Source organism: Molothrus aeneus, chromosome 8 (genome assembly GCF_037042795.1).
Source record: "Molothrus aeneus isolate 106 chromosome 8, BPBGC_Maene_1.0, whole genome shotgun sequence".
Taxonomy (NCBI): Eukaryota; Metazoa; Chordata; class Aves; order Passeriformes; family Icteridae; genus Molothrus; species Molothrus aeneus.
The window spans coordinates 2,087,997-2,660,698 of NC_089653.1; the positions used below are offsets into that span (position 1 = coordinate 2,087,997).

The 572,702-nt window shown below is 48.7% G+C and overlaps 8 protein-coding genes across 10 annotated transcripts; 5 read left to right on the forward strand and 3 right to left on the reverse strand.

Moving 5' to 3' along the window:
• The first annotated feature begins 1,607 nt into the window (after window positions 1-1,607).
• On the forward strand, window positions 1,608-24,998 carry PSAP (prosaposin). The gene is made up of 14 exons (XM_066555097.1): window positions 1,608-1,738; window positions 11,008-11,141; window positions 12,645-12,719; window positions 13,401-13,526; window positions 13,772-13,966; window positions 14,702-14,845; window positions 15,367-15,423; window positions 18,137-18,250; window positions 19,047-19,142; window positions 19,336-19,522; window positions 19,674-19,825; window positions 21,443-21,523; window positions 22,030-22,137; window positions 22,688-24,998. The coding sequence occupies exons 1-14, from the start codon at window positions 1,684-1,686 to the stop codon at window positions 22,721-22,723; spliced, it is 1,560 nt and encodes a 519-aa protein (XP_066411194.1). The 5' UTR covers window positions 1,608-1,683; the 3' UTR covers window positions 22,724-24,998.
• Window positions 24,999-25,676: 678 nt separating this feature from the next.
• LOC136559623 (prosaposin-like) lies at window positions 25,677-37,860 on the forward strand. The gene is made up of 15 exons (XM_066554932.1): window positions 25,677-25,737; window positions 29,812-29,936; window positions 31,088-31,165; window positions 31,251-31,376; window positions 32,164-32,361; window positions 33,347-33,490; window positions 35,567-35,623; window positions 35,845-35,853; window positions 35,938-36,045; window positions 36,704-36,790; window positions 36,883-37,066; window positions 37,137-37,306; window positions 37,385-37,465; window positions 37,602-37,709; window positions 37,825-37,860. The coding sequence occupies exons 1-15, from the start codon at window positions 25,677-25,679 to the stop codon at window positions 37,858-37,860; spliced, it is 1,572 nt and encodes a 523-aa protein (XP_066411029.1).
• Window positions 37,861-38,697: 837 nt separating this feature from the next.
• On the reverse strand, window positions 38,698-263,197 carry CDH23 (cadherin related 23). Its single transcript, XM_066554157.1, has 69 exons — window positions 263,157-263,197; window positions 252,234-252,308; window positions 246,728-246,805; window positions 207,095-207,237; window positions 203,664-203,711; window positions 203,395-203,487; window positions 162,042-162,236; window positions 158,147-158,275; window positions 151,207-151,285; window positions 140,430-140,542; window positions 138,058-138,246; window positions 129,815-129,964; window positions 128,900-129,058; window positions 112,125-112,189; window positions 110,172-110,409; window positions 109,543-109,648; window positions 109,331-109,458; window positions 106,348-106,420; window positions 106,013-106,129; window positions 105,167-105,279; window positions 103,084-103,191; window positions 101,731-101,920; window positions 100,102-100,247; window positions 98,984-99,203; window positions 96,678-96,830; window positions 95,559-95,672; window positions 94,190-94,338; window positions 85,297-85,357; window positions 84,318-84,466; window positions 82,536-82,671; window positions 80,797-81,185; window positions 80,603-80,704; window positions 80,083-80,085; window positions 79,140-79,289; window positions 78,318-78,446; window positions 78,076-78,204; window positions 75,754-75,981; window positions 57,893-58,114; window positions 57,691-57,810; window positions 55,682-55,862; window positions 54,703-54,836; window positions 54,264-54,473; window positions 53,847-53,954; window positions 53,377-53,479; window positions 52,409-52,534; window positions 52,123-52,326; window positions 51,446-51,904; window positions 50,541-50,657; window positions 49,699-49,923; window positions 49,446-49,615; window positions 49,057-49,194; window positions 48,782-48,901; window positions 48,189-48,366; window positions 47,349-47,560; window positions 46,001-46,195; window positions 45,602-45,712; window positions 45,249-45,378; window positions 44,827-45,090; window positions 44,542-44,703; window positions 43,777-44,033; window positions 43,423-43,520; window positions 43,217-43,337; window positions 42,961-43,040; window positions 42,622-42,662; window positions 42,279-42,339; window positions 41,758-41,887; window positions 41,554-41,676; window positions 41,278-41,391; window positions 38,698-39,807 (listed from the first exon to the last, which is right to left on the reverse strand). The coding sequence occupies exons 2-69, from the start codon at window positions 252,301-252,303 to the stop codon at window positions 39,481-39,483; spliced, it is 10,083 nt and encodes a 3,360-aa protein (XP_066410254.1). The 5' UTR covers window positions 252,304-252,308; window positions 263,157-263,197; the 3' UTR covers window positions 38,698-39,480.
• Window positions 59,651-71,667, forward strand: VSIR (V-set immunoregulatory receptor). Of its 2 annotated transcripts, none has more exons than XM_066554488.1 (7): window positions 59,651-59,841; window positions 64,564-65,010; window positions 65,888-65,935; window positions 67,165-67,272; window positions 68,614-68,641; window positions 69,921-70,108; window positions 70,983-71,667. In XM_066554488.1, the coding sequence occupies exons 1-7, from the start codon at window positions 59,778-59,780 to the stop codon at window positions 71,018-71,020; spliced, it is 921 nt and encodes a 306-aa protein (XP_066410585.1). In that variant the 5' UTR covers window positions 59,651-59,777; the 3' UTR covers window positions 71,021-71,667. The 2 variants fall into 2 exon arrangements, with proteins under 2 accessions (XP_066410585.1, XP_066410586.1); XM_066554489.1 differs by having other exon boundaries at window positions 69,924-70,108.
• On the forward strand, window positions 88,044-93,183 carry C8H10orf105 (chromosome 8 C10orf105 homolog). 2 transcript variants are annotated; one of them, XM_066554159.1, is made up of 3 exons: window positions 88,218-88,257; window positions 89,408-89,520; window positions 92,150-93,183. In XM_066554159.1, exon 3 carries the CDS (start codon window positions 92,155-92,157, stop codon window positions 92,548-92,550), a length of 396 nt encoding a protein of 131 aa, XP_066410256.1. In that variant the 5' UTR covers window positions 88,218-88,257; window positions 89,408-89,520; window positions 92,150-92,154; the 3' UTR covers window positions 92,551-93,183. The 2 variants fall into 2 exon arrangements, with proteins under 2 accessions (XP_066410255.1, XP_066410256.1); XM_066554158.1 differs by lacking the exon at window positions 89,408-89,520 and having other exon boundaries at window positions 88,044-88,257.
• A 9,847-nt stretch (window positions 263,198-273,044) lies between the features above and the next one.
• Window positions 273,045-282,605, reverse strand: SLC29A3 (solute carrier family 29 member 3). Its single transcript, XM_066555071.1, has 6 exons — window positions 282,566-282,605; window positions 281,251-281,511; window positions 278,347-278,429; window positions 277,452-277,678; window positions 276,421-276,583; window positions 273,045-275,515 (listed from the first exon to the last, which is right to left on the reverse strand). The coding sequence occupies exons 2-6, from the start codon at window positions 281,497-281,499 to the stop codon at window positions 274,843-274,845; spliced, it is 1,395 nt and encodes a 464-aa protein (XP_066411168.1). The 5' UTR covers window positions 281,500-281,511; window positions 282,566-282,605; the 3' UTR covers window positions 273,045-274,842.
• Window positions 282,606-289,661: 7,056 nt separating this feature from the next.
• On the reverse strand, window positions 289,662-350,441 carry UNC5B (unc-5 netrin receptor B). The gene is made up of 17 exons (XM_066554913.1): window positions 350,314-350,441; window positions 309,373-309,594; window positions 302,631-302,774; window positions 300,690-300,793; window positions 300,008-300,188; window positions 298,905-299,072; window positions 297,898-298,062; window positions 297,170-297,202; window positions 296,479-296,673; window positions 295,579-295,974; window positions 294,923-295,010; window positions 294,670-294,838; window positions 293,935-294,168; window positions 292,569-292,718; window positions 291,585-291,749; window positions 291,310-291,497; window positions 289,662-290,190 (listed from the first exon to the last, which is right to left on the reverse strand). The coding sequence occupies exons 1-17, from the start codon at window positions 350,393-350,395 to the stop codon at window positions 290,025-290,027; spliced, it is 2,850 nt and encodes a 949-aa protein (XP_066411010.1). The 5' UTR covers window positions 350,396-350,441; the 3' UTR covers window positions 289,662-290,024.
• Window positions 350,442-500,741: 150,300 nt separating this feature from the next.
• On the forward strand, window positions 500,742-501,245 carry LOC136559579 (uncharacterized). The gene has a single exon (XM_066554886.1). It carries the CDS (start codon window positions 500,742-500,744, stop codon window positions 501,243-501,245), a length of 504 nt encoding a protein of 167 aa, XP_066410983.1.
• The last annotated feature ends 71,457 nt before the right edge of the window (window positions 501,246-572,702 follow it).

The following is a 572,702-nucleotide window of genomic DNA, read 5'->3' on the forward strand; positions in this document are numbered from 1 at the left end:
TGCATGATTGGCTTTTCGCAAATATTCAAATGAATATTATATATGTGTTTTGTTAGAAAGTAATGCTGTATTAATTCTCTTAAGTAGTGTGTTAAATATAGTTTTAGGTTATAAAAAATGTTACAATAGAAACTATGCTATGTAGGATACTTTTTTTAAAGAGAGGACTCGCAGTGAGATAGTGATTGGCGTTTTTCACAAGTGTAAGAGGCAAGGTAGGAGTAAGAGGCTGGGAGACAGCAAGCAAATGCAGGCTGTTCTTAATTCTACTTTTAATTGCTGCTCACTTGGAGCACAGGGATACCTGGCTGCCCTGTGACAAGGAAAAAGCAGCATTGCCATTGTGTCCCAAGCCAGATGGGGAACCCTGTGAGGGGAAGCGCCGTGGTGGCTCATACCCAACGTGATGTTTGGTTCTGCAGAGACCTCACAGCACATCCTGCTATCTGAAGGAGGTGTGAAAAATGCCAGTCACTTGTTTTTAAAATTTTAAAAGTCTAATAGTAATAAAATGGTTATATAAACAGTAATTAGAGTAGTAGTAATTTGGACAATTTGAATTAAGACAATATGAGACAATAGAAACAAAGAGTTACAGACAGTCCAGGTACCTTTTCTGGGCAAAATAAGCCCGAAAAAGGCCCCACGTTAACAGAGGATTAACCCTTAAAAGCAACAGCCTGTTGCATATTCATACACCCCATCCATGATGCATAAATTCCATTCAAACCCAGGATTCTGTCTGGGCAGTGTCAGCTTCTTCCTCTGAATCCTGACTGAGTCTTCAGGGCTGAGTGAGGCAGGCAGAACTCGATAATGGAGCAATAAATTCTCTTTCTCTGAGAGATTTGGATGTCCTGTGGCTGCTACCTCACTGCAAGTCCTTTCTTTAGAAAAAAAAGTATCCTACATAGCAAAGTTTCTATTTTAACATTTTGTTATAACCTAAAACTATATTTAACACACTACTTAAGAGAATTAATACAGATTACTTTCTAACACAACCCATATATTATTCATTTGAATATTTGCGAAAAGCCAATCATAAAATACACATTTTTCACAGAGGCCACAGGGAAGCTGGGGAGGGATTCTTCACCAGCAGTGGTACAATTTGAAGGAGAGGTAATTTAGATTGGATATTAGGAGGAAACGTTGATTGCTGTGAGGGGGTTGAGGCACTGGCACACACTGCACAGGGAGGTTTGTGGATGCACCTTCCTGGAGCTGTTCAAAGCCAGGTGGGAGACAGTGGGAAGTGCACGGGAGCGGATTGAAAAAGGTGCATTCCAACCCCTTAACACTGTCTCCATATCGATGTGTGCCTCAATCAGACGCTGCCAGCCTGGCTCGTCTATGTGGGGGGAACTCCCGCCTTTGGGACTCCCACTGCCTCAGGGCAGCGGAGGCAGAAATCGCCTTGAAGGCTTTATTTCTTCCCGGCCAGACAGCGCTGTTAGCAGCGGCGGGGGCCGCACGGGGCTACAGGAGGCGCAGCTGCGAACTCGCGGCCGCCATTTCCCCTCCCCTCAGCGGCCCCGGCCCCTCACAGCCCCGGTCCGGCCACTGCGCGTGCGCGGGAGGCGGGGCGGCCTGCGCGCGTGCGCGCCCCGCCCCTATATAAGGGCGGGCGCGGGCGGTGCCGGCGGCGCCGCATTGCAGACGGGCACGGAGGGGGAAGCGATGGCGCGGCCGCTGATCCTCGGGCTCCTCAGCCTCCTCGGGCTCCTGGCCGCCGGTAAGCGCTGCCCTCCGCCTGCCGAGCCCCTTCCCCATCCAGCTGAGCCTCGGTGGGCCCAGGGAGAGCGCTCAGCGTGCGCGGGACGAGGGGCGAAGGCCGGTCCTAAGGCTGTTTGTATTCGCTTCCAGATCCCAGACTGAGGGAGCATGAGGGCAGTGCGGATTTCCAGGGCGCCCTCGGGGTGGCTGTGATGGAAATGCTGTGTTTGGAGGGGGGAGAGTCGCCCAAAAATAGCCCCAGGGCAGGGAGAAGGGGGAGTCCCCGTGAGGATCCGGCCGTTCCCGCTGCTGGTGGGGAAATCAATGCTTTCCCGATGGAAGCGTGCTGGATGTGCCCCCTCGTCCCGCACGGATCAGAGCCGTGGGGACATTCGGGAGGGATTGTTTTTTTCCTGCCAGCAGCGCTGTTTATCTCCGCCACTTCAGGGATAGATGGCCGCTAATCCTCTTGCGGATGGCGGGAGGTTGCCTTTGCTGTGGTGTTTCTGCATTAGGATCTCCTGCTCCCCATGGAAAATTCCACTGAATTTGCTGCTCGCCGTCTCGTTACCTGTTGTTGCTGAGGAGAAAGTGATGGGGGATGGATGATGGTCTCCCTTTAGCTGTGGGATTCGAGGTTAGAGCATGCCGTGCTTGTGTTTTGTACATTGCAGAAGCTTGACAGAGATACAGAAATGATTCATAGTCTTGGGAGCAATAATACACCTTTAGGCTGTGGGATGGAATAGCTAGAAAGCCCAACACTTTTACTTGCAGAATTTTCTTCTAAATTAGACTATTTAATAATAAAGCTTATTTGCTCACAAGCTTAACCTGCAGCATTTCAAAAATAAAAAAAAAAAAAAAGGCCCAGCTGGCTGTTTAAAGGCCATAGGAGTAACCAGCTGGCACAATACAGTAAATAATCCTGTGAAATTTTTCATGATTGTACCTGAGTTTTGTCCTTTATTTTAGTTTTAATGTCAAAAAATCATAGGATGGCCTGGTTTGCAAGGGACCTTAAAGGTCATTTAGTTCCAGCCCTCTGCCTAGGACAGGGACACTTTCCCCTAGCTATACTGATAATATTTAATATGCTGATAGGTGGACACTTTAATGGCTTACCTCAGAATTTTTAAGCAGGAAGCCAGAAAGCAAATATCAGCTTTCATTCTGCGTGTTTTTGTGCTTTCACAGTGTCCTTTGAGTCTGCTCTGCACTGAATTAGCTGCCATCACTTGCCACTCCTTCTGGGACTGCTTCCAAATGGCTGAAATCATTGCAGTTTCTTGGGCTCTGAAAGTGAAAAGGCTTCACCTTGAAGTATCCACCAGCTTTCCCATTAGTGTGTTTAGGGAAATTGTAATGAGAAACCAGTTCAGCAATGAGGGTTTGCTTGGCCTACCTGTTAAAGGCATGTCATGCAGCTGAGGGCAGCAGGAGACTAGTCAGGCCTGTTTTTCCTTAGAGGCCACTCTTTTTACACAAATAAACAGCTGGCTTTTCTCACCAGGGCTCTGAGTGCTCATTGCCTCACCTGCCGTGCAGATTTTCCTGAAGATTTTGCTGGAAACACCGTTTTGTCTGCCCAGCTGGCTAATTAGCTGTGCAAACATTCAGCCACCCTTGTCAGGTCCTAATGGAGTCACTTGGCTGCCTTACAGGCCGTGAGGGTTTTTGGTTGACCTACTTACAGGGCTTCTGTGGATCTTCCCTTTAAGGGAGACACAGAGGAATTAAAGCAGGGTGTACAGGTCCTGGCATCTCTGGACTACTGATGTGCACTCTGATTGTTTCTTGTCTTTGAGGCCAGGCAGGGAGGAGAAAGGCTGGGTGTGCTCTTAAAGCAGGACTCAGTTTCTCTTTAACTGAGTATTTCCTTCCCTGCCCTTTTTTGCTAAATTAAAAGTTAAACTGGGAGTGGAAAGTAAAAACTTTGAGGATATGAATTTTTCACATCCCTCCTCCCCTAAAATTGTAGACTTAAAACCTTGTAAAGAAGGCAGATTCAAATTAATGTGTAATTCCTCTAGCAAACACAGGTCAGAACATGTGGGGATGGGAAATTTGTGAGCTGAATTAGCCTGGCTTGAGTTTTCTTGAGGATATGGATAAAGCAGATAACTGGACTGTTCTGTAGTTTTGCAGCCTTGTTCTGCTATGAATGTGGTTTCTATGAAAAAAAAAAAGGCAGCCCACTGGTGCAGATGAAATTAGGAGAAGAGTGGAAGGTGTCTTGTGCCTGTGACCATGTTCACAGGGGTTCTTGGATGAGGGAAGAGATGAGGATCTGACTCCATGTTTCAGAAGGCTTGAGTTATTATTTTATGATATATATTACATTAAAAGTATACTGAAAGAATAGAAGAAAGGATTTCATCAGAAGGCTGGCTAAGAATAGAATAGGAAAGAATGATAACAAAGGCTTGTGGCTTGGCTCTCTGTCTGAGCCAGCTGGGCTGTGATTGGCCATTAATTAGAAACAACCACACGAGCCCAATCCCAGATCCCCCTGTTGCATTCCACAGCAGCAGATAACCATTGGTTACATTTTGTTCCTGAGGCCTCTCAGCTTCTCAGGAGGAAAAATCCTAAGGAAAGGATTTTCCATAAGAGATGTCTGTGACATGTGCCAGCAATGGTGTGACCAGGGCAGTGACTGTCCCTCTGCTGGGCACTGTGGGGCCACACCTCCACTCTTGTGTCCACTATGGGAAGGACACTGAGGTGCTGGAGCACGTCCAGAGAAGGAATGGAGCTGGGGAAGGGTCTGGAGGGTAAGTCCAGGTTGGAAATCAGGAGAAATTCCTTCTCAGAAAGGCTGCCCAGGGAGGCGGTGGAGTCACCACCCCTGGAGGTGTTCAGGAAATGTCAGAGCTGACGCTCCGTGCTCTGGTCTGGATGTCAAGGTGGTGATTGGTCACAGCTTGGACTCGGTGATCTCGGAGGTGTTTTCCTGGCCCAAACGGTGCTGTGATGATATACAAATCAAATCTGTGTTTTCCTGGAGGAGTAGCTGCCTCTGAGCCACGGTCAGGCTGTCACACAGCGCTCTGATAGCACAGCAGTCATGTGCCCTGCGCAAACCTGCCCTTGCACAATCCCCCGCTTGTTTGCCGGCCAGGTATAAATAGAAAAGGTTGTTGGTTGTGTCCGCAGGAGCCGAGCCAGCCCTTCTGCCCGCCCCTGGTCACGCCCCAGCCCCGGGCAGCCTTTCTGCAGCCCCGGTGTGTGCTGTCGGTGCACCGAGGGCATGGGGAGGGTGGAGCCAGGGAGATGGAGCTTGTCAGCAAAACTGGATGTGTCACCTGATGGCAGCTGAGGCTCCCCGGGAGGCTGCGCTGAGCTATTTCAGGGAAGGCTTTTCTGGTGTAAAATGCAGGCACATCTTGGTTTTGTAGCTGCTCCTGCTGCCTGCCATGGGGTTTTTGTTCCAGTATCTCCTGTACGTCTCATTCTTCAAAGCAGGTTGGGGCCTTAGAACTCTGACATAAAAAGAGGCTTTGTTTTTTTCTTAAAGGGTTTACTCCCTTTCTGTTTGCTTTTTTTAATGGAGCAGCTTTTAAATGCGATTTGTTTGCTGCTGCTAAAATATCAGAGTTCTTGTTGCCATTAAAAAGGCTACATTGAAGTGTGTGTATGTATTTTAGGGCAGTGCTTCTCTGTATTTGGTCATGAGGCAATGTTTGGTTTCAGATGCCTGATAGCAGATTTACCCAGTCTTTTTGCCGTGTATGTATTTATCTAGTGAAAAAGGAATGATAAATCCAGGATTTCTGCAGAGACTCACATGAAATCTGTCCTCTGCATTCCCCACAAAAAAACCCTCAGAACAAACCCGGAAACAATGGACATGGACCACAAATATGCCCCAAATATTTTAGATATTCCTACAGGCATCTGCTGCAGGGAGAAATGCTGCTCATAAGAACTTTTTGGGAATATCTTAGCATACAGTATGGGGCCACTTATTCCTGATGACTACCAGGTGCCCTGGAACATCCACTTAATGTCCAGAATCTTCTGGATTCTGCCACAGGAAAATCTCAGACAGCACCTGGCCAACTTGGAAACCATTCCTTTGCAACCTTTGCAGTTACCTGGGACAATTTTCTGGGCCAGTAGAGATGCTTTTACTGTCCCAGCTCATCCAGTTCTCTGCTCTCTTTAATTTTATTGTGATTGTTTGTACCTACACACACTGCTTCTCCTGTCATCTTGTGCTCTGCTGAGGGAAGCAAGGGAGCACCTGAGGCAGAGGCAGTGTGCCAAAATGAGAATGAGTTCCCAGCTTTGAGGAAGAGCCTGCTTGTGGTGTTAGCTCCAAACTCATTTCTTGCCCATTGTGCTAGTTAGACACGGTTCAAGTTGGGTTTTTCCTCAGTAGATATTGGAGAGGAAGACTTATTTTTAGCTGTTTCCACTTTTCCTGCACTTTTTCTTCAAATTGCCTGTAATCCCTCAAATGTTATGGTCATTTTACTGCCTCATTAATCCAGAGGCCCTTTGGCAAGAGTCGCTGGTGAGTGCTGCAGTTACAACTTTTGAAGTTTCACTCATTAACCAACCAGAGAGGCTGTGGAGTATTGAGCCCTCCAGATAACTTCAGTGACTCCTCCTTCACTTCTTGACACTTTGTAAACTTTGGAGAAGAGAAGTTGATCCCTCTTGACTTCTTTAACCTAAACACACTTTGTTTTTGCAAGTCTCAAAGGACACGGGGAAAAGTCAGTAACTGGCAGAGCACAGATGGCACAGGCTGATGCATTTCCTTGCTCTGTGGTGTCTCTGGGAGATAATGAATTTTTAATTTTTTTAGCATTGCAAGTAGGACAGCCTGGGAATGACAACCTTCCTGATGAATAGGTTAATACACTCATGCAAGTTGGACACATAAAAAGCCTGAGAGTTGACAGCACCCTAAATGATCTTCACATTTTACTTCAATCCATTGAGTTGAACAGCAGCTCAGCACTTTCCTCATATTTTTTTTTTCCCCAAATTACAGGTTAATTTGTCAGTAATCAAGGGTTTTTCTAGCAGCTGGGTTTGGAGGAGGCTGGAGTGTTCAGGTGAAATTCCTTTGTGTTCTGGGTGGTTGTTTTCTGGTTCATCCTTTGGCTCTTTAGGGAATCTGGTCTGGCCCCTCAGAATCCCTGTTCATTGACTCTTACAGAAGCTGTTAAATTTTAAGTCTCATTTGTAGCTTCAGTGCAGCTTTGGAGGGGATTTCTCAGGATGTTTTTCTGAGAATCTAGAGGAAAAAAATCCAGACTGGCTCTCTGTGGAAGAAGAGTGAGACAAATGCATGAGGGAAGGGAAGGTGTTTTCCAAGAGAGGTAATTGCCTGGCAATTTTCCTGTAGCTGTCCTTGCAGAATGGTGATCCAGCCATTATAAACTTCCTTCTTTTCAGGTCCCTGTTTCCTGGGGAGAAGTGAAGAACTGGGCTGTGCTTTCACATGCAGGGCTCTGTAAGCCAAGTGGAAAAGGTGATATTTTCTGAGGGCCATCACCTCTACTTGCCAAATTTGTGTCTGTATGTTAGGATAAACTTGGTAAAGCAAAGGCTTTTTTTTCTTGTATTGAAGAAGCCACATCTGAAGTGTTTCAGAAAAGGAGAAACAGTGAAAAGGATGAGTAAAGGAACCCCTTGGCCTTCACAGATAAACTTGTTTGATGCTCTAAAAACAGTGGTTTGCAAGAACTTGAGGAAACAGGGGGGGGATAGCTCTTGGTGAGCATGATATGTGATTGTTGAGAGGTGATCTACAGAGAAATGAGAAATCTATTAAAAATGCATGACCTTAGGTAAAGAACAATATATAAAATAAAGAGATGCCAGAGATAACAAAGAAAGTAATTCCCTTGGATTTCCTTTATTTGCTTTCTCTTGGGATGCTGCTGTGCTGGGGATGTGAAATACCATGTTTAGGTATTGCTCCTTTTGTAGCAAAGGCTATTTGGAGGGAAGAGTTAAAACTCAAAACTATTTATTCTGAGACAGCACAAGGCCTTAACACACCTCACTGGCATGTTTGCTTTTGTTGTAATATAAGTTAATATATGAGGCAAAAATTCAGTTTCATAGTTAAATAGGAGAGCAAGCTAAAAGGGAAAAAGTAACAGTAGAGAGTTTCCAGTTATTCTTTTCTGAATCTGCAGGATCTGAAGAAATGCAGAATTTTTTAGCTTTGTTTCTGTTTTTCCCAGGATGTTCAGAAAGGGAGGGTGGATACTGTTGCAACAAAGGTGCATCCTTTCATATTAGATACAAGATTTCAAACAAAAGTTCTCATAGTACAAAACAAACTTGTAAGAATTTAACAATGTTTGAAGTCACTGTTGGAGGTGTGAGAAAGGAAGCCATGATTAGTGTGTGTCATCTTTGTTTTCTAGCTGCTCTAAAATGTGCCAGCCATGTGTGTGGGGCCTTAACAAACAAAATTGCTTAGTCACTGCCTGACTGTAAGATCTGTACTGAAAACATTAAAATTTAGAGTTGTCTTGACACACAGCCAGCAAAGCTGATAACTGAAAATAATTCTGCAACATAATATTTTTGTCATTCACTTAATAATGGTCTATTGTTAAGGCTGTGAGGAAGAAGGAGCAAGACATTGTGCTGAAGCTGGTACAGATCTGAAAAGTAAAATAATCAAACAAAACCTGAAAGCTCACTAAGAGCCTGATCAAACCAATGCAAGTTACAGCATGAATGCCTCCATTTGGCTTTAAAACACTGTCCTAAATGAAGAGATGGAGAGACTGCTTGGAATAACCATTATTGGAGTTGTATAGTTCAGTTTTGTAGTTTACAGTGTGCTTCAATGCAGGAGGAGTAATTGTCTTTTGATAAAGGCATGGGTTAAAAGCTGTGCTTGTAAATAGTTGGGAATCCTTGATTCCACTGTTTAAAGTCCAGGTCTTGACTGACTTCATTCAGAGCCTGACTCTGCCTTCCAGAGCCTTCCTACCACTGTTCAGTGCCAGTATCTGAAAAGGAAGAATAACTTTCCCTCAACCAAGTGTATTCTTGTTTTTTGTCACCCTGCCAGAGCTGACAGCTCTTTGGCTGGCCACTCTGACTTTGAAAATTAACTATTCTTAAGGCTTCCAGATCAATAATGCTGGAGTTTAGAATAGGCTGTAAATATTTTGCTAACCATACATTATTAGAAGCTTTGAAGTCTTACTCCTGCAGTCTCCCAGGCACTTCTTCTCAAGGATAATATGCAGTGAAGCTTTTTACGGGGAGAGAGGGTGACAAGCTCTGGGTTCTTGTGTAAAAAATCAGGCGTGCAAAGCACGTTTTTCTTCAAAGAAATGGGTCATTCCTCTGCAGCCCAGTGTAAACAGGCTTTATAAATCAACAGCTGAGAAGGCTGCAGGATGCCACCTATAAAGCAGTGTTTATCTGGCTGTTTGGTGAGTGGTGCCCTGTACCTTGTAGATGCACTGTAATTCAGCTTTAAATCGATCCTCTAATGGCCTACAACAAGGCCTGAGAAATGGGAAAGTGATTGTTCATCTGCTGTAACATTGCCAGAAGCTTCATAGGAATGAAGGAATGAAACACCTGAACTCTTGCCTCGTGGTTGACAGAGTAATTTTACAGGGTTTTGTGATGTGCAAGCAGTATTGATGTAGAGAACACCTGTACAGCTAATAGGTTTGAACAGGTTGGGTTTATATTTTGTTTTGTTTTGCTTTTTTAAATTTTTATAAAGTTTGGCAGCAGTGCCTTGTAGGCTTGGACTGTGGTGGATTTCTTTGGAGGCTGCCTGCTGTAGGATTTTAGGAGTTGTTTCTTGATTGGTTAGTGCAATGCAGGGCATTGCAATGTCTCCTGAGGCAACAGAGCTGACACACAGGATGGTTTTAGAAACTGGGAGAAGTTGGGGGCCAGGTCCAGACAGCACAATTAAAAAAATAAAAAGCTTGGAAAGTCATTAAAAACATGCATTTGATTCACTGGTCCTACTGATAGCTCATAGAGCAGATACTTTCCATTTCTTTACCAACACTGTCCAGAGAAGATATTCTGTATCTTACTTGAAAGCTCTATAGGTTGCATGGCAGTCCCACATGGGATGGGAGGTAATGTCCAAAAAAAGGACTGGTACATTTTTCACCCCCACAGATTTTTCTGTACACAGTTGAAGACTTAACCAAGAGAAAAAAAAAAAAAAAAGGAAGTCTAAATAGATTTATTGTGTTTAAAAAGTATGATAGAACCTTCCTTAAGAACATTCTTAAAGCTTTCTGTTTATGGTCAGTGTTTTGGTCTGTACCTGCTTTAAGTCTTGCATGCAATGTGTACATTGTTGTGGCTCCTAATCTACAATCTGTCCTCACCCTCTCACTCGCTGTGTGAGAACAGGATGCCTCATGTGGGAGGAGGAGTGCAGGCAGCAATCACAGGCTGGCTCAGAGCTGAAGTGCCAGTAGGGCAGGAGAGCAGGGAGCTGGTAGCTTTGGGAATCAGCTGTCTGTAGGGTAAATTTCTGTAATGAGCAGCTTTTCTGTTTCAAATCATTTGGTAATTCTTGTGTGCTAAGCAAAGCAAGGTTTTGTGTGATGGTGTTCACGGGGGTCTGAGGATGAGGGAAGAGATGAGGATCTGACTCCATGTTTCAGAAGGCTTGAGTTATTATCATATATATTGTATTAAAACTATACTAAAAGAATAGAAGAAAGGATTTCCTCAGAAGGCTGGCTAAGAATAGAAAAGGAATGGAATGATAACAAAAACTTGTGTGTCGGACAGAGAGTCTGAGCCAGCTGACTGTGATTGGCCATTAATTAGAAATAACCACATGAGACCAATCCCAGATGCACCTGTTGCATTCCACAGCAGCAGATAATCATTGGTTACATTTTGTTCCTGAGGCCTCTCAGCTTCTCAGGAGGAAAAATCCTAAGGAAAGGATTTTTCATAGAAGATGTCTGTGACACAGCTGTCTGTAGTGTAAATTTCTGTAATGAGCAGCTTTGCTGTTTCAAATCATCTGGTAGTTCTTGTGTGCTAAGCAAAGTGAGGTTTTTATTTTGGGATTTTAATTTCTTTTGTTAAAAGGTGGATGATGGAGGAGCAGATTGCTGAGGTGCTGAGACTCTGGAAGTTCAACCTTTATGCCTTTTCCAGTTTTTTTTTTTCTTTGACTCTATAACCTGCGTTTGGGACAGGCCAAAAATTTCTGGATTGCAATGTGCTTAAAACCATGAAATAAACAGGTGGTTCTTTAGGCATCTGGGAAGGCTGATGTGAGTTTTCTCTCTCTGGCAGCTGTGGCCAGCCCTGTGCTGTGGCAGAAGGAATGTGCCAAGGGGCCCGAGGTGTGGTGCCAGAGCATTCGCACGGCGTCGCAGTGCGGGGCACTCAAGCACTGCCAGCAGAACGTCTGGAGCAAGCCTGCCGTGGTAAGGGCCAGCCTCTGAGAGCCCCCAGGCCCACCTGGGGCTCAGGTGGCTGCTGTCCACACTCTGAGGGAGATTTCTCAAGTCTCTGATGGGAGTTAAGTGCTACATCAGGCTCTGCTGAGGTTGTCTTAATTTGGGTGCTGGATGGAGGTTGCTTTTCACTGCTCTGCCTTGCACAACTTGTCTGCTGACTTCTCCTGTGACCTGTTGCACAATCACCCAGCAATGTATGGAATGGAGCTAGTGGATTTCACTTGTTCCTCTGCATTATTACTGACTCCTAATTTAGAGGAGTCTTTTCTGAACTTGAGCAATTATTATGAAAAGGCTGTGTATTTATTTCGGTCTTTCTCAAAGGTTGAAATTCCCAGAAAGATGCAGCATATGCTAAATTATGGAAGGCACTACAGAAAAGAATAGTCCAAATGTTATATTTAGTAACACCCTTTGATCCCCATACATATTCTTTGATCTCCCATACATATTCTTTAACTTTTGCAAGTTTAAAGAAAGTCTTGGAAATACCAACCAGACACAGTGGAAAGCAGCTGCCTGAGCTTGCAGGTGACTGAAATGCAGCTTTGGAATATGCAGCAGGCTTCCCAGGCAAGGCAATCAGTGCAGTGGTACTGGGGAGTACAAGGTGCTTAGGAGCAGTTCAGGCCTATATCTTGTAATGCATGGCCCTGCTGTCTCCAAGATGTCCCTAAAATCAGACATTTCATTCACTGCAGCACACTCTGCCAAATTGTCACTGAGGCAGCAGCTACATGACCGGTATGAAGATATGAGAATTATTTGAACTGAGTACATTTTTCCAATAGATCATGGATTTGATTAATGTGGCCTCTTCAAATTGAATGGAATGTCCATCTGCAGATCACTGTCTGATTAAATTCTTATATTGGCACCTATCATACAGTACATATACACATCATTTTCTCATTACTTTTCAAGTTGCATTTGCACTAAATGTCAGGGCTGCTTTACTAGGTGGAGCTGTAGTTTGGGTATTGTTTCTCAGTTTTCTAGGGGAGAAAAAGGTGTTTTACATACAGATTAATTCAGTCCACATTGGCTATATCTGTGCAGAGATACTTTAGTTTAAGGAAAAGTAGGGGAAGGGAGGAATGTCAGATCACAGCTACAATGGTTGAAGCAGCCTGAAATGTTCTAAGATTTCTAGCAAGTGTGAACTCTGAAAGAAAAGGTAAAAGGAGAAGGTGTCTTGGGGCAATCAACTTTGTATTTCCAGGGACTGGGAGGAGGTGAAATGAACAAGCAGTAGCATGTCAGCTTTCATCCAGCATTGGTTTACTGACGAAACTGTGGCTGGACATGCCTGAAATAGCCTCACTCTGTTTAAAAATACCTCTCCCCACCCTGGCCTCACCTTTCTTCCTTAATTCCAGGTGTAATGTTTGCCCTTTGTGTTGCTATTCACACTCTGCTCTTACAGGCACTTAATTCTTTCTCCAAGTAACTCTCTGCTTCTCTCTCCAGAGCAGTATTCCCTGTGACTTGTGTAAGGAGCTTGTGACAGTTGCTGGCAAAATTTTAAAGGATAATGGCACTGAGGTAAGCAAAGCTCCTTTTCTCCTTGCCCCAAAACACTGTTTGGTTTCAAGGTCTTGTGGTGAGGGGGTGGAAGAGTAGTCTGTGTTGTTTTCCTAACATAAGCAGCAGATGTTGAAAGGGACTGAAGTGCATAAGGAAAGGCTTTTAAACAGCCTCTGCTGGTTTAGAAATTAGCAAATTCTAGAGCCTCCCATGCCTTAACACATCCCTGATTGACTGTAGATACTTAATAAAGTTGGTTTTGTGCCAGTATTAAAAGGTGGGGTACTGCAGTCTCTCAGAGTGGGTGGTTACACCAGCTGGCTTTTGTTTTGCTTTGTGGGCACTGCTTCCCTTTTTCTTTTGTCAGCCTGTGGGTACTTTGTTTAAACAAGTCACTGTCCCATGAGCCCAGAAGTTCACTTTCTCCTCTTGAGTGTAAGTGATGTGTTCTGGCAAGGCTGGGCTGTGCAGGCCACACGAGCATGTGACATGTTTGTGCTGTGGCAGGGTCTCACTGAAGCTCCAGAACTGGGGAAAACGTGTCTGTAGTGTGGAACCTCATTCTAGTTCTGCTTGTTGCTACCTGGACCTACCTGACTCTGAGAAGCTTGTTTCAGGCTTTGTCTTGTGCTTTTTGGGAATGGAAGGAGCATTTGAGAGAGAAATATAATCTGTCTCTGCTTACCTCATCTTTGATAGGATGAGATCCGCTCTTACTTGGAAAAGACCTGTGAGTTTCTTCCTGACCCAAGCCTTATCTCTGAGTGCAAAGAAATTGTGGATTCCTACCTACCAGTTATCATGGATATGGTCAAGGAAGAGCTTGTAAGTAGATAACAATTTTCAGTTGGTATTAAAAGTTGTGCTCCTCTTGATGCCAGAATTTCTCTTCTGCCTCAGATTGTGCATATGAATCCTTTGTGGATCACTGGTACTGTTAGTTTGAAGACTCCTTCCTTGCTATGAAACATTTTCCCTGTCTTACCATGTTTCAGCTGAATGACTCTCTACTCTGAACTTTAAAAGTGACATCAGTTTGGAGCTTTGTGTGTGTATCTTGTCTCCCCCAGGATAAACCTGAGGTTGTGTGCAGTGCCCTTGCTCTGTGCCACTCCCTTCAGAAGCACCTTGCAGCAATGAAACTCCAGAAACAGCTCCAGACCAACAAGATCCCAGAGCTGGATTTCTCTGAGCTGGCATCCCCATTCATGGCTAACGTGCCTCTTCTCCTTTACCCTCAGGAGAAGGCCAAGCAGAAGCCTAAGGTAAGCCTAGGACTAAGGCCTGTTCTAGTGTGGACCATATGTATAATCCTGGATTAAGTTCTACAGTCTGCAGAGGCAAGTCTTGTGCTGTGCTGTTGCCACCCAGGACTGTGATAATCAAGCAGATTTTGCTGAAAACAATTTCTTCTGAGAGAAAGCTTTGGGTTCAAAGAGTTCAAAGGTTCAAAGGAAGAACAGCTCTTCCCATATTTTGAGCAACCTGCTAGCTGTGCCCCTCAGGGGATGCATTTGTCTTTGAATGTAAAGGTGACAGACTGGATTGGAAAAGAACAAATAGCTGACAAAGGGGAATAGATGAGGCAATGAACTTGGTGCAGAGGCTGAGTGTTGACAGCAAGCCAGGGTGTGGGAGTTGAGCAGTGAGTGGGCTGAGAGCAAGCTACTGTGGGTGGAGCAGGTAAGATCTATGTCAGATTTAGAAACCTCCCCAGTGTGGTCTGTAACAAAACCAAAAGATTTGAAGATTGGGTATCTTAACTGTTATCTTGGCTTTGGAGCCAAGTAAGTACCTAATCTCCATCTAGTGGCTGCTGCACACACCAGCAGTGGATTGTCTGCCTCCCTACTAGCTGAGGCTTCAAAGTGTTTCCCAGAGTATTTATTAAGGTTTGTACATAGCTCAGAATGGTTTGTGAAACTTGGTAGTAACAGGAGCTTCTGAAACATGTCATGTGAAGTTGTGTCAACTTGAGTTTCCTTTCTCTCTTTGTCCAGGCCGGTGGGGATGTGTGCCAGGATTGCATTCAGCTGGTCACTGATGTTCAGGAGGCTGTGAAGACAAACTCCTCTTTTGTGAAGTCTTTGGTTGCTCATGCCAAGGAGGAGTGTGACCGCTTGGGACCTGGCATGTCTGATATGGTAAACTGTCCCTTTTTATTGAAAAATTCTGTTCCTGTAAGCAAACATAAAATAGTTTGTTCAATGCCTTAATCCCCTGATCATATTCTCTATTTAGTATCACAAAGGACACATGTTGCATGTGTTAACACAGTCTAACAAGAGCACCACTGAAATGGTAAACTTTGTGGTCAGGAAAGTTGGGTGGGATGTGTGGGACTGGGGAGGAAGAGAAGGACTCCAGATTGCTTCTAGCCCTTAAAGGCCTTTTCCACAAACATGGTCTGGGTGGGTAATGTGGTTGTATCAGTGGGGGCTGGGCCTTTTTGCCCTGAGGGGAAGAGAAAAGGTTAAGCAGTTACCTGTGCAGCAGTTTTGTAACCTGAAATGCCGTCTTGTATTTGGGCCAAGCTCTGAAAGACCTGTTGTTATGCAGTAGAACAGGTAAATTAATACCTTGAGATGTAGTAGAAAATTCTAGATGGACTCTACAGCACAAGTGGTTTGGTAGTCATGAGACTTTGTTTTCCCACTTTCTGCAGTGCAAGAGCTACATCTCTGAGTACTCTGACCTGGCCATCCAGATGATGATGCACATGGTAAGATCAGCAGAGTCCAGTATTTGCTCTCACTTCATTTCTCTGGCTTGTGTAGCTAACTTCTTTGGAAACAGGAAACATGCACTGCAGCAAAACTTTGGGGAGGGCCCTTGCTCTCTAAGTCTTGGTGTTAATGCTTTGAACTTGGTGTTTTTTGGATAGCAATTTCAGTTTCAGGATGCTTTCTTTAGCACATTTCTTCCATTTTATAACCACTTCTACAGTGCAAAAAGCACTCTAATCCTTTGAAATATGAAGATACATTGCACATGTTCCTTTATATTCTTTTATCTCAGTGCTGTGCTTACACCACTTCCCCCTCCCCAAATGCTGTGTTAACGACCTGAGAGTTGGCTTTGTCACAGTATTGCAACATTAGTTCAGGTGTGAGAGATAAGGTGTCTCCTGGAAACAAGGCTGCACATCCTTCTGGGATTGCTGTCTGAAGGTTCCTGCTCTCTGGGCTTTGACAGGAGCCATGGAAAGTGAGTGGTGCCTTCTGTAGCAGCATTCATTTACCTCATACACAGCACCTCTTTATCCAGAGAGCTGAGGGACTTAAAAAAACACAGCCAAGCCTTTCCTTAGTGCAGTCTGTAGATGCCACAGGTGACATAACAAACTACAGGTGAAGACCTGGCTGCCTTGAACCTGAATTTGGCAACATAGTGGCCTTTTCTTGTTTCCAGTTGCCATAGGCTACTCAGAAGCTCATCCTGTTCCTTAAACATTTGGGGAGAAGTCCATGTTTGTTCCAACAGCACTTAAGTTTCTCATTCTAAGCATTGCAATGCAGTGTGTTGTTCATGGCTGAAATTGGAATATGACTACACCTGGTGTGCATCTGAGTGCTGTCCAGACTCTCTGGAGGTAGTCTTGCCCAGGATGCCTTAATAACTGCAGATGAATAATGCTGGTTAGCACTGTGCAATTAAATGTGAGTTGCTGTAGCTGAGGATCTTTGGGGTGGGGACTGTGTCATATTCCATTATCTTTGTGCAAAGAATATATGCAGTTCCAAGTGCTTGATGTGTTTTTTTTCTCTTAACTGTTATCTTCAATTTCTCCTTTCTTCCTCTGTCTCCAATCTCCCCTGTCAACAGAAGGATCAGGTAGGTGAGCAACTTGCCTGTGGTGATAGCCTGCTTGTAGTTCACCCTTTGCTCTTAAAGGCCTTGTAGTTCACTTCTGGCTCTCTTAGCTGTACACTTGGTGTGACTGTGCTCAGTGCTGACAGATACAAGGGATATTTATGTGATTAAAACAGAGAAAGACTAAAGGCTTCCTCCAGTGCATCAGTCCTACTTCCAGCTCCAGATACCACTTTGTGCTACCAAGATTTCAACCTGATTATGCTTTGGTCAGTAGAGCAGAAAATATCCTCCCTTTTACAGAAGAAGGATAGATGTGGAAAAAACATGCCAATGGCTCCTGGCAGCTACTGGTTTAAAGTCTGGGCTCCAAAGGGCTTGAGCAAAGCTGTCCCCAGGTCTTTCCTTGGTTAACTTTTAAATCTGGGACAATGGTATAGATGGTTGAAGTATATGAACTGAAAAGGTGAAAGCTTCCTAGAGCAATTGGGGCTTTTAATTGAACCTGTCCTGTGGGACCTTGTGTCTGTCACCCCTCTGTGAGGGAACCTGTGTGTATGTGGGTGTTGCTGTAACATTCATACCTGGAACTGCTTCTTACAGTGCATGAACCAAAGGGCTTGACTTAAAGGTGCTGCCTGGAGTAGTCTGAAGCAGCACAGTGTCTCTGAGGTGCTGCTTCTGCCTGTGCATGAGATTGTGGCATGATGTGTCAATATTAACTCTGGGATAAGCCTCTGCTGTAGGAAGCTTGGAACAGGGTGAGATGTGATCTTCTAATGACCTGGAGGACCAGGGGTGTCTTTTTCTAGCTTTAGGTGAGAAAATGCAAGTTTTGTGTCTCACTCTGTACAGCCTTTCTCACTTTGGGTGTCCTCCTCAGAACAGTTTGCCTCGTGTCTGGCATTTCTTTGTGCATTTAGTAATGTATGTTCCAAAAAAGAAATGCATGAAGAGTGTATTTCTTTGAGAAAGAAAGCCTTTTTACAGACTATGTTTCTGTTTGCTGTTTTCTCTTACTGTGAGAACACTGCAAGTTCAGTTGTTGCAATACAGATGATTAGGCTTGGGTTTTAACAAGCTCAACTTTTGTTTCTTGTAGGCTGTGTTCAGTAATGAGAGAAATTGTTTCTGTTTGCAGAACATGATGTTTCTGGCAGCTTTAAAGAAGGTAGCTTGTGGATGAGGAAAGAGGTTCTTCTAGGCATTTCTCTCAGCTTCTGGGTGAACTCTGAAGTCAGGATAATTGGCCTCTCCTGTGATTACTTAAAGCTGGGGAGCAGCTTTGTGGATGCAGCTCTGATGTGATGCTGCTGGTGGCTTGTTCTGGTGTTGGTAGCTCTTAAGTCAACTCCTTTTGAAGGGCTTGCAAAGTGTGGGCTCATGGGTTTTTTTAAATGGGGTTTTTAACCTCTTCCTCTTTAACAGGAACTGCTAAATTCCATCCAGTAGCTGTCCTGCCTATAACCTTACCAAATGCTTTGGCAATACTTGAAGTAGAAGTAGTCATGAATTTTGTGTTGGAACCTTTCAAAATTTTGCTCTCTGTGCCTGCTCACAGGCTCTGTAGAAAGGGCAGAGACTTCTAGACTTTTAAAAATTGCTTACACATCTCTTTCCAGCAACCAAAGGACATTTGTGCCATGGTTGGGTTCTGTTCTTCTGTGAAGTCTGTTCCCCTTCAGCCTCTGGTGCCAGCTCAGGTGGTTCATGAGGTGAAAATGGAAATTGTGGAGGTAAGATGGGCTTTTTGTACTTTGCTTTCCTTTTTGCTTTAGTGTAACAAACCAGGTGAAAAAGATGAGCTTTCATGCACAGAATAATCCAAGTTTCCCTGCATATAAATTCCTGGCCTTTTCTTGTTTCTGATGCTGATTTGTGAAGTAGGAAAGCTGATTGATTTGTTTGTACAGCAGAGCCTGCATTGAACCAGAGCTACAAGGTAATGCTTTAGGATTGAAAGGGGAACTCTTGTTCCAGCAGTTCTGAATGACACCTTAAATGTAAATTCTCAGTTTGAGTTTTGCTCTTTGTTTGCAGTAATACTTTGATCTCTTTTAAAAGTGGGGCAGCACTCTGCATGTGCAGGTGAGGGATCAGAGTCAGAATGCTGAAGCTCTGAGTTTGAAGAAGCACCTTGGCTTCTCAATTCTAGGAGATGTTGTCCTCCATTAATGTATTTTAAAAACCACTATATATTTCCCTTGACTTCTGTCTCTGTGGGATTGTTTATCTATTTAAAATTTATTTATTTATTTATTGTTTATTAAAATTGTTAATTTTATTATTGTATCTACTGAGTTCAACTCTTTGTACAGCCTGGGGGTTGTAGTCTTAAAATTAGTCATAAAAAATGCCTGTTCATTCAGACAGGCTTTTTACTGAGTCCTTTGAGGTTGGTTTTGGATTCTGTGTGACCTTTTGAATATAGCCCAAAGTGAGCAGCTGGGTAAATGCTGTTAGGCATTGTCCCTGTCAGATGTGGTCCAGTGCTGATTTATTGTGTGTGTATTTCTTCTTCTGTGTACTCAGAAGGCCTCAGTTCAAGAGAAGACTTTTTCCTTGTGTGAAATCTGTGAGACCATGGTGAAAGAAGTGACTGGCCTCTTGGAGAGCAACAAGACAGAGGTGTGTGAGTGGTGGCCATTGTACCCTTCCAGCTTTGGCTGGGATGGGGCTGCACTGAAAGGGGAAGGAAAATCAATTTTATTGCCTGTTTTCACAACAGCAACATCTCTATCCTGGGTGGGACAGAAAAGATGTGCTTATAAACTGAATCCAAGTTCTCTCCCTCATTTTCTCCCCCTGCCCTGTGCTTCAGGAGGAGATTGTGCATGAGATGGAGGTGGTGTGCCGCCTGTTCCCAGGCACTGTCAAGGACCAGTGCAAGGACTTCATCGAGGTCTATGGCCAGGCTGTGATTGACATGCTCTTGGAGGCAACAAATCCTGAAGCTGTTTGTGCCATGCTGAAATGCTGTGCAGCCAGCAAGCTTCCCCAGCAGCCAGGTGGGTGAGGAGGGGGGGTCTGTGGTGTTCAAAATGAGCTGGTTCACCTATGAGGTCTCTTTTTGAGGACACTGCTGATACTGCCTCTTTCCTTCTCTTTCTCTTTACCCAAACCCTGATGTTTGGTTTGGTTTTTTATTTCCCTTCTCAGCTGTGGTGAAACCTGCAGGTGGCTTCTGTGATATCTGCAAGATGGTGGTGGCTTATGCAGACAAGGAGCTAGAGAAGAATGCCACGACAGCTGAAATTGAAGCTTTACTGGAAAAAGTCTGTCACTTCCTGCCAGAGTCTGTCAGTGAACAGGTAAGGTGTTTGTGCAGGAGGCAGACTAAAAAGCCATGGTCTTGGTGTTTACATAGCTCCTAACACTGACAGTCAAGCTCAACCTCATTTTCTGAGTGTTTCATCTGATATTTTGTCTATATGCTAATTTTAGGTCCGTCTCTCAAGTGTCTCTGCTTCTGCTATAAATGTCCAGGTACTCCTAACAGAGGTCTCTGTGTTTGGCCAAATGCCTTGTCTCTGGCTGGAGACAAACTGTCCACAGGTGCAGCTGGGACTGCCCTTGTGTCCAACAACCTGATCCTTCTCAGGTTTTTCCCTTTACTAAATAACATCAAAGCATAGCAGCTTCTCCTGTCCAGTAGAGCAAACAAAATTAAAAAAAAGGGGGGGTGGGGAAAGACTTGATCTGAGGCAGTTGAATGACCTTGCTGTGTGGCAGCCTGCCTTCCAGTCAGGGCAGGGCAGATGGAGATGAACAGGAGGATGAAACACAGAATCCTGGAATGGTTTGGGTTGGAAAGGACCTTAAATCTGTCTAATTCCAACCCCCCTGCCATAGGCAGGGACATCTTGCAGAGTATTTGGGAAAACTAGAGAGCAGCTTCTCTTGTTGGTTTTTGTAACAGCATTCTCTACTAAAGGAGTTTGGGGTGCAGGGGGATTAGCTTTGCTCAGTTCCCATCCTTGGGAGTTGGCAGGCCCTTGAATAGATGTCTGCTTTAAGGGTCTGAATTGACTGGCTGGATTGTTGCACTAATTTGCAGTCAGGAAAGGTTTGCCTAGAAATCCTCTGAGAACAGTGGGTGGGAACACTTGAAGGTTTTATTTATTTTTTTTTCCTCAACACTGATCCTGCTCAGGGGATTAATGAAGTAATTGAAGGTAGGCTGGTGTAATTCCAGTGGGACACCTGTTAGACCACTGATACCAAGATTTACCTGAAAATCTTATTAGGTGGCTGCTGAGTGTCAGCAAGTGGCAACTGCTTGTGAGTTTACTGGGGATAGAATAGAGGCTTAAAGCAGCTGTGGAACAGCTCTTCCTGCTGTGAGGCTGTTTAATAGCTGTGGTTGCTTTATTAATTGGTGCTGTTTGTCTCTGCTGAGAGCAGCAGCATCTTCCTCAGCTCTGGAGCCAGCTCTCCACTAGAGGGAGAGAGGCTGTTCTGGCAGGCAGTGCTCCTGCTGCAGCCTTGTCTGAGGGAATAACTGGAGTGCAAGTGCCTGGGAGTCCTTGCTGCTGTCCTGCTCAGGGAGTTTGTCTCCAGCTGCTTCTGTGTGCTTCCCTCTTGAGACAGGCGTGATCTCCACCATCAGAGGTGAAGCTTTGCAGTCAAAGCTTCCTCTGCTTGGTTCTTTTCCCAAAGCCTGTCCTGTTTGGTTCTTTTCCTTGTGACCCCTTCTCTCCTCATGGTGTGTCTACAGACAGCAGTGGGCAGGTGTGAGCTGGCAGGAACAATGATGTAGTTGTGTGATTAGTGCCTGACTCCTGTGCCATGTGCAGAGCTCAAGCCTCTGCTTTATCCTTGTGGAGTGTGGTGTTGGGGTAGCACACAGGCCTGCCTGCTGCAGCCCACACATTCCTCTACTTTCAGAGGCTCCACAGGAGAATCTCTCACCCTGTGTTTCGTTACAGTGTGTGCAGTTTGTGGAACAGTATGAACCCGTGGTTGTGCAACTCTTGGCAGAGGTGATGGATCCCACTTTTGTTTGCACTGTGAGTATTGAGTTTGGTTTTATTGAGGGCAGGCTCTGATACAGTCCTGGGTGCCTTTCAGTGCCCAGCAAGCAGAAACTCTGCTGGAATCAAAATCAGTGCACTGAATGCTTGGAGCAAGCCCCTTGTGCAAGGCCTGGGCCTTGCTGAATGGCCAGCTGTGTGACTGCCAGCCCAGCAGCAGGAAGGGCAGCAGGACAGACTGCCAGGGGTTATCCACTGCTGAGGTTCAGTGACAGGCTGTGATGGGCCCTCAAAGTGACATTTCTTGAGAAAGGTCCTTCTCTAGAGGATCTGTTTTTCAAAACTTGATACGAAGGAGTTCCAGTAACTGAACTCTGCCCTGGCTCAGGTTGCCTGGCTGCTGGTTCAGCTGCAGGTGTCACCTCAGTGGGAGCTCCTGCAGCTTCCACACTGCCTCAGGTACAAGCTCAGACATAAGGCTGGACTGGAGATCTCTTGGTGCAGCTAGGAAGGTGCTGACTGTGCTGTTGCCCTTTTCCCAGAAACTCGGAGTGTGTGAGTCAGCTAAAGAGCCTCTGCTGGGGAATGATGCCTGTGTCTGGGGTCCAGGCTACTGGTGTAAGAACATGGACACTGCTGCTCAGTGCAATGTAAGTAAAGCTGCCTTCTGCCTCCAGTTGCCTTCTGATCCTTGACAGCTCCTTCTGAGCCATTTTTGGCTTCTACTGCACTTGGAAGTGGATGAACTCCAGTTCAAAATAAGCAAAAGGGTACTAGTTTGATTAGAGAGTGTTTCAGAGCTCTTAGCTTTCTCAAAGCTGACTTTCCTCTCCTTTTTGTGTCCCACACCTGTCTGCCAGTATTTCAGAATGTCTAGTAAGGTACAGTGTCAGCTTTATATTTAGTCAGTGTTCCTGCAGCCAACAGACCATGTCACAATCTCTCAGCAGGCTCTAAAAATTGGCTTCCAGTATTGCTTTTTCTGCCAGGCCTTAATGGCTAAGGGTCATCAGCCTTCTTTCCTAAAGATCCTTCCTGGCTGCTGAGGCTCAGGATGTTATTTATTCTAGTCCTCTTTGAAATCACTTACTTTAAGAAAAACAGATTTGCTCCCAAGATCTTGGCTCAGGATAAGGTGTTGAACTGCTTGTTTGCAAACTGGCTTTTTTCCACTAATATCAGCTATTTCTTCCCCTTTAGGCTGTTGATCACTGCAAACGTCATGTGTGGAACTAGAAGAAGACTTTCCTGTTCTGAGTTTGCCATGGCTCTTAGGAAATGTGGGCTGAGGTTGGCAGAGAGCTGTATCTCACCTGTCCCTCCTCTCTGCCTCATTAACAATTTGACCTTCAAGTTCCTTTGTTGTAACTCTTCTGTAGCAGTGCTGCTGTTGAAGGATCAGATTTTCATTGTTGACTTAACAAAGATATTTCTGATTGTACAGTTTAACCCATTATGCTCCTAAAAATAGTCAGTGTGTTGTAGATTTTTTTTTTTTAATTGGTAGGCTGAAGTGTTTATGTGCTGGGAAGAATGAGAGAGATTGTGAAATGAGACAAGGCTCTTATCTTTTAATTTTTTAAAAAAAGAGCAAGATAGCAGCTAAACTTTCAAATGTCTTTCTGTAGGCAGCATTGGGAAGATTTTACATGCTTTGCATTTTTAACATCTGGCTGGAATGTTTATTTTCTGTGTATGGGAACTCTAAGGGATAATGTTGAATCTGGGAACCCTTTTGGCTGGAATTTTCAAAGCTCTGCAGATACAGAGGAGTGGGCTTTGTGTGCCCAGCTACCTTTCAAAGTCACTGATAATTAAAAAGATGCATTTGTATGATCAGCCTTTTGCATTTGAGTGACCACGCTTGTGGCTCACGGTGTTGTTCTAGCTAAGGAAATCCCTCCCTCAGCCTTTGATCACATCCTCCTGATTTCCTTGGGCTGCTCAGTCCCAGCAGGGGTGTTCTGCTGCCAAGCCCAGTCCCGTGGGATGTCAGTTTCCTGAAGCATGCTGGTGTACCTGAGGAATCACTCCCTTTTTCCTTATCCTAGTTGCTCAATTCTGCTTGGTCTTGCAGCTTCCCACAGGCAGCCAGCTGGGTGCTGAGGAGGTAGCATGAGCTGTCACTGGAAGATGGAGGAGGAGGAGGATCAAGTCAGCAGGAGCTGGGAATATGTCAGAGGGAGCTCAGCACTGAGGGGGGAATTGGTGGAAAAACGGGTTTCATTGTAACCTGTTTGTTCCCTGCTCTGCTTTTTCTCTCACAGCATATTTCAGTCATCTAAAACTTGAGAGGTGCTGTGAGGCCTGGGGGCACCTCCCACTTCTGCCCACCCACTTTTCCTGACACCCTGCTGAGTAACTGGAGGCATGAATTGTTACCAGAGCTGCTCCCATTTCTGCTGGGAAATGCAGCAAGCAGAGATGGCAGGTGGTAGGAGCACTAAAGTGGCTATTTAAAGCTCTGCTGGCACACTTGACAGCCTGCCTTTCACACCTCTCTGAAATTCCACTTAAATGACCTAAAATCCCCCCCAAAAAAGCCTTCAAGGCAGGCTTGCTACCCTGGGAACATGGCAGGCCTTGGGGGTGAGAATCCTGCTTGTGCTGCTTGGGACAGACCTTGCACTGGGTGTGCATTTCTGATCAGGTTAATCCCCAGGCCAGGAGCACTGAGGTAGCTCTGAGGAGACCTTTGGGAAGGAGCAGCTGGGCAGATGTGGAGCTTTGAAAATTCCAGTCCTGTTCAGAAAGATTCTGGTAACTCCTGCTGTTCCTGTGGTGTGTGGGGCATGCAGGAGCTCCAGTAACAATGCTGTAGCAGCAAGGAGAGTATTTTTCATTGGAAAACCACTGGACTGCAGGTCTTTAGTTGATCTGTGTGCATGCTAAAAGCCTGGGCAGTGCTGGCAGATGGCAACAGAGGTTGTTCTCTCCTGTTTCCTGAATGCTGAAGCACTCATGACTTTAAAGAAGAGAAAAAAAAAAAAGAGGAAAATTTCCCCTAAAGACATAAAATACCTGCAGCTTTCTGTCCTGGCAGGCTTGTGCAGTGGTTTGGTGGTGTATCCCAGCTGGAGCAGATAGGAGATGGGCTCTGTCCCTTGGGCAGTGCTGCCCTGGAGGGACAGGTTGTGTGACACCAGGGCACAGAGTGTGGCATTGGGTGTTTTAAACTGGATGGTGTGGAGCTTTTTTAGGGGGAGGTGAGGCTGCATTGACAGCTTGGCAGGGTGGTGGGAAGGTTTTATTTTCCTGGGGTTTTTAGTGGGATTCATACTGGGCAAGGTGAGCCAGGGGAAGTCCTGTGCTGCTGCTGGGAGTCCCTTTAGTTTTCTCCCTTCCTGTGGACTGTGGCACCCGACCTGCTTGAGTCATGCTGGGGGGGCACTGTGCAGTTGCTTTCTAAAGAACATTGTCTTGATTTTTTTTCTTTTTTTTTTGGTTTTTTTTTGGTTTTTTTGCACAAAAGCTTCCTTAATGAACAATAAAAACTTCTGTAAACCGATAATTTCTCTTGTTTCATTTTTCTCCGTGGCAAAGTTTCTTGTTGAGGTTCCCCTTGGCTGGAGGGCCAGGAGAAGGCACATCCCAAGGAATCTGGGACTGAATGGATTCAGGTTCCCATTATGCTGCGTGTCCCATCAAGCCTTTGTTCTGCAGGTGGAAGAGGCTTGCCTGGGATTGCTGCCTCTCTTCCCTGGACAAACACAATGCCTGCTGTGAGGCAAGAGCCCCGTGTTGCAATCCTGCCTTGCACAGGGACTCCTTGATACCGGCCTTGCCTGCTGACTCGCACTCAATGTGGCTTCCCCTGTGTCCTCATTCCCTGCTCGCTTCCAAATAAAATGTAAAAATGTCATTCAAAGGCAGAGAAAGAAAATATAAAAATGTCATTCAAAGGTGCTGTCACGTGGCTCTGGGGCAGTTCTCCCCGTGTGTGCCCACCCTCTGCAGCCAGGTTAGTGTTGAGCAGCTGCTTCTGACCTCCTGGGAGTACCTGCCTGCCTCTGGTCCCTCCCTTCCTCCCTCCCTGGTGATGATTTTATAATCAAGGCATAAAGTGAGGGGTGTGGTAATTGCCCTGCGTAGGTGTGGATTCTCACTGCTTCTCCCAGCCCATCCAAGATTCCTCAGTCTGGGAGCAGCATAGGAGAGGAACCAGCCACTGAGGACTCTTAGGAACGGCATGGAGAGCAAATGGAGTGGCTTGGTGCTGATCATTTCTGTGTGCCTGGGCTCCTACCAAGGTAAGGCCAGGCCTGGAGGTAGGTAGGATGTGGACAGCCCAGAAAACCCTGCTGAATCCCAAAACTCTTCCCAGCTTTGGTGTCTAAGTTCCATATTGTGCTTCCTCTGGTGTTGGAGTTGGGCAGAGGAGAGCTGGGGAAGGTGGCACCGCTGTCTGTGCTGCCCACCTGGAGGTCAGAGTTGGAACTTTGGTCTTTGAAAGTGATCACAGGGTAAAGGGGGTTTGTTCCCTCCCTTCTCTGGGATTCAGGCACAGCTGGTGGTGTGCTGGGGCATGGAAGGAGGGAAGCTGTGACAGAGTGGGGGAGAGGGGCTGCTCTCTCTCCTGCCCTTAGTTTGGGGCCTGGCTGCTGCTCTGAGCTGGGGAAGCCACTTGGTTGTCACAACAGTGTGACCATGGAGCTGTCCTTGTCCTGAGGGTCCTCCCAGGAGATGCAGGAGGCAGGAAGCTGGCTCTGCTGGCAGATGGCAACAGAGGTTGTTGGCTTGCTGAGCTCTGGGAAGGGTGATGGGGTGATATTCTCTACTCACCTCAGGAGCCCTCCCAGCGTCGGCACTTGGGTATCTGTGAGTGAATCCTCCTGCAGGCAAACCTCTGCTGCTGCCCTTAGTCATTCATCCTCTGCCCATCCCCAGGAACCAAGCTGGGGAAGGAAGGCCTGCTCCCAACCCCTGCTCCTTGCTTGGGGGCAGATCGCTGCTTCCTGGGGAAATCTCCCCCGGAATTCGATGAGCTCTGCTGTTGCAAGCAAACCCCCTCGCACCCCAATTAGCGCAGGCTTGGCCCCTGTGCTGTGACGTGCCCAGGTTTTGTGGGTGCACACACATGAGCCGGCCTGGGGGGGACGTGTCTGGGTGTTCCAGCCGGCAACAGGCAGAGCAGGAATGTTCACCTGTGCTCGGCACGTCCGAGCCCTGCGGTGCCGCCCGCCCGGCAGCCGGCGGGGCCCGGCCGCACGGCCCGGGGGATGCCGCGGCACCGGGACCCTGCGAGCCTCGGCGAGAAAGAAGGGTTTGGGAGCTGGGAAAAGTGTATTTATGGTTCTTGGTGCAACAGGGGCGTGCGCCAGGCCGGGAATTGGGGCGCTGGGGCCCACGCTGCCACCCACCCCCGGCGTTTACATCACAACCGGCTCGCCAGGCTCTGCCGGCTCGGCCGGGGCGCTCCGGGGCTCCGAGGAATGCCAGCATAGCCCTGCCACAGCTGGAGCTCGCTGCTGCATCCCCCCTGAGCAAAGCCCACCCCATCCCCCGGGCCTGGCAGGCAGCAATAGGGCACTTGTGGCTGGCCTGGAATGCCGCGGCACGGGAGCATCGCTGCCTTGCTCCTTTGCCCAAAATGGCATCATTTAATAACGCTGCTGCCTGTGTCCCTGGCAGCACGAGGTGGCTCCAGCAGGGCTTTGGAACGTGTAGGAGAGCTCACGGGACACCAGCTGCCCCAGTTGCTTGCCCCGTGGCAGTGCTTTCCATCTGGGGAAGCTCCCCCTGCTCTCAGCTGCTGGGTGTTATGATTAGTCCTAATTGCTTTCTGGCCCAGAAATTGCTGCTTGACCTTCAGCTTGAGCAGGGTGAGCAGTAAGTGCTGAGCTGAGGATCTCTGCGAGTCAGGAAACAAAATCCCCCGCGTCTTTTAGATCCTCCCGACTCCACCGCGGGGTCCGGGCTCCAACACAGCTCCGTGAGAGATGCTGCGGGAGGACCAGCTCAGAAAAAAACCTGTGGGCTTGTTGTGTCTCCCGCCTCCTTGGTTTTGGTGCTGCCCCTTAATGCCTCCGCTGACTTGCCATTCCTGTTTGCCCTGATGCTGGGGCCGGGGTTGAAAAACATAAATATATCCCTCTGAGCTGATGGGGCGAGTGTGGCACGGGTGTGTGGGAAGCCTGGGAACCCGGGGGGACTCGCCCTGCCCCGGGGCCCGCCTGCCCCAATGGCAGCCCGATGGGGAAATCAGGGCTGAAACAGCTCCCGGCACCCGGCAGCGCTTCTGAGGCAGGCGGGGATGGTGTGGGGGGCTTGGACCCCTCTCGCCACAACCACAGCGCCCGGGACTTTGCAGGGTGGCCCTGGGCACCTCACGCTCCTGTTTCATGGATGAGCTGGAGGTGTTGCCAAAATCCGGCATGCAGGAAAAGTGGCTTTTGGGGAGAAACCTGATAAGAGCAGGGTCGGGTAGAAAAAGCAGTTTCTGCCTTTGGCTTTATTCCTGCTCTGCAAAATCACAGACAGGGCTGGGGGCTAAAAGCTGGATGTGAATGCTCGGAGCGAGGAGGCTTGTGCTTTGCTTAAAGCTCTGCAGCAGGGTCTGTCTGTCTGTCCCTCTGCCCTCAAATTCCCAGAGCAGCTCCTGGCCAAAGCAAGGCAGCGAAGGGCTTGGCTTGTGCCTTCTCGCCGCCTCCTCCCCAGCCGCATCCTGGGTGGGCACAGTTCCCGGTGCGAGCAAACACTCGCCCCATCCAGGATGAGTCCTGACACACCGAGGTGACAATTAGAGCGCTGCTCTTGCGCCACGCCACCACGCTGCCGGGGCGGGCCAGGCTGGGCATTTACAGCCAGCAGAAAATGCTGTCGTGGGGAAGAAATCAAACCAAAAGAACCCCACCAAAAGTGGGGTTGCTCAATCGTTGCCGGGAGCCGTGGCGCGATTATCCGGCTGCCGTGCGGGGCTGAGCACCAGCGCCCTGGGTTTGCCCGTTTTGCAAGATTTATTGCTGCTTTTATCAGGGGCCGCCTCCGCGGCGTGTCAGAGGGTGCTGAGAGGCTGAGGATGAGCCCCAAATTCCCTTTGCTGCTGACCCTGTGACAGACATCCCATTGGAAAAGCTGGCAGCCTGGCTGTCTTGGTTTGGAAAGCCAGGAGTCTGCTAAGGAAGGCAGGAGCCTCCCCTGAAATGGAGAATGTAAACCCTCCCCACCCCTCCGAATTGCTATGAATTTTAAATTAAGGGGCTCTCAGGCAAAAATATGGGAGCAGGAAATAACAGTTCTTTAATAGGGAAGGAAAAAAAAAGGATAAAATAAACAATGCAGAACACTAGAACAACACTGCCAGAGTCAGAACCCAACCTGACACCCTGTGGGTCAGGGTGTTGGCGGCAGTCCCATTGGAATTGTGGCTCAGCCCTCCTGCAGTGTCAGGGGTGGTTCTGTTGGAGCAAGGGGGGTCCTGTAGAGAAGGATGGATTCTGCCTCTGAAGATCCAGTGGAAGAAGTGTGACCGTGTTCACAGGGGTTCTTGGATGAAGGAAGAGACGAGAATGTTGACTCCATGATCAGAAGGCTTGATTTATTATTTTATGATATATATATATTACATTATACCTATACTAAAAAGAAAAAGATGGACAAGGTTTCCTCAGAAGCTTGCTAAGCTAAGAATAGACAAGAAAAGAATGATAACAAAGGCAGCTCTCTTGGATTCTGTCCGAGATAGCTCGGTCCTTGATTGGCCATTAATTATAAACATCCAAGATGGGCCAATCACAGGTGCACCTGTTGCATTCCACAGCAGCAGATAACCATTGGTTACATTCTGTCTCTGAGGCCTCTCAGCTTCTCAGAAGGAAAAATCCTAAAGAAAGGATTTTTAGTGAAAAGATGTCTGCGACAAAGAAGAGACAGCTGCTGTTCCTCTGGGGAATCCCGTGGAGAAAGCCGTGCTGGTGTCTCAAAACCTCTGGATTATATCTGGGTAGCAATGCTTGGCTCCTCCCTCTGGGCAGAGCATCTCCCAATGGGATGTTACAGTTCTTATCAGCCATGCAGGGACATTCAATAGCTGTTATCAGCAGATGTCCACTCCTGAGGGAGGTGTGAATGTGGTCACTCAAAGAGAGAGATCAGGCAAACTGCCCACTTGACAAAGATAATCTGCCATACAGATGGGAATTGAAAACATCTTGCATTGCAATTTTCAGCACTGGCACAACCGACCTTAAAAAATCATTTCTAAATGAAACACCCCCACCGCCCTCCACGACTTTGGGATTTAGGAGGAATAACAGCAGGAGGGTGAGGAGCATCACTCGTTTGGGGTGCCTTGAGGGCTGACAGTGTCCTCTCCCCGCCCACAGCCGGGGCCAGCCCCCTCCACGAGTGCAGCGAGCGGCCGGAGCACTGGTGCCGGGATGCGGCCACCGCGGCCAAGTGCGGGGTGCTGGAGCTCTGCCGGCTCACGGCGTGGGACCGGGCACTGGGGGTAACCGGGCTGGGAACGGGGCATGTGTGGGACCGGGGCTGAGGGTAACCGGGCTGGGAACGGGGCATGTGTGGGACTGGGCACTGGGGGTAACCGGGCTGGGAACGGGGCATGTGTGGGACCGGGCACTGAGGGTAACCGGGCTGGGAACGGGGCATGTGTGGGACCGGGGCTGAGGGTAACCGGGCTGGGAACAGGGGATGTGTGGGATTGGGGCTGGGGGTAACCGGGCTGGAAACAGGGGATGTGTGGGATTGGGGCTGGGGGTAACCCGGCTGGGAACAGGGGATGTGTGGGATTGGGGCTGGGGGTAACCGGGCTGGGAACGGGGGATGTGTGGGACTGGGGCTGGGGGTAACCGGGCTGGGAATGAGGGATGTGTGGGACCGGGCTGGGAACAGGGGATGTGTGGGACTGGGCACTGGGATCAGGGGATATGTGGGACCAGGCACTGGGAGCAGGGAACACGGGGGGCTGCGGGAGAGGTGCCCGTCTGCCCCAAACATGGAGATGGAAAGAGAATCCCAGCCTGCCCACCCCAGCATCCGTGTCTATAGCAGTGCTGTGATGGCCCTGACCAGGGTAGAGAATGATGCATCTGACTCCATGGATAGCAGAAGGCTGATTAATTACTTTATTATACTATATTATTCTATATATCTACATTTTATTATACTATATTATTCTATACTACACTATTCTATACATTAATTATTTCATTATACTATATTATTCTATACATCTAAAACTGAATCTGTTAAGCACTCAACCTTGCACACACTGCTCTGAATCTTGTGACTGTCACCCGACAGTCCTGACACGCACACACACACTTGGCCCTGACACCATGACTTTGGGTAAACAATCTCCAAATTGCATTCTACTTTGGCACAAACATGGGCACAGCAAATGATAAGAATTGTGTTTTCCCTTCCTCTGATGTTCAGAGAATGTGAAACCCAGAAATGTTCTTGGGAAGAATTGTGCCTTGCTTTTCTCTGTGAAGAGAAATGTGGCTACAGAGCACAGAGCAAAGCAGAGCAAATGGCAGAAGCCAATGGGTGCCCCGGGGTGGTTTTGGGGTGGAAGATTGGGATCTGAAGAGGGTCTGGGTGCTGTGACAGCATCCTGATATGTCCCCTCTCTCTCAGCAGAAGGGGATCCCCTGTCACCTGTGCCAGGTGGCAGTCTCTGTGGTGGGCAAGATCCTGCAGGACAACCGCACCGAGGTGGGTCTCAGTGGGAAGGGGAGTGGGGCTGGCGCTCCTCCCTTCCAACCCCACTGAGGCCCTGACCTCTCTCTCTGTCACCCAGGAGAAGCTGAGGCTGTTCTTGGATAAGAGATGCCAGTACCTGCCCTTCCAAGACTGGTCTGTCAAGTGCAAGAGGATGGTGGACACCGGCATCCTCGTCCTTGTCCAGCTGGGCAAGCAAGTGCTGGTGAGGAAGGGGGAGCCCCAGGTTTGGGTTTTCCCACAGCTTGGGATGTCCTGGGGGCTTGCAGAGCAAAGGATGCTCCTGGAGCCTGGGGCAAACCATCTGAAGGACGAGATGGAGAGGGAAATTATCGCTGGTCGGGGGTGTATGTACAACTCACCAATGGGATGGGGCTGCTGTGGAACGTGCCTTGAGCTGTTTGATTTTCCAGCATCACTCTCATTCCATGGTGATGACAATGGGAAGATGCCAGCAGCTCACATCCCAGGCAGCAGACCAAGAACTTAATGTTACAACTTACTTTATAAGTTTTTTGACCAATCACACAAAGCAAAAGCACATTGACAGTGGTTCTATCCAACCACTATAAGCACACGTACCTTTGGTTAAAACAATGCTTGCTCATTTCAAATACAATACCTGCCTGTAAGCCTTAGAACACAATGCACAGAGCTCCATTATTAAGCTTCAAACTTCCTAATATCTTGCTAGATAAACTTTTCTGTAGCTTAGAGAGTTATTCTAGACAAGTGTTAATACACAGACCATTGTTCTATTTGCCCTTGCTTTTCTACTTTTAAAATAATTTTTCTGCTGACCAATCTCATGGCTGCTGCTTGGCTCTAATCACAGTTCTGCTGTCTCTGGGGCCTGCCTTTTGCAGCTTTCCCCAAACCCTCTGATTTTGTGGATTCCCACAGGAAATGACCCAGGGTGGGGGTGGGTGGGGGACTGGGTGTGATGGAGGAGGTGCAGCCTCAAGCCCCACCCCACCCCTCTGCTCCCCCAGTCGGAACCCAAGGTGGTGTGTGGGACCATCAGGCTGTGCCAGCGCCTGGACAGAGCCACCACGGGGACCCCAAAGTACCAGGAGCCACCAGCAGCTGCCACAGGCCCCAGCCAGGACTTTGCTGACCTCATTGCCCCCTTCATGGCCAACGTGCCCCTCCTGCTCCATCCCCAGGATCTGCCTCACGGCGAGGCCCAGGTACCGTGGCACAGGCAGGGGTGGTGCTGGTCATGGGACCATGGAATGGTTTGGGTGGGAAGGGTCCTTACAGATCACCTCATTCCAAACCCCTGCCATGGGCAGGGAACGTGTCCAGGCTGCTCCAAGCCCCATCCAAGATGGCCTTGGACACTTCCAGGAATGGTGCAGCCACAGCTTCTCTGGACAATCCGTGCCAGCATCCTAATGCTGCTCAGGGGTGAGAATCCCCTTAAAAGTATCACCTACTTAACAACAATTAGAGAAAGCCCCCAGAATTTCTGCAGAGCTGAAATTACATCTGGCTGGCAGTGTTGTCAGTTTGGGGGGATATTTCAGGATGCAGGAGGGAAATGAGAGATGCTGGTCAGAGTGCTGCCCCAAATTGCAGCCAGTGATTAAATCCCAGCCCTGCAAATGCAGGTTGGGGGTGGGGGGATTGGTTTTATTTCATGGGGTACAGTAATAGTTTCCTCCTCAAGCCAGGTCTCAAAAGCTCTTGGAGATCTATTTCACACCCAGGAGAGCTCAGCTACCTTTGGAGGCAGAAAATCAGCAGGGTGGCTTCTGTGGCAGAATTTTCTCTGTAAGGAGTTTGTTATTTTGCCTTTTATTAAAACCTTTCTGGAAACAAAAAGGTTTTAATAAAAGGCAAAATAACAAACTCCTTAGAGAGAAAAACCGAGCCAGGTGCAGGAGGTTCTTACTCCTGGTAAAACACCTCACAAAAGTGATTGGTTTCTTTGTTCTCTTCTTTTTCTAGTGAATTTCCCAGGTGGGATTTTTTGGCTCCTGTCCAATTGGCTCTCCTTAAGTTTGAGGTGAAGCCCCCCAGGTCCTATGAGGTGGCTTTTTACCTGATTGAGGAGAGAAACTTCTGGGCTTATTTCCTTTTTGAGGGGACAAGGGAGAGTTTTGTCACTCCATCAACAAGGGGCACATTCCTGGAGGGTACCAAGGTGTCCCTGTGCTTGTCACCCTGCAGGAGATGGAGGAGGTGTGTGGGGACTGCCTGCAGCTGGCGAGGGCCGTGCAGGAGGCGCTGGGGACCAACTCTGCCTTCAGCTGGGCGCTGGTGGCACACGCCAAGAGGGTCTGCCTGACCCTGCCACCCCCCCTGGCACGGCAGGTGAGCAGGGAGCCACACCGGGGTTGGGCTGGGAGGGGCTCCATGGGCAGGGACAGCCCAGCGTGGGCAGGGACACCTCCCACACTCCCAGGCTGCTCCAAGCCCTGTCCTGTGGAGGGGCTTGGCAGCTGGGCTGCAAGCAAAGCTGAGTTAATAGAAGAAATAACAATGATAATTTTCAAGTGTACATAGCAAGGAAGAAGACAAGGCCGTCAGGATGGCAGCAGTTTAGAAAAGATGCATGAAAATTTTTATAAGCCAGACTACGTGCATAAGTAGATGTGCATATGTGCCTTATTAAATTTCTGTAAAACTTTTACCAATTATATTGACACTAATTGCTTTGCACCAATGAATATACTAAGTTATTGTGATGTAGTTAATGACTGAAGATCATGCTTTGTTAAGAGTATATAAGCTGGAGAACACACAGAATAAAAACTTTTTTCTTCTTGGAAAATAAAAGTTTTTTATTCTGCATGTTATATATATATATGTATTTATATATATAGTTAATACAGTTAATAACTTAAAATCATGCTTAATTAAGAATATATAAAGAATATATATTCTTATATATACTATTCTTATATATAAAAGAATATTCTTATATATATATAAGAATATATATAAATATATATAAAATTTATATATTAGGAATATATATTCTTTATTAAGAATATCTAAAGAATATATATTCTTTATTAAGAATATCTAAAGAATATATATTATTTTATGTATAATATTCTTACATATATAAGAATATTCTTATATATAAAATTATATATGAAATATTAAAATATATTTAATATATATTATATATAATTTTTAATATATTTTATATATAAAATATATAAAGTTTATATATTAAGAATATATAAACTTTATTAAGATTATATAAGGAACATGCAGAATAAAAAACTTTTTTTTTCTTGGAAAAAAAAAAAGATTTTATTCTGCATGTCCTATATATATGGCTATATATAGTTAATACAGTTAATAAAATCACACTTTATTAAGAAGATCTAAAGAATATATATTCTTATATATATAATATTCTTATATATATAGCAGAATATTCTTATATATATAGAAGAATATTCTTATATATATAAGAATATATATACAATATATAAATATATATTTATGTATATAAATATAAAACATTTATACATTAAGACTATATAAACTTTATTAAGAATATATAAAGCATATGCAGAATAATAAACTTTTCTTCTTGGAAAAAAAAGGTTTTTATTCTGCATGTTATATATGTATTTATATACATTTAATACAGTTAATAACTTAAAATCACATTTTATTAAGAATATATTAAAAATATAAAAATATAAATATATATATTCTTTATATATATATTCTTTATAAATATATATATGTATTCTTTATTAAGAATATATATTCTCATATATATATGTATTCTTTATTAAGAATATATATTCTCATATATATATAAAATTCTTTTATATATATAAGAATATTCTTATATGTAAGAATATATATATATAAAATATTTTTGTATTTATAGAAATAGATAAAGTTTATATATTAAGAATATATAAACTTTATTAAGAATATATAAAGAACATGCAGAATAAAAATCTTTCTTCTTGGAAAAAAATAAAAAAATTTATTCTGCATGTTATATAACTATATTTATATAAATATATATATGTAGTTATATATAGTTAATACAGTTAATAACTTAAAATCACACTTTATTAAGAATACCTAAAAAATTTATATTCTTATATATATAATATTCTTATATATATAAGATTATTCTTATTTATATAAAATACATATAAATATATATATAAAATATAGAAAGTTTATGTATTATGATTATATAAACTTTATTAATAATATGTAAAGAATATGCAGAATAAAAACCTTTTTTTTTCTTGGACGCTAATCCCGTGTGTATGTCACGTCCGACCTACTGGTAGCAGTGCCCAGCCTGGCCCTGGCACTCCCAGGGATGTTTTGCCCTCTCCCCTGGGTGCCAGCCCATGCCTGGCGCTGCCTGGGCACTGACGCTGTGCCTCCCTCCCGCAGTGCCAGCGCTCCCTGGCCGAGTACACGGACACGGCCTCCCAGCTCCTGCACTACCTGGTAAGAGGCTGAGGGCACCCCGGAGTGCCTGGGGTCTCTGGGTGCCACCTGGTACCCAGTGACCATCAGCAGCAAATGATCCTTTTATTTTGTTAAACTCACCGCCTAATATTCCTACAAAATATTAACTTGTTTTTCCCCTCCTCTCTGCTTTGCGCAACTGCTGAAATTACATTTTCTTTTCATTTTTTCTTGCCATTTTCTGACCCCTCCACTGGTAGCAGGCTGAGGTAAGTGAGATCCATGCCCTGATGTGCTGAAATTCCCCTCCCAGGGGCCAAAGCCCTCCTGATTTGGGGTGTCTCTCTCCCCAGGACCCATCGGAGCTGTGTGGCCAGCTGGGACTCTGCGCCTCCAACTCGGCACTGCCCCTCCACACGCTGCTCACAGAGAGGGTGATGCAGGTCCTGAGCATGCTGGGGGTGAGTGGGGACCCCCTCAATTCTGCTGTGCTCCTTGAAATCCAAACACTGTAAAAGGGAGAGCCTCATTTTGTATTTTATTCCCTCAAGCATCATTTATCTGAGGTGGGGAATGCCTTACTTGGGGAATGCCTTACATGGGGGATGCCTTACTTGGAGGATGCCCTTCTTGGGGGATGCCTTACTTAGGGGGTGATGGTGGAACAGGATGAGGGTGGCTCTGGGGTGTGATGGTATTCACAGGGGTCTTAGGATGAGGGAAGAGATGAGAATGTTGACTCCATGGCTTGATTTATTATTTTATGATATATATTATTTTATGATATAAATTTTATTAAAACTATACTAAAAGAATAGAAGAAAGGATTTCATCACAAGGCTAGCTAAGAATAGAAAAAGATTGAATAACAAAGCCTTGTGACTGGCCGAGACAGTCCGGACAGTTGGACTGTGATTGGCCATTAATTAGAAAAAACCACATGAGACCAATCCCAGATGCACCTGTTGCATTCCACAGCAGCAGATAATCATTGCCTGCATTTTGTTCCTGAGGCCTCTCAGCTTCTCAGGAGAAAAAATCCTAAGGAAAGGCTTTCTCAGACACATGTATGTGGCACTGGGGGGGCTCAGCATGCATCCCACCCCCTTGTCCCCACAGGACAGGGTGGGGAGCACTCCGCTGTGTGACGTGTGCCAGTTCACCGTGAAGACAGTGGAGAGCCTGCTGGAGAACAACGTGACAGAGGTGAGCCCCACCGCTGGGGGCTGGCACTGGGGGCTGGCACAGGGGGCCGAGGGGCAGCGAGGAGCTTCCCCTGTTGTGCCTTGTGCCGGCAGGAGCAGCTGGTGAACGACATGGAGAAGGTGTGCTACATGCTGCCCCACGGCGTCATCGGGCAGTGCAAGGACTTCGTCAACTCCTACGGCAAGGCCGTGGTGACCATGCTGCTGGAGGCCACCGACCCCGCGGCCGTGTGCGCCCTGATGCACTGCTGCCCCCGCCTTGGGGACACCCGGTCCGGTGAGCTGGCACCCCGAGCCCGGGCAGGGGGACGTGCCCTCCTCTGGGTGCTGACGGCCGTGTCCTCCAGGGGCTGAATCCCTGGAGCAGCTGGCGGTGAGCGCCGGCGCCTTCTGCAGCGTCTGCCAGATCGTCATCACCTACTTGGACAACGAGCTGCTCAAGAACGAGACGCTGGAGGAGCTGGGCGAGGTGCTGGAGAAGGGCTGCGCCATGCTGCCCATGCCGCTGACCAGCAAGGTGAGCTGAGGGGGCACGACCAAGCCAGCAAAGCCTCCCCTGACCCCCCTGCCAGGCTCACCCCTCTCTCCCTCCCAGTGCCAGGCGCTGGTGTTGCAGTACGAGCCAGCGGCCGTGCGGCTCTTCGTGCAGATGATGGACCCCACCTTCGTCTGCACTGTAAGTGTCCTCACCCCTGGGGCAGCCCGGGCCAAGATGGGCCTCCCTTGTCCCAGCCTGTGGGCTAGGAGAGGGTCAGAGGCTGCTCATGGGGCTTTCCTTCCTCTCCCTCCCACCCTTTTCCTTCGCAATGCAGAAAATCAGAGCCTGCGACTCGGGCAAGGAGGATCTCCTGGGCTCAGCCCCCTGCGTCTGGGGCCCGCAGTACTGGTGCAAGAACATGGCCACGGCGGTGGAGTGCAATGTAAGTGACAGCTGTGTCCCCTCCCCGTGTCCCAGGGTGCCGTGCTGGCAGTCCCTGTATCCCAGGTGCCGTGCTGGCAGTCCCTGCATCCCAGTGCCATCCCGTCCCTCCCCAGGCTGTCGCGCACTGCCAGCGCCACGTGTGGAACTAGGAGCCATCTCCCCAGCTGGCTGGACTTGCTCTGCCATGTGGCTGGGGATCCTGGCTCCCTTCCCTGGGACGTGCCCATGCTCACAGACGTCAATGGCAGGAGCCACCTGGCCTCGCCGCGCCGGTGGGGCTGCGGGGAACCTCGGCCGCTTCCTCTTCCATTCCTGGGGCTTGGATTTCCAAATCAGGTTAAGGGACTCGTTGATATTTTCAGCACTAGGGATTCAGCCTTGACATCTCTCAGGGCTACTGCAAAATCCCCAAGCTCTATTCCCACCTCTATCTCCATCCCCAATCCCTTCTCCACCTCTCCATCCCACCCCGAGCCACTCGTACGGCCCAGATCCCGCAACGTGGATCTGTCCCCGTGGGCTGGGCTGGGTTCTGCTGCCCAAACGCTGGCCCCCCACTGCTGGCTGGCAGCAGTGAACCTAAAACGAATGAGTTTGAGTGCCAGGATTTCCTGTGACACCCCCATCCCTGCTGGGGGCCCTGTGCTGCCCCAGCCGTGGGGGTGAGGGCAGCGGGTGCTGGCTCGTCCCTCCCTGCTGTGTCAGGGGAATGCCTGCAGTGCCTGCTCCTGGGCGTGCATGGGAGCATCCCACCACAAATAAACTCTTCCCGTGAGCCTGGCTGGTTGTGTCCTTCCTCCTCGTGCTGGGGGCTGCAGTGGGAGTGTGGGAGAACATTTAATGCTTCCTCCGAAATCCAAGGTGCAGCAACACCCAGGGGGCATCTCGTGCAGATGATGGATTGAGGGGTGAGTTAAAAGAGGGTCTTCTCTTCCCAAAGGGGGTTTGGGGCCTGATGGATGTGGGCAGGAAGGACGACAGACAGGTTACCCAAAGCCATAGACAGTGTATTTCTGAGTCCCGTAACAGACCGTGCCCGAAACTCTCCACAAGGTCACGACTGGAAACAAACCCCCGAACAAACAAACCCAAATGCAAGAGAGAAGGGGAAAGAAAAGGGCAACAAAAGACACGCACGAGCACTCGACATCCAGAAGCCCCAGTTAGCCTCTCTCTTTTTTGACATTGCAACAAGTTTTGGTAAAGCCAGCAAAATGGAGGAATGTCTTTGGGTTGGGTTTTTTTTTTCTTTTTAATTTTTTGGGGTCTTTCCTTACTGGAAAGGTGACGTTAATGCCAAAAGGATTAGGTCTCTCCCCACGCTTCCCTGGCCCTGCCCATGCTCGTGGTCGAGGTGTGACAGCTGCCTGTCCCCAGCCTGTGCCCGGGAATGCTGTGGCAGCACATCATCTGCATTCTCACTGCACCTTCCCCCCCGTCCAGTCTGGACTCATCAGATTCATTCACCTTTTCTTTTCCCTTTTTTTTTTTTTAGAAAAAAAAAAAACTTTTTTTTTAATAATAAAAATAAAAAAAATTTAATGGTTTCGTGGATAAATGACAGGCGAGTAAAAGCATTCCGGTCCTGAGAGCCCTCTGCCGGGGCCAAGCTCTCCAAGGCTGCCGGAGCGATGTGCACCGGCTAGCCCGGACTCCTGCGGGGGAAGAGGGGGCCGAGCTCCGCTCTGGGGCTGCCCCCGGCCCCCAGCACGGCCCCCCTGCTCTGTGCTTCATCCCCGGCTTGCCTGGAGGAGCAGCAGCAGCGCTCGTCATAACTCGGTGATCTCCAGAGGGCTCTCCATGATCACCTCCCGCATCTTGTGCAGGGGCGTGGACTTGGCCGACTCGGTGCGGGCGTTGTGGTCGCTGTAGCCCCCGCAGTCGGCGGTCAGAGTCTCCAGAGAGCGGCCCAGCACCTTCTGGTCGTCCTCGGGCAGGCTGTTGAGGTCGGAGGCGAGCAGGGTGCCCGTGCTGCCGTGCACAACGTGGATGCCGTCCGGACCCTTCAGCTCCACCGGCTGCTTGTGCCGGAAGCGCAGGCTGCCCTGGCTGGGGCTGCGCTCCTCCTCCTCGTCCTCCAGCTCCTTCTGGATCAGCTGCAAGAGAGCCGTGCAGGAGGGAGAATGACCAGAGCAGCTCCTGGCTTCCCAGAGGGAAGGGCCCTCCTCTTGTGAAGCACCCTCAGAGCATGGATCATTAGGAGAGGACCTCCAGATGGGTCTCTCCAGCCTTGGGCAGATGCCCCAGCTCAGACACTGCTCCATCCTTGGGCAGATGCCCCAGCTCAGGCACTGCTCCATCCTTGGGCAGATGCCCCAGCTCAGGCACTGCTCCATCCTTGGGCAGATGCCCCAGCTCAGGCACTGCTCCATCCCTGGGCAGATGCCCCAGCTCAGGCACTGCTCCATCCTTGATTGGATGCCCCAGCTCAGGCACTGCTCCATCCTTGATTGGATGCCCCAGGTCAGGCACTGCTCCACCCCTGGGCAGATGCCCCAGCTCAGGCACTGCTCCATCCTTGATTGGATGCCCCAGCTCAGACACTGCTCCATCCTTGATTGGATGCCCCAGCTCAGACACTGCTCCATCCTTGATTGGATGCCCCAGCTCAGACACTGCTCCATCCTTGATTGGATGCCCCAGCTCAGACACTGCTCCATCCTTGATTGGATGCCCCAGCTCAGACACTGCTCCATCCTTGGGCGGATGCCCCAGCTCAGGCACTGCTCCATCCTTGGGCGGATGCCCCAGCTCAGGCACTGCTCCATCCTTGGGCGGATGCCCCAGCTCAGGCACTGCTCCATCCTTGGGCAGATGCCCCAGCTCAGGCACTGGCTCCCAGGTGGGTGCTGTGTCCTGCAGCTGCCCCCAGAGTGGCCAAGGAGGAGTTTGGAGCCAGGTTGGAATTTGGGGTTGTATGAGGGTGGAGGGGCAGGAGGCAGACAGGGAAAGAAGATGAAGGAAGGCTGGATGGGGCTAAAGGGGAATTAGGGCATGGATAGATGGAGGGCAGAAGGGCTGAAAGGCATCTCCCATCCCACTGCTGCCCTCTGCTCTCTTTGCCCCTCCTTTTGCACCCCCAGGAAGGGTAGAAGGCCACAGAAGGAGTTTCTTCTCCCCAGACCAGCCCTTCTGCACCAACACTCTCCATCCCAACAGTTTTGCCTCAAAACCCTGTGTTTTCGAGGCAAAAACCAGAGAAGCAGAAGGAAAGGAAGATGATCCCCCACAGCTTTGGCCAGCCTTGGCAGAAATGGGAGCTGATGGACAGAGCCCAGTCTGCAAAGAGGGCTCCTCTCCTGGGGTCAGAGAGACCGAGGGAGAAGGTGCTGTGTGCTGATCAGAGGAAACACAGGGAGCCACTGTGGGGAACCAGCATCCTGGAAAACCAATGAAAAAACAGCAGCGGGAACCAGTCGAAAACCAATATCTGGCTTGTTTAGACCAAGCAGAGAGTGAGGGGGCAGCACTGGGTGACAGGGAGCAGAGCCTGTAGGGCCAGGAGGACACACGGCATCCCAGAGGGCACGGCAAGCATGTCCCCAGAGCCACGCACACCCCTCTACCTCCGAGACCGAGGAGCGGTCCCCCTGGCTGGCGGTGGCCTTATGCACCATCCGCTGGGCAAAGAGCTTTTTCAGGCGCATGTAATCATCCAGCACCACCTTCAGGAGCGTGCCCTGGGCGGAGGGGGAGAGATTGTGGATTATCCAGGGGAGGTGGCTTGCTCAGAGGGAGCCTGGCCTCATCCCAGCAGTTTTTGGAGCGACGCCACCCTCCGGCGCTGCGAACCTGGAAGGTGCAGAGAAGACTCCTCGGTGCAGGACGCCCTCAGCACTCACCTTGATGGGTCCCTCCCGCATGATCTGCCCCAGCTTGGCGATGTTGTCGTACTCCTGGATGGCAGCCCGCAGGTAGCGATCATCCTCGGGCTTGGCGGCCGAGGGCTCCCTGCCGAAGGTGCCCTGCGGGGACAGACGGCGGCTCAGCAGCTGCCGGGGGCGGCACGGAGGGGACAGAGGTGTCCCAGCAGGGCTGTGTCTCACGTGGGTGCGGGCAGGGCTGTTCCACAGGTCCGTGATCTCGCTCAGGTTCTCCGGCAGGTCGTCCTCGTGCTCCGCCTGCGCCGCCAGCTCCATGTTCCTGCAGAAGGGGTCCAGCCACACCGGGTTGGCCCTGCCGGGGTGAGGAACGGCCATCAGGGCAGGCAAAGAGCGGCGTCATCCCTAACCCCGTGCAGAGCCTGATGCTGAGGCTGCACTGCCTCTTCCTGCCCCGTGCACGTATGAATTTGGCTGTTCTGCATCCAGATGTGTGTCCAACCCTGCCCAGTATCTCTGCTTACCCCAAACCTGGCCAGGATTGGCAGAGATGGAGTCACAGAAGAAAGTATAATATTTTTTAGCTTAGGAAGCTCTCAGAGTGAGAGCGTGTCCCAGGATCAGCAATGCTCCATGCAGGGCAGAGCAGAGCAGAGCAGAGAGACATTATGTCTCCACCTCCTGGCTCCAAAACACAGGCATCCCTCTCTTGGGAGCAGCCTCCAGCCCCAGGAGATGGCACTCACCCATCAAAGGAGTACTTGTTGGTGTTTGGCATGTCCATGATGTCCATGAAGCCTCTGTTCCCTGCAAAGGCAGGGATTAGAGTTACAGGGCAGCATTGGTGGGCTTGGCAGCAAACCATGGGGTGACACTTCTTTATCCGGGAGGGATAAAGAGGAACCAAAAAGGCAGTGAGAAACACGGTGGGGTGTGGCAGGTAACACAGAGTTTGATGCTGAGAAAGGCCTCCCACCATCACACCTTGCTGGGCAGGATCAACTCTGATACACACCCCATGATATCCCCCTTGTCTCCCTGTGACACCCCACTCTGCCATGCAGCTGGGACACCCCAAACACTGCTCACCAGTGGAGCCAGCCACGATGGCTTTCAGTTTCCTTTTGTGCCTGCAAAAGAAACACAGCCAATTGGGGAAGAAAATAAAGAATATGCTGGAAAGGAAAAGGACACACACGTTTGCAATAACCCTTCATACAGGATGTGCAATAAATATTAAATATTAAATAAGGCTGGGGAGCTTTGAGGGGAGATATACCAATACCATCAGTATTAAAACCATGGATTTTGGAGGAAGGTGATGCCCTCCTTTGCTTGCTGGCATTTCCAGGCCCAGGAGAAGGCACGCTGGTCCCCCTGGTCTAAGGGGACATTGCAGGGGCTGGGCAGAGCCCAGGAGTCACTCACACTGTCCGGTAGTACCAGTTCATGAGGATGAAGAGCATGGCAGCCAGGAAGAGCAGGACAGCCAGCACGATGATTGCCATCTAGGAGAGACAGAGGCATGGGGGGAACCTCCAGCATGCAGCCAGCTCCTGCTGGTGGCCACATGCCCCAGGTTATACAGGTGGAACACCTCTCCAGCACTGAGCAGTCCCAATGGGAAGGGACACCACCCCCAGAGGGCTGTGAGCAGCTCCTCCAAGCCCAGCTGGACCCTTACCTGCAGAGCTGAGAGGTCGTCGGGTGCCCGGGCAGTGATGGCAGGCTGCACGTCCAGCACATTGTAGTTCCTGAAGAGATTCCTCAGCTGCTCCTTGTTCTCATCTATCATCTGAATAACCCTGGGAAGAGAAGGGTTGCTTGGGCACCCTGACATTACTCAGGGTGCCCGGGGAGCCAGGCTGGGTGGGGGGACAGGGGACGTACCGTTCCACGTCCAGGATGCGGTTGGTCTCCCTGTTCACCACGTGGATCAGCAGCTCCGTCTGGGCAAAGTTCACCCGGCCCTTCTTGTCAACATGGAACTGGGGAGAGACAGCAAAGTCTGCAGGGTGGGACAGGAGTCTCCTCCTGAGCATCCTTGAGGTGTGCTTGTGTGGCAGAAGACCCTCAAGCATCATCTGGACTCCCACAGTACACCCCAACCTGGGGTCTACCCATCACCTTCAGAACCCAGGGGTGTCTGTGGTTATCCAGGCAGGACTCCCTCGAAGGAAACCTCCCAAACGGCGTGTGGAAGGCCACCTACCCCCCAAAGCAAGCTCCAAGGTGGATGGTTACCTGCACATCATCTGTGTTGACGATGGCACCGGTGATGTTGGAGAGGAGGCTGATGAACTCCTCCTCGAACTGCCTGACCTTGTCAGGGATCTCGTTGATGATGATCTTGACCCGCTGGTCATCCCGCAGGATGTAAATCCCCACAATGGCCGTGTCGTTGTGGCCCACCAGGTCAGAGGCCATAATGTCCACCACAAAGTAGCCGGGGTTGTAGGCAGTGAAGAGGTCAAAGGTTCGCAGGATGCCATCAAGGGTTCCTGTGGAAGGGATGGTGACAAGCCCAGGATTGTCACAGACATCTTTTATGAAAAATCCTTTCCTTAGGATTTTTTTCTCCTGAGAAGCTGAGAGGCCTCAGGAACAAAATGTAAACAATGGTTATCTGCTGCTGTGGAATGCAACAGGTGCATCTGGGATTGGTCTCATGTGGTTGTTTCTAATTAATGGCCAATCACAGTCAACTGGCTCAGACTCTCTGTCCGAGCCACAAGCCTTTGTTATCATTCTTTCTTTTTCTATTCTTAGCCAGCCTTGTGATGAAATCCTTTCTTCTATTCTTTTAGTATAGTTTTAATATAATATATATCATAAAATAATAAATCAAGCCTTCTGAAACATGGAGTCAGATCCTTGTCTCTTCCCTCATCCTAAGACCCCTGTGAACACCATCAGACGGGATCAGTGACCCCAGCCATGGGGATATCTTTGGCCACAGGGATGTCCCTGCCTGAGGCCCCATGCTCCTGCAGCAGGCTGGGCACCCACCAATGCTGAAGATGTTGGCCACCTCCTCGGAGTCATTGGAGTGCTGCTTGATGTAGCGGATGCCCAGTATGTGGTACAGGACCAGGCTGTTGTTGCCCACATCGGCGTCCACTGCGAGCACTCGGATCAGCTCCGACCCCACCTTGGCATCGGTGGCAACCCCTTTGAGGGAGAGATGGGAAAGGGACCTGGGGCCAGGCTGGCTCCCACTGCCCCTTTACCCTGCTGGATTTTCCTGGATTATCTCTGGCTCCAGGTGCCCCCCCAGCCCCTGGCACCTCTTACCCGCCGTGTACTCCGACTTGGTGAACTGGGGGGACTGGTCATTGATGTCGTCCAGGAAGATCCGCACCTCCTGCAGGGTCAGGTCCTCGCTGAGGTCCCAGAACTGGGCTCTGGCTGCCCGCTGGCCCCGGGGAGGAGCCCAGTTCCTCTGGCTGGATGCTTTGACGATGATGGAGTGGTACGGCTCCTTCTCCCGGTCCAGGTCCCGCAGGACCTTCAGCTTCCCTTCTCGGCTCAGCTGGAAGTTGCTCTCCTGGTTCCCAGCTGGGTGCAGAAAGGCACCCCCAGTCAGTCCTCTTGGGGCTTGGCACTTCCAAAATGCCACCTTGCCCATTGAGCAGGGCAGAGAGGCAGCAAGGAGAGGATGGAAATCCTGGGTGAGGGGAGTGTGGGGGACACAGAGCTGCCATCTCCACGCCCACCTGCTATGAAGTAGTAGACGATGGCGTTGGAGCCCTCATCCGCATCCACTGCACCGGTGACGTTCCCCACCACGGTGCCAGGCTGTGAGTGCTCAGGGACAGAGAGTGCCTGGTACTGGGGACTGTCCCTCTGCCAGAGACCCCAGGGAAAGGAACGTCATGAGCACTTAAATAAAAGGTTGGGGTTGCTTTAAACCAAAGCAGACAAATCCCAGGGTTCTCCCCACAATGGTGATGCCCAGGTCTGCAGGCTCCATCACACGTGCTCGCTGGCATCCCCATCCCTGCACCCCCTGCATCCCCTGCATCCCCTGCACCCCCTGCACCCCACCCCCTTCACCCTGGTGCCTTACGGGTGGCCTGAGGAAGATGGGTTCATTGTCATCGATGTCATCGAGTGCTACCTGGAGCGGCTGCATGGTCTCATAGGGTGGCTGGCCCTGGTCACAGGCCACGATGATCAGCTGGGGAGAGAGGCAAAAGGGCTGTCCTGGAAAAAACCGGGCTGGGAGACATCACTGAGGCAGGGACAGAGAGGACGGCTGGATGCTGGAGAATTTTGGGGGGATTTAACAGGGAATTGGGTGCTGGCCCACCAGGATGCAACCCCCCTAAGATACTTGATATTCACCCAGTTCCTGCTAAGGTGTGACACCTCCACAGCTGTGTCAACTGGTGCCATCCCCACCACATCCCGTGCATCCCACCAGCCCCATGGCAGACCCACAGCCCCAGGGCCCTGGCTGGCTCACGTTGTACACTGCCTGCTTCTCCCTGTCCAGCCGCATGGCCGTCTGGATCAGCCCGCTGACCGAGTCGATGCTGAAATACTCCCAGTCCTTGTTCCCTGCCCCTGTCTTCAGCAGGTTGTAGAGCACCACTCCGTTGAGACCCTCGTCTTTGTCCGTGGCATAGACCTCGTAGACGTTGGATCGCAGGGGGATCTCCTGCTTGCACACACACAGCCTGTCACCGTGACATTTTCTGAAAAACCCTCTTTGCCCAGGATTTTCTCCTGAGAAGCTGACAGGCCTCAGAAAAGAATGAAAACAATAACTATCTGATTGCTTGGGAATGTGGTCTGGAGATCATTTACTAAAGGTGCATCTTTGATTGGTTTCATGTGAATTGTTTTTAATTAATGACCAATCACCATCAGCTGAGTTGGACTCCGAGGAGTCAGTCCGAGCTTTTAAATTATCATTCTTGTTTAGCCTTCTGATGTATCCTTACTCTTTCTTTGGTGTAGTTTTAGTAAAGCATTCCTATAATATAATATAATATAATATAATATAATATAATATAATATAATATAATATAATATAATATAATATAATATAATATAATATAATATAATATAATATAATATAATATAATATAATATAATATAATATAATATCATATCATATCATATCATATCATATCATATCATATCATATCATATCATAAAATAATAAATCAGCCTTCTGAGAACATGGAGTCAAATTCTCATCCCTCACCTCATCCTGGGGACCTCACAACACCACAACACCACAACACCTCACCTGCTCCCCCAGCCCCTCCAGACCCCCTTGGTCCAAAATCCCTTGGTTTGGAGGTGAGCAAGCTCCCACCACCCAAAACAGAACAGGGGGCTGGCAGCATGGAGCCATGATCCCCTCTGGGCTGGTGGCTGGGGACTGGCTGAGGCAGTGTCTGGGTGGCTGGGAACTGGCTGAGACACGCACTGGGGACTGGCTGAGACATGCACTGGGGACTGGCTGAGTCAAGCCTGGCTTCCCAGAAAGGAGAAGCATCTCCAGAGTCAGCATTTCCAGCCCATGTTTATAAACACGGTCTGCACGCACCGGCTGTTTACTAATTCTGAGCGCTGCTGGGGTTTCTGTTCCCCAAATCTGCCCCACCACCCTGCTCGCACGTATGGACAGAGGCTGTTTTGGAACGTCCACCCCCATGACCCAAACCCTCTTCCCACATGCTAAATCAAGGTCTGGTTGCATCCCCAGTGGAGATGGAGTTTGGATTTTGCTGTTACAGGCAGGAGTGCCCCTGAACACACTCCCAACACACCATGACCCTGCTCCTTCCCAAGGGATTCACCTCCTTGATGTGCAGGATGGTGCCGTTGGGCGGGCGGACGAAGACGGGGCGGTTGTCGTTGATGTCAATGACCTCGATGTGGAGCATGGTGGTGCCCCAGAGAGGGGGATGCCCCTTGTCCGTGGCCACCACAGTCAGGTTGAACCTTTCGTAGGACTGCAGGCGCCGCCGGGACGTGACCAGCCCAGAGTCTTTATTGATCTTGAAAGCCTCTGGGGACAGAGAAAAGCCCCACATCTCTGGCTCAGGACACTTTGCACAGATAAAGTGTGACTAGAAATGGGTATAACCAGCTGAAGTGCACGCCTCACAGCAGGCCAGGGGTGTGGGTGGTCTCAGGGTTTCAGAGCATGCCAACCCATTGCCACATCCTTGTCTCTGGGACCGACTCCCTGGTCAGCCCTGTCTGTGCTTCACTCTGCCCAGGCTGGCACAGGGGAGCTTTTGGCTGATTTCTGTAATTTCTCTGTGTGCAGATATTCTGGATTTCAGGCACTATCACTGTCCACCCACACCTCTTTGCCCTTCAAAGCCTTCACCTAAAGCAGGCAGTGAGTCTGCTCCAGGACACACTGAGTGTAATAGAAAGTCCTGCTGGGGTAGGGAAGACAAGAGCATAAGGCAAGGCTGGGCTGCAGGATGAAGGCAGACAAAGCCCTAACATCCCACACCATGAGATGAGGAACTGGAAACTGCAGAGAAATGGAGAAAGCTCCCACTTTCAGTATCACTCCCAGGAATCCAAACCAGCCACAGGAGATGGGTGTAGGCTTGGTGCCTATGACTCCTTCCTGCTCCTAACCCTCATCCCTGGGGAACAGCCCCTGCCCCAGCACCCACCCGCTCCAGGACCCTCGATGCTGTAGGTCACCACGCCATTGTCCCCCTCGTCCAGGTCGGTGGCACTCATGGTGATCACTGACGTCCCCGCCGGCTCGTTCTCGTAGACGCTGGTGCTGAACTGGCTCTTGCTGAACTGGGGCCTGACGTCGTTGATGTCCAGCACTGTGATCAGCACCTTTGGCAAAGCACAGCTGGCTGATGTGAGGCTGGGGAAGGCTGGGCAGCCCCTGGGACCATACCCCTGCTGTGACCTGCAGCTCTGCTGCTGGAGAGAGGTGCCCTTCCTGCTATTTGTTCAACTCCACCAAATGAATTCCTGCCTCCAACAATGGGGGCTGCCGTGGCTGGGGCAGCCATTCATGCCACAGCCCTTGCAGACAATAGTGTCGCCCTCCCCTGCCCCTCCTGCCGACGTGCTGTCCCTGCAGCACAAAGTGCCCTGCACCATCCACCCCACAGCTCCTGGCGTCACCCGCTCTTCCTTCTGCCTAATTCCCCCCAGTCCAGCCCCTGGGGAGGAAAGGTGGGGCTTTAACACCTTCTTGCTGGTGACGAGCACCCAGGGGGTGACGGGAGGAGGAGAGCCCTACCTGCACAGAGTTCTCCCGACGGTTACTGGAGACATCCCCAGGGTTGTCCCTGGCCACGGCTGTCAGTGTGTACTGATCCTTCTTTTCCCGGTCCAGGGCTGACAGGATGTAGATGTCACCCTGCAGCACACAGAGACCTTCAGGTGGACCTCGTCTGGCAGAGCTGGTACTCAAGAAGGGGCAGAAGGTGAGGTGTGGGAGCAAGGCACAAGCTGGGACCATTTCAGCCTCCCCTCCCTTCCCCTGCTCTGTTCCAGCCTCGGTTGGCTCCTTACCGTGTTGGGATTTATCCCAAACTTGCCCTCTCCATCGCTCAGGCTGTACTGGATGAGAGCGAACTGCCCGGAATCTGCATCAGTGGCCGTGACACTCAGGATGACCGTACCCAAGGGCACGTCCTCAAACACAGCTTTCTGCAACAGAGGCAGCAGGCAGGACTGGCTCAACCTGTGCTGTCTCAGTGGGCAGTAACTGAGGGCACAGCTGGCACAGCTGGCACCCAGCACTGGGCACAGCCAGACGCCCTGGCACAAAGCGCGTGCCAGCATTGACCATCTTCTCCAAGGGGCTCAAGCACAGGGAAGAAAAGGTGTCCCTGGAGAACCCCCAGCTCTGTGCCTGTCCGGGCCCAGCCCCATACCCACAGTTTGACAGGGGTGCTCACCTGGTAGGATGGTTGGGTGAAAACAGGGTTGTTGTCATTGATGTCCACGATCTGCAGGTACACGGGGATCTCAGCAGATCTGCGGGGAGAGCCGTTGTCGGAGGCGCGGACGGTGAAGTTCAGCCACTGCACCTCCTCATAGTCCACTGTCCTGTTGGCCACAACCTTCCCTAGAGGATGGCAGACCCTGGAATGAGAAACCTGACCCAGGTCACCCACCTGCCCCAGAGTCCCACCTCCCCAGGCCACCAACCTGCTGAGTGGTCTTCCAGACAGGCGTAACCTTCTGGAGAGAGGTTCAGCAGCTCATAGGTGATCTGCCCATTGGCACCTTTGTCTGGATCCACTGCTGAGATGGAGATGAGCGTGGTGCCCTGTGTGGCTCCCTCCAGGATCCTCTCAGTGAAGTAGGTGACCCCGAAGGGGCGGAAGCGGGGTGTGTTGTCATTGACGTCCAAGACGTTGACTGTCAGCTTAGCTGTGGCCATAGTGGAGACCACAGGGGGAGAGAAGAGAAGAACAAATGAGAAAGAGAAGGGAAGGAAGGTTGGGAGGAAGGAAGGTTGTAAAGGCACGAATGTGAAAGTCCAGGAGAGCCAGCAGGTGCTGGTTCATCAAGAAAAATTTTAATATGCCCCAAATCCACTGAGCATGCTATGGGTATTCCTATGCTGCAGTGGGACACCTGCTCCTGAGCTTTGTGTGTCTTCTCACACATGAGCCTGAATTTACCCAAAGTGGGGTGGCAAGATATGACGGGAATGGTAATGAAGAGATGAGTGTCTCCCATGGTAAGGTTATGGGCACACAGTCCTTTCTTCCCATGGTAAGGTTATGGGCACACAGTCCTTTCCTGCCATGGTAAGGTTATGGGCACACAGTCCTTTCCACACCCACTGCAGCCCTGGGATGTCTGGGACATTCTCTAAAGGAGTCCTCAGGGGAGAACCTGAACCTGATGGGAGCTTGTCCAGGACTGGTCCCACTGGAAATATTGCTGGTCAGGTTGGAGAGGAAGGCGGGAGAGCTGCTGGTTACCCAGAAGCTGCGCTGGTGCCTGGGAAGGGCTGTGCCAGTCCCTGTGCCCACCCTTACCGTTGGGCACGCTGACCGAGCGGTCGATGACTTCGCTGGCGTTGTCATGGACAGAGATGGTGACCTCGTAGGTGGCCACTAGTTCACGGTTGAGGGGAGTTTTGATCTTCACAGCTCCTGGGAACCCCAAAAAGATGGATGTCACAGGCTGTGCCTGTGCCCCTGCCTGGGCAGGGAGGTGAGTACCAGTCCACTGCTGCATCCTGCACCACGCTTGTTCTCCTGCCTCTCCAAAGGGTGAATGAGGAAAACACTTGAGAACTACAGGAAGAGACAACTGCTCTCCCCGTGCTCTCCATGTCCTTCCTACCTGCCTGTTCCACACAGCCTCAGGTAGTTCCAGTTGCACATCCAAAAGGGGTTTGGGAGCAGCTGTTGCTGCTCCCCTGCACAACCCCATCCACCTGAGCTCAGCATCTTTAACAACCTTGTCCTGTATCCTTTCCAACAAGGTCATTTTTCTGTCCTGAATCAGCTTTGTGCTTCCAAAAGAGATGTGAGGAGCTCCTGGCCCTCCTTCCCCAAAGGAGCCCCACGACCTGCCCTGGAGTGCCCCTTGTTCCCCCAGGGAAGGTGCTTGGGTGCAGTCTGCCAAGGCTGAGCAGCCCCCGGCCCCCAGCGGAGGCCAACTCTGCCAGTGGAGATGGGTGAGATGGAGGAGGCCATGGTGGCACGGAGACAGGAATGAGCACAGACACAGAGACAAAACTGAGAGCAGGAAAAGAAAGCAAAGTTAAGTCAGTCAGACAGGAAAGAGAAGACAGGGCAGGGTGAGACAGCGGGGAGGCAGGAGAGGAGCACCACCGCCCCATACCTCGGACACCTACCTCCAGGCAGAGAAGAAGTAGAAGCAGAAACGAGGAGAGGGGTCCACACTGCCCACTCCGCCCTTCCCACTCTCCTACCTGTCCTGAAATCCACCGTGAACGCTCCCTGCTGATCGGGCACCAGTGCATCCGTGTCATCGCGGGCCACGATCCCCAGCAGGTAGTACTCCAGGCGGGGGTGCAGGTCCCTGTCGATGGCCGTCACCTCGGCCACCACGGTGCCAGGGGGAGCTGACTCGGGGATGCTGACGCTCTGGATGGGGTTGATGAACTCGGGCCGGCAGTCGTTGACGTCGTCGATGAGGATGCTGACGGTGGCGGTGCCCGACAGCGCCGGCGTGCCCTGGTCCACGGCCACCACCACCAGCCGGTAGGCGTCGCGCTCCTCGCGGTCAATGGTGATGTTGGCCACGCGGATCACCCCCGTGCTGGCATCAATCAGGAACCTGTCCTGGCCACCACCCTCAATGCGGTAGTCCAGCTGCTGGTTGAGGCCACTGTCAGCATCCGTGGCTGTCACCTGGAGGACGGAGAAGCCTGGAAAGGTGGGACACAGCCCTCTCAAGAGAGGGTTGGAGAGCAGCAGCAACCAGGCCTTGGTACCAAGGCAAATATCAAGTGACATGGGCAGCCTCAATTCCCAGATTTTCCCTTTGACTCCATCCTGGCCAACTGTGTCATTGGGAGCTGGATTTTCACAGTCCCAAGGGGACACCCGGGTCACCCCATTTCCCACCCTGACATCCAGTCCTGACCTGGAGGGCTGTTCTCCAACAGCCGCGCCGTGATGGATGCCGGCTGGAAGATGGGGCGGTTGTCATTGTCATCCAGGATGGTCACTGCCAGGCTGGCCGTGCTGTTCAGCCCCCCCACATCACGAGCCACCAGCATGAATTCCAGGTGAGGGTCCAGCAAAGCCTCTCGGTCGATCACACCACCGGGCTTCACTGAAACCACACCTGGAGAAGGAAAAACCTGGTGGCAGACCATATGGGGACCTGGTGGCCCTGGGCTGGGGAAAGAACAGCTGAGCCACCCCACCTGTCCTGTTGTTGATAACAAAGAGGTCTGGGGATGCCTTCAGGAGCTCGTAGGTCACCACAGCATTGCTGCCCTGGTCAGCATCCAGAGCTAGGATGGGGCCATTGAGCATTGTGACAGGAGTCCCTGGACGAGACAAGAAAAGCATTAGGGAGGGTGGCAGTCCCCTGGAGGGCCCCCCTGTCCCCCTCCCACCCTGGTGACACATGAGGGACAACAATGAATGAATGGAGGAGGTGACAGAGCCGGGCCTCATGGGGTTTGAGGCACTGGGGGGTGGCTGCTGCAGCCTTGCAGACCGACTCGCGAGGCCCAGGAGAGGTGGTGGGACATCCAGCTAAAAGCAAACAGACAGATACATCCATCAGAGGGGTGGCAGCAGCACCCTGCCACCGAGGGTGTCACCTGGAGGCACCCAAACCCTCTGCTTGAGATGTTGCTCAATGGCGGGACAGGATACCTGAAGTCTTGGAGCAGGGAGCAATTTAAATGGCAGGAAGGCAAAACAAAATAATAAGAATAGTGTTTCTAGCTCTTTGTCTGGGAAACGTCTATCTGGACAGGCTGGACTCTTTTAACAATCTCTAACCCCTGGAGCAAGGCAGTTCCAGGTGATGGGGTGATGGCAGCCCATCCTCTTCAGGGCATTGGGCAGGTGGGTGCCCTCAAGGCTGCCCCCATGGCTCTGCTCATCCCACAGGCACCTGCTGCAGCTGGGCAAATCCCAAACAGTGCCCATTTTTGACCTGTGCCAGGAAGGGTTTCCACAAGCAGCATGAACCAAAGCTATGGTCTCCTCAAGGCTCATCAAGGCACAAGCTCCTCAAACTCAGCATCCCTGTCCCAATGAGCTGCAGCCCTGCCCTGCCAATGTCCTGTTTCCTCCACCACGGCCAGGAGACATCTCCCCTCATCCAGCCCTGAAGGGAGTCCCCAAGAGCCACATAAGGGAGTGAAGAGAGACCTACCAGGGGGCGAGTTCTCCATCACCTCAGCCTGGTAGGAGCTCTGGGTGAAGAGGGGGCGGTTGTCATTCTCATCCGCTATGGAAATGACCAGCAGGTCAAAATCCTAAAGGAAAATTGGGACAAGAGGGCAATGACCATAGTGTCCTTTCCTTGAGCTCACCTTCCCTCTCTGGGGCAGTCAAAGGATGCTCAACTATCATTGTGGTTGTCCAGCTCTCCAGCCCAACATTGTCCCACCTTCCATGACATCTACTGCTGTTGCATGGAGTCAACAAATGACTTCAGACTTGCCCTCGATCCTACTGCTCCTGTTCCCTGCTGGGAATGGGGCTGTAGCCCCCTCCCTGTGATCCCCAGGTTCTTTCTGGGGATGGGGCTGCTATCAGAAACACCGTGGGTAAGGGCAGTGCTTGGTTTCGGCCATTTTCCCCACCTGCCCCGCTGGAGGCCCTGGCAGTGTCCGTAATTACCCGCCTGGCATTGCGGATGTTCTCGGGATTGTCCTTCACCGTCACCGTCAGCCTGTACTCGGCCACCCGCTCCCTGTCCAGCGGGCGGTTCACGTACACAACGCCACTCTGCCAGGGAAAACAAGGGAGAAAACGCCACAATGCCACTCTAACAAGGGAGAAAACACCACAATGCCACTCTGCCAGGGAAAACGAGGGAGAAAACACCACAATGCCACTCTACTGGGAGAAAAGAAGGGAGAAAACACCACAATGCCACTCTAGCCACTCTACCAGGGAAAAACAAGGGAGAAAACACCACGTGGGGTGCAAGGAATGCTTCCCCTGGGGTATTTCCTGCCAGGACAAGGATGCCAGACAGCACAGCTGGGTTCCCACCCCCATAATCCCAGCATTCCACCCTCTCCTGGGCCGTACAGTGCTGTTGATGTAGAAAGCATTCTCCGTGTTCCCTGCTGTTATATCAAAGGTCAGCAGGGCATTGGGGCCCTGGTCAGCGTCGCGGGCGAGCACGCGGGTGACGAAGCTGGAGACGGCGGCGCTCTCGCTCAGGGTGAGGTTCATGGGCAGGTTCAGGAGCACGGGGTCGTTGTCGTTGATGTCCAGCACACGGACACCCACCAGGATCTGCCAGGGAGAGAAGCAGGGCAGGCATGTGGCACGTGCTTCCAGGCCTCCCATCCTTTTCTTGCACTCCCCGGGCAAGAGGTGGGCTTCCCCAACTCAGCCCAGGATGGAAAGGAATCAGGACAAGGAGAAGGAGGTGGAGGGGAGGAGAACAAAGCCAGAGACCAAAAGGGAAGGAACTAAGCACAGGGGACAGCTTAGAGCCCCCCGTGCCAGCCTGGGGACTCACGGTGGAGCTGAGGGGAGGCACGCCCCGGTCGCGGGCGGCGATGGTGAGGTTGTAGAAGGGGATGTTCTCGCGGTCCAGCTCGGCGTCCTTCCGCACCCGCAGCTCTCCTTCCACCGGGGAGATGACAAATTCCCCTGCCAGAGACAGCAGGCCCTGGCTCTCACCGTGCTTTGGCTCCCCAAGGGAGGGGCCTGTCTGGGAGCTGGGGCAGCGTGGCAGGTTTGGGGCAAGCCCATGCCCTGTTACTGCAGGTACGGGAGGATTGGCAGCTGGGGACTGTGCTGGGTGCACTCCCAGGGAGCAGCAGGAGACCGGGATGGGGTGAATGGCCAAATAAGAGGTGCCTGTCTCTGTTTTCTGGGCCTTTCTGAAGATGCCAACAGCCCCTCCATGCCCTGGGATGGCCAGAGCAGGGTGGGCTACACAGCACAGATCCCCCACGAGCCAAAGGGCCTTGTCCTGCTTGTTCTGGAAAAACTTTGCAGTAGGGTTAGCTGGGAGATGGGACTGGTCACCACCTTCCAGATTCTCTGGACCAGTCACCACTCCCTTCACCGAGGGACATCCAGATGATCCATGGTTAGGAATGCCCCCAGCTCCTCTGCCATCTGCACCATGGTGCTGGTGGAGCTGTGAGCGCTGGAGAGCAACTCGGTCCCCCAACACCCTGCAAACCCCACAGGGACTTGGGGACAAGGCTCGGTTTCTCTTTCTGCACTTTGTTTTTTTGCCTTTTTGCCTTCTTTTTGCCTTTATTGTTTAGCAGTTTCCCCCCTTCCCTCCACCAGCCCCAGCCACCCCCTGCCCAGGCACGAACAGGTTAAGTTTCCTGTTGCTCAAAACAGGATTTCCTGGTGTCGACAGGCCGAGCTGGGAGGGAGGATGGCTTTTCTGAAGCGCTTCCTCCCCGAGCTCCTGCGAGCCCGGCTCTTCCATAGGGCAGCTAGGGGGACAGGGGACACCCCATGTCCCCACTCACCCAGGGGGTCCCCGGCGATGATGCTGTATTCCACTTGTCCACTGGGTCCCGAGTCCCCATCATGGGCCAGGAAAGTCCAGACACGAGGGCCGGGCTGCCCCTCGGTGACATCGAAGGGCCCCTCGTAGGGCCGCGGGAAGGTGGGACAGTTGTCGTTGATGTCATTGAGGTTCACCAGCACCTGCGGCCACGGTGAGAAGCATGAGGGTTGTGAGAGGAGAGGGGTGGAAGGGGAAGGGAAGAGCACCCTGCTGGCCATGAGCATGGGAAGCTGTGGATGGCAAAACACCTGGTGTATTTCTGGCTTTTCTGGGTTCACCTGACATCCAGCTCACAGCTCAGAGATTCAAACTTGGTTATTCCTGATCGTGCCCACCCTATATGCACACTACAGGACTCCACTGTGCACACTGCCAAACCTCTGGGCCACACACCACAGTGGGAACTCAACCCAAAAGCCCAATGTCCTCCACATCCACACCCAAGTGGGACAAAACCACAGAGATGAGACTGGAGACACGCGATCTCTGCAGCCAGCTGCACACTGGCTCACTCCTCTTCCTCCAACAAATACTTAATTCCTAATGCTGAGCAAACTTTAAAAAACTGACAGGTTGCATCCTTGTCCCAATAAAGCCACCACCACCACTGGTGGTACAGGTGGTTATGAGAAAGACACTGGAAATGAGGAGTTTCTGACCTCCTGGGTTGAAGAACAGTGAAACCCACCAGATGGACATTTGCTGCTGGTTAAATCTAATCTTTACAGAGAGTACATCCAAGTTTCTGCTCTGTTTCCTAGCAGTGGAGAAAACAAACACTGGCATGCCTTATCTCAGTGATGGACTTCCCATCACTGGGGATCTCAAATAATCCCTAAACCTCCTCCAAAAAGCTGTGTTTTTGTACACTGCTGGCACAAACTCCATGAGCAGTGGAGGGAGGGTGTTTCCATCCTTCCTGGCTTTGGTGCTTGCTGCTGAAGGGGTTTCCAAGTTCGTGTCTCTGCTTGAGCCAAGTGCAGGGGAAGATCTGCCCTCGCCTGCAGTGCATGGCAGCTGTGCCTTCGCTGCCTGCAGTTAAACCCTGGCTCTGTCCTGGGCCAGGAAGCCATCCCCAGCACCATCAGATGCCCACATCTGAAGGCTTTCCCTTTGTCCAGGCATGGAGTCCCACTGCCAGGCTTGTGTGGACAGATTTTATCCATAGAAATTTCCCACACTGGTACCTCCCCTTAAGTTTTTCTTTTTTTTTTTTCCCTTCACACACAAGAACTTATCTCCTTTTGGGGGATTACAAAACCTGTGACTTGATGTCAGGGTGAGGTACAATGGTCCATGGCAATCAAGATGGAAGTTTTAACCTATCCCTGACACCTGCAGTCCACCAAATCAATCTGGGTGTGCCGTACAATTTGTCAAATTTTGGTTTTGGTCACAAAAATAATCAGTGCACTCTATTCCTGCAAAATATTTGCTTTGGAGCTGCTCGCCTGCCCTCCCCAGTCTTTGAGCAGTGCACTAAGTTCAGGTCACCGTGGCCCAGGGAAAATAGAAAGAGCTACAAAGAAAAGCATCATAAAAATGACTAGAGGCTTTAAATAACCTCCTTACAAGGGAAAAAGGAATTTTCAAAGCACATAAATAGCAAGAAAAGATAAAGATGAAGCTGAAATTAATGCTATAGCAATGCTTCACTCCCTGCTGTCCCTTCAAGGGCCAAGAGGACATCTCACGAAAACATAATGCAACTTCAGAGGAGCTCCAGGAGTTTCTCTATGTCTTTGCAGAACCAAATAACCAGGCTAATTAACCCAGAAACATCTCTTGTGCGTGACCCTCTTTTGAAACACCCTTGAGGGAGCAAGGCGACAGCAACTGGGCAAACCGGCCACAGCTGGCAAAAGCAACTGGTGACCACTGGGAAGGAGATGTGAAACTGCTCTCCAAGTGGGAACTCCTTGACCCCAGAGAGGCCAGGGTGTTGCAACCCCCCCGTCAGCTCCTCACCGTGGCGGTCGATGTCAGCCGGCGCGAGACGATGGGGCACTGGTCGGTGGCTGTGACCACCAGGGTGTAGCGCCCGTGGCTGATCTCGTAGTCCAGCTCCTTCACCGTGCGGATCTCCCCCTGCAAGGACAGGGGAGAGCAGCTGGCAGTGAAGGGACCGGGACAGGGACACGCACGGAGCGGGGCCGGCGGCCGTACTGACCGTGGCGTTGTCGATGTGGAAGGTACCCAAGATGTTGCCCTCGGTGATGGCGTAGGCCACCGTGCCGTTGGGTCCCTCGTCCTGGTCCAGGGCCTGCACAGTGACCAGGGTGGCATTGAGGGTGGAGGGACCCTCGTCGAGGGTCACCTCGTAGAGCTGCTGCCGGAAGGCGGGAGCGTTGTCGTTCTCGTCCAGGACGGTGACGTACACTGTGGTGGTGGCCTGTGGGACACGGGACATCGTGGTAAGCACTGTGGAGGCATTTGCTGGGCAATCAAGGCTGGATCTGTCAAGGTCAGTGACCAACAATGGCTCAGCAGTGCCAAGAGACACAAAAAGCATGCAGGGCTCCAAATGAAATGAGCCGTGTCTTCAGACGCACTTGCAGGTGACAGCTGGGTACAGAGATTAATCAGAGATTTAATCACACCCTTGTTCCCAAGCAAAGTGTGTCTCTGTGGGATCCCTCCCCTTTTCAGAGTTTGCCATTGCTGGCAACACCAGGGAGCAGCCCATGGCACAGGGAAAACCAGGCACTGAGCCCCACTGTGCCTCCCTGCCTTTGGTGTGTGCGAGTCCTTGCCTTGCCATTGGGGACACCTTGATTGCTACTAACAAGTGTGGCAATAAAGGTGGAAAATCCCAGAGATGATGCTGCCACGGCTCAAGGGTAGAACAAAACTGAGCATCTTGGACACCTGGACCGACCTCCCATGGTCCCACCACCTCCCTGCTGACCACAACCTCACTGCTGGTCAGGCTCAGCTGGACTGCAGCCTCTTCCAGTGGTCCCTGGCCCTGCACAGGCACCTGGCTCTCCTGGCTGTCTTACAGGGCTGTCACCCCACCTGGGATAGGCAGGTGACAATGGCACACCGCTCTGCCTGAGGGCTCAGCACAGAGCTGGGGGTTTGGAACAATAAACCATTTCCTTGGCATGTCTGGGCTTCATGCCCACACCTGCCCCCAGCAATAAATTTCTCCCAGTCAGCCAAGGATTACATTTTTGGCAGGAGCATCACAGCCATGTTTGCTGTAAAAGCCACAATGCCACACCGTAATTAGGTACTTTTTTATTTCCCTGCACACTCCAGATTCAGAGCAGGCAGGCAACAAAATTTCCTGCAGGTTGCAAAACTCCACGTTCTCTGGGCTCCGCTTTCCAGGGAAGGCTGACTGGAAATGAGGCAGCTCTCAGCTCTCAGCTGCAGCCAGAGGTTTTGTTGATGCCTTTGGAATTTGGAGAGAAGTTCCAGGAGGGGTTATGTGTCAGACCACGGGGCTGCTTTGCTATTTCAGGGCAAAGTGCAAATGGGCTTTAGGAGGGGGAAGATGGGGCTTTGCTCCCATTTTTTTTTTTTTTTGGGAAAGCTCCATTTCCTTTTCCAAGTCGGCATTGCTCTGAGTAACCCCTTCCTGTACCTGCTGCCCGCTCATCCCAGGACTGCAGGGATCCATCCCAGGAGGTTCTGCCTCCTTAATCCTCACAAACAAGGCAAAAACATTAATTGTGAGCAAAGTTACAAGCCGGCCCAAGGAATCAGCTCCTTCTGGGAAAAGGGATGGAGACCATCACCCTCAAGTCCCTTGGCACGGCGAGCACCCTCCTTAGCACCCCAAAACCACACGCAGCGGGCTCTAAGCGAGGCTGTAAGGGAAGAAACCCAGCAGAGGCACCCGCGGAGGAGGAGGGCTCCGGAGCCATCCCCACCCCGGGCGCTCCCTGCAGTCTCTCACCTCCGGGGGGTGCTCGCCGTTCTCGGCAGCGCTGCATTGCGAATCGCAATGAAATTTCCTGTGTGTCCCAGTCCGGCTGGGGCTGCGGGGCTGCTCAGAGCGTGCGGTGGCTCGGCAGAAGCCACCTCAGCCCGGCCACCCCTGCGACATGGGGACAGCGTGCCCCCGGCCCGGGCTGCTCCTGGCTGCGCTCTGCCTGCTCGCCTCCCACGGTAAGCTCGGCTCGCTTTGCTCTCCTCCCTGCCCGCAGAAACTCTCCCCGCCGGGGCTGTGCTCCGGCACAAGCAATCCGGAGTGTTTGGGGCATTATTCGCTCTCTCCCCCCCTGGTTTTGGTGTGCGGAGGATCAAGCCAGCCTTCCACACGGTGCTGGGGTGAAGGGGCTGCAGGGGAACTGCTGTTCTAAAACTCTGAGTGTGGGTTTTTTTTTTTGTTTTCTTCCTCTCCTTTGATCTAACATGCGTGGAAGGGAAGCAGCCCCCTGTCCCCGCCAGCCTCCCGCTGGCTGGAAAAGCTGCTCCGTTCCCGCACGGCACTTTTCCCTGGCACGGTGGGATCCCCGGCTGTGCCACGGGGAGAAGAGACCCCTCCAACAGCCCAGGGGGAGCTGGAGAGGTGCTCTCTGGAGAGAGAGAGAGAGAGAGAGAGAGAGAGAGAGATAGGGGACTTGTGCGAGAGGGGCTGGGATGCCCTCTCTAAGGATGCTGCGCTCCGCCGGGATGCGCCGGGTGGGCAGCCAGGGCCACCGAGCTGCCCTGGCCCGGAGTGAGCGTTTCCCGGTGCTGGGAGCGCTTCCCAATGGGATGGATGCTGTGGGAAGGGGCTGCTTCACGCCTGGCTCCGCAGCAGCCCCGGCAGGCAGCGGCTCCGTCCAGGGCTCCGGGGCCAGGCAGGCAGCGGGGGCGGTGGCATTAACAGCGCGGTCCCACCCTGGACGGCGACTCGGAGAAGGAAGCTGGGAAGGAGCACGATCCCTCCTCCCTGCCCTGCGCAGGCGGGGGTGAGCATCGGGCTTGGCTTCACCCTCTCTCCCGGGACAAAGTAGCTGCCTCCACGATTTCTCCGGGAAAAGATCCCCAAAGGTGCCCCACTGCTGCAATGGGGCCAGAGGTGCCTTCTCCTCTCCTCTGGGACAGCAAGGCTGGTGTGGGTTGAACCACATTTTGCTTCTCATCCGAGTCATCAGGGAGCAATTCCCAGCATGTCCACAGGGATTTGGATGATTTCATTTATGCATCTGGGGCGCTGGGACTGAACTTCAGGCCTTCTGCAGTGCAACGAGCTTGGATGCTGATGTTCAGCGTGGGGCTGGTGCCAGAGGAACTGAGCTTTGCGCAACCCCGTGCCTGCCAAAACTTCCTGAGCCCCTGGCTAATTTTAGCAGGGATTCATGGAGAAGTAGCCCTTGGAGACATCCAGCGTGGGGATGCTGGCAGCAAGGTGGATGGAGAAGTGGCTCCTCTTCCCCTAAAGCACGGCAGCTGAGCTGGGCTTCCCAAAATTGCATCCCAAGTGCTATCCCTGAGCCAGGGCTGTGCTGGAAGAGGAGCAAGGCAGGACCCCCCAAGGCTGCTCCCTTCAGTGCCTGGATGATGGGAACCCCACTGCTGGGAAGCCATTTGGCCCTGGGGTGCAGGAGATGAGGGCTGTTAGCGTGTCTCAGGCATCTCCAGCAGGTTTTTTTGTCTCCTCTTTCCTTGGTGCTCGAGATACTTCTGCAGAGCTACGGGTGCCCCTGCACATCTCACCTGGCTGAGAACTCTGAGGCACAGTCACAGCACAGTGATGATGGGGCTCGAGGCACTTTGATGTGAGCCTGCTACAAGAACTCCCAGAAGAGGAAGCAAAGCAAGCAGAGCTCCTTGCTCCACCTCTGCCTCCCTCCTCTGCAGCAGGTGAGCCTCTCCAAAGGCTCCATGACCTGATCCCTTGCAGGATCAGGAAAAGAGTGGAAATCACTTCTGCCAAGCACAGGAGGGCAGATCAAACACCTGCTTGCCAGGGCCAGGGACCAAACATAGGAGAAGCAGCCAGGAGAGGCTTTTGGTCACTGACCCAGAATAAAATCCTGATTTATTTGAGCTGTTGGTCAGCCAAGCAGCACAGGTTTCTGCACTTTTTTGTGTTTCTGCTTTGTCTGAAAGCAGAGTTCCCAGGTGTCAGGAGAGTGATGCCGGCCAGCACTGGGATGTACCAACCCTGCACTGGGCTCTGTGCCCCACCAACACAACACCACTGGCCGGAGACAAAGCCTCAGTACATCTTGGGGAGGGAGCACCAACTGCCCTGGCACTGCCCTGGGCTGCACCGTGCCTTGCCAGCTGCTTTCCCCTCCACTGCAAGGCTTTTGAGAGCCTTCCCCCGCTGAGGAGAAGGAAGGGGAGCCTGTAATGCTGAAGGTTGCACACGTGGTAACCTCTGCCCCTCCCCGAAAGCGTGGGCTGAGCTGACTTTCCATCCAGACGGTTCCCATCAAGCTCTGGAGGTGGAGGCTGGATGGTTCAGCAAGGCAGAGCTTCACAAACCGCGTGGGGATGAGCCCTACTTCATCTGAGGGGGGTGTGTGGAAAACAAAGGACTCCTGCAGATACTTTTGGAAGGTGTTGGAAGTGTGGCTTCCTCCAATAGAGCCCTGGCTTCCCTTCCTGTGGCTCCCAGGAGAGCCCCGATGTGAATGGGGCACTTCCCCTTGCAGCAGGTATCAGGAGCACATCTGAAGTGCCTTTTGTGCTCAGAACCCCTCCAGCCTGGCTGTGCAGCAGCAGCTGCCCAGGAGAAGGAGAAGTCAGGGCTTGAAAACGAGACTGAAAGAGGCAGCGCTGAGCTGAGGCCACACAAACCTCAGCGCAGAGCAGCTCCAGGCCGTGCCCTGCACGCGCTGGGGGGAGCAGGAAGCAATTATCCAGAGTGGTCAGGCAAAGGTCACACCAGCCCTGCCTTTGGGGACTCCAGAGCAGGGATGCAATGGGGCTGATCTCCCTCCCAAAGCCTCCCTCTCCCTGCAGAGCACCCTCGGGCAGCGACTCAGGGGCTGCTCCTGCACCATCACCCGAGAGTCCGAGGTAACCACCAGGGGTGGGAGGCACAATTTTGGTTTCACTCTGGTGACACAGTGCTCTCTGCGTGGCCCAGCAGTGGGGAGCCCTGGCCTGGCAGGCTCATCACACCCTGCCTGTCACTGACACCCTTGATATAGCAAGTGAGAAACCTCAAAGCGAAACGCGGCGGAGCTAATGGCACAACAGGATGTTACCAAAATAAAAAGAAACATCTTGTCCTTGTAACATCTTCTCCGCTGCAAACCAGCCCCAGAAATCTCTTTTCCACAGTAATTTGAAGTAAATAAACACAGAATCTGCTTTTTCTCCTGCTTTTGAAGTGATGTTAGCGTTTCTGCAAATGTGAAGGAGTGGCAGGGCCAGAGCACCAAAACCTCTCCTGGCTTTGCACTTTTCCCTCCTCTCAAGCACAGCTCCCCGTACCCAGCAGAACCCCCCACCCACGTGCTGGGGAAAGACCAGCAATGCCTCCTGCTCCCACTCTCCTGCCACGCCTCCTGCCCACATTCCAGAATTTCTTTCTGAAAATTGTTTTCATTTTCCAGCAGCTCCTCGCATCAGCATCACCCAGTTCCCCCTTTTCCTCCCTGGGGGCTGAGAAACAAGGAGGGTGGGACCTGCTCCCCGCCTCATCTGGGGGAGAAGGGGGGGCCACTGCTCCTCCTAGAACTTTTCTGTTTTCGCTCCTTTGATTTTTTTGTAGCAGGCCCAGCTGTGCTCGTGTTTCCTCCCTCACAAGCCATGACCCTGCTGCCTTGCTCCTCCTCTCGTCCTCCTCTGCCTCCCTGCCCCACACCTCTGCTGGCCCCAGGGCACTCCTGCCTCCCTGCTGCAGGTGCTAAACTCTATTTAAAGCATTTCTCTCCTGCAGAGTTGATTTCTAGGGTGAAGTTGTGCTCCCAGCCCCATTACAAAATCCTGGGAGGTTTGGCTAAGAAGGGAGTTAAAGATCATGTAGTTTCAACATCTTCTCCTATCCCAGGTTGTTCAGAGCACCATCCAACCTGGCCTTGGACACTTCTAGGGATGGGACAGCCACAGCTCTTCTGGGCAACCCCTGCCAGGGCCTCACCACCCTTTGCCAGCACTGGTGGTGGGTTTGCAGTGCTTTTTTGGCCAGTTTTGCTACAAAAAAAAGTTTTACTGTCAGAACCCAGGACATTCCTCTGGCTGCCCTGGGTGAATTGAGACCCTGGAAAGGGGCTCAGAGACCTTGGCACAGACTCAAAAACACCTGTGCCTTTGATGTTAACCCATGGAAACAATTACCAACTTTGTGTGAGGATTTACAAGCCACAAGGGTTTGAGCAGAATGTTAGTGAATTTATCACGGGGTGAAAAAGTAGAATTTTTGGGGTTCAATTTCTGGGGTGAGAATGGGGGTTCAAGAGGGTTCAATTTTTGGGGTTAGAATGGGGGTTCAAGAGGGTTCAATTTTTGGGGTTAGAATGGGGGTTCAAGAGGCAAGATGGAGGAATCTGGGCATGTCCTGTCTTCTTCTTTTTGTTGTCCACCACCTTCTGCTGTGATGGTGACACTTCTGGATTGGTTTAGAGACAGACTGTCTGACATAGGTGATAGGTATTGGAAAATTATTGTAAATAAAGTACAGGTAGTTTTTAGCATAAAAAGCCAACACCACCCCAAGGGCAGGGACTGTGCCACAACCCGGCCTGCTGGACAGATCTCAGCAGGTCAGAGAAAGAATGTGATAGATAAGAGAAAATAAACAACCTTGAGAAGCAGAAATGAGGAATCTTGACTTCCTCAGTCATGGGCCTGGGAAAAATAACTCTTTAATACCTTGGGAGCCATTTCAGCACCACAAACCCCGGAGTAAGCCCAGGCTCTGACTTGGTACCTTGTCCCTGGCAGGACGAGCTGCAGGATTCCTGATCACCACTCCATACTCGCTGTGTGTGTGCCCTGAGGGCCAGAACGTGACCCTGAGCTGCCGTGTCAGCGGTGCCCTGGCCGAGAGGCACGACCTGCTCTACAAAACCTGGTACTTCAGCAGCACAGGCGACCAGAGCTGCTCCGACAAGCGCCACATCCGCAACGTCACCGACAGGGAGCTGCACCACGACCTGGGCAGGCACCACAACGCCTCCCAGAAACCCTCCCCGGGCAGGCAGAGTGGCCACCACGGCGTGGAGTTTGTCCTTGACCACCACGGCGCCTTCCACATCGTGGTGATGAACGTGACCCTGCAGGACAGTGGGAATTACTGCTGCTACGCCGTGGAGGTCAGGAGGGAAGGGCACGGCAAGCCCCACACCCTGCAGGTGGCTCATGGCTTCGTGGAGCTGCAGATCCAGAGAGGTGAGGCTGCTCTGCCAGCCCTGCCAGGGAAAGGGTGATGGGGGATGCAGCTCTGGGGATGGGGAGGTCACAGCAAGCCCCACACCCTGCAGGTGGCTCATGGCTTTGTGGAGATGCAGATCCAGAGAAGTGAGGCTGCCCTGCTAGCAAGTGCCAGGGAAAGAGTGATGGGGGATGCAGCTCTGGGGATGGGGAGGTCCAGAGAGGTGAGGCTGCTCTGCCAGCCCTGCCAGGGCACAGTGCCAGGTGGGGGATGCAGCTCTGGGAATGGGGAGGTGGCTGCGCTGATGCTGGAAGTGCAGGACACTTCTGGATGAGGTTCCAGAAGTCAAAGTTGAAGGTTTGAATTAGAGCTTGAGAGCAGTGAAACATTAAAAAAAAAAAAAAAAAAACAACTAAAATAATCTTAATAACTCTAGAGGCTGGAATGCAATAAAATCCATGGTACATAGTTTCAGTGATCTTCTCCAACCTCCTTCTGGCAGAGAGGAGAACAAGGCTCAGCTTAAAAGGAGCTGGCTGGTGGTGCAAGCCTGGGTGAGGGCTCACAGATAACCTTGGGACAGCAGCCCAGTGGGAGAGGCAGGAGGGAGGGGAAGGCATCTCCTGGCCTTGATTTGCAGTGTTGGATACCTTTTCTTTTAGACTAAAAAATAAAAATAGAATTGGCTGCATGGTCAGGGATGGGCCCTACTGCCATGGACAAAGGGGGTCTGGCAGCAGGGATATCAGTGAGCATTTGCCAGGATTAAACTCCTGCTTTGGGCTGCTCTGGGATGTTGTTCTCAACACTAGGGAGAAAAGGCAAGGGCAGCCAGCAGGTCGGGAGTTCTGTGGGACCTGAGCAAATCCTGAGCTTCTCTCTTCTCTTCTGCAGGCAAAGGAGGCCTTCAAAACTGCACATTTCACACTGCCACCGGCAAAGGTAAAGGGCAAAACCCCTCTCTCCAAGGTGCTGCTGGCCATCCTGGCCCAAGCATTCCCTAGGGATCACTGCCAACACCCCAGTGCCCACACACAGCCTCACACCCTGGGGTTGGGAGGGTGCTTTCCAATGCTGCTCCAACACGGAGTGCATGACAGGCCATCCCCAGGCTAAGGAGAGCCTTCCTCAGCCCATCCCCTGGCCATGCCTGTCCTGAAGCCATGGAGATCACTCACCCTGCTGTTCTAAAGCACCTGAGCCCCCTCCCACAGCAGGGATTTAGTGGCTGCTGCCACGAGCAAAGGGGAAGGGACAGAAAGGCAAAGAGGTGCAGGAGCCTCTTGCTACACCCTGAGCCTGGGCCACCTCTGCCTCAGCAGGGGAAACCCAAATCTTGCTTGAGTGCTCAAAGTGGGGCTCCCCCAGGGCTGCGTCTAGACATGGAGATGCCCCCACTTCACTGTGCAGCTGGGTGGCTCTGTCTGTCCCCCTTTGCTGGCTCCTAAATGGGCAGATTTGGCTAAAATTATTTTGCAGCATGCCCAGACAAGACAAGCAGCTCCTAGTCCCCATGAGCTGTGCTTTCTTGTCCCTAACCTTCAGTCTCAAGTGCTGGGACACCCTGCCCTGTCAGGAAAAAAGAGAAAAATGTCCCCTCCCAAAACACAGGCACACAGGGAAAGGAGCTGCTTCCTCACATGGATGCACAGGAGAGGAACTGAACCTGCCCTTGATTTAAGCAGCCCTCAGCCTCACCACAAGCCATCCCACAAGGACCTTGATGGCCACAGATGTGCCTGCAGGCTGCCAGCCTTTCTGGGAGCCCCTGGGGGTGACATTCTCCAGGGGCACATTAATTAGCAGAGGGTAACAAGCCCTTTGATGCCCGAGCACTTGGAGGCTGGCAGTGGGTCAGAGTCAGTGCCCCAAAGCTGCTGGGAGCTTTTATCAGGGCTTCTCTCCTCACACCTAGAAGACCAAAAACCCTGGGATGTCCTGCAGCAATGAAGGGGTTTTGTTGGGGTTTTAACAGGACACCTCAGAGCTTATCTCCACAGCTGGCAATGCATCCTGGTGGTGTGGGAGCCACACTGCCTCAGCTCTGAGGCAACACGGGGTTAATGATCTTTAAGGTCTCTTCCATCCTAAACAATGCTGTGATTTTGGCCTGGGGAAGCCAAGGGAAGGGAAGGTGGAGGGTTGGGTTGATCTCTGCTCTTGTGTTGCAGACATCACGGCGGCCGCGCTGGCCACGGGCGCCTGCATCGTGGGCATCCTGTGCCTGCCCCTCATCCTGCTCCTCATCTACAAGCAGAGACAAGCTGCCAGCAGCAGACGTACGTGCCAAGGCTCCCTCTCACCTCCTGGGCTGGCTGGGATGTGCCCCTCTGGGATCAGCTGCTCTGGCTGGCCCAGGTCCCACGGGTGTGGTGTGAGGTGGCCCAAGGACAGGTCCCTGCCAGGAGCCTCCTGGAGCTGTCCTGGGAAGCACCAGGCATGCCTGAGGCTGGTGTGGGATAGGAGGGGACACCAGCAGCATGCTGGAGGCTCTGAGACTGTAAGGATGCTCCCTGCTGAGCCCTTTGCTCCACATCCACTGTGAGAACCATCTCATTTTCTCATCCCTCCCTCCACTGCACACCCCAAATAGAAGCTTTGCCTTCTAAGCAACTGAAGACCATTATTTGTACTTTGTCTCACCTTCCTCTTTAAAAAGACCCTGACATGTCTGTGGCCATTGGACAGGTGTCCCCTCTGCTGCCCCAGCCCTGGCAGCCCAGGCTGTGCTGAGGCAGAACTCCTGCCCGTGCCTGGCTCCCAGAGATTTCAGTAATGAAGCGGAAAGGGGCACCACCTTTAACTGGCAGAGCCATTTCATCAGCCCTTGGGCAAGAGGGGCCCTGTGGTTTTCCTCTCCCAGCTCAGTGGGGGCTGTGGGGCTCAGAGGAGCCCTTTAGAGAAGTGGTTTGTGCAGCAGCAGGAGGGCACAGTGCCAGCCACAAGAATGGGAACTGTGCTTTGCACAGCCACACCCTGCAGGCACCCCTTTAGCAGGGGCCTGGCATCCCACCAGCTCCATCTGCAAAGCATCACCTGGATGCTGCTTCACACCAGAGGGCAGGCAAAATCCATGGGGGTTTGCCTCTCAGGTGCCATGGACCAGCTTATTTCCACCTAACACCTTTCTTTGGCACAGTTTGGGCCAAAACTTGAGCATCTCAGCCAGGCAGAGCCCAGTAACACAGGCTGTGGGATCTGGGGGTGAGGGAATGCCTGACCTGGTGCTGCCCAACCCAACAGGGGCAGCCAAGTGCCAGGTGGTGTTTGCAGAGCCCCAGGATGGTGCCGCAGGTGGGTGGTGGGTACCAATGGGGCCAGACTGCAGCTGCACCTCACTTCACTCCATCCCTGCAGGAGTGTCCCTGACCCTTCTTTGGAGCCTGGGGTCTCCATCTGGGGAGTGAATGAGTGGGAGAGGGCAGGGATGCAGAGGAGGAGGTTTGGGAGCAAAGCAGAGGGCTAAAGAAGCAGGTGGAAGCAGAGAGAGGGAGGAATGCAAAGGGAGAGGAGGAATTGGAGGTGGATAAGACACCAGAACCCAGCCCTGGCAGTGGGTCTGGGCCTGGTGCTGGGCCTTGTGCTGCCAGCACTCACCCCACACATTTTGTCTTTGGCAGGTGCCCATGAGCTTGTCAGGATGGATAGGTAAGGAACCCACGAGCTCCCAGCTCCTCACACACCCTGCAGCCTGCATCCCAGACCCTGCACAGGGCTTGTCCTCTCCTCCTTCCCCTTGGATCTGGCACAAATCCCCAGCCCAGCAGAATGAAAGGGGTGCTGGTGTTACCCCCACCCTGAGTCCTTTCCATTTCTGGGAAATCCCTGTTTCTCTTCCTTCTCTCCATGTGGAAAGTGCCTCCTTCCGTTTTTCAAGGGCCTGCCTCTCCCTCCCTGCACTCCAGGAAGAGCTGAAACCGCTTGGGCTGAACTTTCCCCCTGCCCTGGGCTCCCTGTTTGCTCTGAAATGCCATGGCCTGAAACCATTCTGATTGAACTTTCCCCCCTGCTCTGGGCTCCCTGTTTGCACTCAGCTGAGATGCCATGGCCTGAGACCACTTTAGTTGAACTTTCCCCCTGCACTGGGCTCCCCATTTGCTCTGAGATGCCATGGCCTGCAACCGCTTGGGCTGAATTTCCCCCCTGCACTGGGCTCCTCATTTGCTCTCAGCTGAGATGCCATGGCCTGAAATCACTTAGGCTCAACTTTCCCCCTGCTCTGGGCTCCTCATTTGCTCTCAACCAAGATCCCACTGCCTGAAACCACTTGGGCTAAGTTTCCTCCCTGCCCTGGGCTCCCCATTTGCTCTCACCTGAGATGCCATAACCTGTGACCACTTTCCCTCTGCCCTGGGCTCCCCATTTGCTCTCAGCCAAGTGCCACTGCCTGAAACTGCTTGGGCTGAACTTTCCTCCCTGAATTGGGCTCCCCATTTGTTCTCAGCTGAGATGCCATGGCCTGAAACCGCTTGGGCTGAGCTTTCCTCCTGCCCTGGGCTCCCTATTTGTTCTCAGCTGAGATCCCACTGCTTGAAACCACTTGGGCTGAACTTTCCCCCTGCCCTAGGCTCCCCATTTGCTCTCAGCCGAGATGCCATGGCCTGAGACCACTTGGTCTCAGGGGCTGAACTTTCCCCCCTGAATTGGGTTCCCTATTTGCTCTTAGCTGAGATGCCACGGCCTGAAACCACTTTCCCCTTGCACTGGGCTCCCCATTTGCTCTCAGCTGAGATGCCATGGCCTGAAACCACTTTCCCTCTGCCCTGGGCTCCCCATTTACTCTCAGCCAAGATCCCACTGCCTGAACCTGCTCCCTTGCCCTGCTTACCTGTTCCCAACGCTCAGCCAAAAAAAAAAGCTTTTTTTCCCCGCTGGGGATATAAAACCCGAGCTGCAATAAAGATGCCAACACCTCTCCCGCCCTCAGCAGCGCGCAGGGCATTGAGAACCCGGTGTTCGAGGCGGGGCCGGCGGGCAGCTCGGAGCCCCGGCCCCGGCCCCAGCTGCACTACGTGGCCCGCAGGCTGCCCTCCGAGTCCGGCCGGCACCTGCTCTCCGAGCCCGGCACCCCCCTGTCCCCCCCCGGGCCCGGCGACTGCTTCTTCCCCACCCTGGGTGAGTGATTGGCAACGCTCGGCACCTCTGGAGAGGGTGGGGAGGGAAGGGGAAAGTGGGGGGTTGAATATCAGCAGGAAAATTGGTGTGGGTTGTTGGGGAGGATGAAACAGGAAAGTGAGATTGAAATGAAAGCAAGCTTTGAGATACCTCAGTTACTGAACAACGGGAAAACAATGATGTAGCCAAACTGAAAGTAATCCCCTTTTGATGAAACAACACCCTCTGCTTGCAGACAGGCCCAAGGGTCAGAGCAGACCCTACAGCTTGGCAGAGGGGCCCAAAGAGGAGTTTTTAGGGTTTAAAATGTAGCACAGTATGGTACTGTAATGATTCTTATAGGCTGTATGTAAATCCTATGGAATTTGTATCTTGTACTAGATTGGTTAGTGAGAATTAGAATATTCAACACAGAAGAAGATTTATTGTATTGTAATGGGAACTTCACTCACTTACTTTCTATGCTCTTAGCTCTTGTCTCTTAGCTCTTGCCTTTTACGCTCTTACCCCTTTTACTCTCTTATGCTTTTGCTCTCTTACCCCTTTTACTCTCCTACCCTCTCATCCTCTCTCCCCCTCTCTTCTCTCAGTCCTGCTCTGAGCTGTGCCTGGCAGCTCCCAGCAGGGCTCTGCACCCAGGCCCTTTGCAATAAACCCCAAGTTCCTGACCTGGCTGCAGAGATCTCTCGTCTCCATCTGTCCCAACTGTCCTACCCCCCGTCATGCTACAGTTGGTGACATCAAAAACTTGGTAGCTTGAAAGATGGGAAGGACCTAAACCCTGTTTTCCACACAGAAGCAGAGTTTGGTCACTTCTGGAATGATATCCCTTCAGCTGTTAGCTGGACTAACACCCCTGGTCTGCCTTTTCCAGATCCTGTTCCTGACTCACCAAATTCCTTGAAAGCCTGAGGAGCCTGGAGGAAACCACATCCTGCAGAGCAGGCCATGCTCACCCAGACAACAGCCCCAGGAGTGCCTTAAGAAATGAAACTGTGTGCAGGATCCCTGCCCTTGCCTCCCACCCTGCCACTGCCCTGGGACTGGAAGTGAACCTCTCTCGCTCGGATTTCGATTTTTAACTACCTGTTTCCATGGAGAAGTGCTCTGTACTGCTCACATTTTGCAGACTAGCTGGAAATTGAGGATGTGGGGATGGGAGGATGTCCTGCACCTGCAGACTTCCCTGAGGATTAACTTATTGCCAGGCTCTCAGCTCTGCAACATCAACACGTTTCTGGATCCTTGACTGAACATCCTCTCTGGGAGTGGATGGTAAAATACTTTATTCAGCATGGAACAAAACAGGATCACCAGCCAACCTTGTACTACCTTTTTCTTTGCAAAACAGGAAGGGGAGAGGCTCCCTGCTGCCAGCAGAGCCCTCTTTCCTCACCAGCCTTTTGAAATGGCCGTGGACTTGTGATGCTGTTGCCTTTCAGCAGAACACATGTTGGGAGGAGCCTTATTTCTGCTGCAGTTTTATCCTTGGCTTGGGATCAGGGCAATTTATCTTTCTGTTTGTTTCATTATCAGTGCTGATTAAAAGGAAAAAAGGATGTTTATGGTTTTCATTTGGGTTTTTTTTTTTTACATGCCTGTCAGTTAGGAAGTTCATCTGGAGGGTGTTCCTGTGAGGAGAGCCCCTGTGGAGAGGTGGAGGGATGGGGGGCACAGTGGGAAATGCTATGGATAGCTTCCCCTTGCCCTCCTGGGCCCAGCAGGGCCAGAGCTGGGGCCACTGTGAGAGGACTCTGTGATTCTCTGGGGCACGTGGGTGAGCACAGCAGCATCTGAACAACAACATCTGGCACTGCTTATCCAAAAGAAACTACGGCTCTCCAGCGTGACTCAGGCCTGGTGATGATATCAAACCTTGTGGCAGACACTGTTACTCAGAGTGTGTTCGTTTTTGTTTGGTTTTTTTCCCCTCTTGTTTCTCTTTTCGTTGTAAGGTGGGTAAAAAAACGGCCACGAGACAAACATAAACATTAATCATAGCAAAACAGAGTCAGACCTGAGCAACAGCTGCACCAGGCAGCATGGCCAGGCTGAGCATCCCTGGCACCACACAAATTTCCACACTATGGGGCTGGAAGAAACAGTGTTTGCCTCTGGAATGGGCTGGGGAGCTGCAGGATTTGATTAATTCAGCACTGGCTTCAGCAGGAGCACCCACAAGGTGGTTCAGGGATGAAGGAGAAGCCAGCACCCACAGGGTGGATAAGGAATGGAGGAGAAGCCAGCACACTCAAGGTGGTTCAGGGATGAGGGAGAAGCCAGCACTCATGAAATGGTTCAGGGATGAGGGAGAACCCTCAGGGTGGTTCAGGGATGAAGAAGAAGCCAGCACCCTCAAGGTGGTTCAGAGATAAAGGAGAAGCCAGCACCCTCAAGGTGGATAAGGAATGAAGGAGAAGCCAGCACCCACAGGATGGATAAGGAATGAAGGAGAAGCCAGCACCCAGAGGATGGTTCAGGGATGAAGGAGAACCCACAGGGTGGTTCAGGGAGGAAGGAGGAGCCACAGGGTGGTTCAGGGATGAAGGAGAACCCACAGGGTGGTTCAGGGATGAAGGAGAACCCACAGGGTGGTTCAGGGATGAAGGAGAAGCCAGCACCCACACCCCAGTGTACCTCGGATGGAACTTCCTGAGTTTGGGGCTTTATTGCCACCCACAGCTCAGCCCCTTCCTGGCTTTGCAGGGGAATCCAGCAGCTGCTTGGTGCCTCCAGCACTTCCTTCTCTCTGCCTCAGCAGCTCCAGCTGGAAAGGCACGCCGGGGTTTTGCCTGCCTGCAGGTCCTAACGGCTTTGAAAGGCTCTCCAAGTGGCTGTGCTCCTGAGGAATGCACTGCCTGATGACAGAACCAAGCTTTGTTGGAAACAGGTTTGGCTCTGTGTGGCTGGAACCCCATTTGTTGGGATACCTGGTGCTGCAGGCTGAGCTAAGCTCTGCCAGAGGCTCTGGTGGGGCATGGTGGGGCACTGAGTGGCATCAGTTTTCCCTCGAGAAGGAAAACTAAAGCTTCTGGGAGAGAGAATAAACATCTTCCCAGGCTTCCATGCATTCTGGAGCAAGAATCTTGGCACAGAGGTGCTGGGTCCCCACCTCAGACCCCAATTCCATGGAGAAGATGACACAGATGCTCATGGTGAAGGTGACCCAGCTGCAAGACAACATCTGGGCAGTGAGGATCCACCCTGCCTTGCAGTGCCTGGGGCTGTGGATGCCACAGGATCCTGTCCCAGTGCTCAGGGGTGCTGCACCTTCCTCGGGCAGAGATTTTCCTGCAGGAAGCTCCCAACCACTCTGGAGCAGGGCCAGCCCTTGGGGAGGAGCAGCTGCTGGCTTGCCCCAGGGTCAGACAGTGCCCAGGTGGCTCCTGCAATTCCCACACACCTTCCAGCTCCAGCTCACCAGCTTGTGAAGGTTTTTTTCCTCCTGCAATGCTTTTTTAAATGAAAATATTATTGTTTTATCAGCAGCATTTTATCCTTTTGTTCCCACATTTCCAGCTCCCGAGAGATTCCTCTTGGCCAGTTTTCCCTGCTGCTCCCTTGCTGTCCTGGGCATCCCAGATCACCACTTCCCAGTGAGGACTTCCCAGTCCTCTCCCAGCTCTGTCTCCTCTGCCTCTCCCATGCAGACAAGGCCAAACCTTGGATGGATGGATGTACAAATTACAGACAATCACCCCCTTTTGTGCATTGTTGCACCAGCCTGGAGCTCCTTGTGAAAGCCCCGGTTTCTGGCAGGCAGCAAGGCCCTGACAGACATCATTTCCCCAGGCAGGCATGAGGCCAGCAGGCACCCAGCAACACGCCTTTGACAAGAGCTGAGTGTCCCTGAGCTCTGAGAGGGGCCAAAGCTCCTGTCCCCACTCAGGAATTGGGTCACTGGGCACTTTGTGTGCCTGGCTTTGGATTGTTGCTGCTGGCAGAACGTGTGCTCGTGACATGGTGGGCACACAGCAGAGCCTGTGGGGACAGGCAGGGCCGCTGGGACACTGCCTGGGCAGCGGGGGGTGATGAGCTGTGCCACTTGTCCCTGCTGGCACAGGGAAGGGAAGCAGCCATTGCCATGGCAATGGGATTTGCCAGCTCAGCACACCAGGATCAGTGTCCCACATCCACGGTGACAGGGACAAGGAGGAGCTGGTGGCATCGTGTGCTGCAGCCACAGCACAGCCCTCTCTCACTCTGGGGAAGTGACTTAGCTGGGTTTGAGCCTCAGTGACAGTGCAACTAATGGAAAAGATGGTGGTGCAGAAGCTGGAGTGTGAACCAAGTGGGAGGGAGGAGCTGACAGTGCAAAGCCTGAGGTGAGAATCACAGCCACCGCTTGCACTGCTGGCTTCCACCTGATTCATCAAAATGTAGAGCAGGGCTTTGCAGGCAGACTCTGTAGGCAGAGCAGAGAGATGGAGAGAGATAGCAGGTGGAGGTGGGGGAGAGGAAGGACGGCAGAGTGTCACACGAGGTGTCAGCTCATCTCACCATTTGTGTCCCTGGGCACTCACTCACCTCTCTGCAGAGACCTGGGGTTAGAAGGGACTCAGAGCTGGAAAATGGCCCACATGGTGTTTGCTCTTTTGACTTTTTGAGCCATCCTCAGAGGCACAAACAAGGACCCAAGCAAGACAGTCACTTCCCCAGACCATGGGATGATGGGTGGTGTCTCATATCAACCCCCTCTCAGTTTGAAGCCATTCCCCCTTGTCCTGGCACTCCAGGCCCTCAAAACCACCAGAGCTCTTCTCATTCACAAGGCCTCAGCAGACACGCCCATCAGTGGTGAACGGAGCTGAGGCTGAGCTGCTGCTCCAGCCACTCCCAGTGCTGAGATGGGAGGGCAATGCCTGGACCCCTTCCAGACCCAGCACCCCGTGAGCAGGCAGCAGCAGCCAGCACACCTCCCCATAGGGATACTCTTATTTTTTGCATTTGGAGATGGGGGATGAGGCCTGCTGAACTGTGAGGGAAGTTTGCACAACCAAGCATCAAAGGAGACCGAACCAAATCTGTGCACCGCAGGTTTGGACCCCGAGTCACCAAAACACCACACCGTGTGCTTTTCTCCCCTTTCACACCCCACACTCAATGCCAAGCTCACTCCAGTACCCAAAACACCACACCCTGTGCCTTTTCTCCCCTTTTACACCTCACACAGTGCCAAGCTTGCCCCAGTCCCTGAAACATCACACCCTGTGCCTTTTCTCCCCTTTCACATGCTACACTCGATGCCAAACTCACTCCAGTCCCCAAAACACCACATCCTATGCCTTTTCTCCCCTTTCAAACCCCATACAGTGCCAAGCTCACTCCAGTCCCCAAAACACCAAACCCTGTGCCTTTTTTCCCCTTTCACACCCCAAACTGAGTGCTAAGATCTCCCCAGTCCCCAAAACACCACATCCTGTGCCTTTTCTCCCCTTTCACACCCCACACAGTGCCAAGCTCACTCCAGTCCCCAAAACACCACACCCTGTGCCTTTTCTCCTCTTTCACACCCCAAACTGAGTGCCAAGCTCTCCCCAGTCCCCAAAACACCACACCCTGTGCCTTTTCACACCCCACGCTCGATTCCAAGCTGGCTCCCCCAGCGCTGCCCAGCCCATCCTGCCCCCATATTGGTGTCTCACCGACAGGGAGGGGGTGCCCTCGTCCTCCACGGTGACCACGAGGCTGTAGAAGCTCTGGCGCTCGCGGTCGGGCGGCGAGGGCCGCGTGGCAATCTCGCCGGTGACGCGGTCCATGCGGAAGGTCAGGTCCTCGTTGCCGCGGGTGATGTAGTAGGAGAGGACGCTGTTGAGGCCGATGTCGCGGTCGGTGGCGCGGACCTGGGCCACCGCCGTGCCGCCGCCCACGTTCTGCGGAGATAGGAGACTTAAATCCCACTGGCCTCATTTGTTGTGGTGTGATGGTTTACTTCAGAACCCCAAGTTCTTCCCCTGAAGACTCCCTCCCAGGTGTGTCAATCATCCCTCCTTTCCCCACCCTGACCCCTGCCCAGCACTGCCTGTCAATCCTGTCATTCCAGAAGGGCATCGAGTGATTGGCAGATTCAAAGGATGCCCTCTACCCCTGGGGGGCATTGGGCCATCCAAGTGTCCTTTGTCCCTTGAGACCTCCCCTCCTGTACCTGGTTGGTGGCTCCCTACCCCTTCCCTGCCCCTCTCCCCGGGGTAAAAGGGTGAGCAACCATGTGCTCCGGCAGTTCTGGATTGCTTCTGCTCTGGATTCAGAGGCCTGTGGGCCAGAATAAAGCTCTGGATCCAAACCCTCCATCAGAACCGACTCCTTTCCTTCACCATTGCCTTAAAGCTTCTCCACCAGTGGGAAACCTGAGGAGCAGCCCCTGTTATGAGGGAAAGCTCCATCCCACCACCACCAGAGCTCCTGCAGGCCTGGACTTGTCTGCAGTGCCAGCTGCAGCACCCAGGCAGCCAAAAGTGTCTGTGGGGTGAAACACCACACACCCAGCCAGCCAAAAGTGTCTGTGGGGTGAAACACCACACACCCAGCCAGCCAAAAGTGTCCTTGGAGTGAAACACCACACACCCAGCCAGCCAAAAGTGTCTGTGGGGTGAAACACCACACACCCAGGCAGCCAAAAGTGTCTGTGGGGTGAAACACCACACACCCAGCCAGCCAAAAGTGTCTGTGGGGTGAAACACCACACACCCAGCCAGCCAAAAGTGTCTCTGGGGTGAAACACCACTTTGCCCCTATTTGGTTCAGCAGCAAGGCCAGAGAAGCCAAAGCATGTCCTGTCTGCTATATTGGTAAATACCAATACTAAATAATAATGTAATTCTAATATGGAGAGGGCACTGATGTGTTTGAGGCTCCAGACTCACTGCCCCAACACCCAGCAGCTCAGCAGAAAGCTGCACATTGGGTCTTATCTAGTCTGGCAGAGCCTGGAAGAGCATAAAACCCCCAGTGTGAGCAGAGGTGAAGGCTGTGTAATGGACCCAGAGCTCAGCTAATTATTTTTGGATAGTCCCATTATGGGGAAAATCAAAACAGAAATTCTGTTCTTCAACCTGCTCTGAACATGTATTGAATAGATAAGAAAACCTTAACAGGGCAATATCCTTAATGCTAAGCTATAAATCAGGAGCAGCAGTTCCTCACAGCTAAGTGGCACTGGCTATTATTCATATTTCATTTTTCATCACCAAATTGAGATTTCCCCCCTGCCTCAGTGCAGGAATTAAACTGTCAGGAAATAAGTTGTCTTTTCTCATGCCTGATTGTGTTTTATTGCTTAATTATCTGGCCCTTGCTAAGCTGCTTCCTGAAAGCCATTCTTATTCTGCACAGCACCGTCTCTTGTGTCACTTTGGTGGCATTTCCATGGGCGTGTAGCCACTTCTCCTTCCGGCTGGTCCCTGCAGCCTCAGGGGCTGAAGTTGCTCATAGAGCTTTTTCCTAGCCCAAAACGAGGAGTACATCACCAGTGAGAGCTTTCAAGGGGTCACCAAGCCTTACATCACCCACAGTGAGGATGGCAAGGGGTCACTGGTCCCTAAACAACCCAAGGTGAGGTTTGCAAAGGGATGCCAACCACCAAATGACCAAAGATGAGGTTTGCATGGGGTCAGCAACCCTTAAATGACTCCAGGTGAGCTTTGCAAGGGGACACCAACCATCAAATGACCACAGATGAGGTTTGCATGAGGTCACTAATGCTTAAATGACCCAAGGTGAGGTTTGCAAGGGGATACCAACCATCAAGTGACCAAAGATGAGTTTTTCATGGCAAAACCCTTAAATAACCCAAGGTGATGTTAGCAAGGGGATCCCAACCATCAAATGGCCAAAGATGAGGTTTGCACGGGGTCACCAAGCCTTAAATGACCCAAGGTAATGCTTGCAAGGGACACTGCACTGTCCCCACCTGCCTTGTGGTCAGAGCTGCCCCTGGGAGGATGGAAGGGGAGGATCTGGGTGCTCACCTCGCTCACGCTGACGTTGTAGCCAAAGGGGCTGTCAATGACAGGGGGGTTGTCATTGACATCCAGGATGTTCACCCGCAGAATGTGCTCCTTCCTCCGGGGGGGAACGCCGCCATCTGACGCTTGGATCTGCAGTCAGGGGTGGATTTCCGAGGGGAAAAGTGCTATTTTGAAGCTCACAGCTCCAAGCAAAACAGCCTCGGTGCTCAAACCATGGGGTGAGGGGGTGGTTTGGTGCTGACCCGTAGGGTGTAGTGATCCAGCAACTCCCGGTCCAGCGGCCGTGCCACGAACACCTCGCCGTAGGTGCTGTTGGTGGTACGGATCTCGAAAGCACGGCCGATATTCCCCGATGTCAGAGAGAAAGTCACCTGAAACCATCACAGGGAAACAAAACCAGGGCAGGCAGGGTGATGCTGAGGAGGAGGAAGGGGAAGGAGACCCTACAAAAAGAAATCCAGCATCCCCCCAACTTTTGAAAAGGTCCAACGTAGTGGGAGTCACAGGTGTGCTGGGTTATTGCAGCCACCCCAAAGCAAACAGGGCCAACCCCCCTGGCAGCTCCCATGCTGCCAGCAATTTCTGTTATTAAGGGTGATAGGACCTCATTAATGCTTGTCTGCAGGGTAATGAAAATACCAAATGTCAGAGAGCTTCCTGCTCAGCCTGCCAAGGACTTTGCTGCTGGCCCCCACAGCGGGAGAGGCCACAGCTGGTTTTCAGATTGCAGGGCTGCTTTTGACACTTGTCCCACAGAGCTCTTTGCCCCAGACAGCCCAAGGACAATGCTTTACCTCTCCTGCTGCCTTGCCTGAGGACTCTTGGCACTCACTGCACAACACCCCCAAAACCTGGCCTTAATGACCAGAGTTTGCTCTCACAGGGATGCAGAGGGAAGGGGTTGGGAGGATGCTGGCAGGGGGATTTCTGTGTCAGTGAAACACCACACACAGCTTCAGAGAAGTTGGAAGGGATCATTGAGTCCATCTCCTGGCCCTGCACAGGAAAACCCCAGGAATCACACCACGTGTGTAAGAGCATCATCCAAATGTGTCCCTCCCTACCTGGCCATTGCTGCCTGCATCTGGATCTCGGGCCAGCACCAGGGCCACCCTCTTGCCTACGGCACTGTCCTCGGCCACGCTGACAGACGAGTCAGAGGTGATGTCGAACTGGGGGCTGTTGTCATTCTCATCCAGGACTGTGATGGTCACCTGTGAGGGGGCACGGGGCTCAGGGTATGGACAGGAGCCAGACCCTTGCCCACCCTCTGGTTTTTATCCTCCAAATAGCCAGGCACAGAGCAGCTCGAGCTGCTGCAGGGTGACTCTTTCCTGCTAAACTTTTCACTAGCAGTGATTTCATCCATGCTCACAGCAGCAGGGTCAGGCAGGATTTGCTCTAAAGCTCAACGGGCACAAAGAAGGCAGAGCTGAGTGTGTTTAACTCAACCAGGGCAAGCTGGGTGTGGAGGAGACCTGAGCTCCCTCCTGGAAAAAGGCACATGAGCACGAGATGCTCGGAGGGGACCTGGCTACCTTAGCCACAGTTAGGCAGAGGAAATGCTCTCATCGAGTTTGCAATCCAAGTGCTGCAGGGCAACACAGAGATGAGAGAGGAAGAGCCTCTCTGTTCCCGGGGATTTATTTATGGGTGCCCCAAGCTCCCAGGTGCGGCCAGGCTGAATGCGACAACATCCCGGGAGGAAGCTGGGGAGAGAGCTGTGAGCCCTGGGGTGATTCACTTATTGTTGCTGCTGGATTCAAAACACAGAGCCAGGAGCAGGGAGAGCTCATTCAGCCACTGAGGCAGATCCGGCAGCTGCTGTCCCAAGCGCCGGATCAGGAGCCGGATCAGGGATCCTGCTCGGCAGCAGCAGAGGGGCTCACGGGGCTGCCTCACATCCTGGGGGTGGCAGGGAGGCTGGTGCTGGTGGGACATCCATCCCAGTCCTTCCTTGAGCTCAGTGTGCACCCTGGGAGGGATTCTGGTCTCCAGCAGGCTTACCTTCTGTTGGAGGAAAGCAGAGGGAGAAACAGAGAACACAAACAATGAGTAGTTAGCGAGGGATGAGGAAGTGTGGGTTAACCCTGCATCCTACCACAGCAGTGCCAGGGGTCATGGGTACCCCTCTGCAGCGATTTGGAGGCTACAGTGTTGGGACATCCCTTTGTTTTTCCTAGCTGAGGTTGGCATATCTGCCCCTCACCCTGGGAGAGGTTCAGACAAGAGCACGGTGCTGTGTGGAGAGCAGAGCCATCAGCACCTGTGGGCTGGTCCAGAACCCAGCAGAGAAATGCAAATCACCCCCTGCTTGGCTGCCTGTGAAACTGCTAAATATAACCCTCTGAAACACAAACCACCGTGGAGTATTTCAAGGGCCCTAAATTTACCTCCTTCAAAACTGTTTTAGCAGGTTTCCCCCCAAAACACGGTTCCTGGAAGCTGGAGTAGCTGGAGCAGAAAACTCAGCTAGGACAGGCTGTCCTGGGAAAGCGAGATGGGGAAGCTGGGAGAAGCTACTCACCACTGTGGAGTCAATCTTCGGTCCTCCATCATCAGCCACCACTGTCAAGGTGTAGAAATCCCCTTTCTCTCGGTCCACCTGGCCTTTGACCGTGATCACTCCCTGCCAAGCATGAGCAGCAGCTGTGCTGGCCACCAAAACCAAAGCTCACATTGCCCAAAAAAACCAGGAGGGACCGTGCTGTGGCTGCTTACCGTGATCCCATTGATTTTGAAGAGGGAGAGTGCCTGGGGGTTGGTGTTGGGGTCGAACTTGTAGGTGATCTGGTTGAGGTTGTCGATGGAGCGCGCCTGGACGCGGAGCACCTCGGAGCCCAGGGGGATGTTCTCCATGATCACGGCCTCGTAGCTGCTGTTGGAGAACTGCACGGCCTCGTCCAGCTCATTCAGCAGGCTGACGTACACGCTGCAGAAGCCCTGGTTGTGGGGGGGTGCTTGGTCCGTGGCAGAGACGTTCATCAGGTAGCTGGTTTTGGTCTCGTAGTCCAGGTACTCTATGGTGGTGATGAGCCCCGTGCTCTCGTCGATCTCGAACTTCCCTTCCGCGCCCGACACGATTCTGTAGCTCACCAGGCCCCCGTTCCCTGGGGAGGGAGCAGGATCTGGAGGTGCTGGCTGCACCAAGCACCCCGAGGAGGCAACACCACTGATACCACCTCCCTGCAGCAGAGCCCATCCCACGGGATTTCAGCACAGCCAAGCCAGGACCTGTAGCAGACTCTATGGAATTGGCTAGGGCTCCATGGAGGGCTGAGACTTAACAGTAGGAATTGCTGAGTCATGATGAGATAGCAAAATAAGTTCCTATCTTCTGCCTCTCGGACCCCAGCTTATCTCTGTAACCCCATAGGTCACTTTCCCCTAACTCCTACTATTGGACAAGTTTGGATCCCTCTAAAAACCTATAGAAAAGGTTTCTATACCCTATAAAAAGGGGCTGTTTTAGCCCATTTGGCAGAAGAAGAGTCATTGTTGGAACCCTTCACAGACCCCTCAATAAAACCATCGCTGTGGAACCACCAGGACGATTTCTTCTTCTCCTCTCTTATCTGCTTCTCCCTCTAGCCCACCAGGCACCTTAGCAAGCAAGCAAAGATCTGGAATGCTAAGAGCTGATAATCACTAAAGAGCTGAAATCCACTAAGCTTGCTAAGGTAGCCACGGCTACGAGCGGCCTGGGTATTCGGGCACTTGTCGCCAGCAGGGGTCTGTGTACAAATCACAAATGGGATGGGGCTGCTGTGGAACGTGCCTTGAGCTGTTTGATTTTCCTGCATCACTCTCATTCCATGGTTATGACAATGGGAAGATGCCACCAGCTCACATCCCAGGCAGCAGACCAAGAACTTAATGTTACAACTCACTTTATAAGTTTCTTGACCAATCACACAAAGCAAAAGCACATTGACAGTAGTTCTATCCAATCACCATAAGCACACGTACCTTTGGTTAAAACAATGCTTGCTTATTTTGAATACCTACTTGTAAGCCTTAAAACACAACACACAGAGCTCGATTATTAAGCTTTAGCCTTCCTAATATCTTGCTAGATAAACTTTTCTGCACCTTAGGGAGTTATTCTAGACAAGCGTTAATACACAGACCATTGTTCTATTTGTCCTTGCTTTTCTACTTTTTAAATAATTTTTCTGCTGACCAATCTCATGGCTGCTGCTTGGCTCCAATCACAGTTCTGCTGTCTCTGAGGCCTGCCTTTTGCAGCTTTCCCAAAACCCTCTGATTTTGTGGATTCTCACACCCTGCAAAAAACAGGATTCAGACACTCTGTCCCCAGGAGGGGCTGGGCTATCCGGCCCGTGCTGCCTTGCTCAGGGGCAATGCCAGCTCTGTGGGCAGAGGGGCCATAAGGATCCGTGTGGTGGCTGATCTCACTGCCCTCCCCACACTGGGTGTTTCCCACCTGCCCTTCCCACCTGTGTCTCGGTCGGTGGCCCGGACCACTGCCACCGAGGTGCCGATGCCCGCCGTCTCCCGCAGCCCCAGGCGGTTGTACTGGCGCTGGGTGAACACCGGCACCTCGTCGTTGACGTCCTCCACGTACACGATCACCTGGGAAGCCACGGAAAAACCACACATGAACTGGGTGAGATTGGAGAACCAACCCTTGGTGGTGCTCATCGAGAAACATTTCAGAGTTGAAAGCCAGGCTGGACAGGGCTCAGAGCAACCTGGGCTAGTGGAGGTGTCCCTGACAATGGTAGAGGGGTTGGAACTAGGGGGAATTGAAGGTCCCTTCCAACTCAACCCGTTCCATGATCCTGTGATAACCTCTTGTTGAAAATTGCAATGCAAGATGTTTTTCATTCCCATCTGTATGGCAGATTACCTTTGTCAAGTGGGCAGTTTGCCTGATCTCTCTCTCTGAGTGACCACATTCACACCTCCCTGGGAGGGGACATCTGCTGATAACAGCTATTGAATGTCCCTGCATGGCTGATAAGAACTGTAACATCCCATTGGGAGATGCTCTGCCCAGAGGGAGGAGCCAAGCATTGCTACCCAGATATAATCCAGAGGTTTTGAGACACCAGCACGGCTTTCTCCACGGGATTCCCCAGAGGAACAGCAGCTGCCTCTCCTCCACTGGATCTTCAGAGGAAGAACACATCCTTCTCTACAGGACCCCCTGCTCCAGCAGAACCACCCCTGACACTGCAGGAGGGCTGCAGCCACATTTCCAATGGGACTGCCACCAACACCCTGACCCACAGGGTGTCAGGCTGGGTTCTGACTCTGTCAGTGTTGTTCTAGTGTACTGCATTGTTTATTTTATCCTTTTATTTTTTCCCCTTTCCCTGTGAAAGAACTGTTATTTCCTGTTCCCATATTTTTGCCTGAGAGCCCCTTAATTTAAAATTTATAACAATTCGGAGGGGTGGGGAGGGTTCACATTCTCCATTTCAGGGGAGGCTCCTGCCTTCCTTAGCAGACTCCTGGCTTTCCAAACCAAGACACCTCTTCTACAAACACCACGGGTTGGAGAATGAACACAAAGGGTTTAACATCACAGATTTAAACCTGTGATGTTTAAATCTGACTTAAACCTTTAGATCCTGTGGGTCAGAGTGAGTCAGCCTTTCCCTGCTAGGGAGGAGGCACACTGGGTACATCAATTCCTCCATCCTCTGGGATCCCCTGATCAGACCCCTGGAGACCTTGCAACAGAGAGACTCGCTGGGAAATTTTTGCTCCAAGTTCAGTGCTGTTTCCCCAAGGAACACATTTCCTTCTCCTGGTTTTCTGCTTGCTGCTGGTGCTGGGGGCACTTCACACTCAGCCAGAGCCCACCCCAGCAGTGGGTCTAAAAATAGATGGAGGGCTGGGTTTGTGGGAGCCGTGGGAAGCGGCTGTGCTGCAGCTGAAGACTGTCACCACTGGCTCCTGGATAATTTAAATAGTGCCTGGCCAGGACACAGAGTTTTCAGCATGCTGAGGCTCAGCTTCTCTTCCCAACAGCAGAGCTGCATCTCACCGAGCGAGCAGGGCTCCCTCCGAGTGACTGGTGCACCCCTCAGCAGCACCGAAACACCACAGGAAAAAAGAAAAATCAAACCACCCCCCACCCACAAGCTCTTCTCTAGCCATGAGCAGCCCCCAGAGACATCCCACGCCAGATCTTTCCAATTTCCTGTCCAGCTGCTGGAAAGGACCAAGCGTGCGAGCGTTTTGCGCAATCGGCTGTGCGAGCTCCTCACCCGCACGGAGCTCCTCATGGGCCCCTGCTCCGTGTTGTAGGCCTCCACCTCCAGCACGTGGGAGGAGTTCTGCTCCCTGTCCAGGTGCCGCACCCCTCGCATCACCAGCCCCGTGCTGGGGTTGATGCGGAAGTGGTTGTGCTCGTTTCCTGGAAATGGGGAAAAAACGACAGGGATGTTGCCCACTGCCTCCACACCCATCCTGGTGATGCACTGAGCCCTCCCTGGGAGGCTCTTTTGGAGGGAGATTATTGAGCAAAACTTCAACTTCTGGCTATATCAGATTCAGCTGCATCAGCATTTGGCCCTGGGTCAGGCCAGGAGGAGCTACAGAATGGCATCAAATAAGAAAAATGTGGATGTGTTGGAGTGAGCCCACAGGAGGCCACAAAGATGCTCTGAGGGCTGGAGCAGCTCTGCTCTGGATCCAGGCTGGAGAAGAGAGAAGGCTCTGGGGAGACCTTAGAGCCCCTTCCAGTGCCTAAAGGGACTCCAAGAGAACTGGAGAGGAACCTGGGACAAGGGCCTGGAGTGACAGGACCAGTGGGAATGGCTTCAGACTGAATGAAGGCAGGGATAGATGGGATATTGGAATGATATCCTTCCCTGTGAGGGTGGGGAGGCCCCGGCACAGGCTGCCCAGAGGAGTTGTGGCTGCTCCATCCCTGGAAGTGTCCAAGGCCATGGAGCACACCGGGGTAGTAGTGGAAGGTGTCCCTGCCCATGGCAGGGGGTTGGAATGAGGTGAACTTTAAGGTCCCTTCCCCCCCAAACCATTATGGGATTTTAGGATTCTATCTAGCTGTCCATCCATGACAAATCATTCCCCAGCAATGAGCCCTAAAGCTCAATTTTGCTTAGGGCTGGGAGGAATGGTTCTGTGGGCTCCAAAGTGCAAAAGGATGGTGAGCTCAGCCTCCTGAGGCTGGGTAGAGCCTTGGACAAACTCCCTGATGCAGGAAGGGGCACCTGGACTCACCCTTGACAATCCTGTACCACACTCTCCCGTTAATGCCTTCGTCCGCATCCGTGGCTTTCACCTTCATGAGAAAAGCAGAGGAGCAGAAGTCAAGGGCAGAGAATTCCAGACTGGGATGAGTCCTCCTACCTTGCCAAAGCTGGATATCCTTCTCCTCCACCTGAGCTGGGGAGCTTACCAAATACAAAGCAAAGTTAAGTTACCCGGCCCTCGTCATTGGGCAGCAGGGACAGTGGGCTCAGGAGCCCTTGGCTGCTGGATTGGAGCCTCAGGACCACCTCATAAATCCCACAGCTCTGTGTGCTGGAGGAGATGCCTCCATCAATCCTACCCTGCATTCCAATGCTTGTCCCAGTGGCAGGGATGGAGCTTTACTGGGATGATTTGAGCTGGGCAGGGGGAGCTGCTCCTGTGCCTGGTGGGCACACAGCCCATGGCATCCTGGTGAATCACCCAAGCAGCAGCACATGGAAAAACTGCCAAAGGCAACGTGAATGCAACCAGCCCAGAGCATCCCTGTGAGCCCCTGAGCAGGGTGGAGCAGCCCCAGGCTCTGGGGCACGGCAGGGAGCGGGTCTGCCATCCGCCCCGGGAAAACCAAGGCACGGCTCCCCTCTGGTGTCACCGAACAAGACTGCAGTGCTCTCCCCAAACCCCAGCCAGCAGCCAGCAGCTGGGAAGCGGGACCTGGCAGTGAGCAGCAGGGCCAGGGCTCCCAGTCCAGCTGGCATCGACTCTTTGCATCTTTTCTTGGCAAAACCCACTCCCCACAGAGCACCCACAGCTCGACTGCAGCGTGGCTGCCCACAAATCACCAGGGGCAGGATGCAGGGAATGCCTGAGCCTTTATTATCTCCCTGCTTCCCTCTGCCAGGCATCTTCTGCCTCATCTCACAATACTACCCAGCAGTTTTTTTTTCCCAGGAAGGTTTGCATCCAGATTTATGCAGGGAAGAGGAAAGGTTGCTGCAAAGGGTGCACATGCAGTGGGAACAGCGAGGGCTTTCACCCCCAGCCCCACACAGCTTGCAGGAGTCAGAGATGCTCCTCTGAAATGTGGTTTTGAGGTACCTTGAATTGCTCTTGTTCCCTTCCACCAAGCCCCCCTGTATCAGCAGAAAACTTGGAAAATACTGACCTCTATCTGGATTTCTCATCCCTGTGCCCACACATTGTGAAAAATGTGTATTTTATGATTGGCTTTTCTCAAATATTCAAATGAATATTATATGGGTTGTGTTAGAAAGTGATGCTGTATTAATTCTCTTAAGTATGTGTTAAATATAGTTTTAGGTTATAAAAATGTTAAAAAAGAAACTGTGCTATGTAGGATATTTTTTTTGTAAAGAAATGACTTGCACTGAGATAGCAGCCACAGGACACCTGAATCTTTCAGGAAAGAGAATTTATTGCCTTCTTATCAGAAGAAACGAACTTCTTCCTGCCTCGAAGGCGCTGTCAGGATTCAGAGGAAGAAGCTGACACTGCCCAGACAGAATCCTGGGTTTGAATGGAATTTATGCATCATGGATGAGGTGTATGAATATGCAACAGGCTGTTGTTTTTAAGGGTTAATCCTCTGTTAACGTGGGGCCTTTTTCGGGCTTATTTTGCCCAGAAAAGGTACCTGGACTGTCTGTAACTCTTTGTATTTATTGTCTCATATTGTCCTAATTCAATTTGTCCAAATTATTATTACTCTAATTATATTACTATTTTTAAAACCATTTTATTACTATTAAACTTTTAAACTTTTAAAAACAAGTGATTGACGTTTTTCACACACATGCTCTTTCCCTCTGTCCCAGACCAGTTTATACCTTGCTTGTGGATTATTCCATATTCCACCAAGAACTTCCTTTCACAGGGGGGAGTTCTCCCTCCCAAGGCAGCTCTTTCACCTGCTGGGCTCCCTGAGGCAGAGCTGGGCTGTCTCCTGTCCCATGGGATGGGATGGGATGGGATGGGATGGGATGGGATGGGATGGGATGGGATGGGCCCCACAACAGCAGGCAAGCGATGCCCAGGCAGAGCAGCTGCCTTGGCATGGCACAGGGAAAAGCTATCATGTAGCCAGAGCAGGGAAAACAAAGCGATGGGAGGCAAAACTTTTCAGCTTTTTGTGCCACTCCTTGCCCCACTGTGCCCAGGAGAGTGCATTTCAGGATGAGCCACCTGCACCTTGCAAACAGCCCTTGGGCCATCCTCTTCCCAGCTCACCCCGAGCCTGAAGCTCTGCTACAAAAACTAGGGGACATGGGTCAGCCCAGGCATTTGTTTTTTATTAAAATCAGGAGTTTTCATTAAATCAAGGCATGCTCCTGCCAGCCTGCAGCCTGAGGAAAGCTTGGCTGCTGCTGGTTTGACCTGCTGAGGTCCCAAAGGAAAGGTGGCACTTTAACAAACTGTCCCAAGCTTGGAAAAGCAGTGGCACTGCAGGGCAAGCAGTGGGAGAAAAGCTCTTTGTGCTGCAGGTGGAAAGCACCTGGTGCAGCCAAGCTGAGCTCCAGCCTCTTTTATCCCTCTGCTGCAGAGCAGGCTGCAGGCACAGCCAGCTTGTCACAGCCCTGGGGGGAAAGGGGTCAGAAAAGGATAAGCAGGGGCAATAAAAAATGGGAAAAAAGTTGATTTTCTGGGAAAATGGGGAACAGGCATGTGGAGAGCAGGTGCCAGCCCTCCCACCACGGGGGCTCAGCCACCGACTGCACCATTCACTCATCCTACAGGGACAAATCCCGTGGAAACGCATGCCAAGGGGCTCGGCCCCAGCGGGACACAGCTCCGGGGCACTGCAGCGCCGGGAAGGGGCTCAGGGCCCGTGGCTTTGCTGGCTCCGGCTGTCCCCACCCGGCTGCCACCTCTGTCCCACCCTCCCCAAAGGGAGGAGGGGGCTGGCAGCCGGCGGAGCGCGGTGGGAGAGGCGGCAAAGCACCGGAGCGCGGGAGGCAGAGCTGCTGAGAGGTAGGGAGCCCAAACCCCCTCGGCAAAGCCATTGCCAGCTCCTTAGGTCACCCCCAGGGCTGAGACAGACCCCTGGCTGCAGAGATGCTGCCCTGAAAAAGCGCTGAAAATGGGTGGGGATGCAAAGTTTCGGATGGGCATGGGGTCAGGCATCCCTCCTTCTGGGGAAAATGGTGAAAATGGGTGGGGATGCAAAATTTGGGGTGGGAATGGAGTTAGGCATCCCTGCTCCTGGGGAAAATGGTGAAAATGGGTGGGGATGCAAAATTTGGGGTGAGCATGGGGTCAGGCATCCCTCCTCCTGAGGAAAACACTGGAAATGGGTGGGGATGCAAAATTTGGGATGGGAATGGGGTCAGGCATCCCTCCTTCTGGGGAAAATGGTGAAAATGGGTGGGGATGCAAAGTTTGGGGTGGGAATGGGGTCAGGCATTCCTCCTTCTGGGGAAAACGCTGAAAATGGGTGGGAAAGGAAAGTTTGGGGTGGGAATGGGGTCAGGGATCCCTCCTTCTGGGGAAAACGCTGAAAATGGGTGGGGATGCAAAGTTTGGGGTGGGAATGGAGTCAGGCATCCCTCCTTCTGAGGAAAGAGCTGAAAATGGGTGGGGATGCAAAGTTTGGGGTGGGAATGGGGTCAGGCATTCCTCCTCCTGGGGGAAATGGTGAAAATGGGTGGGGATGAAAAATTTGGGGTGGGCATGGGGTCAGGCATTCCTCCTCCTGGGGAAAACACTGAAAATGGGTGGGGATGGAAAGTTTGGGGTGCGAATGGGGTGAGGCATCCCTCCTCCTTGGGAAAGAGCTGAAAATGGGTGGGGATGCAAAGTTTGGGGTGGAAATGGGGTCAGGCATCCCTCCTTCTGGGGAAAACACTGGAAATGGGCAGAGAGGGATAGTTTGGGGTGGAAATGGGGTCAGGCATCCCTCCCTCTGGGGAAAGTGGTGAAAATGGGTGGGGATGCAAAATTTGGGGTGGAAATGGGGTCAGGCATCCCTCCTTCTGGGGAAAACACTGGAAATGGGCAGAGAGGGATAGTTTGGGGTGGAAATGGGGTCAGGCATCCCTCCCTCTGGGGAAAGTGGTGAAAATGGGTGGGGATGCAAAATTTGGGGTGGAAATGGGGTCAGGCATCCCTCCTCTCTTCCCAGCCCCGGTGATGGGAGAGGGGAAAGGTCCTGTGGAGGCAGCTGTGCCATTTACCAGCGGGGCTGATGGGGAGCAGCATCACTCACAGCCCTGGGAACAGAACCAGGAGGGTCAGGTTGGTCCTGCCCAGCATCACCTCCTCCTTTTCCACCTCCGTGGAAAGATTTAGTGCACTGGGAAAAGTTGGGGAGCTCCAGGAAAAGTGTTGCTAAGCAAGCTGGGGAAGGGAATGAGAGCTGCTTTTCATGGGAGCTGTGCCTGAACACAGGCTTTTCTTTGCATGAGTTTGAGGAAAGGGAGGGAGAGCAGATGGAAAAACTGCCAAACCAGGCAGCTGGGCCAGGCCAGGGAGCAGTGCCTGGTGCTGGGCAGAAGAACCCTCTGTGCTGCTCAGGCATGAGAATCATTCTTTTTTCCTACTTTTCCACCTTTCTTGGGGGCATTTTAACTTTTATCTGGCATTTTTTCTTTTCTCTTTTTTCCCCTCTGATCCTCATCTGCCTCGTGGCCAGTGCTGGAGCCTGAGTGCTCACAGGGATGTGTCACATTTGGAGCTGATCAGGCAGGGATGAACCTCTGGGGAGGATTTCCAGGACAGGAAAATCTCTTTTAACCCAGCAGGATGAAGAATATGGAGCCTGGGTGGGACAGTGATGCTGAGAACTGGCAATGCCATGAAAGCTCTGCCAACTGAGCTGGGTGTGAGGAGAACCAGGGCATGGCTTTTTTTCTGGTTTTTCCCAGAAAAAGCCTGGGAAAACACCAGTGTGATCCCTCCTGATGGGTTTCTATGGAACACTGTCAAGTGAATTTAAAAGACAAACTCTGCAGCCACGAGCAAGGGAGCAAAACCAGCCTGAAGGAATGAAAGAGCCTGAAGGAATGGCCCACGCCTCCTGGCTGGCTCTCAAGGAACAATGCAAGGTCACCACCTGCAGCTGGCAAATGCCAGCTTTAAGGTAGCCCTGGAAACCTTGCTTCAGGCTGCCTGTGGTGTGGGAGACTCTGCAGCCCTGCCTGGGCAGCACAGAGGAGCCTGTCCCTGGAGCAGGGGGTCCTTGGGATTGCTGCTCTGTTCCCAAAGCTGAGGGGAAGGAACAGAGCTGGTTATGGATTAAAAAAATGCATTTGGGGTGAAGAGAGGTGAAAACATCAGTGTGGAGGAGGTGAGCAGAGCTCCATCCTGGAACTGTCTGCAATGCACACAGGGATTCACCCTCTCAAACAATGACCCATTGGATTTTGCATTTCCCATTTTCCAGGCACAGACCTGGCCCTGACCCATTGGATTTTGCATTTCCCATTTTCCAGGCACAGACCTGGCCCTGACCCATTGGATTTTGCATTTCCCATTTTCCAGGCACAGACCAGGCCCTGACCCATTGGATTTTGCATTTCCCATTCTCCAGACACAGACCTGGCCCTGACCCATTGGATTTTGCATTTCCCATTTTCCAGGCACAGACCTGGCCCTGACCCATTGGATTTTGCATTTCCCATTTTCCAGGCACAGATCTGGCCCTGACCCATTGGATTTTGCATTTCCCATTTTCCAGGCACAGATCTGGCTCTGCCCCATGGAAACAGCACCATCTCCCCAAAGACCCCCAAGCTCTGAGCAGGCTGATACACCCTGAGTGATGAAAACCATGCCACTGATGGCTTCTCTCCACTTTTTGGAGTGTTTTATGGTGAGTGTTTGGCTGCTGCCTTGCACACACCTGTGTCACTCTGCCAGAGCAGCCCCTGCAGCCCTGCCTTTCCCCTCCTGAGATCTTGGTTTTAAATTGGCTCAATCCAAATCCCAGTTTACCAGGAGATGGCCCAGCCACAGAAGAGTCAGACAACTCTCCCACACCTCCACAGGAAAGGACAATAAATGATAATAAAGCTTTACCTCCAGCACACAGGGCATTGCACAAACAGGAATTCCCCAGCCCTCATCTCCCTCTGGAGAGATGCCAGCCTCTGGCACAGCCTGTCTGGGGCTGGGGGTGGGCATGTGAGCAAAGAAAAGGTGCAAAATGCTCTTGGGAGGATTCTGACCTGCTGGGGAAAGGAGAGGACAGTCTCCACCAGGTGTTAGGCAAGAGCTGTCCCTGCCAGCACGTTGGGAGGCTGGTTTGTATCACCTGTAACATGTCTGAGCCTGAAAGCAGGTCAGCAAAATGCCTGGCATGAGGATTTTTGGCATGAGTAGGGTGAGGGTGTTACTCTTCACCCTTGCAAAGTAATAAAGACAGTGCTAGCACATACCACAGCTTGATGGGGACTTATCAGGCTAAACCAAGTGACCAATTTCTTTGGGAGAATAATCACAAAAACCCCAAGTGACAGCCAATTCAACAAACCCACATTTCTGGGAAACAGAGGAGAACCAAACCTCAGCAACTCAGGGGGAGGATTTTGAGCTTTCTGTAGTACATGGATATTTATCTCTTCCAGAAAATCTTCACGCAATGTGTGTGTGCTCCCTGAAAGTGTCCTCCCAGAGGCCATAAATAATGGTAGATTTCTTTGCCAGGTGGTTTTGGACCCAGATCAGGGTGGTGCTTTGCAAGTGTAAACCCCACCTCTGTGGGGTGTTGGACACCCCCTGTCACCCCCTGTGCCACTGAAAACATGGCTGGGAGAATCCTGGACATCAAGGCATGACAAGAATCCATCAGTTTCACCAGAGGGTGGCTGTCTGTCCAGCTTCCACGTGCTAATCACCTGTGCCACTGCTCTGTGTCACCTTGCAGGGAAGATGAGCTCTGGCAATGGGACCTCTCCCACCCCACCTCTCCATGAGCTTCTGGAGCCAGTGCCACCCAGTGCCACCTCCCCTGAGGGGACAGACTGGCTGCCCATCATCGCTGGGCTCGTCTGCATCTTCCTGGTGCTGGCCACCCTCCTGACCTTTGTCACCCTCTGTCACGCTCCGGCGCTGGGCCGGTCCCTCTGGGGCCCCCAGGAGTGGCTGCCGCAGCACCCCATGGATGCCAGCCAGCCCCAGCTGAGGCTCTGGAAGCCTCTGGGCTCCCTGAGGGGCTCCATCAGCAGCTTCAGGAGGAGCCAGATGGTGTCTCAGAGCCCCCTGGCCTGTCCCAGGAGCTTCTCCAGCAGCCAGGACTGGGACATCATGGAGTCCACCAAAATGTGATCTTGCCCTGCTCCTCCTTCCCAAGCTTTTGGCTCCTTTCTCAAGCACCCCTTGGTATCCTGAGTAGAGACTCTTTGAGCAGCTCATTTCCAGGCTCTGTGACAGGAGATTTTGCAATGTCAGGTTCTCAAATGCTTTCCAGGTTACTGCTTCCTGCCAGGGAAGGTGGAGGCATCCAAACTACACCCACACACAGCTACCACCGGGCAGTCCAAAAACAAAAATCCTGCTGCTTCATTTCTTTTGGAAAACATTGTGCAAGTTGTGCTGCACCTGAACAAACAGCCTGGAAGAGACTGGGAGCAACCTGGCTGCCTGAAGAGAGGCAAACCTGCTCCACAGACAGCAATCCTCAGTGGAGTTATCCTCTGGAGCAGGTGGAGGGAGGCTCTGCCCCCATGTGCTGCCTGGTCCCTGTCACCCCCCTCCATCCCTAGTGGGCTCTGGGTTGCTGTGGTCAATTCATTCCCATTCCTGCTCTCTGGCCCTGCTCTGCCTGGTTTTGGGAGAAAGGGATGGGAAACATCCACAAACTCTCTCCTGGGGATGTGGGGATGCATTGAAGGGAGAGACCTTCTGTACAAATGGTTCACGCTGAAGATGTGAATTAAACTGAAGCTGGCTGATGGCTCATTTCTGTTTCTCTTCCATGCTGTTCTGTGGAAAAACAACTTCCCCCAGTTACTTCCTCACTTTTGCCATGGACTTCCAAGGGCATCCCCCTTTTTGGGAAGCAGGTTCTAAGAACAGGCACTTTGCTGCCAGGCAGACTCGAGTTCCCTCCCTTCTTCCAATTTGCCAAACTGGCTCAATTTTAGGAGTCCTGTGCAGGGACACACCTCCATCCTGGGACTGCAGACTGGTGCTGATCCCAGAGCAGCAGGTCCACCAGGTGATGAGGAGCCACAGGATCCCTTGGGGACTGGCTGCCTGGAGCAGGCACAGGGCTCCCAGCAAACCTTTTGTGGCAGGAGGCAAAAGGCTCCTTTCTTCTCTGCCAGTGACTCACACAGCCAAGGACAAAGCTGTCCCTTTGCCTGGGCCTGCAGAGGTATTGAAGGCAGAGGGAGCCTTCCCAGGGCCCTCTGCAAAGAGCCTTTGGTGCCTGCTCCAGAGGAGCCCCGGGTTTGAAGGGATGCTGGGAGCCCGTGTGAATGCCCGCATTCATTCCGTGCTCACTGAGCCATTCAGCTCTGCCCACCGCTCCCTCAAAGAGCCACAAACATGAAAGCAAAGTCCAAATGCTTTTCTCCCTCTCTGAGGGTTTCCCCCCCTCTCTGAGCATCTCTTTGCAGGCACTCTGCTCCCTCCCCATGGAGATCTCTGCTTGGGAGGAGGGAGAAAGCAGGGATGTAGCCAAAGAGGCCTCGCCAGCACAGGGCTTGGCTCTTCTCCTCTCACCCCCTGCAGAAATGGGGTGAGTTCCTTAATTTCCACCTGTTCTTTGCTGCCTTCTCCCTGGCACTCCCAGCCTGGGCTGGCAGAGGAGTGGATGAGCAAGAACCCATCTCACCCTGTCCCAGGGAACAGACAGGGAGGGAAAATCCCTGTGCTGTGTTTCCAGCAGCGCGCAGTCAGGGCACAGCGAGTGGGGGACCCCCAGCTCCCACCCCAGGGTCCCAGAGGAAGAGCCACGTGCCTGCACAATGCTGCTGGCAGCTGGGATGTCCTCGGGGACACTGACTTCATAGCTGCTCTGCAGGAAGATGGGTCTGTTGTCATTGACATCCAGCACGGTCACGTACACGGTGGCGGTGCCGGTGCGCCGGTTCCCCGTGGGGCCGTTGTCTGCAGGGACACAAAGGGGAGGGAGGGAGAGAGGCTCAGCCACCTCCTCTTTGCACAGGAGGTGCTCAGCCCATGGCTGCTGAAATAACAGGATCGAGATTTCTAAACTAAAACATTTCATCTTTTCGCAGCTTTTCAAATCCCACACTGAACCATGGGTTTTTAGGGTTTTTTCCCCCCCTTTCTATTCTGCAGAACCACCATGCTATTCTGAAAAAAAAAAAGGAAAAGCCAATCCACCCCCAAGCTCTGCCATGGAGCCCAGTGAGCCCAGAAATGCAACTGATCATTAGAGAGGATTTGCAGTTCCATACACCAAGTGAAGGGACTGCTGGAGCCAGGGATTTGGGAGGTGGAGGCAGCCTGATGAATTCTCCACAGCTGCAGCTCAGCTCACAGTCAAGGAGCACCAGGATGGGTTGATGTTCAGTAGACAAGGACATGGCAGCACAGCTCTTGGATTTGCCAGGAAGAATGAGGCACTGGGAAGCATGGAGTGGGGTTGGATTTTTCAACGTGCCTGATTTGCAGGGAGCAATAAACCCACCCATCTGGGAGCCTGTGGGATCTGGGAAAACACAGGCAGTGTGATCCCCATGGGAGGGGCACAGCAGACCCTTGGCCCCTTGGGATCCAGTCCTGTGTGCCCAGGCAGGGCAGCATCCCTGCTGCAGCCCCTGCAATGGCACCTGCAATGCTGTGCCCCAACATTTCTGTCCAGGCCACTTACTTCTCCTCTCCAAAGGGACATCCAAGGCATCTGTGAACAGGCACATCATTATAAAGCTCTGGGGATGACAGCCAAGCTGAGTTTGGCACAGGGACCCTCTGCCAGTGCCAGGTGGCTCAGGGTTAATCAGCAGCCACAGAGCCAAGGGCTGGCATGGCAGGAGGGGAACGATGCTGTGGAGTTGGCATTTTTGGGTAGAGGGCTGCCCTGGACAGTGTGGAGCCTCTCAGGAACAGGGGGCCTGCCTTCCCAGGTGAAAGGGAGAGCCCTGGGGCTGGGCAAACCTGAGAGGAGAACACACCCTCTGCAAAAGTCATGGTGGAAGTGGGATACATTAATTCACATGTGCAATGTTAGCACCAGGCACAGGCTCTGCTTTGGAGAGCACCTCAGAGGTTGCTGCCCCTCTGACACTCCTGCAAGGGAGCTCCACACGTGTATGGCCACCACCTGTGGCTGTGTGGCAGTGGGATCCCTGGGAAATCCTTACCAATGGCCTCCAGGATTAGTGTGTAGGATGCCACAGTCTCCCTGTCCAGACTCACGACCGTCCTGACCACCCCGTCCCTGAAGCCGACACTGAATTTGCCATCCTGGTTCCCACCTGCAGCAAAGCACAAGCAGAACAGAAACTTGGAATGGGCCAGGTTGGGTTGGGAGGGACCTTAAAGATAATTTTGTTCCAACACCTCACCGGGGGCAGGGACATGTCCTAGACCAGGCTGCTCCAAGCCCTGTCTAACCTGACCTTTAACACCTCCAGGGATCCAGGAGCATCCACTACTTCCCTGGACAGCCTGTCCCAATGCCTGGCTACCTTTTCAGTGAAGAAATTTCTCCCAATATCTAATCTGGTGCAACTTGAGGCCATTTCCTTGGATTTTGTGGGCTGGGCATGGGGTCAGCCCAGCCGTGCAAGGATGGTTTGGTATCTTGTCCCTGGCAGAGCACCTTCCCTCTGCCTCACAGCACAGGAAAAATCCAGTGGCTGTAGGAAGAGCTGGGTCATTTCCTGAATGCTTTGAGGCAAACTGGGTTAAGTTTGCACGTGGGCTGTGGTACCTGTGGGACAGCACACCCCGATTCACCAGCGGAGGAGAGGCCAGAGGGGCCGGGACATGGAACAGCAGGCTGCTGCTGTGGGAAAAGTGGCTCTCTGGTGACACTTCTGTTTTCACCCTCTTCCTGAGGGCTCGGTGTGCAGTTTGCAAGTCAAACCATGGCCAGGGGATTCCCCAGCCTCCTGCTGCAGGTGCTGCAGCTGTGGGGCGAGCCGGGCACTGCCTGGGAAGCATTGCTGCCCACCCAACCCCACCCGCCCAAAAATGCCCCAAGTTTCCATTTACGCCCTCCAACCATGAACACTGATGAAATCCACCCCAGGCCTTGCTCCCTAGCCGTGTTCTGCCCATCCTCATGCTTTTCCAGGGTCAGCAGAGTGGTCAGCGTGGCCGGGAGCCGAGTGGGGCTGTTCAGCAGAGGGCGATGCCGGACAAGGATTGGAGGGGCTGGGAAAGGCAGAGCTGGAGTGCAGAACACCCTGGCCGAGGTCTGGGGCAGCCTGTGCCTCCCTGCAAGCCCAGTTCCCCTCGTGGCATGGGGCTCCCACCTGTGATGAAGTAGCTGAGCTCAGCGTTCAGCCCGATGTCGGCGTCCGTGCAGTTGAGCCGCACCACTTTGAAATCCCGGGCCACGTTCTCGGGCAGGGACACGTTGTAGACAGCAGGGAAGAAGGTGGGGTTCTCATCGTTCACATCCAGAACTGGAAAGGGAGAGCAGAGCTGAGTGTGCTGCCAGGGCTGGCTGCCCCTCCTGCAGATGCCAGGCTGGGCTCCCAAACCTCCTCTCAGCATCCCAGGGAATGCTGTGCCTGACCCTCCCTGCCATTTGGGCAGTGGGGTGCCTGCAGAGTGGCTCTAGGCTGTATTTGGTTGCCTCTGATACACACAGATCACCCTCCTCACAGCCAAAAAAACCATTGCATCACTGAAATTCAAGGTACTGTTTTCACCAAGCTTGTTTCCATCCCCGTTCAAAGGAAAATCTGGGGTTTAAATACAAGCTCAGTACTTCCTGGGGCATGGCAGAGACCAGGAACTTTTTTTCCCAAACTCAGGCCTGAGGACAGTGCAGGGTCAGTTTATTTCCAGATGATGCTTATCCTTTTTCAGCACTAGCCTTGCACGAAGCCAGCAAACAGAAAGGCATTACATTAAAGGCAGGCCTCGCAATAAGCTCCAGCTCTGAGCTGGGATTGTGTGGGCTGTCCAGGCACGCAGCTGATGGGAATCACATGCTGAAGCAAAAGAAAAAAGCAACACTGGGGATGGGGGAATGGAGGAAAAAAAAGGATAATTTGGGTGGCCCTGCCAAAACCACCACGTTTTCCCCATCTCTGCAAAGTGTTGATAGCAGACATGGAGCCTGTGGGGATGGAGCCCTCCCTATGCACAAAGCCAGACCTGACCCTGTTTCTAGGCTGTGAAAAGTGCAAATTATATGGCTCTACAGAGATATTTACTATATATATTTTGTTGTATTGATTAGCAGTGCTGTATTAACATTTTAATAGTATGGTAAATGTAGTTTTGTAGTTAAAAGGGAACTTCTGTAGTTAAAATAGGAACTTTGTATGTGGGATTTTTTTTTGTTTAAGAAAGGAATGAGGTACTCACACCAGATAGCAGCCACAGGACACCTAAATCTCTCAGAGAAAGAGAATTTATTCTCCATTATCAGAAGGAATGAACTTTTTCCCACCTTGCTCAGCCATGAAGACCCCGTTTAGGATTCAGAGGAAGAAGCTGACACTGACCAGACAGAATGCTTTGTTTGAATGGAATTTATGCATCATATATGAATATGCAACAGGCTGTTGCTTTTAAGGGTTAATCCTCTGTTAATCTGGGCCTTTTTTGGGCTTATTTTGCCTAGAAAGAGGTACCTGGACTGTCTCTAACTCTTTGTTTTAATTGTCTTGTATTGTCCTAATCTCAATTGTCCAAAATATTATTACTCTAATTATAGTACTATTTTTATAACCATTTTATTATCATTAAACTTTTAAAATAAAAGAAAACAACAAGTAATTGGCGTTTTTCACACAGGCCTCAGTGAGTCTCCTGCAGAACCTGCATTTCCTCCAGGGAGGATTGTCTGAGTCTCCTATAGAAACTGCATTTCCCCCAGTGAGGTTTGTCACTGTGGGGTCTGAGTCTCCTGCAGAACCTGCATTTCCTCAGTGAGGTTTGTCACCACCGTGGGGTCTGAGTCTCCTATAGAACCTGCATTTCCTCCAGGGAGGATTGTCTGAGTCTTCTACAGAACCTGTATATCCACAGTCACCACTGTGGGGTCTGAGTCTCCTACAGAATGTGCATCTCCTCAGTGCGGTTTGTCTGAGTCTCCTGCAGAACCTGCATTTTGTCAGTGAGGTTTGTCACTGTGGGGTCTGGGTCTCCTACAGAACCTGGATTTCCTCCAGGGAAGTTTGTCTGAGTCTCCTATAGAATGTGCATTTCCTCAGTGAGGTTTGTCACCACTGTGGGGTCTGAGTCTCCTACAGAACCTGAATTTCCTCCAGTGAGGTTTGTCTGAGTCTCCTATAGAATGTGCATTTCCCCCAGTGCAGTTTGTCACCACCGTGGGGTCTGAGTCTCTTACAGAACCTGCATTTCCTCAGTGGGGTTTGTCTGAGTCTCCTATAGAAACTGCATTTCCCCCAGTGCGGTTTGTCACTGTGGGGTCTGAGTCTCCTGCAGAACCTGCATTTCCTCAGTGGGGTTTGTCTGAGTCTCCTGCAGAAACTGCATTTCCTCAGTGAGGTTTGTCACCACTGTGGGGTCTGAGTCTCCTGCAGAAGCTGCATTTCCTCAGGTTCTGTTTGTCACCACCGTGGGCTCTCGCTGCACCCACCTTTGACAGTGAGGGTGCTGGTGGAGCTCTTGGCGGGCGCGCCGGCGTCGCTGGCCACCACCCTGAGCAGGTACTCGGGGATCCTCTCCCTGTCCAGCACGGCCGTGGAGGTGACCAGCCCGCTGGTGCTGTTGATGAGGAAATCCATGCGGGGCATGCCCACCTGCATGCGGTACGACACCTGCCCGTTGGGGCCCTCATCCAGGTCAATGGCCACCACCTGGTGGGGAGAGGGAAACAGGAGCTTCTTCGAGCCAGGACTTATGATAGCTCAGCTACCTTAGAAGGCATAAAATCAGCAGGATGGCTTCTGTGGCAGTGTTGGAAACAAAAAGGTTTTAATAAAAGGCAAAATAACAAACTCCTTACAGAGAAAAACTGACAGGTGCAAGAGGCCTTCTTGCTCTTGGTAAAACAGCTCACAAAAGCCATTAGTTTCTTTGTTCTCTTATTTTCCTAGCAACTTGCTCAGGCAGGACTTTTTGGCTCCTGTCCAATTGTCTCTCCTTAAGTTTGAGGTGAAGTCCCCAAGGTCCTATGAGGTGTCTTTTCACCTAATCAAGGAGAGAAGCTTCTGGGCTTATTTACTTTTTAAGGGGACGAAAGATTGTTTTGTCACTCTGTCAACAGGGGGCCCATTCCTACAGGAGAGCACCCTGATCATCATCTCCTGGCCATGGAAGCCATGGTACAGAAATCCCAAGTGCCTTTGGCCCTGGGGATGCAGCCATGAAATGGCCTTGGAGGATCCTCCCTACCCGGAGTGAGGTCATGGAGTAAAGATGCACAATCCCTTCTGCATCCCCTCTGTTGCACTGCTAGAGGATGGCAAAGAGAAGGAGATGGAGAGGATGGAGGAGATGGAGAAGATGCAGAGAAGGGAGAGGATGCATTGCCAGCCTGCAGAAGCCATGGCAGCAGCTCCCAGCTGGGGAATGGCAGCAGTGGGACACGCTCACCTTCTGCATCACCCCCGGTTCCACTGCTAGAGGATGGCAAAGAGAAGGAGATGGAGAGGATGGAGGAGATGGAGAAGATGCAGAGAAGGGAGAGGATGCATTGCCAGCCTGCTTTGACAAGCTCCCAGCTGGTGAATGGCAGCAGAGGGACACGCTCACCTGGAAGACAGAGGAGCCCGCGGGGAGCCCCTCGGCGATCTCAGCAATGAAGGGCAGGTTTTGGAAAGTGGGGTCATTGTCGTTCAGGTCCAGCAGGTTGACGAAAACTGTGGCACTGCTGGTGGCTCTCAGGGGTGGCCTCCCACCTGCAGAGGCCAGGAATGGGGTCTCAAGGTTAACGCTTGAGCTGCTTCCACCCCTTTCCCCTAAAAAGGAGCCCTCACCCGCCATGCAGACAGCAGTGCAGGATGGGGTGATGGCCCTGATTTGTCATGAGTCATCTGCCACCAATGGACACTCAGCATCCAGAATGGTTTGATTTGGAAGGGACCTTACAGATAATCTAATTCCAACCCTCTGCCATGGGCAGGGACACCTTCCACTATCCCAGGTTGCCCCAAGCCCCTTCCAATCTGTCCTGGGACACTTTCAGGGTTAGAGCAGACACAGCTTCTCTGGGTAACCTGTTCCACCACCTTCTTAGTAAAGATTTTCCTCCCAACATCTAATATCCATTTCTCCTCTTTTGGTTTAAAACCATTCCCCTTTGTCCTGAAAAGAAAGAATTATCTTTGTATATCTATCTTTTTCCCTATGAAAAGTTTCCCTATGGCAATATTTCCAGAGAAAAACCCATCATCTCTGCTTCCCTCACCTGCTCAATTGATTTTCTGGGATGCCAATGGAGCAGGGCTGCGGGGGAGGGAGAGTTCCTGCCTCTCAGGCTCATTCTCAGGGCTGCTACATGAATGACTGCACTCACACTCTGAGCTTGTTTTAGCAGCAGGTTTAAAGCTACTCCCATTTTTTTCACCTCAGAAACACTCCCGCTCAAAACAGTAGAGAAGAAAACAGAAGAGACTTTGCCATAAGGGCAAAATCAGGCTGGGGAAGTGTTGAAGATTGCAATGCAAGATGTTTTCCATTCCCATCTGTATGGCAGATTACCTTTGTCAAGTGGGCAGTTTGCCTGATCTCTCTCTTTGAGTGACCACATTCACACCTCCCTGGGAGGGGACATCTGCTGATAACAGCTATTGAATGTCCCTGCATGACTGATAAGAACTGTAACATCCCATTGGGAGATGCTCTGCCCAGAGGGAGGAGCCAAGCATTGCTACCCAGATATAATCCAGAGGTTTTGAGACACCAGCACGGCTTTCTCCACGGGATTCCCCAGAGGAACAGCAGCTGCCTCTCCTTCCACTGGATCTTCAGAGGAAGAATCCATCCTTCTCTACATGACCCCCCTTGCTCCAGCAGAACCACCCCTGACACTGCAGGAGGGCTGCAGCCACATTTCCAATGGGACTGCCACCAACACCCTGACCCACAGGGTGTCAGGCTGGGTTCTGACTCTGTCAGTGTTGTTCTAGTGTACTGCATGTTTATTTTATCCTTTTATTTTTTTTTTCCTTCCCTATTAAAGAACTGTTATTTCCTGCTCCCATATTTTTGCCTGAGAGCCCCTTAATTTCAAATTCATAGCAATTCGGAGTGGTGGGGAGGGTTCACATTCTCCATTTCAGGGGAGGCTCCTGTCTTCCTTAGCAGACTCCTGTCTTTACAAACCAAGACAGGAAGGTTCAGCTGGGCAATGAGAACACCCAGTGTGGGATGGAGGCTCACAGTCAGTGACGGACACCACGATCCTGCGCATGAGCTGGGCCTCCTGGGCGTTGGGGTTCTCCCGGTCCAGCAGCACGCCTGAGGTGCGGATCTTGCCCGTGGTGCTGTTGAGGGTGTAGAACTTGTTGGGAGGCCGGATGCTGTACACCACCGTGCCATTCTCCCCCAGGTCTGGGTCCACAGCCACCACCTGCCACGGGGGAACAGCACAAAATTACAGGAGAGTGCTGGGAATTCACTCCCATGGGGAGTCCCCGTGGGGATTTGCTGCTGTTGAGCTTGGCCTCTCTGCACCAGGAGGACAAAGGAGTTCTCCCTCCATCCAGCTCTGTGTTTTCATGACATTTGCAGGGATTTTGCACCCTCGAGACCTCTGCTGTGGTGTTAAATCTCCCCAAAATTGGCCTGTGAGCACAGGAGGTAATGGCATGACAAGATACAAAAGCGCAGCAATCAAACTGGATTTTTCCTCCTTTGGAATAAAACCAGCTAAAAAATGAGGACCCTTTGGAAAAATAAAATAAATGGGACAAAGAGGCACGCTGAGGAACTTGTGCTGCCACATCAGGAATAATTCCTTGGCGGAGTTCTCCTCCACGCCAGATATTTTGTGCTTTATTGCTCTCCCTGTGACCTTTTTAATTACAGGGGACATTTACATTAACAAAAACCCCAATTTCACTGCCCTCATAACTTCCCCAGCTCCTGCTGCTCGTCCCGCAGCTGAATTTACATCGGATCAGTGACAAAATAATTATTTTCCCAGCAACTAATTGGGTTGTCAAAGGCAAGATGACTTCAAGCTGGCACTGAGCAGCAGGGCTGAAGTAGAGAAAACCACTGTGCTCTGGCTCGGGCAGCACTGCCAGACCCTTCTCCCCCTTCAAAAAAATCCTTTTTTTTTTTCCATTTTTTGCAGCCTTCCTCCTTATATGATTTTGTGGATTCTCTTCACTTTTCCCTCATTTATTTTCCATTTTGTTCCTGTCATTTTTCTCTCGGCGTGATGGAATAGAAGCCTCCCCCTCTTCTCCTCTTTTATTTCACCAGAGGGACTTGAAAGGTTGTAAATCAAAGTCTCTCAGAGAGGTCCTTGAAGGAGGTCGCAGGAGAGGCTAAGAAAAGGAGGATTTGGCCGAAATCCACACAATTTGGAGAGGAAAAAAAAAATATCCCAAGGAGGGAGAAGAAACAGAGGGGATGGTCAGCAGCAGGGAGGAGGCTCAGGAGTAAGGTTTTAAATGGAATTAAAGATGGTGCTGGACTGAAGGTGACACTGGTGACACTGGTTTGAAGGTGACCCCCGGCTCCAGCCAGGCCTTGGGTGCAGCCACCACCCTGCCTGACACGTACCGTGGTGACATCCGAGTTGGGGGGCGTCATTTCCACCAGGTTGATGAAGTATGGCTCGTCCTTCCAGGTGGGGTAGTTGTCATTGATGTCCAGCAGTGTGATGTTCACCTGTGGGAGAGCAAGGAAGCACAGCTGCTGCAGGTTCCTGAGGCGTGGGATGTCCCCTGGGTGGACCCAACGTGTGTTTCAGGCTGTGGCAGAGCCACCATCCCTCAGGGGATTCAATAATTGTGGCACTTGGGGACACGGGTTAGTGCAGCGCTGAGGGAATGGCTGGACCTGATCGTCCTAGAGACCTTTTCCAACCTGCATTATTCTATGGTTTTGTGATGCTGTGTTCACCCTCTGGAGGGAAAACCTGCAAAAATAAAATCAACATCCTCCAATTTTGCAGCTCTTGGGCATAGCTGAACTGGGTTTTGTTTGTATTTATCACGGTTAAGAACAACCACAGGGCACAAGGTGCCTCTTCAAACAGAGGGATGAAAATCAGTGGGGGAGAGGATGCAGTGGGAATGTGGCAGGAAAGGAAGGAAAAATCCAAGTGGCTGGTAAAAACCAACAGAAAAACCCCCAGAATAAATGAGAAATCAGGAGAGGGTACAGTACACAGGGGTGAGAGGTGTGAAGACAAGAGCAGGGGTGAGGATGGTGCCCTGAAGTGTTAACTGTTTTCATTTTCCCTGTGACAAATGGCATCCCAGGCACAGCAGCAGTGAGCCTGTGGGATGCATCTGGCTGCCTGGGACTCTCTCACCACCCATTTCTCCCCAGCCCCTGGGGCTCTGCGGGTGTCTGAAGGAAAGGGCTGCAGCTCCAGGACAGCCCCCAGCCCTCAGCAGGTCCTAGTGGAGCTTTTCCTGGGATCCTCTGTGCTCCCACTGCTCTATGTCCCGCTGTCACACCAGGCTGAGCTGCTGGTGCCACCCCGTGGTAGAAGAGGCCACTCTGGACACCACAGCCTCCAGGGACAAGCCAAGGCACCGCCGTGGTCCCTGGGGAAGATTGCTGACCCACCCCTCCTCTGAGCAGCTCACATCACCTGGGGACCTTGCAAGGCCCCTGACTGCAGCTTTATTTCTGACCAAAAATGATTATTTTGTGGATATCCCAGCAGAAAATTTACTCTGCTGCCCTAGTCTCACTGAGTTTTAATATTCTTTAATTTTTTAGGCACCTTTTCTCCCCTTGTTTTGCCTTTTAACAAGGCTATTAGGAGAACACAATCCCATCTGGAGCCCCAGAGGAGATCTCAGCACTGCACAGTCCATGCTGGTGCCCAGCCAAGGCCACCACAGGTCTCTGGGAGGTTCCATAGGGAGCTTCCAGTCTGCTACCACAGACCTCCTGATGGACAATTATTTTAGGGCTATTCCTCAGCATAACCACAATTTTTTCTGCATCCCCTGTGTTCTGTGGGACATCCATCCCTCCTGCAACCCAAATGAGCAGGAGCATCCAAATGAATGAAATGTCCAAAGAAATGTGATGCCATAAGCAGTGAGAGAGAAAATAATGGAATAGCTAAGGTTGGAAAAGAGCTTTAAGGTCATCAAGGCTGGATCCTTGGGTTTTGATCTCCTGGTATTTCCTGTTGGCTTGGCCAGCAATGGGGTTCCCTGAGGCCTGAGAAGGGCAAGGCAAAGCACAAGGCTTCAATGTGCAGCTCCACCAGAACCTTCCCAGGAGCACAGGCATTCCAGACTGGCTGGAAACCCTGGACCCATGTGAACAGACTAAGGAATAATCACATGTACCTGCAGGCTCTCCAAGTGAGCCCCTTCTGGAGAGGAACAAAGGGAGCCGAACAAAGGGAGAGTTCTGCAGGTGAAATAGGACTCATTACCACATCCACAGGCTCTGGGAAGTCAAGTGCCTCCTGTATGAGTGGTTTTCCAGGAAAGCAAGCTGATTTCAAGGTCTGCACCACTTGGACAGTCATTTTGGGAGCCGCAGCAGGGGTGGCGCGGAGGGCAGGAACCATTGTGTGCTCTTCACACAGCAAAAGTAAAACACTGCAGCTCTCCACAGTCCCAGGTGGGCACCAGTGGCTCAGGGAGATGGGAATTCTTCCCACACTCACCATAGCAATGCCTGTCTTCTGGTGGTGCCCCACACCTCCATCCACTGCCCGGACAATGAGGATGTACTCGGACTTGGCCTCCCGGTCCAGCAATGAGGTTGTGGTGATTTCTCCTGCAGCCACAGGAGATGACAAGGTTAAAAAAGAAACAGTTAAAACCAAGGTCAGGACAGCCCACAAATGGGCCCTTTTTTTTGGATCCAAATAGATGGAGCTTGGCAGCTTCTGAACTAACAGGAACTTTCCCAGCCAAGCCCTTCCTCAGGCTGAGGAGCTGAGTTTCCACAGATGCCTCTGCTGAAGCTCTCAGGGTGAGTGAGCAAATGGTGGGGCCTGAAATCTGCTGAATCCCTCAAATTGTGGGACTCCTAAGCAGGCTGATTGAGGGAGAGGAGGGAAGGGTGGGTGTGACCGTGTTCACAGGGGTCTGAGGATGAGGGAAGAGACGAGGATCTGACTCCATGTTTCAGAAGGCTGATTTATTATTTCATGATATAAATTATATTAAAACTATACTAAAAGAATAGAAGAAACTATTTCATCAGAAGGCTAGCTAAGAATAGAAGAAGAAAGAATGATAACAAAGGCTTGTGTGTCGGACAGAGTCTGAGCCAGCTGGACTGTGATTGGCCATTCATTAGAAACAACCACATGAGCCCAATCCCAGATGTACCTGTTGCATTCCACAGCAGCAGATAAACATTGTTTACATTTTATTCCTGAGGCCTCTCAGCTTCTCAGGAGGAAAAATCCAAAGGAAAGGATTTTCCATAAAAGATGTCTGTGACAGGTGGGGGTGAAAGAGGGAACTGAAAGGAAAGGGGCAGAGCAGATGCAGAGGCTCACCTGAGCGAGCATTGATGCGAAAATGCGAGGAGCCCTCCAGGGAGTAGATGATTGACTCCTGCCCGTACTCCCTGGACCGGTCCATGTCCGTGGCATTGAGAAACAGCACCGTGGCTCCTGGGGGGAGGTAGAAATGAGGATTGCCATGAGCCAGAAGTGCCCCCACACTGCTCCTGCAGGCCACCCAGACAAGAGGTCCCTTCTCCTGCACATGCACAAAGTGGCCAAACCCCCAGGCCCTGCAGCTATGAGACTTTACCTCCCCAAAAGGCATCACCCACCCCATTCAGGGCCCTCCTGGGAGCCCAGAGAGGGAGCAGGCATGTGCCCTGTACCTGCCATAATGTCCTCCATGATGGTTATCACGTAGGAGGGCTTGCTGAATGTGGGGGGATTGTCGTTTTCATCCTGAAGCAAAGAGAAGGTCGAGAGGCTGGTTGGGAAAAAGGCAAAATGGTCAAGCAGCTGCAAGAGTCTGGTATGGGGGTGCTCCTGGGTGGCTGCATCTCAAGGTGTGACCAGTTTAGGATGCCAGGAAGGGGAAGGTGGCTCTGGGGAGGAGGCACTGGGGGGCTGAGCACAGGGTTTCACTGTGGAGGCAGCTGAGGCTGAGGTGAGATGATTGCTGAGGTGACTCTGCTGGCCCTGCACTGGGGATGGTACCAACAACCCCATCACCTCATCAGCCAGCACAGGGCTGAGGAACCACCACCACTGACAGAGGAGCATCTTCTGAGCTGCTCCTGACTCTACCAAAAGCCTGGGAAGCCTCAGGCACCATGTGAAGCATTGGGCACAGACCTGATCCTCCCTCCCTGAGCAGCACAGGAGTGGCTCAGTGTTCCAGGCATCCTGGCCACAAGGGCATGAGGCAAACTGGACTGGCCAGGGGAGCTGCTGAGCTGCTTTTTTGTCTTCCTTCCAGAGGAGGAATTTTGTTGGTAGAGGGCACAGAAGGCAGCCATAGCATTTTTTGGGGGAGAAGTTGGTTTGCATCCTGATGTGCTCCCTCCAAGCCTGTGTTTGCCATCCTGGAGAAACCAGGCAGGAGCAGTCACAACATCCCTCAAAACAGATTTTGGACTGGTTTAAAGCTCCCCCAGGAGGCTTTAAATGCTGTTTAAACATGGTTAAGAATCTGCCTTAAATGAACCAAACCCAGCTGCCTATGGAGGAAGGACGGAGCTGCCAGGACATTAAAACACTGCTTTGGACCTCTCCATTTCCCTGGGGCTGCCCTGGAGACTGATTTCTACCTGGAGACCATGGATGGACCTGCAGGCTCAGCTGCTCTTGCTGCCACCCACCCTGAGATTTGAAGCAATTTCACGTGCCAACGATGCCCATCGTGCTGCAATTAAATTGGCAGCCCCTGCTTTAGTTTCTGTAAGCAGGTGGTCTTTAATCAGCCTTTGAGGCACTCAGCTTTGCTGGCGCCTCCTCTGGGGGTAATGAGGAGCTTGTTGCCTCTCCTGGTGATGTCCTCACCATCCCTCCTCCTTCTCCTCCTCCTTCCAGGGATCAGTGGGGCTCATCCAGGAGGCCTGGCCAGGTTAAAGGCGACGGAGAGGCTGAGTGCAGCTGGATGGGGCTGAGCTGGGGCTCCAGCTGGGTGGACAGGAGCCAGAGCAGATGCTGTGTGGTGTCATTAATGTTTCTGAGATCATCAGGCCGTGCTCAGCAAGGCCACGGCCCGGCAAGCCCAGTCCCAAGGAGGCAGGGTTTACTTCTGGCTGGCTCTCCATCTGGCCAGAGCTGGCCTGCACCTGCCTTCTGCTGGAGAAGGACATTTCCCACTTCAGCCACAGGAGCTGCAAAGCTCCCCAAGGCACCTGCAGTGATGGCAGACGGAACTTGACACTCTTCCACTCCGACAGAGGACAATATATCCACCTAACCAGCCAAAACCAGCTTCCTGTGTTCTCCTAACCCTCAGCCTTCCTCTCTCCAACCTCACCCTCAGACAGCTACTGTATCATAGAATTGAGAATAGATTGAGTTGGAAGGGACACCAAAGCTCAGACAGTTCCCACCCCCTGCCATGGGCAGGGACACTTTCCACTGTCCCAGGTCACTCCCAGCTCCATCCAACCTGGCCTTGGACACTGCCAGGGACCCAGGGGCAGCCACAGCTCCTCTGTGCCAGGGCCTCACCACTCTCACAGGGAGGAATTTCCTCCCAATATCCAACCTAAACCCCCCCCCTCCTCCAGTGTGAAGCTGATCCTCTTTGTCCCATCACTCCAGGCCATCTCCAAGGATGCTGAGAGTGGCTGATGCTCACCCCAAGCACTCAGCCCCTCTCCTGCAGGCACAGGCACGCCGTGAGCCACTGGCTCATCACCCTGAGGAGGGTGTCAGCGGCAGGGAGTGAGGCAGAAACTTATTAGCAGTGCTGTTTCCTGGGATCCTGGCGCCGCGCGCGCTGTTAGTTCTGACTCGGCGGCTGCTCTACAAAAGCGTATTGTCCCCTAATGGGAAATCTACAAGGCGAGTTTGACTTCTTTATTAAAAACCAACAACCAAAGGATGAAAAAAAATCACCTCCCTCCCCACTCGCTCTGCTTCTGCCTTCTCACAGCTCTCGTTCCTCAAGTGCTGTCACAAAACACTTCCCCCTCATTTTCTTCCTAGTTTTTGGCTTTTATTTCTTTTCTTTTTCCAGCTGAGAGAAATTCCCTTTGGTGGAGAGCGGGAAAAGTGACAGCTACTTAAACCCTGCCAGTGTACAGACCCCACCCGGGGAGATGACCCACTGAAGTGTGGTCTTGAAAAAGAGGTGTTTATGCTGTCGAAAGCCCAGTGTGGGAAGGATGTATTTAACCACCACTAACTCCCTGGGCACTGCCTTGTTCCCCCTCTCTCGAGCACGGTGAGGGATCTGAAGGAGAGATGTGCTCATGGGACTTCACTCCCATCTTACAGCATCGCTGGCTTTATCTCCTTCCCCTCCCCAGAGTGAGGCTGCCGCCAGCCTGGCAGAGATCCCACAGCTGCGAGACTGACATGTTATCAACCAAACTGTCTCCATCACTGACACCTCCCTGCAGACACCCTCAAACCACAATGTGCCTCAAAGTGACACGCTGATCTGATCTTCCTGAGGAACGCTGTGCTGCTTTGAGTCTGCCAGCAGAAACCCCTCCTCCAGAGGGATTTCCACACCGCTCCTCACCCCGTGGTTAGCTGTGGCATGAGACACATGTAACAGGAATCCACACATCCTTCATGGGGTGGGGCAGCCTTGATGGGTTGTTGATGACTTAATAGCACTGCTATGGAGCAATTTCAGGGAGAGCACGGCAGGAATGCACTTACAAACACCTCGATGGTGACGGGGACGGTGCTGTTGAGCGGCGGGTTGCCGGCATCCTTGGCCATCACCGTCAGGTAGATGACCCCGTTGGCCACCTGCTCGTAGTCCAGGGGGTGGTTCACGCTGATCACTGCAAAGATGCACAGTGGGGGGGTCAGGGCAGCAGGATGGGGCAGGCTTAAGGTGCCCCTGGGATGCCAGGACCAGCACCTACCTCCGTACCCTTCCGACACCGTGATGTCGAAGTAGTCGCGGAAGGCAGACGCCTGCACGATGCTGTAGGAGATCTGGTTGTTTGGAGGGGAGTCCTCATCAGATGCCTAGGGTGTGAACAGAGGGAACACATGGGCATGGGAGCTGTGCCAGGGAGAGATGAGGGGATGGGAGGTGCAGGCTGGAAAAGTGATGGAGGGAGCTGTGCCCATCAGGGGCCCTGAGGGGATCTGTAAATCATTCTCCTCTTGCCTGCTTCTCTCATGCAAGAAGGAAACTGGCTGTTGGGACCTGCTTTGGAAGGTGTCTGTTAAAGCCATCACAGGAACTGATCATTTTAATCTGACAGAGGGGGGGTTTGATTAGATATTAGGTAGAAATTCTCCCCTGTCAGGGTGGTGAGGCCTTGGCACAGAGAAGACGTGGCTGCCCCATCCCTGGAAGTGTCCAAGGCCAGGCTGAATGGGGCTTGGAGCAACCTGGTCCAGTGGAAGGTGCTCCTGGGCATGGCAGGGCGTTGGAACTGTCTGAGCTCTAGGCTCCCTTGCAACCCCAACCATCCTGTGATTCTAACCCACTCCCGTGTCCCTCCTGCCCGTCCCAAGCGGAGGAGCCACGGCAGTGCCTCACCCGGAGCCGGACCACCTGGCTGACAGAGGGCTCGTTCTCCCGCAGGGCCCCCAGGTAGGCCTCCTTCTGGAAGGTGGGGACGTTGTCATTGACGTCCAGGACGTTGATCCTGACGCGCCCCGTGGTCTCCTCCCCGCCGCCATCGCGGGCGATGACGGTCAGGGTGTAGCGCTGCGTGCTCTCAAAGTCCAGCCGAGCTGTCAGCACGATCACACCTGTGTCCTTGTCCAGGGAGAAGCTGGGGGCACAGCAAAGGAAGGGGAAAAAGCCTTGGTGACCACACACTGGAGAGATGTATCGCCGGCAGGGGGCTATTTACAGACCACAAATGGGACGGGGCTGCTGTGGAAGGTGCCTTGAACTGTTTTTATTTTCCAGCATCAGTCTCATTCCATGGTTATGACAATGGGAAGATGCCAGCAGCTCACATCCCAGGCAGCAGACCAAGAACTTAATGTGACAACTTACTTTAAAAGCTTCTTGACAAATCACACAAAGCAAAAGCACATTGACAGTAGTTCTATCCAACCACTATAAGCACACGTACCTTTGGTTAAAACAATGCTTGCTTATTTCAAATATAATACCTGCCTGTAAGCCTTAAAACACAACGCACAGAGCTCCATTATTAAGCTTTAACCTTCCTAATATCTTGCTAGATAAACTTTTCTGTAGCTTAGAGAGTTATTCTAGACAAGCGTTAATACACAGATCATTGTTCTATTTGTCCTCTCTTTTCTACAGTTTAAATAATTTTTTCTGCTGACCAATCTCATGGCTGCTGCTTAGCTCCAATCACAGTTCTGCTGTCTCTGGGGCCTGCATTTTGCAGCTTTCCCAAAACCCTCTGATTTTGTAGATTCCCACAAGATGGAGAGGCAGCAGCCTGGCAGAGTGAAGTTCGCGACTTTTTTCTGCGGGGTGTTAGGTTCCAGAGCACCTCCAAGAGCTCCACACAGCTGAGCAGTGAGCAACCCTCAGTGCTGCTCCACAGGCAGAGAAAAGGGGTGCAGAGGCCCCCAGATCCATTCTTCTGGGCAGCCCATGTGTTTTCCCCAACTTTCCACCACTGTTGGAACTCAGTGCATCCCTCTGGGTGTCCAGAGTTGCTGAGGACCCCACTGGGGGGCTCGGAGACCCTGGCACACAGCCCAGAACACCTGGGGATTTGATTTTGACCCCTAGAGCAAGTTGCCAGCTTTGTATGAGGACCTGAAAGTCACAGAGGTTTGGATAGTGTGATAACAAAATGATCACAGGGTGAAAATGTAGATTTTAGGATTTTTGGTATGGGGGTTATGGGGACAAGATGGAGGAACTTGGGCATGTCTAGCCTTTCTTCTTCTTGTTCTCCATTTTCTGCAGTGATGCTGGCACTTTGGGATTGGTTTAGAATAGAAGTGCACTGTCTAACATGGGTGATAGGTATTGGGAATTAAGTGTAAATATGTTATACGTAGTTTGTAGTATGAAAGGACAACACCGCCTCGGGGGCGGTCAGAGCGCCTGTGGCTGCCCTGCTGAGCAGATCTCAGCTGGGCAGAAAGAAAATTTTATAGATAAGAATTAATAAACAACCTCAAGAGCGAAAACTGAAGAGTCCAGACTCGTTCTTCAGTTGTGTGGGCCGAAGCAGAGACATCCTGCACATCTGGGGCAGCAATTATCAACAGCAACACGAGACACCACAGCTGTTGCTCCAGGGGTGACAACTCACTGTGAAACCATTTACTGCTCTCAAACAGTGCTGGTGGTGCCTGCAGGTCCCACCTTGGCAAAGCAATCAAACATGCTGAGCATCAGGCATGTGCTGAGCTCACACCTCTGGGAGACAGCACACACTGGGGATCATAGGGCATCTCACAGGTAGGACATAACCAGTGCCTTTAATTGCACTGTGGGATTAGAAGAGGATTTTGGGGGGTCAAACTCCTGCCAGTCAGTCCCACTCACCGGTCAGGGTCATCGCTGAAGAAATAACTGACTTTCCCATAAGTGCCCACATCGTTGTCAGTTGCCTGGAAAACATGAAATGTAATTAATAAATGAAGGTATTTATGGAAATGCTGCATTGGACACACCTCTGCAGAGCTGGTGTGCTGCCATGTATCCCTCAAGAGCTGCAGGGCAGGGGCTGTTTGCACTCCCCTGCTCATCCCTGACTCCCAGCCTGCTCTAGCTAAGAGCCCTCCATCAACATCACTCCCAACACCTTTGTCAGTGGGAAACGCTACACCTACTCACTTTCCCTGACACACCAAGCTAACCTGGGAAGCACACCTGAAATAAAAGTCCCCATGGATAATTCCTGAGGGCCACCCTTCCTGTCCTCACTGGGACTCTGCAGCCTCAGCTCATATCCTTCCCTGTGCATTCTAGAGCTGTGTTGGGCTTGCTGGGCCTGGTTTTTCGTAGCAGGGAGCCACAGAGATGAGAAGCTGCTGAGAGAAGCTGCTGGAAGCTTCCACCATGTCCAGCAGAGGCAATCCCTGATGGCTCTGAAGATGGACATGCTGCCGGCCAAGGCTGGGCCAATTAGAGATGATGGTAACACCTCTGTGATGACAAATTTTAGAAGAAAAGCAGCTGGATGAGGCTGGGCTCCAGTGGAAGACCCAGTGGAGAGAAGGGCCCTGCTCCCAGGCTGGAGCAGCCTGCCCTTGGAGGACTGCACCCCATGGAAGAGTGACCCATGTCCCAGCAGTTTTGGGGTGATGTGTGTCCCTGGGAGGGTCTCAGGTTGCAGCAGGTGTGGTAGAGGTGCTGCTCAGGAGATTTGGACCCATGCTGGGGAAGTTCACAGAGAACTCCCATGGGAGGGACCCCATGGTCTCACAGGGGAAGGACTCCTCTGCCTGGGCCAAGCAGAAGAAAACCTCGAGTGATGAACTGCCCCAAACCCCCACACCCTGTCCCTGCACTGTCAGTGGGAAGGAGGGAAGAAAAGGTGTTTTTTAAGGGCTTATTTTACTTCTCATTATCCTCCTGTGATTTTCTTAATAATAAACTCACTTAGTACCTGCCCTTGGAGTGTTTTCTCCCAGTCCTTAACTCATGAACCCTTTGTTAATTTTATTTTTCTCTCCTCTGCCCAGCTGTGGCAGGGGAAGGTGAATGAGTGGCTTTTGTGGGTGCCAGTGTCAAACCATGACAAGAGTAGAGGAATAAAAACCTATTGCACTCCAGAATGGCCCCCCAGGTTAAAATACAGATCTGCAAAAGCAAGGAATAGTGATTTTGGTCTTGCTTTCCACAAGGACAGACCTTCTGGGGGTGCAATCTGCTGCATTCCCACGGATGGAGTGGCTTGGGATGCATCTACTCCACGGCAGCTGCTGGAGCTGGAGCAGGCTGGTCACGGCTAAATGACCAGCACCTTCTGGGGAAGGTGTTCACAACTCACTGTGTCAGCTCTGGATGAGCAAAGCAAGATTTATTTGTGTTTCAAAGTCTTTGCTCTAATGAATACATAAAATATGCATGAGTGGCAGCAGGAAAAATGAGCAGAAAATTTTATTTTTAGGTGAGGAAAGCGGAATGCAATCCCCAAAATATCCTTTTTCTCCCCCAGTATATTTTCTAAATTGAGTCCTGTCTGGATTACTTAGAGACCAACAGGTCTGTGAGGAAGCAGGGTCAAAGACACATTTTATGTCCAGATACCAGAAAACGGCTGTATTTTAGGAGTGGCATGGAACACAGCCTGTTCCTGAAACCTTCCTGATTTATCCATGGCCTTGATTACCCTTGGCAGCAGAGCAGGAGCTTGAGCACAGCTTTACCCCCATGTGCTGCTCCCCTGCCACACCACGGGCTGACAGAGAGCAAAAGGCAGGAAAACCAGACAGGATTATTTAAGTTTTCCTCCCCAAACACTTTCCCAGGCTGAGAAGTGAACTCCTGCTGCTTGGTGCCAGCTGAAGGGTGCTCTGGAGGATCCAGCCTTCCAGACCTACTGATTCTGCTGATTTTCCTCTCCACTGCTGTGATGCGATTTCCTTTCTGTGGGTATTGGAATTGTGCTGGGTAAAACGGAACAAATCTGTGGAAATCTGCCTGGAGAGATGCCCAGAGAGCACTCCTGGGGGACAGGCCCCTCTGGGATCCACCTTCCCTCCCAGAGGACATCCATGGAGGTGCTCCATCCCAGGCAGAGCGTGGCAACTCTTCCATATGGAAACACTTGGGGAGAAGGGGGGGTCACCCCACCATCTTCCTACACCAGCATCCTTCAGCCAAGCCATTCTGGTGTTAATCCCCATCCTAACACCTGCCCCCAGCCCCTTTTTTGCGTCTCTCTCCCCAAAATCCTTGAGCTTTTCCAGCACACTCAGCACTGCCAGCCCTCAACCTCCAGCCAGGATTTTTTCCTATCCCTTACTTCTGTGCCCACAACTGCTGTGAATCCCTCAGTTCCATTCATTCCTAAGTGGCAGAACCCAGAGAAGCATTTTCCATGCACCTGGATGGGCTGGTGATGAGATAATGATTTACAGGGGGTCTGACAGTCCCAGAAAGCACGGGCAAAACAAATTCCCTTCATTTGGCCCCATACAATTGCACTCCTAAGTGCTTATTGCAGTGACAGACAACACTGGGAAAAGTGTAATTTTCTTCTGACGAGGGAAAAAAAAAAAAAAGAAAAGATAGGGAAGGAGGAAGGTTAAAAGAAGGTTAGCAAGGAGGGAATGGGAGCCCTGGGGAGAGGGGAGCCAGGAGGGTGGTTGGACCACAAGCTGTGATGACATCAAAAGTGCCAGTGAGGCAAAAAGCCCCTCTGCTGAGGAGCCAGGAGGATGGGCAGCCTGACTCTGCCCCATCCACCACCTCAGCAGCCAGGCTAATTAATGTCCCTGATTTACACCGGGGAGGTGGAAGGTGAGGCTGCCTGGATGGCTTTCCTGGCAACTGAACATCGTGGAGATAATGCTGGGCAATGGAGCAGGTTAGTTGAGCGTGACAGGGAACATGCTAAAAAAAAAGCCAAACCACGCACACTCAGCATATTTAATTTGGGATCTTCACCTGTTTCTGCATTACCAAGCTTTTTCCCCTCTAAGGGTAAAAAAGGATGCTCAGCTGCTCAAGCCCCTGGGGAGGCAACACACACTCCCTTTGAGGGCTGTGAGGGAGCACACGCCTGCAGAACACCCCAAATCCCACCGAGCTGTCAGCAATCCCAGGGTGCCAGCTGTTTTCCTGTGGCTTTTCCCAGTCACTGACTCGTTTTCCCCCCCAGCATGCAAGCATCCATCCCCACAGCCTGGGGAGGAAAGGCATCTGGCTGGAAGTTTCTCGGGGTTCCACCTGGAGAAGCAATCAAATGGCTTTTACGGCTCTCCTCTCCTGCCCGGAATATTAAAGCAGGATTTGCCCACTGGAGCCTGCAAAAGGGCAGGAGGAAAACGCAGGTCCACATCTGTACTTTTATGAGCTGTCACCAGCACAGACCATTTCTAAAAAAAAAAAATCCCACATTTGTGCAGCTAAACTCTGGGAGAGTGGCAAGAAGAGGGAGCCCGGATAACCCAAAGGATTAATTTACTGAGCTGCAGCGTGGTGTGAGCACCCGGCACACAAATCACACAAAAATATCACACAAAAATACCCATGGCCTGGCTCTCTGTCCATCTGCATCCCCCAAGCACAAATATTTGGGATGTCTCCTTTTGTCCCACCGAGGGCCATCACATCCACCCTTCCCAGCCACGGGCCAGGCCAGCAGAGCAGGAGACAAAAGCGAGGAGCTGGTTCTGCTCTCGCGGGCAAATCTGCAGGAAAGGGCATGTCGTCCAATTTGTTCAGGAAACAATAGCAATGTTTGACATGTCATCAGGATTGATGGAGCAGAAATTTACATGGGAGAATTCAGTTTTAAACAGCTCCACCGGAGCTTCACCCGGTAATGGTTTAGACATTCATCATCCGCCAGACCCACTCAACGACTCCTTAAACTGCCGGAGATTAACTCTGCTCACAGCAGCTCCAGGGAGCACGGCAGGAGGAGCCAGCACGGGCTGGAAGAACCAAGAAGAGCCTTCGAGGTGGCTCAGATCCCCCATGGAGCCCCTGGGATGGCAGTCCTCCTCCTCCCAAAACTGTCAGACAGGCATGAGCAGCTGGAAGTTGGTTGAGCAGAGTTAGAATGATGATCAGGGCTGCCATGGCTGAAGAGCCAAAGCTCCCCTATGGAGCCCCTGGGATGGCAGTCCTTCTCCCAAAACTGTCAAGACAGGGATGAGCAGCTGGAAGTTGGTTGAGCAGAGTGCGTTGGAATGATGATCAGGGCTGCCATGGCTGAAGAGCCAAAGCTCCCCTATGGAGCCCCTGGGATGGCAGTCCTTCTCCTCCCCAAGACTGTCAGACAGGGATGAGCAGCTGGAAGTTGGTGGCAGGGGGGCAGAGCACATTGGAATGATGATCAGGGCTGCCATGGCTGAAGAGCCAAACCCTTCCCACCTTTCCCACTGGAGCAGGTCCCAGCTCTGTTTGTTCTCCTTCGCCCTCTTTGTTTTCCCTCCCTCACATGCACAAAGCAGGAAATAAAAATTGATGGGGAACAAATTGCTTTGGCCAGGAGCTCTCTGCTTAAAAGAGTTGTGGCAGGAAAGCAATTACAGGACGTCAAAAAGCTGTCAGGCTGCTGGAGTGACCGGGCAGAGCCTCGTCCCTGCCTGCTCCAGCAAGGTGCCTGTGGCTTGGGAAAGCAAACAGAAGGAGGATTCCCATCTGCTTCCTAGTTGTTTTTTTTTTTGTTGTTGTTTTCTAGGAAAGATGTAGTTGCTGCTTGGGGCTGACTGGGCAGCCACGGGCTGCTCAGACTGTGGTACAGGAATTCCAGGGTGGGAAGCCATGCCCTGGCAGCCGACTGATCTTTGGAGCCACCAAAACCTGCATGTATAAAGCAGGCAGCCATCCAAACATCCCTTCCTCAAGGCAACCTCAGGTCCCAGGGGAATAACAGCTACCTGCTGGTAGCCACTGGGATTGGGATTTGATTTGTGATTCGGAGGAGACAAATGTGAAGGGCCAAGGGCTTTTGTGAGATGCAATCACCGGGCTGCGAAAGCTGAATGGAAAACCAATGGAAAACCTACTTAAAGTTATTATGGAATGACTTCAGTGGGGAAACAGCTCTTTTGTCAGCATTGCCTGGCCCGGCCGTGCTCTCTCCCAGGCTTTTACAGAGAGGCTGCCCGGTGGGAGGTGGCAATCAGAGCTGGTGGCTGCCTGGCTCTGGAGCCCAGTGGCTCCAGTGATTAGCTGGGAAGGAGGGAGTGGGGAATCAAGGCAATGCTGGGCTGCCACTGCTCCCCCAGCAGCTCCAAGGCCTGCCCAGGGCCAGCAGCTCAATCGGCGCTAATGATCCCGGAGGGCTGCGCTGAACCTGCCTAGGGGGGGACAAATAGCCAATCAACCCCCCTGGGAATGGCAGAGCTATTCCCCACCTCTTCTGCCAGCCACCAGGGAAAACAAGAGCTTTCCTGATTGTGTTTTATAACAGCAGCCCCTGCAACATCAGCTCCACACAGGCGAGGTTAACACTTGCCTGGGCAGCCGTGATTTAGCGGGCAGTGATTTACTGGAATGGCTGGAGACTGGGCTTTAAAGCACCAGGTGACAGAAGATGGCCAAAAAGTGAGATAAACAGCCTCTTCCAGCCTGGGTTTTCACTGGTGACACCCAAGACCATTTAAATGTCCATGGGTTTTACTGGAGCTGGGTGCAAGTTCTCCACTAATGAACCACATTGATTTCATATTCGCCTGTTGTCCACCTAAATGGCAAGTGGCACATCTCAGCGATTAAATAACCCCACAATTGCCTGGCCTGACATCTCAATCACCTCACTGTTGGGTCTCTGATGAATTTTACAGCCCAGCAAAATGGAAGAAATTAAGGTCAAAGTCTGGTGGAAGAAATATAAATTCTCAACGATCACTAAAGTGTTTGCAAGGGCTCTGGGAAGCCGATCACGCCACCACCATCTGCAACTGCATCTCACCCAGGTGAGAGCCCAGCAGGCACTGGGGGGATAAAAACAAAGGAGGAGGGATGGGCTGAACAGGTCCTTGCCATGAGATGGACATGAACATGTTGCATCCCAGCCTGGAGAAAGAGAATGGCAAAACCCAACTGATTTGTGCATGTAATGGTTCCCAAACTCCCAGTTCAGGAGAATCACCCTCCTCTTCACACACCAACCTCAGCAGCACCAGGGGCAGCTCAAGGTTGTCTGCCCACTCTCTGTGTCACAGTGTCCCTCAGCCAACAGTAGCCCCTGGGTGCTGATTCCCATGGGAGCCTTTTGCTTGAGAAATCACAGCCTTGGATGCTTTGGGAGACACTGAGGGCAGCTTTGAAATCAGATTAAAATCCCAGGAGTGTTGGCTCCACAGGAACTTTGTGGGTGTAAAAGCATGAGGAGTCTGGGAGAGGATGTATCAAGGTGAAGACAGTGATGGCCCTAAAGGGACTGCTGAGAAGGAGGTGTGAGGCCAGGGTGTTCACGTGGCAAAGAGCATCACCTTGGGAAAGCTTCTCCCAAGAACTCTCAGCCACATCCTAAATCACCAGGCAAAGCCAGCAGCAAAGGAAAACCACCCAACCCCATCTCCTACTGGGAACAGTGGGAGGCATGGGGGGAATCCTGCTGCCTGGTTGTGCAATTTGCACAGGAGCAGGGCTGCATTTGCTCCCTGATTTTCTTCCACTCTCACAGGCTGAATTGTTGGGTTTTTTCCTTTTTTTTTTTTCGGTTGCACAGGGGGAAGGGGCCAAGCTGTGATTTTGTTTTGTTTTCCCACCCCTGCTCTACTGCTCTAGCTGTGCATTTTTCCTGACAGCTCCATCAGGACAGGGAGAGGCTGCACAAGCTGCAATAAGTGTGTGTGTCTCTCTCTCTCTCTCCCCTCATCTCTCGGGCTGTCATGATTCCTATTCCACCCCATTTCAGTCTCACGGATTGATATTTAGATTAAAGAGATAAACACAGCCAAAGAGCACTGGGCCCTGACAGAAAGACGAGGACTTCAGATCTGTCAATCATGCCTGGTAACTCCCTCCTCCCCTTCCCTTTATTTACAGAGCTGGCTTGATAAGAATATTTAATGGGAACAAGGAGTGCAAGCATATTTTTATACTTGTAAAAACCCAAGGAGCACGCAGGAAGAAGCCAAGCCATTCATGTTTAACTTTCCAGGCAATTTGGAATCATCTGCTTTGATTATTTAACTCTTTACTGTTTCTTGTGTTTGCAGTTTCCCTCTCCTCTTGCAGATAAAGGATTCAATTTTCTTTTAAGCGGCAGGGAAATTGGAAGAGATTTTGTTCTGTTTAAGCACAGCTGGAGATGGAGCACTGGGGAGGGGGGGGATTGAGAACAACAAGATCAATTAAGATGCTGACAGGGAGGGAGAGCTGTGTGGGCCACAGGTGGGGAGAAGGGCTGGAGGAAAGGACAAAGCCCAGGCTCGGAGGACATCAGAAACGTCCAGCTGGGAGCTCTCCAGCCCCCATGAGCTGCTGCTGAGCCATGCTTTCATATTCCCACCAGTGCCCTCTGCATGCCCTCCTGCTTTCTTAGATCCTCTCCACACATCTGAGCCTCTGCAACACCCAGCTTGCCCCGGACATTTGGCTGGCAGTCCCCAGTTACCACCACCCTGTCCATTCCTCCTCTGCAGCTAGGACTTTCCAAAACATTTTCCATCCACATAAAGCAGAAGGAAAGGTGGAGGCTGGGCTGCGACCCCTCCCAGTATTTCCCCACCCTGTACTTCCATAATCCATGTGGGAAGGTAGAGGAGGTGCAAGGCACTCCTAAGGTAGGTGGGGCAGGTGACTCCCTGCAGAGCAGGACACAAACTCAACCCCCTGAGCAAAATGTAGAGTTGAAAAAGGCTGAGAAGGCCTGTGCTGGCCTCATGGTGACAGCCCTGCTGACCACCTCTGGTCCTAATGCTGGGAGAGCACCCCAGGTGCCACCAAAGGGACAGGGGATGGGTTATCCCACCCTGATTCCCCATGGAAGACCCCTGCATGCCTTTTTACCCATCCACTGATTTGCAAGGTATTTCCCCACCTCACTCCCTGCCTTCAACTGCTGTGTCCTGATTCCATGTGATTCCATGCAACCTTCCCAAAATTGGGAGCAGAGTTGGTTTTCTCTTGAGGCTGGTCCTCAAGTCACCATCACCACGTGGGAGAGAAGCAGAGCTCAGGGTGAGCTCCTCACCCACCAGCACCTCAGAGCTGCAGCCTCCTCTACTCCCCAACTGTTTCTGCCCCCCTGAATTTATTTATTCTTCAAGAAAAAGGGGAAAGAAAAGCTTTGGAGATCACCAAGAAACAAGAAACAGCAGGAGCTCCACAGGTGTTGGGGGACAGAGAGTGCCCTTGGCAACAGGGATGGTGGAAATTGGACTTTTCTGTCCAATTACACAAAACCACCCAAACCCATGGAGAAGAAGGTGAAGAAGAATGTTGGGGAAGATGAAAGAGGAAAGCCTTATAAATATGATTGCCTGGCAAAAGATTTTGAGAATATGGAAACTATAAGCAAGATTGAAATGAAGGCAAGCTTTGAGATACCTCAGTTATTGAACAATGGGAAAACAATGGTGTGGCCACTGAAGGTAATCCCCTTTTGATGAAACAACACCCTCTGCTTGCAGACAGGCCCAAGGGTCAGAGCAGACCCTGCTAGCTTAACAGAAGGGGTCCAAAGAGGAGTTTTTAGGGTTTAAAATGTAGCACAGTATGGTAATGTAATGATTCTTATAGGCTGTATGTAAATGCTCTAGGATTTGTATATTGTACTAGATTGGTTAGTGAGAATTAGAATATTCAACACAGAAGATGATTTATTGTATTGTAACGGGAACTTCGCTCTCTTAGCTCTTGCCTCTTACCCTGTTTATTCTCTTACCCCTTTTACTCTCTTACTCTCTCACCCTCTCATCCTCTCTGCCCCTCTCTTCTCTCAGTCCTGCTCTGAGCTGTGCCTGGCAGCTCCCAGCAGGGCCCTGCCCCCAGGCCCTTTGCAATAAACCCCAAGCTCCTGACCTGGCTGCAGAGATCTCTCATCTCCGTCCATCCCGACCATCCTACCCCCAACGCTCCTACAGAAGAAGGACCAGCCTCTGCCCTAAAACCTCCATCTGGCTTTACATGGCCCTTGGTCACAGGGATGGCGGGAGGCAGGGTGGGGTGAGTCCTGAAGGGAACCAGAAGAACCCCAAAGGCTTGCAAAACCTCATTCCACCCACATCAGGGCTTGGGGTGGGACAAACCCAGAGGGATGCAGCTCTCTAGGCATCCCACAGTGGCTCTGGGATGGCTGCAAAACAGCGAGGTGGGACATGGGAGCCCCGTGAGGGGATGCAGGAGCCCACAGACCATGGCACCATCCCTGCCAAACTCAAGGGCTGATGGCTGATTGGGAAAGTGATTTGCATCCTAAATAGCTGTTTATTGATGTCTGCAACTCTCCTTGCCAGGGTGGGGAAAGTACATTATCGCTTTCTTGTTGACTGGCGTTTACAGCTGGCTGGAAAGGAGGGGAAAAAAATCAGGCCGGGATTGATTTCCCCATCCCCAACAGGAGGCCAAAGAGAGATGGAGGCAGCAGAAGAAAACTGACAGCTGGGTGGTAAAGGAGAGGAACTTTGCCAACCAAATTAAAGGTTGATTTAATGAGGAGAGTAATGGAAGGTTAATTAGCACATTTACTTCATTAGGTTCCTACTAACAAGGCTTCTCCCGAGGAAGTGCAGTGGCAGGGAGGGGGAAGATGAGAATCCAGGTGAATGGATCTGCTGGGGATGATGTTCAGGGAGGGACAACCCATGGAGGGCAGGAGAAAGGGACTGCTCCTATGTGAATGAATGTGAACCCATATGTGTGTAGATATATATATTGAATGCACACCCACATATAGGCTAATATTTATATATATTACCAAAAACACGGGGACACCATCTCCTCTGTAAAATAATCTAAAAATTTTAATTCAGATTTCATTAAAAACCAGGGGAAGTAGTGGGGTTTTTTACACACAAGACTGCCTTAGAGATTCAGGTCATCAAGCCCCGAGGAAACACGGTGCTTATTTTACCTGCCACATATCACAAGATACAGAGAATCATTCCTGTGCTGGAATCAATTCCTGCTGGTTGAATTGGGCACCACAGTTTATAAACTGAGGTCTGCTGGAGATGCTGACACTGTTTCTGAGGGTCTCCAAAAGCTAAGTGTGGAAAGCCCACCAGCAGCTTGCCCAAAAGTATTGTGTGTGTGTGTGTTTGTATGTGTGTGTGTATATTTAAAGCTCTGAAAAGTCCCCACATCCATTTCAGACTTCCTGAGGGTGGTTGTCATCAGGATAAACCCAGCCCCACCCCAGGCCAGAGGTGTTTCAGGGCAAGGAGGACACCAAGGCAAGGCAGGGCATGTAACCTGGGATCTGGGAGGAGGATATCTGAGGATATCCCACAGAGAAGGAAGTCATGAACTCAGCAAGGATTTGGGACAAATAGCTACACAGAGACCATCCCAGAGAGGTGCTGATGTGGTTTCCAAAGCGTGGCTCATTGATCTGATCCATGCCTGACCTGGCTGGCGCCAGGAAGAGCTGGCAGGAGAGGATCAGGAACAGCAGGGGCTAATGCCTGCTGGGAGATGCTTGTGTGGGGCTTGGAGGAGGGCAAGGGGGCAATTCATTCCCTGCAAGCCCCTCCATGCCTCTCTGTCCTGGACTTTTCTGTCCAATTACACAAAACCACCCAAACCCATGGAGAAGAAGGTGAAGAAGAAGAAGCAGCCTCCGCCCTAAAACCTTCATTTTGCTTTATAGATATTACTGTATTCTAAACCCTTAAACTCTAAGTTTTCCACCATGTGATATAACACACTTCTATTCAAACTCCACACCCACAATCCCAGTTCTGTCATTCCATTTTGGAAGCTTCTCCACAGCCTCAGATCAAATGCAGTGTTCTCCTGGGGGTCAGTGCCTGGCAGCACATAAAATCTGACATTCCCAGCACCCAGGGCTCCAGCAGGAGAGCAGGAAGGGGGTCAGCAGCAGCCCCCCAGCTCTCTGCTCCTTGGCAGCCAGCTGATGGAGCCCACAGCCACTGATCCCAGCCTGTGCAGCCAAGCCAGACCGGGGCAAATAAAGCAGAGAGGAGGGATCACAGAGCTAGGATTACTTTCCACACTTCCCTGGAGAACCATTTTTCTCCAGACACTTCAAGGCAAATCAAACGCATTGTTGTGTTAAAAACAAGTTACTCTTGGTTTGTTTGGGCTTTAATGATTTTGGTTATCAGAGCTTTTCAGGAGGACTTTGCTGTGCAGATCTGTGGAGTACGAGGAGCTTAAGGAGATCTCCCGCCCCTTAATTCCTGCCTCCTGCTGGGTCCTCTTAGCCCCCTTCCCCATTCTCCAGGTCTAGCAAATCCATCAGCAACTGGAGCACAGCTCTGGGAGGCCCCTGGCAGCTGCTGGCAAAGCAGCAGTGTCCAAAGGCAGGTTTGGAGGGGCACTGTGCTCTCTGCTCTGCAGCTCTGCAGTGAGGCAGGACCCCGAGATGCCACAGGCTTGGTGTGACACAGGCTCCCACTTTCCCTGAGCTTTCCCAGCCAAGCACCACCCCAGGGACAGGAGAGGATGCTGGCCTGAACTGCCCCCTTCTCTCCCTGATGGAAAGAGCTCACTGGAAGCTGGGCTGGGTGTTGGTGACCTCAGAAGCAAGGCCATGTTTATGTAGCTTCTTCCAGCCAAAAAAACCTTGCCAGCTGAAAGCTTCCTCCTGCTCTCCCCCTGGCCAGGCTGCAGAAGAGTTCCTCAGGGGAGCTCCAGCAGAATGAGCCCAGGGAGCTGCTTCCAGACCCTCCACAGCTTCCAGATCCTCCACTGCTCCCAAACCCTCCACTGCTCCCAGACCCTCCACTGCTTCCAGACCCTCCACTGCTTCCAGACCCTCCACTGCTCCCAGACCCTCCACTGCTTCCAGACCCTCCACTGCTCCCAAACCCTCCACTGCTCCCAGACCCTCCACTGCTCCCAGACCCTCCACTGCTTCCAAACCCTCCATGCCAGGGAGAGGAAGGAGCAGAGACCTGGGCAGCTCTGTCTGATGCCAGACCAGCATCATTCCCCCTCACAGCCATTGGGCATGGAACTCCCAGCCTTCCCTTTCTTTTCCTGCCCCAGCTGAGGTGCTAAAGGAGGGCTTGGGAAGCAGTGGCACAACTCCCAGCTGCTGGAAATGATGCTGGAGCAGGATGGACAGTAACAGGCTTCTCCTGCCTCTGCACTCAAGCACCTAAGGACTGGCAGAAGGTGTCCCTGCCCACAGCAGTGGAGTTGGAATTAAATGAGCTTTAAGGTCCCTGCCAACCTAAAACATTCTATCACTCTGATCATGGCTCCAGCTGGGCACATTCACCCCCCAGCATGGTCCATCCCCAGAGTTTCCCATCCCATTCACCCCCCCAGCATGGTCCATCCCCAGAGTTTCCCATCCTATTCACCCCCCCAGCATGGTCCATCCCCAAAGTTTCCCATCCCATTCACCCTCCCAGCATGGTCCATCCCCAGAGTTTCCCATCCCAGAGCCCCACACCCTCTGCCCCGAGCCAGAGCAGGCACCACACCTCACCACACCTCTCCAGGGTCTCCATCCTTCCAGCCTGCTCCTACCAGGAAAGCCAGCACCCATCAAACCACTGGCCACCAGGCAGGTAGGACCTGGTGGGGGTGTCAGAGCCCCAGTTAATTCAGGGTGCAGTGTATGTTCCCTCTGTCTCGTTCCTGGAAGGCATGAAGTTATACTGGCTGCCTCCTTGCTCAAGAAGTGTGAAATTCTTTCCCTGACCTTTTCTGTTATGTTATTAAAAGGCTTCATGGCCAGTTGTTTCAGAAAAAAAAAAATTGTATTTCAATATCTGCTGGTACTGGGGCAGAACTCGTCCATCTCTTCAGGATGAGCTCTGCTCACGTCCCTGCTTTGCTCCTGCTTCACAAAAGGTTTTTGCTGCTGTGTGGGACCTCCAAGCCTTTCCAGCCTGCTTTTTCGTGGCACAGCAGGGTAGGGAAAAAATGAAGTTTGCATTGAGAGAGGCCTCTAACAACTGCAGAGCCCTGGACAGGCTGCTTGTCCTTCAGTGGTCACAGATGTGCAATGGACATGTAACTCCAAAGAGCCACGATTTATGTGGCCTGGAAGATTTGGCTGGAGTAAGGAGCCCTCCACACTGCAAAACTAGGAATCTGTGGCCTAAGGGGCTTATCACATGTGTAAAGAGTCATGGAATCATTCAGGCTGGAAATGGCCTCTGAGATCATTGAGTCCAACCATGAACCCAGCACTGCCAAGCTCATCACACACCCACAACCAATATTTATGTGGTTTTTGGACACTTCCAAGGATGGTGACTCCACCCCTTCCCTGGGCAGCCTGTTCCAATGCCTGACCACCCTTCTCACTGAAGAAACTTCTAATGTCCAATGTAAATCTCCCCTGGCACAACTTGAGGCTGGTTCCTCCTGTCCTGTCACTGGTTAACTGGGAACAGAACTCAACCCCACCTGGCTGCACCCTCCTGTCAGGAGCTGTGCAGAGCCAGAAGAGCCCCTCTGAGCCTCCTTTTCTCCAGGCTGGGCCCTTTTCCCAGCTCCCTCAGCTTGTCCTCATGCCCCAAGAGCATGGAAGCAGGAGAGAAAGCTGCCTTTGGGCACATTGTGTGCTCCCTGTACAGGGCAGGAGCTGCTCCCATGGAGCCTGGCCTCTCCAGATGTTCTTGTGCAAGCAAATGACCACCTAAGCCTAAACAATAAATGCCTTTCAGGCACAGAATTAAACAGATGGATGGATGGACAGGGAGATGGAGGGAATGCTAAGCAGAGAGCAAACAAAATCTTAGAGGTTGGACAAGGTTGTGCTGTGCTAGGGAAGTGGCTGAGGACTGACCAGGAATTCAAGGATCTGATCCCACTCCTCCCTGGGCAAAGGGAAGGAGGCAGGGAGCAGAGAGCAGGCAGCAGCTCTGGGTCCCTGCTGGCTGCCTGCACTTGGGGTTGTTTTACAGTTGATTTATAGGTGTAACAGGCAATGTTTCTCTGCTGTCACTGACATGAGGAGCTGAAGTGCTGTAGAAACAAACGGCCATTTGTCACAGCAAATGAAGTCTACTTGCTCTTTCCTTCTGCCTTTCCCTTTCAGCTGGCCACGCTGAGGGCAGCCTGGAGAGGGTGGCATTGAGGAGAGCCTTTCCCCTCCTTTCCTAGCCACAGCCAAGGTGGGACAGCCAGGATGCACTCACTGGAAGATGGGCAAACAGCCCAGGGGTTTTTGGGCTGCTGGGAGCAACTTATCCTCCTTCCCCAGAACGCTGGGCTGGGCAGAAGATCAGCGACCTCCCCTTGCCTCAGCTCCCGTGGTTTTAGCCGCTTGTCTCCCTGCCAGGAAGGTGCTGCAGGCACTGCTCTGTCCTGCCAGCTGTGCCTGGCCATCTCCAGCAGCAGCTGGCACGAAGCCTCCTGCCACCCTTCAGCAACCACTCACCCAGCCCACGCACTCCCCTCTTCATCCCTGCTCATCCATTTCCTTGACCTCACAAGCCACCTCATTTATTTTTAGCACCCTGGACCCCACTGTCTCTCCAAACTCAGACTTTTTTGCACAAAGGAACACAAAAAGAGAGGAGCCAACAGAAGACCCCCTTCATGAGGATGTCATCCAGCAGCCACCAAAGAAGTGGACATGCCACGTGGCTGGCCAGGCTTTCTCCAAAACCCCATTTCTAATCTGTCACAGGCATCTTTTAACCCTTTCCTTAGGATTTTTCCTCCTGAGAAGCTGAGAGGCCTCAGGAACAAAATGTAACCAATGGTTATCTGCTGCTGTGGAATGCAACAGGTGCATCTGGGATTGGTCTCATGTGGTTGTTTCTAATTAATGGCCAATCACAGTCAGCTGGCTCAGACTCTCTGTCCAAGCCACAAGCCTTTGTTATCATTCTTTCTTTTTCTATTCTTAGGTAGCCTTGTGATGAAATCCTTTCTTCTATTCTTTTAGTATAGTTTTAATGTAATATAGATCATAAAATAATAAATCAAGCCTTCTGAAACATGGAGTCAGATCCTTGTCTCTTCCCTCATCCTCAGACCCCTGTAAACACCCTCACACCAACCCTTATGTGTGAATACCCAGGAATATTCCTGAGCAAGTGGAAAAGAAGGAAGAAAAGGAGAGGAGGGATTTATTAGCAAGGAAAGCAGGCTTTTTGTCTGCAGCACGTGGGACAGGTGGAGAGATGGGCAGCGACCAGAGGGCTGCAGCTCAAAGGCAAGCGGCCACAGCAGGAGGAGCTGGTACTTTATGAGGGTTGTTAAAAGTTTGGGATCAGCTGGGAGGGCAATTTGGATTTCAGTGCTAATTGCATCCATTCTGATTTACCATAGAAGATTCAACTCCTGGCATTTTGCATTCGCTCTGAAATGCTGGCATAGCTGGAAGTTAGCTGGGGAAAGAGGAGACGCAGTAACAATCTCATTGTTTAGTGTCTGACGGCCTGACTAGCTAAACATCTGCTTGAAATATTAATAACTGTCAGATGGGAACAGCTCGGGGGCTCTATACAGTTTCACACCATCTGTTTGTAAAGTAAACACACTTACACACAGGCACATGCACCCCACTCTTTTGTCCGGGCTTTTATCCTCTGAGTGGGCATTCCTGCATGGATGGGAGACCAGGGGCTGTGCCTAGGGAGAGCAGGGGGACAAGGAGGGGGCAGGAGGGCAGCTGGAGCAAATGCATTGGGGAGGGAACCAGGCAAACTTATTCATGACTAATGACAGCAGCAGTAGCACACCCAAAATGTAGCAGAGGGTTTGCTGCTCCCTCCTGTGATATTCCCCATCCCAGAGGAGCTTTGATGCCTTTTCAATGGTATTTCAGCACAGGGTTTTGTTGTGGTTCTTGCACCAGGAAATGTGTCTTCTCCATGAGGATTCCAACCAACCCACAGAAGAGGAAATGAGCCCCATGGAAATGCCCCCTGCTATCACCACACCTCTGCCTGCCTCTGTTCTGCTGCCAGCCATGTAATACCATGCTCTGCTAAACAGAGCCATTCCTCCTTTTCCATCCTTCACCCTTTTAACGGTGTGACCAACCCTGGTTTGGTTGAGGAAGATGATGGTTCCAAAGAGGGCAGTGAGAAAAGCTACACCAGGGGTACCATGACCACTTGGGTCGGTGTCTGCAGATGAAATGCAGTGCATTTCTCTCTTTGAATTCCTGGTGTGGGCAGCAAACACACACACACCTTCCAGAGGACAGGAAAGGTCAGGACATCTGCTCCAAAAGCCCATGAGAAGTCAACACCCCACCAACCTTCCAACTTCTGGGGTAAATAAAGTGAAGAGGAGGGATCACGGAGCTAAGATTACTTTCCATACTCCCTGGAGAAACATTTTTCTCCAGACACTTCAAGGCAAATCAAATGCATTGTTGTGTTAAAAACGAGTTACTCTTGGTTTGTTTGGGCTTTAGTGATTTTGGCTTCAGGAGGACTTCAGGTTTCCCAGCAGGTGAACCCCACCACCAGCATCTCCTGATGCTCCCTTCCTGGCTTAGCCCTTGGTGAGGGACACCACAAAGCCAGCACAGGTGCCAGGGACTCGGCAGAGGGAGCTGGGATGCTCCTACTCACGTGGACCTGGAGGACAGTGGTGCCCACGGTGGTGTTCTCCAGGAGGCTGACGTTGTAGAGGGCCTTGCTGAACACAGGCCGGTTGTCGTTCTCGTTGATCAGGTTGATTTTCACCCGCGCAAAGCCGACATGGTCAGGAACGCTCTCGTTTGCGAAGAGCTGGGCAAAACAGCAGGGCAAGGTTGGAGATGATGGGAAGCTTGGGAGAGTTACCCATCCTTTAGTGGAGTAAACAATGCTCTCCTCAGCTCCCTCACCAGCTGAGCCAGCTCAAGCCAAACCACCAACAGAGCTGGGCCAGGAGGATGGGGAGGGTTTTGGCGCCTGATAGGTGCTCTTAAAACAAAGTTTTATGCTCTATAAAGCTTTTATGGCCCTGCTCTGCTTAAGCTCTTGCAGCTGAGCCTTTGGATGTTGGAAAGAGAAAGTGCGGAGCAAATCTCTTCCCCGCGTCCTTCTTTATTATAATTTCCGATTTTTTGGCTGTTTTGTAGAGCTCTACTGTTTCACAGTGGGGATTGTGATAGAATGGTTGGGGTTGGGAGGAACCCTTAAAGGCCACCAAGTCCAACCTCCTGCCACGGGCAGGAATATCTTCCACTAGACCAGGCTGCTCAGAGCCCTATCCAATTTGACCCTGAATTTCCAGCAATGGGACATCCACTTCTCTGGGTATCTTGTTCCAGTGTTTCACCACCCCCATGAAAAAAACCTCCCTTATACCTAATTTAAATCAACCATCAAAAGCCATCCCCCCTTATCCTTATGGCAACAGTCCCTACTGAAATATTTGCTCCATCTTTCTCCTAGGCTCTCTTCAAGTACTGGACAAGAGAGAGGAAGATGCTGAATGGTCATTTTTAGGTCATGCTGGAAACTGTGGCTGTCCCACAGAGCCCAGGGGTGCAGCCTTACCGAAAATTCATAGCGGGGAATGGTCTCAAAGTCCAGTGGCACTGCCACGCGCACACGGATGTCCGCCTTCCCCTGGATGGAGGTGGGTGAGATGATGAAGTGGTTGGAGTTGTTGCCCACCAGGTAAACCTCAAAAATGCTGTTGGGTCCCTGGGAAAGGAAAGAGCAAAGTTGGTGTTTTGTTTCCAAAATCCAGGTGCACATGGGGGGAGTGGGAATGCGCCCCTGGGATGAGCCCGTGCAGCACACAGAGGGAAAGTTCCTTTTGCTGGCTGAAGGTGCACACACCACACAGGGGGTCACACACTGGGATTTCACTGCCTCAGGATGGGAGCACAGCCTGGGTGCCTCTCCCATGCAGAAGGCTTTTCCCAGTAAGGCAGCTCAAACTGGGAACTGGGAAAACTCCTCCTCTCCCAAGATCCAGCCAGCAAAGCAGCGAGGCCACCTACCTACTGATGCTTTCAGAGCCTTGCTCTGAGCACAGCCCCCTTCCCAGAGCACAGCCCAGAGAGCACATGAAAAGCAAGCTCAGAAGCTGCCAGAGATGAATTTCCAATTTTCCCTGAATGACCTCCCTCCTATCAGAAAAAGTGGCCAATTAAATGCACGAAGGGGCACTAATAGCAAAAGCTGCCTAAGTGTGACCGCTGCGAGCGGGTGACACGAGCAGAATCTCTGCCTTGCCCTGCTCCTTGCACACCTCCAATCCATGGAGCTGAGGGTGCACTGAGCAGATCCCAGGGGAGCCCCACAGCAGGAGCAAACCCTGAGGACACCCACAGAACCACATAAGGGCACCCAGTGCCTCAGGAGCCCAGCAGTGCTCTGCTGGTGGACAGTGGGAGCATCTCAGGGTAGATTAGAACCTTCCATGAGCTGTTTTAGTGCTGAATGAGGACGTGAGGGATGCTCCCAACACCCCAGACACACCCCTGGGAGGGAGGGAGCAGAGGATACAGAGAATGGCAGAAGGAAGCATTACTTCCCAAGCTATTTTGTGCCCTACCCTCAGGATGTCAGTTTACAACAAATGGCCATTTCCCACTTCCCACCAATGACAAAAAGCTACTCCATTGAGGAATTTCTGCCCATCTCTGCTGAGGAGCCCTCAGGATCCCTCCCAGGGCCTGCACCCTCCCTGCAGTACACGAGAGCACCTTTTGTGGCAGCGAGATGCGAGGGATTTTCTTGGAAGCCAGAGAAGAGTGAATTTGTTGGAGGCACGAGATAAAAGTTGAAACATCAAAAGAAATCCAAGTATTTGCAGGAAGAGAGCCAGGTGGATTAATTCCCCTCTAGATGGGGAAGGAGATCAGCTCCAGATACCCACTATCCCTGATTAGCAGCCCCTCCAGTGCCTCAGTCTCCCCATGTGAGGTCTGGAGAAGGGGGATGCAGCTGCCTCTGGGGAGGGCTGCTGTGAGTTACCATTTATATATTTATTCAGCTATTTATTTTTTTGCCTGGGCCCCCATGCTGTTTTCCTTGCTCCTGGTTCCCAGAGCTTGCGAGCCCCCTGCGGATGCCTGAAAGCACATCTGAATATTCAAATTGTTATCAGCTGCCCAGCAGAAGGGCCTGGCTAAGCCAGGCTCACAGCAAGGACTCCCCACTCCAGAGGAAGCCACAGGGAGCTGCTTACATTTCCCTCACCCCTTCCTACCTGCTCCTGCCACCCAGAGCAAACAACAGATTTGAAACGTGGTTGGGAAGAGGAAAAACAAGCGCTGCATCCCCGGGCTCTCAAAGGTCCTGGTGTGCAGTGATCACAGCCTGCATCATCCCTTTGCAGTGCCAAGGGTGAGGATGAGGATGTTATCAGTGACCTGTTTGTGTGCTCATTCCCCTCTCCATCCCCTAACCTCCCAGCTCCTGCACGGCTCGAGTTTTTCCCCACCACTGCAAGCAAACTGAGCCCCTTGCCTTCCTTTAGAGCCACAAATTAAGGAGCAGCCTGCCAAAGCTCAGCAACCCTCCCACAATAAACCTGTCTCCCTCTGAAACAAATGGACCCATAAAAAGCAGGTTTTGGAAGGAGGGAAGTTTGCTATCACCCAACGCCGGGATGCGGCCTCACGTTTTCCAGCTCCTCTCATCCCATGCCAGCACTCGGGGCTTGCCCTTGCTGTGGCTCAAGGCTGCTGCCCACTGCCTCCTTCCTGGCATTCAAATCTCTCAGGCAGCACCACAACTGAGGGAAATTTCGTGTTGATTCAGCTCAAAGGCAACTGGAGCTGCAGTTGTGTGTAATTATGGCTTTGCTCTCCGCGGAGTGCGTAACCAGAGCTGCCACATCAACCTCACACCCAAACCCTGCTTCCAAAACAGCCACCCCTGGCTGATCAGACAGCATTTTTGGACAATTTGTGACAGGCTTGGTTGGCAGCCTGAAATCCCCTCTGAAATTCCAGGGGGAGAGCCCAGGGCACAGGCAGGAGCCTGGCAGGCAAGGGCAGGAGCTCAGGTGTGAGATGGCAGCAGGTGGGTCCAGCTGCCACCCCACAGATCTGAAACTTCAGGTGGGACCTGCTCATGCACCTGCTGTGAATCATGGACAAAAATCTGCTCTCCCAGCTTGCAATCCACACTCACGTGGCAGAGTTCAGGAAACCCCTGCTCCCACCAGGAGGCTGGGGCAGCCACATCAGCTGTTTCAGCTGGGGCTGAGGATGATCATTGTTTTTATTCACCCACTATCACCTGCTGGCTTCATCCATCACTAATGCTCCCACTCAGCTCCTTCCTTGTGGCAGCACACCCAGAAATGCTTCAGGAATGATTCCACCTTCCAGCAGTCACAGCAAATGTTTAGCATCACTTACCAATGGCTACACAAGAAAACAAAGTAAAAAATAAAATAAACCAAATCCCTAGACAAGCAGACAACCCTTCCTCAACAGCACCATTCCCTGAGGTGCATGGGGAGGTTGATTTCCTGCAATTATTTTCAGCACAAAGTGAACTACGCTTGGGAAAAGCAGCCTGGGAATCCTCAGTTTTGTCCTTTTCACGCTGCCTCAGTTCAGATTTGCCTTTGGGGCCCTCAGTGCAATTTGCTTTTCCAAAATGGAGAGCCCTGCCTTCCTGAAGCACAAAATCCAGTGCAACTCCAGCTTTCCTCCCAGTCACTTTCCAGGCACTTTCTGGGCTATTACCGGCTACAAGCTACGGAGGATTTAATATCCTTCATTCTGAATTCATTCAAATTCTGTTTGTATTCTAATCCAAAGAAAGGAAAGAGCTGTGAGTTCTGGAGTGGAGGTGAAGGAAGGGGAAAGAAGAAGTTGGGGGTTTTTTGAAAGCAATTAGTGCCTTTTTGTAGGGCTTGGATAACTTAGGCCTGGCTCTAGTGAGTCAGACACAAATGGTGCTTAGTCCCTCCTCTGAAAACACAAGGCATGAAGGGGGTTATTCCCTGCGCCCATCTCAAAGCATTTAACTCAGAACAGCCTCTCTGGGTGTTGCCTGCCTCTCTCCCACTGCCCAGCCAGCTTGGGATCCCAGCACCCCTCTCCTACCCTGTGCCAATAATCCTTTTGAGAACTCACTGGGCATTGACACTTGTCCCCTGTGTCCCTAAGGAACTCACTGGGCTGGCAGGCAATGCAGGATGCCTGGAGCAAAATGCTCCCCAATCCTTCTGATCCCCCTCCCCAGGCTAGCAGCCCTATTCTCCCATCTTTTTGTCCCTCCTAAGTGTCAGCCCTTGCCTACTCCCTCCCTCCTGGAGGAGTTTTCTCCTTCCCTGCTCTCCCCAGGTTATCTGCTGAATTCCACACACGCCTGCACAGACGGGGATCAATCCGAGGCTGCCTCGCCTTCAGCTTATCTCTGCTCCAAATGATTGATTTTCCCTCTTTAAGGGTAATTTGCTGGTGAATTCCATGTATTGCAAAAACCCCTGTGAAATCTAATTCAGCCCGACTGGCAGCTGGCACTTTTGGGAGAGAATACTCGTGTGCCGTCAATTCCCCTTTACAGTTTCTTGCCATGTAGATCATATTTATAGTGCTTGTGCCTGTCATATGCATATATATGCTCTGCATGAATCATATATTGCCACCTGCACACTCATGGGCACACAGGATATCCTGGTGGGGGTCTCTGGTGAAGCTCTGTGCAACAAAGAGAGCGTTTTCCCATGGCCCAGATTTTCCTTATTTAAAATTCCCCATTTACCTTCCTTGATATGCTTATTTTAGACAATTGTTTCAAAATGATTTTAAAATGTCAGGCCATGATGGGGGTGCTTCAGACAGCTTCTGCCCTTTTCTTCCTCTTCACTCAACCATGTAGAGCTGGTTTTCCTGGCATGGCCTGGCAGAGCAAGCTGCTGCTCCCCTTAACAGGAATCCATGGATCTCAGAGCCATAGGAAATGGGGGATGCCCCAAAGAATGCCCTGCTCCTTTTCCTGGATGGCCAAACCCTTGCCTTCTCCCTGTGATACAGCATCAAGCCACCAGCATATCCAAAAAGGACACCCCTGTCTCCCAAATCCGCATCCATGTCTCCCAGATCAGCATCCATGTCTCCCAAATCAGCATCCATGTCTCCCAAATTCCAGCTCAGCAGCAGATGAGCCCTCTGAATTAACACCAACCTGTCCCAGAGCTCAGGGTTCTTGTTCTCAACCCAGAAACAAACCTTGCTGTAAGAGCAGATAAGTTAGTGCCTTAATCTTCTGCCTCACATACAGGATTTATTCCCCTTGCTGAACCACCACAATGTGAATGAGGAGACCCCAACCACAGCCTGGGGGTGTCCAGTTGAGTGCAGGCTCAGCCTGAACACTGGGAAACCTCAATGGATTTTCCTAAGCAGCTCTTGAATGGCTTGGGAAAGCTGTTCAAGGGTCTGCTCTCTCTCTGGCAGGGAGAGAAGCTCAGCTGCACAGCAGATAGTGCTATTTTCTTGGCTCATAGAACCCCAGACTGGTTTGGGTTGGAAGGGATCATAAAGCTCAGCTCATTCCAGCCCCATGCTCTGGGCAGGGACACCTTCCACAAGACAGGTTGCTCAAGAAGGCTGAATCAAAAACCCTGTGCAAACCCTGTGTACTCATTTCCCTTTCAGTAAATCCTGGAGAATGCAGAAAGGAAAAGCAGCACACCTGGCTGAACACCTCTTGGCTGCACCCCAAATCCGTGTGTGGGGCCACCTCAGCTCAGCTCAGTTGCCTCCTCTTGAGGAGCTCCCCACCCCACCTGACAGCTCCTCCTGCAGCAAGACCATGGCCTCACTTGGGGGGTGAAATCTGGGAGTTTGCAGGGGCTGGGCTCTGAGGAAGGGCTTCTCCTTGGAGAAGCTCGCTTGGGAACCTTGTCTGAGAGGTTAATGCCAGCTGAGCTGCAGAAAGGCACTTACAGCACAGAGGGAAAGCCAGGCATAGGCTTTCAAGTGAGGTCTTGTGTGCCTCAGAAATGCATTTTTAAGTGCTTTGCTGAATGGTTTAATCTGACTCCTTCCAAAAGCCATCATTTCAGTTTGTGCAAAACACACCAGAAGAAAGAAAGGCCAAAAACCCCATGGTTAAAAAAGGCTGTGTGGGCCTGGCTTTGAAAAGCCTTGTTTAACAGCCTTGGCAGCCCACACGGTGTGTGTTGAAGGCCAGACCCATGTGACAGCCCTTTCCCCAGCTCCACAAAGGCACAATGACAGGAAGGCTCCCCAAAAAACCACCCAGACCCACAGGACCTCTGCACAGGGCAGAGTCCAGGCTGCTCCCTCAACCAGCTGGAGGGCTAAAGGAGCAATGCCTGAATTTTCCAGAGGGGCCAGACCCTCAGGGGCTCAGGAAATAAAGCAATCTGCCAAGGGAATCTCCCAGGACTCTGACATAAGGTGGGAGGCAGGAGACAGACTCGAGCAAAGTGATCTTCACAAAGACTCCGGTTTTGATTTCCCGTGTCTCAACCCATCTGCTCTCATTTATTTCTCTCTCTGCTTTCCCTGGAGATGTGTACAACTCTCTTCTGGTTTCCCTGTGCCCCTTACACAGATGAGTCGTGGCATCTCCAGCATGAAGCCAGTGCTGCCAGAACAGCTTCTGTCAGCCACGTCCTCAGTCCCATCCCTGCCTGAAGTTCTTGGTCCTTGCCAATGCATCCCTCCACGCCTGCACCCACAGAGAGAAGAGAGAGCCTGGTGCCACCTCAGCCACCTCGAATCCAGATGGTTTGTAAACCCCTCATAGCTCTCACAGGACACTTGAGCATCCAAAATATCTCTGCCAGGCAACTACATAACCTTTCTGTAGTTTTTTCACTGAAACTTGGTGGGTCTTCAGGGCTCCACAAATATTTCTCTGGGAAGCAGTGCTGCCTGCAGGTGCAGTCCTACTTCTATCTCACACACATCTTTTTCATAAGCTGGGCATCTTTTCCCATTTTTTCCCCCCAAAGTGCTACCTTGACAGTTAACCCAGTTGCAAGCATCCATGAGAGGAAATAAGGGAGATCCATCCCAGGATAATGCAGGAAAAAAAAGTAACCAATTGCTTGTAACTTTCCTCCCTCCAGATATTCCAAGAATCAGCTCTCCTCTGCTTCTTATCAGTGAAAATAATGCCACGGTCAAAGCAATCTGTGTTAATATGATGGTCTCTGAAGACGTGTACAGTAAAACTCCTTCAGACTCCCTTAGCACAAGAGATCCTCTCTCAGCAGTTTTGAAAATCTCAGCTAATTCTTTTGGGGAAATCTCAGGAAGTGAAAGAAATACATCAAAAGAACAGCATGTATTTTTTGCTGGTGCGATGGGGAAGGCAAGGCTATTTTTTATTCTCCCATTTTAAAATTAGCAAGGCTGAAAAGTGAATTCTTGAATGGGAGTCACTCCAGTAAAATGAGCTTTTAACCAGAAATAATGACAGATCCTTCATCCTGGTGGCACAAACAGAAGTGTTACAATGCCCTTCAAGAATGGATCTGCTGACATCTCTCAGCAAGCACGACAGCAGCTCTATTCAGAAACTATCCTAAGCATCTGTCATATCCATATCTTCTTTATTAGCAATTGACATTTTCAAGAAAAAACAGTCTCTTTATCTGCTTAATAGCTCATCTGCACCTCTTCAGGCTGAACTCATAACTCCTGCATGGTGACATCATGTCACCAGTAAGTTATTAGTTCTGTGTCATAATCACTTCAGATGGAAAAAAATGGGATTTCTGGGTGGCTTGACGAGACGGGGTGAGCTCCACCCAGGGCTGGGGAATAGCAAATCCATCTTCTCAGCCAGAAAAGGCAACTTAAAGATGCACATTTTAACTGACCCACCAGGATCTTGGGGGCTGGGGGCAGGGGGAATGTTTTGTTTCCCATTACCTGAAGCATCAGGAAAACACCCTGATGATGCTTTGCCATGATGCTGGATGAAGCCCTGAGCCACTTGCTCTAGTGGAGGCTGTCCCTGCCCCTGGCAGGGGGGTTGGAAGGAGCTGATTTTTCAGGTCCCTTCCAACCCAACCCATTCTGTGATGGCATTTATTCTGACAAACCCTCTCCCCTCATGTCCTGTTCAACCCCAAGAGGAACGGGAACAGCAGGAGCCTGCGGCCAGAGCCTTTCCCAGCGGTTTTGGCCAGCTCACCATGAGGTGTCAGCACTGCTTTGGAGCAGGCACCCGGCGGCGTGGCGGGGCTGGGGGGGGACCAGCACACAGGAGCAGCCAGACGTGAACTGCACAAGTCAAATAATCAGAGTAATTGAAGGCTGGGAGCCCAAGGCTGGAACAGAAGCTGCAATCCCAAGCACGGCAAGGATCGGCCCGTGACAAACAGGAGCTCCACTGACACGTGGGAGGAACAAGCCTCCAAAGCTCCTGCCTTGTTTGCAGTGATGAACTGGTATCCCAGTCCTCCCTGCTCTGAGGGGCATCTCCTACATCCTCCCTGACTTAGCTTGGGGCTCCTGCCTTCCCTGTCCCTGGCAGGGGAAAACTCCTCCTTTGCTAAACCAGACTGGCAAAGCAGTGCCTGACAAGAGCCCTCAAAGCAGGCAGGGATCAGCCTCCCAGACAATCCTATTTTCTGGCTCTCAGGGGCCCTGCAATCCTGACTGCATTAGTGCCTGCACACTGGGGAGGGAAACTGGGCTGGGGGTACACAGCAAACACAGAGATGGCAGCAGTGAGAGATGGAAAAGGGGTGTTGGGAGAGAACCATGCAGTGACTCCTCCCCTGCCCACCCCGAAACCCAACCAGTGCTACCCCACAAAGGAGGGAGAGGAAACCTCACCTCATCCTTGTCCTGCACCTGGATGAAGAGGGGAAGGGCAAAGCCCACCTGGGCCAGCTCTGGGATGGCCACGCTGTACTCGGAGCTGTTGAACTCGGGGGCGTTGTCGTTGACGTCGATGACCAGGATGTTGAAGGTGGTGGTGACGCTGGCGTTGGAGGGCGTGCGGTCATCGTTCAGCTCTGTCCCCTGCAAGGACAGAAAACAAGGGCAGCCTTTGTTCTCCAGAAGGAATGAATGTAAAGACAGTGTGCACAGTGAGACACTCTTGCAGCTTTCTCTTCCTCCACTTTGCCACAGAAGGATTCCCAATTGGCTCTGCCATTGTTCCATTAACACACAGAGATGTTGGCTCAGCTTTCCCATCACTCATGCTTTAGTCTCACAAAAACCTTTCCAGGGGTTCAACATTTCCCTTAGGAAGGCTGTGGCCAAGTTCTTCTGCAAGAGGTTGGCGGCATCTGGAGTCACACAAGAACAACTAGGAGATTTCCCTGCCACAAGTGTTTAAACAGAAAAAATGTCCTTTGTGAGATGTAGGGGACAATCCACAAAATAAGGGGCAAAGAGCACTCCTGCTCTCTGCTCTGCCATTCCTGATGTGGGACTGGGAGCTGACAGTGAACCACTCAGTATGCTGAAAAACATAGGGATGGAAAACTAGGGCACCAGAGGAAAAGAACACTTAGACCTTAAAATAGGTTTCGCAACACGTGTCTAAATACAGAGCTGAGTCATGAGTCCACATCACACCTCTGTCTCAAGAAGGACTTTAATTCTGCCTTCCCAAAAAGAGAGTGCAGATTTTAATGCCAGAGAAGCAGGACTCATGAAACAGCCTTTTCAAGGCGAGTCCCTCCTCTTGTCCTTTGGATAATCTTGCTTTGCTGTGGGCATGGAAAAGCAATGCTCTCACGACCCACACGGCTCATTGCTATTCACTGCTTCTGCACACAGCAGCAGAACAGGCTGATCCCAGCGAGGAGCAATCCAGCTGTATTTTCACTGTGTGCTCCAGGATGAGAGCAGCAGGGAACATTTTGGGTCCTGGGGATGTGGGATGCACAGAGCTGGCATTTGCGGGAGGATGCGAAGTTTGTGGGGAGAGGACATGGAAATCTGTCAGAGCAACAGAACGTGGCTGGAACTCCATTGTCATGCAGGCAGGAAAACGGGCAAGTTTTCAGGCTCACAAACCTTTCCAAGATTAAACAGATATTTTTGTCCCTATTAAAACCAGACAATCTTTCCTCTCTTGATTTTTGAAACCATAAAAGCCTGAATGAAGCTATACCAGGGGTGGGTGAGGATCTCCTCCTCACACACAAAGCCTCATGGTATGAACTGTGTCTGGGACCTAGAGGGGTGATTTCTTGTGCCTCTGCCCCACTCCAAGGAAGCATCACACTTGCCAAAACAAGAAGGCAATGTGCTGGCTGCCTCCCTCCCAATCAATGACCCTTCCTACGCTGCTGATTTTTCCCCACCCCAGCCCAGCAGAATCCATACTTCTAAATGTGTTTCCAACCAGCTGCCCAGCTTGGTATTGATTTTAATTACAGGGCTGTGAGCAGAGCCAGGGAGTCACTCTGAGGTGGGGCTGGAGAGCCACGCTCCAGTGCCTTTTCTTGACAAGGCAACTTCCAGCATCACTCCCTCCCCATGCCAGGGAGGCACAGATGATGTCCTGTTACACCACTGCCTGCTGACAAGACAAAATGTCATGTTTATCCAGGGCTATGGTGGGGAGAAAGAGGGAAAACAGGCAAAAGTAGGCACAATTCAGGTACCTGAGTTTGTGTCTGGTGCTATATGCAAGCCTGGGGTATCTGCATGCTGCCAGCAGGCACAGCCACAGGCAGGATGGCAAAAATGGCCTCACACATCATGTTTTGGGCCACCAGACAAGGGGACTGTTGTCACCCTGATTTTTAAAGATTTTCTAAGCCTTCCGATGTTTACATTCTTGTAACAAATTTCTCACACACTTTCTGTAAATAACTTCCAGTTTTGCATTCTTTTATGGAGAAGGAGAAATTTGATGGACTGTTGGTTTGGCCAGTGTCATTGGAGAGGTGGCACTTTCACCCTCCAATCCAGGGTCACTTTTGGAAATCTATTAATGTTGGAGTCAGAAAATAAACTTCCCTTTTCCACCTTGAAATCAGCAGTTGTGTGTGTGTGGTGTTATTTCGTGTCCTATAGTGACAGACTGTGTTTAACATCTCACTTGGTCAGCACATCATGGCTCTGGATGCCCAAGAGAACAACAGAGCCCAGGTTTGCAGCATTATCTGGAAGGGGGTGCCCCCAGGCAGGATGTCCTCCCCATCCTGCTCTGTCCATGTGCTTCCCAGCTGGAGCAGTCTCACCTTCACTGTGAGGATGAATCCAGCACTGTAGAAGGGATTTTCCCTGTCCAGGGGCCCATTCAGGGTTAAGGCTCCACTGATGTAGTCCAGTGCAAAGATGCTGTTGGTGTTACCTGGGAAAAATAACAGGAATGTGAGCATGAGCAGCTGGCAGAAAAAAGTGCTGGAGGCAACAGGGAGGGGAGCAAGAGGACACAAATTCTAAGCTGTGGTCTCTAGGAACCTGGCACACTCTTCCAATGTGCTTTGAAATGTCATGGCTGTAACACTCCTCTCCTCCTCTCACCTGTCCCAGCTCAGGGCTCAAAATGGGGCTCTCCTTCCACAGCCAAAAGCTGCCAGTGCTGGAGGCAGCTGAAGAATTTCAAAGGGTTTTATATTATTAAAATCTGCAACAGCAAAGCTGAAAGCAGGACCAAATTCAGCTGCTCCCCTCTGAGTGACCACTTGCATTTGCAGGGTACTGTTCCTGGGGTGGGCATGGCCTCTCTCCTAAAATCCAGGGGTTAAGGGACATCAGTCCAGGATAATCACAGGGAGGCACAGATGGACCAAGCTCATGGGGAATTCTCCACAAACAGGGGGTGGTTTAGCTTGCCAGAGGGTGCTGAGGGGGATACAAGTCCAAATGTACTCAAGGAGAGGCTGCAGAGCTTAAAGAAAGAAAAAAAATCTATCAAGTAATAGAGAAGCCTCATACAGCTCAGGAATTTCTTAGCTGGGTGTATTAGAAGCCAGTGAAAGTATCAGCAAAATTGTGTGGCACTTGCCCTGCTTTAATGCTCTTGCCATATGCATTGACCCTGTGCAGCTGCCTGGTTTTCCTCTGCTGGAGCCAAATTTGGCTCCTGTGCCTGTCCCTGCATGCAGGCAAGCAGCCAGGATGCCACTGAGCATCCCATCCCATCCCATCCCATCCCATCCCATCCCATCCCATCCCATCCCATCCCATCCCATCCCATCCCATCCCATCCATCCCATCCCAACCCATCCTATCCATCCCATCCCATCCCATCCCATCCCATCCCATCCCATCCCATCCCATCCCATCCCATCCCATCCCATCCCATCCCATCCCATCCCATCCCATCCCATCCCATCCCAGCTTGAATTCTCCTCTGGAATCGGACACCCAGAGGGGATGAAGACAACATGCTCTGTGGGAATCCATAAAACCAGAGGGTTTTGGGAAAGCTGCAAAAGGCCTCAGAGGCAGCAGAACTGTGACTGGAGCTAAGCAGCAGCCATGAGATTGGTCAGCAGAAAAATTATATAAGAAGTAGAAAAGCAAGGACAAATAGAACAATGGTCTGTGTATTAACACTTGTCTAGAATAACTCCCTAAGGTGCAGAAAAGTTTATCTAGCAAGATATTAAGAAGTTTTAAGCTTAATAATGGAGCTCTGAGCATTGTGTTTTAAGACTTTAAGGCTTACAAGCAGGTATTGTATTTAAAATAAGCAAACATTGTTTAACAGAAGGAAAAAAAAGGTACAGGTGCTTATAATAATTAGATAGAACTACTGTCAATGTGCTTTTGCTTTGTGTGATTGGTCAAAAAACTTATAAAGTAAGTTGTAACATTAAGTTCTTTGTCTGTTGCTGGGCACATGAGCTGATGACACCTTCCCATTGTCATAACCATGTAATGAGAGTGATGCTGGAAAATAAAACAGCCCAAGGCACGTTCCCAGCAGTCCTGTCCCATTTGTGATTTGTACAGAGACCCCAACCAACGCTAATGCTCGAGTGTCATGGCCAGCAGACACCAAAAGGACGATGTTCTGCTTGGGAATGTGCCTGTGGCAGCTCCAGGTGCTCTCCCTGCGAGGCAGACAAAAGCCAGCAGTTGGTGTGTGGAGCCTGGGACACCTGACACCAGCCTGACACAAAAGCAGAGCAGGCTGCTGAATTAGTGATGACCAGGGAGGTTATATATCCAGGCATATGGTCACCCACACAGCTCCCCTCAGCATCCTGAGGCATGCAGAAACCCCTGAACCAGACACAGACAGGAGCCAGGAAACCCTGCAGGTAAATTCCAGTCATCCCAGTCAAAAGGAAGTAAAAAATAAATCCTGTCTTCTCAATACGTCTCAGCACGAATGAAACACACACAGCATTTGTCATTTCCCTGGAAGGGAGCTGCAAGACAGATCTGCTGCCACAGAATGTTGTTTCCCATCACTCAGCATCCACCTTGCTCCCTTCCAACCTCTGTTGGATCACAGCTGCACCTTCCTCGTATAGCAATGCTGCGAGGGCCCTGATGAAGGAGGAATGGTGAGGAGGACTGCATGGACATCAGAAGGATAATTAATTACTTTATTATACTATATTATTCTATACATCTAAAACTGAACCTGCCAGCACTCAACCCTGCTCACACTGCCCAGAATCTCAAGACTGTCACCCAACAGTCCCAACACACACACACTCTCTTGGCCCTGACAGGTCAAGGAAACAAAACATCCTCACTTTGGGTAAACAATCTCCACATTGCATTCTATTTTTGCACAAACACAGGCACAGCAAGTGATAAGAATTGTGTTTCCTTTCTCTGAGGTTCAGAGAACGTGAATCCCAGAAATATTCTTGGGAAGAATTGTGCCTTGCTTTTCTCTGTGAAGAGAAATGTGGGGCTACATCCTCAGGATGGCCAAAGCCTCTGGGCCCTGCCATCCCCTCCCTCCCACCCAGGAGCCACCTGGCCTCTCCTCTCTCTCCCAGAGCCCCAAGTGCCTTGACACCTTTCTCCCCATTACTGAGGCATTCTATATTCCTCCTGGACAGAATTCCTCCCATTCCTGTCCTTGCTCCTCTCTTCTCTCCATCCCAAATGCCCCACTGACCACTCACCAGCTTAATGAGCTCACCAGCCTACTTAAAATATTAGCAACGGCCTTGTGGGTTTTTTTCCTGATCTTTTGCTGCTGAACATGGAAATCTCCAGTCTCCTCCCTCAGACAATTCCCCTCTTTCCATCCTGACTTCCCACTTTCATGCTGTAATTTATGGCTGACTCCTTGGGAAGCTTCTTCTGCTCCCAGCTTTGAAGGACGCTCCAGGAGATGGATGGGACTGTGCTGCCAGGCATTTAAATGCTCCAGGACACCAGGTTGCCATGGTAAAGTTTGTGCCTCAGGGTCACCTCCCCCTAATATGAAGTGCAATAAAATGCAGAAACAATGGAATTTAGTGGAATTAGGTCAATAGGGGAGGAATTTGACTAAACACAGTGCTGCGTTCCGTGTCCTGAAAAGGGTCATGCATTTCAGATTTGACCATGGTCACTTTTTGAAGGATGGGCAACTAAACTAGGGGCCCAAAGGCCTCCTAGCTGCACATCAGAGGCTGTTCTCTAGCTCAGCCTCCCCAACACCATCAGATACTCACCCTATGCCCACTGGGGCTATTTTTCTACTAGCAGAGAGTTCCTGGCTTTGTAAATTAGCAAATTTAGGGAAAGAGGTGTCTCCAATACCTCTCCAACCACCACTTCCTCGCTGCTCTGACCAGTGATCCCTGCTGAAGCACGCACACTGCTGAACAATACCCATTTCCTGAGACATTTTCCTTGCCGAAATCTCTCTGATCATCTTAATGTGCCTTCACTTTCCAGAGAACAAGGGAAAAAAAATAAGATGGGGGGAAATTAGCCAATTTTATCTTTCCTCTCTCTGGAGACACCAGAGGTACATGCAGGAATGTGGCAGAAATTAAAGGATGAAAAAGGAAAGGCTGAGCAGCAAAAGGCGGGCAGAGAGAAGGAAAACAAGGCAGGAGATGTTTTAAATATCAGAAAGACAGAGGGAAAGGGGAGAATGACAATGAGAAAAAATTGAGAACTTTGGGACTGCAGTATGAATCCACTTCTAGCAGACTTGTTGCTCCCATCTGGCAAGAAATAGGCTTGCTCAGGACCTACAAACCCAGCTTTTTGTTATGACATGGATCAAGAAGAAGGAGAAGTTTCTCATCCATCTGTCCGTGTGCAGGTACAGGGGCAGCAGCAGCTCCTGCACACACTGCAGGCAGACAGGGGTCTGGGAAGGCATGCACTGAGGGGATGCTGGGCTGGGAGCACTGGGATGGATCACAGGAGCCCATTCAGAGTGTTTTTCCAAGCTCATTGAGGAACGGATGGTGGCATAGGCATCATTTTGGAGAAACACTGCTATAACGAGGGGTTTTATAGATGAGAGCCATAATGTTTAATTGCCCTCAGCCAAGCTCTCAGTTTAAAAAGGCTGTTAAAAGTACTGGCTCAAACCCAGAGAAATAGGTGGGGGGGGGGGGGGAGAAAAAGGGAAAAAAAGAGGGAAAAAACCACACCATCAATATCTCCTCCTTCCTCCCTACCCCTTTAGCCTTGAGCACCTTTCAAGGGAGAGATGCAGCCACTGCCCTGCTCTGGTGAAGAGCCACCTGTCAGTCAGGGCGAGCTGTTTTCCCAGGGCAGGATAATTTCCCACCCCCCTCTGCAGGAAGGGCTGCTCACGTTGGGAGCCAGGGCTGAACTTGGAGCGGGTGACTTTCACAAGATGTGAAAGGGGAACCCATCACACACCTTGCTCCGGATAATTTATTAATCAAAATGTGCTCCGTCAGGGCTCCTCGGGCACAGAAATAGATGCTGTTGGATGTGGTTCATGGAGTCAGCAACAGACACAGTTATTAGCAGATAAATAGTCCATCAACTGCCGTGAGCATCTCGCTGCTCTTCACCTTGAGTTGCTGCCCCCAGGCCGCCCTCAGGGAAGCACTGCCAGGGCAGGGGCCTTGCCCCGTGATTAAATTCAAAGGCAACAAGTCATTTCCAAAGGAAAACTGGCTGTTACAACCTGAACTTGTTGTTACAAATTGAGATGCTGTGTAAAAACAGTGTCCCCTTCTCCTCTTGGTTTGCTGCTCTTCTGGGGAGATGCAGCTCTCTGGGATAACAGATCTGAGCCCAAAGCTGGGTGCCAGCGCTCCTCCTCACATGCCTGCTCTGCAAACAGGCCCTTTTAGTATCTTTCCCCAAGGATCTGTCCATTCTAGCAGAACTTGTGATCTTGCAGAGCCACAAAAGGAGCTCACACCAAATGCTCGCAGTTCCCTTTTTCAGAACGGAATGTACAGTACAAGGAAATAAAAGGAGGTATTTATCACCCAAGGTGCAATTCCCCTCCCAGATTTCCTGGGAGCTGTGGCCGAGTACCAGAGAGGAGAACAGAACCCTCAGAGTTTCTGCTCTGAGTGTAATTCCTCACACAAAAGGATTCTGAGTCTTGGATCATGACCATCGTTCCCCCACGTCATCTCAAATGGGCTTTTTGACATAAACCCCACATCTCCAGAATCCACAGCTTTCTGAAATTCCTCCATTAAAAACCATCTCAGAACCAGTTGTTTTTGCTAGCCATGACATGAACAGAGGTGGTCCAGGTTCATCGTTCTCCCCTGGTGGTCAACATTGAATCCCAGACCGATTTGGGTTGGAAAGGACCTCAGAGATCATCTCATTCCAAACAACTTCCACTAGACCAGGTTGCTCAGCCTTGAACACACTCTAAATCCCAAAAAGATGAACAGGAAGTCCCAGAAATTAAACAGAAAAGATGCTTTTGTTTTCTGTTTCCACATAAAAGGGAATGTATAGTTTTAATTACAGCGGGCCGTTTGCTGGGGGACCACCTGCCACGCAAGCCATTATCCCAATCATATCTCTTTCCAACGACTCCTGGATTGCCAGGGAGCCAAAGCCAGATGCCAACATGATGACAAAAAGCAGCCTGCAGGAAGAAGGGGAGCAACTGAGCCAAGGGGAGAGGGGCTGTGACCGCAGCCACCATCTTTGCTTTGTGCTGTCTCATCCCCTTGCATTGGCAGGGTGGGAACAAACAGCTTTTGATGGATAACTCGGCACCAGGCACTTTTCCACCCATCAGCGTGTCCTCCTACAGAAATGTTCTGCTGTGATGGCTGCCTTTAAATCACACATGAAGGCCCTCCCAGCAGCTGGAATTTATGAGGGCTTCAACACCCCGGCAGTTCACCGAGCGAGGAGAATGTGGGAAAAACTGGAGTGAGGTAGGGAATAGCAAAACGAGCAGGTCCCCACTTCCAAGGGTGCTCCCCAATGTCTGGTTTAAGGGTTTTAGGAAGTGCTTTGCTCTGCCTTCTTTATTAAGTCAGGTCAAGCCACGGAGGGAGATGTCAGCAGCTGAGGGCTTGGAGACCTCTTTGGCCACTTGACCTTTCCTCAAGGATTCATGCTGCACTTTCATAAAGAAGGCAGTGGGCTCTGTTAAGAGCACAGGAAACATGTTCTGAGAGTGCTACTGCACTGATTAATTACTCATATATACATATTATATATATAAAAAATATATCTATGACATTTTATTCCTTAGCAGGAAATCCAGAAGATGGAGAACAATTATTTTCAGCTTCCCTCGCACTTCTGTAACTCACACTTCTGTTGCATTGTGCAAATAATGATTTTTAATTCATGTTTCCCTCGGGGTGCACCAGCTTAAAGAAGAGAGGCTTTGCTAGAAACTGCATCAGTCTCATAAAACAATCCAGTTGGGGAGGAGGGGGGAAGAACCCCACCCTGAGGGTTTGTGAATAGCCCTAAGGACCATCTCTGACTGAAAGCTCCCTCCCCTCTCTCCTGAAGGATTTTCCAAGCCCCAGGAAGGACGTATAGATTGCCCTTGTGCAATCTCCCACTGCCCATCCATCACCGCACCTGAAATGTGTCAGGCAGGCAGAGACTGACATGTGGGACCCTGTCCCCTGGGTTAACCCCTCAGTGCCTGCTCAAGCAGCACAGGTCACCTTCACACCCTCCTGCCAGGAGGCTCCAAGTCTCCTGACTCTCCTGGAAATAAATGAAGCCCAAAGTTTACTGCTAGCAAGCAACACGTGAGTCAATACGTTTTCCTAAGAAGAGCTCGCGGGCTGAAGTCTCCTCCCGCCTATTAATTAAATTGCTGTTTAATTCACGCTGAAAATCCTTCCCTTAAAGAGCCAGAGGATTCCCCGTGCCCCAGGCGGTGTGCAGAGGCAGCAAATGTGAAAACACACTGCCGTCTGCAGGGCTGATCCTGCCCAAAACTGCCAGGGCCCTCCCGATTCCCGCCAGGAAAATCAATCTCTGTTAGCCCGGAGAGCTCCCCTAAATGAAAAGCCTTATCTAGAACAGGTCGTGTTATACAACAAGTCACTGGCTTTGCCTGGGAAATGAAAGATGATGAGGCAGAGTCCCCAGCACAGAGGCTATCTCCATAAATCTGCCAAAAAGGAGCTGTGGATTACTTTGCTGGATTAATTATCTGTCCTTCAAACAGAGTCCTGACCTCAGTGGCTGAGCGTCTCCAACCTGTCACTGCAGCCAGGGAGGGAGGACTAGCACAGGGCTCTGGCCACAGGAAAAGCAGCAGGAACACCCTCTGGAGCAATGGGAGCCCTGGCACTGACCAGCCTTTTGGCACGAGGGGCATGAATTGTGAGGTCTCAGTTTGGGTTTCTTTTTCTATTGGGCAGTGAGCCCGTTCCTTGTAAAGTGTGAAGTGAAAAAGTACATTTTCCTGGAGTTAAAACACTCTGATGGGAAGGAAGGGACAGAAACAACTGAATGGCTTTTCCCTATTAGATATGGAAATGATTCCCAATGCAGGTAGGACAAGCAGCCAAAACCACGGCACAGCTACACCAGTGCCCCTCCATCATCTCAGCCTTAACAGCTTTGTAAGCTGGTGGCATAAAGCTAGATCTCGAGTCTTATTTTATGTGGTTATGGTTAATCTTTTAGTTTTATTGTGTTCCTGTCACGGGAGGACCTTGTGCTGGAGATAGCTGTATAAATAAGAGCTGCTGCAGTACATCCCCAGACGTGGCTGCCCGAGGGATGGAGCTGAACGGGACAGCAGCAATTCCAAATTAATTTTTAAACCCCACCTCCAAATCACACCGATGCTTTAGGCATTAACACCAAAGGTATGATGAATGGCCAGGTTGCTTCTCAGCTCTCTACTGCTGCATATACCAGCCCAAAAGGCAAAAGCAGACCAGCCACATGCTAACCCTGTGCCCAAAAATCTCTGAGAGCTGGGAAAAGGCATCATGCATCCCTGCAGGGGAATGGGAGCAGCATCACTGCCACCTCCCCTCCTGGAAGGGAGCTTAAGAGCCAGGTTTAATTACTACTTCCACCAGCCACCTTCACTTTTGCTTACGGTCGGTTTCTAATTTAATTTGCTTCCCCGTTCCCATATGTTAGGCTTTTTTTTTTTGCTTTTTTTTTCTGCAAAATTGCCATAAAAATTTTCCAGCTCAGGCACAAAAATCTGCTCGCTGACCTTTACCATCGTGATTGAGGATAATGAGAAATTAATTAGGCTTTACCTGCCTGCCAAAAAGAAAATGGCTTGCCTTGGCTGAGCAGGATTTTGGAAGCGCATTAGATGCCAGTCCTGTGTCTGGACTCTCACACATCAGAAAGCAACATCAGCTCTGTCCACAGAATCTGATCATTCCCATCCAACCCCTTCTCCATGACACCCTGCTGATGACAGGAGAAAGATTCCTGGCCAGTTAGGAAAACACTTCGTAATTCTCATGTTTGGGGAAAAAAAAATAGCAGTGCAAAGTAGTTTAATCACTCTTTTGATCTGTTCAGCTGGATCCTCTGGTAGGAGAACTGCCCTCACTAGGCAGGACTGCAGGCAAGGGTTAAGCTCTTGGCATACACAAGCAGACGCAAGGCTGTGTGCAGTGATCTGCCTGCAGGTCTCTCCATGTTCCACCTGGACCCCAGAGCACCCTGATTCCCCCTCCACCATCCCACTGCCCGTCCAGGATGGCCAGGCTGACAGCTATTTTACCATCCTCACCGTAATTCAGCAACCTCTGCAAAATCAGATTGATGTTTCAGTCCAGTCTCCAGTGAAAAAGAACCTGTATCAGCCAGAAGAGAGTCCCTGCTGCACCTTGGCCAGCTGATACCCACAATCTGGGACAATCTCTTGAATAAATTGCAGAGGGAATTAGAGGAATAAATAATCCTCGCATCTTCAAAGGCTGGATACTTGCAGTCAGGATCAGTGGACTTGAAAGTCAGGGTGAAATCACCTTGACCCTTGAGGCTGATTAAAAGAGGGTTTGAAATGGCTGGGCTTTAAGGAAAAGAAACTGGGAAATTATTCCCGCACGTGGGGGCAGCACCTGGAGCATGTGGCACAGAGGGGAGAAACACTGCTGCTGTTTCTTGCTGGGGAAACCCAAAAAATTATGCCAGGAAGAGGGTTACAACCCGCACCCACCAAGCTGGGCCCCCAAAAATGATGCCAGGAAGAGGGTTACAACCCACACCCACCAAGCTGGTCCCTCACTCCTGGGTCACCCCGAGCAGTCTGTCTGTCCTCACCAAAGCAGCATCTGAGTGCAGCCCTGGCAGCATCAAAGTCAGCTGGGCTATGGCAGGGATTGCTGAGCTCAAGGCATCTTAAAGGAAACAGGCCCAAGCCCCCCAAAACTGGCCTTCCCATAAGGCAGCTGGGTTTTATCTGGAAACACCTTCCCAGCCTGCCCAGCCCCTGCTGCCATCAGAAGGGATGCTCAGGCCATGGAGCCAAAGCATTGCCCAGCAATGATCCACTCATCCACACCAGGAAGGGTTCCCAGGCTTCAGAGCCAGACTCCAAAGGCAGGCTTAATCCTGTCAGAAGGCAGAAAGCCACCACCACTTTAATTAAGGTTCCTCCTCTAGCTCTGCACCCTCACGGGCCCAGTCCTTGCATCACATCTTCTGAAACTTTTGGGAAACACCACAGAAACCACCAGGAGCCGTTCAGTCCATACTCAGTCTCATTCCCTCTTGGAACAGAATATCCCCTCTGGGGGATATTTGTGGCTCATCATTAGGAATGAAAGGTTTCAATGTGAAATACTGTCAAATTTGCATGGAGCTACCTGGTTGAGTAGAAGGTGTCCCTACCCATGGCAGGGGGTTTGGAACAATCGTCTTTAAGGTCTCCTCCATCCTAAATCATTCTATATATTCTATTCCATGATTTCCCAGGGATGGGATGTACAAGGACTTATTGCAGGTTATCCTGTCCATCTATCCTTCATCCATCCTTCATCCACCCATCCACCCATCCATCCATCCATCCATCCATCCATCCATCCATCCATCCATCCATCCATCATCCATCCATCCATCCATCCAGCCATCCATCCATCCATCCATCATCCATCCATCCATCATCCATCCATCCATCCATCCATCCATCCATCCATCCATCCATCATCCATCCATCCATCCACCCATCCATCATCCATCCATCCATCCATCCATCCATCCATCCATCCATCCATCCATCATCCATCCATCCATCCATCCATCCATCCATCCATCCATCCATCATCCATCCATCCATCCACCCATCCATCATCCATCCATCCATCCATCCATCCATCCATCCATCCATCCATCATCCATCCATCCATCCATCCATCCATCCATCCATCCATCCATCCATCATCCATCCATCCATCCATCCATCCATCATCCATCCATCCATCCATCCATCCATCATCCATCCATCCATCCATCCATCCATCCATCCATCCATCCATCATCCATCCATCCATCCATCCATCCATCATCCATCCATCCATCCATTCATCCATCATCCATCCATCCATCCATCCATCCATCCATCCATCCATCCATCCATCCATCCCTCCATTATCTCTGCATCCATTATCCCCCAGGACTCACCAGACACGATGGTGTAGCCGATGCCCCGAGGACGTCCCTTGTCCTGGTCGACGGCCGTGATCATCCTCACGGTGGTGCCCTGGGGAGGGACAGGGGACAAGGTGTCACAGCACTGCTGGGGCTGCCACAATGACCTGCACCTCTCACCCTGGGCCAGCTGCTGAGGGACAACCTGTCCTAGGACATGCAGGTCATGGAAAAGTCCCATTGCCTGCCCTCAAAGCAGCTCAGGCTCAGTACTCATCACCCTGGTGTGAGCGTTAATCCACTCTGCTAACCCACCCCAGGATGTAGCTGGGAATGCTGAGGGCATCACCAGCAGGAAATAACTCCCTTTCACCACCACTTTCAGTTTGATCTGCCATTGGCGTCCCCATTTCAACCTGGCCTCTTCTGCTACTGTGTTGCTCAGATTGCTCACCCCAGGCAATAAGGGCTGCTCACACTGACCATTGGCAACCAGCTGCACAACTGAGTGAGCTGAAGAGATTTTAATTGAAACCCCTGAGGAGGAGGAGGAGGAGGAGGAGAGCTGGACAGATGCTGAGAACCCACAGGCAGGAGCTTCTGCAGCTGCCAGCTCACCCACCTCATCCTCCCTCCTGCACTGTTCCTATAACCCAGCAGAAAGATCCAAGAATCCCCCAAAACAGACAAGAGCAACATAGAGGGACCCAAAATTCTTGTTTAGCTCTTGAAATAAAAATATCCTGCTCCATAAGTCAACTTTCCCCCGCCGCAGTGCAGTGAGCCCCTGTGAATACCAACGCATGCACATGCCCATAATTAATGTAGTGTGAAAAAATTTACAACTCAGCTGTTCTTGTTTTCATTGGCTTATTAACAGTGGGGAAAGCAGCAAATTTTTTATTATTTTTTTTCTTTCCCCTCAAAGGAAATGTCAGCAGAGGCATTTGCATATCTAACGAGGGAGCAGAGCGGGTCGGCAGCCTCGTGCTCGCCCCACAATCCATCATTTGAAGGCCAGAGGGAAAGCTGAAACATCACTGGTGGAAAGAAGGGACTCACAGGACTTCCAGATCCCTGTCCCTGGGGGCTTGATGCTGCTGCTGGCCATAAAGAAGGCTCTGAGGGCCAGGCAGGCTGCCCGTTCCCTGATCTCCGAGGGCATTTCAACAGACTCCTTAAGTAAATCCATGTTATTAACCGAGAGCATTAGCCATAAATCCCAGGTCACTGGCCTCTGAGCAGCACTCGGCTGCTGAGGCTCAGCAGCCACCCAGAGAGCCTCTAAATTACTGACAATAACTGTGCTTTCCCAAGAGCACAGAGAGAGAGGAAAACCACTGTCAAAGTGGGGAAGGAGCAGGTGGGAAAGCAGAAGAGAGGATGTGGAAAGGAGCGCAGGGCAAAGTGGAGGGAAAAAAAAAAGGGTGATGCATTTCAGTGTGGGGTGATGCATTTCAGAGTGCCCTGTCCCAGCATAGTTTTGCTTAAATTATAATGTAAAATTACAATGTATAAATTATAATGTATTATACTTTATACTATACTCTCTCTCTAGATATAGTGTATATACACACTCTCTATACTCTCTATATAACTATATACCCTCTCTATATATACATGTATAGAGAGAGTATATAGGTATATAGAGAGTGTGCATATAATATATAATATTATATTATTATACAATATAATTATATATCATATAAGTATATAGGTATATAGAGAGTGTGTATAATATAATAGTATTATATTATTATACAGTATAATTATATATCATATATAATTATATATTATACAGTATAATACTATTATACTGTATAATATATAATTATATTATGCAGTATAATAGTATTATACTGTATATATATTTTCTGTATACTGTACTGTGCTGCATGTATATATATACTCTATATATCTATATACTCTATATATTTGTATAAATAGTATTATATTACACAGTCTATATATTATATATAATGTATAATTATATATTATACAGTATAATAGTATTATACTGCATATATATACAGTATATATACTGTACTGTACTGTATGTATATATATATACACACTCTATATATCTATATACCCTATATGTATGTATATAAATAGTATTATATTACACAATCTATATATTATAATTATATATAATATATAATGATATATTATACAGTATAATAGTATTATACTGTATATATCCTATACTGTATGTATATATATACACACTGTATATACAGCTATATACTCTCTCTACATATATATGTATATAAATAGTATTATATACCATATATTGTATTTATGTGTTATTATATATTCTGTACTGTATTTTACATTACCCTCACATTCAGCAGAATCAAACTGGATGCAATCTTTAATCTCCCGTGCCCTCGGGGCAGGTAGGAGCCCCTCCCTGCCTGGCCCAGCGGGAAGGGCGGTGGGAGCAGGCACCGGGGCTGTGTGACAGCTCTCTTGTCACCTGTCACACGGCTCGGGAGCGGCACGGAATGGGAATTGCCTCCTGCAGAGGGAAGGCAGGGCCCTGCGATGGCTGGGGAATAGCAATGGGCCGCTCTGTCTGCGGGAGAGGCCCCTCCTGGAGGAGCCAAGGGGAAGGGCTGGAGGGAGAGATAAAAGGATGAGCTCGGATGTGGCAGCAGGGGAAGTTTGGGAAGGGTGGGGGGGAATCCACTCACATATCTCAGCCACAGAGATGCCCACGGGAAAGAAATTATCCAGAGATTTGATCACAGGAATGAGGGCTGTGAGGGACCATGCTGAGGTTGACCCTCTGCCCTCAGCAGGCCCGTGATGACGATGATGATGATGATGATGATGATGATGATGATGATTATGATATCTTGCTGCTGGGTTTTGGCATTGGCCTCCTGTGTTTCTCCTCCTGCTCCACAAGCACCTCCTGGGGATGAGCCACATTTCACCAGTGTCCAAGAAACACATCTTGGAGTGGTTTTGGCTTCCCTACCATCCATGGATGCCATCTCCTAGAACCACAGCAAGACCCTTCACATCCCACCTGGCTTCCATCCAGGTGCCCACAAGTCTGGCAGATGCCACCTTTTGGGGTTGGACATTCCCTTCCTGAGCAACCAAGTGTTTGGGAGCAGCCTTGAACCTCCCAGGAAAGGGGCTGAAGAAGTGGCACAGGGCACAACCCGTGGCAAGAGCCTGGAGCTCTTAGGAATTCCCAAATATCCCTGACTTTCCTTTTAAAACAAGTCACACCTTGCCCGCCCACTGCAGACAGCAGTGGCTGGTGGGTACAGAGAGAACAGAATAACTCTTCCCCTCTGGGAGAGGAGGAAGAAGGTTTAGAAAAGTAATAATCTGGGAAAGCCTATGCTTAAAAAAAGGCAAAGAAAATAAAGAATGGCACATTATCCAAACAAAATCTGAGGGTTTTTTGAAGAGGGGCAGGGGTAAATCAATCCTTTTTTAATAAAACCCTGAGCTTTTAATAAAGTGTTCACACTGATGGGCTGGAAATATTGTAAGAAAGAATTAACTCGGAGCTATTGAGACTCTAGGGCAAAACTAGCACTGATTCTACATTATTTCTTCAACTCAAGGAGTTTCTGAGGAGGGGGATGGTGCTGAAGAATTAAAACTGTTTTAATGATGTCTGACATGTTATCTGTACCATTCTACTGCAAAGGAATACAAGTGCTGGTCTTGGGGCCGTGTGCCAGCGGGGTTTGGCCCCACTCTTGGCCTCACGTGGCTCCCTGTGGGATGAAGCACATGTCCACAGCCCTCAGCTTGTATCCTGGAGAGTGGAATCCTCCTCCTGCACCCACAAAGTGAAGCTGCAGCACTGCCTGAGGTGCAGAAGCTGGGGCAGAAGCTGGGGTGCAGAAAAGCAGGGGCTTATCAGAACCACAGCAGCTCTGCAAGGAGAAATGGCCCCTCTCCTCCAGCCCCTACCAGCCTGCCTGGAGGACATGGAATCACAGAATAATTCAGGTTGGAAAAGCCTTCAGAGATCATCCAGTCCAGCCATTCCTCCAGCCCCTATCAGCATGTTTGGAGGATACAGAATCCCAGGACCATTTAGGCTGGAAAAGCCTCCTGAGATCATCCAGTCCAGCCATTCCCCCAACACTGCCAAGGCCACCACTGACTCGTGTCCCCAAGTGCCACATCCACTCTTAAATCCCTGCAGGGACAGTGATTCCATGACTACCCTGGGAGGCTGTGGCAATGCTGCACAACCCTTCCTTTCCAGGACATTCAACACCAACCACGCCACCCAACCTCCAGCTGCTGCCAGGACAGACACCCAAAAACCCTCTTGAGGATGAAAAACACGCCTCAGAGCTTTGCCACAGCTGCAGGCACACTTGGGTGCCCTAAGAGAGATGCCTGAGCCATGCTGGGATGATAAACAACATCAAGAAAGAAGATACAACACCTCCAGGGACAGCAGAGTCTCTCCCTGCTGCGTCCTCTTCCTCTGCCCGATAAGAAATTGCTTTCTTCTCAGTGTCACAATAAGCACCTGCCCAAAATGCTTCTCAATTATGCTCCCAGATCCCGGCCTGAGAGAAATAAGAACTACAACTGCACTCCTCTCCCCTCTCCCCTCTCAGGCCCCTCCACCCCTTTTTCTTCTTCTTCTCTTACAGGATTAGGGACTTGAAAGGCGAAGCGCAGCCCAGCGTTGCAGCAGGAGGAGGAGGGGGGGTGAGTGCTTCAGAAAGCTGCCACGGCAAAAAAAATCCCATTTCTCACTTCTTAATTCCAGTCAATTCCAGTCAAAGGGCTGATAGAGATCTGTTTGTGGTAATTTGCTGCAGTTTATCCACTCTTTTCACCTTCTATCGGCTCTCCGCTGACGGGCTGGCTGACATGCTGTTACTCGAGTGAGGAAATTAAAATTTGATGCAATAATCCCAAATAAGAAGGATTTTATTAGGTAATGTATACACTTTAGATGAGGTATTCTTGCCTGATACATTGATAGGGGAGCACAGACATGCTGTGAACCGCAGATAAAAAGAGGGAAGAGAGACGGGTAGCAGCGGCTCCGTGGATTTAGGGCTGGGATGAGATGCCTTGAGCACATTTTGACCTGCTGAGTCACATGGCAGGGTAAACATCACCCAAAAATGCACCACAGCCTCTTGGTTTGACCTGTAAGCCTGCTTTTTTGACTCCCCACCCAAACTGGTGATCATTTTGACAACCAAGACATTCACTCTACACCTGGCTCCACTCAGGGGTAGGGCAGAGCTGATGAGAAGATTTACACTGGGAGACAAAAAAGGCACATAATTAATGGCTGGATTTGATGAACTTTGAGGTTTTTTCCAAACAAATGACTCTGTGTTAAACACCATGCTTACCAAAGCAAATCACACCCTTGTTTCAGCAGTGGAATTTCTCCCAGGAAAGCTGGGAATTTGGGTCCAAACCAGAGGGTGACACCACTCAAAGCAGTACCCACCTCCAGCAATCTTCCTCTTCACCATGCCTCTGGTGGCACTTATCCATCCCAGATACCTCAGTGCCTTTGGAGATGTTGCACGTGGCCAAGAGAAATTAAAATCTCGAAACCTGGTGGGAATCCCTTCTCCTTTTCCTGTGTCACGTTGCACAGTGGAAATTTGCTGCTTCCCTGACTGCAAACAGTGAGTGTTCCAGGAATAACTGTGGTGCATGCTGGTGTATTCACACAAAGGGATCCTTCAGCCTTAATATATATGATTATTTGGAAGACATTCCCTTTCCTGGATACCAGATCACTCCATGGAGGTGATGCAGTCTATGATTTTTAATACTTATGGCACTTTCATTCCTCTAATTTCATTTAAAGCTTTTTCCTCCTAGCTAAGTGTGATCTAATTTGTGGGGTTTTATTTCCCTGCAGCTCACTCTGTCCATCCCAGAGATACTCCTTAGTACCAACAAAACTTTTACTTTGTGAATAATTCATGAATAAGCTGTTTTTTCTGGCCACCTCTGGGCCAGCAGACAGGTAATGTGCTGTGTCACTACAGGATTTGGGACAGTACAACTCAACCCTATTGATCCAGCACTCTCCATGCCCCAAAGTGAATAAAAAGGCATAAATTGAAGCACACTGGAGTTCCCTCTCCCTCTGAACTGAGCCACCAGGCATTTGGGATCCAAAGCACCATACAAGTTATGGGGTGCACATGTGGTGTGCGTACCCACCATGCCATGATTTTAAGGCAAGTTTTCCCTTCCACACACAAAAATGTTTCCCTGTGGACAAAGTGATGGGATGCACAGCTGTGGATGCTGTGGAGAAAGGCTGGGGCTTGGATTAAATCCTTGGTGTGTCTCTAAAATTGTCTCCATTCCCTGGCTAGATTGCAAGGGTTGTACTGCATTTCAGGGTGTACTTTTAATCCTGACTGGAAAGTACCAAAAATAAGAGACAAATTTCGCATTGAAAGTCCCAGATGAGATTCCCTCTAGAAACAGCTCCCAAAGCCCAAGCTGCCCTCCATGCTCTCTGACATCTGTGGGGGGAAAAAAACAACCTCATCCCTGCTGTATTCAGGGACTGGGAGACGTTTTTCCACAAACAGCGAGTTTGCTGACAAACCGAGTTTCAGAAGAACTAAAATGATTGGACCAATTTGGCAAAACCTGGGGGAAAAGACTCAAAGTGCTGAAATGGCTGATGATTCTGGCATTTTCAAAACTGCCTCATTTCAGGAACGTTTAGATTTTTCCTTCAAGTCCTCTATTGGAAATGGCATGCAGATAGACCGTTGGGAGGAGACGGGGCGACTGTCTGCTCCCAACAACACAAAGCCTCTGCAGAATTTAAGAAAAAACCCTCAAGAAAATATTTTATTTGGGGTCCAGGCTTCCTGAACCCCTGTGCTTAGGCTGGCTATTTTAAAAAGGGGCTGAATGTTTTGGATCTGGCTGGAATTGTGCTGCTTCGGAAGGAAACCCCACGGAGCACAGCCCTTACCGGAGGCGAGTTCTCGTAGATGTTGGTGCTGTAGGGCAGGTTGATGAAGATGGGGTCCATGTCCTGCACATCTGTGATGATGACTGCCAGGTTGGCCAGAGTAGACAGAGGCTTGTTTTTATCTTGGTCCTTGAAAAAAAAAGAAGGGGCAGGGAGGGGAGAGAAAGGATTTCTATCAGAAAAACAGAATTATTCAGCAGCATTAAGTCTCTCATGGTTGTAGCTGGGACAGGATTTCTGAATAGTGGAGGCAATCATCTCTTTTTCAAGCTACCTGCTGGAATTATTGTCCACTGCACCACCCTCTAAGCTGAAATACAATATGCATTTCATTGCAGCATCAGCCCTTTCAAATGAAGCAAACACCAATTTAGTTTTCATCGCATTTTGAGTGAAAATGCAGCAATGCTGTTCAACATCTACTTCAAAATGTAAATTCCTTTCTAATGCAGACACAGCCTAAAGTGCCTCAGCATGGTCAGACCCAGGGGTGGGTGCCAGCAGCCTCTCTCATACCCACAGTGCTGATGCCTTTACACAGCTGAAGAGGAGGCTCTGGGAGACCTCAGAGACCCTTCCAGTGCCTAAAGCGGCTCCAAGAGAGCTGGACAGGGACTTGGGACAAGGGATGGAGGGACAGGACAAGGGGCTTTAGACAGAAAGAAGGCAGGGTTAGGTCACGTATTAGGAAGAAATTCCTGGCTGTCAGGGTGGTGAGTTCACCCAGAGAAGCTGTGGCTGCCCCTGTATCCCTGGAAGTGTCCAAGGCCAGGTTGGATGGGGCTTGGAACACCCTGGGGCAGTGAAAGGTGTTCCTCCCCATGGCAGGGGGTTGGACTAAATGGTCTTCAAATGTCCCTTTCCACCTGAACCATGATTCCATGATCACCTCCCTCCATCACATCCCACCAGGACAGAGCCTCAGGCTCTTTGCCAAGCATGGCCCTCCTCCAGCAGCCAATGCCACAGCAGCAGGCACTGCCACCAGCTTCTCCTGCTTTTCTTGCTGAAGCCTTGTCCCATGGGTGCTCAGAAGGGACCCCAAAGCCCCCAGCCCTTTGCTAAGGGCAGTTATCATCACAGCCCTTAGCAAAGGGAGCACACGGAGGGAAGGGAATCAGTGTCTCCTTACCCCTAAACAGGCACTGTGCTGGAAGGTGACCATCAGAGGTTACCACACACTCCTCCAAAGCAGCACTGAGCAGGGGCAAAGACTGATTGCCAGAAGATTAATGTTAATTTAAACTCTATTCAACAACTCAGCTTGTACATTATCCTCTTAACCTGCAGGGCTCAGTGTCTGTGGCCTGGGTGGATGCTTATTCTGACTCTGCTGTTAGTGCCATCAGGTTCAAGTCCTTTGTTTCTTCAGATAATGTTCCCTCCCCTCCCCTTCACCTCTTAAACTTTGTTTCAGGCATCACAGATAGCACTGAAAAAACAAGCATGCTTCCAATTTCCTCACTGGACTGCTTCTCCTGCTGTCCTTTCCAGCCTCTTTCTGTGCTTGCTGCCTTCATCCCTGGGATTGCACAACTCCTGCCCTGCACCCATGCTCCTCAGCAATCCCTGCAGCCACCCTGAACCCACCATCACCCCATTTCCCACTCTGGACCATGCAAACCGTTCATCAGGCAGACAAAAATCTGCATTTGCTCTTCCAGCTCCTGCTACTCTGGTGCAACTCTCACATTTCTTTCCCAGCACAGCTTTGCCCTGGGGTTTCTCATCACTCTTCTTCTAGGAATAACTAGCACTGACCAAGGCAAGGGGATATTGCCACAGCTGCCACCCAGCCCAGTCCAGAGACAACATTTAAGTCCTTGGATTCCCCAAACTGGAAACCACTGGATGCCAGGAGTGTATCAAGTAAGTAACAGGTTGCCCAGAAAAGCCTTCAGGGCTGCTTCCAGCAACTTCCAGGGCTGCTTCATCCCTGGAAGTGTTCAAGGCCAGGCTGGACAGGGCTTGGAGCAACCTGGAATAGTGGAAGGGGTCCCTGCCCATGGCAAGGGCTGGGATGGACTGGGCTTTACAACCCCTCCCAACCCAAACCATTGTGGGATTCCCTGAAGTACCAGATATTTTATCTTTGCTGGGATACAGGGCCAGGCAGAGCTGGATGGGCCAAGGTGACACTATTGCATCCCTAAGGAAATCAGAATCCTGGAAGAAAGTTACATTTCCATCAGGGACTGTGTTTGGCCCTACATTTTCCAACCTGCTAGATAGCTCAGTAACACATCCCAGGAAAGCGTGCCAGTGACAGGTATTGCCAAGGAAGCCAAAAACAGAGAGGTCCTCTTTGCACTTGAGCATTTAGATAAAATGAGGTATGTTTCAAAATAAGAAAACAAAAAAAACCAAGTTTCTGGAACAAATTTCACTGCCTGGAACATGCAGGGCTTGGGCTGAAAGGCTGTGATGTTTGCCCTACAGTCAGTGAGTGTCCAGGCCTGCTGCTGTGAAGAGAGAAGCACAGCCCTCCGTGTCCTCCTGACATTTGTAGCTCTGCATCAAGACAATGATCTTGATTAAATCACATGCTTCAAGAACTCTAGCCAGCTGCCTGGAGGGGGCAGAGAGGGTTTTCCCCCCCTCTCCTGAGCGTGGGGCTGGGCAGATGTATTGTAGGGCTGAATCTCACCTTCCTCTGTTGCGTGCGAGGTGGGGAAGGAGCCGGCACCCAGAGCTCCAGCCCGTGTGCTCCTTGACATTCTCCAGCTCTCTCCACACTGAACAGCAGGGATTGAACACCTACCCACATGGGGCATGAATTTACCATTTCCCCTCCCAGTGTGATGGCATTGACTGTAATTAAGACCCTGGTTTCTCCTCTGCCCACCAAAATTTTAACTCTTGATGTCTGAATTTAATACAGGTGAATCCACTTGTAATAAATCACAGTGTACAAGGAATGAGTCTGAAGGATACCAAAGACATTCTTCACACAGAGGGTGGTGAGACACTGGCACAGCTTGCCCAGGGAAGTTGTGGATGTAGTTCCATCCCTGGAAGTGTTCCAGGCCCGGCTGGAGGGGCCTTGGGGCAACGTGATCTAGAGGAAGGTGCCCCTGCCCATGGCAGGGGGTTGGAATGGGATGGTCTTTAAGGTGCCTGACCCAAACCATTCTATGATTCTGTGAATGGTCTGTGTGCCCTGTACTGGGTTTCATCACCCAGGAGCTGCTTCCCTTCCTGCAGAAGCCCCTGACACGTGTGAGATACTGTTGGAGAGGTGCAGCCATTCCCCACAGTGACTTAAAACCACCCAGAGACTGCACTGCTGCAATGCCTTGCTAAGCAGAAAATACTGGATGTGCCCAAAAGCAGATTTGTCAGAGCAGGGCAACAACATAAACTTCAGACAACACCTGTGGCATTCACATTCTCTGAAAAAATCCCTTTGCCCAGGATTTTTCTTCTGGGAAGCTGAGAAGCCTCAGAGAAAAGGAAAACAATTCTTATCTCATTTGCTTCTCCTGTGTTGTGCTCGTGTGGAATGTGTTTGGAGATTGTTTACAGGTGATCGTTTGATTAGATTCTGCTGTGAGTTGTTTTGACTCTTTGGCCAGTTGGGGCCAAGCTGTGTTGAGACTCTGGGAAGAGTCACAAGTTTTCATTATTATCTTTTTAGCATTCAGTAAGTAACCTTTCTGTATTCTCTAGTATAGTACAGTATTCTTTAATATAATGTAGTATAATAAAATAATAAATTAGCCTTCTGAGAACATGGAGTCAGGTTCATTTCATCATCCCTGCCTTTGTCGAGGCATTCCCAACAAATACAATCAACACCTCCAGGCATTCCCAGCAAATACAATCAACACCTCCAGGTATTTCCAGCACACACAATGAACCCCTCCAGGCCTGCAGCTGCCAGGGTCAGACTCACCGTGGCGTTCACCTGCAGCTGGTAGGCCTGAGTGACTTCATAGTCCAGCTCCCGGATCACCGTCACGATGCCACGGCCGCTGTCGATGGCAAAGAAGCTGGAAGGGGGCTGGAAGGAGTAGAGCACGCTGCCTCCTGCCCCCTGGTCCGGGTCCGTGGCGTTCACGATGAAAATTGGAGTGCCCACGGGGGTGTTCTGGAGATAAGAAATAAATATCAGTAACACTGTAATTTTTTCCCTTTTCTTTAGGCTTATTTAAACCTACTCTAAACTAAACACCCAAAAAACACCAGCAACTCACATTTATAACCCACCAAACCAAACCTAAACCATAACATTTCCAACATCAAAAAAACTAATAAAAAACTAAATAAACTAAACTACAACCCCCCCCAAAAAAACTTTCTCAATTTATCATCTCTTTTAAAACAATAAAAAAATTTATTATTTAATATTATTTAAATTTTATTATTTAACAAGCAATTTTTTCCACTTTTCTCAAAAAAAATATTTTTTCCCAAACCAATTTAAAAAACCCAAACAAATCTATTTTCCTTAAAAAAACACCCTTTAAAAATTCTCTCCAAAATTTACCCTAAACCAAAACCAATACATCTAGTGGTGCCCAATGTGGGGCCCAAATCCACAACCCTGAGATTAAGAGTCATATGCTCTACTGACTGAGCCAGCTGGGCAATTTCACAGCACCAATTTCCTTTTCAGTAACACTGTAATGTGGCTCTGGGGTTTTTGGGGTCTCCCCCAAAAACAGCTGCCATGGGTGTCCCAGACAGCAGAGTCCAGTTAAGCAGGACCTGTCTGGGCCCCTCACGCAGACTCCAGGGCCACAGGCAATCTTAGCAAGCTCAGCTCTTGAATGAGATCAGCTCTTTTGGCACCAAAAGCCATTTCTAACCTGACACTCAGACCCTGGGGAAATGACTTCTCTTTTCCATGGAAAATGGTCTCAATTGGCAGCTGCACGCACTGGCCGACACTGGGGCACCACCCTGAACATGTGCAAACTTTGCTGGATTTCTCCAAAACTAATGCTGCCACCAAGGAGGACCCTGCAAGTCCTTAGAGCACTAAAGACCACCTCTCATATGATACCCAGACCCTGGGGAAATTACTTCTTTATCCCCATGGAGAATGGGGATTTTTGCTGGATTTCTCCAAAACTGAAGCTGCCAGCAACAGGCTGGGGTACCACCCTTAAAATACCCCAGTGATTCTCAGCTCATTTGTGATTTTGGCTCTTTGTTTGCTAAGTGCCTTTGGCAGATGCAGGGAGAGAGAGGAGAAGTGCTGTGTGAGGCTCCACAGAGGTGCCTTTATTGGTATCTTCTTCAAAGGGTCTCAGTGACTGCTCTTCCGCCAAACTGGGCAGAAATAGGGGTTTTTATAGGGTATGTGGGTTTCAAAAAACAGTCCAACAGTAAGGGTCAAGGGGAAAGTGACCTATGGTCTTACAGAGAGATAACAAGGGCCCAAAGGTGGGAGAGGGGCTTCTTTTGGTCCAGTTATCATGACTGGGCATTTCCTATCTTAGACAACTGGCCACCAAGGAGGCCTAGCAGGCCCTGTGCCTGCTACAACACTGTGCACCATTTTCACATCAAACGCACCCCAGCAATTTCCTTTTCCCACCAGGAGTGTTATCAGAGACCCAGCAACTTCAGCCCTGTATTTCCAGGACATTTATAAGTTATATAGCTGTATTCTTTATTACAGTATTGCAGGGCCTATAATAGTTGTTACACACTTATAATAATAGTTATACAGCTCTGGTCAAGGTGGCACTCTATCACAAACCCTTATTTTCCCCAGACATCCCAACTTTCCAGAAAAATTGCTCTCTTTGATGAAACTTGTTTTTTGCCCAAAGGCACCTTTATTTTTGACACTGACTCCCTCACTGTTTTCACCACAAAGTATTAAATATAGGAGAGCATTAAAAAAATAAGGGGAAATTTTAAAAAAATAACATTAAATGCAACACAGAACTTCACATAAAAGTCAGTTGTAGTTTCCACAGCAACTACAACCTGGCCCGATTAACGCAGGCATGAACAGTTCCATCGTCATAAATCTGGAACTAATCTACATGCATAAAATATGCAGCTGAGTGCACAAAATCAGCAATGGCAAGTGCAGTTTGGCACTTCTTATTGTTTAACTTCACAGCGGGGAGAACAATTATCCATTTTTGGTGGAACAGCTGCATGTTCCTATGCAAATCTTAAAATGCATATTCTTGTCTCTCCCTAAAGGCACGAGCACAGACTGCCAGCTAAAAGGCTCTGCTGGGGCTCCAGGTACACATCACGACACCTTGGGCACGTCCCCCTGCCTGTGACACCATCAAAAGGGTTGACAAGGAGCTAAATCTCAAAAGGGAACACAGCAAAGGTCACACGTGAGACCTGGCAGTGGCTGGTTATGGCCAGCTGGGATAATAAGGATTATTCCTGAAAACCTCTCCCCAAGTCTCTGTGTTTTATTCTTAACTCCTTTCCTATTGAGTTATTCACCCTCAGCTCACACAGAAGTAGCCTGAAGTGCTGAGAGGATGGAAAGGAGGCTTGAGGAGAGAGGCAGAGTTTAAAAGATGGGGCACTGCTTCCAAGAAAATCCTTGGCCAAATCTGCGAAACAAACAGAGCTATTTTCAGGGTTTTTTGGGAACCACAGGGCTTGCAGTAAACCAAAGGTTGTCCCAGTCAACACTTCTACTAGAAAATATTGGAAAAGAGAGCTCCACACTCAGGAATCTTATTTAACCAGCCTCATATTGGGTGCAAAGAACCAGAGAATCCAAATTTTCCCAGGTAAGGCTCAGACCAGCAGAAATTTGCCCTCAAGGCAGGTGGCAGGATTTGGTACAACAAAGTAGGGAACCCAGGGCACACTCTGCAGCTCCCACTGATGAATCCAGGCTCAGGACACACATCCATGCACATCCTTCATGCCCCTGCCCTTGTATCCAGGCACGTGGCATTGCAGGGACCCCAAGCTCACCTTGGACTCCAGCAAAATTCCACTTGCCTTACATCAGTGTCACTTCTGCCAAGGTGTGAGAGGTTGCAGCTCCCACTTAGGTTTTCCATTTCCCTTCCTTTTTTTTCCTTTTTTTTTCCCTTCTCTAAATCAAGCTGCTCTAGAAAGCCTTTCAGGGCACGGCCTGAGGATTATTTTTTAAAGCGCCTTCAAGTTTTTTGGTGATCAGCAGTCACAAAAGCATAAATGATATAGCTGGAAGGGACCTCAGCAGAGAAACCTGGCCCCTGTGCTCCACCTAAATCATTCCCATCCTGAAATCCTCCTAGCAATGGAGACTCCACATCCTCCCCAGCCCATCTGTCCTGGAATTTTGCTGCCCTTTGCCTCACAGTTGCTCATTTTCTGGAAGCTTAACCCAGCCCTGCCCTGCTGCCGTGTAAACCTTTGATTTTGTGCCCCACACTCAGCACCTTAATCCTGGCTTGGGCATTTAATCTGCTCAGGAATCAGGATTTTGTCAGCTGGGGGTGACAAAGAAGCCCTTCATGGGTGGCTGTGGTGGGTGTTTGATTTCTGAGCACTCCTAAATCACCTTCCAGACAAGAGCAGAGCATCTCCCCAGCCTCTCTTTTGGGCTACCTGCCTCTCCCAAGCCATCACCACCAGGAGCAGCTCCAGAGCATCACCCCACACCCCTCCTATTGCTGCTTCCACCACCTCACTCCAGGTGCTCCATCAGCTCAGCTTCCTTCCCAGAGCCACCAACTGGGGTACTCAGCACCTTAATCCTGGCTTGGACCTTTAATCTGCTCAGGAAGCAGGATTTTGTCAGCTGGGGGTGACAAAGAAGCCCTTCATGGGTGGCTGTGGTGGGTGTTTGCTTTCTGAGCACTCCTAAACACCTTCCAGACAAGAGCAGAGCATCTCCCCAGCCTCTCTTTTGGTTCCCCCAAGCCATCACCACCAGGAGCAGCTCCAGAGCATCCCACAGCCCTCCTATTGCTGCTTCCACCACCTCATTCCACTTGCTCCAACAACTCAGCTTCCTTCCCAGAGCCACCACCTGGGGTACCAATGTCACAACACCCAGCACCACAAATTAACCACTCACAGGGAGAGGCAGAGCAAGGGCTGCACTGAAGGGTCTGGGCTATATTGCCCTGGGAATAATAATATTCATAAGGATAAAGCTGGCCTTGATGAATATGTTTCCTCTCCTTTTCCAGTGCCCCTAGCCACTGCTTTTAACATGCAAATCCTCTCTGGTCACCCGTGATTACGGGGCTGCTCTGGGCTGGCTGGGAGAGAGGAGAGCTTGATTTCCCCTGCATTGTACTCCACACAATAGCCCCAAAGCAGGCTTTGAAGGGACTTCATCTCCTCGTCCTTGCAAAGGAGAAGCTGCCTGGAGGGGACACGGAGGTCACCAGCTTTGGTACTGTCAGCTCCAGGCCTTGCAGACACCACCGGGTGACTTCCATGGTTTTATCCTTGTTTTACAGCTTCTCCCTTCCTTAGCCAGGACAGCAGGAGCTCTACAAGCAGGGGATCAGCTCTGGACAAAGATTTGGCCCTGGGAATCAGTCATGGACATCAACACCAAAGCATCTGAGGGGCTGAGAGGGACCTCAGGGCTGGAGCACCAGCAAAGCACAGCCCCAGTGAATTCAGGAGGGGAGCAGAAGGGCTTCCAGGCAATAGGAGGAGTGTTACAGGAAGCAGAGCAGCGTGGATGCAGAGAGGGAAATCACTGATTCTGCCCAAAATGCACAGGTCAGTGAGAATATTTCACTACCAAACACATGCCCTTATTCCCAACAGCACACAGGGGACAGGATGCTGACCCATATGGAGTGCTCTGGGTAATGCATCTTTTTTTCCACAGCTCAAGTTCAAGCAAAAAAATAAAATAAAATTCCCCCAAACCAGCAAAACCAGCTGTAGGGTGCAGACATCCCATGTCAACAGTCCTGCAGGGAAAAAGGTCTCATCAGTGCTCATGCCCAGGCAGGCAGTCAGGACTCAGAGGAATTTCGGGCCATCTGCCTTAAAAAGCATAAAAGTATGTCTTTAAAATCCTCCTGCCATTTCTGGGTCAAACAGGCTCGAGATATTCCTCAGCAGGAAGCTGGCATCTTTATTTCTCAGAAGCTGTGGCCCATCATCTGAACAATGAAGCAAAACATCTGGATAAACAGAAGAGCCTGGGGCTTATGTTTGATGGTAAATACCGAGCAGAGGACACCAGCCAGGGAGATGCCTTTGGAAAGCCTTGTGCTGGACCATGTTTCTGCTTTTTCAGCATTTATAGGGCTCTTCTGCATATCCTTCATGGTTTTTCTTCATTAACAAAGACTAATTGTGGTTATGCTTATCTCACCAACAGGCAAAAATAACAAAATCTATCTTTTTTTTTTTTTGTCCAGGCAGACAACAGCCTACAGGTGCTGGTGGCAAACAGGTGAGCTTTCTACACGAGTGGCCAAATTCTGTCATTTTTTAAAGCTTTCAGCTCTCTGCAGCAGCCTGCAATGGAGGCTTCATTCACTACAGAAAAAAAGAACTGGTGACAAAACTGTGTCATGTCATTAAATCTTTGTTACGATGCCAGCAGATGTGAGATTAAAAATAAACATGCAGACAGATGCAGCCTGTTGGGGGGGAGGAGGAGGAGGGCAAATGGGAGTGGGACCTGCTCCTGACCTGTCTCCAGCACCCCTTCCTTCACCTGGCAGCTCAGCAGGAGCAGCTCCAGCAGCCAGGACCCCCCAGAGCAGCTCCAGGAATTAAAGGGCTCTGGGGTGCTAAGTAGGGATGTCCTTTGTGCCTTCCTTATTTTGCAATAAATAAGAAAAGTTTAAAAAAAAATATTGGAAGAAGTTTGGGGTTCCAATAAGAAATACTGAACAGTAATGCAAGAGCTCCTTAATCATAACTGCTCTGTTCCAATGGATCCGCAGCAGCAAGGACAGGATGTGTTAAAATAAGGAACTAACCCCTAAAATCCCTGTTCAAACATGGAAGGATGTTGCTGCACAGGGGGAGGCAGAGGAGAGACCAAGACATTGCCTCTCTCTGAGCAGTGCAGAGGTGAGAAAGCACAAATAATCACAGGAACACAGAATGAGTCTGGCCCCAGTGTTCTGCTCCCACCTTCCTGCTCTAGCTGGAAGACACAGGGCACAGGATTGTGTCCAGAGGGCTCTGGGATATCCCCAGACAGGGACACTCCACATCCTCTCTGGACAATCTGTGCTCAGTGACTGCCCAGGGCAGTTCTTCCCCATGTTCAGGTGGATCTTCCTGTGCATCAGTTTTTGCCTGGTGCCTCTTGTCCCATTGCTGGGCCCTACAGCAATGCTGTGATGGCCCCAGCAAGGGGAGAGGATGATGAGGACTCCATGGACATCAGAAGGCTAATTAATTACTTTATTATACTATATTATTCTATACTTCTAAAACTGAACCTGCCAAGCACTCAACCCTGCTCACACTGCCCAGAATCTCAAGACTGTCACCCAACAGTCCCAACACACACACTCTCTTGGCCCTGACATGCCAAGGAAACAAAACATCCTCACTTTGGGTAAACAATCTCCACATTGCATTCTATTTTTGCACAAACACAGGCACAAGCAAGTGATAAGAATTGTGTTTCCTTTCTCTGAGGTTCAGAGAACGTGAATCCCAGAAATATTCTTGGGAAGAATTGTGCCTTGCTTTTCTCTGTGAAGAGAAATGTGGGGCTACAGGGCCCCTCAGCTCTGCCATCCTCCCAGGAAATTGTGTTTCCATCCCAGAGCTGCCATGGGGTGGCCCAAGCACAGCCCAGCAGAACAAACAGCTGCCCTGGGCTGTCACCTCCCGTGTGACCCCAGCAGGAATTACCAGACACAGATGTGCCCTGGTGACCCCCACAGCTGGGACACCACAGCCTTATGCAACATCCTCTGCAGAAGGGCAATTAAGGCTGAAGAAGAGGTTACCAAAAAGGGATTTTAAAAAATATTTACACCTCACTCTCTGGCCACACCGGTAGTTTTTAATATCTTATTATGAACCCTATTATAATATGCATTTTAATGTTACCCACATTATAACATGCATCAGTAATGAAATTTTGGGTGGGTGCTGCTCCAGCCAATACAAGGTAGATGACAACCCAGAGGAGATGCCCTCTCTGGGGTCACAATGTGAGCAGCCTGGGATAGTACAGAGTGTCCCTACCCATAGCAGGGGGTTGGAGCTAGGTGGCCTGTAAGGTCCCTTCCAACCCAAACTGTTCCATGATGTGTCCAACCAGGCCACAGCTGAACATGAGCGACACCTGAAAAAAGTCAGGGCGCCACCTCCTCTTGTCTGCCACAAATTGTTCCTCTCCAGTTGTGCCAGGGGAGGTTTAGATCGAATAGCAGGAAAATTTTTTTCATGGAAAGGTGGTGTGGTTTGACACTGGCCAAACACTAGGCACCCATGAAAGCTGCTCACTCCCCCTCCCCTGCCACAGCTGGGCAGAGAAGAGAAAAATTTAAACAAAGGGCTCATGAGTTAAAGACTGGGAAAAAACACTCCAGGGGTAAAACAGGCTCAACTTAGAAGTAGAAAGTGAGCTTATTATTATGAAAATCAGAGGAGGATAATGAGAGTCCTTAGAAGTCCTTAGAAAACACCCTTTCTTACCCCAACCCCTCCCTCCCACTGACAGCACAGGGAGACAGGGTAAGGGGGTTTGGGTCAGTTCTTCTTCCACTGCTCAGGGATGGGGTCCCTCCCAGGGGAGACAGTTCTCTGTGAGCTTCTCCAGTGTGGCTCCACTCTCACGAGCAGCAGTCCTCCCAAAACTGCTGCAACCTGAGTCCCTCCCATGAGCACACAGTCCTCCCAAAAATGCTGTGCAGTCCTCCAAGGACAGGCTGCTCCAGCCTGGGAGCAGGGCCCTTCTCTCCACTGGGTCTCCCACTGTGTCACAGCCTCCTCCAGGGATCCCTCAGGGGCTGCAGGTGGATCTCTGCATCCCCCATGGATCCCCACAGGCTGCAGGTGGATCTCTGCATGTCCTGTGGATCCCCACAGGCTGCAGAGGCACAGCTGCTCCACCATGGTCTCACCAGGGCCTGCACAGGAATCTCAGCTCCAGTGCCTGGGGCACCTCCTGCCCTTCCTTCTCCACTGACCTTGGTGTTTCCATGTTGTTTCCCTCACATGTTCTCACCTCCTCTTCTTCTCTGGCTGGAATTAACATTGCACTCCCAACTTGGTTTTGATTTCTTCTTAAATCTGTTACCATCCTAATTGGCCCAGCCTTGGCCAGCAGCATGTCCATCTTCAGAGCCATCAGGGATTGGATCTGCTGGAAATGGTGGAAGCTTCCAGCAGCTTCTCACAAGAGCCACCTCTGTGGCCCTCTGCTACCCAAAACCAGGCCCTGCAAGCCCAGCACAGAAGGTTTGTCCAGCACTGGCCCAGGCTGCCCAAGGAGGTGGTGGAGTCACAGCCCCTGGAGGATTTAAAGATGTGTGGCTGTGGCACCTGGGGACATGGCTGTGTAACCTGGCAGTGCTGGGTTAGTGCCTCAAGTTGGTGATCTTAGAGGTCCTTTCCAACTCAAGTGATCCTTGTGAAAAGGCTCTCCTTTCACACAGGGCTAACCAAAAAAAAAAGCTATTTACAGAAAATCCAGCTTCCCTCGTCTTTCCTGAGGCCCATGGCACCTGCTCCCACAGCATTAAGTCCCTCTGGAGCAGGTTGCACAGTGCCTTGGAGAGTTTCCCCCCACAGCAAAGCCATTTCACGGGCCACCAACACCCCAGACATGCTTGGATCCATCAGTCTTGTCCAACTGGCCTGACACCAGGAGCCTCGTGGGCAAAGGGCTGAGAGGGGGAATATGGAGAGCTGACTTTTTTACAGCAGGGTCAGAGTGGGAGACAAGCAAAGGTGGGAGATGAAGCAGAGGAGATCTGGGAGTTCATTCTCCTGACACTCCCTTCAAGGCGTCCACTTTTCCAACACCCAGAGTGAGCACTGCATGGCTTTGAGCTACTGGCCAGGCTTCAACCACAACAACCTTCTGACAAGAATGCTGGGCACCAGAAATGCCTATTTTGCTGTATTTTGGGCTCATCCCACCACACCAGCTGCCCCTCTTCAGTGGCTGGCCATGTAGTTTCGGAAAGACATTGAGACACTGGAGGGTGTCCAGAGGAGACAATGGGGCTGGAGAGGGGCTGGGAACACAGACCTTGTGAGGAACCACTGAGGGAGCTGGGGGTGCTCAGCCTGGAGAAAAAGAGACTCAGGGGTGACCTTGTCACTCTCTACAGCTCCTGAAAGGTGCCTGTGCTCAGCTGGGGCTGGGCTCTTTCTCCAGGCAGCACTGAGAGAACCAGAGGACACAGGCTTAACCTGCACCAAGGGAAATATAGGTTGCATATTAGGAATAAATTTTTCATGGAGAGAGTGATAAAGTTCTGGAATGGCCTGCCTGGGGAGGTGGTGCAGTCACCATCCCTGGGTGTGTTTAACAAAGCCTGGATGTGGCACTGGGTGCCAGGGTTTAGTTGAGGTGTTGGGGCTGGGTTGGACTCGATGATCTTGGAGGTCTCTTCCAACCTCATCATTCTGTGAATTCTGTGATTCTGTAGAGGACCTCCATGTGACCTCCCAGGGCAAAGTCACCCGGCAGAGGCTGGTGGGGATGATTAGGATGCCGATGCATGCTGCAGCCATGCAAATAAATGTGGAGAAGCGGCAGCAATCTGGCCGAGCAGCTGGCGGAAGGTCGGTGAGATGAGGCGACACAAACGGGCCGGGGGGCACATACGGGGGCTCCAGCAGCAGCCAGCTCTGATTCCTCCCTGGCACAGCCTCACTGATGGGACCCAGGACATTCCTCTGGCTGCCCTGAGTGATTCGAGACCCTAGCAGGGGGCTCAGAGACCTTGGCACGGAGTCAAAGGCACCTGTGCCTTTGATTTTAGCCCATGGAAACAATTACCAACTTTGTGTGAGGATTTACAAGTCACAAGAGTTTGAGTAGAATGATAGAGAATTTATCACAGGGTGAAAAAGTAGAATTTTGGAGATTTAGAATGGGGGTTCAAGAGAAAGGATGGAGGAATCTGGGCATGCCCTGTCCTTCTTGTCCCCCATCTTCTGCTGTGATGGTGACACTTCTGGGTTGGTTTAGAGACAGACTGTCTAACACAGGTGATAGGTATTGGAAAATTATTGTAAATAAAGTACAGGTAGTTTTTAGTATAAAAAGCTAACACCGCCCCAAGGGCAGGGACTGTGCCACAACCCAACCTGCTGGACAGATCTCAGCAGGTCAGAGAAAGAATGGAATAGATAAGAGAAAATAAACAACCTTGAAAACCAGAGCCGAGGAATCTCGACTTCTTCTTTGGTCGTGGGGCTGGGAAAAAAGACTCTTTAATACCTCGGGGGTCATCTCAACCCCAGAAACCCGAGACCTGGCCAGCCCCACTCCTGCTCCCCCTGCCCCCGCAGCAAGGTGGGAGCTGACCGCTCCCATCAGGAGATGCTCGGCTGCTCCGCGCTCCTCTTACAGCTCAGGTCAAACTATTACTCCTAAATCATTCCCTGCTGCCGCTCCTGGCGGCGCTTTTCCCTCTCTCCCTGCCTCTCACTGCGCAGTGGGGCGGATGGAAGGAGCTTTGCTCTCCGCTAAAAGCCGGCTCGCACATCCCTGCGCTCCAGGCAAAGGCGCTCCCGCCGATCCCGAATCCCTGCAGGCAGGAAAGAGGACTCGGTGCCTCTTTCTGAAGGCAGGGGTGCTGTGCAACAGAGCTGACATGGATTCCAACTATGCTCCTGATACACCTGGGACCCCGTCTCGCTCATCCTGGGCTGATTTAAGTCACCTATCCCTGCCCAGATGTGGCTTGCTGCAGGAAATAAATGCAGAAGCAGAGCCACAGCCCCTCTTCCAGCCCCTCCGAGAGGAAAAAGCCAGCCCTGTGTTTTGGGTTCTGTCCCCGTGCTCTATCCCGGGTTGCCAGACTGAGTCCCTCGCTCGTGTGCCAGCTCAGAATGCTCACATGGATGTGCACAGAATCCCAGTTCCTGTGTTCTTAATTGCACTTTTAATTACATTTATTAATTGCATTACTGCTCGTCCGAGCCAGGCAATTTCCAATTTCTAAGTTTGATTTTAAAACCTGATAATTTCCCTTTTTACAATTTTTTTTTTATCTTTTTGGTGGAAATCCACCCCACCTTTCAATCAGCCCTCATTAATATGTACCTCTTGTTGCTATCTCTATTAAGTGACCTCCCTCATTATCGGGTGACACTGGCAAACAGCCACCGCAGAGCTATAATTCAATTGAGGGGCTTTTGAAAACACCATAAACACAGCTGGAATGGATGGATGCTTTACAGGAGCTGGAGAGGAATTAGCTGCTGGATAACCACACTCGGAGCTGAGAATGCTCGTTCACGGCAGCCACAGCCCAACCCAACATAGGAGGAAGGGACATCACAACCACCCAGCCACAGGGGAACTCACCATGCTGGCAGGACAATGGCACTCAGAGGCACAGGACAAACAGAAGATGCTCTGGTATCCCATGGGATAAACCTGCTTGCTTTTTCCAGCCCAGAGATTCCCCTGTTGCCCACCAAAAATAACCCTGCCCTTGCCAATGCAGTGGCTGATCCATGGCACAGCACCCCAAGGAGCTGGAGGTTCCTGGTGGCACCAGTGACTTCTGCAGCACAGGTCTGGAGGGGAAAGACCAGGAGAGGAATCATGGAATCCTAAAATGGTAAGAGAAGGACCTTAAAGATCACCCAATTCACAAAATCCAGCAGCTTCCCACTGCTGTGGGAGGGGGCAGAAGATAAGGCTGGTGATGCAATCACCACTTCACCAACTCAGCATCCACAGCCAAATTTCATCACAAAAGCCACATTTCTCTGCCATTCTGCATCTCCAGCCTTCAAGGAGCCAGGGCAAAGGCTGGGAGGCAGTCTGTGCTTCCCTCCTTGGCTGATGGTAGGTCAGTCCCAGTTTTGGAGACAGCAGATGGGAAGCCAAGATGGTCTAACGAGACACTTGAAAGTCAGACACAAGCGCCAAGAATGTGAAAACCTGTCAGTCAGAGAGCCCCCGGCTTCAACAGCATCACATTTCTCCTGCTGGTGTGATTTTCCTGCTGGAAAAGGGCATTTGGAGCAGACTCCAAACTCTCTGCAAGGGCATCCACGGCAGATGGCCCGGCACCCCTTTGGCTCTCATCTTCCTGGAGATGGTGGGCATGGAGCAGGTGGATCCAGGTGGCCACAGTCAAGGTCTGCACTCCTGCAGTAGCTGCTTTTGGTTAGGGATGCAAAGGCAGGGGGATTACAGAATCCAGGGGGATTTTCCACTTCCCTCCCCTCAAGATCAAAATTCAGTAGCAAAGTCAAACCACCAGAGTGATATGCCACTACTACCAGCCAGCATTCAGTGTGGGGTGAGACAAAAAATCCTTTTTCCAGTCCCTTCTTGAGGGCTATGCCATAAATCTGACAGATCCTGCTTTTTTGAATATTTTTTAATATCTTTTCTTTTTTTTTTTTTTTTTTTTGCAGTTGCCACTAACTTTCTCTTTCTGGCACCCCATGGCAGCCCACTGGGTGATGCTCTGGATGGCAAATGACTTCCATTAAGGCAGAGCATTCAAACAATGCATTACAAATGAAACCCTAATGACAGGACACCGGCAACACCGCTCCCACTTGATATTAATTGGGTGCCACTTCCTTTTAATGGTACATTAATTAATGTGGGATATCAACGGAAGTCCACGACACCCCCATTAATACAAATGAATTCATTATCATCGGTGTTACTACAAGAAATGACAAATAAATCTGTAAAACAGTGGGACACTTCAAATAATAGCCACGAGTCATTAGGTATTGTCTTCATTTATACAACATACTGCAAATATATAGATGAAAGCTACGGATGCTTATCTAGCCACATGTCCCTCTCCATGCCTCTTCAAGCTGTCCTGAGCCACCTTGGAGGGCCACCAAGTTGGCCAGGAAGAACTGGGACTTGCTTTGTCACTTCACTGCCTTCTTGCTATCTCCTCTTATCCCAGGACTTCTCACTGTCCCCTTCTCTTGAATCTTCAAAAGACCCTCTGATTTAGCAAGTGTAATCCTGAAAAGAGGATCACCTTTCCTTGCTCCCATTTTAGCCAGGCCTGCTTTTTTCTACCTTATTTATTTATTTTATTGCTCGTTCATCTGCTGTTCTGGCAGAGAAGCTAAAAGCACCTTTCCCAGCACAGAGCAGCACCCCTCTGACCATGGGAGGAGCAAGTAATATGTCCTCAGAAAACAAAGGAAAAAAACCCCACAACTCCCTTTGAAATCTGGGATTTGTAAATCCCAAAGATCCATCAAAAAGAAAACTCTGCAGCAGCCTGAGAGCAGGTACCCACCCTCAACACCAGTGAACACAAAATCCATACAGCTGTGCTGATTCAAAAAAATACTTCCCTGTCTTCCCCTGGATGGCTTCATTAGCAGAGGAGGGATCGATACGGGTTCAGCTGGGGTCTCCTCATCGGGCTGGGCTGTGCTGAGGCAGCAAACTCCAGCAGGAAGAGTTCCTGCCACAGCCAAGGCACCACTTCCCACAGGAAGTAACACTCCAATTCCCCTGTGTCCCACTGTCCCTGGGCAGAGACAGCCTGGGGCAGTGGGATGTGCAGGTGTGAAAAATGCATATTTTATGATTAAAATATTCAAATGAATCTTATCTGTGTTATGTTAGAAAGTTATGCTGTATTAATTCTCTAGTGTGTTAAATATAGTTTTAGGTTATAACAAAATGTTAAAATAGAAACTATGCTATGTAAGATACTTTTTTTAAAGAAAGGACTCACATCAAGATAGCAGCCACAGGACACCCAAATCTTTCAGAGAAAAAGAATTTATTGCCCTCTTATCAGGAGAAACTAACTTCTTCCTGCCTCACTCAGATCTGAAGATGCCTTTAGAATGAAGAGGAAGAAGTTGACACTGACCAGACAGAATCCTGGGTTTGAATGGAATTTATGCATCACGGATGGGGTGTATGAATATGTAACAGGCTGTTGCTTTTAAGGGTTAATCCTCTGTTAACGTGGGTCCTTTTTCGGGCTTATTTTGCCCAGAAAGAGGTACCTGGACTGTCTTGTAACTCTTTGTTTCTATTGTCTCATATTGCCCTAATCCTAATTGTCCAAATTATTATTACTCTAATTATATTGCTATTTTTATAACAATTTTATCACTATTAAACTTCTAAACTTTTAGAAACAAGTGATTGGCGTTTTTCACACAGGGAACAACCTTTTAAAATACAATGTATGGAGGCTGACTCGGCCTTGAACCACAGGAAAACCCAGGCAGGAACTAGGCTGAACAAATCAGACACTTCATAAAGACAGAGAAGCCTAAAGCCAGCAATCCTAAGGAGGGTTTTTTCCCAAATGGGGAAAAAAAGTATGATCTTTTAAAAGTATCATCTTTTTAAAAAGTATCATCTCTAAACGGAAAGAGGAGAGATTTAGGTCAGATGTGAGAAAGAGATTTTTTTACTCAGAGGGAGGTGAGGCCCTGGCACAGGTGCCCAGAGCAGCTGTGGCTGCCCCATCCCTGGAAGTGTCCAAAGCCAGGTTGGATGGGCTTGGAGCAGCCTGGAGTAGTGGAAGGAATCCCTACCCATGGCAGAGGGTTGGAATTAGATGAGCTTTAAGGTCCCTTCCCACCCAAACCGTGTGAAGATTCCTGGTGTTTCTGTGTGTCTTGAGCTGTGCTCAAGGATGAGACATTCAGGAAACAAGAGAGAAAAGGGAAAAGTTATTTTTAACATGATGATGCATCTAAGCCACATCCAACCTGATTTATTTCGTGGGTCTATTCCATAAGCTGTGCTTTTGATAAGTGTCACTAGAAATCAGGTGTTTGTGCTGGGATTTAACCCCTGAGGGATGCAGCCCTGGGCCTGTCCCTCATTGAACTGGGCCCTGCCCTTTGCACCTCACACTGTGGGGTGCCCTCACGCTGTCTCCATTTTTTATTTTGTGGGTCTATTCCATAGGCTGTGCTTTTGATAAGTGTCACTAGAAATGAGGTGTTTGTGCTGGGATTTAACCCCTGGGGGGAGCGGCCCTGGGCCTGTCCCTCACAGAGCTGGGCCCGTCCCTCACAGAGCTGGGCCCGTCCCTCACAGAACTGGGCCCTGCCCTTTGCACCTCACATTGTCTCCATTTTTTATTTTGTGGGTCTATTCCATAGGCTGTGCTTTTGATAAGTGTCACTAGAAATGAGGTCTTTGTGCTGGGATTTAACCCCTGAGGGGAGCAGCCCTGGGCCTGTCCCTCACAGAGCTGGGCCCGTCCCTCACAGAACTGGGCCTGTCCCTCACAGAACTGGGCCCTGCCCTTTGCACCTCACGCTGTCTCCATTTTTTATTTTGTGGGTCTTCTCCATAGGCTGTGCTTTTGATAAGTGTCACTAGAAATGAGGTGTTTGTGCTGGCATTTAACCCCTGAGGGGAGCAGCCCTGGGCCCGTCCCTCACAGAGCTGGGCCCGTCCCTCACAGAGCTGGGCCCTGCCCTCTGCACCTCACACTGTCTCCACTGCCCTGGCAGCTTGAAAAGTCTCCTCACCTCCTGCTCAGGCTGTTTCTTGGAGATTTAGAAGCACAAACAAGAATTTCTTCCTAATATCTAACCCAAACCTGCTCTCTGTCAGTGTGGAGCCAGTCCTCAACATTAACTTGATAACCCCCTCTGAAAACCTGTTGTCTCCTTCCAACTCCCCCCTAACCATGGTTTGGGGAAGGATGGCAGCAAAAACTCCTAAAAACCTCTTTTTCTGCAATGGCATGTGTCTGCCTGAGGTCTCATAACCTCTGTGTTGAGGCAAACAATTTTTCCCTCTAATTTCTCCTCGTGTTGCCAAAGGAACCAGCCTTTACAATCCAGCCCAAAGAACTGGCCAAGCACACTGGGAACTCACATCAGAAGAAGGGTCAAAGCAATCTACTGGTGACACCAGTTATGTCAAGCAGATTTTAAAAATACCTTAAGTGGTTTTTAAAAGACCTGGTGTTTTATGACAGTAGTGCTTGGCTGGTCTGTTGGGGTTTGTTTTAACTGGGAACATCACAAGATCCAAGGCAATGGGGTCCTAAAAGCTCACCACAACATCTCCTGCAGGGACAATGCAGCAGGAAAAGGCTTACAAAGCACATTCCAGCATGGGACACCTGTGCTAAAGAGCAAGAACACGGTGGGAAAGGAGAAGGAGAGGGAAAGCAAACAAGAAAGAAAACACCTGCACTTTTGTCCTTTTCTAGAAACAGAGAGATGACTCCATCCTTCCCTCCCCCAGTTCACCACATTTTGAATCAGCTTTCTTCTTGCAAGCAGCAGAGGAGACCCCAGCTCTGCCAGCATCCTTGCCAGGTCCAAGGGATTCACATGGCATTAGGGGAAAGTGGGAGGGAAAACCCCCAAACCCAGACAGACTCAAACTCACACAACCCTGGCAAAACCTTCCTTGCTGAAACCATTCCCTTTGAGGCACTGTCTCCAGTCCCAGCCTTTTCCTGAGTGCTGACACCCCCCACCAGGAGCGCACCATGCCTTATCACCTGTGGTGTGGCTGAGGAGCAGGACAGAGTCAGGATCATTTGCCAGGGCAGGGAAAAACTAACCCTGCATCTCCCCCTCCCAGCCCTCCTGCCAGGCTCCTGCTCCCCTTCCCGTGCTGATTGGAGCAGCTCATCCTTCTGCTGATTGCAGCTGATGGTCCTGCCTGGGTTTTGCCCTTCCAGACCAGACCCTCAATTATCAAGGGTCTGGTTTTTATAAAAGGTTTGGGTTTTTAACTGTTTTTTTGGCGGTTTTTTTTTCTTCTCTCAGTTCATCTAGTGAGTTTATTTTTGCTTGGGCTCTTTCCTGCCCTGCCTGGATGTGCTGATGGATTTTGGGGCTTGCCAGAATCCAGCAAAACCAGGCTCTCTGGGTAGCATTAACTTCTAACCCCCGTGTAAAAATAGCTACAATAAAGCAGAGTGAATAATATCAGCTTCACCAAATGTAACTTTGATTAAAAAGTGCTGCCCTCTTCATCACTCCTGGGTGGTAACTCCAGGGAAATGTCCTTCCTGAGGGATGGAAAGAGAACAGCCAGTGCCACACAGGCACATTCCAGGGCTGAGCCTCACAGGGAAGGTGGAGGCACCAAACTCAGAGGAAAAGTCAAAAAAACAGGGGGGGAAAGGCAGATTCCACCCATCTGGGTAGCAAGGCAGCCCAGATTGGTATTCCACAGTCTGTGTGAGCCCGTGGAAATCGCTGTGCTGTCATTTTCACACAGCAATCACCTGCTCCTGACTCCTTCCATCCCCATCCCTTCCCTGAGATCTAAACTCTGCTTTGACAAAGCACCCTGGAAGAAAGATGGGGTCAGGGTGTGGGAAGAAAGCTCACACAACAAAAACTCTGGGGAGAGTTTCCCTGTGGTGTGATTGTCTCAAAGGTGCTCAGTTGGTTTTTGGGAGGTTTTGACCCTTCCAACTTAAGTCCAGCTTCCAAACCACTAAAGTCCATGGCACAAAAGCCTGATCCCTTCCCTTCCCTCAGATGCAAAAGCTCCCAGGTATTTAATTATTCTCCTCTTCACTCCTGGTGCTGGCAGACTGTGTCAGGAGCTGTTTTGTTACAGCATGCAGGAGGAGGCAGGGAAGGTTTTAATTTCACGCCATGCACCAGGCGCTGCAATTTTGGACACTGTTTGTTATCTGACTTCTGGCCCTATCTCAGGTCCTGGCGCTCCTCAGGCAGCCATGGCCAGTTGGCTTTTTAATTTATTCTCTGCTAGAATGGGGATTCTGTTCAAGTGAGAGCCCTCACTGCCCAGGCATGCTGCTTTAATAACAAAATGCCTTTTAGTTTGGAGGAGAGGCTCAGTGCCAGGCTCGGTGCCACTCCTGGGGGGCTGCAGCTCCTGTGCCACAGCAGGCAGGGCTGGAGGAAACCCCACTGCTGCAAATCATCCTGTCCTTCAACCTCTGTACACCCAGAAAGAAAAGAAAAATCATGGGTTGAAACAAATTCCCAAATCTGCCCCTCCTCAGATGGGTGAACCATAACCCCAAATGAAAGGACAACCTTCTGGAGGGTGAGAGGAATCCCAGGATGGTTTGGGTTGGAAAGGACCTTAAAGACCATCTCATTCCAAGCCCCTGCCATGGGCAGGAACACTCCCACTAGACCAGGTTGCTCCAAGCTCCTTTGGACACTTCCAGGGATGGGGCAGCCCCAGCTTCTCTGGGGACCCCGTGCCAGGGCCTCCCCACCCTCACAGGGAACAATTTTTTCCCAATATCCCATCCCATCCAGCCCTGCCCTATGGCAGTGAAGCCATTCCCTCTTCCCCCTGTCAAAAGCCCCTCCAGGTACTGGAAGGAGCCCATTCCCCAGCAGAGGATTGAGGATGACTTGGAAAAAGCAGCTGCCCTTATCTCTCCAGGCTGATCCTTTGCCCAGAAGCCAGGTTTCCTGGAAATTTCCAAGAATTTCCTATTTTATTGGCATAAGCAAAAAAGCAAGGCATGAAGTCACATTTGCAGGCTGGGAAGCCACAGCATCCCACTTGTGTTGGATGTCCAAAAAACAGCCCCCAAAACCAGCTGAGCACCTTCCAGTCAATCACTCCCCAAAGTTTTTGTTGTGTGAGCCCTCTTCCCGAACTCTGACCCTCTCTTTCTTCCAGGGTGGTTTGTCAAAGCAGAGTTCAGATTTCTGGGAAGGGATTGGGGATGAAAGGAATCAGGAGCAGGTAATTGCTGCATGAAAATGACAGCACAGCGATTTCCACGGGCTCACACAGACTGTGGAATACCAAGAGGCAGCCAACAGAGGAGAATCAATACCTCCCAAGAGGTGGGATTATTAGGGAGAGAAAGGTGCTTGAAAGATCCATAAGTGCCTGATGAGTGACTATTTCCAAACCACTGCTGGCTGAATGAGAATTGCCTTCAGAAGGATGCCAGGGCCTGCCTTCAGCCTGGGGACGCTCGGGGAGGGATGGGGAAGTCTGGCAGCAAAACAAGGCTGTGCCATCATCCCCCAGCTTCCTGAGGCCTTCCTCTTGGAAAAGGAAGCTCTCCTCTTCCCCTGGTGCCCCCTGGAAGGTGCCAGCTAACATCCTGACAGGGATTTTAGGGAAAGCAGGCTCTGGCATTTTGGCCTCTGCAAATTTCTCTTCCTACAATGCTTCTTGCACAGTTATATTTCTCCAAAGTATCCAGTCCTATTCACAAGACCATCCTTTAAAACTTGGTTCTAGTTCTATTTGTCTCTCAACAATGTCTGTCTTATTCTATTTCTAAGTCAACATTTCTTGTCTCAAAGTTTACATACAAATACATACAATGTGAACCTTCTAGCAAGCTTTAAGAATTTTCTACAAATTCATTTTGGTTCTAGTTCTCTCTCAACAATGTCCTATTCTATAACATTTCTAAGTCAACATTTCTTGTCTAAAAGTTTGCATACAAATACATACTATGTCAGCCTCCTATCAAGCTTTAAGAATTTTCTACCAATTCATTTTGGTTCTAGTTCTATCTCAACAATGTCTGCCTTATTCTATAACATTTCTAAGTCAACATTTCTTGTCTCAAAGTTTGCATACAAATACATACTATGTGATCTTTCCATCAAGCTTTAAGAATTTTCTACAAATTCATTTCCCACAGCATTTCCTTCAGAAGGGCAGCAAAAGAGGCTGCAGGGAAAAATGTGGGGTTGTAATTCTTCTTACCCAAAGCATCTCTGCAGCCACTAACAAATGACATCTGTCATTTCCCTGCAGTGGTGTTCCACCAGCACTTTTTAAACCCCAATTTCCATGCTTTGCTCAACGCCTCCACACTGCAGCCACACACAAGGCCCATTCTACAGAACCATCAATATCCCCCCAAAAGGATGAGTGTATCTGTTTTACACCTCCCCGCAAAGCCATGGTGTTGGGAAGGATGAAAGTTTGACAAGAAAGTTTCACAGTCATCTGTGAAAAGCTTTTCTTGGCAGAAAGCTCTCTGAATGTAGAACCTGAGAACAAAATAGAGATGGAAGCAAGTTTTGATATAGAAGAATAATAGATGTGTAAATTGAGGATTGCTGAGCCATTCTTAGTGGACAGCTAAGAAAGCAAAGGTTAAGTCGGGTTGGAAGGAGGTTTTATGACTAGAGCAAAGGATACGTTGACCACAAACAAAAAAAGATGTTTTTACCAAGCAGAAATAGGTCTTGGAAAAACAAAAAGATACCAAAGGCAAGTAAATAGAAAAAAAGGTCTAAGAATTTTCCACTGCAAGAAAAGTGAAAAACAACTTTAAGATTAAACTGTAGCATACTAACTCATGTGACTGGATAGTATTAACCATAATATGGTAAAGATGGTTATGATAGACTATAGGTAAAAGTTAAGATATAGATTGGTTCTTATGTATTAAAATGCTCAGCAAAAAGTATATAATGCATTGTAACCAAAACCAAAGGGTCTCCAGGCCTGTCTGCAGCTGGAGCTGTGGTTCTGTCTCCCATGACCCATGGCTGCTGTAACATCTTGGACGCAATAAACTGCATTTTGAAGAGCTGCTAGGAGTCCCACATCTCTCATTCAGGCTCTTACTCCATGGGAAGCCACCAGGATCTCCTCCAGCCCTCCCAAGTGACAAAATGACTGCAGTTCTCAGCCCCAGGAGAGCTGGTTACCCACAGCAGCCACCCTGCTCCCCAGGGACAGCCCAGCATCCCAGCAGCCAAATCAACAGCACAGGACAACAACATCGCTTTGCTTCTCCCTGCCACATCAAGCATACACCTGCCAAACCATCCTCAGACTCAGCCTCTTGGAAAAAACAAATTCAGGCACTTCCAGATGAAGATCTGCCCTCTGGACATGAACAGGGAGCTCATTTTAAACAAGGATGCCTCTGGGCATTCCAGCTTTCCCCAGGTTTCACACTCCCAGCAGCTCTCTCTGCCAAGGGCAGGCTGCTGAAAAGGCAGCTTGGAAGCTGCTTTTGGTGGCTTGAGGGAAATTCATGTTCAGCTTAGTGCTAAGCATGTTTAAATACAAAAGTTCCTCCTGGATGAGAGCAGCCAGGAGGCCAGGGAGTCTCATTTTCCCAGGGGAGAAGCAATTGCTCACAGCATTTCTGGCTGGGGAAAAGGAGGGAAAAGCAGAAGAGCTCTCTCCTCTCTGCCCCCCATGCAGCTCCAGCCTGTGCACAGTTATTTTTTTATTTAAACCCTTTTTATTTTCCAAAGGTGAAAACATAAATAGGATTTTCTTTTAGGAGGAGAGAGAAGCACAAGGAAGGAGGGAGTGAGGAGGAACCTTAAAGAGCAATTTTTGAAATGTCAGCAGGCAAGGGTTTGCCCAAGGACAGCTCAGATGTACCATTTGTTTTTCAAAGGAAGCTAAAAAGGTACTCCATGCCCTGGTTTGCAGCAGGAAAAGAGCAAGACATACTCTCCAAAACCTTCATCCAGCAGAATTTCTTCTATTGATTTTTATTTTCAGTTCAGTGTAAGAAGAATGAAAAGCTTTTTTTTGCTTAATTGGAGGAGTTATTTGCTAGCACTTGGCTCAGGCCAGGGAAGGAGGCTCAAAAACTCAGGATGCATGGCACCAGCAGTGCCACAGCCAGCCCTTGGAGCTCCTCTAGGATCTGGAAGGATGGGAAAGCCCAGGAATAAGGGGCAGAGGACAGCAAGAGCTGAGAAATGGAGGCAGCAGGGGTAAGCTCCTTCCTCTTTGCTCCTGTCGCCTTACAGAGCTTTCTGCACTATTAAATCTCTCCTCCTCCAGCATCCCAACCTGTCTGTGATGGGAAGGTGTGTGTTGGGTCCACACACCTTTGCTGTGATTCTGAAAGCTCAAAAATCAACAAAAGGAGTCCTCTAATTGGGAAAACAATTAATGAGACCTGTAAGGAAACCCAACAGCCCCAGTAAACCGCCAGATAAGAGCTGTTACCAAAATCCTGTCCCTCCCCCAATGCCTCAATCAGAGGCAATGGATAAACATCCATTTGTGGATATTTTGGGCACTGCCAAGCCCACTACCACTCACCCATGTCCCCCAGTGCCACATCCACACAGCCAGTGTGTGGGAATCCACAAAATCAGAGGGTTTTGGGAAAGCTGCAAAAGGCAGGCCTCAGAGACAGCAGAACTGTGATTAGAGCTAAGCAGCAGCCATGAGATTGGTCAGCAGAAAAATTATGTAAAAAGTAGAAAAGCAAGGACAAATAGAACAATGGTCTGTGTATTAATGCTTGGCTAGAATAACTCCCTAAGCTGCAGAAAAGTTTATCTAGTGAGATGTTAGGAAGTTTCAAGCTTAATAATGGAGCTCTGTGCATTGTATTTGAAAGCTTACAAGCAGGTATTGTATTTGAAATGAGCAAGCATTGTTTAACCAAAGGGATGTGTGCTTATAGTGGTTGGATAGAACCACTGTCAATGTGCTTTTGCTTTGTGTGATTGGTCAAAAGAGTTTTAAAGTGAGTTGTAACATTAAGTTCTTGGTCTGCTGCCTGGGATATGAGCTGCTGGCATCTTCCCATTGTCATCACCATGGAATGAGAGTGATGCTGGAAAATAAAACAGCTCAAGGCACGTTCCCAGCCAGTCCCATCCCATTGGGGATTTGTACAGAGCCCCCAGCCATTGTCATACCAGTGAACCTCTCCTGCCATGGGGACTCCAACACTGCCCTGGGCAGCCTATTCCAGAGCCTGACAACCTTTTCAGTGGAGATTTTTTTACTAATATCCAATCTAGACGCCCACTGGAGCAAAACACTGAAGTCAAATAAAAATTCACATGGCTGAGGATAACCCAGCAGTGAGTGCTAAGGCTGCAACCCAAAGTGCACAGCCAGCTAGAAATAAAAGCTAAAAAAGAGCATTTTTGGTACCTGGATGGAGTTCTTGCTCTCAGCACATTCCCAGTGCTCGGTTCAAGACTTAACCAGGAAATTTAAACAAAAGCACCTTGTCAAAGCTGGGATAAGGAGGAGGATTTTTTTGGAGGGGAGGGAAGAAAGGTGCCTGTTAATCACCCATTGCAACCAGCCCCGAGGGGTGAGAGCAGCAATGCCAGCCTGGCACGGGTGCAGCACCCACCCCAAGCACAGCCAAACCCCATTCAAATGCAACATGTAAAAATAATGTTTTAAGAACACATCTCCTTCAAAACAACTGCACATTCCGTGGCCTAAGATTCAAATGCTGCTCTTGCTCCCATCCATCAGGCTCGGTGAAGGATTTGCTGTGTGGGTTTTGTTTTGTTTATTACTTCTAATGACTTTCTCATTATCATTTTGCTGTGAAACATAAACGATGGTTATGGGAGAAATCATATTATTTGGATGGCTTTATTAAATTAGAGAGCAAATCTGTGTATATTTCTGGCTCAGGATAAATGTTTGAACTTTGTGAGGCCAAAATTCATTTTCACACAAAGCCATTTTCGGAAGCTTTGGAATCAGTGGTTAAATTTGCCCTCAGCTGCAAGGGAGATGTATGGGGGTATTTCTCAATTTAATCCCTCCCAGAGATTTAACCAAATCACCAACCCAAAACCCTGCTTCTAGTTCTGCTTATGAGAAACTTGAGACTTGTGGAACATAATGGAAAAATAAAGGGAAAATAACACTGAAAAGAAATACAATAAAATAATAAAATCATCCTGTCTCCATGTGCCCATTCCCCTAGTTCTCAACGGGGGGGACTTCAACCAGCTCATGCATTTTCTGTCAATAAAATCACTGTCTTCACACCTTCACAACAAGAGAAAGTGCTTATTCCTACAGGTACTGCTGCAACTGAGAACACCAGCACAGCTCTACCAGGAATAGTAACATCAGCCAGCACTGAGCAGGTGGAAAACTGTGGGCTACCTGCAAGGATTAGGGATGTGCCACTTAAAACACACAAGGAGAAGTCTGGCACCTTCTCTGCATCAAGTTCCTGCAGGACCCAACCTCTGGTGACAGAGGAAGACAAGAGAGTGTGACACAGACACACAGGATGAGAAAGCTGCTGCTAAACAGGCAGAAGTTTGAGTTTCCTCCTCTTTTCCATCCCTCCCAGTTCAAGGAAGGGAACAGAAGCCAAATGCATTTTCCATGCAACAAATCAAAGCCCCCCCCTCCTACCTCCCCCCAGCCTTTTAGAACCAATACCTGACACTGGAATAAACCTGTTAAAAAGAATAAATTCCCCCAAGCACACCCAAAGGGAAAAAGCAATAGAAAATCAAGCCTGATAAAAGAAGTATTAAATGAAAGCACTTTCAGTGTGCCAACTCTGGATGGATGTATCTGGGAGCACAACAAGCCTGGTGAGAGAAATCCCTGCTGGAAAAACACAGCAAGGAAAAGTGGAGGGGAAATATTTGGTGTCCTCCACTCACCATTAGGGCAGAGAACGTGACATGACCTACAAGGAACAGGCTCTGAGGCAGTGGGGACAGGTCTGTGGTCTACAGGACCCCAGAGGGTCTCAAGCATTGTTGGAGCACAGCACTGGAAGGGACACACAGCAGGAATATGCCAAGCTGCAAACTTGGCATATTCCTGCTACTCTGCTAGTAATTCAGCAATCAGCATCAGATGAACTTGGGGAAAAACCAGGGAAAGGGGCAGTGTTTGAAGCAGGGACAGCTCCATGGTATTGGGCATGAGCAGCTGTACTCAGCCTCTGGATGATGGAAACCAGGAGCTGGTGCTGCCTCTGCACTGCCCAGAGCAGAGCACACCAGGCCACTCTTCCTGCACCTCCACAAGCAGAAATGCTGCCTTGGGGTGTGCTAAACCCTCCCTGCCATGGTGGCACATGGTGGGTGGGCAGCAGGAGCAGCTCCCCCAGCTCCAGAGCCAAGGGATGCCACCCCTTGCCCAAGGAAAAAGAAAGGGGAAAAGCAGATGTCTGAGTAAACTGAAAGAAATGAACTTTAGATGTGAGAAGAATGAGTAAATTAAAACCTCCTTGTCCCAGACTGTCTGGGAGCTCCAGGCAATCACTGCGTGTCAGCACTACCACTTCCTCTCCAAGGAAACACCCACTGGATGGCTACAATCCCCCCAAACACTCAGGAGCAGGTTTCTCCTCCTTCTCTGCAAGGGAGGTCCTTTGGTCCTTGCAAACAGATTTAAATTCACAAAAGCCACGCAGCTCCTTCTGTTTGCTCCTGTCCTTCCTGCTCCTCCTCCTCAGCCCCTGAGAAACAGACAGAAACCCTCTTTGGGTTTCTGACACCATGAGACCACCTGTGCCTACAAATGGGAGGAAAATCCTTGTGAATCCTCCCCATAACACTGCTGCAGAAGGACCTGAGGCAGAAGAGACCTCTCTGCATCAAGCCCATTTCCTGACACCTCCCATCCTCCTGGATGGACAGGGGAGAGCTCACATGTCAACATGATATTTTATGAAAAATCACTTCACAGGATTTTTTTCTCAGCTTCTCCCTGTTTTACTGCTTTGGAATGTGATTTGGAGAATTGTTTCTCCCAGCATGTGAATTGTTTTTACTTAATGACCAATCCCAGTCCAGCTGTGTGAGACTCTCTGGTCACTCACAGGTTTTTTATTATTCATTCTTGTGCAGCCTTCTGATGTCTCCTTTCTCTATAGTTTAGTACAGTAATATAATATAATATAATATAATATAATATAATATAATATAATATAATATAATATAATATAATATAATATAATATAATATAATATAATATAATATAATATAATATAATATAATATAATATAATATAATATAATATAATATATCAGCCTTCTGTAAACTTAGAATCAGATTCTCATTTCTCTCCTCAACACCACAACACTCACATTCCTGAGCTCACACAAAAACCCTGCTTGTGACAAGTGCTCACCCTCCCCACAAATGCTTTAAGACAACTCTTGAGCTGGGCCTGGAGGGAGGCAGAAACCCCTCGATGCCATCAGCTCTGACAACCCTTTTTTGTTCTCTATGTGTCCATTCATATCACATTTCCAAACCCACTGCCAGGCAGATGTTTCAGATGCTCAGATGGAAGCTATGGGTGTACCTGGGAGCACACAAAAGCAGGGATGGTGTCTGAAATCAGCTTCCCAGTGCCTATCAAGAGCCTGCACTGCATAAGAGGCTGAGTTGCAGCAGACAGCGAGGAGCAGCAGTGTTTCACACACCACCTGCACCTCAGAACGGGGCTGCAACACCAAACAAGTGATGAAGAGCTGATGTGACACTCCTTCCACAACCTCCTGTGTCCAGGGATGGCATCCTGCTTCTTACAACAAAGGGACAGAAATCCTATAAACACATTTATCCTTTGCAGAACATCTCTTGACAGCAAATTGATGGGAATAACCTGTGCCCTCTGCCCGCACTGAGGGCTCCATGTGCCATTCCCCTTCTCCCCCAGGGTTGTCACCCCCTTCATTCCTGGCCACACCATTTTCCAGAAGGAGGAGCACCCCAGAGGATCCAACAATCCACCAAACTGATGGGGAGGCAGAACAAAAACCATCTTTTGCCAACCATCTTTTTCCAAACTCATAGAAAGAGAGAGAGAGAAGAGCTAACCCTCCTTGGGAGGCAAAGCCTTCAAAAGTTAAATGTATCATGAAAAAGAAAACTTCTGTCGCTGCCTAAAAAGGTTTTTGACAGGTCTTCATTTGTAACCCACAAACAAATGCAGTTTCTCATGCTCCATGGACTCTAATATCACTTCAGAGCAGAGCCTGAACCCAATTCTCCACTGAAAAGCTGGAGGAGCAACCACATTAAAACAGCTCTCTTCACTGCCTTTGGGCACACCAGGAATCTTTCATTTCAGGAGCTGCACCTGAAGTGCCTGGGAGCACAACCTGAGCAGGCAGAAACTGCTGCTCAGAACCATTTCAGTGGCTTTGGGTGGGCCAGTCTCAGCTAAGTCAAGCCTAACAAACAAGGCATTATTATACAAGGCAGAAAGGAAAAGTGCTTTGCCCTATTTAAGCAAGTCTCAGAAATCTCTTTCATGTCTGAGTTGATGAGAAAAACTGGTCATAACCCAACAGTTCATGGCCACATGGCCATGGTGTGCTGTCTGGGAAAAGGGGACAGAAAGTAAAGGAGAATCATCCACCCACAGCAGGGTCAGGGACAGGGAAGAGAAATAAGAACACAGAGCACCCTAAAAGGCAGAGGCAGTGGAACAGCCTGCCCAGAGAAGCTGTGGCTGCCCCTGGATCCCTGGAAGTGCTCAAGGCCAGGCTGGATGGGGCTTGGAGCCGCCTGGGATAGTGGGAGGTGTCCCTTCCATGGCAGGGGAGTGGAACAAGATGAGCTTTAGGGTCCCTTCCAACCCAAACTATGAACATGTTTGGGTTCTGCACCCAAATCTGAAACCTCAGAACCAGAGCAGAGATGAGCAGCAGTCCCTGGCTGCCTTCTCCACATCCCAACATTCCTCCTTCCTCATTTCAAAGTTCAGCCAGCACAGCCTACTTGCCCAAAGAGTCCCTTGTAAGACATTTACAAACATAAGGGAGCCTGGAATTCCATATTTCATCTGGACAATGTGAGCAGAGTGTTTTTACATCTTAATTTTGTGTTAATTTTGCCTCCTTGCTTGCTTTCTGCAGAGTTCCCAAGATTTCGTGGCAGCCACCAACTCATCCCTCATCCTGAGGGCTACAGAGCCCAGGTTTGTCACAAGCCAGAGGAATCCTCTAGAAAGAAAACCTGCAGGAGAGAGATAAGCAGCATCTCCTGCACTCATCAGAATTCAGGGAAAAGACCAAAACAAATATTAATGAGAGGCACTTAACTGTGCCTGTTCAGCAATCAATAACAGAGGACAGGGTGCGCAACTGGGCTCAGCATCTCCCACCATTGATGTGCTGGGGTCCAAACTGGGGGGGGTCTTCTCTAATCCCCTCCTTGGGGCTGCACCAGCAGCTCTCCAAGCCCCTGTCCCCTTCCACAAACTCCCAGGACTAGAGAGACAAGGAACAGAGACTAAAACCTCCCTTTTGTGTTTAATGATTACATCCACTCTGACCAGCCACACTCCTCTTTTTCTTAAGGTTTTTATTCATTTGCTCCTTCAGATTATTCCAAATTACCATTTGGAATTAGCCATTGGGCCAAGCTAAGTGCTCTGGAGCATCTCTGTGGGTGTGGGTGGCATTTTCTTACTGGGCATCACAGGGAGAAAGCACGGGGCTGCTTGGTGGGGAAGGGGGACAGCCAAGGGCTTGTGACCATGGAAGGACACTGGGTGATGGCACCTGAGCTGCAGGGATGAATTGGAGAGCAGACCAATGCCTGCAAGGAAGGAGATCTGCAGCTCAGGAATCTCTTTATCTCACTGTAAAAAAGAAAAACCTTCCTTTGCATCCCTCCCTAGATGTCAGAACCCAGGACATCCCTCTGGGTGCCCTGGATGGCTCAAGCCCCTTGGCACGATGAGACCTTGGCACAAAACCAAACACCCCTGTGCCTTTGATTTTAACCCATGGAAAAAATTACCAACTTTATGTGAGGATTTACAAGCCACGAGAGTTTAAGTAGAATGATAGTTAGTTTGTCACAAGGTAGAAAAGTAGAATTTTAAGATTTTTAGAATGGAGGTTCAGAAGCAAAGATGTAGGGATTTGGGTGTGCCTTGTCCTTCTTTCTTCTTCTTAGCCTCCATCTTCTGGGTGATGGTGGCACTTTTGGATTGGTTTAGAGTAGGAACACACTGTCTACATAAGTGATAGGTATTGGAAAATTATTGTAAATAATGTACAGGTAGTTTTTAGTATAAAAAGATAACACCACCCTGAAAGTGTCAGTGTGCCACAACCTGACCTGCTGGACAGATCTCAGCAGGTCAAAAAAAGAATGTTACAGATAACAGAGAATAAACAACCTTGAGAATGAGAATAGAAGAGTTCTGACTCCTTCTTTGATCTCGGGGCTGGGAAAAAGAGACTTTCCAACACCTCGGGGTCACCTCGACCACAGAGACTCCGAGCCCTGGTGTGGCTTCTCCTGTGCAGCTCTGCTTTAGCTGGGTGCTGAGTGACCCAGCCCCACTCCTGCACTTCCAGCAGGATTCCAGGCTGGCTCTGGGGGTGCTGGAGCGGCTCCTGCCGCGCGGGCTGCGGGAGGAGAATGGCTTTCAGCTCAATTACCCTTCGCATTCCGATTCCATAACGCTCCACTGAGGCTTTTTAAGCAGATCTCCCCCCCCAAACAAAGCCTGCCTGCCACAGCCCAGCCTCAAGCTCGAACGTGCAGAATGGAGGTGAGGCTCTGCTCTCTTCTCCCTGTGTCCTGCCTTTCCCAAACCTCTCCCTGAGCTTGCCTTCTCCTCTCCTCACCATCTACCATTTGTGTGGCTCCTCTGTGCTCTTCCTCCAGCCTATGCTTGCCTCTCCCAAGCCCAAAGCACCAGATATGTGGGGGTCAGGGGCTCCTTGGTGTTACGTCTGGGCCACCAAACACCTCATCCATAGGGCCAGCACAGTGCAGACACTGTTTCAGAGGTGCTACCATAAGAGAAGGAGGTGGTGAAGCTCTCACTGCTTCCCACAGCCAGGTGAGAAGCAGGTTTGTGGCTGCCAGAGGAGAGCTGACCTCCTCCTGACACTGCCTGGGTGACACGCCAGTGCGCGGCGAGACACAGAGCTGGTGACGAGGGATGGGTGATGGAGCACACACTCTGGAAGTGCAAACTTGATGAAAATTTGCCCTCCACACAGGGCAGGTCTTGTGCTCCAGGCCCTCAGAACAGAGGTCACCAAGGAAGAGCCTTGCAGTGAAGCTCTGTGACACAGTGGGACACCAGGCTGGTGGGGATCCCTGTCACTGCTGGTGACAAGGGACAGATGATGGAGCACACGCTCTGAAAGTGCAAACCTGCTGAAAATACTGCCCTCCACACAGGGCAGGTCTTGTGCTCCAGGCCCTCAGAACTGAGGTCACCAAGGAAGAGCCTTGCAGTGAAGCTCTGTGACACGCTGGGACACCAGGCTGGTGGGGATCCCTGTCACTGGAGGAGGATGCAGGCTTCTCCCAGCCCCAGCAGGACCTTCCGGGTGTGCTCAGAGGCAATGCCGTGTCTGTGTCCCACAGGGCAGAGGTGTCCCCACCTGCACAGCTCCTGGCCTTCCTCCCCAGCACCCATTTCAAGGACTGGGGTGAAGTTTCCCTGCTGGCTGCAAGAACCTTGCAGTGCCACCATCCTCGTGGGGCTCACACCAGCAGGCACAACCTCTGCAAAATTCCTTCCTCACAGGAGAACAAACCATCCACCTGTCCTGCCATCTCCCTCTCAGCCCCTCAAAGGCCAGGCATGGGCAGCACATCCCAGAGAGTTTTCTCCTGGGGGACTGAGGGATCTGCAAACACACATCTGGCTGTGCATTTAATAAAGTATTTTTCCAAGCACAGGTGCAGCAGATTCAGAGAGATTTAGCATTTCAATTCAGGGTCAAATAAATCACACAGGCAGTAAAAATTGTTCCTCTTTCAGGGCTTTCATCCAGCTCTGGTTATGGGATGGAGCACGGGTAGATCCCTCTTTTTCCATGGCTCGGAAAACCACGCTCTCAACTTACCTTTAAATAAAGATTTACTAATTAGGGAAAGATCATCTTCCACTGATGGTAATGAACAGAGAAGTGCTAAAAAGGCATCCCTTGGATACCAGCATACAGCCTATCAGTACAAACTCCTTTTTTTCCTCTTTAAACACCAGTTGAAGGTAGTGCTGGTGGCCATTCTGGGACAAGCAGCCAGGTCAGGAGGTGCCTCCAAACACGTGTGAGGAACTGAGGTTAATCACACACAGGCTGGGCAGGAGGGGGCTGACTTCACTCACTTCTCCTCTTCTCACTCCCCTCCTTCCCACCACCCTTTCCAGTTTGATTTACAATTGCAGGACAAGCCTAAGGAAGCAACATCACCACGATGGAAGCCAAGGCAAGGTCAGGAAAACAAGGGGGTTGTTGGTATAACCATCACCTGAGCTCAGAGCTGCAGCCAAACCCCCCTGACCACCCAGAATGAGCTCAATTCCCTGGAAAAAGAGGGACAAGCAACCATCATCCTACACAAAGTGACAGCTGTGACCACCTCTCCTTTTTCACCCACTGGGTTTGCATCCTGTCGCAGAAAAGCAAGTAAGTATGTTTCACACATCTCCCATAAAGCAAATCTCCAAAACTAAAAGCTCCCCATTTTTTTTTCTTTCTTGAACCAAAATTGCCTTGAACCCTCTCTTCACTTTCCCTGCTCTCTCCATTATTTGCACTAACAAAATAAATCACCCACATTTTAAGTTCCCACAGCAATTAATGTTTGAAATTAAGTAATGGCCCCTAATTTTGATTGAAACTTCTACTTAGATCAAATTCCCTCCATTTGTAATGAAAATAGTTTGAAACCGATACAAACAGTTCACTTCACACATAAATATTTAAAAAACTTATAGAGAGGCTGATTTAGTCTATTATTTTACCACAAAGTTTGACCAGCAGTAGAAAGCTTATTATACATGACTGTCACTGACACATTACAAACTAATAAAACACAAAATGCAATTCTCAAGAAGAAATTGGAATGAATCTATTGCAAGAGCGATTTTTATGGTTCTTTTGAAATGCTATTTCTCCCCAGCTTTGCTGTCAAAATGGCACCATTTTCCCTAAATATTTCCATCTTAATTAAAAAGGGTGTTTTTATCGAAAAAAGAGCCTCTTGTGCCAGCTGCAGCTTCACATTCCCATGCTGCACAGAGTGAGGATGCTAATGTGTGCCCACCTCATGGATCTGCTGCTGATCTTGGGTGCTGCAGGGGAAAAGGGCCTGGACCCTAAAATTCCAGAGTCCCTTACCCAGCAAGACCCTAATCATCCCTTCATTTAGGTGCTGTGACTAAAAAAATGAGTATAAACCAACAAACTGCATGATTATTTGAGTAAAAAACGTTAAATATACTTTCAGTGATGGGTTTTTTTCCTTCCTGGCATGGAGGAGTTGCCACTCACCACCTGAACAAATTAAAAACCATTCCTAAAAGCCATTCCTAAAAGCCATTGCTAAAAAACATTCCTAAAAACCACTCCTACATCCAGGCAGGGTCCTGCTGATGAGTCCAAAGGTGAGGCATGGAGAGGGAGGTAAACAAAACAGGGATGTGAGGGGAGACCCTGGACCCTACAATCCCAGAATGTCCCACCCAGCACCTTTCAGCAAGACCTTAATTTAGGTGCTGTGCCTAAAAAATGAGTATAAACCAACAAACTGCATGATTATTTGAGTAAAAAACGTTAAATATATTATCAGTGATGGGTTTTTTCGCTTCCTGGCATGGAGGAGTTGCCACTCACCACCTGAACAAATTAAAAACCATTCCTAAAAACCATTCCTAAAAACCACTCCTTTAAACCATTCCTAAAAACCATTTCTAAAAACCATTCCTACATCTAGGCAGGGTCCTGCTGGTGAGTCCAAAGGTGAGGCATGGAGAGGGGGGTAAACAAAACAGGGATGTGAGGGGAGACCCTGGACCCTACAATCCCACACAGCACCTTTCAGCAAGACCTTAATCATCCCTTCATTTAGGTGCTGTGACTAAAAAATGAGTATAAACCAACAAACTGCATGATTATTTGAGTAAAAAACATTAAATATATTTTCAGTGATGGGTTTTTTCGCTTCCTGGCATGGAGGAGTTGCCACTCACCACCTGAGTAAGTTAAAAACCATTCCTAAAAACCATTCCTAAAAACCATTCCGACATCCAGACAGGGTCCTGCTGGTGAGGCATGGAGAGGGAGGCAAACAAAACAGGCATGTGAGGGGAGAGGATGCAGCTTTGGCTGGCTGGAACATGAGGTCAGCTCCATCCCAGGCTTCTGGGAGGAGATGGTAACCAGAGGGAAGGGAGATAAAACAAAACTAATTGCCAGCAAGTCACATTGACTCCCTCCTCACCCCTCTGCTCCCGGCAGCAGAGAGGCAGGGAAGAGACCTTGAAGCCATCTGCTGCCCAGATGTGTAAGTGTAATTACACTGACAGGGCTGGGCTGGAATGTCCCCTGGAAAAGAGACCTTCCAGGCCAGCCTGAGGAAGTGCTGTGGCACCCTGAGCCACTGTTTGTTCTCCAGAGGAACGTGCCTGGCCTGAGGAACCCACGGCCAGCAGGGTCCTGAGGAGCCACCAGCACCTGGCATTGGCCACCCCGAGCTCAGACACTGGCCTGACCCTGGGGCAGACCCAGCAGAGCTCTGAAATCAGCAGATACCTGCCCTCAGCACCCATGGGAAGGAGCCTGGGGAGTGAGGATGTTTTTCCTTTTTCCCATTTCTCCCATGAGGAACGATTACTGATTTACCCAAGCTACCTCACCCCTCTTTGCCTGTGTTCTCCTCACTCAGAGGATGTTGCTGTACACTTTCCCCTTCCTCTCCCTCAAGATAATTTCCTAACTTCCCATCATGACAGCTCCTCCATGGAGACACCAAATTACTTGCTGCCCCACATTGCCTTCTCTTTCTGGTCAAAACCTGCTTTTTTCCCCTATCCCCTTCATCCTGCCCAGCACTCCACTGGCCAGAACCACATGACTATTTCTAATTTTCAGGCTGCCCCCCCTCTTTGCTGCAGTCCCCTTCCAGAAAGAGCCCAAGTTGTGCCTGGTGGAAATGACTGTTATCTCCAGGACACTTTACACATTACTTCCACGCCATTTGGAGTTTTCCGCCCCAGTAGTTTCTGTTGCATCTCTCATTTCACTCCTTGGTCACGTGCATTAAAGGAGCAGGGTCTGCTGCTCACTGGTGAATCCACACAAGGGACAGGGGACACTTTTTCTCTCCCTAGGACGTCACTCAAGACCTTCTGGTGTCACAGCAGTGACAACAAAAACGTGCAGGTGATCTTCAGAGTGAAGGATGCTCCAGGTCTGAGCACCTACCTGGGCACAGCTTCAAAGGAGAAAGTTATTTAAAATGAGGGTGAGGAGGTGCCCAGAGAAGCTGTGGCTGCCCCTGGATCCCTGGAAATGTTCAAGGCCAGGCTGGACAAAGCTTGGAGCAACCTGGGATAGTGGGAATTGTCCTTGCCCATGACAGGGGGATGGACTAAATAACTTTTAAATATCCCTTCCAACCCAAACCATTTTAGGATTCTGACATCTACAACATCAGCTGTGCAAACCCCTTCAGCCCCAACCCTGTGTTTTACTCAATGCACTGCAGTCTGTCTCATTTAAATTCTTTTCTCCAGTCCTGGTGGAAAAAAGCAGGGAGAAGATGACAGCTGGTGCCTGCTGTGCTTCCAAGCTCTTGCCTGAAGACACTGCCAGCATCCCAAAGCCAGAAGGAGAGCCCAAGGCAGGGCCTGCACTTCCCAGCCCATTTATGTTTTGCTTGCACGTGGACAGCAACAATAAAGACGATTAAAACCGAGGATGTTTGGGAAGTTTGGGAAGAGCTTCACCTGTGCAACAGAGACTTTTTTGCTACAGCAAACACCACTCAAATCCCCACTTCCTACTTGTCCAAAAGGCTCTGGAGGTGAGAGATCACCAGCACTGGGCATGCCAGTGGGATGCCAGGATGGAGGGGAGATGGAGGTGCTTGATATACCCAGGAAGGTGAACCAGCTTTTCTGTCCAGCAGTGCTTAGGGAACACAGCTTCAATAACTCACTGAATTGCTTGCTGCCTTTCCAAGAAGTTTTAAAAACAAAAAAAGACCGCACAAGAAATAAAGAAACACATTTTTAAAACTGAGTCCAATTTGCTGAGGAGAAGTTCAAGACACTTGCAAATTTTGCACGCTCAAAGGCAGCGGAAGGAAGGGATGACTGGATTTGGGAGAGAAGTTATTCACTGTAAATTATTTGTTCAGTTCTAAACTCCATATGGAAACATAAGGATAAAGAGAGAAGGGAAACAAAGAGTGAATGAATTAAAAAAAAAAAAAAAACAAAAACAAAAACCCCAGAAGAAACAAGGAAGGAAAGCAGCCAGCAATGATTACAGACCATTTTTGCAATGTGCTCTATCTCCCTTATCAGCTCTGTTATCATCACCTCCACTATAAAGGCTCTTTATTTAAAGGAGGGGAGGAAAGCAAGCCCCAGAAGGTGTCTGGGAGTGTGCAAGGGTCTGGCTAATGCAGCTGAGGGGGAGCTCAGCCCGTGGCAGCTGGTTTGCATGCACAGCACCAGGCCCTGAGCCATGGCAATAGAATTATACGAGCCCCTGAAGACTCGGGCAGGATGGCAGGGAAACTGATGTAATTACTGACATTATTACCCTTAAAGCAAAATAATAATTTTAATTACAGCAAGGGCTTTTGGGCCTTTCTCTGCTCCTCCCTGCCCCTGCTCACTGTGGAGCAGGGTCTGGCTCCAGGCTGTGCCATGGGATGGGGCAGTGATGCTCCCCTCCTTCCTCTCCTCCTTCCCCGCCAAGTACTTTTCTGCACAATTGAGAGAAAGACATCATAAAAGCCACGATTTCAGCTACACCCCCATATTAGGGATGGAAATGGTGGCCAGCAGCTTGTGAAGGCTCAGTCCCAAAGGCTGCTCCCCGAGCAGAAGGGACTGCTGCTGATGGCGAGCGCCCGCCTGCCTCCCAATTAAAATAAATTGGCAAATCAGGGTTAAGCCCAAGAGATAAGACACCTGCAAGCTGGACTGTGGCTGCCTCAACACTGCTGTGTGCAGACCAGAAACTTTCCTTTCCATTTTTAAACTCCTTTCCCACAGCCCTGCCTGCTTGAATTCAGGAGGAGACGAGCACAGTCCCAAGGCAGAGAGCTGTGGTTACAAATCTGAAAGCAGAGCTCTAATTCCTGTGTCCTTGTGGAGTTACAGGTGCTTCTTTTGTGGTGCAGCTGTGATTTCATGAATGATTGAGGTGCTGAATTGCAGTCCCTGGCCCAGTGCCAAGCTTTTTGCTGGAAGATCATAGGATCATGGAATGGTTTGGGTCGGAAGGTACATTAAAAACCATCCAGCTCCAACCCCCTGCCACAGACACCTTCCACTAGACCAGGTTGCTCAGAGCCCCATCCAACCCTGTCCCTGAACACTTCCAGGGATGGGGATGAGTGACCTCAAGATGTAACAACATCACTTCATAAATCACTCAGTCTGTTATAAATATAAAAGAAGGAATGAGGTGGGGGAGAGCACAAAAGGAGAGAAAACTCCAATGGAAACCTCCTGAGGGAGCATTCAGCCAAGAAACCAACAATTAAATGACCTTTCTGCCAGCACGTCACAGCTGCTGAGGCTCCAAGGCCAAGAGAAGGCCTTGAACTTGATCAGCAAGCTCAGGATGTTGGGGGCTTACAGGAGAAAACAGCTTTTCCCAAGGAGGTACTAGACTTGAAGTTAGTTTACCTCATAGTGCAATTTAGGCTGGAAAAGCCCTCTAGGATCAAGTCCAACCATTCCCCCAGCACTGCCAAGGCCACCACTAATCCTTGTCCCCAGGCAAGGTGACTCCACCACTGCCCCAGGAGTTAAAGGCAAAGCTGTGTGGAAGCCCCAAGAGGTTTCCTGTTTGGGACTGGGACAAGAAGGCCAGCAGGCACCCAGGGGGGACAGTGCACCCCAACATCCCCATCACACCAGGTACCACAAACAGGGCCTTGGCTCCACTCCACTTGCTTGCTTCACCTAAAAGCATTGAACCATGACAATCCAAGAACTCTGTGTTCCCTACAGATGCAGCCAAACGGAAAAAAGATTAGATAAAACAGATTGGACTTGCCAGAAACTGAGGCATGGCCACAACAGCCTGCCACAGGCTTAGCAATAGATCTCTCCTTGTTTAAAAGCCAAAACCCCAAGACTCCCAGAAACGTGGTACCTTGGGGCTGGGTGAGGGGGGTGGAAAAGAGGCTGTGAGCAGGAGATGAAGTGCAAGGGACACATCCAAGAGGAGAACAAGCCCTGAAGGTCAGAGTAGCAAGCACACGAGCAGCTAACTAATGTACTACAGCAGCACCGCGGGGCACAGCCACGGGCACGCACGTCCTCGCAAACTGGAACGCCATAAAAGTCCATTACAGCAAATCAAACAGCAGCCAGCATGACAGCCATTAGCCTGAAATGAATACACGGGAACTTAATGAGCTCTGTCGAGGCCAGCTTGGTGAATTAAGTTGCCTGTTGTAGCAGGATTCCCCTTCTGTGTGCAGCCCTGCCCCGCCTGGCTGCGCTGGGACCGGCAGAGCACAGGCAGCCCTCACCCAGACGGGATGGACGATTAGGCTGGAGCAAATATCCCCATATCCCTCTCCTGGCCCCTGGCAGCTATTCCAGGCGTGAGATCAGCACACAGCAAGCCCAGAGGAGCGGTGCCACTCCAGCAGTCGAGCTGCTGTGGTGCATCCTCTCCATCCCTCCCCACACCACAGCCCATGCCCAAATAAATCCCCATTCGCACACCGAGCCGAGCACGTAAAACACCAGGATGGGTATTTAGAGGCAGTATTGTTTTTAAAGGTCAGTTTACTTCATGTTCCATTTATTTATGCACACTCTTCTTTTGACTTTCCAAGTTGCACACAATAGCAGCGAGGTTTAAATAGCCCTGCGGTCGCTGCTCCATTAGCTACGACAACTGCAAATCGATACATCCATTTATCTCAAAATTAAAAAGAGAAAAACCCTCATTAGCTGCCAAATCTGCACAGAGCCAGTCTATTGAAAACCACACCAGCCTCTCCTCTTTCTCCAAGCTCCAGCTCTCTTCATTCATTATCCACAGGCCCTTCAATTTGGGCTCTGAGGTAGATTTTGGTTCCTGCACCCTCACTGCTCGCCCTCAAGCTGTCTGGAGCTGTCATTCCTCACCATGGCTGTGTCCCCCAGCACCTTTCCATGCCAAATCACCTCCAGCTCTGAGCAGTCATGGGCAAGCAACAAGGAAAACTCACGGCTCAGCACAGGTCTCAAAGCCAAGTGCGCATCTCCTCCTTGAGAGCTGCACCACCACACTCAGAAACTAAGTTTATTGCTGACACCTCCCACACCTGCAGCCCTTGGAAGGGCCTCTGTAGGTGGTGAGACCCCATCCCCTGCTCTCTGGCAAGGGAAGGCTCTCTCTCCCTGGCAGTAGAACAGGAGTGCCTCCAGCATGCTGGCAGAGCAAGGCCTTTGTGGCTCATTACCTCTGCTCGGTGCCCTTGGTTAAAGATCACGGGCAGAAACTGGAAGCTGGCACACTCTGCCTTGTAATTAGATTAGGCCAACCTCCAGAAGAGCACAGCTTCCAAGGCCAAGTGCTGGGGGGCTGCAAGGGGGGAACACCAGGCTTGCTGTACCCCAAACAGCCAGGCAGTGCTGGAAATCCTTCACAGCACACCCTCAGCTCACCTGCACAGCATGTGATATGGCCCAAAGGTTCAGCCTTTTCTTCTTTTAGATATTTTTTTTGTTTACATCACCTGCCTACAGTTCCCTTTCCTCAGCCCTAATTTTCTACATATGAGGGCATGGAGTGATAGGACACAGGGGAATGGCCTTCAACTGCAAGAGAGGAGGTTTAAATTAGGTATTGGGAAGAAATTCTTCCCTGTGAGGGTGGGCAGGCCCTGGCACAAGGTGCCCAGAGAAGCTGTGGCTGCCCCTGGATCCCTGGAAGTGTCCAAGGCCAGGCTGGAGCAACCAGTGGAAGGTGTCCCTGCCCATGGCAGGAGCTGAACTAGAGGAGCTTTAAGGTCCCTTACAAACCAAACCATCCTGTGACTCTAAGATTCCATCATTCCAAGCCAGGACCTTTGCCCCTCCTGCTCCCCAGGCCAGGTACAGGTTAATTTTGGAAATGGGGAAAACTCTAGCTTTGAAATATTGGCTCTTAGGATGGTGCCTTGTGAAGGCTGACCTAGGATAGAGACTGGACAGAGTTAAAGAATAAAGCAGGGATTTATTAAAAGGCCTCCATGGATCCACCTTGGGCAGCACAAGAGCCCAGCCAGGGCTGCACCCCAGGTGAGCCCAAAATGGTCACAAAAATGGACACCTAGTCGCGAAATCTCTCACTTTTATAAGTTCTGCTCCATTTGCATATTGGAGTTAATTGTCCAGTTACAGCTTTACCCCATGAAGTCCCATCCTGCTTGTTTTTCTCTTTTCAATTCACCCTTGTTTATGCTCTTGGGCCTGAGATTTGGATCATTTGTCCTTGGTCCCAGCTGGAGCAGGAATTGTTTTGTCTCCCTGCTCTGTGCACAGAGCTCACCATCCCCTCATATGAAGCCCTGACCCACCCACTAAAGCAGCACAGAATGTGAAAAATATAAAAGCTAAAACCTCAGGCATCAAGGACAGAAGCCATCAGCAAGAAGAGATGTGGCACAGATACTCCAGGTATGTAAAAAACTGATGCTTAACACAGCCCTGATTGCCAGGGGAGGCACAGAAACCACAGAGCAGGTAACAGCAAAAACAGAGGTCAGTCTGAGGGCAGGGGAGAGGAGCCTGTTCTCCTCCCATCCCACTGCCATTCCTTTTGCTCTGCAGACCTCTGCAGGCAGAGCATGACCCAGAGGAGCAGCAGCAAGGCACGACAGCCACCCTCCAGCTCCAGACCCCTGAGCATGGGCAGGAGCAGGGGCATGGCACCATATTGTCTGGAAAAATCCCTTTGCCCAGGATTTTCTCCTGGGAAGCTGAGAAGCTTCAGAGAAAAATGAAAACAATAATTATCTGATTTGCTTCTCCTCTGTTTTGCTGCTTTGGAATGTGCTTTGGACATTGTTTCCATTGGTTTCATGTGAATTGTTTTGACTTAATGATCAATCACAGTCAGGCTGTGTCAGGACTCTGGAAGGAGTCACGAGTTTTCATGAGTATCTTTTTAGCCTTCTGTCTGTATCCTTTCTGTATTCTTTAGTATAGTTTAGTTTAGTATTTTTTATTATAATATAATATCATAAAATAATAAATTAGCCTTCTGAGAACATGGAGTCAGATTCATTATTTCCTTCCCTCTTCAGGGATCTCTGAAAATACAACAGAGGGTACCTGGTGGGGGTTTTGACAAGTCATTTCTCCAGCCCTCGTGCTCTGCAGAGCAGCAGAAATGCCTCTGACCCAGTGTCACTCTCACAGGGAGGTTTCAGGTGACTTGGTGCAAAGTTGAGACTCCAGCTCCCAGCTCATACATCACGAGCAGCTCTAATGAAGAAACCTCATCCTCACAGCAGAGGGGTGGGGAGGGATCACAGCCCAGCATGGCAGGGCAGCAGCAGCAGGAATATTAAATACACCCTGGTAACACAATCGTTTGCACCTCTCAGTTCCCAGAGCTGCTCCATTTCACACACACACAATGCACACCAGACCTCACCCACCCTGAGGAACAGTCTGGGACAAACTACCCTGGCACTGTGGTGCAAAGAGAGCTTTCCTCCACTGGAGGATGTCAAATGCTCATCTAACCCCCTGTTTCAAATGGAACATCCTCACTTTCTCCTCCTGACACCAGAAGCCACAGCTTAAAGCCTAAATTCACATCAGACCTGTAAACTCCCAATCAAGTCAAGCTACAGGTGCAGAAGCTGTCCCTGATGGATGAGCAGATGTCACCTCCCTTGCAGTGACCAGCACAGAGAGCAGCAGAAGGTTGTGGAAACTCTGTTCTAGGGATATTCAACACTTGGCTGGATAAAGCCCTGAGCAATCTGAGCTAACATGAAAATTCTTGCTGGATCAGTGGGAGCTTGGGCCAGATGATCTCCTGTGGCCCCTTCCCACCTATTTTATCCCAAGGACAAGATGGGACCAGTCCTGCTAAGGAGCTGTTGAAGGAAATCACCAGCCAGGGCAGCAGCCTTTGGGCAGTGCTCTGCCACAATTCAGGCATTTGGAGAAACACTCAGCCCTGCCTCAGATCACCTCTGTGACAAGAGCTGTGCATGCCCTCAGCTCCAAGGAGAGAACAAGACACAGATCCTCATTGACACTCATTTCCAAACTTCCCATTTGTTCATGGGAAAGATGTCACCAAAGCACCACACCTCCCCTTCCACCTCCTTCCCCCAACACCCCAAACACTTTGCTCCTGCCCATTTTCAGGCAGTTACTTCCAGAAGTTTCATCCTCCCGCAACCTCATGAGGCTCCGGGGTGAAAGGACAGCCCTGAGCATTGGTGGCCAGCTCTGTGGTGGCAACCAGAGCCTGAGTGGCCCCTGAGGGGAGAGGCAGAAGCCAGGCAGAGGTGGTCCCTACCTCTGGGATGCGGACGCTGTAGGGCTGGTTGTGGAACTGCGGTGCATTGTCGTTCACGTCTCCCACCTGGATGTTCACTGTCCCCTTGATCACCTGTGGGCCCAAGGACAACAGCTTTAGGTGTGGATTTAGAGCCTAAAAAGCAGCTTGTGGCTGTGGTTTTGGGCTTTGGGCCAAGGGGTGAGCCCTCTCCCCTGGTGCAGAAGTGACCACAGCCCCTGCTCCCCTCCGCCCGTGCCGCAGACCATGAAATGAGAAGTCACACTCACCCCTTGGCTGTCACTGACAGAAAATTCAACTGTGAATTCTGACTTGGTCTGAAAGGGAAAGAGAAGGAAAAAAAAAACTATAATTAAAGATACTGTAGTGTTTATCTGCAGGTGGCAGGCTGGGGACTTTCAGCCAACGTTATTACACGCAAAATGCTTCCAGGACCTTCCAGAGGAGGAGAGGTGCTGGAGTGCCATTACCTGCACTGGGCACAGAATGCTGGGGAATCTGGATGCCAGCAGGGCTCCTGTGTATGCCACAGGCACAGGAGATGCCCTGTCCCAGGGTTAAGGAATCAGCTCCCTGACTGGCAGCTGGGCACTTAAAACACACCCAGATTTAGGACTCGTGGCAATGCAACACAGTCTCAGTGAGGACCTCTAAATCCTGCTGCTGCTTCCCCAGCTTCCCATCACACAGCTGGAATCCTGGGACAAGCCTGTGTAGTGAGAACTGGCTGAAATTCCATGAAATTCCCACACAATTGTCTCTGCTCCTTATTGATTTAACTAAATTAACAGCTTGCAATAGGGATCTATTCAAGTCACTGATGCTGGGGTGAGCAACAAGTAGGAAAGAATAAATTTTTTTTGGGATCAGGGCAGGGGGATATTGCTAGTAGAGGCAGACCTTCTCTTCCTGACCCTTTTCTTCCCACAAGCTATCATTTTGCTCCTATTTTACTAAAGAATAGTGTAAAGATTGAGCCACCACATCTACCTGGTAGCTGCCCTCCAGCTGGTGGTTTTTGTTCCCCTCCAGTCCTGGCAAACCCTTCCCAGCTCTGCTGTCCTTGCCCTGCCTGAGCTGCTGGAGCACAGCACCTCGATGTTTCCACAGCATCAGGCTGGAAAAGGCACCAGAAATGGCTCTCCATGCTGCAGCTCTGGTTGATTTATTCCTAATGAGATGGGCTCAGGGACAGGCAGCAGCCTGCAGGAGCTCTGCTTGCACCAGGGTTGAAGTTCATCTTGGAGAAGGGATTTCGGAACAGCTCCCCATGGTGTGTGCCCACCCCTGCTCCCACATTTCCATCCAGCCAGACAGGGAAAGCCCTTTCTGACTCCTGCCTCAGGGCACTGCTAGGAGGCAGAAGGAGGAGCTGGAATCCCCAGGGAGAGGAGAAACTCTGCTGCCTGTGCCACCCCAGCCTGCTGCATCCTTGCCTTTCAGCCCTCTCTTCCCCCTCCTCATCCACCAGGGACAACACAACAGGGAAGAAAGGAAAAGCAGGAGATAAGGAACAGCCTGTTGAGCATTTAAATTTTAAAAACTCAATAAAATAATCAGAGGAAGCTTCCACGTACCAACTGCTGTCTCTGAAATTATTTTAACACAATTCTTTAGCCTCAGGGTCTGCCGTTTTTCTAGAAATCCGTTTTCCTTCTAATCTTCATAGGAGCACCAAAAAATCTTTTAAAATTCATTTTGCCTCTATACATTTGCCCTTTCCTCTTTTTCTCTAGTTCATCCTTTCCTGCATCATTTACCTTGCTGAGACTCCCTCCCCCTTCTTTCTGCTCCACAATACAAGAATTCACCTCTTCCTTTTCCCTTCCCACCACTTATCCTGAGAGACCTTCTCCCCCCTGACTTTTTAAACATGTGCATCCAGTGTTTTCTGCTCCCAGCTTTGTGCCCATCTCCATCCCTTCCCTCTGACTGCTTCCTCCACCATAAATTGTTGTTTACACCTCTCTCACATCCTTTACACCTTCCCCACATCCATTCTTCCTTCACTGTCTCCCACATCCTTTGAGCCCCTGGGATCAGCTGAGCCCATCCAAGCTCTGCCCAGCTCCTTCCCTCCCCACCCTCCACACCACAAGACACCTGAAATCTACTGATCACTCTCCTGGGCTTGAGGCTGGCATGGGAAATATGGGGAAGCAGGAGGCATTTGGATGAGGGAAGATTTATGACTCAGGCCAGCAGCTGTTGGCACGGGGAGGCGGAGGGGAGAGGGGTGAAGAAAAGCACTTTATTTTCCCAAAGTCTCGCTCCTAACACTGTGAAATTGGGTTTGGCCTTCCCCCCAGCCCCAGCCTGAAAGCATCCAGCACCCTGCTCCTCTGCATGCCAATGCCTGGCTGGCTCTGACTGGGAACACCAGAGGTGTGTTAGGGGGTTTGATCTTCCCGAGGCTGCTGCTGGCCAAGGCAGCACTAAATACAGGGGAAATTAAGCAGGTTGCCCAAATCACATCATATTTTCCCAGTCTTCCTGCTATCACTTCCTCCTTGCTCCAGGAATGCAGAAAGGGCCAAGGTTTTAGCAAAGCAGGCACCTGGATGGGATTCCAGCCTTGCACACCAAAGCTGCCATTGAAAATAGGGGTGGTGAAATAGCTTTGAGGCAAGGATCCTGCCAAATTTAGCATCCAGCAGCCTGAATCCACAAGAGGATGAAAAGTCTTGATGAGATTGAATAAGCAGGGATACCTCACATCTCTTGACACGCTGTTCTAAATAGTAAAGGATTTAATTGGCATCGAGATTTAAAGAGGAAGCCTGCACATTTCCCTGACTGTGTGAGCAGCCTGGCTCCTTGGTAGATCACGTCCACCTCTTAATTCCTTTATTTCCAGACCTGTTGGAGCTCAGTACATCCCTCTGGATGTCCAGAGTTGCCAAGGACCCCGTCAGGGGGCTCGGAGACCCTGGCACACAGCCCAGAACACCTGGGGATTTGATTTTGACCCCTAGAGCAAGTTGCCAGCTTTGTATGAGGACCTGAAAGTCACACAGGTTTGAATAGTGTGATAACAAAATGATCACAGGGTGAAAATGTAGATTTTAGGATTTTTGGTATGGGGGTTATGGGGACAAGATGGAGGAACTTGGGCGTGTCCAGCCTTTCTTCTTCTTCTTGTTCTCCATTTTCTGCAGGGATGCTGGCACTTTGGGATTGGTTTAGAATACAAGTGCACTGTCTAACATGGGTGATAGGTATTGGGAATTAAGTGTAAATATGTTATACGTAGTTTGTAGTATAAAAGGACAACACCGCCTCAGGGGCGGTCAGAGCGCCTGTGGCTGCCCTGGTGAGCAGATCTCAGCTGGGCAGAAAGAAAATTTTATAGATAAGAATTAATAAACAACCTCAAGAGCGAAAACTGAAGAGTCCAAACTCGTTCTTCAGTTGCGTGGGCAGAAGCAGAGACATCCTGCACATCTTGGGGCAGCAATTATCAACAGCAACCCGAGACAGACCCACAGGTGTTATTCTAGCACCCAGGAGAACCAACAGGGCAGATGAAACCAGAGCAGGCTGTTCACTGCCCACGTCCCCACTGATCTGGAGAACCACAGATCACAGTGGACACACCCAGATTCCCACATCCACCAGGGAGCAACACCCATCTCAGCTCTCACAGAGGATGGAGAGCCACCATTTCTGTGAGCAGAGGTGGTTTTTGCCCCAGTTTTACCTCTCTGTCCAGGGGCTGTCTGAGCCACACCACGCCGGTGACGCTCTCCACGGCGAAGAAGCGACTGGCCTCCTCCCCAACCACCCCAAAGACCAGGGGGTCATTGTCCAGGTCCCTGGCCAGCAGCTGAGTCACTGAGGAACCTGGGAGACACAGACAGGAAAGAAACCATGAGCAAAACGAAGCAGAGAAGAGGAAATGCTGAAAACATGCAGCTGGTCAGAGAGCAGGTGTCACAGACATCTTTTATGGAAAATCTTTTCTTTAGGATTTTTCCTCCCAAGAAGCTGAGAGGCCTCAGGAACAAAATGTAACCAATGGTTATCTGCTGTTGTGGAATGCAACAGGTGCATCTGGGATTGGTCTCATAGAGTTGTTTCTAATTAATGGCCAATCACAGTCAGCTGGCTCAGAATCTCTGTCCAAGACACAAACCTTTGTTATCATTCTTTCCTGTTGTATTCTTAGCCAGCCTTCTGATGAAACCTTTTCTTCTATTCTTCATTTAGTATAATTTTAATGTAATATCTATCATAAAATAATAAATCAGCCTTCTGAGACACGGAGTCAGATCCTCGTCTCTTCCCTCAGCAAGAACCCCTGTGAACCCTGTCACAGGCAGGTCTGTAAAAGACCTGGGATCACACCCACGGTGCTCCAGGGCCTCAAGGGGAGCCAGGCTGAGCATGGGCTGAGTGTTCTGAGTGTCTTTCCTTGCCTTTATCAGAGGAGAAAAGCCAGCCTGGTTCAGCCCTGGCACTGCAGACAGAGGAGCCCACAGCTCCCCTGGGTAGGGGCTGACCAGCTTCCCTCACACTCCCCCTGCCAAGGGGCACCCCCAGCAGGTACACCACCAAAAGCAGGGGACAGCCACCACCCTGCACCTCATTCCAGTCCCTGGGATCATTCTGAGCCCCTCAGACAGCTCTGTGCACTCTCACAGGTTCAGCTACCTCCCTGCTGCTCTCTGTGCCTTGCCCAGCAGGATGGGGAGAAAACAGAAGGAAAAAAGCTGCTGGATGGAGATAAGGATGGGACATTCCCTAAGCTGCCTGGCCTTGAGGATGGGGGGGATGAGGATGAGATTTCTCCTTGGCCACGTGGATTTGAGGATAGGGGGGATGAGGATGAGATTTCTCCTTGGCCACATGGATTTGAGGATGGGGGGCACAGTCTGTGTGAGCCACCATGCCCCCAGATCTCCTGGCCAAGGAGAAGATGCCCAAATTTCATCCCTCTGGGAAGGTGAGGGAAGTTCCAGCAGAGCAGAGGGCAAAAGCAGCAGCACAGTTTGGAGAGCAGAGCGAGCTGGGCAATTCCCAATCGATTGGTGAGACATCAATCACTGCTGAAATAATGGAAAAAGCCAATATGAGATTCCATTAATAAAGAATTAAGTGATAGGAACATAATTAATGCCAGTCAACACGATTTTATGGAAAATAGAGCTTGTCAAACAAACCTGATTTTATTCTTTGATGAGAGTACAACTTTGGCAGATAAAGAAGAAATAATAGATTTCTGTGAGGCATTTGCCTTCGCCCTGAGTGACTTTGTGATTAAAAATTTAGTGCCCTAGGACATTGGTGAAGAACATTTTGAGTGAGGAGCTGGCCTGGCAGGTTCCAAGGCCACCAACTTCACTGGGGACATCACAGTGGGATGTAAAATTGCTGTTGGTACAAGCTCAGGTGACACATAACAAGGGAGACCCAGCAGCCAGGTGAAGCCCTTGGAAATTTGAAGTCTTTTGGGAAAAATTTATTCATTCCAAGCATGCAAGGAGAGGTTCTACACCCTGCCTGCAGAGCCACAGGGCTCTTGGGGAAGCCAGGAGGGGCTTTTAGGCTAAAAAGCTGTTTCTGCCAAGGCTGCAGAGCTACAGCTGCTTGGACCTTCAGGACTGGACTCAAAAGGAAGACAAAAAATTCCAAGAGCCAGCAGAAATGGTTTTCCTTTAAAAGAAAAAGGCTTTAAAAGCTTGAACTGCCTCATCTATGACTAAGAAGAGTGAGATGACTCAGGCCATCTTGAGCACATCCACAGAGAGGACAAAATGTGACACTGAGCAATGAGCAAGACTCAGTGCCCAAACCCAGACAAATTCCTGTTTGGAGGAGGAGCAGCAGTTTTGTTTTAAAAGGAGCAGCTAGAATTAACCACTAGGGCAAAAAACCCAACAACATTCATTCCACCAACAGGTGCAAGTGAGTGATGGGTCACAACCAAAGGCATTTTGGATAAAAACAGAAACAAGTGGCTTTATCCCAGCCTGTGATCAGAGTGTTCATCTGCAACGTTCTCACCTCTCCAGTGCAGCCAACCCCACAGATACCAAGCCCCTCCAATTTCTCAAACCTTGTAGCCCTGATATAAAACAAGGCAGCAGCTTGATTTTATGCTGGAGGATGCTCAAAGGCACCCTTAGCAAAGGTTTCTTTACCCCAAGGCAAAAAGAAGACACACAGTCTCCATGGCTGGGAAAGCCATAACTAGGACAAAATAAATCCAGGATCATGCCTCTTTATTCTGCCCTGTTTTGTTTTTAAATAGAGAACAGGTTTCCACCCTTAACATCCCATTCAAAAACCCCACATCACCAGGTCATCATTTCCCTCCAGAATAGCAAATACTTCAAAAGGTCTTGGTTGCACATCTTTGGAAGAGAAAGGATCTCAAAATTCCTGCTGAACAGGAAAACCCTGTGCCACCCAGTTTTAATGGTATTAGTGGTCTGTGTGTTGCAAACCAAGTTGTAGCAATAAATAAATAACTAAATCAACAAGAATTTAATATTTAACTCTTCTCTCTCTGCACTGCAACTACCTCCAGCTGTCAGGGAATTGAGCTCCTAAATTCAGGACAACCTGGAGAAGGTGGCTGGGCATTCCTGGGCAGAGCACATCATCACAGCTCCACGTGTGCCTCCTGTCAGTCTTTGGAGTGGGATCCATGGAAAACAGCACCACCAGGGTGAGCTCAACCACCCTCCTCTCCAAAAGGAGCAAAAGTGACAGATTCCTCAATTTCTCTGTGCTTTGATTTGTTAGAAAGAAGAAAACTTCTTTAGAGCTTAGACAGGGACAGCTCAGAAGCAGTGTGAGCAGAGAAAAATCCCATTTTAAATAAACCCTCCCAAATGAGGCACCTAAACCTAAGAGCCCTTTCCCCCTTCCCCTTATCCCCCAGCCAGGCAGAAATCATGATCCTACTTCAGAGAACCTCATTTAGAAAAAAACAACAACAGCAAAAATATTACATGTGTATAAAATACAAAAACAACAAATAAATAGAAGATAAGAAGAAACATATGCCTGAAATGAGAAATGAGACTTCACAATTGCTTTGCTCCAAGTTTTTTAGCAAGTTTTCCCCCCGTAACTTTAGGAGTGTGGTATTAAAGCTTCACCACTTTCACCATCACAGTGACAAAAGTTTGTTCAGGTTACCTTCCATGGATTTCTTCAGCACCAATTTATTGCATTTATTGATTTTCTCCTATTTTTCCCCCATCATCAGGAAGGCTGGAGAGGGCCTTTCCAAAAGGGGCAAAATTGTCAGATTCCTCAATTTCTCTGTGCTTTGATTTGTTAGAAACAAGAAACTTCTTTAGAGCTCAGACAGGGACAGCTCAGACAGTGTGAGCAGAGAAAAATCCCGTTTTAAATAAACCCTCCCAAATGAGGCACCAAAACCTGAGCCCTTTCCCCCTTCCCCTTATCCCCCAGCCAGGCAGAAATCATGATCCTATTTCAGAGAACCTCATTCAGAAAAAAAAAAAAACAACAAAAAAAAGTATTACATGTGTATAAAATACAAAAAACAACAAATAAATAGAAGATAAGAAGAAACATAGACCTGAAATGAGAAATGAGACTTCACAATTGCTTTGCTCCAAGTTTTTTAGCAAGTTTTCCCCCCTAACTTTAGGAGTGTGGTATTAAAGCTTCACCACTTTCACCACCACAGTGACAGAAGTTTGTTCGGGTTACCTTCCATGGATTTCTTCAGCACCAATTTATTGCATTTATTGATTTTCTCCTATTTTTCCCCCATCATCAGGAAGGCTGGACAGGGCATGCAGAGGCAGAGCTGCAGCTCATCTCAGGGCTCTCCCAAAGGAGAACACCCTTCCATCCCTGCCCAGGGTCATGCTCAAGCCTCCTGCAGCCCCAGCAGGGGCTGAGGGAACAGGGACAAATGATCTTCCTGCAGCACAGAGTTATAGGCTCCATTTGTTTCCTCTCAGGAATCAGACAGGGCAGTTAAGTGTCTTGATTCCACCAGATAATCAGAATTTATCTTGTCTCCCTTTGCCTCCTTTCTCTCAATCACAGCTACTTCTCCCTCTTTTCTCACACATACACAGATTTTCTTCTTTCTCCAAGTGTTGAACTCTGATTGACCTCAGGAGCCTTTTTTTTTCTTTTTGCTGTTGTTTTCTTCCTGATCTGATTTTTATATATTTTTTTTAGGTTTGGCTGGTTTAGGGGGGCACTTTTGCATCCCATTGAGGAACTCTGGTCTCAGCACCTCACTTGCAGCTGCAAACATCTGCATTTTTCTTTTTTCTTGCCCTTCCACTTTGCCAAGGAGGAAAGTGGGAACAGGGGCTGCACCCCACCAATTCATCTCCACTGGTTCTGCTCTCCAGAGGAGGATGAAAAGGGAGGAAAAACAAACTCAGTCTCTGGAAGGATCCCAGAGCTCCTGGAAGGTTCTGGAAAGTGCAGAGCCCCAGGGGAAGATCAAGATGCTGACCCAGGGCAGCAGGAAGGGGCTGGGCTGGGATGGAGGGCACAGAAGGGGCAGGTTTCTAATTAATTGCCTAATAATCTTCTCTTTTAGGAGGTCTGATTCATACCCATGTGGAGTTAATAGGAATTTCTGTAATGGCTTTTGGGCTTAAGATTGAGGCATCAGCTCTGCTTTAATATGAAAAGCATTTTAATCCTGATTTTAACGTTTAATCCTGATTTTAACCACCAGTATTCTCCTCGCCTCACCAATGAGCTCTGGGTCATTTGTGCGGGCACAGCCACCAGATTTTGGCTTCTCCCCCAAGGCCACAAGCTGGCACAAGGAACCAAACCCACAGCCATTCTTCAACTCCTTCAACCAGCAGAAAATCAGTTAAAAATCATTTTAGTACCCCCCACAAAGGCCACCACCACACTTAACTTCCAAAAGTAAAACTTCCACCACATTGCTGTGGCATTCACATTCTCTAAAAACATCCCTTCACCCAGGATTTTTCTCTTGGGAAGCTGAAAGGCATCAGAGAAAAAAAAAGGAAAGCAACTCTTATCTCATTTGCTTCTCCTGTGTTGTGCTCATGTGGAATGTGTTTGGAGATTGTTTCATTGCATTCTGCTGTGAGTTGTTTTCACTCTTTGGCCAATCAGGGCCAAGCTGTGCTGGGACTCTGGAAAGAGTAACAAGTTTTCATTATTGTCTTTTTAGCCTTCTGTAAGTATCCTTTCTGTATTCTTTAGTATAGTATAACATAAAAATATTCTTTATTCTTTAGTATTGTATACTAGTATAATATAATATAGATCTATTATATCTATATAATATATAGATATATAGATATACTATCTATATAATATAGATAGATATAATATAATAATATATATAATTAATATAATAACAGTATAGTCTAATATAATATAGTATAATAAAGTAATAATATTATATAGTATAATATAGTATAATAAAATAATAAATTTGCCTTCTGAGGACACGGAGTCAGATGCATCATTCCTTCCTTCACTGGGGTTCCCTGCAAATTCAATACATTTCCTTGGCTCCCTTTTTTCCCTGTGAGGGAGATGGGACAGCCCAGCCCTATTCCCTTCTGCCAGCAGCCCTGCTTTCCTTTCCCAGCCTCCCCAATCAGCCCAGTTCACCACAGCAGGCTGGCCCCTCACAGAAGATTTGATGGATTTGATCTTGAAATTCCTGCCCTGTTCTTCTCATTTGTCACCTGCTCCCTTTTCTTTGCCTCTAATTCATTTTTTTCTTTCACCTCTCAGAAAATATAAGAAAAATTAAAAAAAAAGGAGGGATAGAAAGCTCTTCTGGAGATGCTTTCCCCAAGATTTTGAAAAGGAAAGATGAAATGCCAATATTTCTGCGCTGCTCAGCAATCTCTGAGCAATGAGGGTGAAAGAAAAGGATGGTGACTCCCTGGCTAAGGAAGTAAAGTAAAATCTAAAATCTAGTTTCAGGCAGGAGGTCACAGGAAGTGGGAGCTGCTCCCATGTTTGGAATGAGGCTTCCTCTGCCTCCCACTGCTGTAATATTTTCTCTATTCAGTCTTCTGTTGTATTTTTGGATAAGGTTTTAATAAACCTTTGACATTTTTTGGATTTTTTTTGGAAATTTTTTGAGGATCATTTCTCACCAGGGTCTTTCCACCTCCATTTCTGCACTTCCTGGCTGAACCAGAACTGCAAATCTCCTGCCACACCACCTTGCTGAGCTTAAACCCTGGCCAATATCACCCAGCTACACTCAGAGGCACCTAAAGGCACTTCCCAGCTCCACAGTGAGCCACTGCTGCCCTGATCCCAAATGTGATCGATGAGTCATGCCATGGCTGGCTCTCACAATTAAAAGGCAAATATCCTGTATGTATGTTAAGTTTTATAGACTTACAGTCATGTTTTACCTCCCTTGTGCTGTTATCAGGGGGTGGCCTGGGTTTGGGACATTTGGGAGGACATTTGGTTTGTCACTATGGCTACAGCTGATGTCCTGTCAAGATTTAAGGAATTAAAATTCCATCACTGGACAGAACTTTGGGAGGGGTTAAAGGGTTAAAAGGCAAAACCTCCATTGTGTGGGTGAGCACATGGTAGGAAAAAAATCCTCTGCTCCCAGCACTGTAATATTTTCTCTGTTCAGTCTTCTGTTGTGATTTTGATAATGATGCCGATTTTTGCCCCAAAAGGCGAGAAATTACTGCTTAAGAGACTCAGTCAAATAAGCAGGAGGTATTTTATTACGACGTCGGAGAAATCCTAAAATGGGATTTCTGAATCTTTACAGCAAAAGCGTACCTTTTTATACAGTTTTAGGTTTGGGATTACATCATATTCATGCATATACATATGGGGAGTGGTGTAGGCGGAGCGTGGGCGGGGACTTCTCTTTTGAGGATCTTCTCAGGGGTCGTTCCGGTCGGCCTTCATCAGCTTCGAGGAGTCTTCCTCTTTAAACTTTTGAACCTCTCCCCAAATTTGGTCAATTCCCGGTGTAGTTGGCTTAGCCTCCAGGCCTTGGCAGGGGTCTCAGGGTCAATTTGACATGTTGGCCCTAAACGTGCCTTACCCAGCAGTTCTTCTTGGCTCTGAAATGCACTGAACTTATCACTGTCTGTCCTTATCTCTTCCCTGTCATTGTGTTCCACACCTTACCCAATTTATTGCTCTATGTGATTTCCTAACATTGAATATTTCCCGTAACCGCTTTATATTCTATGCTTTAACCCATCATCTCTTGAAAGTAACTGTTTTAGGGGCTTCATTTTAGGGGCTTCATTTCCCTCCTTTTCTTATAACTTACGAATTCTTTCGTCAAGTTCTAATCCTTCGGGGCGTTGATACGCCCGCACCATCGCCCAAATCATTTGGATCTTACTCATCAAGGATTTCAGCCTCCACCACAAGCATAGGTTCATAAAAGTCAGTATAAACATTGCTATAGTTAAAATTAGTATCGGGTGTACCAGGTAATGAAAGACCTGTGTTGCTGTTGGGGAAAATCCTGTGAAAACGTCCCACCAGTGATGTTGGCCTACTTGTTCTACTTCAGTCAGGATGTTTTTTATTCTTTCTAAGTTGTGCTCCACCTGTAGGACCATGCGCTTAACTGTTTGGTTCACTTTTTGCACCAGTCTTCGTACTTCTGGATGCACGAGCATCGCCTTAAGAACCTCGACATCCATACCTATCTGTAATTTTGGCAACTCATGATACAGGTCGTAGTCTGCATTAATTAGCTGCTGGGTGGTTACAGGAGCGGTATAGTTAAAATCACAACCTATAATCTTGGTAAAATTACATACACAAAAGTTAGTATTGTTAGTTTCCTCTTGGCAACTATCTACAGTTACGTTACTGCAAGCTGTTCTGACGCAGGCGCATCCATTCTCTACATAATAAACCTGCGACCGTACTCTATTGTGTGGAAGCATTTCAAAAGTGCATACACTATTTTCAGCATCTAAGCATAAATCTTCTGTCTCTACTATAGCATTTTTACATATGTATCCTAGTTGCCCCCTAGGAATACATGCTTCTGTACTAACAGACTGCCACTTATTTTTGGCGTCATCATAACTCGCCCAAACATTATGATCTACTGGCCTAACAAGGACATTCTGATGTATGGTCCCTAAGGTAAGGATAGGGAAAATCGCCCTTTCCTCTGCAGCACTGATGGTAAGAACATAGGCTTCAATGTGCTCATGCTGTGGTACATAAGTAAAGTTTACTAATTGCCACCAGGCTTGATGGTCCCTTTCAAATTGTGTAGTACGACTATCCTTCAGTATCGTCTCTCTTATTTCCTGGGACAGCGTTCCTGACGTTCCTTCTCTTATTATTCCTGCTGCCACTGACTGTACCCACTGTTGTGTTTGTGTGCATTGGATAGCAAGCGCAATTTCCTTGCTAATGTCTCCTGTATAGCCGGCAATTCTAGCAAAATCTTCAGCAGTGTGATTTGCTACCAGGGTTAGTAACCTAACTACCAGTGATTGTGTTTCTGCCAATGTAAGCATAGATGAACTCAGGGGCACTTTAAGTTTTCCTAAGTTGGTGGTGACAGTACTCAATTTGTTAACCAATACCTCTTGATCTATGGTATTCAGTATTCCAAATCCAGTGCTGACCCATCCACTTATATCCCTTTGCGCCCGCCTGTGATAAGACCTAGTAGCTAGCCATGCCTCCCATCCTTTAAGGCTTTGTTGTATGAACGGTTGACAGTCCTTTTGCAGATGGGTAATGTTAGTCTGAATATTCATCTGCACCTTTTTCAGAGAGTACGTGGGGTCTAGCAGCAGTTTCAGTTCATTTGACCTCCTTACTACCTGGGGCCCGATAAAGGTTAAGTTATGCACCTTTCTACATTCAATTGGTGGAGTAATTTCTTGGGGCAAGTCTAAATTTGGATATAAGGAGATCACATCTTCCGGTGATGCCACTTCGTATCTGGTAACACGTCTGGGGAAACTAGTACTCTGTTCCAGCGTTTTCGACTCCCTTTCACATGCGAACGTCATCGACTGATCTAATCTAAATGCCATCTCACACTGTGCTTTCCCTTCCTCGGGACCGCTAGATGCTACGATCTTTCCCACAGGAAAGAGGAGAGGGTGAGGGTCAAAGGTTATATTTTGAGGATGTAGTTCCCCAAGTGAATCTTCTCTATAAATTACCGAGTTTCGGGGTTGTGATCCAGGTGGGTCTTCCCTGAAGTCACTCCACAGGCATGAAATTGGGCCCTTTTGCTGGATCCAAACGGTGGGCTTGCCCATTTTCACTGGACATTTGTATTTAATGTCAGTTTGTGCTGGATTCTCTCGTGATCCCGAGGGGTCAGCTGATTCAGAAGGCTCCACATCCAAGGCAGGTCTTATCCATTTAGCTGGGATCCAAAGAGAACTTGGCTGGCATTCATATGGAACCCCAAGGGTCTGATGATCAGGATAGTAGGGGTCTGGAGTGGAATCCGGGTCACGGTGTCTACTCCTCTTGTTTACTCCCCGGTGCTTTCTTGACCCGTGAGTAATGGATCCACGTAGGTCGCTCCTTGATTCGAACCGCGGTGAAGGTGGTCAGCAGTACTTGGAAAGGTCCCTCCCACTTTTCTTGTAGGGGTTTTCCTAAAAGATTCTTAACATACACCTAATCACCGGGATTAAAAGGATGCAACTTACAGTTAGGTTGTTTAGGTTGGTGGTCAATCACCACCGCAGCATTCTTGTCAAATTGCTTCCCCACCATAATCACATAGTCATAAATATACTGATTACCTATTTGATCTACAGCGTCCCCATTTACAGTTTGCATAGCATAAGGTCTGCCGTACAGAATTTCAAATGGGCTTAGCCTTTCTTTCGATCTTGGCTTGACTCTCAGTCTAAGCAGAGCAATAGGCAAAGCTTGATACCAATGCAAATTAGTCTCCTGGCATATTTTGGCAATCTGCTGCTTAATAAGATGGTTCATCTTTTCCACCTGGCCGCTGGCCTGTGGGCGATAGGGCGTGTGTAATTGCCATTTGATTTGTAGTGCTTTGCTTATTGCCCTTACCACTTTTGCACAGAAATGTGTACCCCTATCCGAAGAAATGCTCTTCGGTACCCCAAACCGTGGAATGATTTCATTTAACAGTACTTTGGTCACTTCTCTTTCCTTATTTGTTCTGCAAGGGAATGCTTCAGGCCACCCAGAAAATGTATCAGTTAATGCCAGCAAATATCAAAACCCTCCTTTTCTTGGGAGCTCAAAAAAATCAATTTGCCACACTTCACCTGGGAATTTACCTCGATTTATGGCCCCTGGATGTATCTTAGTTCCTGTATTCGGGTTGTTCTTCAGGCACCTCTCACACTGGGATGTGACATGTTTTACAGTGGTGAACAATTTTGGTCCTGCTATCCGAGCCTGCAAATACTGGTATAGCGGGTCCAAACTCCAATGGGCTTTCTCGTGTTCTGCTTTCACAAACTGCCACATCGTATTCCCTGGTATTATTAACTGTCCCGTTTCCAATTGACCCCAATCATTCTCTAACATTTTACCTTTATTTTTCTGAATCCACCTGTGATCTGACTCCTGATATTCTGGCCGAAAATTTGTGTCTAACTCACCTGGTACTAGAGCTGCTACTTTTATTTCTTCAGTTCTTGCAGCAGCTAATTTAGCCTCTGCGTCTGCTTTTCTATTCCCTATCTCCGGGATAGTGTCCCCCTTTAAATGTCCCTTACAATGCATTATGGCCACCTGTGCTGGGAGCTGGACTGCTTCCAGCAGTCGCAGGACCTCTTTTGCGTGTTTGACTGTTTTTCCTTGAGCAGTTAACAGTCCCCTTTCTTTCCAGATGGCCCCATGAGCATGTACGACGGAAAAGGCATACTTATTAATAAGCCTTTGAATTTTTTTGGAAGTGAGGATCATTTCTCACCAGGGTCTCTCCACCTCCATTCCTGCACTTCCTGGGTGAACCAGAACAGCAAATCCCCTGATCCCAAGGCTCTCTCCCAAAGCAGGTGTCTGGTAGCTCATTCCATAAGCACAACCTCAACAGATCCTCCCTGACCTCCTTCTCACAACAGGCTCGACCACTTGAGCCAAAACTTTCCAGAAGGACTTGGCCAGGGAAGTTTCCACTCCTAAAATTCAATTTGAGCTCAGTGTTACACGTTTCTCTTTCCAGCTGCTGATGGGGAGCACCAGCTCCTCCTCTCCAGCTCCAGCACTGCAGAGCCAGCCAGACACCAGCACCTCTTTAAAAAGGCTTTCACAATAAATAAATGAAAAAAAGATTTTTTTTTTTCACTAATAGTGTGAAGAAAAAGCCTTGGACCAGCTGGTCCAGGAACCACGAGCTGCTGTCATGTATGGGAGGGAAAGGAGCCAAACACGGAGGTGACAGGAAAGAGGGAAAACAAATCTGTGCAGTCAAAACCATTTCTGAGGGAGTTTGTCAAGCTGGGAAGTGAAAAGCACAGCAGAAGAGTTTCTCCTGGCTCCTCAGATGCTCTGAGACAGAGCCTGTAATTTCTCTGCTGTGTTTGGTTATTTAAGTGGGGACTCAGTGTGGAGGCAGAATCCATAAGCAGAGCTGACAGCCAGTGGGTAAACCTCAGAGAGAGGCACTGCCTGCCCACCCCCAGCTCTCAGAGGTGTGCAAAAAGTGTTTAAAGCTGTTTCAAAGGGCTTTTAAAGCTATTTAAGACAGAGCAGCAGCAAAGAAGAGCTGAGCATTTACAGAGAGCTCCTCTGGTTTGCTCAGAACTGATCACTTTGCTTAACTCTACACCACAAATGAGGAGAGGAAAACCACAAAAATATCAATGGCACATTGAAATTCCTTCACATTATCATTAAAATGAACAGAACTCCTGAGGCTCTCCTGACAGATGCTGTGCATGCAGCCCCTGGCTGCTGGCATCCTCCCCATTAAAATCAACATCTATGTCCATGGTGAAGACAGAGTTAGTGCCCTCCATCAGCCTTTAGCAGGTCTCAAAGCAGCACAGGTACCACACAAGCTCTCCAAACCCACCTTTAGCAGAAATTAAAGCAGCACTGGTATCACACAAGCTCTCCAAACCCACCTTTAGCAGAAATTAAGGCAGCACTGGTATCACACAAGCTCTCCAAACCCACCTTTAGCAGGTCTCAAAGCAGCACAGGTATCACACAAGCTCTCCAGACCCACCTTTAGCAGGTCTCAAAGCAGCACAGAAATCACACAAGCTCTGGAAATCCACTTTTAGCAGGTCTCAAAGCAGCACAGGTACCTCACAAGCTCTCCAAACTCACTTTTAAACACTTGGCTTCGTGCTGGAGCTGTGTCTCTGCAGGGCATGGAAAAGCTGAGGGAGTTGGGGGTGCTCAGCCTAGAGAGGAGAGGCTTCAGGAAGACTTTAGAGTCCTTTCCAGGGCCTGAAGAAGCTCCAAGAGAGCTGGAGGGGGACTTTGGACAAGGGCATGGAGGTACAGGGCAGGGGAGAATGGCTTCTCACTGATTTAGATGGGATATTGGGAAGGAATTCTTCCCTGTGACCCTGGCACAGAGCAGCTGTGGCTGCCCCTGGATCCCTGGCAGTGCCCAAGGCCAGGTTGGACAGGGCTTGGAGCAAACTGGGACAGTGGGAGGTGTCCCTGCCCATGGCAGGGGTGGAACTGGATCTTTAAGGTCTCTTCCAACCCAAACCATCCCAGGATTCCATGGATGGAATGACATCCCTGGAATGACATCCCTGTGCTCACTCCCTGGCACCTCCCTGGGCTGGACACAGGGGTTTATCAACCAAAACTCTCCAGCCAGGCTGGGCTGTTGCTGCCAAAATCACAGATGCCCCTTAGCATTGCTGTGGTGTCACTTCAGGACATGGAACAACACGACGTGGACTCGTTTTTTCTAAGGTAAAAAGGGACTTTTTATTTTCTGACTCCAACATTTATAGATTTCTAAAAGTGACAGTGGACTGGAGGGTGACAGTGCCACCTCTTCAATGACACTGGACAAACCAACAGTCCACCAAATTTCTCTTCTTCCATGAAAGAATGCAAAACAATAAATTATTTACAGAAAGTGTGTGAGAAAGTTTGTTACAAGAATGTAAACATCAGAAGGCTTAAAAAATCTTAAAAAATCAGGGTGACACTGTGGTATCTCCAAACCTGCTGGGAAAAAAGAGAATCACAAAATGCTCATCCCTGGGCAATTCTCTGACCAGCAGCACCCCAGGTGCTTTCTCCCTGCCTGCTCCAGCTGGGATCCAGCAATTCCTGCCTTCCCCTCACTACAAACCCCACAGGCCTTCCCTGTGGGATAGATGGGTCATGCCATGGCTGACTCTCACAGTTAAAAGGCAAATATCATGTGTATATATGTTAATAGAAGTTTTAAAGGTTTATAATTATGTTTTACCTCTCCTGTGCTGTTATCAGGGGGTGGCCTGGGTTTGGGACATTTGGAAGGACATTTGATTTGTCACTATGGCAGCACCTGACCTCCAACCACGATTTAAGGAAGTAAAACTCCATCACTGGACAGAACTTTGAGAGGGGATAAAGGGTTAAAAGGTGAAATCTTCATTGTGTGGATGAGCACATAGTGGGAAAAAAAAATCCTCTGCTCCCACTGCCGTAATATTTTCTCTATTCAGTCTTCTGTTGCATTTTTGATAAGGTTTTAATAAACCTTTAAAATTCTTTTGGAAGTGAGGATCATTTCTCACACTGCCAAAATCACTGATGCACCTTTAGCATTGCTGCAGTGCCTCCAAACCTGCCTGGAAAAAAGAGAATCACAAAATGCTCTTCCCTGGGCAATTCCCTGACCAGCAGCACCCCAGGTATTTTCTCCCTGGCTGCTCCAGCTGGGATCCAGCAATTCCTGCCTTCCCCTCACTACAAACCCCTCGGATCATGGAGTACATGGAGAATTTTTGAAAACTGAAAGGGCTTTTGTCTCCTTTTGTCTGGGAAGGAATAGGCTGCCCCAGCATGAAAGAGGGAAGTCAATAAAATCAAACACCAAAACACCCAGGAGATAAGAAAAGGAGCACATGTAAAAGGAGGGGTTTGGGTCTGTTAAGATATTTCTGGTGAAAAAAAGGGTTCTAGCACTTAAAAAAAATACCCTTAAAAATAATTTCCTCTCCAAACTGCCTGGGTGCCTCATAATTACCAAGAATGATCACAGACCCATTCATTTGATCCTAAAATTAATACATCATGTTCGGAACCATATAGCATTAATTTATCACAAGATTTATGAAACTTGTACTTTTTTCCTAATGAGTTTTATGCAAATTCTCCTCCATCCATTGTTTTTACCCTTTTTTTAAAAAAAAAAAAAGTTTCCTTGCAGAAGCTGCTCTGTCAGAAAGTCTCATTGACTTTTATTGATATCTGTCCTTCTCTCCTCATGCCCACAACAGCAGGGGGAAGGAGAGGAGCTGGCTCCAGTCTGGATGGGATCCTGTTCCCACCAGGTGAACCAACCATACAAAACACTCATTTTAAAGGAAATTAACTGGTGGTTCACTCACACCTTTGCCTGTGAAGGGTCAGAGAACAAGAAGAGCAGCAGGGAATTGGGAAATTAAAGTATTTACACTTCCCGGAGTTGAAAGTCCGTGTTTGATAAACTTGGAGAATAAATACAAAAGGTGGGAGGGAGGGAAGCATTAGCACTGAGCATCATGGGGTCATTAAGGGGGAAAGCCCATGGGATTAATTTCATTTTTTATGGCACAGCTGTAAATGCACAAGATGGCCCATCAACTCAGGTCTAGCACCTTACAAATCCTGAATTTTCCTGAAGACAGGGCAATCCTTAGGGGCATAGCCAAGATGGTCCAAAAGAGGCAGGACCACTTCCAATTCAAGCAGGAAAATGTATTTCATTCCTGAGCACTGCCAGCTGGAAATCAGACTGAGATCTCCAGCAGTACCCACACCCCTCCCAGCAGGCTGGGAAAGGGAAGCCTGGAAAAACCCTAAATATCAGAGGAATCCTGGAAAAACCCCTAAATGTCGGGGGAATCCTGGAAAAACCCTAAATGTCAGAGGAATCTTGGAAAAACCCTAAATGTCAGGGGGATCCTGGAAAAAAACTTAATATTGGGGGAATCCTGGAAGAAAATCTAAATATGGGGAGAATCCTGGAAAAAAACCCCAAATATCAGGGGAATCCTGGAAAAAACCTAAATATCAGAGGAATCCAGGAAAGCCTGGCTAATGCAACCCTGATTAACACATCTGACACAAAGCTGAAACCCTAAATCCATACAATATCCTTTTCTAATTAACTTTTGAACAGCCCAGAAAGAACAAGGGGTGTTGCCTTTGTTCCTTCCTGTCCTCTTCCCAACTCCCTCCAAAAATGTTCATTTTTTAAACTAACCTAGACCTTCTACCCAACTGCCTCCAAAATCTTCATTTTTTAAACTAACTTAGACCTTCTACCCAACTCCCTCCAAAAATGTTCATTTTTTAAACTAACTTAGACCTTCTACCCAACCCCCTCCAAAAATGTTCATTTTTTAAACTAACCTAGACCTTCTACCCAACTCCCTCCAAAAATCTGCATTTTTTAAACTAACCTAGACCTTCTACCCAGTTCTCTCCAAAAATCGACATTTTTTAAACTAACCTAGACCTTCTACCCAACTGCCTCCAAAAATGTTCATTTTTTTAACTAACTTAGATCATCTACCCAGCTCCCTACAAAAATCTTCATTTTTTAAACTAACCAATTCTCTCCAAAAACATTCATTTTTTAACTAATTTAGACCAAAGGAAACCCTGTCACAGGTCTCAGTTTGGGAAAACAGGGGCACACACCCACTGCCCACTCCCACTGAGCACAGAAACCGGGAAGGCAGAGACCAGAAGATGCAGCCCTTGAGGCTCAGTGCTTCTCTTTGGCCTTATCTCACTTTCTAGAAAAACCACCAGGGCAAACAGGAGAAGAACAGAACCCCAGAAATGGATTTAATGAGGTGCTTTGCTACTTTGGTGTAAATAAATGATTTATGAGTAAGGTGACACGCGCGGTGTTTTGCATTTTAGCCAGGCAAGGTAACGTAGCTCCGTGTTAATTAGAACAGAGAAGCTGCTCTGCAATTAATATGAGGTGGGAGATAAAGATCATTAGGTTGCAGTGCCTAAGGACTGCTGGACACCTCTGGGGTGTCAGACACCCCTAGAATTGTAAGGCAGGCACATCAGCAATGCTAATGGAGAACTCACAGGATGCTGTGGGCTCCTAGGGACTTCTAAAGGCCTTCAAACCCAAACCTCCTGCCAAGGGACATCTTCAACCTGAGCAGGTTCATCAGAGCCTGGTCCAACCTGACCTAGGGATAAAGCACTAAAACAAGATGCTCTACCACACTCACTGACAAAAAAATCCTTGCTTACACGTAATTTAAATCAACTTTCTTCCAGCTTAAAGCCATTACCCCTTTTCCCATTGCAGCAGGCCCTGCAAAAAGTCCCTCTGCTGAACTGTTTCCTCCACCAGCAGCCCTGTCAAGCTGAGGAGCTGATCAATATGAATGGGGGAGAGAGGAAAGAAAAAAAAAGCCAACAACAAACCAAACATGTCAGCAAATTCCACTTGTGCGAAGGAAGTGGATTCATTCACGTCTCGTTTGAAATCTCATCTGCGCCTCACAAAAGCTGAACCATCCCCAAAGCTCTCAGCCTCACAGGGAATACAAACCCTCCTCGTGCTACAGCTTCTGCCCAGCTGCTCTGCTCTCTGAATGGCTCAGGGGAACAAAAATCCAGCCATGCTCAGCCCAAATAAAACACCAAAACGGGGTGTTTTGCTCCAAAGTTGGATTGGCTACCAGCATCCAATTCCTGAGAGGAATTGTGGGTTTGTCTTTACAAGCAAGCTGTGGTAGATAAAACTAGCACTGCTGGTGGATAAAACCAGCACTGGGAGATAAAATAACCCATGGGAAGGGTTCCACTGATTGATGAATGGAAAAAGAGATTTGCTTGTACAAATAAACTTTGGGTTTGCTGATCAATGAAATTAGACATTAAAAGATGAAAGAAACAATGGGGAAGAAAAACCCTAAATTCCATAAGCATTAAAATTAAAAGGGAGGGTTGTACATTAGAGGGAAATCTTTGGGATCAGGTGTTTTGGGAAGTCTGAACCTCTCAAGCACCTCATCCATGGGGAAAGAGAGAAGGGAAATGTGGGAAATTGGAATAAAAAGGAGGCTGAGTCCTCAAAAAATTCAAGAGACCCCAGGGAATGCGCCATGGCCTCTCCCTTTATTCAAATAAAGCCAAAAAAGGACTCCTCTGTGTCCTTTTTGGACGTAAACCTCTGGTGTTTGTGGATTAATTTCCCTAACATCCCCAAGGCAGAGGAAATGGAGCCAGCAGTCAGGTTTTGTCTGCAGATCTCAGCTCCACCGGTGAACCGGCCTTGGGCTGTCACCGTAACTCTCTGAGGTTTCAAAACATGCACTGGGTGATGAATTCTGCCTCGTTATAACGGAGATGCAGTGAAATCCCTTTCTGATTTATCTCTCCTGAGCTGAGTTAGTACCTCCTGATCTCCAAGATACGGCTGCAGTAAAAGCAGGGCTTGAGCAACGGGGCAGGAATCAGAAACACGAGGCAGCCAGTTTTGGGAAGGTTACATTTCCTCCTCCTGTTGTCATCTTATTGCAGGGGTTCCATGCTGTTGTATCCTTATCTCAAAAGTTTCATACCTTCTTGGTGTTTCTCATGGGCATCTCCTCAGAGCCCTGGCTCTTCCTTCCTCACAGAGCAGCCACTGACTCCAGTTCCCTTCTCAACACCACCCCACTCTTCTATAGCACCTTCGTCTCACTGGTCACAGCTGTGCCTGGTAAAGCCAGGCCTGTCCTAATCTTTGATAATTGGCCCAGCTGCAGCTCCTTAGGGGTAAGATTACTTTCTACGCTGTCTTTATTTCCTTATATTCTATCCCCCTACATCTTCCTCCTTGGATCACAGAGTTGTGGCGGGATTTGAGTTGCAAGGGACCTTACAGACCATTTTATTCCAACCTCCCTGCCATGGGCAGGGACACCTTCCACTATCCCAAATTGCTCCAAGTCCTGTCCAACCTGGCCTTGGACACTTCCAGGGATGGGACAGCCACAATGAAAGCAACAAAACCTTTGAGACAACCAAGAGGACCTTGGAAGTCTCTCCTCAAAGATGACAAACACATGCAGCCCATCAACCCAGCTCCTGCAGACACAACTCAGCTCCTGGGGCTGGCGACAGCTCAGACAGAGAATTTCCTCCCATGCCTCCCTCTTTGTCCCTCTGAAATGCCACAGAGGAGGTGGGGGGACCCTTGGCAGGTGGTGTGTGAGGCAGGAGCTTATCTGCAGCCCCGCCAGGGCACGCAGTAAATTGCTTGTTGATGAATGAGGCTATTTAGGAGCCGCTGGTTATTAATGAGGCCGACGTGCCGAGACATTGAAGAGCAGCCCCACGTCCCATTGTCCCCTCCCTGTAAGTAATGGAGCACCTCAGCTACAGGGCTCCACAGCCAGCTTGGCCTGTTCAACAACAGGAACAAAACAGGGCCCAGGGAAATGGATGGGGAGCGCTGCACTGATGGCTCCAGTGTGCTGATAAAGCCGAGCTCCTCCGGGAGAAGTCGGGCAAAGCTCCAGTCTTTAGATAGAATTAAACCTAACCCAAGGCTCTCCCACTCACCCCTGTGAGCTCCCACCAGCCACATACAGCTCCCAATCTCTGGTCCTGTGCAGCAAACCCACCCCAAAACCAGAGAAAAGCCAAACAGGAACAAAACAGGGCCCAGGGAAATGGATGGAGAGTGCTGCACTGACGATTCCGCTGTGCTGATAAAGCCAAGCTCCTCCAGGAGAAGTCAGGCAAAGATCCAGTCTTTAGGTGGAATTAAACATAACCCAAGGCTCTCCCACTCACCCCTCTGAGCTCCCACCCACCTCTTATAGCTCCCAGTCTCCGGTTCTGTGCAGCAAACCCACCCCAAAACCAGGGAAAAGCCAAACTGGAACAAAGGGAAATGGATGGGGAGCACTGCACTGGTGGCTCCAGTGTGCTGATAAAGCCAAGCTCCTCTTGGAGAGGCTGGGCAAAGCTCCAGTCTTTAGATAGAATTAAACCTAACCCAAGGCTCTCCCACTCACCCCTGTGAGCTCCCACCAGCCACATACAGCTCCCAATCTCTGGTCCTGTGCAGCAGACCCACCCCAAAACCAGGGAAAAGCCAAATAGGAACAAAACAGGGCCCAGGGAAATGGATGGAGAGCGCTGCACTGACGATTCCGCTGTGCTGATAAAGCCAAGCTCCTCCAGAAGTCAAGCAAAGCTCCAGTCTTTAGGTGGAATTAAACATAACCCAAGGCTCTCCCACTCATCCCTGTGAGCTCCCACCAGCCTCATACAGCTCCCAATCTCTGGTCCTGTGCAGCAAACGCACCCCAAAATCAAACAGGAACAAAACAAGGCCCAGGGAAATGGATGGGGAGCACTGCACTGGTGGCTCTAGTGCACTGATAAAGCCAAGCTCCTCCAGGAGAAGTCGGGCAAAGCTCCAGTCTTTGGATGGAATTAAACCTAACCCAGTGACCAAGGCTCTCCCACTCACCCCTGTGAGCCCCCGCCAGCCTCATACAGCTCCCAGTCTCTGGTCCTTTGCAGCAGGCCCACCCCAAAACCAGGGAAAACCAAACAGGAACAAAACAAGGCCCAGGGAAATTGATGGGGAGCTGGTGACTCCAGTGTGCTGACCAAGCCCAGCTCCTCTGGGAAAAGTTGGGCAAAGCTCCAGTCTTTGGATGGAATTAAACCTAACCCAAGGCTCTCCCACTCACCCCTGTGATCTCCCAATCTCTGGTCCTGTGCAGCAAACCCACCCCAAAACCAGGGAGAAGCCAAAGCCCAGCAGCCTGAGCTGCAAGCAGCAGCGGTCCAGCCGTACTTGCAACCTGGAGCACAGCAGGGCTGAGCTCTGCTGAAGCCCAGGAGGCTTTCACAGGGCCATTGCCTCACTCTGCACGTCACAGATGTCTAAACATGGCCAAGAGGACAATGAGTGAGAAATAAAGAGGCTGTTTATTGCAAGAGGAAACCTTGGAACAGAGCTCCACAGTGGCTGGTGGGAGAGCGAGGCAGAGCATGCGAGCACACAGCTGTAAACTTGTTTCTGAGTTAATACACCCATGAGTGTTTTTTCTTTTCCTATGAAAGCACACTCTTCTGCAAACAAACATCTGGAGAGCTCTGTTACAGCTGGACCATTATCCCCAGTGGCTGGAGCATTCAATTAATTTAGCCTTTCTCATTTGCCAGTTGTCTGCAAATAGACTCGGCTTTGCAGGAATCTATTTGTTATTTGAATATATCCAGTGAATGGTTTATTAAAAACATATTTCAGGCCCAGGATTTCTCACTAATTGCTCCTCCAACTGTCGCTCTGAGTGCTGGCAACTGGCAGCTCACCCCACAAAAATGGTCACCGTGGTCAGGTGGGAATGCCTTTGCAGTTTGATGGAATGTAATCTGCCTCTGGAAAGAGCTTTCCAAGGGGTTGTGGAGGCACCTGCACAAAAACACATCCTCACACAAGCACACAGCATCCAGCCTGCCTCAGCTTCCCAAAAAAAAGCACTCAACTGTCACAGACATCTTTTATGGAAAATCCTTTCCTTAGGATTGTTCCTCCTGAGAGGCCTCAGGAACAAAATGCAAACAATGGTTATCTGCTGCTGTGGAATGCAACAGGTGCATCTGGGATTGGGCTCATGTGGTTGTTTCTAATTAATGGCCAATCACAGTCAGCTGGCTCGGACTCTCTGGCCAACACACAAGTTTTTGTTATCATTCCTTCCTATTCTATTCTTAACCAGCCTTCTGATGAAATCCTTTCTTCTATTCTTCATTTAGTACAGTTTTAATATAATATATATAATAAAATAATAAATCAGCCTTCTGAAACATGGAGTCAGATCCTCATCTCTTCCCTCATCCTAACACCCCTGTGAACACCACCACACTCAACAGCTGGTCCAGTGCTGTGATAGAGATGGACAAAGACTTGTTTCTTCATGTAGAACAGTTGAATTTTTATTGTACACAGTTTATTTTTATATGGTATTAAAATGTACTGTGTTTGAATTTAATAGGTCAGCAAATTACTGACACTCAGTTTATTGGTTGGTAATGCTTAGTGTACATGTTTATTAAATTTTTTTCTTTCTAGATAACGTTTGTTGCAGACATCTTTTATGGAAAATCTTTTCTTTAAGATTTTTTCTCCTGAGAAGCTGAGAGGCCTCAGGAACAAAATGTAACCAATGGTTATCTGCTGCTGTGGAATGCAACAGGTGCATCTGGGATTGGGCTCATGTGGTTGTTTCTAATTAATGGCCAATCACAGCCCAGCTGGCTCAGAGAGCCTTTGTTATCATTCTTTCCTATTGTATTCTTAGCCAGCCTTCTGATGAAATCCTTTCTTCTATTCTTTTAGTATAGTTTTAATATAATATATATCATAAAATAATAAATCAGCCTTCTGAAACATGGAGTCAGATCCTCGTCTCTTCCCTCAACCAAAAACCCCTGTGAACACGGTCACAAACGTTTACTTTTATTTTTTTCCCCACTATTTCTCACTGGATAGACTTTTTATTAATATAGGTGCAAACTGTTTTCTCACAGAATAGATTGATTTTTATTCTTATGATTCTTTTCTCACAGGAACTTCTCAGGCTAGTTGCTAGCTTAGCTGAAATAGCAAGCTCTAATTTTATAAGGCTTTTCTAAGGTTTTACATACATGTAACAGTGCAGAAATTGTCACAGAGAGAACAAGAGCAGGGTTGAACACCAGAATTAATTGACTTTAGGCAGAACACCCCCAAAAACATCTCTCAGTCGCTTCCACAGCACCTTACAAGAATCCACAGGGCTCCTGATTCAGGATGCTCCCTGCCCAGGTGCCCCCTTGGTCTCAGAGCTCCAGGAAACATTTCCTGCAGAGTTTGACCAGAGCAGCAAGAGAGAGCAGGGTGCAAGGGAGGCAGTGGAGGGTTATTTCCAAGACTGATGCAATCCCTTGGGTGTGACACGAGCCCAGACTCCTCCAGGACAGGGTGCTACAAATTGTGGGTTATGCAGTGGCTGTGACATGTCTGAAATCACAAATCCTCCCACAGGAGCAGCTCAGACAAGGGGAAATGGCTTTAAAATGCCAGGGGGCAGGGCTGGATGGGATATTGGGAAGAAATTCTTCCCTGTGAGGGTGGGGAAGCCCTGACACAGCTGCCCAGAGCTGCCCCTGGACCCCTGGAAGTGCCCAAGGCCAGGTTGGAGCAGCCTGGGGCAGTGGATTCCTGCTTGAAATGAGATGATCTGACCCAAACCATTTTAGGATTCTATGATTCCCCTGACCAAGGTGACCTGTGAGAGCCTGGCTGCTCTTTCTGCAGGCTGGGTCAGAGCTGCAAGGGGTGGCTGAGCCTGCACACCCCTCCTTACACAGTGTCCACATCAGCCAGTGCTCAAAAAAAACCTCCCTCAGTCACATGGAAAAGCAAATCACATCTAAAAATCCAAACTGAACACAAAACTCCACGCTCCATCCCAGCTGCTGGCTTGTTTGAAAGCAAAAAGAAAGCAATCACTGAGGTTTCACAGACTGTTCTAAAAGTGGAAATTTATGAAGAGAAAAGTGATCCAGTAAGTCCCAGTTTTAGGCTTTTTTTCTTTCAATTGCTCAGAGTGAAGACTTTCAGAGCTTCTCTTTCTCCTGAAGCCCTGACTGGGGGAAAAATGGGTATTGACCACCAAATTCAGCATCTCCCTGCCACAGGTACACATCAGAGACTCCTGTCACCCAACAGATGTCACACACATCCATTTTGCTGCAGCCCCAACTCCCATGCAAACCCAGCCTCTTGTAGAGCTGAACCTTTCCTGTGTCATTGAACCATTTCTTGGATGAAGAAAACCCACCCTCCTCTTTCACCCAAAAGTGATTTCCAGACTGAATCCACACCAGCCCCTTGGCCCCACTGAAGGACCTTATGGATCTCCCTAAAGGAGTCTTGGTGCATCACAGCTGAGAGATGAGAGACCCCAGAGGCTGCCAATCCCCATGGGATGAAACACAGCTAAAAACCTCAAAAAAAAAAAAAAACCCCAAATAAATTCATTCCACCAGTCCAACCAGACAGGCACTTCCATGCAGTGTTGCTTTGTGAGCTGCCATCAGAAAGAAATGCACCTTTTTTCCTCCTTCCCATTAAAAGAGAGCCATTCTTCTTATTTTTTTTTTAAAAAAACCTCTTTTTTAAAGGTTGTCATTTATTCTAGCCCTTGTCCTTGGCAGGATGCAGATACCCTGGCCTAGCAACTCCCATAAATTCCTCAAATTTGGGCTGAGATTGTATCTGTGGTTATTAAAGAGTGATAATAAACCTTATCAATCAAGAGTGAATGCAAAAGGAATAAGGGAAGGATTTTCCTAGGAGTGAAAGTGCAAGAAATTCATAACCAACTTAATACCTGTACCAATAAGAGATACTCATGAAGAATCTGCTTTAAAACCAGTTTGACTCTTTCCATAAGGAAAAAAAGAGGAGAAAAGAGAGACCCTGGGGGTCCTCCATCACCCCAGGTATTTCTCATACAAAACCCCTGCTTCTCTTTGAGCTCCACCTCTTGCCTGAGACATAATCCCAGGTTCCTCAGGTTTTGGGATGGATGTGGGATGAGTCTGTTGTCCCATCTGTCCCTGGTGTCCCCTCACAGGCATGGCCACAGGCTCCCAAATGACTGATGAGCCTGCAGGCTGTTTCTGAGCAGCTCACATGCCAGGCAGGATGACAGACCTTGGGAACCTGGGCATTCAGCTGGAGATTTACAGCCAAATCTGTCACGCCTGGGGGAGCTTTTCCCCCCAAGAACTCTGCCTGAAGGTCGCTTTTCCCTGGGCACTGAGCTCCAAGAAACTTTCTCAGCCACCTTGGCCCCCACCAAAGGGAAAGTAGGGGATGGGATGGCCCTCAGGTAATGGGAGCAGCCTCAGGGAACAAATTTCTCCTGTATATTTTATATATATATATATATATATATAAAATAAATAATATTATACATATATATATATATAAATAAAATAGAATCTATAATATATATAATAGAATCTATAATATATATAAAATATATAGTCATATTATATAATATATTTTCATATTATATAATATATAGTTATATTATATAATATATATTTATATCTATTTTTATTTAGAAACATATATACTATATTTTATTATATATATTTTATATATTTTTAATATTTATTTATATGTATTTATTGTATAATAATGTATTATATAAAATATATGCATAATATTTATATATTATATATTTAATATATATATTTATTGTATACTAATGCATTATAAAATAAATATTTATTATATAATAATCAATTCTACAATAATGAATATAATTCTACATAATAAATATATATTTATTTAGAATTATAGCTAATAAATATATCTTTTTTAGAATTATATATAATAAATATATATATAAAATTATAAATTATAAATATTTATTTATTCTATAATAAATAAATTATAAATAATCATTATTAATCTTTATATATTCTCCCCTCCCCACTGTGGTTGATGACAGACACAGGAGGAGCTGCTGAGGAATAACAACTCAAGACATGTAAGGGTGCAGTGAGTCCTGGAGCAGGCAGAGGGAAAACAACTTCCAGGAGCTGCTGTGGGCTGGATGGCAATTCCAGGCCAACAGCTAAAGGAAAAATAAATCAAATAAACCTGCCCCAAGCAGGATTAGCTGGGCAGCTGGAGAACAAACCAGGAGGCACAGCCCACCATGGACATGGATGAGAGCCAGGACCACGAGCAGCTCCCACCTGGACCCCACACCTTGGGATGCCCCAAAAGGATGCTCTGGGATCAGCTGCTTTCCAGGAGAGGCTCTTCTCTGCCAAGCCCCTTTCTCAACGCCCCAGACACCCCAAAAAATAGGGTGTCTGTGAGGGAAGATCCCTTGGATGAGGCAAAAGCTGTCCTGCAACACATCAGGATGGGCTGGTGGTGCACGTGCTGCTCACAGAACAGATCAATTCTGACAGGGACGGCTCCTGGGGTTTACACTCAGGGCACCACCAGTGACTAAAACCAGTGAATCATTTATTCAGTCAATTCCAGCCATCCCTAACCACGAGCTGTCTGACAGCAGCCCACAGATTTCCCTGGTGTATTCTTATTTAAGGCAATAATCCCTGTGGATAATTCTGAGACTCTGGCTTGTTTGCAAAGTGCAGACTATAAAGATATTTCAGAGATGTTTCATGTTCACTGTGCCCTTTCTCCCCTTGTCTGAGCCATCAGACCAAGTTTACAAGCCAAACAGGGATAATTCCAAATCAGGAATTTGCTTTCTCTTGGCAACATCCATGGAATGCTCTGTTGTGGTGTTCACAGGGGTCCCAGGACGAGGGAAGAGATGAGGATCTGACTCCATGTTTCAGAAGGCTGATTTATTATTTTATGATATATATTATATTAAAAGAAAATTATATATTAAAATTACTCTAAAAGAATAGAAGAAAGGATTTCATCAGAAGGCTTGAAAGGAAAAGAAAGGAATGGAATGATAATAAAATCTTGTGACTGACCAGAGTCCGAGCCAGCTGGGCTGTGATTGGCCATTAATTAGAAACAATCAAAGTGGACCAATCCCAGATGCACCTGTTGCATTCCACAGCAGCAGATAATCATTGTTTTTCTTTTTCTCTGAGGCTTCTCAGCTTCTCAGGAGAAAAAAAAATTCTAGCAAAAGGATTTTTCATAGAATATGTCTGTGACAATGCTCCTGCCTGTGACCTGTGTGGGAAGATGACCTGCACAGCACCAAAGGTATCTGCAGACAAAAATTCAACCCCCACAAACATTTGCAACATTTGTCCAGCTTATCCCAGGATCAAAGACAAGAACCCTAGAGTGAGTCACAAGACTATGGATGGTGACAGACTCACTGCTTCACTGTTTGGTGCCTTCCAGGCTGATTTGAGTAGGTAAAATGTATGGAAGGGAACAGGGATAATAAAACACACAATAAATTCTGAAATTAAAGTTTCAAGAGCAAACACTCCACTCCACCTTCCCCTTCAGGACAACAGCCATCCTTTCCTCTCCCAAAACTTCCCTTGCACATCTTTGCAAGCTCTTTTTCCCTCCCCTCACTGGAGCAGCCAACACCTGCTGCACAGTGCATCTCCCCATCCCTGCCTTCCCAAAGCATTCCTGTGCTCCACACACACATTGCCACACATTCCATTGCTCCACACACACATTGCCATCCCTGCAGACAGAAAACACCCAGGTGACAAACACATGTTGGGCCAGGAGGAAAGGGGGAGCAGAGAGGAGGCAGATCTGCAGGCTCTGATCCCAGGCGCCTGACCCCCTCCTCTCCCTCGTTATGGATGAGGGAAATTAGCTGTGACACTCATTAGCTGCAGCTCCTAATTAGTGAAAATTAATATTGGTTTTGATAGAAGTGTTGGCTGAAGCTCTCCCAGGCAAAGGCATTATTGACCTTGTTATCCTGTTCAATAGCAAGTTACATCACAGAAACTGCTTCTCGTGGAGTCGACAGATTGCAGCTGCCTCCCACCCTCCACAGCTCCCTTCCCCTTCCCTATCAGCACCAAGGGACACATCCAGCCCCTGCCAGAGCACCCTCAGCCCCACGGACACCTGCACCCATGCCTGGCAGCATCCCAAGCCTCCCCATCCCTGTCTGCACCCCAAAATCCCAACCCCCATCTGACTGCTGGTCCCAAGTCCTCCATGTCCCAACAAACTCCAGAGCCAGCGGAGGAATTGCTCCCCACCACCCCTATTCACAGAAGAAATAAAGAGGAAGAGCTGCAGGGCAAAGGCAGTGACCATTTAATAAGGAAAGGAATAGGAGCAGCATTCCTTGACCTCTGGGATTCCCCACCCTTGGGAATCCCATGGTGGCAGAGCAGCAGACACCAGTAAGCAAAAGGAAAACATTTGCTACCAAAGTTATGCATAAAAACCCCAGCACAGTGCATTATTCACACATTAATAACAATAAAGATGTCAGGCTGCCAGATAAGAAGTTAATCTCCTTCAGAGCACAATTAAGGATGCCATTATCCAACCACCTGGGGCCACTTGCACACGGCAATGGATGTCACGGGAAGCAGGGATGAGCTCTGCCTGGCAAAGCAACTGCCCTGTCACCCCCTCCAGCCAGGGCACCCCAAATATTGACCTTGCACCTGGTTCAAAAGAGGCTGTGTGCAGATCTATGACAGGAAAGCTTTTTTTAAAGAGCATTTTCCACTCCTGGGAGCAGCATCCCAGTGAAAGCTGTCCCTGTGCCTGCCTGGACAGCAGCACTGGCTGCAGGATACATCAAGAGCAAACCCAGAATTTGCTGGTCTTGGGGTGAACTTCTACTTCTGGGGGCTGGAAGGGGAATTACCACCACTGGATTCCAGATTCCAGCTGGATTCCAACAGATTCCAGCTGATTTTACAGTGGAATTGTGCCTACACCAAGCACAGCAATTTTGGCTTTTGAGATGAACTGACCAGCAAAATAAAAATAAAAATATTACACCCCCAACTTACAACTTGGAATGCAAAATCAAGCTCCTGGATTAAAATCCATGGAGGCCTTCCCTCTCTCCTAGGAGACACCTTTCCCACCGACATCTGCCTGTGGAGCATCCCAGCCCCAGTGAAACTCATTCTCCTGCCACTGTTCTGTGAACTTCCAGGATGCTGCCAATTTCCATGGCTCCACCAGATCACCCTGTTGCAGTGTGATGAAACCAGCTTGGAATGTTTTTTTTCCCCCCATACAGAGCCTCAATTTCTGCCTCTTTCAGGGGAAAGCAGGTGTGTGACCGTGTTCACAGGGGTCTGAGGATGAGGGAAGAGATGAGGATCTGACTCCGTGTTTCAGAAGGCTGATTTATTATTTTATGATATATATTATATTAAAACTATACTAAAAGAAGAGAAGAAAGCTAGCCTTCTGATGAAATCCTAAGAATAGAAAAAGAATGATAACAAAGGCTTGTGACTGACCAAGACAGTCTGGACAACTTGACTGTGATTGGCCATTAATTAGAAACAACCACATGAGCCCAATCCCAGATGCACCTGTTGCATTCCACAGCAGCAGATAACCATTGTTTGCATTTTGTTCCTGAGGCCTCTCAGCTTCTCAGGAGGAAAAATCCTAAGGAAAGGATTTTTCAGAAAATATCATGGCTACACAGGTGGGCAACAACTTCTGGCTGAAGCTCTCTGCAAGCTCTCACTCCTCACTCTGCACCTGATGTGGGAGCACAATTTTTCCAAGGCAAAGAACAACTTGCAAATCCTGGAAGATTTTTTTTTTCAGGTTTTTTTCCCCACCCTTCATGCCCCTAGGAAAGCTGCTGGCAGAGATGTGGAGGCAGGATGGTGCTTTCTGTGTGTTCCCCTCACTTCTTGCCTCACCACACACAGCAGGGCTCCTTGGCAGGGAAATGCTGCTTTATCCAGCAGGATGTGTTTAATTTGATGCTGCTGTCATGTGGGGAAAGGTGCACTTCCAGAGTCAGGCTTTTCTGCAGTGCTGGTACTTATTTTACAGTCTTCTGCCACATCTTATTCCTTCCCCTCTATTTCCCAAAATCATTAGTAACAACCATTAATCTCTGCCTGGGAGGATGCTCCTCGTTTCTCTCCATACCCCAAATTGTTCATCTCCCTTGGACTTTCTGCATTTCAAAATCTTTTTCTCCCCCCTCCTCTTCTTTTCAAATTAACTGCTTGAAACCAAAACAGCAGAGCGAGCAAAGCCACCACATCACTGTTTATGAAAGGATATTATGTTCCACGACACCAGCTCTCACCTCTAAGCTAATAATCAATTAGAAAGGAAAAATAAAAAGGTTTCTCCAGATTCAGGTACCAAATCACCCTCCTAATTGCTCACAGGCAGCAAGACAGCCTCTGTGATACAATACCAGAGCAGGCACCTGACAAAGCCATGCAGATGAATGGAATAAAATTGAGTTACTAACCATTAAATGTCAAGTGGTTGAAATCTTTCCCCCTCGTGTACCCAGCAATATTAATAAATCTTTAGGAGAGGGAGCTCACAGAGCTTTTCCACTGCCCTGACCAGCACTGCAAACAGAGCAGATGTTTTCAGAGTTGTCCAACAAGGCTTCCTTTCCCCCCTCCTGAGTGGCTAAAGTTAATTCAAAAGCCTTCAATGCACCTGTGAAAAATGCATATTTTATGATTGGCTTTTTTCAAATATTAAAATTAATATTATATGTGTTCTGTTAGAAAGTGATGCTGTATTCATTTTCTTAAGTAGTGTGTTAAATATAATTTTAGGTTACAACATAATGTTAAAATAGAAATATGCCACGTAAGATAATTTTTTAAAAGAGAGGAATGAGATAGCGGGCACAGGACACCTAAATCTTTAAGAGAAAAAGAATTTATTGCTCATTTATCAAGAAAACCTAACTTCATCCTGCCTTGCTCAGTCCTGAAGACACTGTTAGGATTAAGAGGAAGAAATTGACTCTGAAAGTTTTCTTCACGAGACTGAAAATTCTATAAAAAGAGTCTTTGAGGGTGTCATGGGAAGGGAACTTCAAGAGCTGAAAGGAAGCTTCAAAATTGTCTTTTTCCACCCCCTGCCATGGGCAGGGACACCTTCCACCATCCCAGGCTGCTCCAAGCCCTGTCCAACCTGGTCTTGGACACTGCCAGGGATGGGGCAGATCCAGACTGCAGAGATCTCAGATGTGCCAGCATTAGAAGCAGAGGATAAAGAAGTTAGGGTTAGGGGGTTTTTTCCTTCTTTTTTAAGCTCACGCCACCCAAATACATCAAGTTTCTGATCTGGCAAAATACACAATCATGTTCACCACTGTTTGCAACTGGGGCTTTTTTTCCCTGATAGTGAAATCACAGCTCACTTTCCTCACCAAAAATAAAATGATGAGTGTGTGCAAATGCAAGTGTTTCCCTCCAGAACAGGGCAGGACCCTTGGCTAATAGAATACCTCCACAAAGATACACACACACATACAAAAATAGATATATAAATAGATATGTAATTATATAAAATATATACAAAAATTTATATAAAATATATAAAAATTATAAAATATAAAAATATATAAAATATATAAATATATAATAGAGAAATATACAATTATAAAAATATATAAATATATTGTATATAGAAATACAAACTATATAAATATATATAGATACATAAAAATATATAATATAAAAATATATATAAATATAAAAAATATAGAAAAATATATTATGTGTAAATATAAAAATATATTATATATAATTTTTTTATATATATGTATGTCTCCTAGCTTGAATATATACACACTTATCCATACATATGTGATTTTTTCCCCCTCCTGTGGGTTTTTTTTCCTTTGTTAAGCCTGACTCACTGCTCTTTATCAGTTTTGCCACCCATGTTAATGCCTCCAATCAGCCTGGAAGATTTCCCTGAGCTGGGGCAGTGCTGACATCCAAGCCCAGGCACTGCAGAGTTACAAGGCCCAGGGCACAGCCAGCCCTGTACAGATAATTAATGCTGCTAAAGCCATCCCAGACATAAAAAATCCCCCCAGCCCTCATTACCCAACTCCCACATCTTTCTCCCTCTCCCTGGAAAGGGCTTGGCCACCGTGCCAGGGCTCAAAAGGTGCTGAGATCAAACCTCTGGGTGGTTTGATGAGGAGCAAGGTTACCCTGGCATGTTAATGAGTCCATTTTGCAAATATACTTTCTTCCTTCTCCCTCTTCCCCTTCTTAAACATGAGCATTAATGTTACTGCCTATTAGCAAAGCAGATATGAAAGTTTAAGTGATTGATGAAGTGATTAATTTAATGATGCAGGGTTAAGGGTTTGGGTGGGAGTGGGGCTTTTTTTTTTTTCCCTTAAACCTTAAGTTTCCTGATGTTGGGAATAACTAATTTTCTAGCCTTAAGTTTTCATTAAAGATGCTGTACTTTCTGCAGCTCAACAAGTAATTTCATCAATGGGCCTTCAAATGACAGATAAAGGGCTTGAGTTGGGAGAGCTGAGATCCCCTCCCTGAGCTCTCCTCAAATATTGCTGCTCATTAGGGTCCTCAACACGCTTAGAAATGAGGCTGCTCCTCTCAAGAGCTCTCAAGAACCCTGAAAATTCAGTTTTAGGCAGCAAACAGCCATTGGGTGATAGATAAACACTGAAGAGGGAAGCGAGGTGGCCACAGCCTCCCTTAGTGAGGGAGAATCTCAGCATTGGCCACAAGGAAGGTTCAAAACCAGGTAATCTCCCCCACAGCCAGAGCCTGGCACATCCCTCTGGAATTACCCTTCCTAAAAGGCCAAATCAATCCTTCCTGGTGCACACAGGCTCCCCACAGCTCTTTGCTCACTGGGCAAACCACCCACCTGTGACAGCGTTCACAGGGGTCCGAGGATGAGGGAAGAGATGAGGATCTGACTCCATGTTTCAGAAGGCTGATTTATTATTTTATGATATATATTACATTAAAACTATACTAAAAGAATAGAAGAAAGGATTTCATCACAAGGCTACCTAAGAATAGAATAGGAAGGAATGATAACAAAGGCTTGTGTCTTGGACAGAGAGTCTGAGCCAGCTGACTGTGATTGGCCATTAATTAGAAACAACCACATGAGCCCAATCCCAGACCCACCTGTTGCATTCCACAGCAGCAGATAACCATTGGTTACATTTTGTTCCTGAGGCCTCTCAGCTTCTCAGGAGGAAACATCCTAAGGAAAGAATTTTCCATAAAAGATGTCTGCGACACCCACCCAGCAAACCAAGCAGTTTAGGGTCCTCCAGAGCTGGCCAGCTCACCATATTACTGCCAGATAAACAACAAAAGCAGCTTTGTGGGGCTTTTTCACCATTCTGAACCACCAGCTCCCCTGTCAGTGCCAACACACCTGGTCCCCAAGTTCTGTGAGCAGCCACAGACCAAGTGCCACCAGCCACTTGGCCGCTTGTCTCACGCCGTGTTTGCCCTCCCAGTGGGGATTATTTACATGCAGCTGGAGGTCAGCAGAGACAATCCCACAGCAGAGGGATGGGCAGCCTCCCTTGTCCCCTCACAGAATGGTTTGGGTGGGAAGGGACCCTTGGAACTGTGAAAAATGTGTATTTTCTGATTGGCTTTTTGCAAATATTCAAATGAATATTATATATGTTCTGTTAGAAAGTTATGCTGTATTCATTTGCTTAAGTAGTGTGTTAAATATAGTTTTAGGTTATAACAAAATGTTAGAATAGAAAGTACACTATTATATAATGTTAAAATACAAACTATACTAAGATACTTTTTTTAAGAGAGGACTTGCACCAAAATAACAGCCACAAAACCTAAATCTTTCAGATAAAATGAATTTTTTGCTAAATCTTTCAGAGAAAGAGAATTTATTGCTCTCTTATCAAATTCTTCCTGCCTTGCTCAGTCCTGAAGACGTCATTAAGATTGAAAAAAAATTGATGCTGACCAAACAAAATCCTTTGAATAAAATTTATACATCATGTATGGAGTATATGAATATGCAACAGGCTGTTGCTTTTAAGGGTTAATCCTCTGTTAATGAGGGTCCTTTTTTGGGTTTATTTTGCCCAGAAAGAGGTACCTGGACTGTCTGTAACTCTTTGTTTTTATTGTCTCATATTGTCTTAAATCCTAATTGTCCAAATTTTTATTATATTATTATTATAATAATAGTAATAGAATATATTTATATATATATAATATATATTATATTATTATTATAATAATATAATGATATTACTATTTTTATAACCATCTTATTACTACTAAACTTTAAAAAGTTTAAAAACAAATATTTAGAGTTTTTCACAATGGATCTCCGAGCTCTGAAACAATTTAATCAGCCCAGAAGCAGGCAGGGATCAGAGAGCCAGCATCTTTTTTTTTGTCTTTTTTCCTTCCAGTGATGCATCTGGAGGTGCCTGGGCACAGCTGTGGGATCAGGCAGGTTGAGCCCCTGCTCAGTGCCACACTGATAACCATTATCTCCAGCAGCAGCTTGAGTGGCCCAGCACCCCCAGGGACCTGTCCTGGGTGCCAAAGGATCTCCCTGTGCAAAAGGCAGCAGCGTTGGAAGGGATGATTGCCTTGGAAAGGACAGGCACAGTGTGGAGGATGGAAACCTGGGGATGAGAAGCCTTCTGGGCCAGTGTCACAGACATCTTTTATGGAAAATCCTTTCCTTAGGATGTTTCCTCCTGAGAAGCTGAGAGGCCTCAGGAACAAAATGTAACCAATGGTTATCTGCTGCTGTGGAATGCAACAGGTGCATCTGGGATTGGTCTCATGTGGTTGTTTCTAATCAATGGCCAATCACAGTCAGCTGGCTCAGACAGACAGCCTGAGCCACAAGCCTTTGTTATCATTCCTTCCTATTCTATTCTTAGGTAGCCTTGTGATGAAATCCTTTCTTCTATTCTTTTAGTATAGTTTTAATGTAATATATATCATAAAATAATAAATCAAGCCTTCTGAAACATGGAGTCAGATCCTCGTCTCTTCCCTCATCCTCAGACCCCTGTGAACACCACCACAGGCCAGTCCTTGCCTAGGACAGAGAATTAAATTCAATCATCCACAAATATCAGAGGGATGTGCTGCCTCAGATGCACGTGAGGAGTCACCCTGCCTGTGGAACACCACACTCCTCTTTGGTTTTCTTGTGAAATAATTTACTCCCAGCAGGCACAAGGTGTCACACAACAACCTAAACCCTTTAGTTGCCACTGGCCAGCAAAGTGCAGCCACTCCTCCACTCCTTTTGGGCTGCAGGGGCACAGTGAGAGCCACAACTCCACAGGCAGCACCTGCTCCAGCCCACTCTGAAGTAGATCTTACAAACAGCAAGGTTCAGCTCTGCCTATTCAAATTTAGTGCAGAAATATCCTTGACCACAGAGTTTGCCAGCTCAGCAAAAGCTGCACAGAGCAACCATGAAATTCCCTGTCAGCCATCCATCCATCCATCTGCCTTGCTCCCTGAGCATGGTGCACCCCAGGATGGAGAGCACAGCCCAGGGCCCCTGGGAGAGCCAGAGGGAAGGAAAAGGGAGCAGCAGGCAGAGCCCAGGTCATTGGACATGGCACTGCTCACTGCTTTTGTCACTGCTCCTGACCTGGCACTTGCTGACTTGGGGCTTCTCCGTGGTCCCAGGGTAATTTGTGGTGCTGAGGCAGCTGCTGGAACCCTGGATGCTGAGAATTTCAGATTTTCTGTGCTCAAAGACCCTCAAGAGAACATTGCATTTGACCTGAGGCTGTAGAGAAAGCTTCCAAAACTGACAGAACTGAAATTATAGGTGTGTAGCTTGAATAGAAGTGTGGTAGAGAACTTAAAAGTTTAAAGTTTTAGGATATAGTAACATATTTGAAGCTAAGATAAAGATTTTTAGTCCTTCTTCTTCACGAGTTTGAGTAGTAGTTTTTTTGAGTAGTAGTTTTTTGAGTAGTAGTTTGTAATTAAACAGAAAATCTGCATTGCAAGACATAAGAGATTAGTTGTTAGGTTAAAAGTAAAAATAATTTAAGTGTCATTTCTTAATTAAATGGTTTTTCCTTAAAAAACCCTTGTAAAGATAGATAAAAAGATAGATAAGGAACCATTTTGTAGCTTGTTAGTAAAATAGTGTAAACTCACAGCTTGTGAGACTGTGATGTAAATAAAAAAACTAATAAATGTCTAAATCTAAATAAAAAATACCATCTCAAACACTTGCAATCCCAATCCTAACAAAAGTAAAGAAAAAAGGAAGGGAAGGGAAGGGAAGGGAAGGGAAGGGAAGGGAAGGGAAGGGAAGGGAAGGGAAGGGAAGAGAAGAGAAGAGAAGAGAAGAGAAGAGAAGAGAAGAGAAGAGAAGAGAAGAGAAGAGAAGAGAAGAGAAGAGAAGAGAAGAGAAGAGAAGAGAAGAGAAGAGAAGAGAAGAGAAGAGAAGAGAAGAGAAGAGAAGAGAAGAGAAGCCAACATTTCGTGGTGCCCCATGTGAGGAACGAATCACAACCTTCAGAGGCAGCCAAATTTGAGGGACACAGGGCTCACCAGTCACAGCAGGCATCCCAGTGAGCTGCTGGGGGGGAGAGCTGAGAGCCTCAGCTGCAGATATTCCTATCCAGGAGTAAGTAATGGAATCAAACAGCAGCTGGGCAGGATTCCTGTGGGAGCCCAGCCTCGCCAGCTGTCCCAGCTGCTGTCACCAGCAGGTCCTCAGGGAATGGCCACCCCAGCAGGTTCCCTGTGCCATGGCCTGCTCAGCCCCAGCAGCCTTACAGGAGACACCATCATGGAATCATGGAATGGTTTGGGTGGGAAGGGACCTTAAAGATCACCTGGGTACAACCCCTGCTATGTCCAGGAGCAGCTCCCACCAAGTGCTCACAGCCCCATGCAGCCTGACCCAAGATCCAGACTAAGCCCTCTGCTGGTTTTAAGCAAGGCACGACTTGCCAAGGCCTGACAGGCAGAAGGGGACACTGTCACTGTCATATTTCCTGAAAAATCCCTTCTCCCTCCAGGATTTCTTCTCCTGGCAAGATGAGAAGCCTCAGAGGAAACAAAAAACAATATTATCTCATTTGCTTCTCCCTGTTTGGCTGCTTTGGAATGTGGCTGGAGACTGTTTATCCAACAGGTGATTGTTTCATTGGTTTTATGTGAATTGTTTTTAGTTAATGACCAATCACCATCAGCTGTGTCGGACTCTGAGGAGTCAGTCACGAGTTCTTCATTATCATTCTTGTTAAGCCTTCTGTCTGTATCCTTTCTGTATTCTTTAGTATAGTTTTAGTACAGTTTTTATATAGTATAGTATAGATAGTTTATAGTTGTAGTATATATATAACTATATATATACCTATATATAACTATATATATAACTATATATAACTATATAGAATACAGTTACATAGAATACAGTTATATAGAATATAACTATAGAATATAGTTTATTTATAGTTATATAGAATATAGTTATAGTATAGCATTCTATAATATAATACAAAATAATATAATACAAAATAATATAATACAATACAATATAATAATAAATCAGCCTCCTGAGAACATGGAGCCAGATTCTCACCTCTCACCTCGTCCTGGGGACCTGACAAACCCAACAGGACATGCTGTCCCCACCTGGGTGACCGTGCCCCTGACACAACACGGCCTGAGGGCAAGGCCAAGTGCCTGTTATCACCTCCAGTGCAGTGGGTGAAGCGTTTCCCACTCTCCTAAGACAACATTATTCTGAAATGTTCTCGCTAGGATGGAGGGAAGTGGAATTGCACTCGTCTGAACGGCCTCTTTTGTCACGCATTTTGCGAGGCGTCGAGGCATGAAAGCTTTCAGAGCTGGAACCTGGCTGAGTCCAGGCTGGGTGGTTATAAGGCTCCTTACAGAGCTGACATGATGGATCATCTTCATTTCCCCACTCCTGTCCTGCTCACAGCAAATCCATTTGCTGGGCAATTAGACTGCAGTCATTACATTATGCTAAGAAGAGGCTCCTTTGGCAGCAGCAGCAGCAGGGACCCTGACCAGGAGGAGCCTGGAGTGCTCCCTGCCCATTCCCAGCTACTGCAAATGCAGGGCTGTGGTGGAGTTTGAGGGTCCCCAGGACGAGGGAAGAGATGAGAATCTTGACTCTATGTTTCAGAAGGCTGATTTAGAATTTTACGATATATATTATATTAAAAGAAAATTATATACTAAAGAATAGAAGAAAGGATTTCATCAGAAGGCTAGAAAGGAATGAATAATAAAATCTTGTGACTGACCAGAGAGTCTGACACAGCTGGACTGGGATTGGTCATCAAGTAGAAACAATTCACATGAGACCAATCAAAGATGCAGCTGTTGGTGAGCAACCTCCAAACCACATTCCACAGCCATCAGAGAGTTATTGTTTACATTTCTTTTCTGAGGCTTCTCAGGAGAAAAATCCTAGTGAAAGGATTTTCATAAAATATCACAGTGACACAGGGCCACCGATGAAGGCAGGAATGATGGATCTAACTCCATGTTCTCAGAAAGATAATTTATTATGATACTATATTATATTAAAGAATACTGTACTATACTAGAGAATACAGAAAGGATACTTACTGAATGCTAAAAAAAGATAATAATGAAACTTGTGACCCTTTCCAGAGTCCCAACACAGCTTGGCCCCAATTGGCCAAAGAGTGAAAACAACTCACAGCAGAATCCAATGGAACAATCACCTGTGGTGAACAATCTCCAAACACATTCCACATGAGCACAACACAGGAGAAGCAAATGAGATAAGAATTGTTTTCCTTTTCTCTGAGGCTTCTCAGCTTCCCAGGAGAAAAATCCTGGGCCAAGGGATTTTTCCAGAGAATGTGAATGGCACACCCAGCTGCTGGCAAACCCCCATGGCAGCAGGGCCACGTTCCCAGGTCTGGGAAGGTCTGGGATTAAGCAAAATGGCCCTTGGGATGATTTTGCTTGAGGCAAACAGCAGCAGGATGGAGATGGGCAGTCCCTCTCCTGCACACTCTTCTCCTAAAGGGCTTTATCCAGTCTGTGCTCCCATTTTCCAAGTAAAACACAGGGTGATAGAGCTGCTGGCAGCTGGAACAGACTCTCCCTGTCTTGCCCATGCCACCACAACCCAACCAATCCCCTTCCCTCCTCCTCATCCTCCTCCTTCTCCTCCAATTCCCCCCCCCCAGAGCTCCCACCTCCAGCTCCCTCTGCACGTGTGTGTGTGTGTGTGTGTGTTCCCATTACTTCTGGGTGAAATAACTGACTACAGGGTCAGTCCACCTGAAAATTGCTCTCCCCAGACCTAAATGAAACAGATGGGCATTGATGATGTTTTGGGAGAAATTAATCAGCCTGGACCGGCGGCAGCGCCAGCAGCTCCCTTGGCCCAATCTCACCTAATGAATTCCGAGCTCTCTGTCTTAATAGCTCCTGACAAGACTAATTTACTCTTGTAAGTGATTAGAGGGGGAATGATCTCTTAATTGTTGCTTAAGATCCCTTTTGGCACGGCAGGCAGCAGGCAGGGAGCTGCTGCTTTGGAGGGAGGGGATGCTGCAGGGAGGGATGGGCACTCAAACAGACCTCAAAAAAATACAATTTTAAATTTTTTTTTTCCCCAGGAAACAGTTACCACACACAGTTCTGCTCCTCACACTCAGGATATCAGAAAGGTGTTTCCAGATGCTACCTTTTTTTTTTTTTAAAGTTAATAAACCTTAACTCAGAAAACACCTACCAACAGCAGGAAACACAGAAACAACTGTGTGTGTTAACACTTCCCAGGCTGACATTTCCCTCCGGAAACAAAATCTCAAGGTGCCAATATTTTTAAGAGTCAATTATATACATGCACACAGTGCAATACAAAGTTTAAAAAAAAAAAAAAAAAGAAATTCAACTGCCAAAGTAATTCCAAGAACGACTCAACTGGCATAATGTCTCATGGAAAGCAGGCTGGAGGAAATCTCCCTATTTTCTGACAAAATAAGAGTTCAGTCCAATTCCCATGAGGGATTTCAGGCTCAAGTGCTTGGAGAGCAAGGTGCTCTGCGAGGAAGCATTTCCATGAAGCTGCTCCCAGGCAGCTCCAGGGCCTCTCCTGAGAGTGAGCTCAGCTCCACCATCCACCCAAACCAGGACTCCCCATCCTGCCAACTGCTCAGACACCACCCCAAATCCCACCATGCTCCACCATCCACCCAAACCAGGACTCCCCATCCTGTAAACTGCTCAGACACCACCCCAAATCCCACAGGGGTCGCCAATTCCTGGCCAAGGGCACCCTAGAAGGGGCAGCAGGCCCAGCTGAGCAGTCCCTGGAGATCTCTCCGGACCCTCAGCAGCTCTGAAGGGGATGTGGGTGCAGTAGGAGCCTTTCCCTCAGGAAGGTGCTGCTCAGGCTGGAGGTGGGAAAGGGACCTCCAGAGGCTCCATCCCAGCCTCCCAATCAATTCCTCCCCCATTAAAGGGCAGTCAGGAGCCCTGATTGAAGACCACAAGTTTAATGGACCGAGAGCCTGGGTCGATTTCTGCATTTACTAAAAACCAATCCCCAGCTAAAGAAAGCAAGGAAAGCTCCATCTGTCAATCAAAAGAAAAACATTCCTCTTCCATGCTTTTCCAAGGTGTGGTGGCAACCAGGGCCCATCCCACTTACCCACAGGTGTGTCCTCGTTGATCAGCAGGTAGGTGTCAAAGAAGTAGTTGATGAAGTAGGGCAGGCGATTGCCCTGACCTGGGAAGAGAACAGAAACAAGGAGTTATTTCCAATTTAATACCAATATAGCCAGATGGAACGTGCCTGGGCTCGTCTGGCCCTTGCTGCTTGACCAAGGGCAGCAGCTGTGGTGGTTTCACCTCAGAGACACCTTTGGCTAAGCTGGATATTGCAGCTGGGCGCTTGGGACACGTCCAGGCATGCAGGAGCTCAGGTTTACCTCTGGTGGAGAAGCTTCGAGGCAAGGTGAAGGACAGGAGTCGGTTCTGATGGAGGGTTTGGATCCAGAGCTTTATTCCTGGCCCACAGGCCTCTGAATGCAGCCACAGCTCCAGCAGAACAAAGGAACCCCATGGTTGCCATGTCTTTTAACCCCGGGGAGAGGGGGAGGAAAGGGGTAGGGATCCCACCAACCAGGTAAGGGGGTGAAGTCTCAGGGGACAAGTGACACCTGAATGGCCCAATGTCCCCAGGGCTGAGGGGCATCTTTTGAACTTCGCCAATCACAGATGCCCTTGCTGGAATGCCGAGATTGATGGACAGCACTCAGCAGGGGGAAAGGGAGGGGAAGGGAGAGGGGATTGGCACACCTGGGGAAAGAACCGGGATAGCTGAGACAGGCTATGGCATCACAGCACAACATTTCCCAAGGCTGGGAGGGGCTTGGGAATGCTCACAGCGGGGCCACTTCCCTCCACCAGCCTTTCTGGATTTGGTATTTTCCAAAAGGCAGAGGGGAGGGGGAAAGCCGACAGCACAGGGACCGGGAGCACCAATTACTGCTTTAGCCCACGGTGAACACCTTTGCTTTGCTCCCACAGCTGAGAGCCTTTTGCCTTGTCAGGCACCCCAGCACAGCCCCGTGCTCCTTCCCTGTGCCATCCCCGGGCTGCCTTTCCCTCTAATTGCCTCCTTTCACCTCTAATCACCGGGCTCGCTCCTCTCCACTCCCTCTCCGAGCCTGCCCCTGGCCCGCAGCCTCATTAGGGGACAGAGCCAAGTGCAGAGCACGTAGGAGAGTGACAAAGGCAGCCTGAGCCGGGGAAAGAGGCAGCCAGGAAGGATCTGCTGCGGGGAGAGAGGTGGAAGGAGAGGAAATCACTCGGTGATTTCCCAGGAAGGTTTGGTGGGGCGTGCTCAGCATCCCAGGAAAGCAGGACAGCCCAAACCTCAGCAGCCTCTTTGCCTGCCCAGCTCCCAAGGGAAGGAGATGCTCCTGAGACCTTTCAAACACAGCTCCCAGGTGTGCATCCCACCAACCCGGCTCCTGGGGAGCTCCTGGGGATGGGGGAGCAGCCTGGGCTCCCCCAGGGCTCCCTCTGTAACAAGGCAGAGATTTTCAGCACTGCCCTCTTTCCTGAGGCACCAGCTTGGTTAAACACCCTGAGAAATGGGAGAGCACTGGAGGCAGCACTGTTGCAAAGGCACATTTAAATCCCAGCCTCTGGAGTTAAGCACCTGGAAAGAAAATAGGAAGGAACCTGACAAAATGGGTTATTTGAGAGCTGAGGGCATCTCCAGGGGCTTGGCAGCAACCTTGTCACGGCCTGCCACTGGGGCTGGCCGGCCCTGGGAGGGGAAAATGAGGCTAAAACACCCCCAGCAGCCCTTGGCACACAGGACTTGCTTCTGAAAAACCTTTCTGTCTCAAAACACATTCCCTAATATCAGTAGCACACTAAAAATAAGGTGCACTTTCCAAATCCAGCTGCAGCAGGTGCTGGGAGGTTTCCAGGGTCTGTGTGCTCTGGAGGAGGGAGACCTGGCCCTGGGAGCTGCTGAGGGAGGGTCTGGGGGCAGGACCCTGCTTTGGGCTGCAAATCCCAGGATAAAGCTGGAATTTCCTTCTTAGATTGCCACAGTTACCCCTGGGATGTGCTACCCCTGGCACCCTCAGCACGAGACAGGGTCCCCCCAGCACAGGAAGGACATGGAGAGAGCCCAGAGGAGGCCATGAAGATCTGAGAGAGCTGGGACTGGGAAAACTGGAGGAGAGGAGGCTCCAGGGAGAGCTTGGCTGGTGGAGGTCTCTGCTCATCTCCTGCAGCCTGGCCAGGCAGGAGCAGGGAGACTCCACTGCCCCCCCAGAGCTGAACCTGTCCCAAAACCTCCTGCAAACACTCCAAACCCACCCAGCCTCCACTTTCCCATCCCATCCCAGCTCGTGGCTTCACCAGGAGCTCTGCAACCCTTCTGGGAAGAGTGTCATAGACATGTTTTCTGAGAAATCCTTTCATTAGGATCTTTTCTGCTGAGAAGCTGCAGCTTCTCCATGTTTTGCTGCTTTGGAATGTGATCTGGAGAATTGTTTACCCAGCATGTGAATTGTTTTTACTTGATAGCCAGTGATAGCCACCTGTGTGGAAGCTGTGAGCAGTCACAAGGTTTTATTATTCATTCTTTTCTTAGCCAGCCTTCTGATGAAATCCTCTCTTCTATTCTTTAGTATAACATTTTAAACATAATATATATCATAAAATAATAAATCAGCCTTCTGAAACATGGAGTCAACATTCTCATCTCATCCCTTTTTGGGGTTGCCTGCATATTCCACAGAAGAGCTGCTCCATCACCTGCAGTGCCCAGGATGTGTGGCAGGGTGTGAGAATCTACAAAATCAGAGGGTTTTGGGAAAGCTGCAAAAGGCAGGCCCCAGAGACAGCAGAACTGTGATTAGAGCCAAGCAGCAGCCATGAGATTGGTCAGCAGAAAAATTATTTAAAAAGTAGAAAAGCAAGGACAAATAGAACAACGGTCTGTGTATTAACACTTGTCTAGAATAACTCCCTAAAGTGCAGAAAAGTTTATCTAGTGAGATGTTAGGAAGGTTAAAGCTTAATAATCGAGCTCTGTGCGTTGTGTTTTAGGGCTTACAAGCAGGTATTGTATTTGAAATGAGCAAGCATTGTTTTAACCAAAGGTATGTGTGCTTATAGTGGTTGGATAGAACTACTGTCAATGTGCTTTTGCTTTGTGTGATTGGTCAAAAAACTTTTAAAGTAAGTTGTAACATTAAGTTCTTGGTCTGCTGCCTGGGATGTGAGCTGCTGGCATCTTCCCATTGTCATCACCATGGAATGAGAGTGATGCTGGAAAATCAAACAGCTCAAGGCTCGTTCCCAGCAGTCCTGTCCCGTTTGTGATTTGTACACAGTCCCCGGCTGGCAATCGCAGGGCACCCATCCCACATCCCTACCCCAGGCCCAGCAGCTGTGCCAGCCCTTGCTTATCACAGAGATGGCAACCCAAGGCCTGGGCAGGGTTTGGGAGAGAAAGGCTGGGATTCTGCTGAGCTGCAGAGCCTCCAAATCCCTGGCTCCATGCAAAGCCTGTACAGTTTGTCACTGCAAGGAGGGAGCGAGTCCCCAGCTGGGCTGGCAGACCCCACTTCCAATGGGACAGAGTGGCAAGTGACCTCTCAGGGAGGTAAAGGACTTGCTTTTCCCTTATTTGTTCCCTTTGCAGAGGAGCTGCAGCTCCAGTGAGGCTCTCCCTGATCCAAGTCGACACCGGAGGGAGATTGACTGCGCCTGTCACTCACAGCTAATGTCATCCACTGACTGCCTCATCAGCCTGCCAATCTGGGCAAGCCATCTCCAGCCTTCAGGAGGGGAAAAAAGGGCGAAAAAAGCCTTTATTCCAAAGGGCACAGTGCTATCAGAGGGACACACACTGGCTATTGTTTATCAGCAAGAGCCACACAGGCACCCTGTCCCCACACCAGCACCCAGGGGGGATAGGCTAGTCATGTAACAATCCCAATTTTCACGGGGCTTTGCTGCACATTTACAGCTCCTGTGCACCCTGTCATGTGCCAAAACCTGTCCCAAAAGGCACATTTTCTACACCAAAAGGCCATTGTCCCACCAGCTCCCTCCCCGTGCCAGGAAAGACCCAGAGCATCAGTGGGAAGAGCTTCTTGTGGAGGCTCTTCTGGCCCACAGCCCTGCCTTTCCCCATAATTTGGAATTAGAAAAGAGGTTTTGCAGCTTGGAGAGGAATTATTTCCCCCTCCCCATATTTAAGCACAGTTCAGGTCATCATTTTGCTGCTGAAAGCAGGGGGAGAACCTTGCCAGCAATATTCTGCTGCTACACAACTAACAAGCTTCTGGTTTACATCCCTGCCTGTGATCCCTCCCTCTCTCCAGTTTTCTTTAGGTTTTATTGATCGTCCAGCACTAACTCTGCCTTGGTCAATCCACATCTGGAAGTTTCCAAGAGGAGCTTTTCACTGAGATACCCCAGGAGCCTCTACCCCTGCTGGGCTCACCAGCACATCCACCCTTCTCCAAGGCTCTTACATCCCTGCCTGTGATCCCTCCTTCTCTCCCTCCCTCCAGTTTTCTTTAGGTTTTATTGATGTAGATTAACCCCGTGCCAGATCCAGCACCAGCTCTGCCTTGGTCAATCCACATCTGGAAGGTTCCAAAAGGAGCTTTTCATTGAGATACCCCAGGAGCCTCTACCCCTGCTGGGCTCACCAGCACATCCACCCTTCTCCAAGGCTTTTTCCAGTCCCACCAATCCTCTCCCAAGAAAGGCCACATGTGCCACCAGTAAGGGCTGCAAGAAAATTGAGAGCATGATGTGCAGGTCCCCATGATTTCCTGGGATGGAGAAATGAAAGATCTGATGGAGGCAGGAGATTTGCTCACCCCCACCCTTCACCCCAGCAGGGCAGCTCTGCATATTCACCAGGAGACCACTGTGAAAAATGCATATTTTATGATTGGCTTTTTGCAAATATTCAAATGAATATTATATGTGTTGTGTTAGAAAGTGATGCTGTATTCATTCTCTTAAGTAGTATGTTAAATATAGTTTTAGGTTATAACAAAATGTTAAAATAGAAACTATGTATGTGGGATATTTTTTTAAGAAAGGAATGAGGTAGCAGCCACAGGACACCTGAATCTCTCAGAGAAAGAGAATTTATTGCTCCATTATCGAGTTCTTCCTGCCTCACTCAGCCCTGAAGACTCAGTCAGGATTCAGAGGAAGAAGCTGACACTGCCCAGACAGAATCCTGGGTTTGAATGGAATTTATGCATCATGGATGAGGTGTAGGAATATGCAACAGGCTGTTGCTTTTAAGGGTTAATCCTCTGTTAACGTGGGGCCTTTTTCGGGCTTATTTTGCCCAGAAAGAGGCACCTGGACTGTCTGTAACTCTTTGTTTTTATTGTCTCATATTGTCCTAATCCCAATTGTCCAAATTATTATTACTCTAATTATATTATAATATATTATAATATATAATAATTGTATATTATAATATTGTATATTATAATAATTGTATATTATAATAATTGTATTACTATTCAACTTTTAAAATTTTAAAAAACCAAGTGATTGGTGTTTTTCACACCTCAAAGACAGCAATTGCCACCTTTGCACCCTGCAAACCCCAGCCCCAAGCAGGGAGAGAGCAGAGCCAGACCTACCTGGAGAGACCAGCTCCAGGAGCAGGAGGACAGGCAGGAGGTGGGCAGCAGCAGCCACGGGGTGCTTCATGGTTCCTGTCAAACAAGAGAGGCACTGTCAAGCCCAGCACTGACAGATGCGACCTGGTCTGCCTCAATCAGGCTCAGGGTGCAGGCTGTGCCACAGGAGAGCCCTCAGGACACCAATGCTCTGCTTCAAACACCCTCTTGGCCATGGAAACCAGGTGGAGGGGCTCCATTTTTTCCTTTCTGCTTCCCCACTGTCATATTTTCTGGAAAAATCCCTTTGCCCAGGATTTTTCTCCTGGGAAGCTGAGAAGCCTCAGAGGAAAAGGAAAACAATATTATCTCATTTGCTTCTCCTGTGTTGTGCTCACATGTGGAATGTGTTTGGAGATTGTTTACCCACAGGTGATTTTTCATTGGTTTCATGTGAATTGTTTTCACTCATTTACCAATCAGGGCCAAGCTGTGCTGGGACTCTGGAAAGAGTCACGAGTTTGCATTATTTTTTTTTAGCATTCTGTAAATATCCTTTCTGTATTCTATAGTTTAGTTTAGTATCTTTAATATAATACAGTATCATAAAATAATAAATTAGCCTTCTAAGAACATGGAGTCAGATTCATCCTTCCTTCCTGCCATGGGCACCCCACAAACACAATACCCAATACAATTCAATGCCCAAGCTCCTCTCCAGAGAGGGGAGAAGCCACAGTGACCTTGGTGGCCAGGAGAGGAGCAGCTCCAGCAGCAGAGGAAGAGCTGCTGTGACCCAGGAGTGCCACAGCAGGGAGCTGTCAGCACCCAGATTTGAGATGGTTTGGCAGAAGCTCGAACCAGAATCACTGCAGAGGCACCAAGGTTTGGGGGCAGAGCCCTTGGAATCTCTCACCCCACCTGGGTGGCTGCAGAGCAGGAGCACAGGAAGCTGCCAGGCCTGTCCCCATCCCAAATTTTAACACAGCACATGGCTCCCATGCTAAGGACACAGAATTAAACAGCAGCAGGGAGCTGCCAGCATCCACACCTGGTGGTGTTCAGACCATCAGACCCAAGGATTTTGCCAAACCAACCCCAGAAAACCTCAGCCAAGTGCCCCTCTGCAAGGAAATTGGCACAGGTGGATTTTAAAACACTCCATAATATCATCTCATTTCCTTCGGAATATAATTTAAAAATTGTTTATCCAACATGTGAATTGTGTTTTACTTAATAACCAATCACAGTCCAGCTGTGTCAAGACTAAAAAAATCACAAGTTTTCATTATCATTCTTTTTAAGCCTTTTGTATATATCCTTTCTCTATTCTTTAGTATAGTTTTAGTATAACATTCTTTAATATAATAACATATCATAAATAAAATAAATAATCATTAATATAAATAATAAATTAGCCTTCTAAGAACATAGAGCCAAATGCTCAATTCCCCCTTCGTCTGGTGACCCCAAAAATACCACATATGGACCCAAAAAATACCACACATGGGAACGCTCCTGGAGGCTCCCGAAGGAGCTCCAAAGCCACAGCTACACCTATTTTATTTTTACTGATGGATGTGTCACAGAAGACAGCTCCTAACAACTCTGTCACTGCAGAAAGGGCCTGAAATTCTAATTTCACCTGCTATTTTGCTACGGAGAGTCTCTCTGGGATGAAGAGGTCTCGTGCCTAGACAAGAAAAACGGCGCTGTGGTGTTTTGTGCATCTTCAGGTATTTCAGTGCAGGCCTGAGAAAACATTCAGGTGTAATCATGCCCATCACCCCAGAAAACACAGCCAGGGCAGAAGAGCTCAAACCTCCACCCCACAAGAAGCTGCTGACTTATGCTCAGTGTCAGCAGAGCATCCAAAAGCCCAATTTTGTTTTTTGTTTCTAAACAAAAAAATGGCCACTTTCCCCAGAGCCAGGCATCCTGACAAGCCCTTTAAATCCTTACATTTGGCCAACCAAAGCAGAATGGATTCTTGTGATTAGGAAAAACCACCAAACATCTCAATTTTCCCCCTGCTTTAATAGGTTTTTGGGGAGGAGGAAACCTCAGCATCTTTGTTCCAGACCCCTGCACCCAGCCCAGAACGCAGAGCCCAAGCTCTTGGTGTTGCAGCCAGAGAGGATGAGATGGAAATGAGCTCCTCTGCCTTCTGCAGTGCCAGAATGCCAGAGGAAAACACTAACTTTCTTCTCAAACAGCACCACTATCAGCCCAAGTGAGCGTGAACATTATTTCTCAGCTTCACAGCCCATGTTTAAAAAGCACCAGGGCAGTGGAGAAACAATTTATGTGATGTAGGAATAAAAGCAGCTGACAGCATCCTCTTTCGAGTGCCATGATAAATCTAAATATTGGATATTCCAAGTCAGTCACTTCATTATGTCAGTAATTGCCTGAAATGTCATTTTGATTTTCTCTGACTTCATTAATATTGCAGCTCTTCACTGGCTCTTCGAGATAGTTCACTCAAATATTGCACATTTAAGGAACGGGATCCAGGAGTCTCTGGAGAGAACTTAAAAAATTGTGACTAAGAGCAGATTAAATTGCACCTTGTGCCTGAAAGAGGCTCTTTGGAGGAAGCACTCTGTGCAGTTCCCAGCATGGTAATGTCCCTGGGAGCTCAGGTGCTGTCTCCTCCTGGCTGCCAAGGCTCTGATGTTAAACCAGAGGTTTCCCCCTCCGCTGGCAGCTGCTCCCAGGGAGCTGCAGACAGAGCCTCCAGAAATGGGAAGCTGAGGAAACACCACAGTGCAAACAAATCCAGGGCTTCAAAGCTCAGGAATCAGCTCAAGCAGAGGTGTTTCAGCCTGCTTGCTCTAAATGCCTCCTCCTTCCCAAGCCTGGAAGTGGCTGTTTCCCTGCCTTGGCAGCACTGCTGCATCCCTAAATGTGGCAAATCCCACCTGCTGCATCCTGGCCATGCTCCAGGAGCCTCCTGGCACCTCACCTCACTGCTCCAGCTCTCAGGGTGCCTCAACAGCACTGCCAGGCTCTGCACCTGGACTGGTTTATTTTAAAATAAACTTTATATGAATTTAAAAAACAGAAATAAGTTTTAAAATAAACGCACAGAACGCAACATCGCCACTGCCCGAGCTGCCCTCCCTCAGCCTGGCTGGCAGAGCTGCTCCACTCTGGCACCTTCAGTCACCTCAAAACCTCTGTTCCTTGACCCCTAACCTGGCCTTCCCTTCCCCAAACAGCACTGTGGTGCTCAAGCCTCAGAATTTCCAAAGAAATGATGATTTCCAAAGATGCTCAAGCCTCAGAACTCCATCCGCTCGCTCCGTGAATGGAAGTGGAAATCAAACCTCCCAAACTGCCACAGCAGGGAACTGGGGGTGCCTCCCCAAAAACTCCCCTTCTCCTGCAATGAAATGTCCCAAAGAGGGACAGCAATGGCCCCCCAGAGGATTGGATGGGGAGGTGGGGTGGAGGTACCTGAGGTGTCACCGGGATGTCCCCGCAGCCACCCGGCTCTGTCACAGACGTATTTCATATCAAATCCTTTTCCTAGGATTTTTAATTCTGAGGCTTGTCAGCTTCTCAGGAAAAAAAAAAATCCTAGCAAAAAGATTTTTCATAAAATATATCCCAGGCTTCCTCCATCACTGGGGCCACCTGGGAAGAGCAGCCAGGAGCTGGCCCAACAAAGAGCACCATCAATCCCACATCCCAAAAAATCATCCCTGGGATCTCCTTTGGACAAGCACATGGTTTAACACCACCCCTCACACCAAAACACCAGCCTCTCCTGCTTCCCCTCTGCGCCTTGAAAACAGCACTGCTAGAAATGCACCTTTTCTCCTCATTATTGCCTCTTGGCCAGGGCTTTACAATAAGCACAATTCAAACTAAAAAAAAAAATATTACAAGTTAATCCTGATTTTATTTTTTTTTATTCCCACCCCCATGTTGGCGTGAGCCATACCCAAATCATAATTCCCAAAAATAACAAATTGCAGAACAGGGTAATCAGAAGTAAATTGATATTGATAAATAAGCTTTTCTCCCGTGCGGTAGGTGGTTTATTTTAATCTAATGAGTTTTATATTTTCTGAGCTTTCAGATTCCATGATGAAGAGCCATCCACGCTAGAATTACAAAGCACTTTGAAATATTGTAATTTTATGGCTCATTTTGTCAGGACTCTTGAAAATGAGATTTGTTCCCAGTGAAAAAATTTGCCCCCTTCTTTTTTTTTTTTAATTTTTTTTTTCTTTCTATTCCCTGCAGTGAAAGGAAATAAAATTTCCCTGTTAAATAAATACAGGCCAGGATATTGGTTTGCACATGGGAGGGAGAATATGGATGCCCACAGGGAATAAGGGGCACAGCTGCTGGCACCTGTCACCACCCACCTGAGAGGGTGTTTGCAGGAGAAAAGAGCATGGAAAATCCTCTCTCTCCTTCCTTCACCCCAAAACCAAAACTAAGGTTGAGACAGGAACATTTTCCCCCCAAAAAGCTCTGCACTCCCCAGCTGGGGCACTCAAACCTTTCTTCCTCCAGGGAAAAAGCTGGAGCTTCTCCTTATTTGAAACCCAAAAGTTTCCCTCACTGCCAGCAGTTTATTCCCATTTTAAACCAAGGGCAGGAGTGCAAGTATTTTGGTTGGTGCTTCCAGACATTTCCTTTCCCACAGGAAACAAAGATTAGCTGCAGAATGACACTAAGACATCCTTTCACCAAAAACTCAGGCCCAGGAGGAAATGCCAGCTTTGAACTGCCCAGTCCTTGCAGGAAGGCTGGGCCTGGGTTGGGAATGACAGAGGTTTGGGGAATGACACGGGTTTGGGAATGACATGGGACAGGACATGGGGAATGCCATGGGTTTGGGAATGCCATGGGTTTGGGAAATGCCATGGGTTTGGAAATGACCTAGGTTTGGGGAATGACACGGGTTTGGGAATGAATGACGTGGGTTTGGGAATGACATGGGACAGGACATGGGGAATGCCATGGGTTTGGGAATGCCATGGGTTTGGGAAATGCCATGGGTTTGGAAATGACCTAGGTTTGGGGAATGACACGGGTTTGGGAATGAATGACGTGGGTTTGGGAATGACATGGGACAGGACATGGGGAATGCCATGGGTTTGGGAATGACACGGGTTTGGAAATGACACTGGGAATGACATGGGGAATGCCATGGGTTTGGAAATGCCATGGGAAATGACACGGGTTTTGCAAATGACACAGGTTTGGGAATGACATGGGGAATGACACGGGGAATGACAGGGGTCTGGGGAATGCCATGGGTTGGGGAAATTACATGGGAAATGACATGGGTTTGGGAATGACATGCAGAATGACAGGGGTTTTCCCATGAAATGGGGAATGACATGGGCTTGGAAATGCCATGGGGAATGCCATGGGTTTGGGAAATGCCATGGGTTTGGAAAGGACATGGGTTTGAGAAATGCCATGGGTTTGGGAAATGAATGACTTGGGTTGTCCCATGAAATGCCATGGGGAATGCCATAGGTTTGCAAATGAGATGGGTTTGGGGAATGACATGGGTTTTCCATGTAATGGGGAATGCCATGGGTTAGGGAAATGACATGGGTTTGGAAATGCCATGGGAAATAACAAGGGGAATGCCATGGGTTTGGGAAAGGACATGGCTTTGGTAAAGGACATGGGGAATGCCAGGGGTAATGACATGGGTTTGGGAATTACACGGGTTTGGAAAATGCCACGGGTTTGGGAAGTGCCACGGGGAATGCCATGGGTTTGGGAATGACATTAGGAATGACATGGGTTTGGGAATTACATGGTTCTGGGAAATGACATGGGGAATGCCATGAGTGACATGGGTTTGGGAATGCCAAGGGTTTGGGAATGCCAAGGGGAATGACATGGGTTTTCCCATGTAATGGGGAATAACATGGTTTTGGGAAAGGACACAGGGAATGCCATGGGGTTGGGAATGCCTCTGGGAATGACATGGGAAATGACAGGGGTTTGGGAATTAAATGTGCTTGGAAATGCCATGGGTTTGGAAATGACATGGGTTTGGGGGAATGCCATGGGTTTTTCCATTAAATGGGGAATGACATGGGTTTGGAAATGACATAGGGAATGCCATGGGTTTGGAAATGACATGGGTTTGGGGGAATGCCATGGGTTTTTCCATTAAATGGGGAATGACATGGGTTTGGAAATGACATGGGGAATGCCATGGGCTTGGGAATGACATGGGAAATTACATGGATTTGGGAATGAATGACATAGGTTGTCCCATGACATGGGGAATGCCATGGGTTTTCCAAGCCCCTGACCCAAGACAATCCCAAAACCCATCCAGCTCTGCATAAGGAACACTCAAACCTTTCACCACACCTGTGGCATCTCCAAGGAAAAGCCAAATAACACATCCAACTCAAGTCCTGCATCCATGGGATGCTAAAATAACACCCTGGGAGCTTTGGGAAGAGCTCCCACTCCCTGCTGCATCAGGCACTTCCACCCACCCCTCCATGGCGAGGGAAACTTCACTTTTGGGGAGAGAGAAGTAGGAATTCCTAATTTCTTCCTTTTTAAGTGGGGCAGCACTGGCTCAAGGGAGCCTCCAGCACTGGTTGCTAGTCACCATAGGCATCATAGCAACCACTTTCCATCACAAAACCTCTCTTCAGCTGGAGCAGCAGCTCCTGAGGCAGGAGGAGGGCTGGGATGGGGCACAGAGACCAAGCCAAGAGGCTCCTGGGCTGCTCCAAACCAGGGCATCAACACAGCAAAGCTGAGGAGCAGATGATGCTAACGTGGGATGAAAAGGTGGAAAAGCGGCCAACAGCAACAGAGCTTGGCTTCAAGGAGGGAAAAAAGGAGGAGGGGGAGGAAGGGTGGGAATTCTTGCTCTAGGAGGAAGGGGAGGGTGAATGCAGTGCAGTGACACACACAGTCTGGTCTCACAGACAGGAGCCCCTCTGCAGGCTCTCAGGGAACGCACAGGAAGGGACAAAGTGGCAAATGGAAGGTGCTGAGGGGGCCTGACTGCAAGGCTGCTCAGGGATGGGATGCCAGACTCTTTCTTCCTGTGCCCTGCCTGGAAGGAGGCAGCAGCCTGGCTGGAATCCCAAGCACTGCCACCAAAGGGTGCAGGAAAAGTGCCCAACATACCCAGGCTCCCTCCCAGCATCCCTGAGTGTGGCTGTGCTGCTGCCACCCTGCCCCTGCCCACACATCTGCTTGGTCCACGGGGGTTTCAAGGGAAAAACAGGACAAGATGTGTGTGAAGTGGGATTAAAGGGGGAAAAATGTGTGTGCTGGAAGGGACTGCCTCAGCATCCCCCTCCCTGCCACATCCAGCTGCAGCTTTCAGGGCAAGGATTTCCTTTTCCCCCCAGGATGTCCCCCCACAACAGCAATAAAGGAGTCAGCAGCAGCCTCAAGAGCAAGGCAGCAGCCTCAGAACCCCCAGCTCTTCCCAGTCAGTCACCAAGCACATTCCAAAGCCCTGCCAAAGGGGATGGGTGAGTTATTGGAGTCCATGTGCCTGGGTAAATGCTCAGCAGACACTGCTCCAAGCCCAGGGCCCTGGCTGTGGGATTTCATCCCATCTCTCTCAGGGCCTCCAGCTGCCCCTAAGCTCCAGGCTGGGAGTTTGCAGCACTAAAAAAAAAAAAAGCAGCAGGGCCATTGTGTTCAAGCCTATGGTAACTGGAATTTTAGATCTTAAAATCAGAGGGGGAAAAGGGATGCTTCAGAAGAAGGGGGAAAAAATACAACAACTGTAGGAAAATCTACCAAAAACAGCTTCACGCTGATGAACCAGAACTGCAAAGGCTCTCAGGCCATCTCTTGCCTCATCCAAATCAAGCAGTCCTTGCTGCTTCCACACAAAGCTCACTTAACTTCCAGCAAGGGGCACTTTGCTGCTCCAGACCTCTCCAGAGAGGGAGCATCACTGTGGGCACACTGGGGATTGTGGGAGCAGGGAAAATATACAGGGAAAGGAGGATGGGGGTACTCAGGAGAAACCCCTCAGTCCCCGAGGAGCAGGGAGGGAATGGGAAGACAAAGAGGTGCAGCAGGGATGGAGTTATTGGATTAATGAAGGTTTTGGGATTAATGACAGCAGTTCATCACCTGTGGCAGAGAGCCCTCCTGAGACCCAGCTGTGGCTGAGGGCCCTTCAAGCTGTCCAGTCCCTCTCCTCCATGCCCTTTCCAAAGGTGCAGCACGCTCAGGCTCTGGCACACCCTCATTTCCAGCAGGAATTTGCCCCCAGTGCCTTCCAAGCAGGTTCTCTCTCTTTCCAGGAGAGAGCAGTGGGTTTATCAAACACAGATCAGGGCAAAGCAACCCAAGGGCCAGCCCAGCCCTCCCACAGCCTGAGCAGTTCCCATCCCAAGGCAGGTCCTTGATGCCAGGACAGGGTTTCAGATGGATGCAGCAGGAGTGTCCCTGTGTGCCAGGAGTGCCCCTCTGCTCTCAGGGGACTTCATCACCATGGCAGGGACACCTTCCACCATCCCAGGCTGCTCCAATCCCATCCAGCCGGGCCTTGGGCACCGCCAGGGATGCAGGGGCAGCCACAGCTGCTCTGGGCACCCTGTGCCAGGGCATCTCCATCCTCCCAGAGAACAATTCCTGCCCAAAATCCCATCTGATCTTCACCTTCACACACCTCACCAGGACCATGAACAAACACCTCCTGCCCACACCGAAGCACCAAGCCCATGGATAAATGCCCAACCCCTGGTCTTCATCAAACCCCTGGCAAGATCCAGGATATCTGCAAGATTTGTTTCTTAACCATTGGAATTCCCAGTTTCTGCCCATTGCAGATGCAGCATCTACACCTGAAATGGAGTCAGATGACAGGCAGGAATTTTGTAGGTGCTGGGCCACAAAAACCCCAAAATAATCCTATTTTTCTTGGAACATCATTAGAAGTCTTACTGGAGGAAGCCCATGAACAAACATCTCCTGCCCACACTGAAACATCAAGCCCATGGATAAAAGCCCAGCCCTGCCAAAACCCCTGGCAAGATCCAGGATATCTGCAAGATTTGGGTCCTAACCATTGGAATTCCCAGTTTTCCCCATTTCTACACCCTGAAATGGAGTCAGATGACAACATCAGCACAAAGGCAGGAATTTTATAGGTTCTGGGCCACAAGAACCCCAAAATTACCCTATTTTTCCTGCAACATTATTAGAAGTGTTACTGGAGGAAGCAGGATGGTGGAGTGGGGAAAACCAGGGAAGTTTTAGGTTGCACATGGAGCTGTTCATGCTGCAGCTCAATCAGCCTGCCTGCGAGCAGCTGGGATGTTTTACACCCTAACAAGAGGCCACCCCCTCACCAAGCCAATCCCATATCCTAAAGCTTCTTAAATTCAAGAATAATCTGTGCTCCAGACCATCTGCACAGAGCACCTAAGGAACTTTATGAAGGGGATCCTTTTTAGGAGGTCCTTTCACCCCCCAGCTACTCAGGATTGCAGGATGGCAGAATTATTTGCAGGATTATTTGCAGGATTGCCCCTTTTTCCTTGCACAGAGGAGCTGCCATGCCCTGGGCATCCCTTTGGAGATAAGGGATTGCAGGAATGGTTCTGGTGCTGCATCCTGGGGATGCTCCTGAGGAAAGGGACAGGGGCTGGGAGCCCTCCCCAGGCTCAGCCAGCCAAGCTCCACAGCTCCCACCTCTTCCAAACATTGTTGCTCCCACTTATCACCAAAAAAAAAAAAAAAGTATGAATAAATAATAAATAAAATAAAAGAAGGGACAACATCAATTTTTACAGTTTCCCACAAAGATAGCGTTTTACAACTTGCTCTTTAAAACATTGTATTTTTCATGAGCCCTTCAGAAATAAGAAAGCTTTGTGCTGGGGATGGAGGGAGGGAGAGGGGTGGTGAAGGAAAATGGAACAGCACAGCGATTTTCTCCTCCCCTCCTTCCCCAGGACAGGAGGGAAGGAGACACAAAGGTAAAACTCACTCTGCTGAAACAACCAGCTGGATTTTCACAAATCCCACGGGAATGCTTCATCTCCCCGGCTCCCACCCCACAAAAAACAACACCAAAAAAAATTAAAATTAAACCGTTTCAACGCAGCAGCTCTATCCCAAATGCACGGAGCATCCCGAGCTCCTGCAGGATGCTCCGGGGAGATCCCGGGCTCGGTGCGAGCAGCCAGCGCTGCCAAGGGAAAAAAAAAAGGGGGGGGAAAAGGGAAAAAAAAGGGAAAAGGGAAGGGAAAAAACAAGGAAAAAACACAACCCAACAACAAAGAAAACGCACATCAGCATAGGGAATGTCCCGTTCCAGCATCCCTCTCCTCCAGCTGATGGCTGGGAGAGGCGATTTGGGCAAGGAGAGGTGGAATGTAAAGAAAAGAGGGACGGCGGGTTCAGAGGGTTGCAGCAAGTAAAGAATCAGAGGGGAAGGAATAAAATAAAGTGTTTTCTCGAAAGGCTCCGGGCAAGTTTGGCGCTCGGAAGGGCTTTGCCTCCCATGCCTCTGATGTCGGGAGGGGATTTGAAAATCCCACCGCTGGCACTGCGGCTCAGCCCCCGCGGCCGGGACCAAGTTCCAACCCCGCTCATCCCAGAAACTTTGCAGCTTTGCCGGCAGCCCGAACTCCAGATGGGAGCCGGGGATGGGGGCAGGACAGCGGGCACCACGGCTCATTCACAGCGGCATTTTTGGGCAAAAGGCGACAAAGGTTGGGCTCCCCCTCTCCTGGCAGAGGAACCACCGCGCTGAGCGAGACCCCCCGCCCGAAATAGCAGCAATGAGAGTACGGCTCGATTCCTAAAAAGGTGTTTGTGGCTGGAAGCAAACCGGGAAGGTTTAGGAAGGGGGAACCCGCCAAGAAGCTGCCTGGGAAGGGAAGGGCAGGGGGGGATGCCCGCATCCCACCTGGGTGAATAAAATCCCGAGGAGAAGCGGCGGGGCATTACCTGCGGTGGCTGTCGCGGAGCCCGGTGTCAGCGGCGACCCCCCATGCCCCCCCTGCGCCCTGCGTGAGCCGCGGGAGGAGGAGGAGGAGGAGGAGGAGGAGGAAGGGGAGGGAGGGAGGCGCTGACGCGGGCGGCGCAGCGCCCCTCGCCCAGGTACCGGGATTTGGGAACCGCGATTTGGGCACCGGCTCCTCCTTCCCCCCATCCCGACCGCTCCCAGCCCCCCAGAACCCCCTCTCGCCCCCCAAACCCCGGGCTGCCCCCGCCTGCTCAAACCCAACTTCAGCCCGAGCAGCGCCGGCTACGGAAAGTTTAACTCCGCCTCGGTGCGTTTCATTCTCTTTGCTTTTTCTCCTTTTTTGTTTTTTAAGGGTTTTTTGTTGTTGTTAGAATTGTTGTTTCTCTGACCTGTGCGCGGGAGCAGCTGGCAGGGCTCGGAGCAGGGAAATAAATCATGGATGAGCGGGGGGAAAGCGATCCGGGCACGGCTGCCAGGAGAGACGCACGGACAGAGGGACGGACGGACGGACGGACAGACGGAGGTTCCAGGCCAGCTGCTGCTCCCCCGAGCCTGTACCGCCGTGCCACGATGCCCACCGAACCCTCCCGTGTCCCCCCCCACCAAGCCTGGCAGGACATTCCTGCCCCCACCCCAACTTCCCCACCAGCAGCTTTTGGGAAAATGGCCAAATGCCTCTGTTTCACCCCATTTCGTGCCGCCTTGGAAGGGACAAAGCCACAAAATCCACCTGCAGTGACACCGAGCCTCACACCCAGGGGGTGAATCCACATTCCTGGATCCCAGGAAGGGGCAGGGCTTTGGGTCCGTGGGGGCTTTACCACCCCATCACAACCACTTGTGATTAAAATGCTAAATAAGCACAGCTTATGCTGGTAAAGCCCATCCTGAAGCCTTGCCTGGGAATCACAGAATCCCAGAATGGTTTGGGTTGGATAGGCCACCAAAAATCACCTCGTTCCACCCCCCCTGCCATGGCCTGGGACACCTTCCACAGGACCAGGGGGCTCCAGGGATGCAAGGACCCTTCCCCTCCACTCACCTCCCGCAGAACAAGTAGGCAAATACCCCCAAAGCAGCAGCAGGAGGGGGTAATTAAGCCTTTACCTCTCTTGAGCAGCTTCTTCTAATTATGCCATTAGCACAGCTCTGGGGTTGATTGGCTGGAATTGGGCACAGCTCTGCTCTGCTCCTGCTCCTCCCTGAGCTGGGGGAGGACCAGGAAGACCAAAGCCCCACCAAAGCTGGCCCAGCTGCAGGCACTTGGCAGCCCAGAGCCAGCCCTGGCACAGCTGCAGCTGTTTTGGGGCTAAAACCCCCCAGTTCCTGAACGCAGTGAGCTCTCTGCAGCTCATTAAGGTGCTGGCAGGTAATTTCCTCCCTTCACACCTGGCCTGGGGTCAGCAGGAGTGCAAAGGCTGCAGGTGTGACCTGGCTGGGGCTCTGAGCACCCTGATCTGGGGGTTTCTGTCTCCCCTGGGGTCTGCATCCTTTCCTTGCCCTCTTCATCCTCACGCCGTGCTCACCCCACAAAGTCAGGGAGTTAAGGAGGGGGGAAAATGCCAAAAAGGGGAGGAACCAAAGCAAACCACAGGTGCAGGTGTGTCTCAGACCCTGGTGCTTGTAGCTGCTGTGACTTTGCACAGGTGATGTCTCACTTAGGGCCCCTGCTGATAAATTCAGGTCAGGATTTTTATTTAAAAAGGTGCACACCTCTCCTCTGGCAGGTGCCCATGCCTTGGCTTCACACCATGGATTTCTGCTCACATCCTGACTGCTCTGAGGATGTTTTACATAAACTAATTCTAGCAAAGCTGAGCTCCTCCTGGCCTGGGCTCCCACTCCTGATGGAACGCAGGCTGCAGCCTTTCCCATTGAGGGGGATTTCAGTGCCCAGGCTCACAAAGCCCACAGGAATTCAGTGTCTTGTGCTCTGCTCTTCTGCCTGGTCCTCCTGTGCCTTGGCTTCATGGATTTCTGCTCACATCCTGACTGGTTTGAGCATGTTATTCATAAGCCAGGTCTAACAAGGCTGAGCTCCTCCTGGCCTGGGCTCCCAGTCCCATTCCTGATGGAGTTCAGGCTGCAGCCTTTCCCATGGAGGGGGATTTCAGTGCCCAGGCTCACAAACCACCCAGGAATTCAGTATCTTGTGCTCTGCTCTTCTGCCTGGTCCCTCTGCCTTGGCTTCATGGATTTCTGTGCACATCCTGACTGGTCTGAGGATGTTTTTCACAAGACTGAGTTCCCCCTGTCCTGGGCTCCCATTCCTGATGGAATACAGGCTGCAGCCTTTCCCATCGAGGAGGATTTCAGTGCCCAGGCTCACAAACCACACAGAAATTCAGTGTCTTGTGCTCTGCACCTGCCTGTCAGGGTTGGTTTCCATCAGGCAGGGCTGTGTGCAGGCTGGAGCTCAGAGCAGCTCACTGAGAAATCCATGGTGCTCTGAGAGCCAGCCTGTGGGAGATGTGCCTTTCCACAGGCTCAGGGCTGGGGAAAAAGAACAAAGTGATGCTTTGTGAGCAGGGAGGTGCTGCTGGGATCACAATTAACCCCAAGGCCAGAGTGGGGAGCTGCAGGGCTGGGATACCCTCCCTGCTATCCCAGCCTTTCTGCACAGCCTCATTACAGGCAAACCTGATGGTTTTGGAGGCAGATCCCGTGACCTCCCTTCTCCATGCTGCCTGTGAGCACAGAGCAGCTCAGCAGAGCCTTTCACAGCCTCCTGGCACCACTCACTCAACCTTGAAATTGTTCTGCAGGGCTTCTCCCCCTCTCATTTCCCACCCAGGCACGGAACATTCCCTCATCCAGCTCTCCCCACGCTGGCTCACTCCTCTGCCTGCGAGAGCTGGGATCACCACTCGGCTCTAAACAGATGAAATATCACATGGAAAGCAGGTAAAACACAGAAATGTGCAAAATCCTGCCCTGCTAAGGCTCTGAATTAGCTCTGCTTGCCATAGAGCACATTCTGCCACAGCCTCCAGGGTCTGCATGGACAAGCAGCCCATGAAATGTTGTGCCATCAGTCATTTCTTCACACTGGAGTCTCCCACAAGGGTGCCTGGAAGTGCTTTCCCAAACTACCATCCTTTTTTCTTTTTATTTTTCAGTAAATAAGACCTGTGTCAAAGTGCAGGGCTGGTTTTGTGCTCAGAAAAAGCAGCCCATGCCCCCTGCTCCCATTTTTTGGGGTGATTTTGTCCCCCCAGACCACAAACCCCAGGGGAATGGTGGCATCCTCACTTTCCCACAGCTTTCCAGGTGCAGAGTGGGTTGGGATGGTGGCAGCTCCCTCTCATCCAAGTCACAGAATTAATTTCTAGAGCCATCTTGGAGTTTTCTTTTCAACCACCTGTGCTGTGGCTGACACCGAGCTGGCTTTTCCAGTGTGAAATTAATTTCCAGGTCCATTTCACACAGAATTTTAGGGCCAACATTAGGATCACGCTGGGTTTTTTTAGGAATTTCTGAGTGAAGGAGGCTGGTGAGAAAACCAAGCAAAGTTCAGGGATTGCTGGAATTCTCTCTCTGAAGAAGAAAAGAACAGAAAGAGCAGCTGGGTTTGTTCTGGTTTTTTTTTTTTTTTTTTTTTAAGAAATAGAGAAGTTCTGGGTTTCAATTTGCATCTCTGCAAGGTGATCTCATGGAGACAGCAGAAACTGGGCTCACCTTTTCAGCCCAGACCTAATTCTTGCAGGACCTGGTGGAGAGCCCCAAGCAGCCTGCTCACAGAATTGTCCCCCTGTGGGGCCACAAGGATCTGTCCCCTCTCAGGGGCACTGAGAGCACCCTGCAGCCCCAGGCTGGGCTTGTTAGGGCCACAATGAGGGTAATGAGGGTAAAAAAATCCCCTTTGGAGCAACTCCCTGTGCAGCTGGAAGCACTTTTCACTCAGCCCTTGTGATTTCCTATGAGCTGGGAGAGGGTTCAGTGATGATCCAGGTGATCTGGATCAGCGGCCACAGTGAGGGGACACCTGTGGGACCACCCTGGGTCCCTTCGTGCCACACACCTGAAGCACCTTTCCCCTCCTGGCTCTGAGCCCTGCTTGGGATTGTTCCCTCCCCTCTTTGGGTTTATTCTTTCTTCCTCAGCAGAGGAAAAGGTGCCATCTACAGGCACAGAGAGAGAACCCACAGCACAGCCTTGCCCGTGTCCCCTGCCACCACACCCTCGGCTGGGCCACTGGGAAAAATGTGTATTTTCTGGTTGGCTTTTTGCAAATATCCAAATGAATATTGTATGTCTTGTGTTAGAAAGTTATGCTGTACTCATTCGCTTAAGTACTGTGTTAAATATAGTTTTAGGATATAATAAAATGTTAAAATAGAAACTATGTATGTGGGATATTTTTTTAAGAAAGGAATGAGATAGCAGCCACAGGACACCCGAATCTCTCAGAGAAAGAGAATTTATTGCTCCATTATCGAGTTCTTCCTGCCTCACTCAGCCCTGAAGACTCAGTCAGGATTCAGAGGAAGAAGCTGACACTGCCCAGACAGAATCCTGGGTTTGAATGGAATTTATGCACCATGGATGAGGTGTATGAATATGCAACAGGCTGTTGCTTTTAAGGGTTAATCCTCTGTTAACGTGGGTCCTTTTTGGGGCTTATTTTGCCCAGAAAAGGTACGTGGACTGTCCATAACTCTTTGTTTTTATTGTCTTGTATTGTCCTAATCCTAATTGTCCAAATGATTATTATTCTAATTATATTACTATTTTTATAACCATTTCATTATCATTAAATTTTAAAATTCTAAACAAACAAGTGATTGGCATTTTCACAGCCACCTTCCCTGCAGTGCCCTTGGAGCTGCTTGGTCCCTGTTTGGGGTCAGGGATCACCAGGGGGCTGTGCCAGGAGGAGGAGGAGGATGAGCTCCCTGCTGCCAGCCCTGGCCTTAAAGCTGTGTTTAACCTCACTGCTAAGACAGTGAAACTCAAGATAAAAACACGAGGGAAGGTGACCACCCCTCTCCACAGCCTGGGGAGGACCAGCAAAGGGGACACAAAGGAACTTTGGGCAAGGGAATCCTGGGGGGTTCCTGTGCTGCTCACCCAGGGTCTCACACTGACACCATGCTTCTCTTCTGCCTCGCTCTCCTCTTCAGTTGCCTCTCATTTAACCCATTTTGACCTTTGTGATTTCAGGAGGCAAGCCAGGAAAATAAGAAGCTGCAGGAAGAAGGGCAAATAACACCAGATAAATTGTCCTCTGTGTGAGATGGGGACGGAGGTGACACGAGCAAGGGGGACTCCTGGAAGGAGGGTGAGTGCTGGTGATACCTTGTGAAGGTTGGCCCAGAACAGAGGCCAGACAGAGTTAAAGAATAAAGCAGGGATTTCTTAAAAGGATCTCCTCCATGGATCCACCTTGAGCAGCACAGGAGCCCAGCCAGGGCTGCACCCAAGATCAACCAAAATGGTCACAAAATGAACCCAAGATGAACCAAAATGGTCACAAAATGAACCCAAGATGGACCAAAATGGTGACAAAATGCACGAGCACTCCCAGGGTCTGTCACTTTGATCAGTTCTGCTCCATTTGCATCTTGCAGTTCATTGTCCCATTCCAGCTTTAGCCCATGCAGTCCCATCCTTGTTTTTCTCTCTCCAGCCCACGGGGTTTGTGCTCCTGGGCTGAGATTTGGATCATTTGTCCTTGGTCCCAGCTGGAGCAGGAATTGTTTTGTCTCCCTGCTCTGTGCACAGAGCTCACCATCCCCTCATATGAAATCCAGACCCACCCACTAAAGCAGCACAGAATCTGAAAAATAGAAAAGTTAAAACCTGAGGAACCAGTGCAGAGCCCGTGGTGCTGCTGAAGGCTCAAGATTGCCCCCAGGAGAGGAGGAAAGCTCTCCCCAGGCCGGGCAGGTGGGATCCCTCCTCTGACAGAGCCACTCCTGCTTTAAAAACCCTTCCCATTCCCGAGTGTTTGTCACAGCAACTCCATCCCACCCTGCTGGCTGTCCCGAGCTGTGCAGCCAGGTGGGCTCACAAAACCCAGGATGGGAAAGGGGTCAGGGTGCCCCGTCCATCAGCAGGGGGATGGCACAGAGGGATGGCTGGCACGGCTCTGCCCAGGAATGCTCCAGGAATTCTCACCCAGGCAGCCCCAGCTCCTGCACTCCCCCGCCCTGGCGTGATAAATGAGGAGGAAAAGTTTCTCATCTCAGTTTGTTCTCGCAGCGCCGTCCAACAGAGCACAAGGCTGTCTAATCAGGAGCTACAGTCCTTCACCATCTGTTTGGAGCCTAATTACAAATGCAGAAAAATAATGTGCTTTACAATTGCACCAGTAAATGCTGTAAATGATTTAAATGCATGCATATGTTCCCTGCAGAATTCAGCATGCATCTGCGACTTCTTCTGCTCACATTAGGCACACAAATCAAGGGAAAAAATACCCAGATCTGATGAACAGCATGTCCCTAGGATGGTGATTTTTATCCCTTTTTTTCCCTCCCTGCTGGAATGGCAAACAGGGCTTTTTTGTAACAATTCATCCAGCAGCGTTTTTCTTTGCTTCCATTTTAAAAACTGTTTATCACTGCTGTGTAAATATAGTACAAATTACTCCATAAAACAGGGGGGAAAGGAGAACAGCAGCCGGGCAAGCCTGCAGCTGGCTGGCAAGGTTTCAAAGGCAGGGTTTGTGTTTTTCCTCTGGGGCACCCCTCGAGGGGCAGGAGCAGCTCAGCCGCAAGCCCCCAGTGGCCACTTGGGTTTCAGGGAATCCCAAAATGGTTTGGGTTGGAAAGAGGCCTTAGAGATGGATCAGCATCGTGTTGCTGCTGCTCTTTGGCCACCACCAAGGTGCTGCTGAGGTGGTTTCAGAGGTGCTTCCCACCTCCCAGGGGTCACAGCGCTGCAACAAAGGCTCTGCCAGCAAAGGTTGGTGCCACAGATGGACAGGGGACACTCCACTGAAGGAGGACTGTCACTATAGGACACGAAACAACACAAGCACACACACTGCTGCTCTCAAGGTGGAAAAGGGAAGTTTATTTTCTGACTCCAACATTGATAGAGTTCCAAAAGTGACAGTGGATTGGAGGGTGAAAGTGCCACCTCTCCAATGTGACCATGTTCGCAGGGGTCTGAGGATGAGGGAAGAGAGGAGGATCTGACTCCATGTTTCAGAAGGCTGATTTATTATTTTATTATTATATTATATTATATTAAAACTATACTAAAAGAATAGAAGAAAGGATTTCATCAGAAGGCTGGCTAAGAATAGAAAAAGAAAGAATGATAACAAAGGCTTCTGTCTCAGAGTCTGAGCCAGCTGACTGTGATTGGCCATTCATTAGAAACAACCACATGAGCCCAATCCCAGATCCCCCTGTTGCATTCCACAGCAGCAGATAACCATTGGTTACATTTTGCTCCTGAGGCCTCTCAGCTTCTCAGGAGGAACAATCCTAAGGAAAGGATTTTTCATAAAAGATGTCTGTGACATCTCCAATGACACTGGACAAACCAACAGTCCATCAAATTTCTCCTCCTCCATAAAAGAATGCGACACAGTGAGTTATTTACAGAAAGTGTGTGAGAAAGTTTGCTACAAGAATGTAAACAGCAGAAGGCTTAGAAAATATTAAAAAATCAGGGTGACAGAGGACAGCTCAGGCAAGGCTTTGGAGAAAGCCACTTGCAGCATAGCTCACATAATAAAAAATATAGAGCTGCATAACAAAACTTCCCTTTCCTCCTGCAGCACATTTGTTTGCTTCAAGCCCCCAACACCAACACTTAACCTGGTCCAGCTCTGCAGCAGGGAGGTGAGGGGGGACAAAACCAGGTCAGGCACAGGCTCAGTTGGTCTCCTTTGAGCAGAAGCTGCAGCAGATGCATCTCCTCCCCTTTGTGCCCTTTCATCCCTTGTTCCCTGCTGCCTTTGCTGTGCTGCTTTGCCAGCTCCCAGATCCCTTTCCCCCTTGGCCAGCTGGATTGAGCTCCAAAGGCTGCTGGAAAAGGCCCTGTGGGGCAGGCACAGCATCCCCTCTGTGCTGGGCTGCCAGGACCGGGGCTCTCCAAACCCTGGCTCGTGGTGCCAGGGATTTGTGGGATCAGTTTCACATCTTGGGCTCGCCCTCAGGAATTCTGCAGTGCCTGCATGGCTCATTTCACACCACAGAGGAGAGGGGGCTGTTTCCCTGTGCAAAGCACAAGGTCCTTCCCATGCCAGGCAGATCAACACCTGCCCTCCTGGGCTGGGAGATGGGCAAACAGCCCTGCTGGCTGAGTATTGCTTTGTTCTTTTTATTTAAGCTTTCTGATGTTTACATTCTTGTAACAAATTTTCTTGCGCACATTTTTGTAAATAATTATTGTGTTACATTCTTTTTTGAAAAAAGAAAAATTTGATGAACTGTTGGTTTTGTCCAGTACCATTGGAGAAGTAGCATTGTTATCCTCCAATCTCCTGGCATTTTTGAAAATCTCTAAATGTTGAAATCAAAAATTAAACTTCCCTTCTTTTTACCTTAAAAGTTCCAGTGCCCATGTCATTTTATTTTGTGTCCTAGAGCAACAGCTGAGGGGATGGTGATAGGCACAGAAACAAAATCTGGGAGTGCATTTTCAGGCAGGTGAGGGAGACACCTGGACCCAGGGTCTGTCTCTGGAACTCAGCTCTGGGCAGCAACTGCCTCTCCTAAAGCTCTTGGAGAACTGGAAGGCAGCTTTTGTGTCACTGTGATATTTTATGAAAATCCTTTCACTAAGATTGTTCTCCTGAGAAGCCTCAGAAAAGAAATGTGGACAACAATTATCTGATTGCTTGGAATGTGGTTTGGAGGTTGCTCACCAACAGCTGCATCTTTGATTGGTCTCATGTGCTTGTTTTTACTTGATGACCAACCATGTTCCAGCTGTGTCAGACTCTCTGGTCAGTCACAAGATTTTAATATTCAATCTTTTCCAGCCTTCTGCTGAAATCCTTTCTTCTATAGCTTAGTATATAATTTCTTTTAATATAATATCTATCATAAAATAATAAATCAGCCTTCTGAAACATAGAGTCAAGATTCTCATCTCTTCCCTCATCCTGGAGACCCTCAAACATCACCACAGGTTTGCATCCCTGCAGTGCTCCTCCTGCCTAGAGCATCATTCCAAGCCTTGGAGCTGGGCTCCATGGCTGCTTTTGATGCCAAAGATGCATTTATCCCAATTTATCCCAGGATCATGGGATAAGTTTGGGTTGGAATGTGATGATCACCTAAGCTCCATGGGCAGGGACACAACTCCACCCACCCAGGCACCAAATGCAGCTGCATTTTTATTTTATCCCAGCTGCAGCAGCCTCATTCCACCCCTCCAGCACCATTTCCCTCCTCATCCCCCACAAGGTTTCCTTACCTTGAGCTCCTTGGCATGGCCCATGCTGAGCAGCAGATGTGGCTTCTCCCAGGCACTGTCATCACTTCCCTGCTGTTCCCTGCAATTCCCTATAAATTATCCCTCTCCTTTTGCAGGGGATCACCCACAGCTCATGGCTCAGAGGCCTGGCAGCATCCACCCCCACCATCATGGCATTCCCACCAGCTTTATGCCCAGACCTGCTTCTCACCCAATTTGCATCTGCATTGATTTTCCTCCTCATTTATTAACCCTCCTCAGCTGCATGCCACCAAAACCAAAGGATAAATCCCCTTTTTGCTCACTCACCTCTGCCACAGCAATGCTCTCCAAGCAGTGATCTCAGGGCTGCTTCACCCAGCCCTTGCCAGGGATTTCTCTGAGTTTACAATCCAAGCTGGGACAGAGGGATGGCCAGAAGGAAAACTGCAAGCTGAAACTGCATGCATCAGTGCACCTCCAAGAGAAATCATTCCAGACACCAGCACTTGCACAGGATCAGGAATTCTCTTTATTAGCAACAGTACCAGATAATTAAGCTCTCCCTCCAGAGGAATTTGGGCTGTAACAAGGAGAGGGGGAGCAGAGATGCAAAGCAGTAAAAAACCAAGCCAAATCTCATCATTCCTTTTACTGGAGGGAAAATGCACAGCGTGAAGAGAAGCTCACTGAAGGCCACAAAGGGAATTTTTGGTTGCCAGCACCAGGCTGGGTTGGGCTTTTTGACCAACTGCTGCATTATTCCAGCACCAGGGAGGGGATGGGAGCTCTGACCCCAGGAGGGGCTCCCAGCACCCCAACCTCAGCCCCTGGGTGGGTCAAGGCAGTCCCTGGAGGCCAAAGGGCTCCAAACCCACCAAAGGGACAGGATTAGGAGCTCACACATTCCACAAACTGCTCCTCACTACTGCACACCCCACACATTTCCCACTTTGAAATAAAAATCAGCCATTGAGCAAAACTCTGTGTGTGTGTGCGCACTGCCAAGGGGCCCAAACTAAACACTGCTTTAGGGAAGGATTTGGGTACAAACCCAGTGTCCAGCACACCCACATGGCACCCTGGGGCATGGATCCTGTGTTCTCCCCACATCCAGCAGCTCCACCACTCTGTGGGCAAGCAGGAGGTGCTGAGAGAGCATCCAGCAATGGAGCTTTGCTCCTAACCCAGCCTTAAAGGAATTCCCCAGGCAGCATCTCTGAGCATCACTGCACTGCCAAGCTCTGCCTTTACACCCTTGCTGATCACTTCACCTCTTGCAGAGCATAAATCCAGCCAATTGGAGAAAATAAATACAATAATCAGATTTAGTCCAGGCTGTGCTGGCATATGGGAGTTTAAACGACTTTAAAAGCCAGTTGTCTTTGGCTGGGCCATATTTTTGGGTGTCACAGTAGCTCACCCCTCTGAAAACATCTGGAGGCCATATGGTGCCTGTCTACATGAATTAAGCAGATTTCTAGTGTGAACCTCACACCAGGGCCTCTCTCATAGCTCTTCCTGGTTCTCACAGAGAGCACAGACTGAAGACACCCTAAAAAACTCAGGTTAGGCTCACTCAGCATTTCACTTGCCTTGGGGGTCTCACCACAGTCAAAGCAGGAAAAATGTTGCTCTCAGCTTGCCCAGGGAATAGTCCCCAACACTAGTGGCACCGTGCTAAGAGGTAGATGATCCCTCAGTTCAATTTTATGTGGAAAAATTAAAGCAAGAAAAATTCCAAGTGGAGCATTTTCCCTTATATATATATAATTTTTTTTTGTGCAATGATTGTATGAAATCTGTGCAAAACTGTGCCCCCAATCCCTGGGGCAGCTGCTACTCGTTCCCTAAGTTGTGAGCAGGTGCTCCAGGGCTCAAATCCCTTTTAGTTCAACAACACCATCACAGCTGAGTGAGGGGTGAACCCTTCCTAAGACCACTCAAGCCCTGAAGGGCTGAACAGTGCAGCACCAAAACCCAAGGTGCCCCCAAAAGCCCTGGGTTCAGTTTAAAACCACTGGCACACGGGTAAGGGATGGTGTCCCCGTGTCCCTGGTGCTTCCCTGAGCTCCCTGGGGAGATGAGGCTGCTTTGGTCCCTGCTCCATTAAACTGGGGAGTGACAAAGTCTGCCAGAACCTTCCCAAGCACAGGAGATGCCCCTTCCCAGAAGGGAGATTTTCCTTCTGCATCCCCCCTGGATGCAGCTACCCCCTGCCCAGACAGGCAGGCTGCCTCCAAACCCTAAATCCCCAACAGCAGCACCACAAACTGAGGGTATCCTCCTCCTCCTCAGCTGCCCCCTCTACACAAGGTGCACCACAAAAACAGCACAGGCAGAGCCCAGAGCCAGCCCCAGCACCAGGTAAAAGGACATCACCACCCCTGCTGCCTCAGCCAGCTCTTTGGGCACGATTTTGGGGCCGTAGACCATGACCAGAGTGCCCAGGTAGCCATTGCTGAGCCCCAGCAGGGCTGTGAACACCACGGGGTAGATGTCCCTGTTGAACAGCACGGTCCGGATGTGAGCCCGGGGCTGGTAGTTGCTGAGGATGAAGAGAGGGAGGAAGATGGTTCTGAGGAGGACAAGGGCAGGCAGCAGTTTGCTCTTGGGGCCTGGCACCTGGATCCAGGCAGTGACCTGCCTCCCACACCAGTCAGCAAAGTTGTACAGGAGGAAACAGGTGAGTGGTGTGAAGTACTTGGTGCTCCACGGGCTCCCCGAGGCTTTGCTGACAGACTCGATGTTGGAGGAGAGGGAAGGGAAGATGATGATGGAGATGAAGAAGACATAGAAGAGGCAGAAGCCGAGGAGGGCGGTCTTCTGCAGGATGGGGCGGAGTGGGGGGATGCCAGCACTCCTTGTGAGGAAGGAGGAGGAGCTCACGGGGCCTCCTGGCTCTGCCTGGTCCTCCACGGAGCTGTCAGGGGGCACAGTGACCAGAGAGGGGCTCTCCTTCTGGCTGCTCAGGTAATACCTGGAGAGAGAGACACAGGGGAGCATGGGGGAATGCAACTGAGCTTTGGAGAGAAGCTGGAGACACAGGGATGCCTGCTGGACCCAGCAACTCCACTGTCACTGTCAAGTTTTCTGAAAAATCCCCTCACCAGGATTTCTTCTCCTGGGAAGATGAGAAGCCTCAGCTTCTCCTGTGCTTGCTGCTCTGGAATGAGGTCTGGAGATTGCTTATCCAAACATGTGAATTGTTTTTACTTAATGACCAATCACCATCAGCTGTGCCAGACTCTGAGGAGTCAGTCATGAGCTTTTTATTATTCATTCTTGCTAAGCCTTCTGTCTGTATCTTTTCTCTCTTTCTTTAGATAGTATTCTTTAATATAAGGATATAAAATAATAAATCAGATTTCTGACAACATGGAGTCAGATTCCTCATCTCTCACCTCATGCTGGGGATCCTCACAAACAACACACTTCACCACACCTGCAGCTGCCCCCTCATAAAGAGAGGTGACCCTTGCACACCCACCATCCCCTCTCTGCACCCTCAGTGTTCACAGAGGGGACCCTACTGCATGCAGGCCCTTGGGGGCTCTGGGGGCTACAAGCACCAACCACACCAGTGGGTCACACACACCCAAGTGGCAGACAGGATATGGGGACACTCCTGGCTGGCTGCCTCTGGGTGAGGGCTCTCTGCTGACTCCACACATTTTGGGAGAGGCAGCACTGGGGGGCCCTGGGAAAGCTTGGCAGAAACTCAGCACTTGGCTGAAACTCAGTTTCAGCCTGTGGTTTTGGTGAAAGGGGAAGCACGGCTGGCGGCGGTGACAGGACAGGGACCAGCAGGGCGAGTGTCCCATGGATCCCCAGCAATGCCACTGCCATCCCTCTGTGGCATGGCCCTGGCAGGCTGGCACCCACCTGGAGTACTCCAGCCTGGGCAGCAGCAGGTACACCACGATGCAGAGGACGATGAAGATGTCAGCAGTGAGGAAATAGGCCAGGGCGCTGTCGGTGACGTCGGCCGCCGCTGCCAGGTCTATCACAGAGGCCACGGCGCTGATGGTGCCACCCATGGCCTGGCCTGGGTGTGCCAACAGAGGTGGGCACAGTGAGGGACACACAGCAAGAGGGGCAACCCAGAAACTGCTCTTCTGACATGCACAGGTCCCCAGGGAGCAGTGCCCCACACCCAGCTGCACAAACAAACTCCTCTCCATCTCCACAGCCCAGGTGCCATCCTGCACCCCTTCCAACACAGCACAGCACACACAGGGCTCAGGGCTTGCAGCTCCCCAGTCCTTCTGCTGGCCTTGCAGCTCCCCAGTCCTTCAGAAAAAGTCCAAACCTTTCCCAAAGCCTAAACTTGGCTTCCCACTAGCATAATCAGCCTCCCTTCTGCACTCCCCCAGATGGGGATTCAAGGCACCAGAGGCAGGAATGCCATCTCAGGGATGTGGTGCTTTCCTTCTAGGAGATAAACTCATTAAAAACACTCCTGTCTCGGCCCCAGGAAAAATTTCACCATCCTGATTTTGCTCCCCCCCCTTCTCCTCTTGGTTTGTCAAGCATTCCACAGCACATTTATAATGTTATCAATGCTCCAGGGAGCTCATCACTCACAGCTCCCAAGCTGCCCCTCATCACTCATGGAAATGCTGATCAGAAAGGAGCAGACAAGGCAAAGCTGCTAGAAATGACAGGGCAGGGAGATGTCATCTCCTTCCCTCCTTTCTCCCTGCACCCAGCAACACTCCAGGGTCACTTTATGGCTGTTGACAGAAACCAAAGCTCATGTGACCGAGCAAGTTTCTCCTTCAGCAACTTCCCTTTATCATTAGGGCAAAGTTAAGCTTCTAAAACAAACCCCCACATGACAAAAGCCCCAGAGAGAAAACCACAGAGCCGAGCAGGGAAAGTCCAAGAGCACAATCCCACTGGGATCAGCCAACCTGAGAGCAGAGCCTGCAGGTTCCTCATGGGGAAGCAGCTGCTGAGGCCGAAGATGCTGCTGGAGAAGACTGTGGAGGCACTGCTGACCACAGCCACGCAGCCCACAGTGAGGGTGAAGAAAGGTGTGGTCCAGGTGGAGGTGTCCACCTTGACCAGCACTGTGATCACCAGGAACACAGCCAGCATGACAAAGAGGGACGACAGGATCCGAACACTGGCAGCAACCCTGGGCAGCACAAGGGGAAGGAGTCACTGCTGTGCTTCAAACCACAACCTGAAGGTTCAACATGGGACAGGGGCAACTCCTGTACTGGCAGAAAGGGTAAGGAAAATAAAGAGAGGTGGGAGGAGATGAGGAAGCAGCGAGGCAGGAGCTGGAATCTGGAGATTAGCCATGCAAAGCCACGCCTGCAAGCATGCAGGAGTTTGATGTGGGATAAGGAAGGGTACAAATGAAGGCAGGAGGCTGCTCGAGGTTTAAACCAAGCTTGCAACAGGGTGCAGCTGGTCCATTTCTTATCCCAGTTCAAGGGCTGGTAAGGCCAGGGCAAGGTGCTGCTCTTACCTGGATGAGCCTGGCTTTTGTCAACCCTGATGACAATAAAGGTATTTTTAAAAGGCAAAACTTTTTGTTTCCAAACAATTAACCAAGGAATTAATTAGGAATTTATTTACTCAAGCCAGCTGCAGGCATGTGTGGAGCAAGCTGCTTTTCCCACTTCATCTCAGCTGGCTGCAACCCAGGCAGGGGCAAGGAGGGGAATTTTGGCTGCACAGGGAGGCTGAGCTCAGGATGTCCCATGGTTTCCCCCTGAGCTGGGAAGCTGGAAAAAAGACAGGAGCAAAGCCAGGGAGAAATGTGGCTTGGGTACTTGGGATCAGAGCAACACTTACTTGTTGACAAGCAAGAAGTTTCCAATCAGGCACAGCACCGAGGGTATGGTGGAGGCAATGGAGATGTAACTCTCAAAATAGTCCTGCCAGGAAAAAACAAAAGCCAAATAAAGTAAAAAACGTTGCAGGGGGAACAAAGACATGAATTTCAGGTCTTGAATATGAAATAACAGGGAGTTATGGTGTAGGTGTCCACCTTGTTGTGTTGTAGCCCATGCTGCAAATTGCTCAGGGCAATGGGAATTCTGGGATTTCCCCCTCCCATAGCCCTGGGCTGTTTCAGGAAACCAGGGACATAAATACAGAAGGAAAAAACAACCAGTGAAAGAAACAGCTGCCATGGTGCTGTGCACTATCAAAGTGTGTCTGCTCCCTCTCCTCTCCCCTGGAGGGGCTTGATCCCATTTTTTTGCTGCAGGAATCTCAGCCACAGGTAGGATGAGGCACACAAAGAGGAGGATGACCTACATGTCCACCCCTATCACACCAGGTTTTCATTTTCTGCACTGATCCAGCTGCAGAGATGCGGTCTCATCACATCCAACCAGGAGAAGGCACTTGGCAGGTTTTCTCTGCACAGTGCATTATTTTTTACAGCTTGGCATCATTTTTAATCAGTTTACAAGCACGTTCATCTCCTCTTCCCTATCAGGAGCTTCACTGGAAGCAACAGGAAATCCAATAATCACTCCTAGAGGGTCCAGATAGGCAGAGACTTAAATCTCTGTGCTTATGGCATCAGCTCAGCCAAGCAGGAGGCCCAAAGCTCTGTGGCCACATGATGAAGCAGGAGAAAAGACAAAGCAAAACACAAAGCTGGCTGCTAAAAGTGCAGCTTATTTACCCACCTACTTAAAGCTCCAAACCATCCTGGGGATACTCAGTAAACTTGCTTAAAAAAGTTAATTTGCTTCTGCTTCTGGGGAGGAAAAATGACTTTCTAATGCTTTGCACCAAGCAGAAGTGTACTCAAAGTACATCCCAGGGAAATATTCATTCATTCCCAGCAAATGGGCTCACAGGAGCAGCGAGGAGAGAATTGGGCAAGTACTTAAGAGTCCCTGCATCACATTTTTAATGCAGCAGCAGAATGGTGGGTGGCAAATTTAATCCATGCCTGGACCAGTGGAAAAGATGAGGTTCCATACTCCTCTCTCCTGCTTGCTAGGTTTTAATCCATCTGTAATGGCAACTCTTGTCCCTCCTTGGGTTTTCCCACCCTTCAGATATGCTTTCATTTTTGGCACTGCAGGACATACCCAGCTCTTCTCCCTTTCTGCTGAGCCCTTAAAATAAACCCCAAAGCAAACCTGGCATTTTCCTCCCACATCCAGGTCTGATGGAGGAAAGTGTCATCCCTCAACCACAGAGCTGAGGCACATAATGGAAGTGTTTAACTCCACATTAACTTCAAACATGCTGCCACCATGCCTTAAAATCCCCAAACCAGAACAAAGCATTGTGGTGGCAAACCCAGCACAAGATGCTTTTGCAAAGGAGTTTCTGTTCTGCTCCTGCCAGGCTGGAAAAGGAATCCAGGTGTGTGAAGGTGGCTGAAGGTGCTGGAGTGTTGCTGAGCACAGGGAATGAGATCAGGAGCAGTGGAAAGGCTGGAGGCAGGAGGTGGCTGTCACTCAGAGGTGCATCCTTCCAGAGTGCAACTCTGTGTGCAGGTAACCCCTCCTGCTGCAGCAGCAGGGCACAAACTGGGCTGGCTGCTCTGATGCTGATCACACCCCACTGCCACAGAACAGCTTTTCCCTGGAGAGAGGAAAAGGCATCACTCCACAGCCACACAGGAAGAGCAGAAACACCTTCTCAGCAAAGAGGTGGCTGATCCAGCCAGGAGCACAGCTGTGCAAGCAAACACCAGCTTCAACACACTTGACTTAAACCCAGCTATTCTCAAGAGGATCAGCATGATGTAGAGGCAGTGAGGAACATGTGGGATGCAGGGAATATGAGAGAACACCGTGCCATGTGGTGACAAAGCACCTTTCACCCCTCTCTGAGCACCCTCACAGGCACAGACACAGGGAATTTGGGTCTTCAGGCAGTGCAGGAGCTTGGGCACCTCCGCTTGATTCTGTTTCTTGCTTTACAGCAGCATACCTGTAGCATCCTGGTATAAGCACTTCCTCTCCATCAAAAAAGCAGCTGACACTTAACAATGAAAATTAAAAGAGCTATGGGTGTACTGGAGTGAGAAATTGGAGGGGGAACACGGGCATCACACGTGGCCCTGTGTTTATATAAAAACAAAAAGTGCCCAAACCACCTGAACAAGCTCTGCCATAAGAGAAGGACATGACACAGCCTTAGTGCTCCAAAACTTTTTCCACAAAGCCACAAAGAAACAAACCCACAGCTCAGACAGGGAGGCACAGGAAAATAATATTGCTGTGGCAGGAGGAGCAAGAGAGAGCAGCCTTTCTGGGGAGAGAAAAGGGCCATTAACCTGCCACCCCAGGGCTGCCTCATCCATCAGCCCATGCCAAACTCCTTGCTCCAGATGCCAAAGCCAGATGTTGATCACTGCAAGGAGATACTCATGGCACACCTGCCAGGTCATGAAGGACACAAAAAAGGCCACCACAAAGACACCTTGCACTGTTGAAATTGCCCTGTGAAAGGTTAAGCCCTAATTTTTTTAGATTCACCTTAAGACTTAGCAGTCCAAATACAGGTAAAAGGCAGACCACAAAATTATTTGAAGCATCTTCCCTGAGGCTATTTGTAAATAAATACCAAATAAACTTTTCCCTCTGGGCCAGTGGAAACCTTTCCTTGCAGCAGGGGAGACCCTAGAGGATGTTCACTTACCTTCTGGGGAAATGGAGGAGGAAAATGAGCCTGTTAGGAAAGAGAAGAGGTGATTTTTTCTGCCTCCAAAGCAGCACTCACCCGCAGGTCTGAGGCCGCCTGCCCCGCCGGGCCGGGCTCATCCGAGCAGTTCTGCAGCTTGTACCTCCAGTAGTGTTTGGCCGTGATGAAGAAATTCCAGGGCAGGAGGGACCCGATGCCCAGGAGGAAAAATATCAGGTAGGCCCCGTGCCAGCGGTCCCTGGGCTTCTGCAGGCTGTACCCGCTCCCTACGGCATCCTCCAGCAGGGGCTCCTGGTCCGGCAGAGAGCGGCCGGCTGCTGGGAACATCGTGCTGGTCCGCTGGGAAAAACAACAGGGATATTGTCACAGCAGGGCTGCTCACAAGCTGTGCCTCCAGCCCCCTCTGGCCCCAGGAAATCACAGAATCATGGAGCGGTTTGGGTTGGAAGGGACCTCCAAGCCCATCTCACTGCAGCCCGGGTGGCTCAAAGTCCTGGCCAGGGACACTTAAGGAGTCATTCCAACCCCCTCATCCATGGCCAGGGACACCTTCCACTATCCCAGGCTGCTCCAAGCCCTGTCCAACTCAACCCTAGGCACTTCCAAGGATCCAAGAGCAGCCAGCCACAGCTTCTCTGGGGACCCTGTGCCGAGGCCCTTCCACTGTCCCAGGCTGCTCTAAGCCCTGTCCAACTCAGCCTTGGACACTCCCAGGGATCCAGGGGCAGCCACAGCTCCTCTGGGCACCCTGTGCCAGGGCCTCAGCAGCCAAACACTGGAGGAGCGAGCCAGGTATGGGAAGGAATGGGGAAAGGGACCGAGACTCCGCAAATACCACCCATAATTAATAATTAACCCATCCCCTTGGACTTGCAGGAGTAAGAAATCTCGCTTAGCTCATGCCACGCTCCAAAAAACACCGAACAGCAGCCGGCAAACCCACAGCGCCGTCGGGCTCTGCAGAGCAAGGTGCAAACTCGTAGTAACGCGGCCGAGCTGTCGGAAACCACTTGTAAACCACTCGTAAACTACTCCAGCAGCAACCCAGCGCGACGTCAGCCGGCTGTGACAAATGACTCACAGAGACACACGGCATCATCACCAGGCGCAGGAAAAACACCTGAAAACGCCGCACGAGCCGGCCCGGGGCACCGGCACCCTCAGAGCCTCCCACCCCGGGGCCGGGCCCCTCAGAGCCCACCGCGGGTCGGGAGAGAGCCCGGGGGAAGGAGGCGGAAATGCCGGAAATCGCGGATTTTGCGAACAAACGGGGAATTTCGGCAGCGGGGAAGCACTGGCTGCCTGCCTGCCTGCCTGCCTGCCTCCCTCCCCGCTGTACCCACGCGTCCCCTCTCCAGCCCGGCCCCGCTCGCCCCGATACCGCGGCACTTACGGGGGTCCCGCCCGGCCCGGCCACCTCCGCCGCCGCAGGGCTCTGGCCCCGCCCCGCCTTTGAAGGGAAGGCCACGCCCCCGCAGTGATTGGCCACGCCCCTATAGGACTTGGCCCCGCCCCGCAGGAAAAGGGCGGGAGGTACGGGTTGGCCACACCCCCTCAGTGTTGGCCACGCCCCTATAGGGCTTGGTCACGCCCCGCAGGAAAAGGGCGGGATGCACTGGCTGGCCACGCCCCTCAGTGTTGGCCACGCCCCCTCCGTCACAAATACCTGTAATAAAATGGCTATAAAAATAGCAATACAATTAAAGTAATAATAATTTGGATAATTTGGATTTAGGACATTATGAGATAATTAAAACAAAGAGTTACAGACATCCAGGTACATTTTCTGGGCAAAATAAGCCCAAAAAAGGACCCACGTTAACAGAGGATTAACCCTTAAAAGCAACAGCCTGTTGCATATTCATACACCTCATCCATGATGCATAAATTCCATTCAAACACAGAATTCTGTCTGGGCAGTGTCAGCTTCTTCCTCTGAATCCTGACTGAGTCTTCAGGGCTGAGTGAGGCAGGAAGAACTCGATAATGGAGCAATAAATTCTCTTTCTCTGAGAGATTCAGGTGTCCTGCGGCTGCTATCTCAGTGGGACTACCTCATTGCTCTCTTTTTACGAAAAGTATCTCACATAGCATAGTTTCTATTTTAACATTTTGTTATAACCCAAAACTATATTTAACACACTACTTAAGAGAATGAATACAGCATAACTTTCTAACACAACACATACAATATTCATTTGAATATTTGCAAAAAGCCAGTCCGAAAATACACATTTTTCACAGGGCCCGAGTTCAATGTGCCACTGCAGGGATTTGGGGTGTTGAATTGGAAGGGGAGTTAGCAAACTGGGTGTTTCAAGAGGAGAAGGAAAGGGGGAATTGGGCACCAGCTGCTCAAAGTTACCCATGGATGACCATCCCTAGATGTGGGCCCTTGGGAAGATGGTTTGGTGCAAAAAGCAGCGTGGGAGGAGGAGGTTAAAGGAATTCAGATGTAAGGAAAGAGACAATTAGGAATGGCTTTAAGCTGACAAGAGGACAGGTTTATATGGGATATTTGGAAGAAATTCTTCCCTGGGAGAATTTCCCAGAGAAGCTGTGGCTGCTCCATCCCTGGAAATGTTCCAGGCCAGCTTGGACCAACCTGGTGTGATGTCCCATGGCAGGGTGTGGAACAGGACTGTCTGTAGCATCCTTTACAAAGCAAACCACCCTGGCAAGGTGGGCATTTTCCTGCGGCTACCTTATTATCACTGTGCTGGCAGGGCAGCAATTTCATCCCCATTTTTCCTCCCTGCTTGCAGAATTCCCACTCCTGGCCAGAGCATGGACAATATTGCCATCTCCTGGTGGCAATGAGCTGGGTGAGGTGAATGGCCCAGGCAGGGACAGAGCACTCCTGCAACCTCCCTGCAAGCCCTTCTGGCTTCCCTCCCTTGCTGGGGCTTCATCAAGACAAAAATTCTCTCACCCCCAGCCAGTCTGGATGGTCAGTTTGCACATCTTTGCTGTTTGTTTTAATGCATGGAACTACTTGAAATGCAGATATTAGTTGAAATCACATATTGCTTTTAGTACAAAAATGAAAATCTTTATGGTGCCATTAATATGAAACATGCAATCTGTGAACTGTAGGCATGTCATGGACAGATGTGTCACCTCAGAATCTGGGCAAAAGCCAGTGAAGTCTTAATCATATCCAAAATCTCATCTTTACTTTTCTCCTGGAACCTCCCTGCAAACCCTTCTGGCTTCGTTCCCTTGCTGGGACTTTATCAAGATAGAAGATTCAGCCAGTGTGGATGGTCAGTTTGCACATCTTTGCTGTTTGTTTTAATGCATGGAACTACTTGAAATGCAGACATTAGTTCAAATCACATATTGCTTCTAGTACAAAAATGAGAATGTTTATCGTGCCATTAATGTGAAACATGCAATATGTGAAACATGCAATATGTGGGCAGGCCATGGACTAATTTTTCTCTGTTGCAACCTCAAACAGGTAAGGTTTTGACCAGGTATGTCACCTCAGAATGTGAGCAAAAGCCATGAAGTGAAATCTTAATCATATCCAAAATCTCATCTTTACTTTCCTCCTGGAACCTCCCTGCAAACCCTTCTGGCTTCGTTCCCTTGCTGGGACTTTATCAAGATAAAAATGCTCTTACCCCCAGCCAGAGTGGATGGTCAGTTTGCACATCTTTGCTGTCTGTTTTGGTGCATGGAACTACTTGAAATGCAGACATTAGCTCAAATCACATACTGCTTCTAGTACAAAAATGAAAATCTTTCTGGTGCCATTAATGTGAAACATGCAATATGTGAACTGTAGGCATGTCATGGACTAATTTTTATTTGTTGCAACCTCAAACAGGTAAGGTTTTGACCAGGTATGTCACTGTCACTGTTATATTTTCTGGAAAAATCCTCTTTGCCCAGGATTTTCTCCTTGGAAGCTGAGAAGCCTCGGAGAAAAAGGAAAACGATAATTATCTCATTTGCTTCTCCTGTGTTTTGCTGCTTTGGAATGTGGTTGGAGATTGTTTATTCAACATGAGAATTGTTTTGACTTAATGACCAATCACCATCAGACTGTGTCAGGACTCTGGAAAGAGTCACAAGTTTCCATTATCATTCTTATTAAACCTTCTGTCTGCATCCTTTCTCTATTCTTTAGTATAGTTTTAATATAACATTAACAAAACATTAACATAACATTAACATAACATAACATAACATAACATAACATAACATAACATAACATAATATAATATAATATAATATAATATAAATCAGCCCTCTAAGAAAACAGAGTCAGATTCTCAATTCCTCCTTCGTCCTGGGGACCCCTGCAAATGCGTCACCTCAGAATCTGGGCAAAAGCCATGAAGTGAAATCTTAATCATATCCCAAATCTCATCTTTACTGTTCTCCTGGCTGGGCTGTGGGGTGGCCTAAGCAGAGTTTCCACCTGTCAGAGTCTCCTGTCACCATCCAGGGGTGACTTCATGGTCCATCTCAGATGGGGAAACAGCAGGAATCCCCAGGCAGGGGGGAAGCCAGGTGGAAGACAGGGATGCCCCACCTGCAGCTGCAGCTCCATTCCAGAATTAGGAGTCTCCTTGAGCCAGGTCTCATAAGCTCTTGGAGATCTATTTCACACCCAAGATAGCTCAGCTACCTTTGGAGGCATAAAATCAGCAGGATGGCTTCTGTGGCAGTGTTGGAAACAAAAAGGTTTTAATAAAAGGCAAAATAACAAACAGAGAAAAACCAAGCCAGGTGCAGGAGGTTCTTGCTCTTGGTAAAACACCTCACAAAAGTGATTGGTTTCTTCGTTCTCTTCTTTTTGTAGTGAATTTCCCAGGTGGGATTTTTTAGCTCCTGTCCAATTGGCTCTCCTTAAGTTTGAGGCGAAGCCCCCCAGGTCCTATGAGGTGGCTTTTTACCTGATTGAGGAGAGAAACTTCTGGGCTTTTTTTCTTTTTTGAGGGGACAAAGGAGATTTTTGTCACTCCTCAAGAGGGTGGCACATTCCTACACATTTCCCCCATCCCAAATTATCCCCCCAATCCTGGAAGAGGCATTGCTTTCTGTAGGATATCCCTCAGGGGTGGCAATGAACTGCTGAGAGTGTGGCTTAGCCCAGGAGCCACAGCTGTAGCCCTCACCTCCTGCCTGGGAAGCACCCAAAACCAACCATCCATCAATCTCCAGCTCATTTCCAGCAGGGACCCCCTCAGCAACCCCCTCCTGCTGCCATGCCTGTGGCACTGGAGCCCAAAGCAGGTTGGAGGGATGTGACATTCACGTTTTCTGGGAAAATCCCTTCACTAGGATTCTTCTCCTGGGAAGATGAGATGCCTCAGAGAAAAATGAAAACAATAATTATCTGATTTGCTTCTCCTGTGTTTTGCTGCTTTGGAATGTGGTTGGAGATTGTTTATCCAACTGGTGATTATTTGATTGGTTTCATGTGAGTTGTTTTGACTCATTGACCAATCAGAGCCAGGCAGTGTCAAGGCTTTGGAAAGAGTCATGAGTTTTCATTATTATCTTTTTAGCCTTCTGTAAGTATCCTTTCTGTATTCTTTAGTATAGTATTCTTTAATATAATATAGTATCTTAAAATAATAATTTAACCTTTTGAGAACATGGAGTCAGATTCATCATTCCTTCCTTCATCTGGGAACCCTGCAAATACAACACCACAGCTTCTCCACAGCTTCCCAGGATTTTTCTGGGAAAGTCTGCGCCTGCTCTCTGATGCTGCAATGGCCTGCCTGGAGGAGAACCACCAACAGTGTGTGTCACTGTCATGTTTTCTGAAAAATCCCTTCACCAGGATTTCTTCTCCTGGGAAGCTGAGAACCCTCAGAGAAAAATGAAAACAATATTATCTGATCTGCTTCTCCTGTGTTTTGCTGCTTTGGAATATGGTCTGGAGATTGTTTATCCAACAGGTGATTGTTTCATTGTTTTCATGTGAGTTGTTTGACTTAATGACCAATTGGGGCCGAGCTGTGTCAGACTCTGGAAAGAGTCATGAGATTCACGACTTCTTTTAGCCTTCTGTAAGTATCCTTTCTGTATTCTTTAGTATAGCATTCTTTAATATAATATAGTATCATAAAATAATAAATTAGCTTTCTGAGAACATAGAGTCAGATGCATCATTCCTTCCTTCATCTGGGAACCTCACAAATACAAGAGAGGGATCTCACAGGGATCCCACTCCCTGCAGAGGCCAAACACAGCAGGGATGGTGAGTGATGAACAGCAGAGTGGCAAGCAGATTAAGCAGATTGTTTCTTTTTTTTAATTTTTTTTTATTAGACTAGGAAATATAATTTATTGCATAAAAATTAATTTGTTACAATAGGAATGCTAAACTTTATTTACAGTTCTTTAGTTTACAGAATAAACAGATGAGGGTTTAGAGGATGCCGCCGGGCCCATCCCCTGGACATATAAATATGGAAACACATTTTGGGGCAAAAGATAGACACTGCCAGACCATGGGGCTGCCTTGGCCAGAATGCCTCGCTGGAGAAACCCCTGGGAGGTGTGGAGGAGCTGGCACCCACAGAAGATGGAGGCAAACCCTGCATCCCCCCCTGCCCTGCCCTGCTCCTGCTGCAGGTTCCCTGGTCAGAAAAATGGGGAGCAGCTCCCCAAAGATGCACTTCAGCCAAGCCAGGTGGCTGCTGCCTGCCCAAAGGAAGGGGAACAGAGATGGAGGGGGATGGAGAGAGGCACCCGTGGGCAGGATGGACAGACAGACACACACACATCCCAGCACAGTGATCCGTAAAGCAGAGAATGGGAGTGAGAGAGATTCCGAGGGGACCTGAAAGAGCTTCTCATCCCTCAGAGAGCCCCATGGAACTGAGACAGGAGCCCTCGAGACCACGGGCAGCTGGATTGATCCACTGAGTGTTTATTGCTCTCCAAATTTGCTTTTTCTTCCTTAGCCCAGAGGGTCTCAGAACTGGCCAAATGCAACCCAAAGGATGGATAAATCCCTTCCCATGTGACACAGGAGCTCTCCCAGCAGCAGTTTTCCCACCCAGCACAAGGGGAAAACATCCCTTCTCTCCCACAGCCTTGAAAACCCAGCAAGAAGTGAACCCCAGGGACCCCGAGACACAGCAGGGAGCAGCTCAAAGCTTTCCAGCAGGGCCTCGGGAGCTGCCCACAGGGATCCTGTCATGTCCCAGCAATACTGAAAGCTCCTCCTGAGCTGCCCTGTGCAGGTGATGCTCTCCAGGCTCCCTGGGTGTGCTTCTGTGCCCAGCACTGTGTGGGATGGCACAGGCACTCCAGGACACTGCAGCCCAGAGCAGGACATGCTCCTAATACTTCCACAGATGGAGAATCCACAGCCTGGCCGTGTGACCTAGTCTAATCCTGAGCTTACCACCCCCTTCCTATTTTTGTTTTTTTTTTTTTTTTTAACAGACAAATTTCTAAGATACAGCACTCAGTGAGTAACTATTTCTACCTGCAGGCAGCCTAAATTTTTTACCTTCATCAAGACACCGTATCTGTGTGAGAAACCTTGGTCCTGCCTACCACTGGATTACTTTCCACTCACCCCACAGCTTCCCCATTGCAATAAAAACCCTGTTCCAGGGAAAAGCAGGAGCTGCAGTGAGGGGGAAAACCTGAGCACTCCTCATGTGAAAATGCCCAGCCTGGTTGGCAGCTTGGGAATACCAGAGTACCCCTCCCTGAATCTGGGCTGGAATACTGCATCAAAATCCAGGCAGGAGCGCAGGGACCTGAAGTGGAGGCAGCTTGAAGTGGCCACATCCCAGCCCACCAGCCCCTGCTCTCCCCTGACCCCTCCACACCCCCTCATCACCTCCCTCTGAGCCCCAAGCCCAGGTTTGGGGTGCTCACTGCAAAATCCTGCTGGCTTTACAACATCTTCCCCTTTAGCCTCGAGTCCAGAGGTTGGTGCAGGACTGAAATCTTTGGTTTGTACTGAACTTGTGTAAATGAAGGCGTAGCCATCCTAAAAAGCTCCCCCAAACCATGCCAGGGAAGAATTCATTAAAAATACCCAGATCTGGATGCACTCTGCCCACCCTGAACCCTAAATCCAGGGCAGCATCCCTCATCCCTCCTTGCAGGTGGAGTGGGACCCGTCATTCCCACTGCTAGGGAAAAGGAAGTTTGCAAGGACAAAAGCCCTGGGAAGGGTCTGAGCTGGCCCTGAAGCAGAGGGGTGGAGAGGCACTTCAACCTCTGGACTCCCTGGGGGTCCCAGGACATGTAAACATGCTTTCCTCCACTTGGATCACACGCTTTTCCCTACAAAAGTGTGTCCATTGAAATCTCTCTCTCTGCCACCCCGACCACAGCGACGCTCTTGCTCTCACACACCGAAAAAAAAATTTATAAATCTTTTTTTTTCTTTTTTTTTCTATTTTTTTTTTTAAAAAGGACACATCCAAAGATCTGGATAATAAATTATTTGCGTTTCCTAAGAAACTTTTTTTTTTTCCTTTTTTTCTTTCCTATTTGCCTTGTTAAGCTGCCTAAAGCCTTTGACAGAAGTTAAGCCTGGATTGTATTCATCTCTTCCACGCAGAAATGCTATTAAAGGAGGAGGAAGGGAACCCAAAAAGAAGAAGGAAAAGGAAAGCCCCCATCCCAACTCGAGAAGCCCTAATTCCTCCCCGTGCCACGAGGAGGAGGAGGAGGAATGCTGTGTAACACTTGGATTGCTTGTAAACGCTGAGGATGGGTCTCTAAGGCTGCCAGTGGTGCGGGAGAAGCGCCCTCCCCGCTCAGGACGGATGTGCCTCCCCCTGCCATGGGGGGGAGGACCCTTCCTCAGCCCCTGTTTCATCCTCCTGGCCCCCCAGGCGTGGGGAGCACCATCAGCAGTCCCCCTCTGTGGCCATGACCACCAGCATCTCGCTCTTGCCCATCTCCTCTAAGGCACTGGCCAGGGTGTTGAGGTCGCCGTCGTCCTGGTGCTCGGCTTCCCACAAGTCCAGGAGCACCCCCGTGGGGCTGGCTTTGGTGGCAAAGTAGTTCAGATACCTGAAAGGGAGAAGCAGAGGACAGGGTTGGGCTGCTGTGGTGCCCCTTTGGAGGTGGCAGGAGGGAGGATGCTGCACTGTCACAGACATGTTTTATGAAAAATCCTTTCCTTAGGATTTTTCCTCCTGAGAAGCTGAGAGGCCTCAGGAACAAAATGTAACCAATGGTTATCTGCTGCTGTGGAATGCAACAGGTGCATCTTTGATTAGTCTCATACAGTTGTTTCTAATTAATAGCCAATTACAGTCCAGCTGTCTCAGACTCTCTTGAGAGACACAAGCTTTTGTTATACATTCCATTCTTTACCTTTCTCTTCAAGCCTTCTGATGAAATCCTTTCTTCTATTCTTTTAGTATAATTTTAATATAATATATATCATAAAATAATAAATCAAGCCTTCTAAGACAGAGTCAGATTCTCGTCTCTTCCCTCTTCCTGAGACCCCTGTGAACACCACCACAATGGACCTGTTTGGAACATGAACTTGGATGGAAATGCTGTAATGTAAATGCCAAAGCCCTCCAGAGAATGTCTGCAGTTTTTAGACAGAGCTGGTATTCGTGCAAAAGCAATGGAACGTTTGCTTTGGTGAAATGACCCCTTCTCCCTTTGGTCCTGGGGTGAAACCAAGTGGGAACGGCACAGCCACCGTCCCAGATAAACAAGGGCCATTCAAAGTGACAGGAGACACAGGACTGTGGCACAGATGGATGTCAGAATTGATTGGGTTGGAAGGGACCTTCAAGATCATCTAGTTCTAACCTTCCTGCCATGGGCAGGGACACCTTCCATTATCCCAGGGTGCTCCAAGCCCTCTCCAACCTGGATTTGAACACTTCCAGGGATGGGGCAGCTTCTCTGGGCACCTGTGCCAGGGCCTCACCACCCCCAGGGGAAGAATTTCTTCCCAATATCTCATCTAAACCTTGCCTCTTTTAAAATTTAAAATTGTGCCCAAGGATAGAGATGGATATAACTATGCAGAGCTATGTCCCCATTTACGGATGGACCTATACAGCAGGACGCAACCCCATGGATGTCTACAGCTGGCAGGGAGCACAGAGTGAAGCCTCCCAGCTGGGGGCACAGGAGGGGATAGCAAAGCCTGGGGACACCCACCGGTCCATGGAAAGCTTCTGGGCGAGAAGTCTCCAGTCATTGCCCCTGGAGTTGGGAGCATCCAGGCTGTTGCAGATCTTCTGCCGGATGGAGAGGGGGATTTTGAAGGCGTAGGGTCCCACCTGGGTGGTGGAGGCAGTGGTGGCACCGCTGTGGTGGGAGCGGAGGGTGTCGGAGGAGCTGCCGTGCTGGAAGAGGAAGGACAGGGTGAGATGTTGGTGAAACGTCCCAGCGTGTCCCCAGCTGTCCCCTCACCTCCCCTCCCCTCTGCTCACCTCTCCCAGCGTGACGTGGAGCTGGAAGATCTGCCCTTCCCCTTCCACCTGCCGGACGCAGATCTTGCAGGTGAGCTCGGTGGAGGCCTGGCTGTACCTCTCCAGGGTGAAGGTGCAGTGCAGAGCTCGCTGGCTGCCACTCCAGATGTGGTAGAAGGGGATTTCCTGTGGGCCACCAAAGCAAGGGCTCAGCCAAGGCTCCAGCAGCTCCCACCTCCTCCAGCCACCCCGTGAGGGGTGAGGTGGGACAGCAGGACCTTGTGGGAATCCACAATATCAGAGGGTTTTGGGAAAGCTGCAAAATGCAGGCCCCAGAGACAGCAGAACTGTGACTGGAGCTAAGCAGCAGCCATGAGATTGGTCAGCAGAAAAATTATACAAGAAGTAGAAAAGTAAGGACTATATAAATATATAAATAGATCAATGGTCTGTGTATTAATGCTTGTCTAGAATAACTCTCTAAGCTACAGAAAAGTTTATCTAGCAAGATATTAGGAAGTTTGAAGCTTAATAATGGAGCTCTGTGCATTGTGTTTTAAGGCTTACAAGCAGGTATTGTATTTGAAATGAGCAAGGTTGTTTTAAAGAAAGATTCGTGTGCTTACAGTGGTTGGATAGAACTACTGTCAATGTGCTTTTGCTTTGTGTGATTGGTCAAAAACCTTTTAAAGTGAGTTGTAACATTAAGTTCTTGGTCTGGTGCCAGGGATGTGAGCTGGTGGCATCTTCCTATTGTCATAACCATGGAATGAGAGTGATGCTGGAAAATGAAACAGCTCAAGGCACGTTCCACAGCAGCCCTGTCCTGTTTGTGATTTGTACATGGCCAGTGACAGACCTCACAGAGAGCATCCCACCAAAAAGAGCAGAAAACTGATCCCCTTCCTCCTCTGTCCTCTTGGGAGACAACTCAGCACCTCTAATGCCTGGCTGAGATGGAGCTCCCAGTCTGGGAGGCCAGCTGCCCCCAAGTCAGCCCCTCACCTGGTACTTGGCCAGCAGTTTGCTCCTCCACAGCGCATGGGGGATGTCGTGGATGGAGAGGCGCAGGTTGTGGTAGCTGTCCTTGAAGGGCAGGGGCTTGGGCTCCTCCAGCAGGTACCCTCCCAGTGTCCTCTCCAGCTCCAGCACCTCCTGTGGGCACCAGGACAGGCAGGGTGAGAGCCAGGAGAAGGGCAGGGGCTGCTCCTCTGCCCAGCTCCATGCCCAAAGCCAGGATGGAGAGGGGAGAGGAGTTGCCAAGAAGAGCCAGCATGAAGAACAGCTTTTGCCACCCCAACAGAATTTGCCATCTCATCTCATACACCAGCCTCACCTAAAACTTGAATTTCCTAATGTGAGCATCCATAAATGATTCCTTGGAGAACACAAAGCTCCAGCACAAGGCTCAGGCACTCCTGACCTGACTCCTGCCACTCTATCTGCTTTTAACACCATCCCTTCCAAACAGCAGCAGCTTTTAGGAGAAAAAGACAAAGCCAGGAGCCACAGCCCTGCCTACATCCCCACCTAGAGGCACACATCAATCCCAACAGGATGCACTGGACAAGTCACAGGGAACCAAAGAGCCCCAGCACTGGTGGGTCCAGGCAGCCAAAGCACCCAAACTCCAGCCTCCCATGATGCACTCAATGCTATCTATGCCACAAAACCTGTCACAGACATCTTTTATGGAAAATCCTTTCCTTAGGATTTTTTCTCCTGAGAAGCTGAGAGGCCTCAGGAACAAAATGTAAACACTGATTATCTGCTGCTGTGGAATGCAACAGGTGCATCTGGGATTGGCTCATTTTAGTTGTTTCTAATTAATGGCCAATCACAACCCAGCTGTCTCAGACTCTCTGTCCAAGACACAAGCCTTTGTTATCATTTTTTCTTTTTCTATTCTTAGATAGCCTTGTGATGAAATCTTTTCTTCTATTCTTTTAGTATAGTTTTAATATAATATATATCATAAAATAATAAATCAAGCCTTCTGAAACATGGAGTCAACATTCTAGTCTCTTCCCTCATCCTTGGATCCCTGTGAACACAGTCACAAAAACCCTTCCAGGGCAGGGAGAGACATGGATCCCTGCAGGATCTATAAAAAACCTGCCCATCAGCAGCCAAACCTCTGGTGTAATGCCTGCAGGAGGGGTCCCAGCAGAGGAGCTACACAACACCCTCCCTGTTTCCTTCAGAGAGGACAAGGAAGGACAGGCAAAGCAGTAAACACCTCATTATTTCACTGTGGTCACTTTGCAGGCAGTTGCATCAGGTTGGCTGCTCCCCAGGGCTAGGCCACCCTGAGAGGCACCAGGCAGCATCCTGCTGCCAGCACAAACAGCTTTGGGAAGGGGATATTTACCTTCAGAGCATCTGGCGTGTCCTCCAAGCAGTAGACCTTGAGGCTGTACTCCAGGGAGGTGCAGACAGTGGGGGCAAAGATGGCCAGCTGGAGCCTCTTGATGGCTGACCTGGAGTAGGACTCCCCCACAAAGACATAGGTGCCAAGCTGGTCCAGCAGAATGTGGCAGGACTTGGCTTCCAGCTGGCAGTAGCAGGGAGTGTTGAGGGTCTCCTCATCCAGGGTCACAACTTCCTACAGAGATGTCACAGACAGCTCTTATGAAAAATCTTTTTCTTAAGATTTTTCCTCCTGAGAAGCTGAGAGGCCTCAGGAACAAAATGTAAACAATGGTTATCTGCTGCTGTGGAATGCAATAGGTGCATCTTTGATTAGCCCATGTTAGATATTTGTAATTAATGGCCAATCACAACCCAGCTGGCTGACTCTCTGTCCAAGCCACAAGCCTTTGTTATCATTCCTTCCTATTCTATTCTTAACCAGCCTTCTGATGAAATCCTTTCTTCTATTCTTTCAGTATAGTTTTAATGTAATACATATCATAAAATAATAAATCAGCCTTCTGAAACATGGAGTCAGATCCTCGTCTCTTCCCTCATCCAAGAACCCCTGTGAACACCACCACACAGAGACACCAAGACTGAGGGATGTTGAGGGATGTCAGCCCATCATCCAAGGGGTTGTGCCTGTCCCCCAGGGTCTCTGCTGGCTGCAGAGCCTGGCTTGCCCCCTTACCTCCCAGTTTCCCTGGTGGGACTGTGTTTTCAGGTGGTAGATCCAGTCCGAGGAGCCGACGTCGGCGCAGTGGGGAATGGTCAGGACAACGGGGCGGCACAGGAGCAGGCCCGTGGGCCCACAGGTCACTGCAGGGCTCAGCACGGTCTGTGTGCCCTCAGAGGGCAGCCTGGGGAGGGACAGGGGACACAGGTTGGACAGGGAGCTCCCTGGTGGCCAGCGAGGAGGGTGGGTGGCCAGCGGGGTGACTTACAGGGCGGTCTCAGCCTTGTTGAGCACCAGGTACATCTCGTAGAACTTCCCCTGGGGGATGGCCCCGTGGGGCACCAGCAGGCTCACCCCTGGAATGACACACACAGGGCTCAGTCACGGGGAACGAGGGAGAAACCACCCTCCACCCCAGCCAGAGAGCACAAGGAGAGCAGGGAGCCAGGGCAGCACAGAGAGGAGCACCTCCAGGTCACAGAATCATGGAATGCTTTGGCTTGGAAGGGACCTTAAGGATCACCCGTTTCCACCCCCCCTGCCTTGGGCAGGGACACCTTCCACTATGCCAGGCTGCTCCAAGCCTTGTCCATCTTGGCCTTTCACACTTCTGGGGATCCAGGGGCAGCCACAGCTTCTCAGGGCTGTCCCATGCTTGCAGGGATGAGCCAGGCCAAAGCTTTTTCTTCACTACGAAGGAAAATCCTAATCTTTGTGGTTTTTTTGCAAGGTGCTAGCCCTTGGATCAATGGCAGGGAAAGACCAAGGCAAGCCCAAGGAGGCTGTAACCTCCAGCCTGAGATGCCTGGCTTGGGAATGGCTTTCTGCCTTCCTTCCCTGAGCCACGTTTGGGACAGCAAAGGGCTGCTCAAGCAGGGACAAGATGATGGTCCAGCAGCCACACAATCCCAGCCAGCAGCTTACCTGTGCCTGGCACGGTGAGCCTTCCCCCCAGGTAGCCAAATGTGCCACTGGCACTGTAGCCATGCTCCCGGGGCAGGCTGAGGAGGTGCTGGGAGCCCAGGCCTTTGCTCCTCACATTGGCAAAGTGGCCGTCCCTGGCCACATCCCCCGGGTAAGTGCCGGTGGCTGGGACCCCTCCCAGCAGGTCTGTGTCATCGTGCAGCCCTGGCGAGGAGGAGGAGGCGGTGGAGGAGTTGTAGACCTTGATCTTGAGGCTGGGCAGGGGGTCCAGCAGGGGGGAGTTGGTCATGGGGATCTTGTCAGAGGAGTCCTGCAGGGCGTACATGGGGCCGCGGTACACGCCCGCGCTGGCCGTCAGGTCCGGCTGCATGGACGGGTGCAGCAGCTGAGGGTTGTCTGCAGGGGCAGCAAACACACATGGGGGATGAGGACAGAGGTGGAAACAAGGGCATGGAGAAGTACTGCTTGAGTGGGAGACATCCCAGAATTGTTTGGGTTGGATGGGACCTCCAAAACCATCTTATTCCAAACCCCTGCCATGGGGCACCAGAGCAAGCTGGTGCAGCAGCTGAGGGTTGTCTGCAGGGGCAGCAAACACAGGTAGGGGATGAGGACAGAGGTGGAAATAAGGGCATGGAGAAGTACTGCTTGAGTGGGAGAGATCCCAGAATGGTTTGGGTTGGATGGGACCTTCTCATCTCATTCCAAACCCTTGCCATGGGGCACCAGACCAAGCTGCCCTGATTCCCACCATCAACACCTGACCACTTCCACTGCAGCCTTCAAAAATCAGTATATTCCCTCAGGAAAAAAGGACTGGGAGCCCAGTGAGGACCCACTCTCTCCTGTGACTTTGTTTCTGCTAACCCTAGGGCTGGTGAGGACCTCCATAGCTCTTACCATGCCGAGATGTCTTGAAGTTGACGGGGTGGAAGCCTCCGGTCAGCGCGGCCGAGGAGTCGGTGATGTCTGTGTCGAAATCGCGGCGTCTCCTCCGGTACACCACCACCCCCACGGCCATGAGGATCACGATGAAGACAAAAATGGCCACCACCAGCCCGGCGTACAGGGCCACATCGCCCGTGGCCTCCAGCACTGAGGGGGATTAAAGACATGGAGGTGAGAAAAGGGGCAGCAGAAAAGCGCGTCAGGACCCGCCATCGCTCCCCAGTCCCACCACTGACTCAGGCATGGGTGGAAGGACGTGCCCTGGGCCTGCTGGAAAGGCTGGCAAGAGGATGGAAAGTGTTTTCTAAGAGTAGGAAGTCAAGAGCAATGCCAGAGAATGAGATGGAGGTGAAGCCCTCAGACCTTTGGAGGACACCTGGCCACAGCTTGTGCAAACTTCACCTGAGCACCAAGGGTCCCAGAAACTTTGGGTTTGTGCAGTTCATGTTCATGAAGCTGTGAGCAACCCTCAGATCCTAACAGAGACAGCCCTGAGGAGCCCACAGGAGTTTTGGAGTGGGCTTTAGTTGTTCCATCTTCCCACCCTGTCCTCGCCCAGCTGCCAGGGAATCCCTGTCATGGATTAAACAGAACAAAAGCACAGGAACAAACAAAAAAGAATGGCCATGAAATGAGCACTTACGGTGGCTTTTGGGCTCGTTTAGAATTCTTTTATCTGTTAGGAAAAACAAAGTTAGAAAAGAAAAAGGTGAAGGTGATGATGGGGATGAGATGAAACAGAAAGTGGAAGGTAAGCCAGCCCGGGGTGGGGGGTGTGGGAGATCAACATCATTCCCTGGGGCATTCCCAAACCCAGATAGAAGCATGGGGACAAGGACATCCCCCTGCCCAGGCAGTAAAGGGGACAGTGGTGTCACACAGCAGCAGGTGGCAGCATTGGCTGCCTGCAGCATGCCCACTCACAGGTAGCGGCATCATTACCATCATTATAGATTTATTTCTCAAAAACCACCTCCAGAACTCCCAGCTGTGAGCCAGGGGAGGTGTTTTCATGGTGTGGCTGAGAAACCCCTCCTGTTGCCCTGCCTACCCACAACCAGCTTTATTCCAGCAGAGACCCCACACCTACAGGGCTGGGACAGGGGTCTCAATGCCAGCAGCACATTTAGATCCCCCAAACTCCCTAGTATCTCTTCCTCCAAGTAAGAAATAACTCTGGAAGGGACAAATCTGCTTGAAAACACCTTTTTAAAGGTGTTTTCAGTTACCACTTAAAACTCAGGCGGCAACGGCTGTTCCATCAGCTTGGAGGCACAGCCAACAAAGCATGGCCAATGTCAGAACGCCACAGCCAGAGTGGCATCTCTGTGGCACATCCCCATGGCCGTGGGCACCCTCCTGGGTACTCACTGTGCAGGCAGAGGCCGTCAGTGCAGTTTTTGGAGTCCAGCAGCACCCCGCTGCAGTCCTTGCCGCCGTTGCGGGGCGCGGGGGCCGCGCACTCGCGGCTGCGCCAGTGGGTGCACTCGGTGCTGCACGCTGACCACTTGCTCCACTCTGTCCAGGCACCATCCACTGCAGGCACAGACACAGCAGGGTCAGCAAAACCTTCTCACTTTGGGGAATGTTATCCCAGTGCTCCTAAAGAGCAGCTTGTGCCAACCCCCTGCCATTTGGCAGTGGCACCTTCCACTATCCCAGGGTGCTCCAAGCCCCATTCAACCACTGACCACTTGCTCCACTCTGTCCACATGACGTCCACTGCAGGCACCAGACACCGTGGGGTCAGTAAAACCTTCCCAATTTGGGGAGTGTTATCCCAGTGCTCCTAAAGACCAGCTTGTTTCAACCCCCTGCCATGGGCAGGGACACCTTCCACCATCTCAGGCTGCTCCAAGCCCCACTGAACCACTGACCACTTGCTCCATTCCGTCCACACGCCGTCCACTGCAGGGTCAGCAAAACCTTCCCACTTTGGGGAGTGTTATCCCAGTGCTCCTAAAGAGCAGCTTGTTCCAACCCCCTGCCCCCTTCCACTATCCCAGGCTGCTCCAAGCCCCATCCAACCTGGCCTTGGGCACTTCCAGGGATCCAGGAGAAGCCCCAGCTGCTCTGGGCAACCTCTGCCAGGGCCTCCCCACCCTCACAGGGAATTTCTTCCCAATATCCCATCTAATCCTGCCCTGTGAAGCCATTCTGAATCCTGTCTGTGTGAAGCCATTCTCTGTTCTGCTGCCACTCCAGGCCCCTGTAAATAAACTCTCTCCATGTTCCTTGTAGGCTCCCTTGAGGTACTGGAATGCTGCAATTAGGTCACCTCAGCGCCCTCTCTGGTCCAGGCTGAACAATCCCAACAATCCCAACCACAGCCTGGGGCACAGGCAGCGTGGGCATGGCAGTCTCTGAGCCCTGCTCACCTGGGCAGAGGGTGGTGCAGGTGATTTTCTGGAAGGGCTGCCCGTCGCAGAAGGAGCCGCCGTTGAGGGGCGCGGGGTTGGTGCATGTCCGCGTGCGCTTCTGCCAGCCCCGGCCACAGCGGTTGTTGCACGGAGACCACTCGGACCAGGTGGACCAGCCACCATTCACTGCAGAGGAGAGGGGCAGAATCAAATCTGGAGCCCAATCCATCAGCTAAGCCTCGGGCTGGAGCTAAGCCTTAAGTTCTTACACCTTCTGTGATGGCCTGTTACAGCTCAGCCTCGTGAACAGCAAACCACAAAACTCCCTCTTGTGTCACCACCCGGTGCCCGAGATGCTCAAGACTGCTTTGGTCCTTTTTCCACTTGGCAAATATTTTTTGTGTCTGGCCCTGAGGAGATCTTTGATTTCATAGCAAAGTGCAGCCAAATACAGCTTTCCAGCTGCTTTGAGAGTCAGAACAATCCATCTGGATCCAACCTCCATCCACCCTCCTACCTATCGCAGACAACTTTTATGAAAAATCCTTTCCTTAGGATTTTTCCTCCTGAGAAGCTGAGAGGCCTCAAGAACAAAATGTAAACATTAATTATCTGCTGCTGTGGAATGCAACAGGTAGATCTTTGATTGGCCCATGTTGGATATTAGTAATTAATGGCCAATCACAGCCCAGCTGGCTCACACAGAGAGCCTGAGCCACAAACCTTTGTTATCATTCCTTCCTATTCTATTCTTAGCCAGCCTTCTGATGAAATCCTTGCTTCTATTCTTTTAGTATAGTTTCAATGTAATATATACTATAAAATAATAAATCAAGCCTTCTGAAACATGGAGTCAGATCCTCATCTCTTCCCTCAACCTAAGACCCCTGTGAACACAGTCACACCCACCCAGTTGAGAATGCTCGGAAACACCTCCACCCCTCCACCTCAAACCTCTCCTTACTGCCTGTAGAAGCCACTAGAGGCTCCTGTTCTGCAGATATTGTTTATATCACCTAACACCATGTACTAATTGACTCCTACCCCTCCCAGGAAATGCCCATAATGCCCCTTGGCTTGGGGACACAGCCAGCACCACAGGTCCCCTTGCAGGCCGGTACCGTAGACGATGACAGCGGCCGTGGTGCTCCGGCGCTTGGCCACGATGTTCTTGGCCATGCAGGTGTAGTTGGCAGTGTCCAGCAGCCGGGCCTGCTTGATGATCAGGTTGTGATCAATGGTGATCAGGAAATTGGTGTCCTGGCTGGGATCAATGACGTCCTCGTTCCTCAGCCACTCCACCTGGCACAAAAGAAAGGATGGGGATTAAGCCATCACCAAGACCAAAGATGTCCTCAGCACTTTAACCACTGAGTGGACAACCCTGCCTCTGACTGGATTTATTTCTCCTGAAAAACTGGGCCAAACCAGGCCCGACTGGGGCACGTTACTGGTGATTTGGCCAAGGATGAGACACTGTGGCTCCCTCCAACACACAGCTCCCAGTGGCTGACGGAGCTGTGGGCAAGGAAAGCTCCACTACCATGGTAGGAAAACCAATCCAAACTGATCTTCCCAGCCCTCAGCTCCCACTGGTGACTGCTCCCATCCAGACAACTCCCTGGGTGCCTCCTTGTCAGATCTTCCCTCTGAGGCACCTCAGGAAGCGTGGGAGAGGGTGCTGCCCAAAATAAACCATTCTGCTGAATGAGAGCTGACAGGAGATGGGATGGGATGGGATGGGATGGGATGGGATGGGATGGGATGGGATACCCCACATGTATTCCTTCAGGAGCCACTCACCTCAGCCTGTGGGACTCCCTCAGGTGGGCGGCACTGCAGCAGCACCTCGTGCTCCAGTGGCACCTCCTTGCCCAGAGGCTCCTGATCAAAGTTCTTCCGTAGGTCTGGGAGGGGAAGGAGAAGCCAGGGGTTAGCAGCCTGCAGCAGGAACAGGGCAGCCTCCAAAACTTTGGTGAGCACCTCAGCACCAAGCACACGCTGCTACAACTAGCCCCAGCACCCCGTAGTAAGGGGAGGGGTTAGATGCAACTGCCAACCCCCCTAGAACAAAACACAGCCCTAAAAATAAAACAAATTCTATCACAGCCGACTTCCTCGAGTCAGGAAGTCCCTCTGGCATAGACAGCCAGGGCAAAACGTGCCCAGGGAGGAAGGAGCTGAAGGACCATGTTTTCCAGGATGGATTTGGGGCAGCACATGGTGGATGATACACTTCCTCCTTCATGTGCATGAAAGCTTATACCCCATCCTGTGTTTTCCTTTTGGGGCTAAGCTCAGCTTATCCACTGTTTCTTCATCCCTCCCAGCAGAGCCCCTCAGGATGTGGAGGACACAGCAGTGTCCTGCTCCAGAGCCTGGGAAGGAGCAGGAGCATCACTAGATGGTGCTGCAATCCCCTGCTACAGCTCCCAGACCTCTCTCTCCATGTGGCTCCTGAACCCTCTACTCCAAAAAACAAGAGGGAAGTGTTCAAGGCCAGACTCGAGGGGGTTTGGAGCAAGCTGGTCTAGAGGACGGTGTCCCTCCCTATGGGATGGGGTTAAAATGAGGTCAGTTTTAAGCTCCCTTCCAACCCAAAACTTTCTGTGATTCTATGGTTCTGTTAGTCTCTGGTTTTCCCAGCATAACCCTTCAGCAGCACAGCTGATCTGTTTTGGGTAACATGTTGGATTATTACCCCTCTAATAGCCAAATCCATTTGGGATCGGGCAAGCCTGGCTGTCCCCCTGTAGCTCTGCCATCTCATCTGCTAATTGAGCAAATTCAGGCGTGCCCAGCCTGACTAACTGGCTCTTTGATCAGGCTGACACCCCCCAGGAGCAGCTCAGGGCAGTGACATGTGACAGCAGGGACTGGGAGGACACGGAGTCGCTGAGCATGCAAGGTGCCATCCGTTGGGTTATTAAGGATAATAAACGTTGGGTTATTAAGGATAATAAAACCCTGGGAAGCGCTGAGCACGCTGCTGGGCACCGCAGCGTTAACCCTGCTAGTGCCACCACCCTGGCCAGTGGGGATGGTGACCCTCACAAAGCTACAGCTGGGGTGGGGTGAGAAAACCAGGGTCATCCAGCAGGGATGGGTCATCCTAAACTCATCAGAAAGTGGAAAAGGACATTTCGACCTGGCAAATGTGCCAGCTAGTGCCACCGCCCTGCAGGGAGGGATGGTGACTCTCACAAACAAAGCTACAGCTGGAGTGGGGACAGAAAACCGGGGTCATCCTGCAGGGATGGGTCATCCCAAACTCATCAGAAAGTGGAGAAGGACATTTGGAAAAGGGAGTGATGCCTTGTAAGGCTGACCTAGAATAGAGGCCAGACGGAGTTAAAGAAAAAAGCAGGGATTTATTAACAGGCCTCCATGGATCCACCTTGGGCTGCACCCAAGACGAACCAAAATGGCCACAAAATGCACGGGGGTGACTTTTGTAAGTTCTGCTCCATTTGCATATTAGAGTTAATTGTCCAATTACATCTTTAGCCCATGCAGTCCCATCCTTTCTTGTTTTTCTCTCTCCAACCCACGTTGTTTGTGCTCTTGGGCCTGAGATTTGGATCATTTGTCCTTGGTCCCCAGCTGGAGCAGGAATTGTTTTATCTCCCTGCTCTGTGCACAGAGCTCACCATCCCCTCACAAGCAGCCCAGAATTACACACTGAAGCAGCACAGAAGGTGAGGAACACCGAAGCCCAGCCCTGAGGCCTGGGGCAGCACTTACAGGCGATGCGGACGTAGGCCCGGCGGCTCTTGGTGGTGCCGGCCGAGCTCCAGGCCACGCACTGGCACCAGTAATCCTCCAGTCCAAAGAGCTCCTCCACCTGCTGCCGGGACACCTCGATCTGCACCTCCCGCACCAGCAGCCCTGCAGGGACACAGAGGCATCCAGGAGCGGAGAAACTGAGGCAGCACCCCACAGTAATCCCTCCATCCCTAAAGATAACAGTCACTTGTAGCTGTTCTAATAAATCTCTTCCCAACAGAGCCGTTGGAGGATTGAGCAGATAAAAAAATTTGTGAGTGCCCCATTGTTTCCCAAAGGGGTTTCCAAAAATAAGCCTTTTCAGATTGGTCAGTGGCTCCTTGTACCATAATATAATCCTTTCCTCTCAGGAGTTTGCTGTTTATTGCAGCCCTGAGATATGTGAAAAGTCTCTGTTTCGGCCCACACGTTCGAAGAACTCCAATTTCTTCAGTTTTTGGTCTCAGAGTTGTTTATTAATTCTTATCTATAAAAATTTTTCTCCTGTCCAGCCGAGGTCTGCTCAGCAGGGCAGACAGAGGCACTCTGCCTGCCCTGGGGCTGCGTTATCTCTTTATACTATAAACTACATATAACATGTTTACAATTACTTTCCAATACCTATCACCTATGTTACACTTCTATTCTAAACCAATCCCAAAGTGCCAACATCACAGCAGAAGATGGAGGTGGAGAAGAAGAAGAAGAAGAAAGGGTGGACACACCCAAGTCCCTTCATCTTGTCCCCAAAACCCCTATTTTAAAAATCCCAAAATCTACCTTTTCACCTAGTGATAACTTTATTATTACACTACTTAAATTTCTGTGGCTTTCAGGTCGTCATCTAAGCTTGGTAATTTGCTCCACAGGTCATAATCAAACCCACAGGTGTTCTGGACTGTGTGCCAGGATCTCTGAACCCCTGACAGGGGTCCCAGCAACTCTGGACACCCAGAGGGATGTACTGAGTTCTGACACTTTCCCACGGGCACCAGGGTTTTATTCAATACTGCGTATGTTGGTCCTGTATCAACTAAAAATTTTACCCTCTTTCCTTCCTCCCTCAGCCTCATTGTTATAACCAGGGGATCCTCTGGGGTAGGATCTCCTGGTCCCCTTCAATCCTCTTTGACACCATCCTTCTTCCCTTGTCCCTCCTCCATTTGAGACATTCATTTTTCCAGTGCCCAAACTCTACACAATGCACATTGATCTTTGCCCAGTCAGGATGGACCTCCCTGGTTTCACCAACTTTGTCTTCCTCCTCCTTTCTCTGCCTTTACTACTGCCATAAATTTCTTCATATTCTGCTTATATGCTCCCTCCCTATTACTATTTACTCTCAATGCCTCATCTACTAATTTTTTCTAGGTTTCTTACATCAGGCCCTTTAAATTTCTCAAGTTTGCACCTAATATCCACTGTTGATTGACCCAAAAATAAATGTACTAGTTATTGAATTCCCACATTTTCTCTAGGATCCAGAGTTTTACAGGGGCGCATGGCGTCTCTCAATCATATGCAAAGCTGGAGGACAGAGGCTTGGAGGCTTCTCCTCTGGGCTTGGCACCTCACAAACCAGGGAGACTTCCCTCTGAAGGATGGTTTGGGAAGAAGCCAGGGCTACGGATCACATGGAAGTGCCTCATTTCCCCCCCCGTCCAGTTGAGCAGGAGCAGAATCTCTTCAGCATTTCTCAGTACATCACCCTCCTCCACCAGCTCCCTCCCACATCTTCCCAATATTCCAACATCCAAGCACCCCTTCCCACCCACCAGGGTTTGAAGGATGCTTTGTTGTGGGGAGAAACCTCCCCTGTCTGTGCCAAATACAAATATAGCAAGACAAATACAAATATAACAAGACAAACACAAATATAACAAGACAAATAAAACCTTAAAGAAATCAGCCTGGCCATGGCAGGGGGGCCATGATAAAGGTGACACCACCACAACCAAGACATGTTCCCCTACACTGCAGGAGCACAAATGATCATCACCAAGGGCAGGAGGGACTTGGGCTTTATTTTCCTTATTTTAAGCAATACCTGCCCATATTTTTTTTTCAGTTTCTATTTTAAAAAGGCCTCAATTTCACAGTGATAGAGAGCCGCACACTCCCCAGCTGTAATTTTGTTACAGCTCGCTCCCAGTGCTGTGAGGAGCAATTACTGTCTCCCTGCCACCTTCCTGCAGAAGAGCTGACAAGGAAATACAATTTATTTTGTCACTATTCAGGAGGAACAAAAAAAAAAAAAAAAAAGAAAGAACCACAACAAGAAAACCCCAAAAGCAAAGGTTTTGGGGCCAAGCAGTTTTGGGATTTTAAAAGGATTCAGAATGCAGATATGGCTGCAATCCATCTTGGGAAGCTCTGGTGGGATGAGCACCCTGGAAAAGTGGGAAGCATCCTGCAAATGCCCAACCTCTGTTCCCAAAATTGAAGACAGAGCTTGTGGCACACAGGAGTCACTTCCTAAGGGCTTCCAGGCACCCAAACAGAGCTGGCCTCCCCGCCCAGCCCTCCTCAGCCAGCTGAATTATCCTCTCTGACTTGGCCTATTTTTGCTTTCTTCCGCATGAAATGTTTTGGATCAGACACAGTCAGAGCATTACTGAGCTAGGCTCATTCAAGACACGTCATCTTAAAAGTTCCTTTTTTTTTTTTTTTCTCCCTTCTTCTTCTTAAAGGTCCCTTTTTCCAAGCTTTTAGGCAAGGACAGTTAAAAACTAACCATGTTAACCCGTGCCTTTGTGCCCAGCTCTCCCCTGTGCTCTTTCCAGCAGCTTTCCCCAACAATGTCAGGCGCTGCAAATGCAGATTTTTTACCACCTTAAACCACTTTGGTTCCAGCTCCCTTTTCCTTAGGGAGGCTGCCAGGCAGAGATGCCCAAGCAGCTTTTAACATGCACCACATCACCTGCAGGCACTGCTGGTTCACTCCCTGATAGCAGCAATGCCATCTTTGAAGCCTGGATGAAGGAGGTGTGTGCTGCTTCCTCCCCACACTGCAGGCACACAGCAGGCTGGAATCTGAGAGGGAGATGCTGGACCAAAGCAAGTGAATTCCCACAGCAACAGATGGATGCCTCATCCCTGGGAGTGCTCCAGGCCAGGCTGGATGGAACTTGGAACCACCTGGGCTAGTGGAGAATGTCCTTGCCCATGGCAGGGGGTTGGACTAGATCATCTTTAAGGTCTCTTACAACCCAAACCATTCCACGAGTCTATGAAATAAAGTTATTTCTTTCCACTCTGCACATCACTAAGGCATCCTACAGGATGCTCCAGAGAAATGAGCCCTAACAACCACCTGTTGGAGAAACAATCTCCAAACACATTCCACATGTGAGCACAACACAGGAGAAGCAAACGAGATAAGAATTTGTTTTCCTTTTTCTCTGAGGCTTCTCAGCTTCTCAGGAGAAAATCCTGGGCCAAGGGATTTTTTCAGAAAATATCACTGCCACACTGCGATAAACTTAGAGGAAAAGACAATTAGACAAATTAACAAGGGGAGATTCCACCCAGGGCTGAGCCACACTGCTCAGATGTTGCCACCAGAGCTGGGAGTGCCTGGTGGTGAGTGGTGGAAAGCTGGGAGGGTGACAGGGCAGCTCCATTGCTCCCTCCTTATCCTGGTTTTGTGATCTTCCCCTAAGCATCCTCCAGTGCCACGTGTGGGGCACACAGACCTTTGGCTGCACCCAGTGTGACCAGATGTTATAAATAAATTAAAAACCCCTTGGCAAAGGCTGCTCGGTCACTGACCAGCACTGACTCTGCCTCACAGTGGTGAGGGTTTCAAATCTGGCCTCTGCAAGAGCTGGGAGGTGGAGATGTACCCAGAAAGAGAGAAACAGCATCCCCTGGTCCTGTCAGGCTCCAGAGAAGCAAAGGGACAGCCTGCCTAGGCATCTCTGTTTTATCTCTAGAGGAAAAACACCCCATGAATGGATAAAGCAGCTTTAGGAAGAAAGGCTCAAAAAGCTGCAGGGGAAAGGAAAGAAAGGATCTTCCCTTTCCAGAGCAAGCTCAGGGATGCACCTGAGCACAGATTGGCTCATGGCTACTACAGGGTGGAGAGCAAGAGATACCAGGGAAGGGCGAGGGTGGGAGAAATCACAGGGGCAAGAGGAGATTCTGTCAAAATACTGGTGGCTCCTCCAGGCTGGTGAAGTCTCTCCTCTAAGCCCAGCACCACTGCAGTTCAAAAGGCTGCCTTGATTTAAAGCCCTCAGGATGCTACATGTGCAGGGATTAGCAGAGGGCAGATCTTACAGGGGAAATGTGACTGTTTTCCTCCACCCCTGAGCAGCCCCAGGTACCAAAACTGGTGCAGAAAAGGTGGGTGCCAAGCTAAAGCATCCCAATTGTAGCAAATCTGCTTGATTACATGATATATCCAACCCCACATATCTTGTTCTCATGCCAAGATGTTTCAAGGCATGGACCGAGCAGCTCTGCAAAGCCCAACCCCATGGAGTAAGACACCCTCCCCTAAAATGTCTAAACCACCTTCTCACCCCTTTCCAGGCAGCCAGAGGCTGATTTATCCTCTGAGGCAGAAAAGAGCTCATTTGCCATCAACAGGCATTTCAAATCCTACCTGCAATTGCTCTCATTACCCATTAAACACTTAATCCCTCTGCGAACCTGCATAAGCTGCCAGCCTTTGCCACCCCTCCTGGCAATGACTCCTACATGTTGATTAGGTATTTTGTAGAAAAGCAGTCCCTTTTTTTTTTTTTTTTTCTTTTTAATCAGATTTAAATATGCTGCCTTCAAAATCCCTTGTAAGAACCCCAAGTCCTGCACAAGGGTAGGAGTGAAATCAGGCAGGGTGACTTCCCCAAGCCTGATTGTGGAAGGGGTGTGGTAGTAGGTTCCCAATCAAGTAATGATTAGTATTGACTTTATTATCCAGAAGGCATAAAAAGACACTTTATTATTAGAAATCTACAGTTCTTATAGGAACAGTGGTGGATCTAAGACCTGATTGGTCTTAAAGTCAAAACCTCTCATGTCACTGTCACATTTTCTGAAAAATCTTTTTGTCAGGATTTCTTCTCCTAGGAAGCTGAGAAGCCTCAGAGAAAAAGGGAAACAATAATTATCTGATTGCTTCTCCTGTGTTTTGCTGCTTTGGAGTGGGGTTTGGAGATTGTTTATCCAACATGTGAATTGTTTTTATTTAATGACCAATCATGGTCCAGCTGTGTTGGGACTCTGGAAGGGTCACAAGTTTTTAATTAGTATCTTGTTAAACCTTCTCTAAGTATCCTTTCTCTATTCTTTAGTATAGCTTTAGGATAGCATTCTTTGATATAATATAATGCCATAAAATAATAAATTAACCTTTTAAGAACATGGAGTCAGATTCATCAATTCCTCCTTTGTCCTGGGGAACCCAAATAGCAAATACCACACTCTCACACTACTGGTGTTTATCAATAGCACACTCTAGCAAACCATATCTATAAACAATGGTTACAGAAAGAGAAATAATAATTGTTTGAATTCTTTTCCTCTAAGTTTCCCACAGTGTGGCAGTCACATTTTCTGAAAAATCCCTTGTCCCAGGATTTTCTCCTAGGAAGCTGAGAAGCCTCAGAGAAAAGGAAAACAATTCTTAATCTCATTTGCTTCTCCTGTGTTTTGCTCCTTTGGAATGTGTTTGGAGATTGTTTATCCAACAGGTGATTGTTTCATTGGTTTCATGTGAATTGTTTTCACTCTTTGGCCAATCAGTGCCAGGCTGTGTCGAGGCTCTGGAGAGAGTCACGAGTTTTCATTATTATCTTTTTAGCATTCTGTAAGTATCCTTTCTGTATTCTTTAGTATAGTTTTAGTATAGCATTTTTTAATATAATATAATACCATAAAATAATAAATTAGCCTTCTGAGAACATGGAGTCAGATTCATCATTCCTTCCTTCATCTGCAAATACAACACCGCAGCTTCTCCACAGCTTCCCAGGATTTTTCTGGGAAAGTCTGCACCTGCTCTCTGATGCCACAATGGCCTGCCTGGAGGAGAACCACCAACAGTGTGTGTCACTGTCATATTTTCTGAAAAGTCCCTTCACCAGGATTTCTTCTCCTGGGAAGCTGAGAAGCCTCAGAGAAGACTGAAAACAATATTATCTCATTTGCTTCTCCTGTGTTTTGCTGCTTTGGACTGTGGTCTGGAGATTGTTTATCCAACAGATGATTGTTTGATTGGTTTCATGTGAATTGTTTTGACTTAATGACCAATCACCATCAGCTCTGTTGAGGCCCTGGAGAGAGTCACGAGTTTTGATTATTATCTTTTTAGATAATAATGAAATAACTCCTTTCTATATTCTTTAGTATAGTTTAGTATAGCATTCTTTTATATAATATAGTATCATAAAACCTAAATTAGCCTTCTGAGAGCGTGGAGTCAGATTCACTCATTCCTCCTCTCATTAGGGTTACCTGCAAATACCACATTCTCACACTACCAGTAGCACACTCTAGCAAACAATGGTTACAGAAAGAAAGATAATAATTGTTTGAATTCTTTTTCTCTAAGTTTCCCTCAGCTTCTCCACAGCTTCCCAGGATTTTTCTGGGAAAGTCTGTGCCTGCTCTCTGTGGCCACAATGGCCTGCTTGGAGGAGAACCACCAACAGCGTGGATGCAGCAAGAGGGAAAAGGGCTCGGAAAGCAGCGGGACAAGGAGGGCTTTGCTCACCGGTGACCTCATCCAGGCTCTCCTTGGTGACGTGGTCGTTCTGGTTGACCCACTCTCCATTGCACTTGAAGTAGATCTGCGTGGCGGGGTTGGCGCGGCACACCAGCTCCACGGGCTTGTTCTTGACGATGTAGGCGTCCTGCGGCTCGCGCAGGAAGTGCGGCAGCGTCTCGGCCGGCGCCGACGGGAACGACTCGGGCAGCACATCGCTGTACTCCAGCCCTGCCGGGACACACAGAGCCTCAGCAGCTGCCCCACGGCCCCCTCCACGCTGCTCCCTCCCTGCCCTGCACGCACACGGGTGGCAACAGCAGACGTGGAGGAGTGGGAAAGCAAAAACGGCAAAGCAGCAGCTGGCAGGATGAGAAGACGCAATCTCAAGCTGCACGAAGGGAAATATAGGTTGGATATTAGGAGTAATGATAAAAGGGTCATAAAGTACTGGAATTGTCTGCCCAGGGTGGAGTTGCCGTCCCTGGGTGTGTTTAACAAAGCCTGGATGTGGCACTGGGTGCCAGGGTTTAGTTGAGGTGTTGGGGCTGGGTTGGACTCGATCTTGGAGGTCTCTTCCAACCCAGTGATTCTGTGAAAGCAACCCAGAGCTGTGGGATCAATCCTGTTTCACCTGGGTACTAGGTCCCCATCCATACCCTGAACCCAAACCTGGATGATCTCACTAGAGGACACTGCAAGGGAAAAGCAAAACAAACCCAGGTCTATGGATAGTGACAGGGACACAGAGAGGCTCCAAAGGGCCTGGTGTCCCCCATCCTCTTCCTCACAGCCCTGAGGAATGCACGGGCATGCTCTGAGCAGAGTGCTGGCAGGGTTTGTCCTGGGAATGCTGACCATGTCCCCAGGACAAATCTCAGCCATTCACACCTTCAGTGGAGCTGCATTTGGGAACTCACCCCCTGCCAGCACTTGGATTTCAGCATCACCCAACAGGTGAGCAATGGCTTCCAGCCCAGGCACCTCCAGAGAACATCACCCAAAGGTGCCATCAGGATTCCCAATATCCCAGAAAACGGGTGGCTGTGCCCTGGGGAGCTCCATATTCCTGCTTGTTTGCTTTCAAAAGCCATCTAAATGCAAAAACAACTGGAGGTCGTATCTGCTCAGGCCAGGCCAAGAAAAATCTTGTGCTCTTGAGCCTAAGGTATGTTATCCCTTAGGAGTGGGAGCTCCAGGGTGCCCCATTCCCAGCAGCAGCTTGGGAAGATGCTCTGACTGAAGCTGAGCATCATCTGCAGACCCGTTTCCAGCCCATTAAGATCAACCTCAAATATCACAGGAGTAATAAAAACCCCCACACAGGTGCACAGGGATGCTGCTGCTTAACCTGTTGTTCCTGGGAATCTCACTAGCAGTCAGGTCACATCTCGAGGCTTTTCTTTACCCTCAAAGGAGTTATGAGCTTTTCCTCCTCCTCTCTTTCCCCAGCCAGAGCTGTGATTCTCAACTTCAGGCACTGCAGCGTGCAGGAAAACAGTAAATATCCCCAGCCCCACGATAACATCTCCAGAGCTGGCAGGGAGAAGAAAGGATCCCACTGCCTCCATCACCCTTGGCAAGCAGTGGTGCTGCACAGAGAGAATCAGAATCCCAAGCTGTGAGGAGGAGGAAGAGAAAAAATATATAATCAGATGCACCAAGAAAACAAGATGACCAGGCTTCCTCCTGAGCAAAAATCAGTGAGGGGAAAAAAAAAAAAAAAAAAAAGGCACGAGGTCAGTCGTTTAAAATCCATTTAGGAAAATTGACTTTCCATTTCCATTTAACACAGCACTAAGGGAGAGCGGTAGGACATTTGTCATAATCCATTAACTGCTCTTTTGGAAACAATGAATTAAACTCTGGGCTAATTTCTCTCTCTCTCTGGCTCTTCCCCACCTCTCTGCTGCTGGTTATTTCCTTCCCCATCTCATTTGCAGACCTGTAATTTTCCCAGGCCCCGTGGCAGGCAGGGAGACAGGGAATGCCAAGGTGTGTGACCCCCCCCCTCCACCCACCCTGAACAAAATCTTGGAAACAAAATCCCACACTGCTCCCTGTGACCACCTCAGGCCACTGCTCCTGCTGGGCAGCCTTTCACCTGTCACAGCAGCAAACATCCCTTTTTTCATCTGCTAATCAATTTTTCATCCACTGAGTTGTTGTGCTGTTGTTTGTGTGTTGTTTTTTTTGGTTAATTTCAAAAACCATTTTGATGCCATGGCTCTAAATTCCCTGGCAATGGGGGCTGGCAGGAGATAATCGAACTGGCAGCAGAGGCAGCCAACAAAACTTCACTCACAGGCTTGTGTGTAAACCTCCCTGATATGATGTTCCCTGCATCCCTGTGGCAAAGTCAGACCTGAGCTTGGCAGCTGGGAATGGGCACAGGTATCCTCACGAGGCAGTTTTTGGGAGGATCTTCCCCTGTGGAGGTGACACCCAAAGTGCTCATGGCCCTGATCCAAATCCACAGGCCAGGAGGAGAGATCCTTCTCCAACAGCCAGCAGCAAGGATATGTTTTCTCCCACCTCATCACCACTTTGGTGATGCTGAACAAGACTTTAGGTCATCCAAGAGGAGCTGGAAGGGGATGAGTCACGGCCGGATGGGGATGAAAATCCGGATTTGTGACTCACCGGGATCATCTGCACGGGAAGGGTGAAGGCTGCAGTGGAGCCACTCGGGCCCCCAGAACAATGTTGGGGGCTGAGACATGCCTGGTACCAAAAATCCCATCCAGACCCTGCTCCAAGAGGGGCTCTGCCCAAATAAATGCTGAGGCTTTAAGGTTCTTCTCCACTTATGTGACTTTGGGGATTAAGTGACTTTGGGGATGAAGGTGGGAGAATAGGATGGTATCACCAACCAGATCCAATATCTGCTTTTGGTGGCTACAAAAACCTGCTGGGTTTAAGGTTTCAACCCTAAACACCTGAACCTTTTAAGCCAGGAGCATGTTGGGAAAGTTTAAGTCCTGCAAACTCACGACAGCTGAGGGATTTTTTGTTTCTGGCCAGGAAAGATCTGGGGCCAAAAAAGCAGCTCTAACAGGAGACAGGAGAAAAGGATGATGGGTTCTTCATGGCAGACTCACAACTGGGGCCATGCCATGGAGCCCCAACCCCACAGATTCCCCAGACTCGTGGATGGGAGCAAATCAAGGGGGAGGGTGATTTTTCCATTCAGAAATTAGCTGGGAAAAAAGCACTCCTGGTGGTACCAAAAATCCCACCCAGACTCTGCTCCAAGAGGGGCTCTGCCCAAATAAATGCTGAGTCTTTAAGGTTCTTCTCCATGTGGGCACAGTGACTTTGGAGATGAAGGTGGGGTGGGCACAGTGACTTTGGGGATGAAGGTGGGAGAACAGGATGGTGTCACCAACCAGATTCAACACCTGCTTTTGGTGGCTACAAAAACCTGCTGGGTTTAAGGTTTCAACCCAAAACACCTGAACCTTTTAAGCCAGGAGCATGTTGGGAAGGTTAAAATCTTGCAAACTCATGACAGCTGGGAGATCTTTTATTTCTGGCCAGGAAAGATCTGGGGCCAAAAAAGCAGCTCTAACAGGAGACAGGAGAAAAGGATGATGGGTTCTTCATGGCAGCCTCACAACTGGGGCCATGCCATGGAGCCCAAACCCCACAGATTCCCCAGACTCGTGGATGGGAGCAAATCAAGGGGGAGGGTGATTTTTCCATTCAGAAATTAGCTGGGAAAAAAGCATTTGCAGCTGGGCAGGGCGTTTTCCTCCAGCATGAAACGCTCACTGCTATTTAAACACACTGGGGAAGAATTAAGGCATAGGAACAAGGGGGACTTTGGATGAGAAAAGGGAGGAGAAGCATGCTGGGCACATTTATCACAAGCCATCAAGCCAGCCTTTCATCCCCACTGCCACCCGCCGCATGGGAAACCTCTGCCTCTGCCGGCACTCATGGGGGCCCCCCAAAAAATCCACACTGGGGGGAGGAACACGCTGCTTCTGCAGGAACAACTGCTGCTGCTGTGAGCCCTGACTGCCTGGCAACAACTGCAAAACCCAGAAAAAGGAACTTTCCCAGTGCTGCAACTCCACCACCTGCAGAGGCCACCGCACCTCCGGTGCCACCCCAGGTGACACTGTGGCCCAGTGACCCACAGGAGCAGCAGGCAGGGGAGATGTTTTTGCATGGGAGAGCAGGAAAGGAGCCCTGCACAGCCGGGATTTCCAGTCCTGCAATCACACCAGCAATAAAACTCCCAGCAGTGACAAACTAATAAATATTTGAGAGCGCGCTCCGCTGCCTGTAATCATCTCCCTGGCAGACGTCTGCAGGGGGTTCCCATCTGCTGGCTTCCCTCCTTCCTGCTGGAGGTGGGTGCCTGCTTCCCAGATCTCTTCTGGGGTTTTTTTTGGGAAGTCCCAGGCTGTCACCATCCCACAATCTCACAGGACTTGGGGCACGGTGTTCTGGGGTGTCTGGAGCTCTTTGTGGGCAGGGAGAGACAAAAAGGAGGGGGCAGCTCCCAGCTCAAGCCACGGGACCAACTCCTGAAGCCTGTAGTAGGAGCAATGAGAGGAAAAGGGAGGAGGGGAACAGGCATTTCTTTTCCTCTCCCCATCCCTCATCACACATTTTAATCTGCAGGGGCTGAGCTGGATTATCTGCAGCATCTGTTCCCTGGGGGGTGATTTGCAGATGTTTGCCGCCAGCCTTTGCAACTTTGTGGAGATCCACGACCCCAAACCCACCTCACCCACCAAAGGGAGCAGCACCGGGGTGGGATCCAGCCTTAACCCCCCCCTCCATCACCCCAAACACGTGGCACTGAGGATGGCAAGCCCGGGAAGCAACTCCCCCTGCAGCAATGGCCAAGCAAACCTCCCCAGGAAAGCGTTAAAATCCTCTCTCCTGCAATTGTTATCCCTCCAAATATTTGGAAGATTACAGGAGCATTAGTGGCTGCCCATCACCCACGGCCACCCCTCCCTCCTGCCGGTCCCAGGCAGGCAGGGAAGCCATGGAAGGATGCAGGGATTAGGCTGGGATGCCTGGGTTTCTCCAGTTAAATCTCAGTGGCTCTGGATGCTTAACCCCTTCTGCCTCCACCTCCCCACGTCCCTGCCTGCCTCAGGGCAGGTGCTGGCTCCTGGGAAGGCCTGGTAGGGAAGAGTTAAACCTGCCAGGTGGGTTAAAATCCTCCTGGAGAAATGAAAAAATACATGACAGCTTATCTGCAGCACCACAGGAGGAGTCATGTGCCTTCCCAATCTCCCTTCCCAATCCCCCAGCAGGGATGGGAATGGCTCTGGCTCCTGAGACAGAGATGGAGGGGATGCTCCAGCCACCAGCTGGGCTCCAGGAGGTGTCTGGAAAGCTGGAGTGGGGCTGTCCCCCCTCCCCAAATCCCCCCTCCTATTGCCTCCAGGGAGAATGTATGAACAGGCTCATTGAGAGATTAGTGCTGTTGCCATTTCAACTCCAGCAAATTTTGACACTGGAGCCATGGCATGGCTCCCTGCCATTCCAGAATCCCTGCCTGACTCAGGGCATCCCTGCTGGGACACAAATGCATCCCACCACATCCCAGCCCATCCCTGAGCTCAGGAGGAACTGGCATCACCAGTCCAGGCCTGTCCTGTTCCCATGGGCTTCCCATCACAGGCTGCCATTGGGACAACTTTGTGTCCAGTGGTGACACCCCTGCAAACTTCCGCTCCTAAAAGCACCCTGAGCATCTTCCTCCCCCCACACATCATCCTCTCTTCCCCAAGCATCCCCTCCTCACCCTTGCTCTGCCAAGTTCAGCCTCCCACACACCCAGGGGGTCCCCAACACACAGCCCCATCTCTGAGGAGGTGACAGCAGCAGGTGGCACCTTCAAAGCAAAGTCTCCATGAGGTGGAGCAGTGCCACACCAAGCCACAGCCCCTTCTCAGGAGTTACAGCCCACTGGAGACACAGCAGGGAGAAAGGAGGACTCTCAGGACTCTAGCTGCTCACAGTGACCCCAAGATGCATTAAAAAGTCTCTTTTTTCTGGTGGTTGAAGAAAGAGTCAGAGCTCTTCATTTCTCGGTTTCAAGGTTGTTTATTGTTTCTTATCTATAAAATTATTTCTCCTGCCCAGCTGAGGTCCACTCAACAAGGCAGTCCAGGCACTCTGCCTGCCCCTGAGGTGGTGTTATCATTTTATACTAAAAACTACCTGTACAATATTTACAATAACTTCCCAATACCCATCACCTGTGTTAGACAGTGAGCTTCTACTCTAAACCAATCCAAAAGTGCCACCATCACAGCAGAAGATGGAGGCCAAGAAGAAGAAGGAGAAAAGCTGGACATGCCCAGATCCCTCCATCTTGCCCCCTGAACCCCCATTCTAAAAACCCCAAAAATCTTTTTTTTCACCCTGTGATAACTTCACTATCATTCTACTTAATTTGTCATGGCTTGCAGATCTTCATACAAGGTTGGTCATTTGCTCCATGGGTCATAATCAAACCCACAGGTGTTTTGGGCTCTGTGCCAGGGTCTCTGAACCCCCTGGCAGGGCTCTTGGCAGTCCAGGACTGTCCTGAATTCCAACAGAGGACAACCCAAGATGCAGGATGGAACTGAGCATGGTTTGGGAGATCTGAAGGCACCCACATCCAGCTCTCTCCCTGCTGTGTCCTCACACAGAGCCCACAAACCCCTGTGCCTTCAGCAGCCTGGGATTGCTCAGACACAGGCTGGGAAGTGCTGAGTGTGAGATGCAGGGAATGTAACAGGTCCCCAGGGCTGCAGCTGGCTGATGTAAGCCCCGGCCTCATTAACTCAGTGTGGCTCATTAACCTCTCCCTCCCGGGAGGGGACAGCCCCAAGCTGCCAGCAGAAGCCACAAAGCTGAGTGTGGAGCCTTCAGGATAACCTGTGGTACCCAGCACCCGGGTTCATTCGGGTTCAAAGTGAAAGGAAGGAAATTTCTGGAAGTTGTTCTTCCTTGTGAGGGTAGTGGCACCCTGGCTCAGGTTGCCTGGAGCAGCTGTGGCTGCCCCTGGATCCCTGGAAGTGTCAGGCCAGGCTGGATGGAGCTTGGAGCCCCCTGCCCTGGTGGAAAGTGTCCCTGCCAACAGTGGGGGTTGGAAACCCACAATCTCTAAAGGTCCCTTCCAACCCAAAACATTCCATGAGTCTACCCCACCTCCAGGCTGGATTTTGAGCTGAGAAACCCATGGGGATGCTGTGCTTGTGGGGTGACCACCCTCGTGCCCCCAGGCTTGGTAATTCTGCAGGGGCTGCACAAAATCCCAGCCCCCAGGGTGCTGCTGTGTCCAGGGGTGTGCAGAAGGTGTTGTTCTACCTCTCTGGCCCCCCAAAAACTGGAGCCCATCCCCTCCTGCTCCCACCAGGCAGGAAAAGCAGCTGCAATATCTGCATCTGGCCTCTCCATTCTCACCAGTCTTATTAATAACTAAACCTGGAAAGAACCACTTAACCTTTCCCCCAAGCATCTCTGCCTGACAACTCACTCCTTTTCCTCCACTGGCTGCCCTCTTCCAGCAGCTTCACAGTCCCTTCCTGCCAAACCTGGCATCATCCAGCCCCATCCCTCCATCCCAGGGCCTCCAGCTCCTCCCAGAGCCCACCCAGCCCGAGAGGGACGGACAGACAGGCATTTCCCAGGACAGACAGGCATTTCCCAGCGGGTTACAAGTCCCTCCTGTCCCTCCTGCCCGGCGACAGGCAAACTTTATAATTAGAGAGCATTCCTCCCCAGCCTGGGTAATGAGGGGGTGCACCCAGCCAGCCCTAATTACACCCTTGGAAAGAAAGAAAAAAAAAATAAGCAGATTCCTCCTCTCCCAGCTAAAGGAAGAGCCTGCAGCTGGCCTCCCTGACTGCATACCTTTATTAAACCAGGACTGGATGGGGACAGGGAAAGGAATAAAGAAAGCAAAGTCTGTGCTGAGAAAAGAGGTGGGAAGGAGGAGCTGGGCAGCCCCACAGATATTTCTGCACGTAACAGCCTTGTTGATCAAAACCCACCTCATTTATATAAATAAATATAAAAATACATCGACTTTTTAGCTAAATCCTCAGGTCAGGTTTTTGCAAAGCAGCCTGAGAGGTAAACTAAGGCAGGGTGACTTCACATAGGGCATCCAACCTCAGCATCCCTGGCCATCCCACCAGAGCATCCCTACACATCCCACTGAGCATCCTGTGCATCCCAGCACTGCATCCCTGTGCCCCTGGCAGCCTCAGCTAAGAGTCCAACCCAAATTCCAACCATCCCCAATCCCCCAAGGGGAGAAACACCCAGGCTCTGGCAGCATTTCCCATCCTAGGAGCTGGAAAGAGAGAGATTTATCTTGTTGGTTATGCATTACACTGGAGTATTTATGGAGCCACTACTCTTTTGTTTATCTTTATGATTATGATAATCAAAGGAGAAGCCTCCTGAGAAGTGTAAACAGCTGAGATCCCTTATGGTAAAAATCTCTTCATTTTTCATTAAATGGATTTACAACATGACACAGGCAGATTGGTGTAAATTGTTCCTCATTTCTGCTTTTAGCGGCGTCGTGAGCCGCGCAGATCCCCGTAAATACCCACGGAAAACAGAGTGAATTCAAATCAAAATAAAATAAAGAAAGAAAGGAAAAAAGGAGGAGGAATTATGCAGCAAATCCCTGTTACACTCTATTGTGCTGGCTTCTTTTGTGCTGTTTTATACATTCCCTTCAGGGAAGCAGTTTTGTTGGAAAACTCTCTCCAAATTTCATCTCGCGCTGGTTCTTGTTACGGGCACAGACACTTCCCTTTGTGCTATTTTAATTCCATTGTCACGGTCCTCTTGTCGAGTTTGTTCTGTTTACTGAGCTACAACGTTGTTTTTAATGGATATAATAATTATATGAACTTTTTATTTATTTGCTTTGGCCCATGAAAGGAAAGCCCCAGCAGCGGAGAAGGCGGTAACGCGCTGTTTATTCACATGTACGGCGTGTGCTGGGCTCCTGTTGTGAAAAGAATAATCATTTCAACAAGAAAAGAGAGAAGGGAGAAGAAAACAAGGAACAAACAGGGACTTGTTGCCCTGGTTAACGCCAGAAAGTCCAAAGGATTATTAATTATCCTTCAAACTGCAGCAAACTCCAACTGGAAGCTGCGAGCTCTCCTTGGAAAACACAGAGAAGGAAATAAAGAAATAATTTAAGAAAAGGATCTCCTGTTCAACTGAGCACTGCAGTTTGGAAAAATGCTAACTCTAGGAGAAAGAAAGTCCACGGTTTTGCAGACAGAGAGCGATTTCCCCTTCACCCAAATTACATACATATTTCAAAATGTAAATTCCCCAGCGTTCCCCTTGAGAGTGCAACTTTCAGGAGGTTGTTTTGCAATGGGTGGGTTTGCTTTTTTCCCCTGAACGTGCAAATCTGGAGGCGACTTTGGGCACAAAAAGTGACTTTAAAACAGCAGCAGCAGCAGCAGCAGCAGCAGCAGTGAGGAAGGCTGTGAACCTCCCAGTGCTCCTTGGGAAGAGAGGGATGCTCTGTTGCCCACCGGGCATCCCTCCCTGGGCATGCACATCCCACAGGAGCACGGACTGGAGGGGAGCAGCTTTCACCCTCTGAGCACCCCATCGAGGTGGGCACAGCCCAGCCAGGCCCTCTAAAGGTGGCTCACAAGGTTTGGTACTCCTGGGTGGTGGCACTTCAGTCCCAAAATCCAGGAGGTGGCTGAGCACAACCCACCCACCCCAAGGAAGCCAAACAAGGTAAAGCAAAAAGTTGAGGCAGCAAAGAAGGGAAGAGCAGTACAAAAGGAACAGAAAGCTGAGGGGGGGATGGTTGTGTTTGGTTTTGGGAGGGTTTTTTTTTCCCCACCCATCCTTTTTGTCTTTCTCTCACCCACTCTCTCCTCCCGGGAAGCCAAGACTGGCTGGAAGGACGCTCCCCGCCGCCTCCAGCCAGCCTCTCTCTCTCTCTCTCTCTCTCTCTCTCTCTGCAGCCCCTCACCAGCTGCTGCCCTACTTTTCCCGACGCTTTTCCCACTCTTCTCCCGCAGCTCGCTCGGTGGCAGGCGTGGGCTGGGAGCATGGGAGCAGCATCCCTCTCCTGCAGCTCCCGGGGCTCCCTGTGCCACCGGAGCCACCCCAGCATCACCTCCTGCCCTCCAGCCCAGCCCAGGGAGGCACCGCCAGCAAAGCTGCCCTGGTTTGAAATCATTTGAATCATCGTGTTATTATTAATATTATTATTTAATCACCAACTAGAGAAAAGGTCCACTCCGTGCCTCAAATTCCCCATTAATTCAGCTGGGGGAGGAACATCACAGGAGAGGCTGATTAAGGTCCCTTTATTAAACAGTCTTTAAAGTTGCCCTTAATCTTTCAGATTTGTTGCTACGATAAAAAAAAAAAAACAAACCCCGACAACAACAAAACAGCCACCACAAATGGAGGCTGGAAATATTTTGCTTTTTGTTGTCCTTTATCTGCCCTTTCCTTTCCTTCTCATTTTACTGTGGGGGAAAACAGAAGGAAAAAAATGGGGGGAGGGGGAGAAACAGGGATAGAAAAAGATTTAAGGGAAAAAAAAATAATCCCTGCTGATGCTGAATGTCAAATATTAAGATTTTTCTCTCTCTCCCCCCTCTTTCAGTAATATCCTTATTAAAGAATAAGCCCCCAAACCACCAGTGAGACCAGCTTAGATGACAAGGCTCCCCCATCCCCTTTTCTGTGCCAGGATTTGATCCCTGAAGCCAGGAGCAGGTGGGATGGGGGCAGGTACATCAAGCCCATCGTGGCTTCCCCTTTGTGGCACAAAGAGAGGTGTCCAGCCAGTGGCAAAAGGATTTTAGCCATTACCTTGATTAGTTTTATTTCTTTCCTTCTAAACCCTGCAGCCAGCTGGGCTCCTAGCACCTCACACCTGCTTTAACACAGAGAAAAAATGCTGTGGTTTGATAAAAACCATGAGGTTTAGGGGTTTTTCTGGGGAGCACGGAAGGAAACCCCCACAAAAAACAAAGCCTTTTCCCCTCAGGCTCCATTTCCAGGGAGGTGGAGAGCCTTCAGGAGCTTCCTAGTGTTGTTTGGCACCCTCCTCCCCTCTCAGGCATTTCAATTCCACTGGACCCTGTGTCGCCACAGGTTTCTTCCTTTCTCACCACTGGGAATTTCCACCTTTTCTTCTCTGGACAGAGCCCATGCTCCCACAACACCAAGCTTCTCTTTCCTCCTTTTGTCCTCTGGCACACACATTCCAAACTAAACTCCTAGGTGGCCCAAACTCCCAAAAGCATCCTTTTTGTCTCAGAATGGGTACCCCTTGCTGCTGGAGGTGCTCAGGCTGGAAATGCCCAAATTTTGAGGGTCTGTGCCACCCTGTATAGGTGGGACTCCACCTGGAAGCATCCCTGCTGATGCTGCAACAAGCCAATGCTTCCTCCCACATCATCCTCTCCCTCTGCTGATATTGATACCAATATCCTGAGACCCCAAGGTATTGATAAAAACTGACCTTCAAAATCCACAATGCTGACAAGTAAAATGAAGTTTGGCATGTTGAATTCAGTGACAAACACGCTGAGCATCTCCAAAAGCTGAGCATGGCCCTGGTGGGTGCAGGACATGCCAGGCACAGCAGTGGAATGGCTCCTGCAGGGCTCAGGGGCACCTCTGAGGGCAGAGACACTGGGCATCCCTCAGCAGCAGTTTTTTATTATCATCCTTTTTTAGCTTTCTGATGTTTCCTTTCTCTCTTTCTTTTATTGTAATTTTAATATATCATTTTCTTTTACTATAATATATATCATAAAATAATAAATCAGCCTTCTGAAACATAAGAGTCAAGATTCTCATCTCTTCCCTCATCCTGGGGACCCTCAAACACAACCACATTTAGTGACCTCAATTGAGTGACATTGGGCATCCCACTGCAGCATCCTGGGTGTCACTGACATATTTTATGAAAATTTTTTTGCGAATACTTTTATCTTGAGAAGCTGAGAGGCTTCAGAAACGAAATGTAACTATCTGATAGTTGTAGAATGTAGTGTAAAGATAGTTTGCTGACAAGTACATCTTTGATTGGTCTCATGTGAATTGTTTCTACTTGATGACCAATCAGTTTAGTTGTGTCGAAGCTCTGAGTAGTTACGAGTTTTTTATTATCATTATTTTTTTTGCTTTCTGATGTTTCCCTTCTTTCTTTTAGTATAGTTTTCATATATAATTTTCTTTTAATATCATATATATTATAAAATAATAAACCAGCCTTCTTAAACATAAAAGTCAAGATTCTCATCTCTTCCCTCGTCCTGGAGACCCTAAAACACAACCACATTTAGTGACCTCCAGTGAGTGACATTGGGCATCCCACTGCAGCATCCTGGGCATCCCGCTGCAGCATCCTGGGCATCCCACCACAGCATCCTGGGCATCCCTCTGCAGTATCCTGGGCATTCCTCTGCAGCATCCTGGGCTTCCAGGTGATGCACAAACTCTCAAGGGAGCAAGGGCAAAGGGTCACCCATACTGAACGTCATGGAAAAAGCACGGAAAAATCCCGGTGCCCACCAGCCTGGTCCTTTTCCCCTGGCTGTCCCGCAGCGGCTGCATTTCCATAAACGATTGGCACTAATTGCTTTAACCACGGGGGCTGTGCTGCGGGTAATGGGAGTCATTGAGCGACCTCTGCTCCGGGCCAGCCCCGGGAGCTCCGGCGGGGGTAAAGCTCAGCTCCCATTTACTCCTGCCTGGATCCGTGAATGGTCCTTCTGCCCTGCCCTGCAGCCTGTGAAAAATGAGTATTTTGTGATTGGCTTTTCGCAAATATTCAAATGAATATTATATGTGTTGTGTTAGAAAGTGATGCTGTATTCATTCTCTTAAGTAGTGTGTTAAATATAGTTTTAGGATATAACAAAATGTTAAAATAGAAACTCTGCTATGTAGGATACTTTTTTTAAAGAGAGGACTCGCAGTGAGATAGCAGCCAGAGGACACCCAAATCTTTCAGAGAATTTATTGCTCCATTATCGAGTTCTTCCCACCTCACTCAGCCCTGAAGACTCAGTCAGGATTCAGAGGAAGAAGCTGACACTGCCCAGACAGAATCCTGGGTTTGAATGGAATTTATGCATCATGGATGAGGTGTATGAATATGCAACAGGCTGTGGCTTTTAAGGGTTAATCCTCTGTTAACGTGGGTCCTTTTTCGGGCTTATTTTGCCCAGAAAAGGTAGCTGGACTGTCTGCAACTCTTTGTTTTTATTGTCTCCTATTGTCCTAAATCCTAATAGTCCAAATTTTTTATTACTCTAATTATATTACTATCTTTATAACCATTTTATTACTATTCAACTTCTAAAATTTTAAAACCAAATGACTGGCAGTTTTTCACACTGCCCTTGATTCCTGACCCCTGCAGGGATGGATCCTGAGGAGTCCTGCTTGGACTGGCAATGCCACTGACAATGACTTGTCACCAGGACTGCCAGCTAGCCCAGTGCTGGTGGGGACTGGGTTGGGTTCAAACCAAACGTGTACAAGCACTTGGAAACCCCCAGATCCTCCCCAGACATTTTCTGCAAGCAGGAAAAAAGGTGCTGCCCCATCCCCATCCCGCGGGAAGAGCCAGCTGGCACTGGCCTCCAAGGCTAAGCCCATGCCTGGATCTGCTTCCAAGCATCCCCAAAGTCCCCACGGAGAGCTCTGCCAGGGGCTTGGCCTCAGGAAGCCCCCAAAGCTCCCCCTGTGCTGCACCTCCCAAATTAACCCTGTCCCTGCTCAGGGAGGTTCTTGTGTTCAGCCAGGCTGGGAGAGCTGGGGGTGTTTAGCCTGGAGAAGGCTCCAGGGAGAGCTCAGAGCCCCTTGCAGTGCCTGAAAGGGCTCCAAGAGGGCTGGAGAGGGACTTTGGAAAAAGGCATTAGGTGCCAGGACACTGCCAGAGGGCAGGGTGGGATACTGGAAGGAATTCTTGCCTGTGAGAGTAGAGAAGCTGTGGCTGTCCCATCCCTGGAAGTGTCCCAGGCCAGGTTGGACAGGGCTTGGAGCAACTTGGGATAGTGGCAGGGGGGCTGGAAAATCCCTTGAAGGTCCCTTCCAATCCCAACCATTCCATGCTTCCACCAACACACAACACATGCAACCCCCTGCAAGCACAGTTAACGCTGAAAAAACCCCAAAAATGCTCCTTTGAAACCCAAACACTTCCATCCCAAGGAGATGGGACCCCAGACCCCACAGCAGGGGTCCCTCTCACACACTTGACATGCAAGCTGGGAGGTGTAAGGAAACATCCATGCTTCCAGGAAAATGCACTGCAGCCCCCCTGCTGCCAGTCCACAGGGACCCATTACACTAACAGTGTGTCCATTCAGCCTGATATATAAATTACTAATGTAAATTAATGGATAATTGAAGCCCTTTAGTCCTAAATATTTAAATTATTTAACAGGCAATTAAGAGCGAAGGAGAAAGAAAAGAGGAAAAGGGGCCTTAACCCCAACAGGCAGAAAAAAAAGATATAAATGAAGTGTGAGGAGAGCAGAAAGAGCTGAGCACACACATTTGGAAGGGAAGCTGCCAGGTTCATTTTGTTTGAGCCAGGCTGGTGTTACAGTGGATGCCCCCAGATCCAGGGGGACAGGGAGAGGAGCATCCACCAAACAACCCCACAGAGCAGGGCACATTCTGATCCTCATTTTTCCAGAGAGAAAAACTTCATGGCTTTGTTACAGTGATTACCAGAACTTCCTGGCATGCCAAAACAATACTTTAAGATAATTCTTTTTCATCCTCCCTACCCCTAAGCTGACAGAATTCCCTTTTGTAATATCATTCCTGACTCCTTTTTTAACCTGACTCAAGTACAAACATATTATCTCAAATGTTTTCACTTTCTTTTTCCTTTTTCAGGTGGTCTACACGGCTGTTTCACTCTCCAAACATCCTTAGCAAGGCAAAGTGGTTACAATTCCTCAATAGGCAACCCAGCAAGATGCTGGTGTCACCACAGGTATTCTGCAGAGCCCTCCTAACACTACAGTGACAGGCTGGGGCTGAGAAATGTGGTGTTTTCTCCTCCAGCCTCCACGCCAAACTGCCCAGTGATATTCCCAGTGCTCCCCTGGGAGCTGGAAGGGGAATGGGAAAAAATAAAGGAAAAAATGAAAAAAAAAAAGGAAATAAATTTGAAACAAATAAATTTTAAAAATAAGGAAAAATGGTCTGTGGAGGGAAGATGTCATGTGGGAAAAATAGGATTTAAACAAAAGAAGAGTGTGAGGCTGTGTGAGCCCAAGGATGGCATCAAGGGCTGTCACCACCAGTGCATAATTGCAAATATTCAGTGCAATGAGCTTCCCACCCTCAGGTATTCTGCAGAGCCCTCCTAACAACACACTGACAGGCTGGGGATGAGAAATGTGGTGTTTCCTCCTCCAGCCTCCATGCCAAACTGCCCAGACATATTCCCAGAAGTCCCCTGGGAGCTGGAAATGGTCATAAGGAAAAATGGTCCACGGAGGGAAGACGTCATGTGGGAAAAATAGGATTTTAACAAAAGCAGAGTGTGAGGCTGTGTGAGGCTGTGCGTGCCCAGGGACGGCACTGAGGGCAAGGGGGGATCGAGACAATAGTGAATAGACTCCAGATTATATCCTGAACTCACAGCCCCACGGGAACAGGGTCATAAAAACCCTTTTTATTTTGTTTGTAGTCCAAAACAAACAAGTACATAAAAAGCTAAATGTGGAGAGGCCAGACAGGAAGTGAGTAACATCTGGGAAACATCTGGCCCCAGCTGCGCCGGCACAGCTCCGGGTACCTGCTCCCACAGCTCCCAGCCAGGACAGGGCCCCAAAACCTCTGCTCCAAAAGGGGAAAATGGACACCCCAAGCAGCACAGGACACCCTGGCACAGGGCTCTGAGCATGCCCTGAGCACCACAGGGACCTCTGAGAAGGGCTCGGAGCATTAAGGGTGCCCTAAACGATGCAAGAGTGATCCAGAATTCTGAATTTATTGCAGAGCTCCCTCCCCAAAAGGGCTCTGAGCATCTCAGGACATCCCCTGAGCATTACAGAACATCCCCTGAATAGGGCTTTGAGCATAAAGGATGCCCTGAGAATTTCAGGACCCTCTGCTCCAGGGCTCTGAGCATCCCCTGAGCACCACAGGAACCTCTGAGAAGGGCTCTGAGCATTAAGGGTGCCCTAAACAGTGCAGGGATTATTGATCCAGGGCTGATCAATATTGACCCCTGATCCAGGGCTCTGAATTTATTGCAGGGCTCCCTCCAAAAAGGGCTCTGAGCATCTCAGGACACCCCCTGAGCATTGCAGAACATCCCCTGCATAGGGTTTTGAGCATAAAGGATGCCCTGAGCAGTGCAGGATACCCTGGTGCAGGGCTCTGAGCACCACAGGCCAGCCCTGAGAAAGGTTCTGGGCAATAAAGGATGCCCTGAGAATTTCAGAACTCTCTGGTCCAGGGCTCTGAGCATCTCCTGAGCACCACAGGAACCTCCAAGAACGGCTCTGAGCATTAAGGGTGCCCTAAACAGCGCAGGGATTATTGATCCAAGGCTGATCAATATTGATCCCTGATCCAAGGCTCTGAATACTGCAGGGTTCCCTCCCCAAAAAGGGCTCTGAGCATCTCAGGACACCCCCTGAGCATTGCAGAACATCCTCTGAATAGGGCTTTGAGCATAAAGGATGCCCTGAGCAGTGCAGGGTACCCTGGTGCAGGGCTCTGAGCACCACAGGCAGCCCTGAGAAAGGTTCTGGGCCATAAAGGATGCCCAGAGAATTTCAGGACTCTGTGGTGCAGGGCTCTGAGCAGTGCAGGAGGAAGGCAGGCTGGCCAGCAGGCACCAGGGCACTCTTTCCCAGCCCTGGAGATGCCCCACATCCTCCTCCACAGGACAAAGGAGGTGCTGCCAAGCAGTCAGAGAGGCTGGAAGTATGTTCTTCCTCCTGGTTCTCATCTCCTGCTCTTCCTCCTCCAAAAGCCCTGTGAAAGAGCCTCCCAGCACTGCCCCATGCACAGAGCTGGGGAGGCTGCAGGGCCTGATGTTTGGGAAGGCTCCAGCAGGGCTGTGAGGGAGGAGAGCTGGCTTGGCAGGATCACCCCCGGCTCTCCTCACTGGGAATTCCCCACAACTTCCCTCTGCACCCGCCCACAGCCAACAGGGTGCTCTGGGGCAAGGAAAGGGGGCTGCAAGAGACCCCACAGAGCCCTCAGACAGCAAGGGAAGTGTAGTGGAAAGAGCAGAGATGCTCAGGAGCAGTGTGGATCACAGCAGGAATCACTTCTGTCTCCCCTGTGCAACTCCAGCTGCATTTCCAGCCAGGAAATGCAAACAGGCACCTGGAGCAATGCCACTGCTCCTTCACTGCTGCACCAAACTCCTGGCAAGCCAACTTCCCTGAGCTCCTCAGACAGGCTGGGATCCCCCCAGCTCACCAGAGAACACCCAAAGCACCCTCCCAAGAACATTCCCTCTGCCATTCCCTCTGGCAGAGCCCAGGATTAGCACTTGGGGTATTCCAGGGGGGAGGATTAAAGCTGGTCCAAGGCTGGAGCACTCTGGAGAAGGAGCAGCAGCTGGCTGCACAACATCTGGCACTGCTGCTCATTTACTGCACGTGGGACTGCTGAGGGCCACCAAGCACACTGCTGGTGGCCCAGGTGTCCCACAAGGACAGGAAGGACAAGGACACATTATTTGGGCCATGCTGGCAGCTGGTCTGAGTGTGGAGCACGTCCCCTTGGAAGAGCCCAGACATGATGCAGGGGACTTGGGGAATCATTAGGGATAAGGATGGGAGAAAAACAGGGAGGAAAGAAAATAATAACAAAACAGTTTGGCTTGGAAGGGCCCTTAAAGATCATCTCATTCCACCCCCCTGCCAAGGGCAGGGACACCTTCCACTGAAATACCAGAGGAGGAAGGACACTGTTTGGAAAGGGAAACAAGCAAGGCACATTAAAGGAAAAAATTATCCAGCAGACTGGCAAGGTTAAAAAAGCAAACACACACTGGGACACGGAAGGATAGGGAGACCTAATTAAAGAAGCCTCACCCAGAACACGCCACCAGCAAAAAGCATCTGATGTGACAGGGACAGAGAGGGATGCTGCGTGTCCCATGCCATGTCACTGCAGAGCCTGCAGCCAAGGGCACGGCTCCCAAACCCCTGAGCCACTGCAGCACAAGGGTGAGCATTGTGCCTCCTCTTTTCTGCTCATTTCTGCACCAGCTGATGCCCACCTGTAGCCTTTTTTTTTTATGCTGTCACTTCAAACCAGCTACATTAGAAAGCTCCAGCATCAGGAGCTGCCCAGAAGAGCCAGACCCCACTGCAGGATGAACCTATCCCCATCTTTGCAGCTGAATTTGGCCCAGCCCTGGGGCAGCCAGGGCTCCTGGAGGTGTCTGAACACATCCAGGCTGCCAGGGAGAGCAGGGTGATGCACAGGAACCCACCGGAGCCAGGCAGCCTGTTCCCACCATCCCTCACACGTGCTTTTTCTCTCAGATTCCCAGCCTAAATAAGGCTTTGGGGAGGAAATTAATGAACAGCAAAGCTGATTACAAAGAACAATACAATGACTCAATCTGTTTCTTTTACCTCAATTGTATAAAGCTTTTACATTTATGAAGGTTTCTCTCCGTACACAATGAAACAGCCCTCTGAGGGAAGCCGTAATGGCCCTGGAGACTTTTTGAACAAGACTGGACAAAACACCGCCGGAACAATCCCAAAGGAAGGACCAGATGATCTAACAGGTCTTTTGCATCTTTAATTCCTCACCCTTTTCTTTCTCCTCCCGGTTCAGGCAGTTCAGGCGTGGGGGTTTTTAAGCTGCTGCTAATTAGATGTTAATGCGGGAGCGGCTGCGTGCAGGAGAAACATCGGGGCCCTAAATGACAACCAGATCACAGGGCTGAGGGTCCTTATTCTCAGCATGGAAAATCTTCCTCTGGAAGCAAAACAGGCCCTAAAATGCTGGTAATCCTTTCCACACCAGGATGGATTGCTCCTGCACCCACCAGCAGCCTCCTGGCACTCGTGGGTCACATCTGTGCCAGCTCTGCATCTCCTCCCTCTCTGTCCCCACATCAGGATCCCCAAAATTGTTTTGCCTATCCAGGGACAAAGGGAAAACTCCACCAACAGAAGACACATGGAAAAAAACAGAGTTTGGTTTAGTCCAAATAGCAGCCAGCTCTCCTGGTTGCCCCATCTCCCAGGAGAAGGCAATGGGATGCTCTCCCCATCCCCTTCTCCTGCTGTTTGTGGGCTGTTTGGATCATCTCTAGCACCTGTCTCAGCGAGCTGCAAGGAGCTGAGCCGAGCTGTTTGTGCTGAAATCAATGAGGTGACACAGAGGCAGAAGTCTGAGCCCCTGCCCCTGGCGCCCAGGGGACAGTCACCGAGGCTGTCACTGCCTGAGCAGACTCACAGAATCATTTCAGTCAAAAAAGACCTCCAAAGACCTCCAAAACCATCGAGTGCAACCTGTGACACATCCTCACCGTGCCACCCAGAGCAGAGCACCGAGCGCCACGTCCATGGACACCTGCAGGGATGGGGACTCCACCACCCAACAGTGCTGAGAGATTTCTCCCAGCCCCATGTTGCGTCTTCCTTTCCCTGCTGGCTGAGGCACCAAGAAGGTACAGCCTGCCTGAGCAGCCCAGCACACATTTTCCCACTCCAACATGTCATATTCCCTCAAAAGTACAGAAGTTCAGGCTGTCTGTGTTCTGCAATAGCCTTTGCAGACCCATTTGCCTATCACCCTACAGCTCGGGAGTTCAAACTGCCTGGGTTCTGTAAGCTACAAACATAAACCCCATTTTGCAGACATCAGCACCCATTTCTCCTAAAGACTCTCACCCATCGAGTTGTTTGTAGAGACATCAGCACCCATCTTTCCAATTGTGAAAAATGAGTATTTTATGATTGGCTTTTCGCAAATATTCAAATGAATATTATGTGTGTTGTGTTAGAAAGTTATGCTGTATTCATACTCTTAAGTACTGTGTTAAATATAGTTTTAGGTTATAACAAAGTGTTAAAATAGAAACTATGCTATGTAGGATACTTTTTTTAAAGAGAGGACTTGCACTGAGGTAGCAGCCAGAGGACACCTGAATCTTTCAGAGAAAGAGAATTTATTGCTCCATTATCGAGTTCTTCCCACCTCACTCAGCCCTGAAGACTCAGTCAGGATTCAGAGGAAGAAGCTGACACTGCCCAGACAGAATCCTGGGTTTGAATGGAATTTATGCATCATGGATGAGGTGTAGGAATATGCAACAGGCTGTTGCTTTTAAGGGTTAATCCTCTGTTAACCGGGTCCTTTTTCGGGCTTATTTTGCCCAGAAAAGGTAGCTGGACTGTCTGTAACTCTTTGTTTCTATTGTCTCATATTGTCCTAATCCTAATTGTTCAAAGTATTATTACTCTAATTATGTTATTATTTTTATAACCATTTTATTACTATTCAACTTTTAAATTTTTAAAAACAAGTGATTGGCAGTTTTCACACAATCCTGCTCCACTGGAGCACCTTCATACCTCGAGGTCCACAAGGAAGACCACAAGAAGGGCTGGGGAGCCTCAAATCAGCAGCAGTGGGATGTTAGTGGGGTCAGAGCCCCATCACCAGCACCCCTATGGGCAGGGACCTCCCTCCCTCCCTGCCTCCAGCCCCAGTTCCTGAGCCCAGCCATGACAGGAACAAAAGCCACTGCTCAGAGACACATTTACAACCCTCCAAGAGGGAGCCCGCTGACAGCTTAACGAGCTTTTTGTTTTTCAAGTAGTGGTTTTATATTTACGACCTGAAAGGGAAAGATGCAAGTAGGCAGGGAGGATCTGGGGCTATCTGCTCCTTCTGCTCCTGACCCGATGCTGTCCAAGCCACATCCAAGCCCTTCCGGAAAGCCATAAAAAACGATTGCATTTCAGCTTTTCCCCCACTCCTTCTTTCTCTCTCCCCTCCACTAAAACCAAAAAAGCACCTTTTTTTGGTGGTGCTCACTTCTTGTTAATGTTCACCCCGAGGAAAAGCATCAAATATTAATGCAGGAAGCTTCAGAGAGCTCACAGCGGAAACCAGAGGCCCCATGTGTTGTGGAGTATCCCAGTGGATGTGAGATCCCACCAGTTCATCCCCAAGGCCTGGCTCTTTAATGCCTGGGAAGGAAGGAGGAGGCCAGAAGCTGGGTTTTTACGAGCATCAGGGATCACATTCCTGGGATATCAGCCCAGAGTTACACTTAGAGGAGGAAAAAAACTTTAGGGAAAAAAAAACCAAACCCCACCACCCTTCCCCAGGATGCTGCACTGTTATTTATAAGCTTAAGAGTGAAAAAAGAGGGCAAAACTCCATGGGCTTGTTGGGGGTTTTCTGGTGGTTTTTTTTTTATCCCCAGCATTAGCACAGCAGAGAAATGCCTTTGGGCTGCAAGAGCATTCCAGCCACCAGCAGGAAGATAAGGCTCTTCCCTCGCCTCCAGATTCCTTGGCAGAGAGGAGACACATGGGGCTTAATTGCACACAGACAGAGATGCCACCGACAGGATAAGAGCTTTTGTCCCGTGGAGGGCTCACCCAGCTGATAAAGACCCGGCCCTGAGCCCCTAAAACCCAGAAGGGACACTTTGGCTGAAGAGCTGCAAGGGACTGGTGGGGAAGGTGGGAGGCCCAGATGTGCAATGCAACATCTGGAAGGGGAAGGGACAGTGTCCCATGGACACAGTGCCTGCTGCAGGTGACTTTGGACATGCATGTCCACCCTCCCAGGGAGGAAAGCACCCCCATGTGCTTGGTGGTGACATCTTTGTGCCCAAATGCTGAGACTCAATGACCTCTGATGGCTTTCCCAAGCTGCAGAGCTGTGTCCAGCTCTGGGGCCTCCAGCACAAGGAGGACTTGGAGCTGTTGGAGCCAGTCCAGAAGGGGCCAAGGAGATGCTCCAAGGGCTGGAGAGCCTCTGCAAGGAACCAGGCTGGGAGAGCTGGGGGGCCACCTGGAGAGGAGAAGGCTCCATGGAGATCACAGAGCCCCTTCCAGTGTCTAAAGGGGCTCCAGGAGAGCTGGAGAGAGATTTTGGACAAGGCTCTGGAGGAACAGGACAATGGGAAATGGCTTCCCACTGCCAGAGAGCAGGGTTAGATTGGGTATTAGGGAGAAATGCTTCCCTGTAGTGTGGTGAGGCCCTGGCACAGGCTACCCAGAGAAGCTTCCTGAACCCGTGGAAGTGTCCAAGACCAGGTTGGACAGGACTTGGAGCCACCTAGGATAGGGGAACTTGTCCTGCCCATGGTCTTTAAGCTTTAAGATCCCTTCTGACCCAAATTATTCAGTGATTCTGTGAACCTGTGAACCCAGCTGCTGAGCTTGGGACATCTTTCCCTCATCCCCCTCCATCCCCACACAAGCCCAGCGTGTGAGGCCCCAGCAGCCCTGGGTGGACAGGCAAAAAAAAAATTCAGAAAAAATAAAAAGAAAGGAAAGAAAAGGAAAATAAAGGAAAATAAAGGAAAAGCCTTTTAAGTGGGCTGGAGCCTGTGCTGCCCAGAGCAGGGCAGCCCCCTCCCCGTTCCCTTTCCCCACTTATCGCTGCCCGGGGCTCTGCCCGGCGCCTGCCGATAATCAGGGAGCGCATTGAAACCCCGGCGCCAGACTGGATCCTTATCTCCTCCCGAGCAGGAATGCGGCATGGGGGCAGGAGGAGGAGGAGGAGGAGGGGGAGGAAGAGCCCCCTCCCCTGGCCCCTGCCCACAGCGAGCAGAGCTGGGGAGGGCCGGGGGGTCTGAGGGGTGCTCGGGGCCCAGCCCCGGCTCCCGGCAAGGCCTGAGGGGTCGGAAGCGCCCCCGCCTTGCGCAAGGGCCGGTAATTATCCCCGGGGATAATGACTCCGCTTCATTAGCCCACAGAGGCCGGGAGCCCGGCTGGGAATGCCCCAGGCGTGAGCCGGGGGGACGCGGGGCGACAGCCCCGTCCTCTCCACCCAAAAAGAGTTCAGAGTGCTCATTGGGGACCCAGAAGTTTGCCCTCGGTGGCTGGGAAGCATCGCACCGTGTACCCCATGCCGGACAGCCACCCTCAGCTTCATCCCGGCCAGGGGCAGCCCCTCAGGGAAGGACTCGGGATGATCTCGCCCCAAAACATCCCGGGTGGGAGCTGTGAGCCGTTCCCGAACCAGCCCGAGCCCTCAGGGCTCAGCTTGGGGACCCTCGCAGTCCCTCCTGTGGGATGGGACCCCAGAGCCTTCCTCCCTGGCGAGGAGGGCGGCGGGCTCTGCTCTGAGGAGGAGGAGGAGGAAGGCAGGCTCTGCTTAGCCCCCAGCTCTGGAGCTGCCCGGGGCTCATCCCCATCCCCAACAGGATCGACAGGAACTTCCAGCCAGCCCACAGCAGCGGCGAGGAGAGGAGCAGAGACACAGCCAAGCTCCCTCCAGGTGGGACAGGAGCCGCGGCTCCAGCCTGGCGCTCCCTCAGTCCCCCCCGGCATGAGGGCTGCGTGTTCTTATAACACCCAAAACCAGCTCGCAGTGCTCATTTTCACAATTAGGAACCCAAAAGTTGGCCCTCGTGGTTGGAAAGCATCGCACAGTGTAACCCCATGCCGGACAGCATCCCCCAGCTTCATCCCTGAGCCTCTCAGGGAAGGAGTCCTGATGCCATCAGAGCCTCAGGGAATTCGCAGCCAATTAAGGGGATATTTTAAAAAATCATAATGAGGGGCTAATGAAGTTTAGAAGCTGCCGACAGCAGCCATATGCCTCAAATATGCTGGGTACAGTCGGTGCCTAGGTAATGCAACTGCAGGTATCAGCTCGCCTAATTAGCTACCAGAAGAAAGTCTAATTTAAAACAAAGCTCTTATTTTATTTATTTGCTGACAGCAGCAGAGCAATTCCCTCCAGCATGAAGTGAAAGCAAACACACTGCCCTCAAAATAAACCACCACGGGCTTTTTAATTTTATCCTCCAACAAGTGTTCCCTGGTTAGTCCTCTGCAAGGGAGGGGCAGGGGGGAAATAAAAAAAACCCAAACAACAACAACAAAAAGCCAACCTGCACTTCCATTAGCATTACAGAGGGCTTGCAAAGACAGCTCCCCACTTGTCACCTTCCTGCCACAGAGAACAGCGACCACTGGGACTCCTCTGCTGTGCCCTGAAAACTGCCTTTAATAAAACATCCCTGAAGAAATGTGTGTACCCCCTCTCCTATCCTCATTTGGGTCCGGATTTGGGGTGATGATCCCTCATTTGGGTGGCACAATCTCCCTGATTTGTCCACGTTGGTATCTGGCTGCAGACCCACAGGTGAGAGGTGTAGGTCACCCACACAAGCCAAGACTCCTGACCCTTCCCATCCCTTCCCTTCCTTCACCTCCGGATGCATCCAGAAGCAAATGTAGGGAGGGGAAAGGGAAATCCTAGAAGCTCAGAGAGAGTGCAGGGCCACTGTGATTTTATTTAGTATCTTTATTTATTGAAGTGCTTTAAATAGATATGGATTGACTCTCCCAGGTCTGGCTATTACAGCTTGAAAGGGGAGCTGCAGGCAGCTCCTGGATTAATGCACATGAGGCTGCTTCCATGGATGCTCAGCATCCCACTCCATGTGGGACCTCCTCCTGTCTTCCAGACTTTACCTGGGGCCTCTGCATCCCCCTCCACAAAGACCTGGTGCCTCCACTGCTCCACATCCACATCAAACCCTCTTCACCACCAGCCTCAATCACCTCCACAGCCGGGATCGAGCCACCAGCTCCACCCTTGTCACCTCCCTGACAGGATCCGAGCCCATCTGAGCAATCAGGGATTCATTCTTTCCTATCAGCAGCCATTTGTGGGTTTATGAAAGCACAAAGAGGCATTGCAAGCCTTTATGGACAACACTGGCTGGGCCCTGCATTTTTCTTCCCACTGATTAAAGTAATAATGCTCAGTTAAGGAGCAAGTAAAAAAAAAAATCACACCATTTTTAGGCAGCTGGGAAAGAAGAGGAAAATCTATTGCAGTGTCCCTGAACAAGCACTTCCCCAGGGCTTCAAGGCAGAAAACTTATCAGACACTGCTCTGATAACGTATTCAGGCTGAACCATTAGTCTTGGGCATAAAAAAGGTGTAATAAAAGGTGCCCCTAACTGCAGACTGAGTGAGGAGGGGGAAATGGGGTTAAAACCCCTCACAGGCTGGGAGCAGTCCCAGCTCCAGGGCTTGGTGGCATCCCCAGCACACACCTGTGATGCTGGCAGTGGGCACCCACCTCCTGCCACTCCAGTGTCCAGGGACAGTTTGTCTCCTGCATGTTTAAAGCTGCAGAGAAGTGGGGAAATCAGCATCCACAGCACCAGGAGGCTGGTGAAAGATTTCCCCAGGGCCAGCATCCTCAATCATCCTCAACAATGTATTTTCTCATTCTGGCCTCATCTGGCTCCCCCCAGTCCCAATACCCATCTTACAACACCTTTCCCTCCACAAACACAGCTCCTTTTCTTCCCTGTAACTCCAAACCAGCCCTTTGTCCCGGGCACAAAGAGCTGTCAGGTTTCTGCTGTGGGTTTTTCCCTGCACTGCTTTCCCATCCAGCTTTTTTGGGAAATGCCAGAGCCCAAAGCAAGCCAGCTGTGACCTGTGGCTACTTTAAAAAATTATCTCTGCTGGAATTTTCTCCACACCTCCTGCAATGATGGGGGTGACAACAGGGCCTCAGAGGGGTCCCCTTTCTCCTTAGCAATCACCCACATAGATCACCCAACCTGGGGAAGCCAAGCAACACAAAATAAGCTGGGAACATCCCCCATGCTGCTTCCAAAATGCCTTAAAACCATCAAGTTAGTTATCCTTGAGGGAAAAATAAATTAAATCCATGTTTTTGATGGCTTAGCCCCCTCATACATGGATGGGAATCTCATGGCAGGAGCAAGGAGCAAGCACAAAGCTGATTTTGTGAGTTCCTATTCCAGCGCCTCAGGCTCAGCCTCCCAAGCACACCCCAGGCTCCAGCCAAGCCACCCCTCATTCCTAGGGCTGGTGACCCAAAACCCAACTGCCCACCAGCTCCACTGCTGTCCCCACAGATGCTGAAGGCCACCACCTTCCCCTTCCTCCATTGCTGTCCCCACAGATGCTGAAGGTCCCAAAGGTGGCCAGAGACAAGGTCCACCCACAGCTGGGCACTTGATCCCAGCATCACCCAGCCCAAGCCATTGCTTCCTCCCTCCTTCCTTCCTTCCCTCCCAGGCTGGTTTTCCAGGCAAAACAAGGATGGGAGTTACTCAGGCAGCATGTGACATGACCACCAGAAGGAGGGCATTGCATTACTGCAGCTAAAACTGGATCCTGCTTTCTATTGTCTATTCTTTTGTAGTGATGGGAAGAAAGAGCTGCTGCTCTGTAATCAGGCCTCTTCTGGCTGCTTCCCTGCTTTTAGGGCCAAGCAGGATAATGCCACGTTGCTTTCATGTGGCAAGAGAAGCTTATAAACAACACTATTACACTGCTGCACCACTGAAATTAAAGCCCTGCTCTGAGCCTCGGTCCCTCCCACAGGCAGCCTGCTTTGCCTCAGACTTAATTTCTTCTCCCAAAGTCTGCAGTCCAGGGAACAAGACTGAATCTGGGCCTGAATAAGCACTGCTGAAATTCGGTGTCTCCCAAAATGATGTGAATTACCTATTTCTGAAAAGAGGAGTAATTCCTTCCAGCTTTTGCTAATGTGCTCTCAGCAAACACTCGTTTCTTGTTTTCCCTCAGAGCACAGCAGCTCCTGATCACAGTTCACCCCAAAAGTGGATGAAAGTCTTCTCTTCACTGATGCATCTTTTGGTCCAAAGTGATAGAGATTTACCCCTACCCCACACCCCATAAAAATTCAGATTCTGAGCTCACCCATACACATCGAGCCTAAAACCTCCAGAGTGGATTCACTCAGCCAGAAATGATCTCAGCTGTGAAAAATCACAAGGGGCAGTCACTTTCTCAGCAGTCTCAAAATAGAGGTTGTTTTTCTTTTTTCTTTTTTTTTTTTTTTTTTTTTTTTTTTTTAAATCAAAAGAGATGCCATCTCTCTGAATTATCTGCAATAAACATCCTGGTGCTGGAAGAAAGCACACTTCAGCTTTCCTAGCTCCAGGTTCTCATTTCCACCAGCTCCTTGAGAACCTCCTCCTGCTTTTCCAAGCCTTCTCCTGCACTGCATTAAGAGCCTGTCTCTGCAAAGAATGTGCTTTAAAACCCAGGGGACTCTGCAATATTGTCTGCAATAGGACAAGGACTCCTTTCATCACCCAGTCCTCCCTCAGGTTCAGCTCCTCTTGGATTACAGCATCTCCTGGGCAGCTGGAGTGTCCCAAACCCAATGAGGCAAGAGCCAGGTTTATTGTGGCACTGCCCAAGGGACAAACACCAGCCAGATCAAACCCTGGGGACACCCTGAGCACCTGGAGAAGCAGCTGAAACCATCTCAATGGAGGATGCTCTTCCCCCCACCATCCTTCTCCTTGGTGCTCCATTTTTGGAGGGGCCAGGAGCTGCTGCTCCCCAAAACCATGGAAAACCAAAGCTTCAGGATAATCCTGGCCTACAAGTCTGTGATAACCCAAACTCCTTCAACCTTTGGGCCCTGTGGTTGCCATCAGTGCCCCACATCCCTCGTGCCAGGTGATTTCTTGCAGAGCTGGAAGGAAGCCTCCCCACCTCTCCCTGCTAACCCAGGCGTGGGATGCTCCTCTCCTGCTCCCCCTTCCATCTCAAACATCATTAGCAAAGGATCATTTCCTTCAAATTAAGGTCACCTGCCAACAAGTGCCTCTTGCCATGCCCTGAGAGCAGCCCACAGCGCTTCCCTCACCTTGCCTAAGGTTTTTCCAGCATTTTCCTCAATCCTTCATTAATTTCCAGGTGCCTCATCTCTGATCATAAACTGTGGTCCCCCAAGCAGCAGAGCAAAGCCAGATTTCCCATGGATCTGCTGCTCCAAATCCTCCCTCCCACATGGCATTTGTGTTCCCCAATAGTAGGTGGCAAGTGTTATGCTGTTGATGTTTTGGGGTTGTTTTTTTTTTTGTTTTTAAGTGGGATATTAATAGATCCCTCTCACTGGCCGACCACCCTAGATAAAAACTTTATTGCTAATTTCCTAATCAGACAGGCACTTAATTACGAGACATCTTCTTCTGAATCAGAGGGAGAGGGATGCAGACATACAAACAGCACGGCAGCTAAGGAAAAAAAAAAAAAGTCTGGTTTTTTTTTTTTTTTTAGGAAATGAAGATAAAAAAGAAACAGCCCCCCCTTCCCAAACAAACAAGCAACAAAAAATAATCCAGCAGGCCCAAAGATAAATCCATGGGGATTTTGGGCGTTTTAGGCACAGGAGCTCCTCTTGGGGCAGAGGACAAGGTGGTGCAGAGGGGCTGGATCCCACGGGGGTCACGGCAGAGCCTCCCTCCCCCTGTGTCCCACATACAGCACAGTCCCCACGGGCTGTGAGCAGATGGTTTCCAAGCTGACAGGTTGCAAACAGCTCCGTGGAGCCGGCTGGGGAATCAGATATTGTCTCCATGCCTTTAGTCTGGGGAACAAAAGAGATCTCCCAGCTCAAAAAGTTTGCTGGGAGACCTCGGTGCTTCTCCTGCTTCTGGGTTTCTTTTTCAAAGCACTTTCACCCAGCTCAGATCGCTCAGGTCTGATGCCTCCACAACTCTACAAGCTGCCTGCACATAACTTTTTCCACTTTGACTTTCCTCTCTGTAGCTGGAAAGAGAGCACAAGGGCAGCCTTGGTGCTGGGCACATCACCCTTGCTTTTCCAGCGAGCTGCAGGCACTCCCTTTCTGGCAGAAATTTCTTCCTTTGACTTCCCATCAAACTTGCAAACACCACGAACTCAGGACAACCCAGACAAGCTTCTTCCCCCCCAGCATTATTTAGAGCAACCCCAAGGCTTGGAAACAGCCCTGAAGACCCCAGTTCTAAAAGCACAGGACAGCAGAGTGCCAGGCATTGCGACCCAAATCATCTTTTAGGGAGGGTTTAGGCACGGGACCCAAATCATCTTTTAGGGAGGGTTTATTTTATAAAACCATCCTTGAGCAGGCCATACTGGATTCCCCCCCCACACCTACAGGGATGCAAAGCCCAGCCAAGCTGCAGGATTCCGGCTCCTTTGGCTTCCCTGCTGGTTTTAGCTCTGCAACTCGACCCTGGGCGGAACATATGGTTTGAATTCTCCCCCCTAAACTTTCCACAGGCTCCTTCCCCCGCCTCCCCGTGGCACACAAACCCCAGCCCTTGTTCTCTGCGAGGCAGGAATGGTGCTGGCAGCCCTTCCCATCCATCCCTCTCCGAGGGAAAGAGAGAGGCTGCACTAAAACCCCTCGGCCGAGACTGCTAAGTGGGCTTTGCTGTTCCGTGCAGGGGTCATTAACAACCCGGCTGGAGCGTCCCCTTCCTTCCAGCCAGGCCATAAATACTGAGGAAAACACAGCCAGTGGAGAGGGAAAGGCAGGGGGGAGCAGCACAGCAAGAACTTGCTCTACAAGGGAAGATTTTCCTTCCCCAGCCAGCCTGGGACCACTGAGGTCCTGTTGGTTTTCCCAGCTCTTACAGAGATGGAGCAACTGAGAGGTGTTTTAAAAGGTTTTATTGAAGATTTGATTTTACCACACCACTATTACTTCTAACACCAATCACCTATATTTTTACCCCACATCATCCTACTACAACCCATCTTTCACAATTCTAATTCTCTAAAATATCTAATTGTCCTGGTTTAGTATTCAGTTTAATATTTTAGCTTAGTATTTAGTATTTAGTTTAATATTTTTACAAAGCCATATTTTAAAACTTATTAAAACATATTTCTAATTCAATCCCTTGCTTAACAATATCGTCTTTATTCCATAACCTTCCTAAGTCAACACACTTTATCTCAATGCTTACATACAACTGTACAAGACTGTGTAAGCTTTCTACAAAATTTAAAAAATTCTTTACAAGTCCATTTCTCACAGGGCCCCACATCCAACCTCATCCCTCTGTACAAGCCAGAAACAGCATCCTTTAGGATGCAGGAATGGTGAATGGGTCCAGCAGTGCTCAGAGGATGTTCAGGGTTAAGCAGCAACTTCACCTCCTCTTTTCCCCTCCCTGCATGCAAAAAATCATCTTTTATTTTCCTGTAAGGCAGTTTTCATCTAATTTTCTGCTCCATCCAGCAGCCAGGCTTTTCTCCCTCAAAATGACTACAGCAGCCTAAGCTGATCTTTGCTGAGCCAGAAGCCTGATCCAGCAGGAAGCAGCAAGTGGGATTCTTATGGAGCATTACCCTGCCTCTCCAAAAAGCCAGGCATCACCTTCTCCCAGCCCACAGGGCTGGGTGGAGTTGAAAATTCACCCAAAGGAGTCTTGTACCCCCTTCTTGATCCCAGTGTCCTCAAAGCACCGCGCTGGAGAGGAGCCCTGGGAGGGCTGTGGGACGGACAGACAAACGGGTGGGTGGATGGATGGATGGATGGATGGATGGATGGATGGATGGATGGATGGATGGATGGATGGATGGATGGATGGATGGATGGATGGATGGATGGATGGATGCCCCTGGCCAAAACAGCGGCTGCTGTGATGGAAACCAGAAGCCTTGTGGTCTGTGAGCCTGAGAGCCTTCCCAAGGCATGCTGAGCATTGCTGGCATGCCTGCATGTCCCAGGCAAAAAAACAACCCCAAATCCTCTGAATTGCTGAATTTCAGCAGCACAGGACCAGCAAGCCCGACAGCTCCTTGGAGCCGAGCACAGCACGGATTCCTCTGAGCAGGTATTAAAAACCACCCTTCAAAAAGGCAGAAAAGCCATCTATTTTTGACCTGTTCTGTGCTTAGGATCGGTGCTACTCAAGGTTTTAGCTGAACAGAGCTGAACCTGTGGCTTCCCCTGCTCCTTATCCCTGAGGATGCCTCCCCGTCGGCTGCGACCCCATCGGCAAAGCCGGCGTGTGGGTTTTTCCATCCCCGGCAGGACCGGCCCCAACACGCCCCAGACTCCTGGAGTTTTGCTATAAACTACAAAGGAACCTGCCCAATTCGCCCCAGTTTGCATAACCAGTTTATCCCAAGCATTTGTTTTAAAAGCTCAGCTCTGGTTAGTCACTGCTCAGCCCAAGCAAAACCCAACCCTCTTCCCAGCTTTTGGATCTTGCTTTTCCAGCTTTGGGCACAGCCAGCATTTTTTATCTTGGTGTATAAATTTTAGAAATATGAAATAAGTGCCTTGATGCCTTGTTTTATATATACACACACATATATATCATATGTATTTTATGTATATCAAGGTATCCAAAGGATCCACAAGCCAGGATAGGGATTAGCCACGAGGCTCTAAGTCCTTAAATCCAAACCGAGTCATTCACCAGTAGCAAACCATAAAGCAGAAACACACATGGAAAAAAAAAAAAAGAAAAGAGGGAATGAAAAGGGGGAGGAAAAGAGTTTTATAGCCCTTGGCAGCCCACACCCCACTTCATCACACTCAGGATCCCAGTCACCCGAGCAGCTCCCCAGCCAAATCCCCTCTCCTGTAACAAATCCCGTTAGCGCCGACGCCGGAGCGCGGAAGGAGGCGCTTGCAAGGCTCTGGCTGCAGAAAAGCAGCCAAAATGATGTGCAGTGGAATCAGACATCCTGCAGGAAAACCTGCTTCCACAACTGAGTCAGCATCTCCTCCTAAAGACAGGGGAGGATGGCAGGAACTGCAGGCCTGGGGGACGTGCTTGGATGGAGCTGGCAGGGGAGCCCCAAGTGCCCCCTCCTCTTCCTCCTTCCAGCCCAGAGTGGCCCCAGGAATGACAATGTGCACCCAGCAGTGACACCACATCACCAAATGCCCCAAAACAGACTGATGGAACTCAGGGGAGAGCCCAGGGAGCAGGGTAGGGATGCCACAGCCCCAGCGAGGAGCTGGGAGCACTGGGAACAGCTTAATCCCAGCCTAATTCAGATTTCCAGCAATGCTCAACCTACTCTGTGAAGATGCCCCCCAGCCAGGGCCCAGACAGCAGAAGAGACAGGACATTTAAGCTTCTCCAAGATAAGCTGGCAGAGAAAACCCTTCCATGCACCCCTTCTCCAGCTCAGCGACCCAGACCGCTGATTACTTTTAATTGCTGTGTAATTGGACTCTGGGAGCCATGCTTTCATTTTAAGCCTGTCTCTACATTTCACATCTGTCAAAGGGGGAAAGAAAAACCTTCAAAAGTAATATTCCAGTGCAGGAATACCGTAGCACCCTCCAGCAACTGCCAAACCAGCCGTGGCAGCGAGGAGGCAAAGGCTGCACCCCTTGTTTGGGATAAACAGGGGTGGAGGGAGGTGCTGGGATCCCACACCTGGGCAGTGGCCACCCCAAAGGCAGCAGCAGCCCCAGGGCAGACAGCACGGCCACATTGCAGGATCCTCCCTGACACCAGCACTAATTACTGCCCTGGCTTGCAGGGCCCTGCAAAGCCCTCAGAGATGAGATGCCCCTCCAGGTGAGGGTGGGGATGCTTGTTTGGTTCCACGGACAAAAAGCAGGCAGCAGACGGCATTTTTCTCTCTCTCTCTTTTTTTTTTTTTTTTTGGTTGTTTTAAATAGCAACCACATTCTAGCTGCTGGAAAACACCCTCCCTTCTGTTCTCCAGGCCAACCCAAACAGATGGAGCCAATAAGGCAGCTGGGTGATGGTGTGGGATGGTGACAGCCCATGGGGGAGAGCAGCCCCTGCTCACAGACCCCAAAAGGGGCAGCCAGACCCCCTGAAGATGGCAGGGAGGCACAGCCCATCAACCCAGTGGAAGAACTTTGCTTCATCCATCTCCATGAAACCCTCCAAAGCTCTGCTATGAATCATGGAAGTTAAAAAACACCTCCAGAATCACCGAGTCCAACCTTTGACCCAACACCACCTTGTCAGCCATGGCATTGTTCTCCATCCCAATTGCTCCAGTCCTCCAGCTAGCAGTCAGCAGGAATTACAGTTCCTAGACACCATGGGAGTCCACTGGAAGGTCAGTGAAACAAAGTCTTCACTCACTTTGGTGCCTTCAGCCACTGCTGTGGATGCCCTCGCATGTGGCCCGAACCTCACAGCCTGGAAAGCTCTGAGGACACTGCTGCCAGCACTGCTGCATCCCAGGCATGTCCCTCCTCCCAGGAATCTGTCCTGAGGAATTCCTGGGCTCTGCAACCTCCTGCCTAAGGAGAACTCCCACACTGCACAGTGCAACACAACCCTTTTAATAGCCTCACACCTCTGCAAGCCACCTGGCAGGGAAGCCTGCATTTGGCTGGAAATGTCCCACCCCTCCAACCTGGCACTGCCCCAGGAGGAGCAGGTACACCTGGGAGTAAGCCCAGCCCAAACTGCCCCGTTTTAGTGGCTAAATGGGACCTGTAGAGGTGTTGATGTGGCAAAGGGGGCAAACAGGGGTCAGTTCCATGCCAGTGGCAGCGCCCAGGGAGGAGAGGAGCCTCACAAAGGAACAGCAGGACAAAGTCTGGGTGCAAAGAGCCTTGCTCTCACCTCCCATCACTGAAGAGCCACCACATCTCTCTCCATACAGCTCCAGCAGGGAGGGATGCCTGGTGGGGAGGAGCACCATGGTGCCTTCCAGGAAGGAGCACTCCCCACCTCCCACCCACATTTTACCTGCACAGCCTTTGGCTCAACACATCCAAGGTGTGCTGCACCTCATCCCTAGCACAAGACAAAGCACCCAAAAATGATGTCACATGCAGCAACATCACCTCCAAGAGTATTTCCCCACCTCCACAAAAGCTTTTTTCCACTCCCCACACCTAGCATTCTGTACCTGCAGGGATGCTCAGCTGATGCCCCCAGCATCATTCCCACAGAGTCCCCAAGCCCACCCATCTCGAAAGTCCTGGGCTCTCCTTCCACTGGAGAGGGAGGCAGATGGATCTAACTGGCATTAAACATCCCAAAATGAGATTTTGCACGCTCTTTCAAAGGGAAACAATCCCTCAGCTCTCACACTGGGTGCAGGCTTGTGAAGGAGGGGAGCAAAGGTTATTCATAGGGTCTTGAAGGAAACCACACTGGCAGGACCCCCCAGAAGCGGGAGAGGTGCTGGGATGTGACTTTTGTGTCTGGCTCCACCACAACTGGGCTGACAGCCTGTGCTTACAGCCCTGGGGAATCCAGCTGGGAAGGGATCACTTGTGGTACAAACCAGCCCTTTTCCTCCTCCTCTGTCATTCCCAAAAGATGTGGGAATAATTTGGGGAGAGAAGCGAGGGCAGCTTGTGCTGTATGTGTGTGTGTGTGTGTACAGGTATTACACAAAATGCTCCCCAAATCCATAAGGTTTTCCTCCTTTCCTGAAGGGACTTGCTTCCCTGGAGAAAGGGACAGCCCAGACCTTGAATTCCAGGACAGAAAAGCTCTGCTCGCTTTTCTTCTTCAGGTATATTACTGCTCTTCAGTAATAATATAAGTAGTGAGTGTCTCAATTCACACCCTTCACCTCCCAGGGTATAAAAAACCGACAACAAACAACACAACACACCAGCACTGCCTTGAACTTACACAGCAAGCAAGGCCAAACAGGAAAAATAGCTCAAAAACATTTTATTTTTAAATGCTGGGGGACTTTGTCAGCCACATCCACCCAGATCAAGCAGTGGGATGCAGCTCCTGATTTATATTTCTCTTGGATAAACTCGAGTGCCGGGGTCACAGGCCAATTTTGGGCCTCCAGTGCCACTGCCATCCCCATGCTCATACCCCACATGGCTTCACAGCCATTCCCAAGGCTTGGGACCTGGTAATTCCTCCTCCTTACAGCAAGGAATTAGCCGAAAAGGGGATGTTTCACTAAACAAATGAGAATTTGGCCATCAATCCCCAGCAGAGAGAGGCTGAAACAGGAGGAGAGAAGACACCAAGGATGCTCCAGCCAGGCAGGCAGGGGAAGGGGCCTGGCAAAGCCCATGGGAAGGTGGCAAGCAGAGCTCACACACCACACAAACACATTTTATTCCTCTCAGGCTGTAGGACACCCTGCCTGTGCTGAGCATGGTGGTGACACGGGGCTTGCTTTGCTTCTATGCTTCTTCCCTTTCTCCATGGAGAAAGATTGGGCTGGCTGCAAAAACACAAACTTGTCACTGCTGTCCCTTGACCAGGACACCCCCCCAGCCATCAGAAGTTTGGTTTTAAGCTTACAGCTCCAACACCTCCAGTTACACCAGTTAGGGGAGGAGGCCCAGGTGTTCCCCACCAGCCCAGGTGTTTCACTACACACCTGACCCAGCTACACCCCACCTGTGTGGGTCTGGGGGAGCCCTCTGGAACTGGGATCAGCCTCCCTAAGAGTGGGAGAAGCCACCCCAGGCAGAAGGGAGCAGAGGAGACCCGGGCTGAGGCAGGGAGGGACTCGCAGGAGATTAAAGGCAGAGTGCAGGACACGCTGGAGCAAGCCCCATGCTAAATAATTCCTGCTTCTCTTCCCTTTCCTCGTTTTCCAGCGTGGCTTCACCCAGCTTTTCCCAGCCTGGCTGGCGTTTGATCTCTGCCTTTCCCTCAGCAGAGGTGCTGAGCCCAATAAAAATTAAAAAAAAATTTTAAAAAGAGGTTGAGCCCCTTTAAATAAAAAAAAAAAGGCAAATAGGAGAGGGATGGAAAAAAAAAATCCCCTAAAAATCCAAGCTCAGCAAACACGTGGCTGCTACCAGCCCAGCCCAGCGGTTTGGGAAGGGGAACGGGCTCCAGAGGAGGAGGAGGAGGAGGAGGAGGAGACGGCAGCTCTTCCCCTGGCTGAGGAGCAGGTCTGGGGCTGCCAGCCCAGCGCATTCCTGTGCCGTGAGTCAGGCCTCCGAAAAACCAGGAGGCTTCAAAAATAATTCCCGATGCAGCAGCCTTTGGGATGCTTTGCTCTGCGGGCTGCCCCGTCCGAGGGCAGGAATGCTTTACTGGGACCCTGAGCAGCAGCATCAGGCCCCATGCAGGGAGAAGAACACAGTGAGCCCACACTCCTAAATTTTTTTAGGTTTTTATTGAGAGTAAAAATGCAGCCAAGCCTGCAGGGATGGAGAGGGAGGATTCATGGAGGGTTCCCGAGGGGGTTCAGCCGGCCAGGCCTCCAGGATGCCACCGAGACAGGTCCTGGGGAGGGACCTCACCACCATGCTCAGCACAGGCAGGGTGTCCTACAGCCTGAGAGGAATAAAATGTGTTTGTGTGCTGTGTGAGCTCTGCTTCCCACCTTCCCATGGGCTGTGCCAGGCCTCCTTCCCGTGCCTGCCTGGCTGGAGCATCTGTGGAGGCCTCGGTGTCTTCTCTCCTCCTGTTTCAGCCCCTCTCTGCTGGGGATTGATGGCCAAATTCTTATTTGTTTAATGAATGTCTGCTGTGAAATCAGACATCAGAGCAGCTTTCTGGGCTTTTCTCTGGGTTTTCTCTACCTCTCCCAAGCCAGAGCTGCTCAATTCCCAGCCCTAGTGCAGGTCACAGGATTTGCTCTGGCCTAGTCTGAGGGGAGACATCACTCAGAAGTCTCTGGTTAACCACAAAGGCTCTGCTTTTGGGAGATACAGGTCACAAAATGTTTCTTTAAGCTCTGGCAGAGCCAGGGAAGGATCACCCAGGCTCTTTTCAGCCCAAGGGGAATTCCCAGCCCCAGTGCAGGTCACACAGGATTTTCTCCGGCCTAATGTGAGGGGAGACATCACTTGGAAGCTGCTGGTTCACTGATTCTGGGACACCACAAGGGCTCTGCTTTTTGGAGATACAGCTCACACAACATTTCCTTAAGGCCCTCATCTCTGGCAGAGCCAGGGAAGGATCACCCAGGCTCCCCTCAGCCCAGGATGAATTCCCAGCCCCAGTGCAGGTCACACAGGATTTTCTCCAGCCTTATGTGAAGGGAGACATCCCTCAGAAGCTGCTGGTTCACCACAAGGGCTCTGCTTTTTGGAGACACAGCCCACACAATGCTTCCTTAAGGCTCTGGCAGAGCCAGGGAAGGATCACCCAGGCTCCCCTCAGCCCAAGGTGAACAGAAGTGAGTCACAGACTGGTTTGGGTTGGAGGGACCTTAAAGTTTATCTCATTCCAGCCTCACTGCCAAGGGCAGGGACACTTTGCACTGGACCAGGACCCAATCCCACCTGGCCTTGAGCACTTTCAGGAGGGTTAAGACTCCTGGAAGTGTTCAGCAGACCCAGATCCCCTGCACAGAGCCCAGCATCCCAAGGGCCAGGGTTGTGTCAGCTCAGTGCCACCGTGCTCTGACTCACCGGCAGGGGTGGCTTGCACAATACAACTGATTACAGCAAATTACAGCTTTGCAGATTATGGAAAACCATAAAATTGGTTTTCCATAATCTGCAAAGCTGTAATTTGGAAAAAATTGAAGCCAATGGGCCTCCAACTGCCACGGAGGAGCTGATGGCAGCCACTGAGCAGCTCAGGCATCCCTTGCACCCCTGTTAATCCCCCCTTCCCATGCGTGGGATGGCAGGAAGGGGGCAGAGGGAATGGGCTGATGATTTATCTCCCTATCTCCCCCCCCCCCCAGCCCCCCCAGGAAATGTTTTCACTCACATTAGCATTGCTAAAGCTGGGAAGATATAAATGAATAGGAAACAGCAGGAACCTGTGGCTTTATGGCACCAACATCTGCTGTAATGAACTCCTCAGACTCCACACAGCCCCTCTGTCCTCACCTCACAGCATTCCTGGCCTGGCACTGGCCTGCCAGCCTGGCTTTGCCCAGCAAAGCCCAGCTCAGGACTCTCCCAAAACCCCACAGGGCTGCCAGGATTATGCCAATGGGAAGGAGAAAGCCATGGGGATGCCACTGCTGGAAATGGAAGGGAAGCAGAGCTCCTTGCAGCATCTTGGCTCACTTAACTGACCCAAAATACAGATCTGGTTTTTACATATTTTTATATATATATATATATCATTCCTATTGGACTAGGACAGGGATGGAAAGGGAACCAGCACCCCAGGGACCCAGGGGACCATACAGAGATGAAGGACACAGCTGAACCCTCCAAGCTCCTTACAGGGTCAGCTTTTTTTCTAAGCAGAGTAAATGCAAGCTGGATTTCCTCCCTGCCCCCTACAACTACCATTTCCAAGTGATTCTGCCCCCTCCAAAGCAGTCTTTTTCCATTTCACTCATTTTTTTGTTGTTGTTTCAGTATTTCCCTCTGCTGCTACCAGGCACAGAGAGCACCAGCTTCTGAGAGAGAGAGAGAGAGGGCTCCACAACAAAGCAGCTGAAGGAGAAGGAGACAAAAAAACCCCAAGCAGATCCTTCTACACACCCCTGTCCTCAAGCCTCCACCTCCAAAGGGCAGGATTTGATAGGCAACAGGTCCAGGAGCATTTTTTCCCCAGCCATCTGCTCAGGCTGGCAGCAGCAGGCAGGCAGCCTCCTGCCACCCATGTCCTCATGCTGCTGGGGGACAGCAGTGCTGCTATCCCCCCTCCACCCCCCAGCCCTGGGTGTTTTCCTGCTGCTGGCAGGGCAGAAGGATGGAAGGACGTTCCTGAAGCAGGATGACAGCTGTCCAAAAACACCTTTGTCAGCCGAGTCCCCAGCTCCAGCGTCACCCTCTGGATTTCAGCTGCTCTCCTACAGCCTCTGTGCAGCCCCTTGGGAAAGACCTTCAAGCAAGCTCCAAATCCTCCCCCCAAATTGTTTTCCTACACCCTCTGTGCAGCCCCACAGGGAAAGACCTTCAAGCAAGCTCCAAATCCTCCCCCCAAATTGTTTTCCTACCCAGAGGAGCAGGATGAAGCCCCAGGCTAAGGGACACGCTGGGAGCTGGGTTCCCCCACCCAGCAGCGCTCCTGGGGATGGATGAGTGGACCAGATGCTTTCTGGGTTTCAAACCCCCTTCCAAAACCACACTTCTACCCCCACACACTGCAAAACCCGACACAAACAGCATGTGCATTCTTTGGTATTGAAAGAGAAAATTGTTTTCTGGGTGAAAACAGTTCTGGGTGAAAACAACTCTGGGTGAAAGCAATTCTGCCTCTTCTAAATGCCAGGCAAGGATGGGGAAGGGAGTGGATGATCACCCAGGCTGAGCACCCATCTCAGCTCCCTCCTCTGCACCATCACATGCCACCACTACACAACTCTCCTGGAGAAACACTAATTATAGCTCTCCATCTAAAAACTTTATTATACACACACGTACATATGCCAGATTAGCAGCATAGTGCCTTGAGAGAGCTCCCCAGACTCAAACTGAGCCAGGTGGGTCAGGTTTAACTTGTTTTTTTCCTTCTTCATTCCCTCCCTTCCTCCTGCCCAGTTTTATTTCAACCCCTGCATGAACTTGGCTCACACAAAAACAAGAGGACAGAGCCAGGCACAAACACAGTGATATCCCCCCCAACTCCCCTCAGCATCCACGGAAAGCTTGGCTAAACCCTGACCAACAGCAGCCTGGCTAATCCAGCCTGGTTAATCCAGCCTGGTTAATCCAGCCTGGCTAATCCAGGTTTCCCAAAGCCCCGGTGCTGTGCAGAGCCCCCGAGCCCCTCGCTGCCCATCCCCACAGCACCTCTCCCAGGCAAGCAGGAGCTGCCAGCTCTCAAACCTCTCCCTTCCCACCGAGGGAGAGAGTTCCTTCTGGCTGGAGGACGCTGCTGCAGCAAGGTCCGGGCCCCTAGATAAATCAATAGTGCCATTCCTGTTCCCCATTTGCCGAAATATACTGGATCTTTGTGCGGCGGAGGCGGAAAAAATATTAATCTAATTAGACTCCCTCCCTAAAAATTCCTCGTCACCTTAATTACGCTTCAGAAAAGAAGGCTTGGTTCATTTTCCTAGAAAATCAGCTCGTCAGGAGACGCTTTCAACTCCTTAACAAGAACGATCTGTGCTTCGCGACGCGTCCTCAAACCCTCGCCGGGAGCTGCGGGGAGCGACAGATCCCGAATTCCCGCCGGGATAACGACCTTGCCCAACACGCTCACGGTCTCTGCCAGCCTCCAAAAAACCATCAAACTTTACAGGGCTGCCCTGCTGAGCTCTACACTCGAGCACATCTTTCTACACGCGGAGAAGAAACGCGAGCGGCTGTGCTCTGCCACCGCCGGAGGATGACAAAGGACAAAGTGCTGAGGATGTCCAGGAGTTGTGGAGTGGATGTGGGGGGGAATATACGGAGGAAAGGCTGAGTTTGATCGCAGGAGTCCTAACGAGAGAGGGCAGCAGGAGAGACGTGCCTCTCTTTCTTGTCTGTGGCAGGGATTGCTAACGGAAGGGCTGGATTTTAAGTGCATCTCAATCACAAGATTGGGCTGCGCACAGGAAACTTTGAACAGCCATAGGAAAAGACCACTCGGCTGCCCGGCCATCAATCGCTCAGCTTATAAAAATGCAGATTTAATAATAATAATAATAATCAGTAAAAAAAAAAAATAAATTAAAAAATCCAGGCTGAATAGTTACTTCTTTGACCTGCCGGGGAATCACAGCCGGCGCTACTACAAACAGGGCTGGGTTTGTTTTGCTTTTGCCAAGAAAAATAAATATATATATATATATATGTACACAGAGAGAGAGAAATATAAGGAAGCGGCACGGCGAGGCGGGCAGGGAGCGGCGCTGGCAGCTCGCATCCCCCGGAGCATCCCCCCCGGAGCGGGGAGCGCTGCCAGCCCCGTATCCCCGCGGAGCATCCCCCGAGGAGCAGGGAGCGCTGCCACCCAGCGCATCATCCTCCCCGGGAGCATGCCAACCTCGCCACCTTTATATCAAAAAAAAAAAAAAAGAAATAAAAACACCAAGTCGGCGTCCCAAGGCCGAGCACCTCAACCGCAGTGAACTTTTTTAGGGGAGATGCCGCCCACCCCACAGCCCCCCAAAGTTGTGTCCCCCCCCTCCCCTTACCTGCGGCGGCCAGCGCCCGGCGGAGCAGCAGCGCGGGGAGGAAGAAGGAGAGGAGGAGGAGGAGGAGGGAGGGCGGCGGCATGGCGGCAGCGGGATCGGCAGCGGCACCGGGAGCGGAGCGCTGCCCGCCCGCCTCGCCACACTGCCGGGCTGCCCGGCGCCGGGCGGGGCGGGCCGGGGCGGGCCGGGGCGGGCCCGGGGCGGGCTCTGCCAGCAGCGGAGCCCCGGCTCAGCCGCGCCCCGCCCGGCCCAGCCCGGGATGCGCGAGGCCAGCGCAGGCATCCCGGGGGATGAATGGAGGGATGGAGGGATGGATGGGTGGATGGATGGGAGCTGCTGTGCAGCGGGGCTGGCGGGCACCAGGGGGAGCCGCGCAACGCCAGCGGAGCCGGGACCCCCCCGAGCCCCCCGCGGAAATTCTCTAAGGCGTGAGAGCAGCGTCCTGCTGCGCTCTTGGCACAGCGCCGGGAACGGGCTGGGTTGGAAGGCACTGCGAGATCATCTCCTTCCTCCAAGCCCCGTCCAACCCGGCCTTGGGCACTTCCAGGGATAGGGCAGGCACAGCTTCTCTGGGCAACCTGTGCCAGGGCCTCACCTCCCTCCCTCACACGGAACAATTCCTTTGTAATACCCCCATCTAACCCTGCCCTGTTTCAGTTTGAAGCCATCCCCCTTTGTCTTTTACCACACACTCTTTTTAAAAGTCTCTCTCCACCTTTCTCGTACCCCTCCTCTCACCTCCCCCCCCAAAAATGGGCATTAAAATCCAGGCTGCAGGATGTACCTGCAGGAGCATAAAAATAACAGATGCAGACACACACGAGTAATAAAAGATGAAATTCACACTCTGAGGGAGGTATCCTGCAACTGCTTCTTGATATGTGGCCTTTGGGGTTTAAGGGGGGGCTAATAAAAAGGAAGGAGAGTGACTTTTTACTGGGGCAGATAGTACAAGGACAAGGGAATGGTGTTCAGCTGAAAGAGGAGAGATTTAGAGGAGATGTGAGAAGGAATTTTTTCCCTGTGAGGGTGGGCAGGCCCTGGCACAGGGTGCCCAGAGCAGCTGTGGCTGCCCCTGGATCCCTGGCAGTGCCCAAGGCCAGGTTGGAAAGGGCTTGGAGCAGCCTGGGACAGTGGAAGGTGTCCCTGCCCATGGCAGGGGGTTGCAACTAAATGATCTTTAAGGTCCTTTTCAACCCAAACCATTCCATGATATGCCCAAATCTCTGTCCTTATAAAGAATTGTAAACAACCTCCCAGCTTTGCCGGGGCTGCAATTTTCCAGCTACTGAGTCCCTCCTCAGAATGGGTTTAAACCCCATCCTGGCTCAGTGGAGGAAGGGGGGGAGGCCAAAAGGACTCAGAAATGCTTTCTTGAGGGAGAGAGAGCCCCCCAAACTCAGCAAAGCCACACACTCAGCAGTGTCTGTGCCATCAGAGTGCCAACCAGAGCCGCTCTTTTCTGCTGAGGAAGGAGGGGCTGCCACGGCCGCCTAGAAATGGTTAAAACATCCTGGGAACTGCTAACTAGTTTTAATTGCTGGCAGCTGCTCAGCTCCTCGGGCTAGGGCAGTGGGGGGAAGGCGCCCTGGCAGTAATTACAGCCTGTGCCTCGCTGCCAGCCCGCTGCAGCCGCGGCCGCGCGTTTGGCGCCGGAGCTCTCCGGGCTCGGCAAGCTGCTCCAGCCACAGGCTGGATCCCAGGGCTCGGCCTGCCCCGAGCCCTCAGAGCGAGGGCAAACCCTTGGCAGGGTGCAGAGGCTGCTCAGTTGGGGTGTTGCATGCAAGCTGCCACCCAAAAAAATGAAAATCCTGCTGCTCAGTTGGGGTGTTGCATGAAATCCTGCCACCCTGGCAGGATACAGGGCTGTTCCATTGGGGTGTTGCATGCAAGCTGCTACCCAAAGAAATGAGAACCCACCTTGCAGTGGAAACCCTGGCAGGATGCAGAAGCTGTTCCATCAGGGTGCTACATGCAAGCTGCCACCCAAAAATGAAAACCCACCTTGCAGTGCAAACCCTGACAGGATACAGGGCTGTTCCGTCAGGGTGTTGCATGCAAGCTGTGTCCCAAAATTAAAAATCCACCTTGTAGTGCAAACCCTGGTGGGATGCAGAAGCTGTTCCATCAGGGTGCTACATGCAAGCTGCCACCCAAAAATGAAAACCCACCTTGCAGTGCAAACCCTGGCAGGAGGCACAGGTTGTTCAGTCAGGGTGTTGCATGCAAGCTGTCACCCAAAAGAATGAAAATCCACCTTGGAGAACCTTGCAGAGCTGTCATGAGCTCTTGCGAGTTAGCCAACCTAAAAGAAATGTTTGGGTGACTTTAGTTAATGCTTCAGGTTTGGGTATCATATGTTTGTCCAACACGACCCCCAAGAAACCATTTTCCACTGCTTGGTTGGTGTACCAGTGGATGTTTGGCCAACCCCAAAGATACTCAAAAAGCTATACCAGGCACATTTATGGGATCATCCTCAAATAATCCTTGGATTCTGGTGGAGGCATGGGAACAGTGGGTTCCTCACCTTCCCAAGGCATCTTCTGAGCCTCAAGAATTAGAAATCCTTGGCTCTATGTATATGACTTATTGTGTCAAAATTAATTACACGAGGAAAGATTGATCTTTAGTTAAGGATGCTACTTCCTTTCACAGTTTATTTAAAAATCAAACCTGCCACTGTCCAAGCTGCTTCTCCCACCCTCTCCCTCAGCCAGAGGCACCCCCAAAAACCAGGAAGAACTCAGGCCACCTGCACATCCATGGTGGTGCAGCTGCCTTGAGTGCTACCTCGAGCATCCCACACTCGGCTGCACTTCAGCCAGTATTTACAGAGCAGTGGGATGTGCCGGAAAAGGCTGAAGAGCAGGAAAAAAAATAATTTAAAAATCTCATTTCCAGTTGCTGTCGAGGGAGTGAAGCCTGGAGAAGGGATGCACCTGATGCAAACCCAGCAGTGCTGGCACTGGGGGGTAAGAGCTCTGGGAAAATAAAGCAGGACAAAAAAGGTATTTTCCAGCTGGATCAGGCCAGATGAGAGCAATTTCAAAGTGCCTGCTTTGGGAAGCAGAGTGTGGAAAACGAGCGAGAGCGGGTGGGTTAAACTGGGCAGCGTTTAAGGCGGTCTGGTATTCAAAATACGAATTAAAGCCATGCAAATGAAGGGTTCACTTACCCCCGTTGCGCCATTTGAGAAAAATATGACATGATAAACTATCATTAAGGCAAAGGGCTGTTTTTCCTCCCAGGTGTTTACGTACTAGCCCTCGTTTTCCCTCTAATGGCCAGGCGTGAAGGTGTCAATCTAATTCCCGGCGCGGCAGGACCGCTCCCAGCAGCCGACCCGGGGTGTGAGGACTGCACCGGGCGGGCTCCAGCCCAGAGGGGCTGGGTGCAGCCAAGGGGAAGGGGATGGTGTTGCAGTGTGATGCCATTTCCTGTTTCACCTATCCCAACCCCTCAGGTGTGCCAACCTCTCCTTTCCCCTTTGCCCTCCTGCTAAGAGCTGTCCATCAATCTTAACATTCCAGCAAGGGCGTCATGTGGTTGGCAGAAGTTCAAAAGGTGCCCCTCAGGTCCAGGCTCATTGGCCTGTCCAAGCATCTATCAGTCTAACAGTCTCAAGCTGCACCAAGGGAGATACAGGCTAGAATTAAGGAGGAAGTTTTTCACAGAAAGAGTGGTCAAATACTGGAATCATCTACCCAGGGAGGTGGTGGAGTCACCATCCCTTGATGCGTTTAGAAAAAGACTGGATGTGGCATTTGGTGCCATGATCTAGCTGAGGTGTTAGAACATGGGTTGGACTCGATGATCTTGAAGGTCTCTTCCAACCTAGAAATTCTGTGATTCTGTGATTCTGTGATTCTATATCCCTTGAGCCTTCCCCTCCTCCCACCTGGATGGCCCCCACCTGTCCCTTCCCCTCCCCCTGTCCCCGGGACTTAAAAGGAGATGAGACCTTGCGGTTGGGATTCTGTTGGGAGCTGTTACCAGATTCAGAGGTCTACCATCATGGAATAAACTCTGGATTAAAACTCTACGATAGAATCCTCTCCTTTTTCTCTTCACCATCGCCTGAACCTTTTCCACCAGAGGTAAACTGAGTTCCTACTTTGCCTGGATTTGTTCAGAGTGCCCAGCTAGAGCATCCAGCCTGCCAAAGGTATCTCTGAGGTAAAACACCACAGCTGCCGCCTTTGGTCCAGCAGCAAGGGCCAGACGAGGCCAGGCATGTCCCACCTGGAAATATTGGGATTAATACTCTATAGGATGGCACGTGGGAAAGGGTTCCAGGCAAAGGGAGGCACTGCTCCCAGCTCAGGGGTGCTGCAGGACCAGCACATCCCACTGGCAGGATGGGACCTCACCTGGCTGGACATTGGGGTCTCAGGCACAGGCAGGAGGAAGGGGGTGCATGAAAGCGTTAAAAAAAGATGGCAATCAGATGAATAATAAACAGAGGGAACTCCCAAAGCTTCATCAGGAGGTGAGACAAAGACTCACTTGTTCGGGATTCAAGGTCACGGTGCCCTTCAGCTCTGACCACACCGTCATGGGAGGGGTGGGTCCTTTCCCCACCCAAACTTCCTTTGGAGGCAGAGCAGACCTGAGGTGGGCTGGAACATCCTCTGTTGATTCCTTTCAGACCTTGCTCCTCACTAAATATCTCAGTGATCTGGGATAAGGCTGAGCTTGCTGGCACCAACTTATCAAAACATCTTTACAGTACAAAGAAAATTTCAATCAGTGGGAAGAAGAACAAAAATTTTTTTTTTTTTTAAGAGCTTGTTCTTTCAAGCCCTCAGATGTTATTTGCAGCTGTGGTCAGCTGGAAAGGCTGCAGCCAGGGGTAGCCAGAGGTGCTATTTTATTTGGGGGTTCAGAGGTCTTGGAGGCAATTTGCATGGCATTATCCATAGCTGTGCTATCAGGACAAACAGTCCTGCCAACTTAATCAGGCATTAGGAAGGAGAAAGTGCCTGAAGACCAGCACACAGGGGAAAAAGAGGAGATACACAGCAAAGCTGCTGATAACGTGGGGTCAAAGCACTGGGAAGGGCTTTCCCAGCATGGAAAAGCCTTGCAGAGAGCTCTGATTTCCCTGGGATGCTGCTGCCCAGATGCCCTGGCACTCCCTCCCCACCAGCTCACCCTGCCATGTCTCCTCTTGCCCCACAAAAATCCTCTTCCTTCCTCTGGGAATGCAGCCAGGCTGAAATCCCTCTGCTTTTTGTAAAGAGGGAATTTTAACAGGGAGTTTGTTGTTACCAGGCACGAAGTAAACACTGAGTTAGCCGTGGTTCATTTCATTTTTTTCCCCTACTGCTGATGATTTCCTCACCTGAGAGCTCTGGGAGCACCAGAGGAGGCTGCAGAAATTCCTGCTGACAGACCTGCTGCAAGGATGCAGCTCCTGCCACAGAGAAGTCCTGGATGCTGCCTGAAAAGGACAAGGAATTTACTTCTCTACACAGGGCAGAAAAAGGGTGGGAGGGCAGAGCAGGTTTTCCTGCAAAACAGGAAAAAACAGGTGGAGCAGTGTATTTTGACAGGTAGGTTGTTGCTGGGGGACACCTGGCTCACCTGGGCATGTCCCCTCAGTTTGCCATGGGCCAGCTTCACTGGGCAAGTAGTGATAGGACATGAGGGAATTGTTTGAAACTGAAAGAAGGGAGATTCAGAGGAGATGCAGGATTTAAATTCTTCCCTGTGAGGGTGAGGAGGCCCTGGCAAAGGGTGCCCAGAGAAGCTGTGGCTGCCCCATCCCTGGAAGTGTCCAAGGCCAGGTTGGACAGGGCTTGGAGCCACCTGGTCCAGTGGAAGCTGTCCCTGCCCATTTAGAACAAGGTGATCCTTAGAGTCCCTTCCAACCCAAACCATCCCATGATTCTGTGATTCCCTGCTGATTTCCTCCCATGCTCCCTGAGGGTGGAACAGCCAGCACCCTCCCTTCCTTCCCCCTCTCCATGGGCTCCCCCAGCCCACACTGGGGCTCCCCAGGTTAAGCTCAGGGCAGGGAGGTGAAGGCAAGGGACTGTCCTGACCCTCACCTCCAAACAGGAGGCACATTCCATGCTTGGGGACTCAGGAGAAGATGCAGCACCTTCATGGGAGCTGAGGATGGAGGAGACCCCCTCAATTAGCAGGACATCATGCATTCCCTGTCAGGGACATGACCAGAGAGGGCAGAACACCCCAAGATGAACGCCCCAAGACGATGGAGACACCATTTCCATATCCCCAAATCCTCCAGCCTGTGGGATACCTGGTGTGGGGAACCAGGTGGGGTCTCTGAGTCCTGGCTCCCTCCCAGGCTGAGCTCATGGAGAAGAGAGGCAGGATCTCCACAAGGCACTGGGGAGGGAGCAGGAGTTTGTGGTTCAGTGGCTGCCAAGTCCTTTCTGCTTTGTAGAGCTTTACAAGTGACGCTGGCGTGTGATTCGATTAGGGAAAGCGCTTCACTTTCCCCCCACTCCAGAGTCTCCTTGGCTTCAGCTTGAGATGAGATGGAAATCCTGCTGGGCATGGGGAGGGGCAGACACAAACCCAACCACCCTGTGTCCTCTTGGACCTTCCTGTCACCTCTCTCCTCCTCCTTGGTGGTGCTTCACAGCATCTGTGTCCCACAGGAGGCTGGAGGTGAAAGCTGCACCCCCAGGGCCAGGAAAGGCTGGTCAGGAGATGGTGATTCCCAAGGTGGCCACAACCCACATCAGGAACCCTTTCCCATGGCAGGGGCTGGGCTGGGTGATGAGGAACAGCTCCACACATCCACAGGGAACCAACAGGGTGGCTGGAAACAGCTCCACACATCCACAGGGAACCAACAGGATGGCTGGGAACAGCTCCCACATGAACACAGGGAACAAAAAGGGTGACTGGGAACAGCTCCACACATCCACAGGGAACCAACAGGGTGACTGGGAACAGCTCCCATAGGGAACAAAAAGGGTGGCTGGGAACAGCTCCACATGTCCTCAGGGAACAAAAAGGGTGGCGGAAAACAGGTCCACATGTCCACAGGGAACCAACAGGGTGACTGGGAACAGCTCCACATGTCCACAGGGAGCCAAGGGGAAGGAGTGAGCACCCCAAACCACCAGGACACACCTTGGGGGTGTCCACTGAGACCAGGGTTTGCTCCAGAGGGAGTTGTCAGCACCTGGACTGGTGTCAGTGGTGCCTCCTGAGCATCTGGAAGAGAAGAGGGAGATCAGCACAGCCACAAAGCAAAGCAGGGGCATTCCCATCTCCATCGTCCGTGTGAAGCAGAGCTGGCAGGAGACTTGGAAATTGCCAGGAGGGATGAATAAAGGAAAGGGAAAGAAAAGCCACAGCAGGACAGTATAAAAGCAGCAGTGCTGTGGAGCAGGTGCAGAGACAGTGATAATTCCCCATTTCTTCCAAGAGAGGAACTAGGAGTGTCCAAATCGAGTTATCAGGCAGCAGATTTAGGGACAAACAAAAGACAGCGCTTTTTCCACGCCACCCACGATTAAATTATGGAACTCATTGCCACAGGGTGCTATGGAGACCTGCAGCCTAAGTGGCCCCCAGAAAGCATTTAGGCAAACTCACAGGGCACACGGGTCTGTCAAGGTCTGTTAAACATGATGGAACAGCCACCTCAGGGAGTCCCTAAAGCCCAAGGCTGCCGGCAGCACGTGTCGGACAAGGGCTCAGCAGACCTTGCCAGGATTGCTGGACCAGCACAGCCTGGGAGATAAATAGCACCTAATCAGCTGAATAAACCATGCCCAACACCCCCCTGAGGGCAAGGAGAGGTTACTGAGCTCAGAAGTGCCCATGATGATGCTGCAGGATAGGCAGAGAGAGGACCCTGGAGTTTCTGTCCATGTCCCAGTGCAGGGATTGTCCAGAACCCCTCACCAGGGATTTGTGGCTGGGGCTGCCCTCACAGTTGGCTGGGTGAGACAGGTTGAGCAGGGCTAAGCTGTGGAAACAGCTTCCTCTTGCTCAGGAAGGAAAAGGGGAAAAACCATCTCCCACTCCCCATGAAGACACCACATTCCAGACCTGCCTGCCATGAGCAGGGCCCCTGCTCCTCACTCTCCATCCAGCATGTCAGCTCAATAATTTATTGTCCAGGAGGTGCAATAACCATCCATAATTCAGCAGCAATAATGTTCTACAAGTCAGAACTGGCAATTTGGCTCCATGGACCATGTTCCACCTTCCCAGGGCTGCCTCATGCCACGTCCAAGGACTCGATTCTTCTTGCCAAAAGGCACAAAGGCAGCAGCAGCCCTGAGGGGCATCCTGATAACAGCAGGTTCTGGAGCAGCATCCCTCTTCAGGTTTCTGAGCCCTTCCTCACATGCTGGTCTGAAAATGATGAAGAAATCTTGGATTTTGGTCTGCAAGGCTGCCAAAACCCATAGGTTATGAGTGGAGCAGTGGTGGAGGTGCTTGGGAGGAGCAGGACGAGGTGTGCCAGCCCTGCAGAGCCCTGGCATTCACCAGCAGCTCATGGTGGTTTTGGTGATGAGGGGAATCCAGTGCCATGGGAGCAAGATGAACCCTGCTATCTCAAGTCCCGAGGCTGATAAATGGCTCCAAGGCGCAGGATCCAAGTGATGACGTGGGATTGGGGGTGGCAGAAAGGAGAGGGGGTCTGCAGCCAAGGGATGCCCTCCAGGAGATAACAGCAGCCTCACAGCAGCAGCAGGGAAGCGCAGCAGCTCCGGGGAGAGGTGGGAAACGTGAGTTCTCAGATTAGAAAAACACCTCTTGCCCGGCAAACTCTGTTAGTCAAGACGTAAAACATGGGTGAAGCAGAGCAGGCTGGAGCTGCCTCGCTCCTGGGGGAGATGTTTATTAACTCGTCAAAACACAACTGCTGTTGTTGCCAGCAAGAACCTGGAACGGCAGGAGAAAAAAAAAATAAAGAGAAAGAGAAGATGAAATAGAAAAATGGGAGAAAAAAAATAAAGATCCCGTGTGAAAATCAAAGTTTGCTTCCCTGTGCTTGGCTGTAGGGAGTGCCTGAGCCTGGGCCATGCAGGGATTTGGGAGCATCCTCCTGGAGAGGCTGGGCCAGAGGCTGCTGCACTGCCTGGCTCTGGCTCTCACGCTTTCCACAGGAGCCACTCCCTGACCTTGCTGTAATTGGGCCACTTGGCCCGACATCAATTACAGCTCCTAAAATAAACAAGGTGATAGCTGGCAATGAGACAGGCAATTAGTGCTGGGACAGTGCAGGGCTGCAGTCATTCCATCCCAGGGACACTGGAGCAGGGGATGGCAGAGCAGCCACCCAGCTGCTGCAATCATTGGAATCGTATTTGGCTGAAGTGCTGCAGATCAGGGACTAAGTTTCTCCACCAGTTATTTGCTGTTGCTTTACTTGCCTTGAAAGGGAGACAGAGGATTAGCTGAGGGGTGGTCTCATCATCCTGGTTTTTGTCAGGAGTATCCCTCTGAAGTGAAGCCTTGTTGCTCTGAATAACCATGGTCCCCCAAAAGTTACACATCACAGGCAGCATTGTCAGTTCATTATTATAAACCCAAGGGGTCTTTTTGGGGTCTTGATTCATAGAATCCTACAAGGTTTGGGTTGCAAGGGACCTTAAGGAGTCATTCCAACCCCCCGTCCATGGGCAGGGACACCTTTCCCAGGCTGCTCCAAGCCCTGTCCAACTCAACCTTGGACAATTTCAGGGATCCAGGGGCAGCCACAGCTCCTCTGGGCACCCTGTGGCAAGGCCTCCCTCACAGAAAACCATCCCTTCCCAACATGCCATCAAACCATGCAGTGCTCCCACAGTGAGAGTGGCCATTACAGCCCAGGGCCGTGGTACTTCCTGTAGGGTTTTTCCAGCCTCTCCAGCCTCCAGCTCTGTCAATATGTACTTTAAAGAACAATTTACACCTAAAAACGCTCCCCTCCTGTGAAAGCACCGCCGTGCAAAACAGCAGATGGTGTTTGAACACTGCAAAATGGAAAATATAGCTTTAAAAGAGAGATCCCAGAGTTGTCTTGGCACCGCATGGGCGCCTCGGGGTCTCGATTTGCAGCTTTCTGCATGGGGGAGAAAAAAAGATGGCAAGTGCTGTGAGATGATATTGGTGGAAAGAGAATGCTTTTCCTGAGGGGTCCTTGGAAATTGTGGCTTGGGAAGAACCCAAAAGGATTCTGCAGGAAGGGCTCTGACACCAGTAGCCCTCATAGGCCACCACATGTGCCCAGCCCAGGAAGCCGAGAAGGCTTTTTCCTCCCTTTCTTCCCTCACTGGTGTTCATCCAGTGAGGTGTTCATCTTCTTCAGCTGAAATGCTGTTTATGGAGAGACAAGGTGGGGTGGGAGAAGTATAAATCACCCTGCTCCCACTTGAGGATGCTGGGAGAAGTCAATTGGGATCAGCATCCCAATCCTGTTGGGATGCTGATCCTCCCCACGTCCCAGCCCCAGGCTGGCCTTCCAGGATTGATGCAGCAGGAGGTCCTGCTGCCAGAACCACACACCCAGTGCTACACTAACACTGCTTTTCTACATGAAACATCAAAACTACTCCTTAAAAATCCCTCTTCTCTCTCCCTATCCTGGAAGAAAAATCTCTGTCCTGCAGGCGATCCTCCCTCCACGTGAAAAAAACCCCTTTTTCTTAGAGGCTTTCTCAATCAAAAAGCTCGAAGGCTGCTGATTTCCAAAATAAACAAGCAAATCTTTGGAGCAGCAAATGCAAAGGGCCCTGAAGGCATCTTCTAAATGTCAGGGAAAAGCATCAGCCCTGACAGTGCCCGGCTGGCGCTGCCTGCCCGGGCACAGGGGACATCTTTGGCAAGTTTGGCTTTGGTGGGAGCAAAGAAACCCCCAAACCTGGGCCCCCTTACAGCTGCTTTGAAGCTCTGCAACAGGAAGAAAATATCATAAATTGGGCTCGGCTTCACTCCTAGCAACCACGTTTTGACAGCTTCTATTTCGGGGATGGCTTTATTGTTTTCCCCCTGGTCCTCAATTAATGCTTTCCCTCAAAATAGCTACCAGCCAGCAGGACTTTTCCACTCACCAGGCTGTGAGCTGCTCCCTGCTTCCCCCATGGTGCAAAAGCTCATGGATTGGGCTGGCTGTTCCCAGCCTGGCCCCAAACCTCCAGTTGAGATCCCTCCAACAAAGACAAGCTCCCTGCTGAAGCCAGGTGCTAATGCTGAAAAGTCAATGTGGAGGGGAAAAAAGCTTTGCAAACCTGCTCTCTGTCCTTCTGAGAGGGCTGTGCTCAAGCATGTGAGGCTCAGGAAGTGCATTTAGGCAGTGCCCAGGAGAAACACAGGCTGGGAATGCTCTGAGGGATGCAGGGAGGAAGATGGAGCCAGGGCTGATCTTCACATTCTGCACTTGGTTTTGGAGGGAAAAACCCTCCAGGGAAAGCTCACCATATGGAGGGCCTTAAGGATATTTGGGTTGGAAGTAGATGTTCTGTGAGGGCCCTTCTGAGCCATTATATGATTCCAAAGCCATTATATGACTCCAAAGCCATTACAGGATTCCAAAGCCATTACAGGATTCCAAAGCCATTACAGGATTCCATGACATTCCCTGTGGTGCTGGCTGAGCTGGACAGCCCCATCCCAAGGGAAGACCTGACCCTCACACAAGGACATCACAGCCCAGACCCCCTTGGGCTCCCTGCTCCCACTGCTGCTGAATAAACTCCTAAACAACCCTCTGGAAGATTTAAGATTTGGTTAAAGATTTAAGAAAAGCCCTGTACAATGTATGTGGCTCCTCCTGAAATATTCAGCAATGTTTTGACAATTTTCTATCACAGATCACCCCTTCAATCATGGTGGTGCAGCTGAGGAAAACCACATATATTTACACAAAAAACCACCTGCAGTTGCCTCTTTTCCCACATAATTTAGTAGCCATCAATTAGCCTGTGCAGACATCCCCCTCCCTCTGCCCCAGGTGAGCCAGCAGTGCTCCCAGCTTCCCTCTGGAGCAGATGACATGGGAGTGGCTCCAGGGGACAATCCACACGGAGCATGGGATGCTGGGCACTCAGTTCCCAGGGATCTGGAGCCATCCCAGAGCTCAGCAGCCATTCCAAAGGTTCCCATTTATAATTTACCTACAAGAGCACCCCTGCTCCCAGTGCAGGATGCCAGCTGCCCTTTCCCCCTCACCCAGAACTCCCATTTTCCCACATTCCTGAGCCCACACCAGACACCATCTTCCACTGCACACTAGCTCCAGGAGCTTTTTAAAAATATTTTACATTTTAATCCGTATAAACAGTTCCACCTGGGTGGAGCACTTGCTTGTGCCTCTCCTGGCCCCACTAAAGGACCAACAGGTTGCCCCTATCTGCCCATCAGTTGCCACAAAATGAGGGAGGGAAAGAGCTCCTGCCTCAGTCAGCTTCTGATTTCAGTGCAGCTAATAAAGTTAAAGGAGACTTTCCTTTCCTTTCCTTTTTCCTTTCCTTTTTCCTTTCCTTTTTCCTTTCCTTTTTCCTTTCCTTACCTTTCCCCTTTCCTTTCCTTTTTCCTTTCCCCTTTCCTTTCTCCTTTCCTTTCCTTTCCTTTCCTTTTTCCTTTCCTTTCCTTTTTCCTTTCCTTTCCTTTTTCCTTTCCTTTCCTTTTTCCTTTCCTTTCCTTTTTCCTTTCCTTTCCCCTTTCCTTTCCTTTTTCCTTTCCTTTCCTTTCCTTTTTCCTTTCCTTTCCTTTTTCCTTTCCTTTCCTTTTTCCTTTCCTTTTTCCTTTCCTTTCCTTTCCTTTCCTTTCCTTTCCTTTCCTTTCCTTTCCTTTCCTTTCCTTTCCTTTCCTTTCCTTTCCTTTCCTTTCCTTTCCTTTCCTTTCCCCTCTCCTTTCCCCCCAGCCTGAGCTGAAGCAGTCAGAACATTTTAGCTGTTATCTAATTTGAAGTGCAAAAAAACAGAGGGAGAGGGGAGAAGAAAAGCCCCCCCAGCTCACTGCTGGCTCCTTCTCGCCTTTAATTGAGGATACAAATGCCAGGCTGATTCTTGCTCTCCTTCAAATTCCCTCTGTCAGTGCAGGGCTCCCTCTGGTTCAGGACAAAAATTGACTTTGCGTCATGAATGAAGTAATTATTTCCCTCCACAAATGAATATGGCAATTATTTCCCTTTTGGGGAGGGTGTGTGTGAGGTTTGAGCTGCTGAGCAGAGCCCTGGTCCCTTCCCAGAGCAGGGACAAGCTCAGGATTTGCTCAGTACTTGTCCCCTGCTCACACCCAGCCACCTCTTCCCTTTGCCAGCTGGAAAAGGGGGGATCCCAGCTGGATCCCCACCACACACAGGCACTTTCCTGGATCAGGAGCTGTGCTGAGGGGGGCAATACTCTCCCTTTCAGATCAGGTTTAGCTTTTATATTTTTCACATTCTGTGGTGCTTTAGTGTGTGGGTCTGGGTTTCACATTAAGGGATGGTGAGCTCTGTGCACAGAGCAGGGAGACAAAACAATTCCTGCTCCAGCTGGGCACCAAGGACAAATGATCCAAATCTCAGCCCCAAGAGCACAAACAACGTGGGCTGGAGAGAGAAAAACAAGGATGGGACTGCATGGGCTAAAGCTGGAATGGGACAATGAACTGCAAGATGCAAATGGAGCAGAACTTACAAAAATGAGAGACCCCTTGACTGGTTGCCCATTTTTTGTGACCATTTTGGTTCACCTTGGGTGTAGCCCTGGCTGGGCTGTTGTGCTGCCCAAGGTGGATCCATGGGGGAGATCCTTTTAATAAATCTCTGCTTTATTCTTTAACTCTGTCTGGCCACTGTTCTAGCTCAGCTTTCACAAAACATCACCTGGAAGTATCCAAGGCCATTTTGGATGGGGCTTGCAGCACCCTGGGACAGTGGAAGGTGTCCCTGCCCATGGGAGGGTGTTGGAATTAGATGATCTTTAAGGTCTCTTCCAATCCAAACCATTCAGTGATTCTATGATTTAGAAACAGACAAAAAAAAATCCTATTTGAGTTATTTACCTGCACAAAATTATGTGTTTATTTTACTGCTGACATTTCACAGCCCATCATCATGTGGGCCAGCACTCCCATCTCTTCACTCCAGGAGCTAAAACCACAGGACACAAGCGCTGGAAAGTCACTTGAAGGTTGTGGGTGACCTTGAAGGGAGCTGGACATTGCCTTGTTGGCAAGGAGCGTGAAAATGTATTGCAGCCCTTGGGCAGCCTTCAGTTCTCATATCAGCTGTTAATCAGAGGGGGAGAGGGAGCAGAGCAGCAGCAGCCACAGCTTTTCCCCACCAGGCTGACTGGAAAAGTGTGAGTGGCACTGGAAGGGCCTGCAGGACATGGGTGTGGGGCAGGGGGGGAGCAGCTCTGCCTTCTGCAAGGAGAAACAGCTCTGGGAGCTGAATATTCCCTTTTTCTTCTTCTCAGTCCTTTCACAGGTGGAGTTATCCCTGGGTTTTTCTCCCATGGTTTGTTTGGTGTGCACAGCAGCTCTGTGGGTCTCTGCTGAGGGTGGCATCAGCCCATTGCTCTGCCTGGCAGTTTGGGGCAGCTTTGTGACCAGGGGGATTTTGTGAGCCAGGGGGATTTTGTGAGCCAGGGGACCAACATTAAGGTGCAGGTGCCCCAGAGCATCCTGCCCTCTCTCTGTGCCATGGCAGTGGGACCTTGCTGCTTTCAGCCTTCATGTCACCGTGTCACATCCACTGAGGAACAGTGAAGGAACCTGGCACAGCGTGCCCTGAGCAGCTGTGGCTACCCCTAGATCCCTGGAAGTGTCCCAGGCCAGGCTTGGAGCAGTCTGGGATGGGGGAAGGTGTCCCTGCCCATGGCAGGGAGCTGGAATAAGATGATTCCTAAAGTCCCTTGCAACCCAAACCCTTCTGGGGTTGTGTGACCTTGGGCCACGAAGCTGTGGGAGAAGGACAGAGAGGGACACAGGAGGAATGTGTTCCTTCTTCCTCCTTGCTGGAAGAAGGTGACCTGGCCACTGAGAGGACTCAGATACAGCTGGGATGCTCTAAGGGAGAGCAGAATTTGAGCAGAGAAGCCACCTCCCCCCTCACCTGCAGCACTGCCCCTCCTCCGGCAGCACAAGGGTTAAGATGAGTCTATTACTGTTTGCTTGTCACTTTGTCGCTGATCTAATGACCATCGATAATGGCTGAATAAGAATTGATGGAGAGATGGATTTAATTAACCCCGGTGTCAGCAGCTCCCGTTGCTGTCTGTTTGTGTTAATGGAGCAGCTCAGGAAAAAAACTCTCCTGAGCTTTCTGTGGCTCAGCCTGAGGCAAGTGAAACACTCCTATTCATCAGCTGCACCCTCCAGGTAAAGCCAGGCAGTGCCACATGGCAGTTTCTTCCTCCAAAAGAAAATAATCACCCTCCAAGTAAAGCCAGGCAGAGCCACATGGTAATTCCTTCCTCCTGACCCGAAAATAATAAAATAATTACCTTCTAGGTAAAGCCAGGCAGTGCCACATGGCAATTGCTTCCTCCAAAAGAATAAAATAATCACCTTTCAGGTAAAGCCAGGCAGTGCCACATGGCAATTGCTTCCTCCTGCCCCCAAAATAATAAAATAATCACGCTTCAGGTAAAGCCAGGCAGTGCAATTTCTTCCTCCAAAAGAATGGCAATTTCTTCCTCCAAAAGAATTAAATAATCACCTTCTAGGTAAAGCCAGGCAGTGCCACATGGCAATTGCTTCCTCCTGACTCAAGAAGAATAAAATAATCACATTCCAGGTAAAGCCAGGCAGTGCCACAAGGTAATTCCTTCCTCCTGACCCAAAAAGAATAAAATTATCACCTTTCAGGTAAAGCCAGGCAGTGCCACATGGCAGTTTCTTCCTCCAAAAGAATTAAATAATCACCTTCTAGGTAAAGCCAGGCAGTGCCACATGGTAATTCCTTCCTCCTGACCCGAAAGGAATAAAATAATCACATTTCAGGTAAAGCCAGGCAGTGCCACATGGCAATTGCTTCCTCCAAAAGAATAAAATAATCACCTGTTCCAGCACTCTCTGGGTCCCAAATCTGTCCTCCACCCCATCTCCACTCCCTGTCCTGGCTGCTTCTGCCTTGGGGAGCACAGCCAAGGGCTCTGCAGGGTGGTTGGGAGGCTGGGAGTGCTGATTTGGGGAGGCTGAAGGTCTTTATTCAGCAGGGGATTTGATAACAGACCAGCACAAAGGCAGCACCCTCTCTGTGTGCCCTGACAGTGCAGAGGTGCAGGCAGAGAGGTTTGCCCAGCCAGCCACACATCCTCTGTCATCCTCCACATTCCCCTAAAATCCTAAAATCCAGGTATTGCACTCACTCCACTGGGATTTATCCTCCTCTTCTGGGTTTCAAGCTAGTTTGGGAGACAGCTTCAGGTGAACAGGCACAGAAGCACAGCCCAGGCCATCCCAGCCCCACTAACCAGGCTGGTGCTGCCCTCTCCTTGATTGCAGCTGGTAATTAGTGTCTGCTGACCTTCAGATAACAGCTGAGATTGCTCCCCATCCTCCTGCCCCTGGATTACCAGGAGGGTCACAGGGAAATGCCAGCCTGGAGGAAGGGTGGGTGCATGGCCCTCCTCAGCTGTGCCTACTGTTGGGAAGGGTGAAAGTTTGACAAGAAAGTCTCACAGAAATGTGTGCTTAGCAAAAAAGATATTTAAATGTAGAGCCTGAAGAAGGAATAGAAATGAAAGCAAGTTTTGATACAGAGAAGAATTGCTGAGCCAGTGTTACTGGATAACCAAGGAGGCAAAGGGTGTGTTAGTTAGAAGGGGTTTTTATGGCTTAGAGCAAAGGATAAACCCACCCCAAACAAGATGTTTTTACCAAGCAGGAAGATAGCACAGGCAAACAAGGCAGCAAATGCTGCAAGTAGAAAAAAGGTCTCAGAATTTTCCTCTGCAAGAAAACTGAATAACAACTTCTAGCTGAAACTGTAATGCACTAACTTTGAGTGATTGGAGAATAGTAACATGAATATGGTAATTATAGTAGCTATGATGGGCTATAGGTAATAGTTAATGTTTAGATTGGTCCTACTGTATTAAGATGCTAAGCAGAGAAAAGTTTATAATGCATTGTAACCAAAAGAAAAGTCCATAATGCATTGTAACCAAAAGAAAAGTCTATAATGCATTGTGACCAAAAGAAAAGTCCATAATGCATTGTAACCAAAAGTCTATAATGCATTGTAACCAAAGAAAAGTCTATAATGCATTGTGACCAAAAGAAAAGTCTATAATGCATTGTGACCAAAAGAAAAGTCTATAATGCATTGTGACCAAAAGAAAAGTTTATAATGCATTGTAACCAAGAGAAAAGTCTATAATGCAATGTAACCAAAAGAAAAGTCTATAATGCAATGTAACCAAAAGAAAAGTCTATAATGCATTGTGACCAAACCCAAAGGGTCTCCAGGCCTGCCTGCAGCTGGAGCTGACAGCTGTGGGCACAGCTCTGTCACCCATCACCCTGGACTGCTGTAACCTCTTGGATGGAATAAACTGCATTTTGGAGAGCTGCTGGGAGTCCCACATCCCTCATTGAGGCTCTTCCAGCCTAGCCCATCCCAGGGAGGAGTTCTGGGGAGCAGTGGCAGCATCACCCAGCCCCCCCAGCTCACCTCCCTTCAGCATTTCCCAGGGCAGCACTCCAAGGGTGCACCCTCCCTGGCATTTGGGAGATCTCTCAGGGCAGGTTCAGGGGGGCTCATCTGACACCCACCAGGTTTTTTCACACCTCCCCTTCCTCTCATTTTCAGCTCTGATTGATTTTCCTGTCCCAACACATGTCCAACCCTGACCTAGGTCTGGATCCATCTGGGATGGTGCTGGTGCCATCCCTGTGCTCGCTGTGACAGACCAAGGCACAACTGTCTGAAGGAATAAACTTCTTTTTTTAAAATTTTTTTAACCTTGCCAGGCTAAAAATATTCCTTCCAGTAAAAACCCCAGCTCTGCCTCGTGGTTGCCACTTTCAGGTAGCACAGGATGCAGAATTTCCATGGCATGAGGGCACTGAAAAATTCCAGTTGTTGGCAAAAGACATTTCCTGCAGGGAAACAATGAGGTCAGCTCTTGGCCTCTTGTTTGTGGGGAAATGGATTGATAAAGAATTTAACAGAAATTTTTAATGTAATAGAAAATTTATATTTAGTGTATATTTGTATGTAAAGTACATATTTGTGTGTATATATAAAGTATATATATATACACTTTATATAGAGATATATACATTTATATATGTATATAAAATATATATAAAGAATATATGTATTTATACTTTTATATATACACAAGCATATATTTGTATATATGTTTATATATATTATATATATTTGTATATAAAATATGTACTAATATTATATATAATAATATATACGTATGTATATATATGTATAATATAACATATGTATATGAGATATATTATATTATATTATATTATATTATATTATATTATATTATATTATATTATATTATATTATATTATATTATATTATATTATATTATATTATATTATATTATATTATATTATATTATATTATATTATATTATATTATTATTTTTATATTTTTATATATACATATAAACATATATATACATTTGTATATATGTATATATAAAGCATATATTCGTATGTAAATTTTAAGATAAGAAATATTGACTTAGAGATATTATAGAATAAGCTAAATATTATAAAGAGAGGAATAGAACTAGAAGTAAATTTTAAAAAATAACCTTATAAATAGGATTAGATGTTTTAGAGAAGTAAAATTATGAAAAATATATTGTAGCAAAATTTATGAGAAGTGATTTTAAAGGATTAGTTTAAAAATATTTATAATATAGTGTAACAAAAATTAATAAGTTAAGAAATACTTATAATGTAATAAAATTTAAAAGGAGTTAATTAAATATATAATCATTTTATTATTTTATTAAATTATTAAATTATTTTATTATGTAGTAATTTCTGTAGTTAATTAAAAATAACCAGCTTCTGATTCTGATGGTGTGAATGATAACATCTGTATTGTCTCACTCTTCACACAAGACTGAAAATAGAACAAAAGTTTTTAAAACACCTCTCAATTGCCCCTTCTCTAGGTCAGAAAAAACGTATTCCAACATTTGTTCAGCAGCTGCAGGCAGGGAGCAAACATCTCTGCCAGGATTCCCAGGAAAAACCAGGAGTGGAAAAGGGGCAGAGAATACTGCCAGGGAGGTGGAAGCTGCAGTCAGCAGCCAACCACCCCAAAAAGGAGACAATCCCCCAAAAAGGACTGTTCTCTGTGGGTCCCACCCCAAAATGGGCACAATCCCCTAAAAATGGGACTGTTCCTCTGTGTCCCAGCCCAAAATGGGGACAATCCCCCAAAAATGGACTGTCCCCCATGTCCCACCTCAAAATGGGGACAATCTCCCCTAAAAGGGACTGTTCCACCTGATCCCACCCCAAACTGGGGACAATCTCCCCAAAAAAGCAACTGTTCCCTCTGTGTCCACCCCAAAATAGGGACAATCCCCCTAAAAGGGACTGTTCCACCTGGTCCCACCCCAAAATGGGGATGATCCCCCCAAAAAGGGACTGTTCTATCTGTGTCCCACCCCAAAATGGGGACAATCCCCCAAAAAGGGACTGTTCTCCTGTGTCCCACCCCAAAATGGGGACAATCCCCCTGTGTTCCACCCCAAAAAGGGGACAATCCCCCAAAAAGGGACTGTTCCCTGGGTCTCACCCCAAAATGAGGACAATCCCCCTAAAAGGGACTGTTCCCCTGTGTCCCATCCTAAATTCCCTGCTGACTCTGCTGCTGCCCTCCCAGGATGGAGATCACATCACCTGCCCCAGGAAAGGTGAGGGGTTCCATCCAGCAGAGCCTGATCTGCAGTTTCTAAATCCTTCACCCAGCTCTCCAAGCTGCCCTCAGAGCATTTTGGGGCTGGATGGGTGTGGGAAATGGATTTGCAGAAAATTCAGCCTTCAAGTGACACTGTAAATGGAATAAAAGCTTTTAAAATGTTTTTTAGTTGTTTTATTTTTGAGGTAGAAAAGGGCTTCATTTGATAATTTTTTGGGGGGGTATTTAAAAACTTTATTCCATTTTCAGTCTCATGTGAAGGGTGAGACATTACAGATGTTATAATTCAATCAGAAGTCAATTATTTCCTACTATAAATATTTCTTAATCTGTCAACTTTTCCCAACCATACTACAAATACTTTAAAGCCAATCATCTAAAATTACTCTTCCCAAGTCCTACTACAATGCATCTTTCATAGTTCTATTTCTCCAAAATATCTAGATTTTTTTATAAAGCCATCCTTTAAAACTTATTTCTGTTTTTCCATTTCTCCCTCAACAATGTCTGTCCTATTCTATAACATTTCTGAGTCAGCATTTCTTATCTTAAAGTTTGCATACAAATACTTATGTGAACCTTCTATCAAGTTTATAACATTTTCTACAAATCCATTTCCCACAGATGGAGAGAGCCTGTCCCAGTGATGCAATGGGACACATGGATTTCTCCCTTCCTATCCCAAAATCTTTTCCCTCTCTTTGCTAAAATAGGCAAAGCTGGCAGTGGAATGCAGAACTTCTGGTCTCCACACAGTCCCTGAAGCAGCAAAATTCATCCTGCCCTGGCAGGAATTGGGGAACCTGGGAAGAAACCCAAGACCAAGAACCATCCCAAGTCCTGCCTGGCCTGGCAGAGCTCCCAGTGATGCCTTGAAAAAGCTGCCCTGGAATAGAGGATGTATGGAGCTAATGAATAAAGTAAGGATTTCTTAAAAGGATCTTCTCCATGGATCCACCTTGGGCAGCACAAGGGCTACACCCAAGGTGGATCCATGGAGGAGATGGATCCAGGGCACCACCAGGGCTACACCCAAGATGAACCAAAATGGTCACAAAATGAACCCAAGATCAACCAAAATGGTGACAAAATGCACGACCACTCCCGGGGTCTCTCACTTTGATCAGTTCTGCTCCATTTGCAAATTGCAGTTCATTGTCCCATTCCAGCTTTAGCCCATGCAGTCCCATCCTTGTTTTTCTCTCTCCAGCCCACGGTGTTTGTGCTCTTGGGCCTGAGATTTGGGTCATTTGTCCTTGGTGCCCAGCTGGAGCAGGAATTGTTTTGTCTCCCTGCTCTGTGCACAGAGCTCACCATCCCCTAATGTGAAACCCAGACCCACACACTAAAGCAGCACAGAATGTGAAAAAATATAAATATTATTTATATAAAATAAAAATATAAAAGCTAAAACCTGAGGTATCACCAGCTTCTGAGCTGAAGGTGAGCTGCAGCTTTCCTCCCCTCAAAAAACCCTCAAAGTATCCCACATTTTTCTCTTTTAGCCTCATTTTCCCAACAGAACATCAGTGGCTGCCCACAGCCCCACTTCATCCCCAGGAAAAGATGGGCAGGGCACAAGCAAGGTGTGGAACAGGCTGAGCCTTTGCAAAGATACTGATTTAGAGAGAAACAGGCTTCCTGTTTTGCTCATCCCTGTCCCAGACAGAAAGCACCTTTGCCAAATACGTCTTCAATTCCCTGCCAGTAACCTGCAGTCATGGAATACGTGAGGCTGGGGAAAAGAAAAAAAAAATTAAATAAAATAAAAAAATCCAGCAGAATTTAATTTTGAAGACCCAGCCAGTCTTATAGCTTTTCAACTGCTGGAGCAGGTGAGCCAATAATAAAATCAACTGCCCAGAGAGGAAATGAATATTGGGTTTTGTTCCAAAAGGATGAGTTCAGCCAGCGTCAGAAAGAAAGGAAAAAATAATAATCACAGAAAATAAAAGAAAAGTAGGAATTGTTCTGTGACAAACATATTTTGACAATGCAGCTGAAAGGGCTGACAGAGTTATGAGTGAGGGGGAGGAATTACTGATCTCTGAGTGTCATCTCACTTGTTTTTCTTGATTCAGCCTGGCCCTGCTGACAATGTGTGTCACTGCCCAGCTCTGGGAACATCCTTTGGAGAGTGACACGTGGGGCTCCCCAGGGCACAGCCTGGCTGCATTTTACCTGCAGGGCGCCCACCAGGCAGGCTGGCTTTGGGAAGGTCACAGGTGGAGGTCTCCAGCCACACATCCCAGGGCATTCCTGTTTGTGGTGAGCCTGCACTTGCGTTTCCTGGTCTTCTTCCTGGCTGTGGAATCACAGCATGGCTTGGGTTGGAAGGATGAACTTGTTGAAGATGAACTTGTTCCCGTGGCAGGGACACCTTCCACCATCCCAGGTTGCTCCAAGTTCCAACCAGCCTGGCCTTGAGCACTTCCAAGGATGGGGTGGCCACAGCTTCTGTGGGAATTCAATACCAGTTCCTCACCACCCTCACAGGGAAGAGTTTCTTCCAAAGACCCCAGCTAACCCCGCCCTCTGTCCATGTGAATCATCCCCCCTCATCCTGTCCCTCCATGTCCTTGTCCAAAGAGCTTCTCCAGCGCTCTCCTTGTCCAAGGAGCCTCTCCTTGTCCAAAGAGCCTCTCCAGCCTCTCCTTGTCCAAAGAGCCTTTCCAACCCTCTTCTTGTCCAAAGGGCTTCTCCAGCCCTCGCCTTGTGCAAAGAGCCTCTCCAGCCCTTTTCTTTGTCCAAGGAGCTTATCCAGCCCTCTCCTTGTCCAAAGAGCTTCTCCAGCCCTCTCCTTGTCCAAAGAGCCTCTCCAGCTCTGTCTAATGCTTTAATTTCCCTCCTCACACACTGAAATTGGGCTCAAGGTCTCTGTTTGCACCCACAACCCCATGATGGGTACAGGGGAGAAGTCTAGGTGGGTGGCAGCTGCTGGAATTCTGATCAGGCGGTGAGAGCAAGAGCCACTGGGGAGTTTTGGAGATCCTGACATCCCTGTGGGGGCTGGAGGTGCCTGGTTTGGAATTGAGTTTGGGACTGTGGGGCAGGTGGGTGTTGCTGAGGGGTCTCTAGTGCCTATTGTGCCATTCACATTCTCTGAAAAAAATCCCTTGGCCCAGGATTTTTCTCCTGGGAAGCTGAGAAGCCTCGGAGAAAAGGAAAACAAATCTTATTTCATTTGCTTCTCCTGTGTTGTGCTCATGTAGAATGTGTTTGGAGATTGTTCACCCACAGGTGAGTTATTTTCACTCTTTGGCCAATCAGGGCCAAGTTGGGACTCTGGAAAGAGTCAGGAGTTTTCATTATTATCTTTTTAGCATTCAGTAAGTATCCTTTCTGTATTCTTTAGTATAGTATAGTATTCTTTAATATAATATATTATCATAAAGGAATAAATTCGCCTTCTGAGAACATGGAGTCAGATCCATCATTCCTGCCTTCATCAGGACATTCCCAGTGAATACAACAGCCCATCACCACCCCTGCTCCTTGGCTGAAACCTGCATCTGCTCTGGACACCTCAGGGATTTCAAAAACCCCTTCTCAACCTGAGCTCCTGGAGCAGCCACTTCTCCTGTGGAACCTGAACCCTGAATGGAGCCAGGCTGTCTAATTAATTTTAATTAGCTTTAGAGCAGGGCTCAGCACCAAGGTGGGCAAACCTGATGGCATTCAGAGAGGTCTCCTCTGGTTAAAGGACACCTGTGAGAGGCTGCTCCAAGCCATGCTGTGGCCAGGCTCTGGGACAGGGATGCTCCCTGTGAGTCACCTCCTTCCACGCACTGCTGCTAATTAACTACCCACACTAATTGTGAGAATTGGGCATCAGCAGCTTCTTATTCAGATTTCCCCCTTCCAATGTGGAAAATACCCATCTTGAAGGGTCCTGTGGCAGAATTGGTCCTACAGCAGCTTTCTCCATGGCTCCCCACTTCTTTAAGGACTGTTTGGGACCTTCCTGAGGCTCAATTCCTCAGCTTCATTCTGCAGCTTTCCAGACAAGGCCATTCCTGCTCCCCCAGCCAATGAGATCTTTCAGGATGTGTTTGCTGAGGGTCAAAGCAGAGGACAAGCTTCCAGAGAGCAGTGTGATGCTCCTGAGATAAATAAACCTCTTGGAATGAAGCCTCCTCGGAGGCACAAGGGCGGGCAGCATGAATGTCTCTCAAGGCTTGGGGGATGGCTCAGTGTTTCCAGGAACAGCCCCCTTGTGTTTGCACTGACAGCTGCTAAAACTGGGGGAGGGAGTTCAGCCAGTTGAAGGTCAGGTTGTCTGGCATGGGAAATGCTCCAGAAATTTCCAGTGATTTTTTGGCTTTTTTTATCTTTTAGATTTTTAAGCTTGTTCCTGTGACTCTCTTGTGCAAATCTTGATGTCTGTGCCCAGCCTGGCCTTGGGAGAAGGAAACCCATCCATTCAGGCTGCCTTGGATGGATAGAAGTGCAAAATAAACAGCTCCAGACATATTTTCAGTTGTTCCTTATTTCAAGACAGACACTGAGGGGCTGGAGCATGTCCAGGGAAGGGAACAGAGCTGGAAAACCAGGAATGGTTGAGGGAGCTGAGAAAGGGGCTCAGCCTGGAGAAAAGGAGGCTCAGGGGGCTCTGATGGGAAGGGGCAGCCAGGAGGGGGTCAGGCTCTGCTGCCAGTTACAAAACAACAAGAGGAAACAGCCTCAAGCTGTGCCAGGGGAGGTTTATATTGGATATTAGGAAGAAATTGTTCATGGAAAGGGTCACCAAGTACCAGCACAGGCTGCCAGAGGAGCCCTGGAGGGATGTGAAAGTCACCTGGATGTGGCAGCAGCTTTTACACAACTTTTTTCCCAGAAAAATCCTGAGAAGTTGTGTAAAAGCTGTGAAAAACTCAGAAGAAAAGAATTCAAACAATGATCATCTCTCTTTCTGTAACCATTGTTTATAAATATGGTTCTCTAGAGTGTGTTATTGATAACCACAAATTGTGTGTGAGAGGTTTTTACCTTGAGACCAATCAGGTCTTAGATCCACCGTTTCTATAAGAACTGTAGATTTCTAATAATAAAGTGTCTTTTCATGCCTTCTGGATAATAAAGTCAATACTAATTATTACCCAGCTAGAGACCCACTACCACACCTGGGGACAAGGTTTAGTGGTGGGTTTGGCAGTGCTGGAGGAATTGTTGGGCTTGAGGGTCTTAAAGGTCCTTTTTTCAACCTAAAAGGTTCTTTGATTCTGCTCCCACTACCCTGCTTTGTGCTGACATTGCTCAAAGGCAGGGGAAAAGGCAAAATAAACTCCTTTTATTCACTCTGATGGCAGTTCCACACCAACATCCCCTCATTCCTCTCCCTGCTGCTGGATGTTCTCTGCTCCTGAGGAACACCAAAGCTGCTCAAGCTCCTCAAGAGCTACATTCTGCTCCAAAAACGTGTGTGAGCATGCTGAGGAGGAGCCCAGCTCCCCAGGGGCTGCAGGATGGCAGCAGTGACCCCCAGAACAAGAGGAAGTGGTTTAATCAGGTTTAATCACCCCCCAGCCCCTCCCTGGGATGCAGGCCCTGTCAACATGCAAAATAATGGGAAGATGCAGGTGGGGTTCTGGCTGGTTAACCAGGAGATGCTCCAGTGAGAATTATCCAATTAAATCTCCATCTCTGCCTGGCTCCTGTGGCTTTGCCCCCCTCCCACTGTGGTGGCATTGTCACCCAGAGCCATGAGCAGGCTCCTGATGGACTCCGGCCACGTTGAGCTGGCACTGGGGACCCTGCAGGGCTCTCTGGGCTGTAGAGAAAGCCCAGAAATTAATCCCAGCCTAAATATATACTCTGGCACACAGCAAATCACCTCAGGAGGGGGTAACCAGTGGTTTTCTCCCTTTTTTGAGAACCCATCCTTTCTCCTTTGCCATCACCCCATGAACAAGCCCAAGAAGGGGCTGGTGCTTTTCTTAAGGGAGGATGCCAAACCCTACTCTTGCAAAAAAAAACAAAACACAAAAAAGCATAAAAAAAAACAAACCAAAAAACCAAACAAAAACCAAAACAAACAGAAGGAAAAAAAAATAGAATAAATTAAAAAAAAAAAAAAAAACCAAACTAATGCCTTTCCAGCTTTCCAGTCCTGTCACTGCTTGGTTGCTCCATGAGTTCTGGGTCAGCTCCATATATTCCCAAGAAATTCTTGTCTTGCTGCTTTTCCCCTGGTGTTTCCAGTGTATTTTTGAGGTGGGATTTCTGGTTAAATCAGAGCAAAAAAGAAAAAAAGGGATAAGTAATTTTTAAAAATCACTTAAAATAATTTAAAAAAAAACCTGGAGGTAAAACCCAAAAACACACAAAAAAAAACCCCAGAAAGCAAAAACAAAAAACAAAACAAAAACAAACAAAAAACCCAAAAAACAAACAAACAAACAAACAAAAAAAAAAACAGAAACACAACTCAAAAAACCAGAGAAACTCCAAACCACAGAAAACATCCCTACTTTGGGGTTAAGATTTGGTTAATTTTATTAGAGCTGGGGGACTGCTGCTGGAGCCTTTTCCATGGAGGAAAGCTGGAGGCCAGGTGGGAGAGGGGTCTCTGCAGCCCCCATGTCCCACTGGAAGGGACCCAGCTCTGCCTGGGCACCCCATGCAAGGGATTCCCTCCCCTCCCTCTGTCTGCAGCTGTGACTGACACAAACCCCTCACTGCAGGAGCTGTGAGAGTGCCTAAAATTGAGGAGAACTGTGGCATTCACGTTTTCTGAAAAATCCCTTGGCCCAGGATTTTTCTCCTGGGAAGCTGAGAAGCCTCAGAGAAAAGGAAAACAATAATTATCTGATTTGCTTCTCCTGTGTTTTGCTGCTTTGGAATGTGTTTGGAGATTGTTTATCCACAGGTGGTTGTTTCATTGGATTCCTGTGAATTGTTTTCATTCATTGACCAATCAGGGCCAAGCGTCACGAGTTTTCATTATTATCTTTTTAGCCTTCTGTAAGTATCCTTTCTGTATTCTTTAGTACAGTATTCTTTAATATAATATAGTATAATAAAATAATAAATTAGCCTTCTGAGTACGTGGAGTCAGCTTCACTCATTCTTTCCTGCCATCAGGGCACACCACAAATGCAATAGAGAGCAGCCCCTCCCGTGCCCTCCCACCCCCCCAGTGCCACAGCAGCCGTGGTGCTGGCACCTGCTGCCTCCAAGAGCCTCTGATAAGAGCAGCAGGAGCTGAGATCACAGCAGCCTCCCTGCCAGGGTGAGAATTCCTCTCAGGGAGCCTACCTGAGAGCCAGCAAGTGCCTCTTCAGGGTCTGCAGAGGTGGAGATTGCCATGCTGCTGGGGGCTCTGCCCTCTGTGCCAGCTGCTGAGCCCCCAGCCAGGCTGGCATGGCTGTGTGCCACCAGGAATGCCTGTGGATGCTGTTATGGCATGTCAAAATATTGTATTTGTAGGGTGCCCAATGAAGGCAGGAATGATGAATCTGACTCCATGTTCTCAGAAGGCTAATTTATTATTTTATTATACTATGTTATATTAAAGAACACTATAATTAACTATACTAAAGAATACAGAAAGGATACTTACAGAAGGCTAAAAGGTAATAATGAAACTTGTGACTCCTTCCAGAGTCCTGACACAGCTTGGACCTGATTGGCCAAAGAGTGAAAACAACTCACAGCAGAATCCATTGGAACAATCTCCAAACACATTCCACATGTGAGCAAAACACAGGAGAAGCAAATGAGATAAGAATTGTTTTCCTTTTTCTCTGAGGCTTCTCAGCTTCCCAGGAGAAGAATCCTGGGCAAGGGATTTTTCACAGAATGTGAATGCCAAATCAAAGCCCCCCAGCAGATCAGCCCAGGCCTCTTTTCCTCCTCTCCATGAGCTCCTCCAGGATGGTGGCAGTGGATGGGGACATCTCCCTCACTCCAAGACCCTTTCCTATCTCAGCTGATGATGAGGATGAGGGAAGGAGCTCACCCAGGCTGATAACAAAGCTTTATTGGTACAAGATTCTCCCCAAGGGCTGCACAGGAGGGCAAACTGGGACTTTAGGGGCAGAGAGCTCCTTCTGAAGAGCTCATGTGGCCACGAGGAATTCCCAACACCACTGGGCACAGAGTTCCTGCCAGGGAAATGGAATTGAAGGCAGCAAACTCTGCCCAAGGGCTGAGGAACTGGAAGGAGGAAGCAGAATTCCCAAGTACAGCCACCTTTGGTGTAGGGCTTTCCCCTACTCCTGGATTTGGGATGGGAGGAATCCTGCTCCCCTCCCCTCAGGCAGAGCAGAACTTTGCTTTCTCCTCTGCTGCCTTTGGAATTGCTTTTCCAGAGGAGCTCTGGTTTGGTTTTGAGTAGGAAATAGGACGATATTTGCTGGGTGGCCCTCAAAGAGAGGCCCCATTACACACAGGTGTTTACCTTCCTTCAGGCTCCTCATTTCTCCATCCTCAGCAGGTAAGCCCTGGAAATGTCACCTCCCCATGCCTGTAATTAAACCCTGTGCCTTTTGTCCCAGCATGCACACACACCTAGACACAGCTCCCCTCTCTCCTCTCCAAAAACTGCCCAAAACTTTGGTTTTGCTCCAAATCAGCCATGCAGATGTGCAGCCATGGCAACAGGGTTTGTCCTGCTCCTCCCCTCCCTGACTCCTTCCCCCAGATGAAGAAAAGGGGGGAAAAAAAAAAGAAAAATAAGCAATTTTAATAATGTCACAAAACCAGACAGGGATATAAAAATCCATTAAGAGCTGGAGTGGCCCTCGCAATGGGAAGTGCTCCAGCTCCTTCCCCTTCTGTTGCTCTCTCTCCAACCCCCTGAAAGGTAACCTTTAAAACACACTCAGTACTTAAACCTCTGGCATTTACCTTCATTTCACTCTGGCTTTTATTTCTTTCCAGGGGAGGAGGGTTTCATGCTGTAAGAGGACAAGTTGGGTTGGTTTTTTCCTTCCCCTTGGCTTGATTATTTTCCCCTCCTGTGCAGGTGGTTTATTTTTTTTTCCCCCCTCTTGTTTTGCTGTCACTATCACCAGGCACAGAGCCCCCATGGGTGAAGGAGCAGGGGGGGGCCAGCACAGCACCCAGATCCCCCCAAATTTTTTTAGCCATCCAGCAATTGGCTCATTTATGAGCAAGGATCTCCTCAGAGCCAGGCAGAAGGCTGGAATTTGTTGGAATCCCAATGGAACTGGAGGACCTTTAGGGTCCCTTGCATCCCAAAGCATTTGGTGATCCTGTGAATTCCAGCCAAGGGAAAGGCCAGCAGTAGCACCTATCCCAAACTGAGATTTGGGTGATGCTGGAGAGGGAACAGTGGCCTGAGGTGGGTGGTAAGAAGGTTGTGATGCTCAAGCCCCAGCAGCTTTTGAGGGGCTTTTCCTTTTTACATTTTACATCCCTCAAGGTCCCCTAGGGAAGGAAAACTTCCAAACTCCCCTTAATAAATATTCCTCTGCTCACAAAGGAATCCTCCCTGACCTGGTGCCTGCCAAACACCCCTCTTCAATGGGGTCTCACAGAAATGCCACTTCCCCTGCTCCTCTCCTCCACCTGTAACACAAAACTCGGGGTTCTGAGCCACTTTCACCTCTCTGCCTCACCATCAGGGCCTTGCTTCAGCCTCCTTGGGACAGCCTCCCACTTTTTGGCCCATTAAGACCTGCATCAGGCAGCCAATGCTTTGGGATGACTTCACTACACCCCTGTGAATGCTGGTGTGGAGTTTCATGCCTTTCAGAGATGGAGATGCACATCCCCACTCACTCCAGTCTCATCACAGGTTGCTCACTGCATTTGCTTTCCCCCCACCCTGCTTCAGAAGTCATGGGATGAGCAGAACATCTCATTACAAAATAAAACCTTGTCTTCTCCAGGCTGGAAGAGAGCTTGAAAGGATGACCTGATTGTGTTCAGACACCCATGGGCAAAGAAAGAGTCCAAACCATATTAATCAAAGGAAAAGTGGCCAATTTTTGCAAAGCCACTCATTAATTTCAAGTGTGACCCAGGAACAGGGACATGAATTATTATTTCTTTCTAAGCCAGCAGTGATCCCAGGCTGACTCTGTGCCATGTCCTGCACAGAGGGACCCCTGAGCACTCCAAGTTCCCAGAGGGACACCCCAAATACCTGGGAGTGATGGGGGAAGCTCATCCCCCTGCCAGAGCTGCACCTGGGGGAGGCAGGAGCACACTGAGACCCAAAAACTGCTCACAATTCCCATCATCCATTTTTTATCCCAGATGGTTTTTGGGGGTTTTTTCCCTGCCAATTTTTCTGAGAGCAAGTTTTCTTTTACACCACAAGTCTTTTCTGAGCTAGCAGGGGTCATGTAATGAAAGCAGGAGTTCTCAGTGATGCCTCCTCCTGTCCTGATGTCCTGCCAACATCCTCATGGAGCAGCCCCAAAATCTCCCCCTCCTGTGGCCCACCATCCACTATAAACCCTCAACTCATACTGAACATTTATTCAGTACTTTTTCAGCATGAACAGGACCAAGAGCCAAACATTTGGGTCAGTGAGCAGAGCTTGGTTATTTTTGGTGGAGTTTGTGGATTTGGTGTTGTGGGATTTTTTTAAGGGGAGTCTGGTAAAGGCCAAACCTTCACCTCTTCATGGCTCAGGATCAAAACCAGTCATCACAAAATAATCTGTGCATCAACCCAATGCTCTGCCCAGCTCAGGTACCAGCTGGCAAACACACTGCTTCTCTCCCTGGCTCAGGCCCAAATTTTCATGGCAAATAATCAGCACAACAAATGAAAGGTCAGAAAGGGGAGCAAGGCCTGAGAGTCGATTGCATTGGACTAAAACACCCAGAAACAAGAAAAAAAAACACAAAATGCTGCAGATCAGCCACCTCCCAGCTGCTGCAGGTGGGCTCCCTGCAGCTGAGCAGCTTGGAGAGGGCAGAGAAGCCTCCTAGAGGATGAGATTTCCTGTCACAATGCTGCATCCAAGGGCTGGGCCACATCTGGGTGTCAGTGTCATATTTTCTAAAAAATCACTTTGCCCAGGATTTTGCTCCTGAGAAGCTGAGAAGCCTCAGGGAAAAAGGAAAACAATAATTATCTGATTTGCTTCTCCTGTGTTCTGCTGCTTTGGAATGTGGTTGGAAATTGTTTATCCAACTGGTGATTGTTTCGTTGGTTTCATGTGAATTGTTTCGACTCAATGGCCAATCAGGGTCAGGCTGTGTTGGACTCTGGAAGCATCACAAGTTTTTAATTAGTATCTTGTTAAACCTTCTGTCTATATCCTTTCTATATTCTTTAGTATAGTTTTAATATAGCATAATATAATATAATATAATATAATATAATATAATATAATATAATATAATATAATATAATATAATATAATATAATATAATATAATATAATATAATATAATATAATAATAAATTAGCCTTCTAAGAACATGGAGTCAGATCCATCAATTCCTCCTTCATCCAACAAATACCACACTCTCACACTATTGGTGAGCTATCAATAGCACACTCTAGGAAACCATATCTATAAACAATGGTTGCAGAAAGAGAGATAATAATTGTTTGAATTCTTTTCCTCTAAGTTTCTCACAGTGTGGCAGTCATATTTTCTGAAAAATCCCTTGGCCCAGGATTTTGTCCTGGAAAGCTGAGAAGCCTCAGAGAAAAAGGAAAACAATTCTTAGTCATTTGCTTCTGTGTTTTGCTGCTTTGGGATGTGTTTAGAGATTGTTTACCCACAGGTGATTGTTTCATTGGTTTCATATGAATTGTTTTGACTTTTTTGCCAAGTGGGGCCAAGCTGTGTCAGACTCTGGAGTCACGAGTTTTCATTATTATCTTTTAGCCTTCTGTAACTATCCTTTCTGTATTCTTTAGTATAGTTTAGTATAGCATTCTTTAATATAATATAGTATCATAAAATAGTAAATCAACCTTCTGAGAGCATGGAGTCAGATTCCTTCCTTCCTTCCTTCCTTCCTTCCTTCCTTCCTTCCTTCCTTCCTTCCTTCCTTCCTTCCTCTGGGAACCCCACAAATACAATAGGGCAGATTGGCAGCTCCTGGTGACAAGGACCACGGGGTGTCCCCTTCCCAAACATGCCAGCAGTCAGTGGGGTGGGATGAGTCCTAGAATTACCACATTACATAGGATTACCAGATTTTGGAGCTTTTCAAACTCTTTGCCTCCCTGAGCAGTTAAACTGTGGTATTTACATTCTCTGAAAAAATCCCTTTGCTCAGGATTTTTTTCTTGGGAAGCTGAGAAGCTTCAGTAAAAAAAACTACAACAATTCTTTTATTTTGCTCATGTAGAATGTGTTTAAAAATTGTTTCTTCACAAGCAATTGTTTTATTAGCTTCTAGTGTGAATTGTTTTAACTTTTTGGCCAATCAGGGCCAAGCTGTGTCAGGACTCTGGAAAGAGTCACAAGTTTTTCATTATTATATTTTTAACATTAAGTAAGTATCCTTTCTGTATTCTTTATATAGTATACTATTCTTTAATATAATATAGTATTATTAGGTAAGAAATTAACCTTCTAAAAACATAGAGTCAAATTCATCATTCCTGCCTTTGTCAGGACATTCCCAACAAATACAAGATTAAACTTTGTGGCTCTGAGGGAGAAGGGACCCAGGCAGAGAACATAGCTCAGATTTAATCTCCCGGTATTGAGTTCACACATAAATAATTACCTGGGAACTTGCTGCTTCGATCTGCCCCACTGACCAACCTCAGCCACAGCCTGGGAAATTCTCCTCACTGAGGTGATTTGCATAGGATGAGCCAGAGGAGAGGTGCCAAGGAAAAGAAGGATTTTATTTATCATTTTTTAAACTCATCAGGCAGCATTTGCCCAGAGGATATTCAGTTCTGGTATCGCTATTTTCGTGGTGGCTTCTTTGCAGTGATTAATTGAAAGTGCCAGCATCAGGAATCATGGGAACATATGAGAAACCCAGTTTCTCTTTTAAAATAGAAGTTTTCTTCCCAGTGTAACAGCAAAAAAAAACTTGGAAAAAGGTCATTATTAAAGAGATGCAAAACTCCCCTCTGCTTCTCATCTAATCTCATCCTTTTTCTTAAATTGGAGGAGAAGAAAGCCTGTCTCTTGAAGTGCACCAGATGGCTGCATATCACCAAAATGGAAAAGCTGGTATCATCCAACCTTTGGGAGCAGATGCCCTGATTTTCCACATGGGCATGGCAGCCACCACCTCTCCTGTGTCTCTGGAGAGCTTTCCTGGCAAAGTTGGGCTGGTGGCTCCCAAAGCTGGAAGTGAGGAGTGAGGATTGTGGGGAGGATGTCTGCGCCCATCCCTTCCCTGGATATAAATGGAATTTTCCCCCTTCCCACCCAGCAGTCTGGTTTGGAAACCCAGGGCATTGGGAATATTCCTCTGTCTGCTCTGGGGTGCCCTGACCCCCAGGGGAGCACTGACTTTGATCCTCATTCACGGAGAAAGTTTCCTAAACTCCAGAATAAACTAGAATCCACAAAAGTGTGCAATAGATTATAGAGAGTAGTGTAGGTGTATCACTGGGTGAGAAATTGAGGTTTTGGGATTTTTAGTGTGCTGTGGATGGCAGCAAGATGGAGGGCACAGGGTGTCACCCTGGGTTTCTTCTTCATGCTGCTTCTTCCTTCTTCTTCATGGGTGTGGGTGGCATTTTGTAATTGGGCAGAAAAGTCCCCATTGCAGCTCTGTGGGATCAGTTATTGGGTTAAAAGGGAAAATAATCCAGGTGTCAGCTCTTAATTGGACAGTTTAGTCTGAAAAGCCCTTGGAACAAGAGATTGTTGCCATTTTGTGCCTTCTAATGAAAAGCTGCTGAACTCACAGCAGTGAGACTGTTTTACTGATAAGAAATAATAAACACCTGAGTCTGAACATGAACTATTGTCTGAAGTGCCTTCAATCCAGACCCAGAGAAACCCACAACTGTGACCCCCACTGTCTGGCACTGAGCTGCTCCTGGTCAGGCTGGAGAAAGCCAAGATTTTTCCAAATCAGTCCCAGACAGGGACTAACATAGGATTAAAACCACTCAGGTGTTGAACCAGCTCAGATTTGGTCCAGCAGGTCCATTGTGCTGGGGGTCATGCCCACCACATTTTCCTTTATCCACTCGCTTAGGATCACGGAATTCTGGAATTGTTTGGGTTGGGAAAGAGCAGAGCCTCTCACCTGGCTGCATCCTCCTGTCAGGGGGTTGTGGAGAGCAAGAAGGTCCCACCTGAGCCTCCTTTTCTCCAGGCTGAGCCCCCTCAGCTGCTCCTGGAGCTCCAGACCCTTCCCTAAATCAATTCCCTTGTCTGGACAGGCTCCAGCCCCTCAGTGTCCTTCCTGAATGGACAGACCTGAGGGCTTGAGGTGCCTCAGCAGTGCCCAGGCATCAGCTTGGAGCTGGGATTTCTGGAGAGTTTCTGCCACATCCTTCAATTCAAACCCCTCCACTTTCATGGCTGTGTCCACACACACGCTCTGCTTCGTTCCCAGGGATCCATCCCTGCCTCAACAAGTCACATCCTCGTGTCCCCATGCCTGTCCCAAGGCTTTTCCATCCTCTTCTGTGCATCCCTCCCCTCTCATTCCTCCCATTGTTTCATCCACCCTGGGCTGAATGCTATCCCTGATGGCAAACCCTTCTGATCTGAGGGTTTGTGGTTATTTACCAGGGAAAGGATAACAAAAAACATCATTCTGCCCTTCCCCACCACATTTACCAAATTGATTTCTGAGCTGCTCGCAGTCAGATTGCAATAAATACACTTGAAACCCCCTGCACGTAATGGTTGATAAATTGTGGATCATAATTCTGCTTGGGTTTGGTTTGCTGGCTGCTGCTGGGCCCTGTTTTCCTTTCTCCAGCCCCTCATCCTGCACAACTCTCTGGTGGAGGAATAAATTGGGAATAATGGAAGCTCTGCTGACTAAATTTCACTTGGCAGTCAGAAAATTCCATGCTGGGCGTGAAGTTCTTGCAAATAGCACAAGGTAAAAAGAAATAGAATATTGGCCTGGGTGGGAGCAGCTCTGCTATCCCCCAGGAGTTTGAGCCTTGGGAAGGAACAGCAGCTTGGGAAGAAGGAGCAGGGCAGCATCTCTTGGATGGGTGTCACAGACAGGAAGAAGAATTTTATAAAAGAATATGAAATCAGGCCTTGCTCTGCTGAAATTGCCAAAGCTGGCCTGTCATTTCTTCTAAGTGCAGCTAACAAGCTTCCCATGTGAAGCTGTTTTGAGAATGAGAAGTTCATTTAACACAATAATCCATTCAGGGGGTGAAAAACAAATGTACCTGTGTAAGCAATGAAGTTTGTCCCATGAGAACTCAAAAAGGGAAAATGTAAACATTTCTAGAGAGAGAAAATCTGATAGACATGTACAACAGGAATGAACTGAGTCTCACTGCATTGCTGACAAATTAGGTTTAACACAGTGCCTTCTGATATTTCCTACAAATACCAGCTTTGTAATAAAGAATTTCTGCATGAGGAAATTGGCTGATTTATTCCAGCAGATGGGGATGGGAATGATTCCAGCCCATCCCTGCAGCCCCATCCCCAAAACCACAGTGAAAAAGGCAGTGGGAGGGCTTTGAGCAGACAGGGAGCTCCCCTGGGATGAAAACCTGGGACTCTCTGCAGCACCCAGGCAGGAAAATCCATACCTGCCTCAGACTCCTGATCTGTCGGGGGAAATGGAGCACAGATATTTTTAAAACCTGGGGCCATTAAGCTCTCCAAATGGGCCAGCTCACCTGCTATTTTAACAACACCTTGTGACAACATCTTATTTTATAAACGGTCCTTTCGGACTTATTAACTCTGAGCTGTCTCATCCCATTTGGAGCCAGCAAAATGCCATCCAGATGACCCCTGAAACTGCTTAATGAGCTTTTATGGGGCACAGGAAGTTTAAGCACCAGCCCAGGACTTCAGGGAGTCAAAAAATTAAAAAAAAAAAAGTGTCAGGAGGGCTGGTGTTTACATTGCTTTTTTGTTTTCCTGCTCTTCCCTCTGCGTGACTTTGTGTTCATTGTGGGATGGGTGTCTGTGAATTTCACCTGGAATCAGGGACTGTAACACGATGAAGAGGATGGGAATATTTAAAGTGCCATCCTGGCAACGTGAAGTGTCTGTAATAGTGGCACATTCTCCCTTTTTTTTTTTTTTTGTTGCCAAAACCCCTTTTCCTTATAAAACACAGCCCCTGGGAGTGTGCCCGTGGGCAGGGGGAGAGGCAGTGCCAAGAGAAACGAGGGTGAGGTCATGGAAAAGGGAAAACCAGCTCAGCCTCACATCTGGGAATTGGCTGCCAGCGTGGAAGAAGGGTGGAAAAAGGGACTTTGGGGCTTCCCAGCCCATTGCTGGTGGTGGAGGCAGCCCAAGGATGGGGAGGGATTGGAAACTCAGCTCTGCACTGGGTTTTTTTTCTAAACAAGATAATAATAATAATAATAATAATAATAATAATAATAATAATAATAATAATAATAATAATAATAATAATAATAATAATAATAATAATGTTATTATTATAAATAAGGTTATATATATATAGGGTTATTATAAACTCAGCTCTGTGCTGGGTTTTTTCCCCCAAACAAAATAATACTAATACTAACACTAATACTTATACTAATACTAATAAAGAAAAGAAACAATAACAGGCTTTGGAAAAAAAAATCATGTCTTGTAATAAGACTCTGGGAAGCAGGAGAATTTTCCCAGAGGATCCTGTGATGCTCCATGCACCTGCAGAGACTTCAGCCATGCCAGGGCTGGGATTCCTTCACCTGTGTCCTGCTCTCAGCTCCAAAGGAGGCTTTGAGGGGAGCTGATGGTGCTCAGAGCCTCTCCTGGCCCCTGTGGGATGCACAGGTTGGAGATCCAGCAGTTCTGGAACATCTGTGAGGGTTGAGTGTCTGTCACAGAGAGGTTTTTTTTTTACATGTAGTCCTTAGTAATAACAATTTGCTGAGGTCTCTGCTCTGCTTCTAAGGGTTTATATTTTCCTGTGGTGAGCACCTTCCATTTTTCACCCTCAGGAATGAAAAAGGAAACCTTGCTCCTAATTCTTGGCAGAGCATTCTCCAAAGTGCTCATGCTCTGCCTTGCTCCCCTTTTATTTATGTTACAATCACAGCAGAGCTTTGCCTGGAAAAACTCAGAAAGTAGCCAAGAAGAATACACACAACTGCCCAGGAGAGATAATCAGCTGTTAAAACAAGCCTGCTGCTCTAATTAGAAAGGAAATGGAATTGGGTTTAAAGTGGAATTAACTGAATGCTCCCTTATCTTGTCCATCTCCTCTGCCTGCCCAGCCCTTCTGGACAAATATGATGGAAATGAAAAAAGAAAGCTGATCTCTGAAACCCCCTTCCCTTGGGCCTGAGCCAGGGAGAGACATCCCTTCCAGTCTGCTCCTCCCAAATGTCCCTTCAGCTTGGGCACCACCAGCTACAGAGGTTCTTGCACAGCTCGTGCTGCTCCACTGCCCTGTACCAATTTTTGGCCTCCAGGGAACAGGCAGAAGTGGATGGATTGTGCCTAGAAATGGATGGATTGTGCCTAGAAATGGATGGATTGTGCCTAACAGGTGCTTTAAGCTGTTAGAAATGATTTTTTTTGTTTATTAAATCTGAGTTGATCCCATTGGATGTTGTCTCCTGCTCCCAGGGAAGGGTTAAAAGGGTCATTGCTGCTGATACAATGGGAATAAATACACCATTGCTCTGGCCCTCAAACCTGTCCTCTGGAGGGGGAAAGGCTGGGGTGGGTGCCACTGCTGGTGTTTCCCTTGGCTGGAATTCATAGGATCACCACATGGGTTGGGATGGAAGGGACTGTTGGGGAAGTTGAAAGAGGAAAGCCTTACAAACATGATTGCCTGGCAAAAGATTTTGAGAATATAGAAACTGTAAGCAAGATTGAAATGAAAGCAAGCTTTGAGATCCCTCAGTTACTGAACAACGGGAAAACAATGGTATGGCCAGCTGAAGGTAATCCTCTATTGATGGAACAATTCCCTCTGCTTGCAGACAGGCCCAAGGGTCAGAGCAGACCCTGCCAGCTTGGCAGAGGGGCCCAAAGAGGAGTTTTTAGGGTTTAAAATGTAACACAGGATGGTAATGTAATGATTCTTATAGGCTGTATGTAAATGCTCTAGGATTTGTATATTGTACTAGATTGGTTAGTGAGAATTAGAATATTCAACATAGAAGAAGATTTATTGTATTGTAACGGGAACTTTGCTCTCTTAGCTCTTGCCCCTCTTAGCTCTTACCCCGTTTACGCTCTTGCCTCTCTTAGCTCTTGCCTTTTGCTCTCTTGCCCTTTTCCTCTCTTACCCTCTCATCCTCTCTCCCCTCTCTTCTCTCAGCCCTGCTCTGAGCTGTGCCTGGCAGCTCCCAGCAAGGCCCTGCCCCAGGCCCTTTGCAATAAACCCCAAGTTCCTGACCTGGCTGCAGAGATCTCTCGTCTCCGTCCATCCCGACCGTCCTACCCTCCGATGCTCTTACAAAGGACCCCAAAGATCCTCCAGTTCCATTGGGATTCCAACAGATCCCAGCCTTCTGCCTGGCTTTAGGGAGATCCTCACCTATAAATGAGCCAGTTGCTGGATGGCTAAAAAAAAAATGTACTGTCCACAAGCTCTGCAATTTGTACTTCCACAAAACTGTCAGGGAAGCGAAATGCAATCGATGGCTCAGAGCTGAAGGCTTCAATTTAATCTCTGCAAAGATTAATCTCTGAAGAGTCAAAGTTTTCTCTTGTTATCTCTTTTCTTCAGTGCCACCAGAGCCCCATCCCGTCATGCTCAGACAAAATCCTCAGGTAATTTCATACCTTTGCACTTGTTTCCTTTCCTTAAATAAACCCCCCTGCTCATGCAGAGTATCAGCTGTACCAACAAATTCTGACTGAAATCCTGTTCTCTGCTTGAGGCATTGGAAAAATGAACAAGGGGGATGATGATGGGTTGCCCAGATGAGCTGTGGCTGCCCCTGGATCCCTGGAAGTGTCCAAGGCTGGGTTGGACAGGGCTTGGAGCAGCCTGAGACAGTGGAAGATGCCCATGGCATCTTGTTTGGTCAAGGCCAGATACTGTATTTGTGGAGTGCCCTCGTGGCAGGAAGGAATGATGAATCTGATTCCATGTTCTCAGAAGGCTAATTTATTATTTTATGATACTCTATTATATTAAAGAATGCTATACTAAACTATACTAAAGAATACAGAAAGGATACTTACAGAAGGCTAAAAAGATAATAATGAAAACTCTGGAAAGAGTCTCAACACAACTTGACCCTGATTGGCCAATAAGTCAAAATAATTCACACCAGAATCCAATGAAACAACCACCTTTGGGTAAACAATCTCCAGACACATTTCAAAGCAGCAAAACACAGGAGAAGCAAATGAGATAAGAATTGTTTTCCTTTTTCTCAGAGGCTTCTCAGCTTCCCAGGAGAAAAATCCTGGGCAAAGGGATTTTTCCAGAAAATGTGAATATGACCCTGCACAGTTCAGCCATTGAGCAGAACGAGCCCAAGAAGGAGTTCTGAGGCAGGGAAGGATTTCCAAAATCTGGTTTACCCCAGGACATCGTGGGTCACAGCAAGTTTGGGAGTGCTTTTCCAGAGGTGAGGGGAGCTCAGCTCACTTAGCAAGGGATTTGCATGGAATTATGTGTTCCCAGCAGAGTTTGGTGGTGGAGCTCTACCTGCATGACCCAAAGGCCGCCTGGATTCAGCAGAATTTGTGCTTTTCTCCCTGGGGTGAACTGAGAGCAGAAATACCAGGACAGGCCTTGCCCAGCAGGTGTTTTGGCAGAGCCCATGGCTTGGGGATGCTGTTGGAAAGGGATAAATGTTTCTGCACAGAGTAATTTAGGTTGGAAAAGCCCTCCAAGATCATGTCCAACCATTCCCCCAGCACTGCCCAATCCAGCACCAGCCCATATCTTTGAGGGCCACATCCATTCAGCTTTTAAATTCTTCCAGGGATGGTGACTCCACCACTTCCCATGGCACAGAGGACTCTGGAGTGAGAAATCACTTCCTACAGGATGCCAAGAGGTGGCCTGACCTCCAGGAGAGACTGGACAAGATCATGGTAAATACACAGAAAAGGTTTGGTGCCAGATATCCCCAGGGAAATGTCTGAATGAGCTGAGCAGAGAATCATCTTCCCTTGCCCTGCCAAGGGACCCAGAGCAGCAAGAACCAGGGTTTCAGGGAAGAGGAGACCCATCATTTTATCTCCCATCAGGGCAGGGGAGGCTCACTCAAATCAGAATTTGGCTCCCAGGACACACACCTATCTCTTGGGATGAACATCCCCATCCCTGCCTGCTCCTGCCCAGCCCAGCACTGAAATTATTTCCTTGCCTTTGGGGACTGGAATTAACTGATTTGCAGGAATTGTTCCTCACCATTAGCTTTAAACTACCTGGGAGCTGGCTGAGAAGCAGTTCCACATCCCCTCCCCTTGCACTGACCCTTTCCAGCACACTCCCTTTCTCCCCACCTTGCTGGGATAACATTTGGAGAGGGTTTTTTTTATTTTATTTTGCACCCATTCATCTCCCTGCTTTGGCTGCCTGGAGTGGTCCCACGCCTCGTTTCCCCCAGCTTTACTCCCATTTTTCTACCAGCACTGACAGAGCCACCCAAGGGACAGGAGGAGTTCAGGATTCTCAGCTCCCCTTCGCCCTCCCCCTGCTTTCCCTCCTCCCTCCAGAGCAGCTCCAGCTCAGCACCAGGGAGAGAAAAATGTGCCTAGCACAAGCTGTGACAGCTGATGACTGATGACATTTATCTTCCCTCTGAGGAGGATGGCAGAAGTCACTTCTGGCTGGTTTCACCTGGGCTGGCAGCTTCCTCAGGGCTGCCTTTAACCCAGGGCTGGCACATCCTCACAGGTCACTGCAGCACTGCAAGGCTTTAACCTGGGCCTCCCCAAAATTTGGCCCCACACCTTTTCCTCCCCCCTTAAAAGCACAAACATTGCCTGTAAATGCTCACTGAGGGACACAGGCTGCTGGTTTTCCACTAAAACAGTTTCCATTTAATAAAGAACCCCTGTCTGTGGAATTTTCAGGGTCCCCTGGAAGAAGGGCAGAAATGATGAATGTTACTCCATGTTCTTAGAAGGCTAATTTATTATTATATTATATTATATTATATTATATTATATTATATTATATTATATTATATTATATTATATTATATTATATTATATTATATTATATTATATTATATTATATTAATTATGCTATGCTAAAACTATACTAAAGAATACAGAAAGGATACTTACAGAAAGCTAAAAGATAATAATGAAAACTTGTGACTCTTTCCAGAGACTGACACAGCTTGACCCTGATTGGCCAAAGAGTGAAAACAACTCACCTGAAAACATTGAAACAATCACCTGTGGGTAAACAATCTCCAGACACATTTCAAAACAGCAAAACACAGGAGAAGCAAATGAGATAAGAATTGTTTTCCTTTTTCTCTGAGGCTTCTCAGCTTTCCAGGAGAAAAAATCCTGGGCCAAGGGACTTTTCTGAAAATATGACAGTGACACACTGTGGGAAACTTTGAGGGAAAGAATTCAAACATTCAAATTCTCTCTTTCTGCAACCATTGTTTATAAATATGGTTTGCTAGAGTGTGCTACTGATAACCACCAATAGTGTGAGAGTGTGGTATTTGCTGAACAAAGGAGGAATTGATGGATCTGACTCCATGTTCTTAGAAGGTTAATTTATTATTACATTATTTATTATTTATTATTACATATTACATTACATTACATTATATTATATTATGCTATACTAAAACTATTCAATTCACATGTTGGATAAACAACCTCCAACCACATTCCAAAGCAGCAAAACACAGGAGAAGCAAATGAGCTAAGAATTGTTTTCCTTTTTCTCTGAGGCTTCTCAGCTTCCCAGGAGAAGAATCCTGGGCAAAGAGGATTTTTCAGAAAATATGATGGCCACATCTGTCCAGACCATTTTTTTTTAATCTGCCCCTTCCTGGAAGGTGTGAGAGCACATAGTTGGGAAGATGGATGGTGCACACCCTGTAGGGCAGCATCCATGGGCTGGAATGAGAGGAAAGGACAGCAAGGCACATTCCAAGAGAAAAATCACATCCCTGGAAGTGCCCGAGTTTGGTGTTTGAAAAGCTCCCAGGATGAGGGAAAAGATGAATCTGACTCCATATTCTCAGAAGGCTGATATGTTATGTTATATTGAAATGCTATACTAAAACTATACTAAACTGTAGAGAAAGGACACATCAGAAGGCTAAACAAGAATAATAATAAAAACCCATGAATCCTCAGAGAGTCACTCACAGCTGGCTTTGACTGGTCATTAAGTAAAAACAATTCACATGGAACCAATCAAGCATTCACCTGTTGGTAAACAATGTCCAAGCCACATTCCAAAGCAGCAAACGCAAGAGCAGAAATCAGATAATTATTGTTTTCATTCCTCTCTGAGGCTTCTCAGCTTCCCAGGAGAAAATCCTGGGCAAATAGGAGTTTTCAGAAAAGATCATGGTGACACCCAAGGCCAGGCTGGGCAGGGCTTGGAGCAACCTGGGATAGCAGAAGGTGTCCCTGCCTGGGCAGTAAATAAAACCAGATCCTCTTTAAGGTTCTTTCCAACCAAAACCCATCTGATTTTTTAAAAGGAAATTTGATCCTTGAAGAGGTTTTGACTCCCTCCCCCCAGCCACACCTCATGCTTCATCTGCAAATCTCAACAGCATTGCTCTGCACACTTCACCTCTTGGGAAGAAGGGATTTGTGTGGGCTCACAGAGGGATGCAGGCAGGAAAATCTGCTGGGTGTTACTAGGCAATCACATCAGACTCCAGGATTCCCTGGAGAGGAAAGCAGTTGGAGGTCAGGACAGCCTTTGGGGTGAGCACAGAACCAGAAAAGCCTTTCAGCTGAACCAGAAAAGCCTTTCTTGTGTCCTGACAGGCTCTTCCCTGCTGCCAAGTGCACAGGCTCTGGGAATCTGCTTTTTAGGGGGTTGCTGGTAATGTGATTTGTCACTATAAACTCCCTTCACTGAGTATTTAGGTACCTCTGGCCTTCTCCTAAAGCTGTTTACTGGCTGTTTCCCCTCCCCATTTCTGAAAACACTGAAAATTTAAGCCAAGCAAGCTCACCAGCCTTTCCTGACTGATTTTTCTCGAGGCTTTCACTGGAATAATTCTCCTCCAGCTTCCCATCAGTGGCTGCACCAACAGCCACCAGCAGTATTGATCAAGCACTGAGTCACTTGTGAGCCAGCACAGGCACTTAAAAAGAGAATAAAAAATAAAGTCCTTCACAGAAATATCAATCAAAGTCCAAAAAAATCAGGGAAGAAAGGGCTAAAAGCACATGTAGTAAATGCAGTACAATCTAGCTTTATGGGGACCACTTTGGAGGTAATTCCAAGCTGCCTTAGACAAATCTAAAAATTATCCAAGCAGATACCCCCTGAAAAGAGCTAGACCACTCAGGGATGATTATTTTTATTTGTGACATTAATGCAGTGTCAAAAGGCCTGTTACAGCTTTTAGAGGTGAAGTTGGTACAAGAAGCTCCCAGAACTTCCCTTTACCTCCTGCACCTTACCATCCTCCCTCAGTTGCATGAGATTCTCTAGATTTGCAGCTGTGCTAGTAAAAAATTCAGGTGTGAATGCTAAAACACACTCCTGATGAAAAGGCTCCAGAAAAAAATCCCAATTTCCCAATTTAAAAAATTCCCAGTTGCTGGGCTCTCAGCTCATCCCCAGGAAGCAGTGGGGTCATCAAACCCTGGGCAGAGCCATTGGGAAGGAGATGCCAAACAAGAACTGACCCAGGCACCCTAAAAATCAGGGGATGCATTCATTCAGGTGTGAGAAATAGAAATTTTGGGTGGTGGGAGATGCTTGGGTTTATGCCTTTTTATTTTTTTTAAACAAACCCCCCAGAAAAAGGATCAATACTTAATTCAGCTCTAGGAGTAACACACCTTAGAAATGGGTTTGGTGAACTATTAAATATTGCCTTTCCATAGCTCTGCCTGGGTTTATCTCTGCTGCCTGCAGTTTTTCTCCCCTCTGTTCCCCTCCTGAAAGCATAACAGTGATTTTTGTGCTTTTATTACACAGTGCATCTGTTGCCACTTCTGTTCAAACCTCCCAAACAAACAAACGTGATTCCCCCGGATCACTCCCAAAAAGGACCCATAAGAGGCCATTAGATGTCCCAAAAAGAAGGAGGTGTCACCTGAGCAGCTGTCACCTCCCTGTCCCCCTGCTTGGGGTGGGCTGGCACCTTCAGCCCATCCCCTGGCATTTCAGTGATGTTGAAACACATTCCAGGCAAGGAAAAAGACATGGAGGTGATGCCCAGCTGCCACAAGTCCAGGATGTGGAGGTGAATCCCACTGCTGGGGCAAAGATCAAATTTTTGTTCCTCTTTTATGCCTCAGCCAGCATTAATTCCTGTGATTAGTGAAGGGAAATATTATTTTACTACCTGGGCTGGTGTTTCCCATGCAGGGAAAACCAGGATGCTGAAAAATGGGCAGGGTGAGCTGCTCCCCTGGCTGTGGTACAAAAGAAATAATAATAAAAAAGCCAGTAATGGGATTTTGGATTGGTGTGGCACTTCCAATTTTCAAAGCAAAATGTTCAGTGTGGTGTTCACTCACTGAGGTGGTATCAAGCAGCTCAACACAGCATCTTCACCAATGTCTCAAATCTCACTACAGCTCCAACAGGAGCAGCTTTGTTAGACAGGAATTGGGGGGTGCTGGCTGTGAACTCAGAGGGGTTCTCTGAGGTCCTTCTTCTTCCTTTCCCCCAAGGAATAGCAGCCTGGAGCTCTCCCCTGCCCTGGCTGGAGTTTGAAGGTGATTTTCATCCCAAAGTTAGATGAGCCCCAGCACTGGGGCTGCTTTTCCTCTGTGCAGTGATCAACTCACAGCATCCTCCTCTGCACTGCCCAGAGCTGCCCTGTGGAAATGGGACCTCTACAGCTCCCAATCCTCCTTTTGTGACGTCCCAAGGCAAGTGTTCCAGATTGCAATGCAAGATGTTTTTCATTCCCATCTGTATGGCAGATTATCTTTGTCAAGTGGGCAGTTTGCCTGATCTCTGTCTTTGAGTGACCACATTCACACCTCCCTGGGAGGGGACATCTGCTGATAACAGCTATTGAATGTCCCTGCATGGCTGATAAGAACTGTAACATCCCATTGGGAGATGCTCTGCCCAGAGGGAGGAGCCAAGCATTGCTACCCAGATATAATCCAGAGGTTTTGAGACACCAGCACGGCTTTCTCCACGGGATTCCCCAGAGGAACAGCAGCTGCCTCTCCTTCCACTGGATCTTCAGAGGAAGAATCCATCCTTCTCTACAGGACCCCCTGCTCCAACAGAACCACCCCTGACACTGCAGCCACATTTCCAGTGGGACTGCCACCAACACCCTGACCCACAGGGTGTCAGGCTGGGTTCTGACTCTGGCAGTGTTGTTCTAGTGTTCTGCATTGTTTATTTTATCCTTTTATTTTTTCCCCTTTCCCTATGAAAGAACTGGTTTTTTCTGCTCCAATATTTTCGCCTGAGAGCCCCTTAATTTAAAATTCATAGCAATTCGGAGGGGTGGGGAGGGTTCACATTCTCCATTTCAGGGGAGGCTCCTGCCTTTCTTAGCAGACTCCTGCCTTTCCAAACCAAGACAGCAAGTTTAGTCAGATTTTCAGATGGCAGAAGTGCCAGACCTCAGTGTGTTCTCCAAACCAAGAGCCTCTGTGGGTGCTGGAGCCCCATCACTCACTGCACAAAAAAAAGGATGAGTACAGGCAGTTATCAGATCTGGGCTCCTCACTCATTTCTCAGAGCAGGAAGCACTATTTATTACATCTTTTTGCTGCTTCTAAACACAATTAACCATTTCTTGGCATTTCATCAAAGATAAATAGCCTGATCCTGCTTTCATCCACACGGAAGGAAAAATTCCCCTCAGCTTCTTCTGCTGAAAGCTCAAAGAATATCAGCTGATGGCTTTAAAGCTCTTCCTACCTTTTTCCCCTGTTCTTTCTCTGCCAGGAGACCAAGTTTCAGGTACAGGCTCCCCTCTGGAGTTAGCCCTTCCTCCCATCTCCCAGAGGATCATCTTTCCCAAACCATTGTGCTCCACTGCCTTGGCTGTGAAGGAGGAAGGAGCTGCTGTGTCTCACAGCACAGCCCTGAAATATTCAGAGCTTTGAGTGTTAAATCCAAGACCATGGGGTAATGGCATGAATGATGGGGGGAAAACCATGGCATGAAGGTGCCAAGGATGGCACCGCCACCAGGATTTCAACTTCAAGACCCATTCATGCAGCATTTTTCAACAACTCCAAAATGACACACACACAAACCAAACAAGGAGAGAGCAGTGGTGGGGCTTCTTTTCCCTTTCAAAATTTGTAAGCATGTGTGTTCAGTGCTTGTGGAAATGTCAAATCTGAAGCAGAGGGAACTGGAACATCATCTGTCAAAACTGCAGCTGGCTTCAGCAGCTCAGCGTGACATTATCAGGGAGAAACATGGGAAGGGGGAAAACAAATCTGGGAGCAACAGGAGAAATGAAGGCCTGCCTGCTGGATCAGAGGTCATCAGGAATAAAAGTGACACTAAAACAGAGTTCAATGCTCTTTAAGTTTGCAGCAAGGTTGTTTTAAAGGCTGTTTCTGTCCTTGCCTTCTACAAACAGGACACGGAGCTGTGCTTGCCCTTCTCCATCTCTCTCCTGTCTGGGGCTCCTCTTCCCTGTATCATCCTCCAGCCTTCCTCCTGATAACCATGTGGATCTACCCATGGATCTCAAAGAGCTCCCAGAGCCCTGTTTCCTCATCTTCAGGGAGAAGAGAAAAGCAAATTAAGTGACTCAAGGTGACATTATCAGGTAGCAACACGGGAAGGGAGAAAAACAAACCCAGGAGCAACAGGAGAAAATGAAGGCCTGCCTGCTGGATCAGAGGTCATCAGGAATAAAAGTGACTCTAAAACAGGGTTAAATGCACTTTGAGTTTGCAGCAAGGTTGTTTTAAAGGCTATTTCTGTCCTTGCCTTCTGCTACAAACAGCCTGAGGACATGGAGTTGTGCTTGCCCTTCTCCCTCTCTCTCCTGTCTGGGGTTCTTCTTCCCTGTATCTTCCTGTAGCCTTTCTCCTGATAACCATGTGGTTCTACCCAAAGAGCTCCCAGAGCCCTGTTTTCCCCATCTTCAGGGAAAGGGCAGCAGAGAAAAGCAAATGATGTGACTCAGGGTCATGTGGGGGACCCCAAAACCATGGTGCTCCATCAGTGAGCTTCCACCAGAGCCACGTTTGTCCCCCTTTTCTCCCCCAAGACCCCCCCAAGCCTTGCTTGGTCCTGTCCCCAGCAGCCTTCTCAGCTGGCTGTGCCCTTGGAACTCCTCATCTCCTTGCCACTTCCCCAAATTTGCTTTCCCTGGATGTTTCCAGGCACTCTGGGGAGCAGGACCTTGCATTTTCAGCGCGGAGTGCTGAGCAAATTCCCAATGACAGATTATCAATAGTCAGCACTATTAAAAATTTCCTCCAACTCCAGAGAAAGCCAACCAAGTACCCAGCAAAAAGGAGTCGATTTTGAGTCATTCCAGTCCCTGTTCCTCTGGTGCTTGAGGGGATGCTTCCATGCAGAGGCAAACAGGGATGAGTGCCTGTCCTGATGGGTTTCCTGGAAGATTTTGCCCTGGCAGTGAGCAAGAATTTGTGTGAAAAATGTGTATTTTATTATTGGCTTTTCACAAATATTCAAATGAATATTATATGGGTTGTGTTAGAAAGTGATGCTGTATTGGTTTCCTTGAGTAGTGTGTAAAATACAGTTTTAGGTTATGACATAATGTTGGAGTGGAGACTATGCTGTGTGGGATACCTTTTTTTAAAGAAAGGACTTGTAGTAAGACAGCAGCCACAGGACACCTGAATCTTTCAGAGAAAGAGAATTTATTGCTCCATTATCAAGTTCTTCCTGCCTCGCTCAGCCCTGAAGACTCAGTCAGGATTCAGAGGAAGAAGCTGACACTGCCCAGACAGAATCCTGGGTTTGAATGGAATTTATGCATCATGGATGAGGTGTAGGAATATGCATCAGGCTGTGGCTTTTAAGGGTTAATCCTCTGTTAACGTGGGTCCTTTTTCGGGCTCATTTTGCCCAGAAAGAGGTACCTGGACTGTCCATAACTCTTTGTTTTTATTGTCTCATACTGTCCTAATCCAAATTGTCCAAATTATTACTACTCTAATTATATTACTATTTTTATAACCATTTTATTACTATTCAACTTTTAAAATTTACAACCAAGTTATTGGTGTTTTTCACAATTTGGGCTGGAGTGCTTGGAGAAAAGCTCAAGATCCAGAGCAGGCTGGCAAGAGGTGGAGAGGCAGCAGAGACCCCTTTGCTCTGCAGGGATGGAGGAATTTGCTGTAAATCTGCTCCAGTTCCAGGCAGGTGCCCTCGGGGACAGCCACGCTCCTGCAGGGAATGCTGGATGCCAGAGGTGGATCTTGGCTTGGCCAAGGAAGGGTGAGCGTGTCTGGCTGCTGGCTCAGAGCTGTCCCTTGGACAGATTTAGGGAGCGCAATCCTATCTTCTGGAGCAGGTAAAGCTGCCTGATGATGAGGAGGGGAGGGAGGAATCAGGAGCCAAGGCAAAGACAGGGCTGGTTAATGGACCCATTAGAGGGCATTGGCTGGCAAGGAGGGGACATGGCTGGAATTGAAAGGGGAGCACCAGCACAGCCAGAGCCTGGGGCTTGGGGTGTGCTGGTGCTCTCCATCTGCCACTCTGGCCAGTGCTTCCCTGAGATCCCAGTTGTTGCATCTGCAGGGAATGCCCCAACCAAGGCAGGCATGATGAATCTGTCTCTGTGTTCTCAGAAGGTTAATTTATTATTTTATTACATTAAAGAATACTATACTATACTAAAGAATACAGAAAAATACTTACTGAATGCTCAAAAGATAATAATGAAAAAAAAAGTCAGACTCTCCAAAATTCACTGCAAAGCCCATTTTGGGAGGGTTTTAGTGGTCAACAAATATCTGTAGGGCTTTGGGGCTGCTCCCACATAAATGGAGCCCTGGAAGCTGATGTCAGAACTTCCAAAAATCACTTTAAAGCCCATTTTGGGAGGCTTTTAGTGGTCCAAAGCTCAGGGCAAGCCTGGTTTTAGCCACCTTGATCCTCAGTGCCTTGCTCTGGGTTGTCACCCGTGCCACACACAGCACTGAGGCTGCCAGGCAGAGGACTCTCCATGGAACCTGCCTTTATTTTCATTTGTAAGAGCCTTCAGGACAGGTTTAACTGCTGGGCTATGGACCAGACATTTTCAGTTCTTACTACAAGAGAATCAAAGTGCTTTAATTAAAAGACAAGATAGCTCTGCCTACCCAGAGTGCAATGGCAACAAAAGCAGGTTATCAGGAGAAGTAATACCCATCTAATCCAATCTGATCTGTGTAGTTATTAGGCCCAGCTAATATTGGTATTGATTTTATTACTAATATCACTGCTACAATTGGAAACCAACCACAGCTCAGAGTTTTGCATCCTTCATCATTTTGTTCATTTGTTTGGCCTCGGAACAGATGATTTCTTTTTTCTCCATCGCTCAAAATACACATCCAGGGCTCCTTTTTGGGGTTTTACCTCTTGTTCCTTCATCTTTACCTCTTCCTCACTACATCTTCTGCTTGGTTTGCCCTTCACCCTCTACAGAACAACTTCATGCAGGATCAAACCCAGTGCTTGCATTTTTGTTAGTCTGAACTCAGCCAGAGAAGCTTCCAGCCGTTGATGAGTCAGAAACACAAGATAGAGCTGCTGGTCACTGAGAGAAATTGCCAGGAATTTGGGGAGGGTGAATCACCCTCAAAGATAGCTGAGAAGAGAAACAGAGAGACAACCTCTTGTCCTTTTCCTCTCCGTCTCTCAGCTCATTTTTTTTACCCAGCTGTGAGTAAGGAGCCCAATGGGGGAATTTTCTTGAATCTTTTTATAGGAAGGAGCTTGGTTCTTGCATTTTCCCATAAGGACAACCTGGGAGATGAACAAACCTGGTGCTGGACGAGCTTCCCAGTGAGCTGGGAAGTGCTCAGCACACGGAGCTTGTGATGCTCCCAGGGAGTTCGATTTGACTCTGGGTTAACTGCAGCTCCCTACCAAAGCTGTCTGCCACCTCTCAGCCTCTTCCCTGCTCACTCCAGAAAATAACAGCTCCCACACTCTGAAAAATCCCACATAATTGGTGCAGCCCCCACAGAGTGCCTCTCAACCAGCAGCAGGACCATTTGGAGCTCCAAAGGTGGCCATGTCTTTTCAGAAGGGTCATGGGTTGACAACCTTGTTTATTTTCCTCGGTGTCTGTCCAAGAATAAAAACCACAAACCAACCAAAAAACACAAACCAACCAAAAAACACCAGCCCAGCTCCCCCAAGCTGGCAGCACCAATTTGGGGCACAGCTGGAGGAAGGGGCCAGGTTTCCATCCCACAGCTGTGCAAAAGCCTCAGACTTAGCCTTGGCCATCTGGTGATCAACAAGTCCTCAGCTTTCCTTTCTTTTTGCCCCACATCTTGGTAGGATGAAGGATTCTGACACTGGAAAATGTGGAGCCTGTTCCAGTCATCCTGCACATCCTTGGTCCTCTCTCCAATCCCACTTGAGCACAGAAAGCTGCCACATCATCAATTTGGGGTGGATTTAGGTATCCTGAGGACCAAACCCCATTTGTTTTGCTGTTTTACTTCGGCCAGGTCCTCATTAGCACCTCTCCCTCACACAACAGACAAATAGCAGTACCCAGAGCCACACACACACCTATAAATAAATAGAAAAGGAGCATCAATTCAGCCATGAATACAAAGCTTAAGGATGCTGCATCTCATTCCTGTCTGCTGCCTCAGGCACCACAAGCTGACTATCAAAATTCACCCAGTGCCAGAAATATTAGTTTAGTTGAATATTTGTGTTTGCTCAGCTCCTTCTCGTGCCTGGATGACAAAGTGCCCTGAGAAGGCATTGCCAGAGGCACTCACACTCCCATCCTCTCTCTCTCACTGATTCTGGCACACAGAGGGATCTTTTCAAACCAATAAACACTTTCATTTTTGTCTTGGCTGAAAGGACTTCCTCTGTGGGGTGATGTTTTGCTGGAGGAAATGATTTAAGAGCAGAGATAGGGTTGTGATTCAATATGGTTGTGATTCAATATCGTGCTCAGGAATTCCTTGTAAAATCAAGGGGGAGACAAATTCTGACATTACCTGAGCCTCGTTGAGCTTATCAGAGTATTTTTGGAGTGGGAACCCAGCCACAAAGGCGGTGACACTTTTTTATGTGGTGGCTGGGAGCTCTTGTTCTCAGGTGGAACAGCAGCAACACCGCCTCTCTCGTGTTGAGCTGTGTCCTGACACGTGTGAGAACATGCAGCAGGAAGGGAAGAAGAGGAAAGGAGGAGAGAGAGCTTTTCCAAGTTCTCTCTTGGGGCTGGATAAAGAGGATGGAGCTCAGAGCAGCAGCAGCAGTGTCAGAGCTGGTCCCTCCCTCCCCTACCTGGGATGCACCAACCTTTGAGGCAGAACTGATCCAGCAGGAGGGAAGTCAGACCAACCATGAGGGACAGATTTCCTCTTTGCTTTGCCTCCTTCTCATTGCTGAAAGGGTGCCCTGAGCTCGTCAGGGAACCATGGAACAGCCTGGGTTGGTCTCAGGTTGCTGTTGATAATTGCTGCCCCAGATGTGCAGGATGTCTCTGCTTCAGCCCGCACAACTGAAGAACGAGTCTGGACTCTTCAGTTTTCGGTCTTGAGGTTGTTTATTAATTCTCATCTATAAAATTTTCTTTCTGCCCAGCTGAGATCTGCTCAGCAGGGCAGCCACAGGCACTCTGACCGCCCCCGAGGCGGTGTTGTCCTTTTATACTACAAACTACGTATAACATATTTACACTTAATTCCCAATACCTATCACCCATGTTAGACAGTGCACTTCTATTCTAAACCAATCCCAAAGTGCCAGCATCACTGCAGAAAATGGAGAACAAGAAGAAGAAAGGCTAGACATGCCCAAGTTCCTCCATCTTGTCCCCATAACCCCCATACCAAAAATCCTAAAATCTACATTTTCACCCTGTGATAATTTTGTTATCACACTATTCAAACCTCTGTGACTTTCAGGTCCTCATACAAAGCTGGCAACTTGCTCCAGGGGTCAAAACCAAATCCCCAGGTGCTCTGGGCTGTGTGCCAGGGTCTCTGAGCCCCCTGGCGGGGTCCTCAGCAACTCTGGACACCCAGAGGGATGTACTGAGCTCCAACAGGTTGGAAAGGAGCTTTAAAACCACCCAGCTCCAATGCCTTGCTGTAGGCAGGGAACACCTCCTGCTCCCCCAGGTTTCTCCAAGCCTGGCTTTGATGCACACCAGAACCTCAGACAAAGCAGAAAACCCTACAGAAACACCTCTGTGAGCTGGAGCACAGCAGTCTGACCCACCTGCCTGGAAGGTACGGGCTCTCAGCCCCTCCTGCTGCCCTGGGGATACCCCAGTTTCCCCCATGTAAAGCCCAGCCTGTTCCATCCCATCCCATCCATCCCATCCCATCCCATCCCATCCCATCCCATCCCATCCCATCCCATCCCATCCCATCCCATCCCATCCCATCCCACCCCATCCCATCCATCCCATCCATCCCATCCCACCCATCCCACCCCATCCTATCCCACCCCATCCTATCCATTCCATCTCATCCCACCCCATCCCATCCATCCCATCCCATCCCATCCCATCCCATCCCATCCCATCCCATCCCATCCCATCCCATCCCATCGATCCCACTGAGCCTGGGGAGCAGCTCCCTCCCATAAGCCCGTCCTCCTCCCTGGCCCCAGGAGGTGTTTGCTGGGGGCTGCAGACAAGAGCAAGGCTGGCTCTCTGCTCATCAAGGTGGGCAGAGTCCTGCTTTCACTCCAGCACTACCCTGAAACACAAAGCTTTGTCTTTGCCTGTCAATATCCCAGCTGGATTCTGCTTCTCTGTATTTAATTCGAGATGAGTACTGCAGGACCTCTTTTGGTAGCTGGATACCTCATGCACATTGTTATTATTTCTTTCATAAAAATCAATAAAGACTTAGGAACAACAACCACCAATAATAACAGTACATCTCTCTTTGTGTCTTTGTGTTGTAACTTGCTGAATAACTCAGAAAAGCAGCAGACAACAGAGAAGAGAGAAGATTAAAAAAGATGTTGTTCCCAAACTGGACCTGCTCTTCCTTTGGAAAAAAGTTTCCAGCCATTTCAAACTGCAGCACCACCTCAGCACACAAGAATTCAGCAGCAGAGGCTCAGGACGGGAAGAAATGCTCAGAGGATGAGGCACCAGACAGAGCTCCTCTGATTTGGTGTCCTGCTTCTCTTGCCTGTGAAACACAGGCAAAAAAAAAAAAAAATGGAAATGCAAAGATGGAAATGTGAAAGCCACAGGCAAATCATTCCTACTGCAGTCACTTCCTGGGCACCAACAAAGCTCAGGGAGACACATTCCCTGCTGGTTTCCATGCTGCAGAAAGAAAGGACCTGGAGCTGATGGAGAAAGTCCAGAGGAGGCCATGGAGATGCTCCAAGGGCTGGAGCCAGGCTGGGAGAGCTGGGGGTGCTCACCTGGAGAGGAGAAGGCTCCAGGAGAGCTCAGAGCCCCTGGCAGAGCCTGAAGGGGCACCAGGAGAGCTGGAGAGGGACTGGGGACAAGGGATGGAGGGACAGGACACAGGGAATGGCTCCCAGTGCCAGAGGGCAGAGCTGGATGGGATATTGGGAATGAGGAATTGTTCCCTGGCAGGGTGGGCAGGCCCTGGCACAGGGTGCCCAGAGCAGCTGGGGCTGCCCCTGGATCCCTGGCAGTGCCCAAGGCCAGGCTGGATGGGGCTTGGAGCAGCCTGGGACAGTGGAAGGTGTCCCTGCCCATGGCAGGGGGGTGGAATTAGCTGCTCTTCCAGGTCCCTTCCAACCCAAACCATTCCATGATTTCCCTGCCATCCAACCCCAGGAAACAGCCACAGGAACAGGAGTGGAGATCCCACAGGAGCTCTGCAGAGTGCCCTAAAAATTACCCTACATGAGAGGTTAAAAAACCACCAGGTGCCCCGAGGCAACACTTCCTCCCCTCCCTGCACTGCCATGAGCTGCTCCCACAGCTCAGCTGGGATTCCCAGGGACACACCAGGCAGCAGGACCATGCAAGCACAGCACTGCTGTCACAGGCACCCCACTGGCTTGGCCTGGGCTTCCATGGTGGCCAAAAAGCTCCTGGAAGGAGAGAGCCCAGTCCCCTGCCCAGGTCAGCCCAGGTCAGCACCACCTCCAAGGGAATTCCAACATGCTGAGTGCTCCTTCACGAATAAAGCCCCCAAAATCCAATTTCCTGGGGAACCACTCACTCAATGTGACCTGCCCTTCACATTTACCAGGTTTCCAGCCTTGTGGTTAAAGAAAATATATAAAAATCTGATAGTGTTGTTTTAAAGGTTAATGTATTCCCAGCCACAACTCAGAGCAGAGATTTGAGTCCAGGAACAATCATCTGGTGGCAGGAAAGTATTGAGTAGATGACCTAGGTCTTATCCAGCTCTGGTTTTTTTATGCATGTACGGCTCTTTTTTCATTTCTTTCCTTTTCCGGTTCAGCCATCCAAAGCAACATAAAACCAAAGTTAAACACAGCTGGGGTTTTATCCACATTGCACACACACAGCATCAGCACACAGCACAGCACCAGGGCTAGTTTTTCCCTCCCATATCAAGGGTTGCTGCTGTTCCAAGATGTTTTTCAGCAGGCATCTTTCCTGGCCTCCTATCAGACACCTTTTGTGGCTTCCCAGACATTCCCACGTGCAGCTTTCACCAAAAAAAACCAAAAAAACCCCAAAAACCCAAAGGCTGCTCCAAGTGCCATGAGATAAGGGAATTCAGGCACCACAGGGAAGGAAAAGCTGGTGCTTTTGACTCTCTTAACAACTGGTGAGAAGATGACCTCTACTTCCCCAAAATCTTCTCCTGTACCATGAAAGAAAAGCTGCAGAAAGCCAGCAAGTCCTGTGGCTCTTAAAAAAAAAGGGAAAGTTACTAAATGCTGTCCTTGATTGCAGACCTGGAGCTCTTCCTGCAGCCAAGAGGAGCGCCTGCCATGCCAGCAGCTCCCAACTCACCCAGAGCTGCTCAGGGGGTTCCTTCTTGTCCCCCACAGCTGGGTCCATCCCACAGAACAGCCTCAGCAGGGATTGTGCCTCACCCATCCCATCCCATCCCATCCCATCCCATCCCATCCCATCCCATCCCATCCCATCCCATCCCATCCCATCCATCCCACTCATCCCATCCCATCCCATCCCATCCCACCTCATCCCATCCCATCCCATCCCATCCCATCCCATCCCATCCCATCCCATCCCATCCCATCCCATCCCATCCCATCCCATCCCATCCCATCCCATCCCATCCATTCCACTCCATCCCATCCCATCCCATTGATCCCATCCCACCCCATTGATCCCATCCCATTGATCCCATCCCATCCCATCCCACCCATCCATCCCACTCATCCCATCCCATCCCACTCCATCCCATTGATCCCATCCATTTTTACTTCTATTATAAAAATATATTACTAATGTATTGTTCTATTAAAAAAACATATTTGTTTATATATGTATATTTATATATAATATACATAATAACTTCTATTATACAAATCTATTATTAATATATTATTCTAGTAAAAAATATATATATTAAACTTCTCTTGAGTTTTAAGACAGAAACTAATTCTTCTTCTTTACCTTCTTCTTCACCTTCTTCTTCATGAGTTTAAGTAATATTGTGTAATTAAATTATAAAATTTACCAGAATTTCCAGCAGAGGCTGATTTATGAAGGAAAGTCCTTTGTTTTAATGACACCTACCAGGAATGGTATTGGGCTTAATTTTTAATTTGAAAGCTAAGTTTTAGTTTTCCTACAAGCCTGATAAGACTGAGAAAAAAAAAAAAAAAAAAAGGAAAAGCTCCTAATCTTACACCTCAGGCAATCCAGGGTGGATCCTTGTTGCAACCCTGGCTGCTGAGAAATTCGGAATTTCTGTGCTGACAGGCACTGACCCCCAAGAGAACCTCAGACTATACAGAAAGCTTCCAAAATTGAACGAGAGAACTGAGATTATGAGTGTGTAGTTTGAATAAAAGTGTGTAATATCATGTAGTAGAAAACTTAAAGTTTTAGAATATAGTAATATATATAAATATATACTATATATAAATATATATACATATAAATATATAAAAATCTAGAAATATAAAATATAATAAATATAAAATATAAAAATATATAAATATATACATATAAAATATATAAAATATATTAAAACTTCTATTATACAAATATATTATATTTATTATATACTATATTACATCATATATATAACATATATATTATATATGTATATATTTGTTTAATAGAATAATGTATTATTCTATTAAACAATATATATATAAAAATTTCTATTTAGAAGTTTTAAGTCAGAAACTAGTCCTTCTTTACCTTCTTCTTCATGATTGTAAGTAATATTGTGTAATTAAATAATAAAATCCACACTGCGAGTCACAAGTAGTTCATTATTGAGTTAAAAACAAAAATAATTTAAATATAATTTTTAATGAGACAATTTATCCTTAAAAAAACTTTTTAAAAGGAGAGATGAACTTCATTTTCACCTTATTAAAAAGAAGTACTGCAGAACTCACAGTTTGTGAGACTGTAACATAAATAAGGACTAATAAACAACACAAAAAAAAAAAAAAAGAAACAAAGAATCCAGAGCTGCTCCTCTGCTGAGGAGCACAGGGAGGGGCAGGGAATGCTGGCACGGGGCACAGACCACCCTGGAGGAGAAGGTCCCTCAAGAGCCCTCGGAGAGGGCGTGAGCCACTCCCAGGAGCTCCACATCGCATCACAAATTTCAGCAAATTCCAAATTTGTGTCATTGGTTACGAAGTTTAGCAAAAACATCCCCCTCCTTTTCATGCTCTGCTTTGCCTGATGCCATCCCACAGAGATCTCCCAGCCTTTTAAATCCCAGGTCAGCACAAATCCAGGGGTAAAAGTCACCCCTGTGCCAGACCCAACAAAATCCTCAGTGCTCAGCCCAAGGCTGAGGGACAGAAACACAGAAACAGGGAACACAAATTTCAGCAGTGACAATGGGAGACACAGGAACAGGGACACACGAATTTCAACAATTTCCAAATTTGTGTCATTGGTAACAAAGTTTAGCAAAAACATCCTCCTCCTTTTCATGTTCTGCCTTGCCTGACCTCATCCCATCCCATCCCATCCCATCCCATCCCATCCCATCCCATCCCATCCCATCCCATCCCATCCCATCCCATCCCACAGAAATCTCCCAGGTCAGAGTAACCCAGGGGTAAAAAGTCACCCCTGTGCCAGACCCAAAAACTCCTCAATGCCCACCCCAAATGTGAGGGACAGAAACACAGAAACAGTGAACACAAATTTCAACAAATTCCAAATTTGTGTCATTTGTAATTAGCAAAAATATCCCCCTCCTTTTCATGCTCTGCTTTGCCTGATCCCATCCCACAGAGATCTCCCAGCTTTTTAAATCCCAGGTCAGCACAAATCCAGGGGTAAAACTCACCCCTGTGCCAGACCCAACAAACTCCTCAGTGCTCAGCCCAAGGCTGAGGTACAGAAACACAGGAACAGAGAACACAAATTTCAGCAGTGACAATGGGAGACACAGAAACAGGGACACACGAATTTCAACAATTTCCAAATTTGTGTCATTGGTAACAAAGTTTAGCAAAAACATCCTCCTCCTTTTCATGTTCTGCCTTGCCTGACCTCATCCCATCCCATCCCATCCCATCCCATCCCATCCCATCCCATCCCATCCCATCCCATCCCATCCCATCCCATCCCATCCCATCCCACAGAAATCTCCCAGGTCAGCACAACCCTGTGCCAGACCCAACAAACTCCTCAATGCTCAGCCCGAGGCTGAGGGACAATGGGAGACACAGAAAAAGGGAACATAAATTTCAGCAGTGACAATGGGAGACACAGAAACAGGGAACACAACAAACCCAGAGCCAATTAAAGAGGAGAAAGGCACTGCTAAGGTGACTCAGAAGAAATTTAGGCCATCAAAACAGTGCCCTGCTGTTTCCTGCTGGGCCAGTGGCTTTGAGAGCTCAAAGTGTGCCAGGGGGAGGGAGGGGAGGTAAAGGATGGAGGATGTGTCACCATGGCCTAAATCCTACAGGCCAATTGTGCCTCCTGGCATGCACTGGGGTGTGGTGCTTTCCTGCTGGAGAAGGAAACACAGGCACCAGAAGAAGCAGAATTAGTCAAATACATATATATTTAAAATATATATATATAAATACATATAAACAAATAAATAAATAAATACATAAATAAATATTTTAAAATTATATATCTATAATCTATATAAGATAAATATACCTAAAAATAAATATAAATATATACAAATAAGATAAATTTATTAAAATGTAATATATAAATATATTATTATATATTATCATATGATATTATATTTTATACATATTTTTTGTATTTATAAAATATATTAATATATGAGCATATATAAGTATAAAATAAATAAAATATAAAATAAATATGTCTATGTAAATATATTATACATATTTTTATATATTAAATATATTGATTGTATGCATTTATATATATTTATATATAGTTAGTCAAATATATAAATATATATTAATATACATTTTATATGTATATATTTTATATAAATATATAAAATATATAGATATAAACTATATAAATAGATAAATATATAAATATAAAAATATATTTTATATGAATATATAAATATATGAATATATGAATATATAAATATATAAAATGTAAATATACATTATATTAAGTATATAAATATTTACTATATTTATATATTAAATATATAAATATAAATACATATATTTTTACATTTTTAAATTAAAACTAACGTTCTAAGGAGAGATTTTTCTCCATTCAAATGCCATTTTCCAAGGGAATTACAGAATCTGGATGTTTTCTGCTCTTGCTCATTGGTGGTGCTGAAGAACTGACATGCACAATTTTTTTTTCCTACAAAAAAAGAAAAAAAAAGAAAAGGGGTATTTTTATGTTGCAGAGCTGGGAGATGAACAGTTTTGATTGACTGGATGAAAGCACTGAGGAATGTTCCAGATGAAACGTGATAAATTGTCCAAGTGAAACAGTGCTTTTTGGCACCTCTAAATCAAAATGTTGATGCCAGGAGGAAAGGCAGAAGGGAAGCAAAGCTGTCCTAGCAAACTTCACCTCTAATTCCCCTTAAAACTGAATAAAAAATTAAAAAAAAAAAAAAAAGAAAAAAAATCCATTTTTTTCCAGTGGTAAATTGGTTTTACCAGATTACCACAAGCAACTGTGGGGGGATGAAAACTCTTGTGCTAATAGCTAATTATTGAAGAATAGAAATTAGAAATGTAGCTAATCAGAGGGGAGAAAAGCTCTCTGGAGCTGTGTTGGGTGGGCAGTGTTCCTGCTCTGGGTCTGCCACCTCTGTGCACTCAGTGGGCAGCTCAGTCCCTCCCACCTCCCTGGGATTAAGGGATTAATTACCATTAATTACAGAGCCCTGCCTGCCTTGCCTGTGATACACTATCTCTGCATCAGAAAGAAGCAGATGGAGCCCAATTTCCAAACTCTGCGAGATGGAAAGAGCAGGTATGAGATAAGAGATAAGAGCTGGGGGTACTGGGCGAGGCAGGAGGCTGTGGATCACCAGACAGGAAACCTAAATCTCAGTAATTGACTTTTTTTTCTCATTTCCTAAGGAGAATAGGCAGGTGGGATCCCTCCCTGCTGTTGGATTTTCCCTCTGTTTTCTTTTAAAGGAAATCAGTGCAGAGGCCACAACAAATCCCCATAACAGGTGGAACAGAGAAACTGTGGGTGCCTCACCCCTGGAAATGCTCAAGGCCAGGCTGGAAGGAGCCCTGAGCAACCTGGGGGTGTCCCTGTCCTTTCAGGGGGTTGGGACAAGATGATTTCTGATGGAACAAGGGGATTTTCCATGTCCCTTCCACGCCAAACCATTCCATGGCTCTGATCCTCTGGATTTGGGACAAACACTGCGAGGGGCTGTTCCTGTCCCTGCAAAACCAAGGGAGCTCCAAGGGACAGGATCTTCCTGGAAAGAGGATTGAAATGGCTCAGCTAAATGATACACTATCTCTGCCTCAGAAAGAAGCAGATGGAGCCCAATTTCCAAATTCTGTGGGATGGAATGGGCAGGTTTGAGATAAGAGATAAGAGCTGGGGGTACTGAGCGAGGCAGGAGGCTGTGGGTCACCAGACAGGAAACCTAAATCTCAGTAATTGACTTTTTTCCTCCTTTCCTAAGGAGAACAGGCAGGTGGGTTCCCCCCCTGTTGTTGGATTTTCTGTTTTCTTCTGAAGGAAATCAGTGCAGAGGCCACAACAAATCCCCATAACAGGTGGAACAGAGAAACTGTGGGTGCCTCACCCCTGGAAATGCTCAAGGCAGCCCTGAGCAACCTGGGGGTGTCCCTGCCCTTTTAGGGGGTTGGAACATGATGATTTTTCTATGGAACAAGATGATTTCTCATGGAATAAGATTATTTTTTATGGAACAAGATGCTGTCCCTTCCAAGCCAAACCAATCCATGGTTCTGACCCTCTGAATTTGGGGCAAACTCTGTGAGGGGCTGTTCCTGTGAGTGTCCCTGCAAAGAAAAGGAGTTCCAAGGGACAGGATCTTCCTGGAAAGAGGATTGAAGTGGCTCAGCTAAATGAGGAGATGTCTCCTTGGATCCAGTTTTCACCTGGAATAAGGGGTTTGCTTTACACCTGTCAGTGTAGGTGTCTCAGTGGGTCTGTCCCCTCCCTGTGCTCATCATCCCTTGTCCCTGCCCATCTAGAGAAGGAAACATCAAACACGTTCCCCAGACAGCCTGGCCAAGAGCTTCCCCAGGAGGGGAAGATGAAGGTGTCAGACATAGCAGGAGCCCAGCTGATGTTGTGTTCTCACTCTGGTTTTTTTTTCCTCCTCTGTGTTAATTAAAACCCCACAGTTTTCTGAGGATAAACTGGTTAAATTCCCTTTGGAATCAAAGTGCCAGCAGCAAACTGTATCCAAATCCAAGTTCCTTGGGGTCTGTCTTTGAGAAGATCCTGCCCACAGAGGAGGTAGGGAATGAGGTCCCAGGAGAACATGGCACCACCATGGCAGGAGAATTTCCCTGGGACATTCCTTCTCCAGGGTTTTCTGACTGAGAGAGGCTCCTCACCCACACCCTTCTGTCACTATGGGACACGAAACACCACGAGTGCACACACTGCAGCTCTCAAGGTGAAGAAAAGGGATTTTTTAATTTCTGACTCCAACATTTATAGATTTCCAAAAGTGACAGTGGATTGGAGGGTGACAGTGCCACCTCTCCAATGACACTGGACAAACCAGCAGTCCATCAAATTTCTCTTCTTCCATAAAAGAATGCAAAACAATAAGTTATTTACTGAAAGTGTGTGAGAAAGTTCATTGCAAGAATGTAAACATCAGAAGGCTTAGAAAATCTTAAAAAACCAGGGCGACACCCTTCCTGTCTAAATGACCTTTGCACTGGCTCTCTGTCCTGTTGAGCCTTTCCCAGTGGCACCTCCAGGTGTCAGAGCCCACCCCACAGCAGGATCTGCTGGCTGGACACCCCCAATCCCTGCCCTGGCCTTTTGTGTGGACACAATTGTGACAGAATTTGGGAGCACAGATGATGTGAGAGCAAGGAGAGCTCCTGTCCCTCCCCATTCCCACATCCCCACCACCATTCTCCATCCCCACCACCATTCTCCATCCCCACCACCATTCCCACATCCCCACCACCATTCCCACATCCCCACCACCATTCTCCATCCCCACCACCATTCCCACATCCCCACCACCATTCCCACATCTCCACCACCATTCTCCATCCCCACCACCATTCCCACATCCCCACCACCATTCCCACATCCCCACCACCATTCCCACATCCCCACCACCATTCCCACATCCCCACCACCTTTCTCCATCCCCACCACCTTTCTCCACCCCCACCACCTTGTGAAGACATCTGGAGCAGGGAGTGCAGCAGCTCCCAGTCCCATCCCAACTTTGGCTCTTTGCCTTGCTGTTTTTTCCCTAAAAAATCAACTAGGCAGGGAGTGGCTGGTTAAAAGCTAATTCCCCAACCCTCTTAAATCACCAAGATTAAAAGCTTTTTTTTCCTGGTGGCTGCTTTGTGAAAGACTCAAAAGTTTTCTACCCCTTTATTCCTTTAAAAAGGAATGCTTCATCTATTTTAAACCATTTGGGTTTATGGGTAAAATATGCAGCGACGCTCCACCTCCAGAACCTGCACTCTGCTGATTTTCCAGAAATGAATGAGCTCCTGAAAAAAAAAAAAAAAAAAAAGCAATAAAACCCAAAAACAAAACAAAACAAAACCAACCAACCAACCAACCAAACAAACAAACAAACAAACCAGAAAAGAATGAGCTCCTGGGGAAAAATAACAAAAACAAAAACCCAAAGAATTTTCCCAAAACGAATGAGATCCTGGGGGAAAAAAAAAAAAAAAAAAAAAAAAAAAAACCACAAAAAAACCCAGAAAAAAACCTACCCAAAACCAGAAAAGAATGAGCTCCTGGGCAAAACAAAACCAAAAAACTCAAAGAATTTTCCCAAAAAGAATGAGCTCCTGAAAACTAGAAAAACAGAAAAGAGGGAGCTCCTAAAAAAACCCAGAAAATCATTTTCCAGAAAAGAATGAGCTCCTGAAAAAATAAAAAGAGAAAAGAATTTTCCAGAAAAAGAATGAGTGCCTGAAGAAAAAACCCCAAAACATAAAAGAATGAACTCCTGAAAAAAATCTAGAAAATAATTTTCCAGAAAAGAATGAGCTCCCAAAATAAAAAAAGAAGAAAAGAATGATCTCCTGAAAAAAAATCCCAAAGAATTTTCTAGAAACCAATGATCTCCTGAAAACTAAAAAATCAGGAAAGAATGAGCTCCTGAAAAAAATCACCAGAAAATAATGAGCTTCTGAAAAAAAGGGAAAAGAATGAGCTCCTGAAAAAAAAACCAAACCAGAAAATAATAAGCTCCTGAAAAAAAACCAGAAAATACTTTTCCAGAAAAGAATGAGGTCCTGGGGGAAAAAAAATGGAAAAGAATGAGCTCCTGAATTACAAAAAAAAAGGAAAAAAAAAAAGAGCTCCTGAAAAAAGAAGTTTTGACCAACTCCAGCCTCACCGTGCAGGCTCCTGAGATGTGTAAAACCCCTTGAAAACATGAAAACCCCCTGAAAAAATGTGATTTCTGCTGGTGGGATGCTTTCAGCCAGGTGAGATGGTCCTGTCCTCCTTGGGAGGGTTACAGCTGCTCAGAATCCAGCACTTCTGGAGCTTCACACCCAAGGATTCTGGGCTAGGAAAGGAAACAGAGCAGGCCCCAGCCCTCTTAATGCCTGTTAACCAAATAAAAATGTTCCTGTTTCAGGGCAGGTGGAGCAATAATAAATACCAGGTAGGAGAAGAGAGCCCTGCCACCCCTTCTCATCTGTATGCACGGCGTTATTTCTTTTATTAAACCCAAATTCCCTCTCCAGAAATGCAGCCTGGCCCTGCTGGCTCAGGCCAGCTCCTGGTAAAATGATTATTAATGGTGCTGCACCTCTCCCTAATGGGAATGAATGGTCCAGGCACCCTTCAGCTCCACACATATTCCTGACTTATTCCTTCCTGTTCCTCTCGGCCACAAAATTCCCCCCAGCCTCCTTCCCCTGCAGCCCTGCTAGAGCTGCACGTGGGTGATCCATCTTGGAACTTTTAAGGCTTATTTTTCTAGAGAGATAAAAATAAACCCTTCCATTTGGATGAAAAATAGGAGATGGAGGCCCAAGCCCACCAAGGGAGATGGAGGAGGAGGGGGGAAGAAGAAGGAAGAGTATTTTCTCCCTTTTCCCTGTGTTTAAAGCACAGATGCAGAATCCATCTCTCTTAACAGCACCTCCTTTGCTAAATAAATAATTTCCTCACTGTTTGGAGCAGGGGGATGACAGGAGGAGGATCATAAGTCATGGAAAGGAGGTAAAGGCAGGGATCTCTCAGGGTGCGCCACCCAATTCAAGTATCTGCCCTAGCAAGGGTGCTCTGGCCATGGAGAATTCCTGCAAAAATGATTTTTAAAGCAAGGACAACCATGAAAAACCATGCTTTGCGTGGCTCTTCCCATATGAGCCTGCAGGGCCAGCAGGAATTGCATCCCCTTGGAGAGCCAGGAGAGCAGGGGGAAAGCTGGGAAGAAGGGTGGGATACAAGGATCTTCCCCCACCAGCTGCTCCAGTGTGGATCTGGGCGTTCCCAAAATGTCACAAGCTCCTTCAGACCTTCCAAAATATCCCAAACCCCATCCAAATCCCCTGAGCACCACAAGCCTGCCCTCCATATCCCACAAATATCCCCAATATCACTGACTCCTCACCCCATACTCCAGAAAAATTACCACTGTCATGAAGCATCTTCAAAATCCCTCAACCCCACCAGTCCCCTGACATGTTCCCCCAGAGGCTGTCCCCAAAATATCACCAAAGATGTCCCCAAAATGTCACCAAAGAGGTCCCCAAATAGGGTTTAAGGACTGGCTACAGGTGACCATCCTGCTCATGGGGCTGGCACCATCCCCACTGTTAACAAGCAGATATCAAAGAGCCATTTGGCTGTTGCCTCTTTGTCCTGATACACCAAAATTTAAAATATATGGGTTAAAACCACAAGAATTATGGATTTTAGCACAGGACCACTCCTGGAAAAAGTGGGCTGAAGGAACATAGCCCCAAGCAATGCTTGCAGGGACCAAGCACTGGAGCAGCTCCACGGCCCTGCTGCAACAGCCACAGGAAACATAGGATAACCTCTAACCTGCTGAGAATTTCAGCTGAATTTTAAAAAGCTGGTTGCTTTACGTCTGCTCTTTAGTTGCTTTTCTTAAAAACAAAACAAAACAAAACAAAACAAAACAAAAAAAAAAACCAAAACAAAAAAAACCCCAAACTCAGCAAGCCAAGAAAAAGGCCAACAAACCCAATGTCCACCAGTTTTCAGGGAAACCAAACCTGATTCCAACCCAGTTTTGGTTGAAATTTGACCAGTGGTCAGTGCTGCTGGTTTCCAGTTGGGGTTGTGGCCACATCCCTGCTCCCATTTCTCACATGGCTCCTTCTCCATCCCCACCTGGAGGGATATTTGCCCACACGTATGCAAAAGTGATTACAGGCAGAAGCCTGGGGGATTTGTTTGGGAACAATGTTGTAATGAGCCTGAGGATAATCTGCTGCCCAGAGACAGGGATTTTTCCCTGCAGGGATGGCAGCCACAAATTAGACAGTCACATCCAGTTATTTCCAGCAAGTTAACTCCCAAGGCTGCACCTCCTGCCCAGCAAGAGGGGACAGCACAAATCCACCCAGCCCCACAGATGTGCCCCAAATCCGAGATGTTCCAGGTGGGGAAAGGGGCTGGTGTGAGGGTTTTTAATGGCCCAAAGTGGTGGAAATTCATTACTCTGATAAGGCTCAGGGAGTTGGTGGTTTGAGCTTCAAACGTGGCCAGTCCCTGGAGAAATTACATCGTGTTCAAGCTAATCTTCTTATAAACATTGTTGTGGGGTTTTTTTTTTATTTTATCCGACATGTGTCAAGCAGGACCACTAAGCCTATTACATCTCCAGGGAGGTTGAGGCTTTCTCTTCTTCCTATCCCCCCCCATCTGAATGCTGCTTGGCTCCTTTTTGGCTCCTCTGGACATTTCTCCATCACTACCAACTCATTTTTTATAACTAGCACTGATAAATAAAAAAGGTCTCAGTGGGTTTGGAGGCTCAGGTGAGATAAGTAGCCAGGTTCCAGCTAGACATCCAAAATTTTTGGAGCTTGTAGGTTTCTGAAATGCACAAAAAAACTTGCTGGACTATCCCTTCTTCCTGTGTTCATTTATTTTTCTTTCCAACAAACCCTCAAAATAAATAGATAGAGTCAACTGGATATTTTTGTGTTCTCCAGGACAAAATAGTTTAAGTTATTGGGAAATCCCTGGCTGGGCACTGCCTTTATTTGTGCTATTCCCTCTGTCTGAGTTTGCAGGCAGAAACAGGCAGGGATTCAGACCACTGGAACAGAGGGTTTTAAAGGAGAGGGTGAATATGAAGCTGCTTCAGGTTGAGGGACACACCTTGGTGAAGGGACATTTTCTCCTGAGACATCTCTCCCCATCCTGGAGGGAAGTTCATAGGAAGCCAACAGAAAGGGTGAAAAGGAGGTGTAAAAAAACCCCAAACCCTAAAAAATTAGTGCTGCAAATGGTCATTTACTGGAGGAAGCATCAAGTTCTCTCCATGAGAAATAGGAAACAGAGAATTAGGAATACCCAAGGAGTGAGAAACCTTCATGCACTCACCTGCACGAACATCACCCACGTTCACTCTGGAGACTTGGCTACAGAAAATCAATGGGAGCTTATCAGCCTGCAGCAGAGTGGGGACAATTAAACCTTTCCCTCTCTGCCTTTCTATGTTGGATTTAAGTTTTGAAGTTATTCTCACCTGTGGATGGAGAGAAAGAAACATCCCAGCCAGCATCTCTCATGGAGAGTTATCTCCAACACAGGCAGCAGCCCAAATTATTTCCGTGCCTAATTGATGCCTTCTTTGTCCTTAAAAAAAAAATTAAAATTAAAAAATCCTATCTTGGACTAAAAAAGGGGATTTTGTGCATTTGACTACAACTTCTTTGCTCTCCCTGCACACCAACTTCTGCACTGATGGGAAAACTCCTTTCCCAAAAGCTGAGCTTTTGTCATCGGGTTTTTCTCTGGCACAGAGCAAAATTTTGCAGAATGAGAGCAGAAGAAACCCAAAATGGGGCATAAGTGACAAAACTGAGCCTGGATTTGGAGCTGTCCCCCAGATCCATGCTGGGCTGGGGACAAGGTGAAGGAGCTGCTACAAACCCAATCAGTTGGAGCACTCAATTCCACAGGAGCCAAAGGGTGTTGGAAGCCCCAAAGCAGCATCCAAACACATCTCTCTTTGCTTGCCTGGTTTGTACTGAAAACCAGCTGCTCCAACCCCAAGCCCTTGGAGGAATGGAAAAACACTGAGATAAACCAAATAATTAACAAGCTCAAAAACTAAAATTGCTGTTCCTAGTTCCTGCTCCATGTGTGGGTTTGGGTGGACCACAGGGCTTTCTGCAGCCCCTGGCTGGTCCTACGAGCATTTTCCATCTTCTGGGCACTCAGGTTGGAAGCAGCAGCTTCCTTTTTATTTATTTCATTCTTTATCTCCCCCAGTCAAGGCAGACAGTGCAGATAATCTGGGTTTACAGCCCTTTGAAGTCAGCCAGAAAAGACTTTTAACTCGAGCGAGCGGGACCCCAGGCCTCCATCTACCTGATCCCCAGGCACTGGCAGGGATTTGGGCAAGGCAGGCTCCATCCACATGGACCTGGCTTTAAAGCCATCAGGTCCAAGCCCTGCCTTGGCCAGAGATCAAGCAGAGCAGATTTCCTCCAGCCCTCCTGTCTTATCACACATTAGCCCCGTCCAGATGTCAGGCGCTCTCCCTCTGCTCACAATCCCCCTTTCCCATCTTCTTTTATCTCCCCATTAAATTGCTGACAAGACCTTCCTGGTGGCCTTTTCTAAAGGAAAGGGGATCAAAAAAAATCAACAGAATATTTCAAAAGTCCTTAGGGAAAATAAGAAGGTGGGGGGGAGAAATCAAATTGGAGGGAGAAGGAGCTGGCAGTGCTGTTACCATGCACAGAGCAAGACACTGGTGTGGCATTTTCTGGGTTCCCCAGATGGAGGAGGAATTGAGAATCTGACTCCATGTTCTTAGAATGCTAATTTATTATTTTATATTCTAATACATATAAATATATTATATATATAATATATTATATATATAATATCTATTATATGTATTAATATCTCTATTATTATAATATAATAAAATATATAATTCTATATTAGAATATAATATATATTATATTCTAATATATAATTTTATATTATATTCCAATATCTATATTATATTAAAGAATGCTATTCTAAAACTATACTAAAGAATATAGAAAGGATGTTACAGGAGGCTAAAAAAGATAATTATGAAAAACTTGTGACTCTCTCCTCAGAGTCTGACACAGCCTGACCGTGATTGGTCATTAAGGTAAAACAATTCACGTGTTGGATAAACAATCTCCAACCACATTCCAAAGCAGCAAAACACAGGAGAAGCAAATGAGATAATATTGTTTTCTTTTTTTTTTTTTTCTAAGGCTTTTCAGCTTCTCAGGAGAAGAATCCTGGGCAAAGAGATTTTTTTCAGAAAATATGACATATTGTGACACACTGGGGTTTGCAAAGGCTTTTAACTCCCTTCTGGTAGGGAAGGGGCTGGGAATGCTTTGGGCTCCCTCACAAGCATCACTGGAACCTCCATCATTGCCCTTGCAAATGCAGAACAGCCTTAAAAAAAGGCAAACCTGATTGCAGCCCCCCCAAAACTGCAGCGTGGCATCACATCCCCAACACAGCTAGCTGGCATCCTGGGGACCAGATTTCTACTTTTTCCTTTTCTTTTTTTTTTTTTTTCTTTGATGGGCAGGAAAATGCAATTTATCTCCCATATCCTTCCTGCCCTTTTCCCCCAGCATTTCAGCAAAGCTGTAGAAGAGTTCCAGCTTTACACTCACTTTTGAAAAGGTGACACTGCCAGCTTCCAAAGGACATCAGAGCAGGGGTGACACAGGAGGTGACTCCATCCCAGCAGCTGAAAGCAGCAGGGAGAGGAAAAAACAACCCAGCACCTTCCCAGTCTTTGCTGACACGGCCAGAGCGATGTCAGCAGTGGATTCTGTGTGCACAGGGAGAAAAGCCCAGCCAAAAAAACAGCAAACCCTGATCCTAATTTCATTTTGCTACCTGGCTGATCATATTTGGTTCTTTATTTAAAAGTTTTAGGGTCAGGTTCCTCCCCTCCCCCAGGGTTTATTGTATGTTATTTTCCTTTGCCTAAAGGCTCTACAGTGGATTCTGAGCTGGATGAGTCCTAGAATGGTTTGGGCTGGAAGGGACCTTAAAGATCATTTTGTTCCACCTTCCACTGCTGAAAGCTCCATCCTTGAACAGTCCCAGGATGGGTCACCCACAACCTCTCTGTCCAAAATGCTGCCAGCTCTCCTGGTTTATGCACATCCAAATATCTCCAGGGGAACAACACCCCAAACCATCACACCAACAAAAAGTCACAGGCAGAGGAGAGTAAGAGCAGATAACTCCTCGTTTTGGCATGCAAAGAAGGACCCCTTGTCAGAGGCAGAGGCACTTGTTATTCAGTGCTCAGGATTTGTTCTTTGTTATCCCACTTCTCCCAAAATTGCAGGAATTTAACCAGAGTGCAGAAGTCAGAGTGGTTAATGCCAGTGATCAGTCCCAGGCTCCAAAAAGGAACAACAAACAGCTGGAGTGACCACTCCAGGTGATCCATGGGCTGCTGCTGGATCAGTGCTCACCTGTGTTGGGAGTTTGTTTTTGTGAGCAGGACAGGACTGCTGGGGTACAATCCTTGAGCTTTTATTGCAGCATCAGCCTCATTACATGGTTGAGACAATAGAAAGATGGCAAAAGCTCATGTACAGCCAGCAGCAGCCAAAGATTTCTTTGTTACAGAACATTTTTAAACTTTCTAGCCAATAGCTAATAATAGCTAAAGCTCACAGACAATTGTTCTAGCCAATTACTAAAAGCACATGTACACCTGCTTCACACAGTGCTTACTTTTCTTCTTTCTATTAACAAGACACAATCATTCATTATTAAGCTTAAAACCTTCTACTACCTTGCTAAGCATATTTTCCTGCATTCTTAAGGTCTCTCTTAGCCAAGCCTAAAACTCAAGCTATTGTTTAAGGTCCTTACTTGGTATATCAGTGTAACTTTACTTTCAGCCTTTGCAGGCTGCTTTTACAGCTTTCTGGAAATCTTCTTACCTCTGCTATTTCCCATGTTCACTGAGCAGGATCTCAGGCCAAACACCCCTCAAGGCCAAGCCTTGGCCATCCCATCAGTGCTTGGATTATTTATTCACACACTCAGGGTGTGAGCACGAGCCCCTGGATGGGGGCTGAGCTCCCTCCTCTGCCTGCCAGCACCTCGCTCAGGGGATGAGAATTGATAAATATTAAAAGAATGACAGATAAAAGTTATCATGAAGATAAAGTTTCCTGGTCTGAGAATGAGGTAGAGAACTACACCCCAAGACAATATTTAATTTTACTGCAGACTTTTGCATCCAGCTGTCTGGAGCAACCTGGCCTAGTGGAAAGTGTCCCTGTCCATGGCAGGGGGTTGGAATGGGATGGTCTTTAAGGTCCCTCCCAACACAAACCACTTGAGGATTCCATGCTCTAAATGCCTGTCTGGTCCTCATCTTTAGGAACATATTCCAGCTGAACTCTTCATGATGGCCATGCCCCTAAAAATACAGCATTGCATTTGCCTTGCTTTTCCTGTCGAGTGTGCTCTAGGCTTCTTTCCCCTTTGAAAAATAAGGGGACCACAGTTTTGGCAGAGCTGCTGGATTGTATCTGTACACATAAATAAAAAAATAAAAATAAAAATAAAAATAAAAATAAAAATAAAAATAAAAATAAATATAACTATAAATTAGAAATAGAAATACAATATAAATATAATAATATAAATATAAATATATAAAATGGAAATATAACTATGAAATTATAATAGAGATATAATAATATAAATAGAAATGTAAATTTTTAATAAATATAAATATAAGTAAAGAATTAGAATAGAGTTATAATAATATACATATAGATATAAGTAGAAATATAAATATAGTTATGTTTATATTTATATTTAAATGTAAATATGATATAACTACAACTATAACTATGTATTTCCTCCGTTCAGTTGGAATTTTGCCAAATTCTTCCACATGTTGCTTTTAAAAAAAAAAAAAATCCTTTTTAAAGACTACCTGAGCTCTTGGTGACCCACTTTATACTCCCAGCTGCCTTGGAATGCTCTCCCATGGTGCTACCTCTGCCCTGGGTTATGTCCTGGTGCCTTCCAGGGCTGAAGGGATTATTGCTGCCTCAGAATTTGGCTGTTTCTCCCTTCTAGTTTCCCCCTGGACCATCTCTCACACCCTCAAAGACCCTTGTTCTTCTACCTCTGCTCACTCTGCTTCAAAATCTAAACCTTTCTCCCAGAACAGGGAAAACCCTGGCTTTGCCCCCCTTGGAAAAGCTGAAAAAAAAGCCTGAAATGTTTTCTCCAGGAAGCCCTGCCTGAGTCAGGGTTTGTACCACAATCCTTGAGACACACACATTTCTCCAGGGTTATCCTCCCACCACTTCCATCCTGGGCCACATTTCTGGAAAACCTTCCTTGGAAAAGTTGGGACAACACAAAGCAGAGACTCCTGTGCTTGGATCGATAACGCAGGACCAAAGAAACTTGGCACTTGCAGTTGGCACCAACCCAAAGAAATCCCCACAACAGCCTTGCTGTGGGACCAGCAGGGCTCTCCTGGCTCCACAGGGACAAATTTCTTGTGGGACAATCTCCTCTGTGTGGGAATCAGCTCTTTGGGTGTCCTTGCGGCAGCCCAGAGGCAGAAATTTTGCGGAAAGAAGGCTGGGACGCCTTGAGAGTTCCCCCTTGCTGCTGTGCCAGCTCAGGGCAAGCAGCAAAGCAGCAGGAAAAGTGTTTTATCTGTAAATGAAAGGATGTTTCCACCTCTAATTAACCTGAGGTCCACCCAAGCACTGCAGTCAGGCTCTCATCAGCCAAGCCACAGCAGGAATTCCTGCTCCAGCTGCCTGGCACTGGGATCTCCTCCAGGAGCTCTCCTCTCCTGGATGCTCACCTGCCTTGGTTTGAACAGACAGGTGTCTGCTAAGGAAGGCAGGAGCCTCCCTTGAAATGGAAAATGTAAACCCACTCCCTCTGAGTCATTATAATTCTGAAATTAAGGGGCTCTCGGACAAAGATATAGGAATAACAGTTCTTTAACAGGAAAATTTTAAAAATACAAATGCAATAGCACAAACCAACCCTGCCAGAGTCATCATAGGCCCTGTCCCCTGTGTGTCAGGGGGGTGGCACAGCCCCATCCCATGGGGGCTCAGCCCTCCTGCAGTGCCAGCTGTGGCTCTGCTGGAGCAGGGATCCTGCACAAGGGGGGAGTTTTCCTCTGCAGCTCCAGGGCTGCTGGAGATGGGCCTGGGCTCCCTCTGGCCATGCAGGGCAGCAGAAAGCTACTCCTCTGGGAATGCACTGGGCAAAGGCTGCTGGGGTGTCCCAAACCTCAGATTGGATCCAGGTAGGAATGCTTGGCTCCTCCCCTGGGCGGAGCATCTCCCCATGGGATGATGGAATTGGATCAGCCCTGCAGGGACACTCACTGGCCATGGACAGGAGATAATTAATAATTAATAGCTCATTAACAGCAGAGATCTCCTGGAGGGAGGATTGGCTGTGGGAGAGATAAAGAAAACTGCCCCATGACCAGAAGAGAACTGCCCCACCTCTATCAGATAGCAAATAGAATACACATTTATTTTACAATCCAGGACACCTCCCTGAGAAAACTCCTTGGCTGCCTCCTGGGGTACCATCATCTCCTGTTAGAGTCCATGAAACAATCCAGACTAAAAAGGTGCAGGAAATTCAGGGACCAAACCAGCAATTAAGAAAATCCATAATCATTGCAGGGGAAAGGAGGTTGGCTATCCTGACACAAGAGACACAGCACAGCATCATTTCAAGGTCTTGAATAAAGATCTTAAAATATTGTCTTCCCTATCTAGATTTGGGGATGTTTCTCCTGGATTTTTAAACAGAAATGGTTAAAACCATCAAGGTTTTTTTGCTTCAGTAGGACCAAAACACCCAGCTATGGGCTAAAGGGAAGAAATGCAGAGAGAAAGTTAATCAGGTTGAGATCAAAGTGAAAAACCCAAACAAACCAGCAAACAAATCTCATTCAAACCCATAGAAGCAAGGAGTGTGCTGTGACACCTTCCCCCCACTGCTGCTCACTTTCATCCTCCTGACCTTCTCTGTTCCAGCCAGGAGGGAATAGGAATGCTCGAAGAAAGCTATTCCTGAGTTATTTTTAGCAGAGCCAGAAGAAAAGTGACTGGAAATAATCCATGAAAGCAAGCTTTCACCTTGATTTTCAGCCTCTGGAGATTTCCTCAGCCTTGATAGCAATCACAACTTAACCACGGGCGTAGAAAATGCTGAGTGATACCAAGAGCATAAATTGAGCTCTTTCTTTCTTTCTTTCTTTTTCCCTGTTCCACATTAAAAACCTGGTGAACCATTGAAGGGAGACTGAGGGAAGAACTTTCCCCCACCCAGCCAGTGAATTGGTGGCAGGAGAAGGGAGAGCCAGGTCTGGCTGTGTTTCAGCCCAGTTATGCAGCCAGCAAGAGAATTCCACATTGCAACTGAATTTGTAGTCAGCATTTAAATGGATACTGATTTTGGGATCTTCCACAAGTGCCTTGTGGGAAAAGCCACTCTTTCCCAGCCAGGATTAAGAAGATCTCTTCTGAACAACTTGGTCTAGTGGGAGCTGTCCCTGCCCTTGGGATGAGGTGAGATTTAATGTCCCTTCCAACCCAAACCATTTTGGGATTCTGGCACAGGAGCCTCAGTGCTTCCCTGCCTGTCCTGGCCCATAGTATGGGACACAGGCCTCAGCTGCGTGTCTGAGAGACCAAAGGAATTAATTAAGAGAAGCTGCACTCCCAAGGTGCTGATAATAAGAACAAAATGAGGGCTGATCCCATTAAGTCAATCTCCTCTGCTGGTTGCTGCCATCTGATGTCTCCTGCTTCCCCTTGCTCCGTGCTGCCTGTTCCCCCTGCAGACCTCAACCCACTTTATTTGTTTCTGCTGATCCATTTTCAAGTCACCACAACCATGAGACTGATTCAGGGGCTGGGTTTGAAAAATCCATCACTTCCCCATCAGCAGCTTTTCTTCTGCCACCAAAATCCTCCTTTTCCCTCTGTGGCCAGGGCTGCTCTGGGCATTTCTGCCTGGGGTGCCTGTCCCAAGGCTCTCACCCAGATCAGAGGGAGCAAAGGCCCCTGGTGCTGCCTCATCCTCATCTCCTCCTGGTGCTGCCTCATCCCCATCTCCTCCTGGTGCTGTCTCATCCCCATCTCCTCCTGGTGCTGCCTCAATCCCATCTCCTCCTGGTGCTGCCTCAATCCCATCTCCCCCTGGTGCTGCTTCATCCCCATCTCCTCCTGGTGCTGCCTCATCCTCATCTCCTCCTGCTGCTGCCTTATCCCCATCTCCTCCTGGTGCTGCCTCATCCCCATCTCCTCCTGCTGCTGCCTCATCCCCATCTCCTCCTGCTGCTGCCTCATCCCCATCTCCTCCTGGTGCTGCCTCATCCCCATCTCCTCCTGGTGCTGCCTTATCCCCATCTCCTCCTGGTGTTGCCTCAATCCCATCTCCTCCTGGTGCTGCCTCATCCCCATCTCCTCCTGGTGCTGCCTTATCCCCATCTCCTCCTGGTGCTGCCTCAATCCCATCTCCTCCTGGTGCTGCCTCAATCCCATCTCCTCCTGGTGCTGCCTCAATCCCATCTCCCCCTGGTGCTGCTTCATCCCCATCTCCTCCTGGTGCTGCCTCATCCTCATCTCCTCCTGGTGCTGCCTTATCCCCATCTCCTCCTGGTGCTGCTTCATCCCCATCTCCTCCTGGTGCTGCCTCAATCCCATCTCCTCCTGGTGCTGCCTCAATCCCATCTCCCCCTGGTGCTGCTTCATCCCCATCTCCTCCTGGTGCTGCCTTATCCCATCTCCTCCTGGTGCTGCCTTATCCCCATCTCCTCCTGGTGCTGCCTCATCCCCATCTCCTCCTGGTGCTGCCTTATCCCCATCTCCTCCTGGTGCTGCCTTATCCCCATCTCCTCCTGCTGCTGCCTCATCCCCATCTCCTCCTGGTGCTGCCTTATCCCCATCTCCTCCTGGTGCTGCCTTATCCCATCTCCTCCTGGTGCTGCCTCATCCCCATCTCCGCCTGGTTTCAGCCTGTGCATTGGGTTCAGCCCCCATGCCTGGGCTCCAGGCTGGTTTTCCTCAGAGCAGGAGAGGCAGGATGAGTCCCTGGCACTCTCCTGGCTGTGGAAATTCTGATTTTGTGCAGTGAGGCAAGCCCAGCCCTCTGGGGAAACCAGCACAGAATGGTTTGCATCCAGTACAGTCAGACCTGCTGCTGCATAAACAGGACTTGACCACATTTGGCTGGGCCCAGAGACCCTCAGAGAGAATTTTTGTCCCAAAAAAAATTTTTTTTTTTCTTTTTGATGGCTTTTCTTTGCAATCTGCATCATCCCACCAACCAAGAGGCCAGGCTGAGCTGAAAAAGTGTCCTGGGGCAAAGGAGCCAAGCTGGCTGTGTCGAAAGCACACTGTGGTGCCATCACCTCCTCAAGGTGAGAAAGAGCTGCTCTGGACCAGGACAAACCCCTTGGAAGGGGACAGCAGCTGCAAACCTGTCCCCTTTCCATCAGCCTGGGGAGAAGGAGTTTTCCTCAGTCATCCTGTGCCTTACAGGGCCAGTGTTGGAATTCCCCAGGGAGCCACAAACCCCATCCATGCTCCCCTCACCCAGCTGCAACCAGCAAGTAGAGAGGCATTAAAAAAAAAAATCCCACTTTGCTGAGTTTTAAAGCATTTCCCTGGATCGAAGAGGCTCTGGTGAGTGCTGCCATGGCAGGGGATATTTATTGCCACCTCAGGAAATGTTTCATTATTCTTTGGTAAGCGGTGGCTGTGAATCTCAGCTTGTCTGCTTGGCCATAAAGGGGACCATTGGGCAGATGATATCCAGCAGCCAGGCTCTGCTGAGGAGTGAAGCATCAGCTCCAGGCTCCCAGGATGCTGTGCCTGCAAATCCCTGCCTGGGGAAGATCCCACAGATCCCCTGGGGAGAGGATGCCAAGCAGGATGAGGGGATGTTCCCAATGGATTTGCAAGAGGGAAAACACCACGAGCACCTTCAGCACACAGTTTAAATACTCACAGGAAAATTAATGAGTAGAATTCCATGCTTGGCTAACAAAGCTGTTGCAGAGGCTGTTGCTGTCCACTCAGAATGCCCAGAAAGCTGCTCAGCAGCTCTGGATGGAGGTGGAAAAGGCAGAGATTCCAAGACACCATCGGAATAGGACACAAGGCAGGTCCTAGTGAGCCTCTGTCTTCTCATTCCAACTGCTCTGGAACTGGATGGGGAGAAAAAAATATTTAATCCCTTTTTTTGGTCCCCATGTGAAAATATCTAGCCACTTTCCAAGTCTATGTAAGCCTCCAGTGCCTAAAATTTCCTGTGGAAACAAGTCCTCCTTTTTAACAGGCTGCTGGGTAAAGAGTCTGCCTTCATTTCTTGAAGCTTCTCAAGCTCTTTCCTGTATCCAGGACAGAAGGATGGCATCCAGAGGGACAGGTGGACAGCTGGGACTGTGTGAACCTCATGGAGTTCAGCAAGTGAAGTGTCCCAGGCCAGGCTGGACAGGGCTTGGAGCAGCCTGAGACAGTGGAAAGTGTCTCTGCCCATGGCAGGGGTTGGAGTTGGATCATCCCTGAGTTTCCTTCCATCCCAAACCATTCTGGGACTCAGAGATTCTCCTGATTCCAAGTGTATCTTGAGCTGAGCCATCATTGCTGATTAATTCTTCAGCTTTACAACTCACACAATTTCATGCCTGGCCCTTCCTTTATCAATCCTTGCCTTCTGTGGATAATTTTCTAGGCTTCTTCCCATCCATTTTTGTGGGCTACTCACAAATTGCTCAAGGCAGGAGATACCAGACATTCATTAAGCAGCACAATAACATTGCCCATTTTGGCCTCTGTTTCCTCCCTGATTTTTTTTGGGCTACTATGGACCAGCAGTGTCATTTTGACAGATATTTCTAGCATAACTCTCAGATCTCCTTCCCAAGCAGTAACAGCCAGTTCAGAGCCCAGTGATTTCCCCCCTGTGCATTGTTTTTCATTTAGCAGCCTTGAATTTCATCTGCTGTTTTATTATCTGCTCACTAAATATCACGAGGTCCTTTTCCCACTCTTGGAGGTTGGCTGTGTTTTCATCTTTTTGGTATTAACTAAGCATGGCCATCCAATGTTCTTACTTCTATTTTTATTTCCTCCCAGACTCACCTGGGCTCCCCAAATTCAGGGGACTGATGCACAAGAAAAGGCCTGTCAATATTAAAATGTCACTAAGTGCAAAAGCATCTTCTCAAGGCTCCACAGGGCAGAGGATTCAGATGACAAAAGTCACATCCACCACCAGGCACAGTGGCTTTATAGACAACAAGGTTGTTGAATTTTAGCATAGCTAACACCAGCTGAAATGAGAAAAAGGCTCTCTAAAAAAAGTAGTTGTGGTATTTTCAGGGTCCCCAGGATGAAGGAGGAATTGAGAATCTGACTCCATGTTCTTAGAAGGCTATATTATATTATATTATATTATATTATATTATATTATATTATATTATGCTATACTAAAACTATACTAAAGAATAGAGAAAGGATACAGACAGGTTTAACAAGATACTAATTAAAAACTCCTGACTCTTTCCATAGTCCAACACAGCCTGACAGTGATTGGTCATGAAGTAAAAACAATTCACATGTTGCATAAATAATCTCCAAAGCACATTCCAGAGCAGCAAAACACAGGAGAAGCAAATCAGATAATTATTGTTTTCATTTTTCCTCTGAGGCTTCTCAGCTTCCCAGGAGAAGAAATTCTGGTAAAGGAATTTTTCAGAAAATGTGACAGTGACAAGTAGTCTTTCCAAATTCCTTGTAACTTCTCCTCTGGAATTCTAACTGCTGTGTTTACCAGCACCTCTGTGGAAGTGGGTGATGTCAGAGCCTGGGGACAGTGAGAGGTCTCAGTTTCCCACCCCAGGGCAGGGAATGAGCAGAGTCAATGAGAGCAGCAGGCAGCAAACAGAGACTCAGGATTTAAAGGGCTTCCCAGTATTCATCATCTAAAATCAGGTTTGGGTGAGCTTTTTTTTGTTGTTGTTATGAAATATCAATCCAGTGGCAATGGATTCTTCAAAGTGTCATGCCTCAGCAGGAAAAGGCTGTCCCTGATGAAGGCTCCTGTTGTCTCACTGGAGGGATGGACGGGGGAAAACCCTTTTTTCCCAGTGACAGAACAGAGAATGGAAGCACTGGAAATGGAAAGAGCCAAATGGAAAATGCTCCAGAAAAGGCTCTGCCTTTGTTTACAGCCCTGCCAAGCTCTCTGGCTCCCTGGCTTTCAGAAACAGCTGTTTTCTAAACCCTTTTAGCCAATGGGCCATGGACACCTTGGAGAAGTGCCCATTAAAATGAGCCATGGGCCCTCTGTTAGCCATCCCTCAAAGCCAGGAGGGAGCAAATAGTTTATTAACTGCTAAAGGATGCCTTTCCTCTATAATGAACCTTTCTGCAGCATTGAAGAAAAGCCATGTCTTACTTCCCTTTCCTAATAAATGGCTTCTTCAGAGTTTAATTAACTTCTCCCTGCTCTTCTTTTATGGCAAAGTGTCACCCTGACCAGGAGACAATCTCTGTTTGTTCCTTTATCTGGGAGAGCTCTGGCCTGTCAGATAAACTGCTCTGCCTAATTTTCTGGAGCTTTTTCTCTTCCCACTTTGCATATCCCAGGGAGGGAGGCAGTGATAACAGAAAGTGATGCTTTTGGGCAGCTGGATACCTTTGAGGATTGGGAAGGAGCACCTCCTTAAAATACAACCTGGACCATGCTCCTGAGTGCTGGGAATGGGGACTCATCTCACAGACCCACCAGAAACTGGGTCAGGCTCTTTGCCTGCTCCTTTGTTTCCTTAGGCTTGAAAACAGAGCTGGAGGAAACAATTTTGCCCTTCCAGGAGTACAGGATTTTGTATTTTCAGCAGCGCTTGTCTGTCCCCATGTGTGTGTACAAATATAGCTCAAAATCAATAGGAGTGAGATTAGGTCAGTGTATTTCTGAGAAATGGGCTCCTGATAGCTCATAAACCCAAGCAGCTCCTGCTCCTTCGCACTTCCTGAGGTGCTCCAGGACCAGTTATGTGTGCCAAGGCTGGAGAAGGCGAGGGCTGTTCTCTTGCAAAAAAGGCTGAATTTGGGCCAAGTCAAGAGGGACCAGCACCAACTTCTGCTTTGCCTTTTCAGGTCAGCTCTCACAGCTGAAGGCAGGAGCTCCCATTTTGGGGTGGGAGGGAGGTAGGAACTCCAGAGAACCACCTGGAGAAGGAAGTGGCCTTTTCCATGCAATGCCTGGGCTCCTTTTTGGGAAAAGCTCCCTTGTTAGCTATGGGGCTGAGCGGCGCCACTTGATTGATTGTGCCAGGTCAGGAGCAGCCAGGGACTTCAGTGACACCAATGCAGTCATGGTCTCCAGCACACAGACAGTCCCAGAGGATGTGTCCTTCCTGGCCAAAGGGAATTAATTCATGGTGGCAATAAATTAACCACCCCAGACAAACCAGAGCATACCAGCGGCCGCCGGCGCAGCAGAGGGAAAAGGAGGGGAAGGAGAAGGTTTTGCAGAACATTTCTGGGGAAGGAATGCATGGGGATGGGCTAACACTCACTTTTTTGGATACCCTGGGTGAAATGGGGCTGCAGGAAGAGGATGGGCCAGCACTGAGCACCCCAGGGGGACAACAGCAGCTGTGGCTGAGGGTTTGTCCCTTTTCTGTGCCCAGCATGAGCAGAACTGTGGAGCAGAACCGTGCAGCTGGACTCCTCCACAGCCACCATCCTGTCTGGCCTGCCCTGGCTCATCCCACTGCTTTATCCCACCTCCCTCTCCCCTGGTAGCACAACTAAAACCACTGTGGTTGATACTGGTCACCTCATCACCTCAATCCATGTCAAGCAAGCCCTGAATGATGACAGGGCTGGTGCTCAGGTTCCCTGTGCTCACCCCACCCCTGCCTGGGCATTTCCTTGGATCCCCACCTGGAGATTCTGACCTCCAGGCTCTGTGTTGGAGAGGATGAAACAGGAAAGCCTTACAAATATGATTGCCTGGCAAAAGATTTTGAGAATATGGAAACTGGAAGTGAGATTGAAATGAAAGCAAGCTTTGAGATACCTTAAAGAACTGGATACTAAAAAGCTGGAAAACAATGGTGTGGCCAGCTGAAGGTAATCCCCTTTTGATGGAACAACACCCTCTGCTTGCAGACAGCTCCAAGGGTCAGAGCAGACCCTACAGCTTGGCAGAAGGGGCCCAAAGAGGAGTTTTTAGTGTTTAAAATGTAACACAGTATGGTAATGTAATGATTCTTACAGGCTGTATGTAAATGCTCTAGGATTTGTATCTTGTACTGGATTGGTTAGTGAGAATCAGAATATTCAGCACTGAAGAAGATTTGTGGTATTGCAGTGGGAACCACCTGATGATGTGACCACCAGAAGATCTGGAGCAGCTCCAGGCACTGCTAATTGGCACGTGACAAAGTGCCTGCCACACGCTGGTCAATACCAATTAGCATACTGATTAAATGAACGAGTGTCTTGGCAGCAGTTATCTCATTACCTTAACAAGTGCAGCAGGGAGAGGCATCCCAGCCTGTGGAGCAGCAGGAGCAGGAGCTGCCCTGGGATAAGGGACAGGACAGGACTTTTGGAGCAAGTCCAGGGGCGAGACATGAAGGTGATTATGGGGAAGGAACTTGTATCCTGTAGGGAAAGGCTGAGAGAAGTGGGATCCTGGAGAAGAGAAGCTTCAGGGAGAACTCAGAGCCTCTTCCAGTGCCTCAAGGGCTCCAAGAGATGTTGAGAGGGGTTTTGGAAAAGGGCATGGAGGGACAGGACACAGGGAATGGCTTCCCACAGCCAGAGGGCAGGGTTAGGAGGGATCTTGGGAAGGAATTGTTCCCTGGGAGGGTGGGCAGGCCCTGGCACAGGGTGCCCAGGACAAGCTGTGGCTGCCTCATCCCTGGAATTGTCCAGGTTGGACAGGGTTTGGTGCATCCTGGGACGTGCCCCTGCCCATGGAACACCATGAGCTTTAAAGATTGGAGCCAGAGCAGTCCATGGCTCCCTGAAATCCCTGTTTCTGGGCAGGATCCACTGCCTGGCACAGCTGAGCTTGCTCCCAGCTCCCACCGCTTCCAGGGGAATGGACTCAGGCATCTGGGGTTTTCCTTCTGCAGAATGAATTTCCTGGAAGCCAGAGAACAGGAGTAACCAGAGAGGCCAAGACACCTGAAATTACATTTACCAGGCTACACAAGGCTGGTGCTTTTTTTATTTCTTTCCCTCTTTTTTGCATATCACCCCCAGGCTGAGCTTAGCCTATGGGCAGCACTGTTATCAGAGAGCAGGCAGGGGGAGAGTTGAGACTTTGTGTTTGTGCCTGGGAACCAAAACAGAGCCTGTGCACTGCTCTAATTTAATGCTCATGAAAGTCTGCAGTTCTGCTTCCTTCTTTTTCTTTTTTTTTCCCTCCTTTGGAATTGGTGTGGCAGAGCCTGGCTGGTGGAAGTTTCTCTGCTTTTTGTGGAATCATGGAATGGTTTGGGTGGGAAGGGACTTTTAAGACCATCTTGTTCCACCCCCTTGAAAGGCAGGGACACCTCCCACTGTCCCAGGTTGCTCCAAGCCCTGTCCAACCTGTCCTGGGACACTTCCAGGGATCCAGGGGCAGCCCCAGCTTCTCTGGGCACCTTGTGCCAGGGCAAATCACTCCTCTCTCTGCAAGGCCACTCTTATCATGGGTGGAGAAGATGCCATTTCTGCATTTTCCGATGTGAAAATGAGCAAAACTAGAGGGTTCTGGCTGCTACAACAGACCCAGTGCAGAGTAAGGGAAGAGGGGGAAAATCTATGATCTGCTCTGAAGCAGCACCCAGCTCTAATCACCATTTTGCCTTTTCTGTCCAGCCTTGACTTTTTTCCCCCCTCTCCATCCCCTGACAAGTTGAGAAGCACCATCACTCATTTTCCTTAAGTTTCTCTATCCCTTGACAAGCTGAGCACACTCCTCACACCCAGAGGTTGGTCCAGGATGGATGGAGGGCATCAGTCTTCCCTTCTGCTGAGTCTGCCACATATCAAATGCAAGCTGCACACCGAGTAACTCATCTTTCCTGCATGCCTATTAAGCAAAAATTAAAAGAAAATTACATGGGGAAGTCAGCAGCAAGAAGGAGGGGATGGGTTGTAATTATCTGGCTATTAATTGGTGTAAAGTTCCAGTTTAATGCTCTCAGGTCCATGTCACTATTTCCTGGGGAAATTTTCTCTCTATTAGTTTTGGATGAGAACTGGGATTCTCTCTGAGTCCACCCAAAAGGTGACTTTCACCTTCAGTCCCCCAGCAGGTTTTTGTTCTCACACACTGAGGGATGAAATTTAGGGGTCATTTCTAACACAGCTTCACCTGCCCAAGGTGGAGGTGGGAAAAGCCAAGTTTTAACTTTTACCACTGCATGAGCATAACCAAGCATGACCCTTTTAAAATTCAGCCCACATTTGCTCCAAACACAAAACTCAGAAACAAAAGAACTCAAGGGATTGTTCCCCCACCGCTTCTGCCAGCCCTGGGAATTCCCTAGGGGGAGGTGAGAGCCTCTCATCAAAACCTGCCAATTAAACAGCCCCAAAACATTCTGAGCCTGAGCATCCATCAAACCCCATGGAGAATTTCAAGGAGTGATGTGCAGGTTGCTGCCAACTCCCCTGGCCAGGGACCAGGCAGCCCATCCATCCTTCTGCTCCTGCCACACAGGAGGCACTGCAGATGTTTGCTGCTGGACCAGCACACACAGGTGTTCCCAGCTCCACAGAAAAGGTGGGAAGGGCGGCCTTTGCTCCTCAGGAATCCCACAGGCAGCTGGGGGAAGCTGGAGCAGCAGGCAAAGCTGCTGTGCTATTGTTGATGCCTTGGGAAGGCTGAGCTAGAACAGAGGCTGGATGGAGTTAAAGAATAAAGCAGGGATTTATTAAAAGGATCTCCCCCATGGATCCACCTTGGGCAGCGCAAGAGCCCAGCCAGGGCTGCACCCAAGATGAACCAAAATGGGCACAAAATGAACCAAAATGGTCACAAAATGAACCCAAGATTCATTGCATATCACCCCCAGGCTGAGCTTAGCCTATGGGCAGCACTGTTATCAGAGAGCAGGCAGGGGGAGAGTTGAGACTTTGTGTTTGTGCCTGGGAACCAAAACAGAGCCTGTGCACTGCTCTAATTTAATGCTCATGAAAGTCTGCAGTTCTGCTTTCTTCTTTTTCTTTTTTTCCCCTCCTTTGGAATTGGTGTGGCAGAGCCACAAATGAAGGTTGAGAGGTGGCTGAGAGGTTGAAGGGATCCAGGAGGATCAATGAGTGTCACTATCCTATTTTTTGAAATTTGTTTTTTGCCAGGATTCTCTTCCTGGAAAGCTAAAAAGCCTTAGAGAAAAAGGAAACCAATATTATCTCATTTGTTTTTCTTGTGCTTTACTGCTTTGGAATGTGATTGGAGATTGTTTATCCAACTGGTGATTGTTTGTTTGGTTTCATGTGAATTGTTTTGACTTAATGACCAATCACAGTCCAGCTGTGTTGGGACTCTGGAGAGTCACGAGTTTTTCATTAATATCTTGTTAAATCTTCTGTAAGTATCCTTTCTCTATTCTTTAGTATAGTTTTAGTATAACATTCTAGAATATATTATATTATATTACATTATATTATATTATATTATATTATATTATATTATATTATATTATATTATATTATATTAATTTTAATTTAATTTAATATAGTAATGAATTTATAACATAATATAACTTTATATATTATATTAATATAATAAAATTTATCGTTAATAATAAATAAATTTATAAATAAATAAAATAAAAAATAAAATTTTAAAATTAAAAAATAAATAAACAAATAAATAAATTTATATTCAACTATAATAAAATTTATATTTAATAATATTTATATAATAAATTTATATGTATATTATTACCTAATATAATATAACCTAATATAATATAATTAATATAATGATAACTTTTTAATATAATATAATAATAAATTAACCTTCTAAAAAACATAGAGCCAGACTCATTCTTTCCTCCTCCATCCAGGGACCCCAAAAATACCACAAATGAGCCATTAGAGAGAGCACCCAGCCCACAGCCTGGGAAGGCACTGCAGCCCCTGCCAGCCACACCAGCAGCACCAGAGTGGCAGCCCTCAAAACCCAGCAGCTCCTGCTTCCCTCCTCCCCATCCTGAGTCAATTAACCCCAAATCTCTTTGTTTACCCTCTCTCCTAATAAAACTCTCGTGGCTGAGGGAAAATGGTATTCCAGGCTCTTTCCCGAGCAGGCCTTTGTTCCCTTTCATCCTGGGAAAAAGAAGGGTTTAGATAATCTCAGAATGCCAGAACGCAATTTAGGTTGACCTAGGCTGTCCCTGCAATGTCATCCCTTGGCTCCAGCCCGTGGGGATTTTCCTTAGCTGGCACTGACACCACCTGGGGCACCACACCCGTGTCCTGGGCACCCCCATGACCTGCGTGGGGACAGGGCTGTGCCACAGCTCCGTGCCCAAACAGCCCCTGCCAAGGTCTGAGCTGCAGCAGAGCTGGGCGCAGCAGCTGGCAGGGGGGGTCATGGCAGGGATTGCACATCCCAAGGCCCTCATGGGGACACGGGAGAGACTCCAGAGGGAATCCTGTGATAAAACCATCACAGGATGGGTTGGGTTGGAAGGAGCTTCAAGATCACCCAGTTCCACTCCTCCTGCTGTGGCCAGGGACTCCCTCCACTGTCCCAGGTTGCTCCAAGCCCTGTCCAACCTGGTCTTGGACACTTCCAAGAGGGATGGAGCAGCCACAGATCCTCTGGGCACCCTGTGCCAGGGCCTCACTTCCCTCAGAGGGAACAATTCCTTCCCAATATCCCATCTAACCCCGCCCTCTGTCTGGGTGAAGCCGTTCCCCCTTGTCCAAAGCCCCTCTCCAGCTCTTCTGCAGCCCCTTTAAGTACTAAAACACTCTAAAATGCCCCAATTAGCTGTCCCTGGAGCTTTCTCTTCATCCAGGCTGGACAGTCCCCATTCTCTCAGCCTTTCCTGACAGGAGAGGACCTCTCCTCATTAGAGGCTCCATATCCCTCTAATCACCTTCATGGCCCTCTCCTCTGGACTACCTGCAGCAGTCTCATCCCATTGATCCCAGAGCAGCTCCAGCTCCACCCCAGTGGTCCCTAGGGCACCCTCAGTCCTTCCCCCTGCTGCTGGAGGCTCCTCCTGAGGCACAGCCTGAGCTCAGCTCTCTGCTCAATGTTCCTTGCACCCTCAAGCCTGGGAGGTTTTTCTAGAAAGGAAAAGCACCTCACAGAGCAGGAGAGAGCTCCAGCTGCTGAATCACCCTCCAGAACAGCACAGTGTCACATTGTGTGTCCCTTCCAGCTTCCCCAGCCTGGCTCCACCATTCTCTGGAAGCCACAGACCCTGGTGCAAGCACACTGAGCTCTCCACAACAAGTTTTAGCTGCAATCCAGGCCAGGAGCCCCAAAAAGCAGCAGTCACTGCTGGGAACCCCCTTTTGCAGAGCTCCTTAGCTCTGCCCCACCCTGGCTGCTCAGGGATTGCAATAACTCATCTCTCTGTCAACAGGGAATATTTTTAAATGTCTTCCTCCCTGCAGGCAGGCAGAAGCTTCCTCTGTTCTTCCCAAGCAGATTCCTTTTTTATTATTATTGTTATTTTTTTCCTCTAGATGAGAGGTTTAAATCATCCTGTCTCCTTTTAGCATGGGGGGAATGACAGCCAGGGGGCAGCCCCCTGGAAAACTCAGAATGGCTGGTGGCAGGCAGTCAGGAAGAAGAGCTGAAACTTTGTGTGTCCAAACTTCTGATTCAGAGCACAAAGCAAAGCCTGTCTTGCCTTTCCTCCCCCCAGGTTATATAAAAATAAACCCAGGCTCCCTCTTCCTTTTTTTGGCAGCCAGCAGCACATCCTGCAGGGCAACCTTGTGTCCTGAGACTCTCCCAGGGGGCTGGGAAAGGAGAGGAGAAGCTCAGCTCGTTCCCTGGCAGGCTCCCACCCAGCCTGGTTTCACCCTGTGTGCTTCCCAGCAGGACGTGGATGTGGACAGGCATCTGGAAAGCCTGCAAGAGTTTCAGCAATGCTTTGTTTTGTTCTCTGTTATTACCACGCTGCTTTGGGGTTGTGCAACAGCCCCACAAATGGCACTGGGCTGCTTTGAAGGGGGAGGAGGAGCTGGGCCACCAAAGAGCCACCGAAATCCCCACGGCTCCTGAAATCCCCACATCTCCTGCCCTTGCTCAAGGCCCACGTTGGATGGGGAGCAAGTCAGCAGAAAGCAAATAAACAGGACAAACAGGCTCTGCAGCCTGCAGTTCTCTGAGAAAAGTGTGATTATTTTGTTGTTGTTTTCCCCTCTAATGCCCAGCACTTTGTCAGCAAGTCAGCGTGTGCTGGGGCATGGTTTGTGTCCCAAAGCGCTGATAGACAAAATGCTCACTGAGCTGCCCTCAGAGGGGCTGGGGAGCCCAAATCCCACTCACAGAGATGGGGACACCCTGCCAGGCAGCTCATCCCTTGCTGCAAACCCAGCTGCCAACACCTGGACCTGCAGGGAGCCCCGTCCCCACCAATGTCCGGGGGTGACAGAGCTCACACACCCCTGGATGCTCAGAAGAAGCTCCATGGAGACATCCTGAGACCTCTGGAATAAGGGCAGAGGAAGCCTGATGGTTTAGTTCCCCTTTAAAGACCTGCCTGTGAGTAATTAAAGCTCCTGTTTCTAAGCTGCTTGGTATTTTAATTGATTTTCTGCACTGGCTGCCCACGGTGTAGTCATTCAAATCCGACATTTGTCTTGCAAGCCCCGAGTGAGCAGCAAAGGAAAAGTGACCTCCCCACGAGTCCTTCGTGGTGGAAACTGGTTTGCACTGGGAATGCTCCTGGTGGGACCACCTGGATGCCAAACCATGCCCTGATCTCCACCCTGGAGCAGCCCAGGGCAGGAAGAGCTTCCCAGCATCACTTTGTACCTGTTATTTCTCTGGGAATTTCCTCTGGGCTGTCCAGAAGAGATTGATCCCTCTGCATGGTCAGATTCTCATCAAGAGAAAAGTGAGGCCATGGAAACAGGGATTGATGTTTGCAGAGGAGGTGAGAATACAGCTTGCACTGAAATTCAGCAGCACTGGGAGAGATTTTTGAATAAAATCACAGAGTTTATTCCAACCTATCACTGGAAGGGACCTTAAGGATCACCCAGTTCCAACCTCCTGCCACTCTTTAGGTCAAGTTGCTCAGGGCTGCATCCTTGGAGCACCTACAACCTCCAATCCTAAATCAATCCCAAAGTAAAAATTTAGGACTTGCTGATTTTTCAGGTTTTGTTTTGCTTTTAGCAGGACCCCAGAGCTGATGACAAATAAGCCAAGCTTTAGAGTAGAAAAATTAAATTCTTGCAAGTCGGTTTAAAAAAAAAACACAGAAAGTGGGATAAGATTCCTAAATCCACAGAGGGACTGCAGGAGGTCACATCTCCAAATCCAGACATAAAGGCTTTCCCCAGCAGGTGGAAAAAAACAACACCTTGCCCTTCCAAAATGGCTTTTTCTGGCTAATGCTCACAGCCTGTTCCTGGGAAAAGCCTGCACATGGAGCCTCTAGTAAAGAATCCAGGAGGCACAGGGAAAACCCATTTAGTTGGGGGTTTTGGGGGGTTTTTTTGGTGTTTTTTGGGGTTGGGGTTTTTTTGGGTTTTTTTGGTTTTTTGGTTTTTGGTTTTTTGGGTTTTTTTTATCGTTGGTGGTGGTGGTGGTTTTTTGTGGGGTTTTTTGGGTTTTATTTTGTTTTGGTTTTTTGGGGTTATTTTTAGGTTTTTTTGTTGTTTTTTGGGAGTGGTTTTTTTGTTTTTTGTTGGGTTTTTTGGGGTTTTTTTTGGTTTTTCTGTTTGTTTGTTTTTTTGGTTTTTTTTTTTCGTTTGGTTTTGGGTGTTTTTGGGGTTTAGGTTTGGTTAGTTTTGGGTTTTTTCGTTTGTTTCGGGATTTTTTTCAGCCAGAAAATAGAACCCTGGCTGCTGTGGTGAATTTATCCCCTAAAAATGTGTGCAGCCCATAAGGGCTGAGAGTTGTATGAAGTTGGGAGCCTTCCTGCTGGAGGGATGCATTGCTCTGTGCTGCAGACAGCCCAAGCCTCCAGCATCCTCCAGGAATTTCAGAATAAGCCATGCATATAATAGGTGCACTTTTAGCATGAAAGGAAGATGCTTCACAGAGGACAAATATTAAACTGGAAAATATATCAAGAGACATTTCCAGGGAACACTGAATTTAACCCAGCTCTTAGCTGAGCAGGAGGCTCCCAGGAGCTGTGGCTCTGTCTGGTGGAGGAACAAAAACCTGGAGGAGAGAAAATTCCTGGATTTCCTGGGGGTGTTGGGGAAAAGGGTCAGTGCAGGACCCTCCTGTGCTGTCAGCGTGGTGGTGACACTGTCACCAGGTGTGCACACTGCATTTGTTTTGGTTTAGGGTAAATCTGGGAGAGAATTGTTAAAGGGGTTTTTGTTAGGAAAGTAGATTTAATTGGGTTTTTTTTATTGGTTTGGGAGAAAAATTTTTTTTTGGAGAAAAGTGGAAAAAATTTGTTTATCAAATAATAAAATTTAAATAATATTAAATAATAATTTTTTTGTTGTTTTAAAAGCGATGATAAACTTAGAAAGTCTCCTCTTTGGGTTATAGTTTAGTTTATTTATTATTTTGTTAGTTTAGTTTATTTAGTCTGTTATTTGTTTTTTTGGTGTTGGAAATGTGGCTTAGGTTCGGTTTGGTGAGTTACAGGTGTGAGTTGGTGGTGTTTTTCTGGGTGTTTAGTTTAGAGTAGGTTTAAACAGGTTTAAAGAAAAGGGGAAAAACACTTAGAGTTCAGGGAATTTTTTTGTTTTAGTTAGTTAAAATTAATTAAAATAAAGGAGAGTGGAGGAGTGAGTGCAGTGTATGAAAACAAAATTCCAGGCATCTTCTCTCTTCTCTTCACTCTCTGTACCTTTAAGACTGAAGAACAAGTCTTAAAGGTACAAAACTTATTATTCAGCATAAACAGAACAGAGGATTGGGGATAAGAACATCATAAAGTCAACCCAGGACAACACCTAAGGGACAGCAGTGTGGCTGCTCAGTGCCACACCCAAAGCCCAACCAACCCAGCTCCTGCCCAGGCTGTGCTCATCTGCAGAAATAAAAATTAAAAATTAAAAAAAAAATCCCAAGGGAATAAAGCAGAGCAAGCCCAACATGCTCTCCCAGCATCTGCTCTTTCCATACATGTGCTGGCTTTTAGGTGCTCTTTAAAATGCCATGCTGGATTTCTTCAAATGGGTCTCGTCACTGCTGGTGCCCCCCAACAATCTGGAGTTCCAGAAAATCCTGCACAGAGCTGTTTGGCACTTCAATCCCATTATCTGCATGGCAGGGCTTGTTTCAGGTTCTAAAATATACAAGTGAGGAGTAGCAATGCTGGGGAATGGAAATTTAATCCTGTTTTTTCTCCGTTTCCCATTAAAACAGGGAGCAAAATCCACGTGGGAAGCCCCTCTTGGGCAAGGAGGAGGCCTGTACTGAGGTGATTTCACTTGGTCACACAAAACCCAAATCTTCCCCTAACACAAAGCCCTTGTCTTCCATCAGCAAGTGGGAAGAGAGCTCCCAAAAACCTGAGTGTGTTTTCCTACCGTGGATGTGGGACTCCAGCCAACAGTTTTGTTCTATTTTATTTGGTTTTTTTCTCCTTTAAAATAGCACGAGACCATCTCAGGACCTCCCAGGCCCTTATCTCCCTGCATGCACATCCATCATCTTCCAGCTGTTGAGACTCTGAGATGGTTATTTGGCTTTTGGAGCACCGAGCCCTTCGCTTATCTCCTTCCTACTTCTGTTCTCCACACTTCCAGGCAACCTGGTGAGGAGACCTGCATTTCCCTGAGAACAAAAGTTCAGGCTCTTAAGCCACTTATCTGGAGCAAGCTGCTGTAAGTCTCTTGTTTTGACTGATTCCAGCTTTATTTAGGAGGCAGATCCAAGCCCCTGCAGCCTGGGTGGCTCCTGGAGCAGAACTTGGTCAGTTTTGGAGACCTCTGAGAGCCTGCAGAGAACTTTATCCCTTCCCACTGTCCAGCACTGCTGGAACTCATCCATCCAGCCTCAGTGGGCTGCCCTTGTCCCTTCCTTGGGTACTGATCCATCCAAAAGGATTCTCCCCAAGTGTGCAGCAGTGTTGCCGTCACATTTTCTGAAAAATCCTCTTTGCCCAGGATTCTTCTCCTGGGAAGCTGAGAAACCTCAGAGAAAAAGGAAAACAATATTATCTCATTTGCTTCTCCTGTGTTTTGCTGCTTTGGAATGTGGTTGGAGATTGTTTCTCCAGCAGGTGAATGTTTGATTGGTTTCATGTGAATTATTTTAACTTAATGACCAATCAGGGTCAAGCTGTGTCAGGAAAGAGTCACAAGTTTTCATTATTATCATTCTTTGTAGCCTTCTGTCTGTATCCTTTCTCTATTCTTTAGTATAGTATAGTACAGCATTAATAATATAATATAATATAATATAATATAATATAATATAATATAATATAATATAATATAATATAATATAATATAATATAATCCTTCTAAAAAGATAGAGTCAAATTCATTTCCTCCTTCGTCCTGGGGACCCAACAAATGCCACACAACAGGGAAATCTGATGCCCAGCATTGCAGGCAGCCTGCCTGCCCTCCCTGCACACCCTGCCCTCACTCCAGCTGGCAAACACGGTACCCAAGCACCCACCTGAGAGCCTTCAGATGAAAAATAACTCCATGCCATGACTTTCCTGACTCAGGAAAGGCATTGCCATACTTGTTGTATTCCAGAACTGATTCTTTTGCTGGCACAGAGGATGCAGAGCTGTGTTTTCCTTCCACAGGAGATGCAGCTCCCATCAAGCCAAGAGGCTGCAAGCAACAGGTTGGGTGTTTGTCACCTCAGGTGCAGGGCTTTTAGCTGAAGGCATCCCTTGGTGATTAAAAGGTCACTCGAGCCAGCTGGAGTTTTTCTCTACCTATTGTAAAAGCTGCTGTAAAAATCCATAAGGGATAAATGCCTGACAGGTGCTCCTATATATGGAGATTCCCAGCAGAGCAGCTGTGAATTATGGTCCTATAATTCCTCTGAGGGATCCCAACAAGGACAACCCAACAGCTGAGAAGACTTTTATCAGCTTGGTGCAAGGGCAGCCTGACCAGACTTGGGTGGAGGGGATGGAAATGGAAATGGGGATGGGGATAGGGATGGAAATGGAAATGGAAATGGGGATGTCCTCCCACCTCCCTGCCTCCCTCACCCTTCTGATATATTCCCTTCCACTTCTATTTCAATAAAACAACCTGATATGGCATTTATTCCTTCTCCTGGGTGAACACTGACCCTGCAAAGCCTCCTGGATCATAAAGATCAAACCCATGGGAAAGACAGCACGGGGTTCAATGACAATCCACGCTGGAACAAGCAGCCAGCTGTGAGAGCAAGCAAGAGGGAGAAGCCAGGTTTCTTCTGGCTTGCAGTGGGAAGGAAAGTGATGATGCTGCTGCTCAGGGACAGCTTGGCAGGGAGTTGGGTTTGGAAAGGGGACAGAGGGAAGTTTCACACCCGTGACGCTCACCAGGGCTTTGCAAATGCCACGTTGGCCTTTTCAGCCTGCACGGGGAAAAGCAGTTTTCACACCTAAGAGCCTTCTTCCACAAGCTGTCTAATGGCACTTTCACAATCAGCAGGCTGCTCTGAAAGGGAGCAACTGCTCCATCTTCTCCAGCTGAGGTTCCTTCCCTACACAGTCAGTGGAGCATGGGGTTATTTTCCAACACTCGTGAGCACCAAAGATGAAGCTGAAAATTAAAATGAGCCAAAGCAGCCCCGTGCCTGCCCCCTCCCCACCCCTTTTAATAAAGCTGCTGAATATCATGTTCTCAGTGTAGATTAACCTAAGCTTTGCTGCCAATTATTGTTTCACTCTCCTAAGTACAGAAGCAAGGAAGGGGCTTGACAAATGAACCCAGCTCTGCCGTTAAGCTGCACTTCCACTTCTGCAAGTTTGTCAGAATCCTTTCTGCTCAGCGAAATCCTCCCTCACACAAATCACTGGCTGTATATTCCCAAGGCTTTTTACTGCTTTCAGGACTCCCAAGGCAGGGATTTTTCAACCTTTTGGTTTGTGGGGCTGAATTCAGACAGGTTTGCTTTGCTCCAGGTCCCTGCAAAGAGCCCACGGCTCCTGTGGGGTCATGCAGGACACACATGAGGACAAACTATGCCAGAAACAGGTTTTGCTCACAGTGGAAAAGCCAGGCTGCTGCTGGAAACCAGGTTATTTGGGGACTTGCTCGTTACCACTCAGTCCTGAGCATGGTGATGAAATGAAAACAGAAAAGGGAAGGAGGGAGGGACTGCACTGCTCGGGGCTGCGGTGCCTCCACAGCCCAGCTCTGGGGAAAGCTCCTTGTAAGAGCCTCAATGAGGGATGTGGGACTCCCAGCAGCTCTCCAAAATGCAGTTTATTCCATCCAAGAGGTTACAGCAGTCCAGGGTGGTGGGTGACAGAGCTGTGCCCACAGCTGTCAGCTCCAGCTGCAGGCAGGCCTGGAGACCCTTTGGGTTTGGTCACAATGCATTATAGACTTTTCTTTTGGTTACATTGCATTATAGACTTTTCTCTTGGTTACAATGCATTATAGACTTTTCCTTGCTGAGCATCTTAATACAGTAGAACCAATCTATACCTTAACTTTTATCTATAGCCTATCATAACTGCTATAATTACCATATTCATGTTCTCCAATCACTAAAAGTTAGTGCATTACAGTTTCAGCTAGAAGTTTCTTTTCAGTTATCTTGCAGTGGAAAATTCTGAGACCTTTTTTCTACTTGCAGCATTTGCTGCCTTGTTTGCCTGTGGTCTCTTCCTGCTTGGTAAAAACATCTTCTTGTTTGGGGTTGGTTTATCCTTTGCTCTAAGCCATAAAAACCCCTTCTAACTAACACACCCTTTGCCTCCTTGGTTATCCAGTAACACTGGCTCAGCAATTCTTCTCTTCTATATCAAAACTTGCTTCCATCTCTATTCCTTCATCAGACTCTACATTTAAATATCTTTCTGCTAAGCACACATTTCTGTGAGACTTTCTTGTCAAACTTTCGTCCTTCCTAACAGCTCCTGATCTCTCAGACCTGCAGTGGCCCCTCTGCACAGAGGCAGCAGGGGGAAAATCCAGCCCATCCGTCCCTCCTCACCTTCTCCCAGCACAAACTGTGATTAGAGGCAGGGCTGGAGAGGGGAATGCTCAGGCTGATCAGAGCCACCAGCTCCTCCTGGCTCTCTGAGCGCTGCCCCTGCTCTCCCTGGAGCTCAGCTTTGATTTCCAAGCCTGTGGTGCTGTAGGAACAAGTCTCAGCTGGTTCCACAGCCCGGCCTGAGGTTCAGGTCAGGAGGGGCTGCTCAGATCCCTGAGGATGCCCCCCTGCCCGAGGGTTTGCTGCACAGGCTGGGAGCTGCACTGGGGGTGTCTGTGATCCCCTCCTTCCATCTGCAGGCACCTCCTCACTGGGTGACACAGGGGGATTGCTGCAAAGGCAGGACCCCAGCTCTCAGGGTCTTTGGTTGCTCAAAGTGACTCTGAGATCAGTTAAAAAGTCTCTTTTTTCAGTTTGGCGCTTGAAGAAGGAGTCAGAGCTCAAGGTTGTTTATTGTATCATATTTATGAAAGTTTTTCTCTTGTCTAGCTGAGGTTTTTTTCAGCAAGACAGAGGCACTCTGCTTGCTTTTGGGTGGTGTTTATTTTTTTAATACTAAAAACTACGTGTGCAATATTTACAATTACTTTCTAATACTTATCATCTATGTTAGACAGTGAGTTTCTACTCTAAACCAATCTAAAAGTGCCAACATCACAGCAGAAGATGGAGGCTAAGAAGAAGGAGAAAGACAGAACACACTCAGATTTTTCCATTTTGTCTTTTGAACTCTTATGCTAAAAACCTTTAAAAATCAATTTTTCACCTTGTGATAAATTCACTATCATTTTACTTAAACTTTCATGGCTTGTAATTCTTCGTCTAGGGTTGGTAATTGTTTTTTCCAAGGGCTAAATCAAAGGCACAGGTGTCTTGGGCTCTGTGCCAAGGTCTCTAAGCCCCTTGGGCAGGGGCTCGAGGTCTCCAGGGCAGCCAGAGGAATTTCCTGGGTTCTGACACCCAACATGGCAGGAACATTCCTTGGGAAACCAAGGATAGGGAAAATATGAGTATAACAGCAGGGCAAATCAGCCCCATCACCCTTAAAGTCAGATACACAAGTGCATTCACAGATGTGCCACATTTTCAGCAGGCCAGGGATAACCCTGAGCCAGGTGGCTCAGAATGGCTTGAACTGGAAGGGAGTCTAAAAATCACCCAATTCCACCTCCCACTACACCAGGTTCCTCAAAGCCCCATCCAGCCTGGCCTTGAACACTCCCAGGGATGGGACAGCTCCTGCTTAGGGAGAGGGAAGGGACTTGCAGGGGCATTGGTTGTTCCCCTTGCCTAGAACAGAGGCCCTGATAGCAAAATCATGGCAGCAGCTGGATGCCTTAAGTCAGGAAAACAAGACAAGCCAGACTATCCTGAACTCCATCCTGTAAGAAAAAAAATAAGTTGTCCATGTTCTTCCTCCTGCAGCCACTCTGTGAGGCCCCTTTGTGGGTGCACTGAGGAGTGTGAAGGTGACTGTACCCAGCTGGACACCTGATTGCTCCCCATGCCAGCAATGGGGCACTGCTTTCTAAGGGATTTTCTGCAAATTGCATGACCCAAGTCTGTTTGAACAGAGGGAGAAAGCCAGGATGTGCCTAATCAAAAGGGCAACTCATCTGAGGCTGGTAAATGAGGTGTTTGTCTCACAAGCTGCTCCAAAGTGAGCACAGCAGGGTAAATTCAAGACCAAGACTTGGTTTAAAACATTTTTCAGCCTCAGCCCAGGCAGGGAGCAGTTCTTCAGCCCCTGGGGATTTGCCAAAAGGGCAAATCTTACTCCTACTAAGATAAGTGAGTGCATAAACAAGCAGTACATGTGCCTGGTGGTGCAGGGACACCTCTGCCAGTGGAAGGGTTTCTTCTCCTGGATGGCACAGGATAATTCCTGTCCTGCTGCTCCTTGGCTGCTCCATGAGACACCCCCACACTGGCAAAGGTAGCATTCCTTACAGACCTCATCAAAGGCAGAGCATGTTTAAAGAGGAAAACATCCTGGTAATAAATAGGCACAACTTGCAGCCCTGAGCAGCCCATCTGAATAAAAACAGTGTTGTTTGAGAGCAGCCCAGGAAGGGACCATGGGGAAGGAAGAAGATGGACTCTGTTCATAATGCCCCCTAAAGGATCCCCACATCCTTCAGCCAGGCCCAACCAAAGCACAGATTAGAGGCTTGGGTGGACTCCTGTTAAAGGCATTCTTTCCACTGACTTCCTCAGAGCTTGGATCAGGCACAAAAAGGGAGTGAGGTGTCAATACAGTACCAATTCTTCAGACCCCAGGACCTCATTAGCACAGGTAAAAAATCATTACAGTGTAAAAAAATCACACCCCAGAACCAGCGCTCTGGAAGTCAACAAATTAATTTCAAGGTAAATCAAAATGCTTCATTTCAGGAGGTTTGGTTCTGATTTCAGTTGATTTATGTGTTGTTTTTTTTTTAAATAACATTTTTTTTTAACTGAACAAATGAAAACACTATTTACTTCCTTCACTGGTGCCCAATTTCCAAACTCAGATACAAAACTTGGGGAAAAAACCCTCTTGACCACCTTTCTGTGCTAAAACTCCATGGCCCAGGATGGTGAGCCCCAAAGTGATGTCAGAAGGCATAAAATTAATTCTATATTATTATATATATGGAGAATTAATTTTATATATATTAAATTTATATATATTATCATATATATATAGAATTAATTTTATATATATTATATAATATCTATTTACATATTATATATAATATATATTATCTATATTATTTATATTATATATTAATTAATCTTTATATATTATATATATATCAGAAGGAATAAAATTAATTATATATTATCATATATATGGAGAATAAATATATTATGTTATTAATTATATTATATTTATTAATTTTTATATATTATCATATAAATAATTAAGTTTATATATTATATAATATATATTTATATATTATATATTTTATATATTAATTAATTTTATATATATTATATATATGTCAGAAGGAATAAAATTAATTATATATTATCATATACATGGAGAATCAATTATATATATTAAATTTATATATGGTATCATATATATATATATAATTAATTTTATATCTTTTATATATATGGAGAATAATAGTGTATTTGCTGGAAAAAGTGGCAGCAGGCCTGGAGTTTGAGTGCCAGGATGTGGCATTCCCAATCCCCAGCCTGTGAGTCAGCACTGGGATATGGCTGCTTTCCAGCAAAGCACCTGAAGGCAGCTTGGGATGTGTCCAAGAGCTGGTTTGGAGGTGGGGCTGAGGTGATTCCCATTTGGGCTGTGCCAATCTCTTCCCTCCCCTGTCAGCATCCATGGTCACCTGCTTCACTGCACTGGGGCAGGCAGGAATAATTCCCTCTCCTTAACACATTTTTATGGAATTCAGCAGATGTTTCAGAGCACATTTCCCTGCCCTGAAAGAAGGAGGAACATGGAGTTGTTTAGTTTGGGAAAGCCCTCTCAGATCATCAAGTACAACCATTCCCCCAGCACTGACCATGTCCCCAAATGCCACATCTGCACTGCTTTTAAATCCCTCCAGGGATAGTGACTCTACCTGAACAGCCTGTTCCAGGGCTTGACAACCCTCTCCATGAAGAAATTTTTCCCAATATCCAACCTAAACCTGTCCTGGCACAACCTGGGGCTGGCTGCTCTCACCTTAGCGTTCCACAATGGATGGCTGACAGTGCAGGGGGAATTTTGTCTGCCTGAGCTGCACAGCCAGAGCTGGAGGCCAGCCAGGACAAGGGGCTCCTACCATCTCCTCCTGTTCCAGCCAGACATCCCAGGGGATCATTAACAGCTGCACGTGACCAGCAGCAAGGATTAATCACCAAAAGTTGTTACTTCTCAGGGCCAAGTCGTGCTCTGTCTCCATCAGGGGTTGGACAGCAGTCAGTAACAGCTCTGGCAATTAAAGTTGGGCAAGATCTGATTAATGAGATAATGCTCACTGATCATCCTGCACCTGTGTGGAGCCCAACCACAGGGCTTTTTCCCTTAGCTGGTATTTTTCACCTACCAGGAGGAGCAGGGATCAGCAGCTCCCTGATCAAGCAGTTGAGCTGCAGCTCCTCCACTCCTCAGAGCCCTCCAGGGCAGACAGGGACTTGGGGAATGCAGGAGTCACAAGTGCCTTGAACCTGCTCCAGCCAGCAGTGCCAGGCACTTCAGGAGCCATCCCCACAAGTGTCACCATGGCCCAGCTCAGCAGCCATCCCTGGATTCCAATATGTAAATATGATAAGAGGATTGCAGAGAAGAGATTTGTCTTGACTGGGAGATTAGTTTTAGATCGAATTTGGCTAATGTGGGAAATGCTGCTGGCGAGGATGTGACCACTTCAATTAGCTCATGAGTGCTCTTCTGCATCTCTGCTCCCACGCCAGGCAGAGCTGGCAAACAGGAGCTGGAGAGATGCTGAACTCCTAAGGCAAGGGCAGCACAGGCAGCCCCTGCTCTCCCAGAGGTGTTTCAGCACTGAACCAGCAGCTCTCAATGGAGCATTTCCCAAGAACAGTGTTCCCACACCTCCTCCCTGAACCCCTGCTCCTCCTTGTTCCCTGAGCTCCAGTGTCCCCAGGGAGCTGCACAGCTGTGCCACAAGGGCACTGGGACAGGAGGGAAGAGATTGCACAGGTCAGAGCAGGAATCCACAGGAGCCAGCACTTTGCAGCCTCCTCCCTCCCTCACCGTGGGCCGGGCTGCTCATCGAGCAATGTGCACCTCACCATCACAAATACACTATTATTCTCCAGAAAATAAAAATAACCACATCTCAATAAGGGATTGAGATGCTCCTAAGGGAAGCAGAAATAAGGGAAAAGGCACCTGCATCAGGAGGTTCTGGGAGAGAAGAAGCCAGAGTGGGAATGCCCCCGTGCATTAGCTGTTAGTGCAAGGTCACACTGATGAGTGTGAGAGTGCTGAGAGATGCAGGACTCTCGTTCAGGAGGCTCTGATATTCCATCAAACCTTTAATCACCTGCCTGTGCCTCCTTTCAGGGGAATGGGCAGCAGCCCCCCACTTGTATTTTGAGGGTGCAGTGCCAGGGGCATGTGCAGGCATTCCAGGCAGGAATTGCTCACAGGGAGCTCACACAGCCTTCCTTCAACACCTTTAATGAGACTCAAGCCAGTTTCTTTGCCACTTTGCAGCCCAGCTCCCCCTCATCCAAGGTTTAATCCCACCATCTGCCTCCTGCAGATGTCCAGGATCCCAGCACCTCTCTGGCCTTGAAGGGGTTACCCACTCCAGGCTCCCCATTCCAGGCAAATCCAAAGACTTTGGAGACACAAAAGGTTTCCTGGCCAGGACAGCGCCCAGGATCTTCCTCCTCAGCCCATCCAATCTGCTCCTCCATTCAGCCACCAGGGAAAGCCCAAAACATTTCTTTCAAAGCCTGAGGAGTCTCAGAGGGAAATGGTTAGGGCAGGGCTCGGCTTTTTGTTCAACATGTGCTGACTATGCCCTGAAGTATGGGACTTCTAGGCTGATTTGGAATATTATAATAGTGCCTTTGTGCCATTTGAAACCAAGTCAAAGAAAATGTTCATAAATAGCCCGTGTTAAAGATGGACCCATTTATTTTTTTTCCCATCCAATTTCCATTCCTTCCCTTTGCCGCATTTGCTAATTATCCAGTATGCATTTGCTTAAAGAAAGCATTTTTCCAGCCTTCACAATCCATCTTCCCATCCTAATGGATCTTGTGGTAAAGTCATTACGGAGACTTTATGAAATCACAGTTATTTCCATGACAACAGTGATGTAATAAAGGTGGGATTATGACATTACTGCAAGATCGAGCTGAAGGACAGGATGGATTTGTTTACCCCAGACAGGGCAAGGGAGAGACTTCATTCATCCAATGTTTCTAAAAGTACCTTAAGGTCTGCTAATGGAAGGGACATTTTATATCTGGGTTTTTATTTTCTTTTCTTTTACACTCATTTATGAGGGCTCCTTTCCAAGCACATGTAGGTTGGTAACTCTGAGAGGAGCAGCCTTGCTGAGGATGTATCAGCCCTTCAAGACTCATGGCTCTTCCCTTTCCTGAAAGACATCAGTGCCTGCTGAGGAAAGGTTTTCCACCAGTTTAAAGGACCAGCAGGACAGAATTTTCCCCTTTCAAGGGTGGCTGATCTAAGCTGCTTTCTCTTCCAACATTTTAATCAAGAAATCACCTGCCGGTGGAGCACAGCGTGAATTGGCTTCCCCATGAAATGAGGTTTGAAAATGGCATTAAACCCCTTTCTTCTCCTTCAGGGAAACAAAACCAGCCTGGGTCTGGCCAGCCAAATTCCAAGCCAAAGCCCACTTTTCTCTCCCACCCAGACACACCAGTGAAGTCCCTCTTGAAGTGATTTTTAGTTTTCTCGCTCTTGAGCAATCACAGAATAAACTTAGGTGAAAATGACACAGCAATTACTAAAGGATCAGAGCATGGAACGCCATGAGACAGCTTTGAAGATAGCTGGGGTTTATGGTTTGGTTTTTTTGCAAGGGAAAATGATGAATATTTCATACGGTACATGGTTCAAAAGTTGATTAATGTTTCAGCGTGTGGAAAACCAAGCTCAAGAGACAAGTTTCCTCATGTAAAATTCTTCAAGCTGGCAGCAGGACTTGTATGGCCAACTTCTCCCATGGTGTGTATTGTTTAACCCCCTTCAAAACCACTCCTGCCAGTGGCTTGGTGCTCTGAGGGCATGGTCAAGTCAGGGGGTGGGGTGGCCCTGTGTCCTAGGGTGACGTTATGATGCTTGTATCCCCATTTGTGTGTTCTGTTTATGCTGGATATTATGTTCTGTGCCTTCAAGACTGGCTCTGAAGAGTGAAAGTTTCGTTTTGTTATCAGCCTGCTCCCCCACAGCTGGTGGGACACAGAGACAGGGCAGTACATGGCGCTGCTTCTGCTTTTTCACTCCTGCTTTGCTCCTGCTTTTTGTTTCTACTCGTTAGTTAGTTTAGCTAAGCAGTCCAAATTTTTCCCTGGACTGTTTTTCTTTCTCTTTCTTGGAACCACTCAAACCTGCTCCAGACTGGGAAACACTGAGAGTTTGCACCTTGCTGCCCCAGCACAGGACGGACTGATAACAGAGCGACCACCCCCAGAGAGACTTTCTGAATTTGTCATCTTTTTCAGAGCAGTGACAGAGCGGTGTCATCTGATATTGTTCATTCTGTGTGCTGGGGGGTGCTGTGCCTGTTAAATAAAGAGGTTCTTTCCACTTCTCTCCAAGGAATCTTTCCCAAACCAGTTGTGGGGAGGGGCTGTGTGGGTTTGCTTTCTGGAGGGGCCCCTTTGGAGGTTTTCTCCCAAATTTGCCCTAAACCAGGACACCCTGCTTCAGTGTCCCCAGCTCCCTCCCCTCTGTCACTGCAGCCAGGCCAGATTGTGACAGTGCACAAAGCTTCTCCCCTACTCCTGCTTGACCACCAGGATATTTTTGGGCTGGAAACACTTTTGGTGAGGAGCTGTAACCCCAGTACATTCAATACATGAACCCACAGAGGAGAGCCCAAAATTCCCCTGCTCTGAAAGCTCATCTGTTTCAAGTCCAGCCTGAAGCAGCTGCCTCAGCTGCTCCTGCCCCAATTCCCGCTCCTCTAAGCCTCCCCAATATCTCTTCATTGACAGGAGGGAAACACCGCGAGGCCGCGCAGACGTGTTAATGAAATGTGAATTATTAACTGCGGCGTGCTAAGGGAGATAGAGGCGGGGGGGATGACATTTTGCCATTAATATGTAAAATGGGCACCTCTCCCTCCTTTTGCTGGAGGGGAAGAGCAGACTCCAGCCTGTGTCCCGTTCCAGGGCCGGGATGGGTAATGAGATAACACGATTGCCGTGTCTCTCGCCCTTTTTCTTTCTTTCTTCCCGTGATAAAAGGACAGAGGGAAATGCACACAATTAAAAGGAGGATTCCAACCAGCCCAGAGAGATTCAATGAATAATAATGGACCTCCAGCTGCTAATGTGCTTAAGGACTTCCAAGTCTCAAGTGTCTAACCAGCTTAAGGGTCCGTACCACAGACTTCATTTCTATCTGTAAATGGGAAAGGCAGGGCAGGAGCAGGAGGGGGGAATCCTGCCCCTGATTACAGATGGGATCATCTCTGAGCCCTCAGCACGAGCGTGATGTGACAGCAGCAAAAGAGTAAAGTCAACTTAGCAGCGCCCTCAAAGCCAACACCAAGTGTGGGGAGAGGAGGGTCCTTGCTTAACAACCCCTGTGTGTCACCTACACTTGTAGTCACCCCAAAACCCCTCAGAAGAGGGTCTGAGATGCTGCTGGAGTAAAACCAGCTTCCTCTGTGCAGCTCCTGGTGAGGGAAAGGTCTCTGTTGTGCTGTGACCTGCAGTGCCTGCTCATCTCCCACACCTTCCCTGCAGAAGGGACAGAAGATGTAGCACATGGACGACAGCCAAAGCCACATAAAAATGTCCACCTGAAGATTATCAGAGGGGTTTTTTCTGGCACTTCCCTTGTTTTTTTTTGTCTCTCCCATTAATGCTTCTCTCTCTCTCTCCCTTTCACAATCCATTAACTTTACTCCTGCAGACTCCTTTCCTGGGCCCCCCTGACCAAGACAGCCTCCTCTCCTTGACCCTCTCAGCTTTCTACCATGCTCATAAATTTCCAGAGAGAATCAAGGAAAAGATTTGCAGAGGGGGAAGAGCAAAAGACAATGCAGAAAGCCCTGTCCCAGCCTTGAGTTCTCCATGAAGTTGTGTCCCCCTCCTCCCCATCCAGAGGTTATAGGGTAACTATCACAGATTCAGGGAGCAGCAGCTTCAGAGGCTAGCAACGAGATGATCAAAGGAACAAGGAATGTTAGCTGGGTATGGGCTCCTCAGCCTCAGAAAGGGATACGACAGAGATCTGAGAACCACAAGAAAAGCTGTTTCCATCTCTCCTGGAGCAAGGGCTTGGGGCATCAGAGGAAACTCACCAGTTCAGAACAAACGAAACAAGCTATTTTTGTACCCAGCCTGTCTCTATGCCATGGGACTCCTCAACAGAGGAACTGTGCCTGCCTGGAGCTCAGAAGAGCTCACAAAAAAAAAAAAAAAATCCGGATTTTTCCAGCCAAGAGCCCATGTGCAGAAGCTGCTACGTAAAAATAAGTTGCGTGTGGCTGAGGATGTCCCTGATCTACAAACTAGGGAATATTTCAACAATATTTCTATACAAACTCTGGAATATTTCCCCAGGGGGTTGGGGAAATATTCCAGAGAATATTGGGGAATATTCCCAGAGAATATTGGGGAAATATTCCAGAGAATCCCCACTGCTGGTCACACAGGTTTCCAGGAACGCGTCAGTGCTGGAATGAGGATCTTGTGTTTGGGGGACGCCTGGTGTGACCCTGCAGCACTGCTGCCGTGCCTTCACACCTCGCTAGCTCCAGACAACACATCCCCTCTCCTCCAGCTTTGGGGGAAACCAAGATGTCCCAGGGAGCAGGAAGATGGATGGGAGCTGAACAGGAATAGCTGCTGGCAGCAGGGACGGAGGAGGGAACGGTTGCGTAAGGCGGCACTGGAGACTCCCGGTGCCTGGCACAGGAGGCAGGTACAGCACTCACAAAAGGGTTGGAGAAGAGAAGTCGTGTGAGGTCGGCCACGTGTCAGCCCTGCACGGCTGAATCATGCAAGTTTAAAGGCTTCAAAGCAGGATAAGATCTCGGCGCAGCCACGTGCGCGCTCCTTCCTCCAACCTGAGCTTGGGGAAACAACGGGAGAGCGCGAGTGAAAGCAGAGCAGGGTAATTAGCTAATTAGGGGAGCTGACTAATCAGCTAATTTACAAAGGTTTCTCACTGTTATTCACGGAGAAAGAATTCTGGAGAGCCCTGGCGTGGGGCGAGGTGGAGCCCACCGGGCAGAGGGAGCAAAGCCGGGCATGCTCAGACCCCACCAGGGTGGGTGAAAACCTCAGCATCTCCCAGCCCTGCTCGTGCTCCTTCAGCAAAGGACCTGCTGTGACTGCTCTTCTTCTGGGCAAGAGGCAGGAGAGCAGAAGTTCTTCTCTGTTTTGAGCTGGCAAAGGGAGATTTGTTTGTCCAGAACTCAACAGCTCTATTTAACCTTCTCCTGAACGCTGCCCGGGCAGCTCAGACTGCTCAAGTGCAGAAACAATATCCCCTAATGAATGCCCAGGGTGGAACAACACTGCTGCTTCCCTCTCCTTTGCAAGATTGCTCAGCCCAGTGAGACAAATGTCAATAAAAAGAAATTTAAGTTGGGAAGGGAGGGGAGAAGGTGAGAACACGGATGCCCAACCCGCAGCTCTGCCCAGCTCTCCTTTCTTTCCCCGTTCCCTTCCCCTCCAATGTCCTTGTGCATCTCCAGCAGCAGCAGCAGCAGCAGCATCACACTGCTGCTATTCCAGCCAGGATGGATATTTGAACAGCCTTGGATCAATATTTGTGCAAAGGGAAAGCTGGAGCATCACAGGGCTACAAATTAACCTCTTGTCCCGTATCCACTCTGGCACATGAGGCCCGCGGGAGCAGCGGATTCCCCCGGGGAAAAAGTGGGACACACGTCTCATAACACAGGAAAAGGAGAAAGGGTAATAACAGATCCAACCCCAGCTCACAGGCTTTTTTACATCTCTCCCTCAGGTTTGGGGTGGGGAGAATAGCTTTTCTTAATTAGCATCCTAACCTTTTCTAAACTGGTTCAAGGGTGTCTTGGCAGGCTTGGGAAGTGGTGTGAAAGCAGCACTGAGTAACAGCAGCAGAATTAGTCAGGTGTAAAAGAATCCTGCTTTTTCTTTCTGGGGACACGATTAGGGCACCAGTAATGAGAAACACAAAGAACATCCAAGGTTGCAGAATCCTGCTTTTCCCCCTTATTAATGGGAAGCATTACCTCAGAATTGCATGCTGGGGAGTGGAAGATATTTCTCGCAGCACAAAATCATTGATCCCAAAGTCCTGCCTGAGCTGTCACCAGCTGCACCCGAGTTCAGCCCACTGGCAGGTGTCAGGTGTGTCCTACAGGTTGAGATCCATGGCCAAGGCAGTCCTTGCTCCTCAAGGCTGCGCTTCCTTCCCCCACCCACACATCTCAGGACACGTGGATGCACCACCAGAACATCTTTGCCTTGGACTGTTCCTCCCACGCTCCACACGATCCCAGCTGGATTCCCCACAAGCCTGGTCCACAAAATCTGAGGGATATTTGCAAAACTCCCCCAGTGTTGTTTCCCTTTCTGAATCACCCTTCCTGCCTCTCAGCAGTGATGGATCAGCCATTGTGCCAGATTTGCTATCCTGCTTCTAGACAGCTTTCAGGAGGCCGTGTTGGTTTCCTGTGCTGGATTTTCCACCCAGCCTTGTTCTGACAACCTTCTAACCAGGAGCTGGAGGTTTCCCTCACAGCTCCCTTCCACACCATCAGCTGGACACAGCCAGGGTCTGGATCTGTGCAATTACCCTTCCCTTTCCCAGCCTTGCAGCACAATGGTGGGACAGCAAGGCTTGGACTGTGGCTGCTCACCACATGGAAACGAAGGGATTGCCAAATTCACCCCAGGAGGAAAACGAGCAAAGGCATTGATACAAAGAGAAGGGCTTTTGGCTCCCTTAGTCTGCAGGGCCAGACACTCAATGACGTTTGCCCCTCACATGATTTGCTTTTTCCTCACATTATTTGCCATATTTAGCTTCCTTTCATCCTGCCTTGCCATCACACTGAGCAAAGAGGGAATGGACGAGACGAATTTGCTCACTGAATGATGAAATGTGGTTTTTTCCTCCTGCTCAGCCTCTGTCTGGGTCTTGTTTCTGGTTTGCAGCAGAGATGTTCCCCTTTTCTCCACCTCTCTTCCAAACCCAAGGAAACTGTTTTGTTTGGGTGGGAAACACAATTCCAGAAAAACAAAAATATTTTTGACCGTCAGAGGAATTTGCAGGCAGAAAGGCACCAATTAATCCACATTAGAGCGAAATTAGCCTGGTATTAGAAGGATGGGAGGATGACAAGGGAGAGATCAGCCTCTAATGTCCTCATTAGCCAGAGGTGCTCCTTGTGAGCTTTCCATCAGCTGAAGGAAGCTGTCTGGCTGCGCTTCATTAGCACCTGGGTTAATGACAGCTAAGGAGGCAGGGAGATGGGCTGTCCCCCCAGCCTTCCTGCCCTTCTCCTCCATGGCTCCTGCATGGAAGTTGATGTTTCCCTCATCTCCTGTGGCTCCCCTGTTTGTAATGGCAGGACAGGTGGAACAGGGTGCATTTTTCTGAGCAATAGGTGCGAGTGGTGTTTTCCCCAGAGCCCAGGGTGGTTTGGGTACTGCAGGACTCCTGCACTCCTGGCACACTTAGATGGAGCTAGGCTGAGGAAATCTCCCTTGACACCCTCACAAACTCTTCCTGCTTCCCTACAACTCCCTGTGTCCTCCTTTTCTCCTTGGCTTTCACAAGATTTTTGCCCTCTCATCATCCTGCGTCACTTTTTCACCCCACTGCTTGCTGGCAGCTGCTCAGCTCCCCGAGCAACCCTTCTGACTCTCTCCTCTCCTCTCCTTCTGCCAGCCCTGGCTGTTTATTCTATTGTTAAACTCTGGGTTTGGTTCTTTTGGGTTTGTTTTTTTTAACATTTTTTCGACCTCGCTGATGTCAGGTCAGATTTTCTGTCAGCACAACATCAGGCTGCCAGCAGATGAAGGACAACTCACAGGGAAGACAACAAGGAGTAAAATCATCACCATCATGACAAAAACACAAAAATCTCCCCAAAAGAGTTGAGACTTTCCCAGAGAGGATGCAGATTTGCTCAAGGGTCTCCCTCCAAAAATGCCCCTGGCCTGCAGGGTGGTAGGATTCAGCCACATGGCAGGAGAGATAGGAACAACTTCAGTGGGAGCTGAGCATTATCTGTGGAGGGGCAGGGCACATCTGCCTGAAGACATGAATTATGCACAAAACCAGGCACAGCTTGGAGGTGAAGATGGAAACAGCTTTGATTTGTGCTTCTGAAAGGCCCCTCCAGCATCAGCTGGAAGAGAAACACAGAATTGTGAATATCCTGCCTTGGAAGGGACACACAAGGACTGCTGAGCCCAGCTCCTGGCCCTGCACAGGACGTGCTCTTCATGGGAACACATGGAGCAGGGATAGGATGGAAGGATGCACACAGACCTCCAATGGGGACTGCAAGTTGCTGGCAGGTTATGGATGAGCAGATCTGAACCCATCCTTTGTTTCCCCCCTTCTCCCTGAGCATCCTCAGGGCTGGAGGCACTTTCCAGGGTGAGGGGCTCCTTTGAGCTGCCTGCTGCCCAAATCAGCACAGCTTCCACAGGAGAGCCAGCAGGGATAAGCCTATAGGCTGAAACTCTGCAGGAATGGCTGTCCTGCAGGTGACCATGCCTGGCAATCCTTGCTGGTGCATTTCATTCTTCCTCAGGAAGGGACAGACTCTGCAAAGTCACTGGGAGCAAGCATATGAGGTAAAGCCAGGAGAGGTTACTACAGCTAGAAGGGGGTTTTGGACCTCCAGGCTATTTTTTTTCCTTTCTGAAAGTCACACAAGACCTTTCCAGATCCAAACATTTCACACATTAGTGCTGCCACTCATTTGCCTCCAAATTCACTCCGTAACTGCTCCTTGCAGCCCCTTTTTCACACCCACCCCCGCTTCATGGGCTGCCATAAGCAGGGAAACAGGCACCAGAGCCATGCCCAGTGGGCACCAAAATCATGGGCCACCTTCTCCTGCATCCTGGCAAGGGCAGCTGGAGGGTGGGGAGAAGGCAGCTTTGTGATTAAACAGCATCACGATGTGACTGTGTTCACAGGGGTCTCAGGTTGAGGGAAGAGATGAGGATCTGACTCCATGTTTCAGAAGGCTTGATTTATTATTTTATGATATATATTACATTAAAACTATACTAAAAGAATAGAAGCAAGGATTTCATCAGAAGGCTGGCTAAGAATGGAATAGGAAAGAATGATAATAAAGGCTTGTGGCTTGGCTCTCTGTCTGAGCCAGCTGGGCTGTGATTGGCCATTAATTAGAAACAACCAACATGGGCCAATCCCAGATGCACCTGTTGCATTCCACAGCAGCAGATAACCATTGGGTACATTTTGTTCCTGAGGCTTCTCAGCCTCAGGAGGAAAAATCCTAAGGAAAGGATTTTCCATAAAAGATGTCTGCGACATCACGACACGGCAGCTCCTGCAATGTGAGCCCTCAGACGGCTCCTTTGGCTGCCTCCTGCCCCTGTGTTTAATTCCCTGGGGATCTGGGGTGCTTTAGCAGCACCCCTTTCCCAGATCCAGCAGCACAGCTCAGCCTGCACAGGGACACGAGCAGCAGAGCTTTGCTTTTGGCTCCTTCCCCATCCCAGTGTCCCGGCACTGCCAACACGGCTCTGCCGCCCCTTCCCTCCCTCCCTCCCTCGTGCTCTCCCCCCTCCTTCCCTTGTTCCTTTTAATTAGCAACTTTTCCTTTGTTCCCTTTAATTAAGCAAGGGGAGGGTGAAGCTGCTGTCAGCCACAGGAGTTATTTTCCCTGCACACCAGATCAAAGGCCGGGAGCTCCTTAATTTGGGCAGCGTCTTTGGGCAGAGCCTCTCCTCCTTGTGGTTTCTCCATGCATGGGGCTTGGGATGGAAAGGGAGGGCTGAAACCCAGGATGGGGGAGCTGGGAGAAGGACTCTGCCTCATCTCCTTCAGGGAAGAATGAGGAGGAATTTGGGTGGCACCTGGTGTCTCGGGGTTTGTGTTGCTGAAATGGCTCCTGAGGTATTAAAAAGTTTCTTTTTTCCCAGCCCCACAACCAAAGAAGAAGTCGAGATTCCTCAGCTCTGCTTCTCAAGGTTGTTTACTTTTTCTCATCTATTCCATTCTTTCTCTGACCTGCTGAGATCTGTCCAGCAGGTCGGGTTGTGGCACAGTCCCTGCCTTGGGGTGGTGTTAGTTTTTTATACTAAGAACTACCTGTACTTTATTTACAATAATTTTCCAATACCTATCACCTATGTTAGACAGTCTGTCTCTACCCTAAACCAATCCAGAAGTGTCACCATCACAGCAGAAGGTGGAGGGCAAGAAAGACAGGACACGCTCAGATTCCTCCATCTTGCCTCTTGAACCCCCATTCTAAATCCCCAAAATTCTAATTTTTCACCCTGTGACAAATTCACTATCATTCCATTCAAACCCATGTGGCTTGTAAATCCTCACACAAAGTTGGTAATTGTTTCCATGGGCTAAAATGGAAGGCACAGGTATCTTTGACTCCGTGCCAGGGTCTCTGAGGCCCCTGCCAGGGTCTGGAATCACCCAGGGCAGCCAGAGGAATGTCCTGGGTCCTGACAGGAATGTGGGCACCTGGGGCAGGTTTGGTGTGAAACCTGACGGTGCAGACACTCCCCTGGGAAGGGGGACAGGACCTGGTTTGATGTGGAAGGGGCCTGCAGCTCTGCCAGGGCTTTAATGGAGAGAGAGAGAGTGCTAATTATGGGAAAGTCAAATGTGGGAAAACAAACCACTGAGGGATTTGGGAATGAGAGGCCTTAGCTGAAGGTATGAGAAAGGACCATGGTATAATGTCATTTTTTTCAAGCACTCTGTGTCTGTCTGGGTGGGCAGAACATATTTCTGGGGTGCCAAAGCTTCCAAGACATTTTTAGCCTTCATTTAATTTTTAATTTGGACCTAGCACCACAATACTACAGGACTGGACATTTCCTCTCCCTGAGCTCAGAAAACCCTTACCTCACTCCAGGGATTTGCACCTCAGGGCTGGAGTCTCTGTCATTGTCTCTCTTTGGGTCCACGGGGCTGTAGCAGGGTGAAGTTCTTATTTTACAAAGCTTCATCCTGTTATTAAAAATGCTTTGGAGCCTCTCTCTCTCACAAGCCATGCTGTATGTTTGGTCTTTATCACTCCTGCTTATCTGTGCCATGTCCCAAATTTTCCACATACCATTTTAATAACATTTTGGGGGTGAAACAGGTCATAATTCCATGCTGGAATAGAGAGGCCCAGTGCTTTACCCCATACAGCATCACCCTGAAGTATGGAAAGTGTGAGTAAATCCAAACTTTGAAAACACCTCCTGTCCAGCTCGTCTTTAAAATTAAAGAAAACTAAAAACTCATAATCTAAGATTAAGGTCCAGAGTGTTGTCTTGTAGCTGGGTATCAGAAGGCAGAGGGCTGTTAATTAACTTTCCATTGATGAAACAAAGCACATGGAGAGGAACCTCGCTAATCTCTTTTGTGCTAATCAGCACACATTATTAATTTGCTGGAAAGAAAAAAGAAAAAGAATAAAAAATAAAGGTCCTCCTCTTCCCACTTAAACTCAGGTTTAATAGGGCTGGAGTGTGGTTTCACATTTCCCAGGCTTCATTCTTTGGGTGACATATGTTGCAGTGCATTTCCTAGTGCATTATGAAGCTTCAGCATAAATAATTCAGGCTAAACTCCAGTTGTTAAAATAAACCAGCAAAGTATCTTTGGTGATTAATTATTCCTCCTGCCTCCCCCTCCCTGTCAAAAGTACAAGCACATGTGCCACAGCTCAGGAGAATGTTTTGCTGTGACCCAGGGCATCCCAGAATGTTTCAGCTGGCACAGGGGGGATCTGGATGCTCAGGTTTGCTGGAAGTGCCTGCTCAGCCTCAGGGAAGCTGGGAGGTGTCAGCAATCTGATCCAAGAAAACCTCAAAAAACTTCAGGGATTCGATGCCAGAAGAATTCCCAGTTCACCAGCAGATCTGTGTGATTTGGGTTTTCACTGGGATGAGGTTCAAGTTCTGGCTGGCCAGGTTAAAAAGTTTAAAGAAATGGTAATAACCACATTCCCTGGGTCCTTCCAGGTGGACAGCACTTCCACAGGGACACTGGGACACCCAGTGCCCATGGCTGGGGCCTGCCTGACCCCAGAGTCAGGAGTCTGGAGTTTTCCTCCTGCAGCCATTTGGGAAATAACCCATTTCCTTTTAGGAAAGGAAATTTCCTTGAGGATTTCCTCTGTTACCCCCTCCTCCCACTCAGGAAGGGGGCTTTATTTTATTCCTCCCACTAATGCCCTGCTTGCCCCACTGCCCAGGTCACAGCCCTGGGGTGGCACCAGGTATCCCTTTGTGAGGTGAGGGTGTTCCAGACATCTTTCATGGAAAATCCTTTCCTTTGGATTTTTCCTCCTGAGAAGCTGAGAGGCCTCAGGAACAAAATGTAACCAATGGTTATCTGCTGCTGTGGAATGCAACAGGTGCATCTGGGATTGGCCCATCTTGGTTGTTTCTAATTAAAAATCAATCACAGCCCAGTTGGCTCAGACAGAGAGCCTGAGCCACAAGCCTTTGTTATCATTCCTTCCATTCTATTCTTAGCCAGCCTTGTGATGAAATCCTTTCTTCTATTCTTTTAGTATAGTTTAAATGTAATATATATCATAAAATAATAAATCAGCCTTATGAAACATGGAGTCAGATCCTCATCTCTTCCCTCAACCTGAGACCCCCATGAACACGGTCACAGTGAGGGGCTTCCACCCCTCTGTGCCCCTCCAAAGGCTGTGGTACCCCAGGAATCACCAGGAAGAACCATCACTGTGTGTCCCCTTGCTCCTGTCCCTGCCCTCAGCCCTGCCAGCTCCAATAAGGAGCAGGGCAGCGCTGGGAGCTCTCAAAATCTTGCATTGGGGGAAGTACTCTCAGGCTGCCACTTTCCTCCTGCCCTGGCATCCAGGTAGGAATGCAGACCTGCAGGCACAGCTCTGCTGGACAATAAACACCTTCCTCTGTCCCCAGACTGCCACAGGCACAGCCTTTGGCCACCAGGATGAGATGGGGGGACCAAAATCACAGGCTACATCTGCCAGCAGAGCTGGACAGATGGAAAAACCCAGGCATTAAACAAACCCCGCAGATGTTTCACGACCAGCCATGAAAAGTATTTCATTTAACAGCTCAGAGCTATTTATGGAAATCACTTAATTCATTCTATTTTTTTCCTGCCTGTCCTGTTTTTTTCCCTATTTTTCCCCCCACTCATTCACTGGAGCTGCTCACACACCGGATCCTTCTGCCAGGGGAAAATGATCCTCCTGCTGCCTGCTGCCCACCTGGAGTCAGAGGTGCCTGCAACAACATCCTGTCCCATCACTGCAGGGAAGTGGGATGCTGTGAGAGCACCAGCTGGCTGGGCATGGCAGGATGGACGTCCAGGTGAGAGAAAAACAACTTCCCCAATTAAAAAGCAAATGGAAATTCGATAAAGGAGAAGGGGAGCAGAAGTAGGGCAGCCTCTGAGCAATTCTGGGGAGTGCTTTCCATGCCTCACTACATCCACCTCTCTTCCAGGATCACAAACTCTCTAGGAGAAAAACCAAGCTGCCACAAACACCGATTTTTACTGCTACAAATGCCCTTCACCTTCCCACCCCCAGAGCAAGAGAAGATGGACCACTGACCCAGGAGCAGGAGATGGGGCCCTGGGAGGGCTCTCACTGAGGCAGCCACAGAGCTGGAACGCTGGCTGGAGAGGGAGAGTGGAAATTCCCATCAGGACAAAGGGAACATGATGGATGGCACTCCCAGCACCCATCCCCACAGCTCACCCCCTCCCATCTCTCTTCACTTAGTTCTTTCTCCTCATCCTTTGTTTTATTAAGGGAAAATGGGTTTAAGCCTTTTTTTTTGGTGGCTAAAGCTGTTCTGTCCCTTTTTGGGTCCAGAAGCATCCAGAGGGATCCAGTTTAAACCAAGGCCAAACACAGCAGTGCCCATCCCCACCCTCCAGCCTCCATGGAGGTGCACATCCCAAATTCCAGCCTGAAGATGCCCCTGCAGCCAGGCTGCTCAGAAGGTGAGGGGCTGGAGGGGGGGTCCTGCCGCGTCTCCCAGCTCCCACAAGGTGGCAGATCTCCATAATTGTTTTATCCTGCTCGGAAGCCCACCGGCAGCAGCCGTTCTGTCCGGAGGGGAGCTGAGCCCCAGCGAGCTGTTTTCCATGAATAAGATGGTTCTTTTGCTGATGTAAACTGTGATTTTTTTTTATTTAAATGAAATGAATATGCCTGTATAAATTATCAAAAAGCAGCACAAAAATATCTAGGACGAGGCACAGTCAAATCCTGGCTGCTTGTGCGTCCTGGGTGATTGCAGAGTTCAGAGCAGACACGTGGCAAAGCAGGAGGATGCCAGCGAGGCAGAAACCCAGGAGGGAGCAGAGAGGTTGTTCAACAAAGTTCAGAAGGTGGGGAGGAGATTTAGAGATTAGGCCAGATCAAAAGGATAATTATTTTTGTTACATTTCCCTATCTGCATCACTCCACCGGTTCTGCCAGCGGCCGAGAGGCCGGGCTGATTCTCGACTTTCCTGGTGTAAGGAACACGTTTCTAAAGCCTCAGCAATAAATTCCAACCTCTCATCAGACCTGCCTGCTGTGTGTTCAGGAGCTGGAGAGGCAAACCCCATGACACCTGGAGATTTAGCTTCCAAAATCTGGAAGGTTTAGGCTGCAAATGTTTCCCTCGCCACCTCCGAGGTATCAAGGAGCAGCAATGGAGGTGCACAGAGTCCCCCCAGAGATGAAGCAGCTGTGTTGGGTCAGAGCTTGGCCACCTCAGTTTGGCTACCAATGTCACCAGGATTCAGCTTGCTGGACTCAGGGAAAGCCCCTGGTGCCATGTAGGGCATGGCTGCTTGTCCCAGGATGGGACATGTCCCTCACACACATCTGTAGGAGCGACAGGGGTAGGACAGTCAGGATGGACGGAGATGAGAGATCTCTGCAGCCAGGTCAGGAGCTTGGGGTTTATTGCAAAGGGCCTGGGGGCAGGGCCCTGCTGGGAGCTGCCAGGCACAGCTCAGAGCAGGGCTGAGAGAAGAGAGGGGCAGAGAGGATGAGAGGGTGAGAGAGTAAAAGGGCAGGAGAGTAAAAGCATAAGAGAGTAAAAGGGATAAGAGAGTGAGGTTCCCATTGCAATACCATGAATCTTCTTCTGTGTTGAATATTCTAATTCTCACTGACCAATCTAGTACAAGATACAAATCCTAGAGCATTTACATACAGCCTATAAGAATCATTACATTACCATACTGTGTTACATTTAAACCCTAAAAACTCCTCTTTGGGCCCCTCTGCCAAGCTAGTGGGGTCTGCCCTGACCCTTGGGCCTGTCTGCAAGCAGAGGGTGTTGTTTCATCAAAAGGGGATTACCTTCAGTGGCCACACCATTGTTTTCCTGTTGTTCAGTAACTGAGGTATCTCAAAGCTTGCCTTCATTTCAATCTTGCTTATAGTTTCCATATTCTCAAAATCTTTTGCTGGGCAATCATATTTATAAGGCTTTCTTGTTTCATCTTCCCCAACAGTTCAGACCGCAAATGTTTCCCTCGCCATCTCCGCGGTATCAAGGAGCAGCAATGCAGGTGCACAGAGTCCCCCCAGAGATGAAGCAGCTGTGTTGGGTCAGAGCTTGGCCACCTCAGTTTGGCTACCAATGTCACCAGGATTCAGCTTGCTGGACTCAGGGAAAGCCCCTGGTGCCATGTAGGGCATGGCTGCTTGTCCCAGGATGGGACATGTCCCTCACACACATCCCCTCACCAAATCCCTGGCTGTAAGTGGGGGTGAGAGCACAGGCAGGATTTGCCTCCTGCTCCACCTGAAGCACCATCCTCAGCTCAGGAGCCCTCTCCAGAAGGAGGATTTCCCAGTGGTGCAATCCTGAGAAGGGATGATAGGGATCAGAGCACCTCCCCACAGCTCCCATCTCTTGAGCACCTGCCAGCCATGGGGGAACTGGGTGCTTGGTAGGGATTAACATCCATGTGTGGGTGTGTGGAACCAGATTCCCACTCCTCCAGGAGTCACCAGCTCCTTGTCAATGCCACAAACCTGGTCCCCAGAAACCCCTGGCTACCAGGACCCCTCTCTTCCATGGGAAAGGAGGCCTCCCCAGGAGGAGCAGGATGCTCACAGCTAGGACAATGCTCCCTCTTGTTAAGGCCAGCCATGTGACCACACATCTTGATGGCCCCAACAGCTTTTGGGGCTCCCTGTCCCTCTCCTGCCACCACCAGAGCCAGCTGTCTGCTCCCAATTCCATATCAATACCATGCTTAATTTACAGGGCAATAAAAGTTAATTAATGCCATAGTTACAAAGCCATTACAACGTAATTATTGTTTAATTGGATTATAAGTTATGCAATTTCCGACAAAGTGCTTATTGCTTATGTAATAAACCAGAAGATATTTACAAAGTGATGAATTGCTGTGGTGTCAAGCACCCAGAAGAGCATTGGGATGATTGGGATGGGGGCTGCATTTCCTTGGCTTGGTCAGGAACTCCTCCATGGACCAGCATCACCTCCTGCTGCAGCCCTGACACAGCTTCCCAAATCTGCTGCCCTTTGGGACTCTGGAGGTTGGTGACAGAGAGGCTGCTTTGGGGAGAGGAAAGGGGAAAAAGAGAATTGGGGGGGAAAGATAATTGTGGGGGGAAAGAGAATAGAGGGGAAAGAGAATGGAGGGAAAAGAGAATGGAGGGGAAAAGGGAATGGAGGGGAAAAGAGAATGGAGGGGAAAAGAGAATGGAGGGAAAAGAAAACAGAGGGGAAAGAGAACAGAGGTGGAAAAGAGACTAGAGAGGGAAAAAGTACAGAGGGAAAAAAGAGAATAGAGGGGGAAAGAGAAGAAAAAAGAGAATAGAGGGGGAAAGAGAACAGAGGGAAAAAGAGAATAGAGGGGGAAAGAGAACAGAGGGAAAAAGAGAATAGAGGGGGAAAACAGAAGAGAGAGGAAAAAGAGAATAGAGGGGGAAAGGGAACAGAGGGGAAAAGAGAATAGAGGAAAAAGAGAATGGAGGGGAAAAGAGAACAGAGGAAAAAGAGAATGGAGGGGAAAAGAGAATGGAGGGAAAAGAATACAGAGGGGAAAAGAGAATAGAGGGGAAAAGAGAACAGAGGGGATAAAGAAAATAGAGGGGATGAAGAGAATAGAGGGAAAAGAGAACCGAGGGAAAAAGAGAATAGAGGGGGAAAGAGAATACAGAGGAAAAGAGAATACAGGGAAAAGCTCCCAAGCAGCACAGCATCCATGCAGGATGCTGCTCTCCCAGCTGCCCTTTCCCATTGGATGAGCTTCCTTGTCCCTTCCATGAGGGTGTCACCATGCCCCTGCACCCAGAGAGCTTTGGGGACACACAGGGCAGCACCTCAGGGCAGCACCTGGGGCTGGGCATGACTTCAGTGGCATCAGAGGATGATTTAATTCCCTCTTGGCAAGGCTGCTGGGATTTGGTGAGTGGGAGAGGGCACCCACGCAGGGCATCCCTGGAAGCAAAAGGGACCAAGCACATGGAGCTCCCCCAGCTTGGAGTGCCCAAATTCTGCCCCACGGGTCTCAGTGCACCCCACACAAGCTCTGGGTCATCAAGCTCCTGGCCAGGAAAGTCCTGGAGCAGCAGGATCCCTGCACAGCAGCCCTGGAGTGCTGTGCGATCTCAGTGCTCTCGAGAGCAGTGAATTAAAAAGGAAAAAAAAGAGGTTTTTATGATTAATATTGCTGCTGGGATAATTACTGTTATTACTACTATTATTACTGTTTGGATAGGGGCTTGTCATGGTTCATTTGGGGAGGAAAAAGTCACAGCCTGCTCATGGGAAAATGGGTGAAACATGCTGAAGGCCATTTATTGCATGACTCAGGGCCAAATAACCCTCTTTTTTTCTTTTTTCTTTTTTTTTCTGCCATGAAATATTATGAGCTGCCTAATAGGCAGTCAGAGCCTTTCTGGCTTCCCCCACACACCTCCCCAAAATTCCCTGCTCCATACACAGCCCATCTGACCCATGGAGCAAGGCCCCATCCTGCTCCTGAGGCTCCTACATGAAAAGGAGCTGCCATAAAAATGCAACTGAGCACTTTTCCAGCAGAAAATGCAGCTGCTTTGAATTCCTGGCAATTAAAAGTTTGACTGGAGTGGGGGAAGGGAACCATTTGAATTTCTCTCACGCTCGCTCTGTTTACTTTTATAAGCTCTTTGTAACAATTTTAGGTTGCTGCATTGTTATCTAAACAAGCTGCCTCTCTGAATCCGACTTCTTATTTTATGGGAAATTCTCAGCTTTGTGCCCCTGAGTTAAAATAAATAATAAATCAACCAACAACCTGAAAACAGCCTGAATATTCCAATCCCAGCTCCCAGTCCAGCTGTACTGAAGTGGATGAAGTGGCCATCATCCCAGCCACTTTCATGTGGCACCTCCTGAATTATCTCTTTGTGACATTTCCAGCTCTGAAAGAGCAGTGCAGGGATTTGGGATGTTGCTTTTGTGAATGGGATTTAAACTTCTTTTCATAACCCTGACCTGCTTTACCCTTTAATGTAACAAATCAATCTCCCCTTTAAATTGTTTAGCTTCTGCTCAAACACGGGCACTCTTACTGGTGTAAATATTATGTTTGCTCACTTTATAAGCCCCTGCTGCTCTGTAGGATTGCTGTGGGATGCTCACACAAAGGGGCAGAGGGATGAGAACACCCTGCTCACGCTCCAGGCCGGGGTGTAGGGCAGCCCCACAGGGCTCAGTGCTGAGCACACGTGGCAAAGGGGTCACAAACCAGGCAAATTTCAGCTGATCTCAGCCAAACAAAGCACCTGCCTTTGGTTTGTGACATCTCCTGTGTCACCTGGCTGCTCCCTGTTTTCCAGAGGTGATGTTAAGGAGAGTTCTGCTGCTGAAAACAGATTTTTTTTCTCTCTCTCTCTCCAAACTCATTACTTTGGGCATGACTATACACACAAAAAACTTTCTCTCAGTTTCTAGCTCCAGTTTACAGGCCAGCACCCAGAAATCAAAGCTCCAAGCACAGAGGCATTCCTATTATCCAAGAACATCTAATAATATTTAATCCTGCTAAGCGCTGAACACACCGATACCTTCTAGCAATGAGAGCTGAGCCTTAATTAACAGAGGTTAATTAATAAGCCAGAGAGTGGGAGGAGGAGGGAGGGGCAGCTTCACAAGGGAACCTGGATACCTCTCCCACACCTCAGCAAGCTCCCTGCTGTGACTTTCTTTTCAGAATGGTTTCTAAACTCTTGCTCTGCTCCAGCATACGGAGCCCAAAATAAAGGATTGGGCTGTGGATGCTTGGCCCTTGCAAAGGCTTGTGTTCCCTGCTGTCCCCCAGGAGCCCGTGGGATGTCTGAAAAGGAAGTGAGCTGCAGAGGGGAAGGTGGCAGGAGCCAAGCCAGAGCTATTAGGGCTGTTTTATGAGCTTTACTCTTCCCATTTTCTGTCTGGAGAGACGCAGCCGCCGGGCCAGCTCGGCACGCTGCCCGTGCCAGCCCCTGCTTCCTTGGGAGAAACCTTCCCAGGCTGGAAAAGCCACATGCCAGGCTCATCAGGAAGCTCTTCTCTCACCTCCTGGGACACCCCTGTCCCCTGGGCTCACCTGGGCTCACCTGGGCTGCAGCAGCAGCAGCCGCGTGCCGGGAGCCAATTCAGCTCCGTGGGCAAACAGAAATTATTGTCCCAGCTCTGTTTGCTCTCATGAGATAATGAAAAGCTGGGTTTGTGCCAGGGAACGGTGACAAAATGCCACAGTGCCACCCTGCCAAAGTGCTGTCTCCCTGGCTTTCCAAAGTTTGTCCTTTGGGCCCTCTCCAGGACCAAATCCTGTGGTTCTGCCGGAGGCAGGCACCCACCAAACACAACATTGCAAAACTCACCCCTGAAACTGCCCTGTTACAGGAGTTTTTCCAGGTGGGCAAAATCTGAGGTTCAAACACCAACTTAGCATTGCCAGAAAAGCATAAATTATGCTGAGGCACAGAATATCCCATTTTATCACTCAGATATGTATTTCCTATCAAAAGATGAGCATGGGAGCCTGGAGATCAGCACAGACTTAGAAGAAACCGTCACCCAGAAGCATTTCTGCCAAACACAGGTCCCTGCCCTGAAGCTGAGATGAAAGTGGATGGAAGGAAATATAGCTGGTAATAAATGAATCAGGGAAAAAGGCAGGAGAAGGGCTGGCAGGACATGGGCTGTGCTTTAGCAATGTGCTCTCTACCCTGTAGTTGGCATCAAGGCCAGCCCTTTCCTAAACTTCCCATGCTCCCAGTTCCTTCCTCCTGAGCCTTTTTAAAGAAAAAAAGCATGGAAAAAAGAGGAAAAAAAAGAGCAGACAAATCACTTTTTTTTTTCTCTCCCCCAAATAATTATTGGGGTTTTTTTTTGGCAAAGAGCAGATAAGGATTGCTGCAGTGTTTGTCATCATTAGGTTAGAGAGGCTGCCAAGCTGTAATAGCATTACAGCTGCAGGCATTGTGGGTAATGCCATGCAAATTGCTCCAAAGGCATTGGAAAGGAAGGCCAACGTGCAATGTGAAAAGGACACTCTCAAGTACTCTTCCCAACTCCCAGTGCAATTTTTGCACTCTGCTTGTTGGGACACTCAGGCAGAAGTTGGCAGATAAAGCCCCCCCAGGGTTGCTGCTCCACCCCTGAGCTGGAATCCCAGATGGATTCCTGCATTCTTCAGCACCAGCAGCATCAATGACTTCAGCAAAGCTCTGGGGGCAAGCAGAGCCATCATTTCCTCCTCCGAGTTCACCCCTTGGTTTCTGCACAGACCCCCTGTGTCAGGATCTTTAGCTGGTCGCAGTGAACCCAAGAAAAGTTCCAAAGTTTCTTTTCCCAGCCCGGCGCTTGAAGAAGGAGTCAGGGCTCTTCATTTCTCAGTCTCAAGGTTGTTCATTGTTTCTTATCTATAAAATTCTTTCTCCTGCCCTGCTGAGGTCCATCCAGCAGGACAGTTCCAGGCACTCTGCCTGCCCCCAGGGCAGGGTTATGTCTTTATACTAAAAACTACGTGTACAATGTTTACCATAACTTCCCAATATCTATCACCTATGTTAGACAGTGAGCTTCTACTCTAAACCAGTCCAAAAGTGCCACCATCACAGCAGAAGATGGAGGCCAAGAAGGAGAAAAGCTGGACACGCCCAGATCCCTCCATCTTGCCCCCTGAACCCCCATACCAAAAACCCCAAAATCTACTTTTCCGCCCCGTGATAACTTCACCATTATTCTGCCTAAACTCTTGTGGCTTGCAGATCTTCATCTAAGGTTGGTAATTTGCTCCATGGGTCATAATCAAACCCACAGGGGTTTTGGGCTCTGTGCCAGGGTCCCTGAGCCCCCTGGCAGGGATCTGGGCTGCTCAGGACAGCCAGAGGGATGCCCTGGGTCCTGACACCCCTGGAAGCTGCAGAGCACTGTGAAAGTGTGAAATTTCCCCCCAGGTGTGGAATAGCTGGGGGGAAGGGTAAGCCATGGGCCATGCTTCATTCACTCAGAGTGATGCCAGCAGCAAGGAAAAAGGGATGAAGCTGCTCATCCACAGCCCAAATGGCACCTCTGACATGAGGCTTGGCTGTCAGAGCTCCAAAAGCCCTCTACTCTGTTCCCATCACCACTTATTTCTGTCTTCTAAGAGGTCCACCACCACCACCATCACCACCTATTTCTGTCTTCTAAGAGGTCCCTCCCTCTCTCCTCGCAGCCTTGACCCAGTGGGAATATCCCCCCATCTAATCCCACTCTCTCCAGCCCCAGGAGTGACCTGAGGATGCCTTCTGCTGAGTTCAAGGGTCTCCTCATCAAGGGTCTCCTCATCAAGGTCTGCAGCAGCAGCTATTTTTTTTCCTCTGCAATTTTTTCCCCCATGCAATTAAGTGCAGCTCCCTAATTGGAGTGCTGTGAACTATTTATAGCTTTGCAATGACCACATACTACAGCAGCACTCAGATATTGGGCAGGGAAAGGAAAAAGTCAGTAGGTGGATGTTGAACAAACCACGTGCATAAGAGAAGGACTTCTCCAAGGAAAGGTCAGCAGCAGTGGGACAGAAATGCTGTTATTCCCTTTTCCACTGCTGAGGAACAGAGGCATGAATCTCCACGCCCCACGTTCACAAAGCACCAAGATTAGAGCATTTCTCCATCCACAAACCTGTGGTTTATGGGCAAGGCCAGGTTTTAGGGCTAAGAATGCCCTAAACAGCAGCTCCAGGGGAGCCTGCAGAATCCAACAGATGTTTTCCCAGATTATCCCAGTTTGTTCCCAATTGAACACATCCCACATGATGCAGGAACTATTCCTTTTCTCCATATCCATATGCTGTTTGTGGCATGATTAATCACAGTCTGAGCTGTAAGATCTAATTGCTTTTCTGTGTTTTAATAAGTGAAAGAAGGTGGTCCTAATCCTGGCAGGGGGCTGGAACAAATGATCTTTAGGGTCCCTTCCAATCCAAATCATTCCAAGAATCTGTGAGAGGCCATTTATATGTATATGAGAAATCAGGAGTGGAGACCACAAAGCTTGTTAGGAACAGCATCTTTCCAATAGTGTGATATGATTTTTTCCAAAATGATGTTTCCAGTCATACTGTTGTGAACAGTAAAAAAAGGAGGGATGTGACAGTACTGGAGGAATCTCATTTATTGTAGGTTTTTTCCTTCATCTCCTGACAAGATCTCTCAGAGGCAGCCAAACTATGATCGATCTTCACCTTTGTGATCCTGATTTCCTAATTCTGAACTACATGGTTTAACCTTGCCTGAACAGCAGCTTCCATAAAATTAGGGAACAATGATCAAAACCTGTGTTTTCCCAGCAAATGCTGTGAATTTGGGATTTAGTTTGTAGTTTTTTGGGTTTTTCTCATTGTCTCATTGTCTCATTGTGTTTTTAAGGCAGTTGGAATCAAGAGGAGACTCCTTGACAGATGAAGAGAGGCTGGTCCTACCCAACTTGACAGCACCAGTTTAATAGGATCTCCTTCGGAATTGTTAATAAGGAGCTTGAGAAATTGGTATGCCAGGGCTGGAAACACTCATGGAGAATGAGGAGATGCATCAAGAGCCCTTTGTATGCAAACTTTCTGATGGAAAATTGGAGACAAGGATGGATTCAAAGTGCTGTCGGACGCTCGTCCTATCGAGAGGAAAATCATCTCGGTGCTTGGAGAGCCCAGAGTCCCTTTGCCTCTCTCCACATCTGCCACATGGACAATCCAGAGGGAAGGAGACCCAGACTGATCCCTTCCCAGGCTTCAAGCAGAATTACAGATATCCCTTTTTCAGCAGCACAGGGCCCCTTCCTCTTCCCACTCCCGTTTTTTAGTGGTGGGAAGCCCGGCCACACTGGAGGCTCGGCAGGAGGGGATGCTCAGGTGGCAGAGGGGGCTCAGCTGGAGGTCACCTGCCTGCCTTACTGCTCCCTGCTCCAGCAAAGGGTCTGTCTCCAGCTTCAAAGGCATGTCCTGAAACTCTCTGGAACAGGAGACTCATTTTTCATGCTGAACGAGATGAAATTCCCACTGTTACCTCATTTACATCTCAATGCTGGTAACTTATAGATGGCTATTATTTATAGACATGTAAGACATCCATTTCTCATTCTGTGGGATACAGTAAGAAGAAAAATACCCATCTTTCTGTTCACCTTTTCTGGAATGTTTCTTTTTTTTGTTTGTTTTGTTTCCTTTTTTTATCCTTTGCTCAAGTTTGACTGTTGGCGAGAATTTGCAAATAAATAAAGGAGTGAACAGCCCCATAAAAGCTGATTGTTTCCTCCTCCTGCAAAGATTGTCTTTGTGAAGAAGATTAAAAATCCTTCCTTGCTGCTGAAGATAAAGGTATCCCTGGGCGAGAATAAGACATAAAAGAGGTTACTACACACATCTCTGGGCTGTGTGGACTGCTAATTCCCACTGTTGTCATCCCTGCTCATCCATCTCTACCCTTTCTTCCCTCTCTCCACAAAAGGAAAAGTTGCCTTTGCTGAAGGCAGCACAGTTGGGCCCTGAAGAAGAACATTTGCTGTCCCAGCTGGCTGCAGGGGGACAGGCTCCACGGGACCATCCATGAGGGACACACATCTGCTCCCAGCTGGAATGGAGGCAGCAGGGGAGGCACTCGCTGCTCCTCACTCCATGGCATGGGTTGGTGGTAGAAAAGCTTGCACTGAGCTGGAAATTCTTTGTCACAATGAGCTCACCACTTGGTCTGCAAGAAGAGGTGAAATTGTGGACAGAGATCCCGAGCCTAAAGCTTTAGGGATAACCCCATGACAGCATCTTCACCTGGCCCTGAACCAGCAACCCACACCCCCATGGAGGGGGCTGAGTTTGGAAAGGGTCCATGGGAAGCCCTGGGGGACACTGAAACCTCAAAAGGCCTGCTCTGGGAGCTCAGGAGGCTCCTCCTAAACCTATCACTGTCACCACTAGACATGAAGGGGTGGGACCACCATCAGGCTCAGAAGGATTTATTGCTCAGATAAGCATCTGTTGGAGCTCAGTACATCCCTCTGGGTGTCCAGAGTTGCTGAAAACCCCGCTGAGGTGCTCAGAGACCCTGGCACACAGCCCAGAACACCTGGGGGTTTGATTTTGACCCCTAGAGCAAGTTGCCAGCTTTGTATGAGGACCTGAAAGTCACAGAAGTTTGAATAGTATAATAATAAAATTATCACAGGGTGAAAATGTAGATTTTAGGATTTTTGGTATGGGGGTTATGGGGGCAAGATGGAGGAACTTGGGCATGTCCAGCCTTTCTTCTTCTTCTTGTTCTTCATTTTCTGCAGTGATGCTGGCACTTTGGGATTGGTTTAGAATAGAAGTGCACTGTCTAACATGGGTGATAGTATTGGGAATTAAGTGTAAATATGTTATACGTAGTTTGTAGTATAAAAGGACAACACCGCCTCGGGGGCGGTCAGAGCGCCTGTGGCTGCCCGGCTGAGCAGATCTCAGCTGGGCAGAAAGAAAATTTTATAGATAAGAATTAATAAACAACCTCAAGACCGAAAACTGAAGAGTCCGGACTTGTTCTTCAGTTGTGTGGGCCAAAGCAGAGACATCCTGCACATCTGGGGCAGCAATTAACAACAGCAACACGAGAAACATCAGTCTCAGAGGCTGTGAGATTTAGAGGAGCAAGCAGTTTGCCATAGCACAAAGCAATCACAAGTTCTTTGTTACAAGACTTACAGAACTTTCTAACCCAATAAATAGATGCCACAAGGTGTATTTTGCTTTTCTAACCCATCACCTTTACTTACTTCTGCTTCACTGCAGATACTTTTGTCCAATGGCTTCTGTCTCACATGCACACATCTGCTTCTGTTGTAACTTCTAAACTCCCAACCTACCCCATACTATTACATTACTACACTATGAACCCTTCACTACCTTTCCCATACAATTTCTCACTTACTTAAGGCATATTCTTACTTACAACTATAGAAACATAAATTCATTATTTTTCTGCTTAATATCTGTGTATTGTGTTTTTACATCAATCCAAGCTTCTCCCAAGGCTGCAGATCAAAACCCTTCAGTGTCTGTGGAAGTTTCTGTTTTTCCAATTCCCACATGAACCCATGCAGGAGGAGGGCCACCTCCTCCCAACCACCATGGCTGGAGTTAAATCAGGTGCAAGAAGAAAGGAGCTGCTTCCTGCAGTCATCCCATGCCAAAGTGCCCCTGGAGCCCATCAGGGACTGTCCCTTTTACCCAGGGACAGTTCTGCACAAACCACTGGGTCCCTCCTTGGTTCAGACAAGGGCCACACCACAGGGCAAACTCCAACAAGCCAGTGGTTTTTCCTTTCCCTCCCCTCCCAAAGTGCTTAGTCAGGATTCATTAGGAGCACAGCAGGTTTTACTGGTACCTGCCTTATCAGCAGAGCGGCTGCTTTTCTTCTTTGCTGACAACCTGCATTCAGTGTAACAGATTGAAAAGGCCTCCAGATTCAAAGCCTTGTAATGACTCTCCTCTTCCTTCCTTTCTCCTTCCCTCTTTCTCTTTAATGGCTTTCACTAAAGGGAAGAGGTGATTTTTTTTTCCTTGCATGTTGAGCAAAGTGTGGAAGAGATTGTGTGTTCTCATTTTCTCTATTCTTTAAGCCCCCTGCACCAGCTCCCTGGTGCATCTCACTTCTTCTTCCCCAGTACTCAGAGGTACCACCACAAAGGGGCCACCAGAGATGAGGAGGCTGCTTAAATAGATTTCAATAGATGGCAGCTTGATAGACTTCATAGGGGAGGGAAAAATTGATCCATTTACACGCAATCAGATCCTCATCTCTTCCTTTTCAGAGCCAAGATGAAGAGCTTTTTTAGGCTGGCCCCAGGAAAACGTTTATTTCTCTCTTTCGAGCCCTTTGAGTTGAAGTAGATGGACAATGCTTTGTTTAAAAAATGCCAAGCAGGCTAAAATCCAACCTGGCACACATTTTTGCTGTTAAGCAGTTGAGCCCACAACCTGACTTTAACACAATTTCCCTTTTTTTCTGAATGATGGGATTGCTTTATTAATTGCCAGCCTACAAATGTGATCTCCTTGAGTAGTTTTGGAGTGTAACAGGGAAGGGGAGGAGAGCAGGAGCTGCAGTCCTCCAGAGACCCTGGGTAAGGCTGATTGATCGAAATCACTTGAATTTCCCCTGTTATTAAATACAAGAGTGCTCCTGGTTTGTCTCAGAGATGCAGGGAAAGGACTGGAAAGGAAACAGCAGCTCAGAGCAGCAGCGTCCAAGGATGTGCTCATATTGATACTTTCCTCTTTTTTTCTCTCATCTGCAAACCTTTGTGATGCTTTTTGAATAAAAATCCTTTTGGGCAAGCACCAAATCAGTTTTTTTTATCCTTGCCTTGTGTTTGTGCAAAATACTTCAGATCAAGAGGACCCCAGAGACTGATGGAAGGGTCTCTTCCTTGGGCTGAAGGTGCTTCCCATGGGAATTGTGCAGGAAATGAGATGTGCTGGCTCCTAATCCCTGCAGGCGTGGGGGGCACAGAGACCAGCCAAGGCTGGGTGTGGTGAGGAAGAGCATTTTAAGAATCTCTGTAGTTCAGGCAGGAGGACAGCGGCTGATGGGGAGAACACACATGAAGGAACACAGGAATGATGGAAAAAATTAAAAGCACAAAGAAATGCATCGCTTCCCATTTCTGAAAACCCAAACCAGTCCAGAGACCAAGAAAGACCTAAAAAACCCCAGAATTACCCTTATCTGAGTATGTCAATATCCTGCACTGGGAATGAGAACTAGCCAGGGAACAAGAATTGTGTGAATTGTGAAATCTGGGGATTTCTCTTCCAAGAACTTTTAATTTAATGTTTGATTCTTTTGAGAGGGAGAGGGAACTTACACCTGGCTGAGAAATGCAATCCGTGGGTACGAACATTCCCTGAGAAGGTGAAGGATTTTCATGTTTGCTCTGCTGATTCCCTCTCTGGCCCTGTGCATATTTAATTAGTAACAGCTCTCTCTCCAGCAGAGGTTTTGAGCCTGATCTGCTCTATCCTGGGTGGACACCCTTGAAGGAAGCATTTCCTACCTGAACAAGCTCCAAAAAATGTGTTCGGCCAAGTCTCTCCTTCCTTCCTTCCTTCCTTCCTTCCTTCCTTCCTTCCTTCCTTCCTTCCTTCCTTCCTTCCTTCCTTCCTTCCTTCCTTCCTTCCTTCCTTCCTTCCTTCCTTCCTTCCTTCCTTCCTTCCTTCCTTCCTTCCTTCCTTCCTTCCTTCCTTCCTTCCTTCCTTCCTTGTCATCTTACAATGTCATTGATAGGCTGAAGCCTCAGCAGAATTAAAAGACCAATCCAAATCCTCTTGCTGGAGCCCCCTGGGAATTCAAAGGCTTTCCCAAACCATTCCTTTGATTGGACACACAAACTGAAGGCCACCATACTTCTGCCAACCCCTTGCCACTTCTGTTCTCCAGCACCCAAAAAGCTGGCATGCCTTTGCCTAAATTCCCATCTGTGGTAAGATCTCCCCTTTATACTTCTCTGCCATGAGCACAAACCTGTTCATTCAATTCCCATCATCCTGGAGATGCTCCCTCCACTCCCACAGCCCAGATCCAGCACTGAAACCCTTCCCGGCAATTCATCCAAATCTCGCCTTGCTCTGAAAAAAACAACCCATGGAGATGGTGCAAAACCTCACACAGGGCAGCCATGGCTGCTAAAGCATCTAATTATGTACTTTCTCATTACTGAGCCTGATTTGATTTAAGCAGCTCCCTGGCTGGAGCTCTGGGATGTAACTCCAGGCTCTGAATCATCCCTGTCCCATCTGCTCCTGCCTTTGCCCTTCCCTGCTCACAGGTAGGACAACACGCTAAGCTAAATATTTAATGGCAGTGCTAATGGCTTTGTTAAGTGAAGCTGGGGACAGGGAAGGAGCTTCTCCTCAGGTGAGGATGACTGAGCTGGGTTTGTGCTGGTGGGGAACCAGTCCTGTGCTGGTTTGTCCTGGTGCTGTGCTCCTGGATGGGAACACCACAGCTACGGGCAGATGGTGCCAGGCTTGTACCCAGCACTGAGTCACCACTGAACACAGCTTGCACCAGAGCAGCCTCAAAGGAAGAGCTCTTGGGTGGTTCTTTTCAGGTGAAGGGATGAGGAAAAGCCTCCTTGGAATGATGCTCTGGAGCTCTCAACCAAGTCAAGGCAACTGAACCCGCAGCAGCAAACCCGGCCTTAGAGCGTGTGAGCGATGGGGGTTGGAGCAGCAGCTCCGTGGAGCTGCGCCAAAACTTCTCCTTTTCACCTCGCTAGGATTTTCCCAACAGTTTGCAAATCCCATGGAAGGCAGATAAAAACACCCACCAGCGTTCCAGGGCCAGATGGTAGTTCGTGTTTATGAAAACTGCGATTTGTTTTCATGGAAACTCAGAAAAGCATCGCGGGCAAACCTGGAAAAACACGGCTCACCCTCTGGGAAAGAGGATATTTTATGGACAGCTTTGGTTGTCACCTCTGTTCTACAGCTGATGGAGCTTGGGAGCTCCTAAAAGGTCTGCCCAACCCAAGAGAGCAGCTGTGGGATCCAGAGGCCACTGGCTGAAATTCAGCCTGAATTAGGGAGAATTGGAGAAAGCTCCTTCACATGACGTGCCAACTTTCCAGCTCGCCAGGAGAGAGAGTTCATTGCTGAACCTTCATTATCAGAGTATGAAGTCATGGCCTTGCTCCTCATGGCTGGTGGAGGAGCCTCAAGAACCACCAGGGTCCATCCAGTGAGTGAGACAAGAAATAAAAGACTCAGTATCAGCTTTGTGTCCTACAGGGATGTAACTGGCTTCATTCTCTGCATTTTTGGCCAAGTAACAGGTAAGGATGGGTAGAGCTTCTCATGCACTGGACTTCTCCTGGGGCACTTCCACTTCTGGCTGGTCCCTCTCTCCAGCTCTGCCCAACAACTGCCCCTGTGGCACCTTGTGTTGGTTTTGGCTGGATTAATCTCAGCCTGATCCCCTGAGAGCAAGGCCTGGGGCACAGCATAAATCCTGCTGGCTGTGGTGGCCCCAGGCCAGGAGTGACGTCGGTTCCTGGAGAAGACTCATAAATCTCATCTGAGTTTCCTTCTGCTGAGTTTTCCCTTTGCTTGCAGAGGATCTGCAGTACTTCATCTGTCACAATGGCTCCCAGGGACTCATGTTCTGGTGTCATAAATTTGTCATCACCACGACATCATTGACAGACCAAGCACGACGAGGAAGGGATCCAGGGCTAAGCAAAGGACCTTCCCTCTAACAAATGGCAGTGATTCACACCAAAGTGCCCAAAACAGAGCAGGATTCACATTTTTCAGTCCAGATTTATCTTTTCTATTCGTTGCCAAAGTGAGACTTGGCCAATGTGGTGGGTTTGGACACATTGCTTCCAAGAGCAGGTGTGTGTCTCCTGATTCTGGAGGTTTGCTGACCTCCTGGGTTTATTTTGTTTCCAAGAACTTCCATTCCTTCACATGACAGCTTCATGGTGAGCAGTTTCATGAGTAAAGAGAGATTTTGGAGGAAAACAGGGCTGTGAGTAGGCAAAACCTCCTTTGAGGTTGCTGTGGTGCTGCACTTTATGCTGGTGATAACCCCGTGGCCTTTTTCCTTAATATACCTACACAGAAGAAAAGGGAAATGCTCAAAAAATGAAACCCCAGCATTTCTGGGGGCATGGACCCTGTTATTTGAAGAGGCTGAAGTCAGCCTTGCTGAATTCCTGTAGATCTTCCTCCTTACAGCCACTTGGAAATGTTGATTATTTTTGCATCCTTGCTTCACTGCTCTCCCAGCTTGAGAAGCAGCTTTGGGGCCAGGTAAATATGTGCTGGCACCATTGAGTGCCATCGTCTGGAAGGAGAGCAGGGTGGATTTGGGACTGGTTGAGGATCCATCCAAGAATAGTTCTCCTTGTCATGCATCCCCTGCCCTTGAACAACCTTTTCCATGAATATCCCAACACCTGGACAGTCCAGCCTGGCATCACACATCCTGCAGACTGACCCTGCTGCCTGCCTTATTTCAGTGCTGTTACTCCTGGATTTCTTGGCAGGCTGTCTAGAAATCAGCAAACAACCCCTCAAGAGAGTAGATCTCGGGACAGGAAAACTAAAAAGTGTTCTGTGGCACAGCCTGTGATTTTCTGAGGGATATTTGGCTGCTCTCTTGTGCTGCTGCGTGCTAGGAAAGGGCAGGGAGAGGACATAATTCTGCTCTAACTTACTACATCATCAGTTTTCATTAAAATATTCTTCTGCCACATCTTTGTAATTTTTCATTTCGGAGGCAAATTTATTAAAGGTGTACTTCAGCCTGATTAAATTAAATAAGTGGCATTAGCAAATAAAGGGTTTGGTTTTTTTTTTTAATCTCAGCACACCACAAAAAGAAAAAGGGGGAGAGGGGGAGAAATTGCTGTGATACAAGCAGCTATTTAATACTATAACTGAAGGGGGGGGGGAAAATTTCCACTCTTCATAATCTCCCATTTGTTATCTTCCCTCAGCCCCACCACCACAAATCACTCAGGAGCCTTGCAGCAAAAATACCCCAAATGTAAAGCAATATAATGTCCTGTGTTTTCCAGGATAGGTAATAATACATTTTGCACACAAACAAACCTTCCTAGCACTCCACCAGCTCCTTTACTAAGTCTCCCTGTGTGGCTCTTAACTTCTCACACTCATTTCAGGGCTATTTCCTGGTCAGAGATGGCTTTGAAAATGAGGCTGAAAAAGGTTTCTCAGCTTATTTTTGTTTTGATTTCTGCTAGGCAGCAAGAAAGGGCAGGCACTGTGTTCTGAAATTATGACTTGCCTGTGCTACCTTGCTTTAATAGGGCCACTTTGCCTGTGTTTTTCCCCTCACAGTCTCTCCCTCAAACCCATCTTAGCTAGTTTTAGGTGGAAAAATAGAGTGTTTGGCTGATCTCTTCCCCCTTAGCCCTGCTACAATGTTTGGGTAATTCTAGGGCTGTGAACACACGAGCATTTTTTAAGCCATATGTCAAACACAGCTCCCCCCTTCCACAGGCTTTAAAACCAACTCTCCTAGAGGGATGCTCTGGTGGAGCCAGGGGAGAAAGAAGGGTTTCCAGAGACACCCAGGTTTTCTCTTCCCTTTCTTAGCACACAGGGGCAGCTTTTGCTTCCCCCAAAGCCACCCTGCTGTGTGGAGGGACACCAGGAGGGACACCAGGATCCTGTGGCAGCAGGAGCTGGTGCCTGGCCTTGGGGCTGAGAGGTCTCCAGGCCTTGGCTGCCAAGAGGAGGCAACACATCCATGACAAACAGAGGGACAACTTGGGAAGTTTATTGGATTGAGAGCTTCCCATCTGTTCCTGCCACAGTCAGCCCATGGCTCTCCATTGCCAGTAGCTGGAGAGGATCAGGAAGGAAGCAGACAGACAGATCCAGCACACTTCACCCACCAAGGAAAATCCCTGTGGGCTTCTCCCAATGGGAAACAGAGTCAAAAAGGTGTTGCACTCTCCCCTTCTCCATTCAGCTGTAACTGGGTGGAAAACTGCTGAGCCAAAGGCATCCATCCTTCCCAGAGCTTCACTCCCTTGGGCACACACAGAGGCAGGAGCAAACACAGCACGATGCCTGTCACCCCCACAAATTCTCTCTATTAGGTGTATATTTGGTCTATAATTCCCCACAAAAGCAAAACCAGACTGGGGGGGACACAACCACCACGGACTTGGATCCCTGGGGATGATGGGCAGGGACATGGAGTGAGAGCAGCCAAAGCTCTGCCACCAGGGGAACTTGGTCCTGAGCCGAAAGCACAGCCCAACCCTCACCTTCCCTGCTCACAACAGCAGCAGATGCAGGGCTGAGGAGTTGGGCTGCCTTGGGAAGCTCTAGGCTCAGCTTTGGAAGGTAAAGCTCCTCCACGTTCCTGCCGTGGCTCTGCCCAGCCTGAAAAGCTGAACGTGTTTTTGAACAACACTAATGATCAGTCATCAGCTCCTTGGAAGATTTCCATAGCAGCATTTGACTACTGGAGAGAGATCAAGTCAGTGAAGCCTTGCCAAGTTCTGGGCACTTGGTTGGCAGAAAAAATGTTCAGTGCTTCAGGGAAGACTCAGCACAGCTTTTGATCCCTTCTAGTCCCAACATATTTAAACAAAACTAACCCTTTTCTCCCCTCTCCCTCCCAGCCACCATTTCCCCACATTCAGCAGTGGGGAAGGGGTGCACACATGTGGGTTTGGCACATTTCAGCAGCACTGTTTGAAATGGAGTTGATCCCCAAATGTCACAAATGCATTGTTTTCCCTGTTGGTCACATGTCCAGCTGAATTTTAGGCTATTCCCTAAATGTCACAATTTCTCTGCTTCCTGCAACTCTCTGCTGTTGTTGGTTATTGTCTTCCTGAGAGAGAATTTTTTGTCTCAATTCTCTCCAAAATGTCCAATTTTCTCCCACTTTGTTACCCCCTGAAACAAATGTTCCATGTGCCTTTGGCCTCACTGAGTAGGAAACAGGCAGGGGGGGAAAATCCACCCTGAGGGGAAAAATATTTTAAAAAATAAAATGGGGTTTTTTTTGCTGCCCAGATCTTTTACCTTCCTCTCCCAACATCTATTGCCCAGCGATCTACTGCCAGAGCCCTGGTGAATTCTGTAATTAAAGCCACAGAATGCTCAGCTATCAGAGTTAATTTTTTTGCCACTGTTATTGGTCACCTTTGCCAAAATCTCCCACAGGGGTTGGACACATGCCTGGTTTAACTGGCTTCTCTTGGCCCCTGCTTTGTCTCCACTTTCTCCACACTGATGGGATGGATGCACAACCTCTCACTTCTTGCCCTGAGCATCCTTTGCTGGCTCAATCCCTCCCCATCCTACAGTCTGTGTGTGCAGGGAGGAAGCAAAACCTGGACCAATGCTGAGTCTCTCCATCTGGAAGGCACCAGAGGGGCCAGCAGCAGCTGAAGCAGCAACACCCCTGCTATTTCCTTGGAAAGACTCAGGATCCATGGGGAGAAAGATGGAAGAAGAAAGCAAACCTGGCAGCAGCAAGAAGACAAGAACTTCAGGAGTGGTGAAAAACCCTGTTGGAGTCAGACTCAGGGAGAGTGAAGGAAGTAAATGGAGATCTTGAGGTAGGAACCAATGTCGATTCTTTAAAACTTTTAAAATTCTTTAAAACCTCAATCTTGATTCTTTGAAACCTTTAAAATTCTTTAAAATCTTCTCTAAAACCTTAATCTCCAAGTTTTTCACCACGTGATATCACACACCTCTATTCAAACTACACACCCATCATTTCAGTTCTCTCACTCAGTTTTGGAAGCTTCTCCACAGCCTCAGGTCAAATGCAGCGTTCTCTTGGGGTCAGCAAGAGCCTGTCAGCACAGAAAGTCTGAAATTCTCAGCATGCAGGGTTCCAACACCTCTAGGAACATCTTCCCACTGTGGGATCGAGGCACTGGATGACTGAAGGAGATGTGACCCACCAGAGGGGTCCCTCCTCACTCCAGCACCCCTGTCCTACAGGATTGCCCAAGGTTGCAGAGCTGGGAGATATTTGGATGCTCTGGGAGCAGAGGGTTCATTCAGATCCAAGAACAGCTCCCTGCCTGCCAGGGAGCAGCTCCCAGCATCTCTCAGCATCCTGACCTGCATTGCCAAGTGAGGACCATCCTGGCATGACAGAATGAGAGAAGTGTTAATTTAAACACTCTCATGTGGTTTTGAGCTCTTCTACAGCCTTTGAGACATGACCTGAATCTTTGTTCTCACTTCAGGTGCTGGTCAAAGGTCTGAGGTTTGTCCCTCTTGGATTATTTCATCCTCTCCCTGCAAGATCTCAGGCCAGAAGCCCCTGTGCCAGCCTTTTAATGAGATTTGGGCTCTGCAGGGAGAAACAGCTCCACACCAGCCAGAGTCCTGGAGGAAGATCCCATGGAGGTTCCTCTGCTGCAGCAGAGTGTGGGACAGGAAAAATCAGGAAAAACAGATAGAGTTCTATGGAAAAATGCTCCAATGCTGCCCCCTCCCCAGAGGACTGAGCTGAAAGCAGGGAATAAACACCCCCCAGGTGCTGGCAGCATCAGCTGTGTCACACACATCTCTTGGGCACATTCACTCCTGTGCTTTATTCCCCTGATGGGAAAAAAAAAAAACAACTTTTTAGAGCAGTACAAAACTGATTAGATTGAGGCAAGGGAAAGAGTGATGGAAAACAGTGAACAATAAAAACCTGGGAGCAGGCAAGAGTTTCTTGGAGGAAAATAAGAGAAAATAAAGCTGATGCTTTCAAGATTAATGACTAATGACAAATAATTGTGGAACAGCGATGAGAAGGCAGAATGGAAACAAGAAGCAGGCAGGAGAACTAGGCATTAGGTCTGATGGTGAATTTAAGGCCATTAATTCATAATTGTAGCCATTACAGCCAGGAGTTTCAAGTGAGTCCAGCAATACTAAGAGCTGGTGGATGTGGTGCCTTTCCCAAAGAAGCTGGCTGTCATTTAGGGCTCTAAGTGAAGGCTGAACTGCTGTGAAAAAAGCTGATCCTCATCTCATATTAGGGGTGTTTAGAGGAATCTCTGCCCTGAAGAAGGAAGGAATGAGGACAGAGAAGACACGTGCTCTCCATCCTCCTTCTCCAGGCACAAAATGAGCCACTTTGCCCACACTTAAGAGCTCCTGAGCTTTTCTTTCCCCCCACAGGAGGAGCAGATTCTCTGTCTCTGTCAGAAAGCAGCAAACACCAGTCCCAGCAGCTGAATGTGCCTGTCCTCCCTTGCTTCACTTTTTCAAAGGGGAAATCAAAGTATTTCATAACATCCAAAGGTCTGCTCCCAACAGCATGGGATAAAAGGCAGGGCACAGGGTGAAGGAGGGTGGTTTTTTGTGAATTGAACAGTGTCCATCTTTCTAAGGAGGGGGTTAATGTGCTGCCTGTATCACATCCCTGTGAATCACATCTATTTAATTTACTGAGAAAACTGTCAGTTCACTGTGACCAGCAAAGCCTGTCCTGCTCTGTGTCACCCAGGAGTTACAAAACAGCCAGTTTTGCTCCAATCCTGGAATATTTACAGCTGGAAAGGATGGAAACAGAAGGAACACAGTTAAATCTCAAGCAAGATGCATTCCTCTCAGATCTTGCATTCACAATAGACAGAGGCACTCAAACCAGCCTGACAGGGTACACAAGACACTTGGCAGCCTGGCAGAGCTTTGTTCCTCTCAGAGATCAATCAAAGCAACAGAGAGACTTGTCAGGGAAGCGTGGGATCAGCTGTTTTCTCCTCATCTGACTGTGGTCTTCTCCCCTCTGCTTGATACACTTCATCCTTTTGGTGTTTCCTTGGTGAGAAAGCTCTGAGGTTAACCTGAGGTTCTGCAAAGTATTAATAACCTGAGGTTCTGCAAAGTATTAATAACCTGAGGTTCTGCAAAGTATTTTAATTTAACATTCCAGCTGGTTTGAAGCTAGGAGGTTCTCTCAGTCCCTTGCCAAGCACCTTGCAAGGGGAGGAAGTGTCCTCATGGTATGGGATCCATCCCTTTCTCTTTACCAACAACTGAGAGAATGACCAACAGCAAAGCACTGTTTCCTTCAGGGCCTTTGGCTTCTCCTCCAAACCTCTCCCCTCCCCTTTTCATTGAGATCAGACCCCATTATTTTTTTTTCCCTGTGCTTGAGGCACATTAAAACCCACAGCTATTAAACTGTATTTGATGCAGAGAAAACCACTCTGAGTGCAACCTGAGAACCCCTGCCGTTACAGCGAGGAAGAAGAGGAGGAGGATGGTTAAGGCAGGATGGTAAAACGTCCTTTCCACAGTCACTTTTTTTCTTTTCCCTCCCCTGATAATCCTATTTTTACACGTGCCTACCAGATGTTCCCCATATCACACTGGGCACAGCCAGATGGCTCCAGCATCCCTTCCCCAGCGTGTGTAGCCAGCTCCTGATCATCTCGCTGATGGGGAATGGCCCCGGCAGAGGGGAACGGGCTGCTCAGGGTAATTGATTGCATGCTCCAAACATCTGCGCGCACCTCCCTGCTTTCAGAGCCCGCAGTTCCCGGGGGGAGACGAGTTCCCCCTCCGAGATGCCGTCAAACACCCGGTAATTACCGCGGGAGATAAGCTCGAGTTGCTACAGCTCAGTCGCCACCACGCCCAAAGGCCACCGGCTCGGCTTTACAAAGCCAGGCTTTAATAGAGTTAGATCCTGCAGGGGGTAAACGTGGAATGGTGGAGGGAGGGATGGAGGAAAGGATGGATGGAGGGATGGAGGAATGATGGAGGAAAGGATGGAGGGAGGGATGGAGGAAAGGATGGAGGAATGATGGAGGAATGATGGAGGAAAGGATGGAGGGAGGGATGGAGGAAAGGATAGAGGAATGATGGAGGAAGGAAGGGATAGAGGGAGGAAGGGATGGAGGAAAGGATGGAGGAAGGGATGGAGGAAAGGATGGAGGGAGGGATGGAGGAAAGGATGGAGGGAGGGATGGAGGGAGGGATGGAGGAAGGGATGGAGGAAGGGATGGAGAGAGGGATGGAGGAATGATGGAGGAATGATGGAGGAAAGGATGGAGGGAGGAAAGGAGGAAAGGATGAAGGAAGGAAGGGATAGAGGGAGGAAGGGATGGAGGAAAGGATGGATAGAGGAAAGGATGGAGGGAGGGATGAAGGAAGGGATGGAGGAAGGGATGGAGGAATGATGGAGGAAAGGATGGAGGGAGGGATGGAGGAAGGGATGGATGGAGGGATGGAGGAATGATGGAGGGAGGGATGGATGGAGGAAGGGATGACCAAGCTACTTCATGCCCCAGAAAGGGGAATTCACTGTTCAGAAAAGAACTGGGACGAGACACTTTGCGCCATGACCAGAATCTGGGAATGCCTGTGCAGGGTCCTGTCACCAGTTGTGTCACCTTGTAAAGCACAGGCAGCACCTTGAGGATGTGATTTGGTGCAGATTTGAGACTTGCTGCAGCCTGATCTTACAGCAAAAAGAGCAACACTTGACACAAAACTATAAGAAACACCAAAATAAGGAAGGACTTTAATCAATGGCAAGGGCCAGCAAGTTTAGGACAGGTTTTTGATGCCCCAGCAAGGTGAGGAAGCAGTGGTGGGCAGAAGTGCTACCTTGGAGATGCAGCAAAGCCCTGAGTGCAGGAGTGGGAGAGGAGGCAATTTTAGGAAGCCAATAAAACAGAAATAGCAGAGCAGATCCAAAGGGATTCTCATTGATAGGCAAGTGACAGCATTAACAAGCTGGCAGCTCCCCTGGTGTCCCAGCTTGTGAGCCAGCCTCAGAGGAGAGCTGACAGGTAGATCAGCATCAAGAAGCACATCAGAAGGGAAGGAAAGGCTCCTCTCTCCAAACCTCCCCATCCCATTCCTCTCCACGAGAGAGAATGGAGCCCAAAGCTCCTCCCTGCTGTTTCCCTCTCGCTCAGGCTGCCGCTGGCAGGGCAGCCTGGGAGGGCACAAAGCCCCAGTTCAAGTGGAGGTCAGGGATGGGGCTGTGCCTCAGAGGGGACAAACCCACCGGGCAGCACCAGGATCTGGGACAGCTGGGCCCCTCTGGCAGCTCAGAGCAGGGCTGGGAGCTTTGCCCATGGCCAGCAGCAGAGAGGGGAGCGAGGGGAGAGGGCAAAGGGTGTCCAGTGATATAATTGACTGCTCAACTAATTAAAATTCCTGGGCTGCTAATTGGGACTGGTGAATGCTCCCCTCAGCAGCTCAGCCCAGAGAGAGGGGAAGAGGGGGAGAAAGGTCTGGAGCAGCCCCCAGTGGGGGCTGGCAGAGCCCAGAGCTGTTTTGTCTGACCGATAACAAGTGGCCAAATTACTTTTGACAAGTGAAGGGGATTGGAAATAATGGGGGTCTGCGAAAAGCCCAGGGCACAGACAGGGGGGATCCATGAGATAATGAGGAGGCAAAGCCCTGGCATGGCTGGGGGCTTTCCCCCTCCCAGCAGGGCAGGGGAACTGGGGTGGGAGGAGGTTGTGAGGGACATCTGTGCCACACTCCAGTCAATCCTGGGCCTGGAAAGGCTCTGCCTGAGGCACAGGGACTGCCTGGAATGGCTCAGCCTGGAGCACTTGGCACCCCTGCTCTGCCTCAGCTCCAGTTTTTAGGAGTGGGCTTCAAAACCCTCATGCCACAGCACCAAAATCCCTTTTGCTTTTCCATCTCCCACCATGGGTCAGGTATTCTCCATGCATTGCCCAGATGTGCCAGCCCCCAGCTGCTCACCTGATCCAAAAAAACTCCTCATCCCTACAGGATCCAGGTGCTCTGGCTGCACCAGACATGGGAAATCAGCAACCAGACTGCAATAATTAAAGTGTTCATTTACATACCAATACCCCAGATATTCTCCACCTCACATCCCTTTCACAATGATGCAGTATCCAAATCTGGAGCATGTCTGAGTGCACACAGCCAATTTCTTTCTACTCAGAAAAAGAAAATAGCCTATTTTTTTTCTTGTCAACATGCTCTGTGTAATATCCAGTGGGTAATTTTAGTGTCTAATGCAGCATCCACAGAACCCTCACCTCCTGGGAAATCAGTTGGGTGCCCTCTTCCCCTTGATTTGGAGAATAAAAGTCCCTGTAATACTCAGGAGGCATCCAGGAGATAGAACTTGATTTTGGGAACATGAATATTGGGATACATTTGATCAACACTGCAAGGAGGAGCTGGGATTGCATCACTTTGGAGAGGATCACCAAGCAGGCAAAAATGTTGTGGAAAAAGAAAAGACACTGGAGCTGCTGTCAAGTTTCTCACTTTTCCATAGGATTTCACATCTGTTTCATAATCATGGCTTTTTTTTGTTTGTTTCTTCCAGACAAAAATGCCCAACTTTCATGAGGTTGATCTTCCTCATGCTCAAATCCTGGTGGGCCTTCTCCCCACTGAGTCCAGCCTTCTTTTTCCCTGGGGAAGGCTTTTCCCTGGAGTGGAGCTCCCAAGGGGGACAGCTGCACGTTCCAGGGGTGCTGCACCCCACAATGGTTCAGGGAACCTGATTCCTCACTCTCCTCCTCCCCAGAGATTCTGCACTGGCAAGGACCAGAACACAGGGCCAAACCTGTCCATTTTTCATCATTTTGGGGTTTTTTTGAACAGGGGAAAGAGGAAAACATTACTTTAACCCCTGAGTGGCTTCAGGATGCCACAGACATTTCCCAATGCTGCTCACAGCCTTTTTTCCAGCTCCATCCAGTTGGTTTCAAAGCAGATCTCATGTTTCAGCAGCACTGTGGGGACCTCAGGAGGTGCTGACATACCATTTTTTTTTCTACATCAAGTAATACAAAAGGATAAAACTCGTGTTTTAGTGGAGTTTTTTTCCCCCCTTTTCTTCGCCAGACTTGGATTATGGAAGCTCCAGCTGAGCTCTCAAACAGGCACTGTGCAAGTCACATTCTCAGCTTCAAAGTGAGGAAGCAGTTCATGGCAGTTCATTTGCTGCCTGGGTGTTTTTTAAGCCAGAGATTCCCAAAGGAAAGCAGACCCTGATTCCCTCTGCTTCCAGCCCTCCTGTGCCCCGAAGGCCACCCTATTCACAGTGCAAAGCCATAACCCCAGAGCTGCTCTTTCCCTGTATTTCCCTGACAAAACACCACCAATTCAAGTTGGGTGAAGCTCTCCTGGACTCAGCGGGTCTAATTCTCAGGTCAGCCTCTGATTTTTTCCTTTTTGGGAGCAAAATAACAAAAATGCTTTGAAAATGAAGCTTCCTGTCACTGCAGTGGCAATGCTCCTTTCCTAGAAAGCCCTAAAAATCTCAAAGTCTTCATCCCCCCCTCTTTTTTGTACAGCAAATCTTCAAAGCCCTGCTGGGTAAGCAAGACTGAACATTCCCAGGTCCTGCAAAGGAGGAGAGAGGCCACAGAGGGGAAGAGGATGGGGCTGTGGGGTTGTCTGCATTTTTCCTTAACAGTTTGGGGTCAAGCCTGATCCCCGGTGGGGTCAGCTCTCTTACAGGCTGACACTCCAAAGTCAAAGGAGACTCTGCTTCCCCGTGGGAGCCCGGCCAGGGGAGGCTCTGCAGCCCCTCCAGGAGCACCAGGGTGGGAGGGGGATGCAGAAAAGCGTGGGGAGGCTGCAGGGGCTGTGCCAGACAGGAAATCTCCAGGGCAAATGCTCTGGAGATGCCCCTGCCCCATCCACGGGCACCTTTCAGCACCAGCATCCCTTCCTACAGGGCACCAGGCTACACCCACTGCCATGTGGGACACGGTCTGGGAGCAGGCTGGCATAGGAGGGATGTCAAAGTTCACAATAATCACCCAAAAATCCCCTTTTCATCATCTGCAGGATGCTCCTCACCAGCAAAATAAACCCGGAAAATTGAAGTCGTGGTGATTCTACAGCACTTTGAAAAGTGTTGACACCTCTGACAAGAAAGAAGGGAAGGAAATGAGGAAATCTGTGCAGCTGGACAATACCTAAACAAGCCACAGACCACAGAGAGAGAGATCTGGGCAAAACAGCAACTGAAAGGGAGATGGAGAGAAAGGGAAGTTGCCCTGGCTCACATGGAGGGAGCAGGATGCTCGTGCAGCCAAAGAAGAGATAAAATAGGAAGATGTCAAAGTTATTTTTTTTCAGAATGCAAGCTCCATTACACAAGGCAAAAGGTGCACATTAAGTGCAATAAAAAAAGAAGCTTTTATAGAGATTAATTTGTCTGGCCCGTTCTCCTTAAACCGGAGGTTATAAATTGTGACACATCATGTATGTTTTTGGGAAGCAAAGGCAGGAACAACGAAAGGGAATTGGGGAATAGATCAAAATTCTCTGAGCAGGAGGCTTGGGAGGCACATTTACATCAGCCTTTTTCTTCTCCCCTCAGAGCTGGTGCCATTCTGATCCACAGCAGAAGGAAACTCCTCACCCCTGTATTCCTCCAGCTCCTTGAATCCGTGGGTTGCTCACAGACCCACAAAGGGGATGAACTTAAAACCAGTTGTTTGTGGGCTTGAGATGAGGAGAGCTGAGAAGGCAGCTTCTGGAATGTGCTGTTATCTGCTCCCATGCATCCACCTCACCACAAACATTCCAGCGCCCCAATTCCACAGGCAAAGCTGCTCAGGGGATAGCAGAGCTCAGAGCAGCAAGTTGGAACAAAAGAGAATCGTTTTTATCTCTCCTCTTTCAAGTTTCTGCAACAAAAGCCTGTTCCTGTCTGGCCCTGGAACAGATCAGCCCATCTTCAGATATTCCTGATTGACCTCAGCGTGTGAAATAGGCACCATTAAAGTGTTCTAAGAATAATTCCCAGAAATCATGAGTCACTGTCTGATTTGGGCAGAAAGGGCTAAAATGGTTCAATTATTCACCATGAATTATTCACTGATAATTACGCTGTAGTTAGCGATCTCCACGAAGACAGTTCATTACGAGCAAACTGCTGGCGTGCAGCTAATATTTCACCAAAAAAAAGCCCCACTTTTGTTATTGCATGTCATATAAAATGAAGCAGAAATATTGGTGGCCATCAGAGGAAATCAGAGAGAGATTAAATGTGGAAGGAAAATGCTGCTATTTCTAATTCTCCAGCAGTTCTGCCAAGTGCAGCACCAGGCTGAGCATCCCTCTCTCCGGTTTCAGAGCCAGCCAGGATTGAATTCCTTGGAGAAACTCAGAATGAGGAGAGGAGAAACTGAGAGACTGAGCTGGCAGCCATGGAGAAAATTCACCTTTTGCTCTTCTTTTGCTGAGAAAATTCACCTTTTGCTGATGACTGCTGGAAATCTCTCCAAATCCAGGCTCTCCAGGACTGCAGACAGTTCAGTTTTGCTCACCCACCTGCTGCTCACACAGAGATATTTTGGCACCTGAGTTGCCACTTACCTGCCATTGCACTGGCAGGGCTGGCACAAAAGCAGGCAGAGAGGAGAAAGCCAACCTGAGAGCTTCTCACCTGCCAGGGAACTGGGGGAGAGCTCATTTCTCACACACTTCCAAGCAGGGATTCTGTTTTTTGTCACAAGGAGTCAATTCAGCCTAGCTGAGCCAACACCATCCTCCTGCAGAATAACCAAAATAGCCCTGAAAGTCTGCAGGGGCTCCACCCCAGGGCATTTGTGCTCCCATCTCAACTAGTTGCTTCCCTTTCCTTTTCCCTCACCAGCCTGACCTCAGAGGTGCTGGGATGCAGAAATAGCCAGGGTGGCTCCTCTCCAGCCCAGTCCCACACTGGGACAGGGTCTGCAGGAGCAGCTCCAGAACCCACAGCAGCTTCTGGAGCATCCAGCAGGCTCTCCCAGATATCCACCCACAGCTCAGAGGTCTCAGTCTCCTCCTCTGGGAGGCTCTCAACACCCAGATAAAACCAGGTGCCCAAAGCTGTGAACATAAATTCCTCATTTTATGGGTCACACAACACAGCACAAGTGCTTGCCACAGGCAGGAGGAGCAGGACATTGAGCTCCTAGCTCAGAAATGTCCCATTTTTTCCAGCTGTGCTGCCTCCTGTCCCAAACACAGTTAAGAAATCACCAACTTTGGCTTGCATGACATCAGACAATTACACAGGTTGCCCAGTTTCCCTATGTCTGGGAAGGTTCTTAGGGTGCATTTTCCTGGTGGCAGCCCTGTGGAAATAACCCCTTTCAGGCACCCCCCAGCTTGGGAAAAAGAGAGCAGAAAGGTCTGTGTGAAGTGTTCCTGGGAGACATTTTCATGAATGGAAAAGGATGAACAAGGAGACCGTGGGGTGGGTCATTCCCATGTCTCTGTGGGATTTTAGCACACGGGGCAGGGGGCTCCAAAAACCTACCCTTTTAAGCTGTTCTGTGCAAGAACCACTTCCATACCTTCAGCATCCTTCTTGCCTCTCCCCAAATCTTGCCCCACGTTTCCCTCTCCTGCCAGAGTCAGTGGCAGGCCACTCATGACACACGTGTACCCTCTGCCACAGCAGGACACAGTTTACTGGTTTGTTCCTTGTTTTCCTAATAATTCCTATCATTTTAGTCACTGCCTCTGACTGGCACTGACAGCAGAGTTGATATTTTCATCTAGCCATCCATTATAACCACCAGATCTCATTGGTGAATGGTAACAGCCAGTGCAGAGCCCACAACAGCTTGTATAAAATTAGGATTGTTTTCTCCCAGGTGAAAGCAGCATAGAAAAACAGAAAAACTTGCTCAAAAATCACATAGCTGGTGTCCCCATCCTTATCCTGAAAGCCTAATTTTTCCTTTTTGGAAGGGTCCAAGCATTTCTATAGTTTTTTTCACTTAGTTTGGCTTTTTTTTCTTGCTGAAACTCCTCACATTTCTGGCTCTGTACCTTGGGGAAGTTAAAGCAAAGGGCTTTCAAGGATGGGGAGTCGTGGATAGTGTTACCTCAGAGCTGTGTTTTAAGGCATTTCTTGAGCTTTTACACTCATGCTCACCCTTTTTCCACACCAGCATTGATTACAGCGGGTAATTGTTTTCTAATTGGCCTGCAGCTGCTTATCTATCTTAGATAATTAAAGTGAAGAAGAAGAAGAAATAGAAATAAGGAAAGAAAACGGAACTTTGCTCTTAAGTAGCTGCCTATTGACTGTCTGGATCGATGGGGAGGTCACTTTGGGCACGCCAGAGGGACACGGCCTTGACTGAAGCTCCCTGACAGACCCAGGGAGGCAATTCCCAGCCTCTCACTCCTGCTTCTGCCAAGCCCCACCTTTATTCCTTACAACACCTCCATCCTGGATTCCTCCAGCTCCTCAGCACCACCTTGGAGGACACCACCCAACCACGGGCCTGCACTCCAGGGGTGACACAATGGAAGTGCCCAGCCTGATTTATTTGGGCTGGCACAAACTCAGGATCTCCAAGATCTTGCCTCTCTTGTCAAGAGAGAGGAGCTCCATGAGACAAATCCTGGTGAAATGTGGCTCCCACCAACTCTGAGAACCTGGCAAAACAGTGCAAGTAACTCATTACCAGAGCTGAAGAGAGAAGCTAACACCTTTATTCCTTACAATACCAATTTCTTGGACTCCTCCAGCTCCTCAGCACCACCTTGGAGGACACCACCCAACCACGGGCTCAAGAGGTGACACAATGGGAGTGCCCAGGCTGATTTATCTGGGCTGGCACAAACTCAGGATCTCCAAGATCTCTCTTGTCAAGAGAGAGGAGCTCTCTTGTCAAGACAGCACGAGACAAATCCCAGGGAAATGTGGCTCCCACCAACTCTGAGAACCTGGCAAAACAGTGCAGATAACTCATTACCAGAGCTGAGGAGAGAAGCTAACAAGGAGCTTCTTCCAAGCCCCACCTTTATTCCTTCCAACACCTCCATCCTGGACTCATCCAGCTCCTCAGCACCACCTTGGAGGACAACACCCAACCATGGGCCTGAGCTCAACAGGTGACACAATGGAAGTGTCACAGGCTGATTTGTCTGGGCTGGCACAAACTTGGGATCTCCAAGATCTCTCTTCTCTTGTCAAGACAGCACAAGACAAATCCCAGTGAAATGTGGCTCCCACCAACTCTGAGAACCTGGCAAAACAGTGCAGCTAACTCATTACCAGAGCTGAAGAGAGAAGCTAACACCTTTATTCCTTACAATACCAATTTCTTGGACTCCTCCAGTCCCACACCACCACCTTGGAGGACACCATCCCACCATGGGCCTGAGCTCAACAGGTGACACAATGGAAGTGTCACAGGCTGATTTGTCTGGGCTGGCACAAACTTGGGATCTCCAAGATCTCTCCTCTCTTGTCAAGTTGGATTAAAACCAGACAATTAAATTATTGACTGCTCAACCACGGGCCTAGAAAATCATTGGGAAGGGTGGAGCCAGACCACAGCACGATGCACAGCTCCTCTGCCCAGGGCCTCAGCATCACAAACCTGCTGAATTCCACCTCCAAAGCCACCCAAAGCTGTGTTTCACAGCCAGGGCAGCACAGCACTCCAGCTTCTCACTAGTGCTGGCACCAATCACAACCATGGCTGGAAAGCCCAAGGAAATGTTCCAAGCAGTGCAAGGGCTCAGAAGCTGGCTCTGCTTTGTAGGGGTTAAAATGAAGTTCCCTGCTATCCTAGCTCAGCAAGGAAGGGTCACACAGAGGCTTTGAAAAGCCTGGGCAGAGATGGCAGCAGGGTCAGGCCTGACCCAGCCAGCAGCTGCCTCCACAGCTCAGGTGACAAAAGCTGTGCACAGCACAAGACAAATCCCAGTGAAATGTGGCTCCCACCAACTCTGAGAACCTGGCAAAACAGTGCAAGTAACTCATTACCAGAGCTGAAGAGAGAAGCTAACACCTTTATTCCTTACAACACCAATTTCTTGGACTCCTCCAGCCTCTCAGCACCACTTTGGAGGACACCACCCAACCACGGGCCTGCACTCCAGAGGGGACACAATGGAAGTGCCCAGGCTGATCTATCTGGGCTGGCACAAACTCAGGATCTCCAAGATCTTGCCTCTCTTGTCAAGAGAGAGGAGCTCCACGAGACAAATCCCAGGGAAATGTGGCTCCCACCAACTCTGAGAACCTGGCAAAACAGCACAGTTGGTAATTTGGCACAATTAAGCTAAATTTTAATCCAAATTGAGAGTAAAATATCAGACACAGAATGCTGGTGGAAAATGTCAGGTACAATCTGATTGCATTGTTGCAGCAAGATGAAGTGTAAGATATTTGAGAGGTGGGGAAAAGGACTTGACTGGTGGTATTGAATTCCTGGGCAATGGAAGCTTGATTCTCAAATGTTCAATCAGGAAAAAAATCAGTGACCTCATTCTTCCAAGATTATGTCTGACTTTAAAGGAGAGAAGCCAAACTTTGGTAGACATATTCTGGGGAAATTTAATTTAGGAAAGCTTTAATTATTACATTTGTCTGAGGAGTTTATTACCAGAGCCGAGGAGAGAAGCTAACAGGGGGCTGTAGATGAATCTGCTGCCTCAACTTGAGTTTTTGGGCAAGGTGTAAATCTTGTCCTCTGAAGGGCAGAAATGCTGATTACCTTCCAACACCCACCTCTCACAGCTTCCAGTTCCTGTGTGCATCACCCAGAGACCTCAGTGCAGCCACACTGAGGTGACACACACACAGAGGCCCAGTTGAGAGGTGACTTCCAAAGATTTCCTGGTAAACTAAGGAGGCCCTGTTCATCCAGCCACCCAGAAAGCCCACGTTACATTCTCTTAGCACAAAAATTCAGAGTGAATTTCAGCAAAAGTGCTTTTTAACTAAACTATGGTTTTATTTGCTCTCCCCCCTCCACCACCTCCCCTGCAAATCATACTGGAAATGCTCCAAGCAGGAACCTTCTTTGTGTCTGTGCATGTAAAACTTCCAAGTACATGCTAATTCAGTTTAATTATGGATTTACTTCACTGGCTGCATTGCTAATGCCAGAAACAGACAATATTTGCAGCCAAGGAAATGAGAAAAAAGGAAAACAAGGTTTTCCATGCTCATGTCCCTCTCAGGCCCCATCCCCGCGTCCCCATCCTTTCAGAACTTGGTGTACAGGAATACTGCAAAGATAACCTGCTCTTTATTTGTACAATTTATTAGTTAATCTCTTTCTAATCGAGAACTAATTAAAGGAAGTGAATGCTTGGTTGGAAACGAGGATTAAAACGTGGATAATTATCATAAACACTACATTTGCTCTTCCAGCCTGTTCTGTTCTCCTCCTCCCCTGTCCCTTTCCCCCCAGTCCCTCTCCCAGGCTGCTCCTGATAATGCTCAGACTGTCTCAGAGGAGGTTTGCTTTCACAATCAATTATTTTCCTTTTTGTCACCCTGGCTAATGTTTCCTTTGTGTGAGAACATTAACGAGAAGTATTTTCTTTTCCTTGTAAATTCATTTAGACGACAGTGACAGAAGGTGGGGAGGTGGCAGCTGTAGGAAAAAAAAAAGAGGAAACAGGAACATTAAACCCAAGCTTATAAATTATTTCATCTTCTCCAGACAATCCAGATCTGTCACTGCTCTGTGTGCAAGGGGAATTTTTTTTTAATTTTTTTTTTTTTTGGTCCAAGAGTTCCTCACAGGCACGAGACATTGATGTATGTGGGAGGCTGATGAGAGAGTCTCAGCACAGCTTTTTTCTGCCTGCTCACCTGCCAGAGCTGCTGCTCCACTAGCAAGGACCGTGGCCACTGAGGTCTCATCAGACAGAGTATCCAGGTCACAGCCAGCGGGAAAGATTTATTTTAACTAGTTCCTTTTGGCTAAAGCACATTTCTAAGCCTGTGCTTTGCTGTAGTGTCCATGCAGGAGCACTTTTTGCTCAGGCAAAGATTCCGAGGAGCAGGAGGTGGCACAGGTCAAACCACAACAGCTTCAAGTGAGGATTTTTAGCCACTGATGTGAGGCTGCATTCCCACAGTGATGTCCTGCAAGCCCAGGGCTGATGACCCAGCAGATGCCACAGGATGCAGAGCAGCTCCTCTCTCCCTGGATCAGATGTTAACCATGAGAACATAAATAATTACTCCTTTAGAAGTGCCCTAACAGGATAAAAGGTGAAAATGAGAGCAGGTCCCTCAATAGCTGGACAGCAGAACAAGACAGGGATGGTGGAACCACAGCCAAGATCAAAACATCCTGGACAACTTTTGCGCCTGGATTGTTTATTGGTTAATTCTCAACAAAAGTGCTAAAAGCACAGAAGTGACAGGCAGATTTTACTTTTCTTTACTTCTAAGGAGGAGAAAGGCTCTTCCTGCCTAACCTGTACCTGGCATGGCACAGTCCAACCTGATGGCACATCACCCTCAGTCAGTCCCAGGAATTGTAATGGAAGAAGGGTGACTAAGGGATGAAACACCCCCAGCTGGGAAAGCACTGTCCTTTGAAACACTGGCATTGAGTCAGCTTAAGTGAGTTTGGGGTAATTTTATTGGTTTTCCACCCATCCTGGGAATAAGTGGCTCTCCAAGGGGCTGGGTGTGCACCACAAGAGGCACAGAGGGGTTTCCTGTTCAAGGCCAGCATCTCTCACACCACTGCTGCCACCAGGGATTGTCCCCACTAAATGGGGACAGCAAAACAGCCCCTTAACAAAGGGCACAGGTTTTGATGCCCATCCACTCCACAGCTTTGGAAAAAAACCTTTGACCTAAAACCAAGCTCAGCTTTGGCACAATTCAAACCAGACCCAACAGAGATTTTCCCCCATGGAACAGGGAACTCCCAATTTCTGCCCAGCCCAGAGAGAATTTTTTGTGTACAAATGCACAGGGTGTTAGCAAGTTGTTAACTCTGAAGAATTGGAACTCCTCCATTTCAAAGAGATCTGTAATGCATAAGTGTCTGGGCCCATCTATCTTTCTCATCATCCCTCCTGCCTTGAAGTGAGGTCTTGCTCTCTAAGAATCTAGACAGGAAAAACACTCCAACAAAATGAAAAGCAACCTGGCTGGTGATAGATATAAAAGATGACATCTCCAGAAATCCCAAACTTCAAAGGGGCAGCTTTCAGCTCATGACTATCCACTCCCTCCAGCCCTCAAGGCTAGTGTCATAATTCTACAGCCACAGGAATCATTTGATCTCTCCAAATGGCAGCCCAGTGGTCTGGCACACTTCTGGATGTCAGAAAAGTCTGCACTGCCACCAGCAATATTCTGCAGGGGTTGGTCTCTGAAAGGACAGATTGAGGGGAAACAATTGAAAAAGTCAGTGGCAGGAGGAGGAGGAGGGAGGGGAAAAGGGCACTTTGAAGGACAGCCACAGGCTGAGGGACTTTGTGGCCTGGTTTCTGCGGGGTTGATGGCACAGGGGGACCCCAGGGGTGTGCTGGCCATTCCAGTGTGGTGAATCTGCATTCCAAGGGCTTTCCCCATCTCACACAACATCCTGTGGCTCATGGATGTGGCTTACAGGATTAGGGCACAGGAACACAGGTCTTGTCCTTGTCTATCCCAGCAGCACAGGGAAACCTCCATCCTCCTCCTCCTCCTCTGGGACACACTGCAGGCCCCAGCCCTCCCTCACGACCTCCAGGCAGTGGGTGAAGGCCAGGGGACACATGAAGCTGCTGAGATAAGTAATTGGCTGCCTGCTGGCGAGAACTCTCAATTAGAGGCTTTTCAGCAAGGAAATGTTTATATGGAGTTCATGTATTTACTTTGATGCACGCACACTGTAATAAACAGGCACTTCCTATGCTCCAGCAATTACAGAAGTGTATTGCAAACAAACCCAGGCACCAGCTCCCACAGATGGGCTCCCACTGCCCCTTTCCCCACGGCCCAGAGCATCCCTGAGGGGTGGGATGGCCCCAGCTCTCCCAGGGCAACGCTGTGGGTGACCATGCTGCTGGAGCAGGTCCCTTAATCCAAATGGGTGAGAAGCTATGTCCCATCCAGCCTGGAAAACAATAAATTGAGCCTAGTTTTCATCTTGCAGGCTGGGGAAAACAGCCCCTTCTAAGCAGGGCACAGGATTGTGCACTGGCTGCAGTTTCTGAACAGATTGGAGATGCTGCGCTGCCGCAGTTTAATAGAGTCAGTGTTTATTCCTGTGTGGGAGAAACACTCCATTATCTGGCTTATTAATTGTTAGTTAAGTGATGGGAAGGTGCCCAGAGCAGGAGATGAGCCCTCATCTCTTGTTATTAGCTCAGAAACCAGCAGAAATAAAATAACTGGAGATAAATGATCCCAAGTGCTGCCCAAGTACCGCAAACTGACAGATCTGCTCAGAGGGGAATTCACAGAGAGCTCTCTGGGGGCAGCAGGGAAGAGAGAGCAACAGCCAGCCCAATTGGAGATTTCTGTCTTTAATGAAAAGATCTCACCATCTTTGATTCTGAGCACCACTCTTCATGGCTGGGATCACATGGGTATTCATGGTTGAGAAGGTACCCCTGCTCCTGTAGGAAAATTCAATTTATTAGCCTATCACTGACAGCGAGACAGGTTTTGCATTGGTAGCTTAATGCTGCACAAGAGGGGTCTTTTTTATTAAAAAAAGCAACATGCAGCTGCAAACAGTCTGGCCTGGTCACTGCAGGGCTGTGATAACCTCAGCAAACACAGGCAACCCCATTATCCGCAGTGGACTCTGGAGCAGGGGTGGGTGGCTCCACAAAATGAGTTTAACAAAGACAAGCAGCCAAAAAAACAGCAATGAAAAGATGCAAGGCTCTGCCTTGAACCCCAGACAGGTGAAAACACCCAGCTGCGTCCAACATTGTAACAGCTCCCACATCTAAACAAGTAAAATTCAGAAGCACCCACATTCGTTTCCCCCAAATCCATCCCCCAGTGGTCGCCACAGAGTCATAATTTGCTGGGACTGGGAAAGGGACACCCTTTCCCATGCAGGGAAAGGGCAGAAGTTACCATTCATTTGTCAGACCTACAATTCCACAGGAAAGCAGAATACCACAATCCACAGCATGAAGAAATTTAGCTAAACTAATGCATTTTGTGTCACAGTTCAGGAGAAGCAGAGTTAAAACAAAAAGGAAAGAGAGAGCTGCGCTTCCTTGCAGCCATTTGCCTGGAGAACATCCCAACAGCCTTTGTACAGCATATATAGGGTTTTTACTTCAGCTCTGGAGAAAGATACAGGGGGAAAGGATAGGCCAGGAACCTGAGCCAGCATCAGCAGCACATTAACAAACCCTAGGAAAGCAGTGACAGCCAAAGCTTGGGCCTAACCTTGCACTTGGGGCTAAGATTGAACCAAGGCCATCACCTGATCTGGGAGAGCACAGAAGCACCTGAGGCAGCTGTTCACGCTCTGCTCCGCAAGCAGGCAGCCTCTAGCACCAAAACAGACATTTCTGGATACTCCAGACTGAGGGTCCAGCCCCAAATTACTTCTTCCCTAGTACTTTACAGCAGTTAAAAAATTAATCACAGAAACACAGAAGGGTTTGGGTAGTAAGGTGAATCTCATTCACGCCCTGCCATGGGCAGGGACACCTTCCACTAGACCAGGCTGCTCCAAGCCCTGTCCAACCTGGCATCTCAGGCTTTTTTCATGACTTCACAGGATCACCAAACACCAGTGAACTGTTCTCATTGCAGTCTCCATCTGTGGAGTTTTGCCCCCAGCCAACACTCAGCAGCCCAATGTCACCCCCACAGCCCAGAAAAAGCCCTGCTCACCCAAAAAGTGCTTTCTTTAAAGAAGTTTTGTGCTATTTTGGAACCTTATCTCTTCAGATAAGCATCTCTTAGTCCGTGTTTCATTTAATGCCTTCTAGAAATACAGCAATAAGCACTGTTTCATCTGCATCCTGCAACAGAGCACCTCAGATCCAAGCTCATTCCCAAAAGGATTTGTTTGTGAGAGGAAAGACTGCCAGCTCCTAGCCCTAGAGAGCTCCAAAAAACATTACATCTGGCTCAGCCTCTTCACTTGCTTGTGTACCTTGATTCAAAACAGAAGAATTCCTTAAGAGCAGCAGCCCCTCTGAGAAACTCCAATTACATCCACAGACTCCAAACATTGCCTGCCTGCCATCCCAAGTTTTCAAGCTTCCTACAACTTCAGCTTCCAGAATAAAGGAGGAAAAAGCATCAGGTGGAAGAAGAAGACAAAAAAGATGATGAAGAAGAAAAAGATGACAAAGAAGAAGAAGACAATGACAAAGAAGATGAGGAAGACAAAGAAGAGGACGGAGATGAGGAGGAAGACGACAAAGACGAATAAGAAGAAGAGGAAGATGAAGAAGAGGACGAAGAAGAGGAAGAGGAGGAAGAAGAAGAAGACAAAGAAGACGAAGCAGATGAGGAAGACAAAGAAGAGGAAGACAATGAAGAAGAAGAAGATGATGAAGAAGACGACAAAGAAGAAGAAGAAAACAAAGAAGAGGAGCAAGAAGACAAAGAAGAAGAAGATGACAACGATGAAGAAGACAAAGACGATGAGGAAGACAAAGAAGAGGACGAAGAAGAGGACGAAGAAGAAGCAGAAAAAGAAGACGAAGAAGATGAAGAAAATCAACAAAAAACTTGAGAAGTGCCTCACTCCTGCTTTTATAAGCTCTTGCAGCCACAAAACTGCTCACAGGTGGGCTAAGCAAGGCAGCCCAATTAATCCTGCCTAACGAGAGCCTTTCATTTAAGTGGATCCAGGTGTACCTTTCCATTGCTGGAGGTGGAATTTCCCTGGCTGCATCTTCCCAGTGAGGGTACTCCACCTCTGAATTGCTTATCACTTGAAGAATGCTTTGCAAATGCTGTATTTTGCTGGCCCTATCTCAGCACTTGGAGGGCCTGTAACTCATTTGGGAGTGCTGGGGTTTGAAAAGGAGCTCTCTGTTCATGGGGGCAGCCTGAATAACACAGAGGTAGAGGAGCTTCAGGTGAGGTGAAAGGAAACAGAGAAGGCAAATTAAAGTTCTAGATACTGAGAATTTTAAACTATCTATGCTAACAAATTCTACCACCACAAAAACCCCGCTACATTTAACCTAAAATCATTAAAAAACCTTCCAAAAGTAATTAATTACACTAAAATTACAAGTATGTAATTTAATTAGAAGTGTATAATATCACAAAATAAAGAACTTAGAGTTAAGAGTTTTAGAATATAGTAATATATTTAAAAGAAAATAAAATATTTAAAGCAAAAACCAGTCCTTCTTCTTCATAAGTTTGAGTAGTGTTTTATAATTCAACAAAAAAGTCTGCATTGCAGATGTCGAGTAATTAGTTATTAAGTTAAAAATAAAAATAATTTAAGTATCATTTCTTAATTAAATAATTTAACCTGAAAAAACTTATAACAAAAAATAGTTAACCATTTTATACCATATTAATAAAATACAGCAAAACTCACTACCTATAAAACTATAACATAGATTTTAAAAAATAAACATTTAAACCTAAGCACAAAATACCATCAGTCCCAACCTCAACAACCTGGTGCTATCTCTTCATATTGATAACCTCGATTGTTAGAAAAGCATCACAGGCTCTTCTCTGGGATAAATTTTGAGGTGGTTTATAGATAAAATAATGCCATCAATATAAGCATTGCCTAAGAAAGGCTTTTCACAAGAGCATGGAGGGTCAGGATTTAGGATAAATATGAGGAAAAATTCTTCCTGGGAGGGTGGTGAGGCCCTGGCACAGGGTGCCCAGAGAGGCTGTGGCTGCCCCATCCCTGGAAGTGTCCAAAGCCAGGCTGGACAGGGCTGGGAGCACTCTGGGATAGGGGAAGGTGCCCTGTCCTTGGCAGGGGGATGGAACAAGATGATATTTTCCAACCCAGTCTGTTCTGGGATGTGGTATTTGCTGGGTCCCCAGGACAAAGGAGGAATTGATGAATTTGACTCCATGTTCTTAGAAGGCTGATTTATTATTTTATGGTATTGTATTATATTATATTAAAGAATACTATACTAAAGAATAGAGAAAGGATACAGACAGAAGGCTTAACAAGATACTAATGAAAAACTCATGACTCCTTCCAGAGTCCCAACACAGCTGGACCATGATTGGTCATGAAGTAAAAACAATTCTCATGTTGGATAAACAATCTCCAACCACATTCCAAAGCAGCAAAATGCAGAGAAGCAATCAGATAAATACTGTTTTCATTTTTCTCTGAGGCTTCTCAGCTTCCCAGGAGAAGAAACCCTGGTGAAGGGATTTTTCCAGAAAATATGACAGTGACACTGGGATTCTGTGATTTTTTTTCCTGGTTATGGGCTGCTCATGAATGCTCTGATCTCAGGTGGGAACATCTCCCTGGATGCATATTCACACCTTGTCTGTAGAAGGTGATCCCATCTCTCTGACTTCTCCCTTCCCAGCCTCTGAACTTCAGACTACCTGTGCTTAATAAAAAGGGTTTTTTTCATCATTCACAGACACTTAGTGGTGTTCCTGCAGGTTCTGCTGTGTCCCTCTGTAATTCCATCCCTTTGCAAGTCTCTTCTCCACTGTGCTGGTGACGAGAAGAGCTGCACTGCAGTGAGCTTGTGCTGAAACTTTTGCAAGGATGTAGCTTAATTGGCTGACAGGTAGAGCTGGAGAGCACTAAAGGCATGGAGAGGACTTTAGCATTGGAGGTAGAGCAGGATGGCTGCCAGGAGAAAAACTCCATGGCAAAGGAGCTGTCCCCAGCTCTTCCTCTCACTGCTCCAGAGTCAGTTTTGTCTTGGAGGAAACTCCCACATACACAGGGATTTTTGAGAGAGGCAGGGACCAGAAAGGTAGGCAGGAGTGAAAATCAATCAAAATTTGTCAAATACACGGGAGAACTCATTTTTATGAGATAAGTGCCTTCAGAGCAAGCATTGGTAGACACCTACCACATGTTCAGCCTGCTTAGTGGCAAAGCATGGGCCATTAATCACTGTCATTCCAAGGGGCTGGCTTCCCACTGAACCATCTCCCAAATTCCTCCCTCTCCCAGCCATCCTCTGCCCTCCCAGGAAGATGAGCTGCACTCACAGACCTGTGAGCCTGCAAATCAGGCTGATGCTCCTGGCAGCTGCTGTACCAACCCCTCATTTATTTGCTGCTGAGCCGCCCACTGTGCTCCATGGACTCTCATTTTTGTGAAAAACGCCAATCACTTGTTTTTAGAGTTTTAAAAGTTTAATAGTAATAAAATGGTTATAAAAATAGTAATACAATTAGAGTAATAATAATTTGGACAATTTGGATTAGAACAATATGAGACAACAGAACCAAAGAGTTACGGACGTCCGGGTGCTTTTTCTGGGCAGCACAAAAAAGGCCCAATGTTAACAGAGGATTAACCCTTAAAAGCAACAGCCTGTTGCATATTCATACACCTCATCCATGATGCATAAATTCCATTCAAACCCAGGATTCTGTCTGGGCAGTGCCAGCTTCTTCCTCTGAATCCTGACAGCACCTTCGAGGTGGGAAGAAGTTTGTTTCTTCTGATAAGAGGGCAATAAATTCTTTTTCTCTGAAAGATTCAGGTGTCCTGTGGCTGCTATCTCACTGAAAGTCCTTTCTTTAAAAAAAAGTATCCTGCATAGCACCGTTTCTATTTTAACAATTTTTATAACCTAAAACTATATTTAACACACTACTTAAGAGAATTCATACAGCATTACTTTCTAACACAACACATATAATATTCATTTGAATATTTGCAAAAAGCCAATAATAAAATACATGCATTTTTCACATTTTATTCAGGATAATCAGCAAAACAGTGCCAGAGGAGCTGCTGCCTCTGAGCAGGTAAAATCCATGTGCTGCTGTCCTGCTGCAGTGGGAGCTTGCCCTGGGAAGCAGCCAGGAAGGGATAAAGTGGGTGGCTTGGCCAACACCCTGTGCTCAGAAAAAGCAGCAGCAGCAGCCAGGGAAGATGGTTTGATGGTTTTACTGGTTGTGCTGAGAGCTGAACACTCAGGAGATATGGGGAAAGATGACTTGAGAGCAGGAGGAGCCCATGGGAATCCCAGCAGCACTGGGATGGAAGAGCCTTCAAGGACCTGAGCTGTGTGAGGAAGGAATAAGTGATGTGCTCCCCAGATATTATCTCTAGCCTCCTCCACCTGCCTCCTGCTCCCCAGTTTATTACTGCAGGCCATCATGAGCTGCTGTGAGGCTTTGTGGAGTCTCACACTCACCCATCCTGAAGATGAGTGAGGGGATTTCACCACAGCAGGGTGAGGGGACAGCCCTGTCCTAAGGGACATTCACAATGGATTCCTCTTTTTCCATGTGTCAACCCATTTTCAGGCTGAGATTTTTTTTTTTTTTTTGTGGTCATACTGCAAATCTTATTCCCACATTTTAATAGCCTGAATTAAGGGTCTCAGCTCTTATTTTCAGGGTATGGCCCCAGGCAGTCATGTTGATAACACCTGCTGGGTTAAATATTGCACCTGGGGAGTGGGGAAAACTGGTTTGTGGCAAGAGCCATGAGCTATAGTTACCATAGCCAGTTAACTATTTTTTTGTTATAAGGTTTTTTTCAGGTTAAATTATTTAATTAAGAAATGATACTTAAATTATTTTTATTTTTAACCTAATAACTAATTACCCATGGATTGCACTGTTACAAGGAGAAGGAGAGAAAGAAATGGCTTGGAATGCATTTAAAAAATCCTATTTTCAGGTCTTAAGCCAGTTACCATCTTTAGGCATTAGCTTCATGGAGGGAGCAAATTGCCCTAAACCCTCCTGCCACAGGACTCTGCTCTGCACCCCTGAGCTGTCACTGGGGCCTGGCACAGGATTAGGGGGAGACAGGATCCATGGAGAGCTGCTCCTTGCAGCAATCCCAAAATCTCCTGGCAGGCAGGGCTACATCCCTCCCTTGGTTTAACAGAACCACAGAGACAGATGGACAGCAAGGCCCATAAACCCACCTGCACCATAAACCCAGGCTCAGAAGAGCTGCTGAGTCAAGGGGTGCAGCTCCTGCTGATCCAGGCTCAATTCCCCTGCACAGCTGGGGTTTGATTCCTGCTTCCTCTCTTGTTGGACTGTGCCCTTTTCTGACCCAGAGATGGGGCAACTGAGAGGTGATTTAAAAACTTTTATTCTATTTTCAGTCTCACGTGAAGGGTGAGACAATACAGATGTTGTAATTCACACCATCACAATCAGAAGCCAATTATTTCTTAATTATATTATAAATGTATTTCTTGGCCTATCAGCTTTAGCCACACCATGCTTAAATGCCTTAAAGCCAATAATCTAAAATTACCCCTCATGGGTCCCACCACAGTGCATCTTTCACAGTTCTATTTCTCCAAAGTATCCAGTCTTTTTTGCAAGGCTACCTTTTGAAACTTGTTTCTAGTTCCATTTCTCTCTCCACATTGTCTGTCCTGTTCCAGGGCATTTCTAAGTCAGCATTTCTTATCTCAAGATTTGCATACAGATGCACACACTGTGTAAACCTTCAGTCAGGTTTTGAGAATTTTCTATAAATCCATTTCCCACATTTCCCCCTCTTTCTTGAATGGCAAAAACTCCTTTGATGGCCTTGCTCATTCACTAACATTGTCACCATCACAATCAATGCATATAAACCTACTTTGCAAAGCTTCTTTAGCCAAGGTGTGCCTCTTCATACATCCCCCACCTCTGGAGAGATTTCTGCTGGAAACCTGCAATAGCAGCAGCTCCCTTCTCTCCAGGGGCCTGGAGGTAGTACCACAATTTTTGGAATACTTTCATTTTCCATGTAACATCATGACTGACCTCCATGTCATGGAGGCAGGGATGGAGCAGGTGCAATATTCAACCCAGCATGTGTTATCAATGTGACTGCCTGGGGCTGTACCCTGAAAATAACAGCTGAGACCCTTAATTCAGGCTATTAAAATGTGGGAATAAGATTTGCAGTAGGAAAAAAAAAATAACAACCAAAAAAAAAACCAGACCAACACAAGGGGCAGCTGCCAAGACTGTTGCAGGTTGTAATTTGTGTAATTTGGAAAAAGGGATCCCAGCAAGACACAGAAGGCTCAAGGGGTCTCTGGATCTCTTCTAGAGGAGGGAGGGATTCAGCTTCCAATCCACAGATCCCACAAAAGTGAGGGAAATTGGGGTGAGATCCCCCAGACCAGGAAAAGGAAAACAACAGAGACAAAGAGAAATGAGGCCAAGGAAAAACCCTGCTCCGTCCCTACCTCGCCCTTTCAGGGTTGTTTTACGAAGGAATCTGCAGAGTCACAAGAATCCAAGGTTTTTGGGTTATAGAGGGCCCATGTTCCCCAGCCAGGGATGGCACCAAATCCAGCTCTCCAGAAACTCCAGAGTGAGGACAATCCAAAATTAGATTCAACAGCTTGTAGCAGTAAAGGAAATCAAGGACCTGGAGCTCACTTATAAGGGGCTGCTGTCAGCAGATGAATAAAAGCTCATGGCATGACTCCATGCAAGTCCAGGGCACCAAAAAACCCCCCAGAAGATGGATTCTGAGGTTATTGAACAAGGAGAGAAGGAAGGAGGAGGGAAATTAATAAAAATCAGGCTGCCAATGCCCCAGACTGCTTTTCTCTCATCCTAAAAAGCACAAGGATTCTGAAAATTGGGTGGAGATAACCAGCATGAAGCAAGTCAAGGTTTTTAACTTGGGTTTATGTTTCCTTCTCAATTCCTACACTGGAGAAATCAAAAAGCTTTTGGATGCTATATATACAAACATTTTTTATAGCTTCTTGTTTTCCCATTTGCTTAGAACTGAATAAAGGTTTGACTCCTACATCAAAGCCTCCAGAGGCCAGCCAAGGTTATCTCCTGGCTTATGGATTGTGGAAATAAATGGATTGTGGTAGAAATCACTGATTTCTGGGCACAGGAGCTTCCAGGGACCAGCTGGAGGTTTTGGTATCTTCTGGCTCTCTCTGGCTCCAGAAAGGCACCAGCCAGGATGGGCTAACTCTTGTTATCATTCCTAAGCACAGGAATGCTGCAGAAAGCGTGGGCAGAGGGATGCTGCCACCTCCTCCCAGCCTGGGTGACCTCCTTCCATCAGAATTTGGGGAGCCCCAGCCAGGGAGGGTGAGAACACTCCCTAATCTGCTAAAGTCAAACCCCATTGTTAAACCTCAGCAGCTTCTCCCCAGCCCCTCTGCTCAGAAACCAGGGATTTAGGAAAAGAAAAACCTCAAAATCTTCAGATACAAGTATTTATTTGCAGGTGCTAAATGGTTTCTTGATTAATTCTGCTGCCTGCTGCTCACTCTGTGTTTGGTGTTTCACTGGGAAAGTATTTTAGCTCAACAAAGAACTTCCAGGCTGGAATGTGCCTGGTGTGGGCAGCAGGGCAGTAATTGGCTTGAAAAACAAAACAGTGAGGAAGAACATGAAACTAATCTGAAACCCTTTAAGCCAGATAAAGGCTTTGCTCTATCATGGGCACATGTCTAAACTTTTCCAAGCCTAATAAAGAAGCATTATTGCTGCAGCAGATGTTAAACGTGAGCCTCGCTTCCAGGGGAGGGGGAAAGAGGAAAGAAATGCCCATAAATACAGATACAGAGTAGGCTCTGCAATTCCAGAACTTCACATCCCTCTATTTCACACTGGGATACCATCAAAACTGCAATGATAATACAAAGACAGCCCACAAGAAAGATGGAGGGAGCCTGTTTGTAAGGGACAGGAAAAAGGGGAATGATTTTTAACTGAAACAGGGCAGTGTTAGATGGGATTTTAGGAGAAAAATTTTCACTGTGGGGGTGGTGAGGCCCTGGCACAGGGTGCCCAGAGAAGCTGTGGCTGCTCCCTGGCAGTGCCCAAGGGCAGGCTGGATGGGGCTGGGCTAGTGGAAGTGTCCCTGCCCATGGCAGGGGGTGACACAAGGTGATCTTTAAGGTCCCTTCCTTCCCTGCCCTTCTATGATCCCATGAATACAGGAAAGGAATGGCTCTCCCAGCCTTATCCTAGCAGCCCAAACAGGATTTGAACAGAAGATGCCTCAGCAGATTGTCCTCCCAAGTGCCCAGCTTTGCCATTTGCTCCAGGGAGCACACGGAGGAATGTGCAGCAGGTGCAGCATTTCTGGAGATAGGAGCACAATGGAAACCATTCCACCAGGCCCTGCCTGCCAGGGAACAGCCTGGACATGGGAAGTGGTGCCATTTTGAAATCCTCAGTGTTTCAAGGAGTGCTTTTTAGTTTATTCATTAATTACTGCCTGGTCCAGGATCCCCCTTTCCAGCCTAGGACAAGCCTTACTCAGAAAAAGAGGAGACTTGTGTAATTTATTACTTCTTCCCATTGAAATAAAGCAGTAAAAGGAAGATAATCAGGTCTGTGACAATGTAATTATCACCCTGCTCAGGCTGCTGCCCCACCCTGACCCTTTTGGGGTGCCCATGGTGTGCTAAACCCCAGGAACTGGCCAAGACCTGCTAGGAAGTCAGGAGCAAAACATCTCCATCCTCTGGAGACAGCACCCTCTTTATGAGCTTTGCCTTTTTAATGTGAAATTTGAATTCCAGGCCAGGAATCCAAATAAATACACCCAAAAGAAATCAAAAAAACAGCCTTAAAATTTTTTTGCAGCACCCTATCAGTGCCCCATACCTAGGGAAACACATCAAGGATGGACCTGTCTATCAGGCCTGAGGAATTCCATTTTTTTTGTTCTATCAGGGATGCCAGAGCAGCTCAAGGTACAACTCACAGGTGGCAGGAATTATGTGTTTTCTAGAAAGGAAGGGGCAGGGAGACTCCTCTGGCAACATAAGTCAATTCAGATGGTGCTGGCTTACAGGCCTCTTCCTTTAAATTGATTAATAATGACACATTGAAATGGACAACATAAATTAATTTCTGAATTGCACCATTAGTAAGTAATTAATTTCTTTGCTCTGTGAAACTAAGATATCACTGTTATCTAAATCTATAAAGAGAAGAAATGCTGAACGAGGACTCCATTAATGTAAAAATTGATTTTTCCATTTACCCTCTTCTGAGGTTTTTTCCCCCCTCCCCCTCCCTCCAATGCATTTATTTTTCAAGTGGCTGGGGATGGGGAGAGTAACCTAATTTATATTTCCAGTGGTAATCAAAAGATTATGCATGCTCATTTCAACCAAATGATGTCATTATGAAGGCTGTTAAAGCTGGGGTTGCCTTGGAAACACAAAATACTGATGGTTGAGGTTGGACTTTGGAGTTCTGGGCAGGCAGTAACGAGCAAACGGTGTGGCCAGACCTGGGAACATCACCCCAGGTCACTCAGATGGTCTCTTCAGCACTTTCCAGGCTGCCATTCCTCTTGCTCCAGCAGTTTCATGGAGCCAGGAGTGACGAGGGGCAGGAAGGACACTCCAGCTGAGGGCTGTGTGCTGCCTGCCACCTGTGAGAATCCACAAAATCAGAGGGTTTTGGGAAAGCTGCAAAAGGCAGGCCTCAGAGACAGCAGAACTGTGATTGGAGCTAAGCAGCAGCCATGAGACTGGTCAGCAGAAAAATTATTTAAAAAGTAGAAAAGCAAGGACAAATAGAACAATGGTCTGTGTATTAACACTTGTCTAGAATAACTCCCTAAGGTGCAGAAAAGTTTATCTAGCAAGATATTAGGAAGTTTGAAGCTTAATAATGGAGCTCTGTGCATTGTGTTTTAAGGCTCACAGGCAGGTATTGTATTTGAAATGAGCAAGTATTGTTTTAACCAAAGGTACTTGTGCTTACAGTAGTTGGATAGAACCACTGGCAATGTGCTTTTGCTTTGTGTGATTGGTCAAACAACTTATAAAGTGAGTTGTAACATTAAGTTCTTGGTCTGCTGCCTGGGATGTGAGCTGGTGGCATCTTCCCATTGTCATCACCATGGAATGAGAGTGATGCTGGAAAATGAAACAGCACATTCCACAGTAGCCCCATCCCGTTTGTGATTTGCACATAGCCCCTGGCTGGCGGTACACCAGCTGTCCCATCCCTGCTTCCCATCCCCAAAACACCCACCTGCTGCCTCTGGAAGGAGATTCACGGGGCATTCAGGTGGTCTCTGATGAGCAAAGCCAGGATCTGGCTGTGGTTGAGGTGTTGGATCCTCCTTTCCATCCCTGTTTTCCATGCACTTGGTGAATGGTCCAGCCTTGGTGCAAGTCATGTCTCCCATCGTCCAGGTGCAGCCTGGAAAAGGAGATTTGAGTGCCCCAGTGAATGGGAGGGTCTTTGTTTGAAGGCAGGTGCCTCCCCTGAAATGGAAAATGTATTCACCCTCCCTCTGAATTGTTATAATTTTGAAATTAAAAGGCTCTCAGGCAAAGATATGGGAATAGGAATAACTAGGAAAATTTTAAAAATACAAAGGCAATAGTTCAAAAAAAAAAAAAAAAACCTGACAGAATCAGAGCAGGAGCTGACCCCCTGTGTGTCAGGGTGGTGGCACAGCCCCATCCCATGGGGGCTCAGCCCTCCTGCAGTGCCAGCTGTGGCTCTGCTGGAGCAGGGATCCTGCACAAGGGGGGAGTTTTCCTCTGCAGCTCCAGGGCTGTTGGAGATGGGCCTGGGCTCCCTCTGGCAATGCAGGGCAGCAGAAGCTGCTCCTCTGGCAATGCACTGGGCAAAGGCTGCTGGGGTGTCCCAAACCTCAGATTGGATCCAGGTAGGAATGCTTGGCTCCTCCCCTGGGCGGAGCATCTCCCCATGGGATGATGGAATTGGATCAGCCCTGCAGGGACACTCACTGGCCATGGACAGGAGATAATTAATAATTAATGGCCCATGGATGGCAGAGATCTCCTGGAGGGAGGATTGGTTTGTGGAAGAGACAAAGCAAACTGCCCAATGAACAGCAGAGAACTGCCCCAGCTCTGACAGATGGTGATAGAATTCCCCCATTTCCAACCTAAGACAGGGAGTTAATCACAAAGACCAACAATTTCACACACCAAGACACATCTGTCCCTTCTTACAGTCCAGGATCCACCAGGCAAGGACACTTTGAGTAAGAGTAATTTTAAAATCAGCAACAAGTGGAACTGACTTTCTGTCTCTGACTTCAAGAAGAAAAAGCTTTAATTTTTTCCATGCAGGGAATATTTCCTTGGCTCTTGTGCTGAGATGTTTGAGGTAGCTGTGGCTGGTGCTGTTTGCATGGGGGGATACCAAGAAACAGTGACAAGGGCTGGGCAGCAGGTTTTGGGCAACCCCACCAAGACAAAAAGGATGAAGACTGATGCTGCAGATCTGAGACAACTCCTGGGTCTCCTCAGCCAGTTCAGGGTACTGGGAGAATAAGCTGGGGACTAAAGTGGAGATGTTTTAGTGCAGCTGATGGAAGGATCCCCTCGGGTCCTTCAGCTGTGCCAGGCCAGGATTTCACAGCTCCTTTCCAGCTTTTTCCCTACCCAAGAAGAACAGGATGTCACCTCTGATCACATCATGAGTTAAAGCACAGCTCAGAGAGAGGGAGGGACAGCCTGAACCCCATCTCCAAATATCCTCTGCCCCAAAACAGGGAACACAGCCAGTGGAATGATTTACAGAGAGTATTTATTAAGGAGGGCAAAACAAAACCTGCATACAAACAAGTCAATGGGATGAAACATTTATAGTGTGTGCAAGGAGTGTTAAATGAACTCATTTCAGCTCCTCAATTAATATCCAGATGTCCCCAGCCACCGCCAGGGTTTCTTTCCCTTTGGTGAGTAGGTAATGACATTAATACCACCATGTTATCCTTCTCTTCCCTTCCTGAGTCACCCTCCCCTTCCACACAGGAGCTTCTTTTAAGGTTCATCAATTGAAATTGTTTGAATGCAGTGAGAAAAAGAATAAAAAGAACATTTCTTAACATTGGCAGGAGCATTTCAGGCATGAGCACTTTGAATATTTATTCGCCCTTTGTGGGAGCAGTCTCAGCAAGGAAAAGTCAGCGTGAATAAAAGGAATTGCAAATACCAGAGAAGGAGTTTTTCATTCATGAGAATATTTGCACAGGCTCCTGGGAGAATTATCAGCCAAGGTAATACAAAATCCCTTCTAGCATCAACACTTTGGGTACTCCATTGTCCAACAGAAAACATCTTTTCCTGGGAGCTGAGGGGCTAAGCTGGGATGTTGGGGGTTTTGGGAAGACTAGAGAAGGATTGGAAAAGTTTGGAGAATTATCTTTGCCCCATTTCTGTGTCATAGTGCTTTATATTCTCTCTGCCTCTCCTCTCCCATCCACTCTCTCTCCCTCAAGCTGGAACAAATAAGCTCAGCTTCCTTCAGAAGTCAAAAAAAAGGAAATAAAAGGGGGGGTAAAGATATGGCCAAGCAGCCAGAACTGTTGGAGCCATGGAAAAGCAGGGGACTGACAGGGAAAAGCCAGAGAGGAGGAGCAATTCATGGCAGAGCTTTATACCACAGATCTGGAATAGACAAAATTCCATGTGGGATCGAAATGAGGACAAATTGCTGAGGAGCAGAGCCAAAGCATCCTTCTGCCTGGGAAAGAAGAAGCAGGAGAGCAGCATCCACTGCATTTTTGGGGATCAGCAATAACAGCACCGAGGTCTATTTACTCATAATTAGCTTTTCTGGGAAAAAAAAAAATCCTGTGGAAGTTCATTCTTGCTTTAGAATTTTATAGGGTGGTTCAGAAACTTATGGGAAGGATATTATCTTGCCCAGGTTTTCAGAGCATTTCTCTAGAACCCCGTTGGTTTCAGCCCTGTTAAATCCAATAACTTCCCTAAGGGAGTGCTTTAAGTGTCAGCCTTGATTCAGTTATATAAAGGGATAAGGGAATAATCGTTAGACAGCACACAGGGATGGGAGAAGTGGTTTTGTGTGGCACCAGTCTTATTTAAGAACAGTCTGAATTTATAGATGAGGCTGATGAGAAAGTTGGAAGCAGCAGTATAAGTGTAAAAGACAAAAGCCAGGCAGTGCTTTTAGAGAGGGCTGGGATACCACAGAGACATGGGGGTGGTTTCAGATGAGTATTTTAAGTGTTTTTAGCTGTTTGCCTTGGTTCCATCAAGATGATGTCCTGTGTGCTGTTCTTGCTATTCATTATGTAAGCTGTGGGCACTGGGGCCCCTGTCCCAGCCTGGGTTTCTTGCTTTACAATTCACACATCCTGCTGTTATAAGCAATCCAAAACACTGAAGGCTTTAATATTTCTTCTTATTTCTAAGACTAATACTTCTAATACAGAATATTTGACTTCTAAAATGCTGTTGTCATTGCACCTTAAATTATTATGACAGTGTGAACCATGACTAATCCTTCTGAGTGTTTGGGCACAGGCACAGACCAGAAACCCAAATCAGCACCTCTCTTTCCAAGTACTCACCTCATCCTCTCCAGAAAGGGGGGAGCTGGGTAAACATGGCCTTCAGGGGACAGAGGATGTGGAAAAGGATGAATGTCTCCATCTGAGACCTGCTCTGGTCAGGAGACAGCCACAATTTGAAGAGGAGGAAGGGTGTGAGTTTGGCTTTACAATGTTGAGCTGCAGAGGAGAGGCCATTCCCTGGTTTCTAGGGGTACATGTGAACTTAATGATGCTCTGATAGCTTTTCACTTCAAATATAAAAAACCCCAACACAATCAGGCAGGTCCAACTCCATTTCCTTCACTGACAGAACCAAATAACATGGATTTTCCAGCCAGTGGCTACAACAACTGAAGCTTTCTGCTGCTAACCAAGGATTCTCATCAGCACTTCTGCTTCATAAACACCTGCAACTTCCTCAGCCATACCTGAGACCCTTCAGGAAGATGCACCTCATGACCTCAGCCCAATCCATCCCTGTTCCTGGGATCCTTCACACACTGTGTGGAGCTCCCCCAAATCTGGACATTGTTGAGCCACCATCAGCTCCTACTTTTCTAAAATAAAGGACAACTGCAGGAACTCTTCCCAACCACCCAAATGCCTCATTTACCTCCAGAGCTACTCAGCTCTCCTCAGCTTGATGGAGATTTCCTGGGCCTTCACTCCAGGAAATCTTTTTATGGCTTCTTTGGGTCCATCCCTGGCCTGAGCAGAGACGCTCCATTTGTTTTGGCAAGAACGTCCCTGAGATTTATACCTGTAATTATCCAGGTAACCTTCCCGACAGGGAATTTTTAAATGATCAATGCTAAAGCAAACTACACATTAAATGTGATTAATAAGACACCAAATGACTGCGAGGCTGCACCTCCCTGCTTGTTAAACTGGAGCATCCCTGACTGAATGAGACACCACAGGACACCCAAAATTGGCCATTCCCATTGGATAGATCCTCTCTTCCCTGGCAATGCCCATGGGAGGGTTAGGGTGTGAACAGCCACAGAGGGTGACATCCATCCCCTGAAGTTTTGTGGAGGACTGATGTTGTCCTGTTCTTCTAAGCCTTCTGATGTTTACATTTTTGTAACAGAGTTCTTACGCACTTTTATGTAAATAATGATTGGTTTTTGCATTCTTTTCTGGAGGAGGAGAAATTTGATGAGCTGGTAATTTGACCAGTGTCATTAGAGAAGTGCTGATTTCATCCTCCAATCCAAGGTCACTTTTCCAATTCTATAGATATCGAAATAGAAAAATAAACTTCCCTCTTTTTCTACCTTAGAAGTTCCAGTGTGCATGTTGTTTTATTTCGTGTCCTATTGCAACAGACTGAGACTTCTTCTTGGGTCCTTGCTGATATCTCCTCCTCCCCTTACAGCTGTCCATCCTGGTGGGATTTGAGAGGGAATGGTGCTGCCAGAGGGATGTGAAGAGGTGGCAGCAGGATCTCAAGTGACAGAGGAGCACAAGCCCAGCTGGGAGGAAGGTTAAATGAGGTGCTACTCCCTCAGCATGAGATTTTCTCTCTGGAATTGTCTTGCCATCCCCAGCACCCCTAATGGAGCTCTGTCCTGCTCCCTGATCAGGCTCCAGCCTCACCTGCCATCAGAGCACCCAGTATCTGTACACCAGGGGAAAGCAGCACCTCTCAGAATATCCATCGTGTCCCACGGAGCTGTGGGGTGCTCTTCTTCCATCAGAAAGGGCTGCAGGAGCATTAAGAGACAGCTTTTCCAAGGAATTCCAGCTTCACACCTCTCAGGATATCCATTGTGTCCCAGGGAGGGATGGGGTGCCCTTCTTCCATCAGAAAGGGCTGCAGGAGCATTAAGAGACAGCTTTTCCAAGGAATTCCAGCTTCACACCTCTCAGGATATCCATCGTGTCCCAGGGAGGGATGGGGTGCCCTTCTTCCATCAGAAAAGGCTGCAGGAGCATTAAGAGGGAGCTTTTCCAAGGGATCTGGCTTCACAGTGTGCTTGGCAGGTTGCACAGCGCTATCCATTATGGCCTGCATGGAGCTGAGGTTTTCCAGAGCTTGCATTTTGCTGCTGGGTTGCCCAAAGACAGTAAAAATCAGTCACAGTCAAGCCTGCATTGACCTTCAGTCAGCAGCTCCAGCAGGCTGGATGTGCAAGAGAAACGCTGATCGCTGCTTCCCTATTCTCTGGGCAAAGTTATTGCATATAAATTGTGTATTGATTACAGGCAGAAATTGTAAAGAAGCCTCTCTGGGAAAACTGGAGGGTGGGAAGGAATTCAGGGGCTGACAAAAGAGTTGCTTTAATTAGGAAGGGAAGCAAAGCGGTGGGAAGAAAAAACAAACACAACTTCCACTCAAGAGCCTCCCACTCCAGATCTGAATCCAAGCAGGAATTGTGTCTCTTACAGAAAAGAAATGGGATTTTGGAGCTGGGGAATGGAAGAAGGAAAAAGAGCTGGCTTTTCCCTTCCACCCAGCACTGGGTGGGGAATAGAGCAGCTACACTTTCCCCACTATGGAAGTGCCCAAAAAAAGAGCAGCTACTTTTTTCCCCACTGAGGAGGGTGGGGAAAAGAGCAGCCACACTTTCTGCTGCTCCTGGATTTCATGGAGAGCAAGGAAAGCCATGGATCACCTAAGGAGTGTGTAACAGCCGTGCTTAACTCTGCCTTCTAGCTGCAAGTGCTTCAGGGTAATTACACATCTTGGACTTATTAGCTGTAATTACTGGGTTCTGTAATCTGCAGAATGTGTCATTACAGCATGGGCAACCTCCAGCGGTCTGAATAGGATCAGAGAAGTTTCTTGTTTATCCTCAAACTTTTCCTGCCTCAGCAGTAGGTGATGTGCTGCTCCTCCGGCTGGGAAGCCTCCCCATGCCCCCAGGACCCCTGCAGCCACCACAGGCTGTGCTTCCTGACCTGGGACACGTGTGGCAGCACACACAGCCCTGGTCTGCTGCTGACTAAAGGCTACAGGAGCCTTTAAAGCGTTTGGCTGTCCCTCACGCAGCCAAAATGTGGTGTTCACAGTCCCAGCACTCCTTTGGATAAGCACCATTACACCAGGAATGGCTGGATCAGCTGCAGGCTTCCAGATCCTGCCTCCTGTCCCTTTTTGTTGCTGGGCTCTGCCAGGACGCTGCCTTCTGAATCTCACAGCTACCAGCAAGCACAAAATGGAGGATTTCATGTCAGTTTGGACCTTCTTAAAAACCCTGCCAGCTCATCACAGATGGGACTGCTCAGAGCCAGAACAGGTTCCTGAGAACATCACACAATTTAACTGGTTTAGAACTTAACTGGTGTACAGAAATTAACTGGTTTAGGACTCTCCTACCTTCCAGACAGGTTTGTCCCCTCCCCAGATTCTGTGTGAGTCCCTTCTCCTTTCACCTGGACCAATCTCCTGGCTGTGTTTCTCTCCAGTTTCTCTCTGATTTTTGGGACACAGACTGGTCCCTCACCCCCAGGTGGCTGCTCCAGTCCACCCCTGCATGCAGCAGTTCCCCCTTGCAGGTGTCTCACAGCCCAGATCCTAATTTTGCCGCCAAAAGTAAACAGAACCTTTCAATTAATGTCCTTCCAGACAGGTTTGTCCCCGCCTCACATTCTGTGTGAGTCCCTTCTTTCACCTGGACCAATCTCCTGGCTGTGTTTCTCTCCAGTTTCTCTCTGATTTTTGGGACTCTGGCTGCTCCAGTCCATCCCTGCACGCAGCAGTTCCCCCTTGCAGGTGTTTCACAGCTCAGATCCTAATTTTGCCCCCAAATTAAACAGAACTTCTCAATTAATGTCCATCTCTCTTTCCAGACAACAGCAAGCTGGCAGCTTGGCCAGAGCAGTGGGAAACCTGGGATTCCCTCACCTTGGACAATCAGCTTTTGGGTACAACCTTTCCCAGGGCAGCTTAGCTTTGTTAGAGCAGCTTTTTTTTTTTTTTCCCAAAATCCCTTTAATTTCACCCCAGTGCACAAAAGGGAAAAGCCAGTTGAAAGGGAAAAATCCATCCTTGCACAGAGGCCTCTCAGATCCAGGCTTTCCTAAAACCCAGGAGGTTGTAGCAAAGGATAAAGCCAAGGATAGCTCAAGGATAAAGCTCAAGGATAAAGGCAGCTCCAGAAAATTTGTCTCCAGTGTGATGTTTGCAAAGCAGGTGCCACCAAATAGGCACAAATCAGAGAGTGCCACCAAGCCCAGGTTGACCTGAACAAGCTGCACTTGCTGTGCCCAGGTTGTGCCTGAGCCATCCTTGAGTGTTTTTTCTTTTCCCACAACATAGGTCTTTACAAAAGCTTTGCAATCCATCTTTACATGATATAAAGATTTTACTTCCTTTTGGTTCTTCCTTATTGTTTAGGCCAAATGAGAAAAAAAAAAAAATCCACTTGCAAGGGGGAAAAAAATAAATCAAAACCAAAAGAATGTGTGAGATATCCTGGACTGAATTGTACACTTCTTTCCACTCAGATTCTAAGAGGTATCCAATATTAGCCTACCTTACTATCCCCCTTGGATTAGCAGTGAGCCAGGGTCATGGCAGCATTATCCTCATCCCTAATGCTTATGGAAGTGCCCCAAAAAGCCAGGCAGGTAGAGGGGGGCATCAGGCTCCCCACAGGGGTAGGAGCTACCTGGGATAATCCATCTTTTCCAGAGGCAGGGAGCTCCAGCCTCACCAACAGAGCTAATGCATCTCTCCAGGACAACAGAATGTAACTGAGCACAACATGAGCAGGAATTTCCATGGCAATTTTTACTGTGAATTACATGTGGCTTCTTTTTATGAGCTTCTAACACCCCCTGAAAGCAGCACTCACCTGTGGGAGGCCCGTGGCCACCTTGCCCTGGGCCAGCCAGGAGAGCTGTGGTGGTCTAAAACTGGAACATTGTCCTTGTAACCACCTAGGGAGAGAAAGAAAGATAATAAGGTGTGACCATCATTTCCTCTTTGTTTCCTTGGGAACCAGCATCCCATCCCTGATGCGAACAATGGGCTCCCCAAATGGACAAATTTGGGTTTCTCTTCCCTTCTGAGGGGCCTCCACTGAAGCCAGCAGAGCTCATTGGGGTTTGCACAGATGAAAGAGGGAGGTGTATGGACCATGGGCTCCACAAGCTGTGCCAGAGGTGCTTGTTAGGGTAGCTCTTCTTATGAAGAAGAAGAAGGATTAGTCTCTGCTCTAAAACTTTCATTTTGTTTCATATTATTATATTCTAAAACTTAAAATGTTAAGTTTTCTATTATGTGATATTACGCACTTTTATTTAAACTTTTAATCTTGGTTCCATCATTCCATTTTGGAAGCTTTTTCTACAGCCTCAGGTCAAATGCAGTGTTCTCTTGGGGGTCAGTGCCTGTCAGCACAAAGAGTCTAAAACTCTCAGTAGTCAGGGTTCCAACAGGTAGCTCCAGATTTCTGGGCACCAGCCAGCAGGTGAGATGGTTAGGTAAACCAGAAGCATCACTGATCTTTTTTGCGTGCTCAGGATTTTCCTCCTCGTTCCTTTTGCACTGTCCAAGGCTTGGAGATGAGAGTGGATATAATACCAGCCATTAGAGGAGCAATTACTTATCTCACAGGAGCTCTGAGAGGCTTAATCACTTCATACTTGTAAACCAGGATGAGCTGAAGGATGCAACATATTCAAGGAGAAGTGATGCCTCAGGGTTTAGCTTTTATATTTTTCAGATTCTGTGCTGCTTTAGTGTGTGGGTCTGGGCTTCATATTATGGGATGGTGAGCTCTGCATGTCACAGACATCTTTTATGAAAAATCCTTTCTTTGGGATTTTTCCTCCTGAGAAGCTGAGAGGCCTCAGGAACAAAATGTAAACATTGGTTATCTGCTGCTGTGGAATGCAACAGGTAGATCTGTGATTGGCCCATGTTGGTTGTTTCTAATTAATGGCAAATCACAGCCCAGCTGGCTCAGACAGAGAGTCTGAGCCACAAACCCTTGTTGTCATTCCTTCCTATTCTATTCTTAGCTAGCCTTGTGATGAAATCTTTTCTTCTATTCTTCTAGTATAGTTTTAATGTAATATATATGATAAAATAATAACTCAAGCCTTCTGAAACATGGAGTCAGATCCTCGTCTCTTCCCTCAACCTGACCCCTGTGAACACGGTCACACCTGCACAGAGCAGGGAGACAAAACAATTCCTGCTCCAGCTGGGGACCAAGGACAAATGATCCAAGTCTCAGCCCCACGAGCACAAACAACGTGGAATGAAGGCAAAAAAACAAGGATGGGACTTCATGGGCTGGAGCTGTAATTGGATAATTAACGCCAATATGCAAATGGAGCAGAACTGATCAAAGTGAGAGACCCCGTGAGCAGTTGTACATTTTGGGACCATTTTGGGTCCATCTTGGGTTCATTTTGTGACCATTTTGGTTCATCTTGGGTGCAGCCCTGGCTGGGCTCTTGTGCTATATCCTAATAAATCTCTGCTTTATTCTTTAACTCCATTGAGTCTCTGTTCTAGCTCAGCCTTCACCAGGCATCAGAAGGATCACTCACAACAAAGCCCAGAGCAAGGCAGCTTTGCTGGCTGAGCTCCCCTCCAACCCAGCCACCCCTCACTGGTGGCACTGAGCATGGTGAAGCTGAAAGACCCCTAAGGGAGCGTTCCCAGCCCTCAAACCCAGCAGGAACACGACACTAATGACATCCTTCAGAAATGTAATTAGCCTGGCTTCGTGGCGAGCTGCATTAGGGAGAACTCAGAGGCTCAGAGAAGTGGGCTCCAGTGGGTGAGAGCCAAGGCTTGTGCTTTGAAAGCTGCATTAGGGAAGGGGGAAGAAAAAAAAAATGGAAAAGAAAACGTTCTAATATTACTTTAATTAGCCCGAGACATCCTGAGATGTAATTGAGCTTGGAGGGCTAAATGAAGGCTGCGCGTGTGAGACCGGCAGAGGCTGATGCATTTATAATGAGAGCACTTTGCAAGGCAAACAAGGCCCCCACTGAGGGACAGGGGGGCAAAGAGGAAGGACAAGAAGGGGGCTGGGCAGGTGGTGAGGTGCCTGAAGTTCTCCTGGTCTCCAGTAGCAAAGTCCCTTTTCCCCTCTGCTCAGGCTGGATGGGAAGTGAAGGGTGTGGATATGGGTACAGCAAACCACAGAAACAACTTGCTCATGGCTTGGATGCTGAAAACCCCATAAAAACCCCTTAGTGCCCAAAAAAAGGGCTGTATCATGCTGTCAGAGACATCCCCCTGTGCAGATCCAAACCTGAGTCATTGTTCAGGCATCTCAGCATCCTCCTGGGGAAGCCTTGGGCAGGGATGGGGTGAGACAGGAGAAAATTCATCCTCAGGGCAGGGAAGATGAGAGGGGAAACCCTCCCCAGAGTGGCCAGTGTTCCATCCCCAGTGCTCCTGTGAGCTGGAATGGTGGCCAGACCCAGGAGGCCACATCCCAGTCCTGGAGAACATTGCTCTCACCCACTGCATGCACACAAGCCCATTCCAGCCCTGATTTACAGACTGTACAGAAGGAGACATTAAAATCCGAATGGTTTATGGTAATTAACCCTCATTTAAATATTATACTGGTAACCATCACTTCCAATCCTTCTCAGCCTTGAAGGGGCTCCGTGTGCACGTTCATATGTACAGGGAGATTTTAAAGGGATACTCCATCTTCTCTCCTGATTGCTGCCTTCCCAGAAAAAGGATGTTTAATGTTCATTAATTGTTTCATTTGGAGAAATTACTGTGAAAAGCCACCACAGGAGAGCGGATTTTTTTTTTTTATGATTATTATTATTTTTGGAAAGAAGGTAATAATGGGGAGGGATGTATTAGCTGAGCATGGCTCTGTGGGGGCTGCTAAAGCCCCGTGATGGGTAACACAGAGCTGCCTGTCACCAGAGGAATGAAGACTCTGGAGATCAAACAACATTTAAGTGGAAACAAATGCATTATTTATCACAAATTAATCCTTCTTTCTCCTTTTTCACCCTAGCAGCAGGACTGGGTCACACAGGAGGCCAAGGGGACCTGTGGAGCACCTTTGATGGGCCCTGCACTGATCCACCCCTCTGTGATATCAAAAATCAATGTGGAGTAAACAAATCCATAGGCTGTGGTACAGAATAAAGCTGTGAGAGGCTGTGGGTGTCCCAGCCCTGTTCTCAAGAGCTGCTCCAGCAAGGCAAGGCCCTGCAATCCAGGGAAAGCTGGACCACAGCATCCCTGGAGGATGAGGATGAGGAGGAAGAGAAGATGCCATTGCTGCATCCTTCAGGACAGAAGTCAGTCTCTTCCCATCTCCTGGGGAGTTTCCTCAGGATGCAGGAAGTTCTCCTTGAAGGGATATCAAACAACTCCAGCACCTACCAGGAGTCCAGACAGCCAGTCCCACTGACCACAGAGATGGCAGCTCCTTCTGGGAGTAACTCTGGCACAGGATGGGAAAAGCCTGGCATGATTGCTGTGCCCCACCTTCACCCCTTTCCCTGTGAGCCCCAGGAGCACAGAGGGGAAGGTGAGACCTGCCCAGCACACCCTGGGGTGCAGCTGGAGGGAGAGCTGCCCTCCCCTCACAGCCCAGAGCAAATGGCCAGCAATGCCAGCAAGGGCAGTGATCCATGCCCACACCTCATCAGAACAAAAACTACCCAGGATATTTGACAGCTTTGTACTCCAAAATATTGCTCCTCACCCACCCATCCATGGGAAAGCCTGGGAAGTGGCAGCAGAGCCCAGGAGCTGCTGCAATGGCCCTGTTATACCAATGATGTTTTCTGCCCAAACCATGCCAGGTGTGGCTCCTTGTTACAAAACTGGAGTGGCCTGGAGAGTCTCCCTGATCCCTTCAGGCTTGGACCTGTCCCTTGAACCACAAATCCCATGAGAAATCCTCAGGATTTTCTTGCAGGGGACCACCAAGTGATGCTGAGAGAACATAAGCAGGAGCCTGAGCCCATTCCAATCACTTGACAAGGTCTTGCAAGATCCATGTTTGCATTAAAAAGAAATTAAAAGCTTTTCCACTCCACTAGCTTGCCCAAAGCCTGCATACTAAATAGTAAATGCTACCTATGAGATTGAATAAAATCTTCATTAAAAGAAAAAAAAAAGAAAGCCAGCAGTCACTGAATACATCATGAACAATGACATTGGGGAGGCATTGTTCTTCTTCTGCCTGATGGACCATGCTGAAACACCTGTTTCTTATCGTGGAACTGTTAATAACTGTCACCACCAAAATCAGGGCTGAAAAAGTGTCATTAAGTCAAGTTATTCCAACCTACACCTGACTAGGAGTGGGAAAAATAAAACAGCAAGGAGGAAGAGAGGCAAAGCTGGTCTCAAAGCCTGAGATAAATGTCAAAACATAATTGTCCATGTGTCCCCCAAAGAAAACACCAAAAAAAAAATCCATCTTAGATGAAGATCTTGCTGACATGAAAGACACAGCTGGGTAACCACAGGCAGTTTTAACTGATTAACTACAGACATTGACCCTTTCAATTAATTCACAAGGGATTTGTTTCATTCTGGTCATCTCCTAAAGCTGCAGCTTCCCCATAAAGTCAACAGAAAAGCAGTTTCTGTCAAAGGGGTAGGAGGGATGGTTACCCAGGGATGTCCTGACTCAGGGAGGAATGAACACCTGAAGAACACAACTCCTTAGGAATTGCAAGGTCTTTATCTTCTCAAAGAAAACTGGAGCAATGCAAAACTTTGCACAGTTCAGGCATGGAATTAGACCTGAGTTTATCAGTGGAGGGTAAAAAATCTCTCATTGTCCTTTGTTGTGCTGCTCACTGGCTGTGTCCGTTTGATCTCCCATCACTGTTGAAAGCTTTGCTATAGCAAAAATGGTCATTCCTCCCCAAAATCACAGTCAGTCTGAGGTTTCCCTCTTCCAGACAATCACCAAGAGGCCTCTAAGATCATCCAGTACAGCCACCAAACCAGCAGCACCACCTTGTTCTCAAGTGCCTTCAACACACATTTTTCCAGCACTTCTAAGGATGGTGACTCCAGCACTTCCCTGGGCAGTCTGTTCCAATGCCTTTCACCCTTTATGTGAAGAAACCTTTCCAATCTAAACCTCCCCTGGTGCCATTTTTCCTGTAAAACCTTGGTTTGGTCCCATTTTGGGCAGTTTCTGCCCAGTGAAACCCAGTGGCCACCCAAAGCTGATATCACTGGAGCTGATAATCAGAGGGAGCCACAAGAACTCCCTGGAATGGGTTCAACACCAAAAAAAGGAAAAAAAAAAGAAAAAAAATCAGTCACCCTGATATTTTCTGTCAAAATGAAAAACTGAGTGGAAATTCTGGCTGGAGCAGCTCTTTGCCCTCAGCTTGGGAATCCATGCAGTGACAGCCTGAAAGCTTCACCACACAGAGCGTCTGGACCGAGTCTCTTTATTTATATTTTCTTGAAACATCAGAGCTTATTCCCCCCCCACCACTTCCCCTTGATCCACAGCCTAGAAGAATTTTAAAAGCATCCACACTTCTCCAGCAGTGCAAGTGCCTTCAACAATGAGATGCACCTGAGATGACCTTGAAACAAGCCTAAATTAATCTCTCCCAGGCGAGCCTTGAGCCTCGGTCGGGGCTTTGTAAAGCGGGACTCATCCTTTATCTTCCTCTCCCTGACAGCCTGAGAAAGGCTGGTTCAGAGGAGCAAAACAAAACACTCACCTGCGTGACAGAATAGTTAACTTAATCCCCCAAAGGCAAATCCTGTTAGCATGTAAAACCAGGAGTGATAATTGTACCCAGTTCTCAACCTTTTGCTATGCTGGAAATAATCACTTCAGTGCCACTGCCTGCCTGCCCAGAGACTCCTTTCTCCACAGATTATTTTATTCATTATTATTTCCAGGAGGGAAGGAGGGTGTAAGACTAAAGTTGAGGGAATATTTAAAACTGGGGTGGGAGGGTGAGGTTTGGGCAGCCACAGGTTGGTCTGAGCAGCAGCTCTGCTCGAGAAGCAACCCCAAAGCAAAAATCTGAGAAAATTGGGAAAAACCAGCCAGATTTCATGCAGATGGATTCAGTCAGGCGAGCCTGGTAAATATATTTTTCTGGGAGATAACAGCTTTTTTTTTTTTCAAGACAAAAGCCAATCTTTGTCTTTTGTGAGAGAGCTTGACCATCTGGACTTCAGAAAAGCATCTGATATTGTGCCACATGGGCAAACGATTAGTTAAACTGTAGGAGGGGAACATTAGGATAAGAATTATGAATCAAAGAAATGCTTGGCCTAAAAAAATATATATATATTTATATTATAATAGATAATACCAAAAAAGGAGGCAGCCTGGAGAGATTTTGCTGAGCAGGCTGCTCAGTCACCACTCACATTCAACACTTTCTTAACAATGGGGGACCAACACTCATCAAACTCACTATTCTGGAGGCAAAACAAGGAGTTCTGGCATCATTTGGAACGAAATGATGCCTTTGAGAGCCAGACTGAAGGATGTGGAATGACATTCAACGGGACAAAATCCAGGTTTAAAAGATCAGTGGCAAGGGTGCCAAAGTCAGTGGAGAAGCCCCACCTGTGGGCCTGAGCTTGTCCTACAACACATGAGGGGGCTCTGATGTAAAAAGGCATCTACAACTCAAAATATTTCCAGGATAGGGAAAGAAAAGAACCTATTAACTGCTACCAAAAGGCTGAGGAACAGCTGGAATATAAATTGGTCTTCCTGGTCAGCACAGGAGGTCCCCCAACACAGCATCTCCAAACCCAGGTCTTCTCCAGCCCTCTTCAAACACAAGATTGTCTCTGTTGGACCCAAACCCAAGGATTTCCCACCCTCAGACAGCTCTTGGGAAGCAGGAAGGGATGAAGCAAAGGGATTTCAACAGAAATTAAACTGAATTGACTCTGGTGAATTTTCACGACCAGATACTTTGGGCAAACATTATTAAGCCTCCTTAGGTAATGTAATTAGAAGTTCAGCCCCTTTTATCTAAATATTGCACACTGAAAAAAAAAATATCCATCATCTCATAAAGCGAGAAAAACGGCTTTTCCTTCTATTTTTTTCTTAATAAAGGGTTTTTTCCTTTAAAGCCTTCTTTAAGCAGGTGAACATTTCATGAGGAATCCTGGGTTTGTCGCAAGTGCATTTGGATTTCTCCTGAGTAAACCAGGAGACAGATTCAGGTTCTACATCAAAATATGTGACAATAATCCTCTTCAGGTGGCTGCTTGAGGGAAGAGAAGACAGCAGCAAAGGCCTCTAAACAGAGAATTACTCAGCTTTACCCAGCAACTTCTGTCTTTATGGGCAAAACCCACTCACTGTGAGCAAGAATGGCCAGAAATTGAGACAAAATGGTTTTTAGTCAGAGGATGTCAACTTGCCAAGCCCAAGATCTCACACAGAGGGGAGAAAAAAAAGCCATTTCAAATGACACATTTATTTACCCAGGCCACAGATTTTTCTGCGTCATCACGGAGTTTTCAGTAGTTTAGGAAAAAAAAAAAAAAAGCAATGAAATAAAAGAAAGAAAAAAGGAAGAAAATAGGAGAAATAAAGCTTCACAGAGCACAAATAACCTGGTATGTTGGGCACTGGCCAGGGATGCAGATGGCTCAGATTCAAGCCCTTCAAAGCAAGGATTTGTACCTCTGTCTCTCCAACATTCCCAGTGAGGCCCAAGCCATAAACCAATCCTGGGAGTTTCACTCTCCCTTTCTGGTTTAAAAAAAAAAAAGAAAAAAAAAAGTATCTTGGTTTTATCTTGCTGTAGGAAAAGCCTTCCTTTTGAAACCTCAGGGAGGACTGTGGGATGAGAAAGAAGCAGGTCCCTTCCCTCCCTGGTTTTGATTACAGCTTATTAGCATCATTGTTTGGTTTAAGATTTCCCATAAAAATTCCATTCCCAGCAAAGACCTCGACTAAAAAGTAAGCAAGGATTAATGGGAGCTGTCTCTCATTAAGAGCAGCTCCCTAAGGAACAGGAGCTCCTCTGTGTGTGTGTGTGTATGTGACCATCTCAGTCAAGCCACCATTTCACAACTTTCACCCTGTTTTCACAAAGAATAGAAATCACAAATTCTTAAGGAAAGCTTAAGGGAAGAAAAAATGCTGGAGAAAGGAAAGGAAAGGAGAAGAACCAACCTCATTTTCTCTGTGAGCCACCAGAGAACCCACACTGAGGAAAACCATAGGAGACAAAACTCTGCCTTCCCCCACCAGCAGCAGCACTTGGCTCTTAAAAAAATTAATAAATTTCTGTCAGTAATGGCCCAGACTGAGAGGCCAAGCAAGTATTAATGGGAGCTGTCTCTCATTAAGAGCAGCTCCCTAAGGAATGGGAGCTCCTGGGCCTGTGTATGTGACCACCTCAGTCAAGCCACCATTTCACAACTTTCACCCTGTTTTCACAAAGGGTAGAAATCACAAACTCTTAAGGAAAGCTTAAGGAATAAATAAAAAAAATGCTGGAGAAAGGAGAAGAACCAACCCCTATTTCTCTGTGAGCCACCAGAGAACCCGCTCTGAGGAAAACCATAGGAGACAAAACTCTGTCTTCCCCTGCCAGCTCTTAAAAAAATTAATAAATTCCTGTCAGTAATGGCCCAGACTGAGAGGCAGGGAGGGAGAAAAGAGAGGCTTTGGAGCTCCCTTTTCCCAGGAAGGGCCGGTCCTTGCAGCCGGAGGGGTCGAGGGCTTTGCTGGCTCCGAGCAGATGGTGTGGACACGCCTGAGCTGGAGAAACCCTTTGTAATGAAACGCCTCTCCCAGAAATTAACATTAATTAAGGCTTAATATCTGTGTTTGAGATATTAAACCTTCAGAGGAGAACGTTCCCAGCCTCTCACCTCACACCTTCCCCAGCATCTCCTGCTGTCCCTGGTGCTGCCACCCATCCCCGTCCCCTCCAGAGGAAAGTGGCCCCAGCTGCCAATTTGCAGGGAAACGTGCAGGAATGTCACATCTTGGAGCTCTCCATCCCTCCAGGAAAATGTGACAGGGGGTTCAAAACTTGTTAAGGGGAGGCTGGTGGGAGGAAAGGCACTGACAGACAGTACAATCACATAAGCTGCTTTTCCTCGGGAAACCAGGCTAAAAATAATACCCTGCAATTTGACAGCCTCAACCCAGGAGAGCCACCAACGTGCCAGTGGAGATGAGGAGCAGAGCCTGCATGGGGGCTGGCTCGAGGAAGGCACAGGGACAGCACCTGTGAGTCAAAACCACACCCTCAACCCACAGTGGCCACTCCAGACACCCAGATCCATCCAAATGGGCACAGGTACCTGGAATTTCGTGAGCAAAAAGGCTCCCGGGAGATCCCCCACTCGGAACCCACAACTTGCACAGTCTCACCACACTGCTGCTGAATTGTCTGCAAAAAAGAAGAAAAAAAAAGGCAGTTTTATGGCCCAAAACCAGCAGTGCAAGTGGGAAATCTTGCTGTCACAGACACAATTGCACATCCCGCTCCGGTGATGGAGGAGGGAACCCTTGGGTAGTAATTGCTATGCACGGGCAGGGGGAAGAGATCCTGATAGCTTTTATTATCAGGCTATCCAGATGTAAAAGCAATGCCTGCAATATTTATCCATGTCATCACTTGCAGTAAGTAGGCTGATTTGTCAAACGGAGACAAGATTCAGGGATGTCAATTAGGGGGAGACGGAGGGCGAGGCAGGGGAGGAGCCGTGCCCAGGATTCATCAGGGCTGCAGATGCTCTGTCCTGAATGCCAGGCACAAAACCACGAGAGGTTTTCACCCGTGAAACACGGGCAGGAAGCCTAAACAAGAGGGTGAGGGCAAGGCAAAGGGTCCTGCTTGGAGGGCAGCCCTGTGGCCCCTGACTGGCAGCCCGCAGAGCAGGAGGATGAGGAAGGTTTCCTTTGACTGCCCTCTAATGCCAGCTAGAGGGAAAAAGGGATGGGTGCTGCAGGGCATGGCAGGAACCTGCCCTTGGAAAGGCAGCAGGACTTGGGAACAAACCCTACAGAGGGGTGAGAAATGCTGCCCTGAACCTCATAGAGCCCCAGAGCAGAGCAGGAATGGAATTGCCTTTCTGGAGCAAACACTGCTGACTACACTATGCACCCTCACGGGGTATTTTAGACCACTATGACTGGCAGGGATTGCCCTTTTTCCTCAGAAATCACTAGCCCTGCACAGAAATGATGGACAAAAGTCTTGTTGAAGGCTGGGGTGGGTGCTCCCTCTCTTCCAGCTGTCAGAATCTTGGCCAGGCAAACTCTCCCCTATGTAAGCCAAGGTTTCCCAGCAGCAGGGCCACTGAGGCTGAGGAGTGTAAGAGTTTGGTTAAAAGTTTGGTTAAAAGTTAGCAAGTCCCAGCCTCCAAAACCCCCCTAAATATTCACTGCCAGCCTCAAAACCAGCCTCCAGTAATGCCCATCACTGGTGGCATCAGGCAGCAGAAAGTCCCTGATGGAGCAAAGCAATAGAGGGTGACAGCTCCACCCTTGAGACCACAGCTTTGGGGAGAACTTTAAGCAAAGCTCCCCAGGTGTTTACACCCTTGGATTTTTGCCTTGCTTCTTCCCCCAGCCCGGTAATAGGTGACAGCAATGACCTGGGAAGTGATTTTCTCAGGCAGAAAATACCCAGCACCTTTCAAGAGTGCCAGGAATGTCCCCCAGTGCCAAAGGGGAAGGAGCAAAGCCCTGAGCAAAGCCTGAGAGGGAGATGCTGACACTGGGATTCATCTTGCTTAACTTAATAACTGCGGACACCAAGATGTGAGCTGCTCATGCCACACACCTGTCTGTGGGTAATGAAGAGAAATGGGCACTGTTAGGACACAACTCAGTGGCAGGGGATCCAACCTGAGCTGGAAGCACTTGTGCAGGGAAGTCGTGGCCATCAAACTGTCTGTGTGGAGCAAAGCCCTGCCAGGAATTTGGGGGACAGCAGAAGGAAGTGGCCTGGGAGCAAGAGGAGCCTTCAAGAGAGGAGAGCTGATGTCTGCAGACAGCTGAGGCTGACAGGCAAGCACTGGCACCCTCCCTCCTCTCCATCAGAGCCTGCCTCCCACCTCTGGGGGCCGGCCAGCAGGGAAGAGGGATGACAGACACATTAGCACCCTCTTCTTCTTCTTCTTCTTCTTGACAGCTTGTTTTTGTCCCAGCTTTCTCGTCCTCCCCTAATTATTTCCTTTTGATTCGGAGGCTGCAGCTGAAACAAGGTGTCCATGGCCTCCAACTCCTGCCTTGGGGCTGAAGAGGGGGGAAAATTACTGAGGATTCGGAGCTTGCTCTTGTCCTTGCATCAGGAAAGCAGGAGTTTGCCTTCAGAAACATTTGGTGCATGATTTTTACCATGAAGGTGATGAAATCAGAGTTCTCCCAGAAAGGCAGTGGATGCTCCATCCCTGGGAATATTCTGGACTAGGCTGGATGAGGCTTTGAGCAACCCTGTCCATGGCAGGGCATTGGACTTTAAAGGTTGCTTCCAACCCAAACTATTTCATGATTCTATAAAATCTTCAGGCCAGAACCTACACTGGGATCTGGGGCTGCTCAGGGAGACCAGAAAAGATTGGTGGACAACACCTAGAGCAACTCAAAAAACAGCATGAAGATATGCATGGAAATCTTAAAGGAGTTTGTTTTCCAAGCTGGAGGGCCCCTCTGGACACAGAGCATCAATCTCTGAGATGCTCCTTTAAATTAATCCATGGGAAGAGACTCGTGAAGCAGCAGAAGGTCAGCGAGGGTGATGCAGACCAGTGGTTTGGAGAATTCTTGTTCTGGATGATAACTGCAGATCAGGAAGGAAAAGGGCACAGGAGAAGGAGTTGGTTTCCACCAGGAAGGCTGAACACAAGCACAGCACAGCTCCTGCAGGGTGTAAAACATTCCTCTGCCCCATTCCAGCCCTGCCACCAGCATACCTTGCAGATTTGGGGCACCACAAGCAAGCACCCCAAAAATCAACCCCCTGCCCTCTCACAAACCATCACAGCACACACAAGACAGCACCCAAGGGAAGTGCCAGCAGCCCAATGTCCCCCTCCCATGGGACATGAGCCAGGTTGAAAGGTCCCTCCACTCCACAGCCTCCCGGCCAGCAGAGCTGCAGTGCCCCGAGCGACCAGCTCAGAGGTTCTCCAAGCCCATACATTTGTATTAAATGGTCTGTTAGAGATTTGCTGGTGGTTTTCAAGCTCTGACAGCCTTGTTTTTATTTCAGTTGCCTTTGAGCCACCCCGGGAAATTTTCATATATAAATATGGAAATATGCAAACCCCGCAGATTTATAGGATCCGACACCGCGCTTTAAACGAATCCCCTGTGAGCTCATCTTCTGCTGGGCCCCCTCCCACAGCACCCTGTCCTCCAGCACGGCCACTCCAGCAGGAGAGATAATCCTCCCCAGGCAGCTCTGGAACACATCCACACTGTGGATTTTGTGTGCCTGCCTCCCAGCCCACCAACATCCCACCCTCTGCCCCAGCTGGGGCAGTGCCATGTCGCAGACATCCTTTATGGAAAATCCTCTCCTTGGGATTTTTCCTCCTGAGAAGCTGAGAGGCCTCAGGAACAAAATGTAACCAATGGTTATCTGCTGCTGTGGAATGCAACAGATGCATCTGGGATTGGGCTCATGTGGTTGTTTCTAATTAATGGCAAATCACAGTCAGCTGGCTCAGACTCTCTGTCCAAGCCACAAACCTTTGTTATCATTCTTTCCTACTCTATTCTTAACCAGCCTTCTGATGAAATCCTTTCTTCTATTCTTTTAGTATAATTTTAATGTAATATATATCATAAAATAATAAATCAGCCTTCTGAAACATGGAGTCAGATCCTTCTCTCTTCCCTTAAGACCCCTGTGAACACGGTCACAGTGCCCTGCTGCTCCTCTCCCAAAAATGGGATCGTGCTGTGCCCATCCCTGGCAGTGCTCAGGGCTGGGCTGGATGGGGCTCTGAGGAACCTGGTCCCTGCTTATGGAATGGGTGTTGGAATTAGATGTTCACTTCCAAAGCATTTCATGGTTCTGTTTGGATTTTATGATCCAGTTTTGAGCTGGACGGGGCGAGGCAGCCCTGGGGGATACAAGGACAGCAGCAAAGCAAAGGAAAATCCACACTGTGCTGCTGCAGGAAAAGCTTTGGTCAGATCCTGTGTGGCTTCAGAGGAGACAGACCCAAGAGAAAAATCTTTTGGACATGAAATTCCTATAGGGAAAAAGCCTCTTGTCCCTGCAGCTCCCACCACAGGAAAGCCCTGCTGTTGCTTCAGGGTTAAATCAGAAACTAAAAGCTCCATCTCTCACCATTTCCCATCCCTGCCCTGCTCTGCCTGAGGACCACAAAGCTTTTGTGATGGGAGCCAAGGGGAAGATGAGGTTTCTTTCTCTTCTGAGAGGTAGACAGCAAAATGCAGCATGTCCCTGGGGACACAGGGCAAGCTCCCAGTGATTCTTTTGGACTGAAAACCCCTCAGGATCTGCTTGGAAAAATGCCTTTCCTGTTTTTCAAACCACTCCTGGAGCAGCTGAGCAGCTACAAAACCCAACCCTGAGCTCCCAATGGCAGAAAATCCCCCTGAAACCTCATTCCCCCTGGGCAGGGGCACATGGATCACCCAGAGAGAGGCAGGGCTAGGGACTCATCCAAGCTGCACAGCCACTGCCCTCCCACACACATGAAAAACCACGCTAAAAAAAATAAATCAGTCAATCAAAGTTAAAGTAGTGGTGGCCTATATGAGGCTGATGCATACCCTGGGTTTAAATGAGTGAAAATCTATCAAAAAAGGAGAAAGTAATAATATGTATTTGTTAGTAGAGTGTTAAAGAAGAGCCAGGGCTGATTTCCTAAGCACAGGCAATGCCTCCTTTGTTTAACTAACAAAAAGCTCAAAACACAAAACCTCTTTGCCTGGGAGATGGCAGCACCACTTCTTCACCAAGTTCAGCACTCCACTGTTTTGTATGTTTTTTTTTTTTTCCCCTTTTGGCTTATTTTCTGCATCAAGAGAATTTCAATTCCCTCCAAAAGCAACTTGATAAAGATGATAAGAAGATAAAAAAAGTGGGGGGAAAAGTGTTGGTGCAGCTTTTCCTGAAGGAGATGCCTATAAACAGCTGTACTGGGGCATGTAATTCTTTCAGATAAAATGTATTCGTTATTTTCTTAGACACTTTAAATTTAAACCCACAAGTTGGATGTTAGGCCTGCACTTTGTTGTCAGATTGACACATCCTGATTAACCAAGGAGAATTAACCTCTCTGAGTGCAGAAAAAGCTGATTATTTCAAATAAATCAAAGATTCATCCCGTTTCAGCTCACAGGGACAGTCGGTTATTTTAAGTTGATCCACACAAATACTTTTTTGGCATCCATGGCTTTGCTAAGCTGCTCTGCCAAACCCTGGGCTTTTCCTGCAGCCACCCTGAGCCAGAATTTTCCTGCAGCCACCTTTGCCAGAATTCACTGGGGGAGTCTAAGGAAGGGCAGAGCTCTCATCATCCCCCAAGCCTCTGCCACACATCTCCATCACCCCTTTCTCAACCCCTTCCACCATCTCCCACTTCCTCCCCTGGCAGGAATCCTGCCACTATGGATTTGTGACACCATTAGCTCCTGCTGTCACCAGAGCTGACAACTCCAAAGGCCCTCGAGAGCTGTCTGCAGAAACACAATAAATGAGATCTCTTAATTAACGCCTCCCTTAACTAAATAAATTAATTTTATGCAGCTGATATGTGGTGTCTTCACAGTTTGAGGGTGACTGAGTAGCTGGAAACGTCCCTCTCCTCGGAGCTATTGGAAAGACTTTTTTTTGCTTGACAGTGTTTCTATAAACAAACCCTGCTCTGAGGTGTGGAGGAAAGGAAAGGAAAGGAAAGGAAAGGAAAGGAAAGGAAAGGAAAGGAAAGGAAAGGAAAGGAAAGGAAAGGAAAGGAAAGGAAAGGAAAGGAAAGGAAAGGAAAGGAAAGGAAAGGAAAGGAAAGGAAAGGAAAGGAAAGGAAAGGAAAGGAAAGGAAAGGAAAGGAAAGGAAAGGAAAGGAAAGGAAAGGAAAGGAAAGGAAAGGAAAGGAAAGGAAAGGAAAGGAAAGGAAAGGAAAGGAAAGGAAAGGAAAGGGACTGTGCTGTGCTCTGGTCAGGATGCCCACAACATGCTCTCTATAAAGCAGCCACATGATAAAAGCCTCCTCTCTGGCCTTTGATGGCTGGGGAAAAGGAAAAAAAAAACAAACCAAACCTGAAAGCTTACCACTAAAAAGACACTCTCCTCTGGGTCTGAATCACCAGCACAGCTTTTGGTCCTTGAAGAAATGTGATAATCCAAGGGAACAGACTCAAGGCCAAAATCAGATTGTATTATCCAGGTTATCACCAGGGCACCCTGAAGAGATGCAGCCAAGAATTATTTCCTCCTCACTTTCTTTTGCCTGGTGGAGCATGACAGAGAGAAAGACTCTCCCTATTTTCATTTTGTTTTTTTTTTAAAGGAAAATAATTAGATTTTTCAAGAGGCTTGGATTTAAAATCAATTTCCCAATTAAAAAACGTAAGGTTTATAGTTGGTGTAGTTTGTTTGCCTTCTGGGATCGATGCACAGCCCCCAAGTGCCATCGTTGTCACTATTTGTACAAGAACTCTTTAAGTAACCTTTGGGGGAAGTGTTTTCCTGCTCAAAAACAGTTTAAAGGATGGATAACAAAAAAAGAAAACCAATGCTCCTGCCAAGTAAAACCACACAGGGCAGATAATATTGAAAGGTATTAAAGGCAACGTCCGCTTTCTTTGCAGGAGCAAGGAAAACAGTCTCCAAAAAAGATGAGAGATTGGAGGAGGTGGATTCTCTGATGTGCATTAAGGGGTTGGTTAACTCCAAATTCCTCCCCTGAGGGGCACCACCAGCACCTTCTTTTTGCCCAGCTCCCTCCAAAGGAATTGGTTCAAGGCTAAACTCTCTTATCACCTACAAGCAGAGCCTGACCTCTGCCAAGTCCTGTTTCTTTGGGATAGGGTCCTTTTTCTCTGGTGGTTCAGAAGCTGATTATTGCAAGCCAGGAAGGAGCATTCTGACTTTTGTGGTGTTTACAGCTTTTTATCACAGAAAAATCCACCTGCACCAGCTATAAAAATAGATAAAATCTCCCAGCAAAGCCTGCTCTCCTCAAGATCCCCTGTCACTAATAAGTCCCTGTACTCTCTGGGAATGTCCCCCCACAAGCAGTAAGGTTTTCCACAAGTTTAATCTGGCCTGTGATCCTGGCTTAGAGGAGCTCTGGAGACAGCCTGAACGCTGACAGCACAGCACAGCCAGGGTCAGATCAATGCTTCCATCATCTTTGCAAAGACCAAGGGGAGAAGGAAGACAAGCAGGTTAAAAAGCAATTTTATATCTTTTTTTTTTCCTGCAGCAGGGGAGATATTTTCACCCACAGAGCACAGGAAGCTCCTTCATGGCCATGTTTTCACTTCCTTCCAGGCATTGGTGAGATTTTGTCCCCTGCAATGTAAAGTAGATGTGGAGGTGGCCCAAAGACAACTTGGAAGGAGGACAGGGAGTGGAGTCAGAAGCAGAGAGTGGTGCTGAGGGAGCTGCAGGAGCCTGAGGGTGAGGAGATGTTGGAAAGCCATCACAACGAAGTGAAGTTGTTGGAGGAGGGATGCTGGGGGTTGGCACCCGAAGGGAATGAGACTGCACACAGCCTCTGAGTCTTTTAGGCTTTCTCACAGCCCTGGTGCCACCAGAGAGCATTTGATGAGCTGAAAAAAAAAAAAAAAACAAACCCTCACCTTGCATTTTCAAAAGTGTCTATCTCCTGCAGCCCAAGAGGGAAGAGTGGTGGAGGAGGGAAAAGTGCAAACACCCCATAGAAACTGCAAGGGAAGGAGGGAATTGGGAGACAGGCAGAACCTCAGGCTTGACTCACACCTATTGATGGAAATTAGATGAGTTTGCCTGCAACTGCCTCCTTCCCACACTTTTTTTCCCACTCCCAACTCATCCTTTGATCCTTCTCACTCAAAGAACCCCTAATTCTTGGGGACACATTTTGTCAAAGCTTGAGAAGACACCAGGGATCAGCAGGAAGGGATCTTCCCTCCAGGAAAGGAGGGGAAAGCTCCTTTTCTCATCTCTGAGTGAAGGGCTTGGTCCCACCTAAATCCCAGGGCCAGAAGCTGTGACAAGCCCTGTTTGCAGCAGATTTTTCACTAGGATATTCCTCCAAACAAAGAGGGAAGATCCTCCGGCTGCCGGCAAAGGAAGAGTTTCCAGTTCGAAATTTTTACAAATTTCTTGCTTCCACAAGAGAAGGAGAAATTTGCTGGAGTTCACTTTTCAGTGAAAAAATGCCCTCCCCAAGATAACCTGGAGTTCTGAGGGGAAATAAGCTGAGGAACAAGGCCGTGTATGACTGCTGAAAAGACACTGGGGATCAGCAGGGACCAAGGGAAGGGAGGGAAGGGAGATCTCCCTCCAGGAAAGGAGGGGAAAGCTCCTTTTCTCATCTCTGAGTGAAGGGCTTGGTCCCACCTAAATCCCAGGGCCAGAAGCTGTGACAATCCCTGTTTTCAGCAGATTTTTCGCTAGGATATTCCTCCAAACAAAGAGGGAAGATCATCTGGCTGCTGACAAAAGAAGAGTTTCTGGTTCAAAATTTTTACAAACGTCTTGCTTCCATAAGAAAGGGAGAAATTCGCTGGAGTTCACTTTTCAGTGAAAAAAAGCTCTCCCTGAGATAACCTGGAGTTCTGAGGGGAAATAAACTAAGGGACAAGGCCGTGTGGGACTGCTGAAAAGACACCAGGCATCAGCAAGCAAAAGAAGAGTTTCTGGTTTGAAATTTTTACAAATGTCTTGCTTCCACAAGAGAGGGAGAAATTCATTGGAGTTCACTTTTCAGTGAAAAAAAGCTCTCCCCAAGATAACCTGGAGTTCTGAGGGGAAATAAACCGAGGGACAAGGCCGTGTGGGACTGCTGGAGGGAACGAGAGCTCCTGCACACGCGGCCGTCACCGGCGTTGGGTGCCCTGAGATGACATTATCACTTCTATCCTCATCTCTCCTTTCCAATTCCCAGGGAGGGAAGTGAAAAAAGAAGTTTTTGAGGAGCAGCAAGCACAAGTGCACTTTGACAGCCCTACCCACTCAGTGCCTGCTGGCTGTGCTCAGTGGGGCAGCTAAAAGCAGCAGGAACAACCTCAGGAGAGGCATGGGGAGACTGTGGGATGTGCAAGACCTGGTGTCCCAACCCTACTGACACGGTGCCCCTTCTCCTTTCCACTCAAGATGGGATGTAACCCCATTATTTGAGGATTTACAAGACACAAATGCATTTGCTGCCCCTATTTCTCCCTTCCTAAATCATTCTCAGCTCTCAGCCTCACTGGCTGCTTGAGGACAATGTTTAGAAGCTCACAAATTCCACTTTCTTTGTTTAAATAATTTTTAAAACCTCTTTTTTGGTTCCCTGTTGCCTTCATGGACACACCTCAGCTAAAACTGTGGTGCCAATGACATATCATTCATCCAGGGCCTGAGAGGGAGCAAAGAAATTGTTCACTCACTCCCCAGACAAGCACAGCAAAGCCAATATTCCCTCCCATTCCTGCTGTTCCATTAAACTAATTTTATGCATGAGGTGAGATCGCATCTTTCCTAAAAATAATAGTAAGAATAATTGTAATGAATACATTTTTCTCCAGTGACAGCACCAGTGATGAGGTTTTGCTTTACCACGAAGTAGACTTTCCCAGAGAGCATATCTACAAGCTGCCTGCTTAAAAATGCACCAGGAGCAGCCAGAATTAGAGGATGTATGAAGCTTCCTGGGTTATTCCAGAGTAGAAAGGTTAAGGAACCACACAAACCTCTTTCCAAAGCAATGGATCAATACCTGTAGGATCCACACAAACAAGTGGAATGAGGGCATGAACTAAGACCACTGAAGCAGAGGTTCACAGCTACTAACTTTGGGAAGAATTAGGCTTTAACAAATCCAAAACAGGACTCTGGACACAGCACCCCATGGAAAAACCCCAGTATCCAAAGTGAGTGCAGGAATCTCCAACCCCCAGCTCACCTGCAGAGAGCTCAAGGATGTCTCCACACTGTTGTAGACATCCTTTATGGAAAATCCTTTCTTTGGGATTTTTCCTCCTGAGAAGCTGAGAGGCCTCAGGAACAAAATGTAACCAATGGTTATCTGCTGCTGTGGAATGCAACAGGTGCATCTGGGATTGGCCCATCTTGGTTGTTTGTAATTAATGGCCAATCACAGCCCAGCTGGCTCGGTCTCTCTGTCCGAGACAGAAGCTTTGTTATCATTCTTTGCTATTCTATTCTTAGCCAGCCTTGTGATGAAATCCTTTCTTCTATTCTTTTAGTATAGTTTTAATGTAATATATATCATAAAATAATAAATCAAGCCTTGTGAAACATGGAGTCAGATCCTCGTCTCTTCCCTCATCCAAAATCCCCTGTGAACACGGTCCCACCACTCATTCCTGCCAAGCCCCAAACCCCAGCTGTGATGAAGAAGGGGAGAGGGGAAGATAAACAGATAAATCAAGTCCTTGCAGAGATGCCAAGAATCGCAGGAGCAGCTTTGGGGGGAGAGAGAGCACATTACAAGGAGAGGTCTCAGGAGAGACCCTGACTGTGCCACGCAAGAAGGATGGGGGGGAAAAGCTTTTAGCACCTGTTTGCTTGCACTTATAAATAAGAAAAGAGGCAACTGCAGTTAGAGAGGGAGTAGGCACCAATCTCTCCTGGAATCCTGGTTGCTGTCCCCTCGGTGAACTCCACACTTTGCTGCAGCTGCCAGAGGAGGGGATGGAAGGGATGGAGGGATGGAAGGGATCACATCCCGCTTCCTGCCGAGGGCGGCGCGGGGGAGGCGCAGCTCCAGCACACAGCAGACACGGTTCCCAGAAAGGAAAGCTGAGAAACATAGCACCTATAATGAGAGGGTAACAGGCACAAATGCAACAGCAGAATTAAAAGCAGGGAGAAGTCCAGAGCAGAAAAGCAGAGCTTCAGCACAGGCAAGTTCGCAGCATTTGAACAGCCCTTGAACCTTGTTTGCTCTGCCAGGGTGATGCCTTGTGTAGGCTGAGCTAGAACAGAGACTAGACAGAGTTACAGAATAAAGCAGGGATTTATTAAAAGGATCTCCTCCATGGATCCACCTTGGGCAGCATAAGAGCCCAGCCAGGGCTGCACCCAAGATGAACCAAAATGGTCACAAAATGAACCCAAGATGAACCAAAATGGTCACAAAATGCACGACTGCTCACAGGGTCTCTCACTTTGATCAGTTCTGCTCCATTTGCAGCTTGCAGTTCATTGTCCAATTCCAGCTTTAGCCCATGCAGTCCCATCCTTGTTTTTCTCTCTCCAGCCCACGTTGTTTGTGCTCTTGGGCCTGAGATTTGGGTCATTTGTCCTTGGTCCCCAAGAGAAGAGAGAGAAGGAATTGTTTTGTCTCCCTGCTCTGTGCAGAGAGCTCACCATCCCATAATATGAAGCCCAGACCCACACACTAAAGCAGCACAGAATGTGAAAAATATAAAAGCTAAACCCTGAGGCATCAAGGGCACTCAGCATTCCCAGCCAGGGGAATTCACACATCCATGAGGATGAGGAGGCCCTGGCTAACAGAGCAACCCAGTGGAATATAGGAAAATGCCCTTTCCCACAAGCAGGGATGGAGATGCCTCCTCCAGCATTTGCTCCCGGGGCTGAATATGTTCAGCAGTGACTGCAGAGAGCTATTACAAGCAAGGTTATGGACACTGAGGTCCCTGATTAAAGATCTGGACGTGCTGTGCTAAGGAGGGCATCTCTCTGTTTGCAACCCACACACAAGGTCACAGAGCACAGGTCCCTCCAGCCAGAGGCCAGAATAAAACAGCTGTTCAACACAAAAGGGTGCCCAGACCTCCTCTTGTCCCTGCCAGGAGGTGCCCTGAGCATCCCAGGCTTTGCTTTAAGTGGTTGTGACCCAGAGGCAGCTGTGGCCTCCACACCTCCCCAGCAGACAAGTCCAGCTGAATCAGCATCTCCTCCTTGGAGACCTGTGTCACTTGGCTTTGCACCATCTTGCAGGAAAGGGCACTGAAGAGAGCAAAGGCCTGAATTATAACAAGCAACAAAGACCTGGGAAGGGAGAAATGCAGCAAAGCAATTTCCAAGCCCAGGTCTCTGATCACTGGATGGACAGAGAACCTTTCCCACTGCAGAATTTGGGTTTTTTCCTGCAGGAGAAAGTTAAGGCTGGTGGCATCCAGCATCAGAGGGCTGTGCTTTGGATTGAAGGCACTGAACACCAGCTCCTCAGTCCCACTGGAGGCTGAGACAGAGCTGGAAGTGTTTTTTCCCTCTGGGGTGAAGTTACTCCTGTAACCTCTGCTCACCCTGAGACTCGAGCAAAGCCGTGCCAGAGATGTGACACTGCAAGAGTCAAGGACCACAAGCACTGCTGGATGGGCTGACTTCCCTGTCAGTGCCTGGACTCAGAGCAGAGGAGAAAACCAGCTGTGACAGCCCAGCAAGTGCAGCAGTGAGGCCGTGGAGCACAGCCAAGGCACCGTGACCTCCCCGTCCTGCTGGGGAGAGCAGCAGGACAGGGGAGCAGCCCTGGCTGGATCAGCCTCCTGGCTAATTCCACTAGCACACAGACAGGAGCCACACCATCAGCTATTCCCCAGTTATTTTTAGCAGCTGATGACTCTCCTGGAAGCATGCCATGGTGGCAGGTCACAGGGATGACTGCAGGAGGGACAAGCACAGCCCCTCTGCCAGGACAGTGCCAGCAGCAGTGGATGCCAGCCCAGGTTTGAAGGAGCTGCTGCTAAAGGTGCCAGCAAACAGAGGGCAAGCTCCAGCTGCCATCCCTCCATCCCCATTCCCACTTTTTCCTCTCCCCTGGGGTGTCCCTGCTTCCAGCATTATCCTCATGTGTCCCAGACATCTTTTATGAAAAAATCCTCTTAGAATTTTTTCCTCCTGAGAAGCTGAGAGGCCTCAGGAACAAAATGTAACCAATGGTTATCTGCTGCTGTGGAATGCAACAGGTGCATCTGGGATTGGCCCATCTTGGATGTTTGTAATTAATGGCCAATCACAGCCCAGCTGGTTCGGACAGAGAGCCGAAGCCACAAACCTTTGTTATCATTCTTTGCTATTCTATTCTTAGCCAGCCTTCTGATGAAACCTTTTCTTCTATTCTTTTAGTATAGTTTTAATGTAATATATATCATAAAATAATAAATCAAGCCTTCTGAAACATGGAGTCAGATCCTCCTCTCTTCCCCATTCCAAAAGCCCCTGTGAACACGGTCACACCCATGTATCCCACGGGGGATTCTGGGCTGGCAGCACTGGCACAGAGAGATCCCTTCCTCCAAAACACAGGCAAGAGTCCATAATTAGTGCTGAGGAGGGAGAGGGCGTTTTCCCTGCTAAGGGACCACAGGAAAAGCCCCATGGGTCACGTCCTGGGGTGACCTGGCAGCTGCTTTGCAGCACCTGCAAGGCAAATTGAACCTGCCAGCTGGGATCACCACTTCCCACAGCCCTGGCCAACACCTCAGCTGCCTTGGCATCTCTCTAGACTGCTGCTGGCCATCAGGAGAAGGAGCCCAGTGCTTAGGCTGAAAAATAATGACCTTTTCCTTTATGCTAACAGATAGATACACCAGAGAGGCATGAAGGGAATGCAGCTCCAGCAAGGAATTCAGGCGGGTTTTCCATCTCATCTAACATATTTCCCCCAAAACAGTGTCTGGGACAGCATCCCAGAAGCCATGCAGCAGGATGAGGGCAGTGGGAAGAGGAGAAGAGCAGCTGGAGTCGAGCACAGCATTGCCCCTGGGTTTGAGTTTCCACAGAATTATGGATTCATTCTCCACCTGCACCCAGGGAAAACGCTCCCATGCCTGGCACAGCAGAGCTGGGCTGGTAAAATCTTCATGTGGAGGCACCCCAGCCAAGCAGAGCCAAGGTAATGCTGAATAAATAAGGAGAAGGCATGAGAATTTCTATATTCCTTTGGCTGCTTTAGAAGCCAAACCAACAAAGGCAGGAGCTGAGGAAGAAAATGGGATATTCAGTGCTTTGAAGTCATTCTACAGATGTGTGATGCAAAGGGCTTAATCTGGGGGGAAAACAAGGCACAGCCAACTGCCTTGCACTTGGCTTATAAGGTTTGACCTGGCTGGGATCAGAATAAATGTAATTGTGACAATGACAAAGCTGCCTTGGGGCCATGTCCTGTGGGTCCATGGGGGTGGCGAGGAGTTGGAAGGAGCAGGCAGAATTTTGCAAATTCAGTTCTTCCCAATTCGCCCCCTTTAAGGTCTTGGCAACATCAAAGAGAAGTTTGCACAGTCCCACCCAGTGCTGTGCCCACAACATCCCTCACCCCACTGCTGGGATTTGTCCCACACAGCTCAAATCCCTCCCTGATGCTGCCAGGGCAGCTGAGATCCAAACAGAGCCTTCTGCAGGGCTGCTCCTCCCAATGGGGACCCCCACAGCCCTTCCTCAGTGACCCCTCCATGAGGTTTGAGCACACTCTGCTGAGAAATTCCCCATTTTTACCCTTCCATAAATGATTTATTCAATTTTACCTGCAGCCTAATTACAGAGTGTTAAGGAAGTAAAAAACCTTGATGCATGCAAACTGTTGCTAACTGTTGTTACTAAATTAGTTTGGTTGGTTGCATTGTTTAGGGTTATTATTTTAATGCATTCTGATCTAATATCTGTTCTACTTTGCTCTATGAAAAAAAAGGACTGAAAAGAATGAATCTCAAACCCTCAATAAAGACAGGGTTTAGCAAAAAATGGGCATTAAGGGCGTTAGAAACATAAGTGTTTGAGCTGTGAAGCAGTGAGGAAATGAGGTGGAGCATCACAGCAAAGGGGGTTTATTTCCCACATCCCTCCCTCCCCAACTTCCCTATTGATCCTGATAACTAAATATGTAATTGCAATTAACTGCAGGCAGAGTGAAGTTCAAACACATGCACTTTGCAGTCCTTTGGCAGAGCTGTGTGCATGCAGAAGGCAGCAGCAGCACCAACCCTGCTCCCTCATCAAGAGGAATTGTCTGGATGTGGGATGGAGCACGCACGTGGCTCGGGTTAAGCTGTGACACTCACAGAATGTGAATGAAGACAGGAGTTTTTGAAGGCCTTAGAAGAATTAGCACCCAAAACACACAGGCTGGCACTTAATTCCCCTGAAAACCCAGTATTTCAACTGCCTTGCTGAAAAGATTTCCTTTGATAATCCAGAAAGCTGACATAATACCTGACAAAGGCTTCTAATTTTTCTCTTTTTTCTCTGGCACACTTGGGATTCAACATTATGATTCGGTTGAAGGAGGAAATTTGGTCTTATGCTTCTCCTTGCAAGGCCTCCAGCCTTTTGGGGAGTTTCACGGGGCTTCATTATGGTAATAAATGAAAAAAAGCTCCAGCTTAGGGGAACAGGTACAACCTGCAAGCAGAAAAATCCCTTTTCTTCCTCACACCCGCTCTCATCCATCCGCTGCCCATATTTTTAGCAAAAAATCAACCTAAATATTGAACTATTGCTGCACCTAAACCAAATATAAATATCCAATTCATGAGCCAAGAGCATCACTGATGCCCTCCTGGAAGCATCCCTGCAGGCAAGCAGAGCTCAGCCACCTCCCTGCCCCGTCCCCTCCACAGCAGCTTGAGGGAAACCTGAGAAAAGGCACTCAAGAAGCCAACAAAGTTATTCTGAAGTTATCCTATCATTTCCCAATCCTAGAAAGAGTTGTCCAAATGGGATATGTCCCAGAAAGAGCTGTGCAAATGGTACAACTCCCAGGGCTTAGGCTGCAAGCTACTGCTGTCAGCATCCATGGCTCCCAGCACTTCAAATTTTCCCAAAGCCCTTCTCCATCACTGGGACAAATTATTTTCAGCACCATGTGGTGCAAGGGCTGGAAATAGGCTCTGATTGCCATTTTGTGCCTATTTAACCCAAACAGGACACATCAGTGTCCCCTCCAGAGAGTCTCTTACCTGTGTGGGGCTTGGCAGAGACACCTTGGTTGGAAGACACCAACTGTCCCCCACCTGGACCCCTCCATGTGAGAAGGACAAACAGACAAAGAAGGATTGGGCAGAGATTGAAAAAAAGGAAACTAAAAAGGACCAGGAATGCTGCAGGCTCCTGACCATGTGGGGAATTTATTACTGTTACAAGAAAGCCACCTGCATCAGGAGGGAGCAAAGCCAGGAACCGAGATCCGTATCAGGCGACAGAAAGGAGGGTGGGACGTGATGAGAATTGGCATAAACAGGAGGCTGAGGCAGAAATGACAGGAAAATAAGGAAAGGAGAAGGAGTGCTGGGCTGCATGGCATCCCTGGGTCATCGGATCCAGGCCTGTGCTAAAAGCAGGAAGGGTTTTATCCCCTCTATTCCCACAGGAAGGCTGCTCCATAGTCCGACTGCTCTCTAATTGTCAGAAACAATCTTCCAGTTTCCAGGCTGAATTTATTCTGGGCTGGATTATGTACATTTGTTCTTGTGCCAACACTGTCCTCGGGCATAAATAGTTCTCCTCCAGTGCTGCTCTGCCCTCCCCATCTTCCACCAGTGTATTTATAGGCAGCTATCTTCCTCAGCTTTCATTCTGCTAATTTAATTAAGCTAGGCTTTCCTTGTCTTCCCTCCAAAGGCACCAGCTTCATTTCTTTTATCACTCTAGCAGCCCTTTCCCAGCCCTGCTCTCCAGGCTGGCTCCAGCATCCCTCAGAAAAAAACACAAGGCACACAATCACCAGCAGTGATCTCCCCTGCAAACAGATGCTTGGTAGCACGGTGCCTAATTGCAAAGGAACAGAAACAGGCTCCTCTTTTATCCTGTCAGCTCTTCTGGATCAGTTAAGGACCATAAATAGTGCTGTGGAGCAGGAGCAGGTCCCGGGGTGTTTGCAATGTGTTCAGTTCACATTTCGGCTGAGTTGTCTCGCTGTGATCCCGCACTCGTTCTTCTTTTTCCAATTATGCTACAGTACTTTGGGAAACCACACCATGTCCCTGGGATTAAATATGATCCTATTTGGTGCTAGACAGAGGCTCATATTGCAAAAGGACAAAGCTGTGGCCAGCAGAGGGGATGGCAATAGGAGTTTTCACTCCTGCTTTTCCCAGGAAAAGAGAACTCCACGGGATGTAAATTTTGCTGCTTCACTGAGCACTGGGGAAGAAGGCTAACCCATGGACTTCCTAAATGCTAAAGACCACAAAAAAGTAGCAAAACGTGGCAACGTGGGGTGAGAAGTTGGACTTTGCTAATCCTTGTAGATCCCTTCCAACTCAGCGTATTCTACAATTCTTTTTTGTTTAGATATACGTCAAACAACGCCAATAAAATCAGATCTTTCGTGCCCCTTTCATTTCTCATTTTCTAGCTAGAAGATGGCATTTCCTTCAACATGAGTGAAAAGGGGACAGATTAAATAAATACAGCCTGAGGACTTGATGGTCTTTGAGGTCCTTTCCAACCTTATTGGTTCTGTGATTCTGTGAGGGAATTGCCATCCTCTTTCCAGGAGGGAGTTTGTGACTGGACATGACATCTTAAGAAAAACAGAGGCACAGAGACTCAGAATCCTGTCAGAAACTCAGAATGCTGTCTTTACAGCTGGTAAAGGCTGACAACTAAAACAGGACTCTGCTGAAGAACAGCTCTGATGGTGTTTGTTAGCCCAGCAAAAACTGTTTTCTGCCTCGTGTAAGAACCTTCTGTCCCCTTCTCACCAGTGACCCTGACCAACTCTCAACAACTCCACAGAGAATCCCTAACTTCTCATGCTCCATGTCAGTCACCACCACCCCATGGAGGTGCTTGAAAAGGACAGGTTTCCCCTTCTCTTTCCTTGCTAGTTTTGGCATTCTGACAAATGGTTGATGTGTTGGTTGAGTTTCTAACGCTGCTGGAAATGGTCGCGGCTTTCGTGTTTTCCAGCCAGCACCGTGATTTCCACGGTGAGAAATGAGACATCAACCAGCCAAAGCTGTCTCTGCACCACCAGAAGCAGAGGTGAAGGGGTACAACACTGTTTCCATGGCCATTAACCAGGAGACGTGCCAGGGCTCCACATGGCAGAGCATAGGAACAGGGAATTGTCCCCATATGCCACCGCATCCCTGCTGAGCTGTTTCCACACTGTGTCCCCAAACTGCTCCTTGCAGACCATTTCCTGGGATGATTTTTGATCCCCCAGCAAGCAAGTCAGACTCCCTCCACCCAAAACTGAGGAGAAAAGGTGCAGCTGGAGACCAATTTGCTGTAGCGCAGCCACCAGAAATAGCAGAGAAAAATGGAAATATCCTCCAAGAATCCCCAGCTTTTCAATAAATAAGGAAAGCTGCTGTCGAGATGTAAAATAGGCAGGTGTTATTTGTAGGAAAACAAATTGTGGTGGGGTGAAATAGAACCAGAGGAAGAGTCAGGCACAGCCCCTCACTCTCATTTCTTTGTGGAAATCACGGTGCTGGCTGGAAAACATGAAAGCCATGACCATTTCCAGCAGCGTTAGAAACTCAACCAACACATCAACCATTTGTCAGAATGACAAGACTAGCAAGGAAAGAGAAGGGGAAATACATCCTTTTCAAGCACCTCCACGGGGGATTTGCAGAAACTGGGTGAGAAAAATCAGGCAAATGGCAAACTCCCTTCATTCGTGATTTTACACCTCTGAGTTGTTGGGGATTTTCTGAGCCAACAGTTTCTGCTCAAAGAGAGAAGTGCCCGCTGCAGAGGACTCAAGGAGGTCTTGTAACAGGCTGTCTCAGGTAGAAACAGGCAGATTTAGAGCCAGTTTTTTGGTTTTTTTAAGATCATTAATACCAAGAGAGCAACTGCAAATCACCCAGCACTGTGGAAACATTAACTTTTAATTGCAGCGTGGCAATTCCTACAGCCTGTGCCCTTCTCCTGCAAGGAGCTCACAGGGGAGAGGGCTGGCCAGGCTTCCCCTGGCCACTGCTGAGGAAGGAGATGGATGGGCAGCCCCAGGGCAGCATGACTGATTTCCCTCATTATCCAGAGCAGGAAAGTGGGGTGAAAGGGTGGCAGCATCCCTGGGTGTGGGGTTTGTCTTGTTCCAGCTCAGTGTGAGCAGTTAGTGACAGCAGTTAGTTTTGACAAGGGCTTTGTGTTGCACCACAGCTGGGGAGCCAGGCAGGATGAGCCCTTCCTTCCAGAACAAATTATTTTTTATTGTTGTCCCTCCTCCAGGGAGCTGTCCCCTTTCCACAGGTGGAATTAAAGCTCAAACAGCTGATGCTGCCCAGGTGTGATAGAGGAAAAGGATTTCTTGATGGTGAAGCCTCCAAACATCCTGAGTTAATGCTTGCACAGCCTGACAAAAAAAAGTTCCCAGAACTTTTTTTGTGAAAAAAAAAACCAGTGAAAAAGTTCCCAGAAAAGTTTCTTTCTAACTCACAAAGCTCAGTTTAGCTCTTGAGATCGATCCTTGGTTCCCATTTCCATATTGTTATCACTCCCAACTCAATGCCCATAACGTTGAAATCAAATCTTACAGTGAGGCTGCAGAGGGGATGGGTAACAAATCACTGAAAACTTCACCACTTCCCATGGAAAATTCTCCTGCAGTCTCAGTTTTAAAGGCAGGTTAACAATGGGCTGGGGCTTGGTGGTTTAAGGTGGTTTAAGGTTTTTGGAACTCGAACAAAGGCACCAACCATGACACTGTGACACCCACAGCATGATGGATGTGTGAAGCAATCACTGCCACTGGCCATAACAGAAATGAAAGATGGGAAATGGTAAATCAGGGTGGGAAGGAGGAGGAGAGAGCACTGGAGGGGTACCAGAGGTGCCGTGCTGGGGGAGCCCCTGGCTCAGAGTGAGGATTAATGGATGCAGAGAGGGAAAAACTGCCTGGATTTTTCATTGCTCCCTCCAAACCAGCTGCATCCCTCACTCCAAAGGAAAATAAACAAGATCTCATCTAAACACATGACTGCAACGCCCTGAGCTGCTGCTGAGCCCTCTGCTGACATCCCAGGATCTGGGGGGGGGTTGGTTCTCAGGAAAAACTCCACTCTGGCAATTTTTTGTCCTGGCTCAGCCCCTTGCTCTGTGGTGGGAAGAGGGCATCTGCCTGTGTGCATAATTGGGCACGTAAATAGGTCAGCAGCAGCTCGTGGGGCTGCTGCAGACACAGATGCATTTTTCTTGCATCCTTAGGCAAGCTGGAAAATGTCACTTCCTCGCTCAGCGATCACTAAACATTTTGCTGCCCTCAGTGCCCACCTGCTTCGTGTCTGCAGTTCTGGGAATAAGCTGGGAGAATAAGAACAGGTTTCTCTTTTTTCATGCACTTGGTTTGATTTTGGTTTCTTTTTTTTGTTTGTTTGTTTTTTTTAAAGGCACACACAGTGTGATTTAGAGCCCAAAACTGGGGTCAATGCCCCGACCCGCTTCTCATCCCTGTTCTCACCTGGGCCTCTGCAGCATCCTTCACCTCCCTTTTTATTTTAACTGTGTAAGGGAAACCCCTAAACCAGCAAGTTTTCATGGGAAGCTGAAGCCGAAAGAGCAGAGAAATGCCTGCAGAGGGGTGAGAAGCTGTTGCACATCCCAAGGGCCAAGTCCTGACCCAGGAGATGGAGGAGCTGCCTGTGCATATCTGCATGCAGAAGGAGTGGCACACATCCCAGAGGGGCTTCTTTCCCTTAGTCCTGACTCCTCCATCCCTGGGGAGGAACATCTGGAACAGGAGTTCAGCTCACAGGCAGGGGTTTGATGCTGAATCCTGAGCTAGTTAAAACAAGAGGATTTGGGGAGCAGGCTCACAGCAGGGTTTGGAACAAGCAGGGACATGGCAAAGCCTTCCTGACCCCTGTGAGGGGAGAAAGATGAAAAGGATGAGCCCAAGAGAAGGAAAGGAGCAGGGACACTGAACAAAGCTGAAGCTCTCCAGGAAGGTAGAAGGCAGCTGAAGATGCTTCAAAAAGAACTGTGCTTTCTATCTCCTAGCAACAGATGCCAGCAAAAAGAGGAAAAAAATCAAAACAACCCAGGGAGATGGTCAGGAGATAGTCTTGGTAGAGGAAATGGGGCTTTGCCAAGTCCCACCCTCCTGGACCCTCATCCCTCCCCTCCCATGGGCACCACAGCAGTGCCCTCATCCCAGCCAGGCCAGGGTAGGAGGTTTGGGTGTTTTCAGCCCCTCTTGTTCTCTCTCCCAGCTTAACTTGGGCCAACAGGGCCACAACAGCTGTGCAAACATCTTGGTAGCTTAAAGGGGGACCCCAAAACTACAGGTAGGATGGTGCTCAGCTGAGAGCAAGCACTCTGGGGTCTTCTGCTGCTCAGTATTTCAGGCTCCATCTGCTTCCCTGCCAGTGTATCCATCTGCAAGCAGGGCAATATTTACAGACCCCAAAGCATCTGGCACCAGGATGCTTTAACCCATTAGGAAATGGCTGGAGGACACCACACTCAGGGCTTTTAAAGACATTTGGAGGGGGGGAAAAAAAACCCTGTGTCTACAGAAAAATCCCCCCCCTGCCCATCCCTGTATCAATTACAGAAGAGGCATTAAAAGGTTTTAGTAATGATTTCTTGTCAATAACCTGGATCTTCAAGTCCCAGCATTCTTATTCAAACTCTCCAGGGAGCAAGACATCCCAGCAAAAAAAAAAGGGACACACCAGACACATCACAGCAAAGGCAGAGGAAAGATAATAGAAAGGAGATATTGGGCAGAGAAAAAAAAAGATCAGAGACAGCAATCTGTAGGAACAGAGACAGATCACGAGTTTAAAGGAAGGTGATTCTTCACTCTACGCCTGTACAAATGATTTTCTTCCCTCTGCAGCTCCCCCCTCCCCTCTCCCCTGATGATTTGAAGGCTTTGGGAGCTGCAGTAAGTGTGACTGTTTTTCTGTGCAACTCAGCCAAAGATTTAAGTAGGCAGGAGGAAAGCACTCTCCTTTTCCATCAGCGTTCAATAGAGAGAGAGAGGGGGGAAAAAAACCAGATACCAGTAAAAAAGGGAAGAAAAATCAGGAAAGAGTCCAAGCTGTGAATCGTTAAAAGCAAACACAACTAGGAACATAAAAACCAAAGAGATGGAGTGGAAAAACACATCCTGGTGATCCTTCCTCCCTCCAACACTTCTCAGTGTGTGTAAGGTCTTAAGGCAGAGACTAATCTGGGCAAACTGGGCTGGGAGGAGCCTTCTCCTCCAGATCTTCTGATCATCCTCAGGAGAGACCCATGGCAGGATGCTGGCCCTGGGTTTGCTCAGCCCTTGGGTGATGGAGAGGGGGAGCACAGGGCTGCTGCTGGGGGTGATAAGGCTGCTCTGAGCATGCTGATTATCAGCTGATTATCAGTTATCCTGCTAATTCAGATCTCTGGGTGCAAAACCCTGCCAAAACCCTCTATGGTGGGGCTTTTGAGGCAGGCTCTTGTGTTATAGAGGTTTGGTGACACATCCCCTTTGCTGGCCTGAGGAAAACAGGGAACACACAGTCACAACATGCATCTGTCCTTCCCTTCACTAATCAGTTCCAAACCTGTCAGTCCATTTTTACTCCATCCAAAACCACCAAACCCAGAGGAGATTCACAGTGGTACCCACTGGGCACCACAAGTGTTTTCCTCCCCAGTGAAAGCAGGAAACATTTGACTGATTCAGAGGAATTCCTACGAGGAGGAACCACACAGGAGCTCCACACAGAGCCCAAGCACCAGTAAAAAGCAGGTTTTTGAGCCCTGCAGATCATGAGAAGGCTCATTTTCATTAGATCAGGAAAATTCAGTGGGGTGGAGCAGAAGCAGCTGTTACTGATGCAATCAGAACTCACCCTCAGACTCGTGACGTTGCAGATTTTTTCTGTCCTTCCCATGCTCCAGTGGCATTCCCAGCTCACAGAAACAGGAATATTGCAGGATGAAGGCTTGGCTCATTATTTCCTCTTCTTTCCAAGCCCTTCATCTTTCTTTGCCACCAAACATTGCCTGGAGCCCATCCAGAACTTTCCAGGAGCACAGCGTCTTGCGCATGCATGCCTTGCAGCTTTTCCATTCTTCTTGATGTTATAAAACTGTCTTGTAAAAGCAAAATTAAAGGCTTGAGTGCTGGCCACAAAGCCCTTCCCATGGCCATGTTTTCTGTTGTGTGCAACTCCAAGACAGAAGGAGGGGGGCAGAGAGCTTTATGCATTAAACTTCTTTATAAATCTATTGAAGGTATTTCATCACTTCCCGACATTCCTCTATAAAACCCACTCAGCAACGTTTACAAATTATAAAATTAGCTTTATGTGCAGGGTCCAGGCTAATGGCACAGCTAAATCTAGGGAGCAGGAAGCTGAGATGCCTCTCCCTTGCCCGTGGTGGGATTTATTTTGCAGCATCCCCTTCGTGGAGCAGAAGAATTTCTCTCCCAAGCCAAAGCTTTCAAAGGTCAGAAGAGGTTTGAGCACTGAGTGGAAAGTTTTGGAGAAGCCACGTCTCTGTGGGGAGCACACAGAGCTGGATGGCTCAGGGCAACATTTGTGCTCCACAAAGACAAAACATTTCTGGAAAACAAGGGAATGCAGGACTGTGATCCCAGGCAAGCATGGAGAGGGGGGCAATACTGAGAATATTCAGGGGAAAGGGACAGTTTTCATTAATCTCAGTGTTTCACACAGGTGCAAGCTGGCTGCTGGGCAGGGAAGCCTTGGGCAGTACCAAGTCTCTTCCCAGTGTTCTCCCAGCCCTTGGCTACAGCTCAGGGCAGGTCTCTGAAGAGTGCTAAAAACCCCATTACAGAGACAGGGCCAGCATCAGCCTGAGCTCAGCACAAGTGCCAGGAAGGGAGGGCTGAGACATTCCAGTGTCTCCTGCCCGGCTCACATCCCCTCTCCAGCCCCTCTCCAGCACACAGAAAGAAGTTTGATGTTGCTCACCTGGTCCACAGGTGCTGCCAGCCTCCCCTGGGCAGCCCAGGCCTGTGAGGAGGGGTCTTATGGCAGAGCAAAGGCACCTCCTGATGCTTCTGGCCACTTGCTCATCCCCACAGTGCCAGGGATCAACACTGCGGGGCAGGAGGGAGCACATTTCTCCAGTTCCCTCATGCTGGAGGAGGAAACAAAAGCTAATCAGCCTCGAGCACAGGGGGCATGAAGGGAACAAGCATCTTCAAGCCTTACTTCTCTGCTCCCTTTTTAAAAAAAATAATTTCCCTCTGTGGAGTATTAATCACCACAAGTCAGCCTTAGGAAGAGTTATCCATGGAGCCACACAGGCACTGCAAGGACACTGTGTTAGAGCAAGATTATTTACTTTTATAACCTTTACAGAAACAAGAGATAAGTGCATTAGAACAACGTGCTCACACACAGCAGCAGCAGCAGCAGCGCCTGCCTGATCCCTCCCTGCACCCTCCCCTTTGAGATGCTGCTCTGGATGCCAAAGGCAGAGCCCACAGAGCAGCCCTGAGCCCTGCTGGGATGGCTTTGGGAGGGGGTTTTGCTTTTGAGGGGCAGTGACACTCTAGGGGCCACCCAGGGCTGCCCATGGCTCTGTGTGGTGGCAGCAGCACCCTCAGAGCCTCCCACTGCTCCTGCTGGGCTTTCCTCTCCAGCAGCCATTGTTCACCAGCAGGAAGCCCCCCAGGCTCATCAGACACAAGTTTTCCAGTGCCTCACATTGTGGGGAGCCTGCAGGAAGCTGAGAGCCCTCCCCTGCCAGCCTGACCTGCAGCTCAAAGGGATGGATGCTCATCACCTGTCCCAGACATCTTTTCATGAAAAATCCTTTCCTTGGGATTCTTCCTCCTGAGGAGCTGAGAGGCCTCAGGAACAAAATGTACCCAATGGTTATCTGCTGCTGTGGAATGCAACAGGTGCATCTGGGATTGGCCATCTTGGTTGTTTGTAATCAATGGCCAATCACAGTGCAGCTGGCTCGGACTCCCTGTCCCAGACAGAAGCTTTGTTATCATTTTTTCAGATTCTATTCTTAGCTTAGCCAGCCTTCTGATGAAACCTTTTCTTCTATTCTTTTAGTATAGTTTTAATGTAATATATATCATAAAATAATAAATCAGCCTTCTGAAACATGGAGTCAGATCCTCATCTCTTCCCTCATCCAAGAACCCCTGTGAACACGGTCACAATCACCCATCACTGAGCCAACAAGGGAACAGCACCTCTTCTCCCTGCCCTCTGAGGAAGAGCTGAAGTTCTGCAGGTGGTTTTTGTTCCCCTGGCCCCTGGCACTGTGGCCATGCCCAGAAGCCAAGCACCCAAGGGCAGCTGTTGAATTTTGGGGAGGTGTCACAGACATCTTTTATGGAAAATCCTTTCCTTAGGATTTTTCCTCCTGAGAAGCTGAGAGGCCTCAGGAACAAAATGTACCCAATGGTTATCTGCTGCTGTGGAATGGAACAGGTGCATCTGGGATTGGCCCATGTTAGATGTTTGTAATTAATGGCCAATCACAGCCCAGCTGGCTTGGACACAGAGCCCGAGCCACAAACCTTTGTTATCATTCTTTTCTTATCTATTCTTAGCTAGCCTTCTGATTAAATCCTTTCTTCTATTCTTTTAGTATAGTTTTAATGTAATATATATCATAAAATAATAACTCAGCCTTCTGAAACATGGAGTCAGATCCTCATCTCTTCCCTCATCCTCAGACCCCTGTGAACACCACCACAGGGAGGCATTTTAATTTTCCAGCAAATTCACCTCCCCCCCTCTGCCAGTCTGGGATGGCTTTAAAAAAAAAAAAAAGAAAAAAAATCAAAGGTGCATGGAAAAAACACAAGTTACCTCCAGTCTCTGCTAGGATGAGGCAAACCTCAAAGTGAAAATGTTCCTATCCCTCTTTTCCATTTGCCCCTGAACTTGTGTCTTGTACCTCTGGAGCCACCTCCCATTTCCACAGAGCTCTGTGGGTGACATCCTGATCTACAGACACAGAAAGGAGTCTCTGCCTACAAGATAAGAGCCACAAAATGCAAATAAAAAGCCCCAAATAGCTCAACATCAAACGAGGTCCATATCTACCCTTTCAAAGGCATCCAGGCTGCAAAACACCACAAGCAATGGCTTTGTTTGGAACATTAAATATGATACTAAAAACATCTCCCATGCAAAAACAACATGCACATGAGTTTGTTTATGCTAGAACTTTAATCTCTAAAATAACAGGTCCCCAGAGCTTATTTTAGGCTGAAAATTAATCTCAAGTAATGATTCCAGGTGCCTTGGGCTGGCACGGCCAGGTTTGGGAGCAGGAGGCTACAGGAGGGGCTCCTGTGAAGTGCCAGAAGCTTCTCCTGCTCCAGCAGAGCTGGTGCTGCCCATGGTGAGGCAGAGTGGCCCCTGCAGCCCTGGAAGTCCAGGATGGAGCAGGGTCCATCCCCCTGCAGTCTGTGGAGGAAGGGGATGCTCCTGAAGGAGGCTGTGATCCCAAGGGATGCCCCAAAGTGCAGCCTGTGGGGAGCACTCACCTTGGAATAGTTCCAATATTTCCTTCCCGAGGGAAGGAGCCCTCCTGCAGCAGGGGAAGGATGAGGAGGAAGGAGTGGCAGAGACAGTAAATGTGTGACAAAGTGACCACAACCCCATTTCACAGCCCCTGCACTGCTGGGCAGGAGCAGAGGGAAAATTCAGGAGTGAAATTAGGCCTGACTAGGAGGGAGGGGTGGGGGAAGGTGTTTTTAAGATTTGGGTTTATTTCTCATTACACTACTCCAATTTGATTGCCAATAAATGAAATTCATTTCCCCAGGCTGACCTTTTTGCCCATGATAGTAATTCCTGAGTGATCCTTCCCTGTCTTGGTCTCGAGCCTTCCATTAAATTCCCTCTCCCCTGTCCAGCCAAGGAGGGGAGGGAAGGAGCACATGGCATCCAGCCAGGGTCATCCCAGCACCACACAAGGTCTGAAGAGGCTGGGAATGGCTCCCCAAAGCAGCAGGGAACTGTTGCAGAGAGCGCAGCCCTGAGTTAATTAAAGCCCTAAACATTCTCCAAGCCACACCATCCATCCACCCATCAACATGATGAAAAGACTGCAAGTTCCCTTAAACTCACCCAGCCACCTCATGAATCTCCTGCTTGGGAGAGCAAGGAAAAATGAACTCTCACTTCATTCTTGCATTTCCACACCAGCCTGGGCCATTTTGCTGCTCCTGGGATGTGCTAAAGGGAAATATTGCTGTGCAGTGAGCAGGGAGGGGGCTCCAAGCAGGAGCACAGCAAAATCCAGGATGCTGCAGGGATCCCATCCTGCAGCTCAGGCCAGGTGTCACTGCCCCTCCAGATGCTCTTCCTCCAGCAGCATCAAGTTTTTTGGTGTCCTTTGGATGCCCAAAAGGATCCAAGATGCCCCCAGGCTCTGCTGTGCTACAGGAGTTATTCCAATTTTTTTGTACCCCTTGGATGCCCAAAGGATCCAGACTCTCTTACACTACAGGAGTTATTCCAGTTTTTGGTGTCTCTGATGCCCAAAAGGATTCAGGCTCTGCTACACTATGGGAGTTATTCCAGTTTTTTTGGTGTCCCTTGGATGCCCCAAAGGATCCAAGACACTTCCAAGCTCTGCTTCACTATGGGAGTTATTTCAGTTTTTGGTGTCCCTTGGATGCCCCAAAGGATCCAAAACACTTCCAGGCTCTGCTTCACTATGGGAGTTATTCCAGTTTTTGGTGTCCCTTGGATGCCCAAGAGGATCCAAGATGCCCCCAGGCTCTGCTGTGCTACAGGAGTTATTCCAATTTTTTTGGTGTCCCTTGGATGCGCAAAAGGATCCAGGCTCTGTTACACCACAGGAGTTATTTCAGTTTCTCTGTGTCCCTTGGATGCCCCAAAGGATCCAAGACACCTCCAGGCTCTGCTACACTGTAGGAGTTATTTCATTTTTTCAGTGTCCCTTGAAAGCCCAAAAGGATCCAAGACACCTCCAGTCTCTGCTTCACTACAGGAGTTAGTTCATTTTTTTTTATCCCTTGGATGCCCAAAAGGATCCAAGACACCTCCAGGCTCTGCTGTGGTAGAGGAGTTATTTCAGTTTTTTTGATGTCCCTTGGATGCCCAAAAGGATCCAGGTCACCTCCAGGCTCTGCTGTGCTACAGGAGTTATTCCATTTTTTTTTAATTGGCTTCAACCAGTTAATAACCATGTGGATTTACTTCCTTTAGGTCAGGCTCATCCTGAGCCAGCTCAAGACAAACTATTTCTTCCTAAAGAAAATTTAAAGCAAGGAGAAAATTTGGGGGTATGTGGGGGGAAAGATTCAATAGAGAAGCTCCAAAAAGCATCTTTTTAAAGTTAACATTAGTTTCATTTTGGCTCCAAACACGGCCTCAAAAAAAAGAAGTAAAAGCATCTAATTTCAAAAATGCACAAGAAAGTGGTTTGGTTTTTTTCAAATTGCTGCTTTCTGCTGTCATCTTTTTTGTTGAGTTCAACACAAATAATTTCAGCTGACCTGAAATGTTATTTTTCAACAAATGAATGCTTTAAAATAAAAAGAGAAAGAAGGAAAGGAAGAAAGTCTCATTCTTTAGCCTGTGTGTGTGTGCTACACCACTCATTTTTAGTTGGTGGCTTTCTGCTAGAGATAATGGCACTGACAAAATGGCTGAATAAATTATTCTTCTCACAAGTGTGTCAAAAGGGTTGACAGAAAAAACAATAAAATTAGATGGTATACACCCCCCCCCAAAAAAAAAAGAAGAAGAAGAAAAGAAAAAGAAAATAAAAATATAAAGTGTAGCCACACTTTATATTTTCTTTTTTTTTAGATGGGAACCACTGGAAGCATTTCTAGGAACTGAGCACCAGCGTCAGCACTTGGATGCTTGCATCACTAAAACCATCTTTGCAATCAGGTTCCCCACCTCACAGCACTACAAATGTGCTCCCCACGATCCCAAAAACACAAACCAAGGAGTGACTTCATCTGGGAGAGCTTGGGGTGACCTCAAGAACAAGAGCTCTTTGCTTGGGGCTGGTGCTGCTCCCCTGGGTAACCCGGCTCCAGGGCCTGGGGGAGGCTGCTCCATTCCCTCATTAAATAATTCTGACTCATGAACACATCAGAAAACTTGAGCTGTGCCCTCTGACAGTTTACCTCCAGGAAGGCAAAGTTTGTCCAAGAAATCCTTTTGTGCAAATCATTCAGGCAGCATTAGTCATGTTTGTCCCTTCCTGGCCAAGACAGCTCGGGGAATTTGTGTGATTTTCATTGCCTTCCCCTGCACCCTCATCCATCCTGACCAAGTGAACTTGCAACTTTATCTCATCTTCCTGCAGCGCTGGAGCAAGACAGAGCTGCTGCTTCTGGCCAAGAGGAATGGCCTGAAATGCAATTTTCATCCTTTATTTTATTTTATAGACAAGCCAAATGTCCCTGATACCCCCAAGCCAGGCTGGCTTTTGGCCTCCAGAAGGGTCTGAGCATTAAGGAATAACAGGCATAAGGACATGACTGGAAGGTCAAACATTACTGATATTATATGTAAATATATTTATATTATGTATATATATTTATATGCATACACCTCCATTGCTTTTATTTATATTTCTCTTTCCCTCCTGACTTTTTTCTTTTTTAGCCAGGCAAACTACAGACACCTCTCATGCTCACATGAAAAAGATTATAAAAGTGCACCTAAGAGTAATCCTACAGTTGCTCAACCTTGCACATTTCTGGTCCTATGAGCACACATGGGTCACATCCTAGGGTGAGAAATCAGTTTTTCAGGAATTTTTACAGGCAAGAGAGAAATGCCCTAAACATCTGATATTTCCCTGTCTGCCTTCAAACCCCAGCACATTTCTGGCAGCTCTGTACATTTGTATCTGACTGCTTAGCAGGGAAAATCTCTTTCTGAGCCATTTCCACCATATAGTTTCTTCTGACATAAATATGAATCGAGGTTATGGCCCAGTATGATCTTCCCAGGAAAAAGTAGAGATTACATCAATGTGACCCATTAAAGCAATCTTAAATACCCACTGATGGGTCATTATTGCAAGTTACTTTCCTTCTTGATGTAAAATTTATTCAATATATTGGAGGGGGAGAAAAAGGTCTCCAGGAAGGCTTTGCCTGTGCATGGCATTAATAAAAAAAAGGGACAGAGCAAGGGATGGGCCTGACAAGTTGGAAGAGGAGTTTCCATTTACACAGCCCCACTGGATGAATCAAAATCCTCCTCCTCTAGGGCATGGAGGCCAAAAGGAAAACTTGAATTAGGTTGTAGCCAGGGGAGGGTCAGGCTCTTCTCCCAGGAAAAAAGGGACAGGGTAGAGGAAATGGCTCCAAGGTGCACCAGGGGATGTTTAGGCTGGATATTAGGAAAAAATTCTTCACTGAAAGTGTGGCCAGACACTGGAACAGGCTGCCCAGGGAGGTGTTGGAATCACCATCCTTGGAAGTGTTTAAAAAAGGTGTGGATGTGGCACTTGGGGACAGTTTAGTGGTGGCCTTGGCAGTGCTGGGTGAATTAAAGGTTGGACTCAATGATCTTGGAAGTGTTTTCCAAACCAAAGGGTTCTGTGATTCCAAGAAAGAGCACATGGAGCTGCCAGCTGGGCTTGGGGCAGAAAGGGGGCTGAGGGGCTCCCCAAATCACCTCTTGCCCCCTTCCTATCCCTGTGCAGAAAGTGGTGCTGGGAGGCAGCTGTGAAGCTCTTCCAGCCAGGTAACATGGGGTTTCACAAAATAAATCCCCTCTTCTTCTGTTTTCCTCTTTGTCTCTGCAGCCTGGATCTGAATTTATAAACATTTTGCTGTGAGTCAGGTCTAGAGGGCTGGTTGTTTCCTCAGCACCTCTAAATTCAATTAAAAAAATGTATTTTTGAAGAAGGAGGAGTTTGTGCTAGAGAAGAAAAAAACCTCTCAAGCCCAAGGCTGAGAGAATCACAGAATTATAAAATCACAGAACCATTTAGGTCAGAAAAGGCCTCCAAGATCATCAACCCCACCCTTTGATCAATCACCACCTCACAGCCAGACCAGAGCACTGAATGCCACATCTTGAATAATTCCAGGGGTGGCAACTCCACCACCTCCCTGGGCAGCTTTTTCCAATGCCTGACAACCCTTTCTGTGAAGAAATTCTCCCTGATGTCCTACCTGGACCTGCCTGAGGCTGGTTCCTCTTGTCCTTTCTGGCTTTTCCCCTTTGCAGACCCCAAACCTGCCCCAAAGGGCCAGGAGGCTCCTGGGGGTGCCTCCCTCTGGAATCCTTGAGAGGAGCTCAGGCAGTCTGTGAGCAGAAGCTGCAAGGAGACAAAAGATGAGGAGATGAAGGATGTGGCACATCTTTCACTCTGGTCGTTCAGAAAACATAAAATATTAACACCAGAGAATACAGAGGTCTCTTTAAAGAGGTGGATTCGGGTCCTTTGCCACATGGAACAGGTCAGGGGAAAGGTTTTCAGCTTCAGGCAGAGGGTTTTGTGGTTTTTGTGCCAGGGAGTGAGGGCTGCCTCTCCTTCTCCTCACACCCTGCTTGCAGGGCGTGTCCCCAGCTCCACAGGCTCCCAGAACATCTGGGGCTAACATCTGGAGGGGCTTTGGGATGTCTTCTCCTCCCTCCTGAAGCAGGTGGCCCTCACACCCTGAAAAAGCCACTCCCTGCTGTCACACTCCTTATCCCCACCATGGAACTGGGGACACCTGCCCAGGGGAAAGAGTGCAGGGATTAAACACAAAATTGAAGCCTACCTTGATATCCCCAAAAAAGTTTTCAGTTGCATCCGTTTCTTTATTTGCTCCAACTCTCCTCCAGTTTTCTGTCTTCTTCATGCACCTAATTAATGACTCAATTCATTAATATTTTTGCAGCAGAATTCTCTTCCCATCTATAAAGCGGCCGTGCCAAATTTTTTGCCTTAATTATAGACAATACCTTTTGTTTAAAGCTTTCTGCAGGGAAAACAGCAAAGACTTCTGTCTCTTCACAAGACAATTATTCAGAATGTTATCAGCAAATCTTCATCTCAGAGGAGGATTTCTCCCAACATAGTCCACCCACCTATAGATGCACTCAGGACTACGATCAATACATGTTAATTAAGCCGTAGCCCACTCCAATTAAAATTATAGAAGCTGAAGGACAGACATTTGTTTTTGTCAGTAAATTAATTTAAGCATTCATTAACTTTAATTTTTAAATTATATATCACTTTAATGATAAATAATTCCTCTCATTACAGAGGAAACATATGGAAGGGGAAGATAAGATGGGAGAGACTTGGACCCAGGGAGGAATTTGTTCCCCAGCACTTCCTTCTCCTTGGGCACATCAGCAACCCCATTTGTGTCAGCAAACTGGGCTCTTTTGGAAAAATTTGGCTGGCAAGTGCAGTGCTGAAATAAGAACAGAGATTCTTTGAGTATCTCACCTCCTTCTCTGCTGGGAACATGAAAGCTCGCCTGTGAAATCTCAGGGTTTTAGAATAGCTGAAATTTTGTGCAGGCTACCAAAATAAACACTTTTCGGCGGAAATCAAAATATTCCCGTGCTAACGAGTTTTTTAATTCATGTAGAAATTTGTTTTACAGCTTAACCCTTCCTGCACATAGGCAGAAAGGCAGAAAGGGTGGTTTATAATGTGATGTTTGTGCAGTGTCCTGCACTCTGAGTTACACCTGTGGCAGCTAATTAAACAAGGAGCAGGCCAGCAATATTTGGGGCTTCCTGCTCCCAGCAGATGCTGCGTGGCACAGCAAAAGCTGACAGGCCAAGAAACACTTATAATGTAATTAGGAAATAGTCAGCTTCTGATTGGGATGGTGTGAATCATCACATCTGTATTGTCTCACCCCAACATGAGACTGAAAATGGAATAAAAGTTTTTAAAACGCCTCCCAGTTGCCCCATCTGAGACACAAAAAGCCCTGATCTGACAGCACATGGTCTGGGCTGCTCCACAGGAGGGGTTTAACCCTCAGCACCTCCCAGGGGCTGTCCCAGAGCTCACCCAGCAGTGCCCATCACACCCTCACTGTGAATTTTCCCTGCTCCTCCACAGTGCAAAACTCTTCCAACATCCCCAAGTCTCTTCCTGCTGAAAACCCCGGAGTGTCTGACATCCCAAAGTGCTCTGAAATCACAAGCTCTTCACCCCACCAAGCAGAGCCTGGCAGCTCTTCCCAGAGCCAGGGTGCTGTATAAATAGCAGAGCTGCACTCTGAGCCTCCTCCACACAGGCCCAGCCTGGGACTTTCTGTCAAATGACAGAAATCAAAATAGATTAACTGAATAAATTATTCACCCCAGAGTGCCTTTACTGCTCCAGCCTTGTGCTGGACTGGTAAGGACTGATCAGCTTCACAGCTGATGGCTGCAAGCAAACAGCAAAACAAAATTATTCAGGGGAGAGACTGACAACAGAAATGAGTGAGAAAAGCACCAGGTCTCAACCTCTGTGGAGCTTGAGACCTGCAGTGCAATTATGGACTCTTGTGACCATATTTCTTCCTTTGACACAGCTGGCTATTCCTCTCCCCAGCCTGATCTTGCAGTTGTCATCACGAGCCATTCCTGCTGGCTTCTCAGGACACCACATCTGCTGCAACTCCTGGGCACAGGGACAGGGCCCCTCTCCAAGCCCCACTGCACAAATCCTGTTTGTAAACACCTCTCTCCTGCCTTTAACCAAGAGCCAAAATAGGAGAGAGCCAGTGGCCATCCAGGATTTCCAGAAATAACCCAGGGCTCCTAACAGCCACACAAAACAGAGCATCCCAACCTTCTCAGAGCCAAAATCCACTTTTTTCCATCTCCTCTGCCTCTTGACATCTCCTGTCTCACGCTGTGTCAGCCCTTCCACCTCACAGTGCCAAAATTATCTGTATTTCCCTCTCAAGACCCACACCCTTCCCTCCCCCATGGAAAACCATCCCTGGCTCTGCTGAAGGCAGGAGGATTCCTCCTGCAAGGAGAAGCTCTGCTGCCTCAATTTCCACATTTCCAGGTCAGTATAAAAGAGAGCAGGGGATAACCCAGGCCTCTGGGCAGGCTGAGAGTGGGACCTGCAGCCTGGAAAACTTCTCTAGGAGGAACACTCAGGACCTGTGCAATGCAGAAAGCTCCATCACAAGGGAAATGGGGCAGTGAAAGAGAAACTGCCCAAAATATTATTTTATTAGTAATCTGTTTACTTAACTACTGCAGAGATTTAAAAAAAATAAAAGCTTTCTCCCCATTTATCCATTAGCTCCTCTTCCATCCAGCTGCACTGCTGAATTCCCATATTTATGACATCAGTGCATGTTGCTATAGAGATAATTAATTAATGCAACATAATCAAGTCAGCAATTTTACTACTTTACAGCTTAACACAGGGTTGGAAATAGAGTGGGGAGAACACCAAAGCTTAGTTCTGAAAAGCAGGGTTTTTAATGGTCCTTCAAGCCCTGAGAGTTGGGTCTGAAAGTCATTTCCACAGTACATGAAATGTGCTGCATTTGGCATAATCACTGTCATTAGAAGCCCACAGAAAAATTAGAAAAACAGCAATAAAGAGGAATGAAAGTTCTGACAAAAAAATCACAGGTGGAGAGCTGAGTTCTCTGAGCACCCAGCAAAACTCTTCATCTCCACCTGGCAAAAATGCCAGGCTCCACAGGGATCTGCCCAAAAAGGCTGCAGGCTGTGGTGTCCTAGTGCCTAATCCCAAATACAACGGGATTTTTCCAAGAGCCACCCCAAAAATCATCTTTCCTGGGGTGCCTGCCTTCTCTGCTCCTTGTGGGACCTCCTGAGCCAGCTGCTGATGAGAAGGGGGCTGAGATGTGGGAAATTCAGGGCTCCTGGACCGATATGATTAAGGAGAAGCCCTTTATTGTTTACATTATACACTTATTTATAGATTCTGTCCCTGCTGCTCACACATTTCTTATTGGTGCCTTGTCTTGTCCATGCACCTTTCAGAAGATGGGACTGGTTACAGTGCAGGTGTGTCAGGACCCAGGGCATCCCTCTGGCTGTCCTGAGCAGCCCAGATCCCTGCCAGGGGGCTCAAGGACCCTGGCACAGAGCCCAAAACACCTGTGTGGGTTTGATTATGACCCATGGAGCAAATTACCAACCTTAGATAAAGATCTGCAAGCCACAACAGTTTAGGTAGAATAATAGTGAAGTTATCACAGGGTGAAAAAGTAGATTTTGGGGGTTTTGGTATGGGGGTTCAGGGGGCAAGATGGAGGGATCTGGGTGTGTCCAGCCTTTCTCCTTCTTCTTCTTGGCCTCCATCTTCTGCTGTGATGCTGGCACTTTTGGATGGGTTTAGAGTAGAAGCTCACTGTCTAACACAGGTGATGGGTATTGGGAAGTTATTGTAAACATTGTACAGGTAGTTTTTAGTATAAAGACATAACCCTGCCCTGGGGGCAGGCAGAGTGCCTGGAACTGTCCTGCTGGATGGACCTCAGCAGGGCAGGAGAAAGAATTTTATAGATAAGAAACAATAAACAACCTAGAGACCGAGAAATTAAGAGCCCTGACTCCTTCTTCAAGCACCAGGCTGGGAAAAGAGACTTTCCAACTTTTCTCAGGTTCACTCTGACCAGCTAAAGATCCCAACACAGGTGGCTCACAGCTCTCTGCTATCTCTTTCTTGTGGTCTTGGAATTCGGTTTCTCAGCTTCTACTTTCATATTTTAGCACAGATTATGTCTTGGTAAATTGATGAATTCCAGAGGGCCCTGAGAGAGTTCTGGTAAGAGCAGTGACAAGCAGGATGGCTGGGGCAGCACACTGAGCTGTCCAGGTACATTGCTCCACTGAGGAGACCCCTTGGCATGGCAGGGGCTCCATGCCACCCTCAGCCAGGAGCTGGTGGCTCTCCCAGCTGCCACCAGAGCCAGGTTTCCCTGCTGTCACAGGTGGGCCCCACCAGGCCTCTCTCATGCCTGACAGTCAGGTTGGCATTTACAGCTGACAAGGACATCAGTGGCTTGTCAGCATGTCCAAACAAGACACTCTTTGATGGGAGCTGTAATTCCACCCCAGGTGCTTGCCTTCCTACCAAAAAAAAGGATGCAGTGGAATATCCAAGTAGGTGCCACACTTGCTGCTTGTAACTCCACCCTTCTGCTAATTTAGAAGATTAAAATCAGTCCCCCTTTTTTTTTTGTCCTGTACTAATTAGAATCTTTTTATATGCTTTTTTCAGTCCAGGGTCTCTGCCTTCTGAGGGTAGAAAGACAAAAGCAGCACAGATGAAATTAGGTTACTTAACCCTCAGGACACTCCCATTCCTCAGCAAAAGTTGCTCCATACACAGTGGAGCAAAGGGGAAAAAGCTTTAAGAGAGACACATGCAGAATAATTGAGCCAAAAAACTGTATTTTTGGGACAAGAGTGATATCATAAAGCCACGTTTGCCTTCCACAACCATTAAGTTTTCCAGGCTGTGGCATTTCCATGGCAAGCTTCACTGCCAAGCAGTGACTGAAGCCACCTACACTTCTCAGAGAGCTGCCCAGTGAAGAAACAACCAAAGCAAATCATTGCTAAATAATATTTTTTAAATAATTTAGCAGGAAAATCAGCAGACCAGGGTACTGCTGCCCACCTTTATTAGCTGTCTCCACAGTACACAAAGTAGAGAGACTTTTCCCAAAGGCATGAAGTGATAGAACAAGGGGAAAAGCAGAAGGAGGGAAGGTGTAGATGGGATATTGGGAAGGAATTCTTCCCTGGGATGGGGAGAGGCCCTGGCACAGGGTGCCCAGAGCAGCTGGGGCTGCCCCTGGATCCCTGGAATTGTCCAAGGCCAGGGGCTGGAAACATGCTGGGACAGTGGAAGGTGTCCCTGCCCATGGCAGGGATGGCACTGGCTGAGCTTTAATGTGCTTTCCAACCCAAACCATTCCATGTTCCCACACCCTAGTTCAATTAAAGCAAGGAAAAGTGCACAGTTTTTATGTTGCATTAATGTACAACACAGTTGAAGAAAATTAGGACCAAAACACCACCCAAGCACTAAAGGCATCACGATTTGTTTGGAGACTTCAGCATCCTGATTCTCTCCAGGCTTTCAGTGGGATAAATTGCACAGAGTCACTCAAATCCAGAGCTTATTGCACACCATCTGCAGGCAGAGAGAGTCCTCTGTCCCCAAGCAGAGCTGCTTTCCTGGCAGGCTGTGACCTGTTGCAGGAGGAGACAGCTCCACCTGAAGGGCTCAGCTCAGCTCAGCTGCAGGAGGAGAGGGGCAGGAACCTGCAGGACAATTTTCCTGCCACGGTTTGGACAGCAACGTCCAAGCCACCAGGAATATTTGCTTGATCTGCACAAAACCCAGAGGGAAAACTCACTCTTACAGCCACCAGCTGCTGCTGCTGCTGCAAAGGTTTATAGCAGGAATAAAGAGAGAACACATCCTCCCTAAAGCCAGACGACAGCACAACCCAGAGAGAGGCAAGAAATCATCTCTGGTGAGAGCAACAATGAGCAATTTAGCTTGATTATATCCTTGCAGATCCCCCTATTTATAATGCTTTGCATTATTTTAAATGCAAACTGGTGGGTTTTGGTTTGTTTTTTCCTGTGCATCAGCTCCCGTGACCAAAACTTGTCATTAGCTCCTGATTAAAAAATATTTTAAATGAGTAGAAACAAGCCCAAAAAAGTGCTGCTGCATCCCTCATCCTCCTGTATCAGACTGACTGCTGCAAATGTCAGCTCTATTTACTGTTTGCAGTCCACTAAGCTCTTTTGTCTTGCAAGGAGAAGTAAAATTGGGAATACTGGATCAGGTGGGAGAAAAGAACAAGAGAGGAGAGGTAAATAAATAAACAACCACGGGGCCCATGTGCCCAGGAGGCTCCTGGCAGCTCATACTTGCAACACACATGCAAGTTTGTCCACAGATGCAGCAAACAAATGAAATCAGCTTCACTAGTGAGAGCCTGACCTTTTCCATCTTCCCCCCAGCAGAAATCAGGCTCCGACAGGCACCAAAAAAAGGGTTAGAAATAGCAAAGATAATAAAGTCAGGCATCAGAAGCACAGGGGGGCTGAAGGGAAAAGACAGGCAGGTGAAAGGACAAGCCAGGAAAAGCTGAAATATTGCAAGTCATCCTCTGTGGCCAAAATACCAGGAGATAACCTATCCCAATAAAATAGTGGCAGTGGAGGGCGAGGCCAGGTGAGTCCAGGAGCTCCATTTCCAAGCTGGGGGGAGGAGCTGACTCTGCCCCAGACAGGGATCTGCTGCTCCTTTTGACACAGCACAGTGCTCAGCAGGACAGAATTCCCCTCCAGCAAGGCGCAGGCAGACACCAAACAAGATTAGTTTGGATTTTCCAGAGCACAGGAAATGTTGCTGATTGTTCCAAGTGGAGGGTTCCTAACCCCTCTGATGGCTGAGCTCAGCCTGGAGGGGGTGTCTGAACTCAGAGTGAGCTGAGCCACCCCATCAGCACAGCCTGGGCTACATTTTGGTTGTTTGTGGGTTTTATATTCACCTTAAATGCTGTGCCCAGGTCTGGGACTATCACAAGGAAGATACTGAGAAGGGAACGGAGCTGGGGAAGGGGCTGGAGCCCCAGGAGGGGCTGAGGGAGCTGGGAAGGGGCTGAGCCTGGAGCAAAGGAGGCTCAGGGGGCCCTTGTGGCTCTGCACAACTCCCTGCCAGGAGGGGACAGCCAGGGGGGGCCGGGCTGTGCTGCCAGGGAACAGGGACAGGACAAGGGCAAAGGGCCTCAAGCTGGGCCAGGGGAGGCTCAGCTTGGACAGCAGCAGCAATTCCTGCATGCAAAGGGTGCTCAGGCCTTGGCAGGGGCTGCCCAGGGAGGTGGTGGAGTCCCCATCCCTGAAAGTGTCCAGGGAAGGGCTGGATGCAGCACTCAGTGCTCTGGGCTGGGCATTGGGCACAGGTTGGGCTCTGTGACCTTGGAGGGCTCTTCCAACCTAAATAATTCTGGGATTCAGCCCCTGCTTGATCAGCCAGGCTGAGCTCCACTGGGAGATGACACAGCAAGACCTGAGCATGGGATTCACTGCACAGAGCAGTAGCTGGGTGAGGTCAGCCTCCAGAAGGTTTATGGACACATCTTGTGGTCAAGAGAAAGGGGATAGAAAGGAGGGGATCTGTCTCTATAGGACACAAGAAAACACGAGTGCACACCACTGTTCTCAAGGTGAAGGAAAAGGGAAGTTTATTTTCTGACTCCAACATTTATAGATTTCCAAAAGTGACAGTGGATTGGAGGGTGGCAGTGCCACCTCTCCAATGACATTGGTCGAACTAACAGTCTATGAACTTTTTCTTCTTCTACAAAAGAATGCAAAACAATGAGTTATTTACAGAAAGTGGGTGAGAAAGTTCACCACAAGAATGTTAACATCAGAAGGCTTAGAAAATCTTGGAAAACTAAAGTGAGAAGGATCCTCACCCCTGCATCCTCCTGGCAGCACTCACAGCACTCTGCCTTCATCAGGCAGGCTCAGGGCTTGCTGGTGAGCAAATCCACTGCTCAGACAGCTCAAAGCTCCTCTCTCAAAGCCTCAGCCAAACCCCCACTAATGCACTGCTGCCCACTGCACAGGTACTCAGCCCTCCCCCAAGCCCTGAGATCAGGAAAAGCCAACTCCAGTAAATGCAAAGCCATTCCATTCGATTCCACCTCTTAAATGCAGCACTTAATTAACTCTGCTGGGGCTGTTCTGGCTCTCTCTGCTCCTGTTTCCATGCCACCAAGGTTAGGAAAACACCTTCTCCCTCTGCACACAGGGGCCCTCCCTGCTCCCTGCTGGCACCACACGAACCACAGAGCCCCAAACCTGTGAGAGCTCCTCCTGCACAAAGCTGGGAGCAGATGGTGCTGGATTTTTACTGCTCTGGCTGACCCTGGCTTGGAGTCCAAGCCAGCAACCCTCACCAGGCTCTGCTGCTGGAGTGGAACAGCAGGAATCAAGCTGCCACCCCTCCAGATCCAACATTCAGAGTCAGCAAGGCTGAACTCTCCAGAAGGAAAGAAAAAGAACAAACAGCAGAGATGGGGAGTGGAGGGAACAACCCAAACCAGATGTTTTAAGCAGCTGGCATGGCTGTTTCTCCCAAGATGCTGATGAAGGCAAACTCTGTGACTTGACAGACCCCCATCAGCCGCCCCCTTCCTGCCAACACAGAATTCAAATCAGCCCTGCTGGATTTAATCATCTTCTCCCCTTAAATAATCAACTGGGGCAAGACAGGAAAAGGATTTATTCATGTCACTAACTGTCAAAAAAAAATGTTTACTGGGCTAAAATAACCTGCAGTAAGAAAAAAAACCAAAGGATTAAGAAAGAGAAAGAAAACAGAGGAGAGGGAGTTGTGGGAACATCAGCTCTGCATAAGGGGTTTGGATGTGCCCAGGTGGATGCTGAGATGGGACTGACATCAGTAAAATAAAATAAAACATTGAGAAAGATAAAACACCCAGAGGAGAGGGGAATGTGGGAACATCAGCTCTGCTTGAGGGACTTGGACGTGCCCAGGAGGATGCTGGGATGAGACATGAGCCCTTCCAGCAGATACTAACAGGGAGAGCAGAGCAGGAAGGAAAGGGGCAGCACACTGCTTGGCTCAGTGTTTGAGCTCAGCACTGGTTTTTGGGCAGAGCTAAGAAAACACATTTCTTTTAAACAGAGTTTGTGGGACTTGCCCCAAAGCCCAGCAGAAACTCAACAGGTTCCCCAGCCCTGGCATGATGGCCTGCATGGCAGCAGACCACATTCTCAAAAGATCTTCAGAGAGAGAGAAAAAAGGTATAAAAGGTATCAGAAGCAGGGCTGCAAGATGCTCCTCCTGCCAGAGAAAGGTCAGGGGATGCCAGAGGCCTGAGAAAAAACAGCAAAAATTCAATGTACCAGGAAAAACAAAGACTTTGAAGCATGACTGAAACAGCCTCCAGCTCTGTCACAGCAGCATGAACCCTTTACAACAGGGCACACCAAGGGCCCAGAACACAAAAAGGCTTGAGCAACCTGGCAAAAGTCCATCAAGGACTATTAAATATAAAGTTACAGATTAACTTCCAGCTCAGGAAGGCCTGAAGCTGCAAAAAGGCCCCAGATTGGGAGGGAGGGAGCAAGATGTGGGTGCAGATTCTTTCTCAGGACCTTGTCCTTCACTGGAGCCCCAGAGGGGGAACTCAGCACAGGCAGTGGCACTGCAGATAGAGGGGCTGAGGGCCACAATTCACAGCCCCAGGAAGAGCAGCCCATAAAGGGGGGCCCATGGAGAGCTGTACCCACCCACACCTTGCCCAGAGAAATGCCACATCCCTGGAAAGTGCTCAAGGACAAGTTGGATGGGGCTTGGAGCAGGCTGGGATTGTGGGAAGTGTCCCTGCCCATGGCAGGGGTGTGAAACAAGGTGAGATTTAAGATCCCTTCCAAGCCAAACCATTTTGGGATTCCATTCTAGGACCCCTTCACCATGTGAATGGGGGGCAGGCACAGAGCCCATATGGAACATCCCACCCTTCAACACTCCCTTTACAGCTGTGCTTTGCCTTCCAGACAGCCTTTCCAGCCTGGACACACCAGAGTTTTCCAGCAGCTTGCAGTGAAAATTCCCCAAGCTCTCCCTGCAATTCATTTCTGTCATGTCATGCAAAACCAGCCTGTCTTGTTCCTCCCATCCTGGCTTTTTTTAAACTGGTGCTCACAGCAAGAACCCTGCACAGATCAATTTGTTGATGTTTTGGGCACGTTCCCAACCTTTTGGAGCTCTTGGAGCTCTCCCTGTGCTTTAGGAGCTATTTCTCATCCTGGGAGACACTCTGCTGGTGGGATTGAACAGCACAGTGGAGGTGCACTGGGAGCCACACCAGGGGTCCACATTCCCAGCTTGAGGCTTAAAGGAAACAGAAAATAGCCAGCAGGAAAATTAGGAACCAACAAATTTCTTATTCTCACCTCCCCTCTGGCTGCCCAGCATCTGGGAATGCCCAGAGGGCTTTACAGATAAATCAGTGCAAAGGACAACCTCATCACGGGTAATATCAAATAGCTGGAGCCAGGAACAAATTGTTTTGTTTGCCTCTCATCACAAGTCCTTAGGGGACAAGAAATGGAGTGAGATTCCCTCCTGTCAGAATAAAATCAGGGTGAGTGTTAGAGGAAAATGAGCACAACAAAATGTCCTTGGCCATGGCAGTCTCCTGATCCAGAGGTGCCCAAATCCAGGTGCAAGGAGAGGACCAAGAAGCTCAGGCAAGCAGAGCCAGCCGTGCCTCAGCACTCATCCCAGCATCATCCCAGCAGCAGGACGGCATTCCAGCTCCACCTGCAGGAATTTCTGTGGCTGGGAAAGCCTTGAAGGTTAGGTGGGAAAGGTGGGAAGCTCTGGGAGTGAGGGAGGCTGAGGCTGGTGGGGAGGAGCAGGCTGCAGGTGAGACAAGCAGGGAAGGTGGGGAGCCTGGGGGTTGTATAAAAATACCATTAAACAGCTTGGGAAGTCAAGAGGGTTGGGTTTCTTGGCATAATCCCAGAGGCAAATGCTGAATGCAGTTTCCCAAGAGTGCCTCCCAGCAACCCCCAAGAATTCCCTGCTCCAGCCCCGTGTTCCACCTCCCCACACAGCTGGAGTTTCCAGGAGGAACATTTGCTGGACTTGGATTTTACAGGATTATTTAACAGCAACGGCAAAATGAAATATCAATGGACAGAAGGGAACATGCATGATTCAAATTGTGTTTTAAAAAAAGCAAAGTAACTGCTCTAGACTGAGGAATCGCTATTGGTGTGTCCTTGCAAAATTATTCACCCCTTTAATTAGAGGTTTTGGGGGGTTGGGAGGTCAATTAAGTCTCTGTGATGCTTCAAGAATCCTGACATGATTTGGGCATCAAGCTCAGGCTAAAAGAAGTAGAAATCCAGCTGGTTTCTCAAGTGCAGAAAACCAACAAAATAAACTATTTAGTGCAATACAACATCAAGTAACCCATTCTGAAGAATCTTTAGGGTTGGAAAGAGCTCCTAGACCGAGTCCAACCCCTAAAAAGGGGGAACACCATTGAGAAGTACAAAAAAGGCCTTCAGTACTTTCACACCTACAGAAAAACCCCTCAAACTTAGATTCCAGGGGAAAACACATCCCAAACCTTCAAATCTACACAATTTTAAAAACCTGAAAAATTTTCAAATTTTAAAATTTTTTTAAATCAAAAAATTTTTACTTTTAAAAGAAAGGTCATAAATAAGCCACGTTATGGCTCACAGGAGAAATCCCTGCAGGAAAAGAAGGGGGAGAGACAGGAGAGTTCCCAGCATGGATCACCAGTCCCAGAGAGAGCCTCACCCAAGGAACAAGGAAAACTGTGACCTTGAGATGAGAGCACATCTGTAACATTTCTATAGTGATGGCAATCTCCTATTCATATAAAATAAATATATAAATATAAAAATATAAATATAATATATATAAATATATAAATATATATTTTTATATAAATATATATAAATATAAATATATATAAATATATATCTCCTGTGCAGATAGCCAGGAAGCCATGCATAAAAATCCTGCACCAAGCTTCCAAAAAAAACCCTCATTTTTCTCCTCTGCTGCCATCCCTGTATCAGCCCATTGCAAACCTGTGCTAAATGCCTCCTTTCCTCCCCACAGTTAAGAATACAAGACCTAAATGCTGGTCTCTATTCCAATAATTCAGCTGCATTTTAGCTGAATTATCAGCATTTGCTCTGCTGGGCTTTACCTATGCAGACAGCAATCATGGGGGGAATAAAAAAAGTGAAAAAAAATTTTAAAAATCCTGTACAACTTATTCAAAGGCTGGAAATGCCTCACAGCACAGGCTGGTTTTCTTGCATCTCTCTTCAAGCAGAAAAGCAGCACAATATGGACTTAGAGATCTAAAGTAGCAGCTGGACTGACAAAGAAAAATGTTTGGTGGGGTAGCACACGCTCAGCAAAACCAGCAGCCTCCTAAACTGGATCGTTTTTACCAGCTTTAAAACCCAAATTGAGGCTTGTAGGAGACTCCAGAGAATAGTGGTGATTCAGAGTTCAAAATGAGCCTTTTTTTCCCAGACTGGCTTTGAGGGGGTTTTGGAGAGAAAGAGATGGTAGCAATAAGAAATATAAGAAATATAAGAAATGTAATTAATGTAAGAAATAATGTAAGAAATAATGTAAGAAATAATGTAAGAAATAATGTAAGAAATAATGTAAGAAATAATGTAAGAAATGTAAGAAAATAAATATACGAACTAATATAACAAATATAATAAATAATATAATAAATAATATAATAAATAATACAAAAATATAACAAACATAACAAACAATATAGCAAATATAACATTAACACACAGGGACAGCCTGAACACCAACAGATTGATATAACCCCACTAAAATAATGAACTGCCCCCATAAGCCAGGATTAATGCAGTCTCAGCACAAAAGGCCAAGCAGGTTCTAGACAAAACAGCACCCATGGACAACAAGATGGTTTAAATTTCCCCCGTGAAGCTGTGCCAAACCATTCCTGCTAGGCAGACACCTCCATTGAAAAGCCAACAGGGAGCACCAGCATGGATCCAAGAGGAGATTCCAGCTGCTTGTGTTTCATCCCTTCCCACCCTGGAGCTCTGGGCAGCCTGGTGTGGTGGAAGGTGTCCCTGCCCATGCCAGGGGGTGGGATGGGATGGGATGAGCTCTAAAATCCCTTCCAACCCAAAGCATTCCATGAGTCCATGATTTCCCAGTGCTTTCCCCCAGGATGGACCTCTCCCATTGTGCTGGGATCACTGGGACTCTGCTCTGGAAAACAACAACGTTGATGGCATTTTGAGAAAGCACCAGC

What these genes read in the sequence shown, in the direction of transcription:
- PSAP (XM_066555097.1), top strand. Translation starts at nt 1,684, where the DNA reads ATGGCGCGGCCGCTGATCCTCGGGCTCCTCAGCCTCCTCGGGCTCCTG. An exon ending in TAAAGGATAATGGCACTGAG is followed by an intron (nt 12,720 to 13,400) that starts GTAAGCAAAGCT and finishes CATCTTTGATAG; the next exon opens with GATGAGATCCGCTCTTACTT. An exon ending in TCCAGATGATGATGCACATG is followed by an intron (nt 15,424 to 18,136) that starts GTAAGATCAGCA and finishes ATCTCTTTCCAG; the next exon opens with CAACCAAAGGACATTTGTGC.
- LOC136559623 (XM_066554932.1), top strand. Translation starts at nt 25,677, where the DNA reads ATGGAGAGCAAATGGAGTGGCTTGGTGCTGATCATTTCTGTGTGCCTG. An exon ending in CGTGGGACCGGGCACTGGGG is followed by an intron (nt 29,937 to 31,087) that starts GTAACCGGGCTG and finishes CCTCTCTCTCAG; the next exon opens with CAGAAGGGGATCCCCTGTCA. An exon ending in AGCTGGGCAAGCAAGTGCTG is followed by an intron (nt 31,377 to 32,163) that starts GTGAGGAAGGGG and finishes CTGCTCCCCCAG; the next exon opens with TCGGAACCCAAGGTGGTGTG.
- VSIR (XM_066554488.1), top strand. Translation starts at nt 59,778, where the DNA reads ATGGGGACAGCGTGCCCCCGGCCCGGGCTGCTCCTGGCTGCGCTCTGC. An exon ending in GAGCTTGTCAGGATGGATAG is followed by an intron (nt 68,642 to 69,920) that starts GTAAGGAACCCA and finishes TCCCGCCCTCAG; the next exon opens with CAGCGCGCAGGGCATTGAGA. An exon ending in CTGCTTCTTCCCCACCCTGG is followed by an intron (nt 70,109 to 70,982) that starts GTGAGTGATTGG and finishes TGCCTTTTCCAG; the next exon opens with ATCCTGTTCCTGACTCACCA.
- C8H10orf105 (XM_066554158.1), top strand. Translation starts at nt 88,044, where the DNA reads ATGCCAAGGGGCTCGGCCCCAGCGGGACACAGCTCCGGGGCACTGCAG. An exon ending in GGAGGCAGAGCTGCTGAGAG is followed by an intron (nt 88,258 to 92,149) that starts GTAGGGAGCCCA and finishes GTCACCTTGCAG; the next exon opens with GGAAGATGAGCTCTGGCAAT.
- CDH23 (XM_066554157.1), bottom strand. Translation starts at nt 252,303, where the DNA reads ATGAAGCACCCCGTGGCTGCTGCTGCCCACCTCCTGCCTGTCCTCCTG. An exon ending in TTCCCCGCTATGAATTTTCG is followed by an intron (nt 129,059 to 129,814) that starts GTAAGGCTGCAC and finishes TGTTTTGCCCAG; the next exon opens with CTCTTCGCAAACGAGAGCGT. An exon ending in TCAAAATCAATGGGATCACG is followed by an intron (nt 80,705 to 80,796) that starts GTAAGCAGCCAC and finishes CATGCTTGGCAG; the next exon opens with GGAGTGATCACGGTCAAAGG.
- SLC29A3 (XM_066555071.1), bottom strand. Translation starts at nt 281,499, where the DNA reads ATGTTCCCAGCAGCCGGCCGCTCTCTGCCGGACCAGGAGCCCCTGCTG. An exon ending in CCTGCAGGCTCTGCTCTCAG is followed by an intron (nt 276,584 to 277,451) that starts GTTGGCTGATCC and finishes TGGCACACCCAG; the next exon opens with GCCAGGCCATGGGTGGCACC. An exon ending in CCCAGGCTGGAGTACTCCAG is followed by an intron (nt 275,516 to 276,420) that starts GTGGGTGCCAGC and finishes CTCTCTCTCCAG; the next exon opens with GTATTACCTGAGCAGCCAGA.
- UNC5B (XM_066554913.1), bottom strand. Translation starts at nt 350,395, where the DNA reads ATGCCGCCGCCCTCCCTCCTCCTCCTCCTCCTCTCCTTCTTCCTCCCC. An exon ending in CTTCAAGACATCTCGGCATG is followed by an intron (nt 295,975 to 296,478) that starts GTAAGAGCTATG and finishes CTGCCCCTGCAG; the next exon opens with ACAACCCTCAGCTGCTGCAC. An exon ending in ACACGCCAGATGCTCTGAAG is followed by an intron (nt 292,719 to 293,934) that starts GTAAATATCCCC and finishes TGGTGCCCACAG; the next exon opens with GAGGTGCTGGAGCTGGAGAG.
- LOC136559579 (XM_066554886.1), top strand. Translation starts at nt 500,742, where the DNA reads ATGATGAAGAAGAAAAAGATGACAAAGAAGAAGAAGACAATGACAAAG.